Raw genomic sequence first — 576716 nt, 5'->3', positions numbered from 1 at the left:
TATATTTATCGTTTCTTTTCTGTCCCATAAATTGTGAACTCCACAAGGAGTGAAGATGTTCTGTTTATCAGTGAACACCCTGTGCCTAGTACCATGCCTGGCATGGGTGGTTACTTAATATTTGTTGAATTAATGAATGTGGAAGTGTGTCAGCACCTAAAGTAATCAGTGACATACACCATTGTTTTTCACTTGTTAGTTTTTAAAATTAAATGCAAGTCATTTCCTATTTATATGTCTCCTCAGCTAGGTTACAAATAGGAACTTAAGAAAGAGAGAGGGGGAGAAAGAATAAGATAGAGAAGAGTAGGTAATGGTGGGGCAGTGGGCAGATTATATTGCATATGTTTGCAGGGCTGGGAGAAAGCTTCAATTTAATGGAGTACCTATTATATGTGCTGTGCACTATGCTAAGTACTTAATCCTTACCATAACCCTGCTAGGTAGTTGTCCTCATTTTTACACATAGAAAAATTCAGAGAGATTAAGTCATTTGCCCAAGGTCACATATTAAGAGATAGTGCTGACCTGGGGCACCTGGGTGGCTCAGTCAGTTAAGCATCCAACTCTTGATTTTGGCTCAGGTCATGATATCAGGGTCATGAGATTGAGCCCTGTGTCAGGCTCCACCCTAGGCATGGATCCTGCTTAAGATTTTCTCTCTCTCTCTCTCTCTCTCTCCCACTACCTCCCCCTCCATGTATTCTCTCTCTCTCTCTCTCTCTCAAAGAAAAAAAAAAAAAAGATAGTGCTGCCCCTAAAGACCATGCTCTTCCCATCTAGAGAAACTGGATTTGGAGGTGGGCCTATTTGGTGATTTGACTCTGTATCATTAGCATGCTTTTGTTGGAGACTTCAGCTACAGTCATTTACAAATCCCAGTCATATTGCTATTCTTGTATAGGCTTTCAACAAAGGGCCTGATTGGAAATTGCTGTCATTCTTTTCTTTTGGATTGGAGCAGAGCTCATTTTACCATTTCCTTTTCATGTTTTTTAAAAATTTGTATTTCTTTTTATTAATAGGTTCTATATGTTTCATCAAAGGAAAAGAAGAGATGGCGGAAAAATGGGTGTGTATCTTAAATGCTAGCTGCACCCCTTGGTTAGGCTTGTTCCTGTACAGCTAGCTCTCTCATCTAGATCCCAAATAATGCTTTATACATCAAAGACAGTTCTCTGGCAAAGAGTGACAGGCTTACCATAACAATCACTTATCCCATTTCCTCATCAGAATTACACACCATCATTTCCCTCTAAACAGGAGAGCTGCCTCAGAATAGTTAGGGAGAACTATGAGAAAGGATGAACTTTCTCATAGGGAGAACTATGAGAAACTTATCTTATAGTAGCTACTATCTTATATCTGGGGCCATTCAGTCTTTATATGAGGGCAGGAATACACTATATCTCATGATAATATACACTTTCAACTTAACCCAGATAGTCCATGTGCAAGCCCAGTAGTAGGTGGGAATACATACCTGAGAAGTCTCACCTTCTACCCTGCTGTAGTGTAATTCTTCCTTGGAATAAATCCTGGATACAAGATGATGTCTTCAGTTCCTATGGTATTCTCTCCTCTTTAATTTTTTTTAACGTTTATTCATTTTTCAGAGACAGAGTGCGAGTGGGGGAGGGGCAGAGAGAGAGGGAGACACAGAATCTGAAGCAGGCTCCAGGCTCTGAGCTATCAGCACAGAGCCTGACGTGGGACTCGAACTCACGAACTGTGAGATCATGAATGACCTGAGCCACCCAGGCGCCCTGGTATTCTCTCCTCTTATGGTGACCATCTGTTATAGGCTGAACATGCTCCCATGCCACCCCACCCACCCTCCCCCCCCCGCCAAATAAAAGATATGTTGAAGTCCTAATCTCCAATACTAAAGAATATGAACTTATTTGGGAATAGGGTCATTGCATATATAATTAAGTTGAAACAAGGTCATACTGGAGTAGGATGGAGGCCTAATCCAATAGCTAGTGTCCTCATGAGACAGCCACATGAGAGAAGAGACACACAGAGTTGGAGTTATACAGTTACAAGCCAAGGAACACCAAAGATTACTGGCAAACCATGAGAACTCCCTACAGGTTTCAGAGGGAGCATGGCCCTGCCACCTTGATTTCAGACTAATAGCCTCCAGATCTGTGAGACAGTACATTCCCATTGTTTTAAGACATTGGTTTGTGGCACTTTGTTATACCAGCCCTAGAAATGAATACACCATCTTATGTATATTGCAGGGCCTGAAATACAAGAAAGGGTTGGGGATGGGCAGTGCGGAGGTCTGGGCTACTGTCTCAATTTGTCAACACACTGGCTATGAGACCTTAGGCTAGTCACTCTACCCCACTGAGCAAGCTTCCTCCTCTGTATGAAGGGATAATGACAGCCGCTCTGCCTACCTCAGAGATCTGCAGTGATAACTAACAAGTATTCCTCTAGAAATGCTGTGACCAAGATGGCCTGACAGCTACTGAGAAACAATTATGTAAAAGTCAGGATTCCTGCCATGGGGAATTTCAATTCAGAGTCTGACTGAAAGGCACCTTCCTATAACATAATTTGCACAGGCCAAGTGTGTGGTTTGGATCTGATAGACTATTGATGTTGAAAGGAGGAAGGATCACTGTGGACTAGGATGGAGAAGAGAACCTTCATGAAGGACCTGAGCTGAAAAGTGTTTATTAGAAGACTACTGGATACCTGCAGGATGTTCAGGGACAGTACTCAACATTAGGCCTAGAAGTGGTCTCAAGAAGCCTCCCCAGCACCCACTGCTGGGTACAGACACCAAAACTAGGACCACCAATACCACTTGCCTTGACACTGGCTGATGCCACTTCTACCTGGAAACAAGATACAGTCTCTGTTGCTGCCACTGCTCTCACTAGAAAAGAGGGTCACCATGACTTCACTACACTTGCTTTCAGTCAGAAGCTTGGGGGCAAATGATTCACAGAGCCCAGTCATATGTTAGCCCTCTAGCTCAAGGCTGACCAATAGAAATATAATGCAAGCCACAAACATAATTCTAAATTTTCTAGTAGCTACATTAAGAAAATCATAGAAAAAAGTGAAATTAATTTTAATACTATATTTTATTTAACCCAGTGTATCCAAAATATTATCATTTCAACATGTGACGTTAGCTGCATTTCAAGTATTCAATAGTTATGTGGCCAATGGCTGTCAGATTTCCCAGCCCATCTCATTATGCAAATTAAGACAATGATTTCTGATAAATTTTACTTTTGTGCTCATAATTTTTCTTTAACCAATAAGAATTTTTTTAATACATTGCCTTATGGTCACAAACATAAAATCTAATAGATTAAATTCAATTTGTTTCTAGCAGAGATGTATGATAAGATTATTAATAAGAGACTTTCAGACACTCACTTCTGGTTAAGTTGGAGTAACAAGTACCACATATACACCATGCTGGGCACAATATGTGAAGCAATGTTTTTTGAGGCCCTGGACACTGGGCAATAAAGAACAGTGAGTCCTAAGAGACAGGAAACAAATGTCTTAGATGCTTCTCTTGCTCATTTGTTCTGAGGAAGCCAGCTCCCATGTTGTGAGCTGCTCTATGGAGAAGCCCATGTGGCATGGAACTGAGAATGTCTCTGGCCAAAAGCCAGTGAGGTACTGAGGTTCTCATTCTAACAGTTCGCAAGGAATGCAATACTGCCAACCATCATGTGAGCGAACCTGGAAGCGGATCCTCCTCCAGTCAAGCATTTAGAGGACACCACAGCCTCAGCTAACAGCTTCATGGGAAATCTTGAGCCACAGGCAGCCACATAAACCATGCTCAACTCCCTGACATATAGACTGTGAAATAATAGCTGTTTCTTGTTTTAAGCTAAGTCTTAACAATGATTTGCTATATAGCAATAGATGAATATAGGAAGACAGACATGCAGTATGAATTCCATTTCTAACACTACTGGAATTGGTCAAAGAGCAGGCTTGAAAATCTCTCATTGCATGACCAGTTACACATTTTCATTCTTTTCCTTCTATTTCTTGTACCTGCTTTAACTTTTCATTCATAATAGAATAAAATGCCCTTCCTCTAAGCTCCACCTATTCCTTAAATCTTTCCAGCTAAAGTGACTGAATGTAATAAAGTAAGCAGCCAGAGATGCTGTGCTTTTCCATCTAATGACAGAAAAAAAGCAAACACTCCATCTGGGTGAAAATTGATAATTAACCATATCCAATTCCTGGACATCTGGCTTTTAAATGAAACAGAACATAGTAATGTCTGTTTCCCAGGGCATTCTTTTACCAAAAATGCTATTTATTCTTCTAGTCTTTGAAAGGACAGCACCAATGTAATTTTAACTATTAAGTTACCAAGGATTTGTCTCAATTTTTTTCATACTACCTTAGTGCTATATATTTATTGCAGAAAATCTGTAAACTACAGAACATCACAAGAAGAAGGAAAAAATTTTCACCATCTAAGATAAGTGTTAACATTTTGATGACTATCTTTTCAGATTTGAGTACAAAAATAAAAGGCATTTTGGAATAACAATTTTTCTCCCTCAACAAATCCTCTTTAAAAAAAAAAACCCAACAGATAATTTTAATGAGTGAAATTTGCCGAAGAACACCAAATCATTTTTTCCACTGAAATCCACCTGCATTTCCTCATGTGGTTTATGGTGTGGCTGATGACACTGATATCTCAGCCCTGATAACCAATCTGAATAGCTCAGGGAAGGATCCCATACAGTCAAAGCAGTTCTGGCAGCATATTGAGAGTAGTGGGGTCCAGGGAAACAACATATGTTTGCACTCTCCCTTCGTGTTGCCACTGCTGCCCCAGAATTTGTGGTGGCGGAGGGATTCATAAATGTGCATCCGGATCCTTAATGGGCTAGAGCCAGCTCAAAGAAGTGCTAGAGACCTGACTGTTAAATTTTAGGAATTTCCTAAACTGATTATTAAACACAGTCATTAAAAATTAAATGATATAAACTTACAATTAAATTACATTCAAAACAAAGGTAATAAATACTCAAAAGTCATTGCTTTTTAATCATTTTACTACATTTGACTATTACCTATGTGCCTGGCATTGTTTCTATCAATTTATTCTGTGTGGTGGAGATACTATATAATGGTTTGACGGGGCACATCTCTTTGTTCTGTGTATCAGTAATTCATTTATTTTTATTGCAGTATTGGATTGCAGTATATAATGCTATAGTTTGTTACCATTCATGGGCCGAAGAACATTTGGGTTGCTTTTAGTTTGGAATGATTATGAACAATTACACTTGGTTTGTTTGTTTGTTTAAATACTTTCTTTAAGATCTTATTTTTGGGGCGCCTGGGTGGCTCAGTCGGTTGGGTGTCTGACTTCGGCTCAGGTCATGATCCTACAGTTGGTGGGTTTGAGCCCCATGTTGGGCTCTGTGCTGACAGCCTAGAGCCTGGAGCCTGCTTCAGATTCTGTGTCTCCCTCTCTCTTTCTGCCCCTACCCCGCTCTCACTCTGTCTCTCAAAAATAAATAAACCTTAAAAAAATTGTAAAGATTTTATTTTTAAGTATCTCTGCACCCAGTATGGGGCTTGAACCCGCAACCCTGAGATCAAGAGTTACATGCTCCACCGACTGAGCCAGGCAATCGCCACCTAAAGACTCTTTTTTAAGAGCAGTTTTAGGCTCACCACCAAATTGAGAGTGAGGTACAGAAATTTCCCATATACTCGCTGCCCCACCGTACATGATCATATTATTATTATCAACATCAATCGCCAGAGTGGTACATTTGTTATCAGGTATGAACCTACAGTGTCATGTCACAATCTCTCAAAGTCTATAGTTTACTTTAGGGTTCACTATTGGTGTTGTACATTCTATGGGTTTGGATAAATGCATAATAACATACATCCATATTATAATACCATACAGAGTATTTTCACTGCCCTAAAAATCTTGTATGTTCTGCCTATTCATCCCTATACCCCAAGCCACTGCCACCCCACCCCTGGCAATCACTGATGTTTTATTGTCTCCATAGGTTTGCCTTTTCTAGAATGTCATATAACTGGGATCATATAGAATGTAACCTTTTCAGATTGACTACTTTCACTTAGTAATATGCATTTAAGTTTTCTCCATGTCTTTTCATGGCTTGCTAACTCATTTCAAGTTCTAAATAATTATCTGTCTGTGTTATAGTTTATTCATCCATTTACCTACTGATGTATATTTGGTTGCTTCCAAGTTTTGGCAATTATGAATAAGCTGCTGTAAACATTTGTGTGCAGGTTTTTGTGTGGATGTAAGTTTTCAATTCCTTTGAGTAAATCCAAATTGTATGATGAGAGTATGTTTAGTTTTGTGAGAAATTGCCAAAATGTCTTCCAAAGTGGCAGTGTCATTTGCATTCACATCAGCAGGAATGAGAATTCCTGTTACTCCACATCCTTGTCAGTGTTTAATGTTGTTAGTGTTTTGGATGTTAGTCTTTCTAAGATCTAAGAAATCTTGCCTAACTCAAGGGCACAAAATTCTGCTCCTATGATACCTTCTAGAAGTTTTACAGTTACAAGTTTAATATTTGTCTCTATGGTCTATTTTTGCATATGATACAAAAGAGGTTCTCTCTCTCTTTTCCTTCCTTTCCCCTTCCTTCCTTCCTTCCTTCCTTCCTTCCTTCCTTCCTTCCTTCCTTCCTTCCTTCCTCCCCCTCTCTCTTCTTTCTTTCTTTTTCTTTTTCTCTTTGTTTTTCTTTTGCATCTGTATGTCCAGTTGCTCCAGCACCACTTATTGAAAAGATTATTGTTTCTTCATGGCATTGTCTTTGCATCTTTGTTGAAAAGTCAGTTGACCATATGTATGTATATGGGTTATGTTAGAATTTTTAAATAAGACCTTCTCTGTCAGAGACTATGAATGACTGTTTTCTGGGGGAGGAAAGGGGTAACTCAGAAGGCCATAGACACTATTCTCACCCTCCCAGGTTTTAGTAAATTCTTGAAGCAGGAAAGTTGGAGGAAGGCTCAGGCCTAGGCTTCCTTTACTGTGAACTGGAGGAGACAGGCAAGTTTTTGGTTGATTACTAAATGCCCTGCTTATTATATATCTTATATGCCTGAATACAAGGGCAATCCTAAATATAAGGAGACTCCTTATTTTTTTCAATAAGATACTTTAAATTTTTATTTATTTTTTAGAGAGAGAGAGAGAGAGAGCGAGCATGAGTGGAACAGAGGGGCAGAGGGAGAGGGAGAGAGAATCTTAAGCAGGCTCCATGCTCAGTGCAGAGCCTGATGTGAGGCTCCCTCTCATGACTGTGAGATTATGACCTGAGCCAAAATAAAAAGTCTGAGGCTTAAATGACTGAGCCACCCCAATAAAATAATTTTTAAAGAAGTTCTTTAGGCCAACTTGAATGTAATATATACTTCTAGAGATACAGAAAAAGACAGTCAAATGTCTCTTTTTGAAAACTCTGTTATAATTAACAATTATTTAAAAAATCTATATTGTATAGTGTGATATATAAATTTAGGAATGTTGCTTTTTTTACTCTCAGTTATCAGGACATAGTTTCACTTAAGTTTTTTACATGTATATTTATCAGAATCTTTGCCAATACTATAACTAGTTCTTGTGTCATCTAACCTAGTTTTTTTCAGAGCATGTCAGCAGCTCTGTTATGTGAAACACCATACTATGTGAATCTCTGCATGAAGCTGTCTTCAGCAATTTTATCACAAGCCACAAGCACCTATTTGCATAACATTAGAGTAGTTGACATTTTTATTCATTCTATACTCATGCATTTGTGATTTCTACCTCATAATTATTTACGGTGGGTATCTTTTTAAAGAAAATATATCTAGGAATTTTATTGTGCCTCTTCCAGTCTCCCTATCAAGAAGGATGGCAATAGAAAGGGGGAGCAAACTAAGGCACTAAAAACCCTAAGACTCACAGTGCAGGGATTGTGCAAATGGGGAACTGAGGAACAGGGATTGATAAATGGGGTTGAATCAACTCCTAGGAATGCCTTCATGGGGCAGGAGAAAGGCGAAGCATTCTTGGTTGCAGGGTGATAAGGAGAGTTTGGAGTTCCTGGGGGCTTTGCTCCTTACCTGATGGGGCAAAGCTGGATTCAGAATTAAGAGTCTCACCAGTATTCCCCAGCAGTAGAACTTGTCAAAGGGCTTATGTTTTGATGGCTCATTTGTAAGTCCTGGGATTTATTCCTGAGCTCTGACTTGGAGACCTTCACATAGCCTTATGAAATGGAAAGCTGTGAGTATCTGGCTGTTTGCTTATGAATCCATGGATGGCAACTTAGTACCTCTGTTCACGTTCCTAGAGAGAACAAGAAAAGGCTTCTTGTGGACTAAAGTCACTTTGCCTTCTGAAGTTCTTCATATTTCCCTTTGGAAAATCACTTTTTTGTAAAGCTGAGCTCACATGGGTCCCCTCAGTGTCTTGTGTCCGGATTCTTGCCCTGTCCCATCTTCCCTGTGTCCTGTAGGAATGTGTCTCTGTGTGTGTCTATGTGTGTGAATGTGTTTTCCCCACTAAATCATGAGCCCCTAGATGACGAGGCCCTTCCACAGACAGACTAAACATCATGCTAGCTGGCAGAGGAGAAATATTTAGAGTCCATCTCCACTATCACAGAGTAGATGATGACTGTGAATTCAGAGCTGAGAGTGGATAAATTGGTAACTAGCACAGCATCTCATGCCTGAAAAGTTCAGGCTTCCTTCTCTACCTTCTCAACTGAAGTCAGTCTTCCTGGAGACAGGGAATTTTTTCAGTGTTCCCAGCCCTCACTGTATATACTGGGGTAGAGCCCTGTCCTAGGCCACGGGGTTGTATGTTGGGGACAACAAAGAAAGTCCCGTCACTAAAAAAAGGGAGTAACAGTAGCATCACTAGATGCTGTGTTCTTGGTGGAGGTTGGGTGCTGGTGTGGATTCTGTTGCTGTTTGCAGACAAAAGCTCTTATGTCTGCAAAGAGATAGGGGGCCACCTCCTAGTTCTACTTTGTATGTAATGAATTCAGTCAGGTGGATGTTGAAAATTTTGTTCTTGAGCTGCTCAGCTGAGAATCATTGAGGTCACATGTAGTGGCCTCTCTCTTAGGCATGTCCAGTGATGCCACAGACATGACAGTAAAGTCCTGAGATACTGTGCATATAAACAGACTGGTGGTAAGGCAGGTGTCATTGCTATCACCGGTCATCTGCATAACATTACCCAGTGCTGGGTGGGGGATAGGTGGGCAGTGGCGAAGGTGGGAGGAAGCCCCAAGTGTTCTGTGCCTCCAGCTATGGAGACCAAAGATACTTCGTGAGACTCCCACAGAACTGCCAGTAAGTAGGTGTAGGCTGTCCCAGGATACCACTCCAGGAAACATAGCTCCCGTGACACTTGAGGGTCTTCCAGACTATACCTCTATTCCTCTAGCCTAGCTAGCTTATTCATTTTTGAGCAAAGGGGATCCTCCAGGCCTCAGTGTCCCTCGCTATCCCCCATTCTCACATACCAAAAGCACCCAGGCCTAGTTCCCAGATCATAATTTTCTATTCCAAGAGCACCTTGGGGAGAAATTGCTTGGAAAGTGATGGGTCAGAGGTGCTGAAATTATTAATGATCAAAGACGTGTCTGTTGCTGCCCCTTTGCCCATAGAAAAGAAGCTGAGATCAGCGAGAACCAATTGCTGCATGAGTCATCAGGTACTGGCGAAAATGATAGAATTTGAAGCTTCAAAGATCTGCAAGCCCAATTAAAACACACACAAGATTTCACCAGGAATACTTTTAGAATTTAGATTTTAACTATTATTACTAAGAATAAGAATAGTATTTTAAAATATGGTACTTGAGTGCAATTAGATTTTTTGTTTTATTTGTAAGCCTGCTTACAAACCTATCTGCTGCTTGTGTTTGAAGGAGTAGTTCGAAAGTTACTCGATTTTGAAATAAAGAGCAGGCTGGGTTAAGATAATATACCTTTTTAATGTCTCCAAATAGTAGAAAAGAGTCAATGAAAGAATCTGGAAAGAAGAGAGCAAGAGAGGGGCACCTGGGTGGCTCAGTCGGTTAAGTGTCTGACTTCAGCTCAGGTCATGACTCACACTTAGTGGGTTGGAGCACTATGTCGTGCTCTGTTGACAGCACAGAGCCTGGAGCCTGCTTCAAGTTCTGTGTCTCCCTCTCTCTCTGCCCCTCTCCTGCTGTTCTGTCTCTGTCTCTGTCTCTCTCAAAAATAAAATAAAACATTAAAAAAAAAAAGGAAGAGAGCAAGAGAGTTTAGCTGAGACTGTTTGCTGCCCCCCACCCCCCAGGCTTTCTTCCCACCTTCCCCCACTCCCTTCTGTCGCAACTTCCTGCCGACACCTCTCCCTTTTCTCTGTAGGGGGTAGAGACCGGTAGATAAGCTTAGTGGCCCTAAAGCAGAGGGTTTGACCCTCTTTGGAACCCAGAGTGGAAATGGGAGTATGGCAGGGGAAGCAGAGAGAAGGCTGGAAACAGTGCTCGGAGCCTGAACATGGAGCTCTCCATGGAGTTTCCAGCAGAGGGCAGGGGTCCTCTTGCCTTGGGCAAGGTGACCCTATAGTGCAGGATCTTGGGAGGGTAGCCCAAAGGATCAAGATGAGGTCCAGTCTCCACGCTTCACTAGAGACAGGAGGCACTGAATGGTGGTGGGCGTGGTAGACTTCATTACATTAAGACAACAGACTACAAATTATTCAGCTTCAAAACTGTGAAGCAAAGACAGGGGCATCTGGGGCACAATCAGACCCTTCCTTGCTGTTCTCCCCCTGCACCCAGACACAGCTTGAGGGGTAAGAGGAGAATCCTTGTGAATGGAAAACACCTCTGATGTTGAATGTGAGCTCCAAATGGATTGAGCTCAAGTCTTTTATTTGACTGAATATTTACTCCAAGAGGCTAACTTTGAAACTGCAATGAGAGTGACAAGACTGAGTCTCTCCCCCTCATTGAAACTGGAGATTTTAGAGTTAAATCTAATTCATTTATAGAGCAATAAGCTAACTTGAGTTGAGTTGTTTGTTGACTGTGAATTTGAAATCCATTGCACTATCATAGTCTCCCTTTGAAGTCCTAAGCCACGCACCTGGTATGAACAGGTATATGACTCAGGTGTGAGCTCAGTAAAACAGTATGGGCAGTGTCTGTGGGTTCTGTAGTCCACACTTGGAGCCCTTGGGCACATTTCACCCATCTGAGCATCTGGCTCAGAGGCTCCAGAACTTTTCAACTTGCCCCAGATGACAATAGCCCAATGATGACCTAGCTTCTTCAGAGGCTAGGATACATTATACTTCCCACCAATTATCTTTATATGAAAAAATAAATAACACTCATTATGCACTTATGGTATGCTAAGTGCCAGTCTGTAAATAATATGTTGGAAGATAGGAACTTCCTTCAGGAAGCTCACTGAGGGAAACAAGGAGATAAGACATCAGACTTGTAAACGCATCCTAATAAAAGCATTTGCTAAATAATCCAGGCCAAATCTCTCAAATAACAAACTGCTTTTCCCTCTCCTTTGGTGACTAAGAGGACAGTGACAAAGAGCAGCAAAGGGGCAGGGTGTAAAATCAGGGACAGGAGTGGGGCAATGAGTAAAGTTGGAGGCGTCAAAGCAGGAATGTCATAACTGTAAGGATGAAGAAACAGCTGTATCAGCATTCGCCCTAGCAAGCTACTTGTCTGATTCCCCTTCTCCATCTGGTTTCCTCCTCTACCATCAGCCAAACTCACAGCATTGCCAATGAGAATTCTCCCCTGCTTCAAGTCTCATTTGACCTGTGGGAGAGTCCAATGGGGTGAAAGCTGTAAGGGAGAGGGGCCTGCAGGTGTAGGGCAGTGTCAATGTGGCTTAGGAGGGCAGCAGTAAGAGGTTGGAGGGGCTCATTGAGTGGATGGGAAGGCAGGGAGATGCTGAGAAAGAAAGGCATTATTTCCTTTCTAGTGGAAGGAACAATAGGCCTTAAGAAAATTATTATTTAAGGTAGAAGTGTCTTCTATTACAGGACTCTGTCTTTTCTCCTGCATTAGTTCCCCACTCCCCCTCCCCCCAACCTAGAGAGACTAATCTACTATTCTGAGGAGGAAGAGTTCAGTTATCTTCCTAAAAATACTTTATGCTGGGACATGCAATGGAGGTCATTGTAAAATACCATAGCCTCATCTCTTCATTTGTATGAAATTTCCTTTCTCGAGTAATAGGTCTTTTCAAATAGAGTTTGCTTTGGTCTAATCCTTTAAAATGTCCCTGCCACTAAGCAATAATGTGAGTACAAAGGTGAGTACCCATTAATTCTAAAATTGATTCTATTTATTAAATGTTTTACTTTTTTTTTCAAATGCTTACTGTGGTAATACTTATGTTTCAAACCCCTGTACTGACTCAGGCTGTCTCAGTAAAACAGGAATAGCATAGCATTAAATTAATTTCCACAGCAACTAATATCATAAACACCAGATTATGGCTTTGTTACAAAATGTAGCAGATGGGAGAAAGAGCTGAGAAAAACAAAGCTCCCTTCAAAACATGATATTTTTAAAACAGTTTTTTAAAACGGATAGTGAAAGGAATACCAAATAGTAGCTTCAAAGTTGCATAACATTTACCTAAATTTCTTATTTACTTCCAAGAATTGTGGTTAGGACTCAAGTCTTATTTCACAAATGAGCTCATAGAGGTTGTACAAGATTGACATAGAACTTTTTGGTAAAATCTCCCCATAGGGAGTTATTCAGATGTATCGTTTCTAGGTGTATTACCCCCGGATCTGTTACAGATTGTCTTTTTAGGTGTCAAATAAAGATGCTGGACTTGCCTTTAGTAAGGGAACCAAATGGCCCATTTGGGTACCAGAGTTTAATTTGTCTGAGGCTGAGTTTGGAGAGATGTGATGCCCACCATTTGCTGCTGGAGGAAGGCAGAAAGGAGCAGGAGGTGGGGGGGGGGGTTAGATGGGGCGAGGGCTATGTTACTTAGAACAACCAAATCCTGACACTAGGAATTTAAGAAAGGCCGCCCTGGAGAGCACAGAACTCCTCTGTGCTTTCTGAAACAAAGGAGAGAAGCCAGCTCTCCAATGGCCTCTTGTCCTGGACTTAAAACTTGCAGAGAGAGGGCTACATGGAGGACAGTGGGATGGGTGGGTTTAATCTCCCAGTTCTGCCACCAGCTCCTCAGCTGGAAGCTTTTTCTTTGGACTCAGGGTCCCCAGGGTGGGGTCATCCAGAGCAGCGCTTGGCTGAAACTACAGAGCATCAGCTGGATCAAAGTGATTCTGAAAATTGAGGCAAATGGTCTAAATAGTTCTATCAAAATTGTCCTTTTGCTCAAACATACAGCTGGCTGAAGCAAAAGTGGTCTTTTTGGCTTATCTTAGGTAACAATAAAAATTATTTGCATCATTGGTAGGTATAGATGAGAGTTAAGATAATTCTTTTGGAAAAGTATATTAATATAGATGAAGCTGCTAGAATACATTTAACCATAATGTTTACTAAGAGCAAAAGACAATGTCCAAGCTGTCCAAAAGACAGCTTCTGATGGTAAAATTATAGAAGTGTGAAATGTGCACATATCTCAACCTCAAGGGTAAGAGTCATAATAGTGACTTACTCCCCTCTGTTGACAGGAGGCATGTGATATCCCGGATAAAAGGGCAGGTCTTTGAGCCAATCAGTGCCTCCAACTTACTCAGAATCTCATAGCATCTTTTTTTTTTTTTCTTCAAGTTTTCTATCTTGGTTTATTTGGCTTAAAGCTAATGTCAAACAAGGTATATTCTAATCTGTAGCAAAAGAGTCAAACTCTGGGCCTATGGAGTCCATGCTAATGCAAATTACTCACATTCACATCTTGCCCTTCCATTAAGTACTAGCATGACAAAGCCTGACATAGTTGGCAAGACAATGAAGGGCCTGCACAAAAGAATGTCCTGCTTCAGGCTCCACCAAGGACAATTCTTCAGTGGAGCACACCAGCTGCCACAGGAGAGCAGAAGCAGAGTCTGTACCAGTGAGTCTAGAACCCACACTTTCCAATTTGAAAGTACGTTGGTCTTTGTTGAGAGGTCACTGTAAAACTGTTTATTGTTAAGTTCTCATGGTAAAAGAAAAATAGAATCTCTTTTCACCAGAAAAAAAAATGTTCATAATAAATAGGATACACTTAGAAATGGTTTTTATTGTGGAAGATTGAGCAGTTTAAGGTTAGCATTATCTTAATTTAAATATCTATAAAATGAGCTTCATCATTTGTACATTCAATGACTCTAGCTGATTTTCCCAAAATACATCACATAGGCCAACATTCCCACCATGCTAAGAATAGGAACAAGCTGTTAGTAACAGAGAGGGGTTGCTGAGAACCGGAGCTGCCAAGACTGAATGATTAAAAATGATCCTGAGTTGAAAAAAGCAGAGATCTCCCCCACTCAGTTATATGATAACATCTACAACAGTAGCACAAACGCTTCTATGATTTACAATAAAAATGGCAGAGTTTCTTAGGCCCAAGGACTTACAAAATAAATTCTCCTCCCATACTGGAGCCATAGTGGGACAGGTGCAGCTCTCTTGCCCTATGGCTTTTTCAAAAGCAGCTAATTGATTTTTTAAATATGCCATGTATTTCTTGTTTCTAATAAAGTAAAATGAAACCTTATGATAAAGAGAATGTTGATTAGCTGTTCCTCATCTCTGGTGTAAATAGGAAGATGGGAATAGGGTTCAACTTCATTAGAAGGGGTTCAGAGTAGGAAGAATGTCTTGAATCCAGGAGCTGTGCAGCACAGAGCAGATCCTGATGAATACGCTTTTCCTGTCCCTGGAGTACTCACAGGGATGATAGGGGATACATCTGAGGATAGAACCCGCAGGCACAATATGGCATACATTTGGGGGAAGGGAGGAGGGGGTGATAAGTGGAGTAATGGACTCAGGAATGCAAAATATTAGCTATGGAATAACAGGTTGTTCAGTTGCTAAGGAATCCTAAAAATAGGGATGAGTGACCAGTTGAGAGCAGTGGGGAGGAGTGAATACTTCTGTGGGTCTCACTGGGCAGCCCAGGCCTGAGCAAGACAGTGCAGAAATGCAGCAATGAGCATGGCAGCCAAGTGTGAATCCCAGTCATCTTGTAGAGGTATTCCTGGCAGTCGCCCTGCTTCCTTGCAACTCCGGCCAGACCCAAGTACATACAGCTCTTGGACTCACAGTAAGGGTTGGAGGCTCAGTTCCCAAGGGGAAGAACAGGGGTCTACATTTGCACAGCCCTACTCCCACCCTCATCTACCTTCCAAACTAGTTCTCCTGCTTGGGAAGAGGTTGGATAACAGACGCAACCTATCTTCCCACAGTGTGCAAATCTGACCATCAGGGAATGGATGAGAGGACGCTAAGTGGAGAGGAGCAGGATGGATGATGTTATTTGGGAGCAATGCAGTTTTTGTTTTCATTCTGAATAGGTTGACCTTTCTGGTCTGATGATTTTTAGTCTGATGATACCCTCAAAATGTTTTAAATAAATTTCACTGCATAGCAAATAAGTGGAGAAACTGTCTAGGGAATAACATGCCGGAAATTTGCCTGCACATTTTCTGCGTCCTCATGCTGATAGGCTATCAGTGCTGTGCTACTTGTTTTCTCTAAGAGAAGTGCCATTAGAGATTGTGGTTTTCATCTGTTGTTTCCTTGCTTGGTGAGGTTTAAAAAATGTTCTTATGTTGTTATAACAAAGGCTTTGCTCACCAGTTTATTTTTCTTTTATTGATGATAAAACATGGTACAAATGATATTTGGTTGCTGTGTTGACACCAGGCAGATGGTGGGAAAATGGAGAGAAGGGAGGGGGAGGACATCAGCTGAGAAATGGAAACCTAGCTCTCCTCTTCTGAGTAGGTGTGGCTATAGGACACAGCAGGTTGGATTCATGTTCTCTCAATCCCTCTGATGCCTTTTTTTTTTTTTTTTTAAACTGGCTCTCAGGAAGAGAGCTCAGGACTGTTTACACAGATTCCTACTTTATTATTATTAGTTTGTGGGCCTGGACACTAAGTAAGTGACTTTCTGTTAATGGAGTTTAATCACAAAGGACATTCTAATGAAAAAATAATCTTTCTCTAAACTTTCATTAAGATTCAGTCTTTTTTTTTTTTTTTTTTAAATTTTTTTTTCAACGTTTATTTATTTTTGGGACAGAGAGAGACAGAGCATGAACGGGGGAGGGGCAGAGAGAGAGGGAGACACAGAATCGGAAACAGGCTCCAGGCTCTGAGCCATCAGCCCAGAGCCTGACGCGGGGCTCGAACTCCCGGACCGCGAGATCGTGACCTGGCTGAAGTCGGACGCTTAACCGACTGCGCCACCCAGGCGCCCCAAGATTCAGTCTTTAGCTAAGTCAGTATCTTATCTTCTCCTGGAAGTTCTGTTAAATTCAAGAAGCAATAAAAGAAATACTTGGTAGGGAAGAGCTATTTTATATCATTATTAGACATTATTACCTTACAATCTGATGACTAGTTGATAGGGTAGAGGACATGGAATAGGATTTTTTTTAATCTTAAAATTTAAGTATAATTTAAATGTTATCTCTTTTAGTGTAAAGTTCTGTAAGTATTGACAAATACAAATAGTCATGTAACCATCACTATAATCAGAATATAAAATAATTCCATCACACCAAAAAATTCCTTCACATCCCTTTGTGTCAAACCTTTCTCTGTTCCTTAACAGTTATTGATCCGTTTTCTGTTTCTGTATGTTTGCTTTTTTCCAGAACATCATATAAATAGGCTCATACAGTAATATAGCCTTTTAAATCTGGTTTTAGTTGCTTAGCATAATGCATTCAAGATTCATCCATGGTATTTTGTACTTCAATAATTTGTCCCTTTTTATTTCTGAGTAGTATCTCATTGTATGGATGTAATAGATTTTCTTTCTTTATTCCCTAGTTAAAGGACTGCTACAGACTGAATTGTGTCCTTCCAAAAGTCATATGTTGAAACTCTAACCCCCAATGAAACAGTATTTAGAGACAGAGCCTTTAGGAGATAATTAAGGTTACGTGAGATCATAAGGGTGGGGCCCTAATCTGATAGGGCTGTGCCTTTACAAGAAGAGGAAGAGACAGACACCAGAGCTCTCTCTCTCTCTGAGCACACACATTGAGGAAAAGCATGTGATCACATAGACATGAGGCTGTCTGCAAACCAAGAACAGAGCCCTCACCAGAAACTGAATTGATTGGTACCTTGATCTTAGACTTTCTAGATAACACAACTATGAAAAAATAAATTTCTCTTGTTTAAGCCACCAAGTCTGTGGTATTTTGTTATAGCAGCCTGAGCAAACTAATACAGGGACCCTTGGTTACTTTTATTTTTGTGATTATGAATAAGCTGTTATAAGCCAGACTTAGTAAGCTTTTAATTTTTTACTTTAATTTTTAAGAACAGCTAACACAAGGACACCTGGGTAACTCAGTCAGTTGAACATCCGACTCTTGGTTTCAGTGCAGGTCATGATCCCAGGGTCGTGGGATCGAGCCCTGCCTTGGGCTCCATGCTGAGCGTGGAGCCTGTTTGAGATTTTCTTTCTCTTTCCTGCTCTCTCTCTCTCTCTCAAAAATAAATAAATAAATAAATAAAAACATAAGAATAAAAAATAGTTAATGCATTTTTGTGCTTCAAAATTTAAAAAGTAATATTGTAGTAAATCCAATAGATGGGTTTGTTCAGCCTGTACGCCAACTTTCTATAAGGTACAGGCTGAAAAGTGAAAACTGTATTTAAATAGATCCTTGAAACTACAGTTTCATATACGAGTTAGATTTACCAATCAGACCGACTTTTATAAAATTTGAATTTGGAAATAAATTATTTGGGGCAAGAAATGGCATGTCAGTCATCCATTTAGCTGATGAGAGTGGTATCAGCTAAGTTGCAGCTAAGCCCAAGTTCTCCTCTAGTCAGCTGTAGTGGCTCTGACTCTGCCTTCTGATCTGTGGAATGAAACTAAGCTGGATGAACCTGGAACCAGAAGTCAAGTCCATAAATTTTTCTCCCTCACTGCCCTCACCCCGGTTTCCTGAGAGTGGAAGAGTCAGCAGTTTCCTTGAGCATTTGGTGTTTCTCTAGGAGCATTTTTTTTTTTTTTGGCGAGGGGTGGGGGGGCTATTCTAAAGTCTGCTCTTCCAGCATTTCCAGTGAGTTTTGTAAGAATCTAAATTTTTGTCTTAAAGGCACTTCTGTTAAAACTAGCCAGGGGGTTTCTTTTAGTTGTAACTGAATCCTGACTGATTAAGATATACAGTGGAAGACATCCTTTCCCAGCCACTCAGTTCCCCTTTCTGAAGGCAGTCACTATTATTAATTTCTCATGTATCTTTATTGATGCATTTTATATAAATATAATCAAATGTAAATTTGTCCTGCCCTTTTTTAAAAAGAGGAATTGCAACATATAGCATACACTCTTCTGTATCAACTTGAAAAACTTTATATCCTAGAAATCTTTTCCATATCTGCACATAGAGTTTCCTAATTCTCTTTTATAGTTGCAGAGTATTGCATTATATATATGGATGTACCATAATTTATTTAACAAATCCCTTTTTGGTGGAAATTTGTTACTTCCAATAGTTTTCCATTACCAACAATATTGCAGTGAATCTCATTTGTATACACTTGCATGTGTACTGGTGTATCTGTAAATTCCTAGAAATGGACTTGCAAGGAACATACACATTTCTAATTTTGGTAGTATTGTCGAATTTCTCTTCATAGAGATTGTCCTAATTCTTTCTCCATGCCACCAATATAGTGTATTAGGACATTTTTATGTTGCGCCAATTGAAAAGGTGAAGAATATTATGTTATTGTAATTTTAGTAGGCTGTTCTTGAGTAAAATTGAAAATCTTTTCATATGTTTAAGAAACATCTGTATTTTCTTTTCTGGTGAACAGTTTTTCTTTTTTGTCTGTTTTTCTGTTGGGCTTTGGTTTTTCACTTAGCATTTTATTTATAACAGTTGTATTAGGTTAATTAGCTCTGTGTTTCTGATATGACTTGTAAATTCTCCTCCCCAGTTTGTTTCTTGACTTTGTTTTGGTGATTTTAGCATGCCCTTAAAATTATGTTATAATATTTTTGCATCATAGTTTAGTAAGGTCTCTGCCATTTTGAGTATTCTTTCTTTCTATGGTTCTTTTATTGTTTCGTTTTTTAAAAGACTTTATTTTTAAGTAATTTCTACACCCAACATGGGGCTCAAACTCACAACCCTAAGATCAAGATTCCCATGCTCTGCCGACTGAGCCAGCCAGGCACCCTCCTTTTTTTGTAAACGTTTACGTTTTTGAACCATTTTGGATTTATCTTGGTAGATGAGGAAAGGTGTGGATCTGTTGCGAGTCAGTTGTCCATGGAGCTTTCAAATATCTGTGCATCTTACGACAACTTTCGTTCTGAACTCTCTTTGCAGGGATGCTTATGTAGTGATCAGCCTTGGGAGATAGAAATAATATTTCTCTCCAGGTCAAAGGGCAGATTTCTTTGCTGTCAGGATAATAAAGATGTTTCCCTCTAGGTTAGATAGGTTTGCTAGCAGTCCCCTTATGAGATGGAAAGTTTCCTAAACTCAAAGTTCCTCACCCTGTGACACAGCCTACTGTGTGGGGCATCCCCCGGGCCAATCTCTGCACCACTCTCAGGGTACTTAAGGAGCAAGGGGAACTGATGCCGTTATGGAGCTCATGCTTCTTTTGTCTTTGACCCAGGAGTCTCTGTCTTCTGAGAGCATCTCTGAAACCCTAGCAGGCTAACTTGTTGGGTACGATCTCAGGCTTGTCACAATTCTTGACAGGATCTATTTCTATTTTCTCATAGATGGCTATATTATTACCACATCACCGTCTAAAAAAATTTAATAGTTCCACCTTTCCCAGCTGATACTAATGACAACTTTTTTGTACCCTAAATTCTTGTGTGTGTGTGTGTGTGTGTGTGTGTGTGTGTGTGTGTAGGCTCATTTCTAGGTTTATATTCTGTTCAGTTAATCTATGTGTGTGCTAGTATATACTTGTGAAAGACAGACTTTATAATGTTTAATATCTGCTGGAACAAATGGTCACTTACTCTCTTCTTTTCCAGAATTTCCCTGGAACTTCCTGAATGATTGTTTTTGCATATGAAATTTAGAATCAGCTTATCTAGTTAAAAATATTCCTTGCATTTTATTAGTGATAGTGACAGACTTATAAATTAACTGAGGGGGGATTAACATCTTTATGATGCTGAGTCTTCTTCTTTAGGAATATGCTATGCCTTTTTTAAAATTAAAGTTTCAGGACACCTGGGAGGCTCAGTTGGTTAAGCATCTGACTCTTGATTTTGGCTCAGGTCAGATCTTACAGTTGTTGGGATCTGCACTGGGTGTGGAGCCTGCTTAAGATTCTCTCTCTCCCTTTCCTTCTGCCCCTCCCCTGCTTGCTCTCTCTTTCAAAAAAAATGAATAAAGTTTAAAATTTAATTTTTCTTCATATACATGGTGTCTATTGATTTCTGAATGTGAATTTTATACTCTACTATTTATAGAACTTTCTTATTGGTTTTTGGTAGTTTTTCAGGAGATTCTCTTAGATTTCCCAGTTTTATAATTACAGTAACTGAAAATGTAGATAATTTGATCTTTCCTTTTAATACCTCTAAATTCCCTTCTCCTATCTATTTGGTTTGTCTACTTGTCTAGTACCTCAAAAAATAATGTTAAATAATAATGATGATAGTAAAAAGTTATTGAGTATTTATATGCCTTGTAGTGTATAAGTACTTTATACTTGTCAATCTATTTACACCTCTTAGCAAGCAGCCTTAAGAAGTAAGTCTCATCATTGTCTACATTTACAGAAAGGGAAATTCAGCACAGAAATAGTAAGTAAATTTCCCACAGTCTCATAGGTCCTAGGTGGCATTTGAACTTTGGTGGTTCAATACCAAAATCCATGAAATTTATTTTCCTATAGTGACTTATGAGAGTTAAGAGTAAATAAATATCCTTTGTTTATCTGACTTTGGTGAAAATGTTTCTAGTAGCCCCTCATTAGGTATGATGATGGCTCTGGGGCTAAGACAGATCTACTCAATCATGTTGAGGACTGAGAGTTTTTCTGAAGAACAGATGTACATTTTTTTGAAGAGCATTTTTAGCATCAGTGGAAATGATCTTAGGTGACTCTTCTCAGATATATTAAAATGAATTAATAGAGTTCCTAAAATTGATTTACTTTTGCATCTCTAGAATGAAGCTCACTTGGCCTGAATGTGTTATTCCTTTGATGTGCAGCTAGATTCTGTTTGGTAACAATAAAAATTGATTTCTGCATTGATATTGATACATGAATAGTTAAAGCATTATAGGAGAACACATTGTGATATACAGGAAAGAGGAGAAAATTTTAGCTAGAGGCCCCTTTTGAGGGGCACCCGGGTGGTAGCAAACAGAGAAACACTTAGGTCTTCTCAAGAAGAAATGGATGAGAAGGTGGGGAGTTCCAAGTCAATAAGAAAAGCATTGAAGAGGAACTTCACCTATTTTATCCAAGTTTCTTAAATGTGGTTTCAAACAGAGAATGCCCCTATACCTCCTATTATTTCCTATTATATGCTTTCTCTTCAAAGTGTCCAGTGGTCAGAAGGGAAAAGCTAGCTAGAGTTCTAGTCCCTCACTACTAGTTACTAATAAAGGAATAATCATATGATAATTGAACTGTTGCCTAAACATAGCGGCCACGGTGGATAGCTTTCCGCTCTTTAGTGAAAAATAGTAAAATAATAACTGAGATCTAGAGCTGGAGCCAACAATTCATTTCTTCTTGGAGAAAAATTGAAGAAATACCAGAATGAGAAAAGAAGATGACTAAGTTGACATATGTCAAAATAATGCTACTAACTGCTCTTAATTCTTTTTTATGAGTAGTTCTGCCTAAAATCCTGAAGGAGTGTAGATGCTCATTTCATCCTTCCCCAAGGGGGAGAAGAGAGCTCAGGTCCTCTGAGGGGCACTTTGAGGGGGTGCTCTGCTTGCTCCTCAGACAGTGTGCCTCAGATGAGAGGTGATGGGATCACCTGCATCAAAATTTCGTTGTTTGCGAAAATGCATGTTCCCAGGCCCTACCTGGGATGAGAATCTGAAATCTGAATTAAAAAAAAAATTGAACACTTATTCATTTTTGAGAGACAGAGAGAGACAGAGTGTGAGCAGGGAAGGGGCAGAGAGAGAGAGGGGGAGACACAGGATCTGAAGCAGGGTCCAGGCTCTAAGCTGTCAACACAGAGCCCAACCTGCGGCTCGAACTCATGGACCATGAGATCATGACCTGAGCTGAAATTGGACACTTAACCATCTGAGCTACTGAGGGACCCTGAGAATGTGGTAATTTATTTCAGCTTTTTTTGTGTGTGCAGAGAAAACCAGACAAGTTGATATTACTGAAACAAATTCATCTAGAGGTAGAAAACTGACCTTCCAGGATCCATAGGCTTCTGTGCCTAAAATTCTCCAGTCAAATCCTAGATGTCGGTGCTGCTAAATGATGCATATCCTTTCACACCTTTTAGTGTGTTGAATGCTGAAGGGAGAAAGTTCCTGTGGGCATTACCATGGGGCATCAGAGGAAGACAGCTGTCTCCGGCTCCCAGTCAACAATCTGCAATGAAAAATGAATGTTTCAGTACTTCTGAATAGTCTGCTTAATAATTTGGAAAGCAGAACCCATCTCTCTGATGCTCACTAAGCATTTTTGGCAAGTAATTTGGATACATTTATCTTCTCTGACATTGCCTAATGGAGCTATCTACTTCCCTGGCATATGTTGAAAGTGACTAGCTAAAATGTGTGCATTCTGCACTCTACAATAAGGTGTGTGTGCCCTACAGATGGAAGCAGCCCACCTTGGGCACCCAGCCTAAAAAGTTAAACTAACCAGTTCTCCAGTAGCTGTTCACTGGGTATTTATTATTTTAACCTCTTAAGTAAGGTCTCAGATTTTTCAGGGCTGGTCTCTGGGAGTTAAGTTTTAATCCAGGACTGCAAAAATATATTCCCGTATAAAAAATATTTAATTTTAAACTGAGTGGGAAAGCAAACATTAGAAGTTAATTAAAAGAAACATTATAAGTGCTTTACCAATGTTCCAATTCTTGAACCTAGAGAAAGTGGTCACAGTAGAAAAATGTGACTTAATAGGATATTTATATAAGAAGCTTTAAAATTGCCATAAGAATTGAAGAAGAGGAAGGAGAAGGAGAAGGAGAATGGGAAGAAGGAGGAGAAGGAGACCTATGAGGATTTTTGTTCATAATATCTTTTGTAAGTCTGACCAGAAATTAAGAAAAAAAAGAGGGAGTAGCAGGCAGCTAGAGAAAGGAAGACTCTAAGACGCATGCTTACATTTCAGCAGTCCTCAAATTCATCCAAGAAATGGCATACACTTGTAAAAGAAGAGGTGAAGCTGTGGGTTTTCATTGGTAGAGTCAAGTGTGTACAGGCTTCTTCTAACTACTTGAGGAGAGAGAATTCTAGGAGACAGATGGCTTTCACTGGAGGGGCAAGTTCATACTCTGATTATAAACTTTGGCATGGCAAGCCTTCCAAAACCTGTCTTTACAAATTCATACCTCACAATTCAACGCTCATCACCATCAACTTAGTTTTTCATTCCAAGAAAGGTGATAAAACCAAATATCACTAAAATTGCTTTTCATATAAAAAAACTTATTTGCATTCTATGCAGTTTCATAGAATTCCTAAGCAGCTATTGAAAACTGAGTAACTAAAAGTTACAGATGGATATGAATATTTCAATCATCTGCCATTATAAGTGTAGCAAATAAATGCTCTTGATGCTTTGGGTCTCTTGTCTTTCAAGATGGATTCCAAATGTTAAATGCTACATGCTAGAACTAGGATTAGAAAATATTCAGAGGAGGCACTAGTAAAGTCAGCCAATACCTTTTCTTGAATTGTGACTATTCTCATTTAACCACCAAAACAGCTTCTCTGGAGCAATCTTTAAAACTCTTGTTTTTGTTGTGCTTAGTAAGTATTTATTTCCACTACTTAGTGGAAGTTAAAAAAAAAAGAGGATTTCCATTTCTACTCCTATTCTAAGCCTCAGGCCACTGACTATACTTCATCCTCTGGATAGAATCCACTGTTGGTACAGCACCCTCAGCTGTTGAAGTCACTATATGACTGCATGGAAAATGAGTAGGATATAATAATTATAGAAAACAAGGTTCAAAATTGGATTCATGTGATGATTTATGATTATGTTGAAATGATATATACATGCAGATAAGACTAGAAGAATACATGGGAAAAGTTAGGCCAAATGATCTATTGGGAAGTGAGATTTGAAATGAATAACTTCTATTTTAAAATTTCTAAAACTGTTGTTATTGTATTGTTTGCAAAATAATTTCTTTAAGAAAAGAATTTGGTTGACTTATACACTGAAAACTAGAAAACCTTGATGAAATAATTAAAGAAGACACAAATCAATGGAAGGAAACCCAGTGGTGATGGATGGGAAGATGTAATATTGTTAAGATGTCATTACTACCCAAGGTGATCTATAGATTCAATGCAATCTCTGTCAAATCCCAACAACATCATTTGCATAAATAGAAAAATCCATGCTAAAATTCATGTGGCATCTCAAGGGACCCCAGATAGCCAAACAATATTGAAAAAGAAGAAAAAAATTGGACATCTCATACTTTCTGATTTCAAAACTTACTACAAAACCACAGTAATCAAAACAGTATGGCACTAGCCTAAAGACAGACATATAAGCCAATGAAATAGAATAGGGAGCTCAGAAATAAACCCTCTCATATATGGTCAAATGATTTTCAACAAGGATGCCAAGACCATGGAATGAAGGAAGGACAGTCTTTTCAATTAATGGTGTTGGGAAAACTGGATATCCACATGTAAAAGATTGAAGTTAGGCCATTACTTTACACCATATACAAAAATTCAGTCAATATGGATCAAAACCTAAATGTAAGAGCAAAAACTGCAAACTCTTGGAAGAAAACATAGAAGAAAATCTTTATGATGTTGGATTTGGCAATAATTTTTTTGGATATGATACTAAAACACAAGCAACAAAAGAGAAAATAGCTAAATTGCACTACATCAAAATTAAAACATGTGCGCATCAAAGGACACTATTAATGGAGTGAGATGGTAACCCAAGGAATGTGAGAAAATATTTGCAAATCATATAGCTGATAAAAAAAGATTGATATTTATAATGTATATAGAAATCCTATAACTCAACAGCAACAAAACAAACAACCTGCTTTAAAAAAAAAACTGGGTAGGGGCGCCTGGGTGGCTCAGTCGGTTGAGCATCCAACTTCGGCTCAGGTCATGATCTCACAGTTCATGAGTTTGAGCCCCACATCGGGATCTGTGCTGACAGCTTGGAGCCTGGAGCCTGCTTCAGATTCTGTGTCTCCCTCCCCCTCTGCCTCTTCCTGCTCATGCTCTGTCTCTCTCTGTCTCTTAAAAATGAATAAACGTTAAAAAAACTAAACAAACTGGGTAAAGGACTTGAATGGACACTTCTCCAAAGAAGAAACACAGATGGCCAATTGCACATACAGAGATGCTCAACATCACTAGTCATTAAGGAAATGCAGATCAAAACCCCAATAGGATACCAGTTCACACTCATTAGGATAGTTGTTATTAAAACAAAACTCCCCAAAACAGAAGATAAAATGTGTTATCAAAGATGTGGGGAAATTGGAATCCTCATGCACTGTTGGTGGGAATATCAAATGGTATGGCTGCTGTGGAAAATAGTTGGTAATCTCTCAAAAAATTTGAAAATAGAATTACCAAATGATCCAGCAACTCCACTTCTGGGCATGTACCCAAAAGAAGTAAAAGCAGAGATTTGAAGAGATTTATGCACTCATGTTCACAGAGGCATTGTTCACAATAACCAAAGGTGTAAGCAACCCAAATGTCCATCGACAATGAATGGATAAACAAAATGTGGTATATACATAGAGGGGAATATTATTCTGCCTTTAAAAAGAAGGAAATTTTGGGGCGCCTGGGTGGCGCAGTCGGTTAAGCGTCCGACTTCAGCCAGGTCGCGATCTCGCGGTCCGTGAGTTCGAGCCCCGCGTCAGGCTCTGGGCTGATGGCTCAGAGCCTGGAGCCTGTTTCCGATTCTGTGTCTCCCTCTCTCTCTGCCCCTCCCCCGTTCATGCTCTGTCTCTCTCTGTCCCAAAAATAAATAATGTCTTCAAGCCCCACATTTATTACTTAAAGATAAAAAATCATAAAAAATATTTAAAAGGATAAATTTTGTTATGTATATCCTACCACAATAGAAAAAAGTCTGATTAAGTGCACATTCTAACTTTCTCATTCTAGACAGTACTTCCTGTGGTCCTGTCCCTTTCTTTCTCTACATTCTCATTTCTCTTAGCATTGTTCTTTTTTTTTAATTTAAAAATTTTTTAAATTAAAAAAATTTTTACGTTTATTTATTTCGAGAGAGCGAGAGGCAGTGGGGGAAGAGCAGAGAGACAGAGAAAGAGAGTGAAAGAATCCTAAGCAGGCTCTGTGCTGATGAGCCTGACATGGGGCTCCATCCCACAAACCGTGAGATCATGATCTGAGCTGAAATCTAGAGTCAGACGCTTAACCAGCTGACCCATCCAAGCACCCCCTCTTAGCTTTGTTCTTAATGAGATTGTTGCAGATAAAGCTTATTTATTTATTTTGAAAGAGAGAGAGATAGCATGCACGTGCAATCAGGGGAGGGGCAGAAAGGGAGAGAGAAGATCCCAAGCAGGCTCTGTGCTGTCAGCACAGAGCCCAATGTAGGGCTCAAACTCATGAGCTGTGAGATCATAACCTGAGCTGAAATCAAGAGCTGGATGCTTAAGTGACTGAGCCTCCCAGGCGCCCCTGCAACTCTGCAGTAGATCTCCTCTGACCACTTCAACTGCCAGTTTCTTGGCTAATGGGATCATCTTCTGAGTTACAAGTATTTACTAACTGGGTAACATATGGAGGGCCATGTATTTGGTGCTATGGACAATAAAGTAGAATATAGGCTTAGTGACTTATAGCAATACCCTGACAAGGTAGGGCACATGGGACATAGAGCACTATCTCCACAGGACACCCCCCTGGGAGAGGTGCTTTAAGACCAAAAGTGCTTTAAGAATTTGATTAGGAGAGGCAGAGTTGAAGAAGTTTTGGAGAATGGGGAGGATTTGATTACATGTAGAGGAGAGGCATTGAACTGACAGGGCAACTAATGAGTCAACTACTAATATGTGCATTGTTTCTCAACCTTGGTACCACTGACATTTGTACTGTAATACTTTTGTTGTGGGGAGCTGTCCTGTACATTGTAGGATACTTAGCAGCATCCTTGACTCATGTACACTAGAGGACAGTAGCTCCCTTCTCTACCCCATTGATTGGGACAATCAAAAATATCTCCAGACATTTCCAGAGTCCCAAATCATTGATATAGGGAGCTTGTCCCTAAGCCAGGAAAGACACCAATTTGACCAGAGTAGAAAGTACAGTCATGAAAGTGTCTTTCATCCAAGCATTCCAATGTCTCTTTTGGCCCCTGACACATAAGGAATGGTTTATAAGCCTTCTTGTTCATTCTTTTGTAGTGGTTCTGTAAGAAAGTTGATCTGAAACCTTTAAAAGAGTTTGGATAAGGAGAGCCTACAAGTAGATGGACCATTTAGGAAATGTTTTGTGATAATTCAGAAAAGATATATAAAGATTTGAACTAAGGCTGTGATAAGTGGAATAGAAAGGTATAAGAATTTGTGTGAAGGAAGAATAAACAGAATGTGGGGGCAGCAGGCAATACATCTGGGTAAGCTGGGTAGAAGAAAGGGGGGGCCTGGTCTTTATTGAGAAGCAAGAAAGTCAGTGTAGATGTAAGCAGAAGTCTCTAGAGATATGAAGGTTGAATGTGAACAGTTATTGATTATTTCAAACCATGAAAATAATTTTTATAGCAAGGAGTCAAGCCAATGTGGAGTCACTCTGCAGGTAAAGGAGGCAGGCAAATTTAGACTTTCTTTAATCTTCCCACAAAAAGGAAAAAGAAATGTAAGAAGAAGGACAAGGAGAAGAGAAAAGCAGTGCAAAATTGGTTTTTCTTTGTCGTTTTTTTTGCTCAGTAATATCAGTTGGAGATGTAAAGATGAATAATCTCTGATTTGGGATACTAAAAATCCACATTCAAAACTCAGCACGTCCCTTTAAAAGCCCAGAAAGAATTAAAAAAAAACAACAACTTTGTGCCTTTTTAATATTCTAAGCCATTTCCCCATTTTCACGGAGGAAATACAGACAAAGCAAGGGCAAAATTTCAGCATGAGGGCCTCCCCCTGGCTCCCAGCCTTGGACGTTGCTAAGCTGGTGAGCATCCTATTGTCATTTGAGAAAGCCAGCTGCACAGCTAGATAGAGTGAGCCTGTCTCTGCAACTCCAAGACTGTAATTATGCTAAAATGGGATCTTGCAGCAGTGAATATAAAGAGAAGCCTTGGAATATCTCTCCTACACTAAACAACTTTATGGTTGAAAGGAAGCAATTACTGAGAACAAGATGAGACTAAGAAAAAACAGCATAGCTTTCCAACTTTTCCAACTTGGATATTGACAGTATTGTGCTGACCTCAAATAGTCTTTGCTTTTTTTCTCCCTAAAGTCATAATAATTCCAGTTTTCTAGGCTGCAAACTAGAATTAAGTGGAAATAATTTTTAAAAACCATCTCCCACTCAATTTAAAACAACTTTCTAGATTAGCTTAAGAACACCAGTAATTCTACCAAAATCTTCATGTTTGGTTATCTTTCCCACCACGACTTGGAGAGACACTAGCTATACTAATAAGTTCTTTGCTACTCACTGCAGCGGCTCTGCCTTCCTAAATGACCACTGTCCAGCAAGGAGCCGAGTTGCCTGGAGATAACATGGTTGTGAAATAGCAGAACTGGAGGGTTCCTAATTCTTTTTCTTCTCTTGTGGTAGAAGGTGGCAGAAATAGGAAATTGGGGAATAGGACAAGATTATGTCTGAGGCTGGGAGTTACAAATTAGTACTACCTACCATAGTGTGTCCACCACCTCCCCATTCTGCCTTTGCTGCTTGCAGTTAAAAATGTCCACCTTGGGGCGCCTGTGTGGCTCAGTTGGTTAAGTGACCAACTTTTGATTTCAGCTCAGGTCTGATCTCACAGTTCATGAGATGGAGCCCTACATCAGGCTCTGCGCTGACAGTGCAGAGTCTGTTTGGGATTTTTTTTTTCTCCCTCTTTCTCTGCCCCTCCCTGGCTCTCACTCTTTCTGTCTCTCTCTCAAAATAAATAAATAAACATTAAAAAAAATGTCCACCTTGAGGGGCACCTGAGTGGCTCAGTTGGTTAAGCATCCAACTCTTGACCTTGGCTCAGGTCATGATCTCATGGTTTGTGAGATTGAGCCTCACATTGGGCTCTGCACTGATGGCATAGAGCCTGCTTGAGACTCTCTCTCACTCCCCCTCTCTCTGCCCCTACTCAGCTGGCGCTCTCTCTCTTTCAAAAAATAAACAAAAAAAATGTCCACCTTGAACTCTCCATCTCTAAGATACATTGTCAGATTAAGAGAAAGCAAGGTGGTACTTGAGAACAAGCCCACTCAGGCCAGGTCTACATAGGTTAATTAGATAACCATCTTTCTAAATAGTTCTAGAACCCAAAAGATCAACTTTTACCTAAATTACATAGCTGGACATGCTCAGTGATACTTATTCTTCTGGAGGTCTTAGCCAAAGCATAAGACAACAGGAAGAAAAAGGATGAGAAGTATTGAGAAGATACAAAAGTGTCATGATCTCTAAATGATATGATTGTCTTCCTAGGAATTTTAAGACAATCAAAAGAAAAGCAATTAGGTCCAATGAGAGGTAGGAATAAGGAAGCCAGCTATAACTATAAGCATGTCAAATCAGTAGATTTCTTATATAATTAGCAATAATCATCAGTTATAAAATGTAACATAAGAAAGATTAAATGATAATTCTTTAAATAAATCAACATATGTCCATCCAATGTAATTTATATAGCCATTACAAAGATGAAGTGTCCATGTCTTCTTATAGAAAGATGGCTATGATATTTGGTAGAAGGTAATAGTGTGACCCAAAACAGAATGTAAAGGATTAAAGCAAATAAAATTACATATATATATATATATATATATATATATGTGTGTGTGTGTGTGTGTGTGTGTATGTGTGCATGTAACACATGTATTTCATACATGGAAATATAATCCAAAAGAATATAATCTAGTCCTTTAAAATGGTTTTCTTGGGGTTGGGGGAGTGGCTAATTTTCTCTTTCTATATTTTATATTTTTCTTAATATTCTTATATGAAAATTATGTATTATATTTGAAATCCAGAAAAAGCAACAACTGTTTAAAATTTAAGAAGAAAGAATCTTCTTGAGCTCTCCATTTGTTACAGCTAGACAGTACTTAGGGTTCATCAGCTAGCCAAACACAAAACACTTGAAAGCTCATCTCCTTAAACCTGAAATAGGAAATGAACAGCCCCCAAAATGGAATCAAAAGTTCTAGGGTTCAGTTCATAAATAAGAGTAACTGTGTACTGATATTGTTAAATCAGAACATATTTTATTTTATTTTATTTTTTTTTTCAACGTTTATTTATTTTTCGGACAGAGAGAGACAGAGCATGAACGGGGGAGGGGCAGAGAGAGAGGGAGACACACAATCGGAAACAGGCTCCAGGCTCTGAGCCATCAGCCCAGAGCCTGACGCAGGGCTCGAACTCCCGGACCGCGAGATCGTGATCTGGCTGAAGTCGGACGCTTAACCGACTGCGCCACCCAGGCGCCCCGAATCAGAACATATTTTAAAAGATCGACCTAGCATAGGGAAATTTTGCATTTCCCCTGGTGTTTAAATAAATTTTTTCAACATTACATATTCTTTTTATTATGTCAGTAATTTATGTTTATTCCAGAAATTTAGAAAATACCAAAAAGTATAAATAAAAATAATCTATAATACTATTTTTCAGAGAAAATAAAGATTATGTGTGTGTATGTATGTACACACACACACACACACACACACACACACACACACACATACATTTTTTTAAGTAGGCTCCACCTGCAATGTGGGGCTTGAACTCACAACCCTGAGATTAAGAGGTGACATATTCTACCAACTGAGCCAGCCAGGTGCCCCATAAAGATTAATATTCTTGTGTATATATTTCCCTTTACTATTTTTTATCAATACATGTGTATATTTTTAAGAAGGGATCATGGCTATTTTCCTCTGACAACACATGGTGAATAGCTTCCCATGCCATTCTTTGAATATCACTGAGAATTTCCTATGGTATTTATCATAAATAATACTATAATGAATATACTGATATAAAATTTTTGAGTAAAAAAGATAAGCTCCATGAGCACAATGACTTTTTCTGTGTTGTTTATAGATTTACAGATGTGTCCCCAGTGCATAGAGTTGAGCCTGATTCTTAATAGGGACTCAGTAAGCATTAATGAATGAATCTCATTTGCTCAGGCCAGTAGGGCTTAAGCTTTAGTGTATATAAGAATTATCAGGAGATCTTGTTATAGCCAAATTCTCATATCTCAGTCCGAATCAGAGATATTGATTCAGACATCTTTAGAGAGGCCCATGTGATTCTGATGCTGGGACCCAGTGTTGGGAAACACTGCCTTAGGCTATATATGTAGAAGCAGAATGACCAGATCAAAAGCATAGATATTTTTAAAGCCTCTGATTTATATTGTTAATTTACCTTCCTGAAAGGTTTTACCAACTTACCAATTTACAGCTTTCCAGTATCCTCCTCCCTGCTCTGTAATATATACAACTTATTTTGCTGCCTTTCATCAACACTGTATTTTCAATTTAAAAACACATTACTGATTTGGTAGAGATGAGGAAGAGAAAATCATTTCTCACTAAAAATATAAAAAGTCATAGAAGAAAATGTATACTCACACCATCTAGAATGAACTACTCTGGTTCACCTCCTAGCGTATTTGTCTGTAGTCTTTGTTTTTTAAAGAATAAAAATTATTGTTTTTGTAAAAATGGAAGATGCTTATTTTATAGAATGTGTACCCTGTAGAAAAGGACAAAAGTAAAGGTTAAAAACACCTCAGGTTGCACCATCTAGAGATAATTAAACTTAACATTAGAAAAGCATGATTTTAGACATCTTTTTATGCATCTCTATAGATAGGGGAATAAGAGATGGATGGTAGATGGCTGGTTGGGTGGATGGGGAGCAAGAGAAGAGTACTTTTATAAAATAGAATCATACTACAGATAATGATGAATATATTCTCTTTGACACTACCTGGGTTCTACTCTTTCTTTTGGGATTTTATTAATTGTTCTATGCCACAGTTCATACTTTTCATCTGAGTGTATATTCTATTCTTTTCAGTGGTTCATGGTTTGTGGGTTGGGTTTCCACAAAGCTCAACCCAAGGCAAGGAAATGAGTAGAAGTGGTTTATTTAGGAGACGACCCCAGGAAGCACTGGTAAGGAAGTGGAAAAGTGAGGAAGGGAAGGAAAGGAAGCCAGTAAGTGGAGGAAGCCAGAGCATGCTATGGAGTAGAGCACTCAGGCGGCCATCAGGAGCTCAATTCCACCAGGGAACTCTGGTAGACTGCATAGAACACATACCAGAGTTAGCATAATAAGGAGTGAAAGAATTGGATATTTATCCCACCTGTTGTCAAGTCACTGGTTGAACTTTGCTAGGAGGAGTCATTAATTCCCAAGTACTTCCTGCCTGCCTTACAAGAGGCTAAGTAAGCCTTGCTGGTCAGAAAAGCCCCCAGAGAGTTGGAGATGCTTGGAACTGGAAGCCTGAAAAGCAAACATAGTAATTGTTAATGCTGGGGGTGGGGTGTGAGTGGAGCACCAACAGTGTTGATAGATACCCTTGGGTTTGGGGTTGTTTCTCCAATTCAGTCTAGAACCCTGGAGCCTTTAATACTTTCCAGAGAGAGAGTCAGTAATGTTGTTGTTGTTTTCTGTATTTTTTCTCTCCATATCCATTCCTATTATTCCTCAGTCAGAAGATCAAAGAGAGATACATACATATTCCCTATAGATCTCTCTTCAGATTTGGGAGTATTAGTGAGAACGGTCAGGATTTTGTTGACTCTTCTCCAGTTTCTGGGGGTGGCAATGAAGTTGGGTGCAGAGCTTTCTTGTGTATCCAGCTTCTCCGCTATTCTAGAAGATGGTGTCCCTACTATACCCCCAATTCCTCAGTTTTAAAAGCTTATTGTACAGTGGTTTAAAAATGTATCCACAAAATCTTTGACAGCCTCTTCCTAAAAGGCAGAGGTGAAGTCCCCTCACTTTGAGCATGGACTGGACTCAATGACTGTCTTCTAATAAGTATAATACTGTAGAAGTGAAGGTATTTGTCCAGGTCATGAAAGTCATCCTAATTTTCTTCTTGTGCTCTTTCTCAGATCATTTACTCTGAAGGAAGCTAACTGCCCTATGGTGAGGACACAAAGCAGTCCGATGGAAGTCTCCATTTTATGATTCTGTGAACAGCCAGTGAGGAGTTAGACAATGGCTATTAGGCTAATGGGTGAGTTTGGAAGAGGATCCTCCAGCCCCAGTCAAGTCTTCAGAAGGGAAGTCCTGAGCCAGAACCACCCAACTAAGCTGCTACCAGGTTCTTGACTCACAAAAACCATGGAAATAAATATTGTTTTAAGTCACCAAGTTTTGGGGTCATTTGTTAAGCACAGTAGACAATGATACAATAGCATTAGTGTTTTCTACTTCCTAGTTTGGTTTGTTTTTTGGTAAATTTGGGGCTGCTTTTTATACTGTTTTTTGCTCTCCTTTTTAAATATGCAGTTTGGAGAGGCTGGGTGATTGAGTCAGTTAAGTGTCTGTCTCTTGGTTTCAGCTCAGGTCACAATCTCATGGCTCGTGGATTTGAGTCCTGTGTCAGGCTCCCTGGTTGGGATTCTCTCTCCCCCTCTCTCTCCCCCGCCCCCCCCCCACGCGTATGTGTGTGCTTTCTCTCTCTCTCTCTCTCAAATAAATAAACTTAAAAAAAAAGAACCCCAGGCATCTTAAAAACAATAAAAGTAAATAAATAAATAAATACACAGTTTTAATTCACCATATTAAACAATTTTGATAGTAAGTGTCTTGTCTTGAACACGGCATAATACTTAAAGCTTGGCTCTTTACTCCTTTCTGTTATGCAGAAGTCCCAGGGGACCTAGAGCATCATTTGTCATATTATTTCTTGGACAACAGTGAAGAGTAACTTGTTCAGTATTTCCTTTTTCCTACATATTTTATCTGTAAAGAGAATAAGGTGGGGAGGTTAATGCTTTTAATTGATAGAGGTAGTTTAACAAGATCTAGGCAAAAGACAGCTTTCCTGCTGTCTCCAAAAACCTCTTTATTTTACCCCTGTGCTTCTAAAAATCTCCTTGGTTTCTTTGGATTGTGAAATCCCTTAGTCACCAACACCACTGCTGACTTTCCCTCTGGTTCAAGATAATTGGAATTGATTGTTCTTCTGTACCATTGGCGTCATGGTTTCAATTTTCTCTGTTTGAAATCTATTAAGAAACATCTTTCTCCTGTAAAGTTCACATTGGCATTTCATTTTTAGAAATACTGCATGAAGGACATAGAGCAAAGGGCAATAGCAGACAACTAGGGAGATTATGACTCCATGAAGTTTCAGTAGCATCTTTTATTTTTTTTTTTTTTTAATTTTTTTTTTCAACGTTTATTTATTTTTGGGACAGAGAGAGACAGAGCATGAACGGGGGAGGGGCAGAGAGAGAAGGAGACACAGAATCGGAAACAGGCTCCAGGCTCTGAGCCATCAGCCCAGAGCCTGACGCGGGGCTCGAACTCACAGACCGCGAGATCATGACCTGGCTGAAGTCGGACGCTTAACCGACTGCGCCACCCAGGCGCCCCTCAGTAGCATCTTTTAACCCAGAAACGAAATAAAGCAGATATTCCACTTGAAGCAATACTGGGAACTCCGTTTTATAATAATTTAATCACTTTAAAATAAAAATTTTCGGGGCTCCTGGGTGGCTCAGTCGGTTGAGCGTCTGACTCTTGATTCATCTCATGTCATGACTCCAGAGTCGTGGGATTGAGCCCTGAGTCGGGCTGCGTGCTGACAGTGTGGAGCCTGTTTGGGATTCTCTCTCTCTTTCTCTGCCCCTCCCCTGTTCATGCTGTCTCTCTCTCTCAGAAAAAAAAATGTAGAACACAAAATTGTGCATATTCAGTGAAAGAAACATGTAAAAAGTGTGTGTGTGTGTGTGTGTGTGTGTGTGTGTGTGTGTGTGTGTGTGTGTAAAGATTAGGAGCACTAAAGGAATGTAAATAGTTACTTCATTTAGGCCTAGGCATGACAGGTATATTTTTTTGAAACCATAAAAATAAAAATCTTTCTAGAAGAAAGAAATATAACTATGTATGCCTGAGTGGATTTCTGTAAACATACCAGGCTACAGAATTTTTAAAAGTAAATTGGGCCAGCATTACGAGGGAGAGAGAAAGAGAGACTGTTCTTTCATTCTGGCTGAAGCAGGCTTCTGAGTTAAGACTTCCCTTGTGTTGGTGAAGAAAAGTTCCCTCACTTCTTTCCCTTTTCTACTTGGCTCCATTTTGCTCATAGTCTGCTTTTCTTCTCTCTTGATAGAAAGTCTTCAAATTATTTTATGTAGAGTGTTTTGCCTGAACAAAAATAATGATAATAAAACTTCTAAAAAGTGAACTGTGGTAAGCCCCAATTTAAAACAATTTTTTCATGTTTATTTGTTTTTGAGAGACAGAGACAGAGTATCAGTGGGGGAGAGGCAGAGAGAGAGAGAGAGAATCCAAAGCAGAATTCAAAGCAGGCTCCAGGCACTTAACTGTTAGCACTGATTCCGACGTGAGGCTCGAACCCATGAACCGTGAGATCATGACCTGAACTGAAGTTTGATGCTTAACCACTGACCCACCCAGGCATCCCAGTCCCAATTTTTTAAAAGTTTTGTTTATTTAAGTAATCTCTACACCCCACATGGGGCTCAAACTCACAACCCCAAGATCAAGAATGGAGTCTTATGCTCTTCCAACTGAGCCAGCCAGGTGCCCCTGTGGTAAGCCCAATTTTAAAATTAGACTGACTGAGAGCTGAGCCTGCTGTCACTTTGGCTTCTAAGAGACGCCTGCCTCTCTCTCCTAGGTTCATGGCTCTTGTGAGTGTGGAAGTGACCTAAGGGAGGCCAGCAAAGGAGCCTGCAAAGCAGTCTTGCGACTGGAAAAAATAAGTAGGCCTGCTTATTAGGTCTGTCTATAAAACTCTGATCTGTTACGCCCCGCTCATTAAATAACATAATAAGCACCACAGGTTATATTACAGATGTGCATGTGGTTAACTTTAAAAACGTGACTATCTCTAGAAGGAATTACGTTTGGAGAAGGGCTAGTTGCAGGGTAATGTCAAACTGTTTCCATCTGCCTAGGGAACTGTCGGACACTGATCATTTATGCCAGCTCTTAGCATGGGGGTCGACAAGGCCTATTTCCTTCATTGGCAGGCAGAGAGAGGGTGGACGTGCACATCAAGCCAGTGGTAGTAGATCTCCACACAGAGGGCCCCAGGCCTGACCTTGGTGCCTGAGTAGAGGTGAACTTGCAGAAAACTAGGTGTGTTTTTTTGCATGTATGTATGTATGTATGTATTTATTTAGAGAGAGTGCAAATGAGTGAGGAGCAGAGAGAGAGACAGACAGACAGAGAGGGAGAGAGAGAGAAGTGGGGCATGAGCTCACCAGATATGGGACTCAAACTCATGAACTAAGAGATCATGACCACAGCCAAAGTCAGATGCTTAACCGACTGAGCCACCCCCAGGCACCCCAGAAAGCTAGGTTTTTTTTGATTGTTGTTTGTGTTTCATTTTTTAGCTATTTATTATCAGTTTATGTCCCTCATCCAAAATGTAGGGGAGTAGAGGGTGTTTTCTGTTTTGTTCATGCTATATCCCCAGCACGAGTGTCCTATAAAATGGTTTGGTCAGTGTAGCCAGGCTGGGTCACATGCCACTGGAGAAAAGGGAGCTTGAGGTCTGGATTGAAGAAATTGGATGATGTTTTCCCAAGACTGTCACGGCCTCAAGTTAGGAATCATCGTCGAGAGAAGATGATCACATAGCTGAGGATCTTGTTAAAACGCAGATGATGTTGGTGTTGCCGGTCCAGGGACCACACTTTGAGTAGCAACGTTCTGAATTCAGCTCTTCTATCAATGCCAATGGAAACCTGCCTGAAGCAGCCTGGGCACACTGGAACAGCAGTGAGACAAGAGTGAAGTGCTGGGCAGGGGGAAGGCCAGGAATGGTCTGCAGCTAGCCCAGGGAGTGGCTGGTGCACAGTCTTAGCTGTGGCATTATTAACCGCTGGCTTAGTATCTTTGGGAGAGGTCTTTTGTCTGTTTAGAAATCATTTGTGGCTTAGTTTCTTAGGTTCCATTTCATCCTGTGACTGACCTCCTCTTACAAGGGTCAACATCTCTGTCTTTAAAAATGAAAGTATTTTAGGGTGCCTGTGTGGCTCAGTCAGTTGAGTGTCTGACTTTGGCTCAGGTCATGATCTCACGATTTGTGGGTTCAAGCCCCACATCAGGCTCTGTGTTGACAGCTCAGAGCCTGGAGCCTGCTTCGGATTCGGTGTCTCCCTCTCTCTCTGCCCCTCTCCCATTGCACTCTGTCTCTCTCTCTCAAAAGTAAGTAAACATTAAAAAAATTTTTTTTAAAATGGAAGTATTAACTACTGGAACTCACTTAAACTATAAACCCATATCATTTTTCATCTACAATTCATTTTTTCCATTTCATTCTTAAAAGTATCAGTATCTGTGGGGCGCCTGGGTGGCGCAGTCGGTTAAGCGTCCGACTTCAGCCAGGTCACGATCTCGCGGTCCGTGAGTTCGAGCCCCGCGTCAGGCTCTGGGCTGATGGCTCGGAGCCTGGAGCCTGCTTCCGATTCTGTGTCTCCCTCTCTCTCTGCCCCTCCCCCGTTCATGCGCTGTCTCTCTCTGTCCCAAAAATAAATAAAAACGTTGAAAAAAAAATTTAAAAAAGTATCAGTATCTGTATTTTATTATTTGTGTCTTTCCCAGATTTTAATTCCAGGTTTTATGACTCTTACCCCATTAGCACTAGATACTTTATTTCTTATCTCAAATGTCTCCCCACTGCAGGGTCTGTGGACATATGATCTATCCCTTCTGAAACACTGTCCAGATGAAACATTGTCTGATTCCTACAGTAGGAATCAGACTCTTGCTACCTGCAGACCAGACTTCACCTCTGTGGTCACATACTGTGGAAGACACTGGCTGCTTTTCCTGTCAACCTTTTCAAAAAGGGAGAGATTTGAGGGCAAGACCATGGTAGGTGGCTTTTATTTTCTTTGTACTTTCAAAATTTCCCTAAATGTTCAATAATAGGTGTTTATTACTTTTATTTACAATTTTAAAAAAAGTTTTATTTATTTTTAGAGAGAGAGAGGCAGAGAGAGCAAGCATGAGTGGGGGAGGGGCAGAGAGAGGGAGAGAGAGAATCCCAAGCAGGCTCCACACTGTCAGTGCAGAGCCCAATGTGGGACTTGAACTCACAATCCATCAGATCATGACTTGAGCTGAAATCAAGAGTCGGATGCGTAACTGACTGAGGCACCCAGGTGCCCCTACAATTAAAAAAAATTATTTTATTAAAAAAAATTTTTTTAACGTTTATTTATTTTTGAGACAGAGTGAGACAAAGCATGAACAGGGGAGGGTCAGAGTGAGAGGGAGACACAGAATCTGAAACAGGCTCCAGGCTCTGAGCTGTCAGCACAGAGCCCGACACAGGGCTCAAACCCATGGACCGCGAGATCATGACCTGAGCTGAAGTTGGATGCTTAACTGACTGAGCCACACAGGCACCCCCAAAATTATTTTATTTTAGAGAGAGAGAGAGCATACAGTGTTGATGGGCAGAGGGAGAGAGAGAGAATCCAAAGAAGGCTCCACACTCAGCGCAGAGCCCAATGCAGAGCTCGATCCCATGACTCTGGGATCATGACCTGAGCTGAAATCAAGAGTTGAACACTCAACTGACTGAGCCCCCAGGTACCCCTATTTACAATTTTTAAAAATGGGATATTTATCACAAATATCCTTGGCTTCCTTTCATAAGCCACTGTGGATCTATTATTTTATCTAAATCTTTTTTGAACTTCTATATTTTACCTTTTTAACTTCTGAGCTAAAGAACTTTGTAAAGAAAAAAGCCCTGTAAGTCTTTGATTTATTAATGAAAACTTTCTAAGTTTATCATTTTAGAGAATCGTGTATGCTATGCCTCTTTAGTCAAACGTCAAATATTAAGTTATGATCCTCATAAAATTTGCAAGTGAACATAAAATATCTAAATGCTATTCTACTTTAATTTTTGTTTCTCAGTGTAAGTGGTAAGATGGGTTATAGCAGAGAGATTGATATCCGTTTGGTGACAGCTTAGGGGCTGTCTGACTTGGTGGTTAGGAGTGCAGGCCTTATAGTCAGTGAGACCCAGATTTGTGTTCTCACCATTTCCTATGTCACCTTATGCAAAATTTCCATCATTCTGGGCCATGTTTTTCTCATCTGCCAATTGTCAATGATAGCAGTGCCTACCTCATAAGATTAATCATATGATTGTTATGAGGATTACATAATACAATTGACAAAATCCAGTAGTGAGGAAACTCTGTGAGATGAGCTCAGTGACCCAGTTTCTTCAATAAATAAATGGAAAGAAAAGTAAAGAAAGATGTTTTGCTTTGGGGGAGAAAAATAAGGTGAAGTTGGGGAGAGACTGAGTTCAGGTCCTGGCAATGAAACTGTTAGCTATTATTATTTGCCTTCCAAATTAAACTATACAGCAGCTTTCTTAAATTAAGTAAATATTCATGACATCCTAGTAAGTGCACTTCTAGGTCCTACTGTAACTCCATGAACATCATATTGGTCTACCAGCTCATTAAGGGGTTACAAAGAAGGATAATGATAGACCTCGCTCTTGGTCCTGGCTTTGATGATTATTAGATGCGACATGTAGGACAAATCATTTCTCCATTTCTCTATCTCCTTAGCTATAAAATCTGGATGAAAATAATGATACCTGTCTCATAAGGCTGTTGCAAAGATTCATGACACCTGGTATGGAAAGCGTTTAGCACCACACCTACCACTCAGTATGTATTCAACAAAAAGGGCTTTCCATTATCGTTACCACCACAGTAAATATTTTTCCTGCTCTCGGTAAGCTCATGCTCCAATAGGGGAAATAAGACATGTCCACAGAGAACCATAACCCAAGGCCCAAGGTGAGGAATGTTGCAAGAGCTGGGAAAGTGCTGTGGGAGCACAAGGGAGAGAGATGGAGGGGACTCCTGAACTCCTTCCTCTATGGCCTCACTCACTTTTGCTTTCGGAGCAGGAGGCTGGCCAGCAGGAACACAAAATCAAGATGTTTGTGTCTGGACTGTGGACATTTCTTGAAGGATCTGCCCTCAGGGCCCTCAGGCTGCAGGAGCTGCAGCGTCTGGGTATCGAGTCCTCTCGCCAGAGAGCCACAGGGGAAGCTGCTGGGGGTGCAAACTCCATATCCCCCCAGATGGTACTTTTCGTGCACTGGGTGTATTGGGGCCTGACACCATTAATGCTGTCGCTGTCAGTACTTTCAGGTTCCTGTTGCACAGCAACTAGTCAGTGGAAGCCTGGCAGGAGAAGGGAGCCCTGCCTGAGGTGAAGGGGGAGGGAAATCAAGGAAGTAAAGCTCACTTAGGCACCAAGAGCACTAGCATGCGGGAAAAGGTGGATGCCTATGCAGAGTGGCCAAGGGACCTGGTCAGAAACAGGGGCTTGAAGCCCCCTAGACAGTTCTCTGTCTTCCCACCCTCCTTGCCCCCATCTTTTCCTTCTCAGGCAGCCTGGTATCCTGTGTGCAGTGCTTTGGACACTAGGGCTGAGATGGAGTGAGGTGAGGCAGAGGAGTCCTCGACTTGGGTCAAGAGGTCAGGTTGAGTCCTGGATCCACTCTTTACAGAGTTGCTTTGGGTAAGTTGCATAACAGCACTGGCTTGCAATTTCCTCAACTATAAAGCAGGTTTAGTAAGACCTGCCCTGAGTATCTCTTGGGAGTATTGGGAGGATTGAGTGAGTTAATGTGTATGAAAGGTGAATTATTACATCAGTGACTTTGCTCCCTTTGCCCTTGACTTTGGATATGTCTTGAGCCTCCTGAAATGAACATATCACTCAAGTAAGTATTTCTACTACTGGCCTTGGCTGTACATATAAACAGCAGGCTTCTTTCTGTAAAGGTCATTTACATTTGGCATGTTTAAAATTTTTTTTTTTCATTTATATCTTCCCTCAGGGAAATCTCTGTTCTCTGCATGATAGAATCCTTACTCATCTTTTTCTAATTCAACATAAATACTGTAATCGCTTTAAACTCACTGGTAGAAAAAGCAGGTTTCTTCAAGACTCCATCATTTTCTATAAAGGGTAAAAGATGACCTTGTCTGAAATATAGGATATAATTATTTCTGGTTTTGCAAAAACTGTTCTTTGAACAGTCCATGCCTCTCCTTTGCATGTTTCTTTTAAAAGAACTGCAACTAGTGAGAAAGATGCCACAAAAATAGAATTGCCAATCTTTCAAGATCTCAAGGCACTTTCAAAATGATAAATAATTAATTCACAGCATCCCTGATATGATTTATCTTATTTTAGAGATGAAGCAAGGGAGGCCAACAGAAGTTAGGGGACCTGCCCAAGGTTATACGCAGCCAAACCTGGAATAGAAGCCAGGCTGGAACTTCCAACACCCAGGTGCTCAGTGTAGTACATTTACTGAGCATGATCTGTGTCCTAGGTACTGTGGGGTCTTATTGTCTAGGACTCATGATCTGTTGGGGAATGCACACACACACACGCACACACACACACACACGCACACCCCTAATAGAAAGCAAACAGCAATGAATACAATAATAAGATACAAAATATAAAAAAGAGGAGAGGAGAGATTAATTATGCCCCAGGCAGAGGGGAAATCTGGAAATATTTTTTACAGATGAGCTGAGGCTTGGAGAGTGGCTTGGACATTGAAAAGAGAGGACAGGATGGGGAAACAAAAGGACATTACTGCAGGCAGACTATTCTGTTTTGAGTCAATAACCAGGGTTTGGAAGGCATAGGAGACACCCTTATCAAACAGCAAAGGACTGAGGTGTGTACAGAGTAGGGATCAGATTGCCAAGGATTTTGAATTTGAAATGAGGCTGGATTTTGTTGGCCATGAAGAGTTATCAGTGGCTTTTGGGTAGGGAAGATATAAGATATCTGTTCTAATAGGAAGGTTACTATGGCACTGCTATGTAGGATAAATCAGAAGGAGAAAGAGCAGACAGGAAAGCAGTAATTTATTAATTCTTTCAATCATCTGCATTTTCCTGGGACCAGTCTGTATATATATCCCTGATGAATTACTGTGCAGCAGGCCAACAGTGCAACAAGTTTAAACTAAAGTGATCATAGCAAAGGCTCAACAAAGAACCAAGGAAAGCTAAAAGGTCACATGAAAGAGGAAGCAATGAGTAGAAGACAGAAAGTCAAGAGGCAGAATTTAGAATTTGAGTAATTGTATAGATCTGAGACCCAGACACCCAGGAAGGGTAGGCCTATGGCAGTAAGATTCTTAAATTGTGGCTAGGATCTGGAAAGAAAAAATACTTGTTATGGGATTCATTGTGTCCTCCCCAAATTCATATGTTGAAGTCAGAATGCCCAGTACCTCAGAATTTCACTATTTTTGGAAACAGGGCCTTTAAAGAGGTCATTAAGGTTAAATGAGGTCATCGGGGTGGGCTATAGTCCAATATGACTGGTGTCCTTATAAGAAGCAATTAGGACATAGATACACTCACAGAGGAAGACCATGTGGGAACACAGGGAGAAGAAAGCCATCTACAAGCCAAGGAGAGAACGAAACCAGCCTGCTGACACCTGGGCTGGGACTTCCAGCCTCCAGAGTAGTGATTTAAATTTCTAAGTAACCCAGTCTGTGGTATGTGTTATGGCAGCCCTGAAACACAAATACATTACCCTAGAAAACTAATATAATAAATAGGTTTCTTGGGGCTAGAAGAAAATCAAGGACTTGGACTGGAGCCAGAAGTACAGTCAACAAGAAAGGGAACATAAATTTAGAGAAGTACGAAGAGAGAGACCGAGGTAAATGGAGGCACTCAGACCTAAGGATTGCTAAGTAAGATGTCTCCTAAACCAGACAAAATATTTAGTTACTGCCTCTAGTCATCTGCTTGCTTTCAGGAGTAGCTTTGTTGAACTTGAGACCCCTGGCCTGAGGCTGTGTACCTCTGTGATTTAATGCTGATGGGGAGAAATGAGAGATGATAATAGTTCTGTGTCCTCAAATTATTGCACCTCTGAGCATCATTCCAAACAGTTGACCACCCCTTCCTTCTTGAACCCCTCTCTTTTCCTGGATCGTGTGGTATCATAAGCTTCCTCTATTTCTGGCAGCTCCTTTTTAATTCCATCTACTGCCTCTTCTTTCCCTACCTAATTTTCAAATGTTGGCATTCCTCAGGGTTCCATCACAGGCCCTGTTCTCTTCTCTGACTATCCAGCCTCTCCAGGTGAATTCATCCAGATGAGTTATAAACAGATGGCCCCCAAGTCTGCAGTTCTGGCCACTCCCTTGAGCTCCTGCCTCATGTATCCAAGTGTGTACTTGATACTTTCCACTTGGATGTCACACAGACATCTCAGGTTTTAGGAATACAAAATCACACTCTGAGTTTTCCGCCCAATCTTGTTCCTTCCCTATCCTTCCATTCTCAGTTAAATATTACCACCATCCACCTAGCTGTGAAGATGAAGTAGCCACTGTCAAGGCAGGGTGGGGTAGAGGGGGCGGGGGAGATGGTGTCATGGCAGTCACAGGAACTTATAATTGGCAAAGTGATTGGAAAACAGTAAAGCCCTGGGCAATGTGAGGCCTACCTGGTTTCTAAGGAGGCTTCCAGCCTTTTGAGCTGAGGCATTCATAATCAGGGGGGGCAGGAGCAGGGAAGGTGTGAGGATCTGAGGGAAATTCTCAAACTCTTTAAATGCAAGAGGTGCTTAAAAATAGTGTTGCTTACAACTCTCAAGTTCTGCCCAGCACTTAGGAAGATGGTTTCAGATTTAGAATGCAGCTGTGATTCTCAAGTTGGGGGGAGAATGTTGGTTCCATGCCGCTTTCTCTGTGGTAACGAGTCGTTACATAGGATTAAGTTGGACATACTTTCTTTTGTCTACACGTTCATGATTTAATCAGTTTTTCTTTGTAGTAATAGCCAAAAATGAGTCGTAACATGGAGTAAAATTTGGTGTAACTTACCTCTGGACTTGCGACTCAAAAAGTACATTTTTTACGTTAAAGATATTCTGGGGCAACATTTGCTTGAACTACAGAATCTACTAGTGCAGTATCTGAGTGTTCAAACACCCTGAGAAACAAACATCCCTCGCTCCACATCTATGAGAGACTCTCCCACACTGCTTAGTGCAGACTCTTCATTCACATCTCAAGTCTTCTTTAGAACTTCTCAGGAATTCAAAGAGACAACATTCTGAAGGCAGTGGTATGTCACTGAGGGCAGGGGCATGAGCAAGGGTGTGGGAATTGGGAGGCTGGTGTCTGGTGCCACTCTGCCATGAGCTGGCTGTGCAACAGTGAGCACAAACCCTGTGGTCCACTTGCCCAGCTGTGTTTCCTGGTTTCTCAGATCTAACACAGAGAGGCAGTACAGCCTGCTTGGTTAAGAGCTTGGGTTCTGGAGTTAGACTGTCTGGATTCAAATCTGGGCTCTACCATTTCCTAGTGGTATGACTTGGGGCAAATTACTGCCTTTTTTCTCATCGGTAAAATGGAGTAATGATAGTTTCTATGTCATAGAATAGTTGTGAGGATTAACTGACTTCGTACACCTGAAAAACACTTTCTAAGCACTTTATCATTTTTTGCTAGTATTGCTTATCTTAGCTTTGTTTATAACAGAAAAACCTGGATGTAACCTAAATGCCCATCACTCGGGGACCAGTTAGATAGACTGTCAAACAAAGAAGGAGGTCAGCCTCTCTATGTTCTTATTGAAGATCTCCAATTGAAAAAAGCTAGGCAGAGAGCAGGGAAGAGCCTGGTCTTGGGTGTGTGAATTCATTTTTAAAAGGCACAGATAGATTGAATTGTGCGAGTATGGGCACTGCAATTTCTGAAAAGTCACGTGGAAAAACCCCAAGAGTAGTTATAACTCAGGAGACTTGGGGGCGGAGCAGGTTAAGAGGGACTTAATTTTCAATTTATGTCCTTGAATTTGTTGCTGTATATATGAATGTATTTTTCAAGAAATCAGCTAGTTAAAAACAAAACCAAAAATGATAATGCTTGCTGTGTCTGCCTCAGATCATTTTGAGAAGTGAATATAAGATAATCAATCTAAAAGCATTTTTAGGGGTGCCTGGGTGGCTCAGTTGGTTAAGCTTCCTACTCTTGATTTCAGCTCAGGTCATGATCCCATGGTTCGTGAGTTCGAGCCCTGCATTAGGCTCCACACTGAGAGTGGAGGGCCTGCTAGAGATTCTTTCTCTCTCTGCCCCTCCCCTGCTTGTGCTTGCTCTCTCTCAAAAATATGTAAACATTAAAAAAAGAGCATTTTTAAAAACTGGAAAATCCTATGTCAATGTAATGCATCATTAAAATGAGAGTGTTTGGCTGCAAAAATCTAGAAGTCCTGAATGTGCATGGTTGCTGAAATAAATAAGTGTGGCTCTAGAGTATTTACATACTGGTTAATAAAAACTTTACCAATAGTATTAACCATATTGTTGACTGTTGACTATTGACAGAAAGAACAATTGGGGTACGAACATGAGTATTAAGGTTGTATTAGTGGCACCCAGGGGTCCCAAGAAAATCAAAGCTTCTCTTCTAGAAATCAATGTTTTTTTCCATTTAAATAAAGGGTAGGAGTCCCTCCCCAAGAGTTTTTGCTTTGGAGTCCTCATTATTTTGCAGTTTTGGGGAAAAAAATCCAATACTAAAATTTCCAGTGTTTTAAATATTTTTTCCTTCCTTTGAAGAGGTATACCTAATTAAGATGTTTCCAAATTAAATCTCCTGCATCCTTCATTAGACACTATGTCAGTGAAAAAGATTTTTCTAAATGAACACTTTAAAAAGATTGAACTCCATAAGACATTAAAGAGCAGGCTAATTTCAAAGGTGAAGATTATATAAATGTTTTGATATTGGACCCAGAGAAGACAAACCTAGTAGGGAGGAAGGTGAGAACAAAGTCTCTCCTCTTCCTTATTTCCCACAAATAGGGAAATTTAGAGTCAACCTTAAGGAAACAGAGTTCCTGCCTTATGGCTCAATTCTGAAGACGGAAGTCCTGAAGTGTGTAAAAATTTCGATTCCATGCCACACACACCAGAATGATCCTTGAGACTTGCCTGCTGCAGGGATTGTGAGCCTAGACACTCAGCTGCAAGTTACCTGCTTTCCAGGCACAGCAACCTCAGTAGCTCAGCCTCAAAAACATGGCCTAGAATGCCAAACCCCAGTGGGTTTGCAGGTCCATATACAATTCTGCACATTGGCTATCTCAGCTTTGTTTGCTCTCTCCTTGCACTTCCAGTTTCTGGTTGCTAAGCTCCCCCTGGGGCCCCTGACAGATCGGTTTCCATCTCTGCAGTCACAGCCCCTCCTTTGCCCAGAAAGCCGCAGCAGAGCTCTGTGTCCACTGCTGGCCCCAACCATCTGCTTAGTTTCGAGCCAAGAGCCAAGAGACCGCCACTTGGAAACATGGAGTTCTGCCTCTTTCCTACTTCTTGCATCCTGGACAAACAGAAGAGCATCTAGGATGGCTTCTCCATCTTCCTCCCTGCTCCCAACCCTCTAATCTGGGTTGCAAAGAGCTGCTTTCCCTCAGCAGGGGATTCTGCCTGTCATCCTGATTTCTCTGGTTGTCTGGAGACAAAATACAGAAATGTTGACAGTGCATCCATTCTTTCCTGTTTCTCCCAGAAAGGCCCTCTTCCAAGCAGTGGTGGCTGGGTGCAGTGACCCTGGCCTCTCAGCTGCTCTGGGCAGCTTCTCACCTCTTCTCTCTGCCTAGGTTCTAACCATTTCTGCTTGCTGAACTGCATGTCACAGAAACGTCATCTCTCAACTGATTTGGAGAGAAACATTCAGATGCTTGTGGTAAATTTATAAAGCATTCCTTTTTCCAGTGACACAGAAATTCCACCACTTGACTCCTGTCAGGGTTTGGGAAAGGCAGCTGTAAGAGAGGAGAGCCCTTAGATAATGTTGTGTTTCTAGGCACAGATGCCTCCCTGGAGATTCAAGGGAACAAATGCCTTAGGCCACGTTGCCTAACAGCCAAGAATGGCGACAAAAAAAATCTCTGCCCTGGAATAACAACTGGCCATTGAGCTCTGATTTTGACTGGGGTTCCCCCCACCCTTTTTGCCATACCCCTGCAACACCACTCTGTATCCCTAATCCTGAGCAGACATTCTCGCAGCCTGGATAACTGGGGGAGGACACTGCCCATGAACAGGGACAGGCAGCAGCTGATAGAGGTCTAAAGCTGAGTCACTTTGTCCACTTTTGGGGTAAAAATTGTGGATCAATTATAAAAATGTATAGCAAAGTCCATATTTAGGTTTTGAGGTCATTGTGATAATAATAGCTACTTTATAGTGCCCTCTGTGTATCAGACACTGTCTTAAGAGCTCTACTTACAGTCAGTCATTTAATCATTATAATAACCCTTTGACGTGGTTGGTTTCATTATTAGCCTCATTGTAAAACTGAGGAAACTAAAACTTGGAAAGGTTAAGCAACTTACCTAGGATTACACATTCAGTAAGTCATCCAACCATAGCTCAAATCCAAGCAATCTGCTCATGCTGCACCACCTTTCCCAGGGGTGGCTGGTTGAGGGTTCCCTAAGGTTCCCAATCTATGTTTTTTTAAATGTTTTTATTCATTTTTGAAACAGACAAAGAGAGAGCATGAGCAGGGGAGGGGCAGAGAGAAAGGGAGACACAGAATCTGAAGCAGGCTCCAGGCTCTGAGCTGTCAGCACAGAGCCTGACACGGGGCTCAAACCCACGGACTGTGAGATCATGACCTGAGCTGAAGTCGGATGCTTAACCGACTGAGCCACCCAGGAGCCCTGCCCAATCTATGTTTTACAGAAAGATACATGAGCAGTTTGGAGACAAAGGAAGCTACCCCAGCTCAATGAAGGGTTGATGACCACCACAAGAACCCAATGTGTGGAAGTGTTGAGATGAAGCTTGTTTTGGTCTGAAAATGAAATGAAATGGAGGGAAACCAGGAAACAATGAGTAGGGAAGGAAGATGACAAGAGAGAAAACAGGAGAAGGATAATTAACTACATTCATTTATTTATGTAGGTAATAAATGAGTGTCTCCTATACATCAGGCTATGTGCTAGACATTAGAAACCAATAGCTAGCCAAAAAAAAAAAAAAAAAAAAGACAAAATCTTTGCCATTGGGGAACTTGTAGTTCAGTGGGGGAGAGTGACCTTCATCAGATAAACCATGTATGTAAATTTCAAATGCTAACTCCTATTCAGTGCTGTGCAGGAAAACATCATGGGGCTTAAAATCACATAAGAGGAGAGACTTTGCCTAGTTTACCTCCTGGTTAAAATGTGGAGGGCAGAGGTTTAACACATTACCTCTCTCAGGGAAAAGGCATATTGATTCTGGTATCCTTGACTAAATGGATCTTGCAAACATAATGGTCATCTTAGTTTTTCATCAGAGGAGGGTTTTTTTTTTAATTTTTTAAATATTTATTTATTTTTGAGACACACACACACACACACACACACACACACACACACACACGAAGTGTGAACAGGGAAGGGCAGAGACAGAGGAAAACACAGAATCCGAAGCAGCTCTAGGCTCTGAGCTGTCAGCACAGAGCCCAATGCTGGGCTTGAACTCACAGACTGGCTTGCGAGATTATGACCTGAGCTGAAGTCAGACGTTTAACCAATTAACCCAGGCACCCCTCATTAAAGAAGGTTTGAAAAGGAAATGTAATGGGTGTGATTTTTGCCTGTAAACTACCCATGACCTGTTGTAATCTTAACTTTATTTCTCCTGGTTCTGTATTCCTTTCCCTAAATCCCTGTGCCTCTAAATCACTATCAATTCCTCTTCTGTATTAGTTTCTCATTGTCCACTGAAGGACTCATTCGTCTGTGATTCTGCTGTAACACCCTCGGTTTGGCAAAAACATCTGGGAGCCAATTGGCTGACTTCAATTTCCCTTCAATGTTTATTCCTGTTTATTCCTAGATGGTTTACCTTAACCAAAATGCTGTAATAATCTTCATTGTTTATTAGACTCACTTTCTCTTTGGCATTATCTTTTACCATATACAGAATGTATAGTTTCTTACCAAGAGAAAAGTACACAGTAAATCCTGTTTCTTCTATTCTCCCTTCACTCCATAACAGCAAAAGTTAGAACACTCAAAATAATAAGACAATGATGAAAAACAACTAATTGTATACCAGTCCAGAATAACTTATGTCCTAGGTAATATGGATTTTATTTATCAAATGCAGTATTGAGTTTCAAAAATTTTTTGCATGTCCAAAAAAATCTGATTAGCTGATAGTGCTTTAGCCATTAGGAGTTATATTTATTTGAGAATTGTGAGAAGGATCATTATTTTTACTGCTATGCTGTAAGTGCTCTTTGCCAAGAATATTTTTCATGTGGACATTGAGTCTAACATGGAGGGTCATTGCCACCCGACAGGGACTTCTTGTGTTAGAATTTTGGAATTTACAACCTCCATAGGCATGAGCAGGTACCAGGGAAAAAACATATATACTCAAAACATATTCTCATTTCCCACCTTCTTATTAAAACTACAACACACAACCAGGGTATAAAAATAGACAGGAGAAGCTGAGGGTCAGTATTTCCTATTTCCTTTCAGGACACACTGGAAATGCTGGCAAGACCCTTTCAACTAAGGGTGCAGAACCCAGCTTCCTCTCCAAGACACTACAGGGCATCACATGTCTAGTTTTTGAAGGGATGTGTCTTTCTCATTCTGAAAATGTTTCCTAGTTGGAGGTGGGCTGTGAGACTCTTTCGAGAATTTCCTGTTCTAGGCACTTGAAAGGGATCTTGGCTGACTGTCCTGACCCCTTTAAACTGAGCTTTCCCTTCCTCTAATTGCCCAGCCCGCTGGTACTATCTCCCAGGATAGTCTTGTAGGAAGTTCACTATTAAAAGTGTCAAGTGGAAACTACTGTTTAGCTAGAAAATGATACTTTCCAAAGGTTGTAAGTCAAAGTAAGTAACACATATTCTGTCATTCATTCAGGCAATATCAACTGAGTGGCACCATTGGCAGTCCTGGCCTGGGCATAGGGTGGTGAGCAGATAGCCCTGGGCCCTGTCCTGGTAGAGCACACTACCTACCAGGGAAGAGAGAGAGATTGCTCAAAATAATTTCACAGATTACAGCTGTGAGATGTGCTGAGTGAAAAGGTAGGAAGCCAGGAAAGTAAAAGTGGGTCAGGTGGGTTCTTGATGAACTGAGACATGAAGGACATCACCCTCCTTATGCTTTGCATTTGGCTGGCTCCTGCTGGTGTCCATGCAGTCCGCTCTGGAACATGGACACCTACTGGGTGGGGCCTTCATGGGAAGTAACTAATTCATGGTGGCCAGAACAGAGTCTTTGTTCAGCATTTGGCAGATGGTACGTGGTCCACTCTTGTATCTTCTGGAACCAAAGCCTGGGCTCTCAAAATAAGAGGGATATTCTTACAGATCTTTCTCTGCAGCATTTAAATTATTTCAGTAAGGGATTTGAATAGGATAGTCTACTATCCAAGAGATAGTAGATTTAACAAAGCATTTTAACCACATCATCTCATCTGGTCCTCATGCCAGCCTTGGAGATAGACATTCTTTTTATCATCCCCATTTTTATAGGTGGGGAAATAGACAGGTTGATGTTTCAGCTATTCATCCCTTTATCTTCCTTATCATAACACTAATCCACCCTATTGTCATGACTTATTTGATGTCAGAAGACGTTAAGCTTTATGAAGGCGTCTATTATCACCACCATGTCCCAAGCACCAAGCAAGTGTCAGTATATAAAAATAATTATTTGTTGAGAGAATAAATAAGTGAATGAATGGTTACAAAGAAAAGCTGTGTTCTGGAGGAAGAAAAAGACATTGAACTAATTTTCCAGTGGGATGTAACCAAACAAAACTACTTTGTCCCAGATGGGCTGGAATTCAAGGCAACAATAAACGTAAGGGCCAACCCAATTTTTCACATGCCTGAACTGAAAATCTGTAAGACATGTGAAAACACACAACACTCCTCTTAAGCCTCTCTTGCAAAATTACTACCTCCACCTCTGACTGTTGTTAGCCCAGCTGCCAAGAAACACAGTGAGAACCCCCTCCCTCACTTCACTTTCCTGCCTCTGCCTCAGCATAGTCTCCGAGTATAGCCATTTTACCTGTGGGAGCTGACACCAGAAGTCCTGCATGGCTGTGTTAGAAACATGACTTCATCAGGACAGAGGTACAGGTGACTCCAGATTAGCCATGCTGTGCACTGTGCCCCTCTACACACCCCTTCTCCTTTCTCTACCATCTCCCCTCACCCTTTCAAAACCCCGGTGCTGTGTTAGAATCCAATGCCCCCCGTTTGTTAGAGTGCTCTCCCCTGGGTTTTCCACTGGTAGGGGAAAGACATTCAGGCAGAAGAATGTAGCAAATAGGAAGACTTCAGGGGTCATTTGGTTATACTAATTAGACTGGGGGGATGGGTATCTCCGAGTTTCATGCTGAATCCAGGCATTCGCTATTCTAGGCTTTTGCGCCTGGATCCAAATCAGAGCACTGGTAATTTGAGAGCTGAACCCTGACCAGCTTGTGGCCAGCAGCGCAATTACCCCAGCTGTTACACCACCACCTCTGTTGTCACTATTCTGGGGTGTTGAGTTTCCCGCCCTAACAACTGTTCAAAGACCTTCATTCGAGTAAATTGTATGAAACTATTTTATAGTGCCTAAGGCAGAGAAGACTTGGAGTTAGGCCTGGGCATGATGGGCTCAACGGTGCAGTAAGACCCAGTGAGGGTAGAGCTCCAGGCCCCACCTGGAGCCCCCAAACATTGTTTTTATTTGAATGGAAGAGTTGTCAGGATAAGGCTAATGAAGCAGAGATCCACACAAAATTTACTATGAATACCTAGGGAAGAAAAGCTGAGGGTCAGCACACAGGAGGTCTTGAAAGGGAAAAATAGCAAAATGAAAATGAGTTTTTAAAGTTCATCTTCTCCAGATTATTCACTATAAAAAATTACGTTGCATTAGAAGCCATGAAAGTGCCATAAGAGTATTTATAAATACAGTTTCAGTGATTCTGAGCCTCTGAATAGTCACAGTCAGGAAAGTTATTACTAGTCTCACTTCTAGCCTTTAACTACGTGTGTAACTTCAGGTAAATCACTTCCTTCTTTCTTTTTTTAAAAATTTTTTAATGTTTTTATTCATTTTTGAGAAAGACAGAGACAGAGACAGAGACAGAATGTGAGTGGGGGGAGGGGCAGAGAGAGAGACACACACACCGAATCCAAAGCAGGCTCCAGGTTTTGAGTTGTCAGCACAGAGCCCGATGTGGGGCTCGAACTCATGAACTGTGAGATCATGACCTAAGCCTACATTGGATGCTTAATCAACTGAGCCACCCAGGTGCCCCAATCACTTCCCTCTTTTAAACCTAAATTTCCTCAATACAAATCAAAACCACACTGAGATACCACCTCACGCCAGTCAGAGTGGCTAAAATGAACAAATCAGAAAACTATAGATGCTGGCAAGGATGTGGAGAAATGGGAGCCCTCTTGCACTGTTGGTGGGAATGCAAACTGGTGCAGCCACTCTGGAAAACAGTGTGGAGGTTCCTCAAAAAATTAAAAATAGAACTACCCTATGACCCAGCAATAGCACTGCTAGGAATTTACCCAAGGGATACAGGAGTGCTGATGCATAGGGGCACATGTACCCCAATGTTTATAGCAGCACTTTCGACAATAGCCAAGTTATGGAAAAAGCCTAAATGTCCATCAACTGACGAATGGATAAAGAAAATGTGGTTTATATATACAATGGAATACTACTTGGCAATGAGAAGGAATGAAATCTGGCCATTTGCAGCAACGTGGATGGAACTGGAATGTATTATGCTAAGTGAAATAAGTCAGTCAGAGAAAGATAGATACTGTATGTTTTCACTCTTAGGTGGATCTTGAGAAACTTAACAGAAGACCATGGGGGGAGGGGGAGGGGAAAAAAGTTACAGAGAGGGAGGGAGGCAAACCATAAGAGACTCTTGGATACTGAGAACAAACTGGGGGTTGATGGGGAGTGGGGGACAGGGGAAAGTGGGTGATGGGCACTGAGGAGGGCACTTGTTGGGATGAGCACTGGGTGTGGTATGGAAATCAATTTTTCAATAAATTATATTAAAAAATAAAAAATAAAACAGAAAATTTAGTAAAAGTAAAAAAAAATAAACCTAAATTTCCTCATTTGCAAAATTATGGGGCTGGGTTGGATAATTTCTAGGGTGCTCTTTGCATGTAAAAGAATTTTGTGGCTCATTGAAATATTGTAAATATCTAAAGGAAGCCAGTATACTCTTGTTGTTTTCGGTGAAGTGAAATTAGCCTCTGAGATCTCACTTAGAAGGAATTTCTTAAGCCAGAAACCAGTAAGTGGCAATTTCAGTGAAACAATCTGTAACCGAATTTAGGTTACATTAAAAAAAAAAAAAGCCCAATCCTTTTGGAGTATGTCTGAGAATGTTGAATTGCACTGAGTATTTCAACCTGACATGGGAAAAACAATAAAATCAGTGGTAATATTAATATTACAATATTAAAAAGAGAGATAACTCTAGCAGCATTAACTGCACCACAAAGAAAATACAAAACAATACGACCCCTGTTATTAGTCGCTGTAGGGTTCAGTTATTGCCTTCTGCCATTGCAAAACACATGTAGCCAGGAAAAGAACGTCTACTTCAAACCCTATGAGAAGAATTAAGGCAATTGGAATGTTGAAAATACTGTCTCCAGGACTCAGAAAGAAAGGTTCTTCTATAATTTTATATAAAAGAGTATTTCTCAAGTGAGGCCCCTGGTGTGTCTGTGTCAGAATCCCCTGCGGTGTGAAAGTACATACCCCCAGGCCCCACTCAGACCTATGGAATTAGAACTCTAGAAGCCAGGTGTTTTAACAAGCACCCTTATGCAAGAAAAGACTTGAGAACTAAAGGTCTAGAAATGTACTTGGGGATAAAAATCTTCTTTATAGAAAATACCACAATGGCTCTCAGAAGCAAAAGAATCTTCTAGGTCCTTACAAATAAGAAAAGATGCTTTGTGTTCATTTGTCAGCATCCAGTTAGGAATAAGATTCATTAGATCCCTTTCTTAGAATGAAAAGGGGCACAGGCCTGGGCATTTGCTGTGAACTTGGCGTGGTAGAAGCAGCAAACTATGGTGTTAAGAGCGTCGGCTTGCAAGATGGCCATGCCTGGGCTTGACTCTTGTTTCTGCTTAACTCCAGGCAAGAATGCAAGCTAGAATATTGGTGCAAGCACTTAATTTTGTCACAATTGTATATCCCAGCACTGCATGATAGGATCTTGATAAATATTTATTAATGTTTGTATTAGTTCCCTATTGCTGCTGTAACAAGTTACCAAAAGCTTAGTATAAAAAACAACACAATTTCAAAAATGAATTATTGGGACCTCATCAAAATAAAAAGCTTCTGCACAGTGAAGGAAACAATCACCAAAGCTGTAAGGCAACCGAAGGAATGGGAGAAGATATTTGCAAACAACATATCAGATAAAGGGTTAGTATCCAAAATCTATAAAGAACTTATCAAACTCAACACACAAAAAACAAATAATCCAGTGAAGAAATGGGCAAAAGACATGAATAGACACTTCTCCAAAGAAGACATCCAGATGGCCAACCGACACATGAAAAAATGCTCAACATCACTCGTCACCAGGGAAATACAAATCAAAAACACAATGAGATACCACCTCACACCTGTCAGAGTGTCTAACATTAACAACTCAGGCAACAACAGATGTTGGCGAGGATGTGGAGAAAGAGGATCTCTTTTGCACTGCTGGTGGGAATGCAAGCTGGTGCAGCCGCTCTGAAAAACAGTATGGAGGTTCCTCAAAAATTAAAAATAGAACTACCCTAGGACCCAGCAATTGCACTACTAGGTATTTATCCAAGGGATACAGGTGTGCTGTTTCTTTTTTTTTTTTTTTTTTTTAAATTTTTTTTTTCCAACGTTTATTTATTTTTAAGACAGAGAGAGACAGAGCATGAACGGGGGAGGGGCAGAGAGAGAAGGAGACACAGAATTGGAAACAGGCTCCAGGCTCTGAGCCATCAGCCCAGAGCCCGACGTGGGTCTCGAACTCCCGGACCGAGAGATCGTGACCTGGCTGAAGTCGGACGCTTAACCGACTGCGCCACCCAGGCGCCCCAGGTGTGCTGTTTCAAAGGGACACATGCACCCCAATGTTTATAGCAGCACTATCAACAACAGCCAAAGTATGGAAAGAGCCCAAATGTCCATCAATGGATGAATGGATAAAGAAGATGTGGTATATATATAAAATGGAGTATTACTCGGCAATCAAAAAGAATGAAATCTTGCCATTTGCAACTATGTGGATGGAACTGGAGGGTATTATGCTAAGTGAAATTAGTCAGAGAAAGACAAAAATCATATGACTTCACTCATATGAGGACTTTAAGACACAGAACAGATGAACACAAGGGAAGGGAAACAAAAATAATATAAAAACGGGGTGGGAATGAAACATAAGAGACTCTTAAATATGGAGAACAAACAGGGTTACTTGAGGGGTTGTGGGAGGGGGTATGGGCTAAATGGGTAAGGGGCATTAAGGGATCTACCCTGAAATCATTGTTGCACTATATGCTAACTTGGATGTAAATTTAAAAAATAAAAATAAAATAAAATAAAATATGTTTTTAGGACATTGAAAAATTAAATTTATCACCTACAGAGCCCTTCATGAAGGTTTGCTTTTTAAATACATTTTGATGCACTTTAAAAACAACAACAACAACAACACAATTTATGCTCTTACTGTTCTAGAGGTCAGAAGTCTAAAATGGGTCAACAGGACTGCATCCCCCTTTTTTTTTTTAATTTTTTAAATGTTTATTTATTTTTGAGAGAGAGAGAGTGTGTGTGAGCAGGAGTGGGGGAGGGGCAGAAAGCGAGGGAGACACAGAATCTGAAATAGGCTCCACGTTCTGAGCTGTCAGCACAGAGCTGGACACGGGGCTCAAACTCACTCACCGGGAGATCATGACCTGAGCTGAAGTCAGATGCTTAACCGACTGAGCCACCTAGGCACCCCAGGACTGCATCCCTTTTGGAAGCTCTAGGGGAGAATCCATTTCCTTGTTTTTCCAGGTGTTAGAGGCCACCTGCAGTCCTTAGCTCACAGCCCCACCCTCCATCTTTGAAGCCAGCAGTGTGGTATCCTCAAACCTCTCCCTCTCTGATCTCTGATTTGGTTGTCACTTGTCCTTCTACTTTGGCCTCCTGCCTCCCTCTTATCAAGACCCTTGTGATGACATTGGACCCACCTGGATAACTCAGGACACTCTCCCCATCTCAACAGCTTTTATCAAATCACACCCACAAAGCTCCTTTTGTCAGGTAAGGCGGCATAGTAATCAGGTTCTGGGGATTAGGATGGAGGCATCTATCAGGGGACGCCATTGTTCTGTCTACTCCAATACTGTCAAACAAAAGTTCCTTAACTTCTCTAACCCTTGGGGAGCACCAGGGTGGCTCAGTCAGCTAAGCCCCTGACTCTTGGTTTCAGCTCAAGTCATGATCTCACAGTTCATGGGTTTGAGCCCCACATCAGGCTCTGGGCTGACGGCACTGAGACTGCTTGGGATTCTGTCTCTCCCTCTCTATCTGTTCCTCCCTGACTCACACACATTTGTGTGCTCGCTCACACTCTCTCTAAATAAATTAATTAAAAAATATTTTTAACTTCTCTAACCCTTGGGGTTCTCTTCTGTAAAATGGAGTTTTCTATAAGGATTAAATAGAGTAATGACTATAAATGCATAATAAAAGTAAGCTATTATTATGCCTTCTAATTATTCTAGAATAAATTACTTATGAAAACATGACTTAAATATACTAAACATTTATTTCCTTCTTGCTAGTACTTCATTCCTGGGGGAAAAATTTAAATTCAGAGGACCTCAAAAACTTTTAAGGCTCTCCTGTATCAGTCAGGGTTTAGTACAGGAAACAGAACAACTTAGGTATTTTATTTTTTTTTTAATGTTTATTTTTGAAAGAAAGAGAGACAGAGTGTGAGCCAGTGAGGGGCATAGAGAAAGGGAGACATAGAATCCAAAGCAGGCTCCAGGCTCTGAGCTGTCAGCACAGAGCCCAACATGGGACTCAAACTCAAGGGCCATGAGATTATGACCTGAACCAAAGTCTGATGCTCAACTGACTGAGCCATCCAGGTATCCCAACTTTAGGTATTTTATTTTATTTTATTTTATTTTATTTATTAAGAAAATCTTTTTAATGTTTATTTATTTTTGAGACAATGTGAGAGATAGAGTGCAAGCAGCGGAGGGGCAGACAGAGGGAGACACAGAATCTGAAGTGGGCTCCAGACTCTGAGCTATCAGCCCAGAGCTGGATGCAGGGCTCAAGCTCATGAACCGTGAGATCATGACGTGAGCCGAAGTCAGACGCTTAGCCAACTGAGCCACTCAGGCGCCCCCCCAACTTTAGGTATTTTAAATAGAAAAGTAACTTAATACAGGGCATTAGATAGTTCTAAAACCATTGGATGGAAAAGCAGGGATCAGCTGTGGCTACTGGCAATATTGAGTCTAAGAACACACAGCTATAGAGGTAATATAGGGACCAAGAAGCCACCACTGTAGTGAACATTGCCTCTTCACCTCTGTAAGACCTCTCTACCCTCTTAAAGCTGGAGACTAGACATTGGAAGTCTGAGTCCAGCCACCACCTGCTGCTTGACACTGAGACCTTGTTTGTCAGTAGAAAAAGTCACAGGAAGATGTTCTTGGTTTCATTCCCATAATCTAAATCAAATGTAAGTGCAATCCCATTGCCAGAACCCATGTGACATCCAGAACTCTGGCATCAAGGGAGTCTAGAAAATGTAGATTTTACTGTATCAGGCTCTGCTGCATGGAAGCACAGAGAATGAGACTGAATGGATGCTGAGCAACAGTCAGCCATACCCAAGACAGCCCCACTCTAGCACATTCTATTTGTTATTTGAAATATGTAGCTTGGGGGGAAGTCCCCTTCCTACGATGTGTTGCACTCTACAGGGCTTGAGAACATTCTAAAACACTTTTGACTGGAGCATCTAGATCTCAGAAGAAATTATTCTCCTAAGAAATTAAAACTTCTCCTTTGGTGAAATTCCCAACTTCTCTTTGTCTAAGTGCTGTAGATTATGCAATACATGTTTTAAATTGAATATTTAGAGGGGCGCCTGGGTGGCTCAGTCAGTTAAGTGTCCAACTTTGGCCCAAGTCATGATTTCATGGTTTGTGAGTTTGTGCCCAGCATCACGCTCCATGTTGACAGCTCAGAGCCTGGAGCCTGCTGCGGATTCTGTGTCTGTGTCTCCTTCTCTCTCTCCGTCCCTCCCCCGCTTGCACTGTGTCTCTCTCTGTCTCAAAAATAAATGAACATTAAAAAAATTTAAACTGAATATTTAGAAAAATCTATTATGTAAATTAATATGGATTCAAAATACAGAAAAGCTAAGATGGGCTAGAAATTGTCAACAGCATTCTTTTTTTATTTTATTTTTTTAACATTTATTTATTTTTGAGACAGAGACAGTGTGCAAGTGGGGGAGGAGCAGAGAGAGAGGGAGACATAGAATCTGAAGCAGGCTCCAGGCTCCGAGCCGTCAGCACAGAACCTGACATGGGTCTCGAACCCATGGACCATGCTATCATGACCTGAGCCAAAGTTGGTCACTTAACCAACTGAGTCACCTAGGCGCCCTTCAACAGCATTCTTAACACAAATCTGAAACATAGTAGGTACTCAATAAATATGTTTCCTTTCCTAAAAGGGGAGGTGGCCAGCCTACAGATTTTCCATATTGTAACTGTTAAGAGTTTGATTAATGAATTAAAATATATATGGCTAATTTAAATAGTGAGGCATAGTTCTTAAAGCAGGGTATGGTGGGGATTGATTATGATCAAATATACACCTTGCATCAAGTGGGTTCTCAACAAGAACACTTTTCTTCTATTCCCTATATAACTTCTGCCTACCAGGGCAAAAATGCAGGGAGCCTTTGATTTGGGGCTGCCCCAAGCCCATTTAGCCATACTTCAGTTCCAATGAACCTCCCAACTCTACTATGCCACCTGGCCTCAGCCACACTAGCCACTCTCTTGGTATAACCTTGAACATTGTGCACAATTTCTAAACCCTCTAAGAATCTTGGAAAGCATCAACACAAAACAGAACAGTAACAAAAGAGTACACCATAGGTCCCTTGCATTTATTTGTTTTTCAGGGGAAGAAGGATAATTTTGAACTATAACACTGGAATTATATGATGGGAAATGGGAAATGACTACTCTTTACAGAACCTGAAATTGCTTTTTTGGCACCTAAACACACAACCCATCAATTTGGTAGCCTACTGACAACCAAAAGAAGGTCTGTTTTTTATTTTATAAGAACATGACCATCTCTTCATTACACTAATTTACATAGATTGATGTCATCTTTAATACTATGTAAAGTGTAATTTCTATTTAATTATTCACACTGCTCCATTTCTTTATATAGGTAAAGATATCTTAACCTCAGATGTTAGAAAGATATCACACTGAACACAAAGCACTGGTTTTTATGTATGAAGTGAAGTATGAATTTACAGCACTGCAGCAGACTGGCAGGGACCCCAGTAGAACACCTTGGGCTGGTTGGTCCGTGATGTGAACAGCCTTCGTGGCTTCTCCCCCACAGTGGTGTGTTTGAAAGGCCTAGCAAATTTGGCTCTGTGCCAAGCAATTGAGGGGCACATTTTTTCCTGGGATTCGAATGAAACACCCCTAGGCAGACCCACCCATGGAAGGCCCCAGGAACAGCTGGGTGGAATTAAATGGCATTTATTCCTATATTGGTTATGGCCAGGAGCCAGGAATCCTACACCCAAGATGCATACAGCCTCCAGCACACATGAGCCTCACTATTGATTGTGGCTGGAGCTCTACTCTCACTGTGGACAGGATGTAAATGATTGATTTTTCTATTAAAAAATTCCTGAAGGATATGGAGGGACTGTTTATTTTTTACTCTGGGTCTGGTTTCCCTGATACCCATGTAATTCTCATGTGCCTACACAAGAAAGGAGAGAATTGTGTAATTATGCCATAGATTCAGATGACTCACACAAACTAATCTAGTCAGAAATGTCCACAAGGACTTGGTCTCAGGTTCACTAAGTAATTATCTAGTGATTTCATGTGACATTTTGAGGACTGGACTTAGGGTCAGAAGAACTTGATAGTATAAAAATATCATTTTCCTCAAATTATCCTGTACGTTCTTCTGGAAGATTAAATATTCTGAAATAGCTAAGAATGTTTTGTAAAGAAAAAAAAAAAAGCACTATGAGGTGGTGACCAGCCTCATCAGCTGAAAAATATCTATAAAGCTATAGTAACCTAAATGTGTATTAGGTGAGAAGAGATATTCAGATATATAGAATAGAATAGATAAGACCTATTACCTATGGGAATTTAGAATATAATATACTTTATAATTTAAAACAATTAAGAAGGTATAGATTGTTCAGGAAGTTCTATTAGGACATTTGGGAAAATAATTAAATTACAGTCTAACCTCTCAGGATAAATCACCTTATTTCTACCCCCAACCAAATCCAAATGGGCTAAAGATTTACACATTTAAAGATATATGAGAGACTAAAAGAAAATATAGGGGAGTTTGTGTGTGTGTGTGTGTGTGTGTGTGTGTGTACATGTTTGTGTGTAACATGTGGAAGTAGAGAAGTCTTTCTTTTTAAAAAAATTTTTTTAATGTTTATTTATTTTTGAAAGAAAGAGACACAGAGTGTGAGTGGGGGAGGGGAACTCGTGAACTATGAGATCATGACCTGAGCCAAAGTCGGACCCTTAACCGACCGAGCCACCCAGGTGCCCCAATAGAGAAGCCTTTCTAAACACAACTCTAAACCCTGGAGTCATAATAGAAAAGATGGCTTCATTTGACTCTACCAAACTAAAATAGATGGTTCATAGAAAAAGAAATACAAATTTGTATAAAAACATGCTAATTCTCATAATTAAGGAAATGTGAATTAAGCATAAAAAGAATACTTTTTGCCTATCAGGCAACTTTTTAAAGTTTCAAAATCAATATTGGTGACAGAGTGCAGAAGGAAGGAGTTGTTTCATATACTTGTTGAAAGCATAGCCTGATACACCCTTTGTGAAGGCAATTTGACACTATCAATCATATATATATATTTAAAAAATTTTTTTTCTTAATGTTTTTATTTATTTTTGAGACAGAGAAAGACAGAGCATGAGCAGGGAAGGGGCAGAGAGAGAGAGGGAGACACAGAATCCGAAGCAGGCTCCAGGCTCTGAGCCATCAGCACAGAGCCTGATGCGGGGCTCAAACTCACAGACTTTGAGATCATGACCCGAGCTGAAGTCGGATGCTCAACTGACTGAGCCACCCAGGCGCCCCTATATTTTTAAAGTTTATTTATTTATTTTGAGAGAGAGAGTGCATGCACAAGCAGGGGAGGGGCAGAGAGAGAGGGAGGGAGGGAAAGAGAATCTCAAGTGGGCTCTGCACTGACAATGCGGATGCGGGGCTCGAACTCATGAACCATGAGATCGTGACCTGAGCTGAAATCAAGAGTGGGATGCTTAACTGACTGAACCACCCAGGAACCCCATATCAATCATATTAAAAAATTTTTTTAATGTTTATTTTTGAGAGAGAGAGAGAAGAGACAGAGCACAAGCAGGGGAGGGACAAGGAGAGAGAGACACACACAATCCAAGGCAGGCTCCAGGCTCTGAGCTGTCAGCACAGAGCCTGATGCGAGGCTCTAACTCACGAACTGTAAGATCATGACCTAAGCTGAAGTCAGACTCTTAACTGACTGAGCCACCCAAGCAACCCTCAATCATATTTTTAAATGCACATAACATTTGTCTAACAATTACATTTTGATATTATGGTAAAAACATGCCAAGGTGTTTATTATACCATCACTTGTGCCAACAACTATAATAGAAACAACATAAATGTCCAGCAAGGGAAAAAGTAAGTTAAAATATGATATATCCCTGTGACAGAATATTATCTAACCATTAAAAAGCCCATATGTACTGATATATAAAAATCACAAGATATATAAATAAAAGGGAAAAATTCATGATATGGAAAATTCTTAAAAATATGTAATACATAAAAAGATGATCACCTAGGTAAATTTTTTGAAAAGCAATGTGCATACAATATAAATGTAGGCATAAGCACATTATATTTTTTCTGAAATGAAAACTATTAACAGTAATTATCTTTAGGGAGAGGTTCCAGGGATAGCAGTGGTTGTGTATGTGTGTATCATGCATGGAGGGTAGGAGTGGGGAGCTTAGTAGGAATCAACTGTGGAAAGATTGATTCGAGCTAAATTGTAATTTTCCTTGAATGCCACGTTAAAGATTTGGAACATGAATGTAGGCAACAGTGAAGAAATGCAGATTTTTGGGTCAGCCAGGAATAAAAGAAGTAAAAAAGTACATGGAAACAAATGGATATGAAAATCTAATGGTTCAAAACCTCTGGGATGCAGCAAAAGCAATTCTAAGAGGGAATTTTATAGCAATACAGGCCAACCTCAAGAAGCAAGAAAAATATCAACTAAACAACCTATCTCACACATAAAGGAGCTAGAAAAAGAACAACAAACCAAACCTAAAACCAGCAGAAGGAATGAAATAATAAGGATTAGAGCAGAAATAAATAATATAGAAACTAAACAAACAATAGAGTAGATTAATGAAACCAGGAGCTGGTTCTTTGAAATAAATCAATGAAATTGATAAGCCTCCAGTCAGACTTATTAAGAAAAAAAAGACTCAAATAAACATAAATGAGAGAGGAGAAATAACAACAAACACCACAGAGATACAAACAATTATAAGAGAATATTATGAAGACTTATATGACAGCAAATTGGACAACCTTGAAGAAATGGATAAATTCCTAGAAACATATAACCTACCAAAACTGACATAGGAAGAAACAAAAGATTTTAACAGACTGATAACCAGCAAAGAAATTGAATCAGTAATCTAAAAACTCCCAACAAACAAAAGTCCAGGATGAGATGGCTTCACAGGTGAATTATACCAAAAATTTAAAGAAGATTGAATATCTGTTCTTCTCAAACTATTCCAAAAAATTAGAAAAGAAAGAAAAACTTCCAGATTCATTCTATGAGGTCAGCATTACCCTGATACCGACACCAAATAAAGACAACACACAAAAAAAGAGCACTACAGGCCAATTATTCTGATGAACATCGATGCAAAAATCCTTAACAAAATACTAGCAAACTGAATCCAATAATATATTAAAAAATCATTAACCATGATCAAGTGGGATTTATTCCTGGATTGCAAGTGTGGTTCAAGATTCACAAATTAACCAACATGATACATTACATCAATAAGAGAAAGGATAAGAACCATATCATCATTTCAATACACAAAAAACACTTGACAAAGTACATCCATTCATGATAAAAACCCTTCACAAAGTAGATTTAGAGGGAACATACCTCAACATAATAAAGGCCATATATGAAAAATCCATGGCTAACATCATCCTCAATGGGGCAAAACTGAGAGCTTTTCCCCTAAGGTCAAGAACAAGACAAAGATGTCCACTCTCACCATTTTTATTCAACATAGCGCTGGAAGTCTTAGCCACAGCAGTCAGACAACAAAAAGAAATAAAAGGAATCCAAATTGGTAAGGAAGAGTAAAACTTTCATTATATATATATTATTTGCAGATGACATGATATAATATATAGAAAACCCTTAAGAGTCCACCAAAAAACTGCTAGAACTGAAAAATGAATTCAGTAAAGTCACAGGATACAAAATCACTGTACAGAAATTTATTATTTATTTATTTATTTATATTTTTAATTTTAGAGAGAGAGTGCATGAGTGGGGAGAGGGGCAGAGGGAGAGAGAGACAGAATCTTTTTTTTTTTTTTAACATTTTTTTTTTTAATTTATTTTTGGGACAGAGAGAGACAGAGCATGAACGGGGGAGGGGCAGAGAGAGAGGGAGACACAGAATCGGAAACAGGCTCCAGGCTCCGAGCCATCCGCCCAGAGCCTGACGCGGGGCTCGAACTCACGGACCGCGAGATCGTGACCTGGCTGAAGTCGGACGCTTAACCGACTGCGCCACCCAGGCGCCCCAAGAGAGAGACAGAATCTTAAGCAGACTCCACACTCAGTGTGGAGCCCGATGCAGGGCTCGATCTCATGACCCTGGGATCATAACCTGAGCCGAAATGAAGAGTCAGATGTTCAACCGACTTAGCCACCCAGGCACCCCTCAGGATAGCTTTAATATTTAATTTTCTTAATAAGAAATCAGGTGAAAATGAACATTTCATGGGTGCCTGGGTGGCTCAGTCAATTAGGCCTCCAACTTTGGCTCCAGTCATGTTCTCACAGTTCGTGAATTTGAGCCCTATATCCGGCTCTCTGCTGTCAGCACGGAGCCTGCTTTGGATCCTCTGTCTTCCTCTCTTTCTGCCCCTCCCCTGCTCGTGCTGTCCCTCTCTCTCTCTCTCTCTCTCTCTCTCTCTCTCTCTCTCAAATAAATAAAAACTTAAAGAAAAAAAAAGAAAGTGAACATTTCATATGTTTTTTCCCTTGTGAATTGGATATTTATATCTTTTGCCTCTTATTCTATGTTATTCTATATGTTGCTGGTTTTTTGTCCCTTGCTGATTTCTAGGAGCTTTTATGCAATAGGGAGATTAGGTTATTATCTATGATATGAGTCACAGTCTGCCCCACCCCCAGTTAATCAATTATCTTTTGGCTTTGTTTCTGGTGTTTTTGTTCCATGCTGAAATTTTTTTCTTTATGGCTTCTTGATTTTAAGTAATAATTAGAAAGTTTTCTCCTACTCCAAGATTATAATAGAGTTCTCCAATGTGTTCATTTAATAGTAGTAAAGTTGCCTCATTTAATTCTATGATCTACTTGGAATTTCTCCTGCTGCCAGCTGGGAGGTTTAACTATATTGTTGGATCTACCTGTATTGTTTCATTCAAGATTTTTGCAGTTTGCCTTGTGTGACATCATGGCCATTTCCTATACTGGTGAATGATAAACCTGACACAAAAATTAGTGATATATTTCCTACCCACTGTCTGGCCACCTATAATTGGCATTTGTAGGAGACATTGCTGGCTGCCCAGTTGACAGCTATTTCTTTCATTTTCCTTGCTACAAAGCCCTAACTACGTTTGGGTAACTATCTACCCCCCTCCCCCCTCCCCACCCCATGATGTGACTTAGGGTGAATCTTGATTAACCTGAGCCTATCCTTATTATCCCATTTCCCTTCTCCAGGATTGGTTTTAAAGGTGGTGTATGACCTCATTCTAGCCAATAAGATGTAGGAAAGGTCTGCTGGAAGGCTTCTAAGAAGTAGTTTCTAAATCTTTTTTTTTTAATGTTTATTTTATTTTATTTTATTTTTGAGAGAGGGAGAGAAACAGAGTGCAAGCGGGGGAGGGGCAGAGAGAGGGAGACACAGAATCCAGAGCAGGCTCCAGGTTCTGAGCTGTCAGCACAGAGCCCAATGTGGGGCTTAAACTCAAGAACCATGAGATCATGACCTGAGCTGAAGTGGATGCTTAACCGACTGAGCCACCCAGGTGCCCCAGCAGTTTCTCACTCTTAAAATGAGACCAAAAGGGAAAAAAATTTCCTCTTCTCTTTTGTGAGGCCCTGTCAGATCTTTGTGGGACCTGAGGAATCGAGCCAGCCACTTTCTACCTATGAGAGGAGCCAGCCCACAATGAAGCCAACTGTTTGGCAGAGTAGGACGATGAAAAGGACCTAGATCTTGGTTGGTGCCATTGAGATGTTGAGCTCACTGTTTCTTGTAGCCCCGCTTGCTCTGGACTTTTTACTATCTGAAAGCAAATTTTTTTCATCATTAAGTAATGAAGTATAGGTTGTCTGTTAACTGTATTACCCTAATGCAGTGGTCCACAAATGTTGTGTATAAAATAAAATGTGGTCCCAGATTACCAGAATATCCTTGACAAGAGGTCTTAACGTGGCCTTCAGCTTGGTTTTCCAGCCTTGCATATCTTTAATATCTTTAACACAGCTGGGCTAGTTCTGTGCAATGCTATCACAGCAGAGCTCTGGACAAAACATTCATATAGATGAGAAAATATTGAAGACTGGAAAGGGAGGCATATGAAAATTTGCAATAGTATTTTAAGTTTAAACATTTGACTTCTGCCACAAACAGAATTCTTTTATAATTTTACTTTCCTGGATTTAACAGAAGCAAACTAATCAGCAATATATTCAAAATTGATTTCTAGGGGAAAAAACCTACACATTTTAAAAACCCACAAAACCATATTTGTAGGGGTATGCATTGTTCCTTTTGCCTCAGGCTCTAATATGACATGGCCTGGCATTGTTGGATCCTGTTTTTATTTAAAATGGTACTATGTTGTTTTTATAGGCTTTTGCCTTAATTTTGAGTTTTAAAAATATTCCATAAAGATAGTATTTGCCTTGATCACTGAGCTTCTTTGGTGCCACCTTCTATTTTGCACCTGAGGTTAGTGTGTCACTGCACTCATTCTAGTCCTAGGCCTGCTGGGCATCGTACCCCTGGGGCAACATGATGTGTGTAAGTTTTCTAGATGCTGTGACCAAACTCTCTGCTGTCTAACTGTGGAGATACATAGCTTCCTGTTCTAAAGATGACTAGTTTTCCAGAATCTCTCTGGGTTGCTCCTCCTATTTTTCTCCTTGCTTTACTTAGCATCTTCACGTTAGGAAAAATGCCAAAAAAAAAAAAAAAAAAAAAAAAAGGAAAGAAAAGAAAGAAAGAAAAAAAAATCCCCACTGAATAAGCCCTAACAGCAATTCTGTGTGTGGAACTTTGAAATATGATTTAGAGATGCAAAACCCAGTTGTTTATTTTGGATCAAGTCAGCAGATTGTCAGGCCCAAGGCAATACATGTACAAAGCTCCTTCGAAGTGAAATTTGTTTTATTATAATAGCAAGTGTTTTCATCTTTTCTAACCCATAGGCAACTGAAGTATTTTCTGCAGTCAGGCTGAGACAGGAGACACTTTCAGATAAATTACCTCTTACTACACTCCAGAGACCTGTTCATGCTGCTGCATAGGAACTTGTAACAAGAGGCTATTTGGTGGATCCTTAAAGGGGACACAGTAAAGGAAATTGAAAGAGTCTTTCCTGATACAGTGGTCATTTAGATAACAGGTTTGGGGGAAGTGGTTTTTACATTCAGGGCTTCGATATCTTTTTCAACCTGGGATTCAAATTGACTGGTAAATACGATGACAGAAATAAAAAATTGAAATCGGTGGGAACATGTCAATTTCTCACTTAACCGCATTTTGAAATGTCTGTTCAGCAGGAGGCTTAACATGTGGCCGCTCTACTGTACAGCTTGTGTAGATATAAGACAGCCCACGGGCCAGCTGAGACTTTGTGCTCCTGTATTTTAGTCTTGCTTCTGTCAGACTACCAGCTCATTAGTATTTAAATCAGCTCATAAATATTTCCTGGAAATTCACAGTTGCTTAAGCTTCACCACTATTCATCGCCCGTTCTCCTTCTTTAGCCTTACTTAACGCCTTTGTATCTTAGGCTGATAATATTGCAGGAGGGTGGATTTCATTACATATTAATCTTACTGATGTATGGTGATGAAAAAGGAATGGAGGAAGTCCCGTTAGAGGATGAAGATGAGAAATAGATAAAGGATGTAGAAGGAAATTTTACTCCATTTCCTTTGCACAAATAAAATTATCTAATGATGGACCAAGGAAGTCTGTATAAAATAAGAACAGCCCAAAAGCATATGCCAAGGCAATTCAACCTGAATGAATGTTTCTTTCACATACTCTTTAAAAGCTTTGAAACACATTTCACTGGGGGCAGGCCCTGGATGTTCCCACTGGGGAGATGGTTGCATGGTTACAAAACCTCTTCTGTTCAACAGAAGAGTTGTATTTCTAATTACAAAATAATGATGACAGAGAGGGGCCAGTTCCATCATGATATTCCGTATGGTTCTTAGCATTCTGCCAGAGTTCAACACTAATACCTACATACAATGCCAACAGCCAGCTCTTTAAATGAGAGTGAATAAAACTGAACCAGTGACAAATGAGAAGAAAATAAATATATCATATTTCATTAAATTTAACGTGCCATTGATTGTGCCACTATTTTGTACATCCCTAAGAAAGAAAAAAGGGCTGCCAGTGACACTAGGACATACTATCGATTGTAAGTTCATCCTGATTTCAGAGATGTGAACAAATGGGACTCAGGGAAATACGTTAATTATAAAAACAGGTTGTTTTGGAAAGAATCAAGATCATTCAGTGGCTATACCTGAAAGAATGTTGATAATAGCATTAATCTCTTTAGGAGGAGCACCCACTCTAAGAAGTGATGGCTTTTCCGATATCATATACCTGAAAGATGTGACGAGTACAGTGAAGCAAAACTTTGGGACCCTGAGAGTTTGTCTAGGATGGGGGATATTAATGGCGCTTTGTCACTGACAGTCTCATGTCATTCAAACTTGTGCTGTAAAGGTCTTCTCGAGATAAAAATTCAGCATACATGGAGAGATCTGCCATGCCCAGGCAACTGAGGTATAATTTTGGCCTAAGAAGCACCCAATCCTATTAAATATAGTTTAGACAACTTAGCCTGCCATTCAAGACCCCTGAAACTCTTTTTTGAGTTTTTTTTCCCCCCTTCTACTTTTCTATATGTGACCCATTCTTGCACCAAATTGAATTATTGAGTATTCTTAAACCACAGTGTATTATCTCCATCCCCTGTCTTTGCTTATACTAGAGTTTCTCAAACTTAGCACTATTGACATTGTGGTTTGGGTCACTGGTTTGTGGAGGGATGTACTGTGCTTTGCAGGATTTTCCTCAGCATCTCTGGCTGCTGTCCACTAGGTGCCAACAGCACCTCTTCTCAGCTGTAACAACCAAAAATGTCTTTAGATTATTGCTGAGTGTCCCTGGGCACAGGGGGACAAAATAACCACTGGTTGAGAACCACTGCTTATATCATGCTGGCCTAGTTAAAGAGTACAAACTTTGGTATCAAAGCTTGAACCCCAACTCTGAGGTGGTCATTTGAATTTTATGGCCACTCAGTCCCCATTCCCCCTTTCGAACAGTGCTCCATTTTCCTTTGGGGGAATAACCTTTTCCCCACTGTATATAGACTTGATGGGAATCTAAGTCTTAGAGAAAATGTCTTGATCTCCAAGTGGTGGGTATGTGCAACTGAGGTTGGGCAATCTTGGCCAATGCTTTTTGCTGGGACTTTGACCATCTTGATCAGAGTAATGGCAAGGATAGGGGAAAATGTTTGCATGAATTGACTCCTAAGTGAGATTATCGGGTAATCTCTACTATCTTTGCATCTGTCCTAACTCCTGGCCTTTTTTGTGCTTTGGGTTTCTAGATTCCCATCTTCTCTGTATGCCAATATCCCACCAGTAAATGATTTTTTTTTTTTTTGGTTAAATATGCCAGAATTGTATTCTGCTGCTTACCTGCAAAGATGCCCAATTAAAACACTGTATTGACCAGCTTTGCATTTTGAACCAGTCTCTTGACATCTCCAAACCTATGTTTCTCTTTTGCAAACCGAAAATAAATGTGATTTACCTTTTGAATGTGCAAAAGGTGCCCTCTCTGTAATCTCTGCCTCTCTAAATTGAGATTCTGTGCTAAGTCCTGGAGATGAATGAAATACTACCTCTGCCCTTATGGGTTCACTTTCTTCCTCTGACAAAATTAATAGCAGGACCCAGACAACACAACAAAGCAGAAAAACAATCCTGAGTAGAAACATTACCAGCAGGTCAATTTCGGCATTGGCTGAAATTACCCTTTGTCCTCCTCTGCCTACATATCATTTCTTTTTTGTGCTTACTCCTTGGTAATGGCCTCCCTCCCTCCAGAGGGAAGAGAAGGTTCCTGTCAAGGAGCTTTATGCATTCATTATTCTGTACCCCCAGCCTGACTAAAGCTGCTGAAGCATCTGAGATTCTGCAGTACTGCTAGGTTAGCAGCAGGAGCAAATAAAAGAATTCAGGGTCAGCATTTTTGGTTTCTCATCTGACAAACAAGATCAGGTATTTCTTTGAACAATCCAGTTCCAATGGCTGTGAAAAACAAAGAAACAAAGAAGGGAAGGTATTCCAGAAATGGTAGTTAGGCACAAGGTAGGTTTAAGTTTTCAGCTTTTGTTGTGGGAGAGGAAAGTTCTCCTCATCCCAGGCTTCACCTTTTCAGAGTGGGGAAAAAGAATCCAGGGTGAAAGTCTCTTTTGTACTCCTTTGCTCCCTGTGCTGAAGTGCCAGGTGCAGAATTCTGTTCCCAAGGGAATCAGAACATCATGGCCATCAAGGTTTATGGCCCTTCATCCCAAATCATGCCATTAATCACCCTGTAAGGTGTGAGCCTTCAAAGAGAGAGAATGCTGTACCAGCAGGTGAAAGAAATGGGTGTTCTGGGTTTCAGAGCTGAGAGCTGAGGTTCCGGCCAGCTGGGAGGATTGTGAGTTCCTTTGTCTCTCCCTCAGCAATTCTCGGCCGGATAATCCCTTTAAATTGAAGGCAACCTGTGTCCCCAAACACCTCTCTGTGTACCTTCTGTTTTTAACTCTCCCAGGAGTACGTTTTTCAGTCTCTTTCCTTATGGCAAAATACACAATGTATGTTGTTCGTGCTAATGAAGCAAGAGGATAATGTTTATTAGGGAAAGCTGGCTCTAGGACAAAACCATCTCTGCTGGGCTCCCCCTCCTCCGTTAAGTTAGTAAGCACTAAACATTCTGTTGTCTGAGGACTGGCTCCTTTTAAAAATGTCAATGAAATATTGAAACCTCTCCCTGGGTAGGAAAAAAATGAGACCTTACTGCAGACCCCAGGTTTTCTGTTGGACATCTCTACCAGGATGATCCAGAATATCCTTGAAATCAACATCTGAGGATGAGCTCATAACCTGCACCCATGAACTTCTTTTCACCTTTCCCCTCTCCAGATGACTGGCACCATAATCCCTGAAGTTGCCTATCCAGCTACCTGGGGTTGTCTTAGAAACCCCCTCTCCCACACCCCACACTCCCTAACATCCATAGGTAAACTGGGCCTGCATATCTCTCAAAACCATCATCTGCTCCTCATCCCTCCTGCCCCTCCCTTGTTTCAGGAGTCATCATTTCTCATCTGGGCTCTGACAACAGGCCTTTGACTGATATTTGGTTCAGCATCTTGTTTTCCTCCATTCCATCCTTCAAATGGCTGTACAAGTGGCCTTTCTAAAATGTAAACCCTATCATGTCTCCTACCTAGCTGATGTCTCTGTTAGCCAGTGAATAATGCAATTTCCTTGCACTGTGTATGAGTGGACACTTGCCTACCTTTCCAATTCATCTCCTGCCACTCCTTTTGTTCCAAGCACTGTGGTCATGCTAAATGACTTGAAGTTTCCTGATCGACCCATGGCCTCTCACAGCTCTTCATTCATTCATTCATTCATTCATTCCATAAACATGCCAACAGCACCTCTTCATTCATTCATTTCATCAACATTTACTAAGCACCTGCTAAAAATGTGCCAGACGCTCTTCAAAGCTCTAAAGATACAGTAGTGAGCAGGATAGTCAAAGTTCTGTCCTATTGTTTTGGGATTTCTAGTGAGTGGAGAAAGGCAACCATCCTCAAATAATATAGAAAAATTTGAAATCCCTTTCTATTATACCTCCTCTCCAAATCCCAGTCTCTTCACCAAGTTAAGCACTTACTATTTTTTAGGACTTTAGTGTGCATCCTGTAACATTTCCATGCATTTTTAGATATACAAATGTATATACAGGAATATATAATTTATATGGTAAGAAGCTATTGCAGGGATCTCTGTGGGAATGATGAAGGCCTTTCCAAAATCAGTACAAACAGTGATATAAGGAAAGGATTCAAGAGATATTAAAAAAAAAAAAAAGGTTAGATTACTTGGTGGTGGATTACATGTGGAAGGTAAGGGAAAGCATATTTTTGATTATATGAAGGCTTGCTGAAACCTTCCCCGATTCCCATTGTCTACAGGGGTGGTGTTCAACCAGGAATAACTTTGCCCCCAGGGAATATGATAAAGTCTAGGGACATTTCTGGCTGTCTGAAGAGAGGAGATAAAGAGAAGAAGAACACCATTAGGCCAGGGCACAAAACAGATGCACAGGATAGCCTGTGCAAAGAATTATCTGGTTAAAAATATCCATAGTGCCAAGTTTGAGAAACAGCATTAGGCAGATCTCTTACCCTGCAATGTAAGACTCTTCAAAATATTGCCTAACTTCCTTTCCAAACTAGATTCCTGTCACCCTGCAAGTGTTGTGTGACAAACAAAAATTACTTTTTCCCGGTTTCCCAAACACATCTCTTTCTTTCTGCCTTGCCAACCTTGTTTTTACTATCATTCTCTCATCCAGCAACATTTCTCACTTCACCCTACCCCCCACTTAAAACAGAGAGAGAAGGCTACTATTTATTCACGTAAATACCACCTATACAATACTCCACAACTTTATTTTACTCAACACTATGTCTTGAAGTTATTTCCATTTCAGCATAAATAAATCTTTTTATTTATGCTGTATAGTTTTCCAGCATGGAGGACATATTTCTTTTGCCAGTACCTTGATTTTCCTTTGGGAAACCACCTCACACGTTGTTCATGTGGCTGACCACCTCACCTTCTTCCTTTAGGAGCAGGATAATGATCCATATTGGGCTGAATAGTGTCGTAGGAATGGTTCAGGGGTGGATGCGAGCCCCAGTTGGGGCCAATGAAAAGTCATCTCTTGCTGTTTTCTAAACTGATGGTATCCCAGGTCTCCTTTGCCCTCATGTCTAAAACCTGTGAGCTGGAACATTCCAGAGGACACCCCCATAGTTTGTAGCAGTCTTCTTCAGGGTGTACTCTGGGTCTGATTTCATCTTATGATCTGACTCTGTGTGTCTCCCATATCTTAAGGATTCTTTATAATTCCTGGACCACAGAAAGCATTACATTTTGGTTTTTAGGTCTGTTTAAAATTTTTAAAAGTAACTCTTCTGTACTTCTGTTATATATTAACTGGCTCATTGCCTGGTAATTATCTATGTACCTACCTGTCTCTGGACAGGATTCTTTAAAGACAAATAATTAATTATCTGCCTCCCTGGCATTTGGTAGTCATTCATTAAGTATTTGTTGAATAACTAAATTCAAAATTGTCCTTGCATTCATCTTCCCTGGATAATTCAAGAGACTTTAGTGTTTTCCAAAAAAATTTTTTAATGTTTATTTATTTTGAGAGAGAGCAAGTGGAGGAGAGGCAGAGAGAGAGAGAAGGAGAGAGAGAATCCCAAGCAGGCTCCGCACTGTCAGCACAGAGCTCGATGCCGGTCTTAAACTCACAGTGTGAACTCAAGAACCGTGAGATCGTGACCCGAGCTGATATCAAGAGTCAGACGCTTGGGGCGCCTGGGTGGCGCAGTCGGTTAAGCGTCCGACTTCAGCCAGGTCACGATCTCGCGGTCCGGGAGTTCGAGCCCCGCGTCAGGCTCTGGGCTGATGGCTCAGAGCCTGGAGCCTGTTTCCGATTCTGTGTCTCCCTCTCTCTCTGCCCCTCCCCCGTTCATGCTCTCTCTCTGTCCCAAAAATAAATAAACGTTGAAAAAAAAATTAAAAAAAAAAAAAAAGAGTCAGACGCTTAACCGACTGAGCCACCCAGGGTCCCCAAGACTTTAGTGTTTTTCAAAGTACAAAGTTTATGTACTACCTTGTGAGGAATTAAATTAGTGTTCAGCAAATATTTACTCCCCCCATTAGGATGTCCTCTCCTTTGACTTTGGTCCTGTTACTTCCTTTGGCCAGTGGGATATGAGTGAATCAGATATGAGTGGAGGCTTGGCATGTGCTTGAGTGGAGAGCTTGCCTTCTCCCACTTCTGCTTTTCTCCAAGAGAAGAGCCCTGCCTTAGGTAGATGCTGGTTCAAGGAGGATGAGACACATGTGGAACAGACCTGAACCTAACCAACAGCTTGGAGCCTAGTTCAGCGTGGATGAACCATACTCCAGTTAACTTACAGATGCATGGATGAGTGAGAGGTAGATGTTTATTGTCGCCCCTGAGATGCAGGTGGTTTGTGATACAATGTTATTGTGGCAATAGCCCATGGAGACACGTGTGCAACCGAACTACTTGGGTGCTTGTTATGAATAAGATGTTTGAGCCCCACCCTAGACCTAATAATTCGTAATCCCTGGGGTGTTTTTACAAGTCTGTATTTTAACAAGATCCCCAGGAGATTCTTATTTCTGACTGCTGGGCTACACCATTTATCACCAGGCTATATTTGGTGATGTGGAAAGAACAGTAGGTTATCACCCAGAGAGCTGCGACATTTACCTACAAAAAATTATTGTGAGAAATTCGGGGCTGTAAACAGGAAACAAGATTTTTCTCACCAAATTATTTAACTAAAGGGGTGGGAAACTTCAAGTCTTCTTGAGGTAATTTATAAATACAGCATTTCTCAAAAAGCTATCCCTTTATGCAAGTGGCCAGTTCATACCATGTGTTTAAACTTGTATAAGTTAAAACTAATTGGGCCCTAGGGCATCAATGATAACACAATATTAATTAATTTAACACATGTAATAAGCTTATTGAATATCAGGCGCTCTGGAAGACAACAGAAATCAAATATGATCAAGAGCTTCCAGCTTACTTAGCTACGTTCCTTTCGTGTGCACAGGTGGCTGTTTGAGAGTTTCAAGGAAAGTAAGTGACACAATTATTGCACTTTTCATGGGATGCCTTCTGTCATTTCTTTAGGCACCCAATCATGCTTCTCCCCATTTGTTCTCTTTGGGACCCACCCTATATGTTGTCTATGGAGAGAATTCTTTTCAGTAGTTGCAAGACAAAATGCTCTCTCCTCGACCCTGAATTCATTGCTGCACTCTTGCCCCAGGTTCCTTCCGCAGCATACTGCATCGTGCCAGAAAACTGCACCTCTCAGCAACCGTGCAGGTGGCCAGTGCTCCCAAATTCAGGCTCTCCAGCTCCATTCAGAGCACCGGTACTACCTGGCCCGGAGCACGGACTGTGACCAGGAAACATCATAACGGAGCACTGTTATAACCACCCTTTCAGGTCATGAAATCCATTCCTCCAGAAAGCATAGTAGCAGATGGAATGAGAATTGAAATCTGCAGGGAGTCTCACTGTGCTTAATATGCTTCAGAAACAAATACTGGTTTGTGTTATTTGCTTACCTGAAGTTCATCTGCTAACCCCAGAGAGTGGGTTACTGAAGTAACCTTTGGTACTGAAACACAGAGCATACAATGTACTTATTTTTCTCCTAACAATATAACATGTCCCTAGAAAATTGCCCTGCGACTTTTTTCATTATTACTCATCCAAACCACAGCTTTGCCCTGTGAGACTTAACTTTTAAAGGAGACAGCTAGACTCCTATCATCATGATGTCACCTTATCATTTTATACTGACAATTCCTAATAGCATCAAGTATTGTAAAACGTAAGCATTTCTAGAATAAGAATTGTGCGTCTGATGTGTGATTTTCTACCTGGAGTAACCTAAAAATATTTAATAACAGTTAAAATAGGGGAACAGAAACAGTACACTGTGGGCTGAACATTTCTGTAACTCAAGTTCTCTGATAAGTTGGTACCACTTGGCAGCTCTAATTTCATCACTGAGGATTCAATTACTGAGCATTCAAGAGCTGCTGGCATTGATCCAAATGGCATGGCTTAAGGAAGTTTGAATTACCTTTAGGGTCTGCTCCTGGATGAAGGTCTAGCATTGGAATCACCATTGCCATTTGTCCTCTGAGGCAGATGCTATTGGTGTTCCACCCAGATCCTGTTTTTCTAGGCTGGACCTCCCTCCTCACAACACCCCACCCGCATTTGCTGTGGGTGTCGGCTGCTAATAGCAGCTCACAGCTGTCCCCTTCTTTGGGCACCTGCCCTTGGCCAATGGGAGCCCCCTTGTCCAGAGAAGCCAGGGAGGTTCTCCCTTCCTGGGAGGGTGGCCTGTGGTCGATGACTGACTAAAGGGGGTGCTATAACCACCACCCTCCCCCACCTCACCTCAAGGCAGAACAAACTGGTACAATTCATGCTCCAGAGTTCCCCATGAGATCAGGCTGAAGTGAGACTTCTGCTGAAACCACATCCTTTCCTAATGATTTTCCTTCCCTTGTTCTGCTTTCCTTACTCCCTTACAGGTTTTTCCTGAGAGTACTCTATTATTCTGCCAATAAATTGCTTATATAAGAATCCCCATCTTGGGGTGCCTGAGTGGCTCATTCAGTTAGGCGTCCAACTCTTGATTCGGCTCAGGTCATGATGTCACGGTTAGTTTGAGCCCTGTGTCGGGCTCTGTGCTGATGGCACAGAGCCTGCTTGGGATTCTCTCTCTCCCTCTCTCTCTGCCTCTTCCCTGCTTGCACACACACACTCTCTCTCAAAAAAATAAATGAACATTTAAAAAAAAAATAAAAAGAACCTCCATCTCAGTTTTTGCTTCCAAGGAGCTTGTCCTAAGGCATCCTCCCAAATAGGGTTAGAGAAATCCTCCCTAACACTATACTGCTATTGAGAGCAAGGTGGCTGAGTCCCAAACACTAGTTTGAAACTCTTAAGATGCACTTACCTACCACTTGAAATATAAGAGGCTGCCAATTGGTCACATACAGTTACAATAGACATTGATCTGGATATGGTATTCATAGACAGGGGTCTTCATTTGATTGGACATATCTTAATATCCAGCAGAGTTGCAAATAGAAACTCATCCTTCACATAATAGTCACAGTTATTAACCACTGGACAATTCACCTGACATAACAGCTCATGAAGGAACGCAAGCCACAGGTCATGTTCACACATTTAAAGAACAACAGAATAGCAGAATTTTCAGAAATGAATGACAAAATGATCAAATGATAGTAATAGTTGATATTTGTTATTTGTCACAGATTGGGTGCTAGGCCTTGTAACCAAACACCTCAATCTTTTCACTACATAACTCTATGGACATTCAGTTAATATAGCAAGGACCCCATTTGAATGTGATTCATCAAAGGCGTTGGTCTCCATGGCTGCAACATAGTTGGAAGATGGTGGAAAATTGCTACATTGGCTGGAGCCTCCCACTAAGTGATAGATCAGTCCTCTTCCTTTTGGAACAATTAAGGTAATCATTACTCCCATCTTCTGAAGGCCTTTTTCCTTCTCATTTCAAGCACTTTTAGACCCTTTCTTTTATGCTTCAATTTAATGTGCCACCTGCTCACTAGAAGCTATGCTTTTAGCTGAGCTACTAAAAGCAAGAAAGCATTAATCAAACATTAGCACTTTTTTGAAGTCAAGCATAATCTCGAAGTGGCAGACAGTAAAATCCTGACACATAATTACCTCTAACCTTTTCTTTTTTTCTTTTTCTTTTTTTTGGGGGCGGGGGTGGGGGAGAAACTCATTTGCCTAGAATATTTACACCCTTCAGCAGGTTTCCTTGTTTCCATAGCTGGAGTCCTGGGTTTCTAGGTATGTACTCCAGCTTCCTTTGAGAGATCAAGGATGCCTAGAAATTTACTAATTGGTGACAGGTCTCACAGCAAGACACATGTGTATACGCTGCCTTAAGAACAATGTCAAGGTGTTAGTAATGAACTTGCATGGACAGGGAGATGGCAGGCCTTGTGTATCTGGGCACTGCCCCCTCACAGATGCTGCTTACAGATTCATAAACTTCCTCCTTTAATGGGAGAAATGTTTCTCCTATCAAACGAGAGCCCTTCTACTTGCATTCTGGATGCCCTCCCAAGGACAAGACCCTAGTCATTTCCCCTGTCTCTTCAACGTTCTCTCTCTCTCCTGGATAATCTTACCACTGGACATATTGGTTTTAATATTACTCATTTTAAAACACATACATTCTCTTCCTTTGATCTCAGACCAGCAACCTATTGATTTAACTCCTCCCTGCTCAGCAAAACTTTTTGAAAGAGTTGTCTCTACATAGTGTCTTACTTCCTCACTTTTACTCACTCCTCTCTCCAGGTGAGGCTTCCATGCCCACGTCTCCACTCAATTTCTCTTGTGCTGATAACCCTGCAAATAATAGGTTTTTCTATCCCTGTCATATTTGGCTTCTCAGTAGCATTTCATGCTGCTGAATACTCTCCCCTCTTCTCAAAACTATCTTCTCCTGGCTTCCATGCACTAGTGTGCTGGTTAACTGGTGGTGAGGGGGAGGGGCAGGACTGGTTTGTAGCATTTTCCTTTTCCAAAGTGTGAATCAGTACTCCAACTGTGGCCAACATCAAGCTACCAACAGTTTGACAGGGCTCACATACCACTGCTTCCATGAATGGAATGTTAGCACCATTTATTCCTGGTTTTCTCCTTTCTTACCTTCTTGCATTGTTTGGTCCTTCCTCTGTTACCAAATTTCTAAACGTTAACCTTCTTTAGGTCTTAGATCTAGGCCCTCTTCTCTTTTCCTTTCTTTCTTCATAGAAGATCTCAACTATCCACATGGTTTTCTTTCCTTAAAAAAAAAATTTAACTGTATTTATTTTTACCACAGCAATAACTTAAAAATTGAAATGATATAAAAATATTTTAAGACATCTCCTGTCTACTCCTGTTCCCAGCCACCTCTACCCCTTTGCCTTTCAGGTAAGCACTTTATTAGTTTCTTGTGTATTTTTCCAGGGTTTCCTTTTGTAAATGTAGATGTATGTATATGGATGTGTACGTGTCTATATATACTTATTTCTCCCCTTACACAAAAGGCAGTATCATAAACACTATTTTGCATGTTTAAAAAAATTTTTACTGTATATGCTAGAACTCTTTCTATATCAGTAGAGATATTCACATGACTTTTAAAAATACCATTTAGATACTAACCACCACCATACTTCTATGTCCCATATAGACCTCTTATCTGTGTTCTAGATTTCCTGACTGCTTACTTGACCCTTGATATCTCAAATATGTCTCAGACTTACCATGTCCAAAATGAAACACTTGTTTTCACTTCCTGTGGTGTACCTTCTTTTGTTGGCCCACCCATTCCTCGTTACCGGATCAGAGCACCCTTTCCCCAGCTGCTGTGAGTGTTGGCTGCTAATGGCTCACAGCTGCCCCTTCTCTGGAGAATTGCTTTCAGCTGACGTGACCCACCTTGTTCTGGAAGTTATCCTCACAACGAACCACCAAATGATACTGAGGCCTCTTGCCTTCCTAGAGGACAGACAATTCTACAAGGAGGTTTATGTGGAACATAAGCTCTCCTTTGCTCCGTTCTTGCCCCTTCCCTGTCCTGCTTCCCTCACCCCTTTCATGCTTTTCCTGAATAGCGATTTTCCCAAATTTCCCAATTTTATATGTAGATATATAAAAGATCTACATATTAATAAGTCCCCAAACCCAAAGGTCAAGTGGACAAAGTATATAACAGACTGATTACAGAACGGGTAATACAAATGGCTCTTCATACTGGAAAACATACTCTCATTTGTAATAAAACAAACATAACGTTATACTAAGACAACAATTTTTTGCTGATCAGATTTTCTATATATTGTAGTGGCGACAGTATGGGGAAACAGGCATCCTCAGGTATTCCTAGAGGGAGTGTAAGTTGGTATGACACCATGGAGGATGAAAGGCACTGGAATCAAAATTGAAATGTACCTACAGTGTACCCCAGAGATGGTGTTTCCAAGTGTTCATAGTAGCAAAAGTTTGAAAACAACCTCAATGTTTGTATGTTGGGACTAGTTACATGAATTATAGTATTTCCATGTAATGGAATATAGTCAATAAAAAAAATGAGAATGTGCTTCATGTTCAGAAATGAGTTGCTCTCTAAGATAAACAACTAGATGAAAAAAGCCAGATGAAGTATAGTGTATATATTATTATTAGTATACATTATTTTCACATTTATACTATTATATAACATGTTTTATATATGTATATATATAAATGTTTGTTTGTATATGATTAAATGTCTCTGGAAGGATCACAGGATGGTATAATAAAAATATGTTTAGTCTTTGCCCCAGTTCCTGGCACAGAGCTCCTAAAACCTTTGGAATTTCCTGAATACTAGGAGTGTCTTCTGTTATTCATAACAAGCTCCTTCCAGCCACATCTGAGTTTATGCTAATGAGGCAACTGAGGGCAGGGCCCCTTGATAGCTTCAGGATAGGGGCTGGTCACAAAAAGAAGCATGTGGTTAGAGGGTTGGAAATTTCAGCCTTCCCTTCATGGTGAGGAGGCCGGCTGGAGATTCAGATCGATCACCAATTGCTGATGATTTAATCAGTCATGCTTATGTAGCAAAACTTCCATAAAAACTCTTGAATGATGAGGTCTGGAGAGCTTTCAGGATGAGGAACAACACATCAATGTGTTGGGAGAGTGGTGTGCCCAGAGAGGGGATGGAAGCTCTTCCTGCACCCCCGCACCCCGCGCCTTGCCCTATACAATTCTTCCATCTTGAGTTGTATCCTTTATAGTAAACCAGTAGTCATGAGCAAAATACTTTCCTTAGTTCTGTGAGCCATTCTAGTGAATTATTATCAAACCTGAAGGGGGTAGGACCCCTGAATTTGTAGCCAAGTCAGACAGAAGACAGGAAATTCTACATCTTACTGCTTTTCTAAATTAACCTAGTGCACAATTTTTGAAATAGAAATTTTACACAGAATCAGAATTATCTGTAATTCCACAGGTAGATAATCGTGGTTGACATTAAACAAATAATAAGCATGAAACATGGACTTGGTTAGAATATTCAAAGTGTAGAGAAATTGTTGGCAGTTCAGATTACTCCCCCAAGATATATTTTCTGTGAATACATAGCACTGATATTTACATATTACATGATGTACTTTATTTATATGAAAAGGATCATTGTACTCTTCAATCTGTCCTGCACATTATTTTTTTCAGTTAATAATATATCTTGGAGAATTTTCCATGTTAAAATATGACACATCATTTCATGTTCGTCTTAAACTGTTATATAGTATTTGATTATATTGCTGTACTATAATTTCTTTATTTGCTTTTGATAGTCCTTTTGTTTCCATTCCCATCCTGCCCCTCCTCTTTTTGGCTGTTCCCAGATAATCCTGCAATGATTAGCCTTGTTCATATTATGATGTACTTTTGCAAGGGGCTCTTAGAAACATATTTAAAATTTTGATCAATTTGCCAAATCTATCCAAAAACAGCTACTCAGATTTATATTCTCAAGAACAGTGTAACATCTTTTTCTACCCCCTAACCAATTACTAAGTTTTACATATTTTTTTCACTTTGCAAAATCTAATAAGTAAAAACGATATATCAGTTTTGTTTGATTTGTGTTTTTGTAAAATTGAGTGAGGTTCTTTTTATGTTTTTTGCCATTTACTTTTTTTTTTTTTGTTAACAGGCTATCTGTATAGTTTGCCTCTTTAGCTTTTTCATGAATCCTTTCACTATCACATGTGAGAAATTGTTTTCTTTTAGTTCTGTCATTTGCCTTTTCATTTTGTTTATAGAGTGTTTTTCACCTTAAATTTTCATTGGTATCTGATTGGGTTTGTCCATCTTTTCCTTTATGCCTTTTCAGCAGAGGTTTAGTTGGATGTTTTTCAGATATTTTTACTGCAGAAATAGAAAGCAAAAAAGTTGACAGTAGAAATTTGAAAAATGTAGGAAAGATGGTATAAGAGAAAAAAAGAGCTTTGATATTCCTACTATTGAGAAAAAGTCTGTTTTATTGTGTCTAGTTTTTTATGCAATTTTTCTTGACAATAATAAGTGAATTATAGCCAGACTTCCCAGCTTGCCAAGGTGTATGGCAGAATAATATTTTTGAAGTATTCATATTTTAAGTAGATTTTGTGTGTTAATAAATTTAATTTAAATCATTACTATCTGTCCAAAGATTAGTGTTTTTTGTCCCTACTCTGTCCCCACATTGAGCCAGCATTTTTCCTGTTCACTCTGACGGCTGAGGACCCATGGGCTGGGAATGAGGGAGAAGAGGGAACACTGCTGTCTATCTCTGAGGGGCAGCCCAAGACTGGCCCCTTTCTGGGTTGATGGGAATGCGGGGCTCAATGGCTGACAAGAGCTGTTTTTTCTTTCCGGGGGAACCCAGGAAAGTAATGGAGGTCTGAGATTATCTCACCTTTTTGAGTCAGGGAGAAGAAATTTCCATAGCAGGTCAGTCCTGAGTGTCCCACAGCTCGGAGTGGCCAGAAGTACATCCATGTTTATCTGAGACAGGTACAGGAGTACCTCCTGGAAGATTAGGAGATGCTGTGAATTGGGAAGAGGGGCCCAAGAGCAGATGTCAGCACTGTCCTTATATCAGAGGCCAGATGGGGACTCAGTTGCCTCTATGGATGCCAGTGGGGAGAGATGCTGACAATTGGCGACTCCTAGGAATAAGCACAGGGCAGAGGATGCCAGCATGGGCAGATGACAACCAAAGACCAGATGAGCCCCCTCTATGTCCAGATGTTCTACCAATCTCCCCCCAAATCCTGGGGGGCAAAGGCGGGAGGGAGGAAAACCCTAAATGGATCGAGATTCCTTGGAATTGACCTTTCTAGCTCTGCCATCAAATAGTATGGGGGCTCAAGACAGAAATTGGAATCAGTTATGGAAAATATAGGGTTTTTAAAACATTTTTTTAAATTTTATTTATTTTTGATAGAGAGAGACAGTGCACAAGTGGGGGAGAGGCAGAGAGAGAGGGAGACACAGAATCCGAAGCAGGCTCCAGGCTCTGAGCTGTCAGCACACAGCCCGCCACGGGGCTTGAACTCACAAACCGCGAGATCATGACCTGAGCTGAAGTCGAATGCCCAACAGACTGAGCTACCCAGGCTCCCCAGAAAATATAGGTTTTTACCTGAGTTTTGTTGCCAGAATATTATGACCACTACAAAGTTAAGGCTGAATTGAGACACCAGAAAAGGCCTTTGATAAAAAGGATTCTGGACTGTAGAAAAATTTGTGGACAGAAGAGAGCAGTGGGATTATTTCTCTTTGTAATGTAGATGGGAGATTTGGTGATACTTGCAGTTGACAGAAAAATGTAGTGGAATGTCAATATGTCACTCAACTGACTTTATCTTGATGCTCTAGAAAGCATGGCCCTGTAGTTTGCATTCAAGATTCACAGTACCACAATTAATCTACAGGTGGAAACAGGTATCTGTAAATGTCTAATGTCCCGGTATTTCCCATCTCTGCTCAGAAATCCAGATAACTAAGTCCAACAACATATAAAGCTTAGAAGGAGGAAGGAGTGACCACATTCTTATCCTAAAACAGATGTATTCATTAAAAACTAGAGGTTCTCAACCCTCGCTACTCATTAGAGTAATCTGAAGAGCTTTAAAAAATGTTGAGCTTAGGATCTGCCATCTCCAAGGTTCTAGTTTAACCAGTCTGAATTCATTTGCAATTGTGGGATACTAGGGAACCAGAGAGGACAAGAACCTTGACTTTGCACTAGTAGTTTGGAACCTCCTGTGGAAAATACTGCTAGTTGTCCCCTTACACTAGTAAGAGATCTTTCATTTTTTAGTTGGGTGTATGGTAACCTAAAATAAAGGCTGTATTTCACAGTGCCTTCTACATCAAGGTCTGGCCATTTGATTGAGTTATCCTGCCTCCTCTTGCCTTTTCAGTGAGAATTTAGGATGTTTTTGGCTATGAGTGGCAGAAAATCCAGCGCATGGTGATTTAACAATAGGGTTCATTTTTCTCCTATAACAATAAGTCTGGAGATTGGCAGTCCAGAGCTGAAGAAGCAGCTCAAAGATGTCATCGAGTCCATATTCTTCCTATATTTCCACTCTGCCATTCTTAGTATAGTGGCTTTCCACATCACGGTAGATAGCACAATGGTTGCCATAGCTCCAAGCATCACTTTCTTGTTTAAGGTGGGAGGGATGGCTCCAGCTTTACCTGTCCTTTGTATTACTAGGAGAAGCAACGTCTTTCACAGAATTCCCTCTAGCAGACTTCCATATTTATCCCATTGGCTAGAACCATGACCTATGGCCACCCCCAGGAACAAGAGAGGCTGTTAGAGAGTATTTACATTTTCTAGCCTCTACACTAAGAGGGAGTGGAGGGAGGCAATGGATGTTGGGTCGGCCAACCAACAGTGTCCATCATCTTCACCTACTACATGTATTCATTCATCACTTCTGTTCATTTCACCCCACAGAGTTGCTCTTGAATCTCCACAGCCACCTCTCTAATTCAAAACCACCTCATCTTTTCCCTCCCCTTTTGCAAAAAATCTCTAAAATGGTCTCTCCTTGCAATGTGCTTTTGCTGTAGTATTTGAGGATATTCAATTCTTCTCTAAAATAGAAAACAAATGGATAGTATGGATGCATACTTAAGAAGTATGAAGCTTTGGTAGTAAGTAAACAAAGGGCTCATGAGACATAGTCAAAACTCAGGTCATGTGGTAAACATAGAGAATGATTAAACAAGTAACATGTGAGACTTAGGTAGACTTCATAAGCTGTGTTCAAAATAGATAATAACTACTAACCTATGAGACATGCAGGGGATACATGGAAAAAATAGCAAATATGATATAATAAGCAAGAGAGTTGCTGACAGATGATTGTGTTTTCACTGGGCTGACAGTGATATGTCACCCCTAATCAGTCACCCAATGGTGACACTCAGTATGATTATGATTTCCTTCTAGCTCCATGTGTGCTTTGCCCAAGAATTGCAGATAAAACTTGTAGCTGTGCAGCAGCTTATTTGAACTGCTACAACTCTGGCAGGTACTTGCTTGTGCCCCTTCAATGGGACAAGCATGCCCTAAGTCTCTGGGACCTTCCCTCTGGGGCCCCTTGCTCAAACCTCGAGCGTGGTCTTAACCACCACATCACCAGTGGGGAACACTGATGCGATGTGGGTGGGTGGAGGAGGGTGTGTGAACACGACTCAGGCACCATGGTCCTTTCACCTGCCCATGCCCCATCCTAACTGTGTTGACATAGTCCATTGACTGCCCCTTGTTCTCACCACGGGTTTCAGATTGATCTAATGAACAATGTGGTTTGAGCCTTTTAACTTGTGCTGTGAGCTTTTCCATTCTGTGGGAGAGCTTTGTTTCTGGAATAGCACTCCTGGTTGTATACTTGGGGCTTCATGGCATCAAGGTGATTTCCCACACAACGCTATTCCTCTGTGTTCACCGACTCCAAAATATCCTCCACATACTGCTGTAGAGTAAGCTTTTGAAAATGCAAATCTGATCAGGGTTAACTTGTCTACACCCTTTCAGTGTCTCACCACTGCTGACACAGAACGACTACTCTCCGCAGCATAGTGTTGTAGGTTGGGCTCTCTGAGAAGTGCAATGTGAGTTGCAGATTAGCATGAAGGAAATATAGTAGGGGGTGTTCTTGGGAACCTTTATATCTGCTGGACCCCCAACATCCACAAGTTATTCAATGCGGGTGGCTCCTGGGGAAGTGGGTGTGGCCTTGGGTGAGTGACAGCTACTGAATGCGACCCTCAGTCCCGGAGCGGGGATCAGGCAGCACAACACAGTGGTCAGTGCCTATTTCTCCATCTTATCTCTTGCTTTTTCTTCCATTAAATGCAGAGCCACTAAAATCTAGTTGCACTGTTCAAACATACTATGCTCTTCCTTCCTCTATGCCTGATGACTCTGTTCCTCCCGTTTGCTCAGGGTATCTGCTGCTTCCACCCCTTCTGCACCCCTCCTGCCAATCCAGACACACAGCATATCAGGTCACACCTCTCTCCCAAACCACACCCATTCCATCTGCAGGCCCTGCCCCAAACTCCTCTCTCAGTCTGCAGTTTACCTGAAGCTCCAAAGGGGCTTTGTTGAAGGAAGAATGGGGCTGATGAGCTGTGTGAGGCACAGGTGATGAGTGCTTGGACAGGAGGGATCGAAGGCCAATCATGCCCCGCATTCTAAGTTATCTTCTGTCTCTAAACATCCCCCTTCTCTCTACCCCGTGCCCCCCCCCCCCACCATCTCAACTCCAGTAATGAGAAACCTGGATTCATTTTGTAACAGAAGACTGCACACTGTAGCTCTAAATTGTGCTTTAAAATGTTAATGGTAGGCTAAATCGAAAAACACATAGGGAGCATTTTGAAGATGTCCTGCAGCTGGATTTGTTTTATGCTAGAGCAATTTTGCTGCCTGGTTGCTTCCCGCTGAAAGCACAGAGGATGTGCTGAAATGCTGCCACTGTAAACAAAACCAGATCAGGCAGACGCCTTTCTCCTGCACCAACAGACCTACCTTATAAGCTGTTGGCAGCAATGCTGTTTGACAGGCACAGTGCTAGGAAGCAAGTGGCTTCCGAAACGAAAATTGAAAGGGAGGAATTCCTCAACACCAGCTTAAAAAATGTTAATGCCAGAAGGAACTTTAGCTATCATGTAGTCCAGATGCCATAGTTTGTAATTGAGAAAATTGAGGCCCAGGAAGATCAGGGTAACTTACCATAAGGCACACAGCTTATGAGTGGCAGCCTGAACTAAAACCTAGGTTTCTTGGCTCCTAGTCTAATCTTCATCCTGCTACATTGTATTCAGGTTCATTACTTTACCTTAGTGTTTTTATTGTTGCCATTGTGCATTTCAGATCACGTGCAATTCCCATGATCCAAGTACTTATAATACCTAACTACATATGGAGTGACTATGGGTTCAGTCACTGGGAGGAACAGTTAACAAATTCACTAATTGGACTTTTGTGTTCATTTCTCTCAAGGCTAATTACTTGTGTAATTAAGGCATTTTGCCTTGATCATAAATGCAATCACATAAAATATTTGATGAATCTTGACTTTGTGCTGTGAGGATCCAACATATGTATGAAGTATTTTCATTAAAACTTATTAAAACTAAACAACTAATTAGCTTTGAGGATGTTTAAAGTTTAAACAGGAGCAGATTAATAACTTTTAGAATTATTCTCTATTTTGTATATTAGCTCACACAAGCATGAAAAACCATAAAGGAGTTGAACTCTTTGTGGACATCATGATTTACTGTTCGCTTATTATTTTCTTTGTGAAGCCTCCAACATGCTACTGGGTTAAAGCAATTTGTTTGGCATTTAATGCTTCTTTGTGTTCCTGTGACACCTTTTCCTCCCTGCAGCTCAAAGTACTCAATACGTATCAACTCAGTAATCCTCACCACATACAGCCAGAGAGAGTAGATGGCAGATATAATCCTCTTGATACAGAAGGCCGAGAGTCTGCTTGGAAAATCCAATGTACAATTGACTTGCATGCTATGACACATTATCAGAGTGTTTGCGCGCTGGTTGGAAACTGCTGTCCAAACTATAGGTGGCTAGTTATTTGCTTCTGGCATCTTTTCAATTGAGAAAAGAGAAAATAAGAACAATACGATATACTGCTGGGTTTAAAAACACCAAATTGCAAACTATATGGATTAACATAGGCTTCATGTTTTAAGGATGTCTTTGGCTGTAGTGAAAAGAAAACCAGAATGATTGAATAATAATAATGATTATCATTTACTGAACTCCTCCTCTCCATCAGGTACAGAGCGAAGTACTTTACACATATTTCTCTAATCCCCACAACAGCCCTGCCAGACAGGCATAATTATTCCTATTTTACTATTGAGGAAAAGTGCTGTTCTGAGAATTTAAGGCACATCATCCAAAGTGATGACACTGGTTAAGGGGACTCTGGGCCAGATCCACTGTTCAGAAACATTTCTTCCCCTCTTTTCTAGTTTTCTCCCCTGTGTACCCTCCCTCTCTTTATTCATTCAACAAACATTTATTGAGCACACACTATGCCACACAGGCACCAGGCACAGAGTACATGTTCGTGAACAAAGCCGTCAGAGTTCATGCCCTCCTGGAAGCTTGCCTCCTAGCCCAGAGTCTGTGTTTCTACAAGGAAGTGGTAAGAAACAGAATAAACGTAGGTGTGAGGTGATACACCTGAGCAAAGAGAAGAAATGGCACAAATAGAAGCTGGAGATTGTCTAATCAAATCATGATTTCAGAGTTGGAAAGTGTTATACTTTTCGCTTCTTCTCGTCAGTGATTTTATTTGGGTCATTTTGGTATAAACCCAGCCCCAAGCCCCTTATTGTAGAATGCAAAGGTTGTACACTTTGTAACAAAATGGCATGGCTGTAAGCCAGTCCAGCACAACATGGAATCTTGGAGAATGTTCAGTGTTTAGGTGAAATATTCCGAGCCCAGTAACCTAACCAAGTGTGTTCAAGATGTTCCACGTTTCACCGCCCCCGCCCCCCCCCGCCCCAGTCCATGAAGCATTTTCTTTGTCAGCTGACAGCATCTCTCCCACCCTCTACTTCATGTCCTAGTGGGTTCAATAGTCTCCTTTAAAAATTCATGTCTACCCATCACAACCCTCTACAACTTTCTGTCATTTCTCCCTTAGACACATTCTTTTCCACGTTCAATTCACATTTCACGACCCTTTAGCACCTGCGCTGTTACCCAACCTGTGGCCCCATGCTACCTACAAATAACTGTAGCTTTTGGTAGCTGGTAACATCCAGAGTGAACTATAGCTCTCTGTATCTCCACCCAGGCCAGCCATCTGAGGGCCCAAACTGGCCACCTCTAAAACTGGCTTCTGATTGTGTCTTTCCCTGACCTTGCAAATACTGCTCATGGAGATTCCTTCTCTCTTCGGAAGTAGTTCAACATGTGAAAAATCATTATAAGTGGGAGTTTGTGAATTTAGCCAGCTCCTCTACAAGCATAATGGCCTTGCCCTGGCATCTCTTGCAGGAAGGGATATTCATACTACGACTTGTCTGGTATTATTAGAGCAGGCAAGGCCATGTGGAATAGACTCTATTCAACAGAGGAAGATTCACTCACCTTTATTCCTTAATTAATTCTGGCACCAATTCCTAATCTTCTCCAGGGAAAAAAATCTCCTCACTAGCACAACCTAATAGAATGCTAGCAGGAAATTTACCATCACTCCATGTGCACACAACTCCATTTTGTCTAAAGCTTGCATAAGCTTTCAACTGAAGCTCCTTTTTCTTAGGAAAGAACACTGTCATTGTTCCCTAGGCTGTATTGTTTTGTTTTTTTTTTTTGTTTCTATTATACATGTATTTGGGCCTGGAGATTATAAATAAGATTCTGGTCTAGACAAGAGGGACAGGAAATAAAATTAGGAATGTCTCACGATGCCAGGAACAAAACTGTTGTAGTGATACTGGGTTGAATAGTAATTAATCAATGAAATGATTATGTTTCTAAGAAGGACAGGGGTATAGGAGGACAGAGAAGAACTTGTTTGCAGAAAAAAAATATGTATACATACATACATATATACATATACATGTGTGTGTATATATATATATACGTGTGTGTATATATACACATATATGTGTGTATACACATATATATGTATATATATATGTGTGTGTATGTGTATATATATATATATATATATATATATATATATATATGGCTTGATTCCTAACTTGGGAATTCCTGGCAATTTTGAGGCATAGGTAGGTAGGAAAAAAGAAGAGAGAGAGAGAAAATACAAGACCTGATTCCTGATTTGGTGGTTCTTAAAGTGTGAGCAATGGCACACAAGCATTAGCATCATCTCTGGGACTTGGTGGGAAATCAAATTCAGGTTCCATCTTGAACCTGCTGAATCAGAAATGGAGAGTGGGTCCTCAAGTAAAGCTGTGCTTTAGCAAACCCTACAGGTGATTTTGACACATGCTAAAGTTTAACAAGCACTGGGTTAAACCTCCTCTTCTGTAGGAAGAATACTTAATTCAGGACACCTGGTGTAGGAGAACACTGGGGCAAAGAAATCAAGGGTCACTTTTGTTCCATGTGGGGAAACCCATCCCACCCAGGTCTCTGGGTCAAGGCTGAGGAAAACACAGGAGTAGAGGCCCAGGTGCCCCTGCCGATTCCTTTAGAATTCAAAGGAGGGCTTCAGAGCTGAGCTGCCAAAAACTTTGTAGCCGGACTAATTAGTCTCTAGGAATTTCCTGTAAGGGTTTGAAGGGCTGGGTTGGAAACTCACAACCAATTGCTCTGGTGAAGTGAGAAAAAAGGACCAACCACGCAGCTGAAGTACCACAAAAGCCCTTCTTCCCCAAGAGGGACTGAAGGCAGTCTTGTTTCTGTGTAGTAGGCTGTGAAAAGCCATTCCTTTGCTCTGATGGGAACTGGGCTCAAGGGAGTTTCCCTTCCAGCGAGATGCTGAGAATAAACCAAATGCCGGCCAAATCTCAAGCCAGGGTCACAGGCCAGTCAGCCTGCCTGCTTGCCTGCCAGCCTGCCCGCTTTTCTTTCCATATACCCCTTCCATCTTTCCTATGCTTTTTCCTTCAGAGTGGCCAGAGGCTTTCACTGAGAGGTCATTCTGTGTTGACTGTGGGGCAGGGGAGCGGTGGGGGGGGGGGGGGCCACCGCTGGACACAGGTCCTGAAGCTGGAGGCCATCATTGTAGCCGCTAGGGACTGAATTAGATGCTCACTAATGGCCCTTCCAGTTCTGATCTTTTTCTGCTGAAATGTTTCTCATGACCAGAAGCTTCACTCTAGTGAGAAATGCAGCTAGAGTTCTAAGACCTCTCATATACCTTCACAAACTCACTGGTCCAGCCACTGCTTTCTGTCAGATGTCACATGTGAGTGAAATCAGCTCCTCAAGACTGTCTCACACTTGAGATCAATGCTTTACATTTCTTCTCTAGACCCTCTCATTCCTGTATGCTTCTGTGCACTCAGCAAATGCCTTCATGCTATGCTCCAACGCTTCCCTGCAGGAGTGAGGGGAACAGTGCCCTGTGTCTTGTTCTCCACCTTTGCTTTTGTGGTTCCTCTGCCCTCTACTAACAACTACCTTCTCCCTGTCCAGCTGGAAACTGCTTACTTCACCTTCATAGATAAGTTAAAATGCTATCTCCTCTCTCTGGCTTTCTCTGATCACCCCATGATCCCAAGTGTATGGATTGCTTTCTCCTTCGAGCCTCCATTCTGTCTGCCTGTTTGTCTATCTGGCACATCTCCATTTTAAATATTATTAGACTTTATTCAACATAGACATTTCCCCTTACCTAGATAGGCTATGAAATCTGTAAAGGTAGGAATCACGTTGTATTGGTATCCTTATGCCTAGCACAACCTCAGTAATTCCATGTGTGGATTGAAGTACACTTAATATTTATGTTTGTATACTGGTTTTCAGCATAAAGAAAAGTTGGACGTTTATTTCTTCTAACTTGTCCATAGGTATTTGTTTATTTATTTATTTATTTATAATTTTTTTAGCGTTTATTTTTGAGAGAGAGATGGAGACAGAGCACTAATGGGGGAGGGGCAGAGAGACAGGGAGACACAGGATCTGAAGGAGGCTCCAGGCTCTGAGCTGTCAGCACAGAATGTGACGCAGGGCTCGAACTCATGAGCCATGAGATCATGACCTGAGCTCAAGTCAGATGCTCAACTGACTGAGCCACCCAGGCGCCCCATAGGTATTTATTTTTAAGTAATTTTCCTAGAAGTGGACAATAAATACATGACTATAGTTGTTTAATAGTTGTCAAAGAAGAACTGGAGCTGGAAAGCAGGTAAAGCAGTAAAAACAGATTATATTCAGGACTATTGCAATAGGGGAAAAGAGACCTCAGAGTAGAACCAGGCTCAATTCTGAATACAGCACGGGCAAGTGGCAATTCACAGCCAAGAAGCAGGGTGGGGATCAGTGGATAGAAAATCTCTAAGGGGAAACATCAGCGTTGATGGGAACCCTGGCTACCCTGACCTAACAGGATCACTGCTGAAGACAGACCAGGGTGGTCAGACATCACCTGGAAGACAGTGGAGGATGAAGACCTTGATTAGATATTGAGGCTGATCAGATAGTGGGAACAGGGCCTCTTGTGAAACTGACTTAGCAGGGTTCTTGCTAAAATTAGATTTTACAAGGACGTGCACAGATGAACCTAGGAGAAGGTCCAGGAACCTGATTATGATTAAAGTTTGGTCAAGCAAAGAATATTTTCATAACCTAGGGGGAAAAGACCATAATGAACTCTGAGAAAGAATCCAAGGGAGTTTGAGTATCACCCTCAAAAGAAATACATGCCTTGAGCCAATAAAAATGTACAGTAAATTATTTATGGGATAGGTTGCTTTCACATATTTGGTCAGTAATACGGATGGTAAATTCTGTGGGAGGAGGGCATAGATAAAAATGTATTTCGGCCCATGAAGTTTTTGTTATTATTGACAAAGTTAGTGCACGTGCATTTCTAAAATCTGATTAAAGTCTTTGTGTACTTTAGGGCTCTGTTAATGGGATATGTTGGCAGAGAAAAGTAAAACCCAGGAAGAGAAGTTAGTATTATTTATTCTCCATAACTGGATGTTAGAGTCTCAAGCTAAGAACCGCTAATCTCTAGGCTGTTAACTAGTACATAATTTGACTTCTTTCCTACATGGTTACAGCAACTTTAAAAACTGTCAATTGAGGATATAAACTAAGTTAGCTACTGCATTAAGGTATACGTGTAGAAAAGAGTTATTTACATGCCTCTAAAGCACTGTCAGACCAGAGAGAGCACGTGAAAAGCCTTACAATGAATTGGTGCCTGTCAGAGCCTTTGAAAATGTTAAGTACCATACAAGTGCCCAGCAGGGCTCCTGCTACCATTGTTTTATTGTCCTACCAAATAACTATGGCAATATCATGCCATTCCCCCACGGAGTTTAACATATCATTTGCATTTACAGTGTAAAGTTGTTATTAAAGGCAAGATATTTTTACAAGTGCAAATGTTGTATCTTCTGTCTTCCTCCTCTTGTAGTGAGTGGCACAGTCTTTAAGAACCTGCTGCTCAACCACCTGTTCATGTTTACTGCTGTGAGAACCATGTTCCTGTCATCAGCAAATTTCTTTTTTTTTTTTTGGTTGCAGTATTACCCCAACCTCATTTTGGATGGTGGTCTTCAGAAAGAACATAGAGTTGGGCACCAAGATCCCAGGAAATGGGTGGCACAGTTTTGCCTGATTTAAAAGGGATCCTCACCATCCCCACCCCAAGAACATACACGTTCTTCCTTTTGATAATAAAATCTCTAGGGAAGGACAACTTCTGGTTCTCATCTTTAGGGCATGAGATTTTCAACTTGCCTGTTTTAACTAAAGGCATGTGGTCAAGCCCTGGAGTTTTTCTTCTCTGGATCTCAAATATCCATTGAGTCCAGAAAACTCTTGAGCTGGCTCGTTAGTTTGAGAGCATCCTGATGAAGATGTGAAATGTTTCCTGCAGAAGATCTTTTCCACCCATCTGTAGTCAATTCCAGTGGTAGTTTTACCTATGTGAAGCATGGTGAGAAAAGATGGTTTGTTTCATCACCAAATGATTCATTTGGGGTGACTAGGAGACTCTGTGGGATGGTCTTGGCTTTATTGCAAAAAAAAAAAAAAAAGTCGGTGAAAGGCTAGAATCCGGGTTACAAGTTAAACAAACAAAGTCTCCTGTTCTTGTGGTCTAATCTATATTCACACCTCTGTCATTAGCAGGAGTAAAGGACTAGAAAAAAGAGAGAGAGGAAGGAAAGGAAAAAGTAAAGAGGATAAAAACTGGACAAAGAAAAAGAGAAGAGACACATCTGTGCTGGCCGAGATATAAATAGTCATTTAATATTCAGGACTCTAACAAATGCTAAAGACCAGTGATTAAATGTAACAAGAATCTGAGTGTGGTACTCCTTCTAAGCAGGAGGAAAGGGATAGAGAAATGAATGTAATCTACATTTACACCTCCGCCATTCTGTGCTGACACAGAAGGGTTCTAGTTCCTGTGAAGGCTCCAAGGCCACCATGAAGGAGACATGGGGTTTATAGCCAGGGGGATTACGAAACAGGATTAAAGGAGGGGAGATAAAACTGTTCCTGGACACCAAAGCAGAGAGCATACTCCAGTGTAAAGGACTTGGTCAAGGCCAAGGGAACTTGGATATTTTAATAGTTTAAGCCAATCAAGTCTTTAATGACCAGACAGCCCCCATGCTGTTTAAACTGTTCAAGAGTGCAGAGAAGCAAAGCCTCCAAATTACTTTATAAGCATAGAATAACGCTGATGACAAAACCTGTCAAAGATATCACAACAAAAAGATATATGAATACAAGCGTCTGAGATGAAATGTTTGCAACCAGAATCCAGTGGAACTTTAAAAGAATAGACTGGGGTGCCTGGCTGGCTCAGTCAGAAAAGCTGATGACTCTTGATCTCAGGGTTGTGAGTTTGAGCCCCACGTTGGGTGTAGAGATTACTTAAATAAACAAAACTTAAAAAAAAAAAAGAATAGACTTCATTTGGGGAAGGCAAAAGTAGCTCCACCCTAGGATATTGAGTAATATAATTCTTCATATTTCTGAAAGGAGTAAAACCATTTAGTTATTTCCATTGGTGCTAAAACAAGAATTTGATATAATGTAACATATATTCATTATTTTCTAAGGTGTCTTTAATAAAATAGAAATAGATACTTTCTTAATATGTTTAAGATATAGATGTAGATATAAAGCCAGCATCATGCTTAATGGTGAGACAGGAGAATTCCTGTTAAATTTTGGAATAAGACAAAGATGCCCCCTAAATACTCTTAGTTAACACTGTCCTATGTAAATATTAATTATACAAAGACAAAAAAAGAAATGAAGGAGTAAAATAACAGTTGCAGAAGATTTGATTCTATATTTAGAAATTCCATGACAATGAGTTGATGTGTCATTACAGAAAATTCAGTAAAGTGGGTACTACAAATGTAATGAGAAAATTATACGTTTCTATATACAAAGAGCTATTAGTCGAAAATATAATTTGAAAATCCCATTTGCAGTAACAGTCAACACAAACTATTAGGAAATGATCTAACAAGGAGTGGATAGGAGTGGATAGACTCACACATCTCATACTCTCTGAGAACTGATTTTATGGTTTAAAAATCAGTAAAGACTGACTGCCAGCAGGTTTAAAAATTTTTTTTTTAATTGTTTATTTATTTTTGAGAGAGAGACCGACAGAATGTGAGCAGGGGAGGAGCAGAGAGAGGGAGACACAGAATCCGAAGCAGGCTCCAGGCTCTGAGCTGTCAGCACAGAACCCGAGGCGGGGCTTTAACTCGTGACCCTCAAGATCATAACTTCAGCTGAAGTAGGACACTGAACTGACTGAGCCACCCAGGCGCGTCTGTGCCAGTAGACTTTTTGTACCCATTAAAGTGGAAATGAGCTAAGCTGGCTTGTCTCCACAATATTTTAGAAGGGAAGGGCACTGTACCGGGAATCCAGACCCCAAGAGGTCCTACTTATTCACTGACTTTGTGACCTGAATAAATAACAACTTTTCTGGACCTCAGTATCCTCAGAGTTTAAGAAGGAGTGGGCGCGGGTATTGAAGTGAATGTTGTAAACTGGAGTTCCCAGAGGTATTTTATTAGACCTGCTTGAAATTAGTTCTGAGTAGTAGTCATTTTGGTATATTTCACATAAAATCTGCATTCTCAGCTTCCTTTGGAAATTGCATGACCTGATGTAACAGGACTGGTTCTTGCATTGCTACGATTCGCTGCAGCTGCAGAAGCTGTTACTCCTTCTCTCAGAGCGTGGCCACAGTTTTCCGGACCCTCTCCCTCCTTCCACCACCGTGGGGTCACTGGCCTGATAATTTACCTGATTGGCTGATCCTGAGGGTATGGAGTTACAGCCAGCCTGTGGTCATTCTGTAATTCTGTCACTCTTACAGTGTAATGATTTAATGATTCTAAAATTTGGTTTAGCTGTCATGCTAGAAAAATATTCCTTTTCCATATTACTTAAGAGCCTGGGCATTTTGAGCTAATGTGGGTGCAGCAAGCTCTGGCCGATGGTTTTCTTTCTTCCTTTGCTTGTAGCAGACTACCCCTGGTTACCATGGTGATTACCATCCCTTAATGATACGCTGCTACCACACGGGAAATGTAATTTTTTTAAGCTCAGTGGAAAGCAGTGGGGGAACAGTAGTAGGCATGACAGCTTTCTCTCCCCACTCTGTCCCTAGGTACTCCTCAGTCGCCACAAAGGACGAGAGCAGGCTGCTGATCCATCTCTCCAGACGAGCCAACACGAGAGCTGCTGTCAGGATTTACATACTTTTCTTGGGTCCCAGTGCACATGTGGGAACCCTGAGAAAGACTATTTTCAACCTTCGAAAAGTGTTCTGCAGTAAGTCTCAGGGGACTTAATTAAAATAATCAGTTTTCACAGCCAAGGCTTTTGACTCTAACCTCCCACACAAAATGAGCATCCCATGTGCAAAAAGTCGTGCTCACACATATTCAGCAAGTGATAGCTCTAACTGCACACTCTCCTCCCAGTGGGGATCCCAACGTCTGTGTCCAGCCCTTTCTGACTATACTGAGGGCAGTGAATGATAATCTATGGCATGCCTGAACCTTCCAGGCCTCACTCAGGGGTGTCAGAGTTTCTGTATCCAGACAGATGGGAGAAGCATGTGTGCTCCACAAACCCTCAAGAATCCAGGGGCTCACTTCTCAGGATGTCACTTGGAGAGGTAGCTTCTATCGACCCAGGGATGACTTGGCTCACCAGGGCTTTGAAATATGTAACTCCTAAGCTCCATCTAAGAATCATGGCCAAAGGTACCTGGGTGGCTCAGTCAATTGAGTGTCCCTGATTTAGGCTTAGGTCATGATTCTAGGATTGTGGGATTGAGCCCTATGTCAGGCTTCACACTCAGTGTGGAGCCTGCTTGAGATTCTCTCTCTCTCTCTCTCTCTCTCTCTCTCTCTCCCTCTGCCCCTCTCCCCTGCTTGCATGCTCTCTCTCTCTCTCAAATAAAAAAATAAAATAAAAACAAAAAGAATAAAAATCATGGCCAAATAGAAAGCTGGATGAAAGAAGTTGAATTTTAAAATGTTATTATTATTCATTTTATTGCTGGTGAGAACACTTAAGACCTACCCTCTTAACAGATTTTTAAGTGTACAATACAGCATTGATACCTATAGGTACAATGTTGTATAGCAGACTTTCAGAACTTAACTCATTTTGTTTAGCTGAAACTTTACACCTGTTCATTAGTAATTCCCCATTTCTCCTGTCCCTGAAGTTGAATTTTAAGAAATGAGTTAATAGACTAGAGTCACCTCTGCAGGACTTTCTCTCTCCTTTCCTCTCTCCTGCTCCTTCAAATTTCCATAACAGTTAAAATTTCTTTAAAATAAGTAGCTGAATAGGGATATATGACAAAGCAACTAGAATCTAGGTTTTAGATATACAGAGGTGTCCGTTGTAAAATTATTTTGACTTCTCTACACATTTGAAATTATAATAAATATTGGAAAATAGAAGACTGGAGTTTACAAACCAGTGGCCTATAGGCCACATAAGGCCCACAGAATATGACTGGCCATAAAAATTTCTTTTTATTGAATCATTTGCAAACATTTTATAAATTTTTTAAAATTAAAAAATTGTTTTTAAAAATTTTTTGAGAGTGCGAGACAGTGAGCATGCAAGGGCAGAGGGGCAGAGGGAAAGGGGGAGGGAGAGAATCTCGGGTAGGCTCCATGCTCAGTGTGAAGCCTGACGTGGGGCTTGTTCTCAATACCGTGAGATCATGACCTGAGCTGAAATCAAGAGTCGCAGGCTTAACTGAGCCACCCAGGTGCCCCAGAATCAGTTGGAAACATTTTAAAAAGCAGGAGACTTCATATTAAAATCTGGATTTCTGGTTTCTCTAGAAACATCAGGAGATCTTATAACATCAGGCTCCACATTCTTGTATGGAAACATCTGACGGGAGCTGGAGTGGAGAGTGGCTGTCCTCTCTACTTGGACATGAACCCCACTAGATCGACATTCCTCATTCCTGTTACTTGAATGGGCCAGCTTCTCAGTTCGTAATACTCAACCAGAGCAGCCTTAAAAAGCAGGGGTGGGGGAGTCGTAAAAAGGGGGCTTAACTCTATGTGAGTGTCTGTGTGCACCCATGCAGTTGGCATGAAAAGCAGTCCTGCACCTTCGTCCTTGTTCTGAGTGCTGAGGGGGCAAAGCCTCCTCCTGCCGCTTCCGCTCACAGCCACCGGAGGTAGGTGCTGCTCAGAGCTACACCTTTAGGCTAAGTGAGCAGAATAGCCCATAAAGAGGTCTCAGTGTGGCTGTATCAAAAGGAAAGGCTTGAGACCAGCCGGGCAAGGCTGCATTTATTTTAGAATGTTTGCCTTCTGGCTAAAATGCCTCAGTTATTGCACTAAATAGACAATCTATCGGTTAGTTGCCATCACCGTTTATCATAAAGCTTACTTAGGAAAAGAGAGCCGTGCTGAACTGAGGTGTCCTGGAGCCTGAATTTGATCTGTGCATATCACGATGGGAAAATTCTACCTCTTTTGTTTTTCTTTCTGGCACAAAGGAGGTTTGTGTGTTAAAATACTTTCTCAGCAGGAAATGGTTTTTTTTGTCACAGTGTTCAGTGTTTCCAAAAATTGAATTTTTTCCCCCCTGCTTATGCCTTTTTCTTGCAGGGATCTACACTCAACAGGATGCCTTCATTGGGGTGTGCTGTGTCCTCAAAGTCTTTTCTTGGTTGGGAGGTTCTGGGGGGGGAGCAATATCTACCAAACTGCTATTTAAAAAATATATATTTATTTTGAGAGAGAGAGTGCAAGCAGAGAAGAGGCAGAAGGAGGGAAAGACAGAATCCCAAGCAGGCTCCACACTGTCAGTGCAGAGCCTGATGTGGGGCTCAAACCCATGACCTGAGCAGAGATCAAGAGTCAGGCGCTCAACTGACTGCACCATCGAGGCACCCCTACCAAGTCTGCTATCTTAATGGTCAGTCCACTGTGAGCATTGTAAGGAGCTTATTACATCCGTGTGGGTGATAATGGTGAGGGTGATTTCAGGTCTCCTCACCACCTAACTCTTCCTCCAGTGTTTTCTATTGAGCTTGGAATACAATACTATCTCCTTCGTTGGCCCGCTGTCCTTATGTGGTCTGACCCCTGCTTATCGTCCAGCCTCATATCCCATTCTTTCCTCCCCTCCCTATGCTCAATCCACACTAGCTTCTTTCTAGTTCTTTCATACTTAAAGCTTGTCCCCTCCTGGGCCACTACACTGATTTTCCCTCCTCCAGAACACTGTTTCCCCAGTTCTTGGCCCCGATAACTCCATCTCTTCATTTGGACTGAGGGTCATGTACTGGCTCCTCGGAGGCCTTTCCTGACCACCATCCTTTTCCCCTCGTGCCCACTTGCTATTACACTATGACGTCATGTTTTCATTGCAGCTATTATCTAAAATTATTTCTATTTGCTTGTTTAGTGTCTACCTCTTCTACTTCTGTGCAAGCTCTGCGAAAGCAAGGACCTTGCTGTCTCTTGTTCACCATGGAATTCCCCCATAGCTCATGTTGGTGACACGAAAGGCAAGGTTGCCACCTAGTGTTTAGATGTGTAGATGTGTGGCACCAGCAATGCCTTAAAAAAAGTGTCCGAGTCAGTACAAAGTCAAATTTCCATACCCTGCTATAACAAAGACCAGAATTTCTCAAGGGAGCACAGTTCCCCACAAAGTATCTCTTAAGAGGCCCCAAATTGGTTCTTTCCATTTTCGTGGGTTTTGGCCAAAAGCAGAGGTACTGTCTTTGTTAACTACTAAAGAAATCCAAAGCAACCAAGACAGATGTCTAACTCAGTTTCACAAGGTAGCAAGCATATTCTCCAGACTGTGTTGCCTTCAATTCCACCTGCCTTTACTGCCAAGATGTGCTACTTATACAGTCAGTGAAATCCATGTTAAAGAAAATGGCAACCCATAATCTCAATTGCTTTTTGCCCTGCTAATGGGGAAGGATGTATCTTTAATGTTCAGGAACACATGAACCCTTCAGACCCTTAAGTGGTTGTGACCAAGCATGAGACTTACCCACACTAAAAAATCTTGGTGGTCTTAGGCTGGTTATTTTCCACTCCCCAGCCATGCTGAAGACTGGTAAGACAAAGGGAAACTGTGAAAAGTGGCCAGAGGAGGGTGGTACCAAGGGAACCCATTTAATAAAGAGCCTTAGTTAGGCTCCTAAGATATCATGCTGGGAAACTGGATTACTAGAAATGATGGAAAATGGGTGGTGAGATGAGCCAGTGGATGGGAATAACCATGGCAACCAAACTATCCATTTTCTTATTACTTCACTTTTCTTGAGACTAAAAATAGATCAAGTGTAGGTCATCGCAAATAAGACCAGCAATGGTTTACATCTCCTACTATGGCTTTGGCTGGCTTTTTGTGGGCTTATAAGGAAATGCCTTTTTAACATAGAAAAATTATTTGTTCTACTTATCTAGTCTTTGTTCTACATACTACCTTAATGCATATTTTTATTTTAAAATATATTTTCTAGGGGCACCTGGGTGGTTCAGTCGGTTAAGCATCTGACTCTTGATTTTGGTTCAGGTCATGATCTCATGGTTTATGGTTTCAAGCCCTGTGTTGGGCTCTGTGATGACAGCACAGAGCCTGCTTGGGATTCTCTCTCCCTCTCTCTCTTTCCCCCCTCAAAATACATAAATAAACATTAAAAAAGAAATTGTAAATAAATAAATAAATAAATAAATAAATAAATAAATAAATGTATTTTCTTTTTTAAAAATTTTTTTTTTCAACGTTTATTTATTTTTGGGACAGAGAGAGACAGAGCATGAACGGGGGAGGGGCAGAGAGAGAGGGAGACACAGAATCGGAAACAGGCTCCAGGCTCTGAGCCATCAGCCCAGAGCCCGACGCGGGGCTCGAACTCACGGACCGCGAGATCGTGACCTGGCTGAAGTCGGACGCCTAACCGACTGCGCCACCCAGGCGCCCCAATAAATGTATTTTCTAAGAGCAAGTAAGAAACAATTGTGGAATAACAAAGATGAATTACAATGTATTTTGGAAACCACCTGCTCAATGCAGGATTTTTTTCATCTTAAGAGATCTAGGTTCTATTTATTCACTCATTTTTTTTCTAAGTAGGCTTCATGCCCAGCATGGAGCCCAATGGGGGGCTTGAGCTCATGACCCTGAGATCAAGACCTGAGCTGAAATCAAGAGTCACTGAGCCACTCAGGCATCCCTACGTTCTATTTAAATCTCTGCAGTGACAAGGAGATCACTGTTTCACGATGTAGCAATTCCAGTATTGAACAAATCATTGGAAAACGATTTCTCTATTTCTATTTATTCATGCATCTGATATTAATTTAGCAGCTATGCTGTGCCAAGCACTGTGCTGAACACTTCAGATCTAGTGGTGGACAAAATTAACTTGGTCCCTGAATATACAGAAGCTACAGTCTGCTTCCCTGTGACTTCCCTCTGGATATCTGCAACTAGAAGCATTACAAAACAAGACAGTTATCTTTTTCCTATCTGAGAGTCCTTTAAAGTTATAGGAAATCTTAGATTTTCCCTTACCAATACAGTTTGTGGAGTCAGTGAGGATTCCTTGGCTGCAAGCAAGCAAAATAATGAACAAAGGCTCTGGTAAAAAAAACAAAAACAAAAACACAAACACATGCGCGCGCGCGCGCACACACACACACACACACACACACACACACACACACACCCACCCCAAACAAAAAAGGATCTATTTGAGGGAAATAGGGTAGGTCAGAAAATTGAGGGGACAGTGGAAGGATCAGGCTTGGAGAGAGCAGAACAGTGGCAGCTTTGGGCATCTAAATAGTAGGACTAATGACCTGTGTTTTCAAGGTCCTTCTATTGTTTCAGCAATAATTGTTTTCGGTTGTCCCTCTGATCAAGACTGAAATTTTGAGGAGAGAGAACCTGATGGGCTTGGCTTGGGTCTCATGTCCACCCATGCTGGGGGTGGTGGTAGAACTTCTCGATGTTCACACAGAATGTAGCCAGTGAAGTAATGGGGGTTCCTGCAAACAAAGATCAAGGAACTGCCAGAAGGAGATGTCGATGCTGGTGACACAACCAACAAAGGACCACACGGTCACCATCTTAATCACCATTCTTTGGGCAGACTTGGAAACAGCGATGCAAAGGGACCCCTGGAGCTCCTCCCTTAGAAAGTAACACTTGACTGCAAGGTCTGATAGATTTATCTAATCTCTCAAGTAATAACACCTAAGTCTGCCTCACCTTCCTCATGTGATCCTCAGGGTGATTTTGACAGCCCATCCTTATTGGCATTACTCTTTCCTGGATTCATTTTCCCTGGAGGCACAGGAGAAGCCCAGGTTGGCAGAGTGATGAAGGGCTCTTGGCTCTTCCTCTTGGAAACTGCCTGCTGGGTCCAGCCCAAACACCAACGCTGCTTCTAACCTTGCTTTATTTCAAACAAGTATGTTTATTACCCCAAATTGGGATCTGCATCCGTTCCTCATTTCACCGTTTACCCAAGAACATATCATATAGCACTTTGTGATTGTAAATGAGCTTAGTTGGTTTCACATGCTTGTTCTTGGGGATCAGGCAGTTTTGCTAAAAGTTTACACAAGACATCCTAGATATTTGCTGGAGATTAATGTGAAAACTAAATATTTATATATCTATTTCACAAAAGGGAAAAGCCATTAACTCCCCCCACTATTCTATTCTATTCTATTCTATTCTATTCTATTCTATTCTATTCTATTCTATTCGCCCCCCTCCCCCACCTTTTTTCCCTGGAGATTCTTATAGAAGCTCACATCAGTGTTATAAAGTCTCTTAAGGCTGCCAGGTATGCTCACTCTTGTATTTATTTCCATGGCCTACCTTGGTTGAACCCAGTCTCATTTGAATACCTGTCTCCTTGCTAAAAGAGGCCAGCAAGCTATTGACTAGATCTGCCTTCACCTTGCAGAGCTCAGCAGTGTTTAAATGAGGAAGTGCTTGAGGCGCCTGGGTGGCTCAGTCAGTTAAGCATCCAACTCTTGGTTTTGGCTCAGGTCATGATGTCACAGTTTTGTGAATTCAAGCCCCTGTTGGGCTCTGCGCTGGCAGCATGGAGCCTGGTTGGGATTCTCTCTCTCTCTCTCTCTCTCTCTCTCTTTGTGCCTCTCTCTCTCTCTCAAAATAAATACATAAACATTAAAAAAAAAAAAAAGAGGAAGGGCTTTACAACCAGAAAGACCTAGGTTTAAGTCCTATTCCTGTCTCATACGAGTTGTATGGCTTTGGTCCAGTTATTTACCTATTCTAGGTCTCAATTTTCTCATCCAGAAAATGGATATAACCTTATGGTGGAAGGGTTGGATTGATTACATCAGTTAGGAGACAGAAATCACCCAGTTATTTTAAGAGAACTTCACATAAAGAATAGTCAACCAAATATTGAAGAAATGAAAAAGGCAAAAAAGGAAACACTAAGAAAGTAGCAGTTTTAGCAAGGGGCTACCACCCTAGAACTGGGGGAATGAATGGAAGATTTGGGGACTGTTAAGGTTGAGAAGTCTGAGGAGGGATCCTGCAGAGTTGAAATTCAGACCTCTCAGAATGGTCACTGCTCAGCTGTCCTGTTGCTTCAGGAGCTTGAAGGCTCACCTGTGGGGCGAGGCCCAGACCTTCCTCTGAGGAAGGATGCGGATTTGCTGGTGCTGGGGTCTGTCACTAGGGGATGTGATGGTGCTGCAGTGTTGGAAGAAATACAAACCAGAATCAACTACACTGCTGGAGCAATCTGCTGGTGGCCCTGGGGTGCAAATCCTTTGCTAGGATGGTGCTGACAGGAATAGTAAGACAGAAAGAAACAGGAGGTACCCCGAGGGAGCAGGGAGCGTGCCTCTTTCCCTCCAGTCTCTAGTGCCACCTATTGACGAACCCCAGCCAATAAGGGAGAACTGAGGTCTGTGGAGTCCCAGCCCTGCAATCACAAAGGATATGAAAGGCTGGGAAACAATAACTTTCTAATTGGCCACTCCTTTGGCTACTCAGCATCTTTGTTCCACACAAGAGCTTCCCTAGGGTTTCCATACATGGAAAGGAAGATGTCCTCAATCTCATTGTATCTCAATTCCCAACAGTCCCCTCAAGTTCCAGCAGTCCTTGTATCTACCTCTGGGAGACAGTAACATCATCCATCTTTGAGCTGTCTTAGTTACTCTCAAATTTGAAATCTCAGCAGAACATACCGTTAATGAAAGACTAAATTTTCTTATGTAAAATTAGTAAGAGGAAGGAGAAGAAGAAATACAAAATTAGTTTATATCAGGAGTTGATAAACTCCAACCCACAGGTCAAATCCAAATAAAAAAAATGTTGAATTATTTATTTTGAGAGAGAGCATGGGGGAGGGGCAGACAGAGGGGGAGAGAGAGAATCCTAAGCAGGTTCAATGCTGTCAGCACAGGGCCTGACGCAGGGCTCAATCCCATGAACTATGAGATCATGATCTGAGCCGAAATCAAGAGTCAGACGCCTAACTGACTGAGCCACCCAGGTGCACCTGGGATGTTGTCTCTTAACTGGCACCATGACCTAGTTTTCAGTGAGCATCCATGATTCTGTTGGGCCAGCTGCCTCTGGATGATGGGAAACATGGTAAGACAGACAGGCATCTGGTGTGTAGTGTCTTCTATACAAACTGGTACAAAAGGCATCAGTGCCAGTGCCAGATCAGGCATTCCTCCAAGTTGGGGGGCATTTACTATGTTTACTGTGATCTCACTCAAATGAAAGAGGCCAGCTTAGCCAAACAACCATGGGATAGTCTCAATCTCTAGTTCTATCTGGATGTACTTTGTGCCTCTTGCTTTTCTTTCTTTTTCTAGAAATGGTCCTTTCATGAATTCCCTCCTCCTGAGCCTCTCATCGCTGCTCTCAAAGCCTTCTCTGACCAGGACCAGCTTCCTCTGCAGGGACCTGGGAGACTTCCAAGCCACTGAGAGAGTTATTCCTGTTAAACAGCCTGGGCAATGGCTTTCTAGACCCCTTCAGACTTTATGACAGCTCCATCCTAATTGGCATAATTCTCCATGGCTGTTCAGCCAGAGTAGGTATCGTGGGCCTAGATAAGGAGTTACTCTTTTCTTTGTGCACAGGCACTGGGTCAGGATGAGGCCAGCCTCATGTGTCTAAATCCCAGGCAATGTTTTACGTCCACTATGCCTGGCTCTATGGCCATTGTTCAACCCCTTCTGTAGCATTGAATGTAGTATACTTGGCATGAATTAAATTCTTATATTGGTCATTTCTGCTAAAGTCATGCTTAATGAAAGTAATTCCAAGTACATTATTATCAAAAGGAATGGCTTCATTGGCCCCAAATAATCATTACATGGTATCCTGGAAAGGAACAAAAGGCAAGATTCTAAATAACCTCAAATATTAATGACAATTAATTTGTAATTATGTAACTATGTAAATGCTTTCTAATCTAATAAGAACAATAGAGTTTATGTGTTGCAGAATTTGAATAAGTTTCCCAGTTTGTAGTTGGCCTTTTAATTTTCTTTAAAACAGTTTAATTTTTAAAATTTGAGGCTAATTTGTCATTTGATCAGAAAAAAATTGTAAATATATCCAAAAAACATTACTTTTATTTCTTTGGATTCTTTGAGTTACTATGCTATAAAATCAGGCCAGGGCCAGCAGCAAGTCACAAGCCAGGTCCCGCTGTGCTCTCAACAGTACCTAATGTACTGTGTGTGACTCTGGGATTAATTTCTCTGGGTCTCAGTTTCCTCCTCTGTGAAATGAACTGAGTACGTGAGATGGTTTCAAGGTTTTTTTCATTTTTAAACTGCGATATGAAATGATTAAGTGATATGATTTCATACAATGTGATGGATAAAAGGATAAGGCAAGGACTAAATTAAAGACCATAATTTTCATATTTAAATTCAAACTCTTTTGAGCCTAACAAATTTTTCTTTTTTTTTTTAATGTTGTATTTATTTATACTGAGAGAGAGAGAGAGAGAGAGCATGCATGAGCTGGGGAGGGACAGAGAAAGAGGGAGAGAGAGAATCCGAAGCAGGCTCTGTGCTATCAGTTCAGGGCCTGATGCGGGGCTCGAACTCATGAACTAAGAGATCATGACCTGAGCCGAAATCAAGGGTCAGATGCTTAACCAACTGAGCCACTCAGGTGCCCCAACCTAACAAATTTTTTAAGTGTTCAAGATAAAGCAACTATCAATTCATCTGAAATAAAAATGGTCTATTTGAGTACATCTTGGTTTTATTTCTCCAGAGAACTGGTAGAAGATCTCTCTAATATTTACTGGTAGAACAGAAATTCAATCTAGGAGCTTATAGCCAGAAGCACATGGCTGGTTACTATCAAATGCATATAGCTTCTCAGATTACTCTGAAGGGTATTACAGTGGCTTTTGTTTGATTCTTTCTCTTGTTACGGCTGGATCAGAATGCCTCTTGTAAGAATAATCAGGGACTTCCTGTACTATACACAGACTAACTTGAAATATGAGTTAGAGGATGGAGCTAGAGAAAGTTAAGGAGGGAAAAAAGATAAAAAGAAAAGGTCTTGGATGAAGGATGTCCTGTTAGTTTTGTGCATGTATTGGGATCTGGTCCAGCACTCCTCTTAGGAGCTCAGGCACTTGGAAATGTTCTGGAAAGGGAAGCAGAGATTAGCATGAGAAAAGTAAGGCTTGTTCATTTCCGGTCCTGAGGTACTTGTTCATGTTGAGTACATTTCCAGGGAAGTCAGACACACAGAATATAGCAAGAAGCCCAAGGAATAACTGGACTGAGTTCTGGATTCTGGTCATGAGTTTACATTGTTTGTGAAGGACAGTGTCTGAATCAGATTCCCTCACAGAGGACCAGGGTGTTGGCTGAGAGGCCCAAATGGGGATTGGATTTTTAGCTCCTGGGTGTGGATTAGGAATTCAAACGTTAGAAGGCAGGGCTCATGCACCATGAGCGCACGAGTGCTGTTGCACAGGGCCCGCTGCTCAGGAGGATCCCGTGCTTGAAGCTTAATGTTTTGCGATTGCTATCTTGAAATTTTTACTAATTTTATCTTTGAATTTATGTTCTATAAGTGAAGTCAAATGGGACCATGAAGCATGACCAGGGACTTGGGGACTTGGCTCATAAGCAATTCTGTTTTTCACCATCTCCTGCTCCCTGGTTCTCAGCTGCCAGGGACCCCAGCAACCATTGGCACCTAGGCCCTGGTTGGGGCCTGGGTGTGAAGCAGGAAGGTTTGGGGTGAGGTATGTTCATGCTGCACATGTGCCACTTGTTGAGTTGTGGGACTGGGCCTCATTTGTTCCTCATGTATCCTGGAGCACAAGGGAGTACAACATCAAACAGCACAGAGAAAACACCATGACAAGTCAAGAGAGATCACAAAATAAAGAAATAGATTTTTCTTTTGTTTTTTAGATGACAGGCCCCACATTTTCATTTTGCACTAGGTCCCACAAATTTTGTAGCCAACACTGGTGAGAGGGGTAGATAATGACTGCCCAAGGAGTGAGCTAGGCTGACATTAGGACACAGGAGGTAGTAAGGGTGAACCCCAAATTCATGGGTTGAGTATGGAAGCCAGAGTTGGGCAGTGGAATCAAGAGTTTGAAGCAGGGGAGATAAGAGAAACTGAACAAAGTTGAAATCAAGAAGAAAGCATGGCTAGGGTATTCTGAATATAAATTTAAACAGTGTTTGGTGTTTTAATCTTGTTTTCTGTGTGGGTGAGAGTCCATCTGACTCAAATGGCCAAAAGTCATACCGAACAGTGTTGACTATGTTCTAAGTCCATGTTAGTCCTTTAGAGGGGAAATACAGACAATCATGTATTTTTCTGATCCTGAAGGAGTTTACAGAGGGCTCAAATGTTCTTTTAGCCCTCTTGTATAATGGAGTGAATTACCATAATAAAAATTCAGTTGTCTGTTAGGCATTTAATGTAATTCTTTTTTTAAATGTTTATTTATTTTTGAGAGAGAAAACAAGTGGGGGACAGGCAGGTGGGGGGGGGGAGAGAATCCCCAGTGGGGTCCATACTGACAGCACAGAGCCTGACGTAGGGCTCAAACCCACAAACTGTGAGATCATGACCTGAGCTGAAGTTGGATGCTCAACCAACTGTGCCACCCAGGTACCACTAATGTGAGTAATTATTGAAAAGAAGACTATTATATAGTGTATGTGTGTGTGTGTGTGTGTTTTAACCTGTGGGGGAGAAAAGCCCATTATAGTTTCTTAAGTTTGGCATCTTTAGCCATATATAAGAGAGACATTGATATGAACTGTTGCTCCTGATAAAGGAGATTGGAAACCAGAAAGCAAATTCTCCCCATTTGGGATACCTTGAGTAGCACCTTGCTCAGGGCCTCTGATGTTGTACAGGGTTTGGGAAAGAGGTGCAAACAATACTTACCACCTCCACTTATTTTTAACAAAATGGAATTTACACACAATTTGTACTCTTAATTTATTCTGAAGCCTTCATGGTTTCAGTTGCTAATGCTAACTACAGGCTAGTGGTATGGTTTTTAACTATATTTTGAAGCATAATTTACTTATCGGAGTGACAGGGGGAACAGAAGGAAGTCTGGAAGAAAGTAACACTTGCCTCGTCTGACACTGTACATTTTTATTACTTAACAAACACTCATATAGTGCCTACTATAGTGTTAGACATTGTTCCAAGTGCTTTACCAACACTGGTGAATTTAGTACTCTTGACAATAAGGGCTGGCTTATCCAGTGGGCACAGTGCCTGGCTAGGGTCCATGAAAAAAAATGCTTTAATTTCTTTCAAAGTCAGGAGACAAAAATTTAATAATATTGAATATATAATAAGGAATCCAGCCTGGATTATATGTCCTTAGACCAGTGCAGCTCTGAAAATATAATTTGTTTTATTATGTTATGGAAGAAGAGGCCCATGAAGGCAAATGTTTACAGGGCCCACAAAAATCACAATGTAGTTCTAATTATCTTAATTTTATAGATGAAAAGTATGAAGCATGATCAAGTGACTTGCCAGTGATGCACAGCTAATAGCGAGAGAGCTGAGATTCTAGTCAAGCGTTGCTTCCAGAGCTCTCTAGAACGCTGTGCTGAGCTATGCTGCCATGCTCATCAATGAAGTATTTCACGTGACTTTTCCAGCTAGCTAAAAAATTATCTCTCTACAAACCAAAACTTTTTGCTTTAATAATTCTGGAAGGTCTTTGATATGTTTGTTACTTAATTCCTGCCTTATTAATTAGGTTATCCTGAACATAATCTACTCTTGTATGATAACATAGTATCCTTATCCACAGATAACTTTATTATTTTCTATGTACTTGGCACTCTTCTAAGTTTTTTTTCTTTCTTTTTTTGACAAGTGTTAACTCATTGAATCCACACTCCCCTATGTGGCAGATAGATTTTATAGGTGAGGAAACCAGAGTTAAGAGAGGTTAAGCTACTTGTCCAATTGTACCCAGCCAGTTGGTAACCGTGGAACCCACGTGGGCCCTCTCAACCAATAAAGAGCAGCTGCTTTGCACTGTGCAGTATACAGTGATGGTCTCAGGAGCTTTACTCCTACCCCTAATATTTTTAGACCCAGATGTTATTTTATTATTTTATCATTTTTTAAATTTTTTAAAATTTTGTTTGAGAGAGATTGAGAGTGTAAGCAAGGGAGAAGGGCAGAGAGAGAGAGAGAGAGAGACAAAGTGAGACAGAGAGAGAATCCCAAGCAGGTTCCACACTCAGCATGGAGCCTGATGTGGGGCTCAATCCCACGACCCTGGGATCATGACCCAAGCCAAAATCAAGAGTCAACCTATTGAGTCCCCCAAGTGCCCCAAGACCCAGATGTTATTTTAAGTCTTGTGTCAACTTTTCAGGGTATCTGCCTTCTCTCTTCTCTCTCCCTGTTAGGCAATTGGCTAATAATTTTAGCTATGCTTTCTTTCTACGACTCACATTTATCCCTTAATAAAATCATGTAGTGCCTATCAAGTGCTGTGTTGTGTTTATTTGCTGCTTTAAAGTGCCAGAGACATCAACTATTTTAATTTAAGAACCAGAGAGTCCATTTTCTCAGTATTGTGTGCCCAGTAGGATCCACATATGCTGTGTGGAGGGAGAGATGTTCCTGTAATCAGCCTTGTGATCCTTATTGCCTGGGCTTGTGAAGATGATTTTGAATGCTCTGAGGACCCTTGTTGGTTAATGTTCATTTATTTCTTGGTTTTTAGCCAACTTTTCAATAGCAAGTGCTGGTAAATCACATGGTGGATATTATTATGTATAAGGAGAAAATATTTGTCATGATACCTTAATTGAGCAAATGGGTCAAAAGAGTTCATTTGACAGGTAACTGTACTAGCTGTATGGTATTAATTGAATAGTGTGACAAATGGTTTAAGTGGAAAATAAGACTCCATTGGGCTATTATGGATTATCCCTTCGTTACAGCTTAATCTTGAATACTAGTCCTTAAGTTGGAAGGGACTCAATCTCCCTATTTGTCTGCTTTCCCATTGTTTATATGTAGAAAGGAATGTTTTTTATGTCTTGTCCTTTGCTTATACCCAAATATCACATTAGGCATATCCTAAATTTTGCCTTCGTGACTATTTTAGAGTTTATAATCCAATTGACCACAACTCTAAGATTTGAAGACTGCTGTCTGCCACCAATTTGATTACTTTTTTTTTATTAACGCCATTTCAGTTCTTGGCCTTCATGGCCCTCTCAGGAAATGCTGCTACCCTGCCCAAGACTGTATTCTTTATGACTAGCCCTAGAATGCTCAGTTAATGGCAATCAGTTTACAACCCTGCAGAAGCTTGACAGTTTCTGGGTCCTACTGCTCATTCACCATGGAAATACCCAGAGCCCTGTGTAGGCTCTAGAACATTAAATGGTATTTTATACAGGAGGAAAACAAACAAGAGATAAGCCAGTTTCCTGAAACAATCTATTTTTGAAAAAAACCAAACAACTCCAGACTACTACCGAAGTCAGAGTTTACAAATTGGTGATGGTGATTCACAGGTTAGATTTAAGCCATTGACATGATTTGTTGGGCTTTCATGTTAAACTACAGAAAATTTAAATAAATTGCTTTCATTTAAAAATCAGGAAATTTGGGGGTGCCTGGATGGCTCAGTTGGTTGGGTGTCCAATTTCAGCTCAGGTCATGATCTCATGGTTTGTGAGTTCAAGCCCTACATTGGTCTCTGTGCTGACAGCTCAGAGCCTGGAGCCTACTTTGGATTTTGTGTCTCCCTCTCTCTCTGCTCCTCCCCCATGCATGCTATGTCCCCCCACCCCCAAAAGTAAATAAACATTAAATAAGCAAACAAACAAACAAATAAATAAAAATCAGGAAATTCTGCCCCCTAAAATCTCCGGATTTCTCACTTCTTTTGGAAACTGGGTCATCTGACAGCATTAGAGCCATATTCTTACATGGCAACAATTGGCTAGAACTGGGTAGTCTCTGGCCACTTTAGACAGAGTAGGTACTGCCTCACTTGCCACAATCCTCAGTCCAGTTTGCTTAGTTACATTACGCTTGTGCCCTGGAGGCATTTGATTTTGTATCCCCTAGCCTGAGTCAATGAAAGACACAAGCTCAAATGTTCAGGACCACAGTACCTCTGCTTAGTTTTTCCTTAGTTAATAAAATCTTAAAAATTGAAATGGAAAAGTAATACATGCTCATAAAAATTAAAACAGTGCATAAGTGTGTTCAGCAAAAAGTACAATTTAGTGACCTCACTGATCCTCACAGTTCCTTTTCCTCACTCCCCAGAAATAATACTGGTAATAGTATCTTTTGTATTCATTTATATATTTTCTATGAATATGATTATTTTTTATCCAACTGGGGTTACCTGCTTTTTGTGTATACAAATATTGCATTACACGTGTCAAGAGTGATATGGTGTATTAAGGTAACTATCCATGTAATTGACAAAAACTATTGCTGAAATGTCCAATTAGAGAAAAATGTTTTAAATTATCTGACTAGTTGCCTTCATTAGTCATCCTTCTAGCTCCTTTCTTTATGGAAGGAATCCATCCTTTCAGTAGACATTCACTGAGTTCCTATTATGGTCAAGGCACTCTGCTAGGTAAAGTGGGAAATACAAAGATAGACTGAAAACAAGATCAACAACAATAACCCAAACCTGAAAAGGTAAATAAGAAAAAGAAGTTCAGCTGAGTGGGGAGGATGTGGGTGATGCAGGGTTAGTAATCTACCACCAAGTGAGGTGAGTTACAGAGGGGAGTTCAGTGATAAAGCATGGCTTCCCAGGGTACACACTTGCAGGCATTTGGTCTGTGTTCAGATAAAAACCACCCTGGCCCCATTACTGCAGTTCCTCTCCTCTCCCAAGTAGATTTCAATAACAATTTTGCTAAAGTGAAGCTGGAATGAGAGAACCACAAAGTAGAGATAGAATTAGAGATGTACCTATGGGAGATTTAAAGGAAAGAAATTTTGCCTTTGAAAGCTTAGATCTCAGTTACCTGGGAAAAGATATTTTTTGTTTGTTTGAATACTCTCTTGAATTAAAGAATGAAAAAATTCTCTAATAACCAAATAACCGAAGCCAAACCAAAAACTCCATCAGGTTACCTTAAGGGCTTTTTCCCACTATAGTTTTTTGACAGGTGGAGCCTCTTGGAAATAATAGAAAATATCTATTGTTACAGATCTGCAATCACTTGAGGACAGAGCATTATGGGGGACACAAAGCACACCCAGAGTTCTTTCTAAATAAATATCACCCTTCAAAAATCCTTTATTTTGGTCTCCAGCAACCTGATGCTTTTATATGCTCAATGTGGATGAGGAGTTTAAGAGTTATGCAACCCTGTTTTGACATGTATAATGGCTATGTAAGATATTCATTAACACTGGATAAAGCTAGGTGAAGGGAACATGGGAACCTCTGAACTGTTTTTGCAATTTCTTGTGAGTCTTAAACTATTTCAAAATATAAAGTTATTTTTAAAATGATCATTCAATAAATTTTCATCTTGCTTTGGAATATCTTCTCTTTTGTCTTGAATGCCTCAATTAGGAGTTCTATTTTTAAAACCTCTTATGTAAATTATTTTGTGGATAATGCTAACTGAAACATCAATGAAATTGTCTGAATTATTCAAGCAAAAATATCTGACTTTAGAAAAGCATTTTATTCTCTCATGAGTCATTAAGGTTAGATTTCTTCAATGACAAAGTTCACAGGATAATTGGCCAATCGCAATTTCTCTTTGCTTTGTGTTAGAACTTTAGACATGAAAGAACATGTTTTATAATAATCCCATAAGTCTACATTTTTTTGCTCTTTTGTCTCAAAAGCATATGAGTTGTTTGAAATATTATGAGAACCATAATCAACAACTATTTTTTTGGTATTACTTTGCCAACAGCCTTTTCTCTCTATAATACATGTTATATCAGTCTATACATGTGTTATGTTATATAATAAATTACATAAAACAAATAAATGCCCAGTTTTATTAATTCCACATAGTAAACATATTATAAATTCACTTAGAAATACCATTAGAGCCCACTTTAAAAAATTCAAAGCTATGGTCTCCGAAATAGTGCTCACATGTCTCAGGGGATGTTCAGGTTGATTCATACCAATTGTCTAAATTTGAAAAACTAAGATGGGATCCAAAGCAGTGGTAGCCAATATACTTTGCCAATGGTCTTCAAGATTCATTTAGCCAACATTTCTCCACAAGATTCTTCATAATCAATTAAAACATTTCTTGTATTCATATTTCAAATAGGCAGTAACTATTCTTTTGGGGGCATGTATCAGTAGTTTACATATTTCTATAATTTTCTAAAAGGCACTATGGCTTTTTTAGTGAATCATCAGAGTAATTGTTCATCCTTTTCATTCAAGAAAACATATAGTTTCTGTTTAAAAGTGATCTAGATGCTTTCTAGCCCAATGACTGCCTACTGCTTAAATCTGCTTTTTTGAAATTTTCACCAAGCATTCATCTAGCTTAGATATGCCATGATCCGGAGAGCCTCAGGCTTTCAGAGACAGTGCTTTAAGGACTACTGTGGGGAGGAGGTGAAAAAGTGAATGCTGACCTGGCATGGATCCAGTTCTCATTCACTCATTGAACAGGAGCAGCTGGGATAGCATCTGATTCACTTAATCAGCTTCTTTGTCAAATTTAATTTGCAGAAAGCATTCCATTACTCAAGGAAGTGACCCTTGAGCTGAGTCTTAAGGATGAGTAGGATTTAGCCATCCAAAAATACAGTAATTGGATCTAATCATTTGAGTGGCAAAATATGTCACCCCCCCAAATACGCTACTAAGGAGGGATGGCAGAGAAAATAGGAGAGTAAGGACTTCCACAAATTCTTCAAAAAATTAATAAGAAAACTGGAAAAAAGTCACCAGAATCAACTTTTTTTTCCGAACTTTATCTTTTTTTTTTTTTAATTTAATTTTATTTTTTTTTCAACGTTTATTTATTTTTGGGACAGAGAGAGACAGAGCATGAACGGGGGAGGGGCAGAGAGAGAGGGAGACACAGAATCGGAAACAGGCTCCAGGCTCTGAGCCATCAGCCCAGAGCCCGACGCGGGGCTCGAACTCACGGACCGCGAGATCGTGACCTGGCTGAAGTCGGACGCTTAACCGACTGCGCCACCCAGGCGCCCCCCGAACTTTAGCTATTTAACCAAAGGCCTGTAGCAATCTGGGAAGTGTTTCTTCAAGAAAAAATGGCTGAATCTCAGTAAAAACAGTGAGATTTATGGCATTTTAACTTGTCCTTTTCCCATCCCTTCTCTCTAGCTCTATGATAGCTTTAAAAGTAAACAGCGTGTAATCATGTTGAAAACCGGCAACCTGGCAGCCACTGGAGGTTGCAGAATGGAGTTGGAGCTCCTTCAAAGCCTCGTTCCCAGAGAATTGTCAGTGTTTGACTGGTCTGGTAGTTCTCTGAAGTATGCTACTTGCAGAGCTGTCTTTATTTGACGTGACTCAGAGTAGAGCTCATCTGGTAGAAAAAGCCTTTTCACCAGCAGTGTTTATCAAAACAATTAGTGGCAATTGTTTAACATTTGTGGCTGCCAGGGGTGATAAAGTTAGGATAAACAATAGGCTAACCAAAAAATTTAAAGGAAAAGATGGGGAATAAGATATTATCCATAGAGACCTTGTAAAGCTCTGACATATTCCTAGGAATCTAGAAGGTCAAGTGCATGCATACAGTTATGTCTGCCCAGGAATCTGTGCATGCTGAAGAAAGACCAAAGGAGACCCTAAGCGCTCAGCTCTGGATGACCTTGAGAGTCTGTGTGAGTAGAAAGTGAAGGCTAATGCAGAATTTTAACTTTAAAAGAAAAATTTTTTAAATGTTTATTTTTGAGAGAGAGAAAGAGTGAGCATAAGTGGGGGAGGGGCAGAGAGAGAGGAAGACACAGAATCTGAAGCAGGCTCCAGGCTCTGACCTGTCAGCACAGATCCCCATGTGTAGCTGGAACCCACGAACTGTGAGATCATGACTTGAGCCAAAGTCAGACGCTTAACAAACTGAACCACCCAGGTGCCCCAGAGTTGTTAACTTTCTGACTGAGTGCTGAAGGTATGCTCCAATACACAGCACGTGGCCCCTTGAGAGACTCCTTGTCCAGGCATTTAAGGAAATCTCTGCCCAATCATCACCTGACCACTAAGCTACATGAGCAGAGACTTCAGCAGCTATGTATGACAAAGAACACAGACTTTATCATTTGGAAGTTACTAAAACAAACAAGTAAACAACAAAGAGCAACAAATCCTGAGAAGGAGTGAATCTGATTTCCAGAGTTGCCACAATTTATTATTTAAATGTCCAGTTTTCAACAAAAAAAAATTTTAAGATGTGCAAAGAAATAAGATAATATGGTCCATAAACAGGGGGAAAGAGTACTGATTAATAGGAGCAGTCCCTAGTAAGGCCCAAATGATGAAATCACTAGATAAGGACTTTAAATCAGCTATTGGCCAAGAAACAATGAAAAGATGCTCAACATCATTAACCATTAGGGAAATGCAAACAAAACCACTTCATACCCAGTAGGGTGGCCATAATAAAAAAGATAGTAATAATAAATGTTGGAGAAAATGTGAAGAAATCACTGCCACAGAACACAGCAGTAGAAAAGGGTCCAATTTATCTGATAAAACTTATTTTGATGAGTGTAATCTCTTTCACTTCAGAGGCAAGAAAAATATAGGTAATAAGGCACTTTCTAGCATTTCCCAAATTGCTTCACATACACACAAATCATATTGAGGTGTCCCCAAAGCATCTACTTGAAAGAGAAAAGAAAACACTTTATGGGATAAGTTAGTGGATTAAATGCCAGAGGCATGTTCTTGAGACATGCATTCCTATTGTATATGCTTGACTTCTCTTTGTTATGAAGAACCATAGATCCTAGTTGAAGTGATTTGTCTAAAGCTCAAATGAAGTACCTAGCAGGCCTAGTAATGTTATGTCTCTAGTGTTATAGGTCCAGTACAATTCAGCTGTGGAGGCAGATGCTATTTAGATTTATAAGGTTTTATTTGGATTTATAAAACTGATTAACCTCTTCAACTCCAGGCTGTTGTTCATTTAAATCTTTTCTCAACAAAAAATAGATTAGTACTTTCTGTAAAATGTATGACAAACTTGTGACTATGTGGGTTAGGATAAATCAAATAAAATACTGGAAAATAAACCACATTAAATATAATTTAGTCCATTATTTAAATGATGAATATTAGTGGGGTTTCCTTATAGGCATATATTGAAAGTTAAGTGTAGTAGCTTTTGTAAACCTATTGGCCAATTTTGAATTCCCCTGAATAGCCTTATGATTCCATTATTTCATAAGATATTTCTAACTGGTAACCACAAATCACCTTGTATTATATTAAGGATTCTGGCTGTGATGAATGTGGCAGTTGCCCTCTGGGTCAGTAAAATGTATTCAGGTGTTGCCAAGTCCTGTCAGATGTTCAACTAGTTGAATGTGTCTCATTCTGCTTTTACTTAAGAGAGAGTAAATTTTGTTAAGTCAGACACTTAACAAAGATTTCTTGTTTCCATCTTTCCCACTATCCGTTAAAATAGTTATTAGTAAACTTTAGTAGGAATAATCATTATTCTTATGTTTCCTTACTAATTTATGTCTCTCTCAGTAAGTTAAAGTTCTAAGGACTTGAATGGTATGTTCAAACACAAAGAGAAAAATGGGATTCAAATTGGTTTTAATCTTGTGACATTCAGAAAAGCACAATTGGCATGGGATTAGCGTTGAATGAGGGATCTTGATAATTGTCTCCATTATCCTCTAAATTACACACCTTACAGTGGAAAAAAAACTGCAAAAGTTAAAAAAATTTTTTTCGCATTTATTTATTTTTGAGAGACAGAGAGAGACAGAGAGCAAGTGGGGGAGGGGCAGAGAGAGAATGAGACAGAATCCGAAGCAGGCTCTAGGCTCTGAGCTGTTAACACAGAGCCCGACGAAGGGCTCGAACCCAAAAACTGGGAGATCATGACCTGAGCCGAAGTCACATGCTTAACCAACTGAGCCACCCAGGCGCCCCCAAAAACCCAAAAGTTTAAAAATAGAATAAAATATTGTTTTCGCATGTGTGTCATTGAATTTTTAATACTTCTTAAGGCAGCTCTTTACATTTAGAGATTTTTCTCCTCCAACCAAACCATATAATAAATGGTCTCAGAAAAATCCCTCATTGGCACCTTCCTTACCCTTCTTCAGGGCCAGTCTACATTGTTGGAGCCCCTGGGATGCAGAAAGCTGGCAGCCCACCCTGGCAGATGGTCAGACTGAGAATACCTCCCACAAGTCTATTCTTTGTTTTTTCTCTTTCTTTTCCAAAAACTCCAATCAAAGAAACTGAAATTCAAAGCAAAATCAAGGGCACCTTGACTGAAACAAGATTAGAATAATAGCCTCCAATTTAGAGCTTGTTTTTTTTTTTTTTTTTTTTTTTTTTTTTTTTTTTTTAGCAGACTCTTATCGTCCAGTATGTCAGATCATTGCAGTCATTGCAGGTTTGTATAGGGGTGAAATAATATCCTATCTTTCTGGATGTTAAAAACTAAAGAAAGTAAAAAAGAGGTGGAGGGATAGATTAGTCAGTCTTAGAAGACCAAAAATATACCTTGAGAGGTGACCAATATTTCAAGGAGCCACTTCTTTCATAGCTATTTAACAAATAGCCTTTGGTGTTAGGCTCCAAAAGCCCCACCTGTATTATCAGGGTTTCCCCAGCTGGGGATTTGAGGGTTTGTGCCCTTTCACTGCCATTACTGATGGTGCTCTCTAATGGTCTCTGTGGGGTCCTGCCACAGTGGTCTGCTGCTGAAGTCCCAGCAAAGATGTCAGAAATGAGTCATGAAAGCACCTAATTTGGGGTGAATCTAATTGTCAATTATACTGATACACCACTACAGTGGCGAATTTCTGATTGGAAATTTGAGTAGTACTAGACCTGCTATCCTCACCTCCAAGCTCCAAGAGTTACATTAACTACCCTGCATGTGATCCTATCCACCCTTCAAAGGGAGTCTGGGTTCTAGGTGGTGACCCAAATTACTACCATGAAATTCATCCTTATCGTTCCTCTTCCTTTCTCTAATCAGAACTTTCATTTTTTTGCACTTTACCTCCCACATTATCAGTTCTGTTTTTAATAACTAACCCTGACTGATAATTTCCTTGAAGGACAGAAAAAACTTAAGTAGAAACCTAATGACTGAAAGGGGTTAGCGTCAGCTACAACACACAAAATCACCTGCCACAGTTACAGAAACACCTTCAGATTCAAAAAGCCCAATTTATAAAAGCAATTTTTCTGCACCTTTACTCCTCGTCTGCAAAATGAAGAGGTGGACTGCATAATTAGTTCTCTAACTTCTAATACCCCAAGCATCAGCACATTACAGAAGGTTTTAATTAAGATTTTAGGGTCTTCTATTTGCTTAAATCAGATACCTCATTTCCATGTCCATTCTTGTTGATGTCAACTGTATCAGGAAATGGCTCTTTATTAATTTGGTGGATACTTATCAAATACTTATAGAATACATATAAATTTATTAATTTGGTAGATATTTATTAAATGCTAACTATGGACTCTTGTGGCTACTGAAAGTACAAAGACTCTGCCCTCAAAAAGGTTTTGGTCTAGTTAATGCATGCCCTTGTCCTTCTTTCTTCTCCCATCTCTTGTGGTAGCAAATTATTATTTACCCATCTCTCTCACCATCCTTTCTCTGTCTCCTTTAATGGTTCCCTTTTCTTCTTGCAGTTCTAATTAATCCTAAAGATTAGTCATTCCTCTGTCCTTATTTCCCTCCACTTTTCCCCTTGAGGTCTCTCCTAATGGCCAAAGAACATATACTTTCAAAAATGTTCATTTTCTTGGTTACTTTAACCTTTTGGCCTCAAGCCATTCGGTCACACCCACATGCCAGGACAGTAACGCAAGGCACAAACACTAGTTCTATTTATCTACCAAGAAAATTAATCACTTCTGCCTAAACCTGCTCATTCTACCTCATTCCTAGATCTTAGTTTTGTCTCCATTTTTGAATCTTCTCCCATCTTTCACACTGCTCACTGAACTTGGTTTCTATATTAGTTTCCTGGGGCTGCTGTAACAAATTACCATGAACTATGTGGGTTAAAACAACAGAAATTAATTCTCTTACAGTCCTGGAAACCAAAAGTCTAAAACCAAGGTGTCAGTAGGGGCATGTTTCCTCCAAAAGCTTTTGGAAAGAATTCTTTCTTGCCTCTTTGAACTTCTGGTAGTTGCTGGCGATCTTTGGCACTCATTGGCCTTTACATGCATCATTGGAATCTCTGCCTCCATTTTCATGTGGCCTTTTTCCTTGTGTTGCTATCTCCCTCTTCTTCTTTTTTTTAATGTTTATTTATTTTTGAGAGAGAGAGAGAGAGAGACAGAGCATGATTGGGGAAGGGGCAGAGAGAGAGGGAGACACAGAATATGAAGCAAGCTCCAGGCTCTGAGCCATAAGTTCCCCTGCCCTCTGATGTGGGGCTTGAACTCACAAGCAGTAAGATCATGACCTGAGCCAAAGTTGGATGCTCAACCGACCGAGCCACCCAGATGCCCTCTATCTCCCTCTTTTTACAAGGACATTGGATTTAGGGCCCACCTTAATTGAGTATGACTTCATCTTAGTACATCTGCAGAGACCCTATTTTGTGTGTGTGTGTGTGTGTGTGTGTGTGTGTGTGTGTGTATCCTACCCGTTTTTTGGAGGAAATTTTACTAATACAGCATTTAATTAACATTTAGTGAATGAATGAATTAAATGCAAAAATAAACAAGTCTTCTATATGTACTCATTTCATTTTCTCAGATTAAGTATATTTTGCCTTTCACTAACAGATCAATCTTCCTTTGAGACCAATTTTATCATTTATTCATCTTCTAAGGCATTGAATTCAAACTCCTTGTGGATTTCCAGGAGCTCATAATCTCAGCATTCTACCGAGTAGAAAGATCTAGTGATTAAAAACATAGTCAAGGTGGCTAGGTGGCTCGGTTGAGCATCTGACTCTTGATTCCTGCCCAGGTCATGATCCCAGAGACGTGGGATTGAGTTCCATGTCGGGCTCCACGCTGAGCATGATTAATCCTGATTAAGATTCTTTCTCTCTCCCTCTGACCCTCTCCCCAGCTCATGCTCTTTCTCTCTCTCTCAAATTAAACACACACACACACACACACACACACACACACACACACACAACATAGTCTATGATATCAAAAAGACCTCAGTGCAGTCCAGGATTCATTATTTACTAATATGTGATCTTGAACAAATTATGTTATTCCCCTGAGCTTAAATTTCCCCATCTATAAAACACATATGTTAGTACTTACATCTAAGAACTATGAGAAGTAAATAAGACAACATATTTCAAATTATTAGCTGAAAGGTACTAAGTACAAAACAAATGGAATATTCTCTTATTATTATCTTCACTCTACTCCAAAATGAATTATTCATACTAGTCAAGCTGGTCTCTCTCAGGTCCCAATCCTATGTCCTCTTAGAAGTGCCTTCTTTTTTTAAAATATATTTTTTATGGTTTGGTCTCTTTTACTTTCTCACTCTCTTCATTTACCATTTTTCCAAGCTAGACTCAATCCTTTTTCCACCATGTCAGCACTCATTGATCCAACCTACTTTTCTGTGGGCAACATTTTATCTATATTGAAAATGTTAGTTTTACTCTAGGGTGATGGAGTGTTTTTCCATATTCCTCCTGCCAAATCCAACTAAAAATCCTGGATATGTATTTTATTCTATATATAAAATAAATAGAAGAAGACTTTGGAAATTAGAAAGAAAAAGGCAGAGCAGCTAAAGACTTAGGGGCACAAAGAACACACAGTGTGAGTTCCTTGGTATTTCTTTTTGTCTCATATATCCCAAACTTGGATCTGAAGAAGGAATCGTCTCAGAAATGCCAAATAAGCAGACAAAATCCCCACACAGAAAAAATCCCCAACAAAAGCCTATATCCAAAGAACTATTTATCCAAAGGACCAAGAAAGCGGGAGGCTGGCAAGATAGAAAATTTACGGACAATAACAATTCTACTCCAGCCAAACATGACAGAAAACACTATGCCTTCACTCCCACCCATGCCAGCAAAGACCAAATGGAGAGCCTAGACTTCCACACTTGTGAGGCGTTAATGAGACACTTTCATTACTCATTCCCAGTGGGGTGTGTCAGAGAAGGCCACACACTCCCTTTCCCTGGAGCCATCTCAGAGGAGGCCTAGAAGAGAGTCAGGGCTTTCACCATCACTCATTGGTAACAAGGAATGAACACATGAAAACCAAAACTGAAAACACAATACAATTTATATTTGCTCAAAAAAAAAATACTGAGAATTGGGGCAAGATGGAAGAGTAGGAGGACCCTAAACTCACCTCATCCCACAGGTATGACCAGATAATACCCACATTAATGTAAATAACCCAGAAAATGGCCCCTAAGACTGGCAGAACAAACTCCATAGTTAAATGTAGAGAAGAGATCACACTGAAGAGAGTAGGAAGGGTGGACCTGTAGGACTGTCCACAAGAAGGAGTGACCCAGGGGAATGGAGAGGGGAGAGAAACAGACTCTCACACTGGAAAGCCTGCATAGGCAAGATGAATCCCCATAACATTTGGCTTTGAAAACCAGAGGGGCTGAATTTTGTGAGTTCTTACAACCGGTGAGATTTAATACCTGGAATTTAAAAAATCATTGCATTCGGCTCTAGGACAGCCAGGAGGGGAGAAGAAACTGAGTCCATGCCCCTAAAGAGACAGCACAACAAACAGCCTGCAGAAATATAACACAGAAGCAGCAGTTTGAAAAATACCTGTGGCATATGGAAGGGAGAGTAGTTTACTAATCTCAGAGCATGTCCTGGAGGGACAGAGATGTTGGGAGACTCCTCTAGGATCAAAGGAGCTGTCAGGCACTATTTCCTTCCCCTGCCCTTCAAATAAACATATGGTCATCTGTGGGAGCCAGTGCAACTCCAACACTTTCTATCTAACTTGCTACCACTGTTGCCCAGCACCCTCATGCTATGGTAGATCAGCCCTCTCCAATACACTCTTGGCCAGAACCCATGCAAAGAAATGCCACAAGCCTGTCAGCATGCAAGCAGCCCAACAGCAGTACAAGCAGCACTACTCCCAAGTGACTCCTGCATCAGGGAGAGAGAGAGAGATAACTACACACACCAGTCAGACTGTGTCCCTAGCAGAGGGCTGGAGGCAAACAGCTGGTCTGACTGCAGGCCCTGCCCACCAATGAAAGCTTCTCAGGGGACAACACAGGGAAAGCACCCTGCCATTTGGTGCTACTGCATCTCTGGCAAATGCCTGGTCTGACTCAATCAAGCCCAAGGTGGCCCAGACTGGCCCACTAACATGACAGGGACCAAGCATTTGCCCATAACAGCCACTGCAGTGGACTGGACTGAAGGAAAGAGCAGCTCAGCCACAACAGCAGGGTGAATGCAACACACATAAGAGACACCCCTGAAGCGCCACTTTCCAGTGAACAGGGGACACTGAACTGCAGAGCACTACAGGACCTCTTCTTCATAATGCCACTACTTTCAAGTGCAGGAGATGTAGCTGACTTTCCTAACACACAGAAACAGACAGAGAGACAAAATGAGGAGACAGAGAGTCAAAATGAGAAGACAGAGAAGTATGTCCCAAATGAAAGAACAAGAGCAAGTCATAGCAAGAGACCTAAACAAAACAGATATAAGTATTATGCCTGAAAGAGCATTTAAAGTAATAACCATTGGGGTGCCTGGGTGACTTGGTTGGTTGAGCATCCAAGTCTTGGTTTTGACTTGGGTCATGATCTGGTGGTCTGTGAGTTTGAGTGCTGCATTGGGCTCCATGCTGTCAGTGCAGAGCCTGCTTGGGATTCTCTCCCTCTCTCTCTGCCCCTCCCTCCCGTGCTTTCTCTCCCTCTCTCTCTCAAAATAAATAAGCTTAAAAAAATAATGAACATAAAGATACTCACTGGACTTGAGACAAGAGTGGAAGACATCAGTGAGATCCCTAACAAAGAGATAAAATAGAACCAATCAGAGATGAATAACAGATTAAATGAAATTAACTATACACTAGATGGAATAAATAGTAGAGAAGAGGAAGCAGAAGAACACATCAGAAACCTGGAGGACAGAGTAATGGAAAGTGATCAAGCTGACTGAGCACATGAGAAAAAAGAAATTATGCAAAACAAGAATAGACTTAGAGAACTCAGTGACACCATCAAGTGTAATAACATTCACCATATAGGGATCCCAGAAAGAGAAGAGAGTGAAAAGGGGGTGAAAAATTTGTTTGAAGAAAAATAGCTGAAAACTTCCTGAATTTGGAAAAGGAAACAGAAATTCAGATCCAGAAAGCACAGAAATTCCCCCAATAAAACCAACCCAAGGAGGTCCACACCAAGACATACAATAATTAAAATGGCAAAAAGTAGTGATAAAAAGAGAATTTTAAAAGCAGCAAGAGAAAAGAAATCAGTTACATATAAGGAAACACCAGGAGGCTATCAGCAGATTTTTCAGCAAAACTCTACAGGCCAAAAGGGAGTAGCATGATATATTCCAAGTGCCGAAAGGAAAATATCTATGAATGAATACTCTATCCATCAAGGCTATCATTTAGAATAGAAGGAGAGATGAAGAGTTTCCCAGACAAACAAAAGTTAAAGGGATTCATAACCATTAAACCAGTCCTACAAGAAATGTTAAAAGGGACTCTTTGAGTAGAAAGGAAAGACCATAAGTAAAAGTAGGAAAAGTGGGAAGTACAAAAATAGGTATATCTGTAAATATCAGTCAAAGCACTTACAAAATAAAAAGAATGTAAAGTATGACACCATATACCTAAAACATGGAAGTGAGAGGAATAAAGAATGAGTTCATCAAACTTAAGCAACCATCAACTTAATATAGACTGCTATATGCAGAAGATGTTATATACACACCTAATGGTAGCTACAAATCAAAAACCAGTAATAGATACACAAAAAATGAACAGAAAGGAATCCAAGTATGACTAAAGAAAGCCAACTTATTATGAGAAAAGAGACCAAGGGAATAAAGGAATGGAGAACTACAAAAAAAATCATAAAGAAAGTAACAAAATGGCAATAGATAGATACCAACCAATAATTACTTTGAATGTAAATGGACTCAATGTTCCAATCAAAAGACACAGGGTGACTGAATGGTTAAAAAAAAAATCAAGACCCATCTATCTGCTGCCTACAAGAGACTCATTTCAGACCTAAAGATACACTGAAAATGAAGGGATGGAGAAGTATTTATCATGCAAGTGGATGTGAAAAGAAAGCCAAGGTAGCAAAACTTATAACTGACAAAATAGACCTTAAAACAAAGACTGTCATGAGGCAAAGAAGGACATTGTAGAACAATCCAACAAGAATATATAACAATTGTAAATTTTATGCACCCAACTTAGAAGCACCCAAATACATAAAACAGTTTGTAACAAACATAAAGGAAGTAACTGATAGTAATACAATAATAGTAGGGGATTTCAACATCCCACTTATATCAGTGCACAGATCATTCAATCAGAAAATCAAGAAGGAAACAGTGGCTTTGAATGACACATTGGAACAGATAGATTTAACAGATATATTCAGAACATTCCATCCTAAAGGAGAAGAATACACATTCTTTTCAAGTGCACAAGGAACGTTCTCCAGAATAGAGCACATATTAGTCCACAAAACAAGTCTTAACAAATTAAAAAAGACCAAAGTCATACCATGCATCTTTTCTGACCACAATGCTGTGAAAATAGAAATCAACCACAAGAAAAAAAGCTGGAAAGAGCACAAATACATGGAGGTTAAATATCATGCTACTAAACAATGAATGGGTCAATCAAGAAATCAAAGAACAAATAAAAAAAATACATGGAGACAAATGAAAATAAAAACACAGCAGTCCAAAATCTTTGGGATGCAGCAAAAGTGGTTCTAAAAGAATAGTTTATACAATATAGGCCTACCTAAAGAAGCATGAAAAATCTCAAACAACCTAAAGGAGCTAGAAAAAGAAGAACAAACAACCCAAAACCAGTAGAAGGAAGGAAACAATAAAGATTAGAGCAGAAATAAATGAAACAGAAACTAAAGCAAAACAAAGCGAAACAAATGAACAAAAACATTAGAACAGATCAATGAAACCAGGAACTTGTTCTTTGAAAAGACCAACAAAATTGATAAACCTTTAGCCAGACTCATCGAGAGAGAGAAAGATAGAGAGAGATGGGACTCAAATAAAATCAGAAATGAAAGAGGAGAAATGACAACTGACACCACAGAAATACAAAGGATTGTAAGAGAATATTATGAAAAGTTATATGCCAACCAATTGAGCAACATTGAAGAAATGGATAAATTCATAGAAACATATAACCTCCCCAAACTGAATCAGGGAGAAACAGAAAATTCAAAAAAGACAAATTACTAGCAATGAAACTGAATCAGTAATATATATATTATACATATATTATATATAATATATATATTACTGATTCAGTTTCATTGCTAGTATATATATATATATGTATATATATATGTGTATATATATATATATATATACACATATATATATATAAACAACTCTTAACATTGTGTGTGTGTGTGTATATATATATATATATATATATATATATATATATATAAATAAACAACTCCTAACAAACAAAAGTCAAGGGCTAAACAGCTTCACAGGGGAATTCTATCAAACATTTAAAGAAGTGTTCATACCTATCCTTCTCAAACTATTCCAAAAAATAAAAGAGGAAGGAAAACTTCCAAATTTATTCTCTGAGTCCAGCATTACCTTGACACTAAAACCAGGTAAACACTACAAAAAAGAGAACTACAGGCCAATATGTCTGATGTACATAGATGCAAAAATCCTCAACAAAATATTAGCAAACCAAACAACACATTAAAAAAAATCATTCACTATGATCAAATGGGATTTATTCCTTGTATGCAAGAGTGGTTCAATATTCACAAATAAATAAATGTGATACATCTCACATCAATAAGAGAAAGGATAAAAATCATATGATCATTTCAATAGATGCAGAAAAAGCATTTGACAAAGTACAATGTCCATTCATGGTAAAAAAAAATCCTCAACAAAGTAGGTTTAGAGGGAACATACTTCAACACCACAAAGGCCATATATAAAAAACTCACAGTGAACATAACACTCAATAGGGAAAAACTAATAGCTTTTCCCCTAAGGTCAGAAACTAGACAAGAATGTCCACTTTTACCACTTTCATCCTCATAGTACTGGAGGTCCTAGCCATAGCAATCAAACAAGAAAAAGGAATGAAAGGCATCCAGATTGGTAAGGAAGAAGTAAAATTTTCACTATTTGCAGATGACATGATACTATATATAGAAAACTCGAAGGACTCCACCAAAAACTACTAGAACTGATAGATGAATTCAGTAAGGTCATAGGATACAAAAATCAATGTACAGAAATCCATTGAATTGCAATACACTAATAATGAAGCAGTAGAAAGAGAAATCAAGGAATCAATCCCATTTACAATTACACCAAAAATGATAAAATACCCAAAATTAACTTAAAGAAGGAAGTGAAAGACTTGTACTTTGAAAACTATAAAGCATTAATGAAAGAAATTGAAGATGACTCAACAAATGGAAAAAGATTCTATGCTCACGGATTGCAAGAACTAAAATTGTTAAAATGTTCATACTGCCCAAAGTAATCTACAGATTTAATGCAATCCCTATCAAAATACCAACAGCCTTTTTCACAGAGCTAGAACAAATAATACTAACATTTGTATGGAACCACAAAAGACCCCAAATGGCCAAAGCAACCTTTTAAAAATAAACTTAAAAAAAATTTTTTAATGGGCTCTATGCCCAACATAGGGCTTGAATTCAAGCCCCTGTGATCAGAAGTCACATTCACTACTGACGGAGCCAGCCAGGTGCCCCAGCCAAAGCAATCTTGAAAAAGAAAAACAATGCTTGAAGTATCACAATTCCAGATTTCAAGTTATACTATAAAGCTGTAGTAATCAAAACAGTATGGTACTGGCACAAAAATAGACACAGATCAATGGAACAGAAGGGAAATCCCAGAAATAAACACATGATTACATGGTCCATTAGTCTTTGATAAAAGAGGCAAGAATATCCATTGGGAAAAAAACAAGTCTTTTCAACAATGGTGTTGGGTGCTGTTGCATGAACAGCTACATGCAAAAGAATGAAATTGGACTACTTTCTTACACCAAACACAAAAATAAACTCGAAATGGATTAAATACCTAGATGTGAAACCTGAAACCATAAAAATCCTAGAAGAGAGCATGGGCAGTAATTTCTCTGACATCAGCTATAACAATATTGTTCTAGATATGTCTCCTGAGCCAAGAGAAACAAAAGCAAAAATAAATTATTGGGACTACAATAAAAGAAAAAGCTTCAGCACAGAAAAGGAAACAATTAACAAAACTAAAAGATAACCAACTGAATTGGAGAAGATACTTGCAAATGACATATTTGATAAAGGGTTAGTATCCAAAATATGTAAAGAATTTATACAACTCAACACCAAAACAAACAAACCAAACCAAACCAATTAAAAACTATGCAGAACACTTGAGCAGACATTTCTCCAGAGAAGACACCCAGATGGCCAACAGACACATGAAAAGATGCTCAACATCACTCATCATCAGGGAAACGCAAATCAAAACCACAATGTGATATCACCTCATACCTGTCAGAATGGATAAAATAAAAAATACAAGAAACAGCAAGTGTTGGTGAAGATGTGGAAAAAAAAGGAACACTTGTGCACTGTTGGTGGGAAAACAGTATGGAGTTTCCTCAAAAAGTTAAAAACAGGAGTGCCCTAGATTCAGAAATCGCACTACTGAGTATTTACCCAAAGAATATAAAAACACTTACTCAAAAATATACATGCACCCCTATGCGTATTGAAGCATTATTTACAACATCCAAATTATGGAAGCAGCCCAAGTGTTCATCAATAGGTGAATGGATAAAGATGTGGTATATTAATCAGCCATAAGAAGGAATGAAATCTTGCCATTTGCAAACACATGGATGGAGCTATGAAATATAATGCTAAATGAAATAAGTCAGACAGAGAAAGACAAATACAATATGATTTCACTCATATGTGGAATTTAAGAAACAAAGCAAACAAGTAAAGAAAGAGAGAGGGAAACCAAGAAACAGACACTTAAATATAGAGAACAAATTGATGTTTACCAGAGGGGAGGTTGGTGGGAGAATGGGTGAAATAGGTGATGGGGATGAAGGAGTACACTTATCATTATGAACACTGGCTGATGAATATAGCTATGCTGACAGCTCAGAGCCTGGAGCCTGCTTTGGATTCTGTGTCTCCCTCTCACTCTATGTCCCTCCCCCGCTCATGCCCTGTCTCTCTTTCTCAAAAATAAATAAACATTAGAAAAATTTAAAAAAGGCATATCATGTTCAGGATTAGAGGATTCAATATAATAAAGATGTCAATTCTATTCTGTTGATATACATGTTTAACATTCTCATCAAAATTCCAGCAAGATTTTTTTTAAGATAAAGACAAAGTTATTCCAAAATTTATATTGACAGGTAAAGGAACTAGAATAGTTAAAACAACTTTGAAAAAGAATAAAGTGAGGGAGGGAGGCCTGGGTGGCTCAGTTGGTTGAGTGCCCAACTCTTGATTTTGGCTCAGGTCATGATCCCAGGGTCATGGGATAGAGCCCTGCATCAGGCTCCATGCCGAGCATGGAGCCTGATTAACTCTCTCTCTCTCTCTCTCTCTCTCTCTCTCTCTCTGCCTCTCTCAAAAAAGAATAAAGTCAGGGAAACCATTTATCCAATTTCAAGACTTATTGTATTACTGTAGTAGCCAAGACTATATACTATTGGAAGTGGGATAACACATAGATTAATGGAACAGCATAGAGAACCCAAACAGACTTATAGAAACATGCCCAACTGTTTCATGGCAAAGGTACATAAACAGTTCAATGGAGGAAAGATAGTCTTTTCAAGAAATTGTGCAAAAAATAAGAAAGAAAGAAAGAAAGAAAAAAGAGAGAAAGAAGACAGAAACTTGACATGTCTCATTCCTTATACAAAAAGTAACTCAAAGTAGATAATGGACTTACATGTATAATGTAAAACTAAAACTTCTAGAAAAAAAGCATAAGAGAAAATCTTTGGCATCTAGGACATGACAAAAAGTTATCAGACTTCAAACCAAAAATATGATCTATATATAAAATTAGGGGCTCTTGGGTGGCTCAGTTGGTTGAATGTCTAACTTCAGTTCAGGTCATGATCTCACAGTTTGTGGGTTTGAGCCCTGCGTCTGGCTCTGTGCTGACAGCTCAGAGCCTGGAGCCTGCTTCAGATTCTGTGTCTCCCTCTCTCTCTGACCCTCCCCTGCTCGCGCTCTGTCTCTCTCTCCCTCTCTCAAAAATAAATTAACATTAAAACAATTAGTTATATATAAAATTAATAAAATGACTTCACCAAAATTTAAGATTTTATTCTGTGAAAGACCCTGGCAAGAGGATAAAGATACAGAGTGAGAAAAAAATATCTGCAAACCATGTATCTGAACAAAGCACTAGTTTCTAGACTACAGAAAGAGCTCTCAAAACTCAAAAGTAAAAAAGGAAATGGTCCCTTTAGAACATCAGCAAAGACGTAAGAGAATTTTCACCAAATAATAAGAAAGTGGCAAACAAGGACATGAAAAGGTATTCAGCATCATTTGCCATTAGAGAAATACAAACTACAGTGAGATATCACTACACACCTATTGGAATGACTAAGATAAAAAATAGTGACCACATCAAATACTGGTAAGAATATGGAAAAATAGGTTACCCACATATTATTGGTGAGAATGTAAAGTGGTACAGCTACTCTGGAAAACAATTTGTCAGTTTCTTAAAAAAACAAAAGGTGCAGCTACCATACAACTAAGTGATGGAACTCTTGGGTATTTTACCCCAGAGAAATGAAAATAACATTTATCAAAAAAAAATGCTTATACAAGAATGTTTGTAGCAATTATATATATAATTGCTCCAAACTGGAAACAACCCAAATGTCCTTCAACAGGTGAATGGTTAAACAAACTGTGATAATCCATGCCATGGAATACTAGGCAGTAATAAAAAGAAGAAATTATTGGTACAGACAACAACTTGAATGAAGCACCAGAGAACTGTATGAGTGAAAAAAGCCAATCCCAAGTTGTTACATATTATGTGATTCCATTGAAATGACATAGTTATAGAAATGGATTAATGACCAATGGTTGTCAGAGGTGAAGGAAGGTGTGGCATAAGGAGGAAAATGGGTATGTCTATAAAAGATAACTTGGGAGGATCCTTGTGTTCATGGAAATGATGGAAATGTTTTGTATCTTGACTATATCAATGTCAATATCCTGGGTGTGGTACTGGACTATTTGTAAGATATTATCATCTGGAGGAAACTGTAAAGGGAATTTCTAACAAATGCATGTGAATCTATAATTACTTCAAAATTAAGTGTAATTTAAAAAAGTTATCACATATTATATTGTATATTGTTTACTGTTTGTTTCAGGTGAGATGGTCTTGACTTCCTAACAGATTTTTAACTGCTCAGAGTAGGGACTACTTTACTAATCTTACTTCTGCCATGGTGTTTGGCACACATTAGGCATTAGACAGCATTCATTGAGCTAATGAATATGGTTAAATCTCCTCTGTGCCTAGGACACATCAATATAAACCTATAGGTTGAGCTCATTTGTCAAGCCAGATGGAGGTAATCTGGGGGTTGTACTTTTAGCACTGCCCAATATCCTTGCAGTTTCTCTCAAGGATAAGATGTAGGAATCAAAGCAACACAGAGTGGTCACAATAACCATGTCCAGACAAAACCCTTTTAATTAAAAAAAAATTTTTTTAATGTTTATTTTATTTTTGAGACAGAGGCAGAGTGCGAGCAGGGGAGGGGCAGAGAGAGAGGGGGACACAGAATCCGAAGCAGGTTTCAGACTCTAAGCTGTCAGCACAGAGCCCAACTTGGGACTCAAACCCATGAACCGTGAGATCATGACTTGAGCCGAAGTTGGCACTCAATTGACTGAGCCACCCTGGTGCTCCCAGACAAAACCCTTTTCTAATGCACCTCACCCCATTAAAATGTTGAAGGAAGAGAAAATGACATGGGGTAAATATCTCAATAATTATTTTCCTGCTTGGAGAAGCAGAGGGGAAGTGGTTGGATAGAATAATGCAGTAGAAAAGTTTGTATAAACCCAGTATTCCAACGTGGAGCGGAGAGTAACCAAGTAGAAGTTTCTCTGTTATCTTTCATCATGCTGTCACTGCAGCTTCTGAATAAAGTGATCATGGACCCTGCATGCTTCCCTGATTTGGTGCAGATGCTTAAAGGGGTTAACTGAGCTGGAAATAAACCAGAACATTTTTAGGACGTAATTAATAATACACCTTCTTTTAATTTATGTTTCTAAGGTTCAATTTAGAGAAAACAGGTTTTACTTCTTTTGTTGTTATTTTTTAACATCTCTTTTTGCTTAGCTTTTAGTTTTTTATGTATGTATTCCTATATTAAATCTTAATAATTGTCTCGATACTGATAATAGCAAAAATACTAATTGGGTCCTAAAATATGTAATTGCTAATGACAATAAAGCCCAGAGAAGTTAATCTACATTGTGGCTAGCTGTGTGGATGAGTAAATTAAGATATAATTAGATGGATATTTGTAGATTAGATATTAATTGGTCCTTCATTAAATGTCTCATTATAGGGCATTAATGAGGTTGAATAAGACAAATTTTTTCTTTGAAGAGCTCACAGGGCAGAAGACAGACACATAGAAACAATTACAACACTACAATAAAAGCTATAAAAGGGGTGTGTTCACAGTATTATAGAAACAGAAAAAGAAGCTAACTCAACCTGTATGTGCTAGAAAGTTTCTGAAAGTCATAGAATCACATGGTTTTCAAAAGATCTAAGTTTGTTTCACAGCTCCAAAGTGGTCTCTTCACTTAACCATGAGAAATTACAGGACACCATATGGTTTCAAAATTTAGGATCTGAGGTTTCTAATATGTGTGCTATGCCTGAACCTGCTTGAGGTCCAACTACTTGCAGGCACTGCCTTGAGAATCAATGGGTGACATTGAGTTTAGGCTTTGGAGCCAGACCCTGTGAGTTCAAATCCCAGCTCTCCTGCTTAATTGTTTGACCATGGCCAAGTTACTTACCTCTCGGGATTTTTTTTTTTTTTTACTCTCCTCAACTGTAAAATGGAAATAATAATAGAACACTTATCACTAATTTCCAAAACCACCCACGTATTTAAACCACCCATTTACCTAACTGCATTCTTATTCTATTATTTTCAAACATCTACATGATCTCCAGTGGTATAGTTATAATACATTCAGCTCTATTATAATAGTAATCCATAATTGGTTTGATTTTCCCTCTACTATATGTTTCAAGTTTCTCAAATATCTCACACTACTTTCCATGACATTATGCAATTTTCCTGAACATACATACCTATGTACATACTTGATTAGAAGCAAATAAACTGGAAGTTGTAGCAGTTAGAATCCTGGCAAGAAATGGATAGCACACTGGATTTGGGTAATTTGAGGAGAGTTTTAAAGGGGACTATTGACAGATGTGAAGAGGGTATAGGGAAATCAAAGGGATAGGATGGCACCCCAGATGGAGTAAGACCAGGGAGCCATTGCCATTATTGAACGTGAAGGGCAAGGAGAGGAAACAGTTAACAGAATTCAGAGAGGGCCACTTGACAGGAGCTGCGACCTTTTGTAGTCCCATGGCAACCAAGCAGAAAGAGATATGGGGGAAAAGATACCCTAATTTCACTCTGCCTTTTCCCTATGACCTCCTGCAGGTTCTCCCATTGGCCAAACCCAACAGAAAGCTAGACGGCAGGGGAATCACTGAAGCTGTATATACAGATCAGCTTCCCAGAGCACAGAGCAGGGCTGGAATGAATAGAGAGGAGTGCAGGGGGACAAATGAAAGAAAACCAATACAGAAGCCTAGTTGTTTTATGGTAAAATTCTATTGCAAAAACAACAACAGAAACAAAACAAAGCAATGAAACAAAAACTCAAGACTGGTTGACAACTTGTCACCAACTGGCCTCTTAGACTGAATTAAAACCTGTAGAAAGATGGTGAAAAACTGAGAAGGCTTTAGAAAGAGCATTCTTCTAAGTGCTCATGTCAGATGTGGCCATGAGAAACAGTCAAGAGGGAATATCTTCTTCCAAATATATAACCACAAGGCAAAGGAAGATAATCAAAGTGGATTTCTCCAGAAGGCAGAGCCAGTGTCTGAGGCAAGAAACTCTACTGCCTAAGCAGATGGGCCTCATCTTACTGTCTCTCAGGGTGTAATATGGGCTGTGTGTTTCACATCAACCTTTCCAAATGGGAGTCTTCATTGTAATTATCATGTTTCTCCCCCAATAATTGTACCAGGTACATTTGGAGCAGGTATCTTTACTTTCAAAATTAAGTTTGCCAGGCTACAAGGAACCATAGTTAGACCTGTTGAACAGAACTGGATATCACACAAAGATGCTGGATTTTGATCGAGATGTAGTAAATAGACTTGTATTCTTTGGGGGAGGAAGCAAATGTATTCCATATGAACATAAATATATGACAATAAGAAAATGTGTGACTGTGGTATAGCCAAAGGTGCAGACTGTGGTGGACAATATGGATGGCCTAACCAAGAGCCTTTCATTAATCTCTTTTCTTTTGCCTTGCTCTACTAACGAGACTGAAAAGCTAAAATACATACCTTTCCAGATTCCCTTGCAGCTATATATAAAACAGTCAGTGGATAGTGAGATGTTGAAATTCTCTCAGATGTGGCACAAGAACAGACACTCAGATGAATGGAACAGAATAGAGAACCCAGAAATGGACCTACAAACGTATGGCCAACTAATCTTTGACAAAGCAGGAAAAGACTATCCAATGGAATAAAGACATTCTCTTCAGCAAGTGGTGGTGGGAAAACTGGACAGCAACATGCAGAAAGATGAACCTGGACCACTTTCTTACACCATACACAAAAATAAACTCAAAGTGGATGAAAGACCTAAATGTAAGACAGGAAGCCATCCAAATCCTCGAGGAGAAAGCAGGCAAAAACCTCTTTGATCTTGGCTGCAGCAACTTTTTACTCAACACATCTCCGGAGGCAAGGGAAACAAAAGCAAAAATGAACTATTGGGACCTCATCAAAATAAAAAGCTTCTGCACAGCAAAGGAAACAATCAGCAAAACTAAAAGGCAACTGACTGAATGGGAGGAGATATTTGCAAACAACATATGAGATAAAGGGTTAGTATCCAAAATCTATAAAGAACTTATCAAACTCAACACCCAAAAAACAAATAATCCATGAAGAAATGGGCAAAAGACATGAATAGTCACTTATCCAAAGACATCCAGATGGCTAAAAGACACATGAAAAAATGCTCAACATCACTCATCATCAGGGAAATACAAATCAAAACCACAATTAGATACTACCTCATGCCTGTCAGAATGGCTAACATTAACAATTCAGGCAACAACAGATATTGGCAAGGATGCGGAGAAAGAGGATCTCTTTTGCGCTGCTGGTGGGAATGCAAGCTGGTGCAGCCACTCTGAAAAACAGTATGGAGGTTCCTCAAAAAATTAAAAATAGAACTACCCTAGGACCCAGCCATTGCACTACTAGGTATTTATCCAAGGGATACAGGTGTGCTGTTTCGAAGGGACACATGCAGCCAATGTTTATAGCAGCACTATCAACAATGGCCAAAGTATGGAAAGAGCCCAAATGTCCATTGATGGATGAATGGATAAAGAAGATCCATTTCCTGTAATATCTGGGAAAGAAAAAAAAAAAACCAAATTGTCTTTCCAGTGTAACACTGGTGCAAGAAAAAGCAGAGAGGCAAGAGCCATCATTTGGGATTCTATGGGTCTTAGAAGAAACTTGATTCCCTGAGTGCATCCAAATGGCTTCTATTCTGTGCAAAAGGGACAATCTTTCTCAGTGTGATTGGCTGTGGCTGCAAAGAATGGGCAGATTAATGGTTGCTGGTCTACCTCAGTCTATTGTTTTAAGTTACCCTGAGGCAGAGTCCAACAGGGTGGTATAAAACTAGCAATGGCACCCAGGCCTTTTGGTAGGATAAAGAATTTCAAAGCCAGTTTCCATTATAGCCAGTCTATGATGCAAAGGGATCTAAGGCATTGGTTCATAGCCTATGAAACTAAATTACATGATCAGAAAACCCCTTAAGCATGGCTGTTACACTTCTTGAGCCTCCAGAATTCACACCAATAGAAAGTGTTTTCACAAAGAGGTATAGCCACCAGAACAGCCCCAATTTCTGTTGCAGTTCTAGGTATTATACAGTGAGATCTTGAGAAAGCAGAATCAGTGATCATGGAAATCAGTTGGCAAAGGAGATTCACCCTCCAAGATCAGAAGCTGGGGCAGCTGGCAGGTAGACTAAGGATTGCAAGGGCATGGAGTCTTTTATATTCCTGTCCAGCAGGAGAGAATATATGGTGTGGTCCAGGGACAATTGTGTTCTCCCCTTGCCCAAATGGCAGTTGTTACTGAAGTTATTCTGTTCTCTTTCCACTCCACTAATTTTTATAGGGCTGTTTGATTCAGCTAACTATGAAGAGCTACATTGGAGGGGGACTGGATATCACGCAGACACGTGGTCTGGGAGCTGGTTCAAGTACATAGAAGACACATAGTTTAACTCCCCTTTGGTAGTTTGCCAGCAACTAGCTTTTTGATATACATTGTCCTGGAAGTCCACTGAGGCTCTACTGATGTCCTGGCCAAAGTTGCCGCCTCCTAACACCCAAAGCTGCAAATTACCAGCTGTGTTGCCGTTTTCTGAGTTCTCAGTGTTCCGAAGGCATGCTGTGGTTTGTGCCTAAGTGGGGAGAGGATCCCTCCTCCTTATCTGGGCATAGAAGCTACACTGCTTATGTCCTCATGCCTCATAGTGACACACAGGGCCCCTTATGAAAACAGCTCCCTCAGCCTCCGGCTGCAGTCACTCTCTCCATATACTCAACCCCAGGTCTATGGGGCTGTCCAAGTCAAGAGAACATCACTGAAATTCTGCCATGTTCCCCCACATCTCCTTCCCTCCAGGACTTGGGCACCCTGCTTCTCTTCTTTTTCAACCAATGAAACAAAGCCAATTCTCTGGCAGGCCTGTCCTACCAGTTCAGCAGACAGGCCTGGTCCTGTCTGAATCCTGATTAAGAGTCACTGCAGAAAACAGACTGACCCAATCATTCATACGGTCTATTTAAGCAGAAGGACCTTGGAGTAATTGAGCAGAAAACCAAAAGTACTTGAGATTGGCTTGCCATTTGATTTTCACGGTAATCCATTGGAATCAAGCAGAGACAGTACAGGAGAATTATTTCCCGAGTGAGGGGTATCGTGCATAACAGCAAAATAGGATTTTTCTTACTTTCAACTGAGGCCACAAAGTCGAGAACAGTAGATGGCAAGTACTCCCATAGTGACCATCACAACAGGACTTACTAACAGGTGACTCAAAACTGGCTCTGCTCCCTCTTCTAGCTTTAGTGAAAGACTGAGAATGAAGATTTCTTCAAGTCTGGTAGGTGCTGAGCTCTGTGGTACGGCCCCTACCCTCCTGGTAGAGGAGTGAGTGCTACCCTCTCCCACTTCAGGCCAAGAAGCTATAGTGCTGGAATGGAGCCTGGTGAGGGAGTTCTTAGGAGATTTTGACACATGACTCTCAGTTTGGAGGATCTGGGGCTTGACTCTTGCCTAGAAACTTCTGAGGTTCAGGGTTCTCTGCACTTGCCCCTGAAGCAGGGCAATGTGAGCAGCTGCAAGCAATGGTGGTTGTACTTTCCTCAAGGTGCAGAAGACTCCTGGGGCCAGAGTGGCCCATGTGGGACATTCCATTGGAAACAGGATCTGGGGTGGTGGGAGGAAGCCGCCATCTGGAAAGTGACTTACCTATGTCAAAGCACATAAAGTGATGGATGAATCTGAGGACAGAGTCCCCAGAGAACTCCCAAAAGAGAAAGAGCCAGCTTTGGTGCATCTGCCATGCAGGGCTTACTAACACCAGGTTACAACAGGACTCATCAGGTCAGACCAGTTTGCCTCCTTATCTATCCTCTCCCGGCCATCTCCTACAACCGTGGAAGAACCAAAAGGTACACAGTGAGTGGGAGAGGAAAAGCGGAGGAGCCAAGAAGGAAAATTGTGGAGATGAGAGTAGACCATGCCCCTTCCCCGCTGTTGGTCTATGGATGGTGGCAGGGGGAAGCTGAAGAGATCAAAGTTTTCATTTACATCATACAGAATTTGTTAATACCATGCCTGAAAATACTACCTTTTGATATCTGAAAAGGACTGCGAATCTATGCAATCTGCCTAAGCTCTTGTTCAGGGGCTGAGAAGGAGGATCCAATAGAGGAGACACCTGAAGACCAACATGAGAGAAAACTGAAGATGATTCCTGTCTGTACCCCATGGGGTCCAATGCATTCTAGAAGTCGGTTACATCTGCGATGCTGGAGAGAAACTGGAAGAAGTGGTTAACAAGTCTGGATTGCAAGGAAACGCTTCACTAGAGAAAATTTGAATTGATGTTTGCAGGGTTGTATTTCACTATCAAAATTATAACATTTGACCGGGAGACATCAAACACTGATTGTTCTCATAGTTTCTGTCAATGACAACCAACATTATTTTCTTCACCTCAGTAATTCATCCCATTGGGAGAAAAAAAAAATCCAAGGACTTGATTTTTGATGTTAACATTCTATCATAACTATTTCCCATATATTTCTCATTTTCTTTGGATTGTAGTTTTAAATGATTTTATAACCACATCCTGTAAAGACATTTAGATTACTAACAGATTTTCTCACTTATAAATAACAAATCATGTAGATAGAACTTTTTCAATATTTTTAAAGCTTATTTCCTTTGGCTATATTCCAAGAACCAATTGAACTGTTTTAAGTCTCATGATTATTTCATTTTGGATTCATGATAATTCAAAGTGTAATTGGTTCTTATTAATTATAATTGAAGTTATTTTTTGCTTCGTGAATTTCAGGGCCCTACTGGTTCAAAAGAAAGGCAAGTTCATCTAAAGCTCATCACTGTTTTGTTGTTGGTGTTGTTTTTTCAAATCAAAAGCTCATAAATTAACAATTTATTCTATAAGTTTTCAACTTCTGGTTTTAGCAATAAACTATTTTGTGGAAATGGTTTGTGTTTATTGTTCAAACAATAGTATTTCATTTTACTCATTTCTTTATTTTATGCACTATATTAAGAATACATTGCCTTTAAAAATATTTTTCGGAACTGAGAACAAACTGAGGGTTGATGGGGGGTGGGAGGGAGGGGAGGGTGGGTGATGGTTATTGAGGAGGGCACCTTTTGGGATGAGCACTGGGTGTTGTATGGAAACCAATTTGACAATAAATTTCATATATATATAAAAAAAATGCCATTTACTAAAGCTGTAAATTCAAAAAAAAAATATTTTTCGGGGCACCTGGGTGGCTCAGTCGGTTGAGCGTCCAACTTTGGCGCAGGTCATGATCTCACAGTTTGTGGGTTCGAGCCCCACATCAGGCTCTGTGCTGACCGCTTGCTCAGAGCTTGGAGCCTGCTTCAGATTCTGTGTCTCCTTCTCTCTCTGCCCCTCCCCCGCTCGCGCTTTGTCTCACTCTGTTTCTCAAAAATAAATAAATGTAAAAAAAATTTTTTTTTAAATATTTTTTCAGTTAAGAATTGTCACTTGGGGGGGCGCCTGGGTGGCTCAGTCGGTTGAGCGACTGACTTCAGCTCAGGTCATGATCTCACGGTCCGGGAGTTTGAGCCCTGCATCAGGCTCTGTGCTGACAGCTCAGAGCCTGGAGCCTGTTTCAGATTCTGTGTCTCCCTCTCTCTCTGCCCCTCCCCCGTTCATGCTCTGTCTCTCCCTGTCTCAAAAATAAATAAACGTTAAAAAAAAAATAAAAAAAAAAGAATTGTCACTTGGTAGAATAGCCATTTCCTTATTGTTTCCAGTTTATGAGATTTTATCATAACAGACCTACAGTATGTTGGTTTAAGAGCTCACGGTAATTTCATTTCACTGGCTAGACAGTTCTGTGGAAAGAAAGTAGCTTATACTATATATGAGAAAGTTTGGTGAAATAATCACATTAAAATTCTCTTATACTTAATAACAAAATAATGTTAAATAAGTTGTATGTGCAGAATGAAACATGTTCTACACCATTTTGCTTATAAATGTAGTTTTATAAAACAAAGAAGTTTTCAATTGTTAGAGAACAGGAAAGAAAATGGCAACAATAATAGACAATGCCTGATCTAACTCCATGATGTGTAAATATTAAACAATGTCTATACATAAGACTAATGTTTAAGGACTTGCATTTGGCTTCATTGTTTTTAATGTGTACAGTATAACACAGGTAAAGGTAACATAATTTTAAAGTTTAATTTGAATTTTTGGCACTATGTCTTTCAGCAAAGAAAACTAGACTCTCCCCAGTTGCCTTTGGCAATAAGCCCCACAGTGACTGATCTTCATGACCTCATCCTGGAATTTGGCTTGAGTGACCAGTTTTAATCAACCTGAAAATAATGCCCCTTTGTCTATTGGAAAACAAATAGTGACAGATTGGCTCTTTCTGCTATAACCATAGCTCATCTGACTAGCTTTGCCCATGAAGGTCTAAAAAAGTATGGAATACAATTTGAAGAGTCAGTTGTGTGTGAAAATCTTAATGAACTCAGTCACCTTGTAATATAATAGCCAAGAAGCAGCTGTCTGAATAGATTAGCCATTAAATCTCAGATGTGGGGCTGTTTGACCTTAATTTGCATATTTAACAAATCTGATTTTGCAGGCTTTCTTGGCTCTTTGGAGCAAGCAAGAAGTCTCTGAACACTGCCTCACTCTGTCAGGTTATAAGGCCGCACTAAGCTGGAGCTGGACCAGTCACTAGTAGAAAAACAAAATGTGGCACTGCGTTCCTTTATTTTATTAAAATGGTTTTATATAATTAGTGTTAGCTCACTGGTCACTTTTGTTTTCTGAGATGCTAAATCAACATTCATTTACAGCAGTAGGGAGAGCTGTGGTGGGCAATAAAACATCATTTATGTTGGTCTCTATGGTATATTTATTTCTGAATATAGATAGGACAATGGTGCTGGGATTCAGAAAACTGCAAATATAATAACAAAGACACTAAAACAGTGTTGCCAAAGGAACTGCCTAGAAGAACCAAGCACATAAAAAAGTTGGATTGTATGAGTGACTACTAATGGATCTTCAATATTAGTAATAATAGCATTCTGCTCAGAATATACACTATGCTTCCCAGTCTCCCTTGCAACTAGGTGAGGCCATATGCTATGGACTGAATTGTGCCTTCCTAAAATTCATGTTATATGAATCCCCCCCGCCCCACACCCCATGTGACTGTATCTGGAGATAGAGTCTTCAGGAGGTAATTAAGTTTAAATGAGGTCATAAGGGTGAGGCCTTAATCTGACAGGACTGTGGCTTTTGAAGAAGAGGAAAAGATGTCTCTGTCTCTCTCTACCTGTGGGGACACAGCAGGAAGTTGGCCATCTGCAAGCCAAGAAGACAGCTCTTACCACAAACCAAATCAGCCACCACCCTGATCTTGGAGTTCCCAGACTTCAGGACTGGGAGAAATAAATTTCTGTCATTTATACCACCCAGTCTATGGTGCTTTGTTATGGCAGCTTGAACAGAGGACACCCCATGGTTAAGTCCTGGCCAATGAGGTATGAACAGAAATGATAAGCACAACTTTTGGGTTGTGCCATTATAGAGAATGCACACACTCTCCTCTTCTCTTTCTCATGAGTAGGAACCGGTTCATAGTGGCAGACGGCCATCTTAGACCACTCAGATGACAACAATGCCTTAGGGATGGATGAGCAACAACCTAGAAGGGGCCTGGGTTCCTCCTACCATGGATCTGCATCTTAGCTCTGTACTGCTTATGCTTAAACTATATTACATAAGCAAAAGCCAAATTCATTTCACTTAAGCCACTGTTACTCTGGGTCCTTGTTTTAGTGGCAGAATCTATTTGTGAATTAACATGGTGTATAAGACAATTAGGAGCGGTTACAATCTTAAAAGCATTAAAATCCAAACTTTAGAAAAAAATGTGCAGGAAAAACCAAAAATAAGTAAACTATAGTCATACTGAATTAGTTTATAGTTGTGGCTTCCAATTTTCAGTCTTTTTTCCTAAAGCCTGGACTCAAGAATCTCTGGAAAGTGCCGAATGCCATACTCCTTCCCCTCTGTTCCAGTTTGTTCAAATTGTCCCTTTCACATAACCCAATAAAGGGGACTCTGCCTGTCAGTCCTTTACAAGATCTAGACCTGGGAGTGGGGATGGATAAACATAGTTTAGGTCCTTCATTACTGACTGCTTGAGGAAATGGGAAGTTGGAAACCAACGGCCATGGGTTTATAAGGTGCCAAAACAAAACAAAACAAAATGGGAATTTATAGATGGATTGGAGAGAAAGTCCCTAGAGGGGATGGGCACAGAGTCACCCCTTACTATTGTGCACCTTGTGTGCTGCACAACTCTAAGGGAGAATATTCATGAAGTCAGAGATTTGTATATTCTAACAACCTTCCAACAAGTGTTAGTGAAGTGCCTTGTCAAGGGGCCCTTTTCCTTTTTAAAATTTTTTTTTCAATGTTTATTTATTTTTGGGACAGAGAGAGACAGAGCATGAACGGGGGAGGGGCAGAGAGAGAGGGAGACACAGAATCGGAAACAGGTTCCAGGCTCTGAGCCATCAGCCCAGAGCCTGACGCGGGGCTCGAACTCACGGACCGCAAGATCGTGACCTGGCTGAAGTTGGACGCTTAACCGACTGTGCCACCCAGGCGCCCCAAGGGGCCCTTTTCCCATTTGCACACAGTTGCGGTATGGGCTAGCACTACTGCTAGGGTGGGTGCAACTCTCTGGCTGAGCGTGAAGACCAAGAATGGGAGCCTGTCTAGGAGTAGAGAGAGAGACGATGGGGATCCACAGAAAAAGGAAACAGTTATCTTTCCCTTCAAAAAATCAGTGAGGATTCAGAGTACCAGAGGGCCCTGAGTTTCAGATATGCAAAGGGGGAGCATCTCGATCTTGAGATAGCCCCAGAGTGTGTGGTGGACAACAGGAGGTCCGATGGTGTGTAGGCAGTAAGGACACTTGATTAGAAGGGTTCCTATACTTTCAGGAGCACCTGGGTGGCTCAGTAGGTTGTGTGTCCAGCTCTTGATTTTGGCTTAGGTCATGATCCCAGGGTCATGAGATGGAGGCCCAAGTTGGGATCTGTACTGAGCATGGAATCTGCTTAAGACTCTCTATCTCTCTCCTTCTCTCTCTCTCTCCCTCTGCCTCTCTCCTCTGCTCTCTCTCTCTTTCTTGAAAAAAAAAATGGGGTACCTGGGTGGCTCAGTTGGTTAGGTGTCTGACTTTGGCTCACATCATGATCTCACGGTTCATGAGTTCAAGCCCCGTGTTGGGCTGTGCTGACAGCTCAGAGTCTAGAGCCTGCTTGAGATTCTGTGTCTCCCTCTCTCTCTGTCCCTCTCATGCTTGCACTCTTTCTCTCTCTCTGTCTCTCAAAAATAAATAAACATTTTAAAAAATAAAATATAATGAAAAGAAAGTTTCCCATATTTTCAGTCATTGCAGAGGGAATCCTAGACACTCAAAATGGTGGTGGGGGAGCGGGGTGGGGAAAAATTTATAGCATTATATTCCAGCAATTTAAAAAAGCTGGTTTTAAGTCAAACTTATCTTAAGAGTAGCTATCCACATTTCATTTATTTCTAAGAGCTGAGGGGAGAGGGAGAGGGTAATGGCAACACTGTGAAATTCATTGTTCATATTTTAAAATACTATATACTGTTCTGCATCGGAGGTTGTAAACTGGCTGTTCAGCTCCAATTTTGCCGTGCAGTCATGTTTTGTTTTGGTGACATAACATTTTTAAAAAGTTTGTATTTTGTTGCCAATGTTTAAAAAAGGAGAAATTTCACAATAAAATTGGGATTGGAGGACTGTTTTTTTGAAAACTGGAAAGTGTGGCGAAACTGAGCTCACATTCTCTTATGGAAACAATCAATGGAACTGAATACGGGCAGCCCCTTTTTGATGGAGCCTCTACTCTTCAGTCTACCTCAGTTCACAATTCCCACCCGGCCTGACTCATTTATGTTACCGGCCTGGCTTCTGCAGGCATTTCACTTGGCCACCCTTAGTAGATTTTAAAATAGGGACCATTCCTCCTCCTCTCCACCTCCATAATATATTACTAGAGAATGTGCACTATAAATATTCATTGAATAATGAATGAACAAACGAATTGATCCTGTTCAAGGTTCACCAAAGTCCAATGTCAATGATCATCCTCAGGCTAGAATAAGTTATAGACAGTGTTTTGATCATCTCGTCTAGACCTCTGCTTCTGGCCAGGAGACAGGTGCACTTGGAAGCCAGATGCCATGGATCCATCTCCAGGGAAGCAGTGTTTGTAGTTATTCCTGAAGAGATCATGGAACCTGGTCTGCTCTTCATTTTTTACTAAAACCTTTACTTTCTGATTGCTTAAGCCTGGTATTTTGGTTGATTTCTAGATGGAGGCTTTTCTGTTTGTGTGTGTTTGTAAAGCTGCTTTATATTTATTTATTTATTTATTTATTTATTTATTTATTTATTTATTATTTTTCTTTTTAAAAGCTGCTTTAGATTCTCTGTCCAAAAAAATAAAATGACTTTTGCCTGGTAACCTGATTTTGCTTATCAGCTTATTCAACAATTCTATGATTTTAGTTATTTCCTCAGGAAACTGTTTGATTCCAAATGAAACACTTAAGTGTTTTATCTGAGGATAACACACAAAGTGTCCCAAATGCACTGAGTGTAATTTCCGAGTCATTTCCGAAAAAGGACTGCTAAAGAAAAACTGGGTGTGCATATGGTGGGGGGAAGCAAGAAGGAAGCAGGGAGGTTGTTTTGTAGTTTCAGCAGCAGGAGTGGGGTGGGATCATGAAGGAATAATTTAATCTTGAATTACACTGGGGCATGCTGGTATAAATTCAAATGCAAAGCTCTTCTAAAATTAAAAGAAAACTATCCAATTCATGCTTTGGGGGTAAAATCTCTCTCATTTTGGTTTAATATTTTTCTGCCTTTCTACTTTGCCCAATTGTCATGGATTGTGCTCCTTTTTCTGGAAGCTAGAACAGGGAAGAAATCTCTCTGTAGAGTTCTGCAAGCTGGCTGGTGCTTTATAAATAAGCCAGAAAGGATTTTAAACTCCTCTCAGAAGGATACAGTGAATTAAAGAAATAACACTAAAATTTTAGTTGCCTCATTGCCAAGATCATTCACGTCCTTATGTGCTAGGCATATCATTTTCAAGTAACTAATAACTGCACCCTGCATACAATTCACAAAACAAAAACCGTTTTCTCCTCTCATTTCGAGTGTGTTCCCTGAGCTCTTTTCCAAAGGCCAACATTTAAGGGAGAGAAAGGCATTGACATTCTGAAAGCATTTATTAAGTGTCTCTGGTGTACCTACTACCTGGCCAAACAAAAGGCAGAGAGTGGTGGTTGGAAGGACCCGGAAAGGAGATAAAGAGGCACAAGAGAATACAGAGGAATCTTAAGATGAAACAGCTTCTGATCAAAAACCCAGTCTTTGGGGGCAGATAAAATTTACACATTTCATTCATTCAACTTATTCATTCATCCATGCATCCACTATTCATTAAACATTTACTGATTTATACTTAGAAAAATATAACATAAACAAAATTAAAAAGATCTACTACTGACTGGGGAAACAGTGCATAAAAGCACTCAATAATTGTTAGCTGTTATGTTTACTAGGAAATCAAAACATGTCACAAAGAGCTTCTACACATTAATACAGTGGTAAAAACACTCTAACAGAAAATTAAGCAAGGATTATGAACAGGCAATTTATAGAGGAGGAAATCCTAATCATAAATAAGTGTATAAATACATCTGGGGTGCTTGGCTGGCTCAGTTGGTTAAGCGTCTGACTTCAGCTCAGGACATGATCTCGGAGTTCATGGGTTTGAGCTCTGCCTCAGGCTTTGTGCTGATAGCTCGGAGCCTGGAGCCTGCTTCCGATTCTGTCTCTCTCTCTCAAAAATAAATAAACATCAAAAAAATATGTCTAGCTACACTAAAGGTGAGGGGAATCTTATTTAAACACCAATGAGATATCACGTTTCACACATCGGGTTGGCAAAATTAAAAAGGGCTAGGGGCGCCTGGGTGGCTCAGTCAGTTAAGCAAGCGTCAGCCTTCGGCCGAAGTCATGATTCATAGCTCATGAGTTTGAGCTCCACATCAGGCTCTGGGCTGACAGCTCAGAGCCTGGATCCTGCTTCAGATTCTATGTCACTGTCTCTCTCTCTGCCCCTCCTCTGCTTGTGCTCTGTCTCTCAAAAATAAACATTTTTTTTAAAGGGCTAGTGAGGATGGGGAGAAATAGTTGCTACATCTTTGGGAAAAGAAATTTGGTGGAATCTGTTAAAAATAAAAGTGCACATATCCTCCTTTGGCTAGTGGTTCATTTTGGCTAGAACTCACAGGTTTGTGAGCATGTGGTAGGAAAAGTACACAGGGTGAGAATCAGCAAACGCTTGGGAACTTGAATATGCAGGGGAAAGCCCTGGCAGAATTTTATTCTGGGAGTGGAATAAACAGGCCAACAAGGTGATGAAGATCATGTTTAGTGTTTCCGAAGGACACTCTGGCTGCACATAGAAAGGGTGGTGGATAGTCACAGGGCTGGAGGCAGGGAGATGAGGTAACTGGCTGTGAAGAGACAAGTCCAGAAGCAAGAAAATAAGGGTCGGACATTAGGGCAACAGGCCTGGGTACTGTCAGAGCACCTGGAATGTGACATCAACAGACCACCTATGTGAACAATACAGATTAGCATGGCTTAATGGAGATGTCTCCAAGACAGAAGTGAGAAGACCAGGAAACAAGGCTGCCCTAGATCAACTTGTGAAATAGCTCAAATTCACACTGAGTTCTTCCTTACCTTTGTGGTCTGGGCCCCATACTACCCTGGAGTACCCAGAACTCTCTACCACGGGGCCTCAGCAAAGCTGCCTCCCTCCCTCAGCAAAGCTGCTATAGGCTTCAAAGGGTGCTAGGCTCTAAGCTGTGAGCCACTAGATGGCAGCTACTGCATCCTACTAACTACTGTGATCCAGCCTCTAGCTTCGAGATTGTCATGTAGTAGATGCTCAGTAAGTATATTTTGAGCTTTCATCTGATTAAAAAGATAATTAACTAGATCACACCAAAATATATAAGACAGCAACTTAACACGTGACCTCTCTGGAGTTGGTTGTTAACCCAAAGGGATATATTAGTGACAGTGAAGTTTCTTAGAGATGGAGAGCTTTGGAATCTGGGTCTTCCAGGCCTGTCACATCACACAACACTGGCAATCATCTAGATAAGCCGTATTAACCTGGCTCAGCAGGAGAAGTTCCCGAATACCAAGTTCAGTATGAGAATCCAGTGAAATAACACCCCCCCCCCAAAAAAAACCAGTTTAGAAGAGGGTAAAGTAAAACAGAGATTCAAAATCTATCACAATCTGATTCCTGCCCTGAACAGAATTCATTGTATGGAGCAGCAGAATCTATGTATATTTAAGGGCTTTGACTTAGTTACATCAATCTGTGGCAGCCAAATACAGAAAGTTTACATGTTAAGAGCTCTGCAGCTTGGTCCTCAATCTCAGTATTTCATACTATAGCTGCTTTGGGCTTTCCACAGCCCAGACTTGCCCTGAGTTCATGAATTACCCATTGATTCCACTGAATGTCTTTTTTCTTCACCCTTTTGCATGTTCCCAACTCCACAGGACCCAGTGATGTCCCTCATCTGTGTCTACACTGAGTGGGTGTTAGTTAGTCTCTTCCCTGGAAACCTAGAAACAACTCCTGGAGGGCAGAGGCCTGTGCTCCTCATCAATGTATCTTCCTCAAGGCTCTGTGTTTGGCATCCAGTTGGAGCTCAGTAAATGTCCAAATTTCAATTAGCATAAACCATAGGAGGGGTGCCTGGATGGCTCAGTCAGTTAAGCATCCGACTTCGGCTCAGGTCATGATCTCGTGGTCCGTGGGTTCGAGCCCCGCGTCAGGCTCTGTGCTGGCAGCTCAGAGCCTGGAGCCTGCTTTGGATTCTGTGTCTCCCTCTTTCTCTGACCCTCCCCTGTTCATGCTCTCTCTCTCTCTGTCTCAAAAATAAATAAACGTTAAAAAAAATTTTTTTAAGTAAAAAATAAAAAATAAAAAAAACCATAGGAAAGGGGTGACTTTCAGTGTCCTCTAATTGGGTTGAAAGGAAGCTATGTCTAGAGATGGGAAACACATTCTGAAGTCACAAATTTATTGTTGGTTCCCAGGGAGACCAGGCTCTTGTCTGCAAGACACTCCAATTTTTTTTTTTTTAATGTTCATTTATTTTTGAGACAGAGACAGACAGAGCATAAATGGGGGAGGGTCAGAGAGAGAGGGAGACACAGAATCTGAAGCAGGCTCCAGGCTCTGAGCTGTCAGCACAGAGCCTGATGTGGGGCTCGAACTCACAAACTATGAGATCATGACCTGAGCTGAAGTCCAATGCTCAACTGACTGAGCCACTCAGGTGCCCCAAGACACTCCAATTTTATGTACATCATTCACATCAACTACTCAGAAATGGTGGTCAGGAACCATAACGATATCATAATGGCAGCTATTATCTATTGGGCTTTTTTGTCAAGCAGTATGCTAGTGTTCTTTGTTTTAATTCTTTTCTCACAAAAACCTGGCAAGAGGAATTATTATTCATATTTAATCATTGAAATAAGATCAGAGAGGTTAAATGACTTGCCTGAGGTGACTGGGCTAGTAAGTAATAGAGTCTTCTGGTCTCTAAAATCTGTGCTTGAGGAGCTGTTTGTTTGCTTCCTCCTGTCCCCATTCCATGCTCATTTATTTCTTTTAATGTTTATTTATTTTTAAGAGAGAGAGGGTGTGAGCAGGGGAGGGGCAAAGAGAGAGAGGGGGGACAGAGGATCCAAAGCAGGCTCCATGTTGACAGCATTGAGCCCAATGTGGGGCTCGAACTAACCAACCATGAGATCATGACCTGAGCTGAAGTCAGATGCTCAACTGACTGAGCCACCCAGGCATGCCCCGCCCCCGCCTGCTCATTATCAGCATGTCAGGCATTTCCCTTGATGCTGGCAAGGTAAAGAAGTGTCAGGGAATTGTTTATAGTAAAGTGTGCTTAGTGCTCTGATAAAGGGATGTGGAAAGTGCTGGGGCAAACCAGGGCAGAGATAAAGTAGACTAGGTCAGGAGTAGGGCAGTCTTCCCAGGGGAAGAAATCCATGGATATAGTTTTGAAAAATAGTAGGAGTGTTATAGGTGGAGAAGGGAGACGAGTCTTGTTTGGAGAACTGCTAAGCATTGGGTTTATATCTTTAAATCTTGATTTATCTCCACACTAGTTGTATGACCTTGAAAACTTATTTAAACTCTTTGAGCTTCCACTTACTCATCTTACAAACCTTAATCAGGGCCCTGGTGAAAGACAATGGGATAACACAGGTGGAGCACCCAACCTGTTGCCTGCTTTGCAGAAGGTGCTGGTAAATGGCTGTGGTGGTGGATGGTGGTGGTGGGGTGTTTGTTATCGCCATGATTGAAGGAGGTGGCTTGAGGTAGAGCCTCTGGCACAGGCAAGACTGGTGAGTGGGCTACTGAGTAATGAGAGGCAAGGCGAATGAGGAAGCTTGGAAGGACAGGCAGGGCAGATGTGATATGGATTTCAGAGGTTGTAGGTGACATAGAAAGAATCTGGTCATTGCTTGGATAGGTTACGAATTGAAGGAGAGGGAGAAATCTTCTACCAGGCTACTGGCTCAAGTGCCAGGTGTGGTGACCCCAGAAAAGGGAGAAACGTTTCTAGCACGTCTACTGTCAAGAGCCCACGACCCTGTGGGGTCAGGAGAGACAAGAGCCCAGTCACTTAGATTTGACATAGTGACAGTGAGAAAGAGCTCTGCCTGACCATAGGTGCTGCATCTTTCTAACCCTTAACCTCATGTCCCAATTAGTTTCTGTGTTCTTGAAGGAATGTGAGCATGCTCAGACAGTAACTCTAAAATTACTTGGGCTGATTTTATGTCCTTAATTTTATTTTTTAAATTATTTAAGTTCACTTATTTATTTTGAGGGGGGAGGGAGAGAATTCTCAGCAGGCTCCATGCTGTTAGCACAGAGCCTGACGCAGGGCTCAGTCTCACAACCCTGAGATCATGTCATGAGCCAAAATCAAGAGAGTTGGACTCTTAACTGACTGAGCCACCCAGATGCCCATATGTCCTTAATTTTAAAGCATATTTTAACCTCAGGAAGATTTAGAATTAGGTATAGAAGCAAAAACCGGGAATCAATGATTTTTGTGCTAAGGGACCTGTGCATATTTGGTACTTAAGTCTTTGTAATATTTAAGGGAATTGAGTCTATTAGAATAAACAAGCAGCCTTGTTTCCAATGTAAACTTGTAAGTGAATAATTAAACTTGTGACTATAAGCTGGAAAATATAAGAATATCTTGCTAAGTTTAAAAACCATATTAGAAATCTAAAGGCATTTAAAAATATGCTTAACATCCAAAAAAAAAAGAAAAAAAAAAGAAAAATATGCTTAACATCCATGTTTAAGAGTAATTTAGGTTCTTAAAAAGGTTTTACTTGTTCTTAAGATAACTGAAATACTCAAGACAGAAAAATGTATAAATACAGTTTAAAAGGTTTAAGGGTATTTTTTATTAACTAAGTTTTTATATTAATTCAATACATTAGTCAAAACTGCCTTAAAGTACTTGTTAAACTTTGTTACTTTTATGAACAGAACAATAAGATTTGTAAATGAACTAAAATCTCAAGAAAGACCTAGATTTTTCATTTTTAACTTCAGTACATTGCTTATTTTTTTAAAGCAATGTTCCCAAATAATCCTTTCTGTTTGCAAAAGCCTCTGTTACCAAAAAACACAAACATATTGATGTGGTGTATGCCTAATTCAAAAGAATACCATATAATGTTTCCCAAATAATATATAGGATATATTAATAATATGCTTTCAAATGTTACATATTATATATAATAATAACATATTCCCAATCTATTTTTATGTGCATACATGTGTGTATGTATTCCTTTTTCCTCTCATAGGGGAAGCAAATGCATGCACACATTGCACACTAAAGATTGGATGGTCTTGTCTAAAAGCTGTTTTCCATGGCTCTGATATTCAGTAACCCATGTAGAGAACAAAGGGATTTTGTTCCGTAAAGCCTAATTGCCTGCTGAATAAATAAATAAATAGATGAAGTGCTGCACACATTTAATGAAGGTAAATATTGACCCTGACACCATATGTTTGCTGGGGTGCCAGCTGAAGTGTGCTGGCAGCTTCTATCAGTCAGGGGATCTGCCAGCCTAGCAGGCAGGGGCCTCAGTCATTCAGGAGTGTAGTCTGGGGAGAGACTGAAATATCAATAAGGCTCTCTTGCTTATGCCTTAATCTCCCCCCCCCAAACCAATTCTTCCACCAAAGGCCATTTGCGAAATCTAAAATCCAAGAAAGGAAAAAGAGAATAGATATTGATTACTCAACTTCAGATAGTCCCACTGGAGCCTTTGTTAAATCAGACTGAGCAGGAGAAGCATATCTTTTTTGTTTGTTTGTTTGTTTTTTCTTTTTGCTTTTACTCAAGAAAGTGGTGTGTGGACAAATGATAGCATGACTTACTGGAACAGACTTTCTCCCCCTGCAACACCATTTACTTGGGAGGTACTGTCACCTCCCCGAGCCTGGGTTTACTAAACATCAGGAGGATAATAATACTGGTCTGGTCTTTGTTGTAGAGTTTAGAAGTTCAGGTGAGGTTAATTATATAACAAGGCATGGAGAATAGGGCTGTAGATTTTAAAAAGTTAATTACAATGACTTCAGAGAAGGAGTCATTCTGCAGTATACCTTCACCCCACTTTTGCCTTCTGACCCCCTTCCTGTTTCCCAAGCCCAGAGTAGCCAAAGGAGGGGCAAAGACAGGACAGGCTGCTTTTGGAGGTGGCCACGGTGACTTTTGCAGGTGAATAAATCCCTTTTCCTCTTAATTTTTTTGAAGAATTTTCCTCTTAACTCTTTCTGAATTAAGAAATTCATTTATAGATTTTCAAAAAATGAAGTTTACTAATTTAAGGATACACAGAATCAGAGAAGTTAAATATTTTCATTCAGTAATAGACAAAAATTATTTCAAGAGTGGCATATAGCACATAAGCAAGTGGATCTTAACAAGGTTATGGAGGTTATTCGGTTTCTTGCTATCTTACACAGTTAAGTATACGGGTATGGATTTCAACCGGGATTACATTTGGTCACCTATAACAAAGAGACAACAAACAAGCAACCCCCCAAAAACAAACAACAAGGATGTGAACAGATGGACATTTCTTTCTTCCATTCTCATAAAGCAGCCCAGGGCACCTGGGTGGCTCAGTCAGTTAAAGCATCTGACTTCGGCTCAGGTCATGATCTCACGGATTGTGAGTTCTAGTCTTGCGTCTGGCTCTCTGTTCTCAGCGTAGAGCCTGTTTCAGATTCTCTGTCCCCCTCTCTCTTGCCCCTCCCCTGTTCGCGCTCTTTCTCTCTCTCTCTCAAAAATAAATACATATTAAAAGAAGAAGAAGAAGAAGAAGAAGAAGAAGAAGAAGAAGCAGCAGCAGCAGCAGCAGCAGCAGCAGCAGCCGCCGCTGCCCAAAGATAGGCTGCCAACCTTGGTGTTGTGCCTTCATGCTCGCTGAGTACAGGCTCCTTTCTTCTTCCCTTACCATCATCTTTAGCTGGCTATTTATGCTCTAGTCATCATATTCAAATTCCAGCCACTAGGAGGGAGGACAGAGATATTGCATGTCTCGGTCCTTCTTTTTAAAGACTTTTGGGAAGACTTTTGAAAGACTCTCAGGAAGTATCATTTAATACTTAACACATACATTTCATTGGCCAGGTCTGACCCACATGGCCATATGTACTTGGAAGGAAATTTGGAGAAAATGCCCAAATGAAAATTGGGGTTTATTTTCAGAGGTGGATTATATGCCATATTTTGCTTTGGTATGTAGATAATAGGAAGGAAAACTTTAACCTCAAGTTATCATAAATTGCAAAATCAACACTATCTTTTGGATACTCAGGGATTGCCTCTCTACCTCTTACCCACCCTAGCCATACACACTATTGCTTTGGAGTATAGACCAAATTAATTAATTAAAAGCTGTAGATATGTAGGGTGTGCCAGGCAGTATGCTAGGTGTTACAGATAAAAAAAGCGAATAGGGTATTGCCTCTGCCTTCAGGCAGCTTATAGTCTACTAAGAAGATGGACACATAAAATGCATTTGTATTTACAATACTGTAGTTAAAAATAAACCACTCAACAAAAAAATTCACATATTGATTTTCTAGGGTCCTATTTGTACTTCTATTTTATGTAATAGTGATGTAGCTAAAGGAAGATTAATACTTGCTGAGAGCTGGCATTCTGTTACACTGCAAACTCCATGAAATCAGAGACCACGTCCGGTTTGTTCACTGCTAAGCCTGGTACATGGTGGACTGTCAATGAGTACTGAGTAGCAAAATGAATGGAAATATGCGAGGACAAGGAGAGTCTGCATTTGAAAAATGTCTAATTTATATAACATGGAAATCTGGTGAATGGAAAGACATATTTGTCAAAAATGAAAGGCACAGAATAACTAGTTACCTTGAACACATGGTCTTCATCTTAGAGTATGACTTGTCAAACAACCCTGTGTATTTATTTTATTTCATTTTATTAAAAAATCTTTAAGTTCATTTATTTATTTTGAGAGAGACAGAGACAGTGTGAGTGGGGGAGGGACACATAAAGCAAGAGGTAGAGAATCCCAAGCAGGCTCTGTGCTGCCAGTGCAGAACCTGACACGGGGCTCACACCCATAAAACAGGCTCATGACCTGAACCAAAGCCAAGAGTCAGATGCTCAACTGACTGAGCCACCCAGGCACCCCAGCACTGTGTATTTAAACTATGATTTGTATAATGGACATTTGTAGGTTACTTCTACTTGTTCTTATGCCTCATTGCCTAGTCATTCCTTCCCAGTGCCCCTATTTGGGGACCCATGTGATTCCACAGAAGCAAATTCTGCCTATCACTCTGGAGGTATCTTTTAACTTAGGCTAAGCCATTCAGCACAAGTCTCCTTTAGCCACTGTCATTGCTTCAGGGGTGGATGACATCATCATCATCATCTTCATCATCATCATAAACAACACTTTCATAGTGTTTACTAAGGGCAAGGCACTGTTTTCAGCATTGCATTAGTCCACTGAATCTTCACAATAGCCACATCATGTAGGTGCTAATATAACCCCTTGTCTATGATGCTCTGAGGCACAGAGTTTGTAAATAGTGAGGTGGGCTGGAGTCTAACTCAGTCTGTTTGACTCTGGAATCCATATTCTAATGACTCCACGGAACTGCTTATGACTCAAGCTGGTCAATCAGAGTGAACCTGGGGCCTCCAACTAAGAGAGTTAGGAAGGTTGGCTCCCTTTGCTGTGTGTAGTGTGGATACCAGATGTGAGTCTTGGAACTATTCCAGCATCTGACTGCTTCAAGAGAAGCTGGGCTGAGTTCAAGACCAATACATGGAGGTGGTAGAGGTGAAAGGACAGACAGAATCAGAGTCAGTTCTTGGATGTTGTTTGAAATTTATAGTTAGTGAGGCAATAAACTCGATTTTAAAGATTGGTTTAAGTTGGATTTTTAAAAGCACCCTGATATCATTTGATTTACAAAAAAAAATTATATACATGCATTCTTTCTTATCTGCATCTGTTACATGAAAATATTTGTACCTGTGTCCACCACTTATATTTACCAATGAACATGGTATAAATATACAGACATTAACAATATTAAATATATTACTTTAGGAGAAAAGAATAGTATAAACACAATCCTAACAAACACCATACTTCTTCAATTTTCAAAATGACATTTTTTTCATGTTAATATTTCTGAAATTGGGCTATTTCCTACAATTGATAGTATCTTCAATTAGCTGACAGTTTTTCTTTCTCTCCTAGCAGTAAAATAAGTTGTTAATGTAATTGGTGGCATCTTAGATTCAATGAAATACAGTAATTTAATTATTATTGGATATAAATCTCTTAAATATTACTTTATCCTATCTATGCCTGGACTAAGCATACTCAGATATACACTAGTGATACATGTATTTTATACACACACACACACACACACCCCAAAGCTTAAATTAATTTCATACTTTCCTAGAGTTCTGGGGTTATATTATAAGTAGTGGAAAGTTATAAATTAAAAAAAAATTAATTAATTAAGACTTAAGGGCAGGAGTCTTGTGGTCAAACTCAACTCTGCCAAGAGCTATATACTTCATTTCTTTGTGTTTCAGTCTTCATCTGTAAAATAATTAGTGGGTGGGATTATGTGATCATTAAAAGTTCTTCCAGATTTCATATGCTACAGGTCCTATGTAATTGTATGACTTGCTGCTGTTTCATAATGTCACCGACAATAACTATATAATATCAATAAAGCATGCTCTAAACCCAGACTGAATGAATTATTAGATAGAGATTGCTTTTCATTTTAGGCAACTCAACACAGCCTTCTAAAGGAACAGATTACTGCAACTCTTTTATCACTATATCTTGGTTATCAGCTCAAGTGCAACTTCTAATAGCATTCAGTATTTATTCACTACAACTTGAGTGCAAACTCTGGTCTGTAAGTTTGCACCAAGGTCTAAAGTGTTTACTATTGCCATAATTGCTCATCCAAGTTAATTTCTACAGAAAATAAGGAACTATCTCATAACACTTCAGATATCTAAGTGCCAACCAAAGAACCCAGTGATGTACAGGGCAATGAGAACCCATTAGGCTAACATGCACATTTCAGTATATAGCAATGGTTATATGCTTACTCCAACTCTTTATTACCACATTAGCAAAAGTTGCTTTTGGTTAAGAAGATGGATAGCTGGGAAAGTAAGAGTTTTTTAGAACAGAATCAAGATAGAGCCCAGGTGACAGTGCTCAAAAGAAATGTGCATGTAGCATGCCAGAAACAAAGCCTGTACAAGTAATCTCATTCATTCAACACATATTTATTGAGAGTCTATGTCAAGCACTGTAACAGATGCTTGGGAAACAAAAGTGATCAAGCCAAACATGGTCCTGATTTCAGGAACTACAATCGGGTAAGGGGGTAGTAATAATGCAGATTGGATGGGGACCCAAAACAAACTTGGGAGTCAAGGGAGCTCCATGGAGAAGGAAGAGCAAAGTGGATCCCTCAGCAGCAAATGGATGAAAGCGGGGGAGCAGGTGGGGGTTTTGAGAGAGGAGGGTTTTAGGAAGAGGGGGGCTTTAAGCTGAGAAAACAGCTCACAGTGAGAGAAGGCATGAGGATTCAGGGGCTGAAGTGAGTGATTCATAGGCCATCTACTCAGCACTTGCCTGTGTCAGGTGACATGGTTGCTAATGGAGATTTTATGGCTTCCCCTTTGTTTTGGTGTACTAATTTGTCCCCATTTTGTTCTTTAGTTTACATTTTTTATTTTATGTAATTAATGCTTAAAATAAAAAACAAAACCTTATCTGGCCATAGGAGTAATATTCATGGAAGAAAATTTATAAAAAATAAACAAAATCATAGAAAAGAAGACAAAATTCACTCACACTTTGACAGAGATAATTGCTGTTCATATTTTTTTAACTTTTTTTTTTAACATTTATTTATTTTTGAGAGACAGAGACACAGCACGAGCAGGGGAGGGGCAGAGAGAGAGAGAGAGAGAGAATTTGAAGCAGGCTCTAAACTGTTAGCACAGAGACAGATGTGGGGTTGAACCTACGAACTGTGAGATCATGATCTGAGCCAAAGTCAGAGGCTTAACCGACTGAGCCATGCAGGCACCCCTGTTGATATTTTCACATACATAAATCTAGTCCTTATTCTATGCATGCCCATACAAGGAAATGAGATAATAAACTACACTTCATTTTTTAAAAAATTATTTAGGGGCGCCTGGGTGGCTTGGTCGGTTAAGCGTCCGACTTCGGCTCAGGTCATGATCTCACGATCCGTGAGTTCGAGCCCCGCGTCGGGCTCTGTGCTGACAGCTCAGAGCCTGAAGCCTGTTTCAGATTCTGTGTCTCCCTCTCTCTCTGCCCCTCCCCTGTTCATGCTCTGTCTCTCTCTGTCTCAAAAATGAATAAACGTTAAAAAAATTATTTAAAAATATTTATTTATGTACTAACTAGGTAATACATGTACAGAATAATAGGATTCAAAATTCCAAATGTACAGAGCGGAACGTAAAAAAATGGTAAGTCTCTACTTTGTTCTTGTCCACCAACCATCCATGTTCCCTCCCTGGAGTGAATGACTGTTTTCAGTTTTCCTTGGCAACTTCTTAATGCCAGAATAAGAAGGCCAGACATTGAGTTCAGAGCTCAACTTCTTCAGATTTTTTTTTTTTTTTTTTTGCCAGATGTTATACTGGGTTGTTCCTTCCCTGGGATACCACCCTTACAAGAAGGCAATGTGTTGTTTCCAGAAGAAAGGGATGGGAAAGCAGCATGCTGGGCATGAAGATCTAGAAGCACCAGAATACAAGCCCCAGGTCCTTTGTAGAAGAACATTCTGAGGCATAGATGATGGGACTTCTTTAAGATCATGTGGCTAGTTAGACCTAAAATCAAAAAAATCTGGGATAACTAAAGCTAATTTCCCCATTCTTTCCTCAAATTTCTATAGGTGGATAAATATCCATGTCATTAAATTGATGTTAATGAAATTAACCTGATATGCTTTATTCAGGGTATGAACAAGAATATACGAAGCAGGTAAAATAGTCATTAGAGTCCAGGTTAGAACCTAGAAAAGTAGTTCATTTAAAAAGAAATTTTTTTAATGTTTATTTATTTTTAGAGAGACAGTGTGAACGGGGGGAGGGGGGTAGGGCAGATAGAGAGGGAGAGAGGGTGACACAGAATCCAAAGCAGGCTCCAGGCCCTGAGCTGTCAACACAGAGCCTGATGTGGGCCTTGAACTCATGGACTGAGAGATCATGACCTGAGCTGAAGTAGGACGCTCAACTGACTGAGCAACTCAGGTGCCTCAAAAAAAAGTAGTTCATTTTTAAAAGAAGGTTAATTTTGTTAACCACTAATGACATTCTTTTACTTAATATAAAAAAATCTATTTTCATTTAAACTAATGCTCATTGTGAAAAAATCCAAACTTTCTTTAAAAAACAAAAATGGACCTTTCTATATGCACTATTATATAAGCTGTTTTTTTTTTTTTTTTAACCTCACTGTGTACCTTGGATAACTTTCCATGTCAGTTTATATACATCCATTTCATCTTTTCTAATAGCTGCTGGAAATTCTATTAGACACATCCACTAGAATTAATATAACAACTCCCTATTATTGAGCATGTGGGTTGTTTAAAGAGTGTTAATATTATAAACATGCTGTAGTAAATCTCTAAATTCCTAGATGTTGAATTTCTGGTTTAAAGTGTACACATATTTAAATTATTGTATTTATGACAGATTGCACTCCAGAGAGCCTGAATCAATTTACAACCCCACCAACAATGTATCGAAGTGCCCTTTTTACCCACTATTGGCCATCTTGGGATCTCTCTCAATCCAATAGGCAAAGAATGTTAATCGGTTGTTTAAAAAACTAAAAAAAAAAAAAAAAAAAGTCTCCAATGGGACTAGACTTATCAACTAGCTTTCCCGCTCCCATTTTTTTTTTAAATAGCATATATATGAACAGTGAAAGGGAAACTAGGGTATTTTCAAAGTGAAAGTTCCAAACCATTCAAACTAAATACAAACCATATCACTGCATTCACCAACAAGGATTAAAAACTGCAAAATAAGGATTTTCAGTAAACCCCAAAGAACATTTATATGGAGATCACAAAGATGAAGAAACAGATTAGACTGTTGTTTTAGGAGATGACTTCTCTTGAAATGTGTGTAACACCCTTGAGGCATTTCAGTAAATGGGATCTAAGGCTTTAGGAGAAGAGAATGGCTGGTTAGCGACATATATATGAAGTGAGTCAGAAGGCAGGATGGTCTTAAAAACGGGATGTGCCTGAGCACATACTATATTAGAAAGAAAAATGAGCAAGGTGTTCAAATAGAATAGGCAGCAGTATGTCAAAAACTAAAACAGGGATTTCTATCTTCCTTAAAAACTACTCTTTCTGATATAGCCACTTGGCAGGGTCTTCAATACTCTTTTCCTTGACAGGCATTATTTTGATGAATGGGATAGATTGACAGGGAGGTACAGAATGAGACACCCCCTTTGAAAAAATTATTTATAGGTAATTAGGACCAACTTTTATTATTTATTGGAGAGATAAGCTCTAGAGCAGTGGTTCTCAAACCAGCACCATAAGCATCACCTGAGAATCTGTTAAAAATGCAGAGTTTCAGGCCCTACTTCACAGGTACTGGATCTGAAACTCTGGGGGCGGGGCCAGCAATCTGTGTTTTAATAAGTCTTCCTGGTGATTCTGCTGCATTGCCTTCGGGTAGTTAAGTAATTAAATTATTTACTGTCAGTGTTTTATATGGTGTTTTTTCCTTTTGCAAATCACAGTTAACTTTCTGAAGTTTGGAAAATGTAAAATTAAAAAGGATGATGAAAGACATAGACTGTTTAAAGACATCTTCCTAAAAGGAATATGGTGCTTTAAAAAGAATTCTGTCTGGCATTTTGCAGCGCATGTTTCAGCAAGGGGTGGGAGCTTGCTCCATGTAGAGTGAAATTGCTTTTTCCAGGATGGAAGTTCCTGCAGTCCTTCACAGATGGTCTACATATTTCCATAATATTATATCTACTATGAACTTGTTTGTCATTTGACTCATCTACATAGGCTTATTATGACAAAATGTCATCTTGACCAAAGAAAGTATTTTTCTTAAAAATCTCTGAAAAGAGATCAAAGGCTTTGGCACAAGGCTTTAAATTGGCTGTATTATGTTATGCACATGTTGAAAACTATACTATTTTCCTGGGGAAAAATGTGTTTGAATAGTATCTTGTTAATTTATTTCTTTGGCTAGGCAGAGAAAGTCCTCCTCCAAAATCCTGTGGAAGGTCTATATACAACTTTTTCAGAAACTGTCAAAGTGTTACCCAGAGTGATTGTACCATCTTAATCTGTACTAGCAGTGTATGAGAATTCAAATTGTTCTGCATCCTTACTGATACTGGTATGGTGGTATGGTAGCCATTCTATAAGGTCTGTAGTGGTGCCTTATGGTGATTTTAATTTACATCTCCTTAATGACGCTGAACATCTTTTCATGTGCTCATTTGCCATTTGTAGATCTTATGATCCAACTAGTCTACCCTTTTTTATTTCAAGAGAAATAAAACCACATGTCCATACAAAGACAGGGATCCTCACTATGGTCTGAACTATGTCCCCTCCAAATATACATGTTGAAGCTCTAACCCCCAATGTGACTATATTTGGAGGTAGGACCTATAATGAAGTAATTAAGGTTAAAAGAGGTCATAAGGGTGGGGTCTTGATATAATAGGTTTAGTGTCCTTATAAGAAGAGACACTGTAGGCTTGTGCTAACTATCATGCTTCCCAACAAAGAGGAGGTCATGTGAGCACCCAGTGGGATGGCAGGCATGTATAAACCAGGAAGAAAGGTTTTACCAGTAAGCAACCATGATGGCACCCTGATTTTGGACTGCCAGCTTCCATAACTATAAGAAAGTAAGTGTCTGTTGTCTAAGCCACCCAGCCTGTGGCAGTTTGTTATGGTGGCCTGAGCTGACTGGTACAATCCTTATAGCCTCAGGATTTGTAATACTTGTATTATTTCTAATAGTAAAAAACTGAAAAGCACACAAATGAATGGATAAACAAATTGTGGTTTATACATACTAAGGAATACTACTGAGCAATACAAATGAATGAACAGCTGATATATACAACAACATGGATAAATCTCAATTATGCTGAATGAAAACAGACCAGATTAAAAAAAAAAAAGCTGGCACTATTATCCTATTTATAGAAAAGTCTAGAAAATGCAGAGAAGCTATACTGACAGAAAGCAGATCTGTGGTTGCCTGGCAGGTGAGATGTGGTGAGGAATGAGAGAGAAAAATTATAAAGGTACAGGAGGAAACTTTAGGGGTGATGAATACTTTGCTATCTTGATTGTAGCAGTGGTTTCACGTATGCATATGTCAAACTTATCAAACTATAAACTTTAAATATATGCAGTTTACTGTATGCCAATTATAGCTCAATAAGGCTGTTTTAAAAAAAGAAAACAACACGTGGGATCTTCCTATTATCTCTAGGACACTCCAATTTTGTGTTAGATTTTTTTTTCTTTTCTTCAATCTCTCACGAAGAAATGGAAAAGAAAATGCCTCACTCAGAAAGGGCTGTCATATGTAAGAGACTTCACAGCTTTGTACTTTCCCTCCTGAGGGGCCTGGAACAGAATCCTTGTCCCCACCTCAAACCCCCAGCCTTTCCACTACCACTGGCGGTAAAACCAGAACAAAACAAAGTCAAAGGGCATAAAACAGGTAGCAACAAAACTCTAAACTGGAAAACAAGTCATTGCAACTTGGACTTTATCTTTTGTTTTTGCAAGCACAGGTGACCCTATTGGATATTGTGGTAAAGAATGGAAGTCTGTTATGAAGCCTTTCAATCACATTTGGTAATTTATGTCAGGAACGTTCTGTTACAGAAAAGCCTCCTGAGGTAAAGACGCTAAAATTCAAAATAATGTGTTGGCTCATGTCAGGCAAAACATTGACAGTACAGCCCAAAGTTGGACACAGAATTTGATTAGGAATTCAAAACCTGCTTCAATTTCACAGAAGGCTTGGAAGATACAACAGGGTTTGGTTCTTAGCTTTAGGTAAAATTCGCATTAAACATGAGGGTTTATCTATTGCACTTTGGGGATTGTGGTAATTCATGTTTAGAAGGGGCTGAGATATCAGGAAAGGAGAAGCCTTAGAAGGTCCTTTGTGGAAAATCACTATGGAAGGAAACTCCTTCTAAAGTTGCAAATTGTTCATTTCCATTCTACTCGGTTTTTTTTTCTTAAAAAAATTTTTTTTTAAGTTACTAATGTCCTAGGTTTTAAGCAAATTTTGTGAGTTTTGACCACTTAGCTTGTAAGTGGTAGAGGAGGGAACTCAAAACTATGTTTGATGCCAAAGCTCTTGCTCTAACACTCAATATATATAAAGTAGGGAAGTTTTCTGGGAGGCCTACCGTCAACCCCGGCCCACGTCCTCTCGGCTCGCATTAACTCGCTGCTGGTTCCCAGCTGGAGAGCACCGACTGCACCTGCTCCGAAGTCCAGCGGGACCCGGCCTCATCCTGCGCTCAGCCTCGGCTGCTTGTGCACGGACTCGAGGACCCACCAGGGGTCACTGCAGCCTCAGAGCTATTGTGCCCGCCACTCCTGGACACGACCCGCCGTGCGGAGGGCGTGGGACTGGGAGCGCCGAACGCCAGGGTCCGAGGAGAACTGCGCCCGGCCTTCCTAGAGCCAACCTTCCGTCTCCCCGGGAAACGGCTACAGCAATCAGAACCAGGGCTCCGAACAGCCGAGCGGCCGGGGTGGTGCGCGCGGGTTCCGGTGCGGACCTGCCCGCACCTCGCCGTTGGACCACCTCCGCTCCGCCTTCCGCTCTCAGCCGAGACCCCGCCCGGAAGGGGCGCCCCTTCCCGGCCTCTTGGGCCCCAGCTTCGTTCCAGGGCTCTCTGCAGACACTCGGGCCCGGCCCAGCTGCACCTGGGCTGCTCCCGCCCGGGGCGCCACCCCTCGCGCAGCCAAGAGAACTTTCCCGGGAGCCGCCGCGGCCTGCGCGCCCAGGGCACACCCCCACCCGCCCGCCAGCGCGTTCCCAGCCTGGGCGCCCGCTTCTCCGCCCGCCGGCGCGCCCGCAAGCCCTCTGACTCCCCAGTTCTCTGAAAATCCCGGAGGAGCAGCGCTCCGCCGCCGCAGCAAAGGCGTTCTCGGAGGGCCAGCTTGAACTTAGGCACACGCAACCCCCCGTGATGAGTTCCACGGTCCCCAGACGGGAGCCGCGTCCCGCCACGAGCTGACTTGAACTCGCCGGTCTTGGTAAGGAGCCCGCTGCCCTTTCCAATACTTCTCGGGGTTCCGGGTGGCCGAGGTAGACTGAGTGACGATCCTCGCCACTGGCCCTGCCGTGGGACTGGGACGTCGCGGGTACCCCTGACACAAAGGAACAGCCGAGTGTTCCCCAGTCGGCGGATCGGACTGGGGGCTGCGGGGTGGGGTCGGAGCTGGAAGTGGGAGCCCTCCGGGGACTCCGCAGGGGAAGGAGGCCGGGTGTCTCGGTAGCACTCCGGCCGGGGACAGGCGGAGGGGGCTGCACAGCTCCCAAGGGCTTCCTCGTCTGGGGAGGGCCTCGAGCTCGCATTCCTCCCTTTTCTTGCTTCTTGCCCCCATTGCCAGACGACTTTTGTCGTCCCCAGGACTGCGGGAGGGGCCGCGGCGCCCCCGCCTTCGGAGGAGCCCGAGCCGCAGGATGCGCGGGGACGCGCCGCCGCCCTCTGTGCTCAGTTCCGCCGGCGCTTCCCCGGCGGCTCCCGGGCGCTGACTCCCGGGCTTCTCCGCCCTCCTTCCCTCCAGCCGGCGCCGGGCGGCTCGTCCGCGAGGCCCTGGACCTCGCCGGGAACCGGTCCCCTCGCCCTGGCCCCGGCGCGGACAATAAATTAATGCCTCGCGCTTGAGGGGAGGGGGCGGCTCGGCGCCTGGGTCGCAGCTTTCTCTCCTGGCTGGAGACGGCCACAGTCAACATGGGCTGCTTCTGCGCTGTTCCAGAAGAATTTTACTGCGAAGTTTTGCTTCTGAATGAATCCAAGTTAACCCTCACCACCCAGCAGCAGGGCATCAAGGTAGGCGCGGGCCGGGGGCGTGTTCCGGGGATCGGCAGCCGGGCGGGCGCGGGGGTCCTAGGCTTTGTCTGAGGGCTGTCACGGGTCTCGGCCGGCGACTGCTCTCTGCGCGGTGGGAAGGAGCCGCAGCTGCCCTGCGCTCAGGTGGAGTGTGGACGTGTCGGGGTGGATTCACTTCGAGTCCCTTCATAAAGGGAAGTAAGTTTCACGTCTCAAAGGGTGTTCGCTCATCGACTCTCAGCTGCAACCCACAGTCCTGCAACTGAGACCCAAACTCTTCCCGGGACCGGTTTCCTCCAAAAGCATCTAAGGCCCCCGCAGCTCCAAAGACGCGCAAACCTGAATATACAGGCTGAATACAGTGTTGAAGGCACGATTTCCCGTGGCTTTGTTGAGGCTTTTTTCTGTTAGTGTCATTGGGGAAGTAATCTAGTTGACTCGCAGAAACACATTTACTGGGTGGCTGTGATTGTGTTCCCTGGGTTTGTAGATGAGTAATGCTACGTTTGGACGGAAGGTAATTTCCAGTTCCACAAGCGAACTGGTTTTATCCCCATATTTAAGTAAACATCTCTCAAAGCGACTCGGTAAATAACTTTGCGCCTGTCTGTAGGTCATTAAAATGGAACCACTACTATTAACCTAGAGAACCCAAACAAAAAGGCTGTGGGAGATTGCAGAGATCCACTTCCTTAATTTTGAAGAGTTCTTATGTTTATGGTTGACAACCTGACCGACGCGCCTGCGCGCTTGTTTTGCTCTTGCAAGCACGTAGTTACCAAAAGGTGATCGGAATTCAGAATGTTTTGTTTCTCTTTCTCCGTATTTAAATCACGGGAGCTTTTTAAGTAACCTTAGCAGCTGAGTCTGGTGAGGGGCTACCGCCCCCCCCCCCCCCCCGCTATTGTCCCCCACTCTCCATCCTGGTAATGCTGGAGGTCTGAGAAAGAAGTTCAAGCTGCCAGTATCCTCTTCTAGTCTTGTATGTCAGAAGTTAATCCTAATGGCGTAGGCCCTGGTCATTTCCTTGTGTGAATGAGTTTTTACATAGCTTTATGCACTCCAGAGTAACTGTTCCTGGCTAAAAGCTTCAGCTTTGATGTTACCATTCTTGGTGTACAGAATTCTAATTTCACAGGTGTCGTTCTTCTGCTGGAGATGGGGGTGGGGGCAAAAATGATCAATTAAAGTCACAAGATAAAGTTAACCCTTCCTTTAGGAAATTGTTTTGAGCAGTTGTTTTCCAGTAATTATAAAAAGCAAAAGTCAATCAGATTCTCGTTTGGTGTTTCCTTTAAAAGCCAGGAAAAGACTCTTGGAAAAGGGTGTTTCATATTTTATATTTTCACCTTTTCTTTATGTTCCACCCCTCCACCCCCATGAAATCAGGAAAAGACCTTTTCAAGATGATGTAACATTCTTTGGTGTACTGTGCAAATAAGCAAAAATAAAAAAAAAACATAAATTTTTGATAATACATAGATTCTCTTTGGCTTGGGGAAAGAAACTATTAGAAAAAGATAACGGATGATCTGATACTAAACCAACAAAGAAATCTTTCTGAAGTGCAAAGTCTATAAAGTCATCTGGAGTGTGAGCTTCCTATTTAATCATGAAAGCCATATCCCTGTCAGCTGTGGAGCATGTACATTATTCTGTCAAGAGAGCAGCCAAGACTCGGGATCAAATGGAATAATTTTGTCAAAGAAACATGAATAAAAAATCCTGATCCATAATTGCTTTTTATAACCTGATGGTGCTTATCTTGTTTTACAAATACGTTGAAAATTGGTGAGTGATTCAAAGGCAATAGCAACTTTATAATGCTGTTATTTTGGATATGTGCCATTTAACTAAACAATAATTTAAGCAGGCTTTTGTTGGAAGTAATCATTTTGCAACAGGCTTGGCCTCTTTCAGTGTCACAAAAGCATGCCACAATTATTTTGATGGCCATATGTGTAACACAGATGTTGTCTGCTGAAGTTAACCACATTATCTGTAACTACCAGGCTACCATGAAATGCATGTGTTAAGCACCTATCTACTTGTGGTATGTACTAAATTAAACACATATGTGTATTTATAAATGGAATAATGTACGAACAGCATCTCACGTGTAGATGGTATTCAAACGTTGAATGGATATGTGTATATTATTATTCTGTACATCGCGTTTTCTTTTTAACTCCTTTAGCTATGAGTGAAATAGTAAACTAAAATCTAAATGAAATAGCCAATAACTATAATGGTGTTTCCCCTTGGAAAAGTACATTTGAAAACTTTTATTATCATTAAAGTCAAAATTAAGCATATGACATCAATTAGCCCATTTCCCTCCTGAAATTAAAATAGAAAAATCTTTTTGTTTTTAAAAAGTATTTTCTAACATTTTGAGATGACCCTTTTCCATGTTCTATCTCAAATGAAATAAAGACCATTAATTTTGCATTAAAATTACTTACCTATTTCATTCCTTCATGGAAGGAATTTTACTGATTATTAAATAATCACTTAAGAATTTGCTTGTATTGCTGTTATAATAATGTATTGTGAGTTTAGAAAAAGATTAATTATAGTAAATTTAAGTAGAAGAAATAGAGAAGCGTGGTAAAACATATTTTCTGTGTGCCATTTTGAAAAACACTTTCTGGATTTGTTTAAGCGCCACATTACAAAGTTAGTTATGAAGTGATTTTCTGCAACTTAGATCAAAGTCTTTCATCAACAAGAAAAAAAATTGATGTGTTTGTTCCCATGGAAAGGCACTTCAGCCTTGAGACGATGGTTACATGTCTTCTATGTCAAGATGAATAGCAATTAAATGGAAAATAATTTTCTATTAAAAACATAATATATTTGTATTCATATTCATACTAACATTATGGAGAAATTTGCTTCTTTTTTTTTTAGAGGTAACCTCACCTTGACAAGCTGGAAGTCTTTGGCATGCAGTTTGAGCCCTATCTAAGATTTATAAGAATCTTATAAATAAGGTTTATATAAACTGAAAGCTATTGGTGGTGTGTTGACCCCCACACAATAGCTTTTAGCTATTTGTTCTATGCTGCTATCTCTGTTGTTTATTTAAGTAAGCATTTCTGCTGTGGTTGGTCTTTTGGTTTTTTAGAGCAATGTTTGCTCAGGGAAACTTTTGTTACGTCCTTTGTCGCTCTCTGTGCTGGGGGAAGTAAGGATCTTTCTTTTTGTTGTCTGAGAGAGCAAAATTTGTGGCTCAAACTACTGGTGTAAGTTGACATTTGATTAGCAAAAGATTTTCAGGGAAAAACAAATCACAAGGTTTGATTAGAAATTTAGTCCTCAAAGTTGCTGCTACAAATATGAACTGGATTAATATTTTTGTTTCAGGGAGGCTGTCGTGCTCTGAGCAGTAATGTAATAAACACTGAGGTGCTCATTTTTCTCTTGTTGTATTTGACTAAATTAATGAAACCAATATGACAGCAAGATGGAAATTCCATTAACTTTTTAAAAGGCATTATTGAGATATACAATTTCACACATTTGAAGGGTACAGTTTACCCATTAACTTTTAAATGAAGTTACTTCCTAATCATCCTGAGGTTTCTGAGGGAATATTGTGAGTCAGTTTTGATGCTTCAATCAGAAACTTCCTAATAAACTAGAAAAACAGAAAGTGGAGACTTAAATTATATGCATCTCGGTTACCGAGAATTATAATTTTTACTCCATTTGGACTGGCGAGGAAAACGCCTAAGAAGATTAAGAAGACAGTGAAAAGCAGTAGTGGTTCATAAATCATATTAAGTATATAGGTGAATACCTGTATCTTTTAACATCAGCTTCATAAGATACAGAGTCAGGGACCTGATAAACGTAAGATGAAGCAAGTAATCGTACACCAACATTACTGTTAATGTGAGATTGGCTGTGGATCTTGATTGGTTGGTAAATTAGATGTGACTGGGTTAGATGTAGCCCTCACTGACACTGCATCTTCATTCTGAAATTCAAATAGAATGTCCATGTTGTGTCTGTTTAAGATGGACTCCTATATTAATCCTCCTTCAAAAATTCTTTTTTGTTTTTAAAATTATTCAAACTGTTTTCAGCTTTACTAAGGTATAATTGACAAATGAAATTAAAGTGTACAACATGATTTTGTAGAATATAAGTTGTGAAAGGATTCCCACCATCCCACCACTGAGGTAATGAACACATCCATTACTTCACATAAATTACCTTTTTGTTATTGTTGAGAGTACATAAGTTCTGCTTTCTTAGCAAATTGCATTTCTACAATACAGCCTTATCAAGATCCCCAAACTGTAAATGCTCTCGCAGCTAATGGCTGTCCTTCTCCAAGTGCTTCTAATTTCCTTGTTTTTTGGTGGACCACACTTTTTTTTAGTCCTGTTAATATAATTTTTCTTGAATTCTGTAATGCTAAACTTGAACTGACTTTGAACTAAACTTCAACTAATGCAGAGCTGTTAGGGGGTGCCTGGGTGGCTCAGTTGTAGGAACATGCGACTCTTGATCTTGGGGTCATGAGTTCAAGCCCCAAGTTGGACATAGTCTACTAACAATAATAATGATAATGATGATGATGATGATGATGATAATACAGAGCTGTTGTTGCTCTTGAGCATGGGTGGTGTCTTTATCCATTTGGGCTGCTATAATCCATACTGTAGACTGGGTGGCTTATAAACAAAAGAAATTTATTTCTCATAGTCCAGCATGGTCAGGTGAGGGCCTTTTTCTGGGTGAAAAACTTCTTGTGTACCCTCACATGGCAGAAGGGGCTGTGGAGCTTTTTTGGCCCTCTTCTGTAAGAGCAGTAATCTTGAAGGCCCCAACTCCTAATGCCTTGGGGGTGAGGTTTCCAACATAATGGATTTTAGGGGCACACAAACATTCTGACCATAGTAGGTGGTGATAAAGTTAAATCTAAATAGTAGAGACAGAGGTCCAGACTCTTCTTTTGATCAGCCAGATGGACAGTAGTTTGTTATTTTTATTAAGACACTTACAAAGAAAATGGGAAACTCTTCTCTGATGGTTTGTGTCAAGTTGTATCTCAGTGTAGGGCTAGACAATTCTTTGTTGTGGGAGGTTTTCCTGTCCATTGTGGGATAACTGTGTTCCTAGCCTCTACCCACGAGATGCCCGTAGCACCTCTTGCCCATTTGTGACAACCAAAAATATCCCCAGCTGTTACCAAATGTCTCCTGAGGGGCAAAAGACATAAATTCCAAACTGCATTGTTTGCATTAGCACCCTACCTTATCTAGACCTTTAGCAGTTCTGAATGCCTACCCAAATGACTTGGTCTGTGGGTACACGGAAATGTTCCCTTTCCCAAATGTACCAGACTCTTGTGCCTTTTTAGGCACTGGATTCCTGCTGAGTGGTGTACCCTTTTACCTTTCCCTAAGTACACACTCCTCTGGATTCATCCTTTAAGACTTGAATCAAGTGTCCTACTTGCCAGGAAGCCTTCAACCCAGGCTGACCAGGCAAACTTAAGTGCTAGTCCTGGCCTCACATATGCCCTGTAATAGCACTTAGCGCATTGCAAGCATTATTTCTGGATACATCTGTCTCCTCCGGTAGCCTGTGAGCCCCTACCTGTGGTCCCCTAGCAGCTAGAGCTACACACCTCATGCAATAGATGCTTATTAACTGTCGTTTGAATAGAGAGTTGAAAGGAGTGATGTTACAGCTGGAACAGGACACATTGAAAATCTTATGGATAATGAGGTTCCTTTGCCATTTTATTTCTACTAGAAAAGGTCTCAGAATAAAGTAAACCTCACTGTGAAAAGTCTGTTGCCAAGATACTCTAATTTTTATATTGATAATGGGTGGAAAATGAGATGGTGCTGTGGACTGAATGTATGCAGCACACCGAACAGCTGATGAGCGGCTTTTTCAGAAAACCCGAATCATACCTTTTTTGTATCATAGAGGTTAGTATTCCGTCTTTCCGTCTCTCTCTTTCTTTATTTCTAAAATAAAGAAACTTTCCACTTAGAACTTGAGTCTTTTGGAAGAGGGGCATGTTTCGAGAGTGGAAGATAGATTCTCACACATTAGTTACTTTTTCTTGTCTCCTATTCTGTACACCACGTGAGGACATAGTCCGTTGGTTTCACGGTGTGGGTTTACACAATCAGGGGCCATTGTGTAATTTTTAATCTTGCCATGCCACCCATTTTACTCTTGAAGCTGCGTAAACCTCATCTGACACTGCTGTAAGGCTTACTGGCACAGACAGTGTCAAAAGTTAAATATTATGTTTTTAAAATGTTTCATTTATTTGAGAGAGAGAGACAGAGAGAGAGAGAGAGAGAGACAGAGAGAGAGAGAGAGAGAGAGCATAAGTAGGGGAGGGGCAGAGGGAGAGAGAGAGAATCCCAAGCAGGCTCCATGGGCAGAGCTCGATGCGGGGCTCAATGTCATGAACCGCGAGATCATGACCTGAGTCAAAATCAAGAGTCAGACACCCAAATGACTGAGCCTACCCAGGTGCCTCAAATACTGGGTTTTTATGACAAATAAGTTTTCAATTCCTATGCACAGTGTATTTTTCTGCAGACCAGATATAAACACGACAAGTCAGAGGTCAGATTTACCATGCCTCTCCAGCTTCTCTGGGATTGACTGCTTTGTCTGAGCTGTCTGCAATATTTCAGCCTCAGTGCTCCTCATCAGCCTGCTTTGGGTTGTAATGAGTAACTGCCATTTTCTTCTGCATCACAAGATGTGTTTCTAAGTTTCATGTATTAAGATTGACCAGGCATCACTTGTTTAGGTATAGCCTAGGTGCGTTAAGGTCAGGAACCAGCCTGTTTAGTGTATGACTTGAAAAGCCTGTTAACTACATTTTGGTGAGTCTGTACCATTCTAAAAAATGTGGATTGCATTCTTGCATCCTCTGAGCCATGTATGTAGTTCTTGTTTGTTTGTTTAAGTGGAACAGCCACTGTTCCTTAGTGCCGCCTACTGTTAATCCATTACTCTAACTAAACATTTTGCTTAGGAGATTCCCCAAAGGCTGAGATGGCTCCGCCAGAGGCTTTCCTAATAATAATCCTGAAGACATGAAAGGGCCTAGCAGTGGCTTCCAAATGTGTGAGAAGTTTGTTTTTAAGGGTATTGAGATGCCAAGAGGAAGTTAGGACAAGGGAGATGGTGGCAGGCAAGGAAAACCAAGAGGTGCTGAGTGCTAGCCCCCATGGACAATAACCAAAAGGTCAGGTAGTGGGGGAGGAATTAGCCGACCAAGACCGAAGACAGAACCAAATGTAGCAACAGACTATTTAGAAATGACATGCGTAAGAACATGAGAAAGCACAGTTTATGATGCCAGGGGTTCCTGGCATTGTGGGGATGGTGTCCCAGAATACAGCTTTCCAGACAAACAGTGGCCCGAGAGAGGGTCAGATTCCTGGGCTAGCCTAACAAAGACTGTTTGAGTTTTGGGTCCCACCTTGGTCTTCATTCAGAGCTGAGTTTGAGAGGCAGTCTTGGAGCCTCTGTCACCTTAACTATCACTTGTCAAAACTGGTTTTTCTCTACCATACTTAATGATCCCAATGTAGTCATGGCCCTCATGTGTCACACATGAATCAGGCTTCTAACCTGGATGCTGTGTGACCACCTTCAGCCTCTCCCGTCTCACCACCCCCATCCCGTGTTCAAACCCTGCTCTGCTTGTGACTGGCCACGTGACTCTTCCCTGGAACTAGGCTCTGCTTCCTCATCTGTAAGTTGGGGGGCATGATAGCTGCTGGATGACTAGAATTTGAGAAAAAAGTTTAGGCACATAGGATTAAAAGGTGCTCAATAAATGATAGTTATTATTATGCACTATCTATTATTTGCTAATAAATTTCTTTGTGAATTCCAGTTTGTGATATCTAACCCCTTGTTCCTGCCCAAAGTGATGCTGTCTCTCTGAGGGGGTGGGTGGGTGTTAGAAATTGGGGAATAGGGTGGTTGATATTCATATATACAGGTGATCTGTCAGATCTGTTTCTCCTCACATTGCCTCAGCTACCACTGGAAGGCTGAAACTCTACATCTGTACCCCTAGGCCAGACTTCCTTCCTCTCACCTGAATTTTACTTCTGATTGCCCACTGGGTATCACACAAGATGCTTAAGCCCATCATCACTACCCCTCTGCTCCCGCTAGTCCTGCTCCTTCTGTGCTGCCTAGTTTGATGAATGAGACCACACTTGGTCTTTACCAGTTAAGATGCTTTGGTTTATAGTTACAGAGATCCGACTGCAAACAGCTTTAATATGAGGAAATTTGTTTGCTCACCTATCAGGGACTCTGGGGACAAGGATAGGAGTTGAGGGTGGGTTGATGACATCAAGGCCCCAGCTTCTCTCCATCCCTTCTGTGCTCTGACATCTTGGGAGGGTGTCATCAGCAGGTGGTAGCAGACGTTTGTGGAGATGATAATCGTACATGGCAGTATGTGAGATAGGAGTAGAGATGGCCTATTTTTTTTTTAATTTTTTTTTTCAACGTTTATTTATTTTTGGGACAGAGAGAGACAGAGCATGAACGGGGGAGGGGCAGAGAGAGAGGGAGACACAGAATCGGAAACAGGCTCCAGGCTCTGAGCCATCAGCCCAGAGCCCGACGCGGGGCTCGAACTCACGGACCGCGAGATCGTGACCTGGCTGAAGTCGGACGCTTAACCGACTGCGCCACCCAGGCGCCCCAAGATGGCCTATTTTTTAGGAGAGAAGACACTTCCTCCAGAAGTCCCTCAGCAGACTTCCCCTTGTGCCTTTTAGCAGAAGGAGTCTTGTGGTCGTTCTTGAGCCATAATGGCAATGGGATAACCTTTGGGGTGCCGTATCCTCCATGGGGCAGGGTGGGGGTGGAATCAGTTTCCCTGAGGCAAGTGACCTCGTGGGGGAGAGGCCCAGTCAGGAAGGAAGGAGGGAGTTGTGGGTGTTGTTGGCCATGACAATGTTCACTCAATCCCTTGGGTCAGGATTCTGGCACACATGCTCTCCTTAAATTTCCACATCCGTCCAGGCGTTGGAATTCCCAACTCCTGAACATCTTCCAGATTTGTTTCTCCTCCTCACATTACTCCTGCCGTGGTTTATACCTGTCTCAGGTGTCAGCTGGACAGTTGCAGAAGGCTTCTCACCACTGCCCTTGTCTCTAGCATTAACTCCTTGTGATTACCTGTAGGGTGGTCTTTCTCATCTCGACCCCTACAGCTCAGGTTTCAATTCCTTCATGGTGGCCGCAGGGCAGCATTCCTGCCCTTTGGTGATCGGACTCACCTCCCTCTGTTCTTTCTCCCACCTTTTCCTTATACCTATTTTGTATTGTAGCCAGACTGAGATGCTTCCAAGTCTGAATGCTCCACATTCTCCCCTGCCTGTGTCTTTTTCTCAGCCTGTAAAGCCCTACCCAGCTTCCTCTTGTTTGATTGAAGTCCCAGCCCTCAATGAGCAATGACCTTTTCTGAAGACTTCTCCTTGGTGTAGCACAGGAGAGGCCCTCTTCTGATCCTGATCAAGCCCGCATTTCATTGCAGCAGTTCCTCTGCTGTCCTGTCCACCTCACCCTGGGAGGAATATAGTAAGGTGAAGAGAGCATGGGCTTTGTCTAGGTAGATGTGGCTTCGGGTCTCCCTCCCATTTGTTCAAGCTATAAACTTGGCCAGTCATTTACCCTCTCTGAGTCTGCTTCCTCATCTGAAAATTAGGGTAGGCCTTCCACCTTATTCTGAGATACTGCATGTGAAACCCTTAGTTCCGTGCCTGATGAGTGGTAGCTGTTGTATTAGAGATGGAAAGCCTTGAGAGAGACGACTAAGTCTTTTTTATGGGATATCTCCAGTCAAGCCCAGTTCCTAAGGAGTAGTAGGTATCCACGAGTTAATATGAATAAGAAAAGATACCTCTAGATTGACATAAATGAATGAACCTGAGGAAGCAAAGACATCTTTCTACTCTTTACTGCCCAGGTTCCCTGGGTACAAATAGTGCACCCGCTTGACTGCTTAATTTCTTAATTTAAGTTTTTAAAAACAGTTTTAAGATATAAACCACACACTATACAATTCATCTATTTAAAGTGTGCAATTCATATATCCACAGAGTTGTGCAACCATTACCGCAATTTTAGAACATTTCATCACTCCAGAAAGAGACCTCATACCTAGTAGCAGTCCACTCCATATGTCTTTCTAACCTTCCCACCCACACCCCCTAGCTAGGCAACCACTAGTCTTTCTGTCTATATAGATTTTCACACTCTGGACATTTCATAGAAATGGGTTCATGTAGTATGTTGTCTTTTGTGACTGGCTCCTTCACTTTGCATAATGCTTTCAAGGTTCATTCCTAATGTATCAGTATTTCATGTCATTTTATTGCTGAATAATATTCTACTGTATGGATATGCTTTATTTATCCATCCAATAGTTGATGGACTTTGGCTAGTATAATAATGTTGCTGAGAAGATTCATGTTCAAGTTTTTATGTGGACATAGGTTTTAATTTCTCTCGGATGTATACCTAGGAATTGATGGGTGTAACATTTGTGAGGAACTGCCAAACTGTTTTCCATAATGGTTGTGTCATTTTACATTCCTACCAACGTGTAAGGTTCCCAATTTCTCCACATTCTCACCAACACTTGTTATAATATGTATTTTTGACTGTAACTATCCTATTGTGTGTGAAGTGTTATCTCATTGTGGTTTTGATTTGTATTTTCCTGGTGAATAATGAAGTTGGGCATCTTTTAATGTGCTTATTGACCATTTGTATATCTTCTTTGGAGAGATGTTTATTCTTTGCCAAATTCTGAAATTGGGTTGTCTTTTTAACATTGAGTATAAAAGTTTTTTTTTAAAAGGATGTATATGTCCTTTATACAAGTCTCTTATCAGATATTTAATTTAGAAATGTTTTCTCTCATTCTGTGGGTTTTTGTTTTGCTTTCTTCACAGTGTCCTTTCATGTACAAGAACTTTTAATTTTGATGGAGCCCAGTTTATTTTTTCTTTTGTTTCCTGTGCTTTTGGAGTCATATCTGAGAAATTGTCACCTAACACAAGGTCATGAAGATTTACTCCTATGTTTTCTGCTAAGGGTTTTATAGCCTTGTTCTTACATTTAGGTCCATGATTCATAGATATAGATAGATCTGTGGGTATCCAGTTGTCCTAGCTTGTTTTTGGAAAGATTATTTTTTCTTATTGAATTGTCTTGGTACTATTACCAAAAAATCAATTGGCAATAAACGTGGAGATTAATTTCTGGACTGTCAATTCTGTTCCATTGATTTACATGCCTATTTTTATGCATCTTTTATTAGTTCCTTGGTAAGGTAGGTGTTTGTCATTTATCAAAGAAACACTCCAGGTTAAAGCAAATTTGAGGACTGACCAGTGGGATAGAGCAGTGGAAACGCAACAACAGAGAGCGCACAACATACTCCAAAAACACTCCCTGAAGTTCCAGACCCTGGACAGTCTATGACCCCTTTTTAATATAGTAGTACTTGAAGGTGCAGGACATGCAACAAGCTATTAAAACACGTGAAAGACAGAAACCTAGCCAAAATGATGAAATGGAAGAATTCTCCTCAAAAGAAAATCCAGGAAGAAATGACAGCCAGATAATTGCTCAAAACAGATATAAACAATATATCCAAACAAGAATTTAGAATAACAATCACAAGACTAATTAGTGGGCTTGAGGAAAGCATAAAAGACAGCAGAGAATCTATTGCTGCAGAGATCAAAGACCTAAGAAATAGTCATGATGAAATAAGAAATGCTCTAAATGAGATGCAAAATAAACTAGCTACAGTGGCCGTGAGGATGGAAGAAGCAGAGGAGAGAATAGGTGAGATAGAAGATAAAATTATGGAAAATGATGAAGCTGAAAAAAAGAGGGATAGGAAATTAGACCATGAAGGGAGAATTAGAGAGCTAAGTGATTCCATGAAACAAAATAATACCCGTATCATAGGAGTTCCAGAAGAGTGAGAGAAAGGGACAGAAGGTTTATTTGAACAAATTATAGCTGAGAACTTTCCTAATCTGGGGAAGGAAGCAGCATCTAAGTCCAAGAGACACAGAGAACTCCCTTCAAAAGAAATTTGATATGTAATACTTTTGAAAAAATATCCTGTAAACTTCCTGTGGGCTATAAAACATTGTCTGTTTTATCCACTATAAAATCCTCAAGAATCTGGAAGGGTGTCAGGCACATGGTGGTGCTCAGTAAATATTTGTCATATTTGAAGGGCTGATAGAAGGATTGTTTTAGTGAAGTTGCAGCTACTGCTTTTATAACTTGAAACCTTGGTTGAATATTTAGATTTCCAAAAACTGTTCTGTGCATCCTTTGACTATTGCTATTTACATTGTGTATAAAGGATTTGCCTTTGATTCTTGTATACTCTTTCTGTAAACCACTTGATAGAGGACTAGAAAAAGGGTATTTGCATGTTTTATGAATAATTATATTAGTTTTTCAAGTTTATTTATTTTGAGGGAGAAAAAGAGTGAGTGCACACGTGAGTGGTGCCGGGGAGAGGCAGAGAGAGAATCCTGAGTAGGCTCTATGCTGTCAATGAAGAGTCTGATGTGAGGCTCAAACTCACGAACCATGGGATCATGAGCTGAAATCAAGAGTCAGCAGCTTAACTGACTGAACCACCCAGGTGCCCCAATTTTGTTAGTTTTGATAGGTGAAGGTATAGCATGTTAGATGAGCTAATATTTAAATAGGTGTGTGGATTTTATCTGTTACCTTGAAAGATACTGAGAGATTGCTAGAGATTTGCCCTGAGCAGTGTTCTGTGCAAGGTTTTCCTTCTAGGAAAATGATGTAGATGGTTTCAAGACTACTTCTGAACACACATACCCTCTCCTCACCCTTGTGACGTCCTTTTGACCCTGAACTTCTAGGATTCCTAGCAGGAGTGCAGGTTCAAGCCTAGGAGGCAACTATGGCTTTATGGAATTAGACTAACATCCCCCATGACTAAGGACAATTGTAGCAAATCCTAGTGGTATTGAAACTGGCATCGGGTACGCTTTACAGTTGTGTCTGGATTGCACACTTTGAAAGTTGGTAATATTGAAACAGTTGAAAAATCCCAACAGATAAGCTGGCGATAGGCAGTTCCTTGGCGAAGAACACCTCAAGTGTCTAGAATCTAGGTAATGCCATAGCAGGACAAATTTTTCACACAAACCCATTTCTACCTGTCATTGTTTTTTCCTGCCAGCCACTCATTCTTTTGCCCAACAGTTCAGCCGTCTGATTCTCTGCACCTAACCTGTGTGTGGTCACGTGGCCTCACTTCATGCAGCCCCAAGATGCTGCCAGAAAACACAGCAGACACCAGGGGGAGAATGTATAAGAGATGGCGTGAATTATAGCAGACCGGATTTCACTTAGAATAGAGAGGGCTGGCATGGACGTTCGGAATTGTTCCACCCAGTCCTCTGATTCTACAGGCAAGGGAACAGAGGACCAATGAGGGGCGATTTGCCAGAGCCCAGCATAGGGTCCTAGAACCCTGTCTCTTGGTTTCCCATCTGGTCATTTTCTCGGTGCTTACCCGCCCCTCATTCCTTTGCCGCATGCAAGGAGGGAAGGGCTGGGAGCTGATTATAAAGGAAGAGGTCAGAACTGATTGAAAATCACTTAGGTTTACTGCCAATCCCATCTCCTCCCATGTTCCCAAGCCCTCCCTCTTCCCTCTCTCCTTCTCTTTAAATCTTTATAGGCGTACAGTCTGGCCTGATTTCCTTCTGCAGTCTTGGCATGTGGATTTGTGGCTCTCTTTTCAGGTAGATTATAAGAAGGAGAGACCCTTTTGTCTCAAGGAATCTTTTTTTTTTTTTTTCCAGTTTAGAAAAGAGTTTGCTTACATGGAATTTCTTTTCAGAGCGACACTTACTACTTTGCATTTTAATTATTTTGGCTTAAAAAATGCTTATTTATCTAAAAGGTCTATAGTTCTTCCTTGGTCTTTATTTTGTAAAGCTTTGCCCTGAGTTCTTACAGCTCTGTTCTGAATATCTCCTTAGGAAGGAAAATTAAAAACTGATTAGTGACCCATCTTTACTGCCTGAGGGCGGGTGCAAGGGAGGAGAGCAGAAAGGTAAAATTGCTCTTTCGTTGAAAGGTTTCAGATGGGCCAATCATCAGGAGGCTAATAGATCTTTTCCCTTGATAACGATTATTTCATGCATCTGCAGCTGTTTACAAGGGCACTTGGAGGATGTGCAAGTTTTCCAGAATTCCACAGAGAGCCAGCTTTTTTTTTTCTTTCAGACACTGTTTTTACATCATGTTCTGGGACAGTTATTTAAAGATAAATAGTTTTTGAGTGTGAGAGTATGGGGGGGTGGGGTCTGGACTAATACCATGTGTCTGGAGTTGTCGGTATGGCTTTGTGAACTCAATTCTACAAGAATTCATTCAGAGCTTGTTGTGTGCCCATTAGCATCCAGGATTTCTGGCGGGGATGATAAAATAGAGGGAGGACTCTTCCCTGTAAGAAGTTTAGCTTTTAGGAGGAAAGACAAACGTTAACTTATAAAACAACAGACCCAAGAAAAGAATTTGTAACCAAGTATTGAGTTATGTGGTGGAGATTCTAAGAGGTAAAGAAATTCTTATAAGAAATCATGTTTCTAATATGCCAAGGTGGGGTTAATAAAAAAAAGGGGTTTTAAAAAAAGTGAATACAGGTTCACAGTACCTTACCTGAAACCTTTGGGGCCAGGGGGGTGTCAAGATTTGAAAATTTTCAGATTCCAGCTAGGTGATATGATGTATATACCATGTATTTTGTATCATCCCTGGCAGGTCTGGGGTGGCACCTCATAAAACAAGAACATTAACATTTGTGCAGCTCATCTTCTGGATATTCACGATAAGTGGATGTGTGTGTGTGTGGGGGGGGCATATAAATAGAGACTCTAAGTAGCCTTATGCCAGCATATAACAGATTTTGTCCCTGTGTTAGTTACCTATTGCTGTGTGGCATGTTATATCCAAAAGTTAGCAGCTTAAGGAACAAACATTTATCACCTACTGACTCTGTGAATCTGGAATCCAGGAGCGGCTTAGCCGGATGATTCAGGTTCAGGGTCTCTCATGAGGTTGTACCCAAATTGTAAGTGAGGCCTCAGTCATCTTGGGATGGTGGAGCTGTTCCAGGCTTACTCACGTGCATGTTGGCAAGCCTCAGTTCCTCACCACAAGGGCCTCTTCGTCGGCTCCTGAGTGTTCTTGCAGCATGGTGGCTGGCTTCCCTTCAGAGCGAGTGATCCTAGAGAGAGAGAAAGCCCAGGATAGAAGCCACAGTCTTTTTAACATCCTCCTACTTTTGCAATACTTTGTTGGTCACACCAATCAACTTTGGTGTGAATATTGTGAGGCAGGGGTCGCTGGGAGCCTTCTTGAAGGTGGATTACCATAGTTATCCAATGGGTTTTAGCATCAAACTTAAAATACAGAGTTTTCATAGCTTTTTGGGTTTTGGATTGTGGAAAAGAGATTGTGAACTTCTTTGTAGACTTTGGTCTCCTCATAGTGATGACTTGTGCGGATAGACTGTGCTTCTGAAGCCAGTTTAGGGTGGCAAGTTAGCATGAACATAGAGGAATAAATTTGGTGGAGGAAGAAGGGTATCTGAGAATACTCAGACTCAGTCTACTGCGTGCTAGGCACTGTACTTGATGCTGGAGATAAAAGGGTGAATTAGGTATCACGAGAATCATCTGGAGCTAGAATTATGCTTTGAGAAATCTAGAATTTTAATTTTTTTTTAACGTTTATTTTACTTTTGAGACAGAAACAGAGCATGAACGGGGGAGGGTCAGAGAGAGAGGGAGACACAGAGTTGGAAGCAGGCTCCAGGCTCTGAGCCATCAGCCCAGAGCCCGACGCGGGGCCCGAACCCATAGACCGTGAGATCGTGACCTGGGCCGAAGTTGGACGCTCAACCGACTGAGCCACCCAGGCACCCCGAGAAATCTAGAATTTTAACTTTGAAAAGTGATCAGTGCTTGATGAAAATATTTTTATTGAATGTCTACAATAAAAAAAGGCAGCTTGTGTAGTAGGAGAAGGAAAGAATACAGACTCAGAAAACCTGGATTCCTGTTCCAGCTCTTTCATTTTTAGTTTGGAAAAGTCCATGTTTTGGACTTTTCATTTGTAAAATTAAACTGATGCTATGTTATCCCATCAGTATCACAAGCATTGTGAGGTTCAAAGAGGATAATGGCTGAAAAAACTGCAAAATGCTGAAGTGTTATGGAGTGTCAATTTACTAACTAGTGGACTTTGGCAAATTATTTAATTCTGTGCCTTGGTTTCATCATCAGTGAAGTGAAGATGATAATACTACCCACTTCATAGACGGCTATGAGGTTTGAGTGAAATAATCCATGTAAGGGCTTAGAGTAGTGCCTAGCATATGATAACATGAGAAATACCAAATAAATATTAGCTGTTATTATTACGTAGCCATATAGTGCTAATCCTAATGGGAGATTAAAAAGAAGTGAAATGATGACTCAGAGTGTCTTTAGACAGTTCTAAACAATGAGTCAAATTACAGTTTCCCTGAAAAGGCTTTTTATTGTTTGTATTTGCATTTGCTGACTAGAAAACTGATTTATTGGGTTGGACAGAGATCACTTTGAAACCAACTACCAGCTTCCTCCCCACCCCCTCTCTTTTTTTGAGGTTGATCTTCATGTGCAGCTTTTCAGACTTCTGAAGGTCGTAGCTGAAAATAAATCCCTTTGCATTAATGGTAATGTAGTAGTCAGTTTGCCTACCCAAGCATAAAGAGTTAAATTCAATTTAGATAATCTTGATCACTTGATGAAGATGTGTTTCAAACACATGAGGCTTCGGTTTGGAAATCTGGCAGGATTTACTCATTAAAATTCTTTGTAGGACTAAAATTACAAGTCAAAACTGAAGCTTGCAGGTTTTTTTTTTTTTGTGAATTTCAGTGATGATGATAATTGAGCTTATTACAATTTAGTCTTTGTAAGGATCTTAATAGCCTTATTTTGAGGATCATGAGAACTTAAATAAATCATTATTTTCTAGAATCTTTTGTCCCATAAACCTTGAAGAACTTTTCCTTAGACTGCTTTAAGCTATTACAGACACCCCGGTAGAGAAGGCTGTGACAATGTCATGGAAACGTCAGTATTGACACAGGCATGATGGGGACTCCCAAAGAATGACTATAAAGGAAACTAGACCCTAGGCTGACAGCAGATGAGTCCCCTTAGGTCCTGTGAATTGGGGTGAAAAAACTTGGGCACCTTGTATGCTTTCAGGTTAAAAATCTTGAGTTTTTCTCCTGCTTGAAAATGCTGAACCATGTGTGTGAATATGTGCACATATATGCCCACCAGCAGGAAAAAGATAAGTGACCTAACATTTAAGTACCATTTTAATATTTGGGTCAGTTGTGTTTAAGAATAAATATATGACTAACTGCTCTTTAGGAAGCCACTTATCTTCCTTTTAAATATTGTTTTCAAATGATGAACAGTATTTATGTCCTGAGACAATATATATTTTTTTAAGTATGAAGATCAGGGCAACTGAAAACTGGTGTGCATATTCAATAAAGTGTACCTTGCTTTACTCAACAAATTATTTTTCTGAAAATTTTCATTGTAAATTCATACATGTTTTAAACTGCTTCCCATCTGGTGTCGTTGACAAGTTGAAAGAGACATAAGGACTTTTCCCCCTAGGGGAAGGGTGGTGATTTTCTGTGCTGAATTGCTTGCAGTTTCCTGGGTCTGCCATGTGCTTTTTCCCCTTGTCACTGTCACTCCTGAGTTGACCAAAGCCATGTTCCCAACAAAGAGTGGTGTGGTTTTCAGCACAAAGCAGAAGGCAGGCATACTTTATTTGGCTTTACAAATACACAAAGGTATTTACCAGAGGACAAATTTCTGCCTTTGTCCTCAAATGGTTAGATAATTTTGTGCTTTCTGCCTGAGTTTGGGGTCACAAAGTGACAACAAAATGACCATTTCCCCACATGTGTAATAAATGCCGCTGCTCTGAGTGGAATCCGTGGCCTATTAGACATGCTGCGTTGTTAGTTTTCTAAGCATGTTCCACCAAAAATGATGATGAGCTAAGATAGCTTAAGCTGACTGGCGTATTTTGAGTCTTGTTGCATGTATTTGTCAAAGAGCTTGGCTCTCATTTTGGCTAGTCTTTTCTCTATTGAAGATTCATTGACACTATTTGGGTCAGTTTGGCTGTATTTCTTGTGTTTGATTCCTAGTGCAGGCAGAAAAGGGAGTAAGAGCCAGTGAGAATCCAAATATTTGGAAACATCTGTGATTTTTTATAATGCTTACTGATAACATTTTACACTCCCCCTTAAAACTTTTGGGCTGAGAATATAGCATATACAAACTACATGCACATTTGCTATACATGCATCTGGTTATTTCTGGTTGTGTCAGTGCATGCGGGGATAACATTTAAAAAAAATTCTTCAGGGGCACCTGGGTGGCTCAGTCAGTTAAGTGTCCGACTTTGGCTCAGGTCATAATCTCACGGTTTGTGGGCTCAAGCCCCCTGTCGGGCTCTGTGATGACAACTCAGAACCTGCAGCCTGCTTCAGATTCTGTGTCTCTCTCTCTTTCTGTCCCTCCCCTGTTCACATTCTGTCTCTCTCTGCCTCTCAAAAATAAATAAATGTTAAAAAAAAATTTTAAAAATCTTCAAAAGTAATGAGACCCCCTTGTCTGAGAAATAGTTTCCTCTTATGCAGAAACTGCTAGTTCTTAACTGAGTAAGAGATAGGAAAGGATCCTGGGTAATGAGTATGTTAAATGCATGTTTGATACAAGCATTTGAACATGAGGATAAATCTCTGAGTTTCCTTCTAGCTCTGAAAGACTGATGGGTTGTGTCTGATGTGGCTGTGGTGACAGGTGCTGGTTTTCAAGCCTGTAGGTCATGTCTGTGGTTTATCTAGTCCGGAGCAACAATCAACTTTTCATTACTCAGGCTTCACAGATTACTGTTGCTTTTCCAGTTCCCCTCCTAAAGTGGACAGGGCTCGGGAAAATCAATTACATTTCTTTTTTTCAACAACTTGGATGATTGATTTAGTAGGGAAAGGAGATGGAAGCAGTTCTTTCTTGGACTCATGAGCATTTAATTTTTTTAATTACTCTTTGGGCGCCTGGGTGGCTCAGTTGGTTAAGCATCTGACTCTTGGTTTAGGCTCAGGTCATGATCTCAGGGTTCATGAGATTGAGCCCCGAATTAGGCTCTGTACTGATGGTGTGGAGCCTGCTTAGGATTCTTTGTCTCCCTTTCTCTCTGCCACTTCCCCACTCACATATGTGCTCTCTCTCAAAATAAATAAACTCAAAAAAATAATTTTTAAAAATTTCCCTTTTTTTCTGGATTTTATTATTTTCTTCTTTAAGACTGCTTCATTAAGACCATACACAGTTAAAGGTTGTCCATAAAAAAATGTGAGTCAGTAATTGAATGAAAGTTTTAATAGTATTTACTATGTACCAGATGTTTTTAAAATTTGTTTATTCATTTTGAGCAGGGTGGGGGAGGGACAGAGAGGGAGGGAGAGAGAGGATTTCAAGTAGGCCCTGGGCTGTCAATGCGGAGCCCAATGTGGGGCACGATCTCACAAACCTTGAGATCATGACCTGAGCTGAAATCAAGAGTTGGACGCTTAACTGAGCCACCCAGGCGCCCCTGTACCCAGATGTTTTATATCTCATGAAATGTCTGACAGCCAGTGACATCCAGTAAAGGTTAATAACTTTCCTTTCCAGCTAGTTGTGTGGGATACAAACGAACATATGTAAAATTATAAGAGAATAGTTAAATGTAGACAAGGCCTGGAGGTGAGATATTGCAGTGTGGAGCACGAAGGTCTCATGAAGAAGTGTGTCTTGAATTTTGAATTTTACTTTCAAGGATAAGTGGGCTTTATTTTTTTTATTTTTTTTAACGTTTATTTATTTTTGAGACAGAGAGAGAGACAGAGCATGAATGGGGGAGGGGCAGAGAGAGAGGGAGACACAGAATCGGAAGCAGGCTCCAGGCTCTGAGCCATCATCCCAGAGCCTGACGCAGGGCTTGAACTCACGGACCACGATATCGTGACCTGAGCTGAAGTCGGACGCTTAACCGACTGAGCCACCCAGGCGCCCCAAGTGGGCTTTAGATATACAGAAAGGGAGGAGTTGCCCAGTGGAACAGCTGAGATGATGAGGCGGCTGGCTGACTCTGGAGGCAAAGGGGAAAATCGCGTTGCCTCCATTTGGTGTTATTTGATAAGGGAAGAACCTGAAAACCAGTGAAGGGGAGTCAAGACCTGCTGTGTGATAAGTCAAAATGGGGGAGAGTCCTGGCGGGATTTTAGAGAGGTAAGCTGGCAGGTAACTACCACTGCAGGCTGGATTGCAGTGAGAGGAACCTGGGGTCTGGGAAAGCAATAGTGGTGAGGTGATGAGAGCTGGGCTGTGACCGTGGAGTGGGATAGAAAGAAACCACACAGTTTTAGACTGTGGTGAGGATGCAGTGGTGAGGCCACCTCACATGGCCCCTCCCGGAGTGGAGCTTACAGCTTAGCAGGTGTGGGGAAGAAATGTTGGTGATGACACAAGACTGTGCAACAGGGACTCTGATGGAAAGACGGGGAAGCTTTCCTGAGGAAGTCCTATTTGGGTTGAATGGTGGTAATGTGGAGGCAGAGGGAACAGTGTATGCAAAGGCCCTAGGGCAGAGAACCCCTAGTGTTTGGAGTGTAGTCAGGGGATAAGTGAAATTGTTGGTGGTATGTTACTGTCATAAGCAAGGAGGGTATGGAGGGGAATATTGGTGGAAGCTGGTGGTTTAGAATGTTTGATTTGATGGGGGTGGACATACCTGCTGGGGGTGGTGGGAAGAAAATGGATTTAGACTTCTATTGCTTCTGTCCTCTCACCTGTATATCCATCTGCCTCTAGGTGGGACCTACATACCAAGGTTCATTACCTAGAACAGTGGATTTACTTAATTATGACTGTATCTTTAGTTGGTGTCTTGTTGAATGTGACCTACCTGAGATCAAAGTCAGGGCAGTTTTACATAGTTGTGCTCATTAAAAGGCATCCATTTTCTAGGGAAATGTGCCTTCAAAATAATACTATTTTGTTTTGGCTATCCCCTTTAAGCATGAAAAGCATCAGGTTTATCTTTTTAAGAAAATTCTTGACAGACAATAAAATGATTGATCTTAAGTATTCTGAGTTCTGAGACTTAAGATTCATGAAGTTGTCAGAAATAGTCTATTTGTTTCTCAAACTTGCAACTTATTTCTGCCTTGGGGCCTCAGCTCCTGCTGTTTCTTCTGCCTGGAATGCTCTTCCCCCAGAATTCCACATGGCTTACCCTCACCCATTCTAGTCTCCACTTAGATGTCTCCTTTCTAAGGCCCTCCCTGACCCTCTGCACTCAACTTCCCCTAAGTCTTTTCTGCTGTTTTCTCTTCATCATACCTACCACCTGCTAACATACTGTATAGTTTACTTACTGTTTTTGCTTGTTGCTTGTCTTTTTCTGCTAGAATGTATGCTTTATGAGGGAAGGGATCTTCTTTTTAGGATTTGTCCAGAGGTCTTTTCAACACCTACTACAATGTCTGGCATATAGTGGGCTTGTAGTAAATATTTATTGAATGAACATCTCCTTTTAACATGGGCTAACCTTATTTTTCTGATTGGCTCTAATCAAGGTGTACTGTCATACCTCCCCTTTCCCTTCCCTCCCCGTCCCTCCCCTTCCCTCTGCTTTCTTTTCCTAGGATAGGTTCCCATTACCTTCTTTCTTCCAGAAAACATCCTGACAGTGGAGGGTGGGTGGAGAGGTCTCTGACGCACTGGATGAGCCACCTTGAAGCCCATGCTTTAAAGCCCATATACATTTCACTTGGAACATATGAACTGAAGTCAACAGTCTGATTTTATGAGCACTCGCACTGGTTAGTTGATCTGATTACCGAGTCTGTGGCAAAGACAGGTCTGCTGGAAGGACTGTACATGAAAGCAAGCAAGCCCAAGTTCTAAAAATGCATTTATTATGGGGCCATTAATTACAGAGGCTGATAGACCTTCTGGGTTATTAACTCCTGGGGATAGAAATTGGACAGCTTTAGGAAAAAGAAAAGGAAAAGCCATTTGTTTATAAAAGGATTCCTCTTTTGTCTCTCCATATTGGAGAAAAACAGTTTGACATTTTTCATTCTGAATAATTATCCCTGTACAGTGAATAGGTTGGATTGGACTAAGTAATGTCTAAAACTATGCTTCCATTTTGAAACTGTATGATCCTATTCTGTCTAAATATTCTGCTCTGGCCAGTTGGTTTTATACACCATTGTATGAACATGCCACGTGCATTCCTTAGCTTAGTGGCTTAGCTTACTTTGTCTCCAGTCTGAATACTTGAGAAGGGGGATTTCTAGATCCAAATGCTTGGAGATATTTGAGGCTTTTGTTTCATAGGGCCAATTATTTTTTAGATAGGCTGCTCTGTAGAATAATGAATGGTTCATGCTTTGGTTATTGAATTAGGAGAGGTTTGGTCAAATACTGTATCTGCCACTTCCAGCCATGATAAGGGCTTACTTAATTCTAGTCCCTTAATTTCTTACCTGCCTTCCTTATAGGGGCATTATGAAGAGTAACTGGTGGGTGGCTGGGTGGCTCAGTCAGTTGGTTGAGCTTCTGATTTTGGCTCAGGACATGGTCTTACAGTTCGTGTGTTTGAGCCCTGTGTCGGGCTCTGTGCTGACAGCTCAGAGCCTGGAGCCTGCCTCAGATTGTGCGTCTCCCTCTCTCTCTGCCCCTCATCTGCTTGCTCTCTCTCTCTCCTCTCAAAACTAAATAAACATTAAATAAGAAAATAAAAAAAAATAACTGAGACATTGTGTGAGATAATAAACATTTGTTGTTTGAACCCAGTAGATCTTGGGATAATTTGTTATACAGCAGTAGAGCCCCATAGTTGTCCTCTAGTGTCCTATAGATGTCTGAGTGTTTAAAACTAAAATAAAAACTCAATATGACTTTCTAAAACAACAAGTATATATTGGAAAGAAACTGCTTATGGAGGCAATATAGTAAAAATAAAATTAAAAATATGCAGACAATATAGTAAAAGTGTTAAATGATTTTCTAACAGTGGCATCTTTTCATATTTAAACAGAGATGCAGAATTCACTTATCAGAGCTGAGTTACAAGGTTTGGAGTCAGACAGACCTGGTTGTGCATCTTGACCCCATCCTCTCCTTACTGTGTGAAACTGGACTGGTTGCTTAGCCTCCGAGTTTCCTTCAGTTACCTCCTTTGTAAATCACTGGTGGTTTAACACCTGCTATCAATTCTAGCATTGTTATGAGGATCAAATGTGATAATATTTATGACAGTAAATGCTTATTACACAACATCAGTGGTATAGAGTTCATTAGTTTTTTTAAAAAATATTTTAAATGCCAATGCAAATCCAGTTTTAATACAGGGAAATAACAAGTTTGAACAAAATTGATTTCTCATATTAGAAAATGTGAGAAGTTTGATTTTTAAATTATTGTACTTTATTTTGTTTTCCCTCCTCTCTTGTGCTCTGAACGTCCTGCTAAGCCCCAGACATTTTTTTTTTTTCGTGTCAAACAGTTCTCTTCTGGGGTATGAAGTTACTTTAGTATATAAGTTTATAGCTCATTAAATTAAAGAACCAACTGTTTCAGAGGCCCGCAAGCCAATAATTTACTCTTAAGTGTGTGTTTACATTTAAGAACTCATAGCAAGGGGCTAAAAGGGAAGAGTAATGAGCCTGGAGACTCCCCTAGCTGTCCCGAACTGGCAGTGTTCCACATTCCTGCTCTGTTTTCCTGGGTCCAACCATGATGCCTTTTGAATATTAAAGATGGCTGTTGTGAATAGCACACAGTGCTGGAGAGCTAGAGCACAGGGAGAGAAGAGCTCCAGAGCTGAGCCTGCACACGGTAATTGACCAGGTGGATGAGAAGGCTGGACCAGGTCTTTGAGAGAGGTGGGGCACAGAGCAGCATCTTGTGTCAGGGCAGCCGGTGGGCTTGCGCTTTTCCTATACACCGCTGTCTGTTCCTCATCCTACCTTCTCTTTCCTTCAGTCTAGTGGTGTTGACCCCCGAATGCACAGTGCAGTCACCTGGGGGACTTTGAAACCAACCAGAAGTTCTGATTCAAGTGGTCTGTGTGGGATCTGAGCTTGGCTAAAGTTAAAAAACCTCCCCTAGGTGATTCAGCTGCACCCCAGGACCTGAGAGCCAGGAACCCAAGCCAGGTGGGTTGGTAGATCTCTGCTTCCAGATTTAGCCTCTCCAGGCTCCTCCCCTCCACTTCACCTCCCTTAAATCTGTGTATTTAAGGCTTGACTCTGGCATCAGTTCTGCACTTTTAAACTACTGTCTTCGACAGCTTGTCCTTTTATATGGTCAGGAGGAAGGAGATTTATTTTTATGAGAATTCACAGGCTGTAACCAGATACAGTAAGGGTAAGTTGTTAGTTTGCTGCCCTGTTGAGTTTTGAATTAATTTAATGATCTGTGAATTTCTGCTGAAACAATTTGAATTTCTAAGTCTCCTTGGGGTATGGCCCCTAGAGATAAACTCTTGGGGTTTGGTATTTTAAAATTTCCCTCTGCCAGGCCTTGTGCAGTGATAAAAGATTGAGAAATTTTACTTTTCCCCCCTTTATTATTGTTGTTAAAAACTGGGTGGGTAACTTTTACATTGCCTAAGTAGAGAAGGTGGAAGATTAAGAATGTATTTAATGAGTTCTGAATAAATCTCTTAGCGTTAACTGGAATTTCAAATTTTTCTCTTGAAGGTGGTCGTATCATAATGTCAGCATTTTAGCAAAACGTACAATATACAGAATTGCCTCATTTACAGTCTCATTCACAGATAGTGTGGAAGCTTTCTAAATATGCACTTTGGAGGACTTTGTGATAAATCTAAATGTTATTTTGCAATTTAAAGGAAAATTCACAAATTATTTAACATAGTTTCTTTAAAATATTACCACCTGGTAAGAAATTCAGTTAGTAGTCCAGTCCAGCAAAGTCTGACACTTATTTGTAGTGGCAGTTTCTTTACCTATGAGACACTGACTGAGGATACTAGGAAGATGGCGGCGTAGGAGGACGCTGGGCTCACCGCGCGTCCTGCTGATCACTTAGATTCCACCTACACCTGCCTAAATAACCCAGAAAACCGCCAGAGGATTAGCAGAACAGAGTCACCGGACCCAAGTGCAGACGAGAGGCCCACGGAAGAGGGTAGGAAGGGCGGCGAGGCGGTGCGCGCTCCACGGACTGGCGGGAGGGAGCCGGGGCGGAGGGGCGGCTCGCCGGCCAAGCAGAGCCCCCGAGTCCGGCTTGCAAAAGCGGAGGGGCCTGACGGACTGTGTTCCGACAGCAAGCGCGACTTAGCGTCTGGGAGGTCATAAGTTAACAGCTCTGCTCAGAAAGCGGGAAGGCTGGAGGACAAAGGGAGGGTGAGCTGCGGAGCCCCCGGACGACAGAGCTCAGTTTGGCGGGGAACAAAGGCGCTCTCCAGCGCCATCTCCCCCGCCCATCCCCCAGCCAAAATCCCAAAGGGAACCGGCTCCGGCCAGGGAAATTGCTCGCTCCGCGCGAACACCCAACTCTGTGCTTCTGCGAAGCCAAACCTCCGGCAGCGATCTGACTCCCTCCGGCTGCACAGGGCCCCTCCTGAAGTGGATCACCTAAGGAGAAGCGAGCTAAGCCTGCCCCCCCTGCCGCCGTGCACCTTGCCTTCCCACCCCAGCTAATACGCCAGATCCCCAGCATCACAAGCCTGGCAGTGTGCAAGTAGCCCAGACGGGCCACGCCACCCCACAGTGAATCCCGCCCCTAGGAGAGGGGAAGAGAAGGCACACACCAGTCTGACTGTGGCCCCAGCGGTGGGCTGGGGGCAGACATCAGGTCGGACTGCGGCCCCGCCCACCAACTCCAGTTATACACCACAGCACAGGGGAAGTGCCCTGCAGGCCCTCACCACACCAGGGACTATCCAAAATGACCAAGCGGAAGAATTCCCCCCAGAAGAATCTCCAGGAAATAACAACAGCTAATGAGCTGATCAAAAAGGATTTAAATAATATAACAGAAAGTGAATTTAGAATAATAGTCATAAAATTAATCGCTGGGCTGGAAAACAGCATACAGGACAGCAGAGAATCTCTTGCTACAGACATCAGGGGACTAATGAACAGGCACGAGGAGCTGAAAAACGCTTTAAAGGAAATGGAAAACAAAATGCAAACCACCACAGCTCGGATGGAAGAGGCAGAGGAGAGAATAGGTGAACTAGAAGATAAAGTTATGGAAAAAGAGGAAGCTGAGAAAAAGAGAGATAAAAAAATCCAGGAGTATGAGGGGAAAATTAGAGAACTAAGTGATACACTAAAAAGAAATAATTTACGCATAATTGGTATCCCAGAGGAGGAAGAGAGAGGGAAAGGTGCTGAAGGGGTACTTGAAGAAATCATAGCTGAGAACTTCCCTGAACTGGGGAAGGAAAAAGGCATTGAAATCCAAGAGGCACAGAGAACTCCCTTCAGACGTAACTTGAATCGATCTTCTGCACGACATATCATAGTGAAACTGGCAAAATACAAGGATAAAGAGAAAATTCTGAAAGCAGCAAGGGGTAAACGTGCCCTCACATATAAAGGGAGACCTATAAGACTCGTGACTGATCTCTCTTTTGAAACTTGGCAGGCCAGAAAGAATTGGCACGAGATTTTCAGGGTGCTAGACAGCAAAAATATGCAGCCAAGAATCCTTTATCCAGCAAGTCTGTCATTTAGAATAGAAGGAGAGATAAAGGTCTTCCCAAACAAACAAAAACTGAAGGAATTTGTCACCACTAAACCAGCCCTACAAGAGATCCTAAGGGGGACCCTGTGAGACAAAGTACCAGAGACATCACTACAAGCATAAAACATACAGACATCACAATGACTCTAAACCCGTATCTTTCTATAATAACACTGAATGTAAATGGATTAAATGCGCCAACCAAAAGACATAGGGTATCAGAATGGATAAAAAAACAAGACCCATCTATTTGCTGTCTACAAGAGACTCATTTTAGACCTGAGGACACCTTTAGATTGAGAGTGAGGGGATGGAGAACTATTTATCATGCTACTGGAAGCCAGAAGAAAGCTGGAGTAGCCATACTTATATCAGACAAACTAGACTTTAAATTAAAGGCTGTAACAAGAGATGAAGAAGGACATTATATAATAGTTACAGGGTCTATCCATCAGGAAGAGCTAACAATTATAAATGTCTATGCGCCGAATACCGGAGCCCCCAAATATATAAAACAATTACTCATAAACATAAGCAACCTTATTGATAAGAATGTGGTAATTGCTGGGGACTTTAACACCCCACTTACAGAAATGGATAGATCATCTAGACACACGGTCAATAAAGAAACAAGGGCCCTGAATGAGACACTGGATCAGATGGACTTGACAGATATATTTAGAACTCTGCATCCCAAAGCAACAGAATATACTTTCTTCTCGAGTGCACATGGAACATTCTCCAAGATAGATCATATACTGGGTCACAAATCAGCCCTTCATAAGTTTACAAGAATTGAAATTATACCATGCATACTTTCAGACCACAATGCTATGAAGCTTGAAGTCAACCACAGGAAAAAGTCTGGAAAACCTCCAAAAGCATGGAGGTTAAAGAACACCCTACTCACGAATGAGTGGGTCAACCAGGCAATTAGAGAAGAAATCAAAAAATATATGGAAACAAACGAAAATGAAAATACAACAAGCCAAACGCTTTGGGACGCAGCGAAGGCAGTCCTGAGAGGAAAATACATCGCAATCCAGGCCTATCTCAAGAAACAAGAAAAATCCCAAATACAAAATCTAACAGCACACCTAAAGGAAATAGAAGCAGAACAGCAAAGGCAGCCTAAACCCAGCAGAAGAAGAGAAATAATAAAGATCAGAGCAGAAATAAACAATATAGAATCTAAAAAAACTGTAGAGCAGATCAACGAAACCAAGAGTTGGTTTTTTGAAAAAATAAACAAAATTGACAAACCTCTAGCCAGGCTTCTCAAAAAGAAAAGGGAGATGACCCAAATAGATAAAATCATGAATGAAAATGGAATTATTACAACCAATCCCTCAGAGATACCTATGAGACACTTAGAGTGGTGGAAGAGCCTTGGCTCTAATGGCAGCTGGGGCATCTTGTTGGGATGGTGGTCTGGATGTGCTCGGGGAGGGTACCTGTGTTGGGCATGATCAGCATCAGGTGCCAGACATTCATGCAGCTGCCTTAATCACTGGTTGAAGCTAGACGTGGCCAAGCCAGTGCCATGAGAGTCAGCCTAGGGACCTTTCTGAGCAAAGTTATCAGGTAGAGTCCAAGTGGAGAGAGTGTTAATGGCACTGCACCCTGAGCATTGCAGGACCTTAAACCAGTCCCTTAGGAACATTTGCTGCTAGAGCTGAAGGGCAGACAACCTTCAGGCCTTCCTCCCAAGGCTCCTGCTCTCCTTGGTGACTGGGTGGCTTTGTCTTTGCAAAACCTCAGCCCTTTTATGACCTCTTTAGTCTCAGTGGAAAGGGAGATCTTTTCCATAGGCTTTTGGTTTTCGTATCAGATGTGAGGCCAGGTGGACACATACACTCAAGGTACCCAGGTAGCAGTTGGTGCCTTCTTTTATGGTTTGTGTTTATTTTTTCCTCATCGTCTTTTTAGCAAAATCTGGGACCCACTGGTAGGCTTGGTCAAGGGTGAGGTCAATGTGGAGTGGGTAGCAGAGGGAAAGAGTCGATCATCATCTTGTTTGTTTCCCCCCTAACTCAATTGTATTTGCTTCTTGTAGGAGAATCCCTTTCCATTCCCACTGAGCATAGTCTACCAATGTCCTGACCATAGTATTTTCCTTTAATCAACTACCCAGTCAATGTAACAAATCTATAACCTCAATTTTGAGATGTATCCTGTACTTATGATCCTAAAAACAGGACTAAAAAGAAAGTTGATATCAACGTTTGTTTGTTTGTTTCTTTTAAAATTTACTTATTTTGAGAGAGAAAGAGAGCATGATTAGGGAAAGGACAGAGAGAGAGGGGGAGAGAATCCCAAGCAGGCTCCACACTGACATGGGGCTCAAATTCATGAACCGAACTGTGAGGTCATAACCTGAGCTGAAACCAAGAGTCGAATGCTCAGCTGACTGAGCCACCCAGGCACCCCAATATCAGAGATTTCAGCTAAAAACTCTATTTCTGTAATATGTCCTAAAGTTAGTTCTCAGTCCAATCTCTTAAGCCTTTCACAGCTCAGAGCCTGACAGTGAAATCCAACAATCATTTACTGGATTAAAACAACTTGGAAAACTCAATTACCCAGAAAACGTCATGCCCCAAGCATTCTTTTAAATCAATATTGTGTCATATAGATGAACTCAGAAATCTGTCTTCTTTAAAATAATTACTGTTAGATGTGTATGCCTTTTAAAATCTATTGAAATCAACATTATTAATTTTTAAGCTAATAAAATTTATTACTGAAGGTTTGTCCCATTGGGAATAACTTAGGATCAGACAGAAGTAATTTGCTGTAACAATATTTCATTTAAGGTTTGAGCATTTTTATGGGCTGGGTTTACGAGGCTAGTGCTTCAGAGGCTGTTGATTTCTTCACTGTGCATTTCCAGGATTTGACATATGGCGCCCCTTCGTGGGTGATAGTGCCTTCGTTGGGTATTAGCGCAAACAGCTGTGCTTATTAAATACCTGACTAAAGACAGGAAGAGATACAAGGCTTTGCTTCATTCCATCATGACTTTTAAAAATGTAAAATACTGGGGTTGAATTCTTTATTAAAGTAGCTAGAAATAATTGTAATTAAAAGGACTAATTAAGCCATATTAAAAAGTTAATCATTTGGCTAACTGTGAGCTCACAACTTCAACTATTTCTGAGATAGTAGAGATCAGAAGAAGAAAGGAGTAACAACCTAGTTATAAATAAATCAATACATGTTGCCCACATTATGTTCAGGAACATTCTCCCAATTTGGAACACCCACTGGGAGCTTGTGAAATTGGAGACTTATCTCTGAGTGATATGTATTTGAAGATTTAAGAAATACAAATTTAAATATATAAAAACTTGTGAGGTTGGATATTACCCATTTCTGTTTTCCTCTTTTGAGTTTTGTGTCCTTTGACCCATTGGGTCTTCTAAAATGTGCTGGATTAGGCTATAGTTTTAATTCTTTTAGTATAGATGAGATAACTTCAGTGGATGAAAATACAGAGACTGGTCAATGGGTTTTTTTTCTCTTTATTTCTTCCATTTTTTAAAAAATTGACTATGTTTTTGGCATTAGGTAGCAGGGTTTATTTTTCTGCCAAAATAACAAGTCTGGAAGTTGGCAGTTAAGGATTGGTTCAGAGGTTTTAATGATGCAGGGCTCTGGAGTGGCTTTTCTTTGAGTTTCTCACCCTTTTTCTCATGATTGCCTGGGGTGGATAAAAGCTTTGGATTTTGGGATTTTGCTTTGGGATTCTGTGTTACCTGTGATGGTTTTCCCTACCCTACCCATGCTTTCCTATGCCTTTGTTAGACTTTTTAAAAATTACCCAAATTTAGTCTATTATGTGTTTCTTCCTTGGGCCCTGTTACAGACATGTCTCTTTCAACGTTTATTTATTTTTGGGACAGAGAGAGACAGAGCATGAACGGGAGAGGGGCAGAGAGAGAGGGAGACACAGAATCGGAAACAGGCTCCAGGCTCTGAGCCATCAGCACAGAGCCTGACGCGGGGCTCGAACTCACGGACCGCGAGATCGTGACCTGGCTGAAGTCGGACGCCTAACCGACTGCGCCACCCAGGCGCCCCGGGACATGTCTCTTTCTATCAGAGATGAGCATTCTCCCCAGAAGCCCCACATCCCAGTCAGAGTTCCTTTCCCACTGGCCAGGATTGGTCACATTCAAGTTCTAGCCTGTGGAGGGTACTGATAGTGTCTAGAGCCACGCAGCCTCTGCCAGCAAGGTTATCACCAGCTGTTTATAGAAAGTAAAACTGAAACCAAATCAAGGATCGAACGTGCTTTTTCTAGCCTTTTCCCACCGAGGGAAGCCTCAGTGTGCTGAGGGGTCATGGGATCATGCAATGATGAAGACCAACCACAAAGGGAATTTCCCAGATAACACTCTAGCATATGGATAGGGCAGCTCTGTGTATTATTGAGGCCGCAACAAAAATTTATTTACTGTCCATGCTGAAATCTCTCCAAATCCAGACAAAATCCTTCATGACTTTTCTTTTTCTTCAGTAAACAAAGGTGCTTAAAACAAGGTTTTGACAGGTTACTCATTCTTCCTTAGTTTGAAAATGAAGACAGTACCAATACTGTCTTCCAGGTAATATAAACTTTCCACTCCCATCTGTTTTCATGAGAAGGAAAAAATTCATATTTGCCTGTGACAGAAAGTTCTCAAGCCCTAAATGGGGATTTTACTGACTTTTATAAGAGGGTTATCTTTTTATTTTTAGAGTTAGCCGTGATCTACATGTTAATTGTGAACGTGTTTACCATTTTTTGCCTTTAAACTGAGATTAAAGAAGTTCTAATTAAAAAAAAATTTTTTTTTATATTGAGATAGAGAGCGGTGCAAGAAGGAAAGGGGTGGAGAGAGGGGGAGAGAAAGAATCCCAAGCAGGCTCTGAGCTGAACCTGATGTGGGGCTCGAACTCACAAACTGTGAAATCATGACCTGAGCCAAAATCAAGAGTCAGAGGCTCAACTGACTGAGTCACCTAGGTGCCCCTATAAGTTCTAATTTTTAAACAAATTTTTAAAAATGTTTATTTAGTTTTGAGAGAGAGAGAGAGAGAGACAAAGCACGAGGAGGGGAGGGGCAGAGAGCGAGGGAGATACAGAATCTGAAGCAGGACCCAGGCTCCGAGCTGGAGCTTGGGGCTCGAAGTCACGAACCACGATATCATGACCTGAGCTGAAGTCAGACGCTTAATCAACTGAGCCACCCAGGCATGCCAGGAAATTCTAATTTTTATTGAGTTATATTTATGATTATTTTCCTTTTTGGATTTTTAAAATGTTTCTAAGGTAAAATCTTCTTTCGGAGCAGTCATCTACATTTTCATCTTTTTTTGTAACAGCTTTGTGATACAGTGCCCACATTATAGCATTAGAGTTGTGTGACCATCACCCTAATTCACTGTAGAACATCTTTATCACCTTGAAAAGGAACTCCTTACTCTTAAGCCATCACCCCAAATCCTCCTCCACCCCTGGTCAAATAACCACTAATTTCCTTTCCCTATCGGTTGGCCTACACTGGACACTTACATAGGCTAAATCATACAATAAATGGTCTTTGAGACTTTCATTTAGCATAATGTTTTCAAAATTCAACCATGGTATAGCATCTATTAGGACTTCATTACTATGGCTGTCTTCATTTTTTCTTTTTTGCATTTGAGTTTTAGTCTGTCTAGAATTTATTTTGATACATGTAGATGCAAATTATATATTGACAAGTAACTATTCCAATATAATTTGTTGATTCTTTCTTCATTTACTTTGTTTAAATCAAATGTTAATGTCTTATACATAGGACTTAGTTCAGATTTTTTCCCCTTTAATGATCAGTCTGTTACTGTATCATTAATTGTCTGAGTTACTGTTGATTTAAAATATATTTTACTCTTGATTTAGTCAGCACCCACTCTCCTAACTTATTTGAATTGTTTTTAAGCAGTTCCCTCATGGTTTCTTTTTTCTGTTTTCTTTAGGCCTTAAAATACTTTGTCTTTCTTAAAATTCTCATTAGGTTTTAAATCTGGTTGTGGTAAACCTGTAATTTTGTTTTGAAAGAACTATGAAGTATTCAGACTGGGCATTCAGCAACAAGCTATGACTCTCCATTCAAATTTTCTTCTACATCTTCCAGTGAAGTTTAATAGTCTTTTGTCATTGAAATCTTTCATCTGCCTTTTTAGGGTTATTCCTAAAGTCACATTTTGGTTACCTTTTGAATGCAAATTTTATTTCATTGCATTTTTTTTGAAAGCAGAGTATTGCTGGCATATATGAAAACTAGAGAAGAGTTTTAATTTTATTTCTCCATTTTTTTATTAAAAAATTTTAAGTTTTTTAATTTATTTTTGAGACAGAGAAAGAGCACGTGTGTGCGCAGGCAGAGGGACAGAGAGGGAGACACAGAATCTGAAGCAGGCTTCAGGCTCTGAGCTGTCAGCACAGAGCCTGATGCAGGGCTCAAACTAATGCACCTCGAGATCATGACCTGAGCCACAAGTCGGATGCCTAACTGCTTAATCTACTGAGCCACCCAGATGCCCCTTATTTCGCTATTATTCCAAATTTGATTATTGGCTGCTCTAAGTCTTTAGTTGGCTCCTTTGAGTTTTCTTGAATATCCCAAGTTTTCCAGTCTTTGGAGTCCTACATTGCTTAAATATCTATATGACATGAAACTGAAGGCACCTCCTACGTAAGTGAAGGGTGTTCATTTACCCTCCTACACACTGAGGATCCTCTGAGGAGAGTGTTGACTTCCCACCCCACCTCCCCAGCTTTTACTGAGATATAATTGACATATGATGTGTAAGTTTAAGATGTACAACATAATGATTTGATAAATTATATATTGCAAGATGATTACCACAGCAGGATTAGTTAATATCTACGTCACCTCACATAATTACTGTGGTTTTTTAGTGTATGTGTGGTAAGAACACTTAAAATCCACTCTATCAAGTATATGATACAGTTTTGTTAACTGTAGTTGCCATGCTGTACATTAGATCCCTAGAGCTTACTCATCTTATAAATAGAAGTTTGTACGCTTTGACCAACATCTCTCTCTCTATTCCCCAGCCTCTGGAAACCATGATTCTACAAATTCAGTTTTTTAAAGATTCTACATATAAGTGATATACAGTATTGGTCTTTCTTTTCTCTGACTTACCTCAGTGTATTGCCCTCAGGGTCCATCCATGTTGTCACAAATGGCAGGACTTCCTTTTTTTCTCATGACAGGATAATATTCTAGTGTGTGTGTGTGTGTGTGTGTGTGTGTGTGTGTGTGTGTAGTATGTTTGTGTGTATATATAATATATAAAAGCAGCCACATCTTTATCCATTCATCCATCCATAGACATTTAGGTTGTTTTCATGTCTTGCCCATGATAAATATGCTGCAGTGAATATAGGAGTGCAGAGTTCTCTTTGACATTCTGATTTCATTGCCTTTAGATGGATACTCAGAAGTGAGATCACCAGATCATAGGGTAGTTCTATTTTTAATTTTTGGAGGAAACTTCATACTGTTTTCTATGATGGCTATACCAATATGCATTCCTACCAACAGTACACAAGGGTTCTCTTTTCTCCACCCTCTGGCCAACACTTGTTATCTCTTGTCTCTTTGATGATCGCCTTTCTAATAGCGTGAGATGACAGTGGTTTTGATTTGCATTTTCCTGATGATTAGTGATGTTGCACACTGATTCATGTACTTGTTGGCTATTTGTGTGTCTTTGGAAAAAAATGTCTATTCAGATCTTCTGCCCATTTTTAAACTTTTAAAATTAAAACTGTTTTGTTCTTGAGTTGTATGAGTTCCTTGCATATTTTGGATATTAACCCCTTAACATATAGATGGTTTGCAAATATTTTCTGTCACTGAGGTAGGTTTTCTTTTTTATTCATTTGGTGGTTTATTTCGCTGTGCACAGTTTGATGTAGTCCCACTTACATGTTTTTGCTTTTGTTGCTTGTGCTTTTAGTATCCTATCCAAAAATTGTTGCCAACACCTATGTCAAGAGCTTTCCCCTATGTTTTCTTCTAGGAGTTTTATGGTTTCAAATCTTAGATTTAAGTCTTTTATCCATTTTAAGTTAATTTTTGTGAGTGTGTAAGATAGGGGCCCTGCTTCATTCTTCTGTAGGTGATTATCCAGTTTTCCCAGCACCATTTATTGAAGGGACTGTTCTTTCCTTATTGAGTATTCTTGGTTCCCATGTCAAATGTTAGTTGACCATGTGAGGTTTTACTTCTGTGCTTTTGATTCTGTTCCATTGATCTATGTGTCTATTTTTATGCCATACTGTTTGAGTACTATAGATTTGTAATATAGTTTGACATCAACAAGAGTTATAGCTCAGGTTTTGTTCTTCTTTCTCAGGATTGCTTTGGCCTTTCAGGGTCTTTTGTGGTTCCATCCTAATTTTAGGATTATTTTTTCTGTTTCAGTGAAAAATGCAATGGAATTTTAGTAGAGATTTCATTGAACCTATAGATGGCTTTGGGTAATATGAATATTTTAATAATCATTCTTCTGATCCATGAACACAGGCTATCTTTTTATTTATTTGAGTCTTCTTCAGTTTCTTTCATCAAAGTCTTATAGTTTTTAAGGTACAGATCTTTTAGCTCCTTAAATTTACTTATTAGTATTGTATTCCTTTTAATGCTACTGTGAATGTTATTGTGGGAAGTAAGGGTGATGATTCATTTTCAGAAATACAAAATAAAAACTGTGCTGTCTAATTAACAGCAGATTACAACTTATTGGAAATATGTATGAACCCCGCCCCCAATGGAGTCCCAAACCCTTAGACACTTCACATCCCGGTTTTTTTCCCCCTCTCCTTCTCACGGGCTTAGTTTCTCAGGCTTTGCAATGAGCATGCGCCAAAGAACAAAGGGTGGAAGGACTGAAAGTCTCTGTATCACCTCAGGGAATGTACATTTGTTCTAATCAGGCTACTTTTTACCTTACATGGGCAGAGGCAATGTGTAGGTAAGACTGTAACCTCTGTAGTACTCAGCCAATGAGGGACTTGCATACTAGGAAGTAAATTGTCTGCTGTAACTGCCCTGAGTGTGCCTGTCCATCAGACACCCGCTCTTGCAAGAACGTTGATTAAAGCCTCACTTCACTATGCTCTGAGTCTCTGTGTCCCACTTTTGATTGGGTTGGTGGGCTTATTTCTCACAGTTATTTTTTTTGTTTTGTTTTTCAGATATTTTGCTGTTAGTGTATAGGAAAACAACAGATTTTTAAATATTTTTGTATCCTGCAACTTTAATTAATTCATTAGTTCTGACGGTTATTTTGGAGTCGTTAGAATTTTATATATATATATATATATATATATATATATATAAATTATATAAATACATATATATGTATATTATACATATGTATATATAAAATATCATATGCTCTGCATACAAAGACAATTTAACTTCTTCCTTTGCAATTTGGTTGCCTTTTCTTTTTCTTGCCTGGTTGCTCTGACTAGGACTTTCAGTTCTATAGTGAGGATGTAGTGAGGGTGGCCACTCTTACTTACCCTGTTCCTTTCAGGACAAAAGCTTTCAGCCTTGCAATGTTGATCTGTTAGGTGTAGGCTTGTTATGTATGGCCTTTATTATGTTGAAGTGTGCTCCTTCTATACCCAATTTGTTGAGGTGTTTATCCCAGAGGGATGTTGTGTTTGCTCAAAAGCTTTTTCTGCTTCCGTGGAGATGGTCATAATTTTTATTGCTCATTGTGTTAATGTGGTGGTTCTTACTTTTTGTGTGTTTGTGCATTTTGAACCCTCCTTCTCCGAGATGAATCCCACTTGGTCATGCGGTATGATCCTTTTAATGTGCTATTGAATTTGGTTTGCTAATGTTTTGGGGAATTTTTGCATCTATCATCAGGGATATTGATCTATTGATCTGTAGTGTTGTTTTTTTTTTTTTTTTTCTCCTTGTAGTGTCCTTATCTGGCTTTGGTATCAGAGTAATGACTGGATTTGTAAAATGAGTTTGGGAGTGTTCCTTCCTTTTCAACTTTTTGGAAGAGCTTGAGGATTGGTATTAATTTTTTTAAATTGTTTGGTTGAATTCACCAGAGAAATATCTGATCCTGGAAATTAACTTCTCTTGATTGGCATTTATTGGGTCTTGTTCTAGGCTTTTCTTTCTAGCTTCTCCAGAGTCACTCCTGGCTTCTTATAACTGCTTTGTCATTGCTTCTGCAAGTCTCAGCTTTGACCCAAAGCCTTCTCCCTTTTTTACTCAGTTGCTTTTAATTCAAGTCTGTGTTGAGTATAATGTGATTTTATTCAGGTTTGAGGATAATCTAAAAGAATTAAAAAGCAGGAAAGGAAAGGAGGGACGTCTGGATGTCTCAGTCAGTTGAACATCCGACTCTTGATTTTGGCTCAGGTCATGATACCACGGTGGTGGGATCGGGCCCTGTGTCGGGCTTTGCATTGATTGTGGAGTCTGCTTAAGATTCTTTCTCTCATTCTGTCTCCTTCTCCCTCTTCCTCTCTGTCTGCCCTTCTCCCCTGCTCATGCTCTCTGTCTCAAAACAAAACAAAACAAAACAAACAAAAACAACAAAAACAGAACACAGGAAAGGAGATTTGACAACTGTATCAGACACACATGCTTCCTATACACTCTTTATTAGCTGACTCTCAAAGCCCATGTGAGAGTCCCTTCTCCTTTCCTCTTTCACTGAATTCCTGGACACCAATCAAGTTTCTAATCCCTTCAAAAGAAACCACTCATTCAAAAGAGGTCAGTTCTTCGAGAGATACTCCTGCATTATAAAATAGAATATTTGACATCAAGACTCAATAGCTGCATTTGTATTACTCCACTGGGTCAGAATTTCTCCAAGAAAAGCCAGGTGCTTGACCTATATGTGCAGGATTCATACAGAGGCCACTCCCAAGGGTAGATTTTAGCCTCCACTCTGGGTTGTAGTCTCCATCTTCCTTATAGCTATGTAGTCATATCACCTGCTAAATAATGACAGTTTACAACCCTTATTTTCTAGCCATTGGTTAGAACCCCTTCTAATGACATGGAGAAATGGTGGTGACTAATTGAAAGGCCTTTTGCCTTGATCTTTTAAATAGGATTAGATTCAGGTGAAAAATGTCAAGTTAAGGAAAGAACTTGCTTTTCCTAAGTTACTGAGAGTTTAAAAATCAAGAATGGATGTTAAATTATATCACATATCTTTTTAAGCACCAAATGACTTCTTTTTTTTTTTTTTTAATTTTTTTTTTTTCAACGTTTATTTATTTTTGGGACAGAGAGAGACAGAGCATGAACGGGGGAGGGGCAGAGAGAGAGGGAGACACAGAATTGGAAACAGGCTCCAGGCTCTGAGCCATCAGCCCAGAGCCAGACGCGGGGCTCGAACTCACGGACCGCGAGATCGTGACCTGGCTGAAGTCGGACGCTTAACCGACTGCGCCACCCAGGCGCCCCTCCAAATGACTTCTTAAAAATGTTTTTTTTGAGTAATTGATATGAATTACCATATTATAAATTTATAAAAATTTATTTCTGGAAGAAGTCATACTTTATTGCATGCCATTGAATATTTTATACAAATTTTATTTGTTTATTTACTTACTTACTTACAGCATGCTGGAGGGGCAGAAGGGGAGGGGAGAGAGGGAGAATCCCAAGCAGGCACTGTGTTGCCAGCACAGAGCCCAATGTGGGGCTCCATCTTACCCACTATGAGATCATGACCTGAGCTGAAACCAAGAGTCAGTCACTTACCCGACTGAGCTACCCAGGTGCCCTGTTATACAAATATTTTATTTAGAATGCTACATTGTCACCTCCCTTATAGGTAAATTACCCAGTTCCCCAGCACCATTTCACTTTGGGAAGACCCCGCCTTTGTGTGGAATTGGTGGGACACAGTGCCTTTTTCACACTTTGGAAGCACAGAAGAATGTGGTTGCTTAACCAAAGTGCTGGGACTTTGACTCTTAAAAAGACCAAGGGACGATTTGGAAATTTTTCACTCTGTGCTTGGTTGTCAAGAGTCCAGTGGTGATGTGTATCTTGGGATAGGAGCATAAAGACAGCAGTAGTGGAGAAGATGACAATGGAAGCATCTTGATTTGAGGACTTGGCCTTGGTCATGGCTTCTGTAGCCTTGCCTTCCTTAGCTTTTACTCATTTTGTGGACTTGTTTTTCCAGGTTGCCTTTCCATCTTGTGAGATCTCACTACACTTCCATAAAATTGCTTCTCTGCTTAGGTTTGCTAGAGTTGCTTTCTATAACTTGCAGTCAAGAACCTGAATGTATAAAGCATAGTGGATGGAGTGTGAACAGATACTGGTTCAAGTACTGATTCTTTTAGTAACTGGCTTTGGGCAAGTCACTTAACCTCTCTGAAACTCCTTTCTAAAACCTTGCAGGGTGATAGAGTTAGAGATAATGTATGCCAAGTACATCCTGTCTCATAGGAGGCATTCAGTAATTATTTATGGAATGTTCTTTAATGGGTCAATCTGTTTCCCATAATTCTGAAATCCAAAAAGTTCTGAAAATGTAGACTTTTTTTTTTCGTAACTCATTTGACTGTAAAACCTGCCCCGTGTTGGATATATTTGAGGAAAATTGCCTCTGATGTGAGGCAGTTTAAAGTCTTTATAACATTAGTGTATATATTCATGCATTTTTTGCTGGAGAAATATCCTAGCTGCCCAAGACTGTCTGAAGGCATGTGAAGTATATTGAATATGCCCAGAAGTGCCTTTCTGGAAAGTTTTTGAATCTGAAAATACATCTGGCCCCATGAGTTTTGGGTAAGGGATTTATGAAGGAGTGTTAATGTATTTTTCCTTTCAACCAGACAGAGTATCAGAATGGTCTGAGGGAGTTTTTCAAAACATCTGTGTCCTTTGGGTGAATGGGATCCTTGCTTCCCTCTTCTTTACCTTTGGTTGAGTTGTGTGTTCATGTGTCTTTGTATGTGTAGGGGAATGGTTTCTCTGACCGGTTTTGGTACTGAGGTTATGCTAGCATCAGAAATTAATTGGAGGCATTTTAGTCTTTTTCCTGTGCTTAGCAATAAGCTGTGTAACTGGAGACTTACTGGTTTTTGAAAGTTTGAAAGTATATACATTGAACTATCTGAAACTAGAGTCTTTTTTGTTTTTTCTCCTTTGGAAAAGTTCCTTTTTCTGGGAACTTAAATATGCCATTTATGAAGGAAGAAGTTTTTCCCACAGATTCATCCATGGGTCAAAGAATTTTCAAGTAGTAGCATATGGATGAGAAAAAGTAAGCATCCACAATCAATTCCTATCTATCAATTCCTATCTTACAGAGTATCATGAATAAGGTTATAACAACTAAGTAATTTGTTAATGAAAAACATTTTAATAGAATTAGAATTTTATTGAATAAATAGGGAGAGAGGAAGCATTGTATTTAAACATAGGTAAGTAGGTACCCTTTGATAATTTTTTTTACTGATCTTTAGTTATTTTCAGTCACTTCTTAATCTAACTGGTTTTTTCTTAGGATTCCATAGCATAGACTCATGTTGAGTTTCCTAATTTGATATGAGACCCTCTTAGTTACTTCTGTCTGATTCTTGGCTCTTGCCCTCTTCTTTGGGACTAGGACTAAGCTTTCCATTAGAGAGGACACTTTTGATGACATACCACTTCTCCTTCAGGTGATGATGGTTAGTCTGCTCAGAAGAACAGATTCAATTTTGACTCAAATTTTATGCTCCTAAGATTCTAAAATAGAGAAATTGTATGGCTTTCAATTTAAAAAACAAATAGTCTTCTTAAATTTGAGTAGGTCAGTGCTTTGAGCAAAAGGCAGCTCAATTTGCCTTCTTTGGGTCCTATAGAATTATAGTAGCAACTCCTATTTTGGTAAAAGTGATTGGTTTTAGATTGGGAAAGTTTCCAGTAAGCAATTATCTTGATACTGTCATGTTAACTGCTAGAGAATTTTTCGTGACTTTGGGTGGGCCTGAGATCAAAGTCTGCATTAGTTTGGGAAATGCTACACATGGTTTTTCAGAGTGGTTGGGTTTTCTCTAAGAGTAGATGGTCTACAGTTTGCTGCTGGTAAAATCTCTTCCTTTACAGATGAGGAAGTAGGAGTGGCGAGGCATGTGAACATTTCAGTGCTTCTCTGTTACTCTTTCTTATGGACAGACTCCCAGGATGGTCTCAGTGCATTGTTCCAGACTCTTCTCCTGCAAACAGCTCTGTTCTTTGTTGGCATTTCTTCAGCTTGGCCTTTGTGTTCCTCACCTTTTGTTTCATTAAAGCCTGTCCTTGTGAAAGATAATTTTAGACCTTCATTTTTTTCCCAAAGCATTTGGCTATTATTTCCCAATTTATTTGTGGGAATACAGCACCTTGTTTTATAATAAAGAAATCCTAGGTTTTCAGAATATGTAGGGAACATATTCTGTTTTACAGGTTTATTACATAAAAGGAAGTGCTTAAATTTCTAATTTTAAGTGTAAAATTCTAAATGTTTGAGGGGAAATGTGTATGTTCCTTTGCCTCTGTTACTGCCCATTGAAAGCTGGTGGGCTGCTTTGGTTTTGCCAGTTGCTAGTCCCTCAGAGAATTAGTGTCTACATAGATGAGGAAACACTGGTTTGGTGCTAGCACAATGTGCTCCGCCATCTTTGTAAAGGCGTTCATGTACATGCACTCCTGTACAGTTCTGCACACATCCAATTCACAGGAGAAGGGTAAGCATTTACGGGGAGCATATCACAGTGGAATGGTTTCCAAAGTCAGTCCCAGATGTAAAAACAGTGCTGGTCAATAATAGACTTAAACCCTTTAGGAAGGCTCCACCACGGAAACTGCCCTATTAGCCATTAAACATGGCCCATGTTTACTCTTGATTTGGAACAATTACTATACATTCTATTGAGCATCAGATAAGGAAGGAGTTTGTGTTGAGAAGCTTTTGTGTTGTACAAAAATAAAATGCACTTAAACCACTATGATCAAACTCAGTGTTTCAACACGTACTTAAGAGAGGCGCCCAGGAACTGAGACTGAGGGAACAGGAATGGCCCATGATACTTCCTTCCCTTTGACCGTCTGTCTCTTTCTCAGATTGATCTAGCTCAGTTTGCATAAGTTAAATGTTCTACACTCTCTGACTTAGACAACCTGGCATTCTTAGGAGTGATTGAAATTTTGTATAGATCAACTCCTATAATCATGAGGGGAAACAGACGTAATTTTTACCAAGATGTGATGCAGAAGGTAGCATGAGTTGATAAATGAAGTTTGTGAAATATCAGAATAAGTATCAGAATGGATTATAGATTTTCCATCCCTGGAGACCTTTTAATTCAGGATATGTTTTCACCTTTCCATGTTGAAATAAGTTTCTTCCTGCAGATGAGGTGCCTGGATTCTCCTGTCTGAGGAAGTCTTAGGTACTATACTTGTGGGTAGAAAGTGAAGATTACAATTTGTTACGTTTTTGGACCTGGTAATTGTGCATTCTGAATCCAAATGTGAATTAAGCCACGGAAGAATTCTTGTCCCAAATACACTGTAGAGTAATATCCTTTTTTTGTTTGCCTAAAGAAGTGGGTGTATTGTAATATGAAAGCTGAGGAGTTGGCAGTGGTGATTTTATATCCAGCTCATGTGAAAATGTCATTCTGAAAGACAGCACTGGAAAGGTCATGCGACTAGAGAGGGGCATTTAAGTATTTTAGCATCTTTCTCTGAAGAGGTGGAAGAGAAGAAAGCAAGTAGCGGCATAGAAAGTGGTCACTTTAGGCAGTAGTGTGTGTGATGTGTGCTTGCTAGCTAATACTATGTTGAATGTCACCAACAAAATAATCAGTCTTGGCAAGGCCACAGAGTGCCCCATATTGAATAAAATTAGGTTGCTGGGCCTCATGAATTGTGTGTGAAATACTGGAACTAAAAATGGCCAGTAAATAAAAATCTGGAACGTGAAAAAAGGTCAATTCCAACTACTGACTCTGTGCTGTGGTCAGGGTTCAGTGGCCCAGTAGCATTTTTTTTTATTTAAACTTTTTATTTTGAGATAATTCTCAGGTAGTTTAAGAAATAATATACATAGATCCCATGTCCATTTAACCAGTTTACCTCCAAGGTAACTTTCTGTAAAATTATAGCACAAAATCAAAACCAGGGTGCTGACATTGATGCAGTCAAGATACAGAGCATCACCACAGAGATTCCTCACATTGCCCTCTTATAGCCATATCACATCCCAGCCTCTTCACATCCCGGCCTCTTTACCCTCTTCTTAAACTGTCAACCACTAATCTTTTCTCTAGATTTCTCTATTTCGATAACTTTATCATTTCAGGAATGTTATGTCATTGGAATCACACCTTTTAGATTGGCTTTTTTTTTTTTTTAATTTTTTTTTTTCAACGTTTATTTATTTTTTTTGGGACAGAGAGAGACAGAGCATGAACGGGGGAGGGGCAGAGAGAGAGGGAGACACAGAATCGGAAACGGGCTCCAGGCTCTGAGCCATCAGCCCAGAGCCTGATGCGGGGCTCAAACTCACGGACCGCAAGATCGTGACCTGGCTGAAGTCGGACGCTTAACCGACTGCGCCACCCAGGCGCCCCGAGATTGGCTTTTTTGACTTAGTGTAATTTTCTAGAGAACTTCCAGATTTTTGCATGTGTTAGTGTTTATTGCTGAGCTGTGTTCCGTGATCTGGAAGGACCACAGTTTGTTCAGCCATTCACTTAAACTGTCCTACAGTTTTGGGCTTTATGAATAAAGCTGCCTTAAATACTCGTGTTAAATTTTATGTGTGAAAATAAAATTTCATTTTTCTGGGATAAATGCTGAAGAGTGCTGTTACTTGGTCATATGGCAGTTGCAGGTTTAATTTTTTTAAATACTGCCGAATTGTTTTCCAAAGAGTCTGTATGACTTCACAGTTTTACCAGCAACGTGTGAGCCACCCAATTTCTTTGTATCTGTACCATCATTAAGCATTATTATTTATTTCTTTCTTTATTATTTTTTTTACTTTTGCTATTGTGTTTGGTACATAGTGGTGTCTCATTGTACATTGTACTTTTAATTTACGTTTCCCTAGTGGCTAATTATATGGGTTATTTATTTATTTATTTATTTATTTATTTTTGAGAGAGAGAGAGAGAGAGAGAGAGCAAGAGGGGGAGTGGGGAAGAGGGAGAGAGAAAATCTTAAGATGGCTCCATGCTCAGCATGGAGCCCAACATGGGGCTCCATCCCACCACCCTGGAATCATGACTTGAGCCGAAATCAAGAGTCAGATGCTCAACCTACTGAGCCACCCAGGCGCTCCTGGATTATCTTTTCATGTGCTTATTTGTGATCTATATATCCTCTTTGGTGAAATGTCTCTTTACATCTTTGCTGATGTTGTAAATGTATTGTTTTTTTTGTTGTTGTTGCTGAGTTTTGAGAATTCTTTATATATTCTAGATACTAGCCCTTTATTTGGATATGTAGCAAATATTTTCTCTCTGTCTACAGTTTTCTGTGTTTTCATTCTCTTTAGAGGATATTTTGCAGAGCAGAATTTTTGAAGAGATTAATTTTGATGAAATCCAATTTATATTTGCTTGGTTTCATAGTTTCCATGTCAAGTAAAAGCCAACCCTGGGGTCAGTCAGCTTGTCTCTTCTTCCTAACCCTACCTCTTGGGGAGACAGACACTGTTTAGTATAGCTCCCCTCTGTGGGTTTTCATCTTTAACTGGTTAAACAGTCCCATTCAGAAAGTTAGATCCATTGAGCCAAAGGTGAATTACAGTACACAGGCACTAGGAAACCAGAGGCCAGCCTACAGCTGGGTTAGTGCCCTATGGGATCCTTCACTAAACAAACTTTCCAATCTGTACAGCCCAGACCTGCATACTTCTGTCTGGGCCAGTGATGAACCTACTTCGAAGGCTTGAGGAACATGATGGCATTTCCTCTAGTTCATTTAGCATGTTCCTAAATTCTCCTCTAAGAGTTTTTATCATGGCTGCCTTAAAATTTTACTCAGATGGGACACTTTGCATGGCTCAGTTGCTTAAATGTCTGACTTTGGCTCAGGTGATGATCTCATGGTTCATGGGCTTGAGCCCTGTGTCAGGCTCTGCTCTGGGATTCTCTCTCTCCCTCTCTCTCTCTGCCCCTCCCCTGCTCATTCTCTCTCTTGTTCTCTCTCTCTCAAAATAAATAAATTTTAAAAAAATAATAAAACTTTTTTTATTAGATAATTCTAACATCTGTCAGGTTGATCTATTGGGATCTGTTGGTTGTCTTATTTTCATTCAGTTTGAGATCTTCCTGGTTCTTGGTATGAAGAGTGATTTTTTAATTGAAACCTGGACATTTTTGTATCATGTTTTAAGACTCTGGATCTCATGTCAACCTACTGCTTTTGATACCACTGGATACAGGATGGGAGAGAGTTGTCACCTATTTACTATCTGTGTCTCCAAGGGGTTGTTAGGAAGAAAGGGCAAGCGTATTGACCCCAGGGATTGGCTTTGGTTTCCAGCATCACTCTGGGACCTTACATTTCTTTAGCATCTTCTAAGCAGTGGTTCTCACCCTCTCTGCCCATTAAAGTCACCCAGTGCAGCTAAAAGCAACAACCAAAAATGACGGTTTCTTTCTTCACCCTGAGATTTTGATTCACTTGGTCTGGAGTGGAGCTTAGTCACTGGTATTTTTTAAAAGCTTACCAGGTGATTGTAACATGCAGCTGAGAGCTGAGAGCCACTGCTCTGCAGACGAAAGAATCTGAATGTTGAATATCACGCTGTGGTTTCCAAATTTTTAAAAAAGCCTTGTTCTCAAAACCAGAGTTTTATCTATTTCCATTCTCTGTGGTGGTGGGGGGATGTGAAAAGCTGCAGGTAAGCTTGGCCCTTCTTCCTGGGTACCTGTTTTGCCTGATAGAAAAATCACTTTAAACTACCTTGCAAAAAAAAAAAAAAAGAAAGAAAGAAAAGAAAACACATTTAAAAAAATAGAGTAGAATGTAATTTTTAAGGAAAACAGTGGGACTCTAGAGAAAGCTTACATTTGTGGTAAGTCCCAACAGCAAGGATGTGTGTTTGTAGGGCTCTCCTAGTGGGGTTACTTTGAAATTATTTTGAAATGCACCATGAAGGCCTGGGTGGCATAATACTGCTGTGTCTGAGTGATGTTTATACTTACTGTTATGTAACCTAGGTGACCTGACTAATGTGATGTTTTAGAGTATGAATCATTTTTATTTAGAAGACTATACCTTTTCATCATCTTTAACTATCAAAGTAATCATTTCACTGAATACTGCTATTTCATATATAGAAATATATATATGAGGGTGTGTGTATATATATTTATTATTTTTTTTTTTTGTCTGGAGCTCTGGGTGATGAGAACCCCATGGCTCTGAATTCTAAACTTAGGAAGCACTTCTGTTCATTTTTGGAAGGTTAAGCCAGAGAACTGTTGGGATAATGAAAACATTCTCAGCCCTTTTGTTTCCATTCCCAAACGCTGTCAACATAGATGAACTCCTTTCTTGAAGGCTACAATTGGTCACACCAGTTTAATAGTCTTGTTGGGGACCTGAGTTATTCCATGGGGATGCTTCTGACCTTTGAAGAATCCCATTTCTTTCTGAATTGAGCACTCCTTCCACACTAATGATTCCCTTTCTGGAATGTTCTCTCAGAAGTTGGGTGCTTCCTACCCTGCGGGGTTGCGCTCTGGCAGAGCTGACAAGTGTATACATGAGTTGCTCTCTTTTACCACATATTAAATGAAAAATGGATGTTTTCTCTTCATCGCATGGTAATCTGATTTTCTGGAGGTGATCCAAAACTTGATGCAAACAAACTCCTGTAATTTCAGCACTATGGGAACCACATAAACACTCACTGCGGCTTTTCTCCATTAAAATGTAAAAGCTGGATGCTCTCTTTGAATTGAATTGTGGACCTTTCTGTGGTGGTTGACTGCAGTTGTTTGACTTTATTCCTGAAGCACAGGACTTGGAAGCCGGACTTGAGAAGCAGGGTAGCTCAAGTGGTAAAAGCGTGGGGACTGTGAGCAGACCAGACTGCCTGGGTTCTGGTCCTGGCTCTGCAGCTTGCCAGCTGGGCAAGTTACTTAACTTCTTTGTACCTTGGTTTCTCCTTGTATAAAATGGGAATAGGATTTGTATGAGGATTAAATGAGTTAATACATTGAAAGCTCTAAAACTCTTTTAATTGAGAGCCACCGTTCTGCAGACGAAAGAACCTGAATGTTGAACATCACACTATGGTTTCCAGATTTTTAAAAAGGCTTGTTCTCAAAGTCAGAGATTTAACTATTTTCAGGAGTTTTTGGATCACCTCCAGAAAATCAGATTAACATGGCCTATCACATCAAGTGCTCAATAAAGTAGCTATTTTTATTTTATTAATAAAACTTTTTAAGTGCATTTCCTTATTTTGAGAGAGAGAGAGAGAGAGAGAGAGAGAGAGCGCACAAACAGGGGAGGGGCAAAGAGAGAGAGAATCCCAAGCAGGCTCTGCGATGGCAGAGCCTGACATGGGGCCCAAACCCAAGAACCACGAGATCATGACCTGAGCTGAAGTCGCATGCTTAACCGACTGAGCCATCCAGGCACCCTCCTATTTTTATTTTAAATGGACATAAAATATAGATGGCTGCCACTTGTGCACACCTGACATATGAAAAGGAATTCAATTCCAGATTGGGCAACAGGGGAAAAGCAGCCACATCAAACAGCCCTTGATGGCAGTAGAAAGGGAAGCACGTGGATTGGCTCATGGGATCTCAGGAGAAAAGAAAAGGGGACTGCGGTGACAGGGAGCTGGCCCGTAGGGACCCTGGAGACACTGGTCCTATCAGCTCTCCCCTCTCACTGTCCAGGACCTGACTAATGTTTGCCACAGGCCAAGGGTCAGGAAGTAGGAGCATCTTTGCTCCCCCTCCTTTGTTGGGCAGATGGGTGGAGTAGAGTCCCTGAGTGTCTTGCTCAGCCTGCGATGTGGGGACCTCTATGCTGGGGTGCTGAGTTTGTATCTGAATACATATTTTTGGGAAAAGACATCATTATTCCTTACTGTTAAGCTCTGTATTGCTCCAGAAAAGAGCAGCTTAGTCATATTGGTGTTATGTCAGGTATTTTAAGGGTTAGTGAGCAACTGCGGGCTGCCAAGTCCTGTCACTTCTGTCTCCTCCAAAATATCTGCCCATCTCCCACCACCTCCACTTCCACCTCTTTGTCAAGTGCCATTGTCTCTGATCTTCTTAAAAAAAAATTTTTTTTTTAAAGTTTGTTTATTTTTGAGACAGAGAGAGATTGCAAGTCAGGGAGGGGCAGAGAGAGAGGGAGACACAGAAGCAAAGCAGGCTCCCGGCTCCAAGCTGTCAGCACAGAGCCCGATGTGGGGCTTGAACTGACAAGCCGTGAGATCATGACTTGAGCCAAAGTCGGACACTTAACTGACCGAGCCATCAGAGCGCCCCTCGTCTCTGACCTTCTGACCTGAACTGCTGCAATAATCTCCTACCTGTCTCCCCTGCTCACCTCCTTGACCATTACAGTTCATTTCTCTACTTAGTAACCAGAGTGATTTTTTTTCTTTTATTTCTTCTTTCTTTCTTTCTTTCTTTCTTTCTTTCTTTCTTTCTTTCTTTCTTACATAATGTGTGAATTGGAGTCTGGCAGCTTCTTAAAATTCGTAACCTGTGAATTGGAGGCTGGCAGCTTCTTAAAATTCTTCAGTGGCTTCCATTATACTTTGAATAAAGCCCATACTCCTTGCTATGACCTACCAAGACCTCTAAGATGCATAAGATACAGTCTGGCTCTTTCTTGTTCTTTCCAGTCCCATCTTGTGCTGCTCCCTTCTGTAAACCATCCTCAGCCACACAGGTCTTTCATTTCTCAAATGCATCCTATTCTTTTTCACTTTGGGGTCTTTGCCTTTGTAGTTTATTATGCCTGGAGAGTTCTCCTCTCATGAGCAGTGCTCAGCTCAGATACATATCCTTTCCTGAAAGGGCCTTTCCTGACCATTCTGCTGATTTCCTTCCAAATAGTTATGTGATATGACCTGATGACAGACCAGCCAGCTGTCTGTGACTTACGCAAGAGTCTGTGAGGAGTGGAGAGACACAGGATTGAGAGGTTCCAGATCTTGAGCAGCACATTGCAGGGGGTCAGATTTTTGGTCTCACCAGATATTTTATGTCTTCTTGCAGACAGGGAGTTTGTACAGCCTTAACCAACCTTTATCTTCATTATCTTCAACTCTGTTCCTTTCACAAATGAAAGTTATTTTTAACAATCTCTTTGCTCAGGGCACCTGGGTGGCTCAGATGGTTAGGCATCTGACTCTTGATTTCAGCTTGGGTCATGATTCCAGGGCTGTGGGGTGGAACCCTGCACTAGGCTTCATGCTGAGTATGGAGTCTGCTTGAGATTGTCTCTTTCCCCCTCTCTCTGCCCCTCACCCCCACTTGCACATGCTCTCTCTCTCTAAAATAAATTTTAAAAAATCCCTTTGCTAATTAACAAACCTTTTGTTGTATTTTAAAATAGTGATATTTAAAGTGCTAAGCAGGAGTGTGAACTCCTGATAACAGTACTTGAAGTGCTAACGAATGACTGCTAGGGTGTCAGTAAAGTCTTACTATGTAAACACACACACAAAATATGCTTTGTTTATACCAAAGTTTTCCTAAATTACAGAAATTATAATAGATGGGGACCTTGTCTGTTTTATTGATTACAGTATCTGCATTTAAAATAGTGCTTAGACCATGATCGGTGTTGCATGAATGAATAAAACCATTTCTGACAGGGAAAAAAAAAATCTGTGTTCTAAACAACCAGCTTGCAAGCTTTTGGAACGTAACTCACTTTTAAATTGAGGATTTGTAACTTGAAAACTCAATCTTTTTAAAAAATCCATGAATATTTTTATTTAATCTGGATCAGGTTGACAGCTGGATTGTTTATCATCAGTCAAATGTCTACTTTGATTAGGACATCTTATAAATATGGTAAAATGAGCACATCCGTTACCATCCATATGCTGACCAATGCTACAAAAATGACAATTTTTTAAAGAAAAAAATAATCCTTAAAAATTCAAGAAAGATATATAATGCCATTAACAGATTAAAATTTTGGAGTAATTCCTGAAAGATGGACAAGTTATCAGTTTTGCAGAGAAACAAAAGTGGTTAAAGCCGGGACAGAGGCAGGAACGGTTCTGGAGACCTACAACCCAGAGCTGGCAGGGAGCCTGAGCAGGTGCCCTGGGGCGTTCATCAGAATTTAGAGGCCAGAGAGCCTTTAGCGGCAGTGGCTTTTGCTTCAGGCTAAAGTGGAGCCAAGCGATCTGTGCTCTGTGTCCTCTCCTTCTACCCTGAACACTGGGAACTCCCAGATGACAGGCATTCCTGCTGCCTCCCAGCAAATTCCAGTAGCAGGCTGGGGACCCCTCAGTGTTTCTTCAGTTACACAATATTTCTTTAGCCATACAATGTAGATAAAACAACTATCTTAAGAATGTTGTAAATATTAAGTAAACGAATGAAAAAAAGATACTTAGCACAGCACACTGCTCATGATAGAAATAAGTGGTCATTGAGCCCCACACACGTACAGTCTGCACTCAGTGCTGTGTGGATGCAAGTAAGTAGTATGAGACCTTGGCTTCTCAAGTAGTGAGACACACGTAAATGAATTTACTTAGCTTTTTCAGACATGATTTCAGGTGCTTTATTTCTTAACATTAAAGTAGGAACATGTCATAAATCGTCATTTAGTAAAAAAAAAAAAATCACAAGACTTACAGCTCTTTCTTTCTTTGAGAGAGAGAGAGAGAGAGAGGGCACAGTGAGCAAGGGGGCAGAGAGAGAATCTCAGGAGGGGCAGAGAGAATGAGAGGGGAGAGAGGGCAAGAGAGGGGGAAGCAGGGCTCACCCAAAGCAGGGCCCATGCTCATCTGAAGTGGGGTTTGAGCTCACCCAAGGTGAGACTCGAACTCATTCACTGTGAGGTCATGACCTGAGCTGAAGTCAGTTGCCTAAAGACTGAGCCACACAGGTGCCAGGACTTACAGGTATTTTAAAAGTAACTCCCAAGTACATTCATAAGAGTTTCTGATTAATTAAAGAAATACCATGTCTGGATCTGACTGTACAGCTATTTCTTCAAGAACATCTATAAGAAAAATAACCGTTCTTTGAAAAATCTATTGGAATGGAAACAATGAAACACGCTAACCTGATTTTTAGTATTGTTTTATTTGCCATGATAATAAAGGGAAAGATAATATTCCTGTGGCTCAACAAAGCTTCTAAGAATTTTTCTTTTGGTCCTCTTTATTTACCAGTAATTCAATGTAAATGTAAATGGTATTCAAAATACTCTTAAAATGTTAAAAATTTTTTTAAAAATGTTTTATTTATTTTTGAGACAGAAGGAGACAGAGCATGAGCAGGGGAGGGGCAGAGAGAGAGGGAGACACAGAATCTGAAGCAGCCTCCAGGCTCTGAGCCGTCAGCACAGCAGGGCTCATACCTCTTCATGAACGCATGAACCGTGAGATCATGACCTGAGTGAAAGTCAGATGTTTAATGGACTGACCCACCCAGGCACCCCTGCCTCTAAAATGTTTCAATGCTTTTAATCTTAGTAACTTTTGCTTAAATAAGTCAAATTACTTTTATTGTGTGGTGTGGTGTTTTTTGTTTTTTTGTTTTTTGTTTTTTACACAGCAAGTATTTCTTGTGCCTCTCTGCTATATTGACTGGGCTAGTGAGGGGCATTTGTATTTTCAGTAGATCTTACAGGGCTGTGTCAGGGAAGTGAAATAAAGGAGGTTTGGACTAGATGCAGGAAGCTTTGTTAGGAGGCTTTGCAATGGTGAAAGATAAGATCTTAAACTAGTACTGGGGAAGTCAGTGTGGAAAGGAAGGGATGAGTTTTAAAGATAGTTAGGAAACCCTTTTGGTTTGCCTCTCTCTCTGATTTTATAAGAGACTGTTAGATACAGAGAACAAACTGGGAGTTGCTGGAGGGGAGGTGGCTGGGGATGGGCTAAATGGATGATGGGCATTAAGAGGGCACTTGTTGGGATGAGCACTGGGTATTATATGTAAGTGATGAATCACTGGGTTCTATTCCTGAAACTAATACTACACTATTTGTTAACTAACTTGAACTTAAATAAATAAAAATATAAATAAAATATTTAGGAGATAAAACTTGCAAGATTTGGTGATGACTGGATGTTGGAAGGAGGAAGAGGTTAGGAAGAGGTTATGACTTCAGGTTGCTGGCTTGCAGACTAATGGTGGGAAGGGTGGCCTTGGGGCATTCACGTTGAGTCTGAAACACTGGACATCAAATAGCTGTACAGATATATATTGGTAGCTGAAGAAAAGGCTTTGAAGTCTTCAGTGAAAGATGAGAGAACCATGGAAGTAGATAAGGCTGTTTAAAGGAGAGCTTGGGGTGAGTGAGAATGAGGGCAGGGAGGTTGGGGGATGGGATAGAAGGGGACTGGAGGCACCGTGATGAGAAGGCAGAAGAGCAGAGGCAGTAACAAAATATAGAACCATTAGGGACAGCAATACTGAAGGGTGGGCCGAGAAACACCGAGAGAGGACAGTGCGTGGGAATGGTCAGGGCACTTCTGAAGAAGCAGAAAAGCGAGAGTAATGCTATAATAGTCGTGGGAAGGAGAGGTTCGTGGTGGGAAATGTGGCAGGGATGTCCAGCAAGATATGTGCTGAAATGACTGAAGTGGATTTTGCATCTGTAAGAAACAGATGTCCTTTGTAAGAGCAGGTTCTATAGAATGGTGGTGTCAGGCCTTGGCTCAAGAAAAAAGATCAGGAAGTAAAGATGAAGGAAGCCAGAACACCAATGGTCTCTGTCATGTGGGAAGGAAAGCGGTGGGTGGTAGCTGCAGAGACTAAGGTAGGGGCCAGGAAAGTTTTTACTGTTTGTTTTTTTTTTTTAAGGGTTTGAGTAACTAAGGGGTGTGTGTGTTGGGTGTGTGTGTGTGTGTGTGTGTGTGTGTGTGTTGTGTTTTATATATACATAAGCTGGAAAGAAAGAACAGGTCAATGGGGATAAGATGGTGACAGGGAAAGGGATTAGCAGAAGAGTCAGGCAGCAGAGGACAGAGCAGGGAGTAGTATCAGCTATACTGTGGAAGGAATGGCCCCAAATGCAATGGCCTCAAGTGGAGATAGTTCATGTTGCTGTGAGATATAAGGGGAGGAGGAGTAGGAGCTATTTTATAAGTAGAAGCAGAGAGATGAGATAGGTTTGAAGACTTGACACTGAAAGGCCAATCTGTTTTCAAAGTCTCCTATCTTTAAAGGTAACATTGAGTAATAATAAGATTAACAAAAGACTAAAGGCTATACAAAAGATTCATTGTTTCTTCATTGCTTTTGAATTGTTTTGTATCATAAGCTTTATGAGCTATTTCCCCCCAAAGTAGTCTCTGTATAAGCCCATTTTGATAAGTTAAATACAATTGTTGATTATTTCCTTTTGTAAATAACAAAATTGAAGCATCTGCTTTGTGTTCTTGGCAAGGTAAACGTAATAGCTCCTTGCCACACTGTTGTGGAGCTCTGATTCTGGGCTGATGGTATTTGGGGTTCTTTGGAACAGGCAGTTCAGGGTTTGTAAAAACAGGTACTTGGGACTTCATTGACAGCACAATCACGATGAAGTGTAAATGTCATTCTTGTGGCCCTTTTAGCCTTTCCTATTTTCATTGTATCTCTGAAAAGAGGGGTAGTGCTTTTATAAAATGTGAAGGCATCTGTACACAGCACATCCAATGCATGAATTTGTTAGGTACTTAACTGTGTTGCCCAGTGTGGTGCTGATTGGGGAGGAAGTTAGAAGAAATGAGGAGGCAGCTCTGTCCTAGAAGGAGCTGGTAATGCAACCCTGCCAGGTGTGGAGTGTGGAGTGGTAAATTCCATAGAGAAAGAGGGCAAGAGCAGAAAGGCCAGAGAGGAAGGGAGGGCAGGGCTGCACAGCGCTGAGGACCTTTAGAGATGTACATAAGTGGTAGGTGATAAGGGAGGAGAAGAGAAGATAAGGTGTTTGTATAAACGTGGACCTACTAGTGCCTCATGGAAGGTCTCAGAGACCAGACGTTTTACAGTGTCTTAAACAAGATAAATTGGGGCGCCTGGGTGGCGCAGTCGGTTAAGCGTCCGACTTCAGCCAGGTCACGATCTTGCGGTCCGGGAGTTCGAGCCCCGTGTCAGGCTCTGGGCTGATGGCTCAGAGCCTGGAGCCTGTTTCCGATTCTGTGTCTCCCTCTCTCTCTGCCCCTCCCCCGTTCATGCTCTGTCTCTCTCTGTCCCAAAAATAAATAAACGTTGAAAAAAAAAATTTTTAAAAAAAACAAGATAAATTATTTGAAGAAATTCAGAGAAATGTAAATGAAGTTTTATTTTGTTCTGAATCTATCAAGAGTAGATTCAAGGTCGAGCTCTGGAGCTTATGAAGTATTGGTCAGGATGATCCCAGGGGTTAGATTCTTACTTGTTAGAACCTAGACTCTTGCCTAATGATCACATGAACAAACTCGGTCCTCTATTGACATGAGGGTGTTAGGCTGAACTGAGTGATCAATGTGGGTGTTGAAGGAGATCTTGGAGCTTCTCTCTACTTGTGGAGCAAGTACTGGCTGATGGGCCCTCACTTTAGCATGGGGGGGCTAGCCTCACCTGCCTCTGTTTCTAGTGCTGTCAAGGTCAGGCTCAAAGGCACGCCATGTTTTCTCTGCAGCAGAGTCATACCGTGATGGATCCAGGCTCTATCCCGACCAGTAGCTGAGATAGGCCCATTCCATCTCTTCTTTTAGATAGACCTTGAGCGCCTACTAGGAGGTTTGTGCACAGGATCTGTGACTCTTTCTGTAAACCACTATCCCTGCTTCTGAGGAGGTCCCAGTACAGTAAGGGGATAAGACAGACAAACATCAAAATGTAGATAGCCATGCGAAAGGTGTGAAGTTGTCTTGCTTCCCTTCCTGAACTGTATGTATTTCGTTTGCTCCTCTAGACCTTTTATTCTCCCTCCTAATCTACCCAGCCATGGTGGTCTGGGACATTCACCTTTGTGGAATACATCACTTTTTTTTTTTTTTCTTTAAACCCTGGCTATTAGAAGGGACTAGTGGGGTTGGAGGGCAGGAGGGAGAGGAGTGGAATGTCCATTCCCCCAATCTCCTGTCGGGTGGCCCTTTCCCATTCACTGTTCTCTGTGGGGTCTGACAATGCCTTCCTCCCCTTGCTCTCTCAACTGCTCCCCATTGTTGCCAACCCCAGGGTACTGTGCCATGCCACATTGGTTTCTCTGACTACACCTCCACAGATGGCTCCTTGATTACACTGTCTTACTCAGTTACATTGGTAACTCAGGTTGGTACATTTCCTGCTGAGACCCGAGTGGTGACTTTGTTTTCTTTTTCTAAAAATGAGGAGAGACAAATTACAAAAAAATTGACAAATATACTACAGTGAATAAAACTGGAATAAAGAAGAGAGTGGCAAGTGGCCATGGTCAATATGGTTTCTGGAGTGGAGCTCTAGCTTCAGAGTGGTGGCTGGGACAGAATAGATGACCAATTATTGTTCTCCTAGTTTTCCTGAAATGCTTCCTTGACTCTTTAGTCTTTCCCAGGGCCCTGTGATTTGTTTCCCAGTCATTGTCAACTTTAGTTTCCTCTTAGTTAGACTCTCTATCTGCAGCCCAGACTTTGAACTTATAGTTTGCTTCTTCCCAGAATAATGCTTTTTTTTTTTTCTGGTTATTGAATAAATGAGGAGATAAAGGCCAAAATTTTTGCCATGTACTTTGCCCTATCAGAAATTATTAAGGAGCACCTGGCTTGCTCAGTTAGAAGAGCATGTGACTCTTGATCTTGGGGTTGTGAACTCAAGCCTCATGTGGGGTGTAGAGATCACCTAAATAAATAAAACTTTAAAAGAAATTATTAAGTTAAACATTTGGAAATAATGTCACAATTAAACCTTAGGAGAAAAACCTAAGACAAACTCAGTACTTCTCAAAACTGTCAAGGTCATCAAACTTAAGAAAAGTCTGAGAAACTGTCAGAGACCAGAGGTGGCTAAGGAAATGCAGTGACTAAATGCAGTATGGTATTCTGCATAAGGTCATGGGCATTAGGAAAGAATTCGTGAAATCCTAATAAAATATGGAAGTTTGTTCACAGTAATGTGCCAGTGTTGACTCTTCAGCTGTAACTAACATACCACAGTAAATGTCAGATATTAGCAGTAGAGGAAACTGGGTGCCAGATTTGGGAACTCTTATCTCTGCAAGTTTTCTGTAAACTGAAATCTATTTTAAAATGTTTATTTAAAAAATTCAGTCTTGGGGCGCCTGGGTGGCGCAGTCGGTTAAGCGTCTGACTTCAGCCAGGTCACGATCTCACGGTCCGTGAGTTCGAGCCCCGCGTCAGGCTCTGGGCTGATGGCTCAGAGCCTGGAGCCTGTTTCCGATTCTGTGTCTCCCTCTCTCTCTGCCCCTCCCCCGTTCATGCTCTGTCTCTCTCTGTCCCAAAAATAAATAAAAAACGTTGAAAAATAAAATAAAATAAAATAAAATAAAATAAAATAAAATAAAATAAAATAAAAAAAAATAAAATAAAATAAAATAAAATAAAATAAAATAAAAATTCAGTCTTGGGGCGCCTGGGTAGCTCAGTCAGTTAAGCATCCGACTTCGGCTCACGTCATGATCTCCCAGCTCCTGAGTTCGAGCCCCACATCAGGCTCTGTGCTGACAGCTCAGGGCCTAGAGCCTGCTTCAGATTCTGTGTCTCCCTCTCTCTGCCTCTCTCTCTCAAAAATAAATAAGCATTAAAATTTTTTTTTAAAAAGTCAGTCTTTAATATCTAGGTAAATTGATATTAAGTGAGAAATACTTTATTAAAACATTTACATACAATTTTTTTCTGCAGTATTTGAGGAATGTTCTACAGTATTTGAGGAAGATAATATTTAGGCCCAAAGTGAAACATAAAATTTATGAATCTTTTGCACAATTCAGGTCTATTAAGATCCTCTGTTTTTATCTGGAAGACAGACAAGGTTCTTTACAAATGGGAAATAGGTATCTTTTGTTTTTCTGGATATTTACCTTAATTCTTTAGCTCAGATTTATTTTACTTTAGCATGTAGTACTATATGCTCACATTAGGTACTAAAAGTTCTATGTATATAAGGATGTATGTATTAAATTATATTTAGACCTAATATACATATTGCATATTTATTTTACAGTTTATGTTCAATTTAAGAAGTGAAAATAGACTTAGAGACTCTAACCTTACATACAGATGGGAATTATGAATTGGGAAATAATACACCTTTATTTGCTGCAGTAATTAGTACAAAAAAGTGCTGAAGGTCTGGTGAGAGAATGTTTAGATATTTCTTCAGAGTCAGTATTTAGAGAGAAAGGCTTCTTAAGAAATCAGGTACATTTTATCAGACATCCTAATTTAGGGAAAAAAGCTGCATACCTATAGTATGATTTCCTCTTGGGAACAATACTTGTGAAAAAAGTACCCTCCCGCCCCTGTCCCTGCTTTGAGTTTCTCAGGTTATTTGCCTTACCTTTAAGGAGAATGTGCTTATATCATGGCGTATATCCAGTAGGAATTTGGCAATAATGTCAATATTATTGGTAAGAAATGAAACAGTATTAGCAGCAATTCCAGATCAATACAATAAAACTGGAAGTGAAACATTGTAAATGTAATGTAAATGTTGTAAATGTTCTACATAGAATAAATGTGCATAAAAATATTGGCACAAGTTCATTATTACCTCTCCTGGAGTCCATGCTGTTCTTTTTTAAAAGTAAATTTCATTATTGAATACTTTATGAGAGTTACACTCTGAAAATTTACAGGCACATACCACTGAAACTACTTAGGTTGTGAAGCAAATGTCTGATTGAAGTAGGGGAAAACACTAACATGCAATTTTAATAGAAACGGCTGAAATGTGCATGCAGTGGTATTATATAACAGTTTAATTTTAAACTGTAAACTTAATATATAAAATCTTAGACTATAAGAATAATTGAATAAAGATACAGATAAAGGCATCTACCTCCTAAAGGTAACCTCCTGAGCCATCAGATGGCTCTGAAAACCTCCTGAGCCATCAGATGAGATTTGGGATGAGCCCTCAGAGTTGGTATCATTTTACCACATTTATTATTTTAGAAATGACGAATTGTCTTAAGGAGGGTAATGTTTGGAAGAGTGGGGTAAAGACCATTGTTAATGATTACTTTAGGGAACTTTAGTTGTGTGTTGAAGACTTATCTGTTGTCCCCTAAGGTTTAATTTTGAGCAATGTTGACATTAACCTTGGCAAACTGAGGTCAATGTTTTGGTTGACTTTTAAAATTAATGGTCTGTTTGTTTTATAAATCTAAAACAGGATCCTTAGTCTAATGGTAAGCTCATCCATTTGGTTTGTTATTACCAACAAGCCCAAGAATTTAAATTAGTTTACCTTGATAGCCTGGCTTGTCAAGAAAGGAGAAAAAAATGTCAACATAATAACATATTTTAAGAATCAGATGCTCTTATTTTCTCTGATAATCACTTTTACAAATGTATTGGATTTCTATTGGCTCCCTAGTCTGGATAAAAGTGCTTTATTTTTTTAATGTGCATTAAAGTAATTCTAGATTTCAAATGGATATTTTGAGATTTGAAACATGGTATGTTAAGATGGAAAGTGAAGATGCTGTATCATAATCATTTAGGGTAACTTTAAAGTAGTATATGATATAGGACTTACATTTAAAATTAGCTCATCAAGGCTTTCAGGGACATTATTCCTACTTATCCTTGAAACTGAAGCAAGAAATAAGTTGGTTCAAATTAAACACTTAAGTTATTCCAGCCATATGAATATTAGAGAGCATACAGAGTGATTGAAATTGGCTGTATTAGATGATTGGGTACGTCTGGCTATGTAGGAAGATGGAAGTTTCTCTAAGCAAGCTCTCAATTGAAAATTTGATGAATTATCTGTTTTGTTTTTGTTTTTTACCTTTGTTGGATCACTGACCATTAGAGAACTGGAAAAACCCCCACAAAAACTCCTCTAGATTCTCTCCTAACTAATCCATACATATTAATAAATCTCTTAAAAACAATTTTATTGATATATAACCTACAGTAAAATACACAGTTGTTAAATATACAACTGGATAAATTTTTGCGTGTAGATACAATTATGTAAATACCATCCAGAACAAGATATAGAATATTTTTGGTACCCCAGGAGGCTCCTTTGTGTTTCTTTTCAAACATTACCTCCCTTCCCACTCAACTCACCCACCTGGAGGGAGACCACTACTTTGACCTTTAGCACTGTACATTAATTTCACCTGTTTATGACATTGTATAAATGGAATAGTACAACATGTATTCTTTTCTCTCTGACTTCTTTTGCTTAGCATAATGCGTTGGAATTCTTTCATGTTATTGCTCATAGCAGAAGTTCTCCACCCCCCCACCCTTTCCGTTTCGGTGTGATGTTCTTTTGTATAAATATAGTACAATTTATCCATTCTACTGGTGACGGACCAGGTTTAGCTATTATAAGTTATTCTGAGCATTCTTAAAGAATGCTGAGTCTTTTTGTGGACATATGCACTCATTTCTCTTACATGTATAGCTAGAAGTAGAATTCCTGCATCATAGGGTACATGTGTGTTTAACTTTAGAAGATAATGCCAAACAGTTGTCCAAAGTGGATATACCAGTTTACTCTCCAGTTAGCAATATATGAGAATTCCAATTGTTCCACATACTTGCCAACACTTGATATTATCAGTCTTTAAAAATTTTGCAATTCAGGTGGGTGACTTGTTCCCCCCCCCCCATGTGATTGCAATCCATTAACTATGGACAGCAGGATCTCTGATTAAGAACTTAATTGCTGGGTAACAGTTAGTTATTTGCCTCTGGGTGAAATGATCTTCTCTAGTATATTCACAATTCCAGAGGAATAATCTGTAACCTAGAAACTAAACTGTAAAGTTAACCACCATGATCAATTCTTCTTGAAAAGGATGAAGAAAGGAAAAGTGAAGAAAAATAAATACACGGGGATGTGTGTGTGTATCTGCATGCACGTACATTTGTGTAACTGGGATATATACAGTGAGGACAAATCATTGCCTCCTCCTTGATGGAAAGGATCCAGTGTAATCCCTCTGCCACCGAGTGGTTGTCTGATCCTCCAGGGGAATGTTGCCATCTTGGGCACTGAGGACTGGTTTCACTGTTGGCATATTAGGTACTCATTATTGACAAGAGCCACGTTAGCCTTTGTGAGAAGTCCATGTTGTTGAATCCATACATATGCTCTGTTGCTGTCACTGTGGTCACTTCTACTTGAAGTCTACTGAGGAAGTATGGGGGTGGCTGATGAAAGGGGTTGACATCCACAGATTGGTAATTTTGTTCACCTGGTTATTAAGAGGCCCTTCTGCGTTGGAAGGCCTTTGGTATACATTCACATGGAACAAAAATATTTTTCATACACTGTGCTCATTCTGAAAGGTCTATCCATTTGCACCTTCCCTAGGTCTTCTTACACCCTTTCTTCTGAATGCAGTTTTTTCACCAAGTCCTTGAATGTCCAGATTAACCATTAGCCTTTGCACATGACTCAGTGTAGATCTGTGATCCTGGCCATTTCTCAGTATTGATGGAGTGGACAGGCACATGTACTGGTCATAGTTCTATTTGCTGGGATGATTTCTCTTCATGAAGTGTATTTTAGGGACGCTATTGGGGATGTAAGGCTGTAGGAGTCCACTTTTGCTTGGTGGGTGCATACCATGCAAACTGTCTCTAACCCAGGCCCAAGTTTCCTTCTCAGTCAGCTGGTCATAAGGAGCTCTTTGTGAGGCTCTAGGTGTGGTAGTACAGTAGGAGTAGATATTAGACCTATCTGAGCCATCTGCCCATGCAACTTCTTGTGCCTTGTAGTCATGCTTGAATCTGATCGCTTTCATACCGTTGTCTTTTGGTGATGGATTGCTTCTGTACATGCCCAACCTTATGACCAGGGGGGTCAGATAACATTTAGATTGCCACGGCAGCTCAGGTCACATGGTTACTTAATAACCTTTAATCAGGCCCTGACAAGTCCTAGTGGCAATCCAGGAGTCATTTCTTAAAAGGACTGTTATCTACAGAAGAGGACTTGGCTTTGTTCCAGGACCTGAGAGTTTTGTGCTGCAGTTCTCTGGATCCTACTGGATTCAGTGAATTGGATCTGATGCATGGTAAGACCCAAGTGCATAGTGGTTTGTGCTGCAGACCAGACATGCTGCATAACCATCTCTTGCTCTGGGCCCTACTCAATACTGATGGTCTTATAGGTTACATAGTAAAGGAGTGAGCAGATTGTTAAATGTGGTATGCATTGTCTTTAAAATGCAAAAAAAGGCCCATGAATCATGTGCCTCTTTTTTTAGTGGGAAGCAGTTCAGGGTTCAGCAACTTGCATTTCACTTTGGAGGGGATATTCCAACACGTTCCAGACCACTGGATTCCCAGACACTTTACTGAGGTTGCAGTCTTTGAATCTTCATGGTTTTGTTTTTCATCATCAAGCTTGAATGCATTTTACTAAGACATCTGAAGGATTTGTTACTTCCTGTTTATCAGGTCCTGGCAGCATGGTGTAATCAATGCAGGGGCCCAGTGTGATGGTCTGCGGGATGTGAAGACAAGTAACAGCTCTGTAGATGAGATTATAGCTGAGAGGAGAGTTCTTACAGTTCTTGACCTTGCAAAATAAAAGCAAATGGCTTCATGTGTTCTTTACATATTGATAAAGCATTTTCCAGATTAGTAGCTTCATATCAGGTATCAGGCACTAGATGTGCTCCAGAAAAGTACTTAATTTGGTAAATCAGCCACATCGGAGCCACTGCCTGAATGGATTTAGGATAATCCCTGGCCATTTTCCAAGATCTACCTGCTTTCTGCCCAGACAAAAAAAGGTGAATTAAACAGGAATGTGATAGGAATTATCTGTTCTTAAAATGTCAAGCTTTTGGTGGTGGTATGATGGGGTTTTGGAGTGGTGGTGGGAGTTCGGAGCCGACGGCTAAGAAAGAATTCTTGAAAATGTCTTTGATGCAAAAAGGTGATCTTGTCAAAGCATGGGGACGGAACCCCTGGGCAGCAAGAGCTGCACTGAGGTTGTGAAGAGTGACTGCTTATATACTGTGGAGTTGGGGGAGATAAAAGTCAAGAGGGAGTTTCTTAAAGGGATTTCCATATGCTAAAGAAGACACAGATTACTGAAGGCCTAGCTATTGTAAAAAAAAAAAAAACCTCAGGTTGTTTTTCCCTCTACCAAAGCATTTTCATTAAGACAGTAGGGAGTTCCTGGAGATTAGGCTATCGATAAGATCTCCTTTTTCTTGTAATATTACTAAGATATTTGTAAACTGAAGGAGACTCTATCAGTTTAACCCTTTGTTTTCTGTCCTTTCCTTTGTTCTTGGGCAGCCAGGAGTGCTACATATCCCACTTTGTTGGGGGTGGTTTGGTTTGCAGGGTATCAGCTTGCCTTATGCTTCTTCATCAGTGTTAACGTCTATAGTTTTCCCACAGATGTGGCATTTCTATTGGTTTACTGTGCTGGTGAGGAGGGAAGTTCAGGATGTTTCACTTGGTCATTCTTACCATAATTGCCCATCTTCCATAGTTAGGATGCCATTGTGGGAATTCTCCCAGTACTTACATATGTTTACTCCGGTAATGCGTTGAGAAACTGCAAAATAACCATAGGGTGGGTCCACAGATTTATTGGTTCCACCATGAGATGGGAGAGGCCAAAACATCATCAATCCCCTGACCACAATAAACTTGACTTAGACTGGTTGATGGTGGTATTTAGGTCCCTAGGATTTAATGGAGCTCTAACTTAAAAGAAAAGTAAGGATTGCTTGCTGAAGGAATCAAAACAAATAGAATGTGCGTTGGTTATGCTTTTGTTTCCAGCTACCAGATCTCCATATAGCTCTGAGACAAGCATCTCTAGTGGGCAGTTATGGGAGGAACAGCTGAAGGAGTGGAATTCTGCATGCCTGGTAGTCTTTTGTAAAAGGTAGTCCCTGCAGAGCTTGTAGTTGTGTTAGGATTGGGTTCAGAAGAGTGTTTTTATTTTTACATTGTCAGTGCTCTCAAACTGGCTCCTGATAAGGAACTAGAAATGAACTTCATTGTATTGGAAATTGTGTTTCAGCAGTGAAACTGCACTTGTGCTGATATATAAACCCACTTAGCAAACCCAAACCATGTGAAATGTCACTTTGAAGTGTGACACATGCTTATAGGAAAGAGGTTGTAGGTGTTTATCTTTCTCATGGCAAATAACTAGTCCATAAAGAAATTTCAGACTTAGTTTTTTTTTGTTTGTTTGGTAAAAATATAAATATAATGGATCCATTTGAAACACTTTGTCTACATGCACTGTATTGCTTAACTTCAGCCAATTGAGTTGCATAGAAACTATCTTTGAAATAGCTGTTGAGCTTCTAGTAACTTGTCTACCTAGTTACCAATAACTGAATACTTTATTACTAATTTTCATTTGCAAGCTGAAGAAATAATCTGGTGGTGACATTGAAATTTGAGTAAAAATCTGTGTTCATTAAATTATGTGAAATTCTAGAGAAATAGAAAAAAAATTGCAACCTAAGACATTTACTGGTGGTTACTTTTCCCTTCCACATCCACCTGTTCTTAAAATTTTTAAAAATACTTTTAACCTTAGTCACACATAATACTCATTTTTCTTACCCGAAGGTAATAATACTGTGTTTATTAGTGGCATGAGTGTTCCCTAAGACTTAAAAAGACTTAGTTAAAAGGACAAATAAAATAGGTTTGCACATAGAGTCTGGGCATATGGTTTGCAAAGACGTGAACCCTGATGAAGCCGGGTTTGAACTGGATCAAGTATGAATCATAAAGTATTTACTCTTAAGTTGTGCAGAGGTGGCTCTTCCTGTGGAGTCCCAATTAGAAAATGGTATTTTCACCATCGGAAGTCCTTCCTGGATGTTTTCATAAATGGTGAACTGTATGGCAGGGGGGGAAATATGAAAATCATTACTTGACTGATAATTAACTTATGTTAACATTTTGGGTGAGGAGGTAGGATTCTGTCAAATTGAACTAAACATTTTTTCCATGTTCTTCCCTAACTAAAATTTGGCCTTCTCCTGATACATGGGTTCCCATGTTCTTTCTCCTCATGTGTAGTTTCCCATTTTGCCACAGAGTAGGGTCTGCATTTTCTTGCCTTATTTATTACTGCCTCTTCCAGGTTGTTTCTCTTCCCTTTATTTATTTTTCTCTCTTACTTTCTTCTTACCCTCTACCCTGTCATTTCCTGACTTCCAGGTACCTCCTCAACATAGATTTAGGCCTTTGGCGACTCCCATCCACTGTTTTCTCCTTGAGCTGTCAGCCTCCAACATCTGTTTGGAATAATAATGACTAACATTTAAGGAACTAAGATGTGCCAGGCACTGTTATCAACCACTTTTATGTATGTCATGTAATCTTCAGACTAGCCCTATGAGGTAGATAGGTCATTATCCCCATTTTACAGTTGAAGTTACTTGCTCAAAGTCACAGAAGTCAAAATCAGCAGATTTGGTTTTGAACTCATGTCATCTGACTCTAGAATCTGTGTTCTTAACCCCTCTACCAGTGGTTCTCAAACTTGACTGCATCTGGTCAAGTTTAAAATATACTGACACTGGGGTGCCTGGGTGGCTCAGTCGGTTGAGCATCTGACTCTTGATTTTTTGGCTCAGCTCATAATCCCAGGGGTGCGGGATCAAGCCCCATATTGGGCTCTGTGCTGAGCATGGAGCCTGATTAAAATTTCTCTCTCTGTCTCTCTCTTCCTCCCTCTGCCCTTCTCCCCTGCTCATGTGTATGCTTTCTCTCTCAAAAACAAAACTAAATTAGAAAAAGATATTTAAAATATACTGATGCCTAGGACCATGCCCAACTAATTAAATCAGTCTCTGGGGAGTGGGACCCAGGAAGCTGTATGTTTTAAGTCTCTCCAGGTAATTCTGTTGAACAAAGTTGAAAACCATTGTTCTACATCTTCATTAGTTGTATGGCAGCTTCTAGTCATGTGCTTATTTAAGTTTAAATGAACTCTAAGTAAATAAAAACTCACTTCATCAGTCATACTTGGGACATTTTAAGCGGTCCATTGCCACATGTGGCTGGTGGCTGCTGTGGGACCCCATAAACAGAACATTTCTATCACTACAGAAGTTGTGTTAGGGAGCACTGCTCTATACCATGCTATCTCCCATCCCTCACACTGCTGCCTTGACCTCATGACCCTGACCGCTATTCTTTATAGCAGCCCACAGATGAGGCTAAACCCTAGACCTTGTCATCACCTGAAACTTGTCTACTTTGCAAAATCTTAAACTCATAACTCCCTCTTTGATTGGAGCCTCCTGTCCTCTCTCCAGTTGATTTTTATATGTCAGTCTGCTTACACATTTTCCCCTTGTCAACTTCTTCTAGGCTTTCTTTCTTTTTCTGTTGAATTTTGGATCCCCTGGTCAGTCCTGTCCTGGACATATTTCCTGCTGTGGCTTCCATTTTCTCTTTTCCTGCCATACCCAGATTGGCCAGCTCTAATGCTGGATGTGAATCTGTATACATTCTCTGCTACCCCTGCCCCCCCCCCAGTGTTGCTAGAGAAAAGCTTGTCTTCTAACAGATGTCAGCACAGTTTTCCAATCTCATTTGGGAACTCGTCTCTGCGTGGCAGTCCTTTGAGTCTTCTACAGCTCTCCCTTTTTCCCCACAGTGGCTGTTGTAGACCTTCCCCCTCTCCACCCTGGGCTTCCCATCCTGCAGGCCTGAGCACAGGACCCCTGTTCACTCAGGAGAGCCTGAAGACAGTCTGCAGAAACTCCTGTGCTTCCCTCCTCTCTGTCTTCACACCCCGCTGCACCCATGCTTCTTTTCTCCTTCATCTCAGACAAGGGGCCTGCTCCTTCCAAGGCTCTTCTCACTGGTTGGTTATCCAAGCCCCATCTTCCTATACCAGGGCTTTGTCAAGTCTCTTCCATCCTTAAAAAAACCCAGAAACCCGATCCTTTTGTAATTCTTAAGTGTGATGATTGGGTGTTCACGCTGTTGTGTGACATGTGCCACTCTTAAACCTTGTTACAACATCAGCACATTACCCGTCTGACGTGAAAAACAAAACAAAACAACAAAAAACCAAAAACCCAGAAATGCTCAGTGTTTTCTTCACTGTGCATCCCCATAAAGTGGTGTCCTTATCCCCTTCTTTTCCTGTTTTGGCAAACTTCAGCTCCCTTCAGTCTGGCCTCCATACCTGCCAGTCTCCCGAACCTGTTCCCTCCATATGATGAGGGGCCTCCAGATGCCAGACTGGTTCTCTGCAGTGTCATTTGAAGCCGTGCCACTGCTGCTTCACTGAAACTTCCTTCTCTGTTGGGATTCATGACACGAGCCTGTTCTCCTCCTGGCTCTCCAGTTACTTCCTAGAATCTTCTGCATGCTCTTTCTGTCTCCCCACAGCCCTCATTACACCCAACTGAGTTATTTATGTGGACTTGGACCCTGTCTTAGTCACACCTTCATTTAAAAATCCTCAGCATTAGGCCTGGTGTGTGGTAAGAATATTGTGTTTAGGAACATTTTGAATGAGGTGACGCTCCCCAGTTATGTATAAGGGATAAATAGTTTATCTGGGGATACCTTGAAACACATTTTTGACTTGCACATGTGTGGTTCTGAGTGGACAGATGCAATCCCTCATATATGTTTGGGAGCCCCCTGTTAAGGTAGGTTTTCTGCCTCCACTCCTGAATGCTTTGTCAATGTCAGTGTCCTATCAATTACAGACGGTCTCACTGTGCAGATCTGCCTGGAACCCAGCCCCCCACCTCCACACACACACACCTGCCTCCTCTAGCTGACCTCCAACTTGCCCTACAGGGTAACTCATGGGACTTCCCAGATGTTTTAGGTTTTGTCCGTAGCCAAGAAACATTCAGATCTACTGTGTTTTTAAATCATATTTTCTAAAAAAAATGGCTTCCCATAAAGTAGGATTTGGGCACGTTATTTTTAATATCTGAAAATGATTTTTAAAGCAATTTGAGAGGACTGTTATTAGACATTGAAAGAGAAATAAAGCATGAAAGCCATGGCTTTTGAGGTGACAGTAAGGCGATGATTATAATACAGGCACAATGTGGTAATGGACAGAGGCGGGATGTTGCTTGGAAGGTTTCATGAAGGAGGTGACTTGAGGAAGACCTTGAAGGCTGGGCGAGCCTTTCAATAGGCAGAGACTAGAGTGAGGATGGCAGTTCACATGGAGGGAGGGATGTGAGTAAAGGTGGTGAAAAGTGGCATGTGTTGGCTAATACCGAATATTGCAGTTTATTGAAAATAAGGGCATATGGGGAGATAAACGTGGGAGGGTAAGTTGAGCCGCAAATTGGAGAACTTCAAATGCCAGCCTACATAGTGCAGATGTGATAAGTGCTGGGCGCTCTTCAGGGTTTTTGTCAGAGGACAGGTGTGATGATCAGGCACTGGGAAGCTGCATCTGGCAGTAAGAGTTAAGTTGGGTTTGAAGGGATTGAAGCAGGGCACCTATGGCTGGGTGGCTAGCTAGCCTAGGGTGGTCGTGATCCTGGACTTCTGCCGAGTGCTGGGGGCCGGGAGGTGGAGGCTGCCCTTGGCTGTGCTCCACTCTGATTTGTGACTGAGATTGTGGCTGCTCAGCTTCTTGCGCTCAGACTTTTCTCTAAATTGCAGCTACTTTAGTCTTGCTGTTGCTTGCTCTATTCCACAGGTATCAATTATGTTCTGAATGGAGATCCAAAGCTTAGGTAGCAAAAGGGAAGAAGAACAGCTACTTAAAAATGAATAATTAAAAGCCACCTGAAGGTCCAAAAGCATATTTGATGTGAACACAGCAACCACGTGTTCTTAGGTGAACCTGTGTAAGGTCCAAGATGCTAGAAGGTCATGGCTGTAAGAGACAGAATTGGTGAGGGAGGGAAAAATCTCTAATCAAAATGTTAGTACTTACCTAAATTCCACATTTTAATAAGCAGATAAAAATTATTCACATTGCCTGAAGAATTGCCAGAGTGTTCTTCAGTTTTTAAAAATTCAGTTGATTCCTTCTGCGTGTTCCTCACCCTTTTCCTAATCATTGTATTTCCTTCATCAGTGCAAATGTCAACACAGTGAAGCAGGCAAGTAACACCTTATAATTAATACAAACACAGTTTTGACCTCCTGAACCCCTTAATGGATCACACTTTGAAAATGCTTGTGTGTGTGTGTGTGTGTGTGTGTGTGTGTATGTGTGTGTGTGTGTGGTGTGTATCTAATGATCCTTTGGTTATTCCAGCCCAGTTTGATGTCTAGATGATAGTAAATATATGTAGATTTTAGTTGCTTTGCTATTCATTTAGTGTTTCTTCAGAATTATGTGTAGATCTTAGTGTTTCTATCCATGTTGTGGCTTAGGACACAGTTGGTTTACTGGTTTTGTGTCCAACTTGGATTTGGGGTTAGGGGTTAGGATCAGACATGTAGCTGGCTATTTGGACTATAACTGTCAAAATGCCAAATATTGGGTGCCCACCCTCAGATCTCCACCTTGATGTTTAGAAGGCTGTAAAGAGTACTGGGGTTTTAAGAATTCATATAGATGTAGCCTTCCTTTCGAAGTTGTAGCCTTAGAAGTCTCAGGATTTCAGTGACTAAAACTTGTATTGGTTGATAGAACAGGGAGATGATGATTTGCAAATTTGTTTCACCAAAATTTATTTTTGTTTATCTTCCGTTATTACTGTGAAATAACATGGTAACATTAGAAAGCATTGACAGTAACATTTCTACAGTATGGTGTATATGGCTGCGATGTTTCTGTTTATGAACCTCTGGGACTAACATTTTTTATGAGAACCAGAAGGAAGTACCTTTTCTCAGTTTGACTTCTTTCAATTTCTGTTTGTTAACCTATAGGCATCTTATAAGTTCTTTCTTGTTTGGTTTATTTTGTTAACTTTAAAGGATCTTTTCTATCAGATGTTTGAAAATACAACACCCCATATCTGTGTGGGTAAATGATGTGACATACAAAAACACTGAGAAGCTTGAAAAGAGAAAGCACAAATAATTGTGGAGTGCTATGAATTAACAGTCTTGCTCCTAGTATTTCTAGTAAACTAAGATTTCTGGGCAAATGAATTAATCTCCCTTGTCCTTATCAATCAAATCAAAGAACTGTATACCATCCTAACTCTTTAAAATAAAAGAACAAAACATCAAAACTTCTTATACATACATGTTTATACTGGAAATTTGGAAAACAGAAAGATATAAAAAGAAAATAAAAATCATCCTAGGTTGCCTGAGATGTGTGTGAACATAGTGACTCTAAAGGGGCTCTAGGGAACTTTCTGGAATGATGGAGCTGTTCTCTTTTTTATTGGGCTTTGGGTTACATGGGTATATTTGTCAAACTCATCAAACTGTATTCTTTAGATATGTATATAAATTATACTGTAGTACAGAAAAAAATTATCATACAGTCTCAGTACCCAGGGATAACCATGGTTAACATTCTGTATATTTCTCTGTAGTATAGTATGTTTTTTTTAAAAGTTGAGATCTTATTGTGTATATTGCCTACTTTTATAAAAAATTAACACTGTGTTTTTAGCATTTCCAAATGTCATTAAATATGCTTTAAGTATAACAGCCCATTCTATCTGTTAGCCCACTGTATCCAGTTTTATATAATCAGTTCCCTATTGTTGGATATTGAGGTTGTTAAAATCCTTCACTTTTGTATATAAGACTTATAAACTTAATTGCATAAAACTTTTTCCTCAGCTCTGATATTTTGTGTATGTATCAGTGTATTCTAATTAGGGCTGATTCCATTTAATTCAAGAGCCTGTGCAGAGCTGTGAACTGTTCCATCCATGCCTGTAAGGGAGCCTGTTGTCACGTCAGCCAGATAAAGTGAGATGGAAATGAAAATACTAATGCAGGTTGTTATAGCATGTGAGTATTCTGTGTCTCAGGAACTACAAATTTTGGCAAAATAAGATTATGTTGGGGGGCACCTGGGTGGCTTAGTCGGTTAAGCATCCTACTCTTGTTCTCAGCTCATGTCTTGATGTCAGGGTCGTGAGTTTAAGTGCCGCATTGAGCTCTGGGGTTGGGCATGGAGCCTACTTAAAAAAAAAAAAAGATTATGTTGACATAAATGAAGAAATAATACTATAATAGTTAGCATTTACTGAGACTTACGTGGTAGGTACTGTGTTAAGATATTTAGAGTTGTTATTTCACAGTATCTGTGTGAGGTAGTGTGAAAGAATCAAATGCTACAGAAGTACACTGTATCAGTTAGGGTTCCCTAGAGAAACAGAATCAGTAGGATATGTATATGAAGAGATTTGTTGCAAGGATAACTTAGGCCATCATGGGGGCTAGATAGGCAAGTCTGAGATCTGCAGAGCAGATGGCCAAGAAGGGCAGACTGGATCTCTTGGACATGAGCGGAGCTGCTGGCCACAGGTCGAACTTATTCTTGCAGGAATCCTCAGTTCTACTCAAGGCCTTATAACTGATTGATTCAGATCCATGTAGTTTATCTAGGATAATCTCTTACACTGATGATAGATTTTAATCATGTCTGCACAATACCTTCACAGTAACACCTAGATTAGTATTTGAGGAACTGAGGACTATAGCCTAGCCATATTGACTCGGGACACTTTAATGAACCCCCCACCATATATCTCCCCTGCAACAACCATAAACCAGTTTTACTTCATTCACACCTTCATTCGTGTCTCTCCTTCCTGTTTTATTTTGAAACCAGTCTTAGTCATCATATCATTTTATCCACAAATATTTCAGTAGATATGTATCTCTAGCCCAGTGCTGTCCAACAGAATTTTCTGTGATGACAGAAATATCTTTATCTGTAGTCACTGACCACATGAAGCTATTGAGCGCTTGGCTTCTGGATAGTAGACTGAGGAACTAAAATTTCACTTTTAATTAACATAAAGTTAAATAGCCACATGTGGGTAGTGACTATGGTACTGGAGAGCATCGCTTAAGAATATATGAGGCTTTTACGGGGCACCCTGGTGGCTCAGTCAGTTAAGCATCTGCCTTCAGGTCATCTCACAGTTTGGGACTTCAGTCCCTTCATTGGGCTCTGTGCTCTTAGCTTCAGCTCCTCTCTCTCTGTCTCTCTCTGCCCCTCCCCTGCTCATGCTTTCTCTCAAAAATAAACATTAAGGAAAAAAAGATAAGAGGTCTTTATATAACATAAGCAAAATCCTGTTTAGTAGTACTTAATATAAAATAGTCAATATTAACATTGCTGGCTGTTTCATAAGTGAAAATGATCAATTGTTTTATATTTTTTAATAGCTTGGATCAGAATACAAACAAGAGCTATACACTGCAGTTGGTAGCTATGAAACTGTAGCTTTGCTTTCTCTGATTTGCTGTTTGTTGAAAATACTGGGTTACTTGTTCTTCCTAGATAGTGTGTCCTACTCATTTTATAATAGATGGTTTGGTGAAGGTTCAGTTGTGTATGCTGAGCTCCAAGCCAAATCTGACTCAGAACCTGAGCTCTTAACCTTTCCTGAAATGATGTTGGGGATGCTGGTGCCGACGATGGCAACAACAGCATAGCTAACTGGGAGTGCTCGCTATGTGCCAGGCAGGGGAAGTCCTTCCCATGTGTCCGCTCATTTCATCTTCACAGTATAGATGTTCCCATCTTCCAGGCGGGTCAGTTGACTTCCCCAACATCAGACAGCTAGTTAAGTGTCAGAATTAGAATTCAAGCAGTCTGCACCCAAGTTTGACTTCTTCATCACTGTGCTACATTGTCTCCATGCTGTATTTTTTCGTAAGCACAGGGGATAAGAAATTCATTTTGGCTGCCTCCTTCAACCTGAGAATGTTTGAAATTATGAAGCAAATTTTACCAAATGATTTTCCAGAGCTGTTGGGAGAATGGAATCAACAAATGGTTGAAAGCACTTGAGAACCTTTAATGTAAAAGGCTCTTATGGAAAGTGTATGTCTGTAAAGTCAACTGCCTGCTATTCCCAGATTCTTATTTGTGCTCTGTATGTCACTTGCTTTAAAATGGAATCTTGTCCTACAGGCCACATTCTGAATGTGGCATTTTTGTTTAAAATCACTTCAACATTACGGAAAACCTCTCAGAAACCTGTTTAGAAACCATCCCCTCCAAAAGTGCCTCATGCAGTTCCTAGATGAGTCTTCTTTTCTGGGTTAGGAGAGGTTTGTTTGTGCTCACGAGATGGACTGCCAAAATGCACTCTTGGAAGTGAATGTCTAAAAAAAAAAATAAAAAAAAAATAAAAAAAAAAAAAAAAAGGAAGTGAATGTCTCTGAAGTCTAGCAGCTTACTGCAAAACCTGAGTATCTGTGTAGCTGGAATTTTCCTACTTTGTATGCCGATCCACTAACGGGAAGCATACAAGCTAATTGCTGTGAGTCTTGGTGGTTGCTCTTTCCTCAAGACCACCTCTTCAGATGTGACCTCCTCACTTCTTCAACCTAGGTGGCCATGGAGCTGGCTGCTCCCACTGCAGCCCAGCATGCTAAAAGTAGACCCTTCCAGTTCTCATTCCTTTCACAAGGATTGGGTTAAACTGGTACCTAAGTCAGCAACAGGGAAATTGGCCTGGCTGATGAAATGGAGCCTAGAATATGTTCCTCTTACAACTCCATAAAATCCACTGCCAGCCCACCCACTTGGGACTGCCAGGCTTCTCAAACCCACCCAACTGGATTGGGCTGAGCACAGCTCCTATAAATCCATGGCAGTAAATGCTTTAGAAAAGTCATCAGAAAAGACCAGTGATAAGATAAGGTATATTTCATGGGTCTACAATTCAGTGGAAAGAGAGATAGGAGAAAGAATAGGGAAAAGAGACAAAGAGAGGGAAGGAAAAGAAATAGGCGAGCCAGCTGGGATAGCATTTCTTATGTCCAATAAGCACGATTGCTTATTGCACACTGTGTGTGTTTCTCTTTGTTGCCTGTATATCTAGCGAAATGGTCTTTAATGAAAAAGTGTTACTTATTAACTTCTCTTTTTTTAAAAAAAGAATTTTAAATGTTTATTTTTGACAGAGAGATAGAGATAGAGCATGAGTGGGGGAGGAGCAGAGAGAGAGGGAGACACACAGAATCCGAAGCAGGCTCCAGGCTCTGAGCTGTCAGCACAAAGCCCAATGTAGGGGGTGAACTCACAAACCACGAGATGGTGACTTGAGCCAAAGTTGGATGCTTAACCAGGCACCCCAACTTCTCTTTTTATTTTATTTTAATGTTTATTTATTTTGAGAGAGAGAGAGAATGAGCACACACTCTTAACCAACTAAGCCACCCAGGTATCCCTAACTTTTCTTTTTAGAAAGTGAAGTTTTTAGCAGCTTTTAAGTAGATGTCTTCCAAGAATATTTCTCTGACAATTTTACAGTTTCTAGTGCAGATAATTTTTCATAGTGTTTTATGAGTTATTTTGTTCCATTCTAGAGGAATGAAGTTGGTACATGGCTTTAAATAAACCTATTTGAAAGAATTTTGCTGTTTTTAATTTGCATACATAATACTGTTACAATGTCTTCACCTAAGCTAAGATGATATACAGAATTTTGGGTTACTGTGCAAAAATATTTTCAGTATTTTTTTTATTTTTATTTTTTTCGATACAGGGATCTATCCTATTTTTAAAACATGTAGTTAAGGATGAGCAATATAGCTTTTAACATTTAAAATTACTTCCTTTTGGATTGTTGGATGTGAACCCTCAACAGAAATGTTTATAATGGTTTACATGCCTTGTTAATTTGTGAGATCATGAAACAGGTATTAGGGAATCCTATTACTGTGATATTTAGTTGGCAGCTGAAGCATCCTATACTTTAAAGCTACATTTGACTTCTATTAAAATAATTTTATATGTGCATGCACACACAGTATATTTTTGTAGACACATTCTTTGAAGAATTGGTTGTGAGGGAAGTAAGCAACATTTGTATCAGTTTCAAGTAGGAAGATTATAATCAAACACAATGAATTGCATGTGGGATTTTTGGAACTTGATAAGGATTCATTGAATAAATTGGACTAAAAGTTGTTGAGTGTCCTTGTGTCAGGCTATCCCTGTTCCAGTGAAACTTACATTCTGGTGGGAGGAGACCATTACACAAAGAAAAAATATACAGTAGATGTTAAGAAGAAAAAGTTGGATGAAGGGGACAGGAATGTTGGGAGTGGGGAGGATGGAGCAGTGTTTGGGGATAGCCTTTCAGATGAGGACACCTTGGAACAGAAACCTGAATGAAGAAAGGTGGCAAACCACCTGACTAACTGATGGAGAGAAGGAAGTATCCTTGCAGAGTGAACAGCATGTGTGGAGACCCTCGGGTGTGTGTGTGTGTGAGTACCTGTTTATGAACAATATAGAGGATTATTTTAGGGCCGAGTGAGTGTTTGGGGCTTGCGTCTAAACGGGATCTTTATCCAAGGTGTAAAGTACTAAGATATACATTGTTTTAAGTGGATCTTTTGCAAACAAAATTCACATCACAAAATGAAATTGGCAGAAACGTATATGTAGTTGTATCAGAACTAGTAAAGGTAGGGGTGCCTGGGTATCTTAGTGGGTTAAGTGTGTGACTCTTGATTTCAGCTCAACTCATGATCTCACAGTTTGTGAGATGGAGCCCCACGTTGGCTCTGAGCTGACAGTGTGGAGCCTGCTTGGGATTCTCCCCCCATCCTCTCTGTCCCCCCACATGCATGCTATCTTTCTCTCAAAAATAAATAAAAAATCTTTTTAAAAAAAGAACTAGTAAAGGTGAAAGGTAAAAATAAAACCTTAACATGTTATTATATAGCATTTAAAAATTGTTATATTCAGATCAGGGATCTGTTATTACTATTTAATATTTACATGAGAACTAGAAAATCTTTTCTTATTAAAAGAGGTGATATAGGGGCGCCTGGGTGGCTCAGTCTAATGGGCATCTGACTCTTGGTTTTGGCTCAGGTCATGATCTCATGGTTTGTGAGTTCGAGCCCCACATCGGGCTCTGTGCAGAGCCTGCTTGACATTTTCTCTCTCCTTCTCTCTCTGCCCCTCCCCCACTCTCTCTCTCTGTGTCTCTCTCAAAAATAAATAAACTTAAAAAATATTATTAAAAAAAGAGGTGCTCTAAGACTCCCTATTAAGCATTGTGATGGGTGGAATTGTGTCCCTACAAAAGATACTGATGTCCTAACCCCAGTACCTGTGAATGTGACCTTAGTTGAGAACAGGGTCTTTGCATATGACCAAGTTAAGATGAGATCATTAGAGTGGGTCCTAGTCCAGTATGACCGGGTCCTTATAAAAGAGGGAAATCTGTACAGAGGGAGACGTGAACAGAGGGAAGACAATGTGAAGACATGGGGAAAATGCCATCTACAAGCCAAGAAAAGCCTGAGGCTCCTGGAAGCTAGGAGAGAGGCATGGAACAGATTCTCCTTCATGGCCCTCAGAGGGAACCAACCTGCCAACACGTTGACCTGGGACTTTGAGCCTCCAGAACCGCGAGACCATAAGCTTCTGTTGTGTAGGCCACCCAGTGTGTGGTACTTTCTTACAGCAGCGTTAGGAACCTAATACGGGCATTAAGGAGTATTTTGTTTTCTTCTAAAGCTGTCAAAACTGAAATGAGAAGATAAATTTTAAAATACTTTGTGTGTTGGCAACTTGACAGTTAGGCATAGAATACGGCAAATATAGATGCCCACATAACCTTGGGATCATAACCTTTGCACCCTCAGGGTCTCCTTCTATCCGGTGAATACTTCATATTTGGATGTTGATTTCTTTATCTAAAATGGGTAATGTGATTTTTGGCAATATGGCAGTCACATAAAATGTGCAATGGTTGAAAGATTCTCCAATGGAAGTGTAATGCATTTCCAGGAATACTGTCTCTGTATTACATTTTTTTTTCTATTTTTTGCCTTTAGTACTTTATAAGGCTGCTCTCTGATAGTAACACATGAGAAGAATGAACTGAATAAGCTTCCTTCTCCCTGAGGAACTAAAGCACATGATCATGTCTTCTGAAGAGGACAGTTGACTTGGGCCTTTCAGAGGGAGGGGAAAGGAGTAAGTTGAGGAAGTCTTCTTAAAAACAAAACTCAAAGATGCACTGTTACGTTTTCATACTAGGAAATAAAGGCCTGATGGTGGAGGTTTAGGGTCATCGCCAAGGAAGCATTTGCCTGGAGTGCTGTCAGGCAGTTTTAGAGTGCCTGTGATTTGGATCCTTGAAATCTGGCTGTGTGTTTGAGGATGTGTGTGGTTAGGAGAATGGGCTCTGAGTGACATGGCTTGTGTTTTAATCCTGGCTTCATAGCTTGTTGTCTATTTGACCTTGAGCAAGTTACTTCTGTGTCTCAATTTTTCCTCCTCTGAGAACTGATATAAAAGTATTTCCAGCCTCAAAGAGTTTCTGTGGTAATGAGATGATCCTTGTAAACTGCTTTAGGATAGTGTCTGGTCACATTAAGTGCTCAGTAATTTATGGCAGTTATTAGTGGTAGGAGTAATAGAAAATCAACTTAGAAGACAAAGCATAAAATAGGCTTCATCGGCCTTGTCTTTCTATCTGTGGGGGAGAGGCAGTGGCTCAAGTACACTGGCCAGAAGGGGCTTTAGGAAGAAGACACTTGTGTCCAGTGCTGAAGAACAGAGGCTTTACTTGGTCCTAAATCCTGTTTGGAAGAAGTAGGATTTGTGAAAGTACCCATTGACTCTTCTGGGTTTCTGGAGCTGGCATTAGCCTTCATGATCAGAGAGGAGGGGGATGATGGAGTATGGGGTACACTCAGGCTCCAGTGGGACATCCTGACCTTGGCTGATGCATTAGTGTGATAACAATGTCAGCTCGCATGGAGGGCACCCTTACCGTGAATTAGCATGTGCCAGCCAAGCACAGAATCTTGTCACTTAATTCTTAAAGCAGTCCTGTGAGGCAGTTTTTATTACCAGTTGTGTTTTTAAAGTGGGAAATTTTGAGCTTTGGAAGGTTGCTTGTCTGAAGCTACACATTCAGGAAGTAGTACAGCTGGGATTGGAATGGAATCTGGCAACAGAGCCAGGGCTTTCAGCTTTGGGGGAATCATGCTAATTTGTCTCCTTGCCAGCACCTGTTTTATCATCGAGGAACCCTCTTCCAGGGACAGGGAGGTGATGACCTGAATTTAGAGACCCAATACTGTTGGTTTTATGGGAGGAGCATAAAGAGGAAGGTGCTGGCAGGTCAGTCTCTGTCATCTGTTCTTTACTATGTATCTTTTGTTTGGTGACTTAAACATCAATCTTACTGTTAGGAAATTGTGAGGCCAATTTTAAGAAAACATATCAGAACTGTGTATCTATGTGTATTTTTCAGCAGAATTTGTGTATAGCATAATGATACTCCACTGTTGCTTACAGAACTTTGGGGACTTTTCTTCTAGATTTGTCTTACGAACCACTGAGTCATATATATAGTATGCCTTTTAAAAGTAAATTACTTTAAACTTATATGTTATTTTTTTAACTAGAAAATACCGTGTTATTCAGTGTGCTCAACACCTTTATTAAACTGGTCTTCAGATAATTTTTGGATTTTTCCCAACTTACAGCGGCCCTCAAATGGCAATTTGTAAATGTTGAGGATATATAAAGAATGTGCTGCATTCTCAGAAGGCAATTCTAGATGCACTAAACTATTTTGACACATGTCAGCCCTGTTGGCAGAACAGCATAATAATCACAGGAATTTGAGCTGGGTAGCATTCATCTTGAGATATTCATCCCGGCACACTTGTAAAGTTATTCATTCTTTGACCTCCAGAGCACTGAGCTTGTCACTACTGTCTGGATAGATTCTGTCCCCTCCTGTCTGTTGTGATGCCTGCCATCCTTTCCGTCCCCACATTTTACCATGCCCTCACCAAGAGCGGCTCTTCCTCCTGTGTGGAAGATCTCAGGTCCTTTTTTTTTTTTTTTTTTTTTTTTTTGTAACTTCCTTGAACTTGCCACCACTCTATCTCCCATCTCCTCTTCATCGAAGAAAACTAGAAGCCAGAGAGGGAGGTGAAGAGCCAGGTGAGAGAGTATCCAGAAAACCACAGCACGGGTCATAGTGATGGTCACTTGCTACAGCAGTGGTTCCCAAAATGTGATCTCTAGATCCATAGCATCAGTGTCCCCTGGGCCCATCCTAGACCAAACAGATTAGAAGCTCTATGGGTAGGGCCCCAGAAATTAGAAACTCTATCTGTTCAAGGAACGTTACCAGCTGACTGTGATCTCTCCCTAAATTTTAAGGACCACTGTGCCACAGAACGGTCAAGTTAAATAAGGGCTGGAGATCCCCATTGGAGTTCCTAACTGGGCAGTTCTTTGTATCCCTCCCTGGCTCCCTGAGTCCTGGGAAGTCTTGCTCTGTCCACAGCACTTCAAGAGAGTGCTCTAGGTTGGCAGAGCCCTGACCTCTGTGCTGCTATGAGCGTTGATACTTGGGAGGAGCCCTGGGCGCCTAGTCAGGAGCTGTGGGTTCTGTTCCAGCCTCCTCTGGTCAACCACCTGGGTGGCTTGGTGTGAGTAGCTGACCAATCTGGGCCCCAATTTCTTGTTTGTTAACCCAAAGTGAGATTTGCTAATTATTGAAGGATGTCCTCCATCAGATCTAAGGTTTTCTGTATCTTATGAATAGTTTAGCATTTGAAATTTTTAAGTTAATATGTTTGTTTGAATGTATTTATTTGTTACTATGTTGTTAGCCACTCAGACTTAAGCATTTTATCTATAGGTACCAAAACTTTGAATCCTCCAACACATATTTTAGTCGCCTAGTAATAAAGCCAATTCATTCACGGGGGCTGTGCTATCAGAGACAGTGACTCAGCTCGCTGAGAAGCCCGACCTCTTCATCTTACACCCATCAGTGGGAAGATAGCCAGCCCTGATGCGAAACTTGTATTTGTGGTTTGATGGTTAGAATCTCCTCCTTTGACCAAGGTACACAGCCACATGTAAAATGCTTCTGCCGTGTGATTCCTCCTCTTTTCTCTGGCACCCAGACCCAATCACCAGCATCTCTTGCATCCATTTTCTCCTTTCCTTTCACACTTTTCCTGCTACCTCTTACTTTGTTTAACTCATGGTTTCTCACTGCCTGCTTCATGCTAGATAATGTACTAAAAGGGCTAGAGGTAAACTGTGAGCACAGCAACAGAGGCAACAGGGATGGGGAGTTTGCTGCACATTCCAGAATTGGATTGGCTGAGCTTTTCTGGAAAGGATCAGGTAAGGCATATTTTAGGCTTTGTGGGTCATGAGGTCTCTGTGGCAACTATTCGACTGTGCTGTAGACAGTATGTGAGACAATGGTGTGCTTTTGTTCCAGTCAGAGCTTAGGCAGCAGGCCAGATTTGGCTATGCACCATAGTCTGCCAACCCTGATGAAGAGTGAGGCAGGCCATTAGCAAATACACAATGAAAAATGTGTGTGTGTGTGTGTGTGTGTGTGTGTGTGTGTGTGTGTATCAATGTGTGTGATGAGTGCCATGAAGAAAATAAAGCAGTATGAAGGAAATGAGGAAGCTGGGGAGTGTTTGTATAAGGGGGTGTTCTTTTTTAAATTGGTTGGAAGAGGAAACCCCCTCTTCTGAAGAAATTGGGGACCCAACATGGGACACGCAGTAGAAGAGGCTTCCTGGAGTCAGGGAGCCGTAGGGAAGCCAGACTGGCTGGGGGGGGTGCCAGGGTGAGAGTGGGCAGGGACTCTGAGGCAGCTGCCAAGGGACAGGTTGGTAGGAGTTCACCAGCAGAGGAAAGGATGTAGCCTGTGCAAGGGTGTGGAGGTGTGAGAGAGGACAATGTGCTTGTGGAAAGTAAGAGGTTTGGTCTGGCTGGAGAACAGGTTAGATGGGGTACGTGGCAGTGAAAGGAGCTGAAGTTGGTAAAGTAGGCTTTGAACGTCATGCCAAGGCATTTGGCTTTCTTCGTGGGAGCTTTTAGAGAGAGGAACACTGACAGCTTGTTTCAGAAAAGGTGAGAGGTGGCCATGTGGGGAGTGAGAGGCAGGGATGTGGCAGAGGAGATGGCTTGAGAGGAGACTTTACACTCGGTCCGTGGAGTCCTCTTGTGTCTCTTCACCAGCCCGGGCCTTTCTGCAGTGGTGCCATTGTTCCAGCCATTCCTCCAGGAATGTCTGCTCCTTCATTTGGAATGAAGGGCCCAAAGGCTTCCCCACCCTGATCACTCCCACTTGAGGGTCCACCTCCTCTTCCTTATTCTCATAGCACCTTCTTCCTGGAACTTCTCTTACAATGTGGGTCAGAAAGGACTATTTGTTTACATGCTCTTATCACTTCTTAGGCATTTTAACCTTCTTGAGGATAAGGAATGCTTTATTGATATTGGGATTAAGATCCCAAAATGTATAGTGTGGTGGGAAATAGGTACTCAGGAGTTTTGCTGTCCCACCACTTGCTGTGTGACCTTAGGTGAGTTACTTTGTTTCTCTCAGCCTGCATTTTCTCATCTGTGAAAGGATGTAGGAGTATTATCAGCCTCTTGAGGCTCTCGTGATAGCTGAGATACTGCACGGATGCACTTAAAATCCAGTCTTCGTGTTTTATGTGTCCAATAAATTTTGTCAGTTGTTAGTGGCATTACTGTTACATTACAGTAATGCTTAATACAATGCCTGGAATATAGTAAATGTTCAAAAAACATTGGTTGATGGAGGGAATGTCGTACAGCTAGAGTAGATGGATACAGACCAACTCAAATTTGGCATAGCTGACTGTAACAGTTTGGTCTCTGTAACTATCCAATTATGGGATTTCAGAAAAACTAAAATACAGCTAGATATCTTAGAATGTTATTGCAGAAGACAAGCTGATAAAATTTCATTTCGTACAAATGCATTATCAGTATTAATGATCAAATATTCTTGCATCTTACAAAATCTGCACAAGACAAGTTTGAAAGACAAATTATTGAGGGGTAATAATGTCAGCAATGCATAGTGGTTCCACACTGTGTTGGGGTTCTCTGTGGCCCCAAGCACTACCTACACACAGGTGGTATGTCTTGCATTGCTCAGAAGGAAAGGACTCCAGAATGTGGGCAGACTCTGAAAGAGAAGCCTCTACTGAAAAGATGCGTTCGCTCCGGAGAGATCAGAAATAGTTTTGAGGCATGGCCTTGAAAAAGTTGAAAGGCATGTAATTGTCCCCAGAGTACCTTTAGGTTATTTGTCAACTCTAAAAGCTACCACCTACTTGTTATACCTGTAACTGAAAGTCTTTTCCTGTCTGGCCTTCAGTAATGAGAGGTTGCACTCATGGTACCTCAGTGGCACAACCACCTAGTGTTTGGACCTTGTGGTTGTCTTCTTTCTGTACTGTTGCCTCCCTGATGACTCCTAGCTCTGTGGTCTCAAAGTTTGAATCAGCACGGTGGTAAGCCCTAATCACAGGGTCCCCCCCTAACCACCAAGTGCCTGTCCTACCACTGGGCATGTTCCGTGAGCGGCTGTAATGACTACCACAGGAATGTGTGTAGTGGAAAGAAAGTCACATGACTTTGGAGTTTTTTGACCTGCATGTTTCCAAATGACAGTCCATGCAGTCTCAGTTCCCTAGATAATTGACAGCTATGCCCTTCAGTGTGTGTTTTGGTTACTTAGCTTCTTAGTATATTACTATTGTTGACGAAGTTCTAGCCCAAACTCTACTTTGATTAGGATTATGCATAGATTTCTACTACCTGACTCCTATTCATTTTTGTTGTTAAAATTAACTTAAATGTGGGTCTCTGCTCTGCATAGCTCTTTGAACTATGAATGTTGTGTATATTCTAATCCTCCACTGTATCTTCATTCATGTTTTCCTTTCACCCAGAAGGCCTTTTCTTTTTTTCTGTCCACTCATCCAAATCCTCCTCATTCATTAAATTTCCTCCAGGGAGCCTTTCCTTGCTGAGTGCGGGGAATCAGGAAACATAACTTTGTGGGCATTTTAAGGGTGGTGCCTGATGGATTAAAAAAGACTGGGGAAGAGTCCTTTCCAGACAAAGGAAATAGCAGGTGCAAAGGATGGAAGGAAAGAAGTCAATGTGGCTGGACCTTAAGAGCAGGGAAGAGAAACACCAGCTGTGACTGATGAGGACTAGATTATGGTGACCAAGGTGAATTAATTAATTTTTTTAAAGTATACATATATATATATATATATATATACACACACACACACATACATATACATGTATATATATAAAATTTAATTTTTTAAATCATTTATTTATTTTTGAGAGACAGAAGGAGACAGAGCACAAGTCGGGGAGGGGCAGAGAGAGAGTGAGACACAGAATCCGAAGCAGGCTTCAGGCTCTGACCTGTCAGCATAAAGCCCGATGTGGGGCTTGAACCCACGAACCATGAGATCATGACCTGGGCTGAAGTCAGATGTATGACTGAGTCACCCAGGCACCCCAAGGTGAAGGTGATTTATAATGTTGGAACTCCATTGAAGAATTTTAAATAAGAAGGTGTTAAGTTCAGGTTTATGTCTTCAAATACTCTGGCTGCTATGGGGAGGCCACTTGCAGTAGTTCAGAAGGCTTGGTTTAAGTGGTGGAGTTAGCCATGGACAGATTTGTGTCCACCAATCTTGTCCAGTCATCTCAATGTCTAGTTGGTATAATGGGGTAAAATGAACCATCTGGAAAATGCCGATTTGTGGGCCAGGGTTAATGGATTCAAAGTCTAGAAGCACCCAGACCTATTCAAGTGATTTTTCTCATATTTCTCATTTCCTTTGTATAGATCTGGCTAAAAAAAAAAAGGGTTTCAAAAACCAAATAAAGGTAATGGTGATATTTTCTGCCTATAAATCTGTATTAGGTTTACCTTTTCTTGTTAAGACAGATTAATTCTTTCTCTTAGAAGGCTGAAAAGATTTCTGATGGTTAAGACGGATGGTCTCTCTATGAGGTCAGTGCTTGGGTGGATTCAGACTCTGGTGGCAGAGCCTTTGTTTTTTTGCCTTTTGGTGATGGAGATCTCTCCCCTTGGCCAGGTCCTAGTGAGGCATCCTGTGTCCATGGTTCCTTCTGCCCAATCAGTGCAAAGCCTCCTGGCTTCTTTCCTCTGACAGAGTGGTCATTTTTGTGCTAAAGTAACTTAATAGAAGTAAGAACAACTTTTAGGGTGAGGCTTTACCCCAGTCTAGGCCAGAGTTCAGTATTGTTTCCTAAAATTGTCACAAATGTTTTTTGTAGTTCTTTTCTCTATCAAAGTTGAATGGTTGGCTCTTACCCACTGGGGTGTCTGTGAAACTTCCGTTCCTCTCATCTTTTACTTCTCATTTTCTTAATCTCACTGTTAATCATGCACTGCAGTCCTTGAGGTGACCTGAAGTGGGTGCTGAGCAAGCTGTTTGTATATATTCACAGACGAAACTGATGCTAACAACATTGAGTGTGAACATAGAATAAGTCAATGTGATATCCCTTCTGGCTAATCAGAGGCCGTGGCAGACAGCCAGGTTGCCAGAGAAGCACTTATGCAGAAGGAGAGCTGGTGACATGTGTCCTGGAAAGGGTGGCATCAGATCTGCTGTCAGTATTTAACAGGGGGAGAGAGGGGTAGAGACCCTCACAGAACACCTAAGTGGAGGGGAGTGTGTGGAAAGAAAAGAGAACCAGAGGAAGTCGGGCAATTTTGGGAAGACACATTTCCCTTCATGGCCAAGGCATCCATTGTGAGAATAGGGACTGCAAGCATAGCATCCTGGATTGCCTCTGCTGTGTGTGTGTGTGTGTGTGTGTGTGTGTGTGTGTGTGTGTGTGTGTATGTTTCATCAATACCCCACCTCCTGGGGCTTGGTGTCACAGCCATTATCCTTCCATCTGAGGCTGGCTGCAGCTTCCCCTGGAGACCAGCAGTGCATCCCCTTAATTGGCTGGTAGGGTCAGCGCATTGACATGCACATTCCTACCACTTCCCTTCCCTCCCCCTTTTCCACACCTTTCCCCCTCCCTAGTGTATTTCCTAGAGAGGAAGGCCCAGCAGAACCAAGAGGAATTAGGAGTCTTGCCTGAGAAATTAAACCTGCTCAGGGATGTGGCTCTTTAGCCAGAGGCTCGTTCCCAAACTGTGATATGCTTTAAGCCTTTGAGGGGGTACCTCTATTTTATTTAAAAAAAATTTTTTTTTTCAACCTTTATTTATTTTTGGGACAGAGAGAGACAGAGCATGAACGGGGGAGGGGCAGAGAGAGAGGGAGACACAGAATCGGAAACGGGCTCCAGGCTCTGAGCCATCAGCCCAGAGCCTGATGCGGGGCTCGAACTCACGGACCGTGAGATCGTGACCTGGCTGAAATCGGACGCTTAACCGACTGCGCCACCCAGGCGCCCCTAGGGTACCTCTATTTTAAACTGATGGAGAAAAAAAGTCTTGCAGTTATTAGGAAGCAAAGTGGCTGCTGATGATTTTAGTATTTGCAGCATTTACTGGCATCAGCGACTCTGTAGTATTAAGAAAAACCATGAGTTATGCTTAAGTATGAATACCTACCATCTCCCTGCCCTCCTACACCACATACTGTGTGTGATTGGAGTCTCTGAAGCACCTTTTTCCAAACCTTGGACACTAATCTCTTGATGGGCATGTTGTGTTGCTTTTAAAACAGTAAAGGAAGAAAGACTTTGTTTCTAAACAGCCACAGAGTACATAAGCAAAGCTACAAGAAATAATAATATACTTTTTGGAAAATGGGGTCAATCCTTAAAGGCCATAATTCCTAATCTTAACTGTACTGTTGGTAACCGTGGTTACTCTGAGAGCTGTCAGTGGGGCATAAAGTATAACTTGGGAGTGTCAATCAAATATAAGACTTAGGAAAGAAACCATGCATGAAGGGAGAGGGAAATGGCAGAGAGCCAGGGATGGAGATAGAACAGTGTGCCATGGTTGAAGAGTGGAAGAGTGAGTGCAGAGACGATCAGGGTGTCATTCAGGAATACCTGTGCCCTACATCTCTTTTAGCACAGAGTTTTAGTGTAGCCCTTTAAAAATAAAAACCAATAAGCAGTTATCTCGGGACAGACCTTTCACACTCTGAAATGATCCTGGGTGGTCCCCAAGCTAGATAATGTCTCCAAATTACAAGTGGTACTAACCCCACCTAAGGCTTTGTTTAAGCAAGAATGGTTAAGGGGTAGGACCAGATAGTTTGACAAGATAGTTTGGATTAGAGAACTAAAAGCAAAAAGACCATTTTACTCTTCTCCCTGTCCTTAAGGTTTTGGAATTTGAACTTTAGAGGCAGGAGTCCTGTAATGTTGCAGCTGCCTCCATGAAGATAGAGTTGGAGGTACAAATGTCCTGTGCTTTCTTTGCTCATTCCACAGACCAGATCCATTAGGTATCTTGAGTTTCCATTCTCTGTCCACCTGTTTTGAGGAGGAGCTGCTTGGTAGCAGGCCTATTTCCTAATAAGAAACACTTGCTGTGAATCTAATGCCTGGCTGCCAAGGGCAGTGGAGGGTGGGGGTTGAGGGATCAGTATTTTGAAAAAGCAGCCCAGGTGGTTCTCACATGCGATCAGAAGTGGGCACCCCGTGGGGGCCAGCGTTCAGTTAGTATCTCTCCAGCTGCTGCCGCCGCCACCCATATTGGTTTGGGGACTGGTGGGCACTTGCTTCTGGATGCTGAGACACGCTAGTAGGACAAGTCAGCCCTCTGAAACCCCCACTTCTCCAGTGCTCAGGCATCCCCAAGGGCATGTGCTCATTGCCCAATATAAACAAGAAAGCCAGGAAGCAGTGCTTAACCACCAGTTTTGGGGCCATTTGGTACAGCAGGTCAACACTTCCCAGTGGTTTATGTTTAAAACCGATGTATCAGAGGAGTAATAAGGGAACTGAAGTAATGTTTTTGAGTGATAGCAGGAGACCAGTTTGGGACCAAGTTCTTAGTGTGCATAGATCTTCACTATAGGCCTGTGAGAAGGTAGCATGTTTTCCTTTTACAAGAAGATGCTGGGTTAACAGAGGGTTAAGGAACTTTACCTAATTCATATGAGTATTTAGTAGTGGGAAGTGGAATTTGGGCTTGGATTTGCTTGACACAGAGTCCATGGCTTTCCTACCATGTTGGTTTAAGGATTTGCAAGAATAGAAAGTAGCTGCTTAACATGTTGAAAGGTGACTTCCCTTACTTGAAATAGTCTGTTAGCATAAGATGTGCAAGGTCAGAAAATTGAACCAGGATAGAAGTTTATAACATGAAGAACCTGTCTCCCTGTCCACCCCCATCAGTAATTGCTCTCAAAAAGTAATCACTATTAATAATTTCTTTCAAACCATATAAAATATACATATATTTACATATATTGATTCACAGACCCAAAAGTATTAGCTTTTTTTATTTGTACCAGGAGAGTTTATTGTACATATTAGAGGCAGGATGGCATGGTTGCAAACATGGCCTGCATAGCAAGGCAGTCTGGGTTCAAATCTGGCCCTTTTTCCTATGTCTAGAGCATTAGGTTAGTTCCATTCTGTACCTCAGCTTCCTCATCTGTAACATAGGTTGTTCCGATCAAATCTGATCATGTTAGGAAATAGAACACTGCTTAGCACGGAATAAATACCGAATGAATGTAAGCTGTTGGTTACTCTGCATCTTCCTGGTTTTTTTTATTTTTATTTTTATTAAAAAAATTTTTTTTAACGTTTATTTATTTTTGAGACAGAGAGAGACAGAGCATGAACGGGGAGGGGCAGAGAGAGAGGGAGACACAGAATCCGAAGCAGGCTCCAGGCTCTGAGCCATCAGCCCAGAGCCCAACGCGGGGCTCGAACTCATGGACCACGAGATCGTGACCTGAGTTGAAGTCAGACGCTTAACCGACTGAGCCACTCAGGTGCCCCCCTGGTTTTTTTTTTTTTTAACCTAAAAAAATATGAGATCTACATCTACTCTTTTTTCCCCCTAAACATAAATTCATTTAGCGCATTTATCAAATGGTGCCGTTATTGTTCAGTGTTGCAGAGCCTGGTTCATGCAAAGTGTGCTGTGATTGTGTGCTGGCTAGCATTTCATGATAGGTATGAGACTGTAACCGTGCTTTGTGCTTTGAAAGAGAGCTTCCAGGTATGTTTTATTTGATCTTCCAAGCCAGCCTGTGATGTGTGTTAGGCAGGTATTATTAATGCCTTTTGCAAATAAGGAAACTGAGAGTGAATGTGATTCAGCAGACTTGCCCTTAGGTCCCACAGCCTTGCCTAGAGCAGTGGGGATGCCCAGAAGTCTGCCTTCCTTTGATACTGCAGATAACCCCATGGGCCACCTACTGTGGGAAAGTCCTTACCTTCAGCCAGGATGGGGTTGGGAGTGTTGAGAGTGTTTCCACCCACTGTGGGATAGGCTTGCTCCTTTTCCTAAAAGGAGTGACACATGTTTCAGGACAGTCCCTAGGATTAGTACTGTGGGGTCACTGAACAGATAAAATTAGGAAGGGGTTTGCTGCAACTGTGCAGAGAGAAGAGCAATGAACTAGAAGTCAGGGAGTATAGTCTCAGTGTCTTCATTGTTTAAGCTGGTGCCTTGGTATTAGATGTTGTCCTAGTTAACAGATGAGGAATTAAGGCTGAGAGGTTAAACAACAGTTCCAGGTCACTCACCTAGTTAAGAGCAGAGCCAGCACCAGATAGGGAGGGCCTGTAGTAAGGGAATTCATAATCAGGGCTATCAGAACCTTTTCTCCAACCCTGGCAACCAGCTTTCAGCAGTTGTGTTCCTTTAGCGAGAAGCATTTTAGTAGAGTGCTGTCTAATAAAAATACAATGTGAGCCACATAGGTAATTTTTAATTTTCTAGTGGCTTCATTAAAAATAAATGAAATTAAGTTTAACAACATATTTTATTAAATCCAATATATCTAAAATATATCAATGCATAATCACTATAAAGATTATTCTGTTTTTCTTATTGTCTTCACAATCCAGTTGTGTATTTTACATTAGAGCCCATCTCAATGTGGACCAGGCACGTTTTAGGTCCACACACACATGTGTGGTGTGCCTGGTGGCTACTGGATTGGGCCTCATTGCTCTTAGAAGGTAGGGGCTAATTAAATGCACATTTTCCAAGTTGTTTTGAAACAAAGCCATCCCTCTTGGCCTTTGTCACTGTTTCACTGTACGTTTTGGTTAGACTCCTTTACGATGGAGAAACTGGATGAACTGTTTTAACAAGTGCCACAGAAAAATCTGTTTTCAGAATCTGTGCATTAGGAGTTGGTGATTTATGTTATAAAAATAATTCATTGTCTAAAACTTAAAACTTTTTTTTAATGTTTGTTTATTTTTGAGAGAGAGAGACAGCGTGTGAGCAGGGGAGGGGCAGAGAGAGAGTGAGACACAGAATCCGAAGCAGGCTCCAGGCTCTGAGCTGTCAGCACAGAGCCTGATGTGGGGCTCAAACCCACGAACTGTGAGATCATGACTTGAGCCGAAGTGAGATCATGACCTGAGCCGAAGTCAGAGCCTTAACCAACTCAGCCACCCAGTCTCCCCCATTGTATAGCCTTTAAGAGATAAATCGCTCTAGAACATTTGTGTTTCCTTCTAATGTATTAACTATTTCACCGAAAAAAAATCCAAGGAATTAAGAAATTTTATTGGGTGCTTTGCTACTTGAGGATTAATGAATAAGTATTAAAATTTCAGGAAACAGCTAAGTCAATGTATAATATAGTTCAATTGATTAAAATTAGATTTTTCTCACAACTTTTTAGGGGAATTGATTGCTTACAAAGTGTTACCCTAATGGCATTTTAAATCAGTGAGCATGATAAACATTGAACAGTTAGGAGAATTGGATTCTAGTCTCTACTCTGGTTATAATATATTCTGGGGAAAATTGTTTAGGTTAGATCTTTTTCATTAATTACATAACAATATTGAAAGTCACTTCATTTTTTTAAATGAGGTTAGATATAACCATTAAAAAATGGTTATCAGAGGGGCGCCTGGCTGGCTCAGTTGGAAGAGCATGTGACTCTCTATTTCAGGGTTATGAGTTTGAGCCCCATGTGGGATGTACGGATTAATAAATAAAACTGAAAAGAAATGTTTTTCAAATTTACAACCTTTTTTTTTTTAAGGTTTTATTTTTTATTTTTGAGACAGAGAGAGACAGAGCATGAATGGGGGAGGGTCAGAGAGAGGGAGACACAGAATCTGAAACAGGCTCCAGGCTCTGAGCTGTCAGCACAGAGCCCGACACGGGGCTTGAACTCACGGACCCCGAGATCATGACCTGAGCCGAAGTCGGCTGCTTTACTGACTGAGCCACCCAGGCGCCCCTCAAATTTACAACCTTTTTGTGCTCAGGACTACAGGTCTTTATTCATTATGTTCTTTCTTTGGAAAGTCAAATTCAACTAAGATTATTTTAATTTACAGAATCTTTCCTTCCTAATAGTTTATAGCACCTTTTTTTAAAGGACTGTAACTTGCCCAAATGTTAGAAATGAAAGGATGGTATGAACCAGAAACCAAACAAATTGATAATGGAGACAGCCTGTAATGAAAATTTGTACATGTGTGGTGAACATGAAGCATGGAGTGGCTGGACAGCCAGACCTCACTGCAGGTCCAGTGCTTTCCTGCCCTCCTTTCTTTTCTTTCTGTTACTCAGGAGTAGTTATTGGTTGCTTACTATAGTCAAGGTGCTTCTATTTATAACTTGAGTTTGTAGTTTGCAGTTCCTGTTACAAAAGAAGGAAATGTCTTACTGAGCAGGTACATGTAGTTTTTACAGTTTACCCTTAAACATAGCTTTAGAAGATAATTAATTTTTAGGATCTTTGAATCTAAACATGAGAGTTCTTTCTTGATAAAAGTTTTGTTGGTTCACAATGAGTTGACTTTCTCCTCTTTAAGGAAGCCTTTTCTAATCTAGCCAGAAATACTATCTGCTTTTCTCTGTGTTAACATCACACTCTGGAAGGACCATGAGCATGGCAGCCCCGGGCACACACTTCAGCTTCAGCATGTACTGGTTCCATGGTTTTGGCAAATCACTTAGTTTACCTCTCTGAACCTTAGTTTCATGATTGGTAAAATTGAGGCCACTCTTGTCTTGTTAGACACAATTGTTGTGAGGGCTAAATGAAGTCTTAGAAGTCTTTAGCACGTATATGGATGGTGGGTGCTTAGAGAATGTTTGCTTGGTGAAGAGATAAATAATTGGTTCTGTGATGACTGTTAACTACATGACTGCCTCTGAAGATTTTTGATTGAATGTAGAACTTAGTGTAGGTGTGCAAGTGGCTTTAGTCATATGGCTGATTCTTAAAAGTGGAGGACAAGGAAAGGAATAAAGGAAGTAGGAATGAAAGCAAAAGAGGTGGGTGGGTTGAGAAGAGCACCAGCCTTTTGCACTGTAACCTGCTGCCCATTGCATTCTTAGCACGGGTGCTGAAATAAGGAACAGAAATGAAATAGCAGAGCACTGAAACAAGATCCTATCTAGAGAGGGGGGTGGTTATTGCCTTTCTTGTGAAATTGGGAGGGCCGGTTTGATGAACAGGCTCCGTGTCGGCCCAGTTGGTCCTCTTAATAACCCTCTGGTGGAATTTCCTCCTGGGTGCGGGGTTAGGCATGCCTTCACGGTGGATCAGGGATCCTTGCCCAGATCCTGGATAAGTTCACAGAGAAAAAGGCAGTAAGTGGATGTTTCCAAAGGATTCAGTGTGTGTTTTTTGTGCATCTTCATTGACCGACTGAAGACAGTCAATGACTGACTTCATTGACTGGCTGGGAGGGATTGTTATTTAGTCCACTTATCCCACTTCATAGGTGAAGAAATGGGGACTCTGAGTGGCTCAGCAGCCCTCCTGAGGTTGCAGGGTGAGTCAGGAACAGAGCAGAATTAAACCCAGGTCCCCACAACTCCTTAGCTGCTTCTGAACACTGATCTATGCTGTTCTTCTACATGGAATGATCCACACCCCCCCCCAACCATTTCTTTTCTTATTGTAGATGTTTTTGAAATTGAAAAATCTGAAATTTTGAAATTTGAAATCACCAAAGTAAAACATCCTGTTGTATGTAATAAGTAAAAACAACAGAAACACCCAGAAAAAGAGATGCATAAAGAAAAAAGTTCATAATTCCTCATTGTCCATTTAAAACACTACTCTGCTTTTGGAACTAAAATACCTTATGGACATCAACTCAACACATTTATCCAAGTCTTTTTATCCCGTTGTTGCATAATTTCTCACGGTGTGGATGACTATCATTTATTCAATAATTCTTCTATTGATGGCTATGCAAGTTAGGGGATTTTATTACACCACTCTCAGAAAATGCTGCAACAAACCTCCATTGCTGTCTAGCTGGTGCTTTTATTTCCATAGGATGGTTTCCCCAAAGTGGGATAGCCAGTTCTGAGAGTAAGGGTGATACTTCCTGTCCAATTACTCTTCTGAAAGATTGCTGAAGCTCCTCCACCACTCACATTTGTCATCCATCATAAAAGCTATGTTTGTTTTTATTATTTCCATCTATTTTTAATGTACTGTTCATTTTACTTTATTGCTCATTCTTCTCTTGTTTTGCTACATGGTCAAATTTCTCTACCCATCTCATCAGGGACATGGAGGTCCTTTGCTTTTCTGTCCTACCTGTGATTACTTTCTCACCAGATATTTTCAGAGCAGCTGTAATTAAACATTCTATCTTAACATATAAAAATTAAGTAATATTCTTTCACCTCGGGTTTTACTTAAGTTAGAATTTTTTGTTCTTGACTATTAAATTGCTTTTTATTGGATATCTTTTAATAAACATTTAAATGATAAATTGTTAGTTCCCAGTCATATTAATTACATCTTGTAACACTGTTCTACTTACCCCCTCTTTGTTTTCCATATCGTGAGATCTCTGTCTGGTTAGAGCACATCTTCTAAGATTTCCTCAGATTGGGTTTATTGGTTAAGTGATTTCTTCATTCCTGCGTGTTCAGAAAAGAGTGTTTGTTTTCCCTGACAGGTGAAGAACATGGTGGTTGGGCTTTTTATCTCTGTAGTTTCTGTTTATGTTCTAGATGCTAATCTGATTCTTCTTCCTCTGTTAGTCCCCTGTTCAATTTGTTTGAATAACTATATAATCTTTAGAGTCTCTGCTGACTCACAAGACTGCAGAGTAATCTATAGATAAAGCAAAGTCAAGTTGACTGCTTACTGCAATAAGGTAGGTAATGACCTTGAACATTTCAGAGGAGGGAGGACAGAGATGAAGAATTTGCTAGGGTTTGGTTTGAGGCAGATTGTTAAGTGCAAGGATGTGGAATTAGAAAAAATTTTTGACAAAATAAGATCGGTGAGCTAACTAAGGAGTATTTACTTGAATAAGGATTAGTTGAGCTATTTATCAGATGAATGGGATTTTGGAAAGTTTTTGAAACAAAAAGTAAAATTATGTGAAACTTCATCTTCCTGGGTAAGAGTTTGCTGAAATAGTGAAGTCATGTTAATGCACATACTAGGATGTGTGGTTGCAGATGATTTTCCTTCTCTGTTTAAATATTTTACAAGTCTAGGCACATGTCTTTTGTTTCCTCATTAATGTTGTCTGAGCTTGTTTGGGAGTCCTTATCCCTTCTTTCAGCTCAGGGAGCTTTTCTTTTGTTTTGTCCCCACCGCCCTCCCCTTCTAATCATTTCTTCTCTGTTACTGTTTCTGTTTGAAGAAAACCTGTTTTGTGCATGTTCTGTCTTCTCACTATGTCTTCCATGTCACACATATTTTTACTTACAATATCTGTTTGATCTTTGAGGACACTGAATGTTTTTAAAACAAATTTTTTTTAATGTTTGTTTATTTTTGAGAGAGAGACACACACATAGAGTACAAGTGGGGGAGGGTCAGAGAGAGAGGGAGACACAGAATCTGAAGTGGGCTCCAGGCCCTGAGCTGTCAGCACAGAACCCAATGTGGGGCTCAAACTTAAGAACAATGAGATCAGACCTGTGCCAAAGTTGGATGCTTAACTTACTGAGCCACCCAGGCACCCTGAGGACACTGACTGTTCTTAGTAGTGGCCATGCCTTTTCCATTTGTCTATTGAAATTTTAACTTTAGAAGTCATGTTATTTGGCTTTAGAAAGCCTTTTTTTTGGTGTGTGTTTATCTCTTTGAAAGTCCTCATTGCTTTCTCCCTTTCTGTTTTCTTTTGTCTTTTTCATAGATAAATAGAGACAACACTATTTCTGGTTATTCATCGTGGTTTTCCTCATTGAAGTGGCTGAGACCCCTTACATGGGATGTTACTGTTCTTTGTCTTTTAATGAGTTCTTCTCAGCAGGCTGAGAGGACTCTTGGGCAGTTGTAAATCATTAAATACTGGAAGAAATAAGAGTCTGTGTGTTATAGTGGATGAGTATAAAACATCAGACTGGGTCCCATCATCTGGAGAGTGGGAAGGAGACCACTTGGTCTTTAGGAGCTGTTTAGCTCACCAGTATAGTGAGCTAAACAGAGGTCTGTTTGGTGTCGGGTTCAGATAGTCCCTCCAGGGACCAGCCACAGTGTCTTCTCAAGTACTTAGATTTTTTTAGAATTTGTTTATTTTGAGAGAGAGAGAGAGAGTGAGAGAGAGAGAGAGAGAGAGAGAGAGAACAAGTGGGGGAGGACCAGAAAGAGGGAGAGAGAGAGAATCCAAAGCAGACTCCACACTGACAGCATGGAGCCCATTGTGGGGCTTGAACCCACAAACCATGAGATTATGACCTGAGCCAAAACCAAGAGTCAGATGCTTAACCAGCTGAGCCACCCAGGTGCCCCAACAAACTTAGATTTCTGACTGGGCCACTTCAGGGAGCTTTAAAATCTGTGGTTAACTCAAGTGGGTCCTTGTCTGGGAAAAGGGAAGAGTGCTTTTAAAATGCCTAGGAGTTTTGAGAGCACTCTGGCCTCATACTCATTCTCTAGCTCTCTTGGTACAGTATGAGAGCATTTTGGAGCCCAACTTCTAGATGCAGAAAGCCTGAGTTTTAATCCTGACTCTGTCATTTATTGTCTGTGTTCTTGGGGAAATTACTTAACCCATGGGTTCCAATGATTTTGTCTTTAAAATGAGGAAAAGAGGGGCGCCTGTGTGGCTCAGTCGGTTAAGCGGCCAACTTTGGCTCAGGTCATGATCTCACGGTCTGTGAGTTCGAGCCCCGCATCGGGCTCTGTGCTGACAGCTCAGAGCCTGGAGCCTGTTTCAGATTCTGTGTCTCCCTCTCTCTCTGCCCCTCCTCTGTTCATGCTCTGTCTCTCTCTGTCTCAAAAATAAATAAACATTAAAAAATAAAATGAGGAAAAGAATGACACTCATTTCCTTGAAACGATATGAGAGATAAATGAATATCACATCTATGGAAAGATGCAGTGCTCTTAGAACATTGCCTGGCACACAGAAACAATAAGTGTTAGATATTATTACCTCCCATATCCTCGGGCTGCTGTGAGGATTAAGTGAGTTAGTATATATAAACTACTAATGTGTACCAATGAATGTCAGCATTACCAATTTTATTATTTTATAGGATTCTGGCTTATGTGACCTTGAAATACTATGGCATAATGAAAATATTAACAAGGCCTCACTTAATTTTTTAAATTTGGAATTTCCCCCAAATTAAATAAATTTCATAAAAAATGATGTAATTTTAAAGTTGGGAAGCTGAGTGTTTATGGTACAGCCACCCCTTGAGCTGCTTTAGCTGCCAAAAAAAATATGTATGTCATCTTTATTTCATATCAGTTTAAAACCCCTGTGTGTTGGAACTTCAGTAAATTTTAGCAAATACTATGCTGTTATTTTCTTATTTGCTGTTGTATTTCAAAAAGCTCTTTTTATTTTGAGAAAAAGGTGCCTCTCAAGTATTCCTTTGTCTGTGGTATGTAGGGCCATAAGAGAAATGCTCCCATAAATCAGTAACTTGAAGCAGAAGTTAGATGTGATAAACAGCAAAATAGCTAAAAATCATCATGGTAAGATGTACTGTTAATTCAGGAGACTGCATTGTGCAAATATTATAGATAATAATGCAGTATTTTTTTCATAAACCAAAGTACTAATTTAGGCAATCATTGTAGATTTATGTGCCTTAAGAGAGCATCCCATGCTTTTTCTTTTATTCCTGTGGGGAAATGAGTTTTGGATTGTGAGATTCCTTAAGGAATGTGTCCCTTGCACAAAATTCTTACCTTGGTCATTGTGTTGCTGTGGAGAAGGTGGGAAGAAAAGCAGGTCAGCAGTATGCTTTGTGGTTGTCATCTTCTCATGGTCTCTTGACTTCCATGCCCATTAGTGCCTCATGCCCACCCATCTTCTGATCCAGAAGAGCACCTCCTTCTCGTAGGTTTTCTGATTCCTCTGCTATCACCTCTCTGTTCTGTTCCCAAGCTTTTTGTTTTTTCCCTGGGGGCAGGGGAGAGAGGGGCAGAAGGAAGGAGAGAGGGAGGGGGGCGGGGAGAGAATATGAGAATCTTAAGCAGGTTCCATGGCAGCATGGAGCCCAACGTGGGCTGGATCCCACGACCCTGAGATCATGACCTGAGCCAAAATCAAGAGTAGGATATTCAACTGACTGAGCCACCCAGGCGCACCCCAAGCTTTTTGAACTGTCTCTTCATCTAGCACCCTGATATAATCTAGCTTATAATTATGAATTTCATATGTATCCAAACTACTACTAGTGAGATGACAACACTCTGAAGTTTGTGTGATATGTAATTAACTCTTGTAACTCTTCCTCTCAAAACCTCTTGGGAAACTTTAGGTCACTTAAGCTTTTCTGTTAGTGTTAATGTAGAGGTACAACTTGGGTGCCCGCACAGCCCAGGGAGTGCAGCGGATTGATAACCTGGAGAGCTCATTCCCACACAACAGGGTAGCTGAGGGGATGCCCCAGCTGATTTTTGCCTTGTGCTTGGAGCTGCTAGAGGAGGCATTTGTACCATTTCCTGACTTCCCATATCACTATCTGCTAGTGAACAAAACATGGTCTTCCAATTTATGGCCTCTATGTTAACTGCTTAGAAGGACACAAAGATTGAGCAAGCGGCTTGTTCTGTCCCTACTTGACCCTGGACTCAGACTGGTCTCCTTCAACCTCTCTGCCTCTCGGGCTCTTATGTTTCACTTCCTAAGCTATTTCCAGTGAATTGTTCAGGAGGGAAAATAGACCCTTAACGGGAGGACATGCCAGCTGCTTGTTCCAAGACGGCTGCAATTGTGAATTACTCTGGTGTAGGAAAAATATCTTCGCATAAGAGAAAGAGTAAGAATAGTTGTAAGTATTGAAATGACTTAAGTGAAATGTTTCTTGGGTCACTTTGGGGGCTTTTATGGGGCAGAGTTATAAAGTGTCATAAAACCCATACTTGGAGCAGAACTCTATAGAATATGGACTACCGATGTGTAGGGCCTTCACAACTGTATCCTTCCACTTTTCCCCACACATTTCTGCCTCCCTTTGATCCCTGAAGAAGAGGACCTAGAGCCAAGCAAGGATGGGAAGAGGCACTGGGGGACTGAGAAGCGTTCTGTTGGGTGGAAGAGTGACTGGTCTGGTGCTTTTGGGGTGCCTCACATGGGAGAGGACAAGAGCTTTTCTTGAACTTTGTATTTTGAAGTAATTTCAAACTTAAAGAAGAGTTGCAAGAACAATGCAGAGAGCTCTTATGTACCATTCAACACACAAATTCAGGTGTTAAAATTTTACAGTAAAGGCTTTATCATTTTCTCCTCTCATACTGAATTATTTGTAAGTTGAAAGCCTGAGACTCATCATCCCTGAATGTGTTAGTGCTTGTTACCTACAAACAAGTGCCGTCTGCTGCATAATCAGGGCCCAACTGTCTCCATGTGAGGAAATGAGGTGCAATATGGCCACTGAAACCACAGTCCCCATGTAAGTGTTGTCTCTTGTCTCTGTTTTGTCCTTTAGAGCAAAAGCATCCAATCCAGATTATTCTTTGAATTTTATTATCATGTTGTGTATCTCTCCTTCAATCTAGAGCAGTTAGTACTTTCATGACATTATTTTTGAAAAGGCTGAGTATTTTGTACAACGGCTCTCAGTTTGGGCTTGTCTGATGCTTCCTCATTATTAAATTCAGGTTGTTAAGTACTTTTGGCAGGAAAAATGCGAAATTAACTTTGATGGTTTGTTTAAGGCAGAAGCTGTCAGGTTTTTCCATTGTGATGTTTCTTCATCCTTTGTAGTGAATAAGTATTTTGTGGGGAGATATTCTGAGACCTGGTAACTATCCCATTCCTCTGACTTTCACCCATGTGTTTTCATATTACTGATGATTCTTCACTGAATCAGTTATACCTGTGATGATCATCATCTAATTCTGTTGTTCCTTCTGTTTATTGACATTTTACTATAAGGAAGCACCTTCTCCTCTATTTATTTACTTATTCATTTTTATATTTATATTAATGTGGATTCTTCTTGGGGTTATAATCCAATCCTTTCCTTTATTTTGTTGCTCACATTATTCAAGATTTGACCAGAGTCCCTTCATTTTAGCTCCTATGTTCTTTGGAAAGGTCCCCCTCATTCTTTGAGAACTCCTTTCCTTTTTTTGTACCAAAAATTATTTTGGGCTGTTTATTTTCCTGTCTCAGTCTTGAATTCATCTGTATTCTTGGTGAAGGGGGATAATAGTATTTAGAAACCAAAGATATGGATACTAGATGTGGTCATTACTGCTGGGGTATCACTACTCCCATGCCCTCTTGGCACGCAGACCTAAAAGGCTGAAGTATATGTGTATAAATACCTGTATTTACCTAAACATATTAAATCAGGTACTCAAACCAGTACCTCCATGTCCAAAGCACATTCATTCTTGTTTTCTCCTTTCTCTCATCTAACTGGAGAAACCTGTCTTGTATTTTTCTCAATAAATGTACTTATTGCTTCATCCCTCAGTGTATAACCAATCTCCCAACTTGCACAGCCACTGCCCTCCTCAGCGGCTATCCTCGCCCAGATGCTTGTTTGGCTCAATCTCCAAACCTGCCATATAACCACCTTGTTTAGCCCAGATCTGCTGTCCATCTCTAATAAGTACCGAGGAAGAGGAAGGGACCTTTGTGGCTTTTCAACTGAAATTTGCAAGTACTCAAGTAAGAAGGGAAAAAAGGCAGAAGTGATATCTTAGGCCCCTCTGTTAAAGAGATGAAAGCAAAAAAATCATTCACGTGGGGCCCTGCATTTTAAGTCTGATACCACACTTGTCATTGTACTGTGGATTCACAGCAGCATGTGTGTGCCTCAGTTGCCATGGAGTTATCATCTGACTGAAGAAAGGTGGCCTGCTCTACTGAACATATATTGTGTTTTGTGTGAGGGAGTTTATATTTTACAGCACTTTGTTCACTTGCTTACATTTGAAGAAAAAAGGAATGGTAAGAATTTTTGTGTTATATGGGTGGATTTTATACAAGACAAAAACAAATTCCTCTTCCCAATCCTGAAAAAAATTCCAGCAAAATAAGGCCTTGATCATGATAATATATTGAAACAACACAGGAGTCTGGGAACATGTGCTGTGTCTTACCCACAGGGAGCACCACTTAGGAAAGAAAAAAACATTAGTACCAAATGGGAATTTCTAGTTAAGAAAATCAAATATTGGGGCGCCTGGGTGGCTTGGTTGGTGAAGCGTCCGACTTCGGCTCAGGTAATAATCTCATGGCTGGTGGGTTCAAGCCCCGCATCAGGCTCTGCATGGGCAGCATGGAGCCTGCTTGGGATTCTCTCTCTCTCTCTCTCTCTCTCTCTCTCTCTCTCTCTCTCTCTCCCCCTCCCTCCCCTGCTCACACGCTCCCTCTCTCAAAAAATAAATATTAAAAAAAAAAAAAGAAAACCAAATATTTATTATGATAACAATGGAGACTCTTAAGAGTTCCAGATAGCAAGCTAGTGCCATGGCACTCAGGGATAAGCTTCAAGATATGCCAGAAACAAAGGTGGAAAGAGGGGCTACAGTGCAGGCAGATTGAAGGTGGGTACACAATAGCTTTTAACCAGGAGTTTTTGAGGCTCTCCTATCTAATGTATGTGTTTTACCTATCTAACCTATAATGGGATGACACAAGTAATAGAGTGTTGGGTGTATGCTTTGACCACTCTTCATGGAGATCTGCATTTCTAGGCTGAGAACAACTGAGTTTTACCATTATTTAGTTGTATAACAGACTAACCAAAGTTGAGTGGCTTGAAGCAATAGCCACTTTATTATGTCTCATGTTTTGTAGGTCAGGACATTGAGCAAGGCTTGGCTGGACAATTTTTCTCCTTGTGTTGACTGGGGACACTTGTTGGTATTGACCAGGCAGTTGTGCTGTTCTAGATGTCTTTGTTCACAGGCCTGGGGTCTTGGCAGGACATCAAAAGGTGGGCCCAGCTGAACCCCACTCCTTCTTAGATAGTCTCAGGATCTTGCCACATGGTCTCTTGATCTGGATGGTTAGACTTCTTTCATGGTTGTCAAGAGTTCCAAGACACCAGCGAGGAAGCAGTCAGTCTTAAAAGCTACCTTGGAACTGGCTTAGTAACACTTCCACAATACCGTATCAGTGAAAGTGGTCATAGGCTAGGCCAGAATGAAGGAGCAGAATTAGACCCGCCTCTTGATGGAAAGAGAGTCAACAAGTTGGCAGCAATCTTCACTGCACCATATTTGGAAAAAACTGAGCATGAGATGGACAGGTTTTTAAAACCTAACCCTTCTTTCTATACAAAATATTGTTAATAATGAACATAGTACATTTAAAGTTTTGAAACAGTCTTTTCATCATTCAAATTAAAGTTTAAATGATTATATCTTAAATGAGGGATTATATTTATAAAACCCAGATCTTTGGCTTAACACATGTTCTCCTGTTCTATAAAGTTTATAAGCTTAAAAGTAATCACTTAAATGTCCTAAATCAAGGTTATTAATGAATCCTCAAGGTTTTCCTTTTGAAGATATATAATCCATTTTTCTTAAAGAAAAAGACATTGGTTGTGAAATGTCTTATATTGCCCAGTGTTTCACTGTTGAGTTTACTCTTTGACCTGTAATGAATAGACTAGATTGACAGTTTCCATTCACTTTAGGGTTCTCTTTATTAACTGTGAATTTTTTTTTAGCTCAAAGTTTAAATTTCAAATCATATTTACAGAAGAATTGCGAAGAGTAAGAGATTTTCTGAACACCCTTCACTCAGTTTCCCCTAATGTCAGTATCTTAATCATCTTATATTTGTCAAAACCAGGAAATCATACAGTCAATACACTGTATACATTACTAGTAACTAAACTGTGGATTGTTTTTGGATTTCAAGTTTTTCCACTAATGTCCTCTTTTTGGTTCTAGCATCTATTTCAGGATACCACAGTGTATTTAGAAAGATTAATTTTTGAAATTCATAACATTCATGAATTTGAAACCTTTAGAAGGTGTCCAAGACATAAAGGAGAAAGATAAAAATCTAACTTGTGTTACAGGCATTTCTGCTTATTGGGACTTAATTTTTTTCAATGCAAATTTGATGAAACTAAAGACTATGCTTTATGTTAGTTTTGAAATAGCTCTCCACTCTGGGAATTCGGATTTCTGTTGGCAAAGAATGCTGCTATCTATTATTTGATCTCTGAACTTCCTTGTGGACTGCTTGTTTTTTCTTTTGGTTTTATTACTGACAAGATTTTTGTGGACTCCTGTTCTAACAAAATTTATAAGAAACTAAGAAGCAAATGTTTGTTCAGTGGCAATTATGTGGCATTGGTTCTATTCCTAGAACTTCAGGGAGCTAGCCCTGTGACCTGTGGGCACCTCACTCATCTCTTGTGTCCCAGTTTCCTCATCTGCAAGCCTGTATCTCCCGATACATAAGAATCAAGAGCACAGTCTGTTTTACAGCACAATCTATGTGTCATCAAGAATGCATCCTTTAGTACAGTATGTACCTGTTTCCAAGATTTTTTGTCTCAGGATTTCTTTACATGCTTTATTTTTTTTTTTAGTTTTTATTTATTTTTAAAATTTATTTTGAGAGAGAGAGCGAGCATGCATGGGGTGGGGGGGGGTGAGGGGAAGAGAGAGAGGAAGAGAGGGATAATCTCAAGCAGGCTTCACCTTGTCAGTGCAAAGCCCTATGAGGGGCTCCATCCCACAAACTGTGAGATCATGACCTGAGCTGAAACCAAGAGTCAGACCCTTAACTGACTGAGCCGCCCAGGTTCCCCACCTTACATGCTTTAAAATTACTGAGGACCTGAAAGAACTTTGTCTATGAGGGTTATCTCTATGTATATTTACTGTATTGTAAATTAAAACTGATAAATTAAGAACTAATTCATTTAAAAGAAACTCATCACATGTTAGTGTAAATAATGTTTTTATGAAAATGGTTGTATTTTCCAAAACAAGACAATTTTAAGTGAGAAGAGAGTGACATTGTTCTTAGATTTTTGCATTCTTTAATATCTATTTTTAAATTTTTAAATTTATTTTTTCTTTGTTTTTAAAGCTTATTATTTATTTTGAGAGAGAAAGAGGGAGGGAGAGAGGGAGAGGGAGAGGGAGAGAGAGAGAGAGAGAGAAAATGTGAGCCAGGGAGGGGCAGAGAAAGAGGGAGAGAGATAATCCCAAGCTGTTAGCACAGAGCCCAACATGGGACTCCATCTCATGAATCATGAGATCATGACCTGAGCCTAAATCAGGAGTCTGACACTTAGCAGAGCCACCTAGGTGCCCCTATTTGCTTTTTTAAATATCTAGTTTAATAGAAGACAGCTGATTCTCATATCTGCCTTATACATTGTTGTGAGATCATATGCCATGTAATCTCTAGAAAATTGTATACTTGAGAGAGCAAAAATGATAAATAACAAATTACTGGCAATACAGGTTTGACTCACGGACTGCTGGAAAGGTCTCTAAGTCTTCGCAGGGATCCTCAGGCCACACTTTGAGAACCAGGGGTGTAAGAGAATGAACAGAGATTTTTGAGTCTGATATTCCTGGATTGGAATCCTGCCTTTACCATTTATTTCTGTGTGAAATATAAAAAATTTCTGTGTGAAATAGCCAAACCGCTTATCCTCTCCCAACGTCTGTAATCTCATTTGTAAAATGGGAATAAACATGCCAAGTTCACACAGCTCTTGTGGAGGGGATGAAATGAAACTAAGTGTATGAAAGCATTTACCATGTTCTGTAAATGTTGATGCTCAAGATTTACTCTCTTTCCTTAAAGATTAGTTGAGCAGAAGAAAAACATCATAAAGAATATAATAGGTTTAGAGAGGAAAATCAGGGAGTGAGATGTGGTAGTTTGTCAGCAAAGACGGCCACCAGTAATTCTTTCAATCACTCCCTATGTGCTCATGTTACTCCTCTTATCAAGAGATGGAGTGTGGTTCTCTTCTTTCTCCATCTGGGCTGACCCTATGACTGACCCTATGACTTGACTGATAGAGTGTAGCATGAGTGATGCTTTGCTGGGTCTGGGCCTGAAGAAACTTGGCAGCTTCTGCTCTTGCTTTCTCGGAGCCCTCAGTTATTATGGAAAGTCAGACTGTACTTCTGAGGCGAGAGGCCCGAGGTTAGGAGAGACACTGAGGAGAAGGACAGAGACCAAACCAGCCTCCAGCCATTGCTCAGCCCAGCTGAGGTATCAATATGTGAATGAAGCCATCATGGGTTCTCGAGCCCAAGTGAACCTCTCCAGCCAACACCAGATGGAACAGACACTAGCTTTCCCTTCTGAGCCCTGCCCAAATTGCAGAATCATGAGCAAATTCTTGCACGAAGCCACTAAATTTTGAGGTGATTTGCTACACAGTAATAGATGGTTAAAATGTTAGGTAAGTATGAGAAGAAGTTAATTAGTATGAACACACATATGAAAAATAGCACTTTGAAAAACAAACATTTTACTTAAAGTAAATTTTTTTAATGTTTATTTATTTTTGAGAGAGAGAGAGACAGAGCATGAGTGGGGGAAGGACACAGAATCCAAAGCAGGCTCCAGGCTTTGAGCTGTCAGCACAGAGCCCAAGGCGGGGCTCGAACCCATGAACTGTGAGTTCATGACCTGAGCCAAAGTCAGATGCTTAACTGACTGAACCACCCAGGGGCCTCAAACATTTTACTTAAAAAAATTTTTTTTTAATGTTTATTTATATGAGAGAGAGAGAGAGAGAGAGAGCGCGCGCGCGTGTGTGTGAGAGTGTGTGAGTGAGTGGGGGAGGGACAGAGAGAGATGGAGACAGAACCCAAAGTAGGCTCCAGGCTGTGAGCTGTCAGCACAGAGCCTGACGCGGGGCTAGAACTCACGAGTCATGAAATCATAACCTGAGCCGAAGTCAGATGCTTAAGCAACTGAGCAACCCAGGCGTCCCCAAACATTTCACTGTTTTTTTTTTTTAATGTTTACTTATTTATTTTTGAGAGAGGGAGTGCACAAGTGGGGCAAGGGCAGAGAGATAGAGGGAGACACAGAATCTGAAGCAGACTCTGGGCTTTGAACTGTCAGTACAGGACCCGATCTAACTCATGAACCATGAAATCACCACCTGAGCCATGAAATCACCACCTGAGCTGAACTGACTTAACTGACTGAGCCACCCAGGTGCCCCAAACATTTTGCTTTTTTAAAAAAATGACTAAATGGGTTTTTTTTTTTGTTTGTTTCTTTTTAGTTGCCTGGGTGGCTCAGTCGGTTGAGTGTCCAACTCTTGGTTTCAACTCAGGTCATCACCTCATGGTTGGTGAGATTGAGCCCTGCACCAGGCTCTGTGCTGACGGCACAGAGCCTCCTTGGGATTCTCTCTGACCTTTTCCCACTTGTGCACATGCTCTCTCTCAAAAATAAATAAATAAGCTTAAAGTGTTATATATATATTCCTCACCTAGAGGATGAAGGTAATGTAGTAAAAAACCAGCGGATGGTTGTTAACAATACTTGGTCTGAGAAGAAATTACCATTGGTGCCTGAGGAATCTCTACTCTGTGCCTCTATTTTGCCTTATCCTAACCGGCCTGTGCTAAAAATGTTTACCGTCATTTTTGTTTTCTCACAGAACTTGGAATCTATTTTGTTAAAGACACTAAATAAGAAATAGTGAATTTTTAAAGGCATAACATTAAAGAATTTTTTTAAGGGTTCATTCCTCCTTTGTGAAGGAGTAAACTCAAATGTAATAGTTATCATTCTGTGCAGCTGGTAAAAACCTGCCTTTCTGGTTTGTAATGTCATGTTAATCTGTAAAGGTGTTATTACTCATTCGAAGAATTCTTTGTTCTGGTTGAAAGCTTCCCTGATGGTATTTTCAAATAAACTTGTCCTATTTGGGATTCTTTCTCAAGATTATAAGCCTTTTGTAGCTCTGTTCTTGCCATAATGCTGCTAGTGTGTCAGTAATAAAAGTAATTCTATCTCTATTTGCTGAGATTTAAGTGGCATCTAATTCACAATCCAGAAATATGTCACAGGCATTTACTGTCATTTAAAAAGTAAATTAATATCTTGTAACATTAAATGAAAATTTTCTGAATGAAGTTGGAAAAGTCAGATGCTTCTTTTCTTCCTACTGTCTCCTATCCAATCTCTTCTGATTTCCTTATGATAAAAAACAAAATCCTGTCAGATTTTATCGCATAAAGAAAATTATATATCTCTATATAACTTTTATATATTACAACTTACTATAAGACCACTTTATTTTTTCAGATCTTACAGATTTCAGATATAAGACTTATTTCTTGGGGTGCATGGGTGGCTCAGTGGTTAAGCATCTGACTTTGGCTCAGGTCATGACCTCATGGTTTGTGAGTTTGAGCCTCGCATCGGGCTCTGTGCTGACAGCTCAGAGCCTGGAGCCTGCTTTGGATTCTGTGTTTCCCTTTCTCTCTGCCCATCCCCTGCTCGGACTCTGTCTCTCTCTCAAAAATAAACATGAAAAAAAATTTATTTTAAAGACTTATTACTTAAATGCTGTTTAGAGTCCATTGAGTTTGTTGGAATTACATAACACTGAAACAAATGTTTAAGTAAAAGTGAACTGTGTAGCTTTGACTCAGTGGGTATACTGAGGTCAGGATAAATGAATCCATCCATCTTTCTTTTTGCTTTCATCGCTCTGACTGGTCAGGAAAATGGAAATCTTGACAACGGACAGGAATCGAGGTTTAATTCACAGGCTACCATATTTACAGTATTGCATCTCTCTCTACCTTGTTTGCTGGCTCTTGGTATTCAGAGAATTTTTAGGGAGTTCTTACCATGTGTAAATTATTGAACTGCATGGAAAGGAAGTGGTGTATGCTCCTTAACACCTGCTTTCAAAATGTCTAAGTATTAGTAGAAAAGTTAAGAGAAGTATAAAATAGCTTCAATAAAGAAAATAGTGTTAAGTCTCAGAGGCAGGCAAAAATAAGAGGTTGAGTGGAGGCAGAGGTCATAGTGAGGTTGAGGAGATAAGGACAGGCTTCATGGAGAAGGTGGCATTTGAACTGGATCTTGAAGGATTAAGTGGGGTTTTGATGGTGCCAGAGCAAGAACGGTATCCCCTATAGAGAACAGCTCAGGCAAGCCAACGCCCAAGGAGCCCTCAGGAATTCCTTTCCTGAGAATTGTGTTGCCACACAGCTCATTCTCTCAAGTCTCACTAGTGGAGAGCCATTGTAGGTAGAAGACAACATTGTAACTTACTCATCTTTTTAAATGTACTTGGACATATTGCTAAGTGCTATGATTGCAGTTATATCTTATTTTCTAGTCTCTTGATGATTTTCTCATTTTGGTAGAGATTTTTCCCAGAAATGGTCAGAAAAAACTGATTTTGCTAAACACAATCCCATTCTTAACCCCCCTCCTCTTTGTTTTCTTTTGCCAAGTACTGAAAGAAGTAAAGCTAAAATTTTTTTTCCTTAAACTTAAACTAACCATCTGACTTAAGTGAAGTCCCCAGTGCCTCAGCATTTTAAGGACTCGGGGGCATGTAGCCTCCATGCTGGTATATCATGGCATGTAATGATAAGGGTTCCCTGCCCAAAGAGCTTAGGAAAAATTCAGATTAAAAAGTCTTATAGTAACTTTTTTGGGGGTAAATAGGGAGCATGAATTATTTACCTGTAAATATGGTCAACAAATTGACAGCTAAACACCATACCCCTATTTTGTCTGTGTGTATTTTCTTTAACGCCTCACAGTGCATGAACCAAATCCACAAAACAACTATCTCTGTGAACGAAAACAAGTAATGAATGACTAGTTTCTACTTGGCATATTTTTTCTTTGAAAAAATATTTTAATGCAAGTAAAATGTGTGCATCGTAAACTACTCAAATATGTAAAAAAGCTGATGATGATCAAGTCCTTCCTTGTCTCACTTTCTAGAAGTTTCTATCACTCCATGTTCCCATGACTTCTTCAGGGTTCTGATAGGGCAACCAACCGCTTACCCCATGGAGGTTCTTTGTATTATATTCTGGATGCATCTTTTTTTCTGGCATTTGTTAGCATGCTTTTTCCATCTTCTGGAAATTAATCATTTGCCGACATGTAATGGGTACTCAGTAGATATTTGAAGTCCTATGTTTCTTTCATAATATCCTTGATGGTATGTACTCATTCTTTTCTAGTAATAAATCCTGCAACTGGCCTGTTCCTGGCCCAGTGTACTTCTAGTTCTTACTTTGGCTCTCATGTCCATTCTCTGTCAGTTCTCAGTTTCTTTATTCAAGAATGATTGCTTCTGAACTTGAAGACTACCAATCTGAACTGCAAAATACAACCCACAGGCAATCTCTGAAGAATCCACATGAAAAGTGCAATTATCCCTAAGAGCAGGAGGCATAAATAATGGAATACAAATTGAAACAGGGTGACAGGGGACAGTGGACAGGGTGATTGGAAGGACTCAGGGCAGGACTGGCAGAAATGTGAGCTGGTGATGCATACCCCCTACCCTAGTAGCTAATTGACTGCTAGCACGCACGCTTTTTGAGTCTTGTCATATTACAGCGTGAGAGATGAGAAGTTAAGAGGTTTTCATGTACGTGTGTGCTTGAGGTAGTAACAGAAATATAATATCTTTGAGGTTCATCTGCCTCTGCTCCATGTTCACGTGTAGACATACAATATACAGAAATCTGTAGAGGGAATCATGGGATAATGTGTTTGTTCTTAGGTCAGCTCTGGATTCATTGTGTAACACTGCCTATTTTCCTTGTGGTTTCTCTGTAGAGGATGACAAAGAGCTAAAGGATGATATTTGTAAAGAATTGTAAGCACCAGATTCTATAAATACAAAACCGTTACAGTTCTGGTATTTTTGGAGTGATAGTTTTGGAAAATGGTGATTCCTTCTGTGCATGAAACTTCTGCTATTTCCATATACTTTCCGAATTGCTAAGCAGGTTTTCCAAGCATGCTTTTGTGTATATTCTTCATTAGCAGACTATTATTTATGCTTTAATAATAGATCATGTGTATGAAAAAGCTAACATTTCTCATGGAATGTTAGTTTCCATACAGGCATAAAGACAGCCTTGGTTTATATATATTTATGTATATGTACATGTATTTTCTCTAAAAACTCTGCCCCATTTCCGTGCTGTGATCTCAAGCATAATTTGTTCCTCTTCTGTTCATGAAGCCCTTCTTCACCTGCTTGGGATTGAGGATACAGGGCGAGTTGTGTGCTTCTGCTTGCTTTAGTGACTCTGTCCATGTCTAGAGAGAAGAGAGGATCCAGAGGAGAGATTAGATCAAGATGGAACACTAGGATTGTATGTCAGCCTTCCAGAAATATTTTGAAGAGGACAGATAATGTGCGCATTTTCCACAGCAGCCTGGAAAATAAAGAAGGTGGATCTCAGTCAGCCAGAAATCACAAAACAACAAAACAAAACAAAACAAAATTCCCGAAGCAAAAGGCAATGTGAAACGACTGTAGATGAAAACTGGAGCCCAGAACATGGCAGGAGGACTATGGGAGGGAGATGATAATGGAAGAAAGGTTGCTCCATGCTTAGTAATTGTGGCTGTATTGGGATTAGGAGAAGAGGCAAGCAACCATGAGAGTGATGCCACAGAGGAGGTGAGATAACCAGTGTCTTTGCAGTGATTTCCTTTCCTGGTCACTTAGAGTTAACTACTACTGTTGGCAACCAGGAAACCTGCCTGTTATGCTTCTGTTCCTACGATAAACTGTTGGTGTTCACGATATTTTTAGATACCATTCGACCCAATTTTCTGTACTCTGAAGATTTTTATTGAGGGCCCTGACATGGCTCTTAGGTCCAAATGTACATAATCAGTGTTCCCATGGGGCAAGGGAAGGGAAGCTGGTGGATTGCCTGGCTGCTCCTATTTAGTACCTCAAGAATGCTGGGAAACCTGGCATGGGAATCAATCACCACTGCTCCTCATCCCATTTGATTTCACTTCCGGATGCCTCTGCTCTGGGACACCCTACCACTGGGAGCCATTGCCATGAATGAATTTTCAATTCTTTGTCTGTCTTTGCGTTACTTGCTCAGAAGTCAGAGTCCTTGGCTGAAACCAGGTCATGTGCTGTGGCTCAGCTGCCAGGAGTTGTGGTACGGAGTCTATTTCCTGCCTCTACCAAGACTCACATAGTGCAGGGGTCTTTTCAAATAGGGAGGGGGTTTGGTATTATATACCTAGAACAAAAGAACTATACTGGGAAATTATTTATTAAGAATATTTGACATTAGAACTTCTTTTAATGTAACTCCTAGATGATTACATGATTTTTGTCCTTTCAGATTTCCATAAATGACGTGATAAAATTATCACTCATTTTTAATTAAAAATCAAGACAAAATAAAACAAAAAAAAAACCCCAAAAAGACCAGAAATCAGGAATAAAATGAACCTTCTATTTGATAAAGGGTATCTACAAGGGCTATGTAGCATCAGTATACTTAGTAATGAAATTTTAGAAGCAATTACATTTAAGTCAGGAAGAAGATTGGGATTATTGTTCTCACAACTATCAGTTATCCTTCTATTGAGGCCCCAGCTAATGCAGTAAGAAAAAGAAACAAGTATGGAGGAGGAATTTTGAAAATTTTGAAAAGAAGGAACTAGAACACTTACTATTTGTAGTAAATAGTACTAAAAAGATTCCACAGACAAATTCTTTTCACTGATACATGTTTAGCAAGATGGCTGTGAAATAGACCAATGAAGAAGAATTATTTGCTTGGCTATTGATTATATATTAGAAATCAGAAAGTATAATGTAACAACAATAAAACTAAAAAATAGATAAGAATATGCCCATATTAGTTCCATTGCTGCATAACAAATTTCTAAAAGTTAGTAGCTTAAGTATACGCCATTTATTATCTCATGATTTTGTAGGTCATAAATCCAGGATAGCATGGCTGGGTTCTGTGCTTGATCTCAGAAGGCTAAAATCAAGGTGTTGGTTGCCTGGGCACTAGTATGAAGGCTCTAGGGCAGAATCTGCTTCCAAACTCAGGTTATTAGCTAAAGCCAGTTCTTGTGGCTGTAATACTCAGGTTCCCATTTTATTACTTGGGGCCTACTCTAAGCAGCTTGAGGCTGCTAGCATTTCTGTCTTAGGTGCTCCCTCTATCTTTCAATTGGCAAGGACCTGTGGAGTTTTTCTTCTGCTTTGAAAAATCTTTGACTTCCCTTATGCCTTAGTCTTTTGCTGGAGAAAGTGCTTTGCTTGTTAGAGTCCATGTGGTTAGGTCAGATCCCCTCTAATGATCTCTTGATATTAAGGCCAACTGTGACCTATAACATAACACAGTTATAGTAATGACAGTTTATTTTACCAGATCCAGGGATTAGAACAGGATTTATTTTTAGGGGGAGAGGGGCACTTTATAAACTCTGTTTGCCACAGTGCCTGAGTAGAATTTTATAATACCAACATGAAAAAAAGTATAAAACTTCCTTGAAGGACATAAAAGAAAACCATATAGGTTTCACTTTTTTTCACTCCCCAAGTCATCTAGTCTGTCAATTCAATTTAATTCCATGCAAAACCCCCTACAGAATTGTTTATTAAATTAGCAAGCTGAACATCATCCTTAATGGGGAACAACTGAGAGCTTTTCCCCTAAGGTCAGGAACAAGACAAGGATGTCTACTCACACCTTTTTATTCAACATAGTACTGGAAGTCCTAGCCACAGCAATCAGACAACAAAAAGAAATCCAAATCGGTAAGGAAGACGTGAAAGTTTCACTATTGGCAGATGATGTGATACTATATATAGAAAACCCTAAAGAGTCCACCAAAAAAACCTGCTAGAACTGATAAATGAATTTAGTAAAGCCATAGGACATAAAATCAGTGTACAGAAATATGTTGCATTTCTGTGCACTAATAATGAAGCAGCAGAAAGAGAAATTAAGAAAAAAAAATTTAATTGCACCCAAAATAAGATATCTAGGAATAAACCTAACTAAAGAGGTAAAAGACCTATAGTCTGAAAACTATAAAACACTGGTGAAAGAAGTTGAAGGTGACACAAGGAAATGGAAAGACATTCCATGCTCATGGATTGGAAGAACAAATATTGTTAACCTGTCCATACTACCCAAAGCAGTCTACACATTTAATTCAATCCCTATCAAAATACCAACAGCATTTTTTACAGAACTGGAACAAAGAATCCTAAAATTTGTATGGAACCACAAAAGACCCTGAATAGTCAAAGCAATCTTGAAAAAGCAAAGCAAGGTAAAGCTGGAGGCATCACAATTCTGGACCTCAAGTTATATTACAAAGCTATAGTAATCTAAACAGTATGGTACTGGCACAAAAATAGACACATAGATCAGTGGAACAGAATAGAAATTCCAGAAATCAACCCATAATTATATGGCCAGTTAATCTTCAGTAAAGCAGGAAAGAATATGCAATGAGCAAAAGACAGTCTCTTCAGCAAATGGTGTTGGGAAAATTAGAAACGTGCAAATGAATGAAACTGGACCACTTTCTTAAACCATGCATAAAAGTAAACTCAAAATTGATGAAAGACCTAAATGTAAGACCAAAAACTATCAAAATCTTAGAGGAGAGCACAGGTAGTAACCTCTCTGACAACCACTGTAGCAGCTTCTTTCTAGGTACATCTTCTCAGGCAAGGGAAACAAAAGCAAAAATAATCTATTGGGACTTCATCAAAATAAAAAGCTTCTGCACAGTGAAGGAAACAGTCAACAAAACTAAAAGGCAACCTATGGAATGGGAGAAGGTATTTGCAAGTGACATATCTGATAAAGGGTTAGTATCCAAAATATATAAAGAACTTACACAACTCCAGCAAAGCAATTCAGTTAAAAAATAGGTAGAAGACATGAACAGACATTTCTCTGAAGAATACCTATAGATGGCCAACAGACACATCAGGGGAATATAAATCAAACCTACAATCAGATACCACCTCACACCTGTCAGAATGGCTAAAATAAAATACATAAGAAACAATAGGTATTGGCGAGGGTATGGAGGAAGGGGAACTCCCTTGCACTATTGGTAAAGATGCAAACTGGCACAGCCACTGTGGAAAACAGTATAGACGTTCCTCAAAAAGTTAAAAATAGAACTACTCTATGATGCAGCAATCACACTGCTGGGTATTTACCCAAAGAATACAGAAACACTAATTCAGAGGGATACATGCACCCCTCTGTTTATAACATCATTATTTACAACAGCCAAACTATGGAAACAGCCCAAGTGTCCATCAATTGATGAATGGATAAGGAACACACACACACACACACACACACACACACACACACACACTGCAATATTACTCAACCACAAAAAGAATGTAATTTTGCCATTTGTAACAACATGGATGGAGCTAGATAGTATTATGCTAAGTGAAATAAGAGAAAGACAAATACTACATGATTTTACTCATGTGTGGAATCTAAGAAACAAACCAGCAAAGGAAGAAAATAAGAAAATCAAGAAATAGACTCAATCAGGAGCACCTGGGTGGCTAATCAATTAAGTGTTTGACTCTTGATTTTAGCTCAGGTCATGATCTCACAGTTCTGTGGGATCAAGCCCCGTGTTGGGCTCTCTGCAGATGGTGCAGAGCCTACTTGGAATTCTCTCTCTCCCTCTCTGTCTGCCCCTCCTCTGCTCACTTTTGTGCATGCTCTCTCTCTCTCAAAATAAACATTAAAAAAAAAAAAGAAACAGACTCAATTATAGAGAACTGAGGGTTATCAGAGGGGAGGTGGGGGTAGGTGGGTGAAATAGGTGATGGGGATTAAGGAGTGCACTGCTCATGATGAGCATCAGGTGATATGGAACTGTTGGATTACTACATTGTATACTTGAAAGGAGTTTAACACTGTATGTTAACTACTGGAATTAAAATAAAAACTTAAAAAATAATTAGCAATCTGGTTCTAAACTTCCTCCAGTAGAGAAAAATGTATAAGAATTTGCAAAGACAGTTTGGAAAAGAATGATGGATACCAATACATTACATTAAAATTGAAGTCATTAAAATCATTGAGGATTGGTTAAGGAATAATCCATGGGATAGAATAAGGGCTACTTTAGTAGATGATGAAGTTTTTATCATATCAAAAAAGTAATCATGAACTATTCAGTAAACAGTGGTGCTGTTGTCTATCCATTTGGAAACAAAATTAGGCCCTTATCCCAAGCACAAAAATAATTTCCAGAATGAAGAACTAAATATACAAAGTAAGGAGAATTTGCTCATATACCTCGGATTAGAGCATGCCTAACCCAAATGCTAGAAAATGCAATTGGTTAGTAAGCAGATGATGGAACACTTACTTTTGTAAGTATATGGAAAATGCAAATTAGAACAGTTACCCTCTCCCCTGTTTTGCTCAATCAGATGGGGAAAATTTTGCTCAGCCAAATGTTGGCAAAGGGGAAACATACTTCCATTGAAGAAGTTGTAATGGTCTTTCTGGCAGTGTCCATTGTAATGTTAAGTATGTGTATCCTTAGAAAGAGTAATTTTGCTTCCAGATTTGTACCCTAGCTAAACACCTAAGTACATGAGCACAAAGAAGCATTTACTGGATGTGGCATTGTTACTATTGGAGAACATGTCCCAAACCAAAGATCCATCATGGAAGTGCTTTTGTTTATATATCATCCAATGGATTTTGAAAAAGACACCAATTAAGTTTAATGAAGGTAATTTAGAGGAAAACAAAAATACCTATGGGTTTTGTAACAAGAGCTCTTTTCTCCCAGTGGGTACTTTTATCACCTCTTATCATCCATTTTATAATACATTTAAGCAAAACATTTCCCTTACATTACAGATTCATTTTCTAAGAGCAGTGCAGTTTTGAGTACCCTCCATATATGAGCAAGCACAGAATGGTAATTCTCTGGGGAAAAATTCAACTGAACAAAGCCTTACTTCCTTAACACAATGTGTCACTTCTTGGGGATTTCTCTTAACTACCCTGTTGTACCTGCCAATGAGGGGCAAAAGAAAGGAAAAGTCTGTATCTGTACAGAGAGCACTGAAATGGATTATTTTCAAGATTAATGTCATATGTGGAGTGGTGCTTGCTGATTAAATGTTTACCTTATATGTGTGATAATTGGTATTTAATATTTTAGATCTTAATATATTAGATCTTACAAAGCAGCCAGGGGAAATGTTCTCTTTACGTCTGTGCTCATATGAAAGAGATAAAGTAAAATTTCTTCACAAGGGCTTTTCAGAACATTAACTTTGGCAGCTTTAATCTATGGGTTTAGCAGTTGAGGATTGAAAATAAAAGCTTTGGCTATTGTCATTTTAATTCTGTGTATCTTCTGTGTTAGTTGTGAGAATGATGCTGGAGGTGAAAATTGCTTTTTAAAGTGAAAGAACTGTGGGATTTAACCAAAGTGAGTGGTGTCTGATAAATTCATTAGATGCTTTTCATATAAAAGATTATCTTTATTAAGAGAAGAATTTTGTCCTGAAGATAATTTACAGTCCCTTAAGAAAAGAAGCTTATATTAATTAAAAACCCACTACAATTTAAAAATCGTTTTACAAAGCAATTTCTTGAATACACTTTACTTGAAACCCTATTTTTCTTTGTAATTGAGGCAAACCTTAAAGAGGGAGCTGTGGGCCACTAAAATCACTTACACTGTGGGCAAAGCTAATAGAAGATGAGAGCTGTGCCCATGTCCCACTGAGAAAGAGAAGACACCTTGTTAAAAAAGTAAAACTGTGAATTATTTTTGCAGAAGTCAACGAAAGGTTCTGTTGTCCTTGACCACGTATTCCGACACATAAACCTTGTGGAGATAGATTATTTTGGGCTGCGTTACTGTGACAGAAGCCATCAGACAGTGAGTACAATGACTTCATATTAAATTTTTCTGGTTATAAATTTCACTCTCTCTCTGGCTTTTCCTGATGTGGTTTTAGGTAGGCAGTTTCTTTGTAACTGAAAATGATGTTGAAAACCTTTAACATGTTTTCCCTTGCTAATGTTTTTTTTTGCATTTTGTTTTCTCTTCTGCCAAAAGTTTGTAGAGTTGCAGGATTCACAACTTCTTTGTGTGTGTTTCTGTTTGCAGTGGACTTTCCTGGTTTACATTTTTAGAACCATATCCTAGAGAGTACTTTTCATTTATGCTGTTAGGAGAACTGAATAAGCCATGTAATAAATATGTTAGGAGGCAAGTGGCTAGTCTTGTTTTTTTTTTCTTTTTTGTGGCTAGTCTTTTGAGGCCACAGATATTTACTTACTGCCTTTTACGAAAGTTAATGGTTAAAGAGAGAAAAAATGCAGTATTAAAAAGGTACTTACCTAAGTTTTAGAAGTTGGATGAGTAATTATAAAATAAATAAGTAGGGGCTTTCATTCATGAGCTTGATGGAGTAAGTAATAAAGGCAGCCAAGTTTTTGGTGTCTGATGTTAATCATTCACGAAGTTTAACTTATAACATCTTTCTGGCTGGTTGGATAGTAGAATTACTAAGAAACTACATTGGTTAGTATAGATTCTATATGGTTATAAGGCTGAAAAGCGATTTCTTGGATGATAAATGAGGAAAGACTTTGGAGGTGGTGGTTGGGGGTATGAAAGGATATTCATTAGTGACTTCCGTTTTAGTCTGAGGAATATCTTAACCTCAGACACAGTCTTCTTGTGCAAAATGCTTACCTTACCTTAAAAATCCTGTTTGGCTTTTATTTTCATGCTATTCAACTCCTGTTGGAATAAAGATTTCCTCTTCTTTCTTCCTCATTTCTCGCAGCCTCCAGTGGATCATCTGGGGTCTGTTCAGTGAGGCACATGATTGTCTGAGTGGGTTTTTTTCTGTCCTGGTCACAGGAATGTGCTAGGATGAGAAGAGACAGGCAAATGGAATGCTATTCATGGTGGTAACTTGTGATTTTTCCTCAGCTAGTTTCATAATCTGTTTTGTTTCACAGGGGGATTTCACAAAGCAGGAATAAAAAATTGGGTGTGTTGGTTAGCTTTCCATAGAGAGGAATAGCTTTCTAAAGGCAAGCGGTCATTAAGGCACACTTCAAAGAAAGGGAAATGGACATCTTCAGGAGTTGCCTGAATTCTATCCTGTATAGGACATAAGTCAATACTGCAGAACTGTAAATCCATATTGAAAGATTAAATTGAAGGCTATCGAAGCTATCTTGCATCACATTCATATTTTTGAAAGAACATTTTTCCTAGCAGAGAACACCACTGGTTCCTGATCTTATCTGGTATGTCAGACCATGCCTGGAAAGATTGACTGTCGTGCTAAAATTATATAGACTTTATCTCCCTCCTTTTTTTTAAACTTTGCAAAGGAAAAAAACATATGAAAAAAGCCAGAGATGTTCAAACAATGGCCTGTATCATTGCAAAAAGAATTAGCAGTTGATACTGATAAATAGTCAAAGTTTTCTAGGGTTTATATTAAGATCAACATTTTTTTTCTCCTACCTTTATTCCTAAGGGTTGGCATTTGTGATAGGGTTTGCGGTGCAGGTTTTAGAAGAAAATAAATTACAGTTAGAATGAGAAAGCTCTTAAGTCATGTTTTTTGATATGGTAAGAACATCAGGTGTGTAAATCACATGCAAAATCTATTTTTTGCCTCCTGAATTTAGTTCTTTGTAGTGAACAAAGATAAAGTAGAAGTGATTTGTAAATATTCCTTAATCTTTTCACATCAAAATGTATTGTCTGATTGCTTTATATATATATTTTTTATTGTAGGAAGCTGTGAGAATAAGGTCATGAAAATTTGCCCCTCCTTTACGTAACCATTACATCAAAGCATACTGGAGGGCTGAAGTATATATCCAGGTAGAAATGTGATTCCATTACTGCTTGGCTTCTTTTGGGTATTGAGGCAGAACTAAGGATTTCCCTCAGGGAATAGCTCTGGCAGGCTTTTCACTCCAGAAGGGCAACCACCCAAGGCACAGCTTTGTTTCTAGGGAAATTGTCAGTGAACCCAAATTCACATTTCTCTATCTTCTATGTTAGTAGGAGCAGCCCTACATAGCTCTTAGTTACTTAAGGTAAAAATTTAAATAATAACCATGTGTTAGAATGGCACAGGACACAGTGAAAAATTTGTCTTTAAAAATAATGATTTCTGTGAATTTGCTTGAATTACTATCCATTAGATTGGATTTTCTGCATTGCTTTGATCTTTTTCTGCACCAAAAGGTTTGCTTTTAGTAGGGAATGCTTTGCAACAATCTTGAACATAAATAAGATCTACATAGAAAAGACTTGGAGGCCCTAAGAGGGACCTTTTAGGTCAACTCTTAAGACAAATAAAAAGAGAAAGTAGGAGAAGGAGCTAGGGGTAAAAGGGAAGAAAGATGAGGATTAAGAAGAAGTGTCTCATATCAGTGAGAAGCCCTAGGCTCCCTCCCTCCCTCCCTTTGGCAGTGGGTAGTGCCTTGGGGCCATGCCTAGACTCTGGCTGGGGGCAGACTGAGAGGCATATCTCTAAGGCACATGGACCTCACATAGCAGGGAACTTGTCTGTCCTAGAGGAGCAGGGTAACCAAAAGGCTGGATCTAGACATGTCATCATCACCACCATCCATCACCATCTTTGTCATCAGTGCACCAGAAACTGTTGAACATTTTCCACATGTGTCATTACCTGCTCAAAACAACTTTGCAAGCTAAATATTATTATCATACTATCAGAGATGAAGAAATGGAAGCTGAAAAGGTTAAGCCACTTCCCCAAGATCACATAACCAGCGAGTATTAGCACCAGAATTCAGACGCAAGGCTTCGTGTGTCCAAGACCTTCAACCACACAATATCCCGACTTGCTTGCATGTAAGATGGAATGGTTTTGCAGATGTAGGATACTAAGGAATTATCTTCCCCAATTTATATACTTAGGGTTTGTTGAGAGGAGTTAAATGGTATGTTCCAACAAGTCCTCTTCTCAGATTGACCTGTGGCAAGAGGGTTTATTTAGGCCTTTGTGTATTTATGCTTTTATGTGGTCGTTCAACAGCAATTTAAAGAATGCCTAATATGTGTAGGCCCTGTGCTAGAGCTCTCTCTGTTTTTCACATAGTCTCAGGAATTCTGAGGAAAGGAAATTTGCTGCCTGGAATATTAAATGAAACACAAGTTTTATTAAACTGTACATTTCATAAAACCAAGCCCTAGGAAATTCATGTAACAAATGCATTGATTCAGGTGTCACCTATGTGTAAAGGGTAACAGGTAGGCAGAAGCAAACGTTTGTAAAGCAAACTTCTCTCCACGGAGTACAGCTGACTTGGTTTGGAAGATTGGGCACCATAATTTCTTAACTTCACTTTTGAGGTAGGGTCTATAAAAGAACCCCTAGGAAGTAAAAGCATTTCTTCATGCAGACATGCTTATTGGGACTGAATTAACACACAATGCTGTCTGCCTCAATTCAGGCTTAGTTTTATAAAACAGTCTCTTAAAGATATGCAGTGGGGTTCACATACTCGCCCTTCCTTTTCCTAACGATACACAGGAGACCACTTAGCCTGGGCATACATCCTACTTTCTGCTCTGCTTTGGCTTGTGTCATTCTGGTTCTTTCTTGATGAAGACTGACCTGTGCAAGGGATGTAGCTCTTTCATTTCAGGGCCTTGGTTCAACTTAACAGAAAATTCCCAGCCTCAGTTTAAGGTAGATGAGAGGAATTACGAGAACACACATAACAGAAAGACCCAGATTTATTGAAGGACCCTGCCACTTACTAGCGGTAAATATTTAAAATTCTCATATATACTGACCATTGCTCTAGAAAAGCAGAACTTCCAGAGAAGATGGCTCTCCCCAGTACATTCTAGGACTGACTGTCTTCTATTTGGTTGCTAGCCCAGCAGGAACACCTCATTCTCTGCATATGGTGTGTAGCTTGGCAGTTCAGCTTGGTGTGTCTTTGCTTTGAATGGGTTCCAGGTGTCTCTTGGCTGAGCATCCTAATCCCCAGCATGTGTAAATATCACCTTACATGGCAAAAATGACTTTGCACTTATGATTAAGGATCTTGTACAAGGACATCATTCTAAATTATCCAGGTAGGATCATGTAATTAGAAGCCCCCTTAGACACGACAGGAGAGTCAGAGAGACAGAAATATAACAGTGGAGGCAGAGGTCAAAATCATGTGATTACTGGAAGGGGGCCTTGATCCAGAGAGTGCAGGCAGCCACTAGAAGCTGAAAAATCACAGAAACGGATTCTGTCCTGGAGCCTCCAGAAGAAACAGCCCAGCGTCTTAGTTTAGGTTGGCTCTAACAAATCACCATGGACTGATGACATAAACAAGAACTGTTGATTTCTCGTAGTATGGAGGCTGGAAACCTGAGATGAGAGTGCCAGCATGATTGGGTGAGAGCCCTCTTCCAGGTTGTAGACAATCCAGTTCTCCTTGTAACTTCACGTGGCAAAAAGAGCGTTAGCTAGCTCTTCTGACCTCTTCTTGTAAGGGCACTAATCCCATTCATGAAGGCTCACCGCTTGTGACCTTAATTATCTCTCAAAGGCCCCACCTCCAAATAACAACATATTAGGATTAAGGCTTAAACATATGAATTTGGTGGCGGAGGGAGCAAACATTCAGTCCATTGTGCCCCGTGAGACCATTTTGGATTTCTGACCTTCAGAATTGTAAGATGATAAAATTTTGTTGTTTTAGGCCAAGTTTATGGTAATTTGTTACAGCTGCAAAAAAGAAACTAATACACGTGGTTACAGCGGGAAGCATTTTAATTTTGCTTGCTCGGTGGAAATATAAAGGCTTTCTTGTTTACATTCACCAATTAGGCACAAACCTGAAAGACCATTACTTTCCTGGGTCATTATAGTCTCCATCCTCCTGCAGATGCTCAGGACTTCTCTGTGATTAGGGCTTCATGTGCATCCCCAACTGTCTGTGAGCAATAGTAGTTGCTTCTTCACGATTAGCCAGGTTCCTTATTATGGGGGAGGGATGATGAGATCTATTAATGATAGGCAGCGAATTGAAATTACAGCACAGATTTCTTTAAATAATTGGATGAATTTGAAATTACTCTGAGACTGGCAGAAACTTGAGCCATCTCTTGGGTGTTCAGAAGTTGCTGTAAGTGGAATGTGATGTGGTAGAACAGATAACTAACTGCCTTTGGAGTGACAACACAAGTCTGAGTCCTGAATGTTCAAGTCACTTAATTTTTCTGAATGTTAAGAAGAATAATGCACCCTCCCAACTCTCAAGATTGTTACAGGACAAAAGTAGAGAAAATGTGAAGGCTCTTTGTAGATTATTAGGTGTGAAATGTGTAGAAAGCCTTTCATGTTGAAACTGGGACGGAGGAAAATACTACTGGTGATGTATTTTTTTTAAAAGGTAGAGTAGGGGAAGGGAGGAAACAGTCTGCAGGATAGAAGAGACAAAGTCAAATAAGCTCCATACTCTTAAAGATCTCTGGAGATTTTTGAAGATGAGTCTAATTGATATTGAAAGCAGTAGTAAGGAGAAATGTGATATCCCAATATTACTTCGGGTTTTAAAATGAACAGTTATCATGTATTACGTTAATGTTAGCCCTTGGATCCCCTTTACAAATTTCTCTTTCAAAGGCAGAAGTTCAATATATGGATTTTTTCAGAGTATGGACTTCAACCTGGCTTTGAGACTGAGGATGTTGGATCTTCTGCCCTATGACTTCAGAGGTCAAAGGAGGAAAATGTGTAGCCTGGAGATACAGCCAGCATGCAAATACCCTCTTCCTTCAGTGAACTCTTCTTTTGCTTCACCAAGACAATAAAGACAATCAGATGGTAGCTTCCCAACTTCTTGACCCTTCACACACTCTTAGTCACTTCTTACTCATCCTTCCTTTTCCTCTCACAGTAGAAGAGCCCCAATGCCTCTGACCTGGATCTTCTCATTTTATTTTATTTTTTTAATTATTATTATTGCTTTTTATCACTAGCCCTGGCCCTCTCCCTCCCTTTTCCATCCTTTCCTTTAGAGTTTGGGCATGCTCAAGTCTCTATCGTTTAAAACTACGCTTACTCCATACCCATGCCCTTATCTGTCTATCGCCTTATTGACTCCCTCTGTGTCACACCTAACCTCCAGGAAGCGTTGTCTAAATTCATTGTCTCCACTTCTCAAATCCTGTTTAGTCCTAAACTTCTCACAGTTCAGCTTTGATACCTATCATGGCACTGAAACTGTCCTCAGGGTTTCTGGTTGCTAAATCCAAGTGATAATTTCAACCCTTGTCTTTCTTGACCTTATGGTTGAGTTGACCCTAATGACTCACCCCTTGAAATCTCATTTTGTTCTTATGACAATACATTCTCCTGTTTTCTTATTCAGGTTTTCTTCTGGTTATTCCTATTCAGTCTTGATGATCATTTTACCTTTGCCCCTTCCTAAAAATGTTGGTATGATTTTGTCAATGATTTTCTAATGCTCTACCTGGATACAGGCTCACCCATTTAATGCTATTACTTCTGGCACTATTTGTCTCTGAAATAACTTCATTAAAAAATATAAACTAAACTATGTATACATTTGTATGCTTCCCCTTCCCCAAATGCTCTGTTACTGAGCAAAAATGATCCCTATCCATTGAGCACTAGCAGGTAGGCTCTGCCACATAAGTAAATGGTGTTCTTCTTCGCATCCTGATTTATTGTATTTTGCAGTGTGAGATTTCACTTTATGTAACTCTGTGTTCTGACAAGTACCCATATTGACCTATAAGATGTGTAAGTGATGTGAGTCCTGTTTGTTGCAAAGAAAGACAGAAAGTTGGTCATGCTGGATTATTACAAGTTGAAACTGTTATAGCCAAGACAGGGAAACAACCTGTGTCTATCAATGAATGAATGGGGTCAAGATGTGAGATTATAGTTATATATAGATTATGTATGTGTGTGTGTGTATATATAACTATATATATGTATATGTATATAGTAATGTATATGTATAGAGTTATATACACACACACATAATATATAATTATATATAGTTATATATATATAATGGAATATTATATAGCCATAAAAATAAGGAAGTCCTGTTTGTGGCAATGTTGCAGTATTTTTTACCTCAATACCCGAGGTTTGTTGTCTCGCTGCTTTAAGGAGTAAAGAGGTGGGCACAAAATGAGCGGCAGGCAAAAGTTTATTAGAGAAAGGAAGAATAGTATGAAAGTTCTCCTTATAGAGAAGAGGCATTCAAAAGTGAATATCCATAACAATAGACGAGGGTCTTTGTTTTATAAGGTTCTGGTCAGCCCTTCCCCTACCATTCCCCCTTATTCCTTCTCAGGTTCTACCCTTATTGGCTCCATAGCTCTAAGTGCTGGGCTGTTCCATTCCTGATTGACTATTTCCATTGTATGCAGGGTGGTCTACGGTCATATCATTCCTTGTGGGTCATGTGTTTTATGGTCTACTACTTACTTTTAATTAGGTCTTTAGTCCAATTCCTGAGGGAAACCCGAGGTGGTGGTGTCATTCTTATGAGGAACTTTATGCGTGAGGGGGTTTGCTGTGGTCAGACATTATTCTAAAATATGTGTTTTTTCCCCCCACCCATGGACCTCAGGTCCTAATCTTTCCCTCTCTGCTTACTGTATCCTATCTTTTCCTATCATATTACAACATGACAGACCTTAAATGCATTATGCCGAGTGATATAAGACAAAGACAATTACTGTATGATCTTATTTATATGTGGAACCTGAAAAACAGAAACAAAAACCAAGCTCATAGATACAGAGAACAGATTGGTGGTTTCCAGGGGGGTAGGGGAATGGGATGGGTGATGGTGGTCAACAAGTAAAAACTTCCAGTTATGACTTCTGAGGATTAATGTACCATGTGATGACTGTAGTTAACAATATTGTATATTTGAAAGTTGCTAAGAGAGTGGTCCTTGAAAATTCTTATCACAAGAAAAAATAACTAAGGTGATGGTTGTTGACTTCTGTGATCATTTCACAGTATGTACATATATCAAATCATTATATTGTACACCTTAGACTAATACAATGTCATATGCCAATTATATCAGTAAAACTGGGCGGGGGTGGGGCTTTGAAACATCTTCAAGCATCCAGTGGGGCATAGAGGGTAAAGATCAAGAAGCGGAAAGGTTTTCTTCAGTAGCCCTTTGATGTTATAAAGAGTATCCTAAAGAGTACAGCAGCCTGGGAGGACTGTCACCAACATATGAATGAATGGTACCTGGAAAAAGAAAAACCTTGAGAAACTATGGCTGAAGGCTTTTCAAGAGTCCAGGGGCCTGCATTGGAATGCCAGAAGCATCTTCATAAAGACCCCTAACATTGAGGCTCTCATTTTCCTGCTGCTAAAAAAATGTCACTCTCCCTACCTAATCTCAAATGCTTCATGGTTTAAGTTACTATCTAAAGGCTCACGTGACCCTCAAATGTGTATTTCCAATTAGACCTCCCAAGAGGCATTATACTGTGCAAAGAATACAGACTCTTCATGCCAACTGTCTGGATTCATATATATTCTACTAGTTGGGAGAGCTGTGTGATATTGGGTGAATCTTTTAACTTCTCTGAGCCTCAGTATCCCCATTTCTAAAGTGGTGACATTAATAGTACCACTTCAAAGGGTGATAGTGAGGATTTAAGGAGTCTGTAGAAAACACCCAGCTCCGTGCTTTAAACTGTGTGATAAGTAAGTTAGCTCTTACTGTGCACTTGGATGTCCCTCAGGTGGTACCCACAAATGCAACATGTTCAAAACTGAAGTCATCATCTCGCCCTCCAGACGTGTTCTTACTAAAACAATTTCTTGACGGTGATTTTATAGAATTTTTTAAAAAACCTATGTGCCTGTGTTGAGAATTTTAAGTTGAGGATAAAAATTGTGTCATAAATTTAAACAGATGCAAGTTTGAGGGTTATAAATATTGACATTATAAAATCTGTCACATTACTCTTAAGTGTATCCACTGAATCTATATATCCTAGCAATTTTGTACTCACTAACCTTTAAAAAATATATGTGAACAAGCTCTTCATCAAAAGTCAGAAATTTTTCTTTACCCCTTTTATCTCCTTAAACTTGCATTCAATTTCACTTTCTTCATAGAATTTTGCCCTATATTTCTATTAATAAAATGTATTTATCCACAATAATATACATATACATTAAAATTTTAAAACTTCACTTCATGAGACCTTAAGGCTACAATTGTTACTGAGCCATAAGAGTAGTTATTATTACCATGGTTATCATTATATAATTAAAAGCAAAATATTATATATTCTAATAATTACTAAAAATAAAAAGTTGGAAATGCATCTCTTAATGAAATGGATGGGGCTTTTTCTTCTTGATTAGTCCGTGTACCTCCCCCACCTTCCTGGATGATTATAATATATTCCTGGAGTGAGATATGGCTCAGTAACAATTTAATTTTTTTATTTTGATTTTTTACAGTTATGAGCACTGAGTAACCTTGTCTACTATGGAAGGAAGATAGAAAAGGAAGGAATTATATTCAATTCCTTCAATTCCTTGAACTCCTGAACTATATGCCAAAAATCACATGATGATCCATCGTCTAAAGATATTTTTATTAATCTAGTACCTCAAATGCATTGTCCCCTGTAAATTTGCTCTTATGTTCCTGAGAGCAGTGATTTCTGAGACCACTAATTGGGTTCCCTTTCAATTTAGTTGAAAGCAATGAATTCAGAACCACTTGACTTACAATTTGTTAATCATTGTAGTAATTCAACTTCACAATTTCTGGGAAATGAATTAAAAATATTTTTCTGTGAGTTGCTTGGGTGGCTCAGTCAGTTAAGCATCTGACTTCAGCTCAGGTCACGGTCTCGCGGTTCTTGAGTTTGAGCCCCGTGTCGGGCTGTGTGCTGACTGCTCAGAGCCTGGAGCCTGCCTTGGATTCTGTGTCTCCCTCTCTCTCTGCCTCTCCCCCACTTCCTCACTCTCTCTCTCCGCCCCCCTCAGAAATAACGTAAACATTAAGAAAATTAAAAATTTTTTACTGTGATTTATCAAAAGAGTGCTAGTTATGTTTTTTCTTCCCTTTTACTTGGAGGCACCAGATTTTATCCAATTTAGTTGGAAAGGACTAGGAAAATTAAAAATTGTTAATTTTAATGTGCATTTGCCAATGCAAGATTTTTGATAAAATGCTTTTATCTAATTATGTACTTTATATTTTCATCAGAGTCTTGGAGCTGCAGATTTAGTTCATTCAGTGTATGGAAAACATCCAACATAAAACTCTTTGGCAAACCAAAGAGTCATTGCCAAACCATCCAGCCAAACCAGTTGCTTTCTGTCATTTGTCAGTTTACATAAAAATGTTAACATGTGCTCTGTGAAAAGTGTTTCACTTTTGAATTTTATTTGAGACAGATGGACAGATAAGACATGGTGTTTTGTCACTTAGATGAGATAGGCCTACCAGAACTTTGATTTATTTTATTCTTATGTGGATCTTCTTCATGAGCCATGCATAATAGTTTTAAGATGGAAGTTGCCAGATAATTAAACAAAAATCATCATTTCTCTGCTGCTCCCTTTTCTTTCCTTCCTTCTTTCCTTCTTCCCTTCCTTCCTTCCTTCCTTCCTTCCTTCCTTCCTGTTCATTTTTGTGAGAGTGAGTGGGGGAAGGGTAGAGAGAGGGAGACATAGAATCCAAAGCAGGCTCCAGGCTCTGAGCTGTCAGGCCAGAGCCCAACATGGGGTTTGAACTCACGAACTGAACTGTGAGACCATTAACTGAGCCAAAGTCGGACGTTTAACAACTGAGCCACCCAGGCGCCCCATGCTGCCCCCTATTCTATATATGACATCCAAGTAACTCAACTATGGGCCAAAATACCATTCTTCTATCACCTTGCCTAGTCCTTACCAGAAATATGTAGGGAAAGATATAATTAATGGTGTCTTTATTAAAGGCAGCTTCGCTAATACTGGTATTTAAAAATGTTGCCATGTTTCTTCTGGGATTTTTCACACCCTGGGGCAGTGCGCCAGAGAGGGATTCAAATGGATAAGAAGCGTGTTTCTCCGTTGTTTTGGAAGGGGGGAACTGTGCTAGGGGAGCTCAGTGGAAAGGAGAACAGGTGTGGCATCTCAATCTCAGGGCTGTTTTAGGTCAGTTCCAGGCAGGAATGTATGTGGAAGCTGAGGATCTGGGAATTCAGTCCCTAACAGCTACCTGTTGCCTTTGTGCCCTTTGGGAAATCCTCAGGTGCATATCCCTGAGGGGCCTGCATCAATACCTTAACGAAAGCCACCACCATCCTCACTGCTCAGAATAGGGTCATTCCTTACTCAATCGTCTCTCCCTCCCCTCATGGCTAACCAGTCCCCAAGCCCTTTCCATTCTGCTGCTTAACAGAGTAACTATAGAGTTCACCCCCAAATCCAGGGTACTTTGGAGAGTGAAAAGGGCTACTGTGACCCCAACCCTGGGATAGCAATGGTGAACAGGATTGATGGTCACCTCTTAACCTCTCCAGAATCGATCTCCATCTCTGAATTCTAGTTTCGGTCAGCACATGAATTTGAATTTCTGTAAAAGCTTTCTAAGCCGGCTTCCTGTCTTTACTCATGCTGCCTACAATGTTTGCCCCACTGCAGATGCAGTTTTCTTCCAGAACATCAACTTTATTGATGTCTTTCCTCTGTGGCTTGAAATGCTCTAACAGGTTCCTAAGGGAAAATTCAGGAATTTCTTAATGTGGGTTACAAGATATGTGGCCCTTGCATGCTCTTGAGCTGCTTCTCTTGCAGTACAGCTCTTGTCTCCACCCACCCCCTCATCCAGCACCCACACCACAGTCCTGGTGGGGGAACCTAGGACACAGCTGCACAGAACTGCCTCCTGCTCCCTACCTGTGTGTCCCAGGGTGGAGTGCTTCCCCTACCTGAACTGTCTACCTGTGCTCTTCTGCTCCTCATTTTACCTGGTTCAATCCCGCTCTTCCTCACCATCACAGCTGAGATATCTCTGATGTTACCCTTCTTCCCGAAGCTTTCCGTTACTTTCCAGAAAAGCCTTAGGCTTACTCCTGCCTTCAAATACTGCATTGTTTTTGCCTGTTCAATAATATCCCCACTTGATGGGATCTGCTTGACAGGGATTGTGTGCTATGCTTCACTCTGTTTGCACCTTTTATCCCTGGCACCTGAGTGATCTGTCATAGTAGTAAACAAAAGAACTCTGACCTAGACAAGAGGACTTGGTGAGTACCTTCCCCTGTCTTGTCTTCCTATGTCTGCTATCTCCTTCCTCTGCTATTCTTTGAATGTATTGCCTCGGTTCTTTTATGGAAGGCTTTTCCTGTTGTTCATTTTAACCAGATTTCATCAGTATTAAAAAAAAAAAAAAGCTTTACTGACATGTTAGGAAGTTAGGTGGGAAATGCATGGGATTGTAAGGAATTATAGGTATATGATATTAGTGTGCTGGCAGCTACTGCGTGCTATGTAGAATATTCTTCTCCAGTGGTAGGTCATGTGGTCGGAGGGATGAGAATCTGAGTTCAGGTAATGTCATAGGTAGCTCTATGGTTGTGGATCCCATAATTAAAAAAAAAAAAGTGCTCCTAATAAATACTATTTTTTATAAAACAGTAGCTTTTTCTATTTAGAGTGACGAACAGTTTCTATTTAGAAAGGAAGAGATGTTTCTCTGGAGTTATTTTCTGTTTAGAGCGGGTCTGATCTCTTCTGAGCACAGTCATGTGATGCATCATGAGAATTCAGGACCCAACATGCCTGAAAGAAGTGTGGGACTTGGGGAGAGGGAGCCTACCAAACTGCCAGCTGCTCTGTGTGTGCATGCTTTCCTCCCTGTAGCACCTGGGGAGAAGCAGAGCACGCTTTGATTGTTCTTTGGTTTCTTTGTTGTATGTGTTGATGTTGACCTGGTTTCAAAAATGTTTTTGAAGGACCTAGCTTTGCCTAGGGTCCACTTCATGGTGTATCTTGAACTTAATTTTAATTCTCTTCCTTTTTTTTTTTTCTCCATCCTTTTCTCTTAGGTGGTTGATCACAATAGGCACAATCCATCGGTCACGTATACTATACTAAAATATTTTCTTCTGTAGCTTTTATAAGTTTGTTGTTTTTCAGGTTTAGGGAGATGGGGAATTGAATTGAATTCTGTCTTGCATAGAAAGTTGTTTCTTCATTAATGGCACCCGGTGCCCTTTTCCACCAAAAAGAGATTTAAAAGAAAAAAGGAACAGGTGAAAATGACAAGGGCACAAAATACGTTAAAACAAAACTGTCAAGACTGATGGGTAGGAACCTCAGTGTGTGTGTGCGTGTGTGTGTGTGCATGTGTGTGTATGCCCCCACATAGGCTTGTATTTAAATAAAGTATGTGGACATGCTAAGTGGTTTTGTCAATGAAAACAGGCTTTCTGTGACCCACATCTTCTTAGTTGCGTAAGTGTGTGTGACAAGAATATTGCTGATTTCTTTACTAAGAACATTTTATTAGGTTAGACTGTTCTTCTCCCTGGTTAAATCAAAATGAACTATACAGGATAGAATTTCAGACAGTTGATTGATTGGCTAATGAGAAAGCAGTGGTTTTAGAGTTAATGATTCTAGACATTTTCTTGATTATCATTGGAAGCTAGTTTTTTTTTTTTAATTTAGAGTTTTGATACAAACCAGTGATAAATTGACCTTGAGTTGACTTTATTCTGAATCTTAAAAGGATTTTCTCCATGAATATAAAAAGATATTTGATTGGGATATGCTGGTAGCCTACTTGAAAAGATGTATTTTATGTGTTGTTCCTATATTATTTTGTCTTAAATTTTATGAAGTTTCAAATATATTGTATGCTTTAAAAGCTAAGGTGACCAGTTTCCCTACCTTTTGTGTGACCAAGTCCAGTAAAGAGGTGCTCCAGGAATTGTTCAGAATTGGGCAGGTGCTTGTGGGAGAGGTGGAAGGCAAGACAGCCATTTTCTCTTTTGGACTGTGTATTTTGCTGTGAAAGTTACTTTTTGAGTTAACAAAAATAGGCCCTTTAAAAGCTGATGGTATATAGGAGCTTAGTTTTTTCTTATAAGATACCCATGGGGTGCCTGGGTGGCTCAGTTGGTTAAGCATCTGACTCTTGATTTTGGTTCAGGTCATGATCTTGTGGTTCATGGGTTCAAGCCCCACATTGGGCTCTGTGCTGACAGTGCAGAGTCTGCTTGGGATTCTCTCTCTCCCTCTATCCCTCTCTGCCCCTCTCCCTCTCCCTTTGCCTGCCTCTCTCCCTCCCTCTCTCTCTCTCTCAAAATAAATAAATTTTAAAAAACTTAAAAAAAGATATCTATCAATTTTTGGATTTGCAGGATATTTTACAGAGGATTTTTATTGAGGAAATTTCTTGTTTAACATTCTTTAGTGTTCTTATTCTCTTCAGCATCCCTGATCTGGGACTGTGAGGAAAGAAGAGCATTTGCTATTTCTCATCTCCATTTCAATCATGCAATAAATATTTACTGACTAACCACTGTGTCTCAGGAACTAGAGTGCAATGGTCAGCAATAGTCTTAGAGTTTATATTCTACAAACCACACATGTATGTTGAGATATCAGGTAGTGATAGGTGCTTTGGAGAAGATGATGTGCCAAAGTGACTGGGATGCCATTTCTCTTGTGTGGTCAGAAAAAGCATCTCTGAGATGACATTTAAAATGAGATTTGCATGGCAAGAAGGGAAGGTCCTGGCGGACAGAAGGGCACAGCAGGGCAGTGGCCCTAAGGCAGGGACAAATAGGAGGTGTTCCAGAACTAGAAGAAGACCAGTGATGCAAGATCGTAGCAAGAAAGAGGGTGATGAAGTGGGATTGGTAGGGTTCACATTACACAGGGCCTAGCAGCCTGGGGTGGGCCACACAGATGATACTGTTAAGAATTTCAAGCGTGGACATGATAGGATCTGACTGAAGAGCTGGGTTTTGGAAGGGGTGGAGGAGTCAATAGTTGTGTTTGGGATAGGTGAAGCTTAAGATGCCCAGTGGACATCCAAGAAGAGACGTTAGGTGAATAGTTTGGGCTCCTGAAAGGCTAGAGTCACATTTAGGAATCCCTAGGTTTTTAAAGTCATGAGATTTTAGGGTTTTTAAGGTTCTTAGGGAGAAATAGACTATAAATGCAGAATAAAAAGGGCAAGGCTGCCATGTGCAGCTGTGCTAGCTGTGTGAGTTGGGCATAACCATGCAGTGGCGCTGAGCAGGGAGTCTACATCCTACTTACTTCATAATCCCTGGGGTTGGCTTGGCTCCTCTGTGCCAAGTAACATGTTAGTTAAAGCTGTGTTTGGAGCGCCTGGGTGGCTCAGTCAGTTAAGCGTCTGACTTCAGCTCAGGTCGTGATTTCACGGTTCGTGAGTTCAAGCCCTGCATTGGGCTCTGCACTGACAGCTTGGAGCCTGGAGCCTGCTTCGGATTCTGGGTCTCATTCTCTCTCTGCCCCTCCCCGACTTGTGCTCTGTCTCTCTCTGTCTCTCAAAAATAAATAAATGTAAAAAAATAAAATAAAGCTATGTTTGTGTTCAGTTACTAGAACAGACTTTAACCAAACCCTAGCTAAACCACCTGTGTACTTTAATTACTACAGTTTCAGAGCATGTCAGATTTAAGATTTTATTTCAAGATGAAATGATCCCCTAGTCAGAACAGTGATACCTCACTTATGCAGATGCTAGGAATGTGTAGGGAGCAACTTCAGCTATCTGAAATGTCAGCAGAAATTGCTAAGAAAGAACAAGTGTCTCCTGGGCCACACAAAATCGATGTCTTAGGGCCCACTCATAGGATTCAGCCCTTTTCTCATAGGATCTGTCAGTCCTGAGACCTTGGTTATTTTCATTTTAGGAAATTGGAAAGGAAGAGAGAGTAGATTATACCATTTGATGGGAAGAGTGTCAACCAGTTTGCAGACAAGCTTTAAAACAGGAGTCTAGGGGCACCTGGGTGGCTCAGTTGATTAAATGTCCAACTTTGGCTCAGGTGATGATCTTGCAGTCTGTGAGTTCATGCCACGCGTTGGGCTCTGTGCTGACAGCTCAAAGCCTGGAGCCTTCTTCAGATTCTGTGTCTCCCTCTCTCTCTGCCCCTCCTCTGCTTGCTCTCTCTCTCTCTAAAAATAAATAAACATTAAAAAAAATTGTTTTTAAACAGGAGTCTGTCTCCTGGCCAAAAGTATTTGCATTCTTCCTGCAGGTAAAATGCACCTGTCCTCCCAAGGTCTCCCCAAATCTCATTTATGATGAGATTTGGAGGTCATACTTGAGGTCCACGTTTTCATCAAATCAGGCTCTGGTATTGTTCTTCAAGTTAAAACCCTTAAGTATGGTTCCTCTCAATCTGAAGACCTGTAATTAAAGGGGTAAGAAAGATAAATTCACACCCTCCCACGCTACTATTTAACACATAGGTAGGATAACTGCAAAGACACTTTCATTTAGAATGGGGGGAGACAGGCACATAGCAGTCACCCACCTGTAACAGTCCCAAAATCCAGCCAGGCACATGTAGCCTTTTCTTTTAATTAGAGCTTGGTCTTACTGCCTAGGAGTGTTCACGTGTTGATTGGCTTGGCTGGGCTTTTGGTTCTGTTCTCTGAATTTTTCTTCCCTTTCCATGAAAAGTGGTGTGTGTTAGCAGCTAAGTAGTGTTCTCAGCCTGCTTTTGCCTGTCGAGGATTAGAGGTCCAAAAGCCTCTTTTCAGTGTGTAGTGTCTCTGTTCCTTTAGCTGAGGCCGAACTAATTCTGTTTAAAAACACTGTGTATTTCTTATTAATTGATTTATAATCAGCTCTGTTAGACAAAGGCAACACCCACAAACCCCTTTGAAATAACCCTTCTATACCTGAAATTCCTTGTGAGGCTTTTAGAGAAGAATGCCCTTAAGATTCCTAGAAGACCTTTTGCTAGTTTGAAAGGGTCATATTTGATCTCTTTGAGAATTAATAAAATTTTAGTTACATCCATGGTTTCCTGACAGCACTCTGGATTCAGTCTTTGCCCAGAAGCCATTTCTTAATTGTAGCACACTGTTTGCTACAGGATAAACCTAGGGATGAGAGTTTTATTTTCAAACCCAGTAAGACCTGGATCCTTTATATTTAACAGTTCTTTTCAGCTTATCTCTCTGCTCTTGGATTTCATTGGAGGCAGCAAAAGAAGTCAGTTTGCACTTTGAACAGTCTGCCTGCACATCTCCTTATCTGGATCATCCAACTCATTAGGGACATCTTTTATTTTCCATGTTGCCACAGGCAACAGCATTGCTAAATTCTTTGTCCTAGTGAGGGTCCTCTTTCTTCTTGCTTCTAACAGCTTTCTCTTTGCTTTCCTTTAGGCCCTCCCAGCAGCCTTCTTGAGGGCCCCAAGGCTTTCACTTACACTCTCCTCCAGGTCCTTCCTGCTGCCTCATGCAAAAACACGCAGTGAAGAGTGAGGCCAGATCCTGCAGGGCCTTATCAGCCATCATAAGGACTTTGGATTTTACTTTGAGTGAGAAGAGAAACCACTGCAGGATGTTGAACAGAAGTGTAAAGTGATCTGATCTCTGTTTTAACAGAATTCCTTTCAATGCACAGGTAGATGGAGGGCTTACCAGTAAAGGGGTTGCCAAAGAAATCCAGGTAAACTGGGATGACCGCTTGGATCTGGGAGTGGTGAGAATTTACCAGATTCTGTTTACGTTTTCAACCTAGAGCCAACAGGATTTGCAGATGGATCAAAGAGATAGACGGTAAAGAGGTTTTGACCAGAGCCAATGGAGGACTGTTGCGTCATACATGAGGATGCGGGAGACTGCAGGAGAACCGGTTTTTCTAGGAGGGATTAGAACCATCATTTCCCTTTTGGACTTGTAAAGTTTGAGATTCTGATAGACATTTAAGTGGAGATGTCAAGTAGGCAGCTGGATTCTGGGGACAGTTCTGGTCTGGCTATGCATTTGGGAGTTGTCGGTACATAGATGGAATTTAAAGCCAGGAGCCTTGCTGTAAGTGTGAGCCTGGGGCAGTCTAGCTTTCCTCCTGCTTAAAGAGATAATGAGCAACCAGTAAGGGAAATTGTGAAGGTGTACATGGCCTGTAAGGTGAGAGCAGAAGCTATATGGACAGGTGTCCTAGAAACCACATGACAAATGCCTTTCAAGGGTGAAGGCGTCCATCACTAGATTTAGCAGTAGGTGGCGGAATGTGTTCTAAAGGGAGTTCAAGAGGGAGGAGAGCAAACATAGTATAGAATAACCATTTCTTCCCCAGAGATTTAAAATGCAGAAGTGAAACGGGCAGATATTGGGGTCAAAAAGACCTTTTATTTATTTATTTATTTATTTATTTATTTTTTAATTATGGGAGAAATAAAGGCATGAATTGTGCTAGGAATGATTTTATAGAAAGGGAAACTTCAGTCCTGGAAAGGAAGCAGAAAGTTTGCTAGAAAAATGTTCCTGAATAGTGGAGAAGGGATGAGGTTCAGTGGAGCAGGGACAGCTCATCTATAGTGATAGAAGACATCAGCACAGATGCAGGCAGGTTTGGTAGATGTCATGAGAAGCCATGCACATTGTCTTCCAACTGCTTCAAGTTTCTCTGTGAAATAAGCAAGGTCATCAGCTCAGAGTATGAGAAGAGGAGAGGAGAAAGTGTGGAGTTACCTAAGCAAGTGAAAGAATAAAATGTGGTAGCGTTCTCGGTTCCCCTGGGTTATTGATAATGAATTTAAAATGAGCCCATCTAGGAGTGCCTGGGTGGCTCAGTTGGTTAAACATCTGACTCCTGATTTCGGCTCAGGTCATGATCAGTTCAGTTCGTGAGCCCTGCATTGGGTACTGCCCTGATAGCGTGAGCCTGCTTGGGATTCTCTCTCCCTCTCTCTCTCTGCCCCTCCCCTGCTCATTCATTCTCTCTCTCTCTCTCTCTCTCTCTCTCTCTCTCAAAATAAATAAAAATAAACTTAAAAATAATTACAAAATGAGCACATTTGTGGCTGTACAATTTGAATCTCCGTTTATGACCAGCCTCCTAGGTGCTGGCGTAGGGAAGATAGCGAGGTAGAGGGCTTTTTTCAGTGGATATTATGGAGGGAAGATTGTGCCAGGGAAATGAGGAAGACTGGAAGTGACACCTTTGCCTGGCATGTGATGCAAGTGAGGACATGGGTGTGGGCTGGGAAGGAGGGACTGTAAACAGGCAGTAGGATGACTGAATTGTGTGTCCTGATGGAATCAGAATTTTAGAGGGAGTGAGCTGAGAAAGGAGGAATTGGCAGTTGAGGGTAAGAATCTTGAAACTGAGGTTATATGTTCCTATCCAGACAGTGCCCCAGAGAGTGGCTTGAACTTAGGTTAACATGGAAGGGGGGTCAGTTTCTTGGGTCTTCTGTTCTATAATTTGGGGCAGGTTGTTTAAATATTCAGTGTTTCAGTTTCCTTATTTGCAAAATGACAATTATAGTAGTTCCTACTTCATACAGTTATAAGAGGATTAAATGAATAAATACATGCAACGTCTTCAACAGTGCCTGGCACATGGTAAACATTTAATAACTGTTGTCTGTTACTATTATCCTTTTTTTTTTAAACCATTATTTCTAGAACTCTTAGATTGGTGCCAGGGTCCATGGATGGGAACTGAGGAATAGTCCCTGGGGCCAATGACACCTCATGAGGAGCCAAATGAACCAATAGTGAGACATTGGAATCCACTTTCATTGCAAAATGAGGTGTAATTACAACCCACCCTCCCCCCAATCCCATGTAGATCGTTCAGTTTCAGGCCCTTATTTCTGTTGCTGCTGTAACTTAGCTCCATTATGGTGGTTTTACCTGAGGAGCTACAGCTTCTGTAATTCATACCAAGGAGCAAATTAAAATCACATTCTGTTCATGTTGCTTAGAGGTCATGGGATCCGTCTACAGAGGCACTGGGAAAAGCACAAATAACTATCACAACAGTGCTGGATTTCTTAGAACATATGTGCAAATTATGTCGACTCCTCAAACTCCCTAGGAATGAACTGTAGTATCATTTTTTGTGGCTCTGTTGTCCCCTATGGATGGTCAATTCTTTTTATACTACTCCCTTAGATCAAGAGATTGCTTTTTTTTTTTTTTTAACTGACAAAAACTGTGTGTGCTTTTAAAACCTTTTTTGATCTCCAGGAAACATTATTAAATATCATTGTAGCATTCTTAAAATCTCCAAAGAGAATCAGCATTACAGCCAGTGTGAAATAAGATGCAGCAAAGTTTTTATTATTTTATGTTGTCCTTGCTTTATCTAAAAAATTTTAGGGCTTGTTGTACCGTTAGAACTCTAGGACTCTCCGAAAGAACAGTTGTCAGATGAAAGGTCGGATTGTGAATTTAATATATATCTTCTGAAGGTTAGGATATTGATTTACTGGATAGTGTTAGAGTTTTAAGATCTAATTCCAAGACTGTTACCTAGGAAATTGATGAAATTGAGACATTATCAGCCAAGGTGAATGAAAGACGCTCAGGGCATTTAGCCAAGACTGTCAGAGAGTAAGAAGGAACTTGGGCCTGTCTGTCATTTCTTCCCAGGTCACATAAATGCTGTTATTAGGATTGATAGGACTGAAGAGGTAAGAACACCTAACTGCTCGCCTCTTGTACCCTGGCAGGGGGCCAGAGCCAAAGAGGGCTACTGTCTTGACTCCTTAGTGACTGTGTCTTGGGGCTGTAGTCTGTTCGTATTGTCTTGTGTGAGGAAGCTGACAGTAGGAATTAGAGAGAGAGATGGTTCCATTTTGGTTAACTGGTACCATTCTACAAAGGAGGATCTAATCCAGCTTGTGAGGATATACAAATTACAGGATATAAATTTGAAATAGCAGGGTAAGGGGAAAGAAGGGGAAGAAAATGATAGATTTTTCTAGAGAACGAACTGCTTAAATGTTGAGAGAGAACGAGAGATGAGGCTGTCTCTCCTTCTGACCATTGAGGTAGGCAAGTAGGCTTTACACCAAAGCGCAATTCAGAAAAGCCACTCTCTGCAGCCCAGCCCCACAGTGGACAGTGATCTGCTCTCTGCTCCTCCCTCCCCCCAACCCAGAGCAGATGGAAAGACTGGATGCACCTGTTCTCTTAGTGGAAGTCCTCTGTGAACGTTGGTTTCTTAGCTGAGTGTTTGTTAGCTATTGGGCAGCGCTGATTTCAATGCCATGCTTAGCTGTAAAGGACTTGGAGGAATACCTTCTATGTTGTCACTTAAAAATGCTTTAAGATTTTAGGGACAGCTGGGTGGCTCAGTTGGTTAAGCGTCCAACTTCAGCTCAGGTCATGATCTCACAGTCCGTGAGTTTGAGCCCCGCATCAGGCTCTGTGCTGACAGCTCAGAGCCTAGAGCCAGCTTTGGATTCTGTGTCTCCCTCTCTCTCTGCTCCTCCCCTACTCGTGCTCTAACTCTGTCTCTCAAAAATAAATAAACGTTAAAAAATTTTTTTTAAATGCTTTTAGATTTTAAAAATGTATTTGCTTTATGAGTTGCTGAGTTGGTAGACATCATCTTTATAAAAAGTTAAGGCTCTGTTCTCCATTTCTGTATTTTGGAAAAGTTTTTTATTCATGAACTGCTATTCAAAGTTTTTCTCTTCAGTGATGCCTTCCTACACTTAACCTGCAGAACTAGTGTTTTTAGTATATAATTTTGTCATCTCATACGTATTCATCTCGTATACATTATTATCTCACTTCGCATATTGTATTGTAATTCTATGTCTGTGTCTCTTGCTAGGTTGTGAGTGCCTCAGGGCTGAGTCTTTGTTACCCCATATGCCCCAGGATAGGGTCTGATATGACATAGAGCACATATAGTGGGTATTCCATAAATGTTGAATGAATAATATCCCAGTTTTAGAGCCTACATATGTTCTGAATGTAGGCCTCAAAACTGGAGTATCGTGTTCATTGGCAAATTCTTGTGCCCTTTTTACTTTTGGGTTATGGGGTAGCCGCCTGATGTGTTTTGTGGTGATCAGACACGTGCTATGTTTGATGGCTTTTTGATAATGAGCCGTGGCAAGGGCCATTATAGTATGACTCCTTGGTTCCAAGGTCATTTCTTTCTCTTGGTTGAGTGTAAGTGGGTTTTACATTTTAAGATGTTAGCTTGTGAAACTGGTGGCTCATGTTTATTATTTATGTTCTGGTGCATTTATCATCGTCTGACCTCTGTAACCCCTGGTTTCCATTTGAATCAAATAAGATTTGTGCACGGCGAGCGCTGGATTGACGCCTAGCATATCTAATGTGCACTGAGCTGATTGAACAGCATTTGACTGTCCTGATACCCTTTTTTTTTTTTTTTGCTGCAGAATTGTAATTTCTAACTCATCTCAGAAGCTTCATTGTACTTTTTCACCACACAAATCTGATTGCTCTCAAAGAAAGAGATTTATTTTGAAATTATATAGATTATCATTGGTGGGAGATTTTTGTCATGTTAACGAGTCTTTATTAGATTTAGTTAAAAGCTTCCTGTTTTTTGGTTTTTTTTTTTTTTTTTTTTTGTGACTTAAAAGCATCCTGGAAGGAAAGCAAAACCAAAAATGAATTAGTTTAAAGAATCTTTTTGTAAAGTTTGTTTTCTTGGGATGATGATGTTAGGAGGAGAGAACAGGAAGCTGTCCTCAAACTTCAGTTTCTTTTTAGTTTCAAGTTGAGATTAGACAGAAAACAGTAAGACCAGTGGCCCATTCCATCCCCTCCTTTCCTGTCCCAAGCACTTGGTAAGGCTTCATGTGTAGATGTGATGTAGGGCTGAAACTAAGACCTCATACTATGTGTGTCTTGAAATCTAGGGAAATGGAGAGAGCTTCTAATGGCCAGTAACCCTCAACAACTTCAGGTGGCTGACACCTTGATTTTGGCTTTGGAGCAGAGAAACTTTGCTCCAAGAAATCTAGAACTTGGAGATGATAAATGGACATTGTCATAAGCCTCTAAGTTTGTGATAAGTTGTTATGACAGCAATAGAAACCTAATGCAAGTGTTTATGGTTATTTGTGTGTGTTTTCCTTGGTTTTATCCTCTTTGGAAAAATCCAGGGATAGTCAAAACTTTTTATTAAACATGAATGGCAAGAAACATTCCATCCACCTGTTTCCATGTTATAGGAAGCATCCATAACTTTATATACTTAGAGGGAAAGGGTCTGCTCTGTGTTCAACACACAGCTTAACATTTGGATTGATTGCACTCTATTTGGATAAATCAGCGTTTCCCTAGGATCCATTATTATAACACCAAAACCATATCTCCTTAGTAGTCACTGTGAGCTCTGAAAGCAGTTAACAGATCCTGGCCTCTGTTCCAAATGCGTTTATTTTAAAAGTGAGTGATTCTACACCTTGAAAAATTGAGAAATGATAAGGATCAGAATAATGAGAATTGTGTTACAAGTGACTACACTTACATATATTGGTTACTTTACCTTTTAAAAACATTGAAAAACAGTAATTGCTGTATGAGTGGAAAATCGTGAAGATGATACATACAGGGGATAGAGTTCAGTACTGTAATAAAATCATAATAATATGACTATGACATACATTTAGTGTGAATAATTGTTCTAGGAATAAGAGGTGAGGGATTTGTATAAGATATTACAATTACACTGTATACTTACTGCTATTATTGTACAACAGATCAGGTACTTCTCCCCTCAGTGAAGGGGCAGGGAAAGGGGAACCCGGCAGGAAGATTCTCTTGGATCCTCCTGTGACCTGTGATTCCTGACCCAGAGGTGTCAGGAGAGTGTGAATGTTTTCACCATGGTAAACACAAAAGTGCTGGGAATAAAGTGGCTCAAGGTGAACCAGCTCCTACTCCCTGTTGTGAGAATTGCCTCTACATTGAGGAATGTGTGAAAATGGAAACTGGTCAGTTTGGCCCTTGGGACCTCCAACCCTTGACCCGCAGGGCACCGGAAGCCCTTCTGCTGTGCACTTCTATGGGAGACCCTGATGCTCCCCCCTGTGCTTTATTGCTTCTCCCTTGCTGTTCCCCCACATGGAGGGGCAGGGATAGAGGATTGTTCCTTTTTTTCTTTTTTTTAAGTGACTTTATTTCACAAAAGTAAGATTTAAGGAAGGCCTCTCACCAGGGCCAAAAATTCTCCTATTACTATCTAAATTTCTGTTCCTCAAAGATTAACTTGAATTCATAAACAAGTACCTTAGACTGGCTAAAGACATTTAATAAGAATTTGACCCTCAGACCTTAATAATAATCATCACTAGTATGTGCTGCATATTTAGTATGAACCAGGGACTATTCTAAAGACTTTAGGAATTCATGTATTTAATCCTCACAGCAAGCCTATGGAGAATGTTTGGAGAAGTCAAGTAACTTGTTCCAGGTTCCATGGTGATGATGAAGGAAGAGCCAGGACCAAATCCAGCTGGGTCTGCTCTGGGACTCGGACCCTCAGCCACTGTGCTGAGTTGCCTTTCCTGGATACTTGATAAGGATTTGATTTAATTTGTTTGCTTTCTTCCTAATATCTAGCAGTACTACCTGTAAGGGATGGGACCGCAAGTGAAGAGGGTGAGGGCATTTGAAGGAGAAATGGCTGTAGGGCGGTTGTGATGGGACTTTGGAAAGAGACTTGGGGAGCATTCTCTGCAGCCATTGTTTTCCTGCTCATCAGCATGTTGAAATTACTGACCTTATAATCAGCATGAGAACTTAACCAAGAACCTACAACTACTGTTTCTCTTCTCTGCTCCTCTCTGAACATCAACATCATTTTTCTTTTAGTGTTCTAGTCACAGAAAGCTCTTAAGTATATTTCTGTATATATGTAATAAGTTAAATATTTATTAAGCACTTAAATTTCATTTCAAATAACACTTGACAAATATTCTTAAAGTGAAGGCCAATGAAAAACAACTAATGTCTATAATCACCCTTTTTTTCCCCCTCACAGTATTGGCTGGATCCTGCAAAAACCCTTGCTGAACACAAAGAACTAATCAACAGTAGGTATTTAATGTTAATTTTTTTAAGGGGTGCCTTGAAAATTATACAATGTCTGTGATTAGTTGGATGCAGAGATATGCTTTAGTGCTACAGGAATGAGTACTAGTACTTGAGTACCAGAATATGGAAATGGGTGTTGTGTGCATTGCCAGACTCTGACTCCAAACCCCGATTAAATTTTTGGTTATAAAGAAACTGAGTGGATCTAAATATTGAATTTGGCTTGGGTATGCCTGTCCTTGACTTGTCAGTGATTTTTAAAATTTTCTTGTCTTTAAAATTTCACGTTAAAACGCAGAGAGGCATTGATTTGGAAGAAAAGGTGGACATCTGACCTTCTAAAGGGCTTGAGTTTCTTGGGTTAAGGAGTGGTTTTGTCATTCACACTCTTATTTGCTGAGGCAGTAATTAAGGACTGCCCTTATGTCCTGAAAGATTTCTATGACTGCAGAAAGGATCCTTCTGTTTATAGGGGCTACCTTTTAGTTTTAGCAATTTGAATCTTATTAGGTAACTGAAGTATAATTAAGGTTATACTTCATAACACAGATTTTTATTTATAAAAGTATATGCCCGCGTGCACATACATGCGATCCTTAAGTATGTGAAAGGGTAGTTATATTTTAATTATCCTTTTAAAAATATGATAAAATATATAACATAAAATGTACCATGTTAACCACTTTTGAGTGGCATTAAATACATTCATTGTGCAACCATTACTACTTTCTCCAAAAATTTTCCATCATCCCAAACTGAAACTTTGTACTCATTAAACTATTTTGCTTTAATGTGAAAATTATTTCTAATAACATGTAGTAGATTCATTGGGCCTGTATGACTCTCCATTCTGAATCTGTACTTCATGTGTTTATATAATGGCTTATTCATGGTGATAAAATTGGTCGCTTCACGGACCTGAAGGGCAGGAACAAAGCTGTGCCTCAGAAAGGAACTGAAAACTAGGAATTGCAAAACTATCAGGAACTCAGCAAGTACTATTTCTCTGAACATTAGCATCATTTTTGTTTCTCTCTGTTTATCCATGTCTATGGGGGAAGCCTCCACAGTTTCCAGGTTACAGCTGTAGCCACAGGCAGACTTGACTGGCTGTCTCTGAATGCAGGTCCCAGTTCTATGGGAGGATACATCTGACTAGCCCAGTTTGAGTCAGGAACTCACCTCAGTCTATTCGGCCATGTCTGGGCTTCTTCAAGGTCAATACAAACATAGCTGCTAGGGGGCATTCTGGATGAGATTGGGCAATGGTTTCAGAAACGTGGGCTTGGGGCCAGCCTGTGGGGGTGAGAAAGAACCCTCAAAATATATACCTTAGGTATCACCAAGTTCTGCCTACTCAGCCTACGCAGGAGTAAGTCGTAATTCATAAGGGGTTCATGACTTGCCATGGGTGAGAAGCTAGTTGGTAGCAGGTCTGATTTCCAGTGCTTCTGTATTTCTAGTCCTCTTCCTGAATGAGCTGCCTACTAAAGGCCAAGAGGGGAGGGATGAGGATGCAAGGAGTGAGCTATGAATGCAGGCAACTTCCATGAGGTATCTGCATATAAATGGTGGGAGTGCCAATTTAAAAAGTGCCATCCTTCAGGATGTAGAAATCTGTACTTCCCTCCAAAATTCAGGTATAGTAATAAATATAGTAAATCTATCTTTTTGAACCAAATACTTAAAATAAATACCAGTTTAAAAATTAGAAAAATGTCAGGAATGATTATTTTAAAACAAACTCACAGGGTTTTTATTAATAAGTTGAGATTTCTATCCAAGTGGTGAAGAAAAGTGTAAATTATTTAAGGTACACTATTAGTGTTCCTAAGTACATTTGAAGTATTTATTTCTTCACATGGTATGAAATATTCTTTTTAAATATCTATAATCTGTATAATTGTTTTTTAATCCTAAATAAATATCTTCCTATCAAAAATTTGATGCATAGTAAGAATAAAACACCGATAGTAAAGGAAGATGATATAACTAAAGAATACATAATCTTTATATTTCATCTCATGAAATAACTTGATAATTAATGAAGGAACATGGCTGTCATGCCTCAAGTAGATCAGTCAGAAAGAATGTCTGTAATAATGATGGAGTATTTGCTAATTACCAGGATTCTCATGGGTGAGTTTTGATTTTTCTTGGTATTTCTTGATATTTCTCCTTCTCATTGAAAACTTACTATTATTAAAGGCCTTGAAATTAGTCACAAAAGGTATAGTAGAGGATTTCCATTTTCTTTTTTTTTTTTTTAATTTTTTTTTTTCAACGTTTATTTATTTTTGGGACAGAGAGAGACAGAGCATGAACGGGGGAGGGGCAGAGAGAGTGGGAGACACAGAATTGGAAACAGGCTCCAGGCTCTGAGCCATCAGCCCAGAGCCTGACGCGGGGCTCGAACTCACGGACCGCGAGATCGTGACCTGGCTGAAGTCGGATGCTTAACCGACTGCGTCACCCAGGCGCCCCAAGGATTTCCATTTTCTGACTTATGTATTTTTTGCTAAACTAAACAATATTAATTTACTTTACATGAATATTTCTTAAAGGTAGATTCTGTTGAAAGAGATTCAAGATAATAATAACTTAGGAGTTTTCTTCATCAGTGCCTAATATTTATAGTCAGTCGTAGAACAGGAAGTCAAAAAATATCTGATCAGATGTATCCTTGCTCCAGAGTGTCCATTTCCATAGCCTTAGATTGATCTATAAAACAGTGATGTGTGTGAAAGTATTTGCTTACTCTGAAGGCATTATAATTGTTTTCCCTGAGAGGCTATAAGGAATAGTGGCCATAAAGCACTGAACTCTAGGTATTAGCAAACTTGGTTCTCAACCTTGTGATCTTGGCCATGTTGTTTACCACTTTGGATATTTACCTGTCTTCCCTATGTTACCAGGTGGTTTTGCAAAATCACATGCTTATGAAATGTTTTTATACATTATCAAATGCAGTCAAATAGTAGTGATGCCTTATATTTAGAACACAAACCATTTTATATGCAAGTGGGAAATAGCTGATTTGAGCCCAAAGTCCTTAAAGAAAATTTGCCAAAACTGAATGTTTTTAATTGTGTATTTTTTGAACTTCTGCTTAACTGCTCATCATTAAGCACGTTTGAAGCGGCGAGGCTTGGTCAGTAGGGTGTAATCTGTCACGTTGCAGAGAATAAAAGCAACTCTGGAATCTGGACAGGGCCTTCTTCCCTTTGTGCACTGTCTCCACAGCATCTGTGCTCCTCCCGGCCCCTAGATCCCAGCCCCCCGTGGCCTGCAGGCACAGGCGGACCCATCTGCTCAGCAACACAGAGCTGACTGACAGAGATGGATCAGCAGACGGTGGACTTCCTGGTTCTTCTAAATATTTAATAATCTGTGCCTCCCTGACATCGATGTTCAGGGGTAAAGGTGTATTTGTCAGAAATATAAACATAGTGATTAAGTGATCATAGAAATTAAACATATGGAATCAACTCTAATGCTAAAAAATTATAACAAAAAATTTTGAAATTCATTTTTTAAAAAAGCTCTAGCTTAAGGAACACCTTGTCCAGAAAGGCATAGATGAGGGGAGAGGAGCAAGGCCCTACTGTCGGTTAACTTCTGTATGCCAGGAACAGGGTTTCCACAGACACAGCACATGTGTGTCATGATAACAATAAATAATAACAAAATTTGTATATTAAAAATGCATTATGACTTTTTGACCTGTTCAGCTTAACTTCCTTTCCCCAGCCTCTAAATTTGTCCCTTTTTTTCTACTCAGTAAAAATGAAAATAGACTGGGGTTACTTTGTGTCAGTTACACACTGTCAGAGACTTGGGGTCACAATATGTAAGTGGAAATATTTTTACTGACATGAATACTTGACATCCTTTTTTGTGTGGGAGAGCTTTTGTTGAAGAAAAAAATTAGAAATTATGACCACTGATTAATATACCAGGTAAGAAATACATTTTAAAACAGATTTAATATAAGATCTAGTTACTACACTGCACAGAAGTTTTGGAAACAGTACAGGTTAGATTCAGACCCTCTGAAATAGAAATATGTCTAGTGAGAGCATAATATGATGTTTTTGGCACCCAGGGGGCTTGTGTTCTCTTTCACAATATGAATGCTGAATTATATTTTATGTTTCCCCATGTAAGTACAATTCCAGCTTTATTCCATATATATATATATGATATTTGTGCACATTGTTTTTTGTTTTTTTGTTTTTTTGGTATTTGTGCACATTGTTCTTCGGTGTGTAGTAAATGACTGAGATGAGAAATGTCTTCTTAAATATATAAGAACACATTCTCAGGGGCGCCTGGGTGGGTTGGGTGTCTGACTCTTGATTTCAGCTCAGGTCTTGATCCCAGCGTCATGAGATTGAGCCCTGCATCAGGCTCCGTGCTAAGTGCGGAGCCTGCTTGAGATTCTGTCTCTCCCCCTCACTCTGCCCCTCCCCTGCTTGCTCTCTCTCTCTCAAAAAAAATTTTTTTAATAAATAAATAAAATTAAAAAACCCACATTCTTAGATTCAGAAAAGTTTACGAATGAGACAAATATTGCTTATAATCCTACCACATAGCCTCACTGATGATCTTTTTTTTTTTTAAAGGTTAGAGAGACATATGGAAAGAAAATTATTAGTTTTTCTAAGAGTGGAATTTAAATGTTCTCACACACAAATAAAAAAAAGTAAATATGTAAATATGTGAAGGACAAATGTGTTATAGGCGAATCCTTTCATAATGTTTACATATAGCAAATCATCACATTGCACATTTTAAATGTGTTGCAATTTAATTTGTCAGTTATACCTCATGAAAGCTGTGGAAAAAAAGTTTCCAGTTCTGCTTCTCAAAGTTTGCCAGTGTCTTTTCTTGTGTATTCTTCTAGGGTGGAATACATATTTTCATAGATAATTTCTTCTTCACAAAAGGGATATTTCTGCCATCAGAAATAGATTAGAAATCTTTCCCAGTCAGCACATGGAGTTCTCCCTCTGCCCATTTAAACAGTTGCAGGGTGCCATATATACTTCCTGTGGTTGACATAAACAGTCCACCTGCTGCTAAGCATTTAAGTTTGGATACTATATCCGTTTATTTGTATCAGCTTTTTGCAGATGCATATTTTTGTACTTTTTGCAATAGTAATAGGTGGGTGGTTTAAAAACCATTTGTTTTATCATTAACTTTTCTTCATTATGAAGAAAAATACATGTATGTTGTAGAAAATGTGAAAATGGGAAAATTATGAATAAATAAAAACTGTGCATAACCTCACTAACCATAGATAAGAACTGGTAACATTCTGATATATTTGATCTTCTCTTTTTTTCCTGTGTTCATGAACACATAGATGTGTACCTACTTAGATACCAGTAGTTGTCCTACTGTTACATAATTCTCAATCCTGTTTTTTATTTTATATTTTCTTGGGTGTTTAAAAGTTCTTAGTATAATTTTTTAAATTTTATTTATTTCTAGAGAGAGTGAGCAAGTGTGTGCATGGGGCAGGGGCAGAGAAAGGGAGAGAGAGAATCCCAAGCAGTCTCTGCACTGTCAGTGCAGAGCCTGGTGTGGAGCTTGATTCCAGGAACCACAAGATAATGGCTTGAGCTGAAATCAAGTCAGACGTTGAGCTGACTGAGCCCCCGGGGGGGCCCCATGAGTGTAATTTTTAAAACAACTTTATTGAGGTACCTTTAACATATAAAAATTATATAAATTTAAGGTGCACAGTTGAATGTTTCAGTATATGAGCCGGGCACGGTGGCACCCGCCTGTAGTCCCAGCTACTCAGGAGGCTGAGGCAGGAGGATCGCTTGAGCCCAGGAGTTCTGGGCTATAGTGCGCTATGCCCATCGGGTGTCCGCACTAAGTTCGGCATCAATATGGTGACCTCCTGGGAGTGCGGGACCACCAGGTTGCCTAAGGAGGGGTGAACCAACCCAGGTCGGAAACGGATATATATGTATATATCATAAAAAGATCATCACAATCAAGTTAAATAACTTATCTATCACCTCTGCATAATTGCGTGCATGCGTGCGTGTGTGTGTGTGTGTGTGTGTGTGTGTTTGCATGTTATCATTAACTGTAGACACCATGCTGTTCATTAGATCCCCAGAACTCACTCATCTAGCATAACTGAAACTTTGTACCCTTTGGCCAACATCTCCTCATTTCTCCCTCCCAGATTCCCTGGCTACCACCATTTTACTCTCTGCATCTATGTATGTGACTATTTTAGATTCCATATATAAGTGAGATCAGGCAGTATTATTTTTTCTCTGTGTCTGGCTTATTTCACCTTGCATAGTGTTCTCCAGGTTCATCCATGTTGTCTCAAATGAGAAGATTTCTTTCTTTTTTATGGCTGAATAATATTCCTGTGTGTGTGTGTGTGTGTGTGTGTGTGTGTGTGTGTGATGTGATGTGATATATGTAGATAGTATCCATTAGTTCACTGATGGACACTTACGTTGCTTCTATATCTTAGCTATTATGATTAATGCTGCAATGAACATGGGAGAGCACATACATCCCCGAGATCCTCATTTCATTTCCTTTGGATAAATACACAGTAGTGGGATTGCTGGATCATGTTGTAATTCTCTTTTTAATTTTCTGAGGATTTACCTACTGTTTTCCATAATGGCTGAACCAATTTACATTCCTAGCAACAGTATACAAGGGTTCCCTTTTGTCCATATCCTCACCAACACTTTTGTCCTATTGCTAATTGCCATTCTTATAGGCGTCTGGTGATATCTCATGGTTTTGATTTGCATTTCCCTGATGATTAGTGATGTTGAGTATCTTTTCATGTGTCTGTTGGGCATTTGTATGTCTTCTTTAGAAAAATGTCTATTCTGGTCCTTTTCCCATTTTTAAATTGGTTTGTTTTTTGCTATTGACTTGTAGGGGTTCCTCATGTATTTTGGGTATTAGCCCCTTATTGAATATGCAGTTTGCAAATATTTTTGGTGAGTGTAATTTTTAATAGTTGTATTATATTACACTTCTACTTTGACTAATTTTTAATATGAAATTTAACTTTTCTTATTTTAGCTGGACCTCCATATACTTTGTATTTTGGTATTAAATTCTATGCTGAAGATCCATGTAAGCTTAAAGAAGAAATAACCAGGTATAGTATTGACTTTGCTTTTGAACAATTCATGTATGGCATATACAGAGGGCTTTATTTAATACAAAGTGGGGTCAAACATTTGGATGTGTGTCTACCTTGTTTTGTAATGCATCTCCACTGAGAGTTAAATTTAAACTAGAATTGCATGAGGAAGATCAGTGTCTGATGATAGATGTGTGTGAACAATGGCATGAACCCGGGTGACATGATGATAGATTTTGCATCTGCTGTGATGGGATATTTCTGTATCATTATTGTGAAGACTGCATTTGGCCTTTGTAGTCAGTAGCTGTTTGAACTGTGTAAAAGAAGGATATTTTGATACTCAGTTTGCATATGTAAATACAAATTTGAAGAGCCAGTTATTTCTTTTTATTTGGTTATAGCTTAAATGTGAGTTGTCCAGGGCTTTTGTTTATCTCCACAGGAAATGAAAAGATAATTGCTTTCAGTATAAAGGAGAAAAACAACAACAACAACAACAGGGTTTCACAGTGTATTCTTTCACCTTTGTCATCAAATATTTTATTTCAGTTATGGCAGAATTTCCAGTTGGTATTGATTATATTATTAAAAATGGTCCATGCCAACATTTGAAAGTGGCTTATAAAGAGCAGGCAGTAGTGTTAGGTTTTCACTGAACTCCACTAGACTGTATGTGGTAGCAAACAAAAGCATTTTCCCTGACTTAACTCTAAGTGGTCAGCTTTCTTAGTGAACCCGTATCACTGGCTCAAGGAAAGCTGAATGCATTATTCAAAACCTTGGAAATTGTGTCTTTGATAACGAAGGTGGTCTGTGGTTTTGTTCCTATTCCATCCTTTCATGGTTTTCCTTAGATTCTTTTGTCTTGATTCTGGACTGCACTCAGAAGAGTGAGAAAAGAGGAGGCGAAGTGGACCTTTCCTGTGCTTCTCTGGAGTGCTGTAATTAGGCCTCATTTTTAGAACTGTGCCAAGCTTCATTCACATCTTCCGTCTCCACTTTATAAAGGACCACTTTTAAAGGAGGGCTGTCCTGTGAGGCCTTCCAGGAGCACACCTCTATGGGGGAAGGGCCGTTGTGTTGGGAAGGAATTAAGGAGAGGGGTCATATTTACATTAGAGCTTCGTGAATACTCTTTGCAGTTGAGGGATTTCTGAGTTATGGGCTCATGGGGAAACTGAGTCCAAGTGGTAAACACACACAAAGGCACACACACCCATGTTTGTAACTTATTAGGAAATTGCAAGGAAATAACATTTTATGAAAATACCAGGAAAGTCCTTCATTTTGAGGTTGTCAGTAACCTCTCTGTGCCTCACTTTCCTCAACTGTAAATTGGAGATATACCTGTCTCATAAGGTTTTGTAAGCATGAAATGGTGTACTAAAAATAATGTAAAGCTTGTGTTAGTTGGCTGCGTTTGGTCAGTAAGTGCTTGATAAATGGTAGCACTTACTATTTCATTCTCTCCTCGCTCCAGCAGGTCAGTGGAGTTACATCTTGAGTGAGGGTTGGGTTCCAAAAGATACTCGATTTATTATTCATAAGGAAAGAAATGGGTATTTTAGAATGCATTATTTTAAACCTGTTCACCTAATATTATGAACAGAAATTTCCCTTCATAATCTACTACCAGCTCATGAGCAGAATGTATAGATTTGTGGGTAACGTACAACCTCACAACATATTCCCTGCAATCTTCTTTTCCTCACATATTAGACCAGATCATGTAGCTAAGAACCAGATTACAGAGTTGGCTTCCAGCTAGTAGCCATGACCTAAAATAATTTATTTTTATTACCCAGAGCATATAGTTGAGCTTAGGTAAGTTTAATATGACTCAATATGATATCACTACATACTGATTTTTAGAATGTCCTAAAGATTAAGTCATTAATTTGCATGAATAGGTTCATTTAAATGGATAGGCATCATGGACCTTACAAAGGGAGTCAATTGCATGAGATGATTTTGGCAAAAGTGAAACTAAAACCCAAACCCCAAATCTCCCAATATATGCTATTAAAGGAAAAGTATACTTAGGTCAGCATTTGCAAGTTGAACATTTATCTTGCTTCAATTCTCTGGAAAACTCTTCCAGCCTACTGTGTATTGGCTCTTGGGTTGTTCGTAAGTTTTGACATGAAAATTAATGTTATCTAAAGTCTATTCTCTTCATCGGCTCTTTAGATAATTTGTGTCCTCATGGTATCTGTTAAGCTTATTTTTAATCCTGATTCAAAATATTACAACAGCCTTCCACATATTCTGGATCATTTATAGCTCTGTATCCCCTGCACACTTGATAAGCATAACACACATTTTGGTTAAGAAGACAGGCTTTGGAATTAGATAGGCTGAGGTTTGCATCCTTGCTCTGCCACTCACTAGCTGTGTAAATTTGAGAAAACTATGTAACCTTTTAAAGTCTCCGTTTTCTCATCTGCAAAAACGAATTAAAGTATTTTTTCAGAAAGACAATGAAAGGAATATATAAGATGATATACAGGCCAAGTACTGACCCTAACACAAAAATATAATGTTCCATAGATGATAGGGGTAGTTGAAGTAAAAATAATGATAAGTACTTTATGTTTTCAAATTACTGATTAAGAAATTAGGGAGGAAAAGACCAGCTTGGATTGGAGCCCTGAGATGGGTCTTCCAGCTTAAAGTCAGTCCACTAGTCACAACTTTCTGGGTATAGTTGTTCATTTAATTATGAATCCTCCTACGTCTGCCCTCTTGCCTACATTTCTTGAATTTGTGTGTAAGGACAGAACTCACTCATTCAGCTACCATCATTTAATAACTACATGGAGCACTGTGTCCAGTGCCCTGAGTACCAAGGAGATTCAGTAGTGACCCAAGAGAGAATTTCAGTCTTGCAGAGAGGGAGGACAGAGAGACTGTCTACTGCTTTGCTGGACGACCCTATCTGTGATGTCGCTGGAAGCTTTCTGAACCTTCAAGGATCTAAGAACAGTTTCTAAAAAAGAAAACAATGTTCCAAATGACTCGTTCATAATGGACACTCTTTAACTTCTAAACATAGGTATTTGGGGGCGCCTAGGTGGCTCAGTCGGTTGAATGTCCAGCTTCGGCTCAGGTCATGATCTCATGGTTTGTGAGTTCGAGCCCCGTGTCGGGTTCTGTGCTGACAGCTCTGAGCCTGGAGCCTATTTCGGAATCTGTGTCTCTCTCTTTCTGCTCTTCCCCTGCTTGTGCTCTCTTTCTCTCTCTTGAAAATAAACATTAAAAAATTTTTTTAACATAGGTATTTGATTTTTTAATTTTGTTTTGTAATGTTTTAGAGCAGCCTTTGGAGACTGACATTAAGCTTATTTTTTTTAAATTTTATTATTTTCATATGGAAATTCCTATTTTTCACTTTGTGAAGATTAGTTTGTTTTAGCTTCTTTACCAGCTGAATGGCCTGAAACTACATGTTCATGTCCAGAGTTTCTGTCCCCTCTAAGTGAGGATAAGGGTTTTCGATACAACACAGTTGAGACAAGGGTCACATTCTGGGATGGATGCAAAAGAAATCTGTGAACCTTAAAGGATTATACAAATGTAAGGTGATATTATTGCTACTTGTTCCTGTATTGTAATCATCAGTTTTATACTTTTGAGATGAAAGTGTTATTCCTGATTTTGCCCCTTTTTCTTGAGAATCAATGTGTGCTTCCTCTACTATTTTTCTCCTTATTAAGCAATACATGCCATTTTCCCCTGCAATGTTCAATATTTTGTGTATCATAAACATTTCCCTCTGTCCTTCACAGTGAAGTTTTATCTGAAATGATTAGGCTCTTATCACATGCTAGGTTCCCTCTGTGTGGGAGGCAGAAAACAATCCTGCTTCCCTGTATGTAGCTACTCTCCTCTTAGATTCTTCAGTGTCAAATTCACCTGGCACTGAAATCAGACTTCTCCCTGTCCCCAGATTGCTGTTTTCTCACCGGGTCCTAAGTCGCTGGAAGGTGCGCTTCAGGCTTGTTGGTGTAAGCATCTTGGGCCACTGAATTTCAGGGAACCTTGCGTTTGGGCTCTGGAAAGAATGGGGTGTCTCTGCCCCTTCTTGAAGCAAACCTCTGATACTTGCTAAGTTCTTAATGGTGCTCAACAGCTTGTACATCGTTGGTGTCAGCTCAGCTCTTTGCAGTGAATGTCAGATGAGCAGAAAACTGTGAAGCCAATATTTTAAGCCCTTCACTTGTGTTGTACTGGGAGTAGTGCGGTAACTGTGGACAGGGTGGAAGACCCAGCTTTTTTACCCCAGGGCTCATGATCTAGCTAGGAAGACAGTGTGTATACACCAAGATATTAATTTACATGAAAATATAACCAATACCTGCTTTAAGAAGCCTCTTCTTTGCACCAGAATGCCTGGAAAGCTTCCTTATTAAGTGGATCATCTTTAATGAGTGTTCCATTTTTCTCCAATAGGGGTATAGTATAACCAGGGTCACAGTAGAGTTGATCATCAAAACCCTCACACTTTGGAGAATGATGAGAAGAGCTGTTAATAGTTATACATGTATAACAGGCATAAAGAAGATCTGTCCTAGGCAAACTGGCATGCAGTTTCCCCCTAATTAAAACCACAGATAAAAAAGATTCAAGCATCCAATCATAGCCTTAAGCAGAGTAACAGAGGGAAAGACTCACCAACTCTAAATTTGTGATTTAAATAAAATATTAAATGTACACTAAGTCCCATAAAATCGACAAAATAAGTTATATGCAGTTAGTTAAAAATAGGCCCTGACATAATGATAAAATATTTGTTTAGTATATGAAATATGATTCTACTGTATCATGAATTTGTCGTATAAAAACTGATATGATGCTTGCTGTGATAAAGATTAAGCAAATTCTTAATTAAAAATAGTTTACTTGTCTTTTGATTTTAGTGGATTTTTCTTTAATGCAATGACTTAAAGATCTCTGGTATCTTTAAAAGGCAGGCTGTCCAGAGAAGTTTGAACAGATGTCCTTTTTTCTTTTTCTTTGTGAATTTCTCAGAGACAGCAAAGAGTGTTCAGTTTTTTCCATTTCAGCCATCTGTCTACCTATTCATTTGTATATCTATCCATCAAGTCAACATTTATTGAGCAATTACTATGTGCCAGACCTATATACTGAGACTACAGTCACTGATGGGATATGGTCCATTTCTTTGTATCTGTTTGTCTTTCTCTCAGTTTCAGTTCTTTGTGTTTTCATCCCCCTCTGTTTCTCTTTCCTCTTCTCTTTGAAGCAAACTCTTGTGGGATTAGGTTCCTCTGTTTCTGTATTTGGCAAGCGATTTGACTGTTCAGTCAGATGTTATAAAAGTCTTAATAGAACAAGACAAATATGCATCTGTGACCCATTTCCTTAAAAAAAAAAAACACTTCAGGAAAAGAAATTCCAAGTTAACAATAGAGAGAGTGTAGCTAAATAAATGTTAATTTCCAACAAGCAGTAGTAATTCTAGCAAAATGTGTCTTCAGTGTATAAGCTTTTGTATTTAAGTTCTGCTAATAGTACTTTACTCTGCTTTTTTCCTCCTCAAGGGGAGGATAGATGATTATAACAAAGTGGATGTGATATCCAAGATGAGCATTCAGGGCATGGGGAGTAGTCAAGTAGGGCTAGAAAAGTAAACGCAAGTTAGGGAGTAGAGATAGTCATTGGTTAATGGCAAGAAATTTTGGCTCAAGAAGCACAAGTCTTCCGAGGATTTTTTTTAAACTGGTTGTAGTTTATTTTTCTCTTGGTGCAAGCCACCGGGTTGCAGAGTGTCAGGAAGGCTTGAGTGTGGCTTGGAGAGTAAAGAGTGGGGTTCTCTCAACTTCCTTTTTGCTGTTTTGCTGTAGAGAACCCAACCACTTTTGCTGGCTGCAGCTTGCCTAGTAGTGGGTAGCAGAGGGGAGGGAAGGGCTCTGATGAGCCCAGCACCTCCTGAAGGCTGCTGGCTGCTGGTGGCCACCCAGGACTGGGGCCCGATGTTGGCCTTGTCAGGCTGGCCACCAGGTTGCCTCCTCCTGGCTTCCAGAGCCAGGTCACAAGTATTAGTGCCGCTGGAGGCCTGGGGGAGATTCTGAGCATTCTGGGGACTCCCAACACTGTAGCCATGGACTGGAGCCGTGGACTTGGTGAAAAAGAAGCTTGCCTACCAGGATTTGGGTTGGTGTTGGGGAGACCCGGGTGGTGAGGCGTGGCTTCTCCAGGATGCCCTGCATTTCCCAGGAGCTGTTATTGGACATGGAACCTTGGTGGCACCGGAAATAATCGTGGGTGGCCAGGAGAGAGCCATTGGAGGGGATGACTGCTGTGCTGTCACTTGTGGGCCTGTGGAAACCAGTGCAGCCACCTCTTGTAGGCCTTGGTGCATGATCACCAGTGGCAGGGGTGCAGATGGGGACCCTAGGCCATAGAGCCCATTTGCAAAGGAGACTGAGGCAGGCCACTCCAAGACCGAGGCCTGCATGTCACAAACTCTCTTAAGGATCTGAATTTTATTCTGAAAGCAAAATGAAATTTTTTAAAGGTCTTATTTTTTCCAGGGAGTGATATGATCCTATTTTTCTGTTAAGAATTTCATCTACTTTTCGGGAAGGTTGTTTGGAAGGGAGATAAGTGTGAATGTTGGCAGAGCACTGAAGGTTTCAGAAATCGGGTGGATAGTGACCTGGAGTGGATTCCAAAAGACAACAGGTTTAGTGACTGAATGCACATGCCAGGGTTGCACATTGTTGGTAGGTTTCTCTTACTTGGATATATGGAGACTGTGGTGCTGTTTACTAAAATGGGAATTCAGGAAACACAAGGTGTTAAGAACATTATCTCTTAAGCTTGTGGATGCAATCAAACTTGGTCCAGTCTTCTAGAAATAATCAGAGTAGTATCTAACATTTGGATTCCCTCACTATGGCCTTTGGTTGTGAGCATGGAGAAAAGAAACTTAATACAGCTGACTTTTATAATTCATTTCCTTTGCCCTTTTCCTGCCCTTCCCAGTGACATCAAGAGTTGGCTTGCAAAGAAAGAGAAATTACAAAGGACACAGCCTGGTGCATGAGTGTGTGAATGCATGCTGCATTGTAGGTAGTGGTGGCTGAGGACGGTGTTGATGGTTCATTGTATTGGTTCATGTATCTCTGGCTTCTCTCACCCTCACTCCACAGGCAGAAAGACTGGATGGGGGAGAGAAGGAGGGCAAGCCAGCCAAAGTTGCATAGCATCCTGATTAAGAGGTTCTAGAGTCGTATTGCCTGGGTTCCAGTTCTGGTTCTGCTGCTTAACTAGTTGTGACATCTTGGATGAGATACTTGACTTCATCTCTTTGTGTCTATTAGTTACTTCATTCTGCAAAATGGAGACAATAATAGTACTGGCCCTATTTTAAAGTCTTAACATAAATTACTGTATGTAAAACACTTAGAATGAGTTACTATATTAACAGTATTTGGGACAGTGGGTGGCACTATTCTAACAGGTTCTTTTAGGCAAATGGAATGAACAAAGCCATAGATAATGGGCATGAGAATTGATGGAATTGCACCATAATGACCTTTTTATCCTGTACCCATGGTTTTAGACCCTGTAGGTAACACATCATAAAGGTTGTTCCTACCAGTAAGACCGTGTCATAGTTGTAGTGGCAGTGGCATTAATGAGAATGGTGAGAGTAGCTTTTATGTAACTTCCACATTGACCTCATGAGGTGTAGATACTTCGCTGTCCCAGCTCTGCAGGTGCAGAGTCTGGCTGTTGGAGAGGGTCAGTAGCTGCCCAGATGAATACTGGAGCTGGGAAGCAATCCATCCAGTCTCACTTGAGAGCCTACACTTTTGAGCCACTACCCTGTATTGCTTATGTGTGTTTAAATAGTTCCTGTTCACTCAACAGCTCCCTCATAAAAGCACAGAAGTGGCTTTATTTTCCTTCAAGGTGATTGGCTGTTGCTGTGATTATCAGAGACTGAAACTTCAGGTCTGGGTAGTGTAAGATATCATTAATCTCTTTTTTCCATTTCTCTTTTAGATATCAGTTTTTCTTGCAGGTGAAGCAAGATGTCCTTCAGGGCCGGCTGCCCTGCCCTGTCAACATCGCTGCTCAGCTGGGAGCATATGCCATCCAGTGTAGGTTCCACTAAAGCATATTGAGAAAAAAAATGTGAATGTTTCTTTTTAAGCAAGTTTAGGTACTAAAGTTCTTCTTATCAAGTGATATTTTCCTAAAAAAATATTTAGTCAAAATTCAAGTTTTAATCAGTGTTTTCTCAGAAGAGTTAAAAGTGAAACCAGTTACATATCCCTTGTAATAGGTCACATTGGAGTTTTAGTCACAGGAACAGCATTGATTCTTAATTAGGTGGAGTGTCTGAAAAGCCCTTCTAGTCTACATCCCACCTGAGTTTTATTGATCCCCTCAAGCTGTTTTGTCTCAGAGATCACATTGCTCCCAGGCAGCTGTTGTGAAGATTCCATGTGGTCAGATGCCAGTGACCGTTCAGGGTGTGGCACACATTTGTCACTCATTGCGCTTCAGCTCTTGGCATCAATGTGGCAACCATGTGGGGGAAGCTCCACACTGCATTGTCATTTTGGAGGCTGAGGATGTTTCCACTTACAAATACTGAGTCCTTTCTAAGAATGAAGCCAGGGATGGGGGCAATGAGACAGCATTTTCCTTGCCTTTATGGCATTTCCAGTTCAGAGATGGTGTGGAAAAAAATGTCCTAGGAAAAATGGCACATAGTTGAACTGGGTTGGACTTGGAAGGTGGATTAACATAGGGAGGAAAACTTTAATAAATGTAATATGATGAGCTTCTGGTTTGATTTTGCTTCTTTGTATAAACTAATATACAGCATTATGTTAAATTTCCCTGACTGCTGTTTGGGGCATATACATTTTGATTCATATACTCTTGATGCCTTTTTCTGAGAGGATATGTTGACATCATCATTGTTTTTTGCCTCTAGCTTTTCTAATATATGCACAATAAATTCTATTTATGCCATTTTATTTCATGCAACCTGGTAAGAATAATTGAAATGAAAATGATAATTACAGTCTTTCCGAAAGCAAAAATATAGAACTTATGTTCTTAAGACAAGATTTTATTTATACCGTTCATATATACTCACCAGTTGTTTTTTATTAAAATTAGTTATGTATGAATTTATTAATAAGACATTTGAAGAAAATTTTTTGGCATGATAGGAATATTTTTGAGTATTTTTAGGAATATTGTTCTAAAGTGGAAAAAAATACAATTTGTTTTTTAGCTGAGCTTGGAGATTACGACCCATATAAGCATACTGCAGGTTATGTGTCAGAGTACCGGTTTGTTCCTGATCAGAAGGAAGAACTTGAAGAAGCCATAGAAAGGATTCATAAAACTTTAATGTAAGAATCACATTTTATTAACTATAGTCAACATGCTGTACATTAGATCCCCAGTACTTCATTTTATAACCAAAAGTTTATATTCTTTAGTCAGCATCTCCCCATTTCCCCCATCCCCAGTCCCTGGCAACCACCATTGTAGTCTTTGTTTCTATGAGATTGGCTTTATCAGATTCCACTTCAAATGCTCTCGTAGTGTTTGTCTTTCTCTGTCTTATTTCACTTTGAGTAATGCCCTCAAGAACCATCAATATACTTGAGAGTTGCTAAGAGAGTAGATCTCTTACCACACGAGAAAGAAATGTAATCATGTGACAAAATGAGGGTCTTAGCTAACCCTATGTTGGTAGTCATTTTGCAATATATAAGTGTATCAAATCAATACATTATACTCCTTAAAATTGCACAGTGTTGTATATTGTATTTGATATACAACCAAAGCTAGAAAAAAAATCATGTCTTATGTTACATCATCCATTAAGTATCATCTTTTGCTCTTGGTAGTCTTAAGAAAAGTTTCTAGAATGATAAATTCTTCACATATGCCTTGAACATTCTAGTATTTTTTTCTTTTAAGTTTTTTTTTTTTTTTTACTGCTTATAACACTGAAATGCTCATAGAAAACCCAAGTAACTTTAAAAATGTAAAGGAGAGAGTAAATTTCAAAACCTAACGTCAATGTATTTTTGATTAATGGCCTTCCAGACCTCTCTTTATGCATAAATTCACATAAAGAAAATTTATTTTGTATAGATTTATGTATGTATGATTTAACATTAATGGAATCATTCTGTATATATTGTTATTTTGCAATTTCCTATTTTTTCAGTCATCAGTACCTTGTGAAATTTATTCTTCTAGTTATAAGTATATTTTAAAACCACAAAAGCCTTAATGTATTCTGGATTGGGTCTGTCTTAAGGATGTAAATTCTTTACAGTTATAAGCAAAGTCCTATTCAGTCTACAGCAATGAATCTGGAAATCATGATGACACCTTGGAGGGTATTATGTTAACACCACATGCACTTCTGAGAATATACACACTCCCCTAGTAGGATTTTCAATTAATGGCCTGCAGCATTGAAGTTATAATTTAATTATAGTTATTTTGGTTAAATCCTCTATACTGATTAATTTTGCTTTATTCCCTCTTATGTAACATTCCCTCTTGAATTTGCTTGGTTTCAGATCTATTATAGTTAAGAAAAAAAATGTAGAATTAATCTGGTCAACAAAAAATGTTTGCCTAAAGGATCTGTTTCAGTGAGTAGCAGCAGAAGTCAATTGCTGAATTGTAATCAGAGAAACCAGGCTTTCCATCTTGTATTAGCATGCACCAGAATGCTCTTAAGCCTGATTATAGAGTCCTTCATTTTAAGGTTTCCCTGAAGTGGATGCTAAGAGAGTGCCTCTTATAACATTATGAAGGGCAGTGTGTTTGGCACATTTTGAGAATACTAATTCCAGGAGTTTCAAAGTACAATTACATTTTTGAAATTATCAAGGAGCTTTGGGTAAAGGGCCTTACATGTTTTATGTGATGGTATTGACAGTGTGACTGTTATTTCTAAGAGAATAAAGCTTGATCAAGATTTAGTAGCTTTCTTGTGTCTAATTTGTCATGAACATTCTTTATAGATTTCAAAATTGAGGTGTATTGCTGGATTTTCCAGGGTACCATGGCTGAAACATTGGATGCATCAAAGCAGGATTTATTAATTTAAAAAATTCATAGCTCCTTTTGTTAACTAAAAATCTGTCTCTCTTACACACACACACACACACACACACACACACACACACACACACACACACACACAGAGTTCCACTCATCCATGGAGATTCCAGGCAGATGCTCACACTCATTAGGAATGAATACCATTTATGTAATTATCACCAATGAAGATTTTGGGATGATTTCTATACTTTGTATTAAGAAAATGACAAGTATTTTTACAATTTATAAATATTAATGTATTTTCAAACTACATACGTAGTCAGGAGATGCTGAGTTAGGTGTTGGGGAGAGACCCCAGTTAGGTGTTGGGGAGCCCGTTCTCTTCTCCCTGCCCACTACTATTCTCCTTTTCCTCCTGATGGAGAGCTGCTGGTGCGTGGAGATGTTTTACTCTTTGTAAAGGATATATTCTTTAATTCAAGTGCTTATATTCTGAATCTCTTTGAGGGTTTCTGAAACAGAATTTTTAATATATGCTGGGACATTGGGATTGGCTATAATGAGCAAAAACAGATTTGGTAAATGAAATTAACTTAATACAAGTTTCACCTCAGAGTGTAAAATTTTGTCACCAAGAAGGCAAGGGACTTCTTCAAATACTAAGACTTAAGTTTGCATTAGGACAAAGGATTATTTATTTCTCCAGTGAATATGGTGAAGATGGTTCTCATATCCTGTAAGTGCAGTACCTATTAGTAAAGTAAGGCTCTTTGTTTTTATGCTGGGTGTAGGGGTCAGGCTCCTTCTGAAGCAGAGCTGAATTACTTGAGGACTGCTAAATCTCTGGAGATGTATGGCGTTGACCTCCATCCCGTCTATGTGAGTAACATTTAATTAACACGAGATATTTTAAGCTGATGACATTTTTCTTAAAAAGTCACCGAAACTCCCAAAGGAAAGCTGTAGTCCTGTTGTTTAGCAAGCAGATGATACTTTCTCATCTGTTTTTCGAACACAAAGCATCTCTTGCATGGATTAAACCCTAATGAGTTTTGCTTAAAAGTCTGTGATTATATTTCCATGTGTAGAAAACAATTAACTGGGCTTGAAAACACAATCTGGATAACAGCTCCATAGGGCTTAGCTAAACGTCAAAACAATTTAAAATTGGTCTATAATTGATTGTATGAGACAGAAAACAGGAGGAATTTTCCAAATTCCAAAATCCAATAGATTTTATGACTGAAAAGCATTCGTGAAATCACTTACCAGAAAAGTAGCCTTTAGGCACTAGTGTAGGTGCAGGTGTTGATGGTTCTGGGTTGGATGTACAGGTTCTCTCAATATTAGGGTTACTGCTTACTATAGTTATCACCACTGCATTAGAAATGGTTTTGCAAATTTTCTTTAGTGGCTGATGAACACTGGCTGAATATAGACAGAGTTTATACTAAATCTGTGTTGAGTGTTCTGGAGCCATGTCTTAACCTTGAAACCATTTCTCAAAGGTTACCAATTGACAGTTCTTTGCCTGTGAGGTTGAAATGACATTGCCTTTCATTTTGTAAGAGTTGAGTTAGCAATAGTCCAAATTTGATGATTTGAGAAAATGATCCAGGTGCCTTATTCTTTACACAAAATGAATTGCTCAAGATTTTCTATAGACAAGGTCAATTAAATTATGGAATGTGATTTTTAAGGGACGCTGATTAAACTTACCATAATGCAAGTAACTCATTTATGGATTCATTTTGCAATATTCGTTTGATTGTCAGAGTTTCCTAAACCAAGAAATCTTCTCATTTTCTTCGTAAAAAGTAGAAGCACCTCTGGGTATACTGTTAGTATGGCAATAAAAGTTACATGTTTGGGTCAAGTAGTAGTTTCTTGATATTTTAGATTCCAATCTCATTACATCATTACATGCTCTATACTACTGTCATTTAAGAACACCTCTAAAACTTAGTGGAATAGTTACTGTTTTCCCTTCTAACCACATTAATCATGTTGAGCTTTTAGTTTTTTAAGAAATATATAGGAAGTGTGTAAAAGAGAGAATCTTCTGAAAAATGGCTCTGCTTTTGTGTAATGCTTATCCTAATTCATATACACTTTTTTTTTGTGGATGGTAGGAGTTTATGGCAAATGAACTGGATTCAGTAGAATCTTCCATACATTCCTCTAAAATTGAATTTTCAGAACTGAAAGTGGGCAACAGCTGGGATTCTTCAAAAATATATGAGTTGTCTTATATTCTTGGGAGTATGACTTTACAGGCTGTTATTTGACCTTAGAGTAGAAATACAATTCATACAGATGTGTGCATGTCCTTCATTACCCACAGTGTTTGTGACTTTGTCATTTCAGAATCTCATTTTCTTAATTAGGATTTATCATCTCCTGGAAATTGAGGGTCTTCAGTCTTTACCAGAAGAGATGTATTTTTAACTCTTTTGAGTAGTAAAGTCACAAATGGAAGTAGGAGGGAGCATGATAGAAACATCAGAAAATCCAGGTGTGTGCCTGAAGGCAGCTGCCTGAACTCAACTTTCTGGAGAAGGGTGGTGGAAAGCCAGGTTTCATGATTATCTACATCTAAGAATAAGATCGAGATGAGCCAACCCTTGGGAAGGAACTCTTGATAGAAGCCAGTGGTTCTCAATCCTTGGCTGCACAGGAGAAATCACCTGGAGTATTTATGTATTTTTGACTCCTAGGCCCCTTCATTACAGATTCTGATTTACCTGGTTTTGGTAGCACCTGGGCATCAGCATGTTAAGCTGCACAGGTGATTTCAGTTAATGTGCAGCCAGGGTTGAACTGCACTGTAGGTGCAGTGTGGGGTGAGTCGATCAGTGGCCTGATTGGTAGTCCAGGTTCTTTTAATGAACTGAAGTTCTAAGTATGAATATACTAAGAAAAATTTTCATTAAAAAATTGAAAAAAAATGAGCAGCAAGCTAGCTATTACCATAGCTTAGCTAGCTTTCTAAGTTGATGTCTTTGACAAACTAGACCCAATATTAATACAACATATTATGTTTGTATGGCCAATTACAGTTTGACAAGGAGCTGTGACATGAATAAATTCATGGGTAATAGGCATATGCTTGTTTTTGCAGGGAGAAAACAAATCTGAGTATTTCTTAGGATTAACTCCAGTTGGTGTTGTTGTCTACAAGAATAAAAAGCAAGTGGGGAAGTATTTCTGGTAAGTATAACTTGAGGGCAGAGTTAGTATTAAAATTATACGCTGTATATACTAGGCTTATGGGGCTTACTTGTCAGTGAAAACAGGTACGTTTCCAGTGGTTGATAAATAAATGAGTAAAACTGGGTATACATTTTCTCCCAGTGCATCTTAGTATGTATTTTCTCTGTAAATTTTAGGTACTGTGATTCTGGACTCTCTTGTCCATGCAAATTATGTGTAGTAGGATTTCCTATCCATTCCAGTGTATGCTGGTGGGCTGTGGGCCCAGGACTACTTTGAGTTCTAACTAAATGCGGGAGGCATTTGGAGGGCCTGGGAGCCTGTAGCCCTACACCGTGTCTGGGAAGGCAGACTGCTGAGACTTTGGGGATTCCAAGCTTGTCTGTATCTACTGGAGAAGTACAGGAGAATGAAAATGGAATTTTATTTAGGAAAGTGTCCAGAGCAAATGACATACAGGGAACTCTCTACAATTACTGGAGCAGTATATACAGAAACTGAAACGAGCCAGTCTTTTCCCACTGGATACTTGTCTAATTTCTGAAAGATTAATTCTTAAAAACTACACCACCGCCACCATCTGCTTTGTTTTTCAGGCCACGGATTACAAAGGTTCACTTCAAGGAGACACAGTTTGAGCTCAGAGTACTGGGAAAAGATGTAAGTTTTTGTTGACTGCTCAGCTTCCCTTAACTGAGGAGAGAAGTCTTGTCTGCTCGTTGAGAACTTAAAAATCATTGTGAAATAAAACTGCCATGTTTCTTCAGCTGCAGTCACATGGAACCAGGTTAATGGACTCATGTGCACAACTTCTTCTCAAGGAAGGGAAAGGGAAGTGAGTAGAAATGAACGAGTTGATTATAGAGGAGTGTCATTTTAGTTTTAGCAAAAAGAGAAGAAAACCCTTTCTAGGGCACAAGAGAGAAGAGGAGGTGATTATCATTATTAGAGTAGTTTGCTTTGAAGTACTGTCTATGAAGGTAGGATTCATCTCATCAGAAGCGTGCAACCTGCATATAGGATAAAGAGTGTCCTAATTTTGTCCCAGGGTAAATTAAACAACCTGTAGGGAGTAACACTTCTATTCTCTCTGGCATGGTGGATAAGCTAGATGGGAAATTCTGATGCTTTCAAAGGAGAATGTAAGGCAAGGGTGCAAAAATATCTTTGCCCTGCAAGCTGGCAGTGTCCTCCAGGATTGTTTGGGTCACAGGCACAGTATTGTGAAAGGCAAGAATGTGAAAGCTTCCTTTTAATCTACCTGTGAAAAGGGTGCTCCCTTGAAGTGCGATTACTCTAATTTGTATTTATGGGATAAGTTAGTGGAAATACGATGTACGAGAACCATCCTTCTGTCTCTTTGGTAGTAATTTTATGTAGACCCAAATCCTGAGTGGATGCATTGAATGGACTGTCTGAGGAGATTCTGTTGTAAAAATGAGGCAAAGAAAACCTACGCTTCTGCATCTACACGTTGAGACACGGGAAAGGAGTGGCCGCTGCCTCAGGTGCAGCATGGTACCAGGCAAGGTCTCACACATAGCAGGTGCCTGCTCAGGATTTGTTGAACAGTCTGAACGGATGGACTGAGATTACATACTGTCAAATCAGAAAGCCTGATTTTTCTAGAAAAATACAGCGATCCTTCCCTGAACTGTGTGACATGAACAGTGTGACATGCTGCCATTTATTGATAAAATTAAAATTGGATTTTGAAATGAGTTTTAACTTGTAAGGAGGGAAATTCCAGATTAGATAAAAAAAAATGATAGTCCCAACACCTCATCATAGTTCTTAGCAGCCTAGTTTTCTTCAGTTCCTGATTAGACACATCAGTGGTAAAAGATGTGCTGTGAGATTGAATTAAAGTCATCCCAAAAGTAGAACAGCTAATTGGATAGTAGGGCTATGTGATTTTTTTCCCTTTCCTGCCACTGGTTTCACAAGAATTAATGCAAGGAATAAAGTCTATTCAATACGTTGAAAATAATGTTTCACGTTTTTAATAAGAATATTATAATAAAATAATAAGACTTTTCTGTGGAAGCATTACTATTATTTAGAGTCATTTTTCCCCCTCATACCTGTTATTTTCGTGAGTGAGGTCCTTTGGTCAACTACTTTTATGTTATTATTAGAGTGCCTTAAAATGTCTTCTGCCTCAGGATAAACATTTGTCAGAGTGTCAGCTAACTTGAACTTCTAACTTCTTAGATTTTTTCATTATTAGGTGAAAACAAAACAACAAAATTGATAGTTTTCATGTTATTTTTTTAATGGCAGTGTCATGGTGTGACCTTGTTTCCTCCCAACCCCGCTTTGCCTCAGCCCATTCTGCAGCTTTGAAAAAGAGTGGGTATGGGGCACCTGGGTGGCTCAGTGGGTTGAGTGTCCAACTTTGGCTCAGGTCATGATCTTGCAGTTCGTGAGTTCGAGCCCCACATCGGGCTTGTTGCTGTCAGTGTGGAGCCCACTTCAGATCCTCTGTCTCTCTCTCTGTCTGAAAAAATAAATAAACATTAAAAAAAAAAGAAAGAAAAGAAGAGGAGTAGGTGTTTGGGTGTCGCCTGAGGCACTGCGTGCTCCTGGTTCATTAGCCTAATGTCACCAATCTCTTACGGTGAAGCAGGTCACGTAACTCAGGCTTGAATCACAGGGATTTTTTTTTTTTTAATAGGACATTAATTTAACCAAAGCACTCCTTTTCCTGAGCGTTCTTGCTTTGCAGTCTTTCTTCCCTCTCCACCTGGATATCTGTGAGGAATGATTTACATAATGGTGGAATTAAGCTGATTATTATGGAGACCTAACTGTAATCATAGATTATATATAAAAACCCCATGAAACCCGTCACCTGGAACAGTAATCACAACCAGCTCGCAAAATGGTTGAAATGCTTATTCTGGTTTTCTGCTCCACTGGTCCAGTCAGAGAGACTTAACTCAGTATGTTCAGTGCTCTTAGGGCCAAATTCAGACATTCAGTTCCCAAAAGATCAACAATGTCCTACAGGTAAAAGATTTTTCCTGTTGTCACACTATGCCACTAACACTGTCCAACTCCACTTTTTAATATTAACAGTGTCTACCAAAACACATTATCATATCGTTTTTTTTTCAACGTTTTTATTTATTTTTGGGACAGAGAGAGACAGAGCATGAACGGGGGAGGGGCAGAGAGAGAGGGAGACACAGAATCGGAAACAGGCTCCAGGCTCTGAGCCATCAGCCCAGAGCCTGACGCGGGGCTCGAACTCACGGACCGCAAGAACTCACGGACCGCCACCCAGGCGCCCCATATCTTAATAAATATAATGTGCTAACACATAGTATTTATTCATACATTTCTTTGCATCCACAAATAACAGTCTCATCTTTCTCAGATATAACCTTAGTGAGTTCACTGATTCAGATTTGAGAGAGGAACAAACACTGGTTTTGTAAAACTAAAACTAAAGTCTGGTTTTGTAAAAATTTAGTCCTCTGACAGATTCAGCAGGTAATTATAAATACTTCTGTGGATTAGTTAAGCTTCCAAATAGGTACTATGGCTTAAATAATACCTCTCAGAAAAATAAAAACTTTAAGTATAAAAGTCTTCCATGATGATTGTAGAAAATCTGGGAAATATACTGTAAAGAAGAAAATGAAAATTACCTCTTAAAATTCAGTGGTAATGATTATTATTTCAGTACAAGCCCTTTCAGATTTTGCTCTGTTAGCATGAATGTGTAATATACATATATATACACATATATATGTGTCATCCCCTACATGGTTCTATACGTGGGTTTTATACTTAATTTCATATCATAAGCATTTTTCCTTTTATTTCATTTTTTCATATGTGCCTACACAGTGTTTGATAATGTGTTTTACTGTTTTATGTGCTTGACCTTTTTTTTCTTAATGTCGTGGATCAATGTTTTCCTCCTATTGTATCTTATAAATGTGTTCTGCTGGTAGAGGTGAAAGCTGTGGAATTTTATTTTTATCTCAAATCTGGCTGTTTTGCTGAACTCTTGTGTGTTAGCCAAGAGTTCTTAATTTTATTCTCATAAATTTTTGTAGGTATATAATTTTGTTGCTTGCAAATAAAAATAATTTATTTGCTTTCTGTTATTTATGTTTCATATTTTATAGTGTTGGTCGTAACTTACAGAAGAGTGTTAAGTGATCTAGTAATATAAAGCACCTTTGATTGGTTTCTGATTTCAGTGAAAATACCACTGTTCCACCACTTATGTGTTAGCTCTTGGTTTTAAGAACATGTGTTTATTATGAGAAGTTTAAATTTTTTTAAGTCTATTATCAAATGGTTGCTGTTTACTGAATTCCTTGAGAGCAAAGATTGTTGCTTGTTCACCCATTGACCACCTAGTGTTTATTTTCAAAATCTAGACAAGGAGCACCTGGCTGGCTCATTTGGTAGATCATGTGACTCTTGATCTCGAGGTTGTGAGTTTGAGCCCCACATTGGGTATAGAGATTACTTAAAATCTGAATAAAATATTATATTATATTATATTATATTATATTATATTATATTATATTATAGTCTAAATGAGAGAGGGTAGTGGCTCAGACCAGGGTAGCAACATTCAAGGTGCTGAGAAGCTGTTGGATTCTGGATTTAGCTACATGGTTGTGTAAATGTGAGGAGGTATAAGAGAGAGGAGTCCTGGTGACTTACAGGTGTTTGGCCTGAAAGGGAGGAAGAATGGAGCTGCCATCCACTGAAGTTAGGAGGGCTTTGCATAGAGCAGGTTTGGGGAGGAAGGTTAAGACTTCCTTTTTTAATATATTGTATCTGAGATATCTGTTAGACATCTAAGTGGAGACGTTTAATAAGTGGGTTCTATAAGTCTGGAGTTTGGGACCAAAGTTTGGGGAGAATATTAAAATTTAAGAATCATTGACGTATCCTTGTATTCAGAGCCAGGAGACTATACGAGGTCACTAGGAGAATGAGCATAGAGAAGAAGAGGAGGAACCAGAAAAGGAAGCTGAGAAGGAATAACGAAGGAGATAGGAAGAACACTAATTGTATTTAGTTTTGCCAGCTAAAAATCATGTATTACATGTCAGATGATGCTGATATGTCAAATAAGATGAGGACTAAGAATTGACTGCTGAATTTAGGATTGTAGGAGGTCATTGATAAGACAATTTTCAGTGGATTGAAGAGTGAGCTTTAACTCAGCAGTTCCACTGTTAGGTCTGTGCATGCTAGAGAATCACAAGGGACGTGTATCTTTACTGTAGCACTTATATGAAAGAAAAACCCTAAGAGGAGTCCATTATTAGGGGAATGACCACCACTGATGCATGCTAATTAAGGAAAAACAAAAGAGGTAATAGGAGTAGAATTGGAGAGGGTGAGTATAGACAATTCTTTTGAGGAGTTTTGGCACAAAGAGGAACAAATAGGAAGATGGCTGTCAGGGGAAGCTGGTCAAGAGGGTTGGTTTTGTTTTTTAAGTTGGGAGAAATAATAGCACATTTACCCTCTGATGAGGATGAACCAATATGCAATGAACACTTGACAATGTTGCAGGGAGAGAGAGAAATGCTGGAATGATACTCCTTAAGTAGACAATAGTGGATGACAGCTAGTGTATAAATAGAGGGCTTGGTTTTAGATGGCAGCCAGGACAGTTCATCTATGGTTAGCAGGCAGGAAGATAGAGCATGGGAATGTAGATTAGGGTAGCTGGTTAGTTCTCTTAGGATCGTTCTGCTTTTTATTTTGAGGGAACTAGGTATCGAGGTCATCAGCTAAGACTGAAGTTGGGGAGGAAGTGGTGGGGGTCTGAAGGAAGCAGAGGCATGAAATAGTGATTTTGAAGAGAAAATAGACAAGAGACGTGTAGTTTGATGATAACCTATGATAGCATGGTGGTACAGAGGGTCCTGAATTTAAAATGAGCCTACCACACTTGTTAGGATGAGCACTGGGTGTTGTATAGAAACCAATTTGACAATAAATTACATTATTAAAAATAAATAAATAGATAGATATTCAAAAATCAGGAAAAAAAATAATAAAATGAGCCCACTCACGGTGTGCTTTTGTCCAACCACATTAGACAGTGCTGGTGCAGACAAGAAGTGAGACTTGGCTTTCTCAAGAGAATAATACAAAGAGAAGGGCCGGGAATCCTGTGAGGCAGGGGAGAAAATACAGTGATTTATCATGGAATTGAAACTGAGAAAGGAAGAGAGCAAAGACCATGAAAGAGTGGTGGGTCTGTGGATGGAGGTCCTGGTGGAGTTGTTCGGGGGTGTAGAACCGGAAAGAGTAAGCTGGAGAGAGAGGGTGATGGTCAGAAAGTTGGGTGTGAGGCATTGAGATCACAGAGGAGCCTCAGTTATTGTAAATGCGAAGTTGTCGGGCATTGATTCTCACCTCTTGGCAACATCTAGAGACAGTTTTGGTTGTCACAGTGCTGGACAGGGCAGAGATGTGCCTGGCATCTAGAGGGGAGAGGTTGAATGTACTCCCATACATGTCAGTAATGCTGAAGCTGAGAAACCCTGGTGTGGAGTTACATGCATGAGAGCGAGTGGTTGGGACAGGGAGGAAGACAGTATCATTGAGAAGTTCAGAGAACTGAGATGTCTGGGTGTTGGAGGGATTGTTTCTATTTACATATGGAAATTTCCAGTAGTTAACACAAGAGGAGTATTGGAGAATGTGACTATGACTGCAGTAGCATCGAAGTGTGGGTGAGGCAGGAGATTCAAAGCTGGGAGTTGTAGGAGGAAGAGAAAGAAAATGGTCTCAAAGTGGCCTTGTGGAGCAAGGAGGAGTCTTCACTTTTAGGCTTGGTGATATGAGAACATGGCGGGTGGGGGGGCAAAAGGCAGAGCTACCTATCATTCAGGTGGACTGCTAAGACCATGTCCTCAGGGGAGAGCTGGGTTTTTCCTGGCACAGAAGGGTTGAGGCAGTGTAAGAGAGCAGACTGAGGGGCAAAGGCATTTTACTGATGTTAGGCCATGAATTCCAGAGGGCATGAAGGAAGGGTTTCAGGAGTTGAGTGATGGTGGGGGAAGGGGACTGACTAGGGGATGTGCTGAGCATCATTTGGGGGTGACTGAGATAAAGAGACCATAATAAGATGGGGTTCAGTGGATTCAAGGCAGATGAAGGTGGAGAAGCTGTGGATATTGGAAGGGAGTGAGAGCTGGTTTTCCATGTCTGCTCATCTAACCTAGCAGTGGAGCTAGAAGACCTAGGGGAAGTGAGACAGTCCCAGTGCACAGTTGAGTCTCACCTCGTGTGGAAGATGGCTTCTCTTACCTGTCTGGTGGCTGGGGGACTTGAGCACAGGTGGGAAAACTAAGTTATGCCTCAAGCCCTGGGCTTTACTCACTGTGAGGAAAGTGGCTGCAGCGTGGGGCATGGAGAGGTAAGAACAGAGGCAGGCACTCGAAGAGACTGCCCAATGATCAGGAGAGGTGATGGGACAGCCATCACCACAAGGATGGAGGGAAGAGGGTGGATTTGAGAGGCACTGAGGAGGTAAGACTGCTTCTTATGGGTAGCAGATGGAATACTTTTGTGAAAAATGGAGAGGAGTTTGGATCATTCCCAAATACCTTGGTTTTATCAACAGAGCGTGCAGCCCCCAACAGTAGGCCCAGAGGTTGGCATGTACATTTGTTGAATAAATGAAACGAGGCTGTGATTACTTTTACGTATAATACATCATTAAGCTAACCTCAGCTAAACTTACCCAGCGTGACAGGATGTCGACCCAAAAGGTTCCTGGCAAGTCTGGCCACCAGTAATTAGACCCACTTGGCCGAACTCTTTGAGAAAAGTACACGGGAAGTGCTGGTGGCCAGGAGCAGTCACTTTGTCAGCAAGCCCAAGAGGTCTCACTTACATAAGCTAGGGATTCTTTCACATTTTAAGTAGAACTATAGATCTAAAAATGTTTTTTATATGAAAGTAATTTCAAATTTACAAAAAGTGGCAAAAATGAAAATATTGCAAAGAACACGGTCACCTTTTATTACTTACAATCACAGTTAACATTTTACTCTATTTCCTTTTTCATTTCTCTCTCTCTCTCTACACACACACACACACACACACACACAATTCTTTGCTGAATGATTTGAGGGCTTCGTGTGTTACATGTCTCTAAATACTTCAGTGTGTATTTCCTAAGAACTGGGATGCTCTCTGATGGAACCACAGTTATCGACTTAACACGTTTATGTCATCTACTCTCTACATTCCAGTTTTATTGGTGGTTAGGCTAATAAGGTCCCTTAAAGCATTTTCCCTATCCAGTACAGAATCCAATTAATTAGTCTTCTTTAATCTGGAACACTTTTGAGCATTTTTGGTTTTTTTTTTTTTGACATTTACATTTTGAAAGAATACAATTCCACCTGCTTTTTAAACAATAGAAAGCTTCTCATTTCATATTTGTTTGTTGTTTTCTTGTGATTGGACTGTAGATCTTTGTTCTCTGCTGGAAAGCCATATAGGTGGTTGTGTCCTCGTTAGGGCACATGATAGGGCACATCTGGAGGCACACGATGGCCATCTGTCACTTGGTGGTTATACTAAGTTTGATCACCTAGTCAGGATGTTGATTTGATTTCCCACTGTATAGTTATTGTTTTTATTCTTCCTCCTTTGCAACTAATAACTAATCTGTGGGGGTATTTAATTCAGTGCAAATACCCTGCTGCTCTTCAAGCTTTCCCTGTAGATTTAGTGTTCATTGAGGATTCTTGCCTGATCTGATCTTTTACTGTGATGCTTGTAAAATGCTGATTTTCTACCTCTTCCACACTCTCCACAGTCATCCCTTGCATTGCACTGTAAGCAAGAGCCACACCTTTTTTCCCTTTTACTTATCTATCTTATCAGCATGGGCTTATTAATTCCCTTTTTTTCCCCAGTGGTTTATGATATATTACGGTACCTAATTTTTTGGTGCTCAAGTTGTCTTAGATTTAGTCAGTGAGGGCTCCTTTAATCTGGCTCTTGTGCCCTTTTGACCTGACCCTATCATTTTTTGGCCATTTTCTTCCTTTTTGGTACAATGTGGTGTTTCAGGTGCATTCTGTACCTACATCTGCCCTGTTAACAGCCATTTTTCTGAGGAACTTTGGTTCTGTTTAGACAGGAAGGGTTGTTAGGTGTGGTCATTGTCATTGGGGTGACTTTGCGTTTTGGCCTTTTCAGTGGATAAGCTAAGGAATACACACATATATACATACATACAAATATAAATACATGTATACATATGTGTGCATATAAACGTGCTCATATGCACAGTAGAAATCATGTGTTGATATCATATCTCCAATTTCCATCCTTTCCCACAGGGTTCTTTCTGGCCTTTCCTCATTTCATATTTGTATGTGCTGAGAACCTTGGCTCCCAACAACAGAAATACATTTACTTGTTGGCTTAGTTCTAAAATATATCTCAAGTAGTTGCAGAATTGCTTTGTCCAAACCACTAAGATTAACAGTTTGCAGTGCTTTCACTCACATACCATCCTGCCAAGACTGAGGGCATTTAGTCAGTGACTATGTTCTGAATTTACTAGGGTTGGCCCTTTCTTCTGGCTTTTCCTAGTACTGAGGCTTTGGTCTTCATTTGAGATCTAGTTACGTTTACTTGTCTCCATTTGCTTTCAGTTTTAGTCCCCTTTGTATTCTTACTTATTTTATTTTTGAAGACGTAGAAGATTCACATGCTTCCACAGGTCAAAACTGTACAGAAAAAGGCACAGAGAAGTACCACTAATACCATATTCTTTCGGTCCTATTTCCTCACCCTCCCTTATAGGTAACCAACTTTATTGTTTTATGGTTTATCCTTCCTGTGTTACTGTTTGTAAAGATAAGCACATTTAGAACATTTTCCTTCTTTGGGAGCCTGGGTGGCTCAATTGGTTTAGTGTCCAAACTCTTGAGCTTGGCTCAGGTCATGATATCATAGTTTGTGAGTTTGAGCCCCATGTTGGGCTCTGCGCTTAAGACACAGAGCCTGCTTGAGATTGTCTCTCTCCCTCTCTTTGCCCTTCCCCAGTTTGTGTTTTCTCTCTCTCTCTCTCTCTCTCTCTCTCTCTCTCTCTCTCTGTCTCTCTCTCTCTCAAAATAAATAAACTTAAAAAAATTTTTTTACTTCTTCCTTATTTCACCTAGTAATACCTCCTAGAATTCTCTTTATACCAGTCCATTGAGAGCTTTCTTGTTCTTTTGTGCAGCTATATAGGACTCCATTGAGTGTGTACCATGGTTTACTCAACCGATCTCTTATGCTGTGACAATTTAGGTAGTTTTCAGTAGTTTGCAATTATAAATTTCCCTTCAATTAATAACTTTGTGCATATGTATTTTTATATTGGGGTAAATTCCCAGGATTGGGATTGCATGGTCAAATTGCAAGTGCATGTGTAGTTTTGTTAGATATTTCCACATCCCCTCCTCCATCTAGAGTTTTTGTGCCATTTTGCATTTCCATCTACAGGGTATGAGCACACCTGTAACTACAGATGGAACGTTCTCCCCCATGTGTTCCTAAGTGTGACTCTGTTAGTAGTATTTGGATCTTGATGCCAACAGCTTGGTTTGGCATTTCTCAGATTCAGAGATGGACTGCTAGACCTGCGGTCAGAAAGCATGGTTTGGGTCCAGGCCTCCCACATGTCCAACTTTGGACAATTCACTGAGTAACATGTAACCTACATTTCCTTAGCTATAAAGTGAGAATGACAAAATCTGCCTTCCAGGGTTGTGGTGAGGTTGAAGGCACCTAGTCTGAAGTTGGACTTATAATAGACCCCAGGTTTATGTCTCTGAATCAGAGTTGTCTTGGCATCATGTCATCTAGGGCTACTGGAGCTTTGCAAAGGAAGGGCTCGGGGAGCACCTTGTCCTTGACCAGTCTCAGCTCATGAGTTGCTCGTGCCAAGGCGGGAAGGGGAGCACAGGTCTTCCAGGGCCGTGCATTTTCCTTTGCTTCACTTGCTAGTATGTGTGTTGACTTTCTCTATAATTAAAACACATGGACCACTTATTTGGAAAAAATTGTAAAATTCTGCTCTAAAACGTTTTTAAATTGAGTATCAGTAGAACTTACTAGATATGCCTTCATTATAACAAGCTTTAATAACACTTATTACTTAAAAATCTTTAACATTTGTAAACTGGGGATAAAGGTTATCGTTAAAAAAATAACTCTGCAAGTATAAGAGGGAAATGTGAACATTTTACTGAATGCTATGGTTTCTCTAAAGAGCAAGTGAGGAAAAGATAGAGTAAAACAACAGCAAAAGCCAAGCATCTGGATTCCTGGGTTTGCATCCGTGTATTTTCTCAAGTAGGAAGCAGAATAAGCTCAACATAATCATCTTCAATGTTTACTGAAACATGATTTAAATATTCTCTAATGTTTTGGCCCATGTTTTCTCTTTCTGAATTTTGGGGAGGAAAAGGAAAAAGAGGAGAAGCAACACAATCTGACACGTCCTTTCCAACGCTGTAATTTATGTTTCTGTGAGCTAGAAAGAGTTACGTACAGTTATTCATCAAACAATTAATTTATTCATCCGTAAAAAGAGGTACAAAGGTTTTTCACATTTATTCTGTGTTTTGGAATATTACCCACACAGCTGACAAAAGAATACTGGAATATTTTTGGTTTTGTTCTTTTATTGTAAAATATATATGCAGGAATGGAAATTAATTTGATTCTCCAAGTGCCCTCCTGAAATGCACTGTGATTTTTAATTCAAACAATATTACGTGCATTTCAAAAGGAATTTTTAAAAAGTAACTGGGGTGTGTGTGTTAGGGGTGTGTGTGTATGTGCCATGTAATATTTTCTAATCTAGAACCCTGAAAAGACCCTTTCTTGAAAGAAAGTGCTTTGCTCATTTATATAAAACAGGGAAACAGCAAGTACCTGTGCCCAACTTCCTTTTCCAAATAAGAAGATTGTTAGTTTGTTTTGTTGCAGGGCTCACTGTGAATTCTTAACTGAACTCGGGATGCCTAGGAGAGAGAGCAGTGGCAAACACGGGGACAGGCACTGAAACATTGTGCCCTCTCTCTCACTTGTACAGACATCGTTCAGCTTTTAAAACTGTAGTCAATTAGTCTCACCACTTAGAATGATAACAGTTTTCAAAACAGTTAAAATTTTGGGTTATCTCTTTGGTATCTGTTTTCATTTCCACCCCTTGCCTGCCTTTGCTTTATCAGTAATCAGGTTATTTCAGTCATTGGCTATCCACCCTCTGTTGATTTTGTTTTCCCCCCTGGTGCCTAAAGTCAGTTACAGCTCTTGTTGAGATTGCAGTTAAAAAAACCACAATACTTTAGACTTGTAATCTTGACACTTCCTTCAATCTTCTCCTCTGCTTCTGTGGATTGCTGATGATTGGAAAACTCTCTGCTGTAGGCCTTTCCAGTATTTATGTAATGATCACATGTCACTATTATGAAAGTACTAATCTTTTAAAAACATGTGCCTATACAGTGTACTTTAGATTACTTCTGTGACGCTGGAGGTGGGACAGATGTATAATAGGATTGAGAAGATATTCACCCCCACAATTGTAGGGAAGCTGGGGAAGGCAGACTGTCCAGTTGTGGCTGCTTCCCAAGACAGCAACAGAGCAACCCCTAGAGCATGGGCTGGGTGTGGCGATAAGGGTCAGGCTTGGGAGAGGCAATGAGAGTCAGCAGGGCCCGGGGCGAAGAAGTTGTGTAGCGCACAGTTGATGCGAGCCCCTCCAGGACCCTGCTAGCAATCTCAGTACACTTCAGAGAAGCCAGACTGAAGTAGATATATTTCTTGAAGCTTGCAAAGAGAAACACCCAGCAAAGGTGGGAAAAGAAACAGAGAGCTCTGAGGGAGTTAGGTTGGGAATTCATCAGTATGATACACGTCCTGAAGTCTTACAAATGATAGAACTGGGAGTTTGAGCCAAGTTTACCTAGGGCTCCAAGGTGCAGTGAAGCCCCCGCATGGTGTTTGAGATATAGGCTATTTAAATTTGCTCAGTTTTTAAAATAAAAATATGATAAAAGCCTGTGTTAAAAAGAGACTCGGCATGTAGCTTTGCTTCTGGCAGGAAGTGACAAAAGCTATGAAGGTGTTTGAGTGCTTTTGCTGAAAGCAAGCAGTTGATGCTTGGAGAAAGTATTTTAGCAGAGGGTTGGAATGGACTTCTGAAGTTAAGCATCTACTCACCTTTGAATGAATGGAAAGGTGCTAATTGTCCCAGTCTGTTTGGAAAAGGCTTAGTAGGAGAGAGAGACTTTGTGATGCCACATCAGTGCCATTCATACCAGCGGTTAAGTGGCAAAAACGCATGGAATTTATTCAGAATTCCTGGTTTCTTTTTCAGTTATGTTAACACTCCTTTTAGTATTTGGATTATTCTGCTGACAGTGGGATAAAAACCAGGCAGCTGGTGTTACAGCCCCGTACAAATGGAAAATGAGTTCATACTTGTCATTTGCACAGGACAGAGGTAATTAGGAGGCCTGTGGGAACCTCTTTTGTTCCTTTAATGTATTTGTACCCAAGGAAACTTGAGAAAACCCAATTCTGGTCAGATCTTAAATACATTTTCTCCTTTCATTAAGTGATGGTAGTTAAAAAAAAAATATTACATATCCCGTGACTGGATCTCTATTTGAAAAGAAAAAGAATATAGATGTTAACGTGAGGAATAGAATGAAAACCAATCTAAGAAAAGTTTGAGGGGACTTAATTTGTTTATATATTTTTTTCAAATGTTTTTATTTATTTTTGAGAGAGAGAGAGAGAGAGAGAGAGCACAAATGGGGGAAGGGCAGAAAGAGAGGGAGACACAGAATCTGAAGCAGGCTCTGAGCTTTCAGCACAGAGCCCAATGTGGGGCTCGAACCCACAAACCGGGAGATCATGACCTGAGCCCAAGTCAGACGCTTAACCAACTGAGCCACGCAGGTGCCCTGGGATTTACTATATTTTTAAGATAGAATGCTTTTTTGTTTCTCCTCTGTTTCTGTAAATTTGGATTATATGTAATTAAATAACTTATTGAAAATTTGTCTTTTGGTTTGTAAATACCACCTGATTTGTGGATGCTCTTGCTAAAATGTTCAAGTATCAGTGTCACAAAATGGTCCTCACCAGCCACCATTTCTTGTCAGTGATAATGTCTAGTATGTCCTGGCACATGTAGAGCTTTCGTTGTTGGAAGGCACAGGAAGGTGGAGTATAGATTCTGAGGAAGGTGGTGGTGGGGAGAGGACCACATGTCCTGTACTCACTTTATCCTAATCATTTATCCTGATACAATGCAATCACAAGCAAAATTATTTTAAAATAAATGACCTGTGCATTATATTTTTGGATAATGCAGTGACCTTAAAAACACGTACAGTTATATAAGAAACTTTTTTTTTTAAGTTTATTTATTTATTTGGGGTGGGGGGAGGTATGAGCTGGGGAGGGTCAGAGACTGAGGGAGAGAGAATCCCAAGCAGGCTCTGAGCTGTCAGCACAGAGCACAGCATGGGGCTCAATCTCACCACCGTGAGATCATGACCTGAGCTGAAATCAAGATTTGGATGCTTAACTGACTGAGCCTCCCAGGCACCACACTATAAGAAACTCTTGATAGTGGTGGCCTCTGGGGAAGGGGATTGGGAACACGATGGGAGTGAGATTTTAGTTATCAGTGTGTGTCCATTCTGGTAACTTTTGGCGTTTGTACCATGTGTGTATATTATGTATGAAGAAAAGAAAAGAAAAAGGAAAAACCCTTCCCTTCTAAGCATTCCCATGTCCTGACAGGATGCTTGGTTTCCCACCCTGCCTGCAAGGATCTTCTGTGATTTCCTGGGCACCCTCTTCCCCCATTTCTTCTGCTTTTGAGGAATGCCCTTTCTGAATCCATTGACTTTGCTCCCTTATCTCTACTTGTGTAATCCCTGCCCCTTTCATGAAAGTCACCGAAGATGTCTTACCATGAAATGCAGTCCCCTCCTTTCAAACCTTGTTTGACCTTTTCCGGTCACTTGAGTCTTGTGCTCTCCTTCTAGCCTCTCTGCCACTGTTGCCTCCTGTTCCGTTTTGACACCCCCCTCCCTCCCCGCACTCCTTCTTCACAGCATCCTGGTTGTGATTTTATCTTCACCCACTTCGTTCTTTCTCCTGGAACAATTTCTTTTATGCTCTTGGGTGAAATCATTTGTGTCAGCAGGTGTGGCCTGTCTCTTCAGCTCTGTGTCTGCATGTCTCCTGGCCCACTAGGTATGTTTAGTTCCCCATTCCATAGGCACCTCAAAATCAAAATAGCCTGAACTTACTATCTCTTCCCTCGCCATCCAAATGCCCAATTTTTTTCTACTTGCTGTATTTCATTAGTTAGCATTCCCCAAGCCAGAAACCTGGGAATTGTCTTAAGTTCCTTCCTCCACTTCACAAGGTTTTGGAATTATAGGCGGCCTTGCTGTAACATGCATATATTGGCTCTGTTTTCATCACACCCTTTCATCTTACAAATAAACTTCTAAACTGGGCAGCTTCCTTCCAGATGGACTTGGAATAAATTTCATGCATATAAATGTTCTTTCCTTATTAAAAGGTGGGAAGGATCCTTTTCCATTACTCATCTGCATTGACAATTTTGTGCTTATAAATCCATAGAAACCTCATTCCAGGGGCATTTCTGCATTTGAGGCTTAAGTTTGCTAATTTAGTTGTAATTTTTTTAAACGTTTATTTATTTTTGAGAGGGAGAGAGAGAGAGAGAGACAGAGCACGAGTTGGGGGAGGGGCAGAGAAAGAGGGAGACACAGAATCTGAAGCAGGCTCCAGGCTCTGAGCTGTCAGCACAGAGCCCAATGTGGGGCCCGAACCCACAGACTGTGAAATCATGACCTGAGCTGAAGTGGGATGCTCAACCGACTGAGCCACCCAGGCGCCCTATGCTAATTTAGTTTTAGATAAAACAAACAAACAAACAAACAAAACAATTATAGAGCTTCACAGAATTTGTGGTTCATTGTTTTAGCACTTAGATTATATCTTGTGTGGTTGCCTATTCAGTCACTTAAAAAAATAAATAATATCTTCTGCACAATTAGAATGATCTCTAATATTGCCTTTATTTCTCATGTGTTAAATATAGGTAGGTAGCTACTGGATAGTTGAAATTTAATGTATATCTATTATGTACTTTACATAGGTCATATCATTTAGTTTAATTCACCCAATAACTGAATGCAGAATGTGGAAGCTCAGAGACATTATTCAGTTTGCTTAGATGACACAGCTGTGGGGGTCGCTCCTTGCATTGGCCCCTCCTGAGATGCTTTAGTCATCATTTTAAATGTAGCATGTACATCCCTGAAAATAATAGAGTTAATAACTGGGTTTATGGGCATCTCCTCTTTATTGGGAGTTGATTTCCATACAGTGTGGTCCGGTTTGGGTGCCCGTTTATGATGGAAGAGTTTGCAGTACTTCCTTGCCATGGCCCTGCTTATCCATGGTCTTGGGGTGACGAAGAAGTAAGTGATAAAGGTGACGGCACTGCGATTTATGTGGAACTTAATTTCATAATTTTAATTATTGAAGGTGGTTTGAAGGCATCCCTCCAAAAATAGTTACCAAGAGATAATTATTTTTTGTTTTATGTGTTAATAATTTGGGCCTACCCAAACTTTTGATAACTGGAAGGTGGCTGTCATCTGAAGATTAGTATGGTCAGTAATTCATATTCTGTTTCTCTTTTTGTTTCTCTCAGTGCAATGAAACCTCATTCTTTTTTGAAGCTCGAAGTAAAACGGCTTGCAAGCATCTTTGGAAGTGTAGTGTAGAACATCATACATTTTTCAGGTATGTTAATGTGAAAGTTTTGTGCATTGTTCTAATAAGTGAAAATTGCATTTGTTTTTATAACAAGTGTTCTTTTCTGTCTATAAGTAGAAATTTAGAAGTGTTTCTCTTCTATTAATTTTTTTCAGCCACCTAATTTTCTGGATCACATTAATACACACACACACACACACACACACACACACACACACACAGATACCTTCTTTGGTCCTACTAGAAGAAAGGGTCAAGGACGTTTACATATATATAAAATTCAGCTTTGGTATTGATGGAAATTAAATGTTCTATGGACATACTAAATTTGAAATGCCTGTTAGTCACCTAAGTAGAGGTGTGGAGCAGGCAGTTGGGTGTCCAGGGCTTATTGGCAAGACCAAAGGTGGCCATGTAAATTCACTAGGTATTTAAGGCAAAGGGGACTGGATGAGGTCATCAGTGGAAAAAATGAAGAAAGAGAACAGAAAGCCAAGGACTGAGCTGTAGGACCCTCCCAGCATGTAAAGTGCAGTAGAGCTAATGAAGGAGTATAAGACGGCCTAGCCAGTAGAGTGCATGGGAAAATGGAAAATAGAGAGGAAAATGCCATGCTGAATAAGAAGCCAGCAACTGCATTGCATGCTCCCAGGACGTCAAGTAAGAGGAGGGTAGAGAGTTGACCATTGGATTATAGTGACACTTTCTTTCACATCCTTCTAGTGTAAAGATAAAACCAAATCCTATCAGGTAATATATTAAGCTTTATGTTTCGCTTTTTAAATTTAAAGTTAGATTAATTCTTCCCCTTATTCCTATTTGATGGAAGGAACATGGAGCACTTCTCCCCAATAGCATGATGTTGGAGAAGGATTCTTATAAAATGACCTATGTCCTTTATAGAGTTTATATTAGTTGAGGGATGTGGCCCAGCAAGCCTGAGACATTGCCTCTAGTCCCATGGGGCCTGGGCCAGGGAGCTCCACATGGAAGGTGTCTGTTGAAGGTACCCTGGAATGGGAAGTCCTGGAATATAAAGAGGAGTAAAACACTACATCAGATCTGTCGTGAAAGCCATGGCATGGATATTTCAACATAGTGACACTATTCTTAATTTAAGTAGAGAAAGTAAGTTGATTCACAGCTGAAGCTTCCAAAGGGCAATGATCTATATAATAGCTGGCCGAAACTGTGAACACTCTGATATTATACATACATAAAATCCTAGAGCATGGTTGTATTTCAAATATTTGCTTAAAATAACTGGTAATTATTTCCTGCCAATAGGTACAATAACTCAAATATTTCGACTAGCTGTGAAACAATGTTTCACTCTATTTTCTACATAGCTTTTGCTCAAGGGTTGTGTAAGTACCTGTATTTATGAATCCTTATCTAATTTTCTTTTAAATACTTATTAGAATGCCAGAAAATGAATCAAATTCATTGTCAAGAAAACTCAGCAAGTTTGGATCCATGAGTTATAAGCACCGGTATAGGTAAATGGCCTTTTTTCTTTGGGGAAGGGTATATACATGTGAATAAATAAATATTTAATTCAGTTGTCCACATACACACACACACTAAAGTTTATGACTTAAATTTTTTTTTTATTTTTCTGCCAGTGAATTTCAAAAGCGTAACAGTTTATTAAGACTTTCTTGACAAAAACAGCCTATTTAATATGTGTATTAGCTATGTTAAGTTTAGGACTTTTAGAATGTAGTACAGCTTATGATCTTCAGAAATTCATTTTGATACAATTATCACTTTATTTCTAATGATGTGATTATGAGACAAAGTAGATATCCTGAATTGTAGCTGAGTGGTGTTCTTAGAACCATTCAGTCAATCACCTGTTGTAACACAATGTGTACTTTATACTGTGGATCAAAGCGTGTTTCCTACAGCATAAAGCTTAAGTGTATAATGCTACAGTTATGTCTAAACTTTACTGAGCAGTTACTAAGTACCATGTATTGTGCTAAATGTTTTCCATTTATTGCTTCATTGAATAATTCCTGTCTTTTTAATATTATCCCCCTTAATATGTGGGGAAAGTGAGGTTCAGAGACACAAGTCACTTTTCAAGGTAACCCAGCCAAAAAGCAGGAAAGTGGTCCTTTCCCTGGCAGTCTAACTCCAAAGCCCTTGCTTTGACTATTAGGCAAACCCTGAGCATGTTACAGGAAAAGCCTGATTGGGTCTTTTTCTAATACCAGCATTAAAAATGGGAACCTTCTGTGTTGTGAAAAAGAACTGTTTTGTTTCAATTCGTCTGTTAAGTGGGGAGCCTGTGATATGCAAGGCAAGATATTGGATTGGGTGTCCAGAGATATAGAGAATTAGATCTAACTACTTCTGCCTTTAGAGAGCTCCAGTGAAGCAGGTCCCAGGCCCTGTAAAACACAAGTAGGGTGCCCAAATGCCACTCTCGAAGTGGGATACTGTTCTCTCAGTTCCACTGGAGATGGCACTAAATGAAATTCTTACCTAGGAGACTTAAAGCCAAGTCATTGTTGGCAGGACAGTGGTATGCCAGATTTTAATTCCTCTTTTTTGACCCACTTTTTTTTTGGTTCTGAATTTGAAACCAGAGATAATCAATAAAAGAGTGATTAATAGTGAATGTTCAGTGAGTTACCATTATGTATTACTCACTTGGGTTATTTGCTCATTTGATGCCCAAGACTTAACTGTTATTATATTAGAGATATTCTTGGTATTTGAATGAAAATATTCATTGAAGGGCACGTGGGTGGCTCAGTCGGTTAAGCTTCCGACTTTGGCTCAGGTCATGATCTCACAACTCATGGGTTTGAGCCCTGTGTTGGGCTCTGTGCTGACAACTCGGAGCCTGGAGCCTGTTTCAGATTCTGTGTTTCCCTCCCTGTGCCCCTCCCCCTCCCACTCAAAAGAAACATTTAAAAAAAATTTTTAGGGGCACCTGGGTGGCTCAGTAGGTAAGCGTCTGACTTCGGCTCAGGTCATGATCTTGCGGTTTGTGAGTTCAAGCCCCACGTTGGGCTCTGTGCTGACAGCTCAGAGCCTGGAGCCTGTTTCAGATTCTGTGTCTCTCTCTCTCTCTCTCTCTGACCCTCCCCTGTTCATGCCCTGTCTCTCTCTGTCTCAAACATAAATAAGCGTAAAAAAAAAAAAATTAAAAAAAAATTTTTTTAATTAAAAAAAAGAAAATATTCATTGATATCTAAAAATTTAACCTTCAGGTTACCAAGGTTCTTCCTTAGATAGTGATGTAGTTAAGGAAAGAGTATTTACTTTTGTATTGAGAAGAAGAGCTGATAGTATTTGGGCTGTTTTTCTAGTTGACGCATAAAACATTGTGAGGTTTATAGAGAGAATGTGTAAATCTGTCTTCTTGTCACTGAAGTAAAGCTAGTGAAAAAGCATCTGTCAGTGTTCATGCTATTAAAATTGTAATTATGCTGTTTAACATATGCTGTAGTTGGTTTCCACAAATTTACCCATACCTGATTTCTTAAATTTATTGAAATGCAAATGTTGTGGCTACTGGGAATTATTATTAGAAAGTTATTGGGTTTTGCATATTAAATATCATTTCTTCCAAGAAAGTAATTAAAGGTAACCTTTGCAGAATTGGAAGCTCCACTAAATCTGTTCTAATTTTGTGGATGGTATTAACTCCTCAGTAAGTCGTAATGAAACCCAAATCTCCGTGTCTGTACGTAGGAAGCATTAACGTTACCCCATCCCTGGAAGAAAGATGTTTCATCCCACTGCCCAGAGCTAGGCTCAGGCCCAGGTGGGTCTCTGACAGCTGGGTGGTCACCAGCACGTGGACTGTTGGTTAAACAAAAGTGGAAAAACAACCAGCCTTTAACACACGTCATATGCCTGCTCCTTTCTTGAGACTCCTTTCTGGAGGCCCCATGGGATACAAGCAGAGCCCTGGAAACACAGGAAGCCCCTCCTTCAGCCTTCAGGCTTTTGGGGCATGGGGGATAAGGGACAGCAGAACAGGTGGCTGTGGTTTGTGAGTGTGGGTGTCTGCCTGCTTTGTGTGTCTGCATTTCTGCTGGTGTGTGTGGGACGGAAGAAGAGTTCTTGTCTTTGCTCTCTTTCCTGCATCGTGGGGCTTACAGAACACCAAGAAGATTCCAACATCTCTTAGAAAAATGAATTACTAAGAAGGAAAAAAATTGACATTTTTAGTGATACATGACTGCCAGTTGTCTCAAAAGTTCAAAATTTGTGGGAAAACGGAGCTGAAATCAGTCTAGTTCTTTTGTTGTTGTTTTATTATCACATAGCAATAATTTAAAATAGATACTGATGAAGTATTTTGTGATACACTGGTATCTCTTTCTCTGAGCCCCTCAAAAAACTTCTCGCAAAGGACAAGAGTGTGTGCGCCAGCGTGTGCAGAGGCAGGGAAGTGGTGATTATGGGGGAAGAAGCTCTTTCTGGTCACTACGGAGAGCCACTAGACATGCATCGGAACTCTTATACTTTACACTGTAAATCTCTCTCTTCATCAAGTACTTTCTGCTGCAAGGAAATAGTAAGAATACTGTACAAGAATATTTCCGCTAGGAAATACTCTGAATAAGTGTGTGTGTATGTGTGTGTGTGTATATATAAAATTATGATATAATTTTATTATAGTCATGAGTTGGACTCTCAATCTACTGAGCCACCCAGGCGCCTCAACTAGAAATATATTTTAATTTTTTTCGTGTGTGTGGGGGGCGCCTGGGTGGCTCAGTCCATTAAGCATCCGACTTTGGCTCAGAGTCATGATCTCGCGGTTCATGGGTTCAAGCCCCACATCAGGCCCTGTGCTGACAGCTCAGAGCCTGGAGCCTGCTTCGGATTCTGTGTCTCCCTCTCTCTCTCTCTCTCTGCCCCTCCCCTGCTTGTGCTCTGTCTCTCTCTCAAAAATAAATAAACATAAAAAAAATACATATTTTAAATGAGGAAAATGAGGCTCCAAGAGATTTTAAAAAGAATCTGCTGAAGACCACACAGTTATAGCAGAGCTGTGTTTTAAACTGGGCTGGTGGAGCACCTGGGTGGCTCAGTTGGTTGAGCATCCGACTTTGGCTTGGGTCAACATCTCACAGCTCATTGGTTTGAGCCCCACATCAGCCTCTGTGCTCACAGCTCAGAGCCTGGAGCCTGCTTCAAATTCTGTGTCTCCCTCTTTATCTGCCCCTTCCCTGCTCATTTGCTCATGTGCTCGCTCTGTCTCAAAAATAAATAAACATTAAAAAAAATTTTTTTTTAATTTAAACAAACTGGGCTTGTAACATCATACCAAATGGTTCAGTGTTCTTCCCTTTCTCCCAGGCCACCAGGCCATGTCACAACAACCAGCTGGAGGTCAGAAAGCTCATTCTAAGTCCTGTGTAGTCTGTGGCAGATCAGTTTATGTTTCTGGACCTCAGTTTTATTAATCTTGTAATATGATTTTCTCATTATCCTTTATTCCTGAGAGAGAAGCCATGAGGGAAAATTGAATGGTAAAGTAAAATCTCATTATAAAATGCCACAGTGGGTCCATATGCTGGGTTGTATTTTCAGGGCAAATATTTTTTCCTCTGCAATGAAGTATACAGTATCCGAGTCTTTCTGATAACAGAGTCTGTTGTAAGGAGCTCTTATCTTTATGCTTCAAATCATTTATAACAATGGAATTCTGATCTTTATATGGAATTTTGTTTTTTAGCCTTTTAGGAGTGAGATGTTGCTGTTTGTGCTATCTTATGTACTACCTTTAAAAAAAGGTTAAATTACAAGTAAAAGAAAACCTGTCACAGGTTTTCTCCCATTCTCTATGCTGGTTCCCATCAACTCTTGAACACGAGGCACACACAGATGGAGCCTGCCATGGTAGCTCATATCAAGTGGTGTCCCTAGCTAGCCTGACGGGAGCCACTTTGATGAGTGTTTCAAGCATCTTTTTATTTCTAATAAAGGTAGATGGGGTAGTAAGAAGGGGGAAATTTCACAGAAGTGTGTAGGAGGTGAATTTTGCTTGTATAAGTCTCATCTCTTTATCCCATTTATCCTGTAAATGTAGGAGGAATAAGATTTGGGGCCATGAAATGGCCTTTTTCCTCCCATACGTGGGCTCTTTTTGTGATGAATCAAACTAGACATACAAAAATTCATTTTTCCTGTACCTAAATGATATTTTCTTGTGTGAAAGTCAGAGTCATTCACTGGCTCAAATTCAGCAGCTGTGGAGTAATTTTTCAGTAAGATGAATGTTCACTGAAATCCAGCAAACAAAATCACACCAATCCTCAGGAAAATTATGTGAAGGTTAGTCCATTCCCAGGGAAAGCTCACCTTGCATCCTCAGACTCTTTAGAGAGGCAGCACTTTGCGTGGGCTTTTGGCTTACTTTAAATCTTTCTCGGCACTCGATCTGGCACAGGTGAGGTGAGCATTAATAAATGGTTGTGCCACAGCAGGGTTCAGGGTAAAATCATACCAAGCCATCCTGTGGGGCATGCTTTACAACTTGCTGTGTAAGTACAACCTAGTGACATGTTGATTCATGTAGAATCGTTGCTATTGTATAATTTAGCCCAACGTAATTTATTATTTAGTTGTAGAGCTGGAAGACCATCAGTATCCTCTATTTCTAGCTCATTCTACTTAAATCTAAACCTAACCTCTTTAATAAATTTCTGCCTCTGAAAGATTGTCCTTCTATCTAACCTAAGACTCTCATATTAGAATTTAATATTACTGCCTTGGTTAATATTGCAATGAGAATCAATTGAAAACCCTTATATACTTAGGGCCTCTGTGACTCTGTGTTGTTTTTCTTCTCTGCATACTGTGTAGATATTGTGAATGAGCCGTGGTTTAATTTTGTGACTGTGTGGTTTTATCTGTGTTAACCAAAATGTTGCATTTCCAAGTGGCAGGACAGCATTGCAAATGAGTCGAGACCTTTCTATTCAACTTCCTCGGCCAGATCAGAATGTGGCACGAAGTCGAAGCAAGACTTACCCAAAGAGAATAGCACAAACACAGCCAGCTGGTGAGTCACTGATGTAACCTTGCATTTCCTTTTAGGGTGGTGGTGTAAGATAAGCTCAGGTGGTGACTATGGCCATGTACTTTCATTTATTGTTAAGTAGGATTTTTAATTTGACCCTGAAACTGTCAAAGCAATTAGAAGTTACTATAAGTAACTTCAGGGTCAAATTAAAAGTAGTAAGTTTTATATATAGTAAGTTACTATAAGTAATTGAGTAATTTCTTAGTTTGATGTATCTGAGATTGGAACTGAAACTCTTACCAAACGTCCTTTAAAAAAAAGTAACAGTATTGATATAAATTAAACTATACAGAATTCAGTTGGATTTTTATTGTTGGTTTTTTATTGTGAAATATGTGTATAGACAAGTGTTTACAATGTCCATACATGCATATGTATGTACACTTGCACATACACACACAAAATTTAATATAGCCTGTAATCCCAAAGTCCTTCCTATTAGCCTCATTATTTATATCTTCACCATCTCCCTTCCCAACCAGAGAAAATCCCCGTCTAACTTTATGATAGTTATTTCCTTAATTTTTGTTAGAATTTTAATACTGTGCAGACTTCCCCAAACAAACAAGTTTATTTTTGCCTATTTTTAACATAATTTATATGAATGACCATGGCATACATTGTTTGTGTCTTGCTTCCATCAGTGCTGTATGTATACTAAAGTGCATTCATTTTTCTTGCTGTGAGTATTCTGTTATGACATTCTCTTTATCCATTCAGTTTTTGATGGACAGCTGGGTTATTCAAATTTTTGTTTTAAATGAAGACTACTTCTGTAATAAAACCACCTAATCAGTTTTAATCCATGTTCAATGCTCAGAACTCATGGAATTATTTTGTAAAGTGACGTTACTGAGTTTGGTTTATGTCTTACCTATAGGTCCCCCTTGTCTAACATGCTCCATGGACTTTTCTCATACTGTTTCACTTGAGTCTCACCATAGCCCTGTGAGGTAGGGCAAGGCACAGGGTATGTTCCCATTTTACAGATGAGGAAGACATAGTTCCAGCATCTAGAGAAGTGTGGGGCTGGAATAAGAGCCTAGATCTCCTGGTTTTTGTTTTTACCATATTGTGGCAAGTGAGGGGAATTTTTAATAACAGTAATTTCTATCTGAGCATTGCATGACAATTGACATAGCATTGTGACATCTGTTGTTTCGTTTAATCCTTATGTCAAGCCTCTGAGGAAAGTGTTCTGCTCTACTGCTCCCCATGTGAGAGTGTCACCTGACTTACTCTTTCGAAGCCCAATTAAATCTGAGTGTAGGTTCCCCCCATCACTGAGCTGGGAGGAAATTAAATTCTTTCTGTTGGTTCTGCAGTGGGAAAATAAGACATGAATTAACTTTGCAATAGGTTACTTTGCCACAGAAGTATTATTGTTTTCCCTGTTTGGCTGATGAGGAAACTGAGATTTAAAAGGACAAATTTGTCCAAGATTATATAATAAATAGGTAACTTAGGATAAAAATTTTACCTGTAATATTTAATATTTTTGTCTTAATAATTTCTATTTATCTTTGTATATGAGCAGTCTGAAATTCCATTTGGATCAAATACAACGTGGTACAATTAGCAAACTTTCAAATCCTATGCTGTTTCTGAATTGCTGTGCCTCATGAAATGAGTGAGACCAACTGAGACTATCAAAAGCATGTCTTGCTTCAAATCACCATTGCATTCTACTCAAGACGTGGGAATCATACATGCTTTGTTTACAAACCTGCTCCCTTGCTCCTTTTCTTCTCATATCCTCTTACAAAGATAGTTGCCTCTGTGACACTTTTTGTATATGTGGGGGTGTGTGGCTCTCCTCGGAAGCCCAAATACTGAAGCTGATTAATTTAGGGACAAAGGTTTTTGGTTTTATTTTTGTTTTTCTCTTGGCATATGCAGAGAACAACCCCAGGGGATGATTTTGGACTTTCACACCCCTCATTCATCTTGTGTTGTATTAAAACACACTCTCTTCTTGGTAGGGGATAAGGGTGTGGTTAATGTACCACCCAGGCTTTTCAAGGACAGCCTCTCAGCATCTGGGAGACCTTTTTAAAATGCAGCACATTATGCATTTATTATTATAAATGCCTGCCTGGTTCAATTGGTGGAGCATGTGACTCTTGATCTCAGGGTCCTGAGTTCAAGCCCCACGTTGGGTGTAGAGATTGCTTAAAAATACATACATGCATACACATTTGTTTTAGAAAAGTTAAGAAACTTAGAACCTTTCCTTCCAAAAGAAAAAAAATCTTTCATATTCAATTCCATTCTCCTGATAGTTAACACTTATTACGTAGCTTTCTAGTTGTTTGTATACCTTTTCTGCAAAAGCAATATATTACTTATTACGTAGCTTTCTAGTTGTTTGTATATCTTTTCTGCAAAAGCAATATAGTAGTCTTTTACAATCTGCTTTTCTTATTTAATAATATGTCACGGATATGTTTTAATAAGTTTCTAAATGTTCTTAGCACCATTTTAGCATCTATATAATTTTCTGTTACACAGATGGATAGACATATAATTTATTCAACCAATCTTTAGTTCTTAGATGGTTTAAGCTGTTTGAAAATTTGAAGAATATAAATATAACTAAAGTGAATCTCCATGGAGTGATAGCTTTAAACATCCATGCTAATTTATTACATGTATTTTAAACAATGGTTCATTTTCATCATTTTTAACATAAAAAGGATTAAACAATGCTGTGTTTAGAAACTAAGTCAGACTTTGCTGTGTACACATTTCACTTTGATTTTGAATTACTTTTAGTCTGACTTTTCAAGTCTGGATTCCACAAAACTGCGATGTGTTCTGGGATCCAGAGATGGACCCTCCCTTGGACTGTGTGACTGTCTTGGGTAGGGAAGGATCACTTCGCAAATGCCTATGGTGAGGTGTCACAGTTGCTGTCACACATATAGGGAGAATGTGGTGGAGGCAGAGATTAATGTTTTTTTGCTTTCTCAAATCTTCCATTTTCTCTTTCCTCTAATTCAAATGTACTTTACTGGGAGCCTCAGCTGAACCCAGCTGGTGGTGACCCAGTCTCAGCCATACCCTACTGCTCAGGTCATGGTGGGGTTCAGACTTGGAGCAGAATATTTGAGGAGGGTCCTCTTGTCTTCACCTACATTAGTCACTGCTGTGCTCCTTGTTCCAGCCAGGCCCCAAGAAGGTGGGCAGTTCTGTGCGAAGCTGGGCTGGGATGTGTGTGTGAGAGGGAGGGGTCTTTGGCTTGGCATGCCTGAGAGCCTGCTGTGCTTAGGGTCAAGCCTGTGCAGAGACCTCACTGGCAGTCCTCCGTGAAGTTTCTGCTGCCTGGGGGAGGGGATGCTTCAGAGAGTGCCTGCAGGTCACTAGGTCAGGTCGCTGTAGCCCTCTGGCCTCTGTCCCCTTCCTCACCATTGCAGGCAGTTTCTCCAGCCTGTTACTTTTTCTTCCCACACCCCCAGCTTGCTCAGAGCACCCTCTCCCTCGGAAGCTCCCTATTCCTGAGGCCCATTCATGGGTGGCTGGGCCGGAAAGGAACAATAGGTCTTGTCTTTTTTAAAATTACTTTTTACTGACCAAAGGGGAACAAAAATATTACTTTACTAAATTACGATGCCACAGTTACTTAAATTTTCATTTACAAATTTTGACCGTTAAATTTTGATCAACAGAAAACTGATTTTGAGATGTAGAAGAGATTGATTAGATTGTACTGTATTTGACAAAAAGGAGTTATGGTTTATTTATTTATTTAAAAGTTTTATTTATTTGAGCTATATCTACATCCAACCTGGGGCTTGAACTCATGATTCTGAAATCAAGAGCCAGATGCTCTACTCACTGAGCCAGCCAGGCATGCCTGGAGTTATGGTTTAAATAAAAGATAGATTTTCTCTTTCTACTCTAAACAGGCCAGCTATTAATTTTCATAGATTAAATTCTGCTGATATTCTCCCTAAAACAAAATTTTAGAACTATAGTTTCAGGAGTTATTGGCATAGATTCTCACCTCATTTAACACTTACATATAATAATAATTAAAAAAAAACTAACTGTGGTAGGAGGCTTTCATTTTTTGTTAGTTTATAACATTAATGGATGGTGCATGATTCGTTACTATAGAAGACATTCTTTTATTTAAGTTAAAATTCTTCAGACAAACAGTGATTTCTCCCCTTCACTTGCATCTTGGTTGTCTGGAGATTTAAAGCACTTTTTTTTTTTTTCCCACCTCTCAGTCACAAATAATAAATGCCCTGGTAGCTAAAAAGCCATTGTGTTTAGAATCCGCCAAGATTAGGCCTTGGCACCTCTATGAGGAAGTGCATTCCGGAGTCAAGAGCCCTGCACCCAGCCAGCCTGCTGCTCCACCCCAGGAGCTCAGCGCCAGGGCAGGGAGCCAGAGCATTCCTGCAGATCTGCATGGCCTCAGAGGGAGCTTGGGGGTAAAGCAGGAGGCGAGAGGTCAGGAAGGAAAAGTGCATATTTGTACAGCCCTTTCTCTGACAAGGTCTTGGCAACCCACATAGGTGGGTTCCTGTCAGAAGAGAATCAGCTATAGGTAGGCAGTACAGACAATATCTGGCTATAACTCGTAATTAGCTGTAAGAAAAGTACTGGGTGAAGAAACATATCCATTTGCAATGGATAAACAATGCTGTGATTGTCTGATACGGCATTTTAGGTTCTTAACGGCACCACACTGATGAACAGAGAAATAAATAGTTGCAGTGTAGCCTTCAGACGACTGAAAAGCAAGATCCGGTGACATTTTGGCATTCTCATTCAGCATCTGTGGGAAACGCTGCAAACACAATGCCTGGGGGTGATGAAAATGACTTTTGAACGAGGTTGGTTTGTGCTAGTCTGCAAGCAGACAGCTACTGCTCAGGCCAAGCCACTTGTTTCTGTGCAGGGGAGTGGACCCAGAGTTGCCAAACTTCCAGTGTTTTAAGGGAAGCATAATATGTGGATATTTATGTAAACTTTCCAGAATTTTGAATAGTGGCAATTTCATTTTAAAGATAGTCTTTTGTGTGCTAAATTGGAACCTTCCTGAGAGCCAGATGTGACACGAGGGCTGCCTCTTTGGAACCTCTGATTGACAGCTGGTATGAACCCACCTGTCCCTGGAGTTCACTGTGGGTTGCTCCAGCATCCCCTGTGAGCATCACTAAATTGGATTCAACACTCCATGACTCCCAGCACAAGCACTTTGTTCTTAGTAGGTCAGTTGGCCAACACCAGGGGATGGTGGGTGCTGCACAGCTCTGGCCCCTGAAGCATAAGATTAACAAATGGGTAGCTGACCAGCATCTATTGGTGACCTGACGTGGGTGCACCCCAGAGCAGGACAGATGGAGAAATGCTTTAACATAGTGAAGTGCAAGTTCATTGATACAGTATATAGCTCTGGGCTGTTGAGAAATAGTAATGTCAAGAAAGTAATAATCATTTATTAAGTACTTCCTTTGATTAGCACATTGTGTGAGACATGACATCAGCAGAAGCCCAACTTGGCTGTGGCAATCAGAAATGTATTTTAAAAGGTTTTTGTTGCTGGTTTTTTTTGTTTTTGTTATTTGTTTTAAATTTATTTTTGAATAACACATTTGCACATTCACGTTTCTAATAGAGTTTTGAAAAGCTTAGAGGAAGACACTGATTCCTATGCTAGGAAACATGCATCATGATTTATGGGAAAAGTAACAGAACAGTACAAGACTGATCATACAAAATTCAAATGTTAGGAATTTCTACTGTGTTGTAACAGATACAACCCAAATCTTTAAGGCAAGGACCATAAGACACATTCATTTTAATAGAATAGAGTAGGTTATTAAGTGAGAGCATACTTGGTTTCAGAGGAGGAGAGCTTATAGGAGGGCCCGGAGTCGTTGGATGAGATGAGGTGTAAGACAGTCACTTTGTGTTGTGTATAAAACAAAGAGGGCCCAAAGAGGTGAAGTGATTTCTGAGTGTCGCATGTTCTGGAACCTGGAGGTATCTGGATGAGAATCACTAGGCACTCTGAGGAATGTCTGGAAGAAGACTGTGGCACCTTCCTGCGCACCTGATGGGAACCGTGGAGTGTTTGCTTATCCTGTGAGGGTCAGCAGAAGACAGGAAGGGAAGACATTAGTATCAATTCTCATACAAGGGAATTAGAACAAGGCATTCTGATCAGGAGTGTTATGTGGCTGGTTTTGGAGATGATTTCTTGAAAATTTAACAGTGTTAACTTTGTTTTAGAGAGTGTGTGATTGTAACATTCATTCTTCAAGGTAACAAATAAGAATTAACTGATCAATCTACTGAGATAATGATCCAGATCTGTGATTCCTGCTTCTTTTTCACCTGGTCTGGAAGAATTCCTGCTGAGTCTTAGATTATCTCTTAACTGATTATTGAAACAGCTGCATTGAGAAGTCATGTGGTACAGTGGGAGGGAAAAAAAAAGGTGTAGTGTATCTAATTTGAGTAAATTTGAATTCCTGGTCTAACTTGGCTGTGACCTACAACCATCATTCCATATTCTGATCTTTCATCTCATTATCTATAAAATAAAGGAACTGGTACAAAATCACTAAAGATCCCTCTTCCTAAAATTCTTTCTTCTCTCTGGCTTCTCTGTCATAGTGTTAAAAGGACCAAATATGAGAAAAGATTTTGGAAAGCTTTTTTAGAGTAGTTTTTAAATTTAATCATTATTTCAGAAACCTATAAGACGTGGAAAATATCTTACCAGATCACAAAATACATTTTTCTCCTTGGAAATATACAATGTTTTTGTATACTTTTATATACAGAAGTATAGCTGGTTCTTTAAAACTTAAGTTCAGGGGTGTCTGGGTGGCTCAGTCATTTGAGTGTCTGACTTCAGCTCAGGTCATGATCTCGTGGTCTGTGAGTTCGAGCCCCATGTTGGGCTCTGTGCTCACAGCTCAGAGCCTGGAGCCTGCTTCAGATTCTGTGTCTCCTTCTCTCTCTGCCCCTCCCCTGCTCATGCTCTGTCTCTCTGTCTCTCTCTCTCTCTGTCAAAAATAAACATTAAAAAAAATTTATAAAACTTAAGTTCAAATGAAATTCATATTCCTGAATGAAATTAATTGCAATAAGCAATTCATTAATACAGCTTTTTAAGATGTTCTTTTAGTCTGAATTGACCAGATGAATCTGGATTTTACCTCTTTGGTTAACTCATGGTTAGAAATTAGTGCTATCTTCTGTTGGTGGGAATATAAACTGGTGCAGCCATTCTGGAGAACAGTATGGAGGTTCCTCAGAAAGTTCAAAATAGAACTACCCTATGATCCAGCAATTGCACTACTAGGTTTTTACACAAAGGATGCAAAAATATAGATTCAAAGGAATACATGCACCCTGATATTTATGGCAGCATTGTCAACCATAGCCAACTATGGAGAGAGTCCAAATGTCCATTGACTGATGAGTGGATGAAGAAGATGTGGTGTGTGTGTGTGTGTGTGTGTGTGTGGTGTGTGTCCACACACCACACACACACACTGGAATATTACTCAGCCATCAAAAAGAATGGAATCTTACCACCTGCAATAACGTGGATGGAGCTAGAGTGTATTATGCTAAGTGATATAAGTTAGAGAAAGATAAATATCATATGATTTCACTCATTTGTGGAATTTAAAAAACAAAACAGATGAATATATGGGAGGAAGTCAAAAAGGGAGAGAGGAAACAAACCATAAGAGACTCAAAGATAGAGAATAAACTGAGAGTTGATGAAGGGAAGAGGGTAGGGGATGGGCTAGATAGGTGCTGGGTATTAAAGGGGGCACTTGCTATGATGGGCACTGGGTGTTTTGTGTAAGTGATGAATCACTGAATTGTATTCTTGAAGCCAATATTGCACTGTATGTGAGCTAACTAGAATTTAAATAAATATTTGAAAAGAAAAAAAAAGTGTTATCTTACTAGGTACAAATAGAAGCCTTTCTGGACAGGTTTTTGCATGGCTTTGTCTCTGCCTTTGACTTCTGACAGAATATAACCAAAGACTAGTCCTTTAGTGAACCTACTTCTTGTAGAAGTTAGTGTGAATTGGTTCCACCTTCGCAGTTGTTTGTGGTCACAGCTCCTAAGGCTCTGCCTTGACTTTACAAACCATTTAGGTAAATTTTTATGCTTTTTCACCCATCTTTCTACACAGATGGAGGTTCAAGGGGTCTGTCAACTGTTTAAGATGGTTTTGAGATAGATTTCTTAGGCAGACAACATCTGAGGATTTCACAGCTTTGTTTTACTACCAGATTCAGAATTCACAGTGATTTCTCTGTCAGCATCTTCTTCAGACTTTGAGAAATCTGGGATTGATTTCTGTAATCTGCTCTCCTTACTTATTGGTATCAGTGTGAAAAATGGTTGGCATTAGTTCCTGGAGTTCAGGATTATTTTGGTTGGTGTAGGGAAAGCAGGGGAGGCAGGCAAAAAGGAACCACCTTTCCTGGAGCAGGTGTCCTGTTTGGCACTTTGAACAATGCGCTATGTGGATCTTGGAACCAAGTGTCCTGAGGGGTGACAGGAAATCCCTCTGTAACAATGGTCTTGCCCCTCCCCTCTCTCCAGGGGTGAGAATGGGGCACCTGAGGAAACCACCCGGTTTCCTTCTTCTGCGAAGCTGGAATCAGAGCCCAGAAGATGAGTCAGCTGTGGAGAGCCACCACTTTTCGGGCTACTATTACAGCCCAGGTGCCAGGCACACCCATGAACAAAGAAGTGGGTTTGCAGAGAAAGAATAGAGTCACTGAGAAACACCAAAGGACCGTGCAGCTTTGAGAGGAGAATGGGGATAAGACACAGGAGCCATGAATTCCACTCTGTGAGGTCCTGCGGTGTCCTTTAAGTTGAATCCCTAATTTGGTCTGGTTTCCTTGCACCTTAACAGTGGATAACGTTACTTCTTTGGTAATCCCATGAGGAACGTGGGTGATATTCTCATTTTACTCATGAGGAAACCGAAGCTCAGAAACAATAATTACTTACTCAAAGTCACACAGATTGTAAGAGCAGTGTTTGAATCTACGTGTTTGGTATCTTAGAGCATATATTTGGAAAGTAAATGGAAAATAAAGAAGGTGAAACTCCTTGAATTGTTTGAAAATATACATCCCTGGTTTTTCCTACTATTGCATGATTTCCTTACTTCTTTAAATCTACTTGTTTCCACAGATATTCTTGAGAAGACAGTACATCCTGCTAATTTATTTATTTATTTTTTCAACGTTTATTTTATTTATTTTTTTTGGGACAGAGAGAGACAGAGCATGAATGGGGGAGGGGCAGAGAGAGAGAGGGAGACACAGAATCGGAAACAGGCTCCAGGCTCTGAGCCATCAGCCCAGAGCCTGACGCGGGGCTCGAACTCACGGACCGCGAGATCGTGACCTGGCTGAAGTCGGACGCTTAACTGACTGCGCCACCCAGGCACCCCCCATCCTGCTAATTTATAAAGAAGCAGCAAGTCAGTCTGCTTCTAAGTTCTTTGGGACATTTTGCCCAGCAAAGAGGGGAAGAGGCAGTAACAGCCTTATGTGCAAGGCACGTCACGTAGATTATATAGTCAGGTGTATGTTCATGGCTCTTTTCCTTAGTTGGCACCCTTTTTTATTCTGCCTTGAAGCTGATGTTTATTTTCATTCTGTAAAAGATTTAATATATGGCAAGTCTGGTTAGATTTTCTCTAAAATGTTAATATTTCCACTCTTCCCATGAGTTAAGTTTAGCATTCCACGCATAGCTACCCAAATTAGAAAAGCAAGCAAAACTAAAGGCCTATGGTGTATTAAATATCATAGCTCTAGTGAGTTACCATAAATGAGACTTAGTTTCCCATTCCCTTTTCCTTCATCAAGAATTTATTGAGCACCTCTTTGACATAAGACCTGTGATACTGTGATTTATAATAAGAAATATGTATTTGGTGTTTATTCCCATTTCTGGCACAGAGCTCCATTGGAATTTCCTATATGATAAGAGCAGTAGAGGTGAAGGAACATCTTTTGTTATTCATAGCAAGCCCTTTTGAACCTACTGGTGAGGTCACCTTTGGAAAGTCCCTAAGGATGGGGGCTGGGTACAAGGGGAGCCAGCCATAATTAAGGAGTTGGGATTTTCAGCCCCAGCCCCTGACCTCTGGAGAGGAAAGAGGTGTTGGAGATTGAGTTCAATCATTGTTAGCCAACAACTTCATCAATTGTGCCTATGTACTAAAGTCTCCATAAAACCCCAAAGGATGGGATTCTGAGGGGTTGGTGAATTCGTGGAGATGCAGTGAGTGTTGTTCAGAGCCCCTTTCTCATACTTTGTCTTGTGCATGTCTTCCATTTGGCCATTTTTGAGTTTTTATAATGAACTGGTGATCTCGTAAGTAAACTGTTTCTCTGAGTTCTGAGAACCCCTCTAGCAAATTAATCTGACAAGGAGGCAATCTGGAGGGATTCAGCCCTTAACATGTGGGATCTGACATTATCTCCAGGTTGATAGCATGAGAATTGAGTTAAATTGCAGGCCACCCAGTCATTGTCCTCTGAGAATTGAATTGCTTGGTTAGGTGTTGGAAAAAACATTCAGTGGAGGCTCTTTTCTGTGGAGCATAGAGAAAGGAATAAAACCTGGCCCCTGATTTAGGGGGAACTTAGTCATATAAAAATAATAAAGCAGTTATGTCACACTTATTCAAAGCCAAGCACTGTGTTGAGCACTCTCTTTGTTTCATCTTTATTATTATTATTATTATTATTATTTAAATTTTTCATCTTGAGACTCCATGCCCAATGTGGAACCTGAACTCATGACCCCAGAGATCAAGAGTCTCATGCTCCATCAACTGAACCAGCCAGGCATCCCAAGCACTTTTTAAAAAATTATCTAATCTTCATATCCACTATATAAGTAGTTGGTGATACCTCTATTTTATTGTTGAGAAACCTGAGGCCCAGAGGGATTTACTAACTTGTCCAAGATCACACCATGGGTAAACTGGCAGAGCTGAGACATAAATGGACTTCCACTCTTGTAGACTTAGCCATTTTGTCAGGCTAGGGAGGTAAAAGATGTACTTACATGTGGGCAGGATGTATCAAGTGTCACAGAGTGGAACTCTGAAAAAGTTTATGTGCCCACTAGGATAATTTGCTTATGGCTGAGGGTAAAATCTATGATGTTATTGTGAAGCAAGTGGATTTTGAACGCTGGCTAGATTAGGGCAGTAGATTTCACGCTGAGGTATGCAGCTCCTGGTGGTGAAGAGAGTACAGGAAGACTTTATTTTTTATTTTTATTTTTTATTTTTTTAAGGGTATTTATTCATTTTTGAGAGAGGCAGGTGGAGCACACACACACCCCTGCAAGCAGGGGAGGAACAGAGTGAGACAGAGAGAAACCTAAGCAGGCTCTCCATGCTGTCAGCACAGAGTCAGATGCGGGGCTTGATGTCACAAACCCTGAGATCAATACACGAGCTGAAATCAGGAGCTGGCCACCCAACTGGCTGAGCCACCCAGGTGCCCCAGGAGGACTTTCTTGAGGGTTGTGTGAGCACAGACGGGTTTGATTCAGTCGCCTTTCAGATTCTCTTTCCTGACGGGAATCTGCCTGCCGTAGTGTACTTGCTTTGCTGGCTCTTCTCTCCAGCCTGCCCTTTACCAGCGGACCATTTCCCATTGTCCGAAAGAAAGGCAGACCTTTTCCTCATCCAGAATCCATTACACTGTTTTGTCCTTAAATGTTAAAAACCTCCTGAGCTGGTGTTTGGAAACTAAATGGCCTTAATTATTAATGACTTCCTTTGCTAAGTCATTTCCTCATTTTTACTTTGGACAAAATTGGAGGAAGACCCAATTGATTTGTCACCTGATAGAGGATTTGAAATAATTTTAGGTATGTATCACTACTAGACACATAACTCTTAATTTCTTTACATACAACTCTACTTATTTATGTGAACAAGATTTCTCAGCGTTGAAATCTATCCAGATAAAAACAGGAATGGAATTATTGCCGACCTGTTTTATTCCAGCACAAAATAATAGTCATGAAGGCATATGATCTATGTCCTTGTTGGGAAAACAAAACTACCTTGTTTATCTCATTAAGAATTACTTTCCAACAAAAGTTTACTTTTTACTCTTAATTGTTTTTCAACATTATTTTGGTATACTAATAATCTATTAATAATTGTAATGGCTTAGTTCAGAAGAAATTTTTAACACCTAGAGCTTTATAAAACTTAAATTTATTTCTATTTTTTGTCACTGAGACGTGAATAAAACTTTCAAGGGGTACAACATGTATTACTTTGGGATAAATTTTTGGGAGGAGGTGGAATTTAAATGCAAATGCAAGGAGAATAAAGAATGCCATGAAATTTCCAAATGGAAACTCATATCATGTAGTTTTAAAATGGGTGACTGTGGGTATCCAATTTCTATGGTATTTTCTTGCATTGGATACATTGAAAAGAGTTGTGACACAATTCCATTTTAAAGTGTCAATAGTTTCTGTATCCTGCAAATGACGTACTTCGGTATTGTTTCAACTTTTTTTTTTTTTAAATCAAGTGTACTTGACATAGACTATCCTATTAGTTTCAGGGGTACATCACAGTGATTTGGTATTTTTATACATTACTAAATGATCCCCATGATAAATCTAGTTACCATTTGTCACCATAAAAAGTTGGAACTATAAAACTTTTGATAAAAAATGTTTGATATCACCTTAGAAGCATGCACTAGGGGACAGTAGTTTTTCAGATTCTTTTGTACTGGGTAAAAAGCTCAAAGAACTCCAAGTTAAGACCTCCTAGATCTGAGCTCAAACTATGAGGCAGAAAAAAATATGAATTTTCTCAATTTTACCTTAGCTAAAGAAGCCTTTTTAAAGCGGTTCTTACATATAATGATATGTACTTCGTATATATTTTATATTCTATTATACTTGCATCAAATAAAAACCTCTAAAGCAGGGATCTAGCATATTATTCCTGTGAAGCAGAACCAACTTGAGAGATGGAATGGTCCGCCTGCTGCACCAGGTGAGATAAATTGACAGAAAATGACTTGGAGGGGCACCTGGGTGGCTCAGTCGGTTAAGCATCTGACTTCTGCTCTGGTCATGATCTTGTGGTTTTCGAGTTCAACCCCCGTGTCGGGCTCTGTGCTGACATCTCAGAGCCTGGAGCCTACTTCAGATTCTGTTTCCCTCTCTTTTTCTGCCCCCTCCCCACCATGATGTGCACGCATGCGCTCTCTCTCTCAAATAAATAAATATTAAAAATAAATTTTAAAAAAAGATGACTTGGAAAAGGTTTGCTGTGTGTTGCTCTAAATTGTGTGGTCCCCTTGAAGGGGTTGGGGGGAATGCAAGAGTACTGCCAGGATTGGATGTGAGCGTTTACTCAGTCTTCTTCCCTTGAATTGTGTCCTCCTATCACAAGAAGAAAACTTCGTATTTAAGAGATTTGCCACTTCTTAATTCCAGCCAGCCAGTCACAGATAGGTGTTGTCATTGAGCCCATGGGTGCTGAAAGGAAAGATGGCACCCTTCTGCTGCTACCATGTCTCACAGCCCCTCCAGCATGCACAGGTGTAGATCACAAGTTCTTTAGCTAGAACGCTTTCATTCTACTCCGAGGACCTCAGGGACTGAGCAGATGACTTCGCAGGTTCAGAAGTGCCTTTCTTGTTTTTGAACCTGCCTTTCTGACCCACGAGGAAGGATGTCTGTGACACACTGTGTCTCTCTCAGTGTGTACTTTGGTAGCTCCGCCAAAGGAGCAGAGGATGCAATGCCTTCATTTCCACCCAGCTCACACTCCGAAGTTGATCATTTTGGTGATGAGGAAAGCAGAGGGATCCAGGAGAGTACTGGGTCAGGGAAGGAGAAATTGGAAGCAGACCAACCAGAGAAACGATCTTTCATGTGTAGACATATTTTCCTAGCATCTTTCTCCTCCACACCCAATTCTTTATAATCTAGCCTTCAGCTTTTTAGCAGAATGCCTTGTTTGATCTTGCAGTTGACATGTAGCAAAATCAGTGTCTTAAAAGTCTCTATGTTTTTGCTAAAGCAGTAACTGCTTAAATACCACCCTTGGGCTTTTTGAATGAAGAAACTCTTAAAAAAGCAGGAATCTGGCTGCCTGTTTGGGATGAATGGGCTGATGTCAGGCATTTGAACTTTAAAGAATTAGCCACTAGATGATGAAACACTTCTATTTTCCAAATTTTGTGTTTCAAGATTCAGTTTTGTTTTGCCTAATTTAATGAGTGGCTGTTTTGCCAAATTCTCCTGTTTGACCATAATTTGTGGTGTTAGAAAAAATGTCTTATTTTGCTAACTTGCTATGCTTTCTGCCATTTTTTCCATAGTACTCAGTCTAAAGTTGGTGAAACCAAGGCATAGTGACTTTGTACTGTCACTGTAACAACTATAACATTAAACTGTATCTCCAATTAAAAGCTCATTCTTAATTCATGAATATCACATTTCTTATGATAAATCGTGGGGTTAGGCAATATGAAATCAGATGAGTTTTACTGGAACCTAATACATAATCTGTTGCATTGGGAACAGTTGTAATCTGCCCTGATTGTCTTAAGCATCAGATACAGGTTTTTTATCTTTTAATTTAGATAAGAAAATGTGAATAAATTGGATAAAATTTAACCTAAAAGTTTACAAATTTATCATATTTGAGTGTTCTTAAAATGAAATCATTTATATATTGAAATCCTGCTTTACTAATTGGCTATTTGTCCTTCCCCTCATATAACAGAATAAGGCATTGTCACTTGCTTAGAAAAATCTTTTTTCACTTAATGTCACACATTTATCCTCATGCCTACTCTGTAAATTAAAAGCATTGGCAACATTTAAATGACATCAAAAGTTTAATTTAGGTTGATAGATGTCAAATTGAGCTACAAATTTTGTGAGATTCCTAATACTATTAAAATGCAAAGTGTTTTTGTAACTGAAAATCCGTGCATATCCATCACCAAATTTTGACATCACAGGAATGACTTTTAAGAATTTCCCCCAGATCAAGTAGCTAAATAGATCCTGGGAAAGTTGATTTTGTTTCTGACAGCCACTCTTCCTGAATTGAAGGCAAGGGTCATTTAAGACGAGGGCACTCAAACGTGAACAGAGCCAAACCACACAAAAGCCTGGTCATGGTCTGATGCACACAAGCTTGAAACGTTCACATATAACATGTTAAAAAACGAACAAGGAAGGTACCATAAAGCATTGGACACTGGCATTGCGGTGTTGTGTAAACTGTAGAGAACTGTGTGGACCCATATTAACCTATAGTGACTAACAGTCCAGAGACAAAAATGATGACAGGAGCTAGATTTGGGTCCTTAGGAAACTATAGCAATCCCCTGATTAGCTTACTTTACCAAATGTGACTAGCCTCCTGAAATAAAGCCCATTGTCCTTTTTTTAAAAAAAATTTTTAATTTTAGAGAGAACACAAGTTGGGGAGAGGAGCAGAGAGAAAATCTTAAGCAGGCTCCACACTGAGGGTGGGGCTCAATCCCACAACCCTGGGATCATGACTTGAGCTGAAATCAGGAGTCAGACACCCAGCCAAGTGAGCTACGCAGGCACCCTAAAGCCCATTGTTTTTTTAATGTGAACAATATATATAATGAATTGGATGCCTCTAACTGTGTAAATGGTCTTGCTAGCATTAACATTAAGAATAAAATATAGGGGCCCCTGGGTGGCTCAGTTGAGCGTCCTACTTCGGCTCAGGTCATGATCTCACAGCTCGTGAGTTCAAGCCCCGCGTCGGGCTCTGTGCTGACAGCTCGGAGCCTGGAGCCTACTTCAGATTCTGTGTCTCCCTCTCTCTCTGCCCCTAACCCACTCGCATCCTGTCTCTCTCTCTCAAAAATAAAATAAACATTAAAAAAATAAAATACAGATTTACGAGGCACCTTAATAACCATATGCCAATAACTGATCTCTTATAGATCGTCTGTAGTCATCATTTAAAAGAATAGTGAGTTATGGCAGAAGGTAGCTTTCAGAACTCTAAAAAGTAGCCTAGTCCTGTGGGATATGGCTACATGTCCCTTGTGTTGCACTTCACATACAGGTTTTTTTTGAACTTAGTTTTGACACTTCTACAAAATAGCATCATTATCCTGAATTTTCCCTTCTAGTGGAAAAAATAGAAGCGAATACATCCTTTATAGCAGACCTTCACTGATACCCCACCATGTGTAAAGCACTGTGTTAACAGTCATGAAGCAGTACAGTGATGCATCCTTCATTTTATTAAGATTTTGATGCCTTATTAACTTTTATTAATAATTTAAAAATAATTTAAAAATATGTTTTATGAAATATATACATAATTCATGTTTCTAGATATTTTGGATGGTAAACAACTGTTTGGCTTTATCTAAAAGAAAGAATTGCTCCAAATGGAGTGATTTATGCAGTGTAGGAAAATTGCCCTCAATGTTTTATTTCTTAAAGTGGATAGTGGTTAAACAGTCATTCATTTTATAGTACTTTGTTAAACTGTTCATATTTCACATATGTGTGTGTGTGTGTGTGTGTGTGTGTGTGTGTGTGGTCCATTATAACACAGTGAAAAAGGAGTGGGAGAAAAAGATTTTTTCCAACCTGAAAATATCTCCTAGGACACTGCCTAAAATTCCGTTGTGATCAATTAAGTATTTTAGTTAATATTTGGCTTTCCTTTTTCCTCTTTAAAATGGAACTGTTGGGGTGCCTGGGTGGCTCAGTTGGTTAAGCATCTGACTTGTGATTTCAGCTTAGGTCATGATTTTAGGTTCATGAGTTTGTGTGCCCTGCATTACCCTGAGTCAGGCTCTGCGCTGAGAGCAGGGAGCCTGCTTGGAATTACCTCTCTCTCTCTCCCTTTCTCTCTGCCCCTCTCTCTAAACAAACAAACAAACAAACATTAAAAAAATTTAATGAGATAGAACTATTGCGTGGCCAATAATACATGAAAACACTAGCCTTTTAGTGTGATGGGTTTGTCAGCTCACCTCTTCTCTGTAGTGCAAGCATCTGAGCTAATGTAGATGGGATGATTCTGAAAGGTGGTTTGATAAGGGGGGAAGAAGCTTGGGAAAGGAAAATAGTAGTGCATGTCAGCAACATGGAAAGTCAGTAAATCTCAATAACGTGTAACCTTTCTCACCTTTGCAGATTTCAGTAACCCAACACAACCTAGCTTTACTGAATTGCCTAGCTTTCTTCTCAAATCGTAGTGTGACAACATATCACTAATTTGATCTAATTAGTTAAAATACAGTGTTCTAAAAGTATAGTTATTACTTTTAAGTGCATCTTTAGCAACATAAAGAAAGCTAATAATTATTGCCTAATTAGGGCTTTTTAAAGAATGCTACATCCACAAATAGAAAAGAGTAATTTATAGTTAGCATATGAATGTTATATGAGGGATACTTCAGAAGTGCTCCCAGTAAGTTAGTGCTTGTAAGTAGCATTTGTGTGTAGTCTGTAAGTAGCCTGTAGTCTGTTTTCCTTATGAGACTTTTAAGACCCTATTATTAAACAGAAAGGGAATACATATCTACAGGTTTTTAGTTAGTAGTCACTGTTTTGAATATAAAAGAACCATGAAATTATATTGTATTACTGCCAATACCTTATTTATTTATGCTGTGTATATGAGAGTCCTGTGACTGTTAGCAAAATAGTCCTGACAGTCACATAATTTATTTTTTTTTTAATTTTTTTTTTCAACGTTTATTTATTTTTGGGACAGAGAGAGACAGAGCATGAACGGGGGAGGGGCAGAGAGAGAGAGGGAGACACAGCATCGGAAACAGGCTCCAGGCTCCGAGCCATCAGCCCAGAGCCTGACGCGGGGCTCGAACTCACGGACTGCGAGATCGTGACCTGGCTGAAGTCGGACGCTTAACCGACTGCGCCACCCAGGCGCCCCACATAATTTATTTTGAAGAAGTCTTGCTAAACTGTTTCTGAATGTCTGAGAGACAGCACATATGTGATTTTTTCCCTGAAATTCTTTTTAAAATTTTTTTTAATGTTTTATTTTTGACAGAGAGAGAGAGAGAGACAGAGCATGAGCGGGGGAGTGGCAGAGAGAGAGGGAGACACAGAATCCGAAGCAGGCTCCAGGCTCTGAGCTGTCAGCACAGAGCCCGACGCGGGGCTCGAACTCACCATGAGATTATGACCTGAGCCAAAATCAGACTGAGAGAGAGAGAGAGAGAGAGAGAGAGAGAGAGAGAGAGAGAGAGAGAGAATGAGCAGGTGAGGGGCATAGAGAGGGGGGAACAGAGGGTCCAAAGCAGGCTCTGTGCTGACAGCAGCAAGCCCGATGTGGGGCTCGAACTCACAAAATGCGAGATCATGACCTGAGCTGAAGTCAGATGCTTAACTGACTGAGCCATGCAGGTGCCCCTACCTGAAATTCTTTTGGAAAAACATCCATCTTGTGTTCATTTCAAAAATTATTTGGATAGTGTACATAACCAGATATTGGTTTGTTTAGAAAGTATGTACACATACATCATTTAAAATTTAGCTATTTGAAAATATTCCTGGATTTATTTATCTACCTGTTTATTAATTTTTCAGAAGATTCAGGTAGGGGCACCTGCATGGCTCAGTCAGTTAAGCATCTGACTTCAGTTCAGGTCATGATCTCGCGTTTTGTGAGTTCGAGCCCCACATCGGGCTTGCTGCTGTCAGCACAGAGCCTGCTTTGGACCCTCTGTTCCCCCCTTTCTATGCCCCTCACCTGCTCATTCTCTCTCTCTTTCTCTCTCTCTCTCTCTCTCAAATAAACATTAGGGGGAAAAAGATCCAGATGGATGGAAACAGGCAAACGTGATAAGCACCTTCACTTGCTCTGAGGTGATTGGTTATTAGACTAAGAAAAGACTAATCAGTCTAAAGAGATGAGAAGTGGAGCAAACCTGGGTTTATTCTTAGGCTAGTCACACAGGACTTGGGTTCACATGATGTTCACCTTTACTTAGTGCTGCTTCCATTCATGTTATTAACACTGGGTATTGGGCTCTCTGCTGTGTTCTGTCTTCCCCCCATCCCCCGCCACAGCCTGGGATACAGCCCTAGGTACATGAAGGTCCCTTCATTTATGTTATAAATTCGTAATAGCTGCTGAAACAATACCACATTTTTTAAAAGTTTATTAGGAACAATAAAAATATTAATGTTGGTGCACACCCACTGTCTAGAGCACAAACGAATCAATCCTTCCTGCCACTGTCTCAGGGTCACACCACATGGAGTTCACATTTGAGAAGCAGCTCCATCTCGGATCTGTGCCTGCAACTTAGGGAGTCTGCCCTTGGAATTTTTATTAATGGTCATGGCAAAATAGACAATGACCAGCTAGTGCCGATGTCTGATAGCACATGGGGTGATTCAGGGGAACTGGTTTTTGTCCCATTCGTCATATCTGGTGAAATTTTCTGTAGGCTCCAGACTAACTTTCTAATGCCTGGATTCTGAATGTTGCTCCGACATGAACTTACCTTTAATGTTTTTAATATATCTTCAGTCTTACCTTTCCATTTCAGAATTCCAGAATAGGAACAAAATTCAGATATTGAATCCATGTCAAATTCCTTATAGTGATCGTTTTTGGAGCTGTTAATTGAAACCACTGTTTTCTCTGTCCAAGGTGTATTCATTACTGTTTATTTTTCCTGATGAGTAGTCAAACGTGCCTCCAAGTGTTCTAAAGAGTGTGTCTCTCCCAGCGGACCCTTAATTTTGAACTGTTTGAGGGTGGGGTGCAGGTGGCACATGGAAACCTATGTAAGGTGGTTTAGAGCTAATGTCTGGCACCAGACTGCTGGTTTGCAAAGCTGGTCCCACCACTCATGAGCTGTAGGACCTTGGGAAAGGCCCGTTTTTCTTATCTTTAACGATGGGGATAATATTAACCTTTTAGAATTATTTTGAAGATTATATGAGTAAATAGACATGAAGTGCTTGGGATAGCAACTGATACATAGTAAGTGCTCAATAAATATTAGCTCTTAATAGTATTACAACCTCACTTCATGGCTCAAAAACTATCAGTGGTTAGTGGTGATTACTATTAGGATCAGAGGACTTGAACTCTGGACATACTTCTGCAAGATGCCACTTTGAAGAAAACAACCTGCATGCCACCTAGAGTTAATTGAACAAGGACTTTGGGGGTCCCCTTGCTGGTTTTTCCTGCACTTCCCAGAGTGAGGTGCATGCCACTTGAGAGGAGTCGTCATCATCAGTGCCCATGTGTCACTTCCCCTGCAGACTTAACAGCCTCCCTTCTGAGAATGGGATCCAGACTTCCTCGATAGGCCTAGACACTTCACTTACCTTTATTTGAATCATGATTTCCAACATTGTGTCTGCCGGGGGCTCCCTCTGCTGGTGCATCTAGCCTGTATGCAAATATGTGGAATAGTAGCTTTTAAACAGTCAGTTTTAGGCTTTTAGGGATGTTTGCAAAAAAAAACACATTTGAAAACTTTTTTTTTCCCCATGTGAGTGATAGAAATCACATCTATATTACTCTTTTTTTTTGCCATTTACATTATAAGTTGAAATATTTTTGGTCTGATTTAGAATGGGGACTATCATGGCATGCCAAAAAACAGTAATTTCTTCACAACGTGGTTATCAGGGATTGGTTATTAGGTCTTACATACCAGTGTATAGTGCTAAATATCTTAGAATCCTATTTTAGTAGTCTAAATATCCATGAAGTGGGGACTTAGTTAACTCTTAAAGTTTCAAAAGGGCCCATTTTAAAGTGGTGTCATATCCTAGACCCTCTTGGACACGGTTATGTATTAAAGGCTCAGTACATGTCAGAAAATGGTACCTAAGATTTACTGGGTGATTCATTATTTATTTAGAATTATAATTTATCAATAAAATGTGCCACGATGTCCCTGAAGTTGGAGTTTAAAATAACTTCTTGTCTCCTTTTGTTTTTCTCACCACTGTCTCTTTTCTTCCATCTTTCCTTCCCCCTCTTTGCTCCTAGGATCAAACAGCGTCAATCGAGTAACAGGAAACATGGAAAATGGAGAAAATGAAGGAACAACTCAAATCACTGCACCTTCACCAATAAAAAGGTCAGTCAGTTAACCGAAAGAACATACTACTGTGTGCTGTCACAAAAATGCTTTTTCCTGTTGGCAAGGTTAAGAATCTCTTTCCTTTGATAGTTAATACGTTTGATCGAAATAGTCTGCGAGAAAGAATACCTGAAAGATGCCAGTGGAATAGAAACATCAGGACCTGCCTCTCTCATTTGAAGGAAATGCTCCTGCTGGCATGGTGAACTCTCAGTCTGTGATCTGCGTTCTCGGCAGCCCAGGGAAAATTCCACGTGCTTTTTAAAATGGCATGATATAATGGACTTACTCAGAGGGACCTGTGAAATAAAGTAGATGATATTCATGTTTAATGTGCTGTGTTCATTACCGTGGTGCACTGAACTGTGGCCCTGGAAAGAGGGTTTATAGCATTTAGAGGCACAGGGCTTCAGAAGTCAGTGATTGCATATGTATGAAGAGTTGTCATGGTCCTCTGCATCAATTTTCCCAGCAGCAATCCCCAGCAGAAAGACTTTCTCTCAATATATTACATGGATTGTTTCCATGAAAGATCAGCCTTGTTCTCTGTTAAGACGCTGTTTCCGCGTCAGTTTTTCCTATCTCCAATTATGTTCACGGACCAGCATTTGAGAAATACAATGAGCAGCTTTCATCAGCTCACTTTGTCTATAGAGATAGCTCCCTACATCATGGAGAAATCCAAGCAGTCAGAAATATGTGACCTTGGCAGACTTCTTTGATCACCGACTCCATCTTTTGTTAGTAAATAATGGTGTCTTCATTCACCTAGATTGAGGAATACAGTTTATAATATCCTAGCAAAATAACTGTAAGATACGAGAATTCTCAGAGTTGCGGTGTTTTCCTCAGGGTTTTGCCTACAGTTTCTTTTGTTTAGTTCCAGGACACTCCCTTCATAGATTCTTTTTGGAATGACAGGTTCTTTGCCTTTGCATACGCTAGAGTTGACTGTGTTTGCCTTAGCCTCACAGCTGTGGCTAGAGCGTCAGCTTAATCTGTATGTACAGGGTACGCTTATGGTAAGTCCAACATAAGAACAGTAATCTGGCATGAAATTCAGATCCCAAGCCTTTTTAGAATGTACAGAAGGAGTTCAATCCCCTTTACAACTGCATTCTTGCCGATAGGACTGATACCTGAAGGCGGCCAGATTTTCCCACTCAAGCTCCAGATGAGAAATGGCTTAGGGAGTGAATGCAATTAATTAGCCACCCAGGATTTCATTATTCTTTAACTTTCGCCTGCTCTCCCATTTCCCCTTTCATCTCCCAACTGAATTTCTCAATCTCCCTTTTCTCTTTTCGCTTTTGCTTTCTGATTTATTAAACACACACACTTTCTACTGGTGTATTACGTGTCTACCATATTTATTACTTCTCCTCATTTCAAAAGTAAGATTTTACTTCGGGCATTTGATTTTCAAAAGATTACTTAATTTTGATCAAAATAATATATTGGTCAAAAATAAAACCTACATACTATATGCTAATGCAATGAGTTAAGTGCCTTTGTCAAATCTATAATTTTTTAGGTTTTTTTTAAAGTTTATTTATTTTGAGAGGGAGAGGGAGTATGTGCATGTGTAGAGGAGGGGCAGAGAGAGAGAGAGCACAATCCGGGGAGGAGTAGAAAGGGAGAGAGAGAATCCCAAGCAGGCTCCACACTGTTAGCACAGAGCTGGATGTAGGGCTTGAACTCAAGAACTATGAAATCATGACCTGAGCTGAAATCAAGAGTCAGAAACTTAACCAACTGAGCCACTCAGGTGCCCCAGGCTTATATGAATTCCCTATGGGTATAGTATGCTAGGATACAAGTTTATTTTCCTTTTTGAAATGACCTTGTCATTTGTTGCTCTTTCTTCTTTGTTGGCTCTTACAAAGAACCCTGCTGTGACTGTTCAAGGACAGTTATGTAGAGGATTCCTCAAAAAGCCAGGGTTCAATGTGGATTGGGAGTTAAGCAGCTCTCTTTTTCTGAGGCTGAGACTCCCAGGAAATAAGAGGTAATACACCTCCCCTCTGCCACTGGTGGCCCCAGGCTTTTCTCTGTGTCTGCCCATGTGTGTCTAAAAAAATTTGTTTGGCTTGAATAACAACTCAGTTATATTTACATTCTTAGGCAGAAAGATGATACTAGGTCAGGAAACAGCATTTAAAAGTCATTCTGATTTGGAAGGAGGAAGCCAAGATATGGCGGAAGCGGGGGACTGGGAAAGGTCAATTTGGGTACCATGAGCCTGTCCAGAGCTGACCAACCTGCATAGATTTAGACCCACGTGCAGAGCTGAAAAGAGGCAGTAAGCCCCATGAGCCCCAATACCCCAGCTTTCCTTCCTTTTCAGCTTTCTTCTTTTCTTGCCTTAACACTTGCCCTAGCTTCCTTCAGGTAGACTCTCCTTAAAGTTCCTTAACAGTGGATGACCTGGCTTTTGTTGACTTAAAGCAGTAATACTAGAAAAAAAGGTGGAGGGGAGACCCAAAAGTACTTGCTGGAGACATGAATTTTTTTAGGCCGCCACTTCGTATTCTTTTTGAAAAATATTTATTTATTTATTTATTTATTTATTTATTTATTTATTGAGACAGAATGCATGTGAGAGCGCACAGGGGGGGAGGGCAGAGAGGGAGGCACAATCTGAGGCAAGCTGTCAACACAAGGCCCGATGCAGGGCTTGAACTCACGAACCACAAGATCATGACCTGAGCCAAAGTTGGATGCTTAACTGAGTCACCCAGGCACCCCATTTTTGGAATGAGTCACGAGTATAAATAAAACACATTTTAGGGTTGTCTGGTGGACCAGTTGGTTAAGCATCCAACTTTGGCTCAAGTCATGATCTCATGGTTCATGGGTTTGAGCCCTGTGTCGGGCTCTGTGCTGACAGCTCAGAGCCTCAGAGCCTGAGCTTTGGATTCTGTGTCTCCCTCTCTCTCTATCCTTCCCTCACTTGTGCTCTGTCTCTGTCTCTGTCTCTCTCTCTCAAAAATAAATAAACGTTAAAATATTTTTTTAAAGACTACATTTTAAAACATTTTGTTAAACAATTTCACTGAAGAAGTAAGTTAACTCCCATTTATTCTCTAGTTAATTTCTTTTCTTTTCTTTTTTTTTTTTTAAATTAAAGCTTTAAGAAAGCAAAGAATGAGAACAGCCCTGATATCCAAAGAAACAAATCTCATGCACCATGGGAAGAAAATGGCCCCCAGAGGTAAAGAGAATCATTGTTTTTCTGAAGGAGAACAGTTGAAGTGGGATTAGCAATTGCAGCTCATTAAATAAGGGAATCCAACTGCTTTGTGGCTGGGTATTACTAGCTATGGACATGGCAGTCAGATTCCTAAATCAGCATGACTGAGAACTTCTGAAGTAGAAATCAACAGGATATATCCTAACATGAAACTTTCTCCTGGAAAGATAGGAAGAGAAAGCAGTGTGTATTAAGAAACTGCTTGAAAGGTCATTATGATGGTTTAGAATAAGAGAGTATATTTCTGAACTCCAAATGACATACTAATGATAATTTCCCCTCTTTTATTTGTATTTTACTTTATTTTATTTTATTTATTTTGAGAGAGAGCACATGCGAGAGCAGGGGAGGGGCAGAGAGAGAGAGGGAGAGAGAGAATCTCAAGCTGGCTCTGTGCTGTCAGCAGATAACCTGACACAGGGCTCAAACTCTTGGCTGTAAGATCATGACCTGAGCCAAAGTCAGATGCTTAACCTACTGAGCCACCCAGGTGCCCCTTACCTCTCTTTTCTTTGAATAAATCTGGTCAGCAAAGAGAGCTGGATGCCCTTGATCTAGTATTCCCCTGAGAGTATGAATACTTGTGTAGATCTGGGCTGGGGTGTCTGCTCCTCCAAGCCCTCTTTGAGCATTGTTGACCATTCCTCTCCCACTCCAGCGGACTCTACAACTCTCCCAGTGACCGCATGAAATCCCCGAAGTTCCCTTCCTCGCGTCGCCGAAACCCCTCCTGTGGGAGCGATGACTCTGTACAGCCGACAAGGAGGAGGTGAGCTGAACATTACCACTTGATTTTTAGTTTTCAACAGGAAGTCTGGGTCCCAGTTACTTTTTTACCACAAGTTATTCTCAGAATATCATGATGGTCTCCTCAGGATAACAGAAAGCTTATGTTCTATTGAGATAAAGCATTTCTTTTTAAACAGAGTTTCAGAGAATAATTTCATAAAATACTGACAGTAACTTGCTTTCTGTATTGCTATTAAGACTGATAAGTTAAAAAATATATATATTATGTACATATTTTAACAATATATTATATGGTATGTATAAATATATAACATATATAATATATAAATGATTATTTTAATATATAAAAGATACTTAATGTTCTGACCTGAGAGGACAAAATTACGTTTATAGGTAGATCTTAGCTGAGGCTTGGTGCTCTGTTTTCCAGACTGATGTTGTTGTGTAAATTTTAACAAAGCCCCTTTCCAAACACAGAGAAAATGGATGCTGTTACATTTTACCCAGCAGGTCAGGTTGTTTTTGTGATTATATTTGTGTGTACTTCATTAAAAAAAAGAAAGTCCATATCTAGAAGTTTTGGACTCTCTGAAAAGCAGGCTGGGCAATGTAACAGGTCTGAGAAAAGACCTAGAAATGACTAACCAGTGAAATTCATTTCATTCCTACATCACAGAGACTGTGTTTCACTTTGAGTGCCTGCATACTGGTATTTTATAGGTAACTTTTATACTTACGGGAAGTTCAGGTCATGTTCTCAGATAACCATCATGATCACCGTGGATCTGGAAAGCAGAAGACCTTCTTTATTCTGTGCCCTTGGTGATACTTGCTAGTTCATCCCATTTGATTTCCTTCCACTTCTGCCAGTTTCCCAGAATCTTGTTCCCCAGCTTTCTCAAACCAGGTCCGGCTTCAATGAAATCTTTAGGTGGTTAAGGAGACAAAGGTCAATAACACTTTCACCTACTAGGTAGGAAAGGCAGAGCTAAATCATGACCACCAGTGATTAGATAAAATAAAGGAATAATAGTTGGCATTTATCATGGTCCAAGTACTGAGCAAAATTGCTTGCTACATATTATCTGATCCTTGTGATAACCCTATAGAAATGGGCATATGTATCAGTCACTAGGCATTGCCAGCAGAGAGGGATTAATGTGGGGAATTGCACACAAGTGTGAGAAGCATTGAAGGAACAAAAGGCAGGGAGGGTGCACCCCTGAGATACGGATGCTATACTGCCCCTGGGCTGACAGGATTAAAGGAGAGTGGGGTATTACTTGGAGATCAAAAACTGTGTCCACCTTTGAGCTGGCCTTCATGAATCTGTGCTTGTTGCTCATGCTGTTGTGGGCACGACTACTGTAGCAACTGCTGTTGCTGCCCCTGCTAGAGGTGCCACTGCTGTAGCTAATGCTATGGGGCTCCCACTGCTCAGGAGTGCAAGCATGAATGCACAGGGATGTCAGAAGCATACCTGCCTCCAGATCTCACTTGGGTGTCTCTCTAAGTGGAACCCAGCTGGCAAAGGAGTCTGGGAAAATAGTTTTCAGGCTTCTAGTCTTTTTTTTTTAATGTTTGTTTGTTTATTTATTTAAATGTTTTATTTATTTTTGAGATAGAAGGAGACTGAGCATGAGCAGGGGAGGGGCAGAGAGAAAGGGAGACACAGAATCTGAAGCAGGCTCCAGGCTCTGAGCTGTCAACACAGAGCCCGACGTGGGGCTCGAACTCACGGACTGTGAGATCATGACCTGAGCTGAAGTCAGACGCTTAACCGACTGAGCCACCCAGGCGCCCCTAATGTTTATTTATTTTTGAGAGAGAGAGAGACAGAGTGAGAGCAGGGGAGGGTTGGAGAGAGAGGGAGACACAGAATCCGGAGCAGGCTCCAGGCTCTGACCTGTCAGCACAGAGCCTGATGTGGGTCTCGAACTCACGAACCATGAGATCATGACGTGAGCCGAGGCTAGATGCTTAACCAGCTGAGCCACCCAGGTGCCCCTCAGGCTTCTAGTCTTGACAAAAGAAGGGAGATTATTGATGGGTTTGGATGGGCTAAGTACCAATGGAAAATACCTGGCCCAGATGAGAAAACAGAGGCTAGGGGGAGGTAAGGTAGCTGTCCTTTGTGACACACCTGGGTTTGGATACAGATCTATATGTCTGAAAAAGGCAGGGATATTAATCATCATTTAAGTAAAGTAGGAGGAAAGATTTCCCTATTAAGGATTGGTTCAACATGGACAACACTTAAAACCAAGGCAATACCACTGGGAGATACTTTAGAGTGCCTCTGTGTTTTGAGAGGGTATGGGTAGTGAGAACTACTAAATATATTAAGAATTTGGCACTGCATGATTATTGTTAAAGACACAGGTTTGTATAGTTTTTCGTCCTTAATTGCTAGTGTACTTTGACAGCATTCCCTGTATAAAATTATTGTACATGTTGAGCAGATGGCCATTTTGATTTTAATACACTTGGAAATGAATTTATCAAGTTTTGCTAAAATATACCAAAATTTACATTTTTTTTCTCAAACTAATTGCTTGCAATAGTCTGGAGTATATACATTCTGAAATCTAGACTTAATGACTTCTATATTGAGATACATTTTCTGTTGGCTTCCTGTGAAGTACAGACAAGTAATTGTGGTGAGTGGATACAGGGTCCTTTCATTGACACAGTCCAGGGGAAAGACTGTTTTGATTCATAGGGAAGAGAATCTTGTTGTCTGAGCGGCCGTAGAGCCTTCTGTCCAGTTATGTGTATCACTTGAAAGGTCTTTTATTGGGCATGTATGTTTTGAGACTAGCCATTGCTACATGTGGGCAAAGAAGAGCTAAAGCTCATTCTTTGTTTCTTTCCACTGTAAATGCCCTCTGAGTGTCCCTGTCCTTGTCAGTCTTGTTTTATCTTCACAGATATTTACCTTGCCCCTGGGCACAAATCCTTACATGGCTAGAGTAACTCTGGCATTTAAAACTGAGATTTGTGAAAAGCATAGAAGAATCTCAAGAACTTAAATTTAATAACCGGATTCTGTTATTCTATTTTGTAATGGATGCCAGAATAACATGTTTTATAGAAGATATCAAAATTTTATATTTTGCCAGTTGTTTGTCATTAGATGAGTGCATCTGTCAAATTCTGGATGAGGTTAGAACACTGACCCTTAACCTTTTTTGGGTGAGAGGACTCTGAGAATCTAATGAAACGTTGGATCATTCCTTAGGGGGGAAAAGTACATAATTAGATATACGTACACACTTTCATGTAATTTTCATGGTTCATGGAGATCCTGAAGCTGCTTTAAATATTCCTGTTCTAGAAAAAGAAAGCCAGCCTACCTTCTGACAATACAGTTTTCACCCCTATCCATCTTTACACTCAGAAATATTTATTGAGTGCCTACTTTATGTAGGCACTGTGTTAAATATCACCCAAGAGAGTCCCTGCGCTTTGGGAGTTTACAGTTTGTTGAGAAAGAAATATGTGAATCATATAAATGCATGTGCACTTCAGACTTTTATATATTCTTGACGGAGAGTTATGTGGTGCTTTGGGGTATTTTAGAAAACTTTTTATTGAAACCTAACATGCATACGGAAAAGTACACGTGTCCCAAGAGTAACCACTTGATAACTTTGATCATCCAAATACCTGTATAACCAGGACTATTAGGGGAAGTTTTGCTGAGTTGATGAGTCAGGGAGGCCAGGGAAAGGTTCCCAGAGGCTGGATTTTTGAACTGGAATATGAGACAAGAGTAGGCAAAGAGAGCTTGAGGAGTTAGCATGCACGGAAGCTTTGGAAGCCTCTGGAAGGGAGTGGGGAACATTCATGAGAAGGCTTACCGGCTGCTAGTGTTGCTCAAGCATAAAGAGTGAACAGAAAAGTGTTAGAAATGAGTCCAGAGAGAAAACACCTCTTAGGACACTTGAGCCTTGTTGAGGATGTGGGTTGTTAGACCAGTAGGTTTTAGAAGGGGGTTATAACAAGATCACATTGGTATCACGTAAAGATGAGCTTTCTTGTCCTATGGAGCAAGGGTGGATGAGGGCAGTAGTGGAAAGAGAGAGCCTGGCAGCAGGCTACTGTGCAAGCCCTGGTGAAGGCTAATGGGAACTTGGGCCAAGATGGTGATGTGAAGATTTAAGGAAGTGGGTGGTTTTGAGACCCATCGGGAGGGTTGGGAGGATCGATATGAGGGGTGAAGGAGTGATAGATGTGAGGAATGAAATCCAGACTTAAAGTGTGATGCACTGAAATAACAGTCACTGGGACATTACAGGCTTGAAAAGGACAATTGTGAGTTTGGTTTTTGATACGTAGAATTTCTGGTATTTTTGAGAAGTTTAAGTGCAGGATTCACATGGATTGTTGGGTAGAAGTCTGGAGATAGATTGGCTGTCGGCTAAAAGGTAAATTTCTTAAAGATGTAAATTGAAATATGAAACAGAGACGAGGTTGTCTAGATAGATACTATAGATAGAATGCAAACACCAAGCCAGTGACAGAGCTGAGGGAAACTCCAGCATTTATTTGGCTTAGTTGAAGAGAGTTACCTTCAAAGGAAATTGCTTTAAGAGAAAAGAGAAATTGTGGCCATAGGAAAAGTCAAAAGAGTGAAAATCTGCTTACTAAAGAGGTACCTTCCCTCTTTATTCCCAGAATGCTAGACGCCAGGTTTGTACCTCCCAAGCATGAGATCAGAGACTCTTGCTGTACGAAAGACAGATCCAAGATCCAAAAGACCTACAGATACCAACTTTCAAGGGATCCTCCAGTGAAATGGTTGAGATTACCCACATTACTTTGCTCCACACCACAGTGAGGCCATCAGTTAACATGCTCTGCACCATCCAGAGGGTTCCAGAGTTTTTAGTTCTTAAATATGAATTAGAAAATAGTCCTAATTCTTAAATATGAGGAGAGAGCCATCATCACTTGGCATTTGAGGATTGCTTCTGTTTGGAAAGACAGAGTCAGAGTAAGGAGCATGTGTATATACTCACAGGAAATAGAGACGATTTAAGAAAGAAAATGTCTTAGAAGTATAATTATCTTTAGAAAAAAAAATTTTGATATGAGAAGAACAAGTGGGAATTCTTAGACTTCATATTCCTGTGGCAGAATTTAAAATAATCAGTAGAAGGCTTGGAAGGTAAAGTTAAGGAAATCATCCCCAAAGCAGAACAAAAACAAAACAGATATGTGGAAATAAGGATAAAAATGATCAAACCTAGATATCAAACATTTGACTAATGAAATTTCTAGGGAGGAAAAAAAAGAAAATGCAGGAGAGGAAACTATTAAAGAAGTAGTATAAGTATAACAAAGTATAACATATCCCAGACTGTATAATCAAACTTTATAGAGAGAAGCTCCTGGGCATTTGGCATAATAGATTAGAAAATTAGATCTATTCCAAGATCCATTATCATTAAATTTTAAAGCATTATAGGTTAAGAGAGGTTTTGTAAAAGTTGGAAGGAGGGAGGATTATGAGAAAAAAAGCTCATGCACAAATGTTGACAAATCAGAATGGTGACATTGGGCTCATTAACAGCAATATCAGAGAAAGAAGATAAGCATTGCCTTCAAAATGCTGAGGGGACGTTCTTTTAAATTTAGGATTTTAAGCCCAGATAAATTATAATTACATAGTCAAATAAAGATATTTTGAGAAATTCCAGTTCTAAAAAAAAAAAAAAATATGTACCTGACATGCAGACTTTCTTTGTTAACAACTGAAAGATATGTTCTCCAAAAACAAGACAAGGAGTCATGACAACTAGAAATAGGGGGTCCATTACAAAGAAGCAGAAAGAATTCCCTGGATTTTAGTGAAGAGAGTAATCAGAGTGATGTTTCTGCAGCAGTACTAGGGAATAGACCATCCGGATGTGAGCAGGAGGGCACAGGGGTCCAGGGAAGATGTCCTAAGTGTTCATACATCTCAGGAAGAGTTTTGTAGCTCTCAGAGTTTAGGTGAAGAATTAGTGATAAGAATAAGGAAAACTAAGGAAATGATATGTACATAGAAAACCAGGCAATTATTGTCTCTTAAAATAATTGTAAAACCAATACAAGAATGGAATTGTATTCCTTAAACGCTGTATAGATAATCTGTGAACATATATATAGTTGTGTTTATACTAAATAAAAATTATTGAAAATTTTGATATAAGGACAGAGACCTCTCAACATTATGTTGTTTGATATATGTATTTTTAAGAAATGGGGGAATGTGGCATGAGCCATGTCTGCCCATCAGAGTGTGAAGGCACATGTAATAAAGGGTTAAGGAACAGAGATAAGGAGCTTAGGCACCTCTCTTAAGAAGTTTGGTGCTTTGGAGGAGAGAGGAGAGACTGGGAAAAAGATGAAGGGGGATGTGGAGTCAAGTAGATGTGTGCGTGTTTAAATAGTAGAAACTTGATAACGTGAAAAGCTGGTAAAAAAATTTTCCATAAGGACAAGTCAGGGATAAGACAGTAGTTACTGAAAGTCATTGAGAAGTTAAGAGGTGATAGGACCCACACAACACAGGTGGAGAGACTGACCTTAGTTGTGAGGACAGATCTGTAAATAACAGAGGAAGATGTAGGCATTTTTTATTTTTGGTAACAGGAAGATGAAAGAGTTGCCATCTGATGGCTACTTTTGCCTTTGGAAGGAGAGAACAAAGTCAACTGCCGATGCAGAGGGACCAGTGTATCAGAGGGTTACAAGGTAAAAAGGGTTTGAAACTGCTTTGCAGAGAGAGAGTATTTAGATCATAGAAAGGCGTTAGGATGTTGTAGATTCACCTGAAGTTTATGAACGTGGATTTGTAGTGTAACTAATATGCCCTTTTGTGTAACTCCCTCCAGCACTGCTCAGCTAGCTGTTGAAGGCTGGCTTAGAGGACCTGGATAGTTTGATTTACCCATGAATGGGATCTTGCCCAAAAGGCTGAACCAAAAACAGAGAGTTGGAGGAAGTTCTGAGTCTTGGCATACATGTTATCAAAATGAGGGAAATCTCAGTTGAGTCAGGAAGAAGGCCAAGAAAAGCTGACGGAAAGTAGCAAGGTCAATAAACAAACGGTCCTATTGAGATCAAAGAAAGGTAGAATGGAAGTAGTGGAAAAAAGCAATAATAATAACAGCTAACATTTACTGGGTGCTTCAGTGAGTCAGGTCCTACCCTGTGCATTTTAAATGTATTAATTCATTTTATCCTCATAACAACTCTTGTGGGAGGTTCCATTAAAACTAAAGCACTTAGTAGAGAAGTAAAAATTACACAACTCCTCAGTGGAGGAGACGGGAGTCACGTTCAGGTTGTCTGGCTCCAGAGCCTGCATGTTTAACCAGGAGGCCCCATCAAAGCTGTTCAGAGGTATAAACAGGAAGGGGAAGAGATTGTGGTCACAGACCAAAGTTTGGAGGTGGTTATAGATGATAATGTCCAAAGTGTGGCCATGATGTGGATTGCTGAGTTATCGTAGAGAGATCATCCGAAAAATGGTCAAGGGACTTGGTCACGGGCCAGGGTGTTGGAAAGGACATGTAAGTGAGAGCTGACGTCATTTAGATTATGGCAGAACTTGACTGGGCAGATTACAGACCTAGGAACTGCAGACAACCCTAGCTTCAGATGAATAGAATTTAACAGACGTGTTGTGCATTGTTGTTTGTAGACTGTCTGCAACCTCTGTTAGGTTGCTGGCTTTTTGAGGCCAGTGTTCTGTTCTACTTCTGGGACTGGGTGTATTGTGTGATTTAAATATTTGGTGAATGAAAGAATACAAAACTGAGATGCATTAACTGAAGTGAAACTCATTTTGCTGTGTTTTCCTTAGCCAACTGATCACTTTCTATTTTCTTTAATATCTTCATTTATTTGTTTTCTATAGGAAAGCCCATAACAGTGGTGAAGACTCAGATCTAAAGCAAAGGAGGAGGTAAAAAAGTAAAAATGGAAGGAGGGTCAGGGAGAGGGAGGAAGGATTAGCACTACTCAGAGTTGAAGCAAGAACGGGGATTTTTTTGTTGTTGTTATGATTTTATTAGTGGCTACTTTAAGGCTATGATCAAAAAATTGACTTTCAAATGTCAGTTTTGGCTTCGGTTGTTTCTCAATCTTACCTTCTGTAGCATCCTTAGAAATTTCTCTTTTTTTCTGCTTCGTTGTATCTCAGAGGAACTGTCTTGGTTATCTATTGCTATATTAAAACCACCCCAAAACTTAGTGGCTTAAAGCAACAGCCATATGTATGTTATATGATTCTGTTGATGAACAGGTTGGTTTCAGTAGTCTCACATGAAGCTGCAGTCAGATGGCAGCTAGGACTGGAATATTCAAGAGGCCTTTCTCTCTCATGGCTTTTGTCTTGGCGGAATGGTAGGAGGCCTGGGGCTTCTTTCTCTCTATGATCTCTCTCCCTGGCTGGTCTAGGCTTCTTGAGATGGCGGCCGGGAGGAAGCAGGAGCTACCAGCCCTGTTAAGAGATAGTCCTGGAGCTGGCAGAGTATCCCTTCCATGTCATTCTGTTGATGAAGTCAGTCACAGGGCCAGGGCTAATTCAAAGGGAGGGGAAATAGACTCTCCCTCTGTCAATGGGTGGGGGATGTGACAGGACTTTGTGTCCATAGTTAGTTTACCACAGGGACTTAGAGCTTTGCCGTGTCAGAGTTCTGTTGGAAGTGCTTGATTTTGTGGTCTTTTTGGGGAGCATGGTGACATTTGTCTTCATCTGCTTTCACATGTCTGTAGACTCATTCGGATGTCTTACTGAATTGAGTAACACTGACTGAGGGAGGGATGATACAGCTACTTATGTTTGGCTTAGTCATTTCACTGCAAAAGTCATTCCAAAGAACCAATATGAACCTTCCTGAAATTTTTTTATTTGTCATAAATGTGGGTTTTTTTCTTTTGTTCTTCTCATTTTGTCCTCAGGTCACGCTCACGCTGTAACACGAGCAGTGGTAGTGAATCAGAAAATTCTAATAGAGAACACCGGAAAAAGAGAAACAGGTAATATCTGAAACCGTAGTTACCTGGAACTCCAAAATCAGAGGTGGCTGCTGGTGGTAGAAGCTGTGCATCCTCTATTTTTAAGCCTGATTTTCTCCTCTGTGTTTAATAAGGAATCTGGCACTGTTTTGAAGCACTATTTTAGGAAACTGCAGCTCTTTGAACTGAGCGTCTGATCTTTATAATAAGATGATTAAATAACTTGGCAATCAGGGTCTCTTCTTGTTAATTAAAAAAAAAGATGATCTATATTTAGGTGCAATGTGTAGTGAGTTTGTTTAAGGATGGTAAGAAATTTTGCCATTTTTAGAGGAATTTCTCCCTGAAGTATCTTTTTTTTTTTTTTTTTTTTAACGTTTTATTTATTTTTGAGACAGAGAGAGACAGAGCATGAACAGGGGAGGGTCAGCCAGAGGGAGACACAGAATCTGAAACAGGCTCCAGGCTCTGAGCTGTCAGCACAGAGCCCGACGTGGGGCTCCACCTCACGGACCTCGAGATCATGACCTGAGCCGAAGTCGGCCGCTTAACCGACTGAGCCACCCAGGCGCCCCTGAAGTATCTTTTAACTGACATTACCATATCTTGCCCAGCCAAAACGGAGAGACTCATTGTTTCATAGATGTACATGAAAATATGCATTTATATTCATGTCAGGAACATACAATTAGATGGATAAATGTATTTAGTTCATATCTTTAAGACTGCTATTTAAAGGCTCATTCTTAAGAGCTTGTTAATAATATCATTTAACATGTACTCAGTATTAGTGATAGCTTAATGCCTTAATCAGTTCTCCCTATTCCCAAAGTATTTACTGAACAAAAAGTGTTCACATAGTGAAAGAGCACCACCATATGAGGAATGAGAGGGATTTGGTTTCTGGTTGTCTCAGCTTCTAACCCAGTGGTTCCCAACCGGGGGCAATTTTGTCCTGCCCTTCCACTCTCTGAGGACATTCAACAATGTTTTGAGACACTTTTGATTGTCACAATTGGGTGGGGGGATTGCTATTGGCCAGGGGAGCTACTAAATATCCTGTAATGCACAGGACAGCCCTCTCCCACCCAAGACGTATCTGGTCCAAAAAATGTTAGTAGTGCCACCACTAGGAAACTCATTCCCACCTCATGGGGAGCTCTGGCCTGGTTGCTTTACTTTTCTGGGTCGTCTTTTTCCCTTGTGTAAAGTGAGGAAGTCAGAGGAGATAATCCCTAAGGTCTTTCTTTAGTACTTGAAGCCCTCGTGCTTGGCACACACTGAATTGTCCTGCCTAACTCTAAAGCCTGTGTCATAATAGCCCAGACAGCATTGTAAGAGCGGATCGTTTTCTTAGGAAAGTTTTCTCTGTGGAACCTTCTTAGGGGCTGGAGTCACACTAGATAGAGGTAAGATCTCAGTGTGTTATGACACCCTTCTCAAGGAAATGATTATGGTTTCTTCATCTGCAAAAGCCCAAGTGTGGAGGGTAGCTTTCCCTCATGTGACTTCTTCCTACTCTGAAATTCAGTATCTGCATAAACAACACAAAACATAGCAAAAAACAAAAAAACAGATTTTCCTCCTATTTGTACTTATGATCAAGCCAGTATCTTAACAAATTTATTTGTTTTGCTTGTTGTATTCTAAGTTATGCTCATAGATGCCCTGGTCTCAACTTCTCAGAAGGTGACCTGTTAAAAAAAAATGTCTTTTGGGGGCACCTGGGTGGCTCAGTCGGTTAAGTGTCCAACTTGGGCTCAGGTCATGATCTCGCCGTTTATGAGTTCTAGCTCTGTGCTAACAGCACAGAGCCTGCTTCAGATCCTCTGTCTCCCTCTCTCTCTCTCTCTCTCTGCCCCTCCCTCCCCTCTCAAAAATAAATAAACATTTAAAAAAATTTCTTTTGGGGCCCAAAGTGCTCATGGTGACATTTGCTGTTAGAAATGAAATACCCTGTAAAAGTTGCCAACAAGTCCTTAAATAGTCCATTCCCGATCTAGTTGGAGCAGCTTTAATATTCCTCATAGGTGTTTTCTCCCTCACGAGTTTCTCCCTTTGCCTTCCATGAGTGATTTTGTAGATTGGCTTTCTTTCTAGTGTGTTAGTGTATTCTAGAGTGGTGGTGGCTCTGAATGTTGACATGCCATTATACTCTGTAAGGTATTAATGAGAAATCACTTTCAAACACACTCTGACCCAAAGCCTTTCCAACTCATTTATTTTGCCAGTAGAAGTACTGCCCCAGGGTTACATAAGTTGCCTATTGTCTGTGTAAGATGGAGTCTAGGGTCGAGTTCTCAGGACCCTAGCAAAAACTAGGCAGAGGGGAAAATATGTCTTCTAGTTCCATTTTCTCCTGAAAGTGGTGCAGCAGGTGACAGTGTGCAGGGAGGAAGGGGGGACAGAAACATCGTATTGCCTTTGGGTGCCGTTTCCTCATTATATTATGCTATCGCTAACCCTTCTGTCCAATTATTAGCCTTTTAGATTTTGCCAGAACCCATTCATTCCACATCAGGATGCAGAGATCTGAATATTTAAACTGCAGCCCTACTGACAGTCCTGTTGAGTCTTCTGTCTGTGATGAAGGGTTGTTTCCTCGTGTCTGACTTCCTACTTGTTCAAAGACTCCTTTTTGGGGGAGAGGATGAATCTCTTCAACCTTACCCTGCCTTATCTCAGCCAGTAGTGTGACACAACCAAGCTCTCAGTAGCATCCTTTGTGTTTTTATTAAAGGAACCTGGTAACCCTAGAAAGGGGCAAACTGAATCCTGAGCATGCTGATGTGCTACTTCCTGCCAGCAAATTCTCTAAATTCGGCCCCAATACTTCATTACCTTTGAAACCAGAGCCTGCACTTGACACACCCCACTTTCCTGTCTCCCTGGGGGAACTGTACCCTGGGACAGCCAGTCAAAGATTGTACAGATATGTTTTTTGAATGTTTTGAAGCCTCTGCTGTGTCTAGTGGAACTTTAGGCAGAGTCAGGGTTACTTTTTGGAGATGTGTATATTCTTTGTGGTTTTGGGGATGTTGTTCCCTTTGTCACTCCTTCTTGCTGGATTATTTATTTTTTTATTTTTAATTTTTTTAAATGTTTATTTATTTTTGAGAGAAAGAGACAGAGAGTGCAAGCAGGAGAGGGAGTAGGGAGAGGGAGACACAGAATCTGAAGCAGGTTCCAGGTTCTGAGCTGTCAGCACAGAGCCCGACGCGGGGCTCGAACTCATGGAGTGTGAGATCATGACCTGAGCTGAAGTCAGACGCTTAACCAATGGAGCCACCTGGGCGCCTCTTGCTGGATTATTTTTTTAACATAAAGAAGTCTTACCTATTAGATTTGAAGCCCCTCTATTGAAATACTGGGTGTTATTTTTTAGTTTAGTTTATCTACAATGTCTACCCACTGGAGCATAATCTGCTTTGCTGTTCCCATGGATAACAATTTAAACATCTCTGATTTTGTGTGAGGAGAACTACAAGTTAATAAAACAATATTTATAAATCAGCTTTACCCAAAGCAGTACTTATGGCTTTTAACAACCATTAAAAGTAAATAATAAGGGGCACCTGGGTGGCTCAGCCTTTTGAGCTTCCAACTTTGGCTCAGGTCATGATCTCACAGTTCATGGGTTTGAGCCCACATTGGGCTTTGTGCTGATAGTACGGAACCTGCTTCAATTCTCTGTCTCCCTCTCTCTCTCTGCCCCTCCCCCTCTTGTTCTCTCTCTCTCTCTCTCTCCCTCCCTCCCTCCCTCCCTCCCTCCCTCTCTCCCTCTCTCCCTCTCTCCCTCTCTCTCAAAAATAAATAAATGTTAAAAAAAAGAAAAAAATTTGAGGTGCCTGGGTGGCTCAGTCGGTTAAGCATCTGACTTTGTCTTGGGTCATGATCTCACCATTCGTGGGTTCGAGCCCCATGTCAGGCTCTGTGCTGACAGCTTGGAGCCTGGAGCCTGCTTCAAATTCTGTGTCTCCCTCTCTCTCTGCTCCTCCCCTGCTCATGCTCTGTCTCTCTCTCTCTCTCTCAAAAATAAACACAATTTTTTTTTTTTAAAAAAGGAAAAAATAATTTGTACCAACTCTGGAAGGCTAATATTAGGAACAAAGATTGTTCCAGTTTGAGAAACACGTAGCTGTAGGGAAGCACATCCTCTCTCTCGTCTGGGTCCAGAGCTAGTCCAAAGTTACTGAGGCTAGACAGGTGAGGTTTCTGTTGTCACTTGTGTGTTAACGCTGGGCTTTCAGTCCGCGTCATTTCCTATGGCACCAGAAGGCTCTGCTTCCTCCTTTATTTTGGGGACCTGTTGATGTCTTTCTTTACACCTTTCCATCTTAGTTATTTCTTTACTATTTTTGTAATCTGGATGAGTACCCTACAGTTTTTTTCTAGGTTTTGAGATTTGAGAAGACGGTTTTTTACTCCTTTGTTGGGGCACTGTTTGTTGTTATAAAATATAAGATGACAGGGGTGCCTGCATGGCTCAGTTGGTTAAATGTCTGACTCTTGATTTTGGCTCAGGTCATGATCTCATGGATCATGGGATTGAGCCCCACATTGGGCTCTGCACTGACAGCTTGGAGCCTGCTTGGGATTCTCTCTTCTGTCTCTCTCCCCCTCCCCCATTCATGTGCACATGTTCTCTTTCTCTAAATAAATAAGTATTAAATAACATCTAAGATGACAAAAGCCTTATTTTCCCCTTAGTGTCTCTGCTTATAGCTTCATCTCTGTCCTCCTACCTCCCTTTTTAATCTATCATATTATTTTTCCTCACTCAGTTTCTTTCTTTTCTTTTCTTAGCTTCTCTCCACTCTTTCTTCCTTTCTTTTATCTTCTCTGAGTTATGTCTCCACGTAGGAGCCAGGGACGTGTCAGAAAAAAACCCAAGGATGTGGGTCAGGGTCTCGGTTCTGTCTTGTACTGGTATGTGACCTTGCGCAACTCTTTAAACCAATTTAAATCTGAGTTTTCTCATCTTTAAAGTGGGGTGTATACCAATATTTGTTGTTGAATGGGTCACTATAAAGATAAATGAAATCTAGGAAATGAGAGAATTTGATGGTGGAACCATGTAGTCTGATAGCTGACCTTTGAAATTATGGCCTCTTCTTTGCCTGTCTCTGCTCTCTTCCACCCCTTTCTCCAGCTTTTCCCACTTTTCTTTAGTCTCATATTCCTTTCTCCCACTTACCCTACCTTTACACATTTGGTTGTTTTCAGACCAGACCTTCTTATCCTCTGATTCATCAATAGGTTTTAGTAGATTTTAGGTCCCTGTGTGTTTCCAAGTATATGATTTTCTGGTGATAGGGTCTGTAGCTTTTATCAGATTCTTAAGGGGGTGTCTTTGTAACCCCAAACAGTTATAAAGTGGTCATTATGATCTAAACTATAAAGAAAAGATTGATATTAGCAAATGAAATTGGTACTTCACTTCACTGGCACGGTTAACTAAAATGCTTAAGTTTTCTTTAAAGATTACTTACTTTGCTCTGCTGATTTATGAAACAATCAGTTGAACTAAATTTATCAAATTGGGAACCTACCAAGTACAAGGCAGTATGAAGCTAATGATCTATATGGATATTAGATTATATTTGTTTTTATGAGTTAGAATTTTGAATCTTGCACCTGAGATCAGAAGTCTCAGCCAGCCTGTCTCTATAGGTTTGAGTCTATGGGCCTTGCTCTGGACTTGCCCAGGATGTATGTTGAAGGAGAACCTCGGAAGTAGACTTACAGTGTGAAACCTTTCACAAACCAGCTTTCCCTTCAAATACCTTGAGCTTAATAAAATATCCATTACATTCAAAGAACCCAGTCTGCAAAATATCCTATGTGCTCTTGATGAAAATCAGCAGTCCTTTGAGCATTCACTGGGGAACATCTGTGGATTACTTAGTCATTAGCTTAGTCAAGAGGTTTGTAAAGATCCTTTCTACTTTGAAAAGTAGAAAGTGCCCTGCATACATACACAGATACTATTAGATTAATGAGAACATTCAGCACTGTTCAGTTTTATCGGAAGTCCCTGATATATATATATATATATATATATATATATATATATATATATATATATATATAGAATGATACCCTTTAACAAAAAAGAGAAGTTGGTGTTTCTAACAAATTGATTCTACCACAAATGTTGTTAGAATTTCTTCTTGCACTTTTAGATATCTTTAGAGTCTGTATTTGAATAATGGGGTAAAATGGTTTTAAATATTAAATACATTATTGCTTTTTTTAAAAAAAAAGAGGGGCCCCTGGGTGGTTCAGTCTGTTGAACTTCCGACTTTGGCTCAGGTCATGATCTTGCTCTTCATGAGTTCGAGCCCCACATCAGGCTCTCTGCTGTCAGCACAGAGCCTGCTTCAGATCCTCTGCCTCCCTCTTTCTGCTCTTTCCCCACTCATACTCTATCTCAAAAATAAACATTTTAAAAAATTTAAAAAGAAAAAAAAAGGAAGAAGAAAGAAACTGTCTTCTATGGCACTGTAACAGGGATGATACATCTGAGTAGGGAAAATCTAGAGGATGAATATTTTGGTAGGGTTTTCTTGTTGTTAGAGTCATTAAAAAAAAAAAAAAACTTCATTATCTTTGTGCCCAAGGAAAAAGATGAGTTTTGAACGATAACAAGCTTAAACCAGTGGGTATTTTTTCCCCATAGCCTGAAAATAGGTTTCCTTGTAAGCATTCCCTATTGCCCTGTCCCTGATTTAGGTAAGGGCTGCAAACAAGGTAAAAATTGTGGGTATGGTGAGGGCAGTTCATGCAAAGCCAATAAAAACAATGCTCACCATGGTACAGATTGTAAGGGTTACTTACGGATTTCCACTTTAATAAGTCATGTCAAGATTTAGGTGTTTGATAGGGATGATTTAGGGCTTCCAGGGCATAATCAAAGTTGACAGAGATGACTCTGGTAGTGCTGAGCTGTAGCAACCGAGGAATGCTATCAGATTACTGAGTGAGTGCAAAGCAGGTTGCAAAATTAGGAAAACAGAAAGAGTTTGAAAGGGAAATTGCACCAAAGGTAGCCCATTTTTGTAGGGAGAGCATAAGGAATAAGTGGAAGAGACAGAAATACCTTTAACGGCAAATCAGAATAATATATTGACAGTAGGGGGAGGTTGGGAAAAGCAAATGAATTTTTTGCTTGCTGGTCTTTGGGGAGTATGTCGACAGATGCCTGGAACAACAAATTTCCCAAGGGAAGAAATATTACTGAAAAAATAGATGAAGATTGGTTTATAGCAGGTGATCCAAAAATGAATGAGTTGATGAGAAACACAAGTCCACCATCACTTGGGACCTACAGGCTTAATATTAGCAATGGAGTGGCCATATGAAGCAATTGTCTGGAGAATTGTGCTATACCTGAAGAATAGAGGTTGGTTTCAATGTGTCTGACTGGCTTGGAAATAAAACACAAATAGAGAAAACATAGAGTTTTAAAACTAGAAAGGATCTTTGCAATCATTTGGTAGGTGAAGAATCTGAGAGTTGACCAGAGATGAGCAGTTTGCCCAGAGCTGGGACGAGGCAGAGCTCAGGAGCCCATGTCTTGCTCATGTTATCTTGAAGCTTCATTCTACATTTGCTCCATGGGCTTTCTCAGGTTCAGCATTAAACGTGGCCTTTATCCCAGTGAATGAGAAATGAGTTAAGAACTGGAATAAAGGAAGGTCCTATTAGGAACAAAACTCCTCAGGTAAAGGTGGGGGGGCAAAGTGAGACCCATGGGGTTTGTGTAAGAATTCATTTGGTAATGTGAGGAATTTGGTAGAAGAGGCAGAACTATAATTGGGAAGTAGGAAAGAAGAGACTAGGAATAGTCATTACCTTCATTATTGTTATCAAGTGATTATATGGCATTTCATCTTCAAAACCTTTTGCAGACTTTAATTAAGTGTCAAGTGCAGTCATAATCAAAATTGCATAGATCATCTGGAAAAGTAGGATGTTGAAGTTTGGCGAGACATGTAGGAAATATATTAGAATTCTCTTATTCTGAAACATTGTTGGGATATACCTTATTCTAAAGCAATGGTCTCCCTTAAATATTGATTAAAAAATGAAAGCCTTGTTATGATAAGTCTTCTTAACCCAGCTGTTAACTCTCCTTACTTGTGGATGAGGAGATAGACAAAATATGACGAATGTAGTTATTACCTTGGAGAGTACATGAACGAAACACTTAATATTTTTGAGGTTCTCTTCTATTTTATTTTATTTTAATTTGTTTAATGTTTATTTTTGACAGAGACAGCACTAGCGGGGAGGAGGGGACAGAGACAGAGAGGGAGACCCAGAATCTGAAATAGGCTCCAGGCTCTGATGCCGGCCTCGAACTCAGAAACTGGGAACAGTGAGATCATGACCTGAGCCAAAGTTGGATGCCGACTGAGCCACCTAGGCGCCCCTGAGGGTCACTTTTAAATGCAACATCTGAAAATGAATACATCCCTAGTATAACCCACAGTGGACTCCTTTTTCCCCCTTGAGACTTTCATGACTATCTGTCCTGTAAGAGTACATTTTGACTTTTTAAAAGGTATTATGTCGATAACAATGCTTGCAGTGTTTTTATTCTTCAAAATATGAATCTCTACATCAAAATTAAAATATAGCAGAAGAGCAAAAAAAGCAACACTGGTATATCCCATACCTAGGGATAAATGAGACAAGGCAGAATCATAGGGGATGCCTTTCACCCAAATGTCTATTTCTTTATTCTTTCATGCACAAAATAGTTCACTCCTGCCTTTTAAGGATTGAGCATTATAATATTCTTGCTTCCAAGAGCTAGGATTTTTCCTTTCCACACTGCACCTGTGTTTTCTGGAGCACTTCAGGGATGGAAGAAATGACACTTTCATTCTTGTAATGAGGCACCATTAACCAGCGACCATTTGTAAGGGTGTAATTTCAAACTTCATTACAGATTTAGGTAGCCACACAACCTCATTACTTGGGAAAATGTGCTTCTGTTGTGACTCTCCAATGAGCCTTACATTTTTAATGCACCTTGTTAGAATATTTATGAGATAGTATCACCAGTAGAGGGCATCTGTCTCTGAAACATGTGGATGTTACCTGACAGGGTTTCACTGCCCTCACTTTAGAGTCTTCTGTTAGAAAAACAGAAGTTATAGGTACATGCCATAGTCTGAAATTCTTTCCGATTTAGTTTTCATTACTAGCAAGGTATTGGAACTATGTGTGGTTATGTCTTTGTCTTATTTTTATTTGTATTTTTTAATTATCAGGGTAAAGTCTCAGTATGAAGGTAATGAGCTAAAGTCCACACTGGAAGAGAATGAGAGTATAGTAATTGTGCTTCCTTTTAAATGTCTATCCTCTGGGTAGAGTATATTTGCCATGCTGGTAGGCTTGACCTCTGAAACATATTAAAAGATGCTGACATCCTGGTGAAAAAAATTTAACATTGTGAAATTTAGTCTTGCCCATGAACTGTGCAGCAAATTGGCTTAGAATGGAAGCTATGGTCTAAAAGACTCCAGGGTGAGGAGTTAGGAGACCTGGGTTTTATGTGTTTTTCTGGGAAGTTGAGGTGTGGGTTCTTGTGGGAGGGGAAGTAACTCCTGCCAGCCTGACATATTCCCATTGAGTGTCTCTTCCTAACTCTGGGTCCCTCATGTCCTGGGAGTGTCCAAGAATTGCTCCCCCACTGGACTGTCACATGATAACATAGAGTGGTTCAGAGATTGTAGGTTCTGGCTATGAAAATACATATGTGTGTGTGTGTGTGTGTGTGTGTGTATGCATGTGACATTTTCAAGTGGGAATGTTTGTTTCAAAGAATAATAATTATAATCTCAAGTAGTATATATTCTCATATTTTTCTTTGGATCTAATTTTTTTAAATGTTTATTTTAGTGAAAGAGAAAGAGTGGGGGAGGGGCAGAGGTGGGGGAGAGAGGATCCCAAGCAAGCTCCACACTTTTAGTGCTGAGCCCAACACAGGGCTTGAACTCACGACCTATAAGATCATTGAAATCAAGAGTCAGATGCTTAACTGACTGAGCCACCCAGGTACCCCTAGAAATTTCTAATATTAAAGTCTATAGCAATGTATATTCAATTTTAATTTCCTCTGTACATGCTGTGAGAGAGAGAACTATGTTTCTGAATCTGAAACATGGCATCACTGTATCCTGTTAATTTTCATATAACAGCCTATTAGAAATGAAAGCTTTAGTGAGGAAACACAGTTCAAAGGCTTGAAGTGTGTTACAGATAATTTTTTACCTAACACAATTTCTCTTTAATCTAGAGATATTTAAATAGTTTCTTCTTCATAAGCTACTATAGTTTTTAACTTGAATTTGCTTTACATTGTCTTTAATTTATTTGTGAAATGAATTATTTGTCACCCATCTACTGATTTGCATTTATAAGCAAATCTAGATATCCACCCCATGGTCTGTACTAAGTGCTGTTCACAGGGCAACCAAAAGACATCTGTTAAGAGAGAGAAAATGTCTCCAGACTTGTCTGTCTGTTCTTCTCATTTTTTTTTTTTGAAGCAGTTATTCTCATATAGTCACAGTTTTGTGATGATGACCTTACAGTTCCATGCTGCTGTCCCACACCCTGGGAGCATCAGCGTGTGAAATGAATACTCCAGAGCAACTTCCTGAAGAACTAACAAAAACTTTAAGTTAAATATTCAAATAACAGGTGTTTGATTTTTGTAGAGAATACCCATGGCTTCATAGAATCATTGCAGTGCATTTCAGACAGGATTGCTTTAACTAATACTTCTTCCCAACCTGTCCCCTGCAACACCTTACCTCTGTTATTAGAAAGACTTGATACAGGAGCACCTGGGTGGCTCAGTTGGTTAAGTGTCCGACTTCACTCAGGTCATGATCTCACAGTTCGTGAGTTTGAGTCCCATGTCGGCGCTGTGCTGACCACTCGGAGCCTGGAGCCTGCTTCAGATTCTGTGTCTCTCTCTCTGCCCCCACCCGCTCACACTCTGTCTCTCTCTCTCAAAAATAAATAAACATTAAACAAACTATTCAAAAAAAGAAGAAGAAAGAAAGACTTGATACACCAAAAATCCAAAACTTCTGCAGTGTGGTGCATGGATAGGCATTGTTAGGTTCAAACAGGATTTGAACATTCAGAATTGGTTGTCAGCACTTGAAAATTGGAAGAGTTCACTTTAAAAGCCCAAATTTGTGGATTATCCTTAAAAAAAAAATCAGAGGATTTGGAAACACTGTCCGATCTCACATGGCAGCTGCCTGTATCCCCCTGTAGCTGCCACCCTGGGTTTTCCTTTCCCTTGTTTACATTCCCTGCCTGGCCCCTGTCTGCAGGAGTGTTGAACCTTTCCTGCCTCTTGGCCAGGTGAGGCTGCCCTCATCAGAATGGCATGTACCTGCTCAGCGGCTAACACACGGTGCCACCACTTGTGGCTTCTTGTACTTCTGGTTTTCTATCTTAAAAATGGGAATTGTATCTGGCACCTTTCGTTCATGAAAAATTTGACAATTAGTGTAAAATTTTTTAAGAGTACTTCAAAGTAAAATTATTTATTGCTACTTTGGTTAGTACATTTAAAAAATATTTTGTTTCATGATTTTAGAATGGCTCTATAGCAGACACTGTTTCTTTAGTCAAACCTTAAATATGTTTTAAATGAGGTTTTTGTTTGACATGCCTATTTCTTAGAAGCTTTTAAGCCAAAGATAGAAGTTTGAAACTAATATATACTTCCATATTTATGTATAAATATTCTAACAGACTTATATGTGTGTGTATACACTTATCTACTTATGGATATATTAATCCAGTTAATACATCTTAGCTTTAAGTGATTTTAATAAAACTGTTCCTTGAATAACTTTTCATTTCTTAATAAGTTTTCAATAACTTATTTGATAACTTCTTAACTTTTAAAACCAAGTTTAGGATGAACCAAAAACTAGAGCACCACATGTGTGAATATTAACTTGAGATGAATGGTCTTTCTTTTCAGAATACGTCAGGAGAATGATATGGTTGATTCAGCGCCTCAGTGGGAAGCTGTATTAAGGAGACAAAAGGAAAAAAATCAGGCGGACCCCAACAACAGACGATCCAGACATAGATCTCGCTCGTACGTGGATTTTTTTGTAGCTTTCTTCAAAAACACTGAGCTTGAAGTAGCATGCAGATTCTTGGGCAGATTGGGCTGTCTCTTTGAGGTCTAAAGTGATTGTAGTTCAACCATGATTGTCCCATTGTTTGTTTGTCATATTTACCTTCTTATGTTTGTGGCACTCATTAACTATATCTGAAGCCATAGAAGTTGGAGCAGTGCCAAAACAAAGTGTCAGAAACGAGGCTATCAAAACTATGTTTTATTTTGTTTTGTTTTGTTTTTAAACAAAGCATACATTCAACCGAGTAAGTAGGCGTAGTCTTTGTTCTGGAGCCTGGCTCTTGGTGAAGTACCTGCTGTTTCTCTCAATTGGAGTCTGCAGAATTCTCTGAAGTCTTGTTTGAGATTGAACCAGATGTGAATATCTTCCTATTAAATTACCATTTGTGAGCAGTAGTCAGTGAGTGATTCATTACACCCCAATGTTGGGATTTGCCTGCTCCTTCTGTTGCTAGGCAATGCCATGTGTGAGCACAATTACCCGTAATGATGAGATTGCCAGTCCCCCAGATTAATTTTCTTTTGAGCTGATAAAATTTTTATGTTTTTTTAAATGTGTGCATCATCCAGATTTAGATATCCCCATCCCCACACCCCTTCTCAAAGCTTACCCTTTGAAAGTGAGCTGGGACTAACTACCCATCCCTTTGTGATCTTAGGTGGTTAGTTGTCTGGTGTTGCTTATTTGTGGAGGAAGGGATTAGTGTCTCAGAATGGTGGAAGGATGCCAGGGAGTGGATGCAGAGACAAGCTGTAGGTAGGTGAGGGGCTTCCAGGGAGTCAGGCAGAAGGGTGCAGCTCAAGTTAACAGAGGCCAGGAGAGGATTCTAGACAATACACCTCAGAACCCTGTGTGACTCTAAGGGATGCTTTTTAGTCTTAGATGCTTACTTTTTAATTGGAAGGTATCCTAGAGTTTGCTTTTATCGGTAGTACATCATATTGAGTGATGTCTGCTTCTTTTGTAATAAAAAATTTGCAAGTTGTCACTATGCAGTGTACCACTCCCTTACAGATTTATTCATTGCTCCATAATGTTTTTGTTGTGGAACCTAATTAAAATATTCAATTTAAAGCAGAAGTTAATAAAAAGTTTCCTTTGTCTTGGATACCACCTTCCCCCAGCTCCATTATAAAAGAGAGGTTTAGAACTGGAAGAATCAAGACCTCATTGTTGACAGTTTAACCAAAAGGCACAGAATCCCCAAGATCAGGATGCAACATACTCACGGGTAAATCTTTTGTAATCACGCTTTTACCTTTCCATGTGGAATCTTCTTCTATGAGGGACTTTCTATACACAATGTTTGGTGACTTGTTAAATCTTAAAAGACATGTTTAATTTTTCTAATAATTTCTAAAACATTCTAAATTCAATTAAATGCCAGTACTAAATTTCATTTATTAAAAAGGGAAAAGTAAAATAAAATTAGGAAAAATTTTATATATAAAATTTAAGGAGGTCAAAAAACATTACTTGAGGCAATATGTAAAATTTTTGAGTAATAGTCCATTGTATGATTATACCACAATTTGTTTATCCATTCTTCTCTTGATGGACATATGGATAGTTTCCAGTTTTTGCTATTATGTTAAAAGTTGCTATAGACATTCATACAAGTGTATCCCTGGAGTATGTTATTTTATGCCCTGGGATAAATACCTGAGTGGAATTGCTGGATTAAGGGATATTTCTAACCATATTATATGTAATAGTAACTACCACCGTGATTTCCAGGGAGGCTGAATCATTTTACACCCCCCACTAGCAATAAATGAGAGTTCTAATTCTGCCCCATTCTTGCAGATACTTAGTTTTGTCTTATTAATTTTAGGTAGTCTACTTGGCCTGAAGAGGTATTCCATGATGGTTTCGATTAACATTTGCCTGATGACTAATGATGTTAACCACATTTTCCTGTGCTTTTTGGTTGTTCATATATCTTCACTTTTAGTGTTGAAGTTTTTGCCCATTTTAATTGGATTAAAATTAAGGATTAATTAAGGATTGTTTCCTTTTTATTATTTATATGTAGCATTCTTTATGTAGTCTGGATATAAGTTCTTTTTCAGATATGTGTATGGTGTATATTTTCTTCCTGGCTGTGGTTTGCTTTATCATGTTCTTAACATTGTCTTTTGATAAGCAGACTTTCTAAATTTCAGTGAAGACCAATGTATCATTTTGTTTTCATTTATAGTTAAGGCTTTTTTATATCTTAAGGAATATGGGCCTACCCTAAAGTTGCAAAGGTGTTCTCATATCTTTTTCTAGCAGGTTTATAGATTTTGCTTTTGTATTTAGGTCTGTCATCCATCTAGAATTAATTGTCCAGTATGTGTGAGGTAGAGGTAGATATTAGAAGTTTTTTCCAGTTGTTTATGCACTATTCCAGTACCATTTGTTACAAAAAAAGACTATTGAAATACCTTGGGGCCTTGGTTGAAAATCAATTGACTGCTTATATGTGGGCCATTGATCTAGTTGTCTATCCCTAAGCCACCAAGTTGTCTTGGTTACTGTAGCTTTATAGTAAGACTTGAATCAGGCAGTGTAAATTCTCTAATTTTTTTTTCAAGATTGCTTTAGCTATTTTAGGTCTTTTCAGTTCTGTATGAATTTTTGAATCAGCTTGTTAGCTTCTACCAAAAAGTAAAAAATAGACTTTAGACTTACGCTGAATCTACAGGTCAGTTTGGAGAAAATTCTTAACCATCCATTTATTTAAGTCTCTTAACAACTTTCAGCAGTGTTTCTTGGATTTCAGGACAGAGTTATTGCATTTATTTTGTTACATTTAACCCTAAGTGTTTAATATTTTTAATGGTACTGAACTGTCCTTTAAAAAATGTTATTCTCCAATTGTTGGTTAGTAGATAGGAACACAAATTATTTTTTGATATTAATATTGTATCTTGCCATCCTGCAACCTTGTTAAATTGATTTCATATCTCCAGAAGCTTTTTTTTTTAATTTCTTACAATTTCCCACATTTACAGTCCCATTGTTTGTGACCAGGGACTACTTCCCTTTATTTCTATTTTTTTTCTTTTTATTTCTGTTTTTTCCTTAATGCACTTGCTAGATCTTCCATTTTAGTGTTGTATTACAATTTTGAAAAGAAGTGTTATGAAAGGAGACCTCCTTGGCTTGTTCTTTTTCCTATAGAGGAAACATTCAATATGTTTAAGTATGATGCTAGCTGTAAGACTGAGGAAGATCCATTCTGTTTCTAGTGTAAGAGGTTTTTTTTTTTTTTTATCATGAATGAATCTTGAATTTTGTAATAAGCTTTTTCTGCATCTGAGGTGACTGTATATGGGTTTTCTTCTTTATGCTGTTAGTGGGAGAATTACAGTGATTTGCTTTGAATGATACATCCTTGCATTCCTGAGATAAGCCCTCAGGGTCATGATGTATTATCTTTTCTGTATATTGTGGGATTCTATTTGATACTATTTTGTTGAGAAACACTGGTCTATAATTTTCTTGTAGTAAGTATCTTTGTCAGGTTTCTGGCAATGGGGTTTTACTGGTCATTTAAAATAATTTGGGAAGTGTTCCCTTTTTCTTCATTTTCTGAAAGAGTGAAGTAAAAAATTAACATTATTCCTTCCTTAAATATTTGATATAATTCACCAGTAAAACCATCTCTGTCTGGAATTTCCTTAGTGGAAAGTTTCAAATTATAAACTTGATTTCTTAAACAGATAGTGATAAATTGGGCTATTCAGGTTTTTTACTTGTTTTGTGTGAGTTTGAGTAATATATGTTTTAAAAGGAGTTTGTTCATTTTATCTAACTTGTCAAATCTTTTAGCAAAAACTTGTTCATAATAATGCTTTAGTGTCTTTTTAACATCTGTTGTGATATTACCTCTTTTATTCCTGATGTTGATTGTATTTCTCTTAATTTTTCCCTTAATCTATCTTTTCAGAGAACTTTGGGTTTTTCTTTGTTGTCTATTTCATTGATTTCCACTCTTTATTATTTCTTTCTGTTTATTTTGTCTTTTATTCTTTTTTCATCTTCTTAAGATGACAACGATTTTAAACCTTTTTTTTTTAATGTTTTTTATTACATTTGAGAGAGAGAGAGCACGCAAGTGGTGGAGGGGCGGAGAGAGAGGGAGACACGGAATCTAAGTCGTCGGCACAGAGCCCTATGCCAGGTTTGAACTTGTGTGAACTACAAGATCATGACCTGATCTGAAGTTGGCTGCTTAACCAACTGAGCCACCCAGGCATTCTGCAAACCATTCTCCTTTTTAAATATAAGTACAGAGTTGCAGATTTCCCTCCAACTATATGTCACATATTTTAATAAGTGTTTTCATTATCATGTAATTCAAAATAATTTTTAATTTCTCTTGTGATTTCTTTGACGGTGGACTTTTTTTAGTAGTGTGTTGATTAATTTCCAGATATTAGGGGGTTTTCTAGATATCTCATTAGTATTGTTTTTTTTATGTTTATTTTTGAGAGAGAGAGAGAGAGAAAAAGAGAGAGAGAGAGAGAGAGACAGATGGGAGAGGGGCAGAGAGAGAGGGGGACAGAGTATCTGAAGTGGGCTTTGTGCTGACAGCAGAGAGTCCGACGTGGGGCTCAAACTCATAAGCTGTGAGATCATGACCTGAGCCAAAGTTGGAAGCTTAACCGACTGAGCCACCCAGGTTGTGCCTATTATTGATATCTAATTTAATTCCATTGTGATAAAATAATCTGTAAGATTTTAATCCCTTGAAATTTATTGAGACTTGTTTTATGACTTAGCATATGATGATGAATGATCTGATGGACTTGGGAAGAATGAGTATTCTCAGTCATTGGGTGTAGTCTATAAATGTCAAGTATATCTAGTTAGCTGATGGTGTTCTGATGGCCTCTGTCTTTTCCAATTTGTTTACTCTCCAGTCATTGAGTGAGAGGGATGTTAAAATTTCCAAAGATGATTATGAATTTATCTGTTTTAGTTCTGTCAGGTTTTTTTAAAGTCTTTTTATTTATTTTGAGAGAGAGAGAGAGAAAGAGAGAGAGGGAGAACCCAATTGGGGGAGGGGCAGAGGGAGAGGGAGAGAGAGAGAATGCCAAGCAGGCTTTGCTTGTCATTTGCTTGTGTCGATGCAGGGCTCAATCTCACCCAACCACGAGATCATGACCCCAGCCAAAATAAAGAGTAGGAAGGTTAACTGACTGAGCCACCCAAGTGCCCCAGTTCTGTCAGTTTTTGCTTTAAGTTATTTTGAAGCTCTGGTATATTTGCAATTATTTTTTGTCTTCCTGAGGAATTGACTGTTTTATTATAGTGAAATGTTTTCTTTTTGCTGGTAATATTCTTTTCCCTATGTCTACTACACACATAGGCACACAAACTCTTATGTGTGTATATATATAACCATTACAAACCTTTTTCATGCTCACTGTTTGAATGTTATGTACTTGTAATTCTTTTATTTTAAGCCAAAGTATGTCTTTTTTTTTTTTTTTTTTTTTTGAGAGAGAGAGAGACAGAGGGAGAGAGAGGATGCAGGAGCAGAGGATGGGCAGAGGGAGAGGGAGAGAAAATGTCGGGCAGGCTCCATGCCCCGTGCGGAGTTCCTCACGCTCAATCTCATGCCTGTGAGATCATGATCTGAGCCTCAATCAGGAGTTGGTGGCTTAACTAACTGAGCCACCAGGCACCACCAAAGTATGTCTCTATATTTAGAGTCCATCTTTTGATTACTTGTAGACAGCAAATGGTTGGTCTTTTTTTTTTTTTTTAATCAAGTCTGACCATCTCTACCTTTTAAATTGAATGTTAGTATATTTACAGTTAATATAATTATTAATACATTAATAGCCTCCTATCTTGCTCTTTTTCCTATTTATCTTTTTTGTTGCTTTGTTCCTCCTTTCCTATTATATTTTGTGTTAAATGGATACTTTGGTTCTCCATTTTACTTTTAATTAACATCTTCCCTATACTTATTATTTTTTTCTTTAGTGGTTTCTCCATGGCTTACAGTATGGTTCTTTAATTTATCATAATGTGTTTAGGATTAATATCATAATATTTCATGTAAAATGCATGTGAAATTTTATGTAATATTTTATGTAAAATTTAGAAAAATATAACTCCATTTATTCCCTCTCTTCTTCCTTTGTGCTACTGGCATATAGTTTAATTTTGCATGTTAATAGCCCCATATTATAATGTTATTATCTTGGCTTAAACAGTTTAGTTGTTTTTTAAAGAAATTAAGAAAAGAGGGGGGGAAAGTTATAGTAATGTAGTAGGCAGAAAACAGTCCCCTAGATAGGTCCACATCTTAACCTCCATGACATGTAAGTATTTTATGTTAGATGACAAAGGGAAATTAAGGTTGCAGGTAGAATTAAGATTGTTAAACAGTTGACCTTCTGCCAGGGATATTTTCCTGAGTTATCCAAATGGGCTCAAAGTAATCAGAAGGTTTCTTAAAAAGTGGAAGAAAAGACAGAAGAGGGAGTGAAAATTATTCAGTTTGAACTCAATCTGCTGTAGTTGGCTTTAAAGATGGAGGAAGGGGCAATGAGCCAAAGAATGTGGGCAGCTTCTAAAGTTGGAAGAGGTAGGGGAATGGATTTTCTTCTAGAGCCTCCAGAAAGGAATGCATCCCTGTCACAGCTTGATTTTAGTCCAGTGAGACCTTGGTCAGATTTCTGATCTACAGAACTGTAAGATAAAAAATTTGTGTTGTTTTAGCATAAGAGACTCTTAAAAACTGAGAACAAACTAAGGGTTAATGGGGGGTGGGAGGGAGAGGGGGGTGGGTGATGGGTATTGAGGAGGACACCTTTTGGGATGAGCACTGGGTGTTGTATGGAAACCAATTTGACAATAAATTTCATATTAAAAAAAATTTGTGTTGTTTTAAGCCATTAAATTTGTGGCAATTTTCTACAGCAGCAATAGAAAATGAATACAATGGGGTGCCTGGGTGGCTCAGTCAGCTAAGCATCCAACTCTTGATTTCAGCTCAGGTCATGATCTCACAGTTTGTGGGCTCAAGCCCACAAGCCCCACATCAGGCTCTGCACTGGTAGGGTGGAACCTGCTTTGGATTCTCTCCCTCTCTCTCTGCCCCTCCCCAGCTTAGGCACATACACTCTCTTTTTCTCTCTCTCAAAGATAAATAAGCAAAAAAGAATGAATACAGTTACCCACATATTTACTATGACCAGTGTGTTTTATTTCTTCCTCTAGGTCTGACATTCAATTTTCCTTCCTTCAGCATTTCTTGTAGTACCAGTCTGCAGATGAGGAATTCTCTTCGTTTATGTGAAGATGTCTTTATCTTACCCTTGTTTGGAGCAGATGTTTTCACTAGCTATATGATTCTAAGTTGATAGTTTTTTCTTTCACACTTAAAGAGATTGTTCTGTTGTGTTCTGGTTGCTGTCATTTCTGATAAGTCTATCTTCATTCCATAGGCACTGTATGGAATTTGTCTTTTGTTTCACCAGCTACTTTTATGATTTTTTTTCATTATCTTTTTATTTGTTTGACTATGGTATAGCTAAATGTCATCTTTATATTTATTATTTATGTTTCTGTAATTTGATGTTTTTCACCAAATTTAGGAGACTTTTGGCCATTATATTTTCCAATTCTTTTTCCTGACCCATTCAGTCTTCTGTTTCTTGGGTATCAAATTGTATATATGCTAGACCATTTAATATTGTCCCAAAAGCAACTAAGGTTTTGTTCATTTATAAAATATTTTTTCCCCTTTAAATTTTGATTTCTGTTGACTTGTTTTCAGCTTAGTCAATTCTTTTCGCCCTGTGTTATCCAGTCTCCTCTTAAAGCTCTCTGACTTTTACTTTTGTTCTTCTAATAGTTTTCACTTCTCTGTTGAGATTTCCCATGTATTCATTTATTATGTCCATATTTTCCTAGAAGTTGTTATATACATATTTACAAGATGTTTTAAAGCTCTTGTTTATGAATTCCCACATTTAAAAATGTTTCTATTGACTACTTTTATTATTTTTAGATTATGATTATATTTATCTCTCTACATATATAATAATTTTTTATTGTATGCAGAAAATTTATTTTTTAAAGATTTTATTATTTTTTTTAAGTTTATTTATTTATTTTTAGAGAGAGAATGAGTGAGTAAGCAGGGGAGGGGCATGGAGAGAGAATCCCAAGCAGACATGGGTCTCAAACTCACAAACCATGAGATTGTGACCTAAGCCAAAACCAAGAGTTGGACACTTAACTGCCTGAGGCACCCAGGTGCCCCTAAAGCTTTTATTTTTAAATAATTTCTACACCAACATGGAGCTCGAACCCATAACCCTAAGATCAAGAGTTGTATGCTGTACTGATTGAGCCAGCCAGGCACCCCATATATGCTGAAAATTTTAGATGATGTCTAATTAGGAGGTCTGGATTATGCTGCCTTTCTTTAAAAAAAAATTTTTTTAACGTTTATTCACTTTTTTTTTGAGAGACAGAGACACAGCGTGAGCAGGGGAGGGGCAGAGAGAGGGAGACACAGAATCCGAAGCAGGCTCCAGGCTCTGAGCTGTCAGCACATAGCCTGACGTGGAACTTGAACTCACAGACCATGAGATCATGACCTGAGCCGAAGTCAGACGCCTAACTAACCGAGCCACCCAGGCGCCCCTATGCTGTCTTTCTTTAAAGAGTCAAATTTTGTTCAGGCAGGTGGCTAAATTACTGGTGGCTACTTTCAATCTTATTTTTTATGCTTGGGTTTATGCTTTGGTAGTGTGGGACTTTTTAGACTTTTTCATTAGTTTAGGATGTGTTTTTTTACTTTAGGCTTCATCCCCATTCCTAAAGCTTGGCCTTTCTGGAGTCTTAATTGAAGCATACAGTGTTCAGCATGGCTCTTCCACAGCAACTGCATCAGAACTCTGTCTCCTACCACTTCACCTCTCTGGTGTCTCTGCTCGGCGCTAAGTCTTACAGCAGCTTCTCTCTGTTAGGCCTCATATAGTCTTACCCCGCTTATGTAGAGATTAAGTGCAATGAATATACTCAGCCATCCTCTTAAGGAAAACCCCGTACAGACTTCTGAAGTCCCCTTTTTAATTTTATCCTGCATTGTAAATTCCAGCCTGATCAGTAGCCTCACGTTCTGATCTCTGCCTCCCCAGCCACGTGAGACTGTTGCCTCTTGAGCTCCACTTCCCTGTCCCATACTTGGAAAGTCCCCCCAGAGAAAACTGAAGCAAATGAGGGGGATTGCCTTGTGCTTCTCTTCTCTCAAACATCATAGGCTTATCTTGTCTGTTGCCCAATGTCTGAGAAACAGTTGCTTTGTATATTTTGTTTTATTTTATAGTCCTTGAGGAGGGAAGGGTCCCTCTGAAACCAGTTATTCCATTGTGTCCAGAAGCAGAGGTTCAGAATGCCCTTTTGAGGTAGAGATATGCCTTTAAACTCAGTATTGTTTTTATCAGATCAGCTGAAATCAGAGAAGAATCCAATGGTACTTTAAACTTAAAATATTATTTAAACTTTAATTTTAATCTTATTTACATGATAAAAATATCAGATCAGGTACAGGATTATCTCAGAAAAATGCAGTCGTGGGAGAGAACCCCATTAAGAGTTTGATGTGCATCTTTCTGGAATTTAGGTTTAAAGCAAACCATAAAAAAGATTTAGCAAATATTTGGGATGACTTTGTAACTGAACTTGGTTGATTAATTATATAGCTATATGACCAAAATGCAGTTAAAGAAATTCCAAGTGAAAAAAAAATCTATTTGAAGAGTAGTTCATTCAGAAGTTACTCTACCTCCTTGGTAAAAAGCAGACTGAGAAGGAGAAAGGACATAGGAAGAGCAACTGGAAAACCTCTGGGGTGGGCTAGGTGTGAGAGGTGGTTTTAGCTCAGAAATGAAGAGAAGTGGATGAAAACACATTTTGGAAGCAGTGCTGGCCGATTTGGGAGTGTGACAGGTATTTTGCATGAATTTGCAATCTGGGACTGATGGGTGGAGCGGGAAGTCATGAGGTTTTACTGAGGTGGGTGAGATGGGCTGGAGATGTGTGTGGAGAGAGTGTCAAGATTTTTGTTTTGTTAGGTTTGAGAAACCAAGTGTGTAATCAAATGGAAATGTCAAGTAGGCAACTGGATAAAACTGTTACAACTCTGCAAGATGATGGAATACCTACCTTCTATGGACAAACTGAGCTCTCTTTCTTTGAGCTATGACATTAAAAACCTGAGGTTTGTTGACAACTAAGAAAGTTATTTGCTGGGTGCCATTGTCAGACCTCTGCTTTCTGGGCCTCCCCGATGTTAGCTTACTGCCTAATCTCCATGAACTCCCAGTGTCATCTCTACAAACAGATAATACCATTTTCATATTGCTGAAAATTCAAGTCCTATATGACAAGTACCTGTGATATCATACTTGGGATTACAGTTACTATAATAAGTTCTCTAGGTCTTGGGCAATCTCTAGAAATGCTGTAAGGTACTGATTTTTTTCCCTTGAGATAAAGAGGAGGTGAGATGTGAAGAGAGCGGGGTGGGGCCAACTCAAATGAAGATTATAATTTGGTTCTGTGCAAATTTAGGAACCACTACTGCTTTTTTCTTAATGTTTTTTTTTTTAATTAAAAAAATTTTTTTTTAATTTTAGAGAGAGAGAGACAGGGAGAAGGGGAGAGGGAGAGAGAGAGAGAATCCTAGGCATGCTCCACGCTCAGTGCAGAGCCCAGCCCAACGCCAGGCTTGATCCCACGACCCTGGGATAATGACCTGAGCCAAAACCAAGAATCAGATGCTCAACTGACTGAGCCACTCAGGCACCCCAAGAATCGCTACTGCTTTTTAAAAAAATGGTAACATGACTAGAGCAGGATCTGAGAAAGTAATTAAAATTGTTCTTCACATATAATTAACATTTCAGATATACAGTAAGCCACTTAACTGTCAATTACTCCCATATTCTTAATTCCTACTACCGTGTTAATAAATTGCTATATGGACATATATTCACTGAGGGTTTAGAATGCTATGATACGTCATTCACATGATTCATTCATTTTATTTTTCAAATTTACAATAAAAAGCTAGAAAATTTTATGTATTATAAATGCCAGAGACATACAATAGTATAAAATACAAACCCCCTCTCTCCTAAAACACATTAAGCTAAAATATCATTGGATCTCATCTAGGAAAATGTTGAGAAGTACAGTTCTTTCTAGTACATTTTGAAGCTGCATTGCCATGACATTCTTGTTTACTTATCATTAGAAACTTTTGGTGAAAATGCTTTTCTATATTAGTAGAACTTTACTCATTGGTATATTTGGAAGAGGCAGTGAAGCTGAAACAATAGTTCTCATAGGTTCAACTTGTGTGTGTGAGAAGGCTCATGCTCCCTCTGGTGGTGGTAAGGTCTCACTATTTTTATTCAAAAATAATTGATGTGAAGATGGGATTGTCAGGGTGAAGTGATGTTCCCATTAAAGACAAAACAGAAGTCTGATTCCTCAGAGATTTAGCATGTAGGTTCTGGAAGTGACTCCTTGAATGATCTTCAGTAGCCAGGTTGCTGAGCCCTGTGGCTTCCTAATCCTTCTTTAATTCTGACAGAGGGAGGGAAGGAGTGGAAGATTAAGCTTTCTCTTAATCGTGTCTATTCTGACCACTCAGGAATATGATGAGGAATTAATGAGATATTTGTTAAGGGCTTTGAATTTTTAAAATAAAGATGTTTTATAAACTTACAGTTTTCTTAGTAACATTTTCAAGTCTAAATTTCCTTTTAGAACAGCGTTCAGTGGTAAGGTCACAAAAGCATGAAGTCAAATGCTACCTCATTTATTTTTTAGTTTATTATAGTACATAAAAATATAGTGTATTGTATCCCATAGTTTAACATATAGTGTTTTCTAGTTAATATAATCGTAACATTAGGGAGATGTAAAAGACTATATGCAGTGATGGGGTTTAAACACTGTAGATTTAACAAGTGTTGTTCTTAGAGTTTTGGAAGAAAGGAGATGATGATTCTAAATGATGTCTCATCAAAGCTAATTTCTCTGAAAAATGAATATTTATATTGGGCTGTTGGTATCAGGTGTAGATGAGGGATGTTTTGTTTTTGAAAAATATGGGACTAATATTGAACTTCATGTGTATTATATATATATGCTCTATTTCCTTAGGAACTTATTTGGAGAGTTCAAATAAAACATCTGCATAATTAAGAGCACTTTAATTAAGAAAAATGGCTGTCAAAATTCCACAGCTTTCTAAATTCACAAAATGATGTTGAGCTGCAGATCATGAAATCATCCTAAATTATTGATTAAATGTGTGCAGATGTAAGCATAAGAATAATACATTCCTCATTAGCATGTTGCCTGTATTTACATTTGTTAAATCACAGGTGGTCTAGCAATTGGAGGAAATTGTTTTTTTTGTTTTTGTTTTTGTTTTTGTTTTTTTGTTTTTAGCTTTGGAACTTCTCCCTGACATAAAGCTGCTTGAAACTGCTGTGCATTTCAGAACTCAGTAACTTAAACATGACAATCGTAGATGCTTATTATAGATGCTATAGAACTTAAACATCTAGACTAAATTCCTGAATCTTTTAGGACCAGTATTTATGGCTCCAAGGACTAATGTTCCCATTTGGGTTAAGGTAACATTTCTGCTAATTCTTACAAGATGGGAATGAAAGGTATTGCCTGTGGAATTGCAACAATAGTAATTTTTTAAACCATGGAAATATTTTTATGTTTTTCTTTTTTGATACCTAAAGTTAGAAATTCTCTTGACCATGACAGTGTGGAGCCAGCTTGGGATTCCGTCTCCCTCTCTCTCTGCCCCTCTCCTGCTTGTGCTCTCTCTCTCTCTCTCAAAAATAAATAAACTTAAAAAAAATTCTCTTGACTAAAAATAAATCAGAAAAGATAGGTAAGTATGAATAATAACATTACCTGCAATTCCAGCACTCAGAAATATCCAGTTATCAAGTGTTTTGTATGTTGCTTATATTCATCATCTCTCTCTCACTAGCCTGATATAGTAGTCATGGGGGACAGGCACATCCTACTTGTCCCTCATTGCTTTTTCTTATTCTCCCTTCCTCTTTCCTCAAAGCACTCGGTTTTGAATCTCAGGCCATCAAATTATACCACTCCTTGTGTATGCGTCCCTTACCTCATTATTTGAAGATTTAGTTCCTGCTTTGCTATTATTCTCTCCGACACTGTGTCAGTAATCACATAATGGATCTCTACAGTGACCTGGCCTCACAGTTCCTCCACCCAACCATAACTACTTTACTTTCAGGTCAAACCTTTGACCAGTTATTTCCAGGTTCGGGCAGTTTTGCGCCCCATGGGACATTTGGCAATGCCTGGAGACATTTTTGCTTGTCACAGTGGGGAGGTATTACTGACATCATGGGCAGAGACCATAGGGCTACTAATCATCCTACAACGCATAGGACAGCCCTCTACAGCAAAGAATTATTTGACCCAGAATGTCAATAGTGTTGAGGTTGAGAAACCCTCTTCAACTCAAAGATAGCCTTACTATTGCACCTTCAGAAATAAGAATGATTTTCAATAGAATGGCTTCCTAACCTAGATATTCTGTAATACTTAAGACTATTGGGTGACCCTCTCTGACAATTAGATGCTGATGTACAGGTAAAGCAGAACCATCTTTTCTCTGGGAATAGTATAAATAGCTTAGTGCTTTTTAGTATTAGCACCTTCTCCAGAAGTATCATTTAAAATATTGTCTAGTGAATCACACCAGCCAAACATAGGAAAGGCAGATTCCTTACAGAAAATCCTTCCAAAGAAGCATTTCTTAAGACTTAAAAAAAAAAGTGTATAGGGGCATCTGGGTGGCTCAGTGACTCTTGATTTTGGCTCAGGTCACAATCTCATGGTTCATGGGATCGAGCCCTGCATCAGGCTCTGTGCTGACAGTGTAGAGCCTGCTTTGGATTATCTCCTTCCTCTCTCCCTGCCCCTCCCCTCTCTCTGTCTCTCATGCTCTGTCTCTCAAAATAAACTTTAAAAAAAATTTTTTTAAGCATATAATTTTATTATATAACAAAATCAACATTTAACAATATCACATTTTTACATTTGAGACCAAGGCTTCATCCCCTCCCCTTATCTTCCATGTTTTGACTCCTTTTGAATTGGTTAAAAGGCCTTTACAGATTTTTTTTCCATAAAGGAAAAAGCCACTTAGTCAATTTAATTGCTAGAAAGTAGCTTATTGTATTCTGTGGTCTCAGAAAGTCCTACCAGAATGCCTCAGTGGTGCCTTATTACTGAGAAAAATGAAAACAATGATAATATCATATGTTGAAAGTGATATTGAGCCCAAAAATGCTGATACAGATTATGAACGTAAAATTCCACAGAACGTAAAATTGCTGTGGCTTTGCGTAGCACCAGGCCTTTTAATTGTTAGGTTTTGCGTCCTTTCTTTGGGCCTTTATTAGGCCTTGGTTCTATTGAAAGGACTAACGAAAGCTTATCATTTTCTCACTAGGAAAAAAAATCATTCTGTGGCAACACTTGCAGTGATAATAGATTTCTAGTATTCATTGCTATTGTGGGGAGGGTGAACACATGGATAAAGACTTGAAATTTCTCATTCTAGGAAATTAAAAGTAGTGGTATAATTTCTACTCGGGGATTTTTGGAGATTTGTGGGGTATGTAGATTCAGATGGAGAAGGGCATACAGAGGTGACAGTATAAGCCACACATAGATCCCAGCATTTCTGGGCCCATGCTCTGGCCCAGAAACACAACATGAGATGTAGTATGAAAGGTAGGTAGGTCACTGGCACAGTGTGCCAGCCTGGGCTGTCCCACCATTCCCTTTTCCCTGTGGTTGCTGCTTCTACTAGGTAATCACAGATCATGTTGGGAATCTTTCCTATTAATAGAATCAGGATGAGTTCTTTGCCTTTACTTAGAAATAGCCAGAAGGACCAGAAACAGAAGGCCTGAATCATCTTCACTGTAAAATCACCAGTGGAGGGTGTGTGGATTTGCTCTTCAAGTTCTAGGCTCTTTCATCAGATAAAGCCTTGGCTGTGGCTGGGTTTTACGTGATTTTTTTCAGTACTACTAGCAGATAAATTATCTTGTATCTTTATGCTATCCCACATTGGCTCTCCCTGCCCAGTCTTTCGTTGTCTGGTCCCAGCTGGCAAATAAGAACTTCACAGTCTGAAAACTATTAATGTAGCTCGGCTAAAGTTAGCTGTTGGATTTTTCGATGAAGCATGTTTGCAGAGATGAGTGGTGTTTTTTCTATTTATAGGAGGAGCCCTGATATCCAAGCAAAAGAAGAGTTATGGAAGCATATTCAGTAAGTACTGATTTTTTTCTTCCTCTTCTTGTTTCAAAACCCATGTAGTGTTAAGGCGTTTACGAGGGAGACCACTGACACCGAGAGGCAGCCTCTGGCTGAAGCCTGTCACATAGTCTTTCTTCATTGCCATCATTATGTAGAACATGGGACTCACAGCGGTGATGCCTTCCCGTGCCAGCAGCCCCTCTACAGGTAGCCCTGACATCTTCTCTCTTAAGGCCAGTTAGCCTCAACCTGTAAATGGCCTCAGGACAATGTTTTACAAATAAATACCAGGGAAAACAGATTCAGAAGGAAAAAAGATACTACAGGGGAGAGAAGCAGATCTTTTGTAAAGAAATGATGGATGGAGAGTCGTCTACATTCCAGTTATAGAAAAACTGGAAAAAAGGTAGAAGAGCCACAGAAAAGGTTTTCCCCCCCATTTTTCCTTGAATACATACTAGGTTTTTAATCTTTGCTCCTGGCTTATATTTCTCTTAGTTTTACTAATACTGTGTTTGGGGATAAGGTTAGGAAGGAAAAACTCACCTGCCAGTTGTATTTCTATCAGCTTCATAAATTTAATTTTCTTGCTCATTCCCTTCTAGAAAGGAACTTGTGGATCCTTCTGGTTTGTCTGAAGAACAATTAAAAGAGATTCCATACACTAAAATAGAGTGAGTATGTCTTTGAAAATCTTGTCACAAAAGTTTTATTAGTACTTATAAGTGAATAGTCCATTCTTAGTTTCCGGTGGTATTCTATGAAGGGCTTTGTCTTTACATTTTAACTAAAATTAAAACTGTAGGAAAGGGGGTGCCTGAGTGGCTCAGTCCATTAAGCATCTGACTTCGGCTCAGGTCATGATCTCATGGTTTGTGAGTTCGGTCAGGCTCTGTGCTGACAGCTCAGAGCCTGGAGCCTGCTTCAGATTGTGTGTCTCCCTCTCTCTCTCTGCCCCCTGGCTTGCTTGCATTCTGTGTCTCTCCCTCTCAAAAATATTAAAAAAAAAAAAAAAAAAACTGTAGAGAAAGAGGTAGAAAAGGGTGTATAAAAGCTAATTGTTATTTTGCACTACAATCACAATCATATATTAACTGCCAGTTTGTATGAAGTGGGTACACAGGAGCTTTTGATAATGTGTTCTAAAACCTAAGTTCTTTTTTTAAGGGATTCATTGATTGGTAATAATGTTTCTTTTTATTCACTACAAGATAGTTGTATTGGCCCTGAATCCTGCCACATTAGCCCATAGAACTAGCACATTGAATGTGCTCCATGGAAGCGTAACAGGATTCCCTAATCACCATTCAGTGTAGGATGCAGCAGAAGATGATCTATTTACTGTTTTCTGCCCTGCTGTAATTGGTAAAGAGAAAGGGTGTGTGGGGGTGGGGGGTTATTTCCTTGCTTTATTTCCGTCTGTAACCCATGCTTTCTTCCCACTCTGGTCAAACTGCAGGTTTGTACACACTCTCCCCAACTCCCCTTCCTACCACCCCCTCATCTCTTGGCCAAAGATTGAATTCTTTTTTTAAAAAATTTTTTTTTTCAACGTTTATTTATTTTTGGGACAGAGAGAGACAGAGCATGAACGGGGGAGGGGCAGAGAGAGAGGGAGACACAGCATCGGAAACAGGCTCCAGGCTCTGAGCCATCAGCCCAGAGCCTGACGCGGGGCTCGAACTCACGGACCGCGAGATCCTGACCTGGCTGAAGTCGGACGCTTAACCGACTGCGCCACCCAGGCGCCCCTAAAGATTGAATTCTTAATGACAGGCTAATTAGCTAGGATAAGGACCAACCTTTCCTCATAGGAATGCCATTTGTCTGCGTTACAGACTTTTTTTTCTTTCACACTACTGGAAAAAATTCAACTGTAGGGAATAGTTTCATTAGAATTTTTCATTAAAAAACTACACACTCATGTGCATACAAATAATAGAGCTTCATTTTCATGTAAATGAAATGGTCATGTAAATGGTCAAGAGGGCAGTTTTCTGTTAGCTCGTGAAAGTGAAGCCACTTAGGCTTTCTAAGCTCAGAGGGATCATGTTCTTTTTAAATTCTTGAAGTCATTCCTTTGTGGTTTCCATATTAAGGAAAAATTCCAAATTATCCTCTTCTGACTTCTGGTTTATTTCCATGTTTTTGGTTGCTTATTCAGGACTCAAGGTGACCCAATCCGCATCAGGCATTCCCATTCACCGCGAAGTTACCGCCAGTATCGCAGGTCTCAGTGTTCAGATGGAGAGCGATCTGTTCTCTCGGAGGTGAAGTAAGTGAGCAAGCTTGAGTACATTATCACTTGCAGGACTCCAGTTCTGGAACAGCACAGTACAGTAGGACTTTCTGCAATGATGGAAATGTTCTGTATCTATAACTGTTAAGTATCTGAAAGATGGCTAGTGTGACCGAGAAACTGAAAATTTAATATTCTTAATTAAATTTAAGTAGCCCTGTATGGCTAGTGGCTACCATATTGGACAGCACAGATCTAGACCATACTTAGCCTGAATCATGGTACCTTCAAGCTATGCACTGAAACTTTTACAAGAAAAAAAAATGCATTAACTATTCTATTATGAATAATGCATCCTTATTTGAGAAACGGTGTATGTTTCTTTTTGATCTGATGACATTTTCTTTTACTATAGCAAATACCATATGTTGTAGTTATTTGTGTTATTCAGTTTTTCTTTTGAGGAAAGTGACTGTATTTCACAATACAGTCGCAAGAGGGGCTATATTTTAAATGAATATGTTAATGAAATAATTATGTATCATGTACTTGGTATTGCTGGGTAGGAATGTTAATCATTTAACTCTGAATTAAGGCTCAAAATTTTGATGAACATTAATAAGTTGGGACATAAGCTAGCCCAGCCGAGAGAGTTATAGGCCAGGTTTTGTTTATTTTTTGTTTGTAAAATGTAGAGCATGGCTATTTATAGCTACATAGGTTTATAGAAAAAGAATAAATGGCCACAAATGCTTCTTTGGAAACAAATCGAAAGGCCATTTATACATGTCACAGTAACTAGAGCACATGGGAACCACACTTATGTTTTACTATTGGTTCTTCTATGATTTTGAGCAAGTCAAAACCTGGCTCAACTTAATGCAAAGCCTGCCCAACTTAATGCAAAAACATTTATTAAACATCTCTCCGTGTAAAGTATTGTGGTAGGGTACTCTTAAGGAGTATATAGGTACATCAAACATGTTTTCTATTCTGTAGTTCTCTTCCACCTCAAGTTGTGATTCTAGGTACTATCTCAATTGTTAATTCTAAAACAAATCCTCTGCAGTTCAAAAACGGATCTTGTACCTCCACTTCCTGTGACACGTTCTTCAGATGCTCAGGGTTCTGGTGGCTCCACAGTTCATCAGGTTGGTAATAATAAAGTTTTAAGGTATTGGTATTGATGAAAATTTTTGAGAAGCACTTTTCTGAAAGTTCTTTTGGGGAAATAGGGCAATGAATCTCTAACCTCATTCTGAGATTCTGTAATTTAAAAAGAAATTATACAAAACGTGGAAGGAGGGTTACATGATCAAGACAAGGCACAACATGGGAAGAGTTAAGTTAGAAGTGAGAGCTAGAGCTAGTGCAAGGTCTCAAACAGTCTGATCCTTGGAGCAAAGCGAAGGATAACGAAAATGGTAAGATTATTTGAAACCAGAGCAAAGAAACAATAGCTTCACTAATTAAAAAAAAAAAAAAAAATTCTTTGATATTTTTTGAGCCAGAGAAGCGAGAAAGTGGTAGACTTAGAGCAGGCACATTTTCTATTATTGATGGCAGACAGAATTACTCAAGTCCTATTTCATTTGTCTTTTCCATCAAAGAAAATTACTTTTGTTCTGGAAATGTTTTAAATAATGTGGTTAAAAGGGAATTCAAGGACAGAGTAAAGTTGTCTGCCTTAATAAAATCAATTTACTCAGCTGGATTAGATCTATCAGGGGAGCACTCTAACAAACATATTGCAGCAAGGTGTTTGACACCATCTCTTATGGTAAATCAGAGAAAAAAAGGCTGTGTGAGATCATTGGGTGGATTTAGGTCTACTTAAACCATCACTCTAAGAACAAAGTTGATGTTTATAATGGGTCATTGTCCACCCGTTGTTTGTAGTGATGTGGTGTTCATTAGATCCTCCATCCCTTTGGAACGCAATTCTAACTACTGTCTCCCATAAAAAGGCATGTAAGCACAGTTTTATATGTAAATCCAGGGAGTTTTATGGACAATCTAAGAAAACTGACTCCAGTGGTACAGGTTATGCACTGCCCTTTGTTTCTCCAGATTCATTTTTGTCATTGACTTAAGCAGGGTCAGAAACGCCTGTACTAATTTATGTTAGATTTCCTGGGAAGAGATTCTGAGATGGAGGTTTACATGGAGGAACTTTATTGGAAAGCATAAGGATCAACACTTGTTGGGATGAGAAAGAAAGCCAAATGTTGAATGGTGTAGTATTCTCCGAATAAAGCATCAGCTGATTCCACAGGGAGCTCTAGAGCTGAGAGGGCCTATCGGCTCTCTCCCACTTGGCCTTTACACATAGACACTCACCATGTAACAAGTCACTTGTTGAAGGGTGCCCTAAGGAGGGGGCTGTCTTCAGCTGAGGGTAGTTCCTGGGGGAGGGCTCAGTTTTTTAGCCGTATATCAGCCAACACTCCCAGCAGCTGGGGGAGTGAATGCCTCAGTCCTGAATGGAGGACTGGATGATTAGTTACTACATCCAATAACATCTTCCTCATTTTTGATTAGGTAGATCTGGAAGAGCCAATAGGTTGTGCAAACAATTGTTTCAAGTCAATAGTATTTTAAAAATTTATATTCAAGATTAGGAGTTTAGGCTTTGCATTCAGATTGACCTGCATTTGTGTCTCCTTGTCTCTGCATACCACTTGTGTGACTTTGAGCAAACCGTGTAACTTGTAAACTTCAATTTCTATGCAACGTAAATAACCTGTCAGGGTTATTGTGAGGATAAACAGGCAGTTATTTTTCGGAACTTTGTCTTAAAATTTAAAGTTGGATTCAGCACAAAGAATTTTTTTGTACTTTCGCTCTTCCAGCTACCCTAGACTCCCTGATCACCATCACTCAGGAATTGCAGGAAACTTCTGCACATTGAAATAGTTCTCACTTTTCTGCATACAACAGCTCACATGCATCTACGGATCAGTGTGGCACTGATTCAAAGCTGGTCTCTGTGACATCTCTTTGAATTCAACAAATACCTAATAAGCACATTAGACAGGCACTGGCTGGGTAGTCAGTAAACTACAGCCTATGGGCTAAATCCAGCCTGTTTCTGTATGGCCTACGAGCTAATAAATTGCTTTTACATTTTTTAAGGGTTAAGGGGTGGAGGTGGGGGGCACAACATGCAACAGCAACCAGATGTAGTCTACAATTAGGCCCTTCTGAGAAAAATGTTCAGACTGCTGGCCTAGACATAGAACACATAAAAGTTAACAGACAAAATCATTAGGGAAGCATTATAAAGAAACCAAGGGCTCAGTTAGAAAATCAACAGGTCAATTTGACAATAAATTTCATATATTGAAAAAAAAATAAAAGAAAATCAACAGGTGACTTTACAGAAATAGGGTGATCCAAGAAAGTTAACTCAGAAACTGATGACAGAAATAGGGTGACCAGCGATCTCAGGAACTGATGTAGAAAGCTGGAAACTTGCAGAGTAGGAGCCACCCAGGTGCAGATGGAAGAGCAAGAGAGAAGTCCGTAAAGGTCCTGGGGGTGTTTGAGCCAAGACCAGTGTGCTCAGAGCATGGAGGAGGGTGCGGACAGATTTCGCAGGGCTTTATTCTAAGTGCCAAAAGGAAACCACTGATGTGGTTGCCACATGGAGAAAGGACTTGAATGACACTGGGAAGCAGGGAAGTTGCATTTCCCAAGTTCTGGTAATGGTATGGCCTGTCTACACCTCACTTCCTTTTTTCATGCACAAGGCTGGTAAAGGTGGGATGAATCATGGACTCTCACTTTATTTCCTTAAGATATGCAGGCAGAGACCGGTTTTACTGTAAAGTGACTTACAAGGTAGTGCTTGTTTTAGGTGACCTCCCAGCAACTTTTCTCTTGCTGTATTAGCTTTCCATTCTTCACATACACTGTCCTTCCCCTACCTCTCAGATTATCCAGACATCTTCCATTTCAGAGGTCTCACACTCTAAAATTATCTTGATTCAACCTGAGAGTCTGGTTTAGGAATGACTAGAAATATTTAGCTGAGTGATTTAGGACTAATTTTCATGCATTTAGTGTATTATGCATGTTACAATCAGACTTAACTTTACAATCTTCATGTCATAACCAGGGTATTTGTTGAACAGCTTTTGATACTATGAACCTTAATTTCTGATGTATTAATAAAGTTGATTTGGCCATTTTCTTCTCTGAATCTTACTTTATCTTTTGAATATATTTTCTTCTAGAGAAGAAATGGATCTAAAGATAGCCTGATTGAAGAAAAATCTCAGACATCTACAAGCAATCTGACTGGAAAACACATAGCAAAAACAGTAAAAACTGTCCAAGCTTCACGCCTCAAGATGGACTTGATCCAGTGAAGGGCCGGAGAATAGGGGTGGGAAGGGTGTGTGTGTGTGCCACCTTTACTTTCAAACTGTGAATTATTCAAGTATCTTGGACCTGCAAAAAGTGTTTCTTCAGAAAAAAAATGGGAGTCTGTTGCATCTTCTAAATGTTTAACAGTGTATTTGTGCTGAAGGCCCTTTTTATTTGGCAACTCAAAGAAGGGTTGAGAAAACTCATGCCTTGATGCCCTATTTTCCTTCCTGGAAACTCCAGTTATCTTGTGTCCACAACCAAGATCAGGTGGTTCTGATCAAAGGTCTGGAATCCTAGTGTGCAGCTGCCTAGCTAGGTACACGAAGTGGACAAAAAGGTTCTTCCCAACTCTAGGTGGATCTCAGCCTGTGCACAGATGTATGATATGAAGACTGAGATCTCACTTTCAGACTGAAGTTTTTATTCATATAAATGTTCTTTGTAATACTGTATTTTGTGGCATTAAGTCCCACTGGTTATTTACAAATGTAAAAAGCTTTTTAAGTGTTGCTTTGAATTTCTAGTGTCCTTGTGTTTTCAAAAAAAAAAAGAAAATGCTACGTGTAGATTTCAGTTGACCTCCGTTTATAAATTCATGAAACCCAACCTCAAATGGTCTCTCCATCCTGCCTGGCTATCTAACTCCCACCCCCAAAGATGAGTTCATCTGAGGATGACTTTGCCACTCCACTTTCCAGAGAAAACAGATACCTGCAGGACATTATCTCCCTACCCACAAACTTTCCAGCTGTCATCAACACTAATCCTTCCTTTCCTCCTGTCCCTGCACCTGTGTTTTGGAACCCACTCTCCTTCAGCCTTCTTGTCCCTGTCCACTTCCTGTCAGCTAGATCCTTGCCATTTGGTTTTAAACTATTAACTCTCCCATCTAAAAAAAGGAAAATAAAAGCCAACCAACTTTTCCAACCACAAATCCCTCTCCAGCTACTATTTTCCTCTCCCATTCCAAGTTTCTCAAAAGGATTATCTGCAGCTGGTGTCAATTCTTCTAATCCCGACTGTAAACTGTTAAGATCCTCCTCCACTACACACCTTACACTAAAATCACCTGTCACCAAATCCCAAAGGTAACTTTAGGCTGCCCTGCCTTATTTTTAGTGCAGTATTTCATTGTTTGCACTGTTCTGACCATCTTTTACTGCTCTTCAGTAAGATGCTATTCTACCTCATCAATTAGTTTCCCAGAGCTTAGTCCTCTTCCTCTACCCCAGGTGGATCTCATTTATGCCCATAGCCTTAAGGTTTATTCCCATAGCTTAGTCTTTCTGCCAGGTCACTTAGATTTTTCAAAGGCAGTCCCAGTTCAACAGTTTAAAATGCTGCTCCCTGGATTCAGGACCACTACCATGTGAATGTGCAAAACTACACACATAGCAATCGTTAGACACCTCCCCTATAACCAAGTCCTGTTAGCTCTGCTCTCTATAGCTTAATGATCTCCAAATTTTACTACCACCCTGGTCCAAGGTGGTCCTCTCTTGCTTCAACAGCTGGCCCACCTGCATCTCCTTTTTTACACATGACAACTATAAAATTTCCCCTTGCTTTAAACAGAGCCCTATGTGGTCTGTTGTTTTACCTGCTCAGGCTCATTTTGTAACACCCACCCATGGGCTCCCTTAATAGCCACCTTCAAGCCTCATTAAGCACTCAACTCTTATCTAAATCAGGACGCTTAAGACGGAAAGTAACTACAACTGTCACAAACCTGTATCTTTCCTAGGCCAAGGCCTCTGCATATGCTATTCCCAACTTTGCCTTGCAAAAATGATAACTGCCCTTAATCTCAACCGCTTTCTCAGGTTTCCTTGGTCAACTCATGAATGAGACTTGTCTCACAAAGGCAGTTTCATATCTGTGATGATATTTCTGCCATTCAACTCTAAGCTTCCAAAGGGAGGGACTGTGTTTTGCTCACCCTTGTGTTCCCACCTCCTAGTACGTTACTGAAAAACTCAATAAATGTTTCAATGCCCAAAGACTATTTGTTCTTTCCTACAAAGTTGAGGTGGAGGGTAAAAAAAAAAAAAAAAGCAGTGACAACGTAAAACACACCTGTGACCTAAAAACCAACTACTCTAGTTCACCAAGCCTAGGCACTGAAAGCAAGCACTTGGTTCTCCATAATTGGTAGCTCTGAATATCAATCTTAGCTGAGATTAAACCATTCTCAAGTTTCAGGGGCGGGGAGGATAGAAACCCTCCCTTTCCCTTTGATCTTTCAAAAGAATGCTATTTGCTGGCAGTTAATTACTTAATACACAAACCTCCAAGAAGCACAAGGAAATATTTATTCATAGCCCCACTATTTTAAAGGTAGATTTATGGACAGTTCCAAAACAGTTGTTTTAGTACCCCCTCAGACTCCTGGGAATTTTAAATGATCCAAGCAACTCTTGTCAAGATTTCCTGTGATGGTTTTGAATTCATCAAGGACATCCTAAAAGACAAAATAAAGCACTGAATTTGACATATATTCACGTGCATCAAACATTAAAAGCTTCATAATAAAACTCAGTATATCCTTCTGAATTGCATTTTGGACTCAGCTTTAAACGTCCACATAAAACCTGAGATTTGGCAAGTGTTGGAAATTTAGTTACCACACAAAGAAACACGTATTTTAAAATTCCGAAACTAAGCTGGGAACAGGCTTTCCTATTTGCCGTTAACTTCACCTTCTTAACTACACGTTGCAGTACTAATTTAATACCCATTAAAGCACCCCAACCTAGAAGTTTGCATTACAAATAACTGTTTTAAGACAGCACTACAACACCATCATCCTACCTTAGTCACCCTTGGTGCTCCAGGACAGAATTCAGCTAGCAGCAGGATATGCTTCAAGCATCCGTCTTTCACCTGAACAAAATGTAGTTAAAAACTGCTTGAGAAACTATACGCTTAAGACTCAAGATCACACGTGTCAACTAATGTAAAAGCATAAACTGTTACTTGTGCAGCTCCTACGCCAAAGATACCAAATTCAAGGCCAGGAAAAGGCTGCAAAGTGTTTAGTTTACGCCTTTTTTGACACCACATTCACTAGTTTCCAAAAGTGAACGGGCAACACAAAGGCTACAAGAAACCTACCCAAGGACTGCTCTATCTATGGCACAAAGTTGCTGACCCCATAATGTACTGTTCTGTGGATGAGCTCAAAGGTGATTAATACCAGCTGTAGATTTTCTTGTACAATTCAAACCCGACTAGGTTAACAAGAACTGCAGTAGAGAGTGTTTTAAGTGGTTAAAACCTTCAAAAGCTGGGATGCAACTGGTTCCTCCTTGCACTAAATGCAAACTCACCTGCGAAGCTGCTGCCGCTCACTCGCCAAGTTCTCTATCTTGAAACAAATATCGAGATCTAAACCTTAAACGGCACTTTACTCCTATGTAGACTTGATCTCAAATGGGATACGGTAGGCATACATGCAGTTACAGGGGGAGGCCTTTCTCTTTCACGAGAAATCTGTTTCTATTAAAAATTCCCTGACACACAATACGTGTCCAATAAACTCAAATGCAGTCAAGTCCATCTTCCACTTCCTGGAGTGGGAACGCAGCCTGGGGGCCGCGTTGGGGTCTTCTGAGGTCCGCGGACAACGTGGCGGAGACCAGGCCGGGCCGCTTCCCTCCACGGACTCACGGCACGGGATCCTCGGGCCCGGCACAGCGGCGAACCATATCCCATCGCCCTCAGGGTGGCCGCGCGTCCCTGCTCAGCGCCTGGGCCCTTCGGAAACCGAGATACCCCGCGCCACCCACCCCCGCCATCCCGGAAAGCGCGAAACACCCCCCTACCCCGGAGCGCAAAAGCAGAAAAGGCCGGGGTCTCCTCCCACAATGCTTTTCTACGACTGGAAGGACCCACTGTCCGGGGAGCGCGGGGGGAACGGGCTGTACCACTGGCCGCTGCGCCCTCGCGAGACGCCGCAATGTGGCGCGAGGGCTAAGTGCCCAATGATTGGCCGTGGGGCGGGGCTCCAGGAGGAAAGAGGGCGAAGGGGCTTGGGGTCGCCGCCTTGTTTGTGCGTCGTGCGACCGGTGCTACCTTCCGGAGGGCTTTTTTCCCGTCTGGTTGTGCGTCCACCTCCCTCTTTCCCTGGGTCGGGAGCATGTGGTCCACTCTGAGCCACGGGTGTAACTCAGAGGACTTGAGACCTCGAGTTCTTTAGTCTCCAGCTGAGGAAGAGTAAGGCGTTTCCTTCAAAGACTATTTGTAGCGTACTTAGTAAGCTTCAGGCTCTGTCCTAAATGCCTGGGAATCAGGTGTGAATGAGGACAGTGTTCCTGCCTTACGTCCTGGTTGGGCGAGAAAGGTACTAAACAGATAACATGGACACTGTAGGTCCAGACAGTGTGTTAAGTAGGGAAACAAAAGAAGGCAATGTGGTAGAGCAGCACTGTCCCATAGAAATACAGTGCGGACCACGAATTCATTTTAAATGTTCAAATTGCCACAAAAAATAAAAAAATAAAAAGGAACAAATTAAATTAGTTTCCATTGTAACCCAACATGTAATCAATATAAAATCATTAGTGATTAGTGATATATATTAGTGATATATTTTGCTTAAAAGTCTGGTGTATATTTTGTACTTCCAGCGCATTTCAGTTGAGACTAGTCACATTTCCAGTGCTGAGAAGCAGGCCTTGGCCGGTGTGGCTGCAGGTGCCTGAGGAGTACAGATTGGCATAAGACGCAGTGGAAGAGACAGGTAGGAGCAAATCATATAAGGCTTTGTACTTGCGGTAGGAGTTGGGATTTTAGGCTGAAATTCTAGAGTTGATTAATTATTACCACAGAAGTAAAGCAGAGGTTGCTAATTGGCTTTTTGCTTGATAACCATACTCATTGAAGGGATAGAGACTGCAGTAAAACCTGCTGTGTGATAGCAACGGGATTTCCTTGCTCCTATAAGTCCTAGCAGAGACTTATCCAGAGACCACATGCCAGCACCTTTCCTTGTTTCTTTGAATCTTCTGAAAAAGAGGGAGGGAGAGAAAAGGAGAAAAGAAAAAGAAAATTCAAGCTCACAGCCCAGTGGTCATTACATAAGTACTAGCCTGAATGGTAACATCAACTCAGACAATGGGGACATACAGAAGGAGTAATGTGTAATGATCACAAGAAAGGAAATAACTGAGACCTTCATTAGGAAGTCACTAACATCTGGGGGAGGGAAAGGTTGGGGAAGGAGGATACCTCTATAATTTCAAGACGTTGAAGGGAACAGTGTAGTGTTCATAACAAATCTCAAGCTTGCCTTCTTGCTAGGGGAAGTCAAGGAGAGAGGAACTTCCCTTGAGCTGGAGCAGCCCCCGGACCTAGGTTTACATCCAGCTCTGACATTTGTTCTCTCAAGTAAATGACCACCTCTCTGAGCCCCAAGGTTCCTCATTTACAGGATAATAACTATACCCATGAACCACATGTTAGTTTAAAGAATTAAGAAAAGCTTGTGGAATCATCTAGCACTGCGTAATACATCGTAACACCCAACAAATGACTCTTAGGAGCTTAGCTCTTCCTCTCATTTATCACCACCCCAGGTATGGAATCTTCTTGGGTTGAGTTCTTAAGAAAAGGACAAATATGCTTATGTTTGTCTTTTAATGGCTTGACATTTTTGCTCCTGCCTTCCTCTTTCCTATTGTCCCCTTTATATCTCTTTCCCAAACTCTGGATGGTTTCAAGAGTAGAAAGAGGGGAGGCATTTGTTCCAATTACTGGATTAGTGTTGTCAGGAAATCAATTCTAAATTCTTCATCTTCCTGTCTGCTTCAACCTCACACAGCCTGATAAAGAAAATCCAATAATTAAGCCAAGGCCAGCAGCAAGGACACAAGAAAAATATAGAGGATGTTTTCTACCTAGTTTTCCCACCACCCTTGCCTGTTGGGGCCGAGGCGTTATTATAAGGATGTACAAGCTACAGGTAGTGATAGTGCAAACATGGAAGAAGCTGGGTTTCCTTGTGGGGTAGGCAGAATCATGGTCCACCAAATGTTCCACATCCTCCTCTCCTGAACCTGTGAATATGTGATTAATGTTAGGGACCATGAGATGAGATAAAAATCAAAGAAGAAGGCAGAGGAATTAGAGATGTGGCCGAAGAGAAGGCAGGAGAGGGACTCAACCTTCTAATGCTAGCTTTGAAACTGGAGGAAGATCTTTGAAGTCAAAGAATACAGTTTCAGCTCTAGAAGCTGGTAATGGCCCTCAGGTGACAGCAAGGACCAGGGACTTCATTTCTACAACTGCAGGAAACTGACTTCTGTCAACAACCTGAATGAGCATGGAAACAGGTTCCTTCCTGGAGTCTCCAGAAAAGAGCACGACCCTGCTGATTCCTTGATTTTAGCCAGTGAGGCTCATGCCAGATTTCTGTCGACAGAGGTGTGATAATAAATTTGTGTTGTTTTAAGCTGCTAAATTTGTGTTAATTTGTTATGGCAGCAAAACAAACCAACCAAACAAACTCCCTGTAAGGGGCAGAGAGTGAGAAGTGAGCTGTTTTTCTTATTCCCCTCCTTGTCCCAGGAGCATAAGTACAGTTTTGCAGATGAACTATGCACATTTCATTCTAACCATATGAGGTTGATGTTTGTTTATGGTGGGTGCTATAGATCCAAATTAATATCCAACAGATATTAAATAATTTGAATACTTTTTATAATTTAAAGTCATTTGCATATTTCTTTGGGTTTTCTTCTAAAAAATCACATCATCTGCAAAAGCTTTATCTCTTTCTCATTATTTTTTTTTAAAGTTTATTTTGAAAGAGAAAAAAGAGTACATGGGCATGTGCACAAGTGGGGGAGGGCTAGAGAAAGAGGGAGAGAGAGAATCCCAAGCAGGCTCCACACTCAGCATGGAGCCTGATGTGGGGCTTGAACTCACAAACCTTGAAATGAGGACCTGAGCTGAAATCACGAGTCACATGCTCAACTGACTGAGCCACCTAGTGCCCCCATTTTTATTTTAAATGGTAAAATTATAATGGGTGGCTTGTTAAGCCAAATCAATTTCCTAAAATATAACTAAAACATGGTAAGCAAACCTCCATTAAATAGCAAAGTATAGCATTAGGATGTAAATATTCATAACTTTGCTTCCTGAATCACTAAACAATATAGTTGTTAATAAATAGTTGCTTTGTCAGCAGTAACAGCCTCTCTTTCATTGTTACTACTTTTCTGCTTTTCTTTCTTCCTTCTCCATTAAGTTCTTTAATGCTTTGTCAACATTTTTGGTTCTTATTCTATAAAACCATGGGGAAAAGGGCAATATGAAATACGAAAGACACTGTGGGAATGTGACAGAGAATGATTCACAATGAGGATGATATTTTAATGCTTCTTTTATCACCAGTAGCATTTGTGATCCCCTACTTTGATATTCAGTATGCTTTTGATTTGCTGACATGGTGTGGACATCTTACCAACGTTTGTAATGTAATTCAAGGCATTTCCTATACCTTTGTTGTTGTTGGTGGTGGTAAAAATGTATTGAGTTTTGGGGTGCTAAATAAAGCATTTCCTACATAAATATCAGTTGACATGTTAGTTTGAGAGATATATACGTTGTACGGCGTTGGAGAATTAAATACAGGAGGGAATTTACTGGGAAAACATCCATCAGGGAAATGTTTTGTGGAATATGCCTGTAATGGCTTTATAAATTTACTTGGAGAAATTTTCCTCTTCTCCAAAAAATTTAATATAATGTCAGGATTAACTTTTTAAAGTGTTTATTTATTTATATTTTGGGGGGGGAGAGAGAGAAAGAGAGAACGCACTCTAGCAGGGGAGGGGCAGAGAGAAGGAGAGTGAATCCCAAACAGGTTCCACGCTGTCAGTGCAGAGGCAGATAAGGGGCTAAATCTCATGAACCTCGACATCATGACCTGAGCCGAAATTAAGAGTCAGATGTTCAACTGACTGAGCCACCCAGATACACCCAGAATTAATTTTTTTTAATTTAAAAAAAAAAAAATCTGATTCTGTGCTGGAATCAGATGCTTAATGACTGAGCCACCCAGGTGCCTTAAACATAAGCCACAGACTTTTAAGACTATCTGGGCCTAGTATTTTCTTTATGGGAAAAATTTTAACTACTGATTGAATTTCTTTAATGGTTATAGGACCATTCAGGTTTTTTCTTCTTTAGTCATGTTTGGAATGACTTCCAAACATCTTTCCTAGGAAAATGTCTCTTTTCAAGTTTGTTAGCAGGAAGTTGTTCATTATTCTGAGTTTTTTCCCTCATACCAACCGATTCTTTGATTGTTTGACACCAACTGGGTGTCTAATTCACTTAAACTCTGATACTAATTCCCTTGAGTTAGCATCAGACCCTACAGGTTAAGAGCTTACTCCTGCAAGACTGCCCTCATTTCATTTGCCAGCTGCAATGGGATGGTCAGGCTACTCACACTTTTGCCCAACCAAAAATTTGGGGGTTAACATGACCCTTCCCCCACCTCAGGTTTGGTAATTCACTACAAGGACTCACATACTCAGGAAAACACTGTGCTTACTATTACCAGTGTATTATAGAGGCTACAACTCAGAAACAGCCAAATGGAAGAGATGCATAAGGCAAAGTATAGTGTGAGGAGGAGCATGAGCTTCTATGCCTTCCCTGGGTATGCCACGTTCCCAGCACTTGGATGTATTAACCAACCAAGAATCTCCCTGTCTAGTAGGAGTTTTTATGGAGGTTCCACTACACAGGAATGATTGGTTAAATCACTGGCTGTTGGTGATTGAACAAAATCTCTAACCCCTCACACTTTTCCCAAGATGGGGGTTAGATGGGTAGAGCTGAAAATTCCATCTCTGTAGTCACATGGTTGATTCCTCTGGCAAGAAGTTCCACTCCTGAAGCTACCAAGGGAGACTATCAAGAGTCACCTTAATGATATAAACATAACTGGAAGAGGCTTGTCCCGAATAGTAAAAGATGCTTCTGTCATTCAGAATATCCAAAGGTTTTAGGAGCTCTGTGCCAAGAACCAGGGACAAAGACCAAAAATAGATTTATCATACCTTATTATATTATCTGATTATCTTTTTATTTTACTTTTAATTAATTTTATTGAGATATAATTGATATATGACATTGTATTAGTTTCAGGTATACAACATAGTGATTTGACATGTGTATATGTTGTAAAATGATCACCACAGTAAGTTTAGTGAACATCTATCACCACATAGTTGCAATTTTTTCTTGTTCACTTTTATGATTTACTCTCTTAGCAACTTTTACATGTACGGTACAGTATTGTTAACTATTGTCACCATGCTGTACATCCCATCCTCAGGACTTTTTTATCTTAGAACTGGAAGTTTGTACCTTTTGACTACCTTCACCCAATTTGCCTACTCCCATCACCCCCATCCATGCCTTTCCTCTGGCAACTACCAATCTGTTCTCTGTATCTATAAATTCAATTCTTTTTGAATATTCCACATACAAGTGAGAGCATACAGAATTTGTAGTTCTCTGACTTATTTTACTTAGTGTAATATCCTTAAGGTCTATCCACCCATATTATTGCAAGTAGCAGAATTTCCTACTTTTTTAATGGCTGATCACACATACACACACACACACATATGGATAAAGCAAACACATATGTTGTTTTAGATATAAAATTTGCTTTATCTGTTCCTTCATGGATGGGCAATTAGGTTTTTTCCATGTCTTGGCTATTGTAAATATTCAAGATGATAATTTCATTTTCTTTGGATAAATACCCCAAAGAGAAATTGCTGGGTCATATGGTAATTCTATTTTTAATTTTTTGAGGAAACTCAGTATTGTTTTCCATAGTGCCTGCACCAATTACATTCCCACCAACAGTGCACAAGGGGCCCTGTTCTCCACATCCTTACAAACACTTGTTATTTCTTGTCTTTTTGATAATATCCATTTTAACAGGTGTGAAGTGGCATTTCATTGTGGTTTTGATTTACATTTCTTTGATTATTAGTGATGTTGAACATTTTTTCATGTCTTTTGACCATCTGTATGTCTTTGGAAAATGTCTGTTCAAATCTTCTGCCCATTTTTAAATTGGATTGTTTTTTTTGCTATTGAGTTGTAGGAGTTCCTTGTATAGTTTGGATATTAGCCCCTTATCAGATTTGCACACATTTTCTTTTATTCTGTAGGTTGCCTTTACATTTTGTTGTTTTCTTTGCTCTACAGAAGCTTTTTAGTTTGAGGTAATTCTTATGTGTTTATTTTTGCTTTTGTTGCTTTTGCTTTTGTTATCAAATCCAAAAAAAAAATCATTGCCAAGATTGATGTCAAGGAGCCTACTGTCCGTCTATGTTTTCTCTTAGGAGCTTTATGGTTTCAGGTGTTATGTTCAAGTCCTTCATTCATTATGAGTTGATTTTTGTATGTGGTATAAGATAGTAGTCCAGTTTCATTCTTTTGCATGTTGTTTTCCAGTTTTCCCGTCACTGTTTGTTGAAGACTGTCCTTTCCCCATTGTATAGTTTTGGTTCCTCTGCCATATATTAATTGGCCTTACATGGGTTTATTTCTGGGCTCTCTGTTCTGTTCTATTGATCTATATGTCTGTTTTTATGCTAACATTGTACTATTTTGATTACTATAGCTTTGTAATAGAGTTTAGAGACAGGAAGTGTGATGCTTCCAGATTGTTTTTTCTCAAGATTGCTTTGGCTATTTGGAATCTTCTGTGGTTTCATACAAATTTTAGGGTCATTTGTTCTATTTCTATGAAAACTACCTTTGGAGTTTTTTTTTTTTTTTCATGCTTATTTATTTTGAGAGAGAGAGTGTGTGGGTATGAGCACAGGGGAAGAGAGGAGAGAGAGAATCCCAAGCAGACTCAGTGCTATCAGCACAGAGCTTGACAGGGGGATCAATCCCATGAACCGCGAGGTAATAACCTGAGCTGAAATCAAGAGTTGGACACTTAACTGACTAAGCCACCCAGGCACTCTGCCACTGGAGTTTTGATAGGGATTGCATTGAATCTGTAGATCACTTTGGGTGTTAGGGACCTTTTAGCAATGTTAATTCTTCTAATCCATGAGCACTGAATATCTTTCCATTTATTTATGTCTTCTTCAATTTCCTTTATCAGTGGCATATAGTTTTCATTGTATAGGTCTTTTACCTCATTGATTAAATTTATTCCTAGGTATTTTTTTTTTTGATGCAGTTGTAAATGTGATTGTTTTCTTAATTTCTCTTTCTGCCCGTTTTGTGTATAGAAACACAACTGATTTTTGTATAATGATTTTGTATCCTGCAGCTTTACTGAATTCATTTAAGTTTTTTGATGGTCTTTAGGTTTTTCTGTATATAATATGTCATCTGGAATTAGAGACACTTTTACTTCTTCTTTTCTCATTTGGATGCTTGTTTTTCCCTTTTTCTTGCCTAATAAATCTAGCTTGACTTCCACTATTTGGATGAATTAAAGTGGCACTTTAATTCACTTCCACTATTTGGGTGTCATAGTCCTTTTCCAAGAGAAAAGTCTTCAGTTTTTCACTGTTGAGTATGATGTTAGCTATGGGCTTGTCATATGTGGCATATATGGCATAAGGCATCACTGTGTTGAGATATGTTCCCTCTATAGCAACTTTGAGAGTTTTATCATGAATGGATGCTAAATTCTGTCAAATGCTTTTTCTGCATCTTTTGAGATGATCATATGATTTTTATCCTTCACTTTATTAATGTGGTATATCATATTGATTGATTTGCAGATATTGAGCCATCCTCACATCCCTAAAATAAATCCCACCCGATCATGGTGTATGATCCTTTTAATGTACTGTTGAATTCAGTTTGCTAATTTTTTTTTTTTTAAGGATTTTTACATGTGTGTTCATCAGGGATATTAGCTGGTAATTTTCTTTCTTATAGTGTCCTTATCTGGTTTGGGTACCAAGGAAATCTGGCCTCATAAAATGAGTTTGGGAGAGCTCCTTTATTTTCTATTTTTTTGGAAGAGTCTAAGAAGGATTTATATTAATTCTTCATTTTTTAAAAATGTTTATTTTGAGAAACAGAGAACATGTGAGCAGGGGAGGGGTAGAGAGAGGGAGAGAGATTGAATCCCAAGCAGGCTTCATAATGTCTGTGAAGAGCCTAAACCATGAAATCATGACCTAAGCCAAAACCAAGAGTTGGATGCTTAACTGACTGAGCCACCCAGGTACCCCTTAATTCTTCTTTAAATGTTTGGTAGAATTCACCAGTAAAGCCATCTGACCCTGAAATTTTGATTGTTAAGAGGTTTTTGTTTACTAATTCAATCTCTTTGTTATTGGTCTGTTCAGATTTTATTTCTTCATGATTCAGCGTTGGTAGGTAGTATGTTCCTAGGAATTTATTCATTTCTTCTAGGTTGTCCAATTTGCTAGCGTATAATTGTTCATAGTAGTCTCGTATGATCCTTTGTATTTCTGTTTAGTAGTTATTCCACCATTTCCTCTTTAATATCTAATTTTATTTGCATCTTCTCTCTTTTTTCTTAGTGAATCTAGCTAAAGATTTACCTACTGTATTTATATTTTCAGAGAACATTTAGTTCTATTGATCTTTTCTATTGTCTTTTTAATCTCCATTTCACTTATTTTGGCTATGATCTTTATGACCTTCCTTCTGGTAAGTTTGGGCTTCATTTGTTCTTTTTTAGTTCCTTAAGGTATAAAGTTAGATTGTTTATTTGAGATCTTTTTCATTTTTTACTATAGACACTTATTGCTGTGAACTTCACTCTAACAATTGTTTTCTACTGAATCCCTTCAGTCTTGGTTGTTATATTTCCTTTTTCATTTGTCTGAAGATATTTTTTATTTATCTTTTAGTTTCTTCTTTGATCATTGTTATTCAGTAACATGTTTAATTTCTATATATTTGTGAATTCTCCAGTTTTCTTCTTATAATTGATTTCTAGTTTTATACCATGGGAATTGGAAAAGATGCTTGATATGATTTTAGTCTTTTAAATTTATTAAAACTTGTTTTGTGGCCTGACATATGATTGATCTATTCTGGAGAATTAGAATGTTCCACATTTGCTCAAGATGAATATTCTACTGCTTTTTGATGGAATGGTTCTGTAAATGTCTATTAAATCCCTCTGGTATAATGTGTAGTTTAAGTCCAATGTTTCCTTATTGATTTTCTGTCTGGATTATCTACCCATTGATGAAAATGAGGTGTTGAAGTCCCCTACTATTACTGTATTGCTGTCTATTATCCCCTTTAGTTCTGTAAGTATTTGTTTTGTATATCTTGGTTCTCCTATGTTGGGTCCATAAATATTTACAATTGCCATATCCTCTTCTTGGATTCACCATTTTATCATCATGTAATGACCTTCTTTGTCTCTTATTAGTCTTTGTCTTAAAGTTTGTTTTGTCTAATATAAGTATAGCTACCCATGCTTTCTTTTCTTCCCCAGGTTGGGGAATATCTTTTTCTATTCCTTCACTTTCAGTCTATGTGTGTCCTTAAAGCTGAAGTAAGTCTTTTGTAGGCAGCATATAGTTGGGTCTTATCTATTTTATTTTATTTTATTCCATTCCATTCCATTTTTAAGTAATCTCTACACACAACATGGGGCTTGAACTTACAACCCTGAGATCAAGAATTGCATGCTCTACCAACTGAGACAGCCAGGTGCCCCAGGTCTTATATTTTTTTACTACATTGAACTACTCTTGTTCTTTTGACTAGAGAATTTAGTCCAGTAATGTTTAAAGTAAATATTGATACGTATGGACTTATTGCCAGTTTAATTGTTTTCTCGCTGTTTTGTAATTCTTTTGTTCTTGTTTTCTTCCTTTGTGACTTGATACTTTTCTATAATGATATGTTTAGATTCCTTTCTGTGTATCTTTTGTGTATTTACTGTAGGCTTTTGCTTTGTGGTTACCATGAAGCTTACATCAAACGTTCTAGAGTTATAATAGTCTATTTTAAGCTGATAACAATTAAATTTAAATGCATTCAAAAGCTTTACATTTTTACTTCCCCTCTCATGTTTTATATTTTTAATGTCATAATTTGTCTTTTTACATGTGTATCCATTAACAAATTATTGTAGTTACAGTTACATTTACTACTTTTGTCTTTTAACTTCATGTTAGATTTATAAATGATTAACCCACCACCATTACATTAGGTTATTCTGAACTTAACTATGTTTTTACCTTTTCTGGTGAGATTTATACTTTCAGATATTTTCCTGTTGTTAATTAGAGCCCTTTCATGTCAGCTTAAAGAAATCACCTTAACATTTCTTATAAGGCCAGTGGGGTGGTGCTGGACTTCTTAAGCTCTTGCTTGTCTAGATAACTTTTTATCTCTCCTTCAGTTCTGAAGGACAACTTTGCCAGGTAGAGTATTCTTGATTGGCAGTTTTTTCTTTAAGCACTTTGAATATATTGTGCCACTCCTTACTGGCCTGCAAAGTTTCTGCTGATAGTCTAATGGGGGTTCCCTTGTATATAACAAATTGTTTTTCTCTTGGTGCTTCTAAAATTCTCTTCTTACTTTCTACTTTTGATAAATTATGCATCCTGGTGTAGGTCTTCTTGGGTTTATTTTATTGGAACTCTCTAGGATTCCTAGTTCTGAATGTCTTTTTTCTTCCCCAGGTTAGGGAGGTTTTCAGTCATTGTTTCTTCAAGTAAGTTTTTCACCTCTTTCTCCTCCTTCTGGATCCCCTGTCATGCAAATATTGGCCTGCTTGATAGTGTCCCAACAGTCCCTTAAGCTATCTTTTTTTCTTTTTTCTTTCGCTCTTCTGATTGGATGAATTCCACTATTCTATCTTTGAGTAACTGATCCTTTTTCCACTGCAACCAGTCTGCTATTGAACCCCTCTATTGAATTTTTCAGCTTAGATTTTGTATTCCTTAGCTCTGTGGTTTCTGTATGGTACTTTGTTATATTTTCTATCCCTTTGTTAAAATTCTTACTTTGTTCATGCATTGTTCTCCTGGCCTCAGTGAATATCTTTATGACCATTATTTGAACTCTTTGTCAGTTTGATCACTTATTTTTGTTTCATTAAGTCTTATTCTGATGTTTTATTCTTTCATTTGGAACATATTCCTCTATTTCTTCATTTTTCCTCTCAGTGATGATTTCTATGCATTAGATAAAATAGCCACATTTCCTAGTCTTGATGGACTTGTTCTCATGTGGAAGAAGAACCATATCATTCAACCTTGCCCTAGCTATTGGTTTTCTCTCAAGTCTTTGTGATTGCCTAAGCAGTCTTTTTTGTTCTTGGTGGCTTCCAGTATTGAAAGTGTGTCAAGACCTGTCAGTGTCCCAAAGGGGAGGATCTCAGTCAACACCTAGATTCAGGCTCATTGGAAGCTTAACTTCGAGGCAGCAGCTTTTAAAATATCAAATATGCCTCTTTCAGGGGAAGACTGGGAGATGGGCATTTCTGTCTGTGGCCTCAGCACTGTGTCCTGAGGGGATAAGTGGCCAAGAACTATTTCTCTGTTTGTTACAGTTTTGTGGGAGGGACCTGAAAATGTAAGCCACACTGGCCACTAGAGCCAGGTGATGAAAGGGCATCTTTTGGATGGCAGCCACAAAAACTGGGTCCCCAGATGTATACACAAGCTCCTTTCCTGGAAATTTTGGCAATCTGGCATGAGGCAGCAAGAGAGCACAAAGGTGGTACCCACCAGCTCCCTGGTCTCTGGAGGGTATTGTAGTCAGCCCTTTGTTGTGCACTAAATTAGAGGCCCACTGTGCAGGCTATAGGTATTAAGATGTGTAGATAGACCTCTTTCACAGAAAGACTGGCCATGTTTAAGCTGGACCCTAAGGAGTTTGCTGTGGTAAGTCCTTGTAAGCACTTTAAGAACTGTCTCTTAGTTTTCTATAGCTTTGTTGGTCTCATGGATGCAAGCCCCATTAACTTTCAAATCTGGCATTTTGGTCACCCATTTCTTAGGTGGAAGTGCAAGGCTTGAAGTTGGAAGTTCCCTCCGGGTTGTGTGTTGCTGTGCCAGAGGTGGGGTTTATGGTGAGATTGTTTATTAGCCTCTTCTGCCGGGTTTTATGTGAGTCTTTTCTCATTTACCCAATGTGTGGGAGCCACTCAGATAGTTTCTGGCTTTTTTTCAGAGATACTTGGTCTGTATGTGGCTGTAGATTTGGTGTGTCCATAGGAGGAGGTGAGGTCAAGAGCCTCTTATATGAGAATATTACTCAATGATTAAAAAGAATGAAATATTGCCATTTGCAACAACATGGATGGAACTAGAGTGTATTGTGCTAAGTGAAATAAATTAGTCAGAGAAAGACAAATATCATATGACTTCACTCATATGTGGAATTTAAGATATGAAACAGATAAACATAAAGGAAGGGAAGCAAAAGTAATAAAAACAGGGAGGGAGACAAACCATAAGAGACTCTTTGATACAGAGAACAAACAAGGTTGCTGGAGGGGTTTTGGGTTGGGGGACAGGCCCAATGGGCAAGGGGCATTAAGGAGGACACTTGTTGGGATGAGCACTGGATGTTATATGTAAGTAATGAATCACTAAATTCTATTCCTGAAATCATTATTGCGCTATATGTTAACTAACTTGGATATAAATTAAAAAAAAAAAAGCCTCTTCTATTGCCATCTTGAACCAGATCCAAACGTTGAGTTGCTAATATCCATTATTAGAAATTTTTCTAGGATTTTTCTTTGGTTCTTTCTCAAAGATGTAGGTTATTTGTGATATCTTTTGTTCTTTTGTTATGTGCCCTCTTTTATTTCTTGAAATATATTAAACATATTCATCTGATATCCTATAGGTAAAAAATTTGTATAGTCTAACTCACTGTCACTTGTCTATTTTCTCCTAGGTTTGTTTTTTTTTTTAAGTTGTGGTATCCATTTGGGTCTGTTCCTCTAGAAAGGGTTATGTTTGGTATTGCTGGGTACTTGGGACACTGCTAACCCATGAACAGTCTCAGACTATCCTATCCGCTGCACATAAGATAGGATGTACCCTATTCTATATGAGCAGAGACTGGTGTTAGTAATTTTCAATGGAAACTTTTCCCCTCATTTTATCCTTCTTCATAATACTTAGGCTTATTGTCTCTACTGGTTGTCTCTATAGGGTTATTCCCCCTCTCCTCACCTAATTTACTTACCAAGGATGTTGCCTTTCATGGGACACAACCTTACACACGGGTCATACATGGAAAGTTCTGTTTCCCACTTCACTCAGGCCTCATGTCTTATCTCCTGACTCCCATATGGCTCTAGGAAGCCTAAACTCTAAGCCACCCGGAGAGAGGTCCCAAGCAAATGCCAGCTCCAGAACTTGCTTTGTATTCAAGTTGTCTTTTATTTGTGGCCTCCGAGGACTTCCCCTATTTTTTAACCAACTCAACCATTAATTTAGAATGAATGATATTTAAAAATATTTTATCCAGCACTTTTAATTGTTCTGAATTAGGGGGTTTTCCTGCATATCTCTTCTGCCATGTTTGCAGGCACAAAACACCTTTTGAGTTTCTTCATCAACTTGCTCCTTGAAAAATCATCCAGCTTAAGAACATCAGAAAGGCTTATCACTAAGGCTGCTTATTCTACTAATAACCTATGTGTAAAGGTAATAATTCTTCCCAAAATAATTTATAATTTAGAGAAATTCTCACCAAGTCTCTTTCTTAAAGTAACTTGGTCAAATTCTTTGGGAACCTAACAAAAATTATTCTCAAGTTCATTTGGAATAAGAAATTGATGAGAATAGCCATATCAGTTTAGAAAAAGAATAGTAATGGTAGAGGACTAACTCCTTCTTTAATATTAAATGTTAAACATACTCTATTTTTTAGAAAATTTTTAATGTTTGTTTTTGAGAGAGAGAGAGGTAGATACAGAGAGCATGAGCAGGGGAGGGGCAGAGAGAGAGGGAGACACAGAATCCGAAGCAGGCTCCAGGCTCAGAGTTGCCAGCACAGAGCCTAACACGGGGCTTAAACCCACGAACTGCCAAGATTATGACTTGAGCCCAAGTCAGGGCATAACTGACTGAGCCACCCAGGCACCCCAAATAGTCAACATATTCTAATTCTATTCTAATATTAATATTAAGACATATTTTAAACTTTATAAGATAATTAAATCTGTATGATAATGGCACAAGTACTCATCTATCAATGGAATGGAAGATGTAACTCATAACAATTCTGAGTATATGTTAAGTCTTGATATGTCTTAAAGCAAACTTCCCAAATCAGCAGAGAAAGGTGGGTTTAACCCACACATGTTGCTGGCAAGAGTGACTTGTCATGTTGAAAAAAAAAAAAAAGTTTTACTTGATGTAAAGCAAAATAACGCCTATGTAGTTTACAGAATTAAATGGGAAAAAATGTTAAAAGAGCTATGTAAAGATACTTGCTTGATTATAGACAGAACTGAATAAACTTGAAAATCAATGGCTTGGAAGGTGGCAAGAAACTGGTTACAATGAATGATGAGGTAGTAGAGCGATTTATCTTACTTTTTGATCATGAGAAAGTATTACATTTCAAAATAATAAATAAAATTTATTTTAAAAACAAAATCATTGGAGGGAGTAAGAAAATAATTGATAATCTTAATTTGACAAAATTTAAAATTTCTTTGTCTTTATTGATTAAAGAGAAATTCCATGTATCATATTGGCCAAATTCTTAAATATAATCATAACAAATACAATCCTTAATAATTAAATCATTTATGTTAATCCTTGAGAACGCTGAGAACCTAGTAGAATCAAAGGCAAAAAGAGAGATTTTATAAAAGAGAAACGTGAATTCTAAAACATACCAAGAAGTGTCAAAACCTTAAGGAATTCGGTGAAAAATATTTTTGTAACCCTACTGATTTGTAGTAATACTATTTGACCCCTGAATTTACAATTTACAATTTGTTTTTCTGATATTTATGTCGACTTTTTTTTTTCTAAAAGCTAGGCCTGTTTGTGTTTATAGAGGCCTTGTTTCTTTAATTTTGTACTTATTTTGGGAAAGCGATTGGGCTTAAATGTTTTTCTTAACAGATTTTTCACTGTGAATGTACTAATCATTAATGCTTAATGTGTTCGTATATAAATGGTGTGTTTGAGTAAGATGTCGTTTGTCTCTAACCTGGTTAACAAAGACTTCTGTAAAATTTTCTCTGCACCATTTTATAGAAAGTACTGACTTGTCAATGATGGTGAGACTGCAAACTGAATGGTAAATGAATGCTAATTTAAAAAATTCCTTTATGGGTCTGTTTTAGTATAAGCAGGATACCACCAGGTGGCAGTACAAGCAAAGGACAAAATCTTCACTGTAATTTGTAGTTACACTTTAACTGGAATGAAATGAGTAATTGAATATCCATATTTGAGTAGAATCACCCCATTTTCCTAGGTGTTTTTAAAACCTTGTTTTATACTGTTTTTTTAGAGGTTAGGTTTTGTTTTTTGTTTTGTTTTGTTTTGTTTTTGTTTTGAATCTGGTCAAGTTGTACAGGAAAGACCTGTTTTAATATGTTACTTTGAGTAACCCAAAAGAACATCTTATGGCTTCCAGTCCAGACGAGACTGACACATCTTTAAGTGGTAAGATTACCTATGCCACAGAACTGTATGTCCTAAGCCAGTCAGGAGAGTAAAGCCAGTGCTTTAGTCAGGAGCCAGCCTGCCAGAAAATATACATGGCAGTTGGGGTTGAATTATTCATAGATGCTTCTTTTGTGGGTTAGACAGCTCAATCTAAGTATTTTTTTAAGTCAGGTATGACTTGATTGCAGTGCTTAGTCACATATCTGGAAATAAATAGTTGCTAGATAAAAATATGATTTTTTATTTTTATAACTAAATATATATATGGCATGTGTTTCATGTCCATATATTTCCAAGGGTATTTTTAGAGACATCTGTTTCCATATCAGTAACTTTGCTCTTTCATGGTGCTAGAGTCTTTCTTTGGGGAGCAGATAGAAGCGTTGGAGGATGTTCTGTAAGACAGGCGCTCCTCAGGTACATGGAATAGCTCAAACAGCTCAAAACCCAAAGCCTGGCTTTCTAATGAGTGGCTTTAGTTATATTAATGTTAATATTTGTTTTAGCCACTGAAAGAGAATTTCCAGCTGCTCCATTAGAGATATGAAGTCTCTCAGCTGAGTAAATTAAATCCTTTGTACTGAGGCAACTTGAAAGTGAGCATCCATGGATGTGGGGGGATCTGTGAGAAACCATAGAGAGCCCAAAAAGGCCTAAAAGACAGAAGTTTGAGGATTCTTATCCTTCAAACTTTCAAAAGGAGAAGAAGTGATTTCAGTAAATTATAATAACAAATGTCGTATCAATTCTGTAAGATAAAATAAATGATTGGTGAAACAGCATCATTTATTCACGAGAAGCCAGACTAGGTTTAACACCCATCACAGCAAACTTTCCTTTTTAAACAAAGTGTCCAGACCTCCAGAGCTGGGAAGGGTGGAAAACCTAGAAATCTGATTTGAGCAACACACTTGACAAGGTCTCTCAACACACCTTTGGCTGAAGTGAGGTATAAGTGTCATTATGTATATTGGTAATTGATTAACTACCAAGGTGGTGCTGTTTAATAGATTGATGTCAAGTGGAGGGATGTTTCTAGGGATGTCCTTGGCCTTTATTCTTTAATACTTTTTATTAGTGATTTGGATGAAGATGTTGAAAGCATTCTTACAAAATTTGAGATGATATGAAGTTAAAGAGAATAAATTAAGTGGTCAAATAGAGTTCTAAAATCTTAGGCTAGTTGAACTTGGTGAGTGCTAGAAGAGTGATTTTAAGGAGAATATATACAAAAAAAAATAAGAGGATCTATGTAAAGGCCACTACTTGAGTCCTAAAATCAACAGCATATATACAGGGTAAGTCATATCTTAGCTGTAGCACATCTAGAAAAGACTTAAGGGAGTGTAGTTGGCAGTGAATATAGTATAAATAAGCTGTGTACCATGACTGTCAGTAAATATTAATTTAGGTTTTATTAAACAAATGTGGCATGGCAAAGGAGAGAGGAGATGTTCCCTCTTCTACTGGCTGGACCACCCTGTCTTCGATTTTGGGTGCTGTACCTCGAGTGGAGCATTGCTAGGCTAGGGACTGTTCAGGAAGGAGACAAGCAAGATGATAAGAGCTGCAAACACTGTTATGAAAGGCATGGCTGAAGAAACTGAGTATTAGAAAATACTACATCAGAAGATGGAGTAACACTGGCTTTACATATTTGGAAGTCTGCATGTGAAAGAGGGATTAAACTTGTTCTGTGTTCAAATTAAAATCAAGGGGGTGGAGACCTTAGACAGTTTTGCATTTCATGTAATGACCCTCTGATGGTTGCAAGCAACCCCAGATAGGTACAGACTATTTCAAAAGATGGTGACTTCTCCATTATTAGAGTATTCAAGCATGGAAATGTCTTAGCAACTGATAGATAGTTGAATGAATTTAAAAGTCCCTTCCAATTCTGTGTTTATGGTTATTTTCTTAACCCATTATTAAGCTAAAAAAAATCCTTAAGAAAAGGCATCTTTGAGGGATGCCTGGGTGGCTCAGTCAGTTAAGTGTACCACTCTTGATTTCAGCTCAGGTTATGATCTCACGGTTCATGAGATTGAGCCCCCATTGGGGTCTGTGCCAAAAGCACAGAGCCTGCTTGGATTCTCTCTCTCCCTCTCTCTCTGCCTCTCCCTTGCCCACATGCCTGCTCTCGCTCTCTCTGTCTCTCAAAACAAATAAACATTTTAAAAAGAGAAAAGGTACCTTTGAACATTTCTCAATATTAATTTATCTTATTGATTCTAATATATGTTTTTTTTTTCTTCTCCATGTCTTTAGTTAGCAGAGGCAGTATCAGATTTAAAATGTGACCTTTATTCCTGTTGTCTCAAAGATATGGTCAAAGCCCCAATGCCAAGATAAACATAATAGGTACCAAGTGCTTCCAAATTCTAAAGTGATTACCTAAATGGGTCGTGTCAAACGATTGGGTAACCAGTTCTGCCTGTATTTAGCCCATTGCTTACCTCTGAGGTTGGAGTTGAAGAGTTGGTGATGAGGACTGTTTGAGAGACTCATTAGTGTGCCGTAAGATACCCATCTCCCCATGGGGAACTTCTGGGAGAGCTTGACATGTATGCCTTGGAATTTGGGAGACTCAAGGACAGTGATACTCACTAAGAGAGACTGGCTGAAGTTACCCATACCTGGCAGTAGCTCAAAAGAGAGAGAGACCTTTGGTAGAAACAATCTTCTCCACCATGAAAGGGGTGTAGCAAAGGTGTGTGTTTCCCCTAGACCAGAAGTGGGGTTATTTTTAAGGGCAAGAAAGGTAGAGTAACCTAACCCCACAGGCCTGCATCTTAGAAAGATAGCTCAGGGGAGCCAATTTAAATTCAATAAGATGTTGGAATTTTGATAGTAAACAAGAGACTTTTAACATACGTAAGATTATTTTTGCAACTTAAAGGGATAGAGAGGGCTATTAGACCTTCCATTCAAGGGTTTAGAAAAGGAGTCCAGAAAGCAGGTTTGAAGAGACAGTGTAGAAAAGAATAAAGCTGCCTTCTGCTTGCATCCTGTGCAGACCAACCTAATAAATAGATAGTGGGAATGCCAGAGCCGTGGATTCTGGTTGTGGGCTTTCACCAAATAGCAGTGTTCATAGGTTCAAGTCACCCCACCTCTTTGGGTCCCAAGTTTCTTCACTTGTAGATGATCTCCTGCTTTGTTTTAGCTATGTAGTTCTTTTTCAATTTCACTTCACAATCAAGATACACAATATATGTCTTCTATACGTATAAAAAATTTAGTATTTATAAATATTTATACCCAGATCTTCTTTCAGAAAAAAAATTTCATTAGGGGATCTCCATTTTCTTTCAGCATACTGATTGTGTTTTGTGCCTAGATATAGTGTTAATGTTATCTTCTGCATTTCTCTAGTAGTTTTCCTTTGCTAAACTTTATATAGATAAGCTTTAGTAAGATATGGCATTTTGAGCACATATATTTTAAGAGTTTTACCCATATTAATTCTGCTGATTCAGTCTACATGTGGTTTTTACATTTTATAGCTGGAAAGTCACAGGCAAACTAAATTGAGGGAGATAAAAGGAATGTCAATTAAATACAATTAAATATTAAAGAACTCCCCAGAACTCTTGGAATTCATGAGATAGTTCTGCATGTTCTTACTCATTGTGCAACAAAAAATAGACTTAGTTTGTCTTGAATGTTAAGTCTCTTCATAATAAAACTGCTCTGTAAGGTAAGGTAATGTAACTATCTATAAATTCCCGTCAGAGTCTCTGACATGCCCTGGAAAGGGTTGGCACAACTAAATCATTGCTTTAACTAGTTTAGTTATTTAAAATTATACAGTAAGGCGTGTATTTCAGTTCAAATGAAAATGAGCCACTGATTAGAATATCATAAAATAGACAAAATGAGAAGGCAACATTTATCTTAATCTGCTCAGTTCTTTGCTGGAATTCCTCATTTCTGAGTTTCAAGGTTGACCTCTTGAGCAATAGCAATAATTTGTTATAAATTAGATCGTGTACTTATTAGCTTTGAATTTTAAAGACATTCAGTCTTTGTAATGATACTGAATGGAGGATTTTTGAAATATAGCACAATACATGGATTGCATGTTTATATATACAACAGCATCTATGTCATACACTGAACTAGAACAGCGCAGCAAAAGCAAAAACCGTGGCACCCGTGACTCCAAAGCCTATAACTTGAGATATCTTTGCTATTTTCACCCAATTTGGATTTAAATGATCTCTAAGTTTTCTTCTATCTCCACAATCCTATGATTAGTTCACAAGAGACATCATCTTTAAAGCTTAGGTGTAAATTCAGCCATGGCAGCTTAAGGCTCTAAAATCTCAGTATCCAGAACACCAAAAACCTTGTTAGAATGCAATGAGAATAAGAGTAAGAGAATGGAAAGTCAAGTGTAATACAATGCCTTTCCTTAAAAATACATGTGCATTAGTTTAATTTCCCTTATGTTCCCGGGGCTGCTCCACATCATGGTGGTTAAGAGACTTATAAGGAGTGTTTACAGAGAAAGAAGTAAACAAAGAGCACTGAATTCTGTTTCTGAGGGCAGGTTATTTTCTTCCTTACACAGCTATAGACTTCCAAGTCCACAGATGTAGGCCAGTGGTAATAAGAGGCAACTGTACATGTCATGAATTAGAGGGTGGCAGCAGCACATGTTATTATTCCAGGCTTCTGGCAGTATTATTTTTGCAACTCAGCACATTTCCTCTTTTTTCCTACTCTTTTAGTGCAGTCTCTACTGCTTCTCTTTACACAAGGATCTACATAAGACCCAATGGGGTCAGAGAGCCTCTTCCCCCTGGCCATTGTGATTGGTTAAGATATGACTCATGACCCAAGCTAGGCCAATGAGAGCCCTTGTCTGAGACTTTCCTATAGTGGAAAACTGCTTTTGCTTTTGAGTTCCTGGAGCTGGATGAGTAGCTGAGGATGGCTAATTTTATCATTCTGTGGAGCAGGCCTTCTGCAATTGTCAGAATGAGGCCTACACTGAGAGAGACAAAGAAGAGAGGAAAGAAATGGTGATGTTGTTTGAGGTCTGGCTCTAGTTCTGTATGATGTTAGCTCTAATAAACCACTCCTTTTTTGTTTAATGTAAGTTGATTTGGATTTCTGTCATTTGTACCCTGCCTGATACAGATTTCAAACAGAAATATTAGAAAACACCGTCTTTTGGAATGTTACTTCATAAACCTAAAAATACAGATGATTTTGGTATGATAATAAAAATAACTGCAATTTATCAAACATCTACCAGGTGCTAAGCATGGCAAGGAGTACATGATGTGTTTTGTGTTATTTTCAGTTAACCTTCACAACAACCTATATAGTATATGTATCAGTTAGCTATTGCTGGGTAGCTAATTGTCCCAAAACTTACTAGCCTGAAACAATAAGACTTTAGTTAACCATGTCTGTGGCTTGGTTGGGTGATTCTTCTGGTTTAGAACAGGCTCAGCTGATCTTAAACAGGCTTACTCATGCATCTTCAGTAAGTTGGTAGATTTCTGGGAACTGAGTGGTTTGGGATGACCTCATTCATAGGTCTGGAGTTTGGTGGTCTTCTCAGCTGGGCCCCATAGGAGTGACTGGACTTATGTCTTCAGCAGGCTAGCCTGGACTTGTTAACATGCATGTCAGAGGGTTCCAGGAGAGTGAGTGAAGGCAGGAAGTCCTCTCAAGGCTCAGGTGAGGTACTGCATCTTGCTACTTCTCCTGCATCCTATGGACCAAAGTACAAGGTTACCCTCATTCAGGGAATGAGGTAATAGTCTCCACTTAAAAAAAAAATTTTTTTTAATGTTTATTTATTTTTGAGAGAGAGAGAGTACAAGCAGGAGACGGGAGATACAGAAGAGGGAGATACAGAATCTGAAGCAGGCTCCAGGCTCTGAGCTGTCAGCACAGAGCCTGATGTGGGGCTCAAACCCACAAACCATGAGATCATGACCTGAGCTGAAGTCGGATGTTTAACCGACTGAGCCACCTAGGTGCCCCCAAAATCTCCACTTTTAATGGGAGGAGCTGAAAGTCAAAGGGAATGGATATAAGGAGGCATGAAAAATGGTAGCACAACTACTTTACTAAAAAAGGTATTGGATGCATATACTTCAAAAGTTAAGAAATTTATTCAAGGTCATATGGCTAGTAAGTAGCAGAGATAGGATTTGAGCCTTAATCTTCTGACTGAAAATCTCACTCTTTCAGCGTTTTTCTATTCTTGCTGATTGATCTATGTAGTCCAGATGTCACAACTTAATTAGTTTCTGAAGTCCTTTTCTTAGATCACTTTTGAATGACTTATCAGTTATTATGAACAGTTTCTTTATTATAATAAAGGTATTAATTTTCTGTGAATAGGTTATTCTTGAGCCACTCTTATAAGTATTTTCATTCATATTTATAGCCACAATAAAGTTCATATTTTCATTCTTGTATCATGGCTATGATTCTAAATACCAGATGTTATTTTGGGAGAATAGGTAAAATAACTTGGAGTATCTTTTAAAATTTTAAACAATATTTAGATGTAGTGAGGAAACTATGTGTTCAGGCAAATGGGAAGCTGGAACATAAGGAGATCTGTAAAATGGGAAGAAGACTGACAACAAATGGAAGAAAGCAACAGTGGACTTCAACCCTGTAGGACTCTAGGGAGGGTAACAGTGGCAGTAGCTATCATTTACATTGAGGAATCTTATAGCCTGGCGTGAAAGTCTTCATGAATAGTCCAGAGTCAGCCCTCTCCAAGGATCCTCAAAATGATAGAATATGGGGAAAAGAAGCAATGTACTCAGAGCCTGCTATTGCCCTGTAAGACTTAGATGCCCTACGTTATGCCTCCCCGCAAAAAAGTTTAGCTTAATGCCCCTCTGGCATGCCTAGCTTAATAGTCTGAGTGTTATAATTGTTCCTCTAGAACAGTCCAAAGGATGTTGGTGAGGGAGGGGTGCGGTCACATAGGCAACTTTGTCTTATGAAATTCAGTGATTAAAATGGATGATCACTGTGAAGAAAGGAAGATTGGAAGAACATAGAAAGAAACAGATGGTGGGAAATTAAAGAAGATAACTGCCAGGAAATTTCTTCCTGCAATTGAAGTAAGGGCTTCTCTCAGAAGATGACACTAGGCAAGTAGAACTGAACAGTTGGGAACTTCTCAGAGATCATTTGATTTGAGGTGGGATGACTAGAACTTACATTTGGGATATAGGCGTGAGGAAAGGGAGTGTTCATAATGGTTCAAATGAGACAGGAAGAGGTAAAGAAGGACAAGTAGGAGGACATCTTTGGATTGGTAAAGAAAGCGCATGGTTTTATGATTTAAAAACTGGCTACTAGAGGAAAAAGTGATTTGTATAGTTTTTAAACATTATAATATCTTATATCTTCACTTTCTTTTCAACATTGGTAAATATGTCACTTTAAACAGCACAATAGGTTCTAATTTTAGAATCTGATGATGAGGAAAAGATGAGGTATGAGAAGAACAGCGTGTATTTTTCTCAGAGGGAAAAAGCCAGGGATTGCACTCTCCCTAATGAGTTTCCTAAGTGGTTTGTTTGTTTTTAAATGTTTATTTATTTTTGAGAGAGACAGAGCGTGAGTGGGGGAGGGGCAGGGAGAGAGGTAGACACAGAATCTGAAGCAGGTTCCAGGCTCTGAGCTGTCAGCACAGAGCCTGACACAGGGCTCGAACCCACAAACTGCAAGATCATGACCTGAGCCAAAGCCGAATGCTTAACCAACCGACTAAGCCATCCAGGTGCCCCAAGTGCTTTATTTTAAGAGGGTTTGCATGTTCTGTGTTCAGAAGCACAGAGAAACTTGCAATGGAGAATCAATTTCCTGTTTTTTCTGTTAATCTCTATCTGACCCTGGATGACTCTGGAAAGAAAGAGTGGTCATTCTACCAAGTCAGTGAAGTTTGGTCTGTAGTCAGGGCTAGATCCCAGGGCTGTGGAACCTGACATTCCTGTACTCCATGTCTGTGGAAATTTGTCCATATCTGACTGTCATCTAACTGCAGACTTTTCCCCCTATACCAAAAAGGTGCAGAGTTCTAACCACAAGAGTGAGAATTCTATATAAACTTGAAGTCACTTTTCAACATGAACCATTTGAAACAATAGATCCCACTTTATAATATTAAGGAAAATAACCCAAGGAAATTAAAAGAAAGCAGATCAATGTTCTTTAGATAGGAATGTATCTCAGAAAGGAGACCAAAAAAAAAAAGTTGGGTAGGGCAACTCCACATAATAATTTTAAGCTTTTAAATCACAGGTTTGAACTGTAGGAATGCCTTTGTTGATAAATACAGAAGAAGGATCAACCATTGGAACTATTTATCTTGCGTTTGTTTAAAGCACTGAATAAATTAGAGCAAATTTTGTAGAGTTTGGAAATGTGCTGTGATGTTGAATCTGTAAATATATATATATATATATACATATTGACCCCTTTCTTCTAAATCTGTAATTAAAAAGGGTAGGAAAAGTAACCAAACATAAAAGTAAATTCACATCCTTCACTTCCAAGTTCTGGTTGAAGATATTTGAAAGAGCAGGATGGTTTTCCATCTTTGGTAACTTAGACGTACTTACAAAAAACAAAATTATTTCAAGTGTCTTCTATAGTATTGTTATTAATCTAAGTGTTATTCTTTACAAAATTATAGATAACAGCTGCTGCCAGTGTTGCTGCCTGCTGTGCCAATGTTGCTGTCCTCAAAATGATGTCTGTGGATACCTCTTTTTACTATTTCAGTCTCTGAATTTTTATGTCAAAAGCCAACTTTGCTTAAATGTTAACTATTTTTTTAAGTATGATTTATTCTGGAATAATTTTATGTGCACAGAAAATTTGCAAAGGCAATATAGCAAGTTCCTATGTGCACTTCATCCATCGTCTCCTAATGTTAACATCTGTAGTAGATTGAATGGTGGCCCCCCAAAATATATGTCCACAAACTAACTCCTGGAATATGTGAATGTGACCTTATTTGGAAAAAGAGTCTTTGCAGATGTAATTAAATTAAGGATCTCAAGATGGGATTGTTCTGGATTATTTGATTGGGCTGTAAATCTAATGACAAGTGTCCTTATAAAAGACACACAGAAGAGAGACATACAGGGAGAAGTGGAGAAGGCTTATTTATTTATTTATTTATTTATTTATTTATTTATTTATTTTTTACTGATGTCCCTTTTTTGTTCTAGGATCCAGTCCAGGACACTACATTGCATTTGTTGTTACATCTCCATAGTCTCCACTGGTTCATGATAGTTTCCCAGTCTTGTTTTTCATGACCTTGATGGTTTTGAGCAGTACTGGTAAGATACTTTGTAGAATATCCCCTACTATGAATTTGTCTGCTATTTTTCTCATGATTAGACTGGGTTATGAGTTCTGGGGAAGAATACCACAGAGGTGTGGTGCCCCTGTGGGAAAAGGGCTATATATATCCACATGACTTATCCCTGCTGTTGTTAGTCTTGATCACTTAGATAAAGTGGAGTTTTCCAGGTTTCTCCATTGTAAAGTCACATTTCCCCTATCTATACTATATTCTTTGGAATCAAATCTTTAAGTTCATCCCTTCATGGGAGATTAATCTATCTCCTTGTAATAGGGAGAAGCTAATATGTATTATTTGGAATTTTTCTGTAAGATACATGCCTTCCTTCCTCCTTTTTTTCAATAATTTATATATATCAGTATCAATGTATGTATACATTATAATCCAATTCCACTTTATGATCTAATGCAACATTATTTTGTTACCCAAATTGTTCTAGTTTTTATGCCTACTATTATTATTGTTATTAATTGATTATATTGTATGATATTAGTTTAAGCTTTCTTTTTGTTCTCCAGTCTACTAGGTATCTATTGCTTCATAACAAATTACAGCAAAACTTAGGGGCTTAAAACAAACATTATTATCTCACAATTTCCATGGGTCAGGAAGTCTGGGGGTTGCTGAACTGTGTGCCTCTGCTCCCTCACAAGGCTGCAGGTTAGGTGTTTGGTGGGGCTGTCATTTTCTCAAGACTTGACTGGGGAGGATCTTCTTACCCAGTCTCACACACATTATTGTTGGTAGCCCTCAGGTCCTTGTTGGCCTTTGGATGGAGACATCAGTTCCTTGCCATGTAGGACAGGAACAGTCCTAGAACAGCTCATAACATGGCAGCTGGCTTCCCTCGGAGGGTGGCCAAGAAGGAAATTACAGTCTTTTTGTAACCTAATCTTGCAAGTGACATCCTACCACTTTTGCCATAATGTATTTGTTACAAGTAATCCACTAGTCCAGCCCACACTCAAGGCAGGGATGGGGGTTATAGAATGCCATTCTGAAGAGGAAGAGATGGTAATCACCGGGGCCATTTTCAAGGCTGCCCACCACACTCAGTATTCCACTGTTATATCCACTCACTTCAGTTGATTTGAATGGGCAGAGGGAGAAGAGAAGGGGGAAGCTTTGAAAAGCAAAACCACCGATGGATTAAACGTTTTGCTCGCAGTAACTTTTGACAAGGTGTCACATACTACATGGCATCTACCTCTTATTATTATTCATTTGTACATTTATCTGCTTATTTGTTTAGGAGTATATGACATGTCATTTCAAGCCAAATGTGATATTTCTGACCCCAAGTTGTGGTCTACTTGAGATTTTTGGAAAACATTTTTTTCTTAATTAGCACCTGTGCATTTTTTAAGCTGTTTAGGCCCAGCCTCCTGAGCATCAGTCCTACCAGGTGTTATGTGAGCAGAAGTGGAACAGTTAGTCATTTTAATTAAGCTAAATGTAATTACTTTCATAATCTTGAGTTGTTCATATTGAAATCCATCAAAATTGCCTTATGAAGCTGGGGAATTATGAAGAATTACTGACAAAGGATACTATCAATAATTTTTCCATTTGTATTGAACTCACTTTTAGTTTGGTCCATCTACCTTTAAATGAAATCATTTATTTGTTTCTTCTAGTAAAAAAAAAAATTCATGCTCCCTGAAGAACACTTGAGAGTGAATAAAAGCCCAAAGGAAAACAACAAAAGAACACTCCAAATTATATACCATAGTGTTAACATTTTGATGCACAAAATTTCCACATTATTCTTATACATACATATATGTGTGTGTGTATATATATATATATATATATGTGTGTGTGTATATATATATATATTTAACACCATTCATCTCAAATTTGTGGAATATTTAGAAATATATTATGCGTATTTTCCTAAATAAATTATTTTTGCAAGGACTAATTTGACTCACCATTATTATCACTGAAAGTCCAACACATGGATTTTTGCTCTGTGATCAGAGCAGTGCCATGTAGGACAGGAGTGATCTGTGATCAGAGATTATTATCACCTCTGCACTCATCCTACAAGCATGTACTGACTTCTTACTATTGGCCGGTCACTGTCGTGACAACACAATGAGAGAGATCCTGGCACGGGGAGAGCACCAGCCAAGTATTTGGAAAGCTCAGTTTTCATTTCAGCTTTGCTACTAATTGGCTCATGTCCTTGGACTAATAAAAACCAACAGCTAACATATACTGAACATTCACTTAAAAAAAATTTTTTTTAGGTAAGCTCTAGGCCCAACACAGGGCTTGAACTCATGACCCCAAGATCAAGAGTTGCATCCTCTACTGACTGAGCCAGCCAGTCTCCCCTCTACTGAACATTCACTATGTGCTAAGTGCTGCTCAAAGCCCTTCACTTATACTTTCATGTTTAATCACAACACCTCAGTGAGGTAGATACTATTATAATTATGCTCATTTTACAGAGGAAAAGATTGAGGCCAGAGAGATTAGGGAACTTGCCCAACGGCACATAGGTAGTAAGTAGTGGAGCCAGCATTTAACCCTGGTAGCTAATTCCAGAGCTTATATTCTTAATCACCACTCTATACTTTTGAAATGACTGTGAGCACTTGCTCTCTGGCCCTTAGTTTCCACATTGGCAGAATGAATAGAAGTTGTCCTAAAAGCAGGTGATCTCCAATGTCATTTGCTTGTTTGCAAGTGTAATAGGATTTCATCATATGCATAATTAACTTATTCAACTTCAGAATTTCTTTAAATGAAGAGTGAAAGCAAGAGAGAAAGAAATTGAAAGAAAAAGTTTAAATAATACAGAGGATTGAAGTAGTCAGCAGTCAGTGCCGGTTGGTCAAAACCTATGGAAATAATGTATGAATGATTTAGTTTTAAAATTATTCTTGTCATTGACAATGGAAAGAAATGTATTGTTCTGGTGATCAGGTATATTAGTGGTGATAGATTCACCCACATTCTTGAAGAAGAAATTGAAGAATTAATTGAAGTGAATGGTGAAACACTTATAAGTGATAAATTAGGGGGGGGCATAAAATCAACTTGTAGTTGCCAAAAAAATTGCACACTATAATTTTTAACCAATGTATTTTTTTAAAGTTTATTCATTTTTTTTTTGAGAGAGAGAGAGAGAGAGCGCTGGGGAGGGGGAGAGAGCGAGCTGCCAAAAAAATTGCACACTATAATTTTTAACCAATGTATTTTTTTAAAGTTTATTCATTTACTTTGAGAGAGAGAGAGAGAGATAGAGAGAGAATCCTAAGCAGGCTCTGCATGCAGAGCTAATGTAGAGCTCGAACCCATGAACCATGAGATCATGATCTAAGCTGAGATCAAGAATCAGCCACTTAACCAACTAAGCCACCCAGGCATCCCTAATCAGTGTATTTTAAGGATAGTTTTACTGTATGTGATTTTTAAAAAGTTACTGACTTTAAAATCAAACCTGGGAGTAAGATGTGAATCCATTTTAACAGATACCTACTCAAATTAAATTTTTTTGGAAAGATAAAAGTTTATATTAAAGAATCCAAAAGCCAAGATTCATTCTGGCCTCATGAAGAACTAGACTATGACCAAAAAACCATTAGGATCCAAGGTAGCAATTTCCTGGCTCCTTTTCTTTATTTCTCTGCTTCTCTATGGGGACCTGTTTGATTCTCTTTCCACACAAGCTTTCTTTACTTCTCCAGGCATGGGTGGAAAATGGTCATCCTACATAGTCTTTCAGGCCAAGCCCTTGGCAGGGAATGACCAGTGTTTCTGAGACTTAACTCCAAATGTTCTGGAGAATCTGCAACCTGAGATAGGTTTGTGAGACCCAAGATAGGGCTCTCTGCCCACTTCCCAGGAGAAACCATGGGGAAGGATCTAAATCCAGAACAGGAACTGCTACATGGTGTGTTTCAGCATACCAGCCACAAATGGCCTCACAGAAGTTCCTGAGTCACTGAAGCAGGGCTCATAAGCAGGGGAGGAAGTCACTGGACTCGCCCTGCAGACAGAAGTGAGGGAGGTCTTAATGGTGATGAGAGAAAACCAGACAGGACATCGGATGCCTTAGTAGGTGACCAGTAATAGCAGGGCACTGTGGAATCCCTGGGGACTTAGCTACAACCCAGGAAAAGGGCAGTGGGGAAAGGAAGAATGACAAAGGACCAGATATCATTTCTGCCACTTAGTGAAATGGAGCTTAAAACAAAAGCTAGACTGAATTATAGAAAAATAATATCGTGTTGGTAGGACACTTGCTTTGAGGGTCAAGACTTGTATGCAATACCCATGGAGGCCTGTCTGGAATTGCTGTGATTCCTCATGCAGCACATCCTGAAATACAGATTACTGATACTCTCCAGAATTAGGGCCAAGCCATTTTGGGCAACACTGTGATCCCATGCCAAGACAAGGTAGGTACTCAAGATACCAGTGATTTCAGGAAAACCAGGGGACTGTAGTGAAATTTAAATTGGCAATAGTTCTACAAAAAATGCTTTGAAGTTTTTGGGCAACTTGAGAGTGGTGGGGAGAAGGAAGAGGACAATTGTTAACCTTAATAAAGTTAATGGGTAGATCTGAGTTCTATGAGTACCAAGAAGGTAGTTAAAAAGGTAGGTGCATGATATGTTCTTTTCAAGGCATCTTTCTCAGACAGTGATTTTAGCCAGTGGATTCCGGAGAGGAAGGAGTGATTCCAGCAGCACCAGCTCAGGCCCTGACAGATGGCACAGATGGGCAGTTATCATAGCAGCTCTTTTGGGATCCCCTGACCCAGGCTGTTCTTAAGGTAGCTTCCAAGGCAGAAGGATCCTGATGCTCTGCCAAGTGGGTGTCCCTTTACTGTGCTATGGATTGATGCAGTGGCCAGGGCCACAGCCAGACATCTCTTGGAGAAGGACTCCTTAACAAGCCTTGAGAGGACGCTGCTCTGCATTGGAAGGTGGACAGTTCTAAGACTCTGGTGAAGTACAAGAACACCCCTATTTTGTTTTGTTAGTAGGAAGAGAAGAATATTTTAATGGTGAAATCACCTTAAATGAAACCATCAGCCACTAATACTGGAGCTAAGGCCTACTCAGTGAAGGTAGGAGGAAAGCGTCTCAGAAAACTTAGAGGACAGAGAATAGAGCCATTTTGTACCTTCAAGAGTCTGGGTTCAGTAAACCCTCATATCCCTTCTTTCTCCAGACCTCTAAAGCTCAGAGATCTTAAAGATTTTAGGCATGAAGTTATGGTGGAGAGTCAGGTTGGGGAGCCTGGTCATACACCTGCTGCCTTATTTAAGTCAACAAAAGCTTTCACTTCTTTTGTAAAGTGAGTCCCTCAAGGCCTCCTCTCAGTTCAGTGGAAGTGATGGGTGAATTTTGGGGGCAGGGAGCCAAGGGATTATTAACGAGGGATGGAAGAATTTCCTGGGGAACTTCAGATAGGGAGCATTATAAAGGGAAGAAGTCACCCATGGTCTATTCTCACCTTTGGGAGCCTGGGGGAAATAACACTCCTGTGGTCAGGGGCTGCTTTGTGCACAGCAGTTCTCATCTGGGATTTGGACCCAGGTCTCAACCTGTGGTACTTGTGTGTTCGGAAGGGTGCAGTTGGTGAGGGTGAGGAGTAACACCTGCAGATAGAGTACATTTACAGGGCTATAAATATTTAATTTAGGAAGAAAATATTGTGGAATAGTATCTTTGAGATTTATTATTATATATTTTTTGGCACTTCCTTTCCTCTCTCCATTTGGAGCAGATGGTCAGCTCTGAGCTCATCACCTCAGGAAGGGAAGTGACAGCATAGAAAGAACCTCTCCAGAGTTGTGTTCCAAACCCTAAGTCCTTAGGGAACTAAGAGTATTTTGGGTATGGAAAAAATATTTAGAAAGAGTAGGAGGAAGAGAATAGGGCTTCCCTCAAGATTAGAGAAAGATCCTGTAGGCTGGAGGGTGAGAAGGGGAACCAGTGGAGCCTTCGAGAGGGGCTCTAAGCTCTGGTGCCCCAGTGCCGTTCTGGGGGAATGGCTATGTGGAATGCCTGGCAAGTGGGGCCAGAAGAGCCTCTCATATATTCCTATGCTCCAGGGATCTTGAAGCAGCAGTTTCTACACTGGGATCTCTGGACTGTACGTTGTCCCACCTGGCCTGTGGTCACCCGTCCATGCTGGTCTCCACATTCTCTCTATCCTTTACATTTAGCAGTCTTCATGGCCCCTTTTGCTCAGGTAGCTCTCTCTGCTGTTTCTTCTATGCCAGGCTAGAGGAGATAGGAATGTTCTGTGCCTGTGTACCATGCTAGGACACAGGCATCTGTGTGAGGCTGTCAGCGTCCCATCTGCCTACATGTACCTCAAGGTCAGTCTCTGTCTGAGGCCCTGATACATCTCTGAGGTCTCACTCTGATACCTGGTACTGGGACTTTCATATTTTTATGTTCCTATTCATCAGCTCTCCTTGACGAAAACCATAATGAGGCTCAGAGAAGCATAAGCATTGCTAAAAAGGAAAAGGAACTGTTTTATAAGAATTTAAAGGTTTATACACTCTCATATTGCAGATTCTCTCTGAGTTACCTGTCCTGTCCCCATGGACTCATGACAATCAATGATGGTCTTCTGGAGACTGAAAATCAAGCTGAGAAGTAGACAAGTTTCTCCTATAGTATGCTATCAAATGCCATATTGGGGCCCTTGGGTGGCTCAGTTGGTTGAGCATCCAACTTTGGCTCAGGTCATGATCTCACAGCTCATGAGTTCAAGCCCTGTTTCAGGCTTGCTGCTGTCAGGGCGGAACCCACTTTGGATCCTCTGTCCCCCTCTTTGTCTGCCCCTCCCCCACTTGCTCGTGCACATGTGCTCTCTCTCTCTCTCTCTCTCTTCTCTCTCTCTCAAAAATTAAAAACATAAAAAAAAGAAATGTCATATAAAGCTCCTGCTACAGACACTTAAATCACATCAATCTCTCTTTTTTATTAAAACAAAAATTTTAATGTTTATTTATTTTTGAGAGAGAGACAGAGACAGAGTATGAGCAGGGGAGGACCAGAGAGAGAGGGAGACACAGAATCCAAAATAGGCTCCTGGCTCTGAGGTGTCAGCACAGAGCCTGACACGGGGCTCAAACCCACAGACCATGAGATCATGCCCTGAGCTGAAGTCAGATGCTTAACTGACTGAGCCACCCAGGGACCCCACATCAATCTCTCTTCAGAGTTTAGTATGACTGGGGTCTGCAGTATCCTGTCACATAAAACAGAGTTGCATATTATTCAGGAGCTTGTTCGTGAAATCAACTTAACACAAATATTCATAGTGAAAATTACCTTAAAACCTTCTCCTTCTCCTTCTCCTTCTCCTTCTCCTTCTCCTTCTCCTTCTCCTTCTCCTTCTCCTTCTTCTCCTTCTCCTTCTCCTTCTCCTTCTCCTCCTTCTCCTTCTTCTTCTTTTCCTTAAAGTAATCTTTATGCCCAGCATGGAGCTCAAACTCACCAGAGATGAGTTGAACTCTCCTGAGATCAAGAGTTGTGTGCTCTACCCAGTAAGTCAGTCAGGCACTCCTCCCTTAAAATCTCATTAAATCTTCAGTTGAGCTCCATATGAAGTCGGTGCCTTGAGTTTATGGACAGTGTTGTTTTAAGGTTTCTTTAAATTCTAGAATCACATTCAGTGTGGTGAGATGCTCACACTATGAGAGGCACATTGAAGGAAGAATAGTTTACGTCTCTCAGGTTAATTTGAATTTGGGGTGTGAATGAGAATGTGGGGCAAAGATATACATACCTTTCATTATAATGTACACATTATTAGATTTATGTAATTCCTTTTTGGTAGAGCAAATATAGAACTATGTTAGGCATAGCTTAAGGTACCAAGAACATAGCTTAAGGTACCAAGATCTCAAGGGGTATACAATTCTACTCCTGAGATAATTAAATAGTAACGTAAGAAGTAAATGGCAGCAGTAAATAGTCTCACAGTGGTCTCACACCATCTCTTCACTCTAGATCATTCACTGTGGCTTCATTCTTGGGTTTCATGTATTGGAAATATGTCCACCAATACTACAGGTCTGTATCTTCCCAGGTTATGCCCAATAAAACAGAGTTTGTCTTTGTCACCAGTTCTAGAACTTGTATCTCATCAGATCTGATTGGTTCACATGCCCATCCTAAACTCATCATCACCTTAAAGTAGAGATTAATGGTAAGAGAAGGGGGGTAGAAGGTAATTGTTTGATTGATATGATTTAATTCTTGCATACCCCTGGAGACAGGGCTGGAGTTAATTTCACTATAAGCACTTACACAGAATAAGGAAGAAGTTGTTTACCAGAGGAAAATTGGGAGAATGCATCTTGAAAAAGGTGAATGGATAGTGGGAAGTGAAATGATATTCTTTTTTTAAAAATTTTTTTTAATGTTTATTTATTTCTGAGGCAGAGAGACAGAACCTGAGTGGGGGAGGGTCAGAGAGAGAGGGAGACACAGAATCAGAAGCAGGCTCCAGGCTCTGAGCTGGCCGCACAGAGCCCAATGAGGGGTTCAAACTCACAAACCGTGAGATCATGACCTGAGCCGAAGTCGGTCGCTCAACCGACTGAGCCACCCAGGTGCCCCTTCTTTTTTTTTTTTTAGTTTATTTATTTATTTTGAGAGAGAGAGAGAGAGAGAGAGACAGACAGAGCGTGCGAGCAAGTGAAGGGCAGAGAGAGAATCCCAAGCAGGCTCCACATGGTCAGCATGGAACCTGATGCAGACTCGAACCCATGAACTGTGAGATCATTACCTGAGCTGAAGTCAGACACTTAACTGAGACTGAGCCACCCGGACGCCCTGAGAAATGATCTTAAAAAAGTTTAAAATGTTGGAAATTTCTGGGCAGAAGAATGATATTCCAGCCTTAAACAACTGGGAAAAGGAAAGTGGGATGAGGGAGAAGTCAGATTAAAGAAGCAAGGGGCTAAATTGGGAGGAATTGAATTCAAAGGACAAGGGTCATGCTGGGAAAGACCTGAATAAAACATAGAATTCAGAGGCAGGCAATGAGGAAGCAGCTATCTTTTGGGTCCCTGTTTGAATTTTGGGGTGAAGTTGTTTTGTATTCATCTGTCGGCCCTAGGTCCTTTCCCTTCTGGAGTGTTCACAAAGGCCTGAGACTTCCAGAGCAGTTCACCAGAAGAACTGGCATCTAGATGAAAGGTTTTACTTAATATGATAAGAAAACATTTCTGGGGATTATTAATAGAGGGATAGTGGTTGTACTTTGCTCTTTTACTCATTTTCTTTCTTTCTTTCTCTTTTTTTTTTCTGATTAGGGTAACTATTTGAAAACCATGTAAAACAAGGGCAAAATTACGTCCCCAAAAGATCACTGGAGCTTTCTCCTATGTTTTTTGCAACACAAAAATGAGATTAATTGGAAAATGACAGAATCAAAGATATGTTTCACTTGCTTTAAGCAAAGGCCAGCTTTAATATAGAGCATTTGTATCTTTCATTCGGAAAACAATTATGAGCTGATTTATATATTACAGAATTCAGTTGCTGCTTAAAACCATTAAATTATCCCATTGAATTCCTGCATAGCTCCTTAAGAAATGTGTAAAAGACAAAAACAAGAACATTTAACATTTTAAAGCATACATTATCAGGTGAAACTGTTAATTTCTTGGCAAGGTCCAGATTATTATTTCGTTTAGAGATATATGTTATTATTGTGTTGGAATTGGCAGCAACTTGGACTGAGGCCTTTTATTAAAAAAAAAATTAAGAATGGAAGCCTTTTTTCTATGAGAGTGTTGGTTAGCCTTGCATTTGTTTTGGAGATCTAATAGCTACCATATGTTAGACCTATTAAATGAATGATGTAATTTAGGCTGCCTGTTGTCCTGCCAACTGCTCTGTGCTGCCTCCTCATTTTTAGCATGTATTACTCCAGTATGTTCATATATCACCCAGCAGTAGCTTCTTATACAATCATGTTAGTCCTTGGGCCTTTAACCCCATTCATCATCATATATAGGCTCTGTCTCCTTCCTTTCAGAATTGAAACTAATGAAAAATAATGGTAAACCTTGGCAAAGAGTGTGCTTCCAGGAGAATAATCAACCCAATATTCTGGCTCATGGATAGAAAACCAAGGGGAGTGTTGATGTTTAAGACAAGAGCACAATGTATGATTAAGATAATTCAGGCTTCTCCATGACATGAAAGACAGAAAAATGTTTTCTCTTTTGTGAAACATTAGATGGTACATTTCTCCACCCTAGTGAGCAGGATGATAGAATGAGAATGATCAGAGCAAAAAAGAATAACGTGTTATATATTAAATGCTCTTTGTATGTGCCACCTCTGCTGGCTCTTATCCAGGAAGATAGTAAGTTCAGTCTGGGTATCTCAAGTATTTGTGTAGCTATAACCCATGTATTTTCAATTTTATAAATGGGAAAACAGAGAGCCAAAATTGATTAATGACTTGTTTCAAGTCACCATTTATATATCATTATTTAGTAAAAGGAAGTTTGTAGATATAAAAAAATTACTTTGGGGAAAATCCATTATCAATGATTAGATAAATATAATTGAAATCTATTTCTTACCAGCCTAAATTCACTGTTCTGCAATTATCCTAGGCCTGTTTTTACTAGCGTTTTCCTGGAAGTCCATTAGTGGGACTTTTTTCAGCATTATAAAGGAATCCTAGAATTGCCACTGTGCAGCTTCAAAGACTTTGTATAATGTCTTATGTATTCAAGTGTTAGGACTACTTATTTTAAGTAATAGACTTTCAATATGGCAGATTTCTTTTTTCTACCTTGTATCTTATATTTCAGTGTTCTATGGGGTTTTCTTTTTTTTTAAACCTAGGATTGGAGAGATAATTTTCTTTAATTTACACCTTCTGCATGGTCCAGCAGGACCTAAAATTAATCCTTTCCTTTATGGGGAGTGCATAACAGTTGTACTCTTATGTAACCTGTTGGCTCCCACTTGTCATCTTAATGAACTTCCCCATTTCCTACTGTTTTACAATCTGTCATTTTGGCATCTTAAAACTTCCTGTACTCTTCTTCCTTTGGTAAGTGTATTAGTTTCCTAGGGCTGCCATAACAAAGTACCACAGAGTGAGTGGCTTAAGCAACAGAAATTTAATTTCTTACAGTTCTGGAGACTAGAAGTCTGAGATCAAGGTGTGAGCAGGATTGCTTCTTTGTGAAGGCCTTGAGGAAAGGATCTGTTACAGGCCTCTCTCTGTGGCTTGTGGATGATAGTCTTCTTCCTGTCTTATCATATTCTTTGTGCCTTCTTCCTGTCTTTCCTTTGTGTGCATGTTTATATCCAAATTTCCTCTTGTAAGGACACCAGTCATATTGGACCAGGGCCCAAACTAATGACCTCATTTTAATGTAATTATTTATGCAAAGTAATTTTGGGGGAGGTGGGGATACAAATTTAGCCCATAACAGTGGGAAAGAAAGCACAGAAATATTTAATGCTACATGGCATTTCTGGGGTGTTGAGATTCCGTGGATCCCCGAAATATGGGTCTTAATTATCAGGCAAGAAATATGGATATGTTGCCTAGTAATATTAGTCTTCTAGCAGTCAAAATGCTAACCTGTTAAGACTTATACCCTACCCTCACTCTCTACATGTCAACAAAACAATGTGGGCTGAGTTAGCACGTGTGAAGGGAATAGAGATCCTAAAACAGGGAGAAAGAGAACCTCCAGAGCTTGGCATGCCAAGTGGCAATGGAAGTTAGATATTCTTTTCAGGGGTATTTTCATTCAGGTTACAACACATACCTGTAAACCAACACTCACCCATCCCAAAATTTTAGGATGGTATGTATTGAATATGTGCTGTTTTGTGGAAGTCAACAATGTAAATTCTCTCTAGTTTTCAAGTCTTTAAATGTAGATCTCTAAATAATTTAAAAAGATTATATAATAATTTCAAAATTGTTAAACAGTTAAGAACCTATTTCTTTGGAGTCAGTATAAAAAATAGAACTATGGAAAGAATCACATGTTACTAGAAGGCAGAACATATCAGAAGTTCTGTAAATAACTTTAGACTTTCAATGCCATTATTTTCTTCTTGGAACCATAAATTATGATTGAATTAGAGATAAAAATGTTTTTTTCATCATGACCTAGTGAAAATGATTTAGGAGCAGGCTAGTAAGTGGTTAAATTCTAGAGATGAGAAGTTAGCCTCAGGACTTTTACCAGATTGAATATATGTCTGTCTTCTCTGATTGCCGGGCTTCAAGGTTAATTCTGGGGACAGCCCAGGGAGTAAGCACCTGTATGGGGGGAGTAAGGAGTGGAAGGGAGATGTTCCAGCCTCATCCTCCATGGAAACTGACCTGGCCTCTTAAAGTGTCTTTCTGGATTAAGGATGCCAGACTAAGATCTGTTATGAGCTACCTACTTCCCCATGTGAGCTACCTACTTCACATCATTCAGAGGAGGGTATAAGGAGGGAAATGGGGGCACCAAGTAGGTCCACTCAGTTGTTTCTACCAAAGGTTCTCAAAAGGCTGGCATGTCATATACTCATACTTAAAATGCCCCTTAAAAGCATACGTTTGTTTATGCTCCCCCTTTTGCTTCATTAATTCTAGATAAGGATTATTTTACATTTGAAGTGTTTTTAGCAAGGCCTTAGAATTTCCAGTATTAACCCACTTGCTATTCTTTATAAAAGTCACAGTTTTAAAGTTACATTTAATATAGAGTGGGTTTACCTTAGAAACAATGGGGATTACTGTCAAGTGTTTTCTTTCTAAGTGGAGTTTTCTTGAGCTGTTGTAAAGGGCAGTCCTCACTAATATGCTTAAGTCTAGAAATTGCTGTTTTTAACTAATGGGTAAAAACTAGACGACTTATCTCTTTTCTCAGAAAGTATTAGTGACTTCCTGTGGGAGGAAAGAAGTGGGAGAAAACCCTTCCTACACTCTTTAACAGTTTCCTATGTTATTTTCTGTGGCCTAAAGAGAGATGCATCCTGTTCTCCTTTCCCAATTTATCACTTCCTCGCTATACTCAATCCCCACACACCCACAGGGACCAACTCTCACTTCTACTGGTTTCGTTGTGCAGTTCATTTATTTCTATAATCCTTCCAAATGACTCAAAAAAGTGGATGTGTATGTATTCTTAGAAGTGTCATCTCACTTGTTTTTAAATTATAACACCAAATGGAATTTTAATCAACCTTCCAGGTCAGTTAAATAAAAAGTTTGGTTATAAACCAAGAGTTAAAGTTACTGTTATGTATTGAGTTTTTAGCAGTGGGAAATGATTATAAATGATAATTCTTCATCTTGCAGGTTAGGAAATAGAATGATCTGAAAGCTCTTTCCTGTTGTATCTGTGACATGAGTAGATCGATTCAATATATACATTCTACAGATTCTCAAGAGTCTTTGCTCAAGGGAAGGGCTGGGCTTGTGTTTGTGTGTGTGTGTGTGTGTGTGTGTGTGTGTGTGTGTGTGTGTGTGTCCTGTCAGTCCTAAGTAAAGTGGTAGTGGATATCCTGGACTCCTGTATTGACATTTCTGGTTGGACTTTTCTTTCTCTTCTTCCTTTCTCTCTTCCTTTCTTCCTTTCTGTTTTCCTTCTTTCCTTCCTTCCTTCCTTCCTTCCTTCCTTCCTTCCTTCCTTCCTTCCTTTTTCTTCTTTCTTTCTTTCTTTCTTTCTTTCTTTCAAGTTAGGCATATGCTGGAGTCAGTGGCTCAGCTAGGTTATATAGTTTGAGAGGAGAATTGGTAGGATTTAGAAGGAATTTTTTATGAAAGCCTTAGGGGAAGTGTTTAGTTATTTTTTGGAGCAGGGACTAAAGGAATTATCCAGAAGGTAGTGGAAAAACAGGCACTTATTCCTCTAGGTGTTTATATGAGGGTAGAGGGCTGAAAGAAAAATATTTACAGGCATGTTGATTGATCTGGGAGCCAGGTGGAGAGTATTATTAAGGATAGACTGTTTTTGATAAATGGTAACCATCCTCACGATGATAAAAATATGAGAAAGATAGGAGACCAAACGTCTTTCCTTTTTATGGGACCAATAAATATTGCCTTATATTACAATGAATGAAATCATTCAAAGAGAGGATTCCAAAGACATATGCAAATACATTTCCAAAAATAAAGTGGCCGAGTGTAGAAGTAAGAACTTTTTTTTCTTATGTACTTTTTTACTTATTAAAACACAGAATCAGGTGGAGGAGGAACACCCTGACATTCATCTCCCAGGGAATGGTCTCTCTACCCTGCATCCACATGGTGAAGCACTATAGAAGATTCTCCCCATGGGTCAGCTTCTCTCCAGTGCCAGACTCCTCAAAGGTAACCCTGCTGAAGTGTGGTTTCTGTCTTTGAACTTTTCTAGCTTTATGTTTGGAAATTATATATACATATGCATATATACGGATTTATAAATGTATACATAGTATGTACATGTAATCACTTATATATACAAATGATTATATATATAATTTTGTTTTGTATATATTTTTCTAAACACAAGACATTTTGCTAACTGTATTATTTTATAATTTGTATTTTTAAGTTATTAGTAGGTTGTGGAGATGTTCCCATAATAACCCATACCATTTTTTTATTTGTATTAATCTTGGTTTAAAAACTGCTAATTGACCCTAAGGAGACTAATAGACTACAGGAGAATGATGTTGAATGATGTGGATATATGTATGAGTGTTAGAAGCAAGAACTTTTAATGTCTGCACTGATCAAGAGGTCAGGGATGTAACCCTAAGATAACTAAATTATCAGTTAGTGCTGGGGTCTGTGTAAAATGACTTGACCTGGTAAAGAACTACTTCCTCAGAGGGATGAGGGAAAGGACAAAAATAATGACTCAGAGAGGCTTTTGAAAAGTGGTGAAGCAAGTGTCATCCATTAGAAATTTATTAATAATTTATTAGACTCAATATGTATCTGTTATTTTTTCACTTTAACTGAGCAAGGATGTACTTCCTTGCTTGGACTATGGGAAGAATTTATTGAAGTCTAACATTTCAAACTAGTTTCAACACTCAAAAAGATGTTTTAGTCAAATGAAAAGTGCAGAGAAAAATGAGACTGGGGAGAGGGCTCGATCACACAGCCAGAGCCTTGGAGACCACCTGGAAGACTAAAGAAGTGAGCACAGGTCATTGCAGGGCAGCCTGGGGCCAAGGAGGGGGACTTGGAGTCTAGTGGGAGATGCTATTCCTCACTCTCCTGTTTGGATGAGGGCTAGGAGCCATAAGTCTCTACATGTGATACAAGGTCTATAAATAATGGACCAAAACTTGGGCAATCTGAATATCGGAAGGATAGAGGTTAGAGGACTAGCAAAAGAAGAACAAACTGCCGAGAAACTACACTGAAATTTTTGGCAAAAAGGGGGGACTGCGAGGCCAAAACCTGACAAGAAATAATGAAGCCAACCTACCGGATCTAATGGCTGTGCAACCTTTATGTGTGTCCAAGACTGTGAATCAGGAGGTGGGTCTGGCATCCAGTGTCACCATAATTGGGATGCAGCCATATCCCAGGCTTAGCCAAGAAGGAATCCCAGGAAGGGAGCATGGAACCTGCAGCCCTCCTTTCCCATCACACTCCCCTGGAATCTAGGGGCATGGCCATTTCGTTAGCATACTTGAAAGTGGAATTTTTCAGGATTGTATTTGTTTAGACTTGTGAAAAATTGTTGGAAAGAAAAAAGTGTCATTTGCTTGTTTCAGAGACAGGAAATGTAGGAGAAACTGGGTGGGAGAGGGTGTGTGTATTGAACTCTAGGAAGAATCAAGAGAAAGAAGTGTCTGTAGCAGTGATTCTCCATGTGGCATTCAAGTATTTTGCCCCCAGAACATTTGGCGGTATATGGAGACTTTTTTAATTGTTGGGACTGTAGGAGAGCATGCTACTGACATTTAGTGGGGAGAGGCCAGGGAGGCTCCTAAGCACCCTACAAAGCACAGGAAGTCCCACCGCCACGGCAACAAAAAGTATTTGGTTCAATATGACAATAGTGCAGAAGCTGGGAAACCTTGGTTTAGAGGCAAGTAGATGGATCAGCTGAAACAGAGGAGGTGAATGGGTCTTAGCACCACTAGGCCTGATGCAGGAAAGGGCTGAACGGAGGTCCTGTGGGTGGGAAACTGCTAGAAAGCACACAGTGTCTGCAGGGTGGGAGTGGGATGGGGTGCAATGGAGTGAGGAGTATTTGCAGAAATGTCTTTCATTCCTTAACAATGTATCTGGCAGAGACACCAACATCTGTTACTTTCGAGGGGGAGTTAATTTTGTCCCAGTTTGTTTTCTAAAGGGACCTGTGGTCAAAACATGGCTTGCCTACTTGTGCTCACTATTTACCTTCAAGCCAGAAGGAGAAAATAAGATCTACTTTCTCTTTTTGGTCTCCTCTACCATGAGAAAATTCTTCCCTTGACATCACTGCTTCCTTGAGTTATCATCCGGTTTTCTATTTCCTTTAATGACCAGTGAGTAGATTATATTTTGTGCCTCCATTTTCTTTTTACACAGCCTATCCTGCCTGTTATATTTGACTGAATCTATGCAGTGAAAGCTCATCAGTGCCCTCCATCTTACTCTACTCAGAGTCCTTATTCTGTCTGCTTCTCTCCAACTATCGACACTGTTGTCTACACTTTTCTTGAAATTTTTTTTCTTCCTTTAGTTTTCCAGACCCTTCTGGCTCCTCTTTTTCATCCCAAAATCTTTCTCTTGCCCCTTTTCTAGCTCAGTAGCTACTCCTGGTCTTTGCAGCTATATTCTCTGTCTTACTCTTTAATATATTTTCCTGGTGATGTCACTCCATCAACTCACTGTGGATGAGTTGTAATTTTTTTCTCTTAGGTCATTAGTCTTGTTTGATCTTTTAAGTTACAGATACTTACTGTCAACCAACTAGACAACTCCACTTTACTTCTATGCTGTGATCTCAAATGTTTGAGTAAAAGTTGATCATATTCTCTGTTATCAATTAGGAAGTTGTCTGATGCCTTTAAGATGTCCCCAGGGAAAAACTCATCTGACCTATCTCTGATTTGCTTCTTTGGTGCCTGCTTTTCCCTGTATCTCCTGAATCAGCTTTTCTCAAGACTTTGGACTTCTGCTCCAGTGAGAAGATTCATTTTTCTCTGGAAATTGAACACTCATTACTCACCATGTTACTTATCTACTAAGATTCCAGTTTACTGACCCTATATCTACCTCATTTCACCCTTACCAAGTGTATTGTAGATGAAATTTCCACTTTGATTAGCTTGGATTTCAGAGTCTCCCACTGATGTGCCAGGTTCACAACTCTTATACGTTCATTCTTTATCCTTCCACTTAAACCTTGCTACACTCTTTCTCATATATAATATTGGTATTTAGGTAAGAGTCTTCACTTCCTTGGGTCAATGAGTAGAAATTATGGCAATTTCTGGCTCTGAAGTAGAAGCCAGTGGGCAAAATTTGGGAGGGAGGGCAAGGAGGTCTTTTGGAACTTTTAAAATCACATGATGATGGCAGCTTCCACAGGTAAGCTTGGCCCTGGCATACTTAATTCCTCTTCTGTTTAAAGCTTCCTGCTTCATATGGCAATTACCACCCCACAGAGCAGGAACAGTGGGGTCTTGAGAGCCTGTCAATAAGAGTGAAAGAAAAGGATATGAGAAGGGGAGAAGTAGAAGGAAATTAAACTGACTTCCAGGGTTTCCTTGTTCTAGCTATCATGCACATAATTTAATAAGCCCGATGTGCTTTACTTTAAGTACAGTTTTGAAAATTTGCATGAAATGAATTTCTGCAAATAAAGTGCTATTTCAGACATACTATTTAAAATTCACTCTGGTAAATTTCATTAAGTTGGAAAGACTGCTTAAAAAATAATCACACTTTCATTTCATAGAAGCTATGCCTTTTAATATCAGGTTTGTTTGCATTTATTCCACATTTGATTTTGTAATCACATGTCCAGGAGAATAATTTCTTTTCTTCCACTGGTCAATAGCTATATTAAAATTGCTTATCTGAGGCTGGCCCAAAGAGAATTTTAAAAATCTGATCTTTCTTCTGCTTACTTTTCCCTGTGTTGAAAGCTAGGCTGAGCAATGTAAGCTAAAATAGTACCCTGTTGCCCAAATCAGGCATACTACACCAAATCCTTAGCAGGTTTTCCTTTCTCTTTATGGTGTTACATTTTATTCTTTTGCCATGCAGATTTTTCTTTTCTACTCAGAGAAAATAAAATTATTGGAGGTTTTTTTTGTTTGTTTTTATTTTTTACATTTCTAAAGGTAAAAAGGGAGATTACTAATGTTAATGAGTAAGATGTGTTACTATATTTAGGTTACACTAGGTAGGCACTTACCTTGGTGTTTTAATTCACAGAGGAAGATATGAACAAGATCAGAAATTCCTATAATTTGGGAAGACATAATTTCTGTTTTTCCTAGTATTTTAGCTATATTTTCTGTAATATTACTTATGGGAGAAAAATCAAGCTAGGGTTTACTAGTCATTGACAGTGTTGAGTGAGTATTCATTGAAGTTGGCAGAAAAGTTCAGTAAAGATATCTAAAACATCCATAGTCATTCATCTTAACTGAAATCTTTATAGAACTTCAGACTAGATCCTGTTGTTTCTGTGGGTTGATAGTTGGCAGGAAAAAAAAGCCCACCACATTTCATCCAACAATGCAAAAATTAGAGGGCTTTTTGTTTGATTTGTTTGTTTTCTATTTCTGTGGCACACCGCTGTTGGAGATAACATTTTATCCAACTTGAAAAGTGCTATTTATAAGGTAGGTGAAATTCTATTACTGCCAATTTATAGAAGCATGAATTTCATAATGGCAAAAGCAAAGCTGAATGTAGCCAGCAGGTAGCCCTGTTTTCTGATTGTTTCATCTTGCAGAAAATGTCACCAAAGTGTAATTTGCTATTTTGCTTAGAAATTATATGGTGTGCCTAGGTAAAGTCCACAGAGTACAACATAAGGGCTTGAAATAAATCCCCAGGGCCTGAGGAAAAAATGAAAGGAAATTCCATGTTGCATTGAAAATCATCAGGATTTGTTTATTCCTTTATTTTTAAATTAATATGATAGTAGCACATCTTCAGTTGCATAATAGAGATACCAGTTATTTTCACATGGGATTTTTTTTTTCTGATGTAAAAAATCCAACCCCCCAGTTTCAGAACTATCCTCTTCAGGTCTGCCTGAAAACATGTGTGGGTAATTATTTGCCAAGTACTGCCAGGTTTCCACCTTTCTCTCCCGTGTAGTCCATTCTCCTTACAGAATTCCAGATAATCTCTGAGAACTTAAATCAGATCATATCTTCCTGCTTAAAAATCCTTCAATGGAATTTTTATGCCATTCAACATAGAATGAGATCCATACTCCATAGCATTTGCTACAGTACTCCACACCAGCAGTTCTTCTGCATTTTGGTCTCAGCACCTATTTACACTCCTAAACATTGTTGAGGATCCTCAAAAGACTTTGTTTATGTGAGTTATAGCTGTTTATATTTATTATATTAGAAATTTAAACAAAATTTAAACAAATTTATTAATTCATTTAAAGACAATAATGCATGTTACCCGACATTTTAATTAAAACTGTATTTTTAAAAACAAAAATCATTAAAAAGAATGGCATTGCTTTATAGTTTTGCAAATTTATTTAATGTTTGGTTTAAAAGGAGCTAGCTGGATTCTCATATCTACCTTTTCATTTAACTTATTGTAATAGCACTTATACTTCGCCTCGAATGCAAAGGCCCACTTCGCTCTGGTCTCTGCAGAGAGGTCTTCCTTTTCCATTCACTTATGCAGTCACCCTGTATCCCGTTACTTTGTTTGACTTTCTCCATAGCATTTAAAATGATGTGAAATTATATTATCTATGTCTGTGTTTATTATCCATCTCTACCCACTCAGTTGTAAGCTCTACTTAGGTAAGGACCTTGTTTGTGTTATAAACCATTGTGTAATAGTTCTCAGTTGTTGCTTAACGAATTAACCTCATATATAGCAGCTTAAAACAGCACACATTTATTACCTTACAGTTTCTGTGGGTTCGAAATTTATGTGTGGTGTAGCTGGGTGTCTCTGGCTCAGGATCTCTCCTGAGGTTGGGCTGAAGGATCTCTCAAGCTCACTCCTGTGGTAGTTGGCAGACCTAGGTGATCTACTTCCAGGCTAATTTATATGGGCCTGGCTGCCTCCTTACATGGCTGGTGGCTTTCCCTAAGGTGACTGATGAGAGAGAGAGAGAGAGAGAGAGAGAGAGAGAGAGAGAGAGAAAGAGAGAATCCAAGACAGAAGCCACAGTATCCTTATGGCCTAATCTCGGAAGTGACATCCAATCACTTTTGTCATTTCTCTTCATTAGAAGGGAGTCACTAGGTCTAGATCATACTCAAGGGGAGGGGATTACACAGGATGAATAACTGGAGGTGTAGGGATCACCAGGGGCTGAGAGGCTTTTACCATCAACTGTAGCCTCAGGGTCTAAGCATAATGTCTGGTATAGTACATAGTAGGTACTCAGTAAATACTTGTTTAACGAGCATTGTGTCCAGAAAGTACTCAGTAATATGCTTGTTGCCAGAGGTTTTAGCTTTGTTTTCCAAGCAGAAAAGGGATTATTTACCTTATACAGCTTTTAAAATCCATGCTATTATTCATGGCTTCTCTAGTGTATTGTATTATTTAGGTAGTTGGTATAAGCCTAATAGAAAGATAAATATTAAATTTCTTCTGTGGGATAAGAAGACTTGTTGATGGTGCCTTCTGGGGCTTAAAGTGAGAAAATGAGTGAATATATTAGTTTGGAACTGTGATGTGTTCCTGCCCATTAATACCTGTTTTGCTCATTCTTCTTACATAAAATTTTTATTATCTAGAAAGATTGTGCTCTTGTAAGGCCATTGCTCTCTTCTGGTATCTTTGGCTTCTCTAGGGTAAGGAACACACTGAATTATGTTGACCATATTTGTTCTAAGATGTAGTAATTCTAAATTCACTAACTTTGTCCATGGACAATTGTAATCATTTTCTAAATAAATGTACTATGCTTAATTAATTTATTTACCACATAGAATGGCTTTAGAATATCTTCATATATCTCTCTACTGTACTATAGTACTATATTAGGTCTTTTGAAGGAAATTATAGCTAGCCTTCACTTTTAGTGATGGTATAATAGCATTGTTTTTAAACTTGTTTCCAGAGCTATGTATATTGGTCATATGTTAGTATGAGTCAACCTTTAAAATTGTTTTTATGACACTCAGTTGGACCTATGACAACAAAGTTATGGTAATTTCAACGAAACGTGGGAATGGAGCAGGAGATACCTTTACAGAATTAGGAATAGGCCTGGGCTAGCTATCTGGTCAATAAAGGGGTGATCTAACAGCAGTGTAAGCCTGTAAAAGGCGAGTTTCTAAATCAGTTAAGGAGAAAGAGGCTGGAGTATTCCAGAGTCCAAATGCATTGATTTTACTATTTTGCATAGGATTTTTCAAGTGTGGATGACATCTATGGATGTCACAGATGGAGATTTTTCCCAACAGTGTTCTTGTGAGGTTGGGGCCATGTCTCAAGTTTCCTCTCAGTGCCCTAAGATGGAGTGAGACGATTAAAGGACACAGATTCTGATGTCAGACCAATCTGGGTTTACTCTGCCCTGTCATTCTCTGTGGTAAGTGAAGAAAATAATTTCTATACCTTAGGATTGTTATAAAGATTTTGTGGGAACGGTGCCTGGGTGGCTCAGTCGATTAAGCTTCTGACTTGGGCTCAGGTCATGATCTCTTCATTGGTGAGTTCGAGCGCCACATCAGGCTGCACTGACAGCATGGAGCCTGCTCGAGATTCTCTTTCTTCCCCTCTCTCGGTCCTTCCCTGACTCGTGCTTTCTCTCTCTCTCAAAATAAATAAGTAAGTAAGTAAATAAATAAATAAATAAACTTAAAAAAAAAAAGATTTTGTGGGAAAGTACATGTAAAACAAATGCCTGACATATATGTTGAGTGTTCAATATTTTTAGCTCTCTTTCTTCAGCTGAAATTTATCAGAACACTGAATATGGAAACATATTATCCCAGTGATTTTGCTGGGTTTCACACATACTCCTCTTGCTCTCATTGTGTAACAGCAAACCTTGCCCCTCGGGTATTTAGAGTCAGTTATCTCCACCAATATGGTGATTCCTTTCTTTACCTGTTTTCACAAAGTCCTCATGGTAGTCAAAGCTTCAACTTCGGTGGAACCCTTACTGCATTTCTGGAAGCAAGTGTCCAGATGAGAATAAAGTTGAGGGGACAGAAAACACAAATTCTGCAAATTGGTCACAGGAATAATGGTGAGAGAGGCCAGTCCTACTGGCACCCTGTTTCTCAGATTCCAGGTGTGGACAGCATAACCTATATAGATCAATACACATAACTACATCTGGAAGGAGAGTCCCCCAACCTCACACTGTGTCTTTCTGGAACTGGCAGCTTAGCAGAGCCTTTAATAAACTATTCCATTGTTCTATTTGTCTGTGGACATATGCCTGCTTGTGTATCTCCTTCACTTTAAGAGATTGCTTTGGATCTTATGCCAGTAAATTGGGAATTCTGTCAGCTCTCAGATGGATTGTTTTATCTTGGCCATAGCTCCAGAACACCCCATGGTGAACTGAGGAATAGGGTGCACCTGTGTGCATTACTTACCACAGCAATGACTGCAGTCAAAGCTGGGTCAAGAGAGTGTGAGGCAGGACATGGGAAGTATGGAATATATACTATATGCTGTTTTGTAACTTGCATGTTTCTTTGAATAAATTTGTTCATGGGTTATTTTATTGTTTTTATTTTGTTAACCTGATTTTTATTTATTCTACTCATTTTCTTTTTTTTCTAATTTATTAACCACTGGTTTTATGTTTGTTATATTGCTTTCTCATGGATTTATTTTGCTTGCCTTTTCTAATTTCTTGAATGTAATACTTAGATTTTTTAAATTAGCAATATAAATATTTGAGACCATAGGTTTTCTTCATTGGCTATAATACAGTGTTTTTATTATTATTTTCTTAAAAAGATAATCTGCAATTTTGGTTTTCATTTCCTCTTTGACCCAAGAGTTGTTTAACAGAGAGGCTTTTTCTTAACCTTTTATTTTGAAGTAGTATGTAGTTTTCAAAGAAGTTATGAGAATAGCCAAAGAACCATCCTATATCCTTACCTGGTTTTACCAAATGTTAACATTTTACCACATTTGCTTTGTCATTGTCTCTGTCTCTTCAAGTGTGTGCAATACATGCACTATTCCTTTTTCCTGAATCAACTAAAAGTGAGTTACAGGCAAGATGTGCCATTTTCCTTATATATTTTAGTATGCAGTTTCTAAAAAAAAAATCACAATACAACCTAGGTAATCACAATATAACCATCTTTATAAGAAAATTAACATTGACACAACTTTATCATCTAATCCAGAGACCTTATTTAAATTTTGCTAATTGGCCCAATGGATGCCCTTTCTAACAATGGATTCAGGACTCAATTCAGGATCATATGTTGCTTTTTAGTTGTCTCTTCATTTTTATTCAGTCTAGAATAGCCTCTAAACATTTTCTTGTCTTTTACGATCTTGACATTTTAGGAGAATACAGGTCAGTTTTTGTTGTTATTGTTGTTTTTGTTGGATGTCCCTCAATTTAGGAGTCTGCTGTTTCCTCATTATGCAATTCCATTTATGTATTTTCAGCAGAAATATTATACAGGTGCTTTGTTTTGCTCAGTGTATCACATCAGGAGCCATACAATATCAATTTTTCCCATTGTTGGTAATGCTAAATTGAATCACTTGGTTAAGGTTTCTTTATTGTAAAGGTTTAGTTTTCTTTACAGTGAAGTACCTATTTTTAATCCCTTTTTAATTAGTAAGTACTTTGTGGGGAGATGTGTTGAGATTATGTAAATGTCATGTTTCTCAGCAAACTCTCCTATTAGTTTTAGCATCTGTTGTTGATGTTTGCATGATTTAATTATTACTGCCATGGCTGCAGTTTTTAATTCCATCATTCTTTTCATATTTATTCTAAATAACTGTATTATTATAAATTGCTCTTCCTTTTTCTCTCTCCTCCTTCCTTCCTTCTTCCCTTTTTCCCCTTCCTTCCTTTCTATCAGGCACTACACGTGGATTATTATCTTATTCAACAATCAAAACCCATTGCTATCATTTATTTTGATGCTCAAATTGATGCAGTTTTGGCTAGTCAGAACTTATAGCTGTTCTGTATCCTTTTGACAAAAACTCATCATTTTTTAAAAATCAATTTTATTTCTTGGCATAGTATTTGGAAGATGGATCCAGAAGCCTGACCTGACTCAGGCCTAGTCCCTTTGGTAAAACTCTAATTGGTATTTGGAAAGACCATGGGGTGGTGGGGTGGGGGGGAAACTTTATGTCTGGTTGTCTCTATTTTTGTAATGGGAGTAATCTGTATCTCGTAATTCACTGAGTTCACAAAATAATGGTATAGTGCCTAATAAAAACGTAGGATATGAAATAATGAATTAGTTCCATATTAATCTCTGAAGGTGACTAATGACTACTTTTTAGTATCATTATGAATTGATGGATTCAAATATATTTGGCTGATTTCAGTCCATTGCTATTATTATCTTTAGTGAAGCTCAAATTGTCCATCTTTGGCAGATGGGAGCCTCTTTAAGTTGGTTCTTGAGTCCTCCTGACATAACCCTAATAATCTTTCATAGCTTCCTCCTCTCTGGCATGACAAAATACTCCAGATTTATTTTATGTATTTCCTCCCTAGTCCCGGAATCGACTCTTTTTCTGAGATGGTATCTATCTCTCAACCTTTTAAAAAATCATCACCACCCCCAAGAGAAAATTGAAGTTAAATTAATGTATTCTTAATTAAAGAAATAAAATATTAAGAGATGAGATTTTTTTTTAGGTAGAGTTGAGCTTTGGAAGACCACAAACCACTGTATTAAAAGAGTTTTTTCATCCCCCAACAAATCAAATTTCTCTTCCTTGGTGGTGAGGGAGGTGATACCACCCTATTGAGGGTATGCTCTAAAAAGCCCTGGTTTATTTTAGTGGAAATGATCTTTCAAGACCACAAGCTGAGCACTATGGATACCTCAGTATTACTGGGTTTTTACTTAGCTTCTTTTCTACTATGCCTTCATCTCCTTTCTTCCAAGCTGAACATCCTGTAATTATCCCCTTGCTTTATTCCACATTGTACCGCAACACATTCATAATAGGAGTGCTAATGCTATTACCAACAATGATTACTCCAAACAGTTAAAAATGTGCTCTGCATATGCTCTTCTTTCTCTCTCTCTCCCTTCCCTCCTTTTAAAATGATTCTACTATCTATGTCGTCTGAGCTTAGAGTCATCAGGTAGTATACTCTCTCCTTTTAATCGTCATTTAGTTGTAGTTCTACATGAAACTATTTAATGCTTAAATAAAATTTATTTAGTGTCTTATGGTAATCTCTCTCTGGCTCTACAGGTTGTTTGAAGCTTGTTCTCTAGTGGATCCTCAGGAGGGCTCATGGGAACACAGTAGCTAACTTTTTGCACATTGATATCAATTGTTCTTTATATTTGAAAGTCAGTTTGGGCTGGGTAAAATCCTTGGCTTACATTTTCTTTCTTAGAATGTCTTTTTTTTTTTTTTTTCAACGTTTATTTTTTTGGGGACAGAGAGAGAGCATGAACGGGGGAGGGGCAGAGAGAGAGGGAGACACAGAATCGGAAACAGGCTCCAGGCTCTGAGCCATCAGCCCAGAGCCTGACGCAGGGCTCGAACTCCCGGACCGCGAGATCGTGACCTGGCTGAAGTCGGACGCTCAACCGACTGCGCCACCCAGGCGCCCCTAGAATGTCTTAACTATATATGTTAACAGCATTTTCTTTGTAGCATAAAACAGTGACAAAAGATAATTAATTTGATGAATATCTAGTTTCCTTTTCTTTGTAAGTCCCTTGCTCAGTTTTTAAAAAGTGCTTGAAGGGCATTTCTGTTTTTCTTCAAAGTCCAACCATTTTGCTAGCATATGTGTCGGTATTGATAATTATGAATCTCGATATGTAGTTTCAGAGAGTTTAAGGGAAGTTTTATTGAGTTTTCAATTTTTGGCAAATGTTCTCAAACCTTGCTTAGGTATTCTTTTTTTCAGAGGCTCCTGTTATCAGTATTGGGTCTCTTTGTTTATGTTTAGTATTTGTCACTGTCTCTTAAATCCTTTTTAACTTTGTCTGTTCCCTTTTGATTTATGTCTTCCGTTCCTTTCTAATTTTTAACATATTTCTTTTCACCTTATAATTCTGTTCAGGCATTATGTATTATGTTTATTTGCTTTTTTGCTCCTCCTGTGTTCCTCATTACTGAAATGGTTTTTGCTCCTTCTGTTTATTCCTCATTACTGAAATGTTTTTTTTTTTTATATGAAGTTTATTGACAAATTGGTTTCCATACAACACCCAGTGCTCATCCCAAAAGGTGCCCTCCTCAATACCCATCACCCACCCGCCCCTCCCTCCCACCCCCCATCAACCCTCAGTTTGTTCTCAGTTTTTAACAGTCTCTTATGCTTTGGCTCTCTCCCACTCTAACGTCCTTTTTTTTTTTTTTTTTTTTTTACCTTCCCCTCCCCCATGGGTTCCTGTTAAGTTTCTCAGGATCCACATAAGAGTGAAACCATATGGTATCTGTCTTTCTCTGTATGGCTTATTTCACTTAGCATCACACTCTCCAGTTCCATCCACGTTGCTACAAAAGGCCATATTTCATTTTTTCTCATTGCCACGTAGTATTCCATTGTGTATATAAACCACAATTTCTTTATCCATTCATCAGTTGATGGACATTTAGGCTCTTTCCATAATTTGGCTATTGTTGAGAGTGCTGCTATGAACATTGGGGTACAAGTGCCCCTATGCATCAGTACTCCTGTATCCCTTGGGTAGATTCCTAGCAGTGCTATTGCTGGGTCATAGGGTAGGTCTATTTTTAATTTTCTGAGGAACCTCCACACTGCTTTCCAGAGCGGCTGCACCAATTTGCATTCCCACCAACAGTGCAAGAGGGTTCCCGTTTCTCCACATCCTCTCCAGCATCTATAGTCTCCTGATTTGTTCATTTTGGCCACTCTGGCTGGCGTGAGGTGATACCTGAGTGTGGTTTTGATTTGTATTTCCCTGATAAGGAGCGACGCTGAACATCTTTTCATGTGCCTGTTGGCCATCCGGATGTCTTCTTTAGAGAAGTGTCTATTCATGTTTTCTGCCCATTTCTTCACTGGGTTATTTGTTTTTCGGGTGTGGAGTTTGGTGAGCTCTTTATAGATTTTAGATACTAGCCCTTTGTCCGATATGTCATTTGCAAATATCTTTTCCCATTCCGTTGGTTGCCTTTTAGTTTTGTTGGTTGTTTCCTTTGCTGTGCAGAAGCTTTTTATCTTCATAAGGTCCCAGTAATTCACTTTTGCTTTTAATTCCCTTGCCTTTGGGGATGTGTCGAGTAAGAGATTGCTACGGCTGAGGTCAGAGAGGTCTTTTCCTGCTTTCTCCTCTAAGGTTCTGATGGTTTCCTGTCTCACATTTAGGTCCTTTATCCATTTTGAGTTTATTTTTGTAAATGGTGTGAGAAAGTGGTCTAGTTTCAACCTTCTGCATGTTGCTGTCCAGTTCTCCCAGCACCATTTGTTAAAGAGGCTGTCTTTTTTCCATTGGATGTTCTTTCCTGCTTTGTCAAAGATGAGTTGGCCATATGTTTGTGGGTCTAGTTCTGGGGTTTCTATTCTATTCCATTGGTCTGTGTGTCTGTTTTTGTGCCAATACCATGCTGTCTTGATGATGACAGCTTTGTAGTAGAGGCTGAAGTCTGGGATTGTGATGCCTCCTGCTTTGGTCTTCTTCTTCAAAATTCCTTTGGCTATTCGGGGCCTTTTGTGGTTCCATATGAATTTTAGGATTGCTTGTTCTAGTTTCGAGAAGAATGGTGGTGCAATTTTGATTGGGATTGCATTGAATGTGTAGATAGCTTTGGGTAGTATTGACATTTTGACAATATTTATTTTTCCAATCCATGAGCAGGGAATGTCTTTCCATTTCTTTAAATCTTCTTCAATTACCTTCATAAGCTTTCTATAGTTTTCAGCATACAGATCCTTTACATCTTTGGTTAGATTTATTCCTAGGTATTTTATGCTTCTTGGTGCAATTGTGAATGGGATCAGTTTCTTTATTTGTCTTTCTGTTGCTTCATTGTTAGTGTATAAGAATGCAACTGATTTCTGTACATTGATTTTGTATCCTGCAACTTTGCTGAATTCATGTATCAGTTCTAGCAGACTTTTGGTGGAGTCTATCGGATTTTCCATGTATAATATCATGTCATCTGCAAAAAGCGAAAGCTTGACTTCATCTTTGCCAATTTTGATGCCTTTGATTTCCTTTTGTTGTCTGATTGCTGATGCTAGAACTTCCAGCACTATGTTAAACAACAACGGTGAGAGTGGGCATCCCTGTCGTGTTCCTGATCTCAGGGAAAAAGCTCTCAGTTTTTCCCCGTTGAGGATGATGTTAGCTGTGGGCTTTTCATAAATGGCTTTTATGATCTTTAAGTATGTTCCTTCTATCCCGACTTTCTCAAGGGTTTTTATTAAGAAAGGGTGCTGGATTTTGTCAAAGGCCTTTTCTGCATCGATTGACAGGATCATATGGTTCTTCTCTTTTTTTTTGTTAATGTGATGTATCACGTTGATTGATTTGCGAATGTTGAACCAGCCCTGCATCCCAGGAATGAATCCCACTTGATCATGGTGAATAATTCTTTTTATATGCTGTTGAATTCGATTTGCTAGTATCTTATTGAGAATTTTGGCATCCATATTCATCAGGGATATTGGCCTGTAGTTCTCTTTTTTTACTGGGTCTCTGTCTGGTTTAGGAATCAAAGTAATACTGGCTTCATAGAATGAGTCTGGAAGTTTTCCTTCCCTTTCTATTTCTTGGAATAGCTTGAGAAGGATAGGTATTATCTCTGCTTTAAACGTCTGGTAGAACTCCCCTGGGAAGCCATCTGGTCCTGGACTCTTATTTGTTGGGAGATTTTTGATAACCGATTCAATTTCTTCGCTGGTTATGGGTCTGTTCAAGCTTTCTGTTTCCTCCTGATTGAGTTTTGGAAGAGTGTGGGTGTTCAGGAATTTGTCCATTTCTTCCAGGTTGTCCAATTTGTTGGCATATAATTTTTCATAGTATTCCCTGATAATTGTTTGTATCTCTGAGGGATTGGTTGTAATAATTCCATTTTCATTCATGATTTTATCTATTTGGGTCATCTCCCTTTTCTTTTTGAGAAGCCTGGCTAGCGGTTTGTCAATTTTGTTTATTTTTTCAAAAAACCAACTCTTGGTTTCGTTGATCTGCTCTACAGTTTTTTTAGATTCTATATTGTTTATTTCTGCTCTGATCTTTATTATTTCTCTTCTTCTGCTGGGTTTAGGCTGCCTTTGCTGTTCTGCTTCTATTTCCTTTAGGTGTGCTGTTAGATTTTGTATTTGGGATTTTTCTTGTTTCTTGAGATAGGCCTGGATTGCAATGTATTTTCCTCTCAGGACTGCCTTCGCTGCGTCCCAAAGCGTTTGGATTGTTGTATTTTCATTTTCGTTTGTTTCCATATATTTTTTGATTTCTTCTCTAATTGCCTGGTTGACCCATTCATTCGTTAGTAGGGTGTTCTTTAACCTCCATGCTTTTGGAGGTTTTCCAGACTTTTTCCTGTGGTTGATTTCAAGCTTCATAGCATTGTGGTCTGAAAGTATGCATGGTATAATTTCAATTCTTGTAAACTTATGAAGGGCTGTTTTGTGACCCAGTATATGATCTATCTTGGAGAATGTTCCATGTGCACTCGAGAAGAAAGTATATTCTGTTGCTTTGGGATGCAGAGTTCTAAATAGATCTGTCAAGTCCATCTGATCCAGTGTCTCATTCAGGGCCCTTGTTTCTTTATTGACCGTGTGTCTAGATGATCTATCCATTTCTGTAAGTGGGGTGTTAAAGTCCCCAGCAATTACCACATTCTTATCAATAAGGTTGCTTCTGTTTATGAGTAATTGTTTTATATATTTGGGGGCTCCGGTATTCGGCGCATAGACATTTATAATTGTTAGCTCTTCCTGATGGATAGACCCTGCAACTATTATATAATGTCCTTCTTCATCTCTTGTTACAGCCTTTAATTTAAAGTCTAGTTTGTCTGATATAAGTATGGCTACTCCAGCTTTCTTCTGGCTTCCAGTAGCATGATAAATAGTTCTCCATCCCCTCACTCTGAATCTAAAGGTGTCCTCAGGTCTAAAGTGAGTCTCTTGTAGACAGCAAATAGATGGGTCTTGTTTTTTTATCCATTCTGATACCCTATGTCTTTTGGTTGGCGCATTTAATCCATTTACATTCAGTGTTATTATAGAAAGATACGGGTTTAGAGTCATTGTGATGTCTGTATGTTTTATGCTTGTAGTGATGTCTCTGGTACTTTGTCTCACAGGGTCCCCCTTAGGATCTCTTGTAGGGCTGGTTTAGTGGTGACAAATTCCTTCAGTTTTTGTTTGTTTGGGAAGACCTTTATCTCTCCTTCTATTCTAAATGACAGACTTGCTGGATAAAGGATTCTCGGCTGCATATTTTTGCTGTCTAGCACCCTGAAAATCTCGTGCCAATTCTTTCTGGCCTGCCAAGTTTCAAAAGAGAGATCCGTCACGAGTCTTATAGGTCTCCCTTTATATGTGAGGGCACGTTTACCCCTTGCTGCTTTCAGAATTTTCTCTTTATCCTTGTATTTTGCCAGTTTCACTATGATATGTCGTGCAGAAGATCGATTCAAGTTACGTCTGAAGGGAGTTCTCTGTGCCTCTTGGATTTCAATGCCTTTTTCCTTCCCCAGTTCAGGGAAGTTCTCAGCTATGATTTCTTCAAGTACCCCTTCAGCACCTTTCCCTCTCTCTTCCTCCTCTGGGATACCAATTATGCGTATATTATTTCTTTTTAGTGTATCACTTAGTTCTCTAATTTTCCCCTCATACTCCTGGATTTTTTTATCTCTCTTTTTCTCAGCTTCCTCTTTTTCCATAACTTTATCTTCTAGTTCACCTATTCTCTCCTCTGCCTCTTCCAACCGAGCCGTGGTGGTTTGCATTTTGTTTTCCATTTCCTTTAAAGCGTTTTTCAGCTCCTCGTGCCTGTTCCTTAGTCCCCTGATGTCTGTAGCAAGAGATTCTCTGCTGTCCTGTATGCTGTTTTCCAGCCCAGCGATTAATTTTATGACTATTATTCTAAATTCACTTTCTGTTATATTATTTAAATCCTTTTTGATCAGCTCATTAGCTGTTGTTATTTCCTGGAGATTCTTCTGAGGGGAATTCTTCCGCTTGGTCATTTTGGATAGTCCCTGGTGTGGTGAGGGCCTGCAGGGCACTTCCCCTGTGCTGTGGTGTATAACTGGAGTTGGTGGGCGGGGCCGCAGTCCGACCTGATGTCTGCCCCCAGCCCACCGCTGGGGCCACAGTCAGACTGGTGTGTGCCTTCTCTTCCCCTCTCCTAGGGGCGGGATTCACTGTGGGGTGGAGTGGCCCGTCTGGGCTACTTGCACACTGCCAGGCTTGTGATGCTGGGGATCTGGCGTATTAGCTGGGGTGGGAAGGCAAGGTGCACGGCGGCAGGGGGGGCAGGCTTAGCTGGCTTCTCCTTAGGTGATCCACTTCAGGAGGGGCCCTGTGGCAGCCGGAGGGAGTCAGATCGCTGCCGGAGGTTTGGCTCCGCAGAAGCACAGAGTTGGGTGTTCGCGCGGAGCGAGCAAGTTCCCTGGCCGGAACCGGTTCCCTTTGGGATTTTGGCTGGGGGATGGGCGGGGGAGATGGCGCTGGCGAGCGCCTTTGTTCCCCGCCAAACTGAGCTCTGTCGTCAGGGGGCTCCGCAGCTCACCCTCCCTTTGTCCTCCAGCCTTCCCGCTTTCCGAGCAGAGCTGTTAACTTCTGACCTCCCAGACGCTAAGTCGCGCTTGCTGTCGGAACACAGTCCGTCAGGCCCCTCCGCTTTTGCCAGCCGGACTCGGGGGCTCTGCTTGGCCGGCGAGCCGCCCCTCCGCCCCGGCTCCCTCCCGCCAGTCCGTGGAGCGCGCACCGCCTCGCCGCCCTTCCTACCCTCTTCCGTGGGCCTCTCGTCTGCACTTGGGTCCGGTGACTCTGTTCTGCTAATCCTCTGGCGGTTTTCTGGGTTATTTAGGCAGGTGTAGGTGGAATCTAAGTGATCAGCAGGACGCGCGGTGAGCCCAGCGTCCTCCTACGCCGCCATCTTCCCTGAGATATCTGAAATGGTTTTTTAAAACTTATTTTTATTTCTTGTATGAGCCCTGTCACTTTATTTCTGAGGGTTTTTTTTTATGATTTTGATATTGTTTTTTCATGTCTTATACCATTTCTTAATGTCTATTTGCTCATTTTGAAGTAGTTTTGGTCTAATATATGGGCACATCCTTTTGGCATGCTTTCATTATTGGTACTGTTTTTCTGCTCCTTTATTCTCTTTTTTCCTTTTCATAAGGTATAAGATTTGACCTCAATCCTCATCTTTCCAAATTTTAGGAGAAACTAGTTTTTCTCAACTTTTAGAAGGAGATGACTCAGGAAGTATTTCTAGCTTCTAGTTTCTTTTTCTGTTGTTTTTAGGTAGTATTAAGTAATATGGTGACTTCCTTCCTGAGGTTTCCTGGTTTCTTCCCATAAGCTTTTTCTCCTCCTTTGTCTCAGTTGTCACTATCCTGCTTAACTTGATCTCCTCCCTGTGTGGTCTCTGTCTTGGAAGAGAGCCCCAGCTGATCACTTCTGGAAGTTCATAGACTACTTGGGTCTCTTCAAAGTTTACTAGATACTTCATCCTCTCACCTGTTTTTAGCTTTAGAAACTGCCAGTTTCAGCTTCTGTTCTTAAGCTGGTCTGCAGTGCCTTCCAATGAATATTTATTGGTTTTCTGGGTGCTCCCCCACTCTTCAGGTTCATCATCTACTCTGTTATTACGTTTTACTTCTTCTCACTCAGTTGCTGATTAAAGAGCTTTTAAAGACAAAAGGAAAAAGACTTTTTAAGAGGGCAAAAATTAATTCTTGTTGGGAGTGGGGTTCATTTCTGTATCCATAGAAAGTTATCACTTAAAATTTTTCAAAGCATGGCCTAATTATATTTGTTTTAACAAAATTAGCTCATCAAAAATATGGGTTTTCCCTTATTCGATTTTGAAAGAAAAATGTGTTTTTAAAATGTAAAGGCCAATTTTCCATTTTCTTTTTATTCTTTTGTTTTTTGTTTGTTTGTTTTGTTTGGGGTGGGGGCGTGGAGGGAGAGAGAATCTCAAGCAGAATCCCATCACGTGGGCTAGATCCCACGACCTGAGATCATGACCTGAGCTGAAATCAAGAGCCAGACACTCAAATGACTGAGCCACCCAGGTGCCCCTCTTTTCATTCTTTTTGGAGAAATATGTCTTGCTAGCTGAATTTATAAAGTTAATTACTTTATCCTTATTTCAGCAGTTGATCATTTGAGCAAGGATTTTAAACTGGACATATAAATACTTTTCATGGTTTATTTGTCCTTCCATTCTTTAATGATGCTTAATTTCCAGTTAGATCATTCTCATATTCTATTGTTTCTCATATTATTAAGCCAAGAAGGTTATGAAGGTATATTTATTAACTGGAACTGAAAGAATATATGTGCTCCAAGGACCAAAATCTTCAAGGAGAATTATGAAAACTGCTGAATGACCCAAAAAGCATCATAGATTTAGGAAAGAAGACTACACTGTAGAGAAGAATAGGGGAAGAGATAAGAGAGGAAGAAAGAAGGAAAAAAAAATGGGAGGTGAAATTGTGGATGTAATTTTAGATCAGGTTATCACTGTTGCACTAAACCAGAATGCCATTGGTATACTTCCATATTTCTCTTCCACAATAAAGTAACACACACACACATACACACACACACACACACACACACACACACACACACACACCTGGAATGAAATGACCCTTAGAAATATGAACTTAAGGTTTCTCCATGTCTTTGCATGGTTGGATAGCTCTTTTCTTTCTAGCACTGAATAATATTACATTGTCTGTATGTACCATAGTTTCCATTTACCTGCTAAAAAAAATCTTGGTTGCTTCCAACTTTTGGCAATTATAAATAAAACTTCAATAAATATCCATATGTAGGTTTTTATGTGGACAGAAGTTTTCAACTCCTTTGGATAAATACCGAGAAGCACAATTGTTGGATCTTGTGGTAAAAGTGTGTTTAATTTTGTAAGAAATTGCCAAACTTTCTTTCAAAGTGGCTGTACCCTTTTGCATTCCCGCCAGCAATGAATGAGAGTTCCTATTGCTCTACATCCCTGCCAGCATTTGGTGTTGTCAGTGTTCCAGATTTTGGCCATTCTAATAGGTGTATAGTAGTATCTCGTTGTTGCTTTAATTTTTTTTTCCCCGATGATATATGATGTGGAGCATTTCTTTGTAAGCTTATTTGCCATTTATATATCTTCTTTGGTGAGGTATCTGTTAAAGTCTTTGGCCATTTTTTAAACAAGTTGTATGTTTTCTTATTCTCATATTCTTCCTCTTCTTGAAAGAATAAAATCCAAAAGGCATATTGCTATGTAGTGTTTAATTGTTAGCATTTGTCCTCTCAAAATATATTGGGAGTCAAAGATAACTTTATTTTAGTCAACATGCCCTAACAAGAAGAAAGTTTTTATTTATGTAACTTCCTTTCCAAAGAAAGTTGAGAAGTTAAACCAATGAATCAGTCCCAGGTAGAAATAAGGGGATGAGAGAAAAACCTCCTCTTTGTGATGTGTAGCCTAGAGGAAGTATGATCAGACCAGTAGGCCTGCTCTGTTGGAGAGGGGTCTGGTGGCACTGGGGATGGGAACTGGTAGATACCAAAAAAGGTTCAGCTCTGTCACATGCCTGGACTACTGTGTTTGGCCCTCTTTCCATCCTATTTGGGTAATTCCTCTGGCCCTTCATGAACATATGTCTGTAGGAAGTGGCATCCATGGAAAACCCAGGAGAGAATCTACCCTTGAAAGGAATTTGAGGACCTTATGAGAAAACCATTAACAAAAATCAGATTACTTCTTATAAAATTTCTCTGAAGTCTGTAGGAGATGACTATTATCTAAATAACCACAAATGGATAAAATATTCAGTTAGTTCTAGCTGTTTCTGCCTTAGTTCCAGCTGTTTGGTTTTTTGTTGTTGTTGTTTTGTTTTTTTGTTTTACATACTGTGCTACTGCTTCATTGCCACGTTAGAGAAATAGAGAAATCTGGATCTTAACAATTTTCTCTTGTTTCCTAATGTCCATTTTTGCAAAAAGGCATAAAAATCTTTGGGTAAAAACTGAGACCCAATCACAATATAGAGATTATTTACACCTATCTAGAAGAAAAATATTAGCACATACCTGGAGAATGAGAACTCCTTATCATGTAATTTCTCATTTTCCCTGGGAGTAAGTACCTTGAGGAATGTACATTACTTAAGGAATGCATTCTGGTTACTGATTTTGTGTTCAACAAATGTTGGGCCTTCCTACTGGAGTGTGATTTCAGTTTTTCTGACTAGATAAGACAGCTATTCTGCTTATCATAGAGCAGACTCTGCTTATGTTCCAAGATCTGTGATTTGATGACTTGACCAGCCCTGTACCATTCTGATGTTGCTAACTAGCTAGTTGCTTTACACAGTTATCATATTTTATAATGTGAAACTTGCACTGTCACAGGCCTGTCACTTATAGACTTTAAGAAGTCTATAATTCAGTGGTTTCCTTAAAATTTCTGGTGGTGCCTTTCAAAATATTCACATGTTTAAGCCTCACTGAATCAGAATCTCCTGTTAGTTGAACCCAGAAACCCATTGATCTTGTCCCTCGCTTCTCTTTCAGAAATGATACCACCCAAATCATCTTGCAAACCACATGGAAAATTGGTAAGTGTGGGAGCACTGTAGTTTTATTTCTCATTTAATCAGACTGTAAATATGTAAGCAGAGAATTGTGAAAGGAGAAAATGGCCTCAAAAGAAAGACAGTTTGCTTTTAAACGTTCTCTATTTCACAACCTGTTTCTGTTTGAAGCAGAAGTTCTTGAAATACTCTGAAGCTTTACGAAGTCTTTCATGCCCAGTTGGACTAGAAGCTCCTGCCCTCATTTGTACTGTTAACATGCTATCACTCTCAGTAGGATAGAATACGGGCTGACTCTTGTGTTTGCCATGTTTAGTGGATGTTTTTGTAATGTTTAGTTTTTACCACCTATGTTGACGTTTCTGGTGTCAAGAGATTGTTATTTTCTTTTAACTTTCATTGAATAAGAATTTGGTAAAATAAAGTACAGAGTGAAGATAAAGACGTTGCTAGGGCTTATTTTTAGAGAGGAAGGCTTTTTACACAGCAGAATGATCTTTAACTTTAAAAATTAAAGTTTCTTGGGGTGTCTCGGTGGCTCAGTCACTTAAGCATCCAAATCTTGATCTCAGCTCAGCTCTTGATCTCAGAGTCATGAGTTTAAGTCCTGTGTTGGGCTCCATGCTGGACATGAAGCCTACTTAAAAACAAACAAACAAATAAATAAATAAAATTAAAGTTTTTTATAATATAGACAAATTGTTAACTATGACATGGATTTTTTTCCCTTTAAGTGAATAATCGAGTCAAAGAAGTGTTACTTTGATTAATTTTACCTATTTGAATTCCATACATGGAATTATTCTGGGTACTTCTGTAACTTCCTCCTACTATTCAGTGATATGTTTTTGTGGTTTTTCTCTATGCTCTTACAAAGCTCACTCATTTCTACTTCTGTGGATATTGTAGGGCATGCATATTCAAGTTTCTTTATTTGTTCTATTGTTGATGATATTTAGATTATTTTCAGTTTTCTTTTGTTACAGTTTTGCTGTGCATATGCTTTTAAGAAATCTTATTGATATATAATTTATATCACTTAGAGTTCATTCATTTAAAATGCACACACAGTTTAATGTTTTTTATTGTACTTAAAAAATTGTGTAATATCACAAAATCTAATTTTAGAACATTTCATCATGCCAAGAATAAATCCTATAACCCATTAATAATCACTCCCCTCCCCCACCTCACATTTTCCCTCAGCTCCTGAAAACCACTAATCTACTTTTATCTCTATAGGTTTGCCTATTCTGGACATTTTATATAAATGGAATCATATAATATGTGGCCTTTTGGCTGACTTTCTTCATTAACACAGTATTTTTGAGGTTCATCCTTACTGTGTGTGTCAGTACTTTATTCTTTTTTATTGCCAAATAGTATTCCAGTGTATGGATAGAGCACATTTTGTTCATCCTTTCATCAGTTGATGGACATTTGGGTTGTTTCCACTATTCATATATTTTTTATACATCAGTTTTTATAAGTTTCATATGTAGAAATTGCTGGGTTATATAGTAACTCTATGTATAATATTTTGAGTTACTGCCAACTGTTTCCCATAGTGGCAGTATTACTTTATATCCTCACTGGCAATGTGTGAGAGTTTCAATTTTTCCACATCCTCACCAACACTTGTAACTGCATGTCTTCTTGATAATAGTCATCTTAATGGTGTGAACTGATACCTCATTGTGGTTTTGATTTGCATTTCCCTCGTAACTAATGATGCTGAGTATCTTTCCATGTACTTACTGGCTATCCATATACCTTCTTTGGAGAATGAAGGTATTTTCAATCTTTTTTTCCCCACTTTAAAACTTGAGTATTTGCCTTTTTACTGTTGAATTGAGAGAGTTATTTTTACCCCAGTTTTACTAAGAAATAATTGATACACACCACTGTATATTAAGAAATAATTGATATACATTACTGTATAAGTTTAAGGTGTACAGCTCAATGATGGTTTGATTTTGACCTTTGGACCATGGGGAACCAATCCCCACGCAGATGAAAACCCAAGTATAACTTTTGACTTTCACCGTAAGTAACTACTAATAGCCTACTGTTGACTGGAAGCCTTACTGATAACATAAGCAGTAGATTAACACATATTTTGTATATTGCATGTAATCTATACTGTATTCTTAAAGTACTAGAGAAAAGAAAATGTCATTAAAATCATAAGAGAAAATACATTTATAGTACTATACTGTATTTATCAAAAAAAAAAAATACACATATAAGTGGACCAGTGCAGTTCAAACCCACGTTGTCAATTCCTTTGGGGGGTTGGCTGATAATCTACCAGGAAGGGGGCATAGTAGCACTGATGAAGATAAATCAACTGTACTGACAGTCTGGTGAAGTGTGGGGAAAACTGACAAGTAAGGTATGCTCTGAATTAATACAATAGAGATCCAAGAGGGAGAACATAACTCAAAACAAAAATATTCCTAATTGATAAAAAGCATGGGGCACCTGGGTGGCTCAGTGGGTTAAGTGTCTGACTCTTGACTTTGCCTCAGGTCATGATCCTCATGGTTCCTGACATCGAGCCCCACATCTGGCTCTGCCCTGACAGCGTGGAGCCTGCTTGGAATTCTCTCTCCCTCACCCTCTACCCGTCTCCTGCTAATGATCTCAATCTCTCTCTCTCTCTCTCTCTCTCTCTCTCTCTCTCTCTCTCTCAAAATAAATAAACTTAAAACAAAAAGCTAACACCAAGAGTCATTCTTTCTTACATATCACCCATCAGATTTATCACTGAGTCTTATGTACTGTACCTTCAAATATATCTTAAATATGTCTGCTTCTCTCCATTTATAGAGCCCTACACTAATCCTAGCTGTCATTTTAACACTACATGTCTCTTGGTGTCTGCTTTGCATACTTCTAATCCATTCTCCATGTAGTGGAAAGACCTTTTAGAAACATAAATTGAGTCATGCCATTTTTCCATTAAAAACCTTTCAATGTTTTCTTGTTGCTCTTTTATAAAAATCCTCAAAACAGTGAGGTGACTGACATGTTCAGTGAATATGTGTATTTAGAAAGAGCCAGTATAGAAATAATATAGAAATGTAAAAATGAGTATGCCAAGTAAAAAGTGAGTGAAATAGAAATTTAGCTTCATTTCTGATGTCAACTAGTTATATACCCCAGCTTACCTTTTTTAGAAGGACTAAAATATTTAGGGTCTGTTCAGTTACAAAATTTTAAGGAATTGTGTTTTATATTTTTTAAAAAATTTAATTTTAATTCCAGGATAGTTAACATACAGTGTTTTATTAGTTTCAGGTATACAATGTAGTGATTCAACAATTCTATAGATTTTTCAGTGTTCATCATAAGTGTACTCTTTAATCCCCATCACCTGTTTCACCCATCTCTTCTCCCACCTCCCCTCTGGTAACCATCAGTTTGTTCTCTATATTTGAGTCAGTATTTTAGTTTGTCTCTCTTTTAATTTGTTTGTTTTGTTTCTTAAATTCCCCATATGACTGAAATGATATGGTATTTGTCTTTCTCTGATTGACTTATTTCACTTAGCATTTTACCCTCTATATCCATTCATATTGTTGCTAATCACAAGATTTCATTCTTTTTTATGGATGGGTAATATTCCGTTGTGTGTGTGTAGATATATATATCACATCTTTTTTTAATTAAAATTTTTTTTATTAGAGAGAGAGCAGGGGAGAGGGGCAGAGAGAGAGAGAGAGAGAGAGAGAGAGAGAGAATCTCAAATAGGCTCCAAGATCAGCGCAGAGCCTGACATGGGGCTCAATCCCACAACCCTGGGATCATGACCTGAGCCAAAATCAAGAGTTTGATGTTCAACTGAGCATCAACAGGTGCCTAATATCAGGTCTTTTTTATACATTCATCTATTGAGGGACACTTGGGCTCCTTCCATAATTTGCCTATTGTAAATATTGCTGCAATAAACATAGTGGTGCATATATCTTTTTGAATTAGTGTTTTTGTATTCTTTGGGTAAATATCCACTAGTGAAATTGTGTGGTAATTCTATTTTTAATTTTTTAAGGAACCTCCATACTGTTTTCCACGGTGACTGCACCAGTTTACATTCCCACCAATGGTGCATGAGGATTCCTTTTTCTCCACATCCTTGCCAACAACTTGTTGTTTCTTGTGTTTTTTATTTTAGCCATTCTGACAGGTGTGAGGTGATATTTCATTGTGGTTTTGATTTTTATTTCCCTGATGATGAGTGATGCTGAGAATCTTTTCATATGTCTGTTGGCCATCTGTATGTCTTCTTTGGAGAAATGCCTGGGTTTTTAAAAATTAGATTATCTAGGGGCGCCTGGGTGGCGCAGTCGGTTGGGCGTCCGACTTCAGCCAGGTCACGATCTCGCGGTCCGTGAGTTCGAGCCCCGCGTCAGGCTCTGGGCTGATGGCTCAGAGCCTGGAGCCTGTTTCCGATTCTGTGTCTCCCTCTCTCTCTCTGCCCCTCCCCCATTCATGCTCTGTCTCTCTCTGTCCCAAAAATAAATAAACGTTAAAAAAAATTAAAAAAAAAAATTAGATTATCTGTGTTTTTTTTTTTTTTTTTACTATTGAGTTGTATAAGTTCTTTATATATTTTGGAGACTAACCCTTTATCAGATATGTCATTTGCAAGTATTTTCTCCCATTGAGTAGGTTGTCTTTTACTTCTGTTGATTGTTTCCTGTGCTTCGCAGAGGTTTTTATTTTGAGGTAGTCCTAATAGTTTATTTTAACTTTTGTTCCACTAGCCTGAGGACACATATCTAGAAAAATGTTGCTACAACTGATATCTGAGAAATTACTGTCTGTGCTCTCTTTTAGGATTTTTATAGTTTCAGGTCTCACATTTAGGTCTTTAATCCATTTTGAGTTTATTTTTGTGTAGGATGTGAGAATGTGGTTGTTTCTTCCTCCCTCCCTTTCTTTCTTTCTTTCTTTCTTTCTTTCTTTCTTTCTTTCTTTCTTTCTTTCTTTTTCTTTTTGTATGTAGCTGTTCAGTTTTCCCAACACCGTTTGTTGAAAAGACTGTCTTTTTCCCATTGGATATTCTTGCCTCCTTTTTCAAAGATTAATTGACCATATAAATCATGAGTTTATTTCTGGGATCTCTATTCTGTTTCATTGATCTATGTATCTCTTTTTGTGCCAGTACCACACTATTTTTTTTTTCCAATTACTACAGATTTGTAGTATCTCTTGATATCTGGAAGGGTCTTTTGTGGTTCCATACAAATTCTAGGATTTTTTGTTCTACTTCTGTGAGAGATGCTGTTGATGTTTTGATAGAGATTGCATTAAATCTGTAGATTGCTTTGGGTAGAATGGACATTTTAACAATATTTGTTCTTTCAATCCATGAGCATGGAATACCTTTCTGTTTGTGTCATCTTCAGTTTCTTTAATCAGTGTTTTATAGTTCTCACAGTATATTTTGTCTTTTTTGATGCTAAAAATGTGTCATTATTTCTGAATAATAATATCTTTAGTTTTCATACAGTTACACAGTTTAAAAAGTGTTTGTGCATGTGATGTATCCTGTATGATGTCCTTACCTTCTCTCTGTCTTTCCTTTTTTCAGATTAAACAGACTAGAATAGAATAGCTGAGTTTCCCAAGATTTGGTTTTCATTATTCCACTTTGCTTATTCCAAAAAAATGCCATGCAGTATGTTCAGGATAGGATAATATATCCTTTAAAAATAAAATAATTCCTATCAGTTGAACTTGGGAAATAAAAACAACTTATAGATATACCAATACTTGCTATCAAAGTAAATGTTGAAGAATTTTGCTTTGTATAATCTAGTTTGAATAATTCTGTGAATATTTTAGTGAATATAAGTGAAAATTCTCAGTTATATTTATTTTTATTCCTAGAATATGTAAATAATATAACTTAAAATATACCAATGATCTGAATAATAATTCTGAAAATTCTTCTAATCCAATTAACAAATTAAAATTTCTTATCATTCCTTTTTTTTTAGTATGGCATGTCTGGCAATCTGCATGAAGGGAAGTGGAAATCTACAGGGAATAAAATTGAGAAAACTCAGTAACAAATTGCCATCATGCACATGTAATATTCTGCTATGTTTCTAATAACCTCTAAGCCATAATTTTCTTATGGAATGAAATAACTCTGTCAGAGGCAAAAATCAATACTTTCAAAGTACACACTAATGTTCTGTGAAATTAGAAATTGACCTTTTTTCCTTTTAAAGAATAAATACAAGTGGGCTTAGATATTTGGAGTATATATAACATTTGAAATACAAATATCTTGAATATCTCTGCTGAAAAATAAATTATAAGTGTTATATGTGTGTTGTTACAAGTCTTTTTCCTTACTGATAATAGATTATAAGTAAAAACTTGATTCTACAAAATATGGCTACTAATAAAACAATTTTTGTTTTAATTTTTAATGTTGCTCAAATTACAACTAGAACAGACATGATATATTTTAAAACTAAACATTTTATTTATCAACTAAAAAACACTATTCTCTTTCACTGTTCTTGAAATTCCTGATGTTATTAACTTGCAGTGAGTATGCATATGAAATCTCCTGTCTGGTAAGATTTTTTTCCCCAACAAGGAACAAATTGTTGTCAATAAATCCAACTGCTGTACTAGCTCTAGGAAGTAGCATGAACATATTTAGCTTTTAAGGTATTTTGTGTAGGTTCTTGTTGAGATTGTTGAGTAAATTCACCCAGCTAATATTGTTAGCCTCTTACTATGTTCAAGTCATTTGGCATTTGTTGTTCCAGCTGGGGATGTTTGAAAGGAAAGGTGGATGTTCCACATAAAACTCATGTTCCACATGAGTTTCTAACTAGTTCCCTTGATCTATCTGCAGATTGACTTGAATTGGTGCATAGTCGAGATATTTGCTACTTTGCGAGTCACTGGGTAACTCAGTCGGTGAAGCAACTGACTCTTGATTTCGGGTCAGGTCATGATCTCACTGTCATGAGATAGAGCCCCTCTTTGGCTTTACACTGGGTGTGAAGCCTGCTTAAGATTCTCTCTCCCTCTTTCTCTGCCCCTCTCCTGCTTGGGTTCTCTCTCTCTCTCAAAAAAAAAAGATATTTGCTACTGTGGAGTTTCTATTACTACATTCTCTTCCATATTTGCAGCCATAGAAGCAGTATAATATACAATTAAGGTTATGGGCTCTGAAGTCCACATGGGTTCAATCCTAGCTCCACCAGTTACTAGTAATGTGATCTTGGGCAAAGTGTTAAGATTTCTGGGACATAATTTTTTTGTTGGTAAGATGGAGATTTGAAGTTCCCACTGGTCTCATGAGAAGATAAAATGAGATGTTGCATAACAAGCACTATTCCCAGTGGGTGATAAAGCACAGCTCTCAGAAGGTTTTTGCCTACATTTTCTCATCTTTCTCTACTCCTAGGTGATGTCAGCTTGGGTAAAATGGAAGGAAATACTTTTTCCCTCAGATAATGGAGGTGGTGTCTGAGATCTGCCTTGACTTTAGAAACAGTAGGCTTGGCTGATCTCATGAAGTGAGTAGAAGTCAAGGGAGGGGTGGAAGACATGTATTGCAGATTTAGGAATGTGCAACCCGGAGAAGGAACTCAGTCATTACTCATGATTCAGCATGTGGATCAGTGAGGAGAGGTCTTTAGGGAACACCATCAGTGGCAGCCTGACATTCCACCTCGTCTGGTTCTTACCTGGTTTACCTTTATTTAAGATGCTCTACACTTTCATTCTACTTTGTTGTTACTGTTTTTGTTTTGTTTTGTTTTTTGCTTACCACTGAAAGTTTACACATTAGCTGGTAATTTGGGGTATTACAATTGTGAAATTTAGGCTCTCTTAATCAGGATTCTTATGTAAATGGATCTAATTGGAATGAGATTTTCTTTGGGAAATGGCAATTCCTACAATGGTGCTTCTGTGTTCCTTTATGCTATTGGCAGTGACTATCAGAGAAAGATGTTCCGGATAGATAGCATGAAATGATTAATTAACATGAAACTTAAGAAAAAAAAAGTGTGTCATTGTAGAATATTTGGTCACTTAACTACTTAGGAGAAATGCCGTATAGTTTAAAAATTACAGATATCTCTAAGTACCTCAACTAGGCCACAGCAGGAAGGAGACAGTGAGATACAGACCAGTGAACGAGGTCAACCCAACAGTGCTCATAAAGAACTTTGTAAAAAAACATGATGGTATACATCCACATGTATTATCAGAATTGTCGCATCTTCAACAAGATTTAGGGCTCCTTGGAGGCAGTTATATAATCTTAATTGAGTTTGGATTTCCAGTATTCAGTACATGTGTGCTAAATGAAGGAATGAATGAGTACACAGATTTAGGTCAATTTGTCACTGCGTGGCTGTGTTGAAAGCTTATGCCTGTCATGTGGTAAGTCACTAGTGAGTAGAGTCTTACCTAGTGGTCTACATTGCTCACTTGGAGAGCTCTGATATTACTTATAACTTCCATGAAACAACATTAGTTCTGTATTGACGAATAATGCCAGGATTTAATGCACAGCTATCCAAGTGACTGCTCCCTGGACAAGAATCAAGGTTTTTCATGAATTACTACTTTAAAATAAATTTTTATTTTGATTAAAGTGAAACATATACAGAGTTTTAAAACTAAGTAATTCTAAATACCTGTGGTAAAGTAAATTATTTTCAAAAATAATTTACTTCTACCAACCCCAACAGATTCTCTCCTTACTGGAACCCACACTATGGGTGTTTTTTAATTCTAAACTCAGTGATCAGATTTGGCTATGTAACTTGCTTTGGCCAATAAGATGTGAGTGAAAGTGATATGTGCCACTTCTAAGCAGGGGCTTTAGGAGCCATATTGTGGTTCTGCCATCATTTTTTCCTTCTGCTTCAAAATTGGCATCTCTTAACAAGGATCTTTTATTTCAGCCTTGACCTTTGTAATGAAGGCAAAAAGAAGAGACACCCGTGGTGAACATGAGTGGGAAAGAAACCCATTCATCTTCTTGTCAACAACTCAGATTTCAGGGTCATTTGTTACCACAGAATAATTTAGCTAAGCTGTTTGATAATACAATGACTTATAATTAAAATAACCACGTAATTTATCATCAAATCTGGATATTTTTGAGAGTTAAAGGACATTATATGACCAACCTGTGTAGACTGGTACTGCCCACCAGAGGTTGTATGTTCTGGAAGACAGAGTGATGCATATGATCCTACTGGACTTTTCTTTGTCTCCTTTGTTCGAGCCACTTTGTTGGAGCCTGGAATGCATGAATTTCTCTTTGTTGACTGACTCTCTTGTTTGCTGAAGCATATCCTTCAAAAGAGTGCATAAGATGTTCATTTAAAAAACCCTTCTGTGTCAAAACTATTTTATCTTCACACTTGATTGATATTTTGGCTTGGAAAAGAATTTTAAGTAGAAAAAATATTTTCCCTTAGATCTTGAAGCATCACTCCACTGTATTTCAGCATTTAGTATTGTTATTGTGAGGTTTGGTGCCATTCTCATTTTTATTCTTTTGTATTGACAGGCATTCTCTCTCTAGAAACTTTTAGGATCTTCTCACTATCTCTGGCATTCTGAAATTTTGAAACGATGCATATCCTTTCATTGCTGTGGTCACTTGGTTGACTCTTTCACACTGGAGACTCTTGTTTTTCAGTTTTGGGGAAATGTGTTACTTCTTTAACCTATTCCTCCCTGCTCTTTCATTTTAGTACTCCTGTCATTCATTGGCCACCATAGATCAATTCTAGAGGACTTTTTTTAACCCTTCTTTTAATATTTTCTGACTCTAGTTTTTTGCTCTACTTTCTCAATGATGTCTTCTATTTTAACTTTCGACCATTTGATTGATTTCTTTATTTTGGATGTTTTATGATGATTAGTTTTTAAGAGCTCTTTCTTATCCTCTGATTATTGTGTAGCAATATCTTTTTTTTTTTTTTTTTGTCTTTTGCTTCGTTTCTGTCCCTTCTATGTTTCTTTCAGCTCTTGGTCTTTATCTTTTTCTTTCATGTTGGAGGCAGGTTGAGCAGGAAAGGGTTAACTTAGCACGACTGCATTAAAACCAGCCAATCTCAAACAAAGGCCTGTCTTCAAGATTCTTGGTTGGCTCCTGGAAGATAAATTCTGAGCCCTTCGAATATAAGATTGATTTTATATGCCTGATAAGATTGATTTTGTATGTTTGAGGCCTCAGACCACACTGTACCAGTGCAATCCAACAGTTTATGCTAACAATGTGATTCATGATGCATTCCTGGTTTTGCTCTGGAGGAAGGAGCCTGAAGTCTGAGTAGCTGAGGTCAGTCATACAGGTACTAATTGTCTACATGACTGACCTCAAATGAAAACCCTGGACACCAAAGGCTCAGGTGAGCTTTCCCATTTGACAACACTTTGCATGTGTCACATATTATTGCTGGGAGGATTATATGCATTCTTTTTTTAAAATTTTTTAAATGTTTATTTATTTTTGAGAGAGAGAGACAGCACAGGGAGGGGCAGAGAGAGGGAGCCAGAGGATCTGAAGCAGGTTCTTCACTGACAGCAGAGAGCCAAATACGGGCTCGAACCCATGAACCACGAGACCATGACCTGAGCTGAAGTCAGCGGCTCAACCAACTGAGCCACCCAGGTACCCCGGATTAAGTGCATTCTTATATGATTCCACTGAAAGGGGAAACCTGGAAGGTTGTGCCTGGCTTTTCTTGGACTTTACCCCATATACATTTTCCTTTTGCTGACTCTAATCTGTATCCTTTTATTAATATAACCAGGAGTATAACAGCTTTACTAGTCCTGTGAGTTTTTCTAGTGAATCACTGAGCCTGAGTGGTTTTGGAGAAGTCCATTGTGAACATGATTCTTAATTAACTCTTCATAATTTTACATAAGCAACTAAAATGCACAATGAAGAGAAGGTTTGTTCATTTCATTGTAGGGCAGTGGTTTTCAAAGTATTGTTTAAGGACACTGAGGTCTCAGAGAAACTTGTCGGGAGTTCACGAGGTCAAAAGTATTTTCATATTAATACCAGGTCTCATTTGCCTTTTCATTGGTGGTGCAAAACACTGATGGATAAAACTGCTGAAACATTTGCCATGAACAAAGGAAATGGCACCAAGCTATACCAGTATTCTTTACCACCACATGCTGTTGTAAAAATATGCTGGTTTCACTTAAGATTGACCTTAGTGAAACAGTAAAACTTATAGATTAAGTACACATCTCATAATATTTTATGTGAGAAAATGGCAAGTATGCCTAACAGCACTTGTGCCAAATACTGTAGTACAATGGCTATTTGAAGGAAAAGCATTAGTGCAATTGTTTCAGGTGAGAATTGAAATCGCCATTTTTTTCCCCTATGGATCCATAACCATTTTTACTTGAAAGAATGACTGACAAACTATGGTTAGTCGGACTTGGGTATTTGGCAGACAGTTTTTTAACACAAAGCGAGGCTGTCACTTAAGGAGAACAACTGACAATATTTATTGCCAATGATAAAATTCAGGCTTTCAAGAAAAATCAGAAATTTGGAAAACTTGTATTGGCCACTGGGAACTTGACAGCTTACCAATAGTTACAGAATCTTCTGATGAGATCAGTGGTAATATCATAAATGTGATTCCTTTTGATATCATATAATGAAATGTGTCAACATTTGGGAAATTGTATAACTCAGTGAGTAAAGATTTTTGAAATGATAGAAGCATGGTGTTACCAAATTGTGCATGGCTAAAAGATACTTTCAAAGTGCAGAATAGACCAATGGACTTCAGTGTAACAGAGTACAAAAAGTTCGAGGATGTGGTTTCAGATTCTGCCTTGCAGTTAACCTTTAGGAAACTTTAGCTTTTCAAGTTGTGGTATAGTCCCAATCCATAATTAACTGAAAAGGCTATTAAAATTATTTTCCATTTGCCAGCTATGTATTAGTGTGAAGCTGCATTTTCTTCATCTACTTCAACCAAAACAATATGTTGCAACAAATTAAACGCAGAAGTGGATATGAGAACCCACATGTATTTTGGCAGACATTAAAGAGGTTACCAAAAATACCACTCTCCCACTAAAAATTTTTTGTTTTGTGTAATTGGTTATTTTCCATAAAAATATGTTATTTATGTTATTATATAGGAGGTTTGTATTGTTATTTTGAAATGAATTAATGAGTATTTTTTACAATTCCTAATTTCATTTCTAAAGTGGTAAAATTTGATAGCTGTACTTTGTAAAACAAGAGGTCTTTGGAGCTTTCAATAATTTTTGGAAGTATAAGGAAGTTCTGGGACCAAAAAATTTAAGAACCTCTGCTATAGGACCTAAGGGAAGGAGCTGGTCTTTTCATTGGGATGCCCCCAAATGTTATTATTTGTAGGTGCACTTTTCTGAAATTGTTCATTTTCTTCCAGGAAAGAATCCCTCACTTCCATGACTTTGGGCTATATGGTGGAATTTTGGGAGTAAGTCAGAGGAAGGGGCTTACAAACCCTTCAGTTCACCATGGAGACTTTGAGTTTTTCCTAGTTTTCTTCCTGTGCCATATTCCTCCCCTCCATTCTCCTTGATGTCCATGACTGTGAGGCCTTCCTGACAGTTATGTCTCCAGAGAATAATCAGTGCCCTCCTGTAAGGTTGGGAGAGGGATGCTAAGTAGATGCAGCAGCTAACTTTTTGTTAGTATCCCCCTCCTCCCCTGTTCTGTTACAGCAATCCTCACTGTTCTACTTTATGCTTCTAAAACATGGTGCTTTCTTGGACTGTGTTGATTACTGCCCTGGTATCTTATTAGGCTGAATAATGGCTCCCTGAAAAGACATCTATGTCCTGAGGCACCTGGGTGACTCAGTCGGTTGAGCAACCGACTCCTGATTTCGGCTCAGGTCATGATCTCCCGGTTTGTGGGTTCGAGCCCTGCATCTCTCTCCCTCTCTGCCCCTCCCTGCATCCCCTCAAAATAAATAAACAAACCTGAAAATAAAAAATACATCCATGTCCTAATCTCTGGAAACTGTGAGTGTTCCTTTATGTGGCAAAGACTTGGCAGGTGTGATTGAATTAGAGCTCTTGAAATGGGATATTATCCTGGATATCCAGATGGGCCCTAGTTGCAATCACAAGTACCCTTATAAGAGGGAGACAGAGGGAGATTTGTTACAGACAGAAGAAGAGAAGGAAATGTGACCACAGAGGCAGAGATAAGTGATGCAGTCATGCAGTCATAAGGCAAGGGATGCTAATGGCCACCAGAAGCTGGAGGAGGCAAGGAACAGCTTTTCCTCCAGAGCCTGCAGAGGCTCTGCTGACATCTTGATTTTTGCCCAGTGATATTGCTTTTAGATTTCTAGCCTCTAGAATTGCGAGGAAACTAGTTTCTTCTGTTTTAGGTCACCAAGTTTATGGTACTTTGTTATAGCAGCTTCAAGAAACTAATACAAGGCATAGGTTTTTTCTCATACCTCCATGTCATCTTAGTGGGGTGTTGAAGGGTAGGCTAGGTAAATGCATGTGGTCTGTATACACCAGGAATAACCAGAAGCTTCTCAGTGTGTTTCTAACTGCTATGAAGATGAGGAAAGGAGGGGAGAGTGGACATTTTGCCAGAACAGAAACTTTCCTGATGCTTTGGAGTGACTCACATGTCTCCGTGGGAGGGGTGGGGGGTGCTAGATTTCAGTCCCTTCATTTTTGGATTTGCAAGGAAGGAAGCATGCCCAAATGGCTGTCACTTATCTGGAATTTTTAGAAGTAGCCAACAAAAAGCATGAATTCTTGATCCAGTCCTAGCACTTGGATGAGTTGGGGATCAGGGGTAGGGAGGATGAGTTATAGTGCCCTTGTTACATTACTGTTCTGGTGTGGGAACTTTTACAACTCTCCATTTGAGCCCTGTAATTTCTTTCTACGTTACTGTCTTTGTGAGCCTTCATGAAGTCTAAATAAAGGAAGAGGGATTGCTGCTTCCCCACCTTCTTTTGCATGTTTAATGCTAATGATGCTTCCCACTTATGTTATCTGCTTATGAGCCAAAGAATACAGAGAGCTGAGAGAGGGAGCATGGGTTAGAGCTGGAGCATCTCAAGGGCAGCAGAGATGAAATGATGGAAGGTGTGTCTTCCTTTCACAGTTAACAAATATTTAGGTAGTCTCACAAAGAGTAAAACTCAGTACCAGAGCCTCTTTTGGAGGAAAGGGTAACCTTCACCTGGTCCCAGCTCTTCTAAGAGTAATCATGATAGACAAGAAATTATCATGCAGTAGTAAAGTATGTTTCTGAAGGAGTTATTTCCAAATTTCTTGAATTCCTGGAAATTATAAGAATTAAGGCTAAAAGTTTAACATTTAAAATTTGCAACATTAAAATCTGTAAAAAGGCTATTATTCAGATTCTCTTGATACATTATTAAAGAAATAAATCTCAGAATTTATAACAAAATTGGGACTCAGATGTTTTGCGCAAATTTGATTTTTCTTTTCTTGGCGATGTATGTATAGGCCTTTAAAAATAATAATGGATAAGAGATGACACATAAAACCTAAATTGACAGGGTAAGCCAAACAAATAAAATTATATTAGACAGAAGCAAGAAGATGACCATTTTAGGCAGCATGCCCACTGGGCTGTAATTAGGTCTAATGCTGGTGTTTCTGGTACTTCATATGCTGCTAGTGGCCAGTGAAAGTTTAAAACACAATCAGAAACATATTCTGCAGTAATAAATTTTACTCTTGCTGCACAGAGACATGAATATACAAATTACTGACCACTAATTCAAAAAACCACTTCTCCCCAAACAAATGACTCTCCTTAACCAATATATTCCAGTTTCTTGCGACACTGAAAGAAGTCCCTAATATCAAGAACTGTATTTGTCGAAAATTTACTGAATGGTGGATAAACTGATTATTGCTCATGATAAAAGTGGGAAAGAAAGGTTGGAAAATACAGGGTGTGGGGAATCATATGTGAAAAAGATGTGTGAGTAATAATGAGGGCTTAAGTTAATAGATGTCTAGAGTACTACACCTTGTCCTTAGAGAATTCACCGTTCCTTCCCTCCACTGCCTGCCTTGTTCAGAAAGATCTTAAGTTTACAGATATTTGCCACTGTGTGTGTGTGCTCATACGCATGTATGTGTATGTAGGAGAGGGTGGTGGAAAATGCAAGATAATATAATTTTGAAGAAAAACAGACAAAAGCAACACAAAGACATGGATATTAAAATGGAGCAAGAAATAACATTAATTTTTAAAAATGCCAACCACAAAGACCCACAAAGGGTCTCAAGTTTGTGTCTCATGTTTTAGAAGCTATTCAGAAAAGAAATATATGGATGGATTCAGTGGTACATATTATATAATATATTTTTGGCTCTGAAGCTACAGAAGTGTCACCGAGGCTGGAGACAGGCAGGTATTTCCTGGTACCTTAATGGAAATGACATGGTGTGATGTAATGAATGATATTCTCAGCAGAGTTCTCCTATGGTGTCGTGATACATCTCTGAGGGTTGTTGATTATCTAGGCTTCAGTGTAGATCAGTGGTGTCGCACCAACAGCAATTCAGCAAAATCATTCCTACCAGGGGCCATTACACTACAAACCATGTACACAGGCTGTGTATACAGCTGGAGGGAAGAACCAGAATTTGCTTCTGAAGCAAAAGTATCCTAGAAAGGAATCGGTAGAGCTTGCACTGCCTTTGTGGACTTTTGTGTTTCTTCAGTGTTTGAGAGTCAATAGATGACTAATTGTATTTTCTCATACAGAAAAGGAGATGACTTTCTGCATAAAAGCAAGAAAATGGAAAAGACTGAGGCTCATTATATACCTGTAAGCAACCTATCATCTACTTTCTTTATTAGTCGTATAGTCCCAGATGTAGACCTAAAATAGTTCTTTTTCTTCTGGATGAGTGGGTAAATTATACAACCACAGGCTTAATGAGTATGGATAAAATACAAATACTCCCAAGACAGTTCTCCCTGGGATCTATCCCCAGCCATCTGCAATGCACAACTCCGGAGGGTACCATTTAAATGGGATTTTATGTGATTGTCCAAGGGTGCCTGGAACTGTGTTCCCTGAAGCCCTAGGAAGACCTTTTGCCAAAGAGCTGGTGTGAGGGTTAAAGTTTTCCCCCATTTCAAGCAGGGTAGAGTGCACACTGATGTTGGAAGAGGGATTGATGATGCTCGCCCAAGTCAGCTGAGTCGTTTGTCGAGAAAATGGACAGAATTTCCATGAGGTGGTAGTGGAGATGCAACAGCAACACAGACTAGGGGCTGGCCCAGTTGCCACAGGCTCTGTTGCACTGGTGGTTGTTAGACCTGCCCATAAATATAATTTCCAAAAAGTTAAAAGCATAACTCATACAAATCTAAATAGCTATCAATGATTTTACTCAACTCCTCAATTAATGAGGGAACCAGTAAGATGGAAAGCTGACTGCAAGAGAATTTTGAGAAACTGGGTGTTTATAGGAAATTTAGTAAGAGAATGTTAGAATGAGGTTGTTAAGTTAGATTGGAAACTGGTTAATGGCCTCACATGCAATAAACTGTAACATAGGGGGTTATTAATTGGATAGAAATCGTTTGGATAAAATTTCTTAATATTCCTTTTATAGGATCAATTGGCTGCACTCCTGACTCTTATCAAGAGATGCTAGGGGAGCCTGGGTGGCTCAGTCAGGCTTCCGACTTTCGCTCAGGTCATGATCTCACAGTCCGTGAGTTCAAGCCCCGCGTCGGGCTCTGTGCTGACAGCTCGGAGCCTGGAGCCTGCTCTGGATTCTGTGTCTCCATCTCTCTCTGACCCTCCCCCGCTCATGCTCTGTCTCTCTCTGTCTCAAAAATAAATAAACATTAAAAAAAAAAGAGAGAGAGAGATGCTAGGCATCCTAATCACAGTAGAGCTCATTTAGCATTGGGATGCTGTTGGGTTTTTCATATTAATTTTTATTAATTTTATCCTGAATGTGTACATAAAGTATTCTAGGTAGGAGAGAGATTTTAAAAGTGTGTCAGCTCCTCATGCCCCAGAACTCATCTCTGGGCAATGTGATAAAAGGCCAAATATCCTACTTGAGTGGCTGGACACTTCATAGGTGAGAGACGAGGAAAATTATTTTTCTCTGCTTCTAATGGGGAAGGAGGCAGCTGTTCCCCTCCCTTCCTGTCTCCTTGGAAACATAATGGGCCTGAATCCTCGCTCCAGCCCTTTGGTTTATAAATAAAATCCCTCCAGGAGCCAGAATGCCCTGTGTGTCTTGGCTTTTACCACCAAGAGATGTCTGCAAGTTCTGGGGCTCCTTCCTCCCTGAAATGTAAATACCTAGGGAGATAACACTCCAGTCTGGGCTGTAACCATTTGGGGTCTTTCTGGATCGGAGCAATTAACTCCATCAGTAGGGAAACAAATGGTTGCAGATCTAATCCTTATGGTATGTGAAACATGTTTCTAGGAGAAAGGAAAGCAAATATTTTTTCCTAAGGTTTTTCTGTCTTTATATTGTACACATTCCTGTGTCTCAGGAAGCTACGACTTTTTGCAGGAACAAATACTGTAGGCCTGTTGTTCTTAAAATGTGGTCTCTAGACCAGCAGCATCAGCATCACTGGGAAATTTTTAGAAATGCAAACTTTCAGGCATTATATTACACCAGACATACTGAATTAGAAACTCTGAGGTGGGTCCAGCAAGCTGTTTAATGAGCCCCCAGGTGATTCTGGTACAGGTTACACTTTGAGAACCACTGCTGTGTGCCATGTGCTCATGAGCTAGTCCCAGTATTCTTCTTCATTTCCTGCTGCTGTCTCTTTCCCACCTACCCTGCACTGGCAATTCTGTATCAGTGAACAAAGTCTGTCTGTTGCCATGATAAGTCTACCCTCATTCTAGTGGGTTTGGTAGGAACACGAGGAGTAAATTTACAGTTAGGAAGCATTTTAGTAGAAGGAGAAGGTTATGAGATTCCTGTTTCTGAAGGGGCTTAAAAATTAGATGAACAACCACCTAGTTTGAACAATTTAACTGTGGACACCTGAACAGCGGTGGGCTGGCCTAAAAGACTGTAAACATTTTTAGTTTCCTCAAGGCAAACACTGTCTGGGAGGCTAAATGATAAAACAGTTTCCTGACTGAAGAGCAACTGAGCAGACCAGTCCTTGTAGATCAACCATGCAGAAAGCACACTCAGTCTGCTCTATTTTAGATTGCATCACTACATTTAGGAAACAATAATGACTACTTTTAAATGCTTCATTGATATTTTGTGCTTTTAATTGGCTAGAATTCTAGCGTCATCAATCTCTCTAGATACTAGAATTTTTAAAGGTGTTCAGTGGTGTCTACCAGTTGACTTCTCATACCTTCACAGGGGGGGACATCAGAAATCCCTTTATCTGAAAATCATGTATTCTTTTACACAAAAGGGGGCTCAATCGGAACATTGAGAACTCTCTGATAGCAGAGAAACCACTCCTTTGCTCAGGCAATCTTTCCTTCTGGAAAATTAGTTAATGATATCAGAATATATAAAATTTCATCTCTAAAGTCCCCAAATTATCTCTTGAAATTCCCTTGCAGCTTTATGAATCTAAGCAAACGGAACATGTGGGATCAATTACAAACATTTCCAAAATTCTTGTTATATTTCCATGAACATAAATCTGATTTGCTTGGCTTTATGACAAGGATCATAAGAATTAATCCACAACAGAGAAGAAACACATAGTAAGGAAAATACAATTACCAGCATGTGTGTTTCTGCGCAGCAGCATTCATGTTGACCCAAGAGCAAATGTGACATAAGAAAAATGTGATAAGGGAAAAAAGAGGCCTAAATTTAGATAATGCAATGTCACTCAAGATCAAAGAGGGAGTAGTCCAGTATAAATGCCAACACATGCACCATAAAGGCTTCAGAAATAGAGCATGTTTCCTTGTTACTTGTGATGCATGAGTATCACCCACTTCCGTAAGTGGGATTGTTTTTACGGATTGCTGAACCGTTCGTTGCAGTACCACACTCTTTGTTGCTTCTGAGATTGGTTTGAAAGGAGCAGTCATTACTTTAAAAATTGCCCATGTTTATTCAGGTTTCTGTGGCCATTTTGTTGAAGCTTTCAAAAGATGTTCCAAATATGAATATCCAAATCTGTGCAAAGTACACTCATCTATTTTTTTTTTTTCCTTTCCTTTTGAGGGCTTGCTCTTGGGAGGAAAAACAGCTGGAACTTCCCTAGAAAGGGAACTTCTCTATACGATGACTCAGTCAGTTCTCATTCTCCTTCTACTCACTTTGCTGGTGTCTGTTTTTCTTTGGCTTTGAGACTGACTGTTCACCACACCAAATCATGGAAAGTCACTTTAGCTCTTTAGTTTAGGGGGGATTTTTGGGTTGGCTAGATGGGCCCATAGACATTCTTTACCAAATTCTCTGCTGGGGAGAGACAGTCTGCCCATACCTTCTTCAGGTCAATTAAAAACACTTTTGTGTAACATGACCCTACTGGGTTGGGTATGCTGACTGGCCTGGTGCTTTGCCTAAATGCAAGTCCATCCACACTGTCTCCAAAAGGAAAATCATAGCAAGGGTTGGCAGCCATTTAGATCATGCACTTGTAACCACCGTGATGTGATATTCCCTTCACTCACTCCAGCCTCGCCCACATCTACTCTGAGGGTCTGGTGTTCTTCCTTGAAGATTTTCCTTTTTCACCAATGATGTTGGTACACAAGCTCTGTGTGTGTGTGTGTGTGTGTGTGTGTCCTCTTTCCATGATTCTGGCTGAGGATTCAGATGCAACCTTTCTAGTACTCCTTTGCTTTCTGGACCCAAAACAAAACACAGGATCTATGATTTTTAATGGTTTAAAAACTAATCATCATGAGGGGAAAATAAACAGGATAATAACATGAGCAAACTCCAAGAAGGAAAAAGTGGTTTGGAAATCTGTCAAAAGACCTTAAGGCCTTTATCATCCTCCATTTTTCTTATCGCGCCTTCCTTGAAGACCAGTTCCGTAGCAGCAGAAGTATGTCTTTGTGTCTTATGAGCTAAGGACCCAAAAAACAAGTCCTGATACAGCAAAGGAATGAAAGTTGTTGGCTACAGAATACATTTTACAGAAAACATGCTCCGCCAAAGGGTGGAGGAGACATGGATTTGGTTATACAATTTATTTCTAAAAATTAACTTAAGTCTCAGTAGTAGGGTTTCTTAATTAAAGCAGAGCCTAGAAAATAGAAAGCAAATTCCATTTTTTTACTGAAACAGAGCAGAACGTAACCTTGCCTTGCAGCTAAAAATAAAGGGCTGAGGTGATTCCTGAGGGTGTCTTTGTAGATTCAGTACCATCATAACTAAGATTTACAAATACCACATTCTATACTGCTTCAAGAAAACCAGGGTGATCATCTTCCTGTCTGCTCCATTGTCCTTTTGACTTGTGTAATTTGTGTACTTGTGTGCTATAACTATTTATCCTTCCTTTCCACTTAGCACAGTTTCAATGACTTCTGGAAATATGTTTCTCTGTGATTGCCTGGCATTCAGTGATATGTCCCAGACCTTATATTGTGCTCTTCCTTAGGAAAGAAACTAATGCTAACCATAAAGTTAACTATAGCACAGTAAACCATCCACACTTTATGGCTCTAAGTTTTTATTCTTGGCAGTAGAAATATGCTTGGTAGTTAATTTTACATCAGGCTGCAACCCAAGAGTTTGTGTCTGACAGCTTTAAATAGAGAAAATGAGTATTTTTAAAACAACCCAGCAACTATTGGTATGAATCAAGTAATTTTGGGCTACAAATGGATAGTGAGTAAAATCTACTCTATTCTGCAATTTTGTTGCAACTACCTGCTCCTGTCATGAAAGGAAAAGTGGGCATTAAATTTAGAACACACACTTTTTTCGCTGTGAGGGTGCCTTTAAGACCTTGTCCTCACCTACACTGAAGCAGGTGAGAGGAGAGTTCTTGAACTGAGCTTCTCTTTGGCTTCCTGAGTACCAGGCTGCCCGGGATGGTGAAGCAGGAGGAAGCAGGAAAGACCCGAATTTGACTTCCTGTCTTAGGCCTAACACTAGAACCTACCTCACAGGGTACCCGTTAAGATTAAATGAGAAATGCATATAAAATTCTTAGCACAGAGCTGGCACATCCCACTCAGCAAATGTTCTACCCATCATTATTATTGGCTGTGTCCTTGGGCAATTTACATAAACTTTCTGAGTCTCAGTTTCCTCATCTGCAAGATTCAGAATGTATGAATCCTTACTTTATCATTGTTGGGTTGTAAAGACAAGGATATACACTGAGGGTACAGAGTCAGTCCTCACTATCTGTTGGTTCCCTCTCCTGAGGAATTCCAAAGAATGTAGCTTTTCTGTGCTGGACCTAGAAATGTTACTATGTAACTATTTCATTGGTAGGATGCCAGCAGGAAGCAACTTTGTTTCATTATTTATTTTTACTTTGTCCTTGAGCCTTTTCTGTCTGATGTCCCTTCTCCACTCCAGGAAGCTATCTTGGGCAGATCTCATAGACTTCCAGGCATTTTCAGGAATTAGAGACAGTCTCAAGTTCAGATGTTAGAAAGTTCTTTCTTGTTTAAATCCTTTGTCTCTTACCCAATTAAAAACTTCCCAGGCTTGGAAACCCATAGTGGGCATGGGGACCACAGTTTGCCTGTTGATTATCCCTCCTGGTATTTTCACCTCTTCATCCCTATCCTTGAAGTTGTTTGCGCTCTTCCCACCCTCACCCTGGAAGAACCACAGAGGGGGCAGGGGGCATTAGAGTATAAACTGGCCAAGCTGGTGGTATCCCTGAATAGTGGTTGCCTAAATATTCTTTCTTCCTCTCACAGGGCACTCTAGTGTGTTCTTGGGCAGCTTTACTGTAGGGAACCTTCCATCTGCATTTCCTCGGTGCAGGTGATGTTTGCCTTACTGATGCTTTCTGATTGCTTCCAGGTCCAGCCTCTGGTGGTGCACTGCACCCTCCTTCTCGGGGAGCCAGTTCCCTGTGGATCATGCTCTTTCCTGCCATTGGTGGGTGTGTGCCTTCTCCACCAGGGCTCCCCTCACCCTCCATCAGGGCCAGCTGATGTCTTCAGGAGACAGTCGCAAGCCAAGCTCTGTGACCTCCTATTCCTGGGGGAGATGATCAGTTTCTCCCAAGATCTCCCTCCCCCATGCTCTGCTGCAGGCTTATGCTGGAGCCTGTGAGGCCTCTTGACTTAGCACTGGTGCCCTGTCTCCTTGTCCTCATCTTCTGTCATAGATACGTGAGGGTGGTCGTGGGTGGGTGTTTGATGGGTATAGAGCCAGTGTGATGGTGAATTCAGTGTAAATGGTCTCGCAGCTCAGCTTGGGTATATGAACTCTTAATACCCACTGTCTTTAGCTTTGGGCCTACGCTGAGACTTGTAAGCAACAGGGACAGATGCACTTAAAATCTGGTTACATTAAGAACAAACAAATAACAGCAACAGCAGACTGTAAACATAAAGAACACACTAGTGGTTGCCAGAAGGCAGGAAGGTGGGGATAGGCAAAATAGATGAAGGGGATTAAGAAGTACAAAGTTCCAGTTATGAAATAAATAAGTCATAGGGATGAAAAGTACAGCATAGGGAATACAGTTAATAATATTATAACTGTGTATGATGACACATGGTAGCTATACTTATTGCGGTGAACATTTCATAATGTATATAATTGTCAAATCATTATGTTGTATACCTAATACTAATATAATATTATTTGTCAACTATATTTTAATTAAAAATTTAAAAAATGAGGGACGCCTGGGTGGTGCAGTCAGTTGAGTGTCCGACTTCAGCTCAGGTCACGATCTCACAGTTCGTGAGTTTGAGCCCTGCGTCGGGCTCTGGGCTGACAGCTCAGAGCCTGGAGCCTGCTTCGGATTCTGTGTCTCCCTCTCTCTCTGCCCCTCCCCCACTCACGCACTGTCTCTCTCTTTCAAATATAAATAAACATTTAAAAAGTTAAAAAAAAATTAAAAAAAAATTTTTTTAACGTTTATTTATTTTTAGGACAGAGAGTGACAGAGCATGAACGGTGGAGGGCAGAAAGAGAGGGAGACACAGAATCGGAAGCAGGCTCCAGGCTCTGAGCCGTCAGCCCAGAGCCCAACGCGGGGCTTGAACTCACGAACCGCGAGATCGTGACCTGAGCTGAAGTCGGACGCTTAACCGACTGAGCCACCCAGGCGCCCCTAAAAAATTTTTTTAAATGAAAAAGAACAACCTCAGTTTTGTTCCATTTATTTTGAGAGGGAATAAAAACCCTATCTACACATTACAATTTACACATTGAGACATAAATAAGAAAGTGATTATTCGAGTTACAAAAGCACACATCTTAAATTCTTTATAAATGCTAGTTATTAATTAAGAGTTTGTTTAAATATCATTAATTATTTCACAGAGGCTAGAGAAATCACTAAATTAAACATTTTTTTGAGGAGCCATGCCTAAGGGGATAAATAAGAAACTTAAAAATTTCTGGAGTAGAAGGGACACATAAGTCAGTAGGGATACAATGCAATTCTTTTAAAAGGACCATATTTTCAGAAAAACCCTATATATCTTATACAGGTAGACTGGTATAATTTTTCTCCCAGGCATCATAAATGGTTAAACAAAAACTCCCACTGAACTGTACAATCTTACCTTGCCTTGCCTTACCATGCAACCTACTGTAGCCATTCATCCACTGTGCATGACATCATCACCCTTTCAAAATTCCTGCTGTAACACTTACTACTTTCTGATTTATCTGCCCATCCCTAGCCCCAATAAACTGGAAGTTTTTGTTTGATAGGGTTTTGCCAAAGCCTAGAATAGTGATTGGTCATAGAAGGAGTTCAATGAATATTTGTTAGATGAACAAATGGAGTTAACTCTTATCCTCATTAGACTTTTGTTGATGTATCTTCAAACCTTTATTGAGTTATTACCATGTATTTGGCATTGTGCTACATGCTGAAATTTTAAGACAAATAAGTCACACTCCCTGCATGGAAGGAGTTAAACATTTAAACAAATAATGACAATATGTTGGGATATATAATTTTGGGAAGGTCATTTTGCCTCTCTGGGCTTTAGTTTTCTCTTGTATAAAATAAAAGTATCAAACCAGATGATCTTAATAGCTATTTTCATCTTATGAAATATGTGTTGTGTTCATGATATATGTGCACAAATATTTCTTATTCATTATTTCTCCACTGGAAGAAATGAGTGCCAGGAACCGGGAATAGGCTGGTTATTGGTTTGTGATCAGTAAATAACGTGGGCCCTAAGGGTGTGGCATTGCCATATTGCAGATATTTCAGAAAAAAACCAGTCTCTTGTTTTGGTCTCGATGTAATCCCATCCAGGTGTAAGCCAAAAGGAAAAAACCTCCATGATAAGTGCAATACAATAATAAATCCAAATAAGTATAGGAAAGAAACTGAAGTTTATTAAAAAAATTTTTTTCAAGTAAACTCTACACAACATGTGGGGCTCAAACTCACGATCCCGAGATGAAGGGTTGTTGCGTGCTCCACCGATTGAACCAGCCAGGAACCCTGAAACTGAAGTTTACTGGGCAACATTTAAGTGGCAATTCTTGTTTGTCTTTTAAGTATACAAGAAATACATAATCCAGTCAACATAAAAAGTATAGAACAAAAAGCAAAAGAAGACCGTTTTTTCTTTTGACTTTCAAATAGCATTTAATGGATGAAGTAGCACATTTGTTTTCTATGCTGCAAAACAATATTACCACAAGCTTAATGGCTTAAATCAACACACATCTATTTCCTCTGGGTTTCTGTGGGTCAGCAGCCCAGGCGTGGCTTAGCAGGACTGCTGCTCTGTCTGTCACAAGAATGAAATCAAGATGTGAGCTGAGACAGCGGGTATACACCAACACACAACTGATTCAGGCTTTCATGGAGCTGTAACCCTAGTGACGATAAATACATGATATACTGTCAGGGGAGGGGGGCGCAGAGACCTGTCCCGCCAGTGAGGATGCTGGTGGCTGTGGATGTTCACGTAGAGTACAGGGCCACAGAGGACATGAAGGGCATCTGAGCTGGAACTAGGCCAGGCTCCATCTTGTCCTCTCTACATCTGTTCCCCCTCCCCTTCCTCCTTTTCCCCTCCTCCCCCTCTGCCTCCCCTTCACGTCCCCCTTTCACTTCCTCTCCACTCCCCTCCTCCTCCTTTTGCAAAAAGCCTTCTTCACTACCATCTCCTATTTCCTGTCCGAAGTTGAGGGTTTGCTGTGTAGCCTTCCAGATGTTATCTCTGTGTACATATATGTGTATGTGAAAATATGTAGGATTCTTTTGGGGGTTTTATATTGTAAATGTTTTCTGATTTTTGCTTTTTTCCTCACATAAAACATATTTTGGGAATCCACATAAGTAAATAGATATGCCTCATTCTTGTTATCTATTGTATTATACTCACAAAGTAGTTGCATAGCTCATCATTTTGCTATTAAGGGATATTTAGGTTATTTGCTATTGTTCACTTTTTCAAACAGTGTTTCGGTGATCTTTATACATGCATCTTGTGCCTATTGCTGAAGAATAGACACCTTGAAGTGATACTTCATTTGAAGTGGTCAAATGGTAGGTACCTTTAAAATTTTGGAAGATACTGTCTTATGACCCTCCAAAAAGGCTACAGTAATTTGCATCTCCACTACTGGATCTAACAGTACCCATTTGCTCACAGTCCTGCCAACACTCAATATTATCAATCTTTTAAATTTGGGGATTAAATTTTAAAATCTTTTAAATTTTTGTTCTAATTTGTGTTTAGTTTGGAGTCTTCTGATACTTGGCAAAGTTAAACATCTTTCCATGTATTTATTGGCTATCTATATAATTATATAGATAATTCACTGAATTCTTTCATTTATCATTTCTTTTTTTTCTATTGTTCTGGCTGTGTTTTTCTTAATGAATTTTAGAAATTCTTAATATTCTATTGCTATCAATTCTTTGCATATTATATATGTTGGAAATATTTCCTTCCACTTTGTTGTTTATTTTGAATTTCAAACATATTACTTGCTACTCAAAAGTGATGAGGTGGTAGGGAAGAGTGGCCAAAATGGTCTTGCTATTTAGTATGACAAGATATTCTGAGCTCATCTTGTATATTTTTCTCCTGGACCCAACAGAATCAACCATTTTTCTAATGCAATCTTATAAATAACAAAACTGATGCTTCTGTGTAGCTCATTCTGGCTTTTTGTATTTTTTTCTTTTCAAATCATTTTCTAGTAAAACTGAGAAAACCACATAAAATAAATACAATTCATGAATTGCATAGGCACCTTTGTAACCATCATGCCAGGTCAAGAAATGAAACATGTGTCTCCCATATGCTTGGACCCTGTCACAATCACCTCCTTCCAACAACAACAAAAAAGACATTATACTGACATTACCACCTTGTTGAATTTTAAAGAACAGTGTATCACTGGGGTGCTTGGGTGGCTCAGTTGGTTGAATGTCCAACTTCGGCTCAGGTCATGATCCTGCGGTTTGTGAGTTCAAGCCCTGCATTGGGCTCTGTGCTGACAGCTTGGAGCCTGGAGCCTGCTTTGGAATCTGTGACTCTCTCTTTTCTCTGCCCCTCTTCCGTTCATGCTATGTCTTTTTCTGTCTTTCAAAAAATAAATAAGTGTTAAAAAATTTTTTTTAAAAGTGTATCACTACTGTACAGTTTTCCAGACATTATAATTTAGTCATGCCCACTTTTTAAGAAATTGGATGTGCCATTCAAATTTTTTAATCCACAAATTCCATCTTCAGTTTTTTCTGTTTTCTTACAACTTCATTTGTGGAAAGACCAGAATTGTTTGACTTGTAGAGTTTCCCACAGTCTGGATGCTGCTGATTGCACACTCATGGTGCATTTAAACACATTTTTCTATCTATGTGTTTCCTGCAAATTGACAGTTGGATCCAGAGCTTAGAAATCTGGAACTGGTCAGAAATCTGGTTTAATCCGCTTGATAGGGGTGAATTCTGTCACTAGGAGGCTTGTAATATTTGGCTGTCTCTTTTTTCTGATGGTAATAGCCACTGGTCCTTATGCCTAGATCCATTAATAAATTGGAGGTTGCCAAATGATAATATTCAATGTTATTATTTACTTTCCATAATAAATACTGTTGAAATACTGTTATAAATACTGCTTCTCTTCATTTACTATTTGGTTATCTAGTGATGTACGTTGTACAGTGAAGAGGGCCTTAATATTTGATTCTTTCCATTTATTTAACATTTTTCCAGATAAAGATTTTACCCTCTAGCATCTTCCAAAGGTATCCAATTAATTTTTAATATTATTATGAGCTAATGAATTTAAATATTTTTGATGGGTTTCAATCTATTGTAATTATTCTCCTTATGAAGTTCAAATTCTCCTAATTGTGGCTGGTGAGAGCCTCTACAAACTGTCTTTGGTATCCTTTGATATGACCCTAGTCTTAGATCACATCCTTGTTATTTGGTATGGGCATTAATTTTCCAAGGCTGCTATAACAATTACTACAAACTTGATGGTTTAAAACAACACACGATTGTTTTTTTATAACCCCATAAGTCAGAGGTCTGAAATTTTTTTCCTGGACCAAAATCAAGGTGTCAACAGGGCAATTCTCCTTCCAGTAGCTCTTTTGGAAAACCACGTTTTCTGGCCTTTTCCAGCTTCTAGAGGAATTCTTGTATTCCATGGCTTATGTCCCCTTCTGCCATCTTCAAAACCAGCAGCATTTCATCTTGCTTCAGTTTGCACCTTGCCTTTTCTCTTCTGCATCCAATTTCCCTCTTAAAAGGCCCTGATAGATAAACCAGGATAATCTCCCCATCTCAAACATTTTAACTTAATCCCACCTGTAAAGTCCCTTTTGCTACATGAGGTAACATTCACGGGCCCCAGGGATTAAGATTAGGTATTTTGTTTTTAACTTTTTGAGGAACTTCCATACTGTTTTCCACAGTGACTGCACCAATTTGCATTCCCACCAACAATGCAAGTGGGTTCCTTTTTCTCTTTATCCTTGCCAACACTTGTTTCTTGTGTTTTTGATTTTAGCCATTCTGACAGGTATGACATGATATCTCATTGTGGTTTTGATTTGCATATCTCTGATGATGAGTGATGTTGAGAATCTTGTCATGGGTCTGTTAGCCATCTGGAAGTCTTCTTTGGAGAAATGTCTGCTCATGCCTTCTGCCCATTTTTCCCTTGGATTATTTATCTTTTGGGTGTTGAGTTGTATATGTTTTTCATATATTTTGGATACTAACCCTTTATTAGATATGTCATTTGCAAATATCTTCTCCCATTCAATAGGTTGTCTTTTTGTTGATTGTTTCCTTTGCTATAGAAAAGCTTTTTATTTTGATGTAGTCCCAATAGTTTATTTTTGTTTTTATTTCCCTTGCTTCAGGAGACATATCTAGAAAAATGTTGCTTCAGACAGCATCAGAGAAATTACTTCTAGGATTTAAAAAAATTTTTTTTTAAATTTTATTTACTCCTGAGAGAGAGACAGGGGGTAAGTGGGAGAGGAGCAGAGAGAGAAGGAGACACAGAATCTGAAGCAGGCTCTAGGCTCTGAGCTGTCAGCACAGAGCCCGACGTGGGGCTCAAACACATGAACTGTGAGATCATGACCTGAGCCGAAGTCGGACACTTACCGACTGAGCCACCCAGGCACCCCGACTTCTAGGATTTTTATCGTTTCAGGTCTCACATTTAGGTCTTTGATCTGTTTTGAGTTTATTTTTGTGTTTGGTGTAAGAAACATGCCTTCTACATGTCGCTGTCCAGTTTCCCAACACCATTCGTTGAAGAGACTGTCTTTTTCCCATTGCATGTTCTTTTGTCATGAGTTTGTTTCAGGGGTTTCTATCCTATTCCATTGATCAATGTGTCTATTTTTATGCTAGTACCATACTGTTTTGATTACAATTTTGTAGTATAACTTGAAATCCGGAATTGGGATACCTCCAGCTTTGTTTTCCTTTTTCAAGATTGTTTTGGCTATTCAGGGTCTTTTGCGGTTCCATACAAATTTTAGGATTATTTTTTCTAGTTCTGTGAAGTATACTTATCATGATATGTACTAAGTAATACTATATTGTACACCTGAAGGTAATATAGTACTTTATGTTAACTGTATTGGAATTAAAATTAAAAACTTAAAATGGGGCATCTGCGCAGCTCAGTTGGTTGTGTCTGACTCTTGATTTTGGCTCAGGTCATGATCCCAGGGTCATGGGATCGAGCCCTACATTGGGCTCTACACTGAGCATGGAGCCTGCTTAAGATTTTCTCTTTCTCTCCCTCTGCCCCTCTCCCCTGCTTGTTCTCTCTCTCTCTCTAAAATAAAAAAAATTCTTAAAAAAATTTTAAAAAATAAATTAAAAACTAGTAAAAAATACTAGATATTTTGGGGAGCCATTATTCAACCTACTCCAGTATGGCAAGCTATTCCAGGGCCAACTATCTAGTACATTCCCTGCCTGGAGCTAGAATCACTGTTTCTCCATGTACCTCTAATTTCTTTTAGTAGGAGGTGTTATTTCAGGATCACAATCTGGGACCAGGGTCACTCATTACTATCAGTTGGTCATTGTTTCCAGGACTTTTCAGGGGACAGAATTCATTTTGATATTTTCAATTCAAATTCAAGACTTAACGACTTTTACTTGACATCTTATAGAATACATCTGAATCTCCTGCCTTCCACACTGAGTTCTTAAGAACTGATTCTCATAGGCACAGATGATGATAAAATTAGAACATCTTCTATACACATTAATTTCAGAATGATGACACTAATACTACCACTACCTCTAATATGATTTCTGTTTCAGCAAATGTTCTCCCCAATCTTCCCCCATTAAAAAAAGTAGTTTTGTTATATCTACGTTGTCAGATCACATAGCCATGGCATACTTTAATTTCTCCTCCTTAATTCTTATTTAGTCATAATCCTACAAGCAAGTATATATTTAATGCCCACCCACAATCTTTATATAGATGTCTTTCTAGATTTTTAGATTATATACAATTGTTCTGTAGGATAGGGTCATGGAAATAATGTTCTCTGAATTCTTGCATGTTGATAACATCTTGTGTGTGAATTTTATACTTGAAAGTCAGTTTTACTAGATAAAATACCTAGGCTTGCACTTTCTTTCCTTGAATAACATGCATACTTTTTTTTTCCTTCTGGTGCAAAGGTTGCTGTTGAGAATTTGATTGTAATTTAACTTTTTCCCTTAAAAAGTTATATTCTTTTTGCTTAGATACTCAAGTCATTTTTTCCCCTCTAAAGTCTAGTAGTTTTATAAGAATGTGTCTTGCAGTTGGTCATTCTGGGTCATTATTCTCATGTAAATTGTATAGTTTTAATCTTTTTACTTCTAGTTCAGGAAAGTTTTTATGAAATATATGCTTTTGTATTTGTTGTGTTTACTTGTTTGGTTTTAATATTCAAGCAATCTGATTATCTATATGTTGGCTCTTTTTTGCTTATCTTCAGTATTTGTTACTTTATAACTTCCTTTATTTCTTTTCTCTTGTAACTTATTATCCTTAAGGTATTTTGTATTGTGTTTATTTGCTCTTACGTCTCCTCTGGCTTAGTCTTCTTTTCTAAAATGACTTTTTAAATTTTTCATCTTTTCCTTAGATCTTTTACCCTCTTTTTGAGTTTTAGAATTCTGAATTATGTTGTTCTTTTAAATCTTATATAATTTTATTAACTTCTAGTTCAATTTCATTTAGGAGGTTGTGTTTGGACCTGTTTTGTGGTCCATATCTTCCTGGCATGTTTTCATTGTCTAGAGGATACTATTCTGTTTTTTGCTCCCTTTTTCTTCTATATTTTGTTTTGGGATTGACTTAGATATTTTCCTTTTGCTCATATTTATGTGAAACTGATTTTCCTAAACTTTCCAAAGATGTGGCTCAAGGTAGGTTTCTTAATTTCTTGGTGCTCCCAGTTCTGTGTTTTTTTTTTTTTTTTTTTAAGTGTTAAAACACAGATTCACTTACTTTTTTGGAGATTTCCTGGTTCTTTTTCCCTTCTCTAACTTATCTGGATCCTCTCTTTCATTTGTCTCCATTGTTCAAATTCTTGCCGATTTTTTATTTCACTCTATGAAGTTTCTGCCAAATGTAGGGCTCTCTCTTGAAAGGGAATTCTGGTTGTTTGTTTTTGACAACTCATGTGGCCCAGACTGCTTCAGTCCTTTTCAGTCTTTAGAAACTGGGCCCCTTGTGATCATCCACTATTGGACTGGGCAAATTGCTTTCCAGTTCCTGCTGCTGTTGTCAGATCAGCTGGTCTTACTTTCCAGGAATACCTGTGCATTATTGTGCTCTTTCATTTTTAGACTCATCAGACATCCCTGTGTGTTTTCTCACACAGGCCCTAATGCCATGTAGATCTTGTGGATGCTGTTGATTTATTGTTACCTGCTTCTGTCTGTGGATTTGTGGGGCTATTTTGTCAACTGGTTCTGATGCAAAAGTTGTTTTGTTTTCCCATCTAGTTGATGGTTATTTTATGTAGAGATTCAAGGAGATTCTTCAAGAAAGTATTTTAATATACAAACATGAAGATAGAGCCCCAGTGAAATAACAAATCAGATTCTTTTATAAATAATACTTGATGTTATTCTTCTCTTTTTAAAATGAAATGTTGTGATTCAATTACAAAAATGTTTAACACGTTATTTCCCAACTCAATATATAGTAACAACCATTTCTTTATTGAGTCTGATCTGTCATGGAATTCTGTAACATATCAATTAATTTTATATATTCCAATAATTATTCTCTTCTATCACCTCTTATTTCATCTTCCCACCCTCAAAACCTATACACAACAGGACAAATATAAAAACGTATAATTATACCACTGACTCTCTGAGGTAACATACAGTAGTCATATTTAGTTATGTTTGATTTCTATGCATGTGCACTATTTGGTGAAACTTGCTAGTTAATATCAGAACTATACTAAAAAAATAAGTAAAAAATTAAAGATAATTTCACAAGAGCTTTATAAAGTTAATTTATAAACAACACCTTTTTATGAGAGACAATAAAATTTAAAGATTAAGAGTAAATGCACAACTATAGATGCTGGAGAAGATGTGGAGAAACAGGAACCCTCTTGCACTGTTGGTGGGAATGCAAACTGGTGCAGCCACTCTGGAAAACAGTGTGGAGGTTCCTCAAAAAATTAAAAATAGACCTATCCTATGACCCAGCAGTAGCACTGTTAGGAATTTACCCAAGGGATACAGGAATACTGATGCATAGGGGCACTTGTACCCCAGTGTTTATAGCAGCACTCTCAACAATAGCTAAATTATGGAAAGAGCCTAAATGTCCCATCAACTGACGAATGGATAAAGAAATTGTGGTTTATATATACAATGAAATACTACGTGGCAATGAGAAGGAATTAAATATGGCCTTCTGTAGCAACGTGGCTGGAACTGGAGAGTGTTATGCTAAGTGAAATAAGTCATACAGAGAAGGACAGATTCCATATGTTTTAACTCCTATGTGAATCCTGAGAAAGTTAACAGAAGACCATGGGGGAGAGGAAGGGGAAAAAATGGTTACAGAGGGAGGGAGCCAAAACATAAGAGACTCCTAAAAGCTGAGAACAAACTGAGGGTTTATGGGGGGGTGGGAAGGAGGGGTGAGTGGGTGATGGGTGTTGAGGAGGGCACCTATTGGGATGAGCACTGGGTGTTGTATGGAAACCAATTTGACAATAAATTTCATATTAAAAAAAAAGAGTAAATGCACAAAATGGCCTATCTGTAGTTCAGCTTCTGGAGAATTCTGTGTACAGTATAGTCCATTTGCCACAAAATTGACATGAACAGTGGGTGTTCAGCCTCTGCAAGGGGCCTTGAGTCAATTGACAAGTTTTAAAAAAATGCATAGAGGGGTGCCTGGGTGGCTCAGTTGATTAAGCATCTGATTCTTGATTTTGGCTCGGGTCATGATCTCACTGTTCTTGAGTTTGAGCCCTGCACTGGGCTCTGCACGTACAGCATGGAGCCTGCTTGGGATTCTCTCTTTCTGCCCCTCCACTCCTCATCCTGTCTCTCTCTCTCTCTCTCAAAATAAATAAATAAACCTAAAAAAATGCATAGAAATCAAACTATGACAAGTTGTGGACTTTTAGTTCATTCCTTGTTTTCTTGGAAGATGTGGATATTAATTTGTAGTATAATGTGATACAAATAAGAAAAATCTATATTGCTGCTCTTTGTGTGAAATTTTTAGCCCCATAGTTCACTTCTTTCTGTGTCTTGGGTGACATATATATTTTAAGAACAGTGGAATAGTCATGGTAGATATTGGCCATTGTCCCAAATGTGTGCTAGAAATTGATAGTTCTCTGTTTATAGGGGATTTGTTCTTCTAAAATTATATTTTTATCTTCCTATATACACTAATCCACAGGTTAATCAATAGAGTTGAAGGTTGCAAGGTGATAAGAAATAAAAGATTATACAAGTATTCAGATCTGGAAAGTTCTCAGTGTTTGCTAGAGCCCTCTTGGGAGTGCCCTGTCACCATCTCTTAAGGCTACATCTGGCAGGAGCAGCTACGTCCAACTGTATCTTGCCAGGTCCAGATTCTGGCCCTTCTAACTGCTGACCAGTCCTGATGTGTACATTGTAAATGGCTTCAGCTCTCAGCCCTGCAGTTTTTCTGAATTAGCTCAGTGATATTTCCAGCTGCTGGGAAAATGGTCCTGTCAGCAGAACATTATGTTCAGAGTGGCTTGATCTGTGTGGCCTACTTCCTTTCCCACAGGACAGTGAATTCACACTGTATACTCTTTGCCCTAGGTTTCTGCTACATGCAGAAAAGTTCGCTTGGCAACTTTATGTGAACAACCAAGTATATGTAAATATGCGTGTCTATATATATATATATATATATATATATATATATATGTATATATGCGTGTCTACATATATATATGTATATGGTTATATGCATGCATACACATAAATGTATATGCATATATATGTAGTTTAAGTATTTATGTAATTTCCCATTATATAGGGAATCTCACTGCAATTCATTGCTAACTGCATCTGCATGGCTTCTGCTTATTTCAGGCACAGTTGTTTATCCTCATTAATCTTTTGGTACAGTAAGCAACTAGCGGAATCACTTAGGGTGCCAAAAGGAAATAAATGACAAATACACTGGAAATTTGATGGGGGACTAATTATAAATTTGTGGGTGGTATATAGGGAACCCACAAGGGTGGTGAAGAAACCCAGAGCTAGGAATAGTGAAGCTGTTACTGCTAGCTGGAAGGGATGGGAGAGGGAGAGGTTACTTAAAGCCAGAAGGATGAGCTGTCTTGAGACAACCAATGACTTTCTTTTGAGGGATAAAGCCAGGTTCAGGTGACTCTCCAAGAAGAGAATTAGAGCAATAATACCCTTGCCTTGATATTTTTCCTCTTTTTTTTTTTTTTCAACGTTTATTTATTTTTGGGACAGAGAGAGACAGAGCATGAACAGGGGAGGGGCAGAGAGAGAGGGAGACACAGAATCGGAAACAGGCTCCAGGCTCTGAGCCATCAGCCCAGAGCCTGACGCGGGGCTCGAACTCCCGGACTGCGAGATCGTGACCTGGCTGAAGTCGGACGCTTAACCGACTGCGCCACCCAGGCGCCCCTGATATTTTTCCTCTTTATTTTCTACCTGAACATATCCATTGGCTGAACCCAACAAGAAGCTGAATTGCTTGAAGGCCTGTTAGGTAAGAGTAAGGTGGAAAGGAGAGAGAAGGATATGCCTTAAGCAAATAGAAAATATCCAGTACATTAACTGTTTGTCTCATTAGAATAGAACTGTCTCAGGCTAAATGTGTATCCTGATGTTGTATGATACATCTTGTGGCTTATGCACATGTCATCCTGATTTAAGAATATCTCCTTCTTACTACTAAAACAGAGAAAAAGCACTCATCTTACCTATGTCTATGCTGCTCCCTAGGTAAGGATGATTTTTATTCCAATCTTCTCTCTCCTTTCAATATTACTCATTAAAAAATAAACCAATGAGTTTGGAAATAAAAGGCAAACTGAAAAAAAATCCACTATTAGTCTATGTAAATTACCTATAGCATTCTTTTTAGCCACCTATTTATTTTTATGTTCACATCTGTGTGTAATCAACTATATCATGGACTTTATTCTAGATTTAAAATGATAATACTAAGCCCCCAACTCATCTTTGCCAGCCATAATGATGAAATAAAAAGATCATTCATCTATTACCGTGATGACTGATTACGTGTATGTATCAGTCAAGACAGGTTGGATTGTGCAGCTGTAACAAATCCCTGACATCTCAGTGGCTTAAAACAAGAATACACCCAATGAGTTACAGCAGCAGATCTCTGCTCTTTGTAGTCGTTCAGGGACCCAGGATGAAGTCTGCACCACCACCCTTGATGCTGCCATTTTATGATATGTTTGTATGATCAACACAGCAGGTGGAGAGCTCTGGAGAGTCTTATGCCAGTACTTAAATGTTTCAGCCTAGAAGAAACATCCCAACCTAGAAGGGGCACAGCAATTTTGCCCATAACATTGGCCATAGATAGTTATTAGGCCCTGCTCAGGCATAGGTGTGCCAGGAGGTGCAGCCTTCTGTGTCCAGGAGGAAGAACTGAATATTAGTGAGTCCTGATAGTGTCTACCACCTTATGAAATTCCTTTTTGTCCTAAACTGAATGAGATCAAGATATCTTAAAAATTAACTTCATTTCTCTTTTGTACATTCTCCATTGACAGTCAGCCATGATCTGCCTCTTTTTTTTTTTTTCAACGTTTTTATTTATTTTTGGGACAGAGAGAGACAGAGCATGAACGGGGGAGGGGCAGAGAGAGTGGGAGACACAGAATCGGAAACAGGCTCCAGGCTCTGAGCCATCAGCCCAGAGCCCGACGCGGGGCTCGAACTCACGGAGCGCGAGATCGTGACCTGGCTGAAGTCGGACGCTTAACCGGCTGCGCCACCCAGGCGCCCCCATGATCTGCCTCTTAATTTTAGTCCTTGAACACCTGGTACCAAGATTTCTTTCTTTCCTAGTTCAGCTGTGGTAGTTTTGCTCATAGAGGAGTCCTCATTTTAAATTTTGTATGTGTTTTTAGATGATCACATACTTCACTTGTAGCTCAGTCTACAGGCAAACTACAAAAGACAAAGATACTTTCTTCTAAAAGCATAAATGAGGTTTGAATTAAAGTGACTCTGAAGTATAATTACCTAGCACCTATGAGAGATGACATTTGGAAGATAGAGAAAGGTAAAGGGAAGCAAGCTGTTGCTTTTCTTCATGGAGGACACCCAGGGGCATCCAGGGTATGCATGTGTCCATCCAATAGACACATCCCTAAACGATTTCCAAGTTACAGAAGATGGGTTGGTATTGACTTCAATTTCTGTTAGTCACATCTATGCTAATAGACATGATAATAGATCTAATGCTAATAGAGTTAATAATGTTAGTGGGAAGAAAAAGATCCTCAGGGAAGTTTGACTCTCTGTCTTAATTAAAATATTTTAGGGGCACCTGGGTAGCTCAGTCAGTTAAGCGTCCGACCCTTGAATCTTGGCTCAGGTCATGATCTCACGGTTCCTGGGATCAAGCCCCACATCTGACTCTGCACTGAGAGTGCAGAGCCTACTTGAGATTCTCTCTCTCCCTCTCCTCCTGCTCCTCCTCCACTGTGCTCTCTCTCTCTGTCTCAAAATAAATAAAACAAAACAAACTAAAATAATTTATGAATTGATTGGGAGAGTTGGTTACTAAACTATATTTTCCCAAGATCCTTTCTTCATTTTATCATTGCCTGCACTGAAAATTTAAACATGGAGAAGCATACAAATGGATATGTATAAATCCATTTAATATATTGTTTGTTATGTAGAAGTCAATAATAAACTGAATTTTTTGTGGCATTGAACCAGTGCTAGGAAAGATTAAAAAATTTTAGTTCAAAAGGTGAAAACCCTCCTCTTCACTCTGCCCAGCAAAGATAACAACTTCTAGGAGGCCCTTAGCTGATAAGACATTTCCAAAATATTAATAAGAGCAAGCTTGTCCAAGTAAGTTCTTTGATTTTTAGTTTTATTGGATACATCACAAACTATCTTGATATAAACAACTTTCTGTTTCTTCCCCAACAGAATTCTTAGATTGCTGACCTGGCAAAGCACATTTTCATTCCGTTCAGATCATTGTTTATGTAACTCAGTGCTAGCTTTCCAATGTGTCTTGCCTAATGGCTCTTAAAATCAACAATCTGAGTACCGCAGGGAGATAGATTGTGTCGGTGCTGGGTGTTAATGAGTAAAGCTTTGATGGAGACCATTCCATTCTCCTCTATTTTTGCAGTGTATGAACAGAGGGGATGGAATGGTCACAACTGGGATGGAAATCAAAAGTTGTATCTATGGAGTCTCTCTAGATATGTACTTGGCGGGGAAAAGAGTAGCTAAGAAACCAACTTGGGAGAAGTGCTCTTTCTAAGCTTGCTTGCCTTTTCATTTTACTTTGAAATATTTTATTATTTCAAAAGTAATATATTGTTATTAAAAATTAAATGCTCACAAATATTTAACAATAAGGTAAAATTCCCCTATAGCCTCACCCTTCAGAAGTAACTAACAGTTTGTGTATATTCTTCCAGAGTTTATTTTTTAATTTTTGTGGGATTCTTCCCCTCTTCCTCCTCCTCCCCCTTCTCGTCTTTCTCCTTTGGCTTTCTCTCCTCCGTCTCTTCTTCCTCTTCCCCATACTCTTCATCTTTCTTCTCCCTTTCCTTTTCTTCTTATTCCTCTTTCTCATACCCTTGTTCTCATTCTTCCACTACTATTCCTTCTGTTTTTGTACTCCAAATTAGTGCAGGTGGTATTGCTGGATCAAAGATTCTGAACTTTTATAATTTTAGTAGATTGCCAATAACATATTTTGCCCATCAACATGTTATCAATTGCCTTGCCAAATAAAGTTGCATTAACCTACATATCCCCAGTTACTTATCAATACTGGCTAGTATCAACCATAAGTCTGTTAACCTTTGTTAATCCTGTTTTCATTTAAATTTATTTAATTATTAGGTTTAGCTTTTTTTTTTATATGTTTATACATCCGTGGTATGTCTTCTATGACTTGTCTGTTTATGTACATTTTTTTCTATTGGGTTATTTGTTTTATTAAACACTGATTTTAATATATATATATATATATATTAATATGCTGTATATATAATATGTTACCTATATATTAGGGATATTATGCTTTTGTCTTTTCTGTGTATTGTCTATACTTTCCCCTGATTACCTCTGTTTCTTCATTTTGTTTATAGTACATTTTGCCTTGCAGAACTTTCAAATTTTCACATGAACATATATATTCACAATTTATTTTATTGCTTCTATGCAATTTATTTTATTGCTTCTATGCAATGCTTAGAATCCTTTTTGTATTCTAAGTTTATAGCAACTATTTACCATTTTTTTTTAAACTTCTTTGTGAATTTACGTTTTTGCTTTGTATGTAAGTTTTTCATCCTTCTGGAATTTATTTTGTAACAAGATATAAACCATGAATTCAATTTAATTATTTTCCAAATTGCTATCCTTTTCCAAATGGCTAGCTCATTATACAACCTGCTTATTTCAATAGTCCATTTTCCCCTCCACTGAATTGGAATACCATCCTTATCAAATAATACATTTCCATACAGTTTGTTGTATTAATTTTGGCTGTCTATTTCTGTGCTGATCCTGGATGTTTTTATTACTGTAGATTTAATATATTTGAATATTTAAGAGACCTTCTAGTTTCCTTTGTTCAAATTATGGATCCAACTTTAAAAGTACAGTGGAGATACCAATTTTTATAACACTGACTTGATACATTAATTTGATGAAAAACAACACCTTAAAACTATTGAGTCTTTCTATCCAAAAATAGAATTAAAATAGTTTTTCAGGTATTCTTTTATGTCTCTCAGTGGATTTTGTGCTCTTTTCTTTGGGGGAATATGACTCTTTGGTTAAGTTTTTCCAGAATATTTTGTAGTTTTTGATTCAATTATAAATATATTTTTCCATCATGTTATATAATAAAATAGGAAATTATTGATTTTTGTATATTAATTTTGGATCCAGCTAATGCTGAATACTTTATTTTCTGCTGGTACTTTTTCAGTTGCTTACTTTGGGTTTTCCAGAAAGATAATCCTATAGTCTGTAAACAGTAACGACATTGCCTTCCTTATTTATTTATTTATTTATTTATTTATTTATTTATTTGTATTTTATTTCTAAATCTTATTCTGATACACTGTTTTCAGAGTTCTACCAGTGCAAAGTGAATCTATCATGGTACTATTAGGCATCTTCTCACCTTGTTCCTTCTTTAATCATATGTTTCAGTGTTTCAACATTAAGCAAGACACTGGCTTTTGGATTATATATGCTATTATGTTAAGTAGCTATAAAAGTTTATTTTATTGACATTTTTAGAAATTATTTATTTACCTTTTTTCCTGACTATAAGCACTATATCTATCTATATATATACACACACATATTTAAATTTATTAATATATTTTGAGAGAGAATGTTGTGGGGGGGCAGAGAGAGGTGGGGAGAGAAAATCCTAAGCAGGTACCACAGTGTCAGCACAGAGCCTGATGTGGGGCTTGAAGTTACAAACCATGAGATCATGACCTGAGCTGAAACCAAGGGTCAGATGGTCAACTGACTGAGCCACTCAGGCGCCCCTATTTTACTGACATTTTTGAAACCAAAAATCAATGATTTTTAAAGCCAATTCTTATAAAAGATAAAATTTTATCAAATGTATTTTTGCTATCTATTTAGGTTACTATATGGTGAAAATTATTAATAGAATTCTTAATTTTGATCCATCTTTGCCTTCCTGGAATGACTAAAACCAGAAAAGTGAAATTAGTCCATATTTTCTTTTTAAAAGCTGCCTTTATGTGATTATGATAGCTGTGATATGCTAATGTTATAAATAGTCTGAGAAATACTTCTCTCTCTTTTTTTTTATGTCCTCCAGTACAGTTTAAATAGCATGGGAATTTTATTCCTTGGGGATTTGAAACAATTTATTTTGAAATTGTTAGGGTTTAGTGATGTTTAGGGAAGAATCTTTATAAAATTAAAATAACCAGTAATCATAAACTATATTAAATAATCTGTCAATCTTTTCTTGGACTCATCTTCATGATTTTGTAATAAATTTTTAATTTGGATTGAAATTATCCAAATAATTTCACTATCCATTTTGTCCCAGTTTAAAAATGTATTAGCTTAAAATTGTGCAAATCTTTCCCTATAATTCTCTTAATTAATGGTATAGTTGTGTTTTTCTCTCATTCTTTAATTTGTGGATGTTGGTTTATTATTTTAAAATATTTAGGTATCAATTTATTTAATTTATTATTTTAGGAATTACGTCTAGGATGATTTATCAATCTATTGTATTTCCACTTTCTAATTCATTAATCTTGTACCTGTTATTTACTATTTCATTCCCCTTTCTTTAGTTTCATTTTGTGGTTTGATTTTATCTGATTGATTACTTTGTTTTTTATTATTTTATACTTAGCAATATTGGGGTTTTATATTGTGAATATTCTTTAATATTTTCCTTTGTTTTTCTTGGGCCATTTTGGAATTTTTGCATTGATCACTTATTATGTTATCGTAGTTAACATTTATATAGCCTTTCTTTTAAGAATCATAATACTATTACTCTTATTTATATTATTTATATTATTTTGAGTCGGTGTATACCAACAGTTGTTACGTGGTGGGTTTTCTTCCCTTGTGAATTTTTTTGTTTTGAATCATCTTTCAGTTGGTTCTATTAAGAATTCATGTATATTTTGTTGTCAAGAAGAGCTTTTAGTGCTTTTATTTCTGAGATATCGCAAAATCAGACATTTCCTCCTACTCTGTGAATGACAGCCTGGCTGGATATGTAGTTTTTGGATGCCATTCTTTTCCCTTCATCCCTCTGTAGATGTAGTTTTTAAATCTTTTTGGCCTCTAGTGTTGCTGAAGTGGAGTCTGAGATTGTTCTATTTTTAAAAAACACTTATAGGAGATTTGATTCTTCTCCTCAAGTACTTATAAGAGTCTTTGTGTTTGAAATACAATAATATTAGTAGGAAAGATTATGATTCTTTGTTTTTTTTTTCATGAAGCCCAGATAACCTTTTAACATTAACATATAAGTTCTTTTAGAGAGAGAATTTTACTGAGGAGTAATGTTTGCACTTTGTTCTCTTCTTTATGTGTTGACTGCCTTTCAAATTTATTATCTTCATTTCTCTGTTATTTTCTTGAGCTTCCTCTCCATATTACAACTGTGTTTTCACCAGTGTTGGCTCATTGTTTGCTGTTTCCAATTTGGTTTTTATTTCTGTAATGATATGCTTCCCCCTTAGCTTTGCCAGCTCCTTTTTGCATCTTCTTCACTTGAAACAGCATCTCATCTTTGTTCTCTTGCATCTCTTCTCTTTGACCTGATTACCTACTTAAGATATTTGGTCTAAAATTTTCTTCTATTTCCTGGAGTATCTCCATTTCAAAATATTTTCTTCATATGTCATCTGTTGGGTATGTTCCTTTCATTCCACTTTAAAAATATTATCAATTGCATTTTGTCTCCTATTAATTTTTGACTAATGTATCAGTCAGTTAAGTTGCAGATAAAGAAAGCTACTTTGGCTATTTTAAGCACTAGGAATTTACAGCTGGGAAGTTTATATTTACAGCATCACTTGAAGGGCAGAAGGAACAGGTTCTAGACTGGGACACCAAGAATGATTCTCAGAACCTGCTTATGAGCTGATGTACTATGGGAGCTACTTCCTCTGCAAAAATCAGGAAGCTGCCATGGTAAAAGGTGACATACGCAAGGCTGTCAGTTGGTTAGATAGGAGACATCTCTGAATGTTGCCTTTTGATTGCTTCAATTTTCATAGTGAAGTTGGAAGCAAAATCATGATCAAGAATGAGGATGCAGGAGGAGATGATGGAAGTTTTAGAAAAAGTAAAATAATTTTCTAAAAGAGTAGAAAATGAATAGGCTAAGGATATATTATAATAGCCAGAGAGCATTAGGAGATTATTTGAGGTTTGTGTCCATCAATTCAAAGTGAGACCAGTCAAAGTGGTTGTGTGTGTGTGTGTGTGTGTGTGTGTGTGTGTGTGTGTGTGTTTAGCCACATCCAGCTACGAAGGTGCAGGCATGTGGAGGTTGAAAAGTTTGAATTTCATCAGGGTTAGAAATTTGCCAACAATCTATAATGATGGAGAAGAAGGACAAGGGATTTAAGGATGTATAGCAGGAGGATTATAATGACTGATTGTGAGAGTAAAGTTGGTTAAGGAAGGGAAAGAAATATCAAGAAGGTGAGGGACAGCAGAATGTTGGTAAGACTAATGATCTGGAATCCCAGTGGAGCCAAAAGATCATTGGAGTTTGGGTGCTAGAAGGAGTGACAAGAACCAAAGGAGGTGGTTATCCAATAGTAGAACATATGAAATTATGACTATGGAGAGATTAAGGTTAAAATGACCAAGTCTACGATGTGACATGGGAGTAGGTGGCTAAAGTAATGTGGAAGATCACTGGAGGAGAGGAGTTAAGGGAACTGGGAAGCTAGGAAAATTGAAGGATCACCTACATGTATCTTGCAGTCTTCAAAAATTAAGAAAGGAGTAGTCATGGAGAGGAGGACAGTGAGCCAGAAGTGAAAATGTTTGAAAAATGAGGGGGAGTAACCTGGAGGAAGGTATGCGGATATAGAAGTTATAGAATAATATTGAAGAACGGGAGATAATATCATCTGATGCCATGAAATATAAAGCTGGAGGTGTGTAGGTAGATGGGAATGAAAAGGTAATGAGCAACAGAGAGGATATCCACCTCATTCCCATACTCAGTGATATGAGGACTGTGAGAAAACCAGCCTGTGTTTGAGAGGGTTGTGCAGGACCAGTGTCTTCAGGTTTCCTTTAGAGTAAGAAAATAGGGAGAGAATCAGAGAAGGGGCTAGGATGTTTGGGATTGTGCTAATAACGGAGTTTCAAATGTCTAGTGAAAGGATTTCAGGAGGGGTGGGAGAAGGGGTTAGATGAGGAACTATCAGAGCCTTATGGGGATTACAAATTAGGAGATAAGGGTGGACCTAGATATCTGGGGCTATGGAGATGAACATAAAAAGGCTAGAGGCCATAATGAGATTCATCCTGACTGATTCAACATAGAAATTAGTAGGAAAGCTGTGTTTTTGGCAGGAATGCCCAAATGCTTAAGGCTCCTTCTTGGTTCCTATTGATGGAGACAATAAGAAATGACTCAGTGGGTGGACTCCAACCTGACCCTATATTATAGTGTTAGAAAGCCTACAGGAGGCATTTCCCTGACTGGGGACACAGTCTGGGGTTTGCTCTTGACAAGAGAGGCTCTACCTTGAACCTTATGGAGTTAGGATTCTGGGTGAGCTTGCTGTTAACTTTATGTGCAAACCCCTCTACATCACTGATAATCTAGGTAGAAGGCCTTGGGGAAGATAGGTCTCAGTCTCTGTGAATAGGCCTTCTTGATGCCTGATGATTGGGGATAGGATCATAAATGTACAGGATCAATGTATAGGATCAGTCTTGATCTGCTATTTGTCAGAGAGTGGGTGGGAAACCCATCATGTTTACATAAGCATTGTTTAAATTGATCCTTTAACACTTACGTGGAAGGTAAGATTTTATGTCTGTGGGGGGTGTGTGTGTGTGTGTGTGTGTTGGGAGTTACAGAGATGTGTGTACTTGGATAGAGGGCAGTCTGTAGCCTGGTATAGGTGTTATTTCTAAACATTTTCTAGATCTGATTAATCAGCTGCCTTAAGATATGTCTTGCTGTGTGTGTGTGAGTGTGTGTGTGTGTGTGTGTGTGTGTGTGTGTGTGTGTGTGAGTGTGTGTGTGGTGGGGGGATTGGGGGTAGTATATGAGAAAAGAGGACTGCCTTCTAACTGTTTGTATTAAAGATCATAACAATGGATTATCCCAGTTAGCTTCACATAAAGATGGCACAGTACATGTTACTTTCTTCAACCCTGCCTCATTGTTTGTACTTGGATATGCAAATGTGACTCAAGCAGGTGCTTTTTTTGTTTTTCTCCATGGTTCAATCTGGCCATTGGTTATTTTTCCTTTCTACTTAAGGGATGTTATCTTTTCTCTTAAAAAAATAATAAAAACCGCACTCTGATGAAGATTATGGAGATGGATTTAAGTTCTCAAATTTCTCCTGTGTTTGGGTCCAAATTTCATTGTATATGGAAGGTAGATATGTTGGAGTCTTTGGTATAAATTGTGGTAGTACCCTGGTTCTATAGATGAGATTTTTATATCTATATAGGTTTGTTTTATTTATTTTAATAGATTTGGTGTTTTCCCTATTTAAGGGATTTATATTTTCTCTGCAAAAAAAAAAAAAAAACTGTACTCTGATCAAGATTATGGAGATGGATTTCAGTTCTCAATGTTCTCCTGTGGTTGGGTTTAAATTTCATTGAAATTAAAGAGTAGATGTTGCATGGTGTTATCTTCTCCCAAGTCCTTGCTTGTGTCTCCTGCTCCTAACTAGTATGTAACTGAGTGTTATGGTTTCAAAGGCTTTCCTTTATATGTCACTAGAGTATGTGCTGACTAAAGTAATTATGCTGATGTTAATAACACAAATAGCTAGGTGATATTGATACCTGCACATATCCATGCTGCTCAGGTTTTTAATGACTTAAAAGACGGTGTTCAATACCTTTTAGTGCATAGCATTGTGAATACTGCAACTAATTTTAAATATTTTAAATATTTTAAAAACATTTGGAGATTAAAATATTTTGAGACTGTATTAGTCTTCTTTGCTGTGTAACAAATGACCACAAATTTAGTGGCTTAAAACAATGCCTGTATAGTAGCTTACCATTCTGCATGGCATGCCTGGGTTTTCTGCTCAAAATATCACACAGCTGAAATGAAGCTATTGGCTTGAATGAGTTCTCATCTGGACATTCTGGAAAAAGATCTGTTTCTAAATGCATTCTTGTTGGCAAAATCCAAGTCCTTGCAGTGGTAGGACTGAGGTCCTCTTTTCCTTGCTGACTGTCACCTGGGGGTTGCTTTTAGCTCCTACAGGCCACCCACATTCCTTACCATGTCACTCATTTCAACTTCAAAGCCAGTGTGGCAGGGTGAATAATGCCCTACCCCAAAAGATCCCTTTGTCCCAATCCCTGAAACCTATGAATATGTTACCTTATGTGGCAAAAAGGACTTTGCAGATGAGATTAAACTAAGGATCTTGAGATAGGGGATTATGCTGGATTATCTGGATGGGCCTGATGGCATCACAGAGGTCCTAATAGGAGAGAAGGCAATGAAAATACAGGAGCAGAGATTGGAGTAATATAGCCTGGAACCAACAAATGCTTCTGTTTCTAGAAGCTGGAAGACCAAGGCACAAATTCTTCCTTGGAGCTTCCAGAGGGAACTGGCCTGCTGACACTTTAATGTTAACCTCTTAAAGACTCAATTTGGATTTCTGACCTCCAGGACATAGAGGAATAAATTTTCGCTGTTGTAAGCCACCAAATCTGTCATGATGTGCTACAGAGGCAATCAGAAATGAATAGAGCCAGCAATGGGGAATTTTTCTCTCATTGAATCTCTAACTTCCTCTTCTGCGACAAATAGGAGAAAACTCTACTTTAAAGGGTTAATGTGTTGAGGTCCTGCCCACCCATGTAATTTCCCTAATTTAAGGTCTGCTGTGTGGGGACCTTAATTACTTCTGAAAAAAATCCCTTCACAGCAGCACCTGGATTACTGTTCGTTTGCATAACTGGAGAAGATGTGTGCACACCAGATGCTGGGAATCTCAGGAGGCTATCTTAGAGTTCTGTCCACTACAGAAATTAAAAACTTTAAAAATGGTTTGGAACTTATTTAAACATTTCAAATAATTTAGACTTGGGGAGCCTGGGTGGCTCAGTTGGTTAAGCGTCTGACTTTGGCTCAGGTCATGATCTCGCGGTTTATGGGTTCAAGCCCTGCATCAGGGCCGACAGCTCAGAGCCTGGAGCCTGCTTCAGATTCTGTTTTCCCCTCTCTCTGCCCCTCCCCCACTCACACCCTGTCTCTGTCTCTCAAAAATAAATAAAGATTAAAATAATTTAGACTTGAAATTTACTTGGTCTTACAAATATTAGGAATTCATTAAAAATGTTTAGGTTTTTTGTAATGTGTTTAGTAGGAGTCTACTGCATTTCTGAATTTACACAGCACAACATTTCATCTGTCAGTTTTTACAACAGTGAAACTGATAGGCCTCTCCAAATACTTTCTTCTCTTGCTTTCAGTTCTCTTTCTGATCACAACGCCTACTGCTTTACAGTGCATGAATATACAGGAGGAGGTTTCCAGGGCTCTAATGTAGTCAAGGATACATACAATGAATTTGTTCTGGAGACCTGCCTCTGGAGTGTTCCCCCTGCCCCCCCACCCCCACCCCAGAGCAGAATTCCTTGCTGTGTTTCTACTCTAGTCGGTTCACTAGTTTCTCAGAGTTCCTACAACCTATAATCTCCACTTCCTTGATTTATTTAAATTTAGTCAAGTACATAGTCTATGATTGATGTTTATTGAATGAATGAATAAATACAGTTCCTGGTACACTTCCTTTTGTGGCTATTTAGGGGTGTGTTTTGGCTCTTTTCACAGTCATGTTTAACTCTCAGCCACCTCAAGGAAGTAGATGCTGTATCTCCTTGCCTCTTTCTATTACTTATCTATCTTCAAATATTTTTTCTATCACAAAGATGAATAGTTTTTTGTTTTTCTTTTTTTTAAAAAAAACTTTAATTCCTTATGCTTCATTTTTAATTAAAAAAAAATTTTTAACGTATTATTTGGTTTTGAGAGGCATAGTGCAAGCAGGGGAGGGGCAGAGAGAGAGGGAGACACAGAATCCGAAGCAGGCTCCAGGCTTTGAGCTGTCAGCACAGAGCCTGACACCAGGCTTGAACCCAGGCAGGGTGAGATCATGGCTTCAGCCAAAGTCAGTGGCTTAACTGACAGACCACCCCACCCCCACCCCGGGGAGCCCATGATTGTTTATGCTTCTTAAAGTGTGTTGTTCTGGAGCGCCTGGGTGGCTGAGTCGGTTAAGCGTGGGACTTTGGCTCAGGTCATGATCACAGGGTTCATGGGTTCGAGCCCCACTGGGCTCTGTGTTGACAGCTTAGAGCCTGGAGCCTGCTTCAGTTTCTGTCTCCTGCTCTCTCTGCCCCTCCCCCGCTCGCACTCTGTCTGTTTCTCTCTCTCAAAAATAAATAAACATTAAAAACAATTTTTTTTAAGTGTTTTGTTTCAGGATGCCTGTGTGACTCAGTCAGTTAAGTGTCCAACTTCAGCTCAGGTCATGATCTCACGGTTAGTGAGTTTGAGCCCTGCATCGGGCTCCATGCTGGCGGTGCAGAGCCTGCTTGGGATTCTCTTTCCCTCTTTCTCTGCCCCTTCCCCATGTGCACTCTTTCTCTCTCCCTCTCAAAAATAAATAAACTTAAAAAAAGAGCATTGTTTCATTTTCTTCTTCTTGGTGTGTTATTTTGCATATTTTCCTATTCCAGTGAACTTCTGTGAATGACAGAGAGTATCCAGGGAGAGGAAAATTACCTTCACATGATGTTCCAACAGAGTTTGTAAAAAACGCTTATCTGTTAAAGTAGCATTTTAGTAGGAAAAAACCTTATCCGCTATGAAAAATTAAAACAATTACAGTTTGTTAAGAGACGCAATGTTTTTATGAACATCTTTTTAATATTTACTGTATGGTTTTCTCAATTTTTAAATTTCCACCTAGACCAGTGGAGGAACATAGGTAAAAGAATAACATCAAGGTTTTTCTGAATATGCCAGATGCTTTCCCTATAAACTTCTTGAATATTTCATAAGGAAAATTTTACCAAAAGGTGACATTGCTTTATGAGCCCTCTCTGGGGACTGAAAACATGAAAATTAGGATAGAAATGTCTGAAATGGAAGAATGTAGTAAGGAGATTAATTGAATTATACACCTTACTCATGCCATCAGAGGTTTTGCTTTGATGGAGTACTTAAGTGCAAACACATTTTCATTTAATGTGAAACCTAATCGTGCTAATTTGCCAAAAGAAAATGTCAAATTAGTGATTAATTCACTTTCATCAAGATGTTTACTGGAACCTGATTATATCAGCATATATACAGCAAATGTAGTTTCTATATTTCTTAACATCCCAGTAATACATCCTTGCAAATCTTACCAGTTATACTAACAGATAAAAGTTAGATTACATGGTTTAAATTTCCATCTTATACAGTTGACAGTTTTTAATACTAAATGTATAACTGAATAAGAAAATATGGAAAGAAAAAACTAATTCATTATTGATGGTTAACTTGCTAAGTATTTTTAAAAGTCATATTGTGAGAGAATTCTGGGTGAGTTTATTTCAATGTATGTGTTGTATTAATCAGCTATTACCACAATAACACTGCATAAGTGCTTCAAAATTTCATGACTGACAACAACAGTTTGGTTTAGTCTAGAACAACTAGGAAACTCTTCTTCAGACTGCTCTATGTGTCTTTCACCATCCTTGGACCAATGTCTGCTCAAGACATATTCTTGTGGCAGAAAGTGGAAACTTAAGTACCAAACTTAACTGTGCAAACACACATAAGGTCTCTATGCCCATCATCCTCTAAGGTTCCATTGGCCAAAGTCAATCATATGGCCAAGCCCCAAATCACCGGGGCAGGGGAATATATTTCATCCCTGGAGGGGTGGGAAAGTGTGGAAGGAGTATTTATTGAACAGTAATCCAAACTGTCTCATGTGTTTTATTCTTTATAAAAAATGGTACATAAGATCAAAAGGATTTCTATCTGTGCAATCATATGCAGATACAGTATACACTATGCCTTCTTCTTTTCATGGTATCTGGTAAGGTTAAACATAAATTTAAGTGTAAATTTGCCAGTCTTTATTTTTGGACTCAAGATGGACTTGTTTTATGTATTTAAGCAGCTATATGCTTCATTTTGGGTTGTTTATTTTCACATATAGATTTGGATCAATAGAGTCCAATCACTAGTTTTTCTCTTATTTTTCCTTTAAGAATAAATGTATCTTTGGCAGAAGAGAAGAAATGGAAGAATGGATGCTTCATGAAGTTTCATACCAGGACAGAGGCCACATCTGTCTCTGTTGCTGCTATGTCTCAGTGCCCACCCCAGTACTTGACTCTCACTAGGCTCTCAGTAAATATTCAACTGGCTGATTGCCAACTTGCAAGAGGGTCCTCTTGCGTCCCACCTCTATCTCTGCCTAATTTTGCGTTTATACATACAGTTTCTGAGACTACAAATAATTTTTTTATTGTGGCCAAATACATATGACATAAAATTTCCTATTTTGAAGCATATGATTCAGTGGCATTAACCGCATTCATAATGTTGTGCAACTATACCACCATGTCCTTCCAGTACTTTTTCATCACCTCAAAAGGAAACGGTGTCCCCATTAAGCAGTTACTCTCCACCCCTCTTCCCCAAAGCCCCTGGCAACCATTAATCTGTCTCCTGTCTCTGTTTTGAACATTTCATACAAATGGAATCCTGCAATATGTGGCTTTTTGTGTCTAGATTCTTTCACTTAACATAACATTTTCAAGATTTATTTATAATATGTGGCATGTGTTAGCATTTCATTCCTTTTTATCACTGAATAATATTCCATTGTATAGATATACCACATTTTGTTTATGCTATCCATCAATTACAAAATTAAGGTAAATAATATTTCATATACATACTAATTGATTTAGATATTATATGAGGTCTAATAAATTAATCTCAGTGGTTTTATTTATTTATCCTGGTAGAATATATTAATGAGGGACTCTTTCACAGAACTTAGTTGGAAAAGGTAAGAGTAGATAACTGGAAGACTTTCCAGAAAAATGATATCAACACTGTGTATAGTGAATCCCCACTGCCCAATTTAACTGTGATAATGCATTTTTTTTTAACTTCAGCCTAGATTACAATGATCAGATATAATAGTCACTTGACAGCAATTTGGTAGAAAACCAGGAATCGGCAGCTGGTTATTTTAATTGTAACTTTAATCTTGCATCTTTTCCTTATTTGCTGTGACACACGCCTTACTTTCCTCTTTTATAAAATAATAACATCCAAATGGTACTTTCCCACTTCTTCCCATGCTTTCTGTGCCAATGTTACATGTGCTTTCCAGCCTCCTCCTGCTCTCCAAAAATGTTTTAAATCCAAGATCATGTGAGATTCTGGTTTAAGATTTAAAAATACTTGCCTCCCTGAAGCTTTATTACCCAATTAGAGTCTGAAAGGGGCTGCATGACTATTTCATTATCCATACAGTCCAAGGGGAGTGCAGTGGAATTAATTTAAGAGCTTAGGAAAATAAGATATATGAGTAAAATGAAAGGAATTGGCATTATGTAACCTGGAGAAATGAAGGCTGAAATCTTTAATACATGAAGGACTATTATATAGAGGAGGATGAATGGTTTTTCTCAGTCTTCCATGAGAATGGAATAAGAGGAAATGGATTTAAGCTATAGCAGGAAGGATTTAGATTAGAAATAAAAAGCTTTCTAACTCTAGGGAATGTAAGGCATTTTATCGGTGTCCTTACTAAACCCCAAAAGGAATATAAGGAAAAGAAAGTGGAAGTGAAGAATTACTTTTTTGGTTAACATTGTTTATTAAGAGATGTTCCTAAATACTGTTTCTTGTGAATGTTTAGACAAGGATAGATACCTTCCCATTTGGATGGTCTCAGCCCCTGAGGACAACAGGGAACATCACACTGTCATGTTTCTTCTCTATAGAAGTGTCTAGCCTGATGTTTTGCAGTCAGGACCCACTTAACAAAGCTTAGCAAAACGAATACACCCCTCTTAAAGATGAGAAAACCAAGGTGGTATAGTATCTGAGATCAAGCAGCTAGCCACTAGTAGGGTCAAATTCACACAATTACTTGGGACAAAAATGTAGATTTGAGACATAAAATAGATTTCTACCTGTTGTATACCTAGAACCCTGGATGAACAACCCAGAACTGGACTTAGGCACATGTTCTTTCTGCTATGCCCCTGATGTCTGGACTGTTTCTAGGTTAACGATTTAGCAATCTATGGGTAATTGGTTAACTGACCCAATGGCCTGGTTCTCATGAACAATATATATCCAATAGTGAGAAGTTACTTTAAAAAAGATTAAAAATAATGTAAGTCAATTATTCATTGATTTCCTACAGCATCTGAGGTATTATGCTAGGTCCAGGTGCTAGGCAGTGCATAAGATTAAAAAGATGTCTGGTCACATAATGTGGAGATAAACTATCCCTTCTTTTTAAGTCATCTGGTACTATTAAGGCCAAATGTCAGGAAGAAATTAGATAAGAAGAAAAAATAACCAGAGTAGCTTTGTGTTTTCTTTGAAGGCATCTTGGTGCAGGCTTTTAAACTCACATCTGCTCTCTCCCTGGCATCTTTTTCTTCCCTTTTTCATCCAGTCAGGTGGACTGGCCAGGTCCCTCACTCCCTCACTGTATACTGCTTCCAGCATGTGCTTGCCATATCACCAACTCTTAGACATTTTCATTCTCTTGACTCTTCAGATGTCAGAACTTCTTAGAGGCCTGGATGGAGAGTAGTTACAATGGCATTTGAAGGCCAGCTATGGCGCTATAGGGTGGGCAAAGCCCTGAGGGGCACAGGGGTCCTCAGAGTAGAGCTTTGGGCCTCAATTTGAGGTGCCAAGTGTAGAATCTTGTGTTAACTTCCATGAAAGGAGTAAAGTGATAAAAATTAAAATCTACCATGGAATGGAGGAAACTGTCAAGCAACACTGACAGCAGGCATTGAGATCTAAGGAAGAGAAAAAAAAATGGGTAAATAACTAGTTACAATACATACATAAACTAATTGTCAATTATGCATAATCACCAATAATATAAAAGAACAATAACAATGATTTATCGTGAAATATGCCAGATTAATTTTGTGTATATTTAATGTCATTTTACTCTAAATTATTCATGTAGCTCAGTTTTCAAAATTTCTTGCTTTTGTATCATGGCTGTCTGTTGAGAGAATATAAGATAATAGAGAGAACAGTACCCACCCATGGGGTACCCACCCATTTAATTACTCACACCGTTTGGTTGCTGTTTCCTAAGTGATGTTGGTTAAATTTTTTTTTAATCTGTTGAAATGGAAAGAATATCCCAATGATATTTCTAAACTGCAACAATTGGCATTTTGTTCTAATCGCCTTAGCTGCTTTCCCTAAAGGAAACATATTTGTTTTCAGGGCTGGCAAGTCTTGGCATAATAATAAATCGTTCCTAATATTAAGTTGAGAAGAAACCTAATCAGACTATTTTAATTTTGGCAATTTCAGGATTTCTAGTTTCTACCTCCTGCTTCCCCAGAAAAAACTGAACAGAGAATATTAGATTTTCTGTTCATCAGATACTTTTTTGCTCAAGCATTTTTTTTTTTTTAGTAAGATTTAACCAAAAGATAATCAAAGGAAGTCTCATCCTTGATCAGGCACTTCTTTTAACCTTGATAAAAGTGATGTGAAATCTGTGTTTTGATTTTAAGATTGAAAAATTAATGTAGACCCTAAGGGAATCAAATAAAACAAAACTTGGGAATAAACTTTTACAATTAAGCAAAGGAAAAAAAAAGGCAATTAATGACTGGCTATCAAATAGGCCTGGACTGACCCATTTAATGAAATTTCTTTAACCAACTAGTCTCTATTATCTGGGTTGAGCTGTGAGTCTTTGTCACCATCGATTTAATGTTTCTGTGTTTTTTTTCCCTTCTCCCTTGAAGAAGCTATCCCAGATTCTTGGCAGCCTTTCTGAACTGCAGTGGAACCAAGGACTTTTATGTATTCAAATTCTTAATTGTAAACATTGTGACAAGTGCTGGCAAACTGGGATTTGGCAGAATTAGTGTGATGTCATAGAAAAGAATTTCCTTTGTTTTATTTAAAAGTGGTTTCCAAGTTTTTCCCCAGTAAGTCTGGCTTTTATCTTAATCTCTGAGAGGGCCCTTCACCAGATGTCAGAACCAAGACCTTATCTTTGAATTCTAAGGACTTCACCCAGGCTGACCCAGATTACTCCCCTTCATGAACTGAATGCAAACTTCTTAAGTAACACCATTTCTCCAGGCAATGTTCTGTCTTTTCATTCTGTATCTTTTGCCCTGGCTGTTTTCAGCCTTTGTCTTAGGCAGTGTTTTCCTCTCAATTCCCTTAGCATGAAAGTGATTCTCAAACACTATCATCTCCCTAAAACATTTTCAAAAAGAGATACTGATTTCCAATCTGGTTTCATCCCCTGTAAACAGGCAAGTTACAAATGATGAATCTGATGTCAGTTAGTGGCAAAATCCTAAAACAGAATGTTAAACAAGTGATTTGTTAGCAGTTGGGGAAAAAGTCAGTGATAAATTATGAGGGTCTGCATGAGTTTTCTAAGAACAAATGGCAAACCAATCTCTCCCTTAGATAGAGTCCTCACATTAGGAGATTAGAGAAACTGAGTGCATTTTGATTTCAGCAAGACTTACGAAGTAATTGTTCAAAGAGGCTTCATGGACAAGACAGGGTAAACAGAGCTGGGTGAAATGGCCATGTGTGGTAGAATAGTTATGGCTACTTAGTGATATTATATAATTTAGGAGGTGATCTTTTGGGATATGCCTCAAACGCTTAGGTTGGCCCAAACTCAGTCAGCATTTTCATTTATAATTTGGATGAGCTATGGAAGGCCCCTTTTTTATTTCTATTTGATCTTCAAAACACTGCTTCAGAATCCCCTCCAAATGGGAGTCTTCTGTTACCCTCTGGTTTAATTTGAAGGCCTCTCCTCTGTCCTGCTATAGTAGCTTTTCATTGTACTTACCACATTGTTCTGTGATTCCTCATTTATCTGTTTCCTTAGTTAGGCTATGAAATACTTAAGATCAAACACCAATCTTATTTAACTTTATATCCCATAGCATCTGGTACTTAGTGTCCATCTGTAAAATTTTTTTGAATAGAGGAAAGAATGATTGACTTAATGCTGTATTTAATATTATTTTCATGTGACCCCCCAAAAGAATTATTTATATATATGTGTGTGTGTGTATACACATGTATATATATGTATACAAATATATATATACATATATATTTACATATTTACATATATACATATATATATGAGAGAGCATGAGCAGGGGAGAGGGGCAGAGGGAGAGAGAGAATCTCAAGCAGGCTCCATGCAGAGCCTGATGCAGGGCTCAGTCTCACAACCCTGGGATTATGACCCAAGCTGAAATCAAGAGTTGGGCACTCAATTTACTAAGCCACCCAGGAGCCCTAAGAAGTAATAGTCTTAATAACAGAATTAAGATTGAGAAATAATTGAATGGTTGAAAAAATGGATTAAACTAAAATAATGAAGTTCAGTACTTCCACTCCATTGATCCTACCAACACCTTTTATTGTCTTTTACCCCCTCACCATTCTAAGTTGCCTCCTCACCAAGTTTAGTTTCATAGCTGATCATTATAATCACTCCCTTGTCCATCTCTGGCTTTGTCCTTTACAAACTAAAACGCTGGAAAAATCCAATTCTCTACATGCATCCATGGAAAAACATGGCTGAAGAAATGCCCCCTACCCTGCTGACTTGCTTCACTGTTAATTCATGACTACCGACCTGAAGTGGGCCCTTAATGCTGCCACCAATCACTGGAAAAAAATATAAGCAAACCGATGAGAACTTCCACATCACTCATCACCTCCTCTGCCCCCACATACTTTGCCTTTCTTTTTGTTTCTAGAGAGATGAACTGTTTATGACCAGACATACAGCCAACATATACACTGGATCCTGCCCCTCTAATTTACTCAAAAACATTCCAAGAATTCTGGGATTTCAGTCTTTTTTTTTTTTCTTTCATTCTTTCTCTCCCCTGGGTCATATTCACAAACACATAAACACTACTACTAGTTCTACCTTAAAAAACCTCGAGATTTTGCTTTCACTCCAGTTCACTCCTCAAAAGAGTTTATTTGATGATGTCTCTGTTCCTTTCTCACTTTCTCTTAATCCCACTATAATCAGGACTTTGCCTCCGCAATTCTGTTAAAACTGATCTTAATCTTTATTTTACTTGAATTGTCAGCATCCTTTGGCACTGTTGCTATTTCTCCTTTTCTCATTGATACATTTTATTCCTTTGTGTTTTCTACTCCTTTACTGGCTGCTCATTTTCATTCTCCTTGCTTGTTTTTCCTGTGGTCTCTCCTTGCTTGTTTTTCTGTGTGGTCTCTTCTTAGCTAGGGAGTCCTAGAAGTAAGGCTCACTCCCAATTCTCTTCTCTTCTCTTTCTGCATTCATTGCCTTGATGAACATCTAGTTTCATGGCTTTAAAACTCATCGTTATACATGACTCCCAAATGTGCATGTCCATTTCAGATCTCTTCCCCAAATGACTTTTTCTTACAAATGTTTACAAATGATCTCTACCCCAACAACTTTGCTCTATTTATAGTGTTCCCCATCTCAGTTAATACCGCTCTATCTTTGCAGTTTTTTAAACCAAAAACCATAGTATTATCTCCCTTTCTTTCACACTACATATTCTGTTCATCAAGAAAGCATGGTGACACTACTTTCAAAATGTATCCAAAATCTCATCACGTCTCATCACCTCCACTGTTACCGCCGTGGTCCCCGGCGCTCTTATTTCCAGCCCAGATTACTGCAGTGAACTCCTCATGGTCTCCCTGCTTCTACTTTTGGCCCCTTCAGTCTATGCTCAAAACCCTGCCACATTTCATTTGGAGTGAAAGTCAGAGCCTTACAGTGGCCACAAGACTCTGTATACTTCGTTCTTCTGCTACTTCTACTTCATCTCCTCCTAGCCTCCCCTTTGCTCACTCTGGTCCAGTCACAATGGCCTTCTTGCTCTAGCTCAGATGTGCCAGTCATATTCCTGCCTTAGGGCTTGTGTTGGCTGTTTCCTCTGCCTGAAGGACTCTTCCACCAGATCTCTGCATGCCTAATTCTGTCATCTTCTGCTCAAGTGTCACCTTCCCGGTATATATGCTACTGAAGCAAGCACAGGTGTCACCTTCTCAGGAGATCTACTCTGACACACAATTAAATGTTAACAATTGCATCCCATGCCTCCCAACCCCTGCACTTTTGACCTACTCTTTTTTCTTTTTTCTTTTTTCTTTTTCCTTTTGTATAGCACTTGTTATTTTCCAGTACACTATGTTATTTATCAGCTTTATTGTTTGTTGTGTTTCCCCCCCTCTAGAATGCAAGTTCCACAAGGGCAGTTTTGTATGTGTGTGTTTGCTAGTGGATCTCAAATACCTAGATATGCCAGCATACTGTAGGTACCTAATAAGATTTGTTGAATGAAAAAATAATTATTAATTTTAAAACACCTCACAATTACATGATGGAAGAGTTGTGACTTAGGATTTGCTTATGAGAAAAAAGAAGATTTTCAGTGGTGTAAATACAAATATACTTTTATCCTCTCATTGCTAAACGAGTTAACCTCTCATAGATTCTGGAACTACAACAGTGAACAAGACAGATAAAAATTCTTGATTCCATTGAGTTACATTCTAATGTAATTTATTATATACTGCTGGATCTAGTGTAATGCACTGTATTCCAAATGGGCTAGGCCAGACCAGTCATAGTGCATTTCCTTTGGTCATTCATTGCTTTTTGAATAATATATCACAGTAGTAAGGAGCATGGGCTTTGGAATCTGAGAGACAAAGATTTGAATTTTGGTTCAGCTAGCTGTTATTTATTTGACCTTGGGAAAGTTATTTAACCTCTCTGAGCCCCAGTTTTTCCATTAATAAAGCATGAGTTCTAATACCTACAGTAGAAGATTATTTACTTGGACTCTTGGGGCCTGATTCATTCCAGATTAATATTTCTTAATTTAGATATCTTAACTCAAAAGAATACAATGATTTAAAAAAGACATTTAATTGGACATTTGTGGTATATGAGATGTCAAGTATGCTAAGAAATAATTTTAAAATGAATAGATGTCCCACAGAAACTTTTTTTCATTTATCACTTTTAATTACTTAAAGAATTTATTGTATACCTATGGATATTTTGCATTGAATGAAAATATTTGTTTACCTGTGAAAGGAAAAAATATATCACATAAAATATAAGTATTTAATGATGTAAATATTAAATATAATTAGTGTATTTTGCCTACCAAATTTTTACTGCAAAATTAGACTTTATAAACCACACTCATTTCCTAAACAATGGTTAAAAAAAAGGATCTGGGGGGGGGGGGTGCCTGGATGGCTCCGTCAATTATCTGTCTCTTAATTTTGGCTCAGGTCATGATCTCACAGTTTGTGCAATCGAGTCCCCTCCCCCACCCCCATCAGGCTCTGCGCTGACAGTGAAGAGCTTGCTTGGGATTCTCTCTCCCTCTCTCTCTCTGCCCCTCCTCCTTGCTTACTCTATCAAAATAAATAAACCTTTAAAAAAAGCATCTAGTAATTTTTTAAGCCCCAAATTTATTTTAGAAACATGAAATTGGTTCTTCACCTGCAGAAAGATGTTTGGAAAGATAACGAATCATCAGCATTTGCTTTTCTGTAGCAGCCGCAGGAGAGAACGATACAGTAGGTCTTTGGAAAAGATCAGACAGGAGCCTCCGCTTGGTTGTGCCATCCTTTATTTTCAAGGCTCTCTCCCAACCTATACATCTGGAGTAACTTCACACTAGTGAATACATTTTGTTCCAGGGGATTTATAAAATTTTCACAGCATCAAACAGCCTTGTCAGAATCAGTTTCTAACCATCCTTAATAATCCACACCACCTTGTCCACTTTGTCATCACCTGCCTGTCATTTATATCTTGGAGATCACACTGTTCCTTAGCACAGCATATTGTAGCAAACTGATCTTCTATTATTACACAATTTGAGTAAAAATTAATGAGCATAGAAAACGTTTTTTTAAGCATAAATGCATTATTTGAATGTTTACAGTATTTAAACTCAGATAAATTATCTTCTATTGTACCATACACAATTGTTATGAGGAATTCAAGAAGTAATAATGTATATAAAGAATTTAGCATAGAGCATGGCACAGAGTAATTGTTTAATGAATGACTTCAATTATTATTTTGTACAAAGAATTTAGTGTATTTTTTTAGAGGAGGACTCCCAAGGTTGTGAAGGGATTCAGTATCATGTGAGGAATTTTTGAAAAAGTAATTACACTTAACTGTACATGTATAGTTGTATATTCATATTTCCTTTAGAACTCTCCCCATATGGGGGCGCCTGGGTGGCGCAGTCGGTTAAGCGTCGGACTTCAGCCAGGTCACGATCTCGCGGTCCGTGAGTTCGAGCCCCGCGTCGGGCTCTGGGCTGATGGCTCAGAGCCTGGAGCCTGCTTCCGATTCTGTGTCTCCCTCTCTCTCTGTGCCTCCCCCGTTCATGCTCTGTCTCTCTCTGTCCCAAAAATAAATAAACATTGAAAAAAAAAATTTAAAAAAAAAAAGGACTCTCCCCATATATATCAATATATCCACAAGAACCAGGCCAATTTAACTTACTTTTTTCCAATCCCTAACCACTCACCAAGAATATTGTAGACACATTCTATTTGCATTAGATAAAGCTAATTGAATATTTTTCTTTCCACTGTAGGTTACTGGTAGTTTCCAAAGATTCCTGGAAATCATTAAATTAGGATTAATGATTATCTATACAGAGAATGTACACTGCAAGGATTGATGTTAGACAAGGTCAGGGATCTACATTATTCATTCATCTATTCAGCCTGTCATTTTTAAATCATTCGATAAATATTTACTGAGCATTTCTCCCTCATTAAGTATGCTTGATGTTGGGGAATCAAAGATTAAAAAGAACTTTTTGACTCTATTATTAATGTGATATCTATTTATGCTGGAGGACTATTTAGATGTGAGACATCTGTGGGGGGGTTAGCCTACATGATCTAAAGAAGGAGACTAGATTATACTGTGTCTTGAATATACTTATACAAATTCATGATTGCATTAGTCAGGGTTTTTTAGTTCAAGCAATAGAAGATCCAATCCAAACTGGTTTAAACAACAAGATAAACCCATTGGCTCCTATATCTGAAAAGTCCAGGGTATTTCTTGTCTGCAGCATTGCTAAATCGAATATGTTGATATAATCAGAACCAAATCAGCCTGTTAATCTTGGCTCTGCATTTTTCTGAAGTTGGCTTCCCTCTCAGGTGGGCTTTCTCTTTGGGCGGTCTCCTAGCAGCTCAGACTTAATATTCCCATGTTCAAGGGTAGCAGAAAGGAAAGAATTTCTCATCTAGAGGCCTGGAACTATCTGATGTGGTCATGTTTTCTTGGCTTAACCAATTACTGTGCTTGAGGGCAGGTGACAATGTTCTGACCGGCACTCAAGGATCAGATGTCCACCCTTACACCTGGAAATGGAATTGGTTCCATATAATCCACCTGGTCTGAGAATTGACAAAAAGTACCACCCGGCCCATTGCTCAAGGAAGAGAGAATGCATGATGAGCAATCACAGAAAGGTTCACAGCAAAGGTCTCTGTGACAAGTGTGGGAGTGTTCAAATTGATGGGATTGGTAACAGAGAGGAAAAAGGGCTTTGATCTAACATTACTCTTATGTCTTTTATCATTTACATTGCTGATCAGACACCCTGTCTAGAAACACTGTCACCATACTTTTACTTTCTTTAACTGTATTGTGAAACATCTCTTTTTTTTTTTCAGTGTTATAGGGCAAATATGTTGGTGATCCATATCATTATGGGTTGTCCTGTTTTTAAATTATTTATATTGACTCATGGTTTCCTAGATAACTCCAGATGCAAACACCTACAATGAAGAGTGTGCATCTGAAGATTCTTAGTCTCGTTGTGTTGCTAGATGTGTACCCATCCATGAATCTGCATTACAGATAAGGAATTTTCCAGTTTTTGTAGTATCCATGCCACAAACCTCCCTCTCATAATTGCTAAGGACATAATCCTTCCACTTTATTTAACAACAACAACTACAATGAGAGCAGTAGTAACACAACAAAATGCTCCTTCTACCTTTAAAGTTGTATTGTGAAAATAAATATTTGCTTATTTTCAGAGGGGAAGAAATGTACACTTGAATTCAACATTATCCAAGAATCTAATGGATGCACTATAAGTACCTTCACTCAGTCAGACACCGTGAATTTACCAACTCATATAATTATCACAAAGCCCATTCAGGCAGATCTGGTCTCCATCTTTCTCACATTTCTCAATGTCTGATCACTCTTGACTGTCTGTTTATAGTTATTTATTTTTAATTTTTGAAAATATTTATTTTTGAGAGAGAGAAACAGAGTGCGAGCAGGCGAGGGGCAGAGAGAGGGAGACACAGAATCTGAAGCAGGCTCCAGGCTCTGAGCTGTCAGAGCTGTGCGGGGCTTGAACTCACAGACGGCAAGATCAAGACCTGAGCCGAAGGTAGACGCTTAACCAACTGAGCCACCCAGGTGCCCTATTTATTTTTAAGAGAGAATCAGGGGCGCCTGGGTAGCTCAGTCATGACCTTCAGCTCAGGTCATGATCTTGCGGTTCGTGGGTTTGAGCCCTGCGTCGGGCTCTGTGCTGACAGCTCAGAGCCTGGAGCCTGCCTCGGATTCTATGTCTCCCTCTCTCTCTGTTCCTCCCCTGCTCGTTCTTTGTCTCTCTGTGTCTCTCAAAAATAAATAAAACGTTAAAAAAAACAAAGAGAGAAGCAGCAAAATACTGATTGGAGTCTGTGTATCTGGCTGGGGCTTACAGACTGGTGGATATCAAGAAGATGGCCAGCAGGCTTTTTCTTCCAGATAGGAGTTTCTGTAGATTTTTATTTAAAACAATTCTTCTCAGAAGGAGGATCTTCCAGTTTCCTGCCTGGCGGGTATAATGATGGCTTTTTAGCATACAAAATCTGTGCAGGCAGAGGGGCTTGGGAGTTTCACTGTCTATAATGCAGATAAAATTTAATCATCCGGGCTCAGCAAGGCACCACATCCCAGTCCTCCTCTGTGCTTGGTGTCCCAATCTAGATCTCTGGTTCTGTATTTCAGTGGTGGTGGAAGAGGTATGTTGCCTGGTTATAGAGGTGGGGACCTGAAGTGCTCGCTGCTTCGTGATAAAGACTTTTCAACCGGGGGCATCGGGGGTGTCTCAGTTGGTGAAGTGTCTGACTCTTGGTTTCAGCTCAGGTCATGATCTCATGGGTTCATGAGTTCGAGCCCCACATCAGGCTCTGTGCTGGCTGTCCAGAGCCTGCTTGGAATTCTCTCACTCTCTCTCTCTCTGCCCCTCACCCATTTGCTCTCAGTCTCTCTCTCTCTCAAAAATAAATAAGCTTAAAAAAAAAGGACTTTTCAACTGGCTTTTGTAATGACTGCCGCCCCCATTTCCTGCAACTTCTCAGCATCTGAAGATCACAATGGCTTGCTTCTCATTTGTATCATAGTGTTGTAGATTTGATTTTCCTGTTGTTGACCAAGTAAGTCATTTACCATTTCTCCATCCACTCTCTGCTTTCAAATATTTGGTTTAGGGTTATAGAAATCTCCTAGCTGCACTGAAGTTAAAGTTTTTGTATCCATTTCTTGTTATTTATATTTTTTTGAGAGTAATTTTTAAAAGAAGACAGAAAATGTTTTTACTATTTTAAAACCAGCTGTCTAATTTATAACCCTCTTGACCTCAGCTTCCTCATCTGCAAAATGAGCCACATGGCTTCTAAAGATGTAAATTCCATTATCGTTATTGTTTTCATATTTATATAATTGTGTATATATTCTTTTAAATTTCTATTTTATTGGTTTAGGACAAAATTTTCCTGTTGAGGAAGCCTGAAAAATGAAAACATCCTATATATTAATTCATTTTATTTCAGGTGTGTAAGTACAAATTCAGCTGTTTCCACTATGATGTTATAGGGTGTCCCACAAAAAAGCAATTAGCTAATTGAAGCATATTTTTAAAGTGGGACATCTTCCAAGCAAACCAAATCATAAAAAAAAGAACTGTGATTGTTTACTAACTGCTGGAGCATAAGGTCCTTGTAGCTTTGAAAAGAGTGGCTTTCTAAAATGCAATACATCTAAATCTCATCTTAGGTGATAGGGCTATTTGGCTTTAAAATAGTTTTTAAAAAACTAACCTTATATGAAAACTCTAACACAGCTTTCTTTTTTTAGGTGAGCCATTTATTCTGATTCATATGCTAACTCATGATTTGGAGAACTAATGATTTTTAAAACAATTTTTAAAAGTTCTATGCTGTACCACTGTTAAGTCTTGGGTATAATAAATCCACTTTGGAAATTTACTCCTAGTAGGCCAATTATAAAAATAATAACATATAAAACAAATTTTAAACCCATATTTGGTATTTGAATATAACACATTATTCTGATACATAAGTCCAAAGGAATGTATTTTTTATTTAGTGTTTCCTCTATTCCCCCTTTCTCCTCCTTCCCTGTTTTTCTCCTTTTCTCTCCTGAATGCCTTTGGTTCTATTTTGTCACTAAGAAAAAGTTGCTACATGATTGGCCAAAGGCCAAAGGTGAATGCCAAGTAAACTCAGTGACCTCTATGAGGATTAATGATGGGATTTCTACCCAGCATGCCCTAAGTTTTCTGTGTTCCAGTTTTGCCAAGATAAATTTCTGGGCAGCCCAGTACTTGTTTGGAAGATGACCTGAGAAAAGTTTAATCATTTATGGGGTTGATTTTTGACAGGTCAGCAGAAAACTGCTTTATTTAATCCAGATTAATATATTTAAGTAAGACTCAGGAAATAAAGAGTATTGACTTTGCCAACAGGTTTGGGTAACAGGCAAATACAGGGAGTTCTTGGGAGAGCTACTAATAAGCTTATGTATCTCTGGGGGAACAAAAACCATGAACCCATAAAGAAGTCAGTTTTCTAGTTATATGGACATCAAGTATCAATTGTTTCTAGACACAGCTGGCTATAGAAGGAAACACTGGGCCCTGGCCTAGGTTCATCATATGACCATGATCTCCAATAGCAATGACAACAATATCAATAAAACCATGGGTTCCCAGAAAATCCTTCTAGAACCTGTAGTGAAGACCTTGGAATAGAAGGGCAATTGGGAATTGAATTACCATACAATAGGGATGAAGGAATAAAAATGGAGTTCAGGTACAGAATGAATATTCCCAACAGCTGAAAAAAAAAAATCAATGTTCTGAATGGACTCGTGCTCCTGCATGCAGTGTCATTGAAAAGAGAGGCCAGCTAAACTTGGTCATCTTTTGAAGTCCCAGTGACTTGTATTTCCCAGGAGTGACTAGGCCCTGAGACTATGACTCATGCTAACCAAAATACTTGCATGACTGAGGTAGACAACAGAATGCTATTTTATTTGTTAACAAAGGAAAATATAACTACAATGTGGCCTGGGAGTGCATGTGAGAGCATGATCATCACAACCTTTTCCTGTAGACAAACCTCCATGAGAAGCTTCATCATGGTTAGAAGCCATGGAAAAAAATACAATGATTTCAGGAACGAAATTTGTATCATTAGTCTGTTCTTTCCCAAAAGTTAAACAACTTGGGAATCAGAAGCTTCATGGTGATTGTGGACTCAGAACAAGAGGGCTTTAAATAAACTCACTGTGCAATGGCACCAGTCCCGGGATATGTGATACCTCCATCTCTTGAGAGGGATGGTTTTGTCAGATGGGCCAGATAGTCACAGTCTGGTGGCGGTAGCTTCCAAGAGCCAACCCAATGATAAAGCAGCTCTACAATCAGACCAGAATAAGTATAAGCAACTCTCCTTTTCAATTTACTTGGACTTTCAGAATTGCTCAAACTTCATCTTTAAATCCACTTCTTTTGATAATAGAGTGCTTTGGGAACCACTTTACTTCAGGGATTATGTTCTCCCACTATTACTCTGCAGCATCCATCCATCTCTTTCTCTGACCAACCGAGCTGGAGAATTAGGTAGTGATAAAATAGAAGTCACCATCCATATATTTCAAAGCTTTAATGATATCACATTGGCCAGTTCCCAGCATTGCAGTACAGCTTTTGGTTGGATATTTTGTTAGAAGAGGTGTTCCAGAACATTTCATTTGTTACTTATTCATATATTATTTACTCTGTGAATCAGGAAGCTATATTAAGTGAGTGAGAAGTCTATGGTTGATTAAGGATATTAGTTCTTCAGCTTCCAAGTTTGTAATGGCAGATAACCCCATAGTAGGTTCAGAGTCCTCTTGGACCCACTTATGAGGCTACCAACAACCCCTTTTTTAAAAATTTTTAAAAAATTTATTTTGAGAGAGAGACACACACACAAAGTGTGAGTGGGAGAGGGGCAGAGTGAGAGAGAGAGGAAGAAAATCCCAAGCAGGCTCTGCACTGGCAGTGCAGAACCTGATGCAGGGCTCAAACTCACAAACTGTGAGATCATGACCTGAGCTGAAATCAAGAGTCAGATGTCCAAGTGACTGAGCCACCGCAGCGCCCCACCAACAATCCATTTTTAACCCAAATTCCCTATACTCTCACTCTGATCAGTAGACTACAATGATATTCTGAATCCCAGGAATTAGTGTTAGCTCAGAATCAGAGTGCAGTATTACAAAAAGTTTGAGTTTCACATTCCCCAGTGCAAAATTATTCCAGTTAATACTGTAGGTTTCTGTGTGGATGGGTAATAAGGATAGGTAACATTTATTGAGCACTTGTTATGCAGCAGGCACTGTTCTAATACTTGTTTCTAAATATTCTGAATGCTGGTGTCTCCACCAAATACCAAAAGCTTTGGCATAGAGAATATTTTTCTGGATCCATACGGGGCACATAGTGGATGGATGAGTCATATGGTGAATCTACAAACATTCCTATCTTGTGACAGAAGAATTCCCTTCAAATAAGAAATAGGTCTGAAGACTGGATAGCCAAAATCAATACAAGAAACTCACAAAGGCATGGCAAATGTCTGCTACATGCAGGTTCACCTCATTCCTTTAAGTGCTGTATAGTGTTCCTTTGCTTTGATATCCTATATTCACTACTCCTGCATCAACAGATGTGGTTTCTCTATTGCTACTTCAAACAACACTTCATAAGTATTTTTTATATGTTTCTGAGTATACATCTATTTAGATTTTTCTAGGATTTGTACCAAAAGGAAAATTTAATTCAAGTTTGTCTGTATTTGTTTCTATGTTGAAGAGACCATGTCCTCACATCCCTTCCCATCTTAGGAGACTTCAAGTAACTATAATTATGAACTATGGTGAGCAGAGATGGAGGGATATTTAGGAAAAACCAATGCATGGGAATGGAACTCCTTCAAATAAACAAACAAATAAACAAACACATGAGCAGAAAAACAGCGACAAAAACCAAACACTTTACCCAACAATTTTGTCCTAGTAATGAAAATCAACCTTTTTATAGATACCAGAAACCTGAAAAGAGCTAGGGTAGGCAAATTATGTCCCTTAGAACCTGAGCAGGGACAATTAAAATTTAGGCTTCAACTTTTAAAAGACAGATTTTAAAAACATTAAGCCTTCTAAGCCAAATAGATATAGCGTATGGTTTTATATATCCAATGCCCTCGTCTTTTCCCCACCTCTGAGCTTACAGGAAAACACTGTGTTTATTTCTGACATTCGGTAAAGCTGTTTCAGCCCCAGTGTTGATTGATAGCAATAGATTCAAGGATTAATAAAAGAGATGTGTTTAGTGAGTCACCAGCACAAGAGCTAAAACAGGTCACATCCCAAGTTAAATCAAGCGGGCCCCGGCATCACCCCATAGGGTTTTGAAGCTGTGATTGAAACTCAGAAGGGAGGAATATGTGTTTGCCAAGAAACATCAATGCTTTTGACTTCTTTCAACCTAGACTGCTCGGTGGCATTTCCAGACAGCTGATGAGGTCTGGAAGGGAGAGTATAAAGCTAAAGACAAAAATCCTATTGAAGTGGATTTGCTATACCTTTTTATTTTAAATGCATGGATGTTTCATGGTGAAATTCAGAATGGAAGATGTTAGCATGAAGTAATATGCCAGTCTTCACTCCTATCCTGGCAGGTCTGCCTGACTTTTCAGTAAGCATCGAAAAGCCAGGAGATTTTATGTTACTCGTATTCCTACTCATATCCTATTAATGATATTCCTCAAAACAAACAAACAAACAAACCTCAAAACAAAACAAAACAAGAAACAAAACAAACACCTCAATCAATAATCTTATCCTAATAATGAAAATCACCCTCTATATAGATGCTAGAAAACTGGAAGTTTGGTTAGACAACATCATTGACTTGGTATCCCATATCCCAATGTCACTACCAATGGTATTATCATGTTTTCCAGTAAAGGAACTTCACACATAATTAACTCTGATCTCATCTTAAGTAATCCTAGATCAGCTGTTTACTTTGCAGTTAAAAATGTTTCTCTAATCTGTTGATGAATCTATACTTTTGGATATTATTATTCTTAATATGAATTAATAAGAGCCAAATGCAAGAATCAATGTGTCTCTTTCAAGTTGCCACTACTTCTTTCCTAATCAAGAATATTGGAGCACCTAGGTGGCTCAGTTGGTTAAGTGTCCAATTCTTGGTTTTGGCTCAGGTCATGATCTCAAGGTTCTTGGGATCAACCCCAGGGTAGGGATCTGCACTGATAGCATGGAGCCTGCTTGGGATTCTTTATCTCCCTCTCCCTCTGCCCCTCCCCTGCTCGCTCTCTCTCTCTCTCTCTCTCAAAAATTTAGGAAAGAAAAAAAGAAAAGAAAGAATATCTAGAATTCCTTCCTTTGTATAGTGTGGGCACTTGCTTGACATTTATTTCGGTTGCTTGGGCTCTTGTGAACTTATTTACTTGAAATTAAGTGGTAATCTTTCCTGCCCATTCACTGTTGCTCTCTTAAAGAAAACAAAACCTAGCAAAAAGATACAGCATGTATCTCCTCAAACATTCATATATTGACGTCCTAACAGCCAGTACCTCAGAAAATGACTTGTATTTGGAGATAGAGTCTTTGGAGAGGTACTTAAGTTAAAATAAGACCATTAGGGTAGGCCCTACGAAAGCAGACCTAGAAAACTAATACAGCACAAATACTTTATTCCTCAGATTTTCCTGCCTAAAAGTCTTCACATATGTTTATATTTATTTGTCCAAAACATTTCCATACAAAAGTAAACACTCAAAATGCAATTATTTCTCTTTCCAAACTCAACATGACACACACTGTCTTCACTAGAAAATATTTTAAACTTTGGCCATCAAAGTTAAATTATCTTTGCATATGATTTATGTATCATTTTAGCACTATCAGATCCCTGGCTCTCTGGGACCCAAGGCATGTTTTACCTGCATTGAATATAAATTATAGGATCTCCCACTAGCATGAATATTGCCTTTCTTTAGATTCTCTCTTTTCTACTTTAGTGGTGGCTTGCTATTAATCCATAATTTGGGAGGGAAAGCTACTATGACATGGCTAATTTGAGAATGTCTATAAATTAACAGGGAAAAGAATAATCACAATTATTGCCACTATTGATACGGCTCTGTTTTCATTGCCTGGTATTGAGAAATGCTTTTAACTTACTTTCATAGCCTTTTGGCCCACTGGTTACTTTTAAAGTTTGCTACTCTGGGCAATCTGTATAACTTACCATTTACCACAGATGCTCCTTGCTCTTCTTCCTTCATACTTTTGTCTATGGAGAATATCACCTCCATCACCCCAAGATCAAATTGAATGCATGAGTGCATGACAAACAAGTTCTTGTCATGGGTCATTTCATGCCCTATTTGCCATGTAGATGTGAATTGGAGATATGATACGGATATTCTAAAGCCCTTAGTTTTGAATTTACATCAGTTGGATGGTGTTTATACTGATGATTAATGTTGCAGTGAACACATAGAATTGCTGTGTGACTTCTGAATGATTCCTGATTCTTCACTCTGGGCAGATGAGAAATGGTAAGTGCCTGGGTGATATTTACAAAGAATAAATAATGTGATTTCAAAATGCAATCTCTAAGGGAAGCATATATGCTGATTAATAGGAAGTTGTAACCCTCTGACACTGCTTCTGTGCTTTGGCAAGAAATAATTTCCTTGTGTAGATAGTAACTGCAGATTGTCTATAATCATCCAAGAAACTGAGGATTAATGTAGATTTTCATACTACCTTGTAGGTATCATTCCTATTATAAACTTGTATAATACAATAGGCCATGATGATGGATTCACTTTAGGTTTCTCTGAAACTAAATATTTTGAAAACGATAGAAAATATATGCAGTTGAATAGCATGCTTTATCAACTCTAGCAGTATTCCTCTTAGGAAGATATCTTTTCAGATAGAGTTGCTTTTCTTGAAAAAGAAAATAAAAAAGAATGGCCAATTATAAGATAATTCATCTATTTATGCTTTCATGAAGAAACAGATGTCATTAGTTTATGAGTTGTGTGCATGTGTGTGTGTGTGTATTTTTTTCTTATGTATTTTAAAAGTGATGTAGTTTAATATTTGTATTTGTGCCTTTCTGTGGTTAAATATGTCAGTGGTTTAATATGGAAAGAATCAAAGAGAGGTTAATTGTAGGAGGAGATTGAACTCAACACACATCTGAATTTCCTCTTGTCCTGAATCCCTTAGGTGGCTGAAAATTCATAAAAATCCTGGAAAAGGAGAAAGAATGTCATGAGCAGGCAAAAATTAATGAGAATATTTGCAAATTAGAAAAGGATGCAATCCTGAAAACCTCCAAGCTTGGAGTAACGTAATATAGAGGAGGCGGGCGACGGGGAGAGGGTGATGGAACAGACATCAGAGTCATTAAGCAAGAGCTAAATTCTGAAAAACAGACCAGTGCAGCTTTTTCACTTCCCCTACTATATCAAATGACAGGCACAAGTGGAATTCAATGTCAGGATAAGCCCGAAAAGTATTATCAAAAATAAATCCTTTAGGGGTCTGAGTGAGGAGAGCAGATCACGTGGGGGGTTTGAGACACATACAGGCAGAGAAGGAGAAAAAGGGGCAGGCTGCTCTGCCAGGAGGTTGAAGCTTTGAAGCACTCCTCTGCCACAACGCACATCTTCTTAAGTTGGCAAGTGGTGGAGGGGGACAGATACCTGGCTTGCCTGCCAGCCCATGCCCAGGAGCCTTAAGACATTTGTCCCATTGACCCACCATAACCATTTATGGTTAACTAAACTGAAAGCAGTCTTACAAAGTTGAGGCCCTGTGCAATATCAGAACTGCAGAAGTCACCCTCGCCAGCTGTTAATGGATAATCAACCATCACCAGATAGTTGAGGCCAAGCAATAGAAGGATCAAACTTAACTAACAGAACCACTGACCCAAGGTTATGAAAGAAATAATTCAAGAGACAGATGAACACTTAATTTAAAAAACACTTAAAAATATCTTTAGAGAGTCAAGTGGCTATTATTCATTGAAAGAAAAGCAAACTAAGAGGAGGGAGAGGGGGAGGGGGAGGCAGAGGGGTGAAGAGGAAGGGAAAGAAAAGGCTCCTATGAAGATGAGTAGTCAGAGAGCACAAACTGTTTCTAGAAATTAAAAATCTCATGGCAAAATAGAAAAAAAAATGTGGGAGATGAATAACAGGATGAACATTGCTGAAGGCTGAATTAGTATTCTAGACAATAAAATAAAACAAAACAAAATCTGGAGAAAAAAATGAAAGAAAAATTAAAACACAATACTTAAAAAAAATTTTTTTTAATGTCCATTTATTATTGAGAGAGAGAGAGAGAGCATGAGCATGGGAGGGGCAGACACAAAATCCGAAGCAAGCTCCAGGCTCTGAGCTGTCAGCACAGAGCCCGATGTGGGGCTCGAACTCACAAACTGCGAGATCATGACCAGAGCCTAAGTCGGATGCCCCAAAACACAATACTTTTAATCCATGATGCTGAACATCCACTTAATAGTTCTAGAAAAACAGAACATAGGAAATGAAAGAGATGAAAAGGAAATAGAAGAATTTCTCTTGAGCTGAAGTGTTTGAGTCTTCAAACTAATAGTGTCCTTATATAGTTACATTCTAAGGGAATTTCTGGTCTCCAAATTTTAAATTTCCAGAGAGAAAATCAATCAATCAAAAAACCAAACAGATGGCCAAGAAAAGAATAAGAGTCGAATTGTAGTCAGACTTCGAGTTAGCAACACTAGATGCTGAAGAAGTAGTTTAAGGAGGCTTTTTCTGTCTCTGAGCAGATGGAGAACTCCTCCCCACTTTTATGCCCACTTTAGAATAATTTTAGTTTTGGCCCTCTATTTCCCCAAACTTACTGATCATCCAATCACCTGTAAACTTTGGAGAAGTGCAGAGCCATAGACCCAATTCCAAGAGATGTGGGTGTATTAGATCCAGGGTGTGGTCTGGGAATCTGTCTTCTAAAAAACTCCTTAGTTTGGAAATGATTGGCTTAGCCCCTAGATGCTAATGACTCAACTCCATTAGCTGTTTGGTCCACGTGGGGCTCTGGTCCATGACATGAGCTCCAATCTAGGACTCATTCCTCCTCATTCTAGACCACAATGCTGACTCAGTGTGTTCTGTCTGAGGCTTTGTGTGTCTCATGTGGCCAGAACTCAGGCCACAAAAATAATGTTCATGGTCTCTACTTTATTTTAGACTAAACATATCCTAGGTGACAAACTAACAAAAGATGTAAAATATTTCTGTAAATCCAACTCAGTTAGAAACTGTGACCATTCATTTCTGACCCACCAATCATTTGAAGGCTTGAATTTCACAAATAGGATAAAGAGCTTGGCCAGAGTTTTTCAGTAATTGCAGTTATTCCAGTCAGGAAGATTTAATTGGATTAAATTAATTTAAAAAATAAAGATTTTTCAGATAACAGCACAGAATTGTCTTATTCATAGAGAAGCCCCTAGAGTTGCCTTTTAATTCTATCGAATTTGTCATTAAGTGACAATGGCTTATACCGCTCACATTATCAGAAGTCACATTAAGAAGCAGCTTTTAGAATTTGGTACATGATGCAAGCACTGAGCAGTAAGGTCAGACACACAAGAAAATCAACAATCCATAATCTTGTTGGATCAATGCAGTCTGAGCAGACCTTATTCATGCTGCGGATGACTGAATCCATTGCTCTGCTTGCGTGTTTAAAGATAGAGAATGCAGATTCTCGCAGAGAGCCACCAAGAGAAGGTATGCCATTCCTGTGGTTGAATGCCACAGTAAGAGGTGGTGTGAAACTAATTTTTTTTTTTTTAACTGCAAAGAGCTATTGTGAGTGTTAGGAAAGAAAATGTGTGTGGGTGAAAGTGCACTGTAAATTCCAAACACCAATCAGATGGGTCAGATGGGAAGCATTTATATTAGCATTATTTTTATTGTTATTAAAAGCATCAGAGGACTTTTGAAGTCTCTCTTCTTTCCTTCCTGTTTGAACTTATTTTCTTATTACACTCTAATACGATGACATAGATCCATCAAAAACTCTGACTGCATTTTGCTCTGTGGCTCCGTTTCCACCCTCTAACTTCCCTCCAGTGTGCTTCTTTGCTCCCTTCCTCTAAGCTCCTTTTTAAGAGCCTGACTTCCTTCAATGTTAGAGGAGAAGGGGAAAAAGCACAAAAGATGAAACATTTATATAAGTCAATATTATTAGTAACTGTCATCTTTTATAGGTAAACTGAACCTCACAATTATTAGTCTATGTGGGTCTCGTCCAGATGGCAGCATTTCCCCTTAAAGATACAGACAGCCATTCAATTTCTTTGGTACACTTAATGGTTAAATATTTTTCATTTTCATTTTTTAAATCGGAAAACAGGGCTGAAATAAAATTTTTGCTCCAAGGAAATGTCTGTGTTCAGCTAAGCATGTGTTGGAATTTCCCAAAGATTATACTCCTCTTAGGCCCAATAAGTTAGAGGGAAATTTTGATTACAGTGCCTGGTACTTGTGGAGAATGTGATTAAAAACTGATTAAAGGCCTACCAAAAGATGTAGTTGAGATACTGGCTGTAATTTTAGTAGTTAATAAAAATCATGATCTCAGTGTTTCTGAATTTCTTTTGAAACTAAAGAATATATACTTGACCCGAGGAAATAAAAACAAGTAAAAACAGTTTATATAAGAACCTCAAAGACAGTCCTAGTGATCAGTTTCTAACAATCGTGTGTCTAGGGGAGGAGAGGCCCCAGCAATCCTATGTTAACCTTTATGTATTTATGGCCTTTATTTTATATATGTTAAGAGATAATTTGACATATAGTTCTTTTTCCTTTTCTTTAAACGGAAAACACATTGAATGCCGTTGATACACTATGGGAATAGAATACTAATTCTGTTAGGAAAAAGGTGACATTTACTTGGTCTTAATTTAGAGAATAATTTATGTAAATTATTTTTAAAAAGAGCAGAGGATGTCAAGTTTTCCTGATAAATTTCAAGTGAGATCAACACATTCATTGGCCCATCATTCCATATTTATTTCTTTTAAGCTTTCTGATTCTATTTTTATTATTGTTAAGCAAAAACTATTAAAAAATAGTCTGGTCACATCTTACAGGTAATGAGTGGTCACCTTGAACTCAGTCCTGAGAGTTTTGTTATTTGAGACCTTGTATTTGAAAAATACCTAGAACTGACACCTTTACTGATATGCAGCTCACTTTATGCATTTTCATTAATTTATCGGAAGTGGATGTTATGTCTACAGAAATATGTTAGAAGGGGCTTTTGAACTATAGTACCATGTTCTTTTTTGTTCCTCTTCTTGTGTAGAAACAGTTTTGAATACACTGTCACATATAATTATTTATGAGAAAATAGCAAGTTTAGACCATAGTTAAAGAAAAAGAAGTGAAGACTAAAAAATTAAAATAGACTTTGCCACATTTTCAACAAGCCTGGCACTTTTCTTTTTTGTTTCTATTTTTTTATTGTTGGAAAATGTTTGTAGGGGACCTCGAGTGAAACAGACTTAAAGACAGAATCACATTTTAGATGAACGTGGAGTAAATATAGTTCTTTTTTTGTACGCCTAAGAAACAAGTCATTTTCTGCCTTGTATTATTATTGTTTTTATCCTATCATATTTTTTGTTGAGATTCCAAATCTTTTGAAAGTTTATATCCCTTACCCAAGGTGCAGCCAAATCCTTGGCATATAAGTGTGTTAATACCAGATAAATGGAGAACAACTCAGTTTTGTACTTCACATCTCTATCACCATGCCTACCATCAGTTTGTAGTCTATTGGAGGAGAAAAGCTTGAGAGCTATAGCACAAGGCAGGATGAAAGAAATACTTTTAGTAACGATACAAGCAAAATGATAGTAAATTCCAAAGTAGGAGTAATAGCATAAATTTGGGGATAGAGGAAGGAAGGGGACTGGGAACCTTCATAAAAGGAAGCCATACTAAGCCTAAATTTGTAAGGATCAGGAGTGTTTCCACAGGCTAAGAAGGTAGAGGAAACTTGTGTTTCCTGCCTAGAGGCTGGATAAAGCACTTCCCGTGTGGGGACTAGAAATCAATCCCATTACCCTGGAGCTTCTCTTCCTGGATGGGGCCACATCACCTTTGTTCCTGGGTAGCTCTGAGGAGTTCAGACTTTGTTTTGCACAAGGAGAAGGGGCTAGTGAAAATTTCTGAGCAGAGAAATAATATACTGTGCAATATACATATATAGGAAAATGGCTCCGGTATTAGCAGATAGGGTGGATGGAAGCCGGGTTTGGCAGTTGAGATATGTGAGCCTCTGAGGCTGGAGTGGCAGTAAGAAAGGAAAGGAGAGCCAGATATGGGATACATTGTGGGAGCACATGGAGGCTAGAAACAATCCTGGTACTGCCCTCATCGTAGCTGAGCCTTTCTCTTCCCTGTAGAATGTAGTTGAAATCCCTGACATGACACACGGAAGTCCTCTTCCTTGCACTGCTCCTCTTTCCCCTTTATGGCACACTGGGCTCTACCTGTCTAGACCTCTCTGTTCTTCATGCTCTTGCATAGCCCTTTGATTCTGAATATTATATTCCCTATGCTAGATGTATCTTTTTCTTCCTTCTAGTTTCTGAAGATCTACTCAATTTTTAAGAACCCAATTCAAATATTATCTCCTTTTTGGATGTTTTCCTACCCTACCTCTCCTGTCCTCCTTCCTGGGGATGCTGGTGGATGTAGTTGCTCTCTACCCTGCCTTCTAGAGCAATAGGCTCATCTGTCTTTTATAAAGCTATTTTAGTAGCATGCCACCATACATCTATCAGAATGGCTAAGAGAAAAAATAGAGAAAATCCCAAATGCTGGTGAAATTGCTGAGAAACTTGGCCATGCATGCGCTGCTTGTGGGAATATAACATGGTATAGTCATTCTGGGACACCGTTTGGCAGCTTTTTTAAAAAAAGTCTAGGGGAGCCTGGGTGGCTCAATCCATTGAGCATGGAACTCTTGATTTCAAAAGCTCAGTCATGGTTCCAGGGTCATGGGATCAAGCCCCATATGCGGCTTCGTGCTGAGCGTGGAGCCTGCTTAACATTCTCTCTCTCCCTCTTCTCTCTGCCCCTTTTCCCTGTTAATGCTGTCTCTCTCTTAAAAATTAAAAAAAAAAAACAAAAAACAACCTGAACACTGAAATACCCTATGATCCAGCAATTGTGCTCCTAGGCATTTATCCAAGAGAAATGACAGTGTATACTCACACAAGAACCTGTACATGAATGTTCATTGCAGCATTATTTGGAATAGCCAAAAATTGGAATAAGCCCGGATATCCTTCAGCAGGTGAATGGTAAAACACACCATGGTAAATACACACTGTGGACTACTACTCAGTAATAAAAAGGAACAAACTACTGATACATGCAATAATTTGGATGAATCTTTCAGGTATTGTGCTCAGAGGAAAAAAAGTCAGTACTTAAAGATTACATATTGTATGATTCTATTTGTGTAATGCTCCTGAAATGACAAAATTTTAAAAATGGAAGATAGATTAGTGGCTGCCAGAGGTTAGGGATAGAGGAGGGGGTGGGAGAGAGGTGGGTAGAGTTATAAAGGGGCAGTACAAGTCTTGTAGTATGGAATTGTTCAGTATCTTAACTGTCGTAGATACAGGAACCTACATGATCGATACAATTGTGTAGAACTAATACACACACACACACACACACACAAGTGAGTACAAGTAAAACTGGTGAAATCTGAGTAAGATGGGAGGATTGTATCAATGTAAATATGCCAGTTTGATACACAGCAAAACCTTGGATTGTGAGTAACTAGTTCTGCGAGTGTTCTGCAAGACAATCAAATATTTTTAATAAATTTTAACTTGATAAATGAGTGATGTCCTGTCATATGAGTGGTACATGATACTGAACATCACATGATCACAACTGAGCCAATGGTTCTTGAAATTGACTTTGATATACAAGTGCTTTGGATTACAAACATGTTTCTGGAGAATGTTTGCATACTTTACTGTACTATAGTTTTGCAAAGTGTTACCACCGGAGGAAATGAGACAAAGTATAGAAGAGGTCTCTCTGTATTATGTCTTACAACTATATGTGAATTTATAATGGTCTCAATGAAATTAAAAACAAACAAACAAACAAATAAAAACCTGCCCTGATTATGTAAAACTGAAAATTGGTTACATAGCCTTGTACCTGAGGGCAAATACAGTGACATATATCTTTGCACTCCTAACCCCTAGTAGGTTGACAGACACATGATAGGTGCACAATACATAATTGCTAAGGTGACACTTTTAATTAAGAGACATGAATACAAGGTACAAATTTGAGTTAAGGTAGATAAGATCTCTCTATCTCTCTCTCTCTGACTTTCTCACTCTTTTTTCTTGAAGTGTTGAATTTGAAATTTGAGTGGGATATCCAAATTAGAGGTATCTAGCAGTGTTTCTATTCTCTCTAGCATTCTAGCTGAACAACAAATGTTCTAGATGTGACTCTGTGGTTCAAGGCTGTATGTATGTAGCTCAGTACATTTCGTGAAAAGGACTTGATAAAGCTTTCATAGTCCATTTTTCTCTAATACTGGATATTCTACCTGACCAACTGAAATTCAAACAAAATTATCACATTCTGAATTGTCTTCTCATTTTATGGATGGAACCTATATATTGATTTTGATCCTCAGTTTAAATTCTTAACTCTTCACCAAAGGGATTATTAGACGTTTTCCCTTAAATCTAAGGTGTCAGGTATAGTTTTTAATTAAAGATCAATTAAAAATGGGCAAAATAATATTTGACATGAAATCAAAACGTTAGTCAATGGTCAAATATAAATTCAGTTATATGTATTATTGTTATATATCCCTTTTAATATTGCTTTGTAGGAAACTGTTGTCTGTAAAACTAGGGTACAGGTTTTAGTATCACAGATTCTAGAAAGGAACTTTAGTAATCATTTAGTTCTGTGATCATAACAATCTTAACAATCTTGATTGTCTTCTCGAGAATCTCTAGGCATTTATATTACATATGCTCCTTCAGCCAGTTCTTGAGTTTTATCACCTAGTTGTTCACAGTTATTTCTTTTTTTTTCTTTTCTCAGAAAATTTTTTTAATTTCATTTTTAAATTTATACCCAAATTAGTTAGCAATAATGATTTCAGGAGTAGATTCCTTAATGTCCCTTACCCATTTAGCCCATCCCCCCTCCCGCAACCCCTCCAGTAACCCTGTTTGTTCTCCATATTTAAGAGTCTCTTACGCTTTGTCCCCCTCCTGTTTTTTTATTATTTTTGCTTCCCTTCCCTTATGTTCATCTGTTCTGTGTCTTAAAGTCCTCATATGAGTGAATTCATATGATATTTGTCTTTCTCTGACTAATTTTGCTTAGCATAATACCCTCTACTTCCATCCATGTAGTTGCAAATAGCAAGATTTCATTCTTTTTGATTGCTGAGTAATACTCCATTATATATATAATGTTCAGTATATATATATATATATATACCGGTATATATATATATATATATATATATATATATATATATATATACCACTTCTTTATCCATTCATCCATCAGTGGACATTTGGGCTCTTTCCATACTTTGGCTATTGTTAATAGTGCTGCTATAAACATTGGGGTGCATGTGCCCCTTCGAACAGCATACCTGTACCCCTAAATACCTAGTAGTGCAATTGCTGGGTCGTAAGGTAGTTCTATTTTTAATTTTTTGAGGAACCTCCATACTGTTTTCCAGAGTGGCTGCACAAGCTTGCATTCCCACCAGCAGTGCAAAAGAGATCTTCTTTCCCCGCATCCTTGCCAACATCTGTTGTTGCCTGAGTTGTTCATGTTAGACATTCTGACAGGTGTGAGGTGGTATCTCATTGTGGTTTTGATTTGCATTTCCCTGATGATGAGTGAAGGATGTTGAGCATATTTTCATGTGTCGATTGGCCATCTGGATGTCTTCTTTGGAGAAGTGTCTATTCATGTCTTTTGCCCATTTCGTCACTGTATTATTTGTTTTTTGGGTGTTGAGTCTGAGCAGTTCTTTATAGATTTTGGATAATAACCCTTTATCTGATATGTCATTTGCAAATATCTTCTCCCATTCTGCCGGTTGCCTTTTAGTTTTGCTGGTTGTTTCCTTCACTGTGCAGAAGCTTTTTATTTTGATGAGGTCCCAGTAGTTCATTTTTGCTTTTGTTTCCCTTGCCTCTGGAGACGTATTGAGTAAGAAGTTGCTGTGGCCAAGATCAAAGAGGTTTTTGCCTGCTTTCTCCTCGAGGATTTGGATGGCTTCCTGTCTTACATTGAGGTCTTTCATCCACTTTGAGTTTATTTTTGTGTATGGTGTAAGAAAGTGGTCCAGGTTCAATCTTCTGCATGCTGCTGTCCAGTTTTCCCAGCACCATTGAAGAGACTATCTTCATTCCATTGGATATTCTTTCCTGCTTTGTCAAAGATTAGTTGGCCATACGTTTGTGGGTCCATTTCTGGGTTCTCTATTCTGTTCCATTGATCTGAGTGTCTGTTCTTGTGCCAGTATCATACTGTCTTGATGATTACAGCTTTGTGGTATAGCTTGAAGTCTGGGATTGCGATGTCTCCTGCTTTGGTTTTCTTTTTCAAGATTGCTTTGGCTATTTGGGATCTTTTCTGGTTCCGTACAAATTTTAGGATTATTTGTTCTAGCTCTGTGAAGAAGGCTGGTGTTATTTTGATAGGGATTGCATTGAATATGGAGGTTGCTTTGGGTAGTACTGACATTTTAGCAATATTTGTTCTTCCTATCAGGAGCATGGAATATTTTTCCATTTTTTTGTGTGTCTTCTTCAATTTCTTTCATAAGCTTTCTATAGTTTTCAGTGTATAGATTTGTCACCTCTTTGGTTAGATTTATTCCTAGGTATTTTATGTTTTTTGGTGCAATTGTAAATGAGATCGATTCCTTGATATCTCTTTCTGTTGCTTCATTGTTGGTGTATAGGAATGCAACTGATTTCTGTGCATTGATTTTATATCCTGAAACTTAGCTGAATTCATGAATCAGTTCTAGCAGTTTTTTGGTGGAATCTTTTGGGTTTGCCGTAGAGAGTATCATGTCATCTGCAAAGAGTGAAAGTTTGACCTCCTCCTGGCCAATTTAGATGCCTTTTTTGTGTGTGTGTTTTCTGATTGCAGAGGCTAAGACTTCCAATACTATGTTGAATAACAGTGGTGAGAGTGGACATCCCTGTCTTGTTCCTGACCTTAGGGGGAAAGCTCTCAGCTTTTCCACAGGAGTTCTTTCTTATGTCCAAATGAAATGGCTTCTATTGGCAAAGACTATGTTGTATTCATTTTTGTGCTTCTGCAATCTCTTGTGTTAGGCAACAATGCAGTACCCATATTATGTGTTTATTGACTGAATCAATGGCTAAATAAATGCTTTATTTTTATCCCATTTTCTCATGTCTCTTAAGGAAAAGAAAAGCAGACCCCCCCCCCCATTATGATCAAGTCAGCCCTTAGTCTTCTCTTCTCCAAGTTAAATAACTGGAATTAATTTAACCTTTTCTCATAGATCCTAATTTCCTTTCCTAATTAATCATCCTTACCATTCTTCTTTGAATCCACTTTAGCCTTTATACATCCTTTAAAAATTTATCACCAGTTGGACCCTCCATTACAATAAGGGCCTCATTAATTTAAAATATATTAGCTTCATTACTTTGTGGCTTATGTCCATTATTTGTAACCCAGTTTTTCTTGGGCCACACAACCCTATGACTATTTCTGCCACGCTGTAGGGTTTTGATAAATATTTGTGGAGTGACTGAATTTGGTCATGTTAATATTTGGTCTTGTTATATGCCTTTCTCTTTGAGAAAAGGTTACCAAGCTATGTTCTTATCTGGCCCAATATCTTACAGATGTAATGAAGACATCTCTTTTCTGCTTTTATTCAAAGGGCAAAGGAAACATCCTATTGACAGCCACAAGCTTTCATAATTGCATCCCCGTGACAATGAACACATTTCTACCAGGTCAAGCTTGCCTACCTGATCCTGTCTTCTCAATATCTTCTTTGAACAACTTCATGTGGTTGAATTCCTGGTAAGCCCATTATACCAAGCCTGTGGGTGTGATCAAGCACATTTGAATTCTAGTGGTGAATGCTGTGCTTACTCTGACACCTTTGTCCCATAATAATATCATATTACCTTTTTTTAAAAACATAGATATTATTTAGATATTTAGATTTTTAAATTTAGTGAAAAGCAGGAACTGTGTTTCACTTACCTTGTGCCTTATACAAATGACTTGGCCATAGTAGGCACTCAAGTATTTGTTAAACTAAAGGCTTAGTGAGTGAATGCCTTTTTTTAAGCTTACATTAGTTCAGTGAGGGTGGTGTATTTAGTTTTACTAAAATAGCAAACAATAAATATTTGCCAATTTATTGAAGCTGCTATTCTTATGCCTTTGATACAGGAAATTTGGCAAATGTTATTATTTTAGCATTCTTGGATTCTATTTAATTCACAGTCTGTTATTATACCAAATAGATGTTGGTACTTTCCCAGTGTTTCCTAAACTGGGAGTTGACCCATAGGGAGATCATGGGCTGTTGTCAGGAAGTCACAGAGACAGCATCTCCAGTCCCCTGAATAGCTGCTTGGAGAAGAGGCAGTGAACTGTGGGTGACCCAGCATTCTCCACCTACTGCCTCCCCTCGGGCACTTCCTTTCAGATTTGTTGTGATACTGAGAGGGAGACCAGAGCTACTGCAGGATCTGTAAGATGACAAGTAAACTTACATTTTTGGGGACAGTTGATATGAGTCATGGAAAACCCAGGGGAGTCCACAGGATGAAAAAGTTTATGAAATCCTGGGGTGACCTCAGGCTGATGCTAATTGAATTCCCTTGACAAAGGATCTTAAATGATGTAGAGCAGTTACTGTTTTTAAATGAGTGCAGGGAAAACAGTTTTCCCAGGGTGTTTCATTGGAGACCAAAAGGTCACTCAGATTCTGCGGTTACAGTCATGTGCAAATCAGTCTTTGGATTAAGTTAGGACTTAATCCAAGGGATCTGGAATTAGAAGACTTGGGTTTGGCTTGGTAATTGTATTGTTCGTATTAGCTGAAAACAGTGTGATTTCATTTTAGCATCAAGGCTTAAAATATGTCAAGCAAAACATTTGAATTTCTATTATCTTTAGCAGAAGTTCAAAATAGTCTATACATCTACAGTCTATTAACAATTGGCAGCAGACTTGATTTATGTTTGTTGCACACCAGAGTGCAGACTTTTACCTTTCTCTGTGTTTTACACACCTCACAGAACAACCTCACTCAGACTTATGATGTCTCCCATCCCTGTAGATAGGGTTTTCTCAGGACATACATAGTTCATGTCCGTTTTCTGCGGAAATTATTAGTAGCTCCCTGCCTATCATTCTCAAAAATGTCCTATAAAGAACTCTTTTTTGAATTCTAGACTGATGGGTCTTCTTAGACACCTCAACCTTGATATGACATCGACATTCTACCCTCTGTATGCCAATACTGAACTAAATATATCCTTGGAACTCCTTGCTTTCCTATATTCCTTGTTTCCCTTGTCACTCCCCAGCTCCTGTGATCTCCATATGCATGTTCCTCCCCCATTGAAATCCATGACTCTCTACTCTCATTGGAATTGTTGCCCAGAAACTTTCTGGGTACTTTTTCTCTTTCATTGAGGATTCTGGGTGGATTCTTGCTCACAATCTCTTCCCCTCCTAGTCCCACTATCTATCTGAATTACTTCAGTGTTCATTACATGACTGTGGCATGTAACACCATTGGTTGCCCAAAAGCCATCAGCTGTTAGGTTTTCATCCCAGACAAAGGAAATCTGCTTTTGTTTATGTCGGAATGTGCTTAGCTCCAGGAAGAACATAAATGGTGATATTTTCTAATTTGCTGGTTACTCTGTGGGTAATTCTAATGTGCAACCAGGCATAACAGTCATGGCTCCAAACACATCACAGTAATCTCAGTTCCCTTTGTAATGGTCCAAGGCTGCTCACACAACCCAGTTAGGGAATTTCTACAAAAGTTTTCTGGGAAAGTTTTGTTTTTATTATAAAGAAAAGAATTTTATAAGAAAAAGTCTTTTTGCCCTTTACTTTCCTTCTTTTTTGGATGCTCTCCGATGATGATGCTTTTAGCTGTTGTAGCCATCTGGAAACTCTAAAGTGGTAAGTCAACCTGCTGAGGATAGCAGGATAGACAAGGGTAAAGATCCTGGGTCTCTGATGCTACTGTTTAATCTATAAACCTAGAATCTGGCTAACTATGGAATTTAGGTTAGGATAGTGTAAATATTATTATGTTAAAATCACTCTGTCAGGTCTTACATATTTGCTAAAAGCATACTTATGATAGATTTAACCTCCTTAGAGGCCAAAACTGGAGGTCAAAGAACTTTTTCTGTAAAAGACCAGATGACAAATATTTTAGGTTTTGTGAGCCATATAGCATCTGTTGCAATTACTCAATGTTGCCATTGTAACACAAATGCAGGCAGAGACAATACATAAACAAATGAGTGTGGCTGTGTTCCAATAAAGTGCTATTTACACAAATAAGCAATCAACCAGATTTGACCCGTGGGCTATAGTTTGGGGACCCCTGTCCTAAATCTTCATTAAGAAGTGAAGGAATCAGCTTCTAGAGGGCTAACTACATCTTTTGGTATTTTTTGGGTAAGATAAGATTAGCATCCTCTTCTAGGGCAGTGTAGGAAATTACTGCAGAATTGGGAATTGAGTACAGGGAATGCAAACAGACATGGATTACCTGGACTCAAAGGTAAGAGAAAGGACTATGGGGAGACAAGAACCTTAGGCAGGACTCCCATAGAGGTTTTACATAGTCATTAGTAATTCTAGAGATCTTTGTGTCATGTGAGTAGAGAGAAGGAGACATTACCTGTATTACCAAAAGGTTTATGGAATTTCCTGAGGCATCAAAATCTATTTTGACTCAGAACTTCAACATTTGTTATTTGGAGAGAGAAAACTTTCCTGGGGTATATAAATGATGGTGGGAGGACAGAAGGTGTGACTGAGAATCTGATTTATCAGGTTGTGCTACTGAATGCACAGACTTTTCTTTCTGTAACAGTTGTATATAATGGAACAGTTTTTGCCATAAGATCTGGTCTTTCTTTGATAGAGGCACCACCTGGTTTTAATTTACTAATTCATACATATTTTGGAGGGAGCCTAATGCATGCTACTTGACATCTGCAAAGAGCCTTTGCGGGAATATGGTGGAAGTGTTCAGCTCTGTGTTGTTGGTATTTCCCTTGTGAGGTTTCTAGTTGGACAATGAGACTCAGTAGGGTTCCTGGTAGAAGAAAAGGAGCCCATTCTTTAAGTCCATAAGTCCTCCACAATGGTCCAAGTAAATAGGGTAAGATTGCTTTTTTCCCCTACTTTCCCATTAAGACTATCTTTGCTTATTTAAATTTGAATCTATTTGTGTAAAAATCGTGGAAGCACCATGGTTACCTTTAGGGAAAAGAAATGGGAGGCTGGGAAAGGAGGTCAGGGAGACTTAATTTTTTATTGGGTATGTATAATATTTGAAAATTCTATCAACCTATATTACTTTATCCAAAAAATTTTTTTAATTACCTATATTTTTAAAACTGCTGGATGTATATCTGTCAGATAGGGTTGGTAGATGAAGCTAGGAAAGTACACTGTGAAATTCATTTCAGATCCTGATCCCTGCTGGGGACAACTATGTATTCTCATACATTTAGCTGTGACCAATGTTTATGATCATTTACAAAAGAGTGCATGCATCCTGGCTTGCCTATTCACACAAACTGCAACATAAACACTGATAAAATTACACACCATAGATCTATGAAGCTCATCCATTGGAACTTAATAGCTTGGTAGTGTCAGTCCCAGTGCTTGCTAGAACCATAGCCCTTTGGCCCAGGCTGTCATTTTCAGGACTACAATTCCTGGCCTCCATCTGTCCATAGTTGACTAGTGAAAGTAGGAGCTGATGGTGCAGTTGAGTGGAGGCTAAAATTACACACATACAAATGTCATGAGATGGAAAAGGAGTTGTGAGGGGACTTGAACAAATAGAAGTTATAAAGGAGAATGAATCGATCAGTAGAAGTTTTGAGCTAGGTAAGTTATGGAGTTGATGTTGAGCCATTTAGTATTGGAGGAAAATTAAGAATCTGTACCACCATAGAAATGATAATGATGTGATGTGATGGAGGTGTTAGCTAATACTATAGTGGTGATCATTTTGCAACACAGGCATACCTTGAAGATATTGCAGGTTTGGTTCCAGGCCACTGCAATAAAGTGAATGTCACAATAAGAGTCAAATTTTTGGTTTCTCACTGCATATAAAAGTTATGTTTACACTATACTGTAGTCTACTAAGTGTGAAATAGGATTATATCTTAAAATGTGCACACATTAATTTAAAAATACTTTATTGCTAAAAATTTCTAATCATCATCTGTGCTTTCAACAAGTTGTAATCTTTTTGCTGGTGCAGGGTCTTGCCTTGATGTTGATGGCTGCTGAGTGCTCAGAGTGGTGATTGCTGAAGGCTGGGGTAGCTGTAGAAATTTCTTAAAATGAGACAAGAATGAAGATTGCTACCTTGATTGATTCTTCCTTTCATGAATGATTTCTCTATAGCATGTGATGCTATTTGATAACATTTTACCCACAGTAGAACTTCTTTCAAAATTGGAGCCAATCCTCTTAAACTCTGCTGCTGTTTTATCAACCAAGTTTATGTAATATTCTAAATCCTTTGTTGTTGTTTCAACAATATTCACAACATCTTCACCAGGAGTAGATTCCATCTCAAGAAATCACTTTCTTTCCTCACCCATAAGAAGCAACTCCTCATCCGTTCAAGTTTTATTGTGAGGTTGCAGCAATTCAAATATAATAATAATGAAAAACTTTGAAATATTGTGAGAATTAGCAAATTGTGACACAGAGACATAAAGTAGGCAAATGCTGCCGGAGAAATGGTGCTGATAGACTTGTTCAATGCAGAGTTGCTGGAAATCTTAATGTGTAAAAAACTCAATTATCTACAAAGTGCAATAAAGCAAAGCACAATAGAATGAGGTATGTTGTAGATAAGTGTATCAAATCAACATGCTGTACACCTTAAAATTACACAATATTATATGTCAACTATATGTCAATTAAGCTGAAAGAAAAAAGAATCTGTACCAAAAGAAAAAGAGGTACAGAGAGTAATCGAATCCCTTCAATAGTATTGCCTTTACAGGGAAGATGTGTGTACTTTGCTGCAGAAGTTCCTAGAGTTTCCCCCAATGCAACTCCAGTCTTTGTGAAATTCACTTGTTTCTGTTCTTGGACTCTCATGAGGTATCTGTTTTTGTTTCTTTTTATAATTAATCTACTTTCCTTGACTTAGCCTGAGTGAGTCTGTGTTCTTTCTTTCCAAAAAAACTTTATTTAAACTAATTGAAATTCCTGCTCTGGGCTTTAGTTGTTTTCTCCCAAATAAAGAGTCTCTTTAGCTAGAAAGGCTAGGATCATCTTATCGTCCTTAATGGCTACGCCATGAATCTTAAATTCATTATCTCATGTTGATGGAGAATATATAAAACAACTCCAGTAACCAAATGATATTTCAAGATCAACAAGTAAAAAGTGCAAATGATTTTATAGATTGAATATAAAAGAGAGTGTGTATCTGGGAGGGAGAGGTCACTGAGTATAAGAGGAGAGTACAAAGAATCAGCCAAGGTCAACCCTGAAAAAAACTGAAAATACTTTTTCTGTCTATGTTTCTCCCTACCTTCTCCAGGCACACATCTTGCATCTATGTCTATAACTCTTAGCTTCCACAACCACTCTTGTTTGAGCTGCCATTGTTATAACCCATCTTTCTTCATGCACACCTTGTTTTCATACATCAAGAAAATTGGAAGCTCTCAAACACTCTAAGTAGAACCTAAATTTCTAGTGCTCAAGGAATTAGAAAAAGGTGAAAAAGCCCAAAGTTAGCAGATGTAAGGATATAATAAAGATAAGAGGAAAAATAAATGAAGTAGAGAACAGGAAAACAATAGAAAAGATTGATAAAATTAAGAGTTTTGATTCTTAGAAAAGATGAACAAAATTAACAAATCTTTAGCTACACAGAGTATTTTATTCTAGGTTTGAGATGCCTATAGAGCCCTGTAAGGTAATGTAAATTAATGTAAACATAATGTAAACATATATTCTGTTTTAGTTAAGGCAGGGAAGACAGCTACTTGCTGTAAAAAACAACCCTCAGATTTCAGTGGCTTAACATAATACACTTCTCACTCATGTTACAGAGCAGATTAGGTGAGGGATCCAGTCCACTTCTACTTTGTGGTTCCACCATCCCCTAGTCCTCCACTCAATCATTTGCATTTGGCTAGAGGAGAATGTATGAAGAAAGAGTGTCCATTTAAAACCCTTTCAACCTTGGCTACTATGTCACTTGTTTACATTCCATTGGTTTAGATCCAACAGGGCTGGGAAAAGTAGAGCCCAGGAAGAAGAGAAGAACACAGATATTGATGAATACCAGAAATGTCTATGTGCTTTCCCCTATATTTTGGAAATGCCTTACCTAGTCAGTATTTTGTTTTCCACTTTTAGATAATCATAAGAAATATTTTTCAATGATAGAAAAGCCCCTGTAAAAATGCAGTGATAAGTGGCAACTGGCATTCCTATTAGTGATAGGAACAACCAGAGGTAAGGGTAAGAACTGTGACAAATAGGAGAACACATGCCCCATCTATTAGGAGTAGCCGTTACTCAGCTCTGATTATTAGCAGTAGGAAATATACACTCAGTTTTTCTAGATTTTACGATTTCTCAAATGAAGAGCCTGGTTTTGTATGTGAAATATCCCATTTTCAATATACAATCTCAATTATAAAATGAAAATTGCTCATTTTGGTTTCCTATAATTTATGAAGTAATTCTCAAGAGAAGTGGCAAATCAAAATTGTGTGTGTGTGTGTGTGTGTGTGTTAGAACCAACTGTATTGCATATTTTTATATACTTTCTATCATCTCTGTCTTCTCCCTCTACTCCCTATTTATTGCCCTTGGCCACCGTAAGGTATTAGCTGATATAAATGTAAGAGTCTGCCCCTAGGTATTTGCATCATAACAAAAGATCCTTGAAAACACACACACAAAAAAACCCTAAAGTAATGGATTTCCAACTATAAAATTTTATATATAACTAACTATTAAGAATATTTTTCAGTAGGAACTGCCCCATGACCTTCCAATCACATCTTGTGGGTGGCATCCATTTTATCTTCTTATAGGATTGTGTTGGTTGAAAAAGCCTTTAGTTCTGTAAGCATTAAGGTGTTAGATCACCATCCTCTGATGACCTGACTGACTCTGTGTTTAAAGCTCTAAAATGAGTTAGAATATCCTCACCACTCTCTGTTCAATTTGCCAATATTATTTGGCAAATGTCCGCTCTGTGAGCAGTGACTGGCACTATTATGGACTGAATTCTATTTCCCCAAAATTTGTATGTTGAAGACCTAATTTCCAATGTGACTGTATTTGGAGATAGGGCCTAGAAGGATGTAATATAGGTCAAATGAAGTCACAAGAGTGGGGCCCTATTACTAAGGTGTTTGTGCCCTTATAAGATTAAGAGATGCTATAGCTCACTCACTTGTGCTCGCCCTCTCTTCATGTGTGCACAGAAAAAGTCTGTGTGAAGACAGTGAGAAGGCTTCCATAAGCCAGGAAGAGAGGTTTCACTAGAAATCAACCCTACTGTCACTTTGAACTTGGACTTCTAGCCTCCAGAACTACAAGAAAATACATTTCTGTTGTTTAAGGTGCCAATCCGTGTTATTTTGTTACATCAGCCTGAGCACATGTCACCTGTGGTCTTAGAGTGTTAACGGGCTTCCATGAACATTTAACTTACTTTGGGAAATATGTGAAGACATGTTAGAACTGAAGCACTGGAGATCTTTCAGAGGTTTCAAAGTGATGGTTCACCAGAGACATTTGGCTTATTAATTTTTCTTAGCCCAGTCCCTTTAAAATGTGAATTGGAGTGTTTTTAAAGAGGCATGCATTCTCCAGTTTCCCACAGTTCCCAGTGCTCCTTATGTATCACTCATGACCCCCTCCGCACATTTATTTTTTGCTTAGTCCCTGGAGACACTTGTATGACCTGGAATGAGCCCAAGTGTCCTTATTTTACCAGTGATGAAGAGGTATTGGGAGGGGGTGACAGAAGTGACATAAGAGGTAGAAGGCAAGAAGGTAAGAACCTGGGCCTGGAAAGAAAGAGTGTAAGGAAATAGGATATCAGGCACAAGGCTTGTGTACAGGAAGTGGCCAATCCAACCAGGGCTGAAAAGACTCCTCTGGATTGGTGGGTAAATGGCAGGGTGGCAGAGCCTTCTCTTGGCCCTTTTCTTTTTTTGATGTTGGTAGCTCCTAGTACCTGATCTTCACATTGAGACCATAAAAATGCCAGATACTTGCTTCCCTAGCATTCCTTGCAGCTAGAGATGACCCTAAAACACACTTCCAATGAAACATAAAGGGAAATGTAACTGTTTTCTTCCCTCATGTAAAGAGAAAAATATATAAGCAGTGTCCCTGTCCCTTTCTTTTTCACTTTGGGTGCAGCTGGGTCAGAGAGTACAGTTGGGGCTGTGCTGTACAGCACAGTCATGGGGCAACTGGCTGGAGGATCAAAGCCAACATGTAGAAAAGTGTAGAGCAGAAATGTGGAAAGAGACTGGGTCCCTGGGAACATTATTGATCTACTGAACAACCACTAGGTCCGCCCAGCTTCAGGCTTTCTTGTTACATGAAATGTAGAGCAAACAAAAAGACAAAACAAAATAACAAAACCCTTTATTCAGGCTACTTCCTGTTGGGTATTTTGCTAATTGTATCCCCAAACATCCTAACTGGTATACTTAGTGAGAACGGGTCCAATGGAGCAGTTCTAACTGAACTGGGCTAAGAGAAATTAATCTGTAGGCCAAAGGTATCTGGTGAACCATCACTTTGAAACCTCTGAAAGAACTCCAGTGCTTCAGTTCTATCTAACTGGGATAGGAAGTGACAGCTGTGGTCCAATTAAACTGAAAGTGAAGGAGAGAGACAGTGGCTTGGCTGTGAAGTAAGGCAGAGAAAGAAGAGATTAAATCTACAACTTTCTTCTAAAAGGCAGTATATGTGAGGGTGAAGGGTGTAGACTCTGGATTCAGAAAGACACTGGCTTAGATCCCAGTTCTACCTTTTGTTGTTGGGAACTGGTAATTTAATCTCTCTAAGCCTCTGTTTCCTTATCTGTAAAGTGGGGATTTAAGTGTCCTTATTTTGCTGCTGATGAAGAGGTACTGGGAGGAGGTGACAAAAGATGTGACGTAAGAGATAGGAGACAAGACAGGTAAGAACCTGGGCCTGGAAAGAAAGAGTGTAAGGAAATAGGATATTGGGCACAAGGCTCATATACAGGAAATGGATTGTGTACACACAGAGGATTGTTGTTGCAAGGCTTAAGTGAGTTCACATAGGTGAAGCTCTTAGCACAGTGGCCAGAAGCTGTTCAGTACAGTTAGCTATGAGCTAGACCATCACTGACCTTTAGCCTTTTATATCTGCTCTTGCATATCTCCATCTGGATTGCCCCGTACCTACCTCAGACTCCTGGTGCCTCCTCTCCCTTCTACCATATGCTCTTCCTTTCTGCTAATTAGGAAAATGTCTTGGGTGTAGCAGAAAGACATGTGGCATGCTGTGTGAAGCTACATGTTTGGGCTTGGATAGATTTAATTCACAGAGTATGCTATGTGCTGTCTGGTTCTCCAAGAAACCCAATAGAAGCTGATCTCATCCTACTGATTGAATTTGATGACATGCTTATCATTTCCTTTTACAGTTTTTATGGTCCAGAATGACTCTGTTGCCAATATCTTCTGATAGAGGGAATTACTTTTCCAGGCAGTGCAATCATGCTATTTATCAAAAGAAACACTGGACAATCACAGTGGACTTCAGCGCTGTGTCCTGAGCCATCATCTGGCCAACTCTCGGCAAGAAACTTCTTTGTTCTTTAGAGACTGAGCTCTATCCCCAAGCACTAACAGAATCGAGATGGAAGAAGTTGGAATTCTTCATCTTGGTATGTAAAGAATAACTTACTGTTTATGCATATTAAGGGACATTTTTAAAAGAAGCAATTATAGGATGTTTTGTCCCTGTCTCGCCTGATCTCTGAGGTCACCTGACCTCTCCATTTTAACCTTGGTTTTTTACATGAGGGGTGTTTTTACTCTATGTTTATGAATCTGTATCTATTAAAACAAACACTTTATGTGTAATTCATTCATTTATTCAGTATTTACTGAATGCCTACTATGGTCCTGGCATTGTTTTAGGTGCTGTGACACAGTGAGGTTCCTGCTCCCAGGAAGCTGAACCCTGGCCTTGAGATACATGGTAGGACAGACATGGGTTGAAGGCACTGGGGTGCAGCAAAGGGGAATGTTCCAGGAAACAAATGGCAAAATTGTTCTGAAAGGAACACTGGGTGTAGAACCTACATTTCTTAAAGTGTCAAGGATGCTATAAAACAAATATCAATTTTTCTATCATGCTTCTAACTATACCATTCACTATAGCATTGAAATATTCAGAGCTCCTATTTAAATCAGAAGCTGTTATACAATCATTTCTGAATGAAGGCAGTAATGATTAGTTATAATATGGTTTATTATATGAAATTAGTAAAACCTGAGGCCTCAAAACATAATATGCACCATAAAATCCTGATATAATGTGGTTAATCTATTCTTTGGGGTTAGCTCAGTCCCCCTCAATTATCATCATAAAAAGCTTTCACTCCAACTAGAAGAAAGAGCAGCTTAATTTGTAAAAGAGTTCTATATGCTGCTTCCTTAGTTAAACAAAGACAGAAAAGCAGGAGGATGGAATGTGGATTTGGTGAAACACTGGCATAGAATACAAAGCAGCAACGAGTCCTTAATATAAATGCATTCCACTTTAATAATTACAGGTGAAATGAACTATTTTGGGGGAAGAATAATGGGAATGAATCGATTCTATTTCAGGTTAACATTTTGATGTGAGGTTTTAAGCATTTGTAATTCCAAGTTAAGAAACACAGAATGTGGCATTTTTCATTTTTGGTATGAATTTCTCTGTTTATGGATACTGTTTCTATATGCAATATGTATTTTTTTTTAGTATAACCATTTTCCTTCTCACTTTTTTTTTAGAACCACATCCCTCCCTAAACTACCCTGTATCCCTTGCATTAATCCCTAGGCTTCCTGAGGGAGTGAGTCTCCATAGTAATCTATGGATTCTATACCCTATCCAATGTCTTTTTCAGGGATTTTAGAAATGGGAATAAAGCCCATTCTGCCTGTCTCGCTCTGAATTGCTGAGGCTGTAAGATGTGATACTGGGGGTGGTGCTAGTCTCCATATTTCTTACCATGTGGCGTGGTCTCCACAGTCCAACAAAAGATGAAGCACAAGCCCAGAGGAGCAAGAGGAAAGACAACACAAGTCCTTGTTCCAGTTGTTCCCAGGTTCAGTGCCAGATTTCTTTTCTTGAATTGTGTAAGACACTCTGCTATCCTGATTTTCCCCTTTTTGATTCAACTAGTTCAAGTTGGGTTTCTATCACATGCAACCAAGCAATTCCTGACTAATGCAGTCACCCTCACTGCTGCCCTATATGAGCTCTTCAATAAATTCGGTCTCTTCATCCTACTTTGTTTTCTTTTCTTTTTTTCTTTTTAAGATTTTATTCTTAAATAATCTCTACACCCATTGTGGGGCTTGAACTTATAATCCTGAGATCAAAAGCCACATGCTCTACCAACTGAACCAGCCAGGCACTCCTCTTCAGCCTACTTTCTAAACCTCTTTTGTGTTCCTGCCTCCATACCTCTGCCTTGGGATCGTCACCGTTCCCTCCCCTTATGGAAGCTCAGTCTTTACCAGCATCCAGCCCAAGTTCCACTTTCCCTGACTACCTGGGCAATCTCTCTATCCTTAGAACTTACATAGCCTTTGTTCTCTATATATGCTCACTGGCACTTTCACTTTCCCCAAACTAGACCATAAAGTCCTTGAGCACCGAGGCAACGTATCCTACCATTGTGTCTCTCCAGAGCCTTAAACAATGTAAGTGTTTAGTTTTGATAGGATGATGTTGCCAGCTATTATTTTATAGATAGATGATAATCTTGAACTTATAATTTAAATGGAAGATTAACAAATATAATGAACTCAGTTAGCTGAGTAATTATTTTAGGATTAGGTTAAACTGAATGCCAATAGTTCTTATAGTGATGACTTCTATATAGAGATATTGTTGTATAAGATGTACACACCCTGTTTGGCAAGGAGGATGTGTTTT

The 576716-nt window shown here is 39.5% G+C and overlaps 1 protein-coding gene, 2 long non-coding RNA genes and 2 other non-coding genes across 5 annotated transcripts; 3 read left to right on the top strand and 2 right to left on the bottom strand.

The window, feature by feature from the left end:
* The first annotated feature begins 164857 nt into the window (after nt 1–164857).
* EPB41L4A (erythrocyte membrane protein band 4.1 like 4A) lies at nt 164858–421017 on the top strand. Its single transcript, XM_047090213.1, has 23 exons — nt 164858–165231; nt 279961–280065; nt 305220–305271; nt 312359–312437; nt 320463–320560; nt 321712–321832; nt 324305–324392; nt 326635–326723; nt 327323–327386; nt 343519–343610; nt 345005–345082; nt 350501–350622; nt 371735–371825; nt 374959–375042; nt 375740–375850; nt 383744–383791; nt 384790–384867; nt 396875–396994; nt 412377–412424; nt 413018–413086; nt 414577–414687; nt 415721–415802; nt 418890–421017. The coding sequence occupies exons 1-23, from the start codon at nt 165133–165135 to the stop codon at nt 419022–419024; spliced, it is 2064 nt and encodes a 687-aa protein (XP_046946169.1). The 5' UTR covers nt 164858–165132; the 3' UTR covers nt 419025–421017.
* LOC124523672 (small nucleolar RNA U13) lies at nt 231547–231650 on the top strand. Its single transcript, XR_006965074.1, has one exon. It is a non-coding gene; the product is annotated as a small nucleolar RNA U13 (small nucleolar RNA).
* A 297-nt stretch (nt 421018–421314) lies between the features above and the next one.
* Nucleotides 421315–422809, bottom strand: LOC124506734 (uncharacterized). Its single transcript, XR_006960871.1, has 3 exons — nt 422355–422809; nt 421837–421908; nt 421315–421486 (listed from the first exon to the last, which is right to left on the bottom strand). It is a non-coding gene; the product is annotated as an uncharacterized LOC124506734 (long non-coding RNA).
* On the bottom strand, nt 421993–422126 carry LOC124523608 (small nucleolar RNA SNORA13). Its single transcript, XR_006965048.1, has one exon. It is a non-coding gene; the product is annotated as a small nucleolar RNA SNORA13 (small nucleolar RNA).
* Nucleotides 422810–461797: 38988 nt separating the features above from the next.
* LOC124506730 (uncharacterized) lies at nt 461798–574763 on the top strand. The gene is made up of 6 exons (XR_006960870.1): nt 461798–461920; nt 462279–462411; nt 484154–484197; nt 564163–564308; nt 574266–574446; nt 574703–574763. It is a non-coding gene; the product is annotated as an uncharacterized LOC124506730 (long non-coding RNA).
* Nucleotides 574764–576716: the final 1953 nt, after the last annotated feature.

This window comes from Lynx rufus, unplaced genomic scaffold (genome assembly GCF_022079265.1).
Source record: "Lynx rufus isolate CCGP_SWC_20201006 ecotype Redwood Valley unplaced genomic scaffold, mLynRuf1.p SCAF_1, whole genome shotgun sequence".
Lineage (NCBI taxonomy): Eukaryota > Metazoa > Chordata > Mammalia > Carnivora > Felidae > Lynx > Lynx rufus.
This window is presented reverse-complemented; position numbering and strand designations above follow the sequence as displayed.

What these genes read in the sequence shown, in the direction of transcription:
- EPB41L4A (XM_047090213.1), top strand. Translation starts at nt 165,133, where the DNA reads ATGGGCTGCTTCTGCGCTGTTCCAGAAGAATTTTACTGCGAAGTTTTG. An exon ending in CTTAAAGAAGAAATAACCAG is followed by an intron (nt 312,438 to 320,462) that starts GTATAGTATTGA and finishes TTTCTCTTTTAG; the next exon opens with ATATCAGTTTTTCTTGCAGG. An exon ending in GAACATCATACATTTTTCAG is followed by an intron (nt 343,611 to 345,004) that starts GTATGTTAATGT and finishes AATACTTATTAG; the next exon opens with AATGCCAGAAAATGAATCAA.